Here is a 477,669-nt window from a genome sequence, read left to right on the forward strand (position 1 = left end):
CCCTATAACATCCCGCTCTATCGCCCCATCAACACCCCCATGTATGTTATCCAGACCCTTCACCCCAGTGTATAATATCTGGCCTTGTCATCTCCCAGAATACAACATCCAGCCTCATCACCCCCCCCCCAATGTATAACATCCAGCCTCATCACCCCCCCCCCAGTGTATAACATCCAGCCTCATCCTCGCCAGTATAACAACCAGACCCATATCACCCCCCTATAACATCCAGCTCTATCGCCCCATCAACACCCCATGTATGTGTAGCGCCCCCACTGCCGCAGGGCCGAGGGGCACCCGGTACCGGGCCTCTGAGTCTCTGCTCTGGGGTTGTCACGGTGGCTAGACCCAGTCCGTGACCCTGCTGAGGGGCGTACAGTGATAGATGTAGATAGTGGTGGTGGTGCGGTGCAGTAAATAACGAGGACACCAGGTTGCAGTCTCTTTACCTCTTTACTGAAGGTCTCTGGGTCCTCAGTCCGGAATACGGTTCACCAGGCTGCGCAAGTCCGGCCGGTCCGATGGCACCTCCAGAGTTCTCTTTGCAGGTGGAAATCTGTGCCTTCCTTCTAGCGCTATGTGTTGTGGTCCTCCCCTGCTGTGCTTACGGGATAGTCCCCACAACTGTTGTGTCTGTTTCTCGTGTTCCCTCACAACAACTCGATTAGATGATGTTCTGCTAATCCTCCGTCCCTCCCTGGTGTTATGGTTGGGACGCACCCGTATGACGGGTAGGCTCGGAGCTCTTCCAGGACCCTAGAGTCGCCCCTCTCCACAGGTTGCCCCCTATGTCTGCATAGGTGATGTATGTGAGACAGCCCGCCTGAGACTGACTGTCCTGCCGTTGGTTTGAAGTATTGCTTGGAGCTAGATATATGAATACTTCCTCGGCGTTCCGGCCGCCGGTTGTGCGCCTCAGTAGGATGTTGCCTCGATCTTACAGCACGACTCCTACTGGTATTCTCCTTCTTGCTTTGATCTCGTTTCTCACTCAGCACAATATATCTCGCTTCTGATCCTTTCTTAGGGCACCGCCGCTATGCTGAGCAGGCACGGTCCCGTGACGTTCTTTCTTGTAGCCAGGCCTCTGTCAGGGTCCCAAACCTGACAGGGACCCTACCGAATCTTCCCCACAACACCCTCTGCCACAAGGTGTTGCCTGGTTCCAACCCAGTCAGCTTTCTGATCTGACTTCCTGCCTGACCCCAAGTTTACCCACTATGGTGGGGAGTGGCCTAGTGAATAGAACCCTTAGCTCCCCCCGGAGGCCCGGCTGTGAAATGTATTGGTGTCTGTGATACCTGGTCAGATGAACTCCTTCAGTGCCATCAGACGCACCATAGCTCCCCATAGTGGCGGAGCCACAGTACTGCAACGACCAGGACTCTGGGGCGCTGCATATGTTATACAGACCCTTCACCCCAGTGTATAATATCTGGCCTTCTCATCTCCCAGAATACAACAGCCAGCCTCATCACCCCCCCCCAGTGTATAACATCCAGCCTCATCTCCCCCCCCCCCCAGTATAACAATCAGCTCCATCACTCCCTCCATCCCTGTGTATAGCATCCAGCCCCATCACCTCCTGTGTTTAACATCCAGCCTCATATCCCCCCCCAGTATAACATCCAGCCCCATCAACACCCTCCCCACCCCCATGTATATTATCCAGACCCATCACCCCCAGTGTATAATATCTGGCTTTTTCATCCCAGAAGTATAACATCCAGCCCCATCGCCTCCCAGGTGTATAATATCCAGCCACAACTCCCCCAAAGTGTATAATATCTGGCCTAGTCACCCCCTGGTGTATAACATACGTCCCAGGTCCTCCCGGTGTATGAGAACCAGGCCCCCACCTATTACTGAGTAACCTCTGGACCCTCCATTATGCCCCAGTGTATAACCTCTGCTCCCCCCCATGCCATCACCACTACTACGATATGATAGAACATCCGGTGGTGCGCAGCTCCCTGATACCAGCGCGGTCCGGTAATAGAAGCCTCTGGGGTAACACATCCGTCCATGACATTTCTTCCTCCTGAATCTTCCCCATCACCTGTGAGTGACATTACTGAGAAGTGGAAGGAACCGCAGCAATTCAGCCACAAAGTGGAGACCCCGTAACGTTAGAGCGGGGGGCCGAGTGCTGAGAAGCAGAGTGCAGATAAGTCACTACCGTTCTGCTGACCCCATAACTGCAGAGTTCAGAACTCCTCTGGCATCAGCACGAACACTGTGCCCCCGCCGGGTCGAGCAGCTGCATGCAGCCGTACATCACCAACCAAGCACTATGCTGAGCATCGGATGGAGTGATGTAAAGCCTCCACCACTCCGCAAGATAAATTTCACCCTTACAATGTATTGAGCTCGGTGAGTCCGCACAGTTCAATGAACACATGCGGAATCACCTGCATTCAAAAGCCAGCAGCGCTTTGGATGCAACGGACATGTGCTGCCTCCAAAGTGCTGCCATCTACTGACCGTGTGCACATACCCTTATAGATTATGGGCTGGTATTATCTGTGTTGATTATGCACAGCTGACCAACATATCATGTTACTATAATCCTCCCGTCCTGCAGCTGAAGATTAGAAAACAGAACAAACTGAACGAGCAATGCATATACAGTGGGTCCGAAAAGTTTTCAGACCCCCTTACATTTTTCACTCTTTGTTTCATTGCAGCCATTTAATTAATTCAAAAACAATTTTTTCTCATTAATGTACACTCTGCACCCCATCTAGACTGAAAAAAACAAATGTAGAAATTTTTGCAAATTTATTAAAACAGAAAAAACAAAATATCACATGGTCATAAGTATTCAGCCCCTTTGCTCAGACACTCATATATAGGTCCCATGCTGTCCATTTCCTTGTGTTCCTCCTTGAGATGGTTCTCCTCCTTCATTGGAGTCCAGCTGTGTTTAATTACACTGATAGGACTTGATTTGGAAAGGCGCACACCTGTCTATCTAAGACCTCACAGCTCACAGTGCATGTCAGACCAAAGGAGAATCATGAGGTCAAAGGAACTGGCCAAGGAGCTCAGAGACAGACTTGTGGCAAGGCACAGATCTGGTCAAGGTTACAACAGAATTTCTACAGTACTCAAGGTTCCTATGAGTACAGTGGCCTCCATAATCCTTAAGGCTATGTGCCCACGTTGCTTTTTTTAAGCATTTTTGGTGCGATTTTCCGCAGCATAAATGCGTAAAAAACACTTACAAGTAGCATCGCATTAATTTCTAATGCATTCCGCGATTGTTGTGCCCAAGCTGCGTCTTTTTCCGCGGCGGAAACGCATCGCAGAAAAAAACGCAGCATGTTCACTATTTTTGCGGAATCGCGGCAATTCCGCACCCATAGACATCCATTAGAAATCCGCATGGAAAACGCAGTAAATAAGTGGTAAAAACGCATATAAATCGCGTCTAAATCCACATGCGTTTTTCCTGCCAAGGGTATGCAGAATTGAAGCAGAAAATTCTGCTTCTATTCTGCAACGTGGGCACGTAGCCTAAATGAAAGAAGTTTGGGACCACCAGAAGTCTTCCTAGACCTGGCCGTCCAGCCAAACTGATCAATCATGGGAGAAGAGCCTTGGTGAGAGAGGTAAAGAAGACCCCCAAGATCACTGTGGCTGAGCTCCAGAAATGCCGGAGGGAGATGGGAGAAAGTTCCATAAAGTCACCTTTCACTGCAGCCTCCACCAGTCAGGCCTTTATGGCAGAGTGGCTCGATGGAAGACTCTCCTCTGTGCAAGACATATTAAAGTCGCATAAAGTTTGCTAAAAACACATGAAGGACTCCCAGACTATGAGAAATAAGATTCTCTGGTCTGATGAGATGAAGATAGACCTTTTTGGTGATAATTCTAAGCGCTATGTGTGTAGAAAACCAGGCACTGCTCATCACCTGCCCAATACAATCCCAACAGTGAAACATGGTGGAGGCAGCATCATGCTATGGGGGTGTTTTTCAGCTGCAGGGACAGGACGACTGGTTGCCATTGAAGGAAACATGAATGTGCCAAGTACAGAGATATCCTGGATGAAAACCTCTTCCAGAGTGCTCTGGACCTCAGACTTGGCCGCAGGTTCACCTTCCAACAAGACAATGACCCTAAGCACACAGCTAAAATAACAAAGGAGCGGCTTCAGAACAACTCTGTACCCACTGTATATCAACTGGTGCTTCATTAATATATATAGTCAATTATATATATATATATATATATATATATATATATATATATATAGTGGGGCAAAAAAGTATTTAGTCAGTCAGCAATAGTGCAAGTTCCACCACTTAAAAAGATGAGAGGCGTCTGTAATTTACATCATAGGTAGACCTCAACTATGGGAGACAAACTGAGAAAAAAAAATCCAGAAAATCACATTGTCTGTTTTTTTATCATTTTATTTGCATATTATGGTGGAAAATAAGTATTTGGTCAGAAACAAACAATCCAGATTTCTGGCTCTCACAGACCTGTAACTTCTTCTTTAAGAGTCTCCTCTTTCCTCCACTCATTACCTGTAGTAATGGCACCTGTTTAAACTTGTTATCAGTATAAAAAGACACCTGTGCACACCCTCAAACAGTCTGACTCCAAACTCCACTATGGTGAAGACCAAAGAGCTGTCAAAGGACACCAGAAACAAAATTGTAGCCCTGCACCAGGCTGGGAAGACTGAATCTGCAATAGCCAACCAGCTTGGAGTGAAGAAATCAACAGTGGGAGCAATAATTAGAAAATGGAAGACATTCAAGACCACTGATAATCTCCCTCGATCTGGGGCTCCACGCAAAATCCCACCCCGTGGGGTCAGAATGATCACAAGAACGGTGAGCAAAAATCCCAGAACCACGCGGGGGACCTAGTGAATGAACTGCAGAGAGCTGGGACCAATGTAACAAGGCCTACCATAAGTAACACACTACGCCACCATGGACTCAGATCCTACAGTGCCAGACGTGTCCCACTGCTTAAGCCAGTACATGTCCGGGCCCGTCTGAAGTTTGCTAGAGAGCATTTGGATGATCCAGAGGAGTTTTGGGAGAATGTCCTATGGTCTGATGAAACCAAACTGGAACTGTTTGGTAGAAACACAACTTGTCGTGTTTGGAGGAAAAAGAATACTGAGTTGCATCCATCAAACACCATACCTACTGTAAAGCATGGTGGTGGAAACATCATGCTTTGGGGCTGTTTCTCTGCAAAGGGGCCAGGACGACTGATCCGGGTACATGAAAGAATGAATGGGGCCATGTATCGTGAGATTTTGAATGCAAACCTCCTTCCATCAGCAAGGGCATTGAAGATGAAACGTGGCTGGGTCTTTCAACATGACAATGATCCAAAGCACACCGCCAGGGCAACGAAGGAGTGGCTTCGTAAGAAGCATTTCAAGGTCCTGGAGTGGCCTAGCCAGTCTCCAGATCTCAACCCTATAGAAAACCTTTGGAGGGAGTTGAAAGTCCATGTTGCCAAGCGAAAAGCCAAAAACATCACCGCTCTAGAGGAGATCTGCATGGAGGAATGGGCCAACATACCAACAACAGTGTGTGGCAACCTTGTGAAGACTTACAGAAAACGTTTGACCTCTGTCATTGCCAACAAAGGATATATTACAAAGTATTGAGCTGAAATTTTGTTTCTGACCAAATACTTATTTTCCACCATAAAATGCAAATAAAATGATAAAAAAACAGACAATGTGATTTTCTGGATTTTTATTTCTCAGTTTGTCTCCCATAGTTGAGGTCTACCTATGATGTAAATTACAGACGCCTCTCATCTTTTTAAGTGGTGGAACTTGCACTATTGCTGACTGACTAAATACTTTTTTGCCCCACTGTATATACATACACACACACACACACACACACATATATATATATATGCATATATACATACACACACACAAATGGAAGAGTGGCAGACAATTAGGGAAATTGAATGAGAACTAACCGAGGGAAAAAACGAATATAGGTCATGATACAATAAACAAGGGGTGAAAGATAAAATACCTTTTATTAATGCAATTGGTGACATGGTGGCACAACTAACGGAGGTGCCCGCACATACAAAGGAATAAATGAATGGAAAGTAAACGCAATAAAAGGTACAGCACAAAAGCATGTAGAAACAATTGATACATCAGAGATCAATGGATGGGACCACCAGAAATAAAGTATAGAATAGATAATACTGATAGTCAAATCATCAGTATATATCAAAATAAATCGTAATTAGATTAAATGCATAGGAAAGCGTATATGTAAATAACAAGGATATCATATGTACTGTGACAGAGCCACTGGTGAATTGATGGCGCATGATCGCGTCAGTGATGTAAAACCAGAATAGTTTCCTCCAGCACTGCGTGTTGGGATGGTATATATAAAGTTATATGATGGGCTGGTTTTAGTGGACATGCATAGAGCGGGAGGGAGAATGTCCACGTATCTCCTCCTAAAAACTGCCAGGACCTGTGTGATGTCAGAATCATGTGATCAATCAACATGATGGAGTCACAAGGTCAGGGCTTAAATGGCTGACTGGCAGATCTTTCAGTGTTCAGTGGGTCCTGGAGAGATAGGACTCCTGGGAGTTATGTGCTCTAACTGAACCATGCACATTGCTGTCAGTTAGCGGTCTGATCCCGCTAGGAAAAGGACTGTGTTTCTTTCTTTTGTTTCTTCGTTTTGCCCAGAGGGCTGTGTTTACTTTTTAAGCTTGGTTTATGCTGATACAATAAACCAAGCATTTTCTGAAAGAGACGGTGTTCCTTATTTACCTCTGTGTCCAGACGAGTGAGGCGCTCTACCACAGTACCAATGATGGGTGATAATCAAATGCTGTGATTACATGTGATGTATACACCAGGAAGACATGGAGGAATACAGTACATGGACAGGATACAGGAGACGTCCCCTGATGAAGGATGCTGTCCGAAATGCGTGTCGGGGTACGTGCCGCACCAATACAGCATATCACCAGGTAATATTACTGCTTCACATCTCTATTTGACCCTTTGATTTGGATTGCACTCTTTATTTGTACACATATGACAGGTGAATGCAGTGGCACTCTTTACCGTGTGCCCACATATATACAGTACAGACCAAAAGTTTGGACACACCAGGCTACCACAGCATCTTGCAGCGGCATGCTATTCCATCCGGTTTGCGTTTAGTTGGACCATCATTTATTTTTCAACAGGACAATGACCCCAAACACACCTCCAGGCTGAGTAAGGGCTATTTGACCAAGAAGGAGAGTGATGGGGTGCTACGCCAGATGACCTGGCCTCCACAGTCACCAGACCTGAACCCAATCAAGATGGTTTGGGGTGAGCTGGACCGCAGAGTGAAGGCAAAAGGGCCAACAAGTGCTAAGCATCTCTGGGAACTCCTGCAAGATTGTTGGAAGACCATTCCCGGTGACTACCTCTTGGAGCTCATCAAGAGAATGCCAAGATTGTGCAAAGCAGTCAAAGCAAAAGGTGGCTACTGTGAAGAACCTAGAATATAAGACATAATTTCAATTGTTTCACACTTTTTTGTTAAGTATATAATTCCACATGTGTTAATTCATAGTTTTGATGCCTTCAGTGTGAATGTACAATGTTCATAGTCATGAAAATACAGAAAAATCTTTAAATGAGAAGGTGTGTCCAAACTTTTGGTCTGTACTGTATATATTGATCTAGTGTATCCTGTCCACTTGCTGTATGACTCCATGCCTTCCTGGTGAATACATCACATGTAATCACAACATTTGATTATCACCCATTATTGGTCCGTGTGATATTATTGTTATTTACATATACTCTTTCCTATGCATTAACCCCTTAGTGACAGAGCCAATCTGGTACTTAATGACCGGGCCAATTTTTACAATTCTGACCACTGTCACTTTATGAGGTTATAACTCTGGAATACTTTAACGGATCCCGCTGATTCTGAGACTGTTTTTTCGTGACATATTGTACTTCATGTTAGTGGTAACATTTCTTCGCTATTACTTGCGATTATTTATGAAAAAAACGGAAATATGGCGAAAATTTTTAACATTTTGCAATTTTCAAACTTTGTATTTTTATGCCCTTAAATCAGAGAGATAAGTCACAAAAAATAGTTAATAAATAACATTTCTCACATGTCTACTTTACATCAGCACAATTTTGGAAACAAATTTTTTTTTCTGTTAGGGAGTTGTAAGGGTTAAAAGTTGATCAGCAATTACTCATTTGTACAACACCATGTTTTTTTTAGGGACCACATCACATTTGAAGTCATTTTGAGGGGTCTATATGATAGAAAATAACCAAGTGTGACACCATTCTAAAAACTGCACCCCTCAAGGTGCTCAAAACCACATTCAAGAAGTTTATTAACCCTTTACGTACTTCACAGGAACTGAAACAATGTGGAAGGAAAAAATTAACATTTAACTTTTTTTTGCAAACATTTTAATTCAGAACCATTTTTTTTTATTTTCACAAGTGTAAAAACAGAAATTTAACCATAAATGTTGTTGTGCAATTTCTCCTGAATACGCCGATACCCCATATGTGGGGGTAAACCACTGTTTGGGCGCACCGCAGAGCTTGGAAGTGAAGGAGCACCGTTTGACTTTTTCAATGCAGAATTGGCTGGAATTGAGATCGGATGCCATGTCGCGTTTGGAGAGCCCCTGATGTGCCTAAACAGTGGAAACGCTCCATAAGTGACACCATTTTGGAAACTAGACCCCTTAAGGAACTTATCTAGATGTGTGGTGAGCACTTTAAACCCCCCAAGTGCTTCACAGAAGTTTATAACGTAGAGCCGCTAAAATAAAAAATCGCTTTTTTTCTACAAAAATGATCTTTATGCCCCCAAATTTTTATTTTCACAAGGGTAACAGGAGAAATTAGACCACAAAAGTTGTTGTGCAATGTCTCCTGAGTACGTCGATACCCCATATGTGGGGGTAAACCACTGTTTGGGCGCACCGCAGAGCTTGGAAGAGAAGGAGCGCCGTTTTACTTTTTCAATGTAGAATTGGCTGGAATTGAGATCGGACGCCATGTCGCGTTTGGAGAGCCCCTGATGTGCCTAAACAGTGGAATCCCCCCACAAGTGACCCCATTTTGGAAACTAGACCCATTAAGGAACTTATCTAGATGTGTGGTGAGCACTTTAAACCCCCCAAGTGCTTCACAGAAATTTATAAAGTAGAGCAGTGAAAATAAAAAATCCTTTTTTTTTTCCTCAAAAACGATTTTTTAGCCTGCAATTTTTTATTTTCTCAAGGCTAACAGGAGGCATTGGACCCCAAAATCGGTTGAGCAGTTCGTCCTGAGTATGCTGATACCCCATATGTGGGGGGGCACTGTTTGGGCACTCATCGGGGTTCGGAAGGGAAGGAGCGCCGCTTGGAATGCAGACTTTGATGGAATGGTCTGCGGGCGTGATGTTGCATTTGCAGAGCTCCTGATGTACCTAAACAGTAGAAACCCCCCACAAGTGACCCCATTTTGGAAACTAGACCCCCCCAAAGAGCTTATCTAGATGTGTGGTGAGCACTATGAACCCCCAACTGCTTCACAGAAGTTTATAATGTAGAGCCATGAAAATAAAAAAAATCATATTTTTTCCACAAAAATGATCTTTTCACCCCCAAATTTTTACTTTTACAAGGGTAACAGGAGAAATTGGACCCCAAAATATATTGTGCAATTTATGCTGAGTACGCTGATACCCCATATGTGGGGGACCACTGTTTGGGCGCATGGCAGAGCTCGGAAGGGAAGGAGCACCGTTTTTGAATGCAGACTTTGATAGAATGGTCTGCGGGCGTTATGTTGCGTTTGCAGAGCCCCTGATGTACCTAAACAGTAGAAACCCCCCACAAGTGACCCCATTTTGGAAACTAGACCCCCCAAGGAACTTATCTAGATGTGTGGTGAGAACTTTGAATGCCCAAGTGCTTCACAGACGTTTATAATGCAGAGTCGTGAAAATAAAAAATATTTTTTTTTTCCACAAAAAAGATATTTTAGCCCCCAAGTTTTTATTTTCACAAGGGTAACAGGAGAAATTGGATGCCAAAAGTTGTTGTCCAATTTATCCTGAGTACGCTGATGCCCCATATGTGGGGGTAAACCACTGTTTGGGCGCACGGCAGAGCTCAGAAGGGAGGGAGCACCATTTGACTTTTTGAGCGCAAAATTGGCTTTCGTGTTTGGAGACTCCCTGATGTACCTAAACAGTGGAAACCCCCCAATTCTAACTCCAACCCTAACCCCAACACACCCCTAACCCTAATCCCAACCCGATCCATAATCCTAATCACAACCCTAACCCCAAAACAACCCTAATCTCAACCCTAACCATAACCCTAATCAAAACCCTAAATCCAACACACCCCTAATCCTAATCTCAACCCTAACCTCAAACCTAACCCTAATCCCAATACACCCCTAACCCTAATCCCAACCCTAACCTTAACCCTAATCCCAAATCTAACCCTAATCCCAAACGTAACCCTAATGCTAACCCTAATACCAACCCTAACCCTAACTTTAGCCCCAACCCTAGCCCTAACCCTAAATTTAGCCCCAACCCTAACCCTAGCCCTAAATTTAGCCCCAACCCTAACGCTAACCCTAGCCCTAACTTTAGCCCCAACTCTAACCATAGCCCCACAATTTTCACAACGTGCGTCGGTACGTCAGGCCGACGCATTGCAATGGCCCCGTTCCGACGCAAGTGTGAAACAAGCCTAACCCTAAATGTAGCCCCAACCCTAACCCTAAATTTAGCCCCAACCCTAACCCTAAATTTAGCCACAACCCTAACCCTAAATTTAGCCCCAACCCTAACCCTAACCCTAAATTTAGCCCCAACTCCTCTAGCTGCCGGCCGGCAGATCATGGTGGGCGCACTGCGCATGCGCCCGCCATTTTCTTACCAGATGAAGAAGCCGGCGGGCAGGAAGGGACGCAGGAGGACCCAGGGACACCGGTAATTATAACAGGGTCCCCGAATCCCCCTATTTCTCTGTCCTCTGACGTGCGATCACATCAGAGGACAGAGAATCACACATCGCCTTTTTTTTTTCTTTGCGGCGGCCGCCGGTAAACAGTTAATTACCGGCGATCGCAAAATAGGGGTCTGTAAAAACCGACCCCGATCATGTTCTGCCGTGGGGTAGCCGAGACCCCAAAGATCTTCTGGGTGCCGGCCGGCGGATGCACTGCGCCTGCCATTTTTTGGCCGTAACAAGATGGCGGTGCCCATTGGGAGCCACGAGGAGCACCGGGGGAGACAGGTGAGTATTGGGGGGCGATCGGGGACCCCATTTTTCTGTCCTCTGATGTGCGATCACATCGGAGGACAGAGAAATTAAATGGGAAATCGCGTTTTGTTTTTTTTTGCGACCGCCGGTAAACTGTTAATAATCGGCGATCCGGGGGTAAAAAAACCCCGGATCATGTTCTCTGGGGTCTCGGCTACCCCCGGCAACCGAGACCCCAGAGAAAATCCGACTCTGGGGGGCGCTATTCACTTTTTCCACAGCGCCGATAATTAACGGCGCTGTGGTTTAAGTACCCTTAACTGCCGCCGTTTAAAGGCGTATCGGCGGTCGTTAAGGGGTTAAATCTAATTACGTTTTGTTTTGATTTATACTGATGATTTGACTATCAGTATTATCTATTCTTTATTTCTGGTGGTCCCATCCATTGATCTGTGATTTATCTGTTGTCTCTACATGTTTTTGTGCTGTACTTTTTAATGCGTTTACTTTCCATTCATTTATTCCTTTGTATGTGCGGGCACCTCCATTAGTTGTGCCACCAATTGCTTTAATAAAAGGTGTTTTATCTTTCACCCCTTGTTTATTGTGTCATGACTTATATTCGGTTTTTCCTCTGTTGGTTCTCAGCTGTAGATTAGATGTGGAGCAGACAGTAATGTTGGGGGCAGCTTGCAGATTTGCTTTTTGTGTCCCCTATCTCCATACGTTATTCTTTTGGTGATGTCAGATTTTGGGGGTAATAAGTTAATTTGGGAAAATGCACAGAGATTTTGTTGGCACAGCACCTCCTGGTGGAGATATAAACTTACAGCCGTGGCAGCAAGCTTTGCAAAATCTAAAACTTGTCAGTGTCAGGCTGCCGTCACACTAGCAGTATTTGGTCAGTATTTTACATCAGTATTTGTAGCCAAAACCAGGAGTGGAAGAAATAGAGGAAAAGTATAAAAACATTTGCACCACTTCTGTATTTATCACCCACTCCTGGTTTTGGATTACAAATACTGATGAAAAATACTGACCAAATACTGCTAGTGTGACGGCAGCCTTATTAGTTCTTTTAGTCACGGTTTCCATGGTTACTGACAGACAATTATAAATATTCCCTCAGTTTTTACGCTTTTGTAAAACCTCAATATTGGCAGTGCTGCCCTGTTTTCTCCAGACTTCTGCGATTCGCCCAGACAGCTGGATATCGGCTTGTGGGCAGATCATAGAATTCATAGAATGTCAGAGTCGGACGGACCTCCGGGGTCATCGTGACCAACCCCTGCTCAATGCAGGATTCACTAATCATCTCAGACAGATGTCTGTCCAGCCTCTGCTTGAAGACTTCCATTGAAGGAGAACTCACCATATTTTGTGGCCGCCTGTTCCACTCATTGATCGCCCTCACTGTCAAAAAGTTTTTCCTAATATCTAATCTGTATCTTCTCACTTTCATTCCATTGATTCTCGTGTTTTCATGTGCTAATGAGTCTCAGATATTTTTAGACAGCTATTAAGTCTCCTCTCCGTCTTCTTTTTCACAAGCTAAACATTCCCAGATCCTGTAACCGTTCCTCGTAGGACATACTTGGCTTGTCTCCTCACCAACCTGGTTGCTCTTCTCTGAACTTGCTCTAGTTCTTCAATGTCTTTTTTAAAATGTGGCACCCAGAACTGGACCCACTATTCCAGGTGAGGTCTGACCAAGGAGGAGTAGACGGGGAGAATTACTTCACGTGATCTAGATGGACTGTATGCTTCCGTTAATACATCCCAGAACTGTGTTGGCCTTTTTTGCTGCTGTCTTCCCCCGCTGTGTAATGGCCGGTCTGACCTGCAGGAACATGGTCTGATCAGACCACCACAGCCCCCGGGAGGGGGGACTGTTGTGAATTAGACTTTTTTGGCTCCCTCTTGTGGTCACTAGTGATATCACTCTGGGATTGTCTTTCCTCAGTTTGGCACCCACCTGGGTCGTTAGTCCAGGGGTGTTGCTATATAAACTCCCTGGATTCTCAGTCCAGTGCCTGGCATCGTTGTAATCAGTTCCTTTCTGTTTGCTCCTGTCTGCTGGTCCTGGATCTTGCAAAATTAAGCTAAGTCTTGCTTCCTTGTTTTTTGGTTATTTGCATTGCTATTATTTTTTGTCCAGCTTGTACTAAATGTGATTCCTGATTCTGCTGGAAGCTCTAGGGGGCTGGTGTTCTCCCCCCGGGCCGTTAGACGGTTCGGGGGTTCTTGAATATCCAGCGTGGAAATTTTGATAGGGTTTTTGCTGACCGTATAAGTCATCTTACTATATTCTGCTATTAGTCAGTGGGCCTCTCTTTGCTAAATATCTAGTTCATTCTTACGTTTGTCTTTTCTCCTTACCTCACCGTTATTATTTGTTGGGGGCTTGTATCCAACTTTTGGGGTATTTTCTCTGGAGGCAAGAAAGGTCTATCTTTTCCCTTCTAGGGTTAGTTAGTTCTCCGGCTGGCGCGAGACGTCTAGAACCAACGTAGGCACGTTCCCCGGCTGCTGCTATTTGTGGTGCTAGGATTAGATATATGGTCAGCCCAGTTACCACTGCCCTATGAGCTGGTTTTTTGTGTTTGCAGACTTGGTATGTATTTTTGAGACCCTCTGCCATTGGGGTCATAACAGTATGCCAGGCCTAGGTTGAATGTTTAATGCATTGCAGAAGTGGGATTACAAGAAAGCAAAGTCTGAGGTTTTTTTTTTTTTTTTCCCCTCTTTTTTTTCCTCCCCTTTACCTCTGAGTGGCTTGTGCTTGCTGCAGACATGAATGTCCAGACTTTGATTACAAGTGTGGATCAGCTTGCTGCTCGTGTGCAGGGTATACAAGATTTTGTTACCAGTAGTCCAATGTCTGAACCTAAAATACCTATTCCTGAGCTGTTCTCTGGAGACCGATTTAAGTTTAGGAATTTCAGGAATAATTGTAAATTGTTTCTATCTCTGAGACCCCGTTCATCTGGAGATTCAGCTCAGCAAGTAAAAATTGTTATCTCTTTCTTACGGGGCGACCCTCAGGATTGGGCCTTCTCGCTAGCGCCAGGAGATCCGGCATTGGCAAATGTTGATGCGTTTTTTCTGGCGCTCGGATTGCTTTACGAGGAACCCAATCTTGAAATTCAGGCAGAAAAAGCCTTGTTGGCTATTTCCCAGGGGCAGGATGAAGCTGAAGTGTATTGCCAAAAATTTCGGAAATGGTCCGTGCTTACTCAGTGGAATGAGTGTGCTCTGGCCGCAAATTTCAGAAATGGCCTTTCTGAAGCCATTAAGAATGTGATGGTGGGTTTCTCCATTCCTACAGGTCTGAATGATTCCATGGCACTGGCTATTCAAATTGACCGGCGTTTGCGGGAGCGCAAAGCCGCGAATCCTCTGGTGGTGTTGTCTGAACAAACACCTGATTTAATGCAATGTGGTAGAATTCAGACTAGAAATGAACGGAAAAATCATAGACGTCAGAATGGGTTGTGTTTTTACTGTGGTGATTCTACACATGTTATATCAGCATGCTCTAAACGCCTAACAAGGGTTGTTAGTCCTGTCGCCATTGGTAATTTGCAACCTAAATTTATTTTGTCTGTGACTTTAATTTGCTCATTGTCTTCTTACCCTGTTATGGCGTTTGTGGATTCAGGTGCTGCCCTGAGTCTTATGGATCTGTCGTTTGCCAAGCGTTGTGGTTTTGTTCTTGAGCCATTGGTAAATCCTATCCCTCTTAGAGGTATTGATGCTACGCCATTGGCAGAAAATAAACCGCAGTTTTGGACACAGGTAACCATGTGCATGACTACTGAACATCGGGAGGTGATTCGTTTTCTTGTTCTGCATAAAATGCATGATTTGGTCGTTTTGGGTCTGCCATGGTTACAGACCCATAATCCAGTCTTGGATTGGAAGGCAATGTCTGTGTCAAGTTGGGGCTGTCAGGGAATTCATGGTGACTCCCCGCCGGTGTCTATTGCTTCCTCTACTCCTTCGGAAGTTCCTGAGTATTTGTCTGATTACCAGGATGTATTCAGCGAGTCCAGGTCCAGTGCTCTGCCTCCTCATAGGGACTGTGACTGCGCCATAGATTTGATTCCAGGTAGTAAATTTCCTAAGGGAAGACTATTTAATCTGTCTGTACCTGAGCATACCGCAATGCGTTCGTATAGCAAGGAATCTCTGGAGAAGGGGCATATCCGTCCATCCTCTTCCCCTCTTGGTGCGGGATTCTTTTTTGTGGCCAAGAAGGACGGATCTTTGAGACCTTGTATTGACTATCGGCTTCTGAATAAAATCACTGTTAAATTTCAGTATCCTTTGCCTCTGTTGTCGGACTTGTTTGCCCGGATTAAAGGTGCCAAGTGGTTCACCAAGATAGATCTTCGTGGTGCGTACAACCTTGTGCGCATTAAGCAAGGAGATGAATAACTGCATTTAATACGCCCGAAGGTCATTTTGAGTACTTGGTGATGCCTTTCGGGCTCTCTAATGCTCCTTCAGTGTTTCAGTCCTTTATGCATGATATTTTCCGGAAGTATCTGGATAAATTTATGATTGTTTATCTGGATGATATTCTGTTTTTTTCTGATGATTGGGACTCGCATGTAGAGCAGGTCAGGATGGTGTTTCAGGTTTTGCGTGAGAATGCTTTGTTTGTTAAGGGCTCAAAGTGTCTCTTTGGAGTACAGAAGGTTCCCTTTTTGGGTTTTATTTTTTCCCCTTCTGCGGTGGAGATGGACCCAGTCAAGGTCCGAGCTATTCATGAGTGGACTCAACCCACGTCAGTTAAGAGTCTTCAGAAGTTCTTGGGTTTTGCTAACTTCTACCGTCGTTTTATCGCTAATTTTTCTAGCGTTGTTAAACCTTTGACGGATATGACCAAGAAAGGTTCTGATGTTGCTAACTGGGCTCCTGCAGCCGTGGAAGCTTTTCAAGAGTTGAAGCGCCGGTTTACTTCAGCGCCTGTTTTGTGCCAGCCTGATGTCTCACTTCCCTTTCAGGTTGAAGTGGATGCTTCTGAGATTGGGGCAGGGGCCGTTTTGTCGCAGAGAGGCCCTGGTTGCTCTGTAATGAGACCATGTGCTTTCTTCTCTAGGAAGTTTTTGCCTGCTGAGCGGAATTATGATGTTGGCAATCGGGAGTTGCTGGCCATGAAGTGGGCATTTGAGGAGTGGCGTCATTGGCTCGAGGGTGCTAAGCATCGTGTGGTGGTCTTGACTGATCACAAGAATCTGATGTATCTCGAGTCTGCTAAACGCCTGAATCCTAGACAGGCCCGTTGGTCATTGTTTTTCTCCCGTTTTGACTTTGTGGTCTCGTATTTACCAGGTTCAAAGAATGTGAAGGCTGATGCTCTTTCAAGGAGCTTTGTGCCTGACTCTCCTGGAGTCGCAGAACCAGTTGGTATCCTTAAAGAGGGAGTAATCTTGTCAGCCATTTCTCCGGATTTGCGACGTGTGTTGCAGAGATTTCAGGCTGGTAGACCTGACTCTTGTCCACCTGACAGACTGTTTGTTCCTGATAAGTGGACCAGCAGAGTCATTTCCGAGGTTCATTCCTCGGTGTTGGCAGGGCATCCGGGAATTTTTGGCACCAGAGATCTGGTGGCTAGGTCCTTTTGGTGGCCTTCCTTGTCACGGGATGTGCGGTCATTTGTGCAGTCCTGTGGGACTTGTGCTCGGGCTAAGCCTTGCTGTTCTCGTGCCAGCGGCTTGCTCTTGCCCTTGCCTGTCCCGAAGAGGCCTTGGACACACATTTCCATGGATTTCATTTCAGATCTTCCGGTGTCTCAAGGTATGTCTGTCATCTGGGTGGTATGTGATCGCTTTTCCAAGATGGTCCATTTGGTATCTTTGCCTAAACTGCCTTCCTCTTCCGATCTGGTTCCCTTGTTCTTTCAGAATGTGGTTCGTTTACACGGCATTCCTGAGAATATCGTGTCTGACAGAGGATCCCAGTTTGTTTCCAGGTTCTGGCGATCCTTTTGTGCTAAGATGGGCATTGATTTGTCGTTATCGTCTGCCTTTCATCCTCAAACTAATGGACAAACGGAGCGAACTAATCAGACTCTGGAGGCTTATTTGAGGTGTTTTGTTTCTGCAGATCAGGATGATTGGGTGACCTTCTTGCCGTTGGCTGAGTTTGCCCTTAATAATCGGGCTAGTTCCGCTACCTTGGTTTCGCCTTTTTTTTGCAACTCTGGTTTCCATCCTCGTTTTTCCTCGGGACATGTGGAGCCTTCTGACTGTCCTGGGGTAGATTCCGTGGTGGATAGGTTGCAGCAGATCTGGAATCATGTGGTGGACAACTTGAAGTTGTCACAGGAGAAGGCTCAGCGTTTTGCCAACCGCCGCCGCGGTGTGGGTCCCCGACTTCGTGTTGGGGATTTGGTATGGCTGTCTTCTCGATTTGTTCCTATGAAGGTCTCCTCCCCTAAATTTAAGCCTCGCTTCATCGGTCCTTACAAGATATTGGAAATCCTTAATCCTGTGTCCTTTCGCTTGGATCTTCCGGTGTCGTTTGCCATTCACAACGTGTTCCATAGGTCTTTGTTGCGGCGGTACGTTGTACCTGTGGTTCCTTCTGTTGAGCCTCCTGCTCCGGTGTTGGTTGAGGGCGAGTTGGAGTACGTGGTGGAGAAGATCTTGGATTCTCGTCTCTCCAGGCGGAGGCTTCAGTATCTGGTCAAGTGGAAGGGCTATGGTCAGGAGGATAATTCCTGGGTGGTTGCCTCTGATGTGCATGCGGCCGATTTAGTTCGTGCCTTTCACGCTGCTCATCCTGATCGCCCTGGTGGTCTTGGTGAGGGTTCGGTGACCCCTCCTTAAAGGGGGGGTACTGTTGTGAATTAGACTTTTTTGGCTCCCTCTTGTGGTCACTAGTGATATGACTCTGGGATTGTCTTTCCTCAGTTTGGCACCCACCTGAGTCGTTAGTCCAGGGGTGTTGCTATATAAACTCCCTGGATTCTCAGTCCAGTGCCTGGCATCGTTGTAATCAGTTCCTTCCTGTTTGCTCCTGTCTGCTGGTCCTGGATTTTGCAAAATTAAGCTAAGTCTTGCTTCCTTGTTTTTTGGTTATTTGCATTGCTATTATTTTTTGTCCAGCTTGTACTAAATGTGATTCCTGATTCTGCTGGAAGCTCTAGGGGGCTGGTGTTCTCCCCCCGGGCCGTTAGACGGTTCGGGGGTTCTTGAATATCCAGCGTGGAAATTTTGATAGGGTTTTTGCTGACCGTATAAGTCATCTTACTATATTCTGCTATTAGTCAGTGGGCCTCTCTTTGCTAAATATCTAGTTCATTCTTACGTTTGTCTTTTCTCCTTACCTCACCGTTATTATTTGTTGGGGGCTTGTATCCAACTTTTGGGGTCTTTTCTCTGGAGGCAAGAAAGGTCTATCTTTTCCCTTCTAGGGTTAGTTAGTTCTCCGGCTGGCGCGAGACGTCTAGAACCAACGTAGGAACGTTCCCCGGCTGCTGCTATTTGTGGTGCTAGGATTAGATATATGGTCAGCCCAGTTACCACTGCCCTATGAGCTGGTTTTTTGTGTTTGCAGACTTGGTATGTATTTTTGAGACCCTCTGCCATTGGGGTCATAACAGGGGACGCAGTAGAGGTCAATCATCAGGACGGGGTGACCTCAGCTGCCTTGTCCTTGTTCACACTTTCTCCTGAGGTAACGACAAATGACTGACCTGATGTCAGCCGGCCGCTCCGTGTCTGATACTCGATGCACATGGGCTTTTGTGATTAAGCGCATTCTCATGGCCACAAATGACTTTGTAATTCATCTGATTTCTCCTCACAAACTTAATGCAAATTGTCACTAAAAAAGCTGAAGCAGAAAACTGATTGAAGACCGACATTTGTGTCAGTCTCAAAACTTTTCTCCACAACGGCAGACATTTACACACGATATACCCACCGTCCGCCTCCGCTGACTGCTGCGCGGCGCCCTCCTGGTGGTGTAATATGGACAGCGAGGAAGCTCTGCAGTGTGAACTGCGCCTCATCAATCTGCTGAACCATCTGCTGTGGTAAAATGAAAGCTGCGTTCTCATTGGTTGCTCTCTATAGTAATACTGCCTAGCTGCGCATAGCAACCAGTCAGAATTTAGATTTCAAATCTTAAACTACTGTGGAATAATGAAAGCTGCGCTCTGATTGGTTGCTATGGACAGGAGGCGCCCTGTGGTATTCTCGGTGGCCGGTGAGCTCTGTGGTGATGGTGGAGACTCCCGTGTACAGGTAATGGCGCCATGTTGTGTCTTCCGTAGCTTTTTCTGTTATTTTCCCTCCGTCCTCGCCACGTGAGAGCTTGTATTCTGCGGACATCTTGGCGCTCACGGTGTCGGTGACAATCCGGCCACGTTCCCACGTCGTTTTCCGGGCGCTTTACGATTTTCTTCACGGCCCGTTGACTTGCATTGCTGATTTTGATCGCACATGTCTCCGGTATTTGCCGCGGATCTCTCGGCTACACATGAGACATATCGCTCGCGTGTGAGCGAGGCCTAGACGCGACTTCTGCGGCAGCATGCTGGCGACCGGCGCGGCTCATGTTCTGCCCATGTGCGAGGACGCGCAGCTGCACGTTTGGTAACATTTTATGGTCTGTACACGGTTTATCTCACTTTTTTGGGCACTGCCACTTCTGGCTTCTTTTTTTCAGGGCGCAGGATGAACAATCACCTTTGTTTTTTTACCATAATGCAGCGTTACGGCGTAAGATGAGCCCACGGATGCTCTGCACGTGGATGCTGCAAACACATTCTGAATTACACCTTATTGCAAAAATGATTTTTAGCCAAATAAAAATACCTTTAGGGGGGAAATAAGTGCCCCCTTTATGGCCTAGCGCTTCCCACATCACTGGACCAGCCCTCATTAATGGCCACAGGATGCTACATACATTCAACTATATTCACCTCCCAGACTGGTGACGCTCCTCTGCTCTCGGCAGCATGCGTCCTGACCTAAAAAAGTCACATCACCGCTGCTTCCACCATCACAGCTTTATATACAGTGTTCTGCCTCTCTGACTGATTGGCTGCAGTGGTCACGTGACATTGTTGAGACAGCAGAGACAGAGCGCTAAGAGCAGTGGAGCTGTGCCAGTCCAGGAGGAAATATAGATTATTTGTAATGTATTCAGCCCCATGGAACCATTAGTAAGGGGTTGTCCAGTAGGATACATCCCCTTTAAGATGTCCATATTCAATGACTGCCTTTCAGTAATTGATGCAGTCATCAGAGTCTCTGGCTAAATGGGGCATAGTTTAATTTACACAATATATTGTGCTATTATTTAAAGGGGTTATTTCAGTTCCAACACAGGATATTTGATAGTGGGGGTCCAACCACTGTGGCCTCCTACTAATCGCAAAAACTGGAGTCCTAAAATCCAGTGTGAATGGAGTGTTAGTGTGTATAAGTGACCAGCATTCCATTCATTTCTGTGGGAATAGTAGTGCACAGGTGTGACCACCGCTCCATTCATTTCTGTGGGAATAGTAGTGCACAGGTGTGACCACCGCTCCATTCATTTCTGTGGGAATAGTAGTGCACAGGTGAAGACCACCGCTCCATTCACATCTATAGGAGTAGTAGCGCACAGGTGAGCACTACTGCCATTCACATCTATAGGAGTAGTAGTAGTGCACAGCTGTGACCACCACTCCATTTACTTCTATCGGAGTAGTAGTGCACAGGTGTGACCACCGCTCCATTCACTTCTATAGTAGTAGTGCACAGGTGTGACCACCGCTCCATTCACTTCTATAGGAGTAGTAGCGCACAGGTGACCACTACTGCCATTCACATCTATAGGAGTAGCAGTAGTGCACAGGTGTGACCACCGCTCCATTCACATCTATAGGAGTAGTAGCGCGCAGATGTGACCACCACTCCATTCACTTCTATAGAAGTTGTAGCGCACAGGTGTGACCACCGCTCCATTCACTTCTATAGGAGTAGTAGCCCACAGGTGTGACCACCGCTCCATTCACTTCTATAGGAGTAGTAGCCCGCAGGTGTGACCACCGCTCCATTCACTTCTATAGGAGTAGTAGTGCACAGGTGTGACCACCGCTCCATTCACTTCTATAGGAGTAGTAGCCCGCAGGTGTGACCACTGCTCCATTCACTTCTATAGGAGTAGTAGTGCACAGGTGAGACCACTGCTCCATTCACTTCTATAGGAGTAGTAGCGCACAGGTGTGACCACCGCTCCATTCACTTCTATAGGAGTAGTAGTGCACAGGTGTGACCACCGCTCCATTCACTTCTATAGGAGTAGTGCACAGGTGTGACCACCGCTCCATTCACATCTATAGGAGTAGTGCACAGGCGTGACCACCGCTCCATTCACTTCTATAGGAGTAGTAGCACACAGGTGTGACCACTGCTCCATTCACATCTATAGGAGTAGTAGCCCGTAGGTGTGACCACTGCTCCATTCACATCTATAGGAGTAGTAGTGCACAGGTGACCACTACTGCCATTCACCTCTATAGGAGTAGTAGTGCGCAGATGTGACCACCGCTCCTTTCACTTCTATAGGAGTAGTAGTGCACAGGTGTGACCACCGCTCCATTCACTTCTATAGGAGTAGTAGTGTGCACAGGTGTGACCACTGCTTCATTCACTTCTATAGGAGTAGTAGTGCACAGGTGTGACCACCGCTCCATTCACATCTATAGGAGTAGTATTGCATAGGTGTGACCACCGCTCCATTCACTTCTATAGGAGTAGTAGCGCACAGGTGTGACCACCGCTCCATTCACATCTATAGGAGTAGTAGTGCACAGGTGTGACCACCGCTCCATTCACTTCTATAGGAGTAGTAGCGCACAGGTGACCACTACTGCCATTCACATCTATAGGAGTAGTAGTGCGCAGATGTGACCACCACTCCATTCACATCTATAGGAGTAGTAGTGCACAGGTGTGACCACCGCTCCATTCACTTCTATAGGAGGAGTGCACGGGTGTGACCACCACTCCATTCACTTCTATAGGAGTAGTAGTGCACAGGTGTGACCACCGCTCCATTCACTTCTATAGGAGTAGTAGCGCACAGGTGACCACTACTGCCATTCACATCTATAGGAGTAGTAGTGCGCAGATGTGACCACCACTCCATTCACATCTATAGGAGTAGTAGTGCACAGGTGTGACCACCGCTCCATTCACTTCTATAGGAGGAGTGCACGGGTGTGACCACCACTCCATTCACTTCTATAGGAGTAGTAGTGCACAGGTGTGACCACCGCTCCATTCACTTCTATAGGAGTAGTAGTGCACAGGAGTGACCACTGCACCATCACTTCTATGGGAGTAGTAATACACGTGGCCACTGCTGTCACAGAAAGTGAATTTAGGGGTGGTCACGCCTCTGCACTAACTCTCCAATCATGTGGAGCACATGGGACCCCTGTTCTTGTGATTTGTGAAGGGTGCAGTGGTCCCGGTCGCCACAGAGCAGACCCTTAGCACCTATCCTGTGAAAAGCTGGTAAATGTTTTGCCGGGATAGCTCCTTTAATTTCAGGTGCGGTGTTATTTGCTCCTGCATGACATTATTGATGTGTATGTGCATCGTATGGCGGTATTATTTGAGCCCTGCATGACATGTTATGACTTATATGTCTATATTAGTATTACTCACTGACTATATAGCAGTATTAGATGACGCGTATGGCGGTATTATTTAATCATTATATGAGCTGTCTGGCAGTATTATTTGGGCTGGATGTGGTGGCATTTGTCACTCACTATATGGCAGTGTGATGCTCCTATAATGTCAGGGGAGGTCATCACCCCCGGCTGGAGCCTGCAGGCTCCTCAATGCTTCCCCTGCCATTTCCATCCTCCCAACAAATGTTTTTTTCTATATTTTGTTTCTTCTGATTTTTTGTTTCATAAACAACACAACCGCACTGATACCTGACAGGTCTAGACACAAACGCTCAGCAGAATGCTCATATAGTGACAGTTAGTTGTTAGTAGTTGTAACCATGGATGCCTAAGCTACTGCAATACCCTGCACATGGGGTAAGCGGCATAGAGAATCAGAAGAACTATACTACATTTCTAATTAGAGGCATTTGCTAATGTTGTTATTATTATTGTAATTATTATTACTACATGTTGGGATAGGATCTTGGAGATGGGAATTCCACTTTCGCACAGATAGGAAATGATTACAGACGGTTCATCCGTTACTCTGAAAATCCAGGTTTTATGCCAGTAAGGAAACATTTACACTCAGAGCGTATGAGCAGTAATATTTCTGTCTGCCTCTAGGGGTCAGGATCGCTTTACTTATAATTAATATGTTCTATAGTATTATAGTCAAATGAAAAAAAGTGGTTTGGTACCGTGTTTTTAGCCAGTAGAAAAAAAGATATAGAGTGCTCTCAGTGGGAGAAACAAAATAGGAATCTTGTAGGTGTGATACCTTTTAATGGCCAACAAAATATAGTGAATGATGAATGCTTTGTAACTATATTTTGTTGGCCATTAAAAGGTATCACTCCCACAAGATTCCTATTTTGTTTCTCCCACTGAGAGCACTCTATATCTATATCATTGTTATCCCTTTAAAAGATGTTAGCGCTTTTCCCGGTCATGTGACATTATTGTGTCATTGGTCGGGTCTGCTGCAGCCAATCACCCGCGGTTAATCTGCTGTAGCTCATCAATATTTCGTCAAGGTGGAATAGTACACTCCGGAATAGTAACGTCTGCAGCCGGACAGTGACCGCGACCGCCTGCAGCAGTCCCTTAACACAACAATGTCACGTGACGTGCTGGAAATAGCAGCACCAACACCGCTGGAACGGCACCGCTGCTGGAGGTGAGTAGCCATTGTACTTCTATAACATGAGGCCCTGGAATGATTAAGCAGGGGTTCTACTGTAGTGGACAATCCCACCCATTTTACTTTCTATGTAGACAGTTATTCTGTATGGAAGATGTGCAGTGGTTATAATGGGTCCCTGTATGGTCTGCAGCGCACACAGGCCACGTTCACACGGTCAGTATTTACATCAACCCGAGAGGTTATACTGGGTGACGGTGTATATACTGGTGATTGTCGATCAGTGCAGGGTTCACATACAAAGCAATATTCAGGGAATACACTATCTTTTTTAATCTTCTTTTTAAGTTACTTTTTTTGTGATTTGTGTTTTTCGATGATTTTTCTTTGTGCCAAATTCAGCAAAATGTCGCTTGTGATTCATCGTAATTTGCACACAGCCCAAAATTGTTTCCCCCCCCCCCCCCCCCACTGCCTTTAAAAGATTTTTACAACCTTTTAGCATGAAGGGTATGTGCACACGTCTGTGGATTTTTCTGCACCGGTTTTGAGAATTCTGCAGGTAAAAAGCACTGCATTTTACCTGCGGATTTACCGCGGATTTTATGCGGTTTTTGTGCCGATTCCATCTGCGGTTTTACACCTGTGGATTCCTATTATGGAGCAGGTGTAAAACACTGCGGAATCCGCACAAAGAATTGACATGCTGCAGAATAAACAACGCAGCGTTTCCACGCGTTTTTTTCCGCAGCATGTGCACTGCAGATTTTGTTTTCCATAGGTTTACATGGTGCTGTAAACTCATGGAAAACGGCTGCGAATCAACAGCGTCAAAACCACTGCGGATCCGCAGCAACATCCGCAACGTGTGCACATAGCCTTAAAGTCACATGTTTGCAAAATGTGACTTTTTAACTGGTGTACATGAATTTACTGCACAGGAGGAATGACCAAAGTTGCACCAAATTTTTTCACTTTTGTTTTTTAAAGTCACACTTCATAAATCGGCCTAAAACATCTGGAAAAGCTAAAATGACAAAAAGAAAACTAAATACTCACTAATAAACAAAAGACATCTTGAAAAAAGGTGCAAATCGTTTGGTGAACTTGCAACAAATTATAAAATCACAGAGAGGTATTCACACGGAAAATCTGAAGCTGAATTTGGCTGTATACACTCACTTGTCCTGCAGTTACCGCCCCCAGTAATGGCTGATAACAGGGAGTAATAGATTGTTGTCTCCTCCCCCAGAAATGGCTGATAACAGGGAGTAATAGATTGTAGGTCTTTTATTAAATAAAAAATACTTTCACATGACACTAACTATGATACATTACAAATAAAACACAACAGAACAAAACATAAGAACAAAGCTCCAATCAGACGGCAACAATCGACAAAAAGGAAACCTACTAATCAGGGACAAGAAAGAAAAAATTCCAATAAAATAAAGAAAGCAAAAACAAAAGACAACAAACAAAATACTCATAACTTACATGAATACCCCTGTAAAAATTATAAATAATAAATAGTATGAAATCATATAAGACCCCCGGCCCACCTTCATTCATACTACTATATACAACCCCAACTACATTCACACCGTCCTATATACAATATTATATACAATATATACACTATAAACACATTATATACCGATTTATACAACTTCGCAAACACAACAAAACCCTACTGGTCCCACTGCCTCACCTTACAGCCCCCCCCTTACACCACCACATTCACCCCACAACAAACCTAAATACGATACAGTGTACAAAATTAACATTTTTTTTTCTCTTTTTTTTTTCCCCCCTTTTTCCATTTTTTTTTTTTTTTTTAAATATATTTATAGACACACACCTACACTAACTATCCCGCCACCCCTGATCCAGCTCTGGCCACAAAGTTCAGGAATTATCCGAGCTAGGATCAGGCCCCAAAGTTTTTCCCCAGGCGGGGCCTGGGCCAGGCCAGATCAGTCTCTTATCACCGCCGTTGAACCCCCAATCCCCCCACCCAACCTAACTAAGACCCTCTATTATACACACTATATACAATATATACAATACACTATATACAATATATACATAAACCAACATCACAGAACACAACCTACATACTCACCACCCAAGGCTCAAGTTCGATGCCTGCAAACCTTCTATTCAGGGAGCAGAAATACAAAACAAAAACCTAAGGTGTAAAGATATCAGCCCACCACCAGGATATAGGAGCGCTAACGGACTAAGGCACCCCGAAGGAGAAACCCCTCCAGAGATGGGCCGCCCTCCGGGCACCCAGTCTTTCGCACTCCAGAGAACGCACCTTCACCAGGGCACCTCGGATGCTGCTACCAACTTCATCTACACGGAGGATTTTACTCTGCGTCGTAACTAAAACTCGTGCGTTCCACGTGAAGTACCTGACCACTGCGCTGACTAAGAATAAAGTGGCTCGGTCCCTTCTCCCGAGGTCTCTGAACGCTCCATAGGTCCACTCGGCATAGGACAGAGTGGCCAGCCGCGGCCAACCAATGGAAGCGCCCACCCTGCTGTACACCTCTGTATTAAAAGGACAATGAAGCAGGAAGTGCTCCATGCTTTCCAGCATGGTAGCGCAATCCTCACGGGGACAATTCCTGTCCACGGAGCTCCTGTGCTTCAAATTGTCCCTCACATACAACTTACCTTGGAAGCAGCGCCAAGTCAAGTCCCAATACTTCTTGGGGATCCTACTAGAATTTAACAAACTTAACCCAACCTCTAGATCCCGACTCGGGCAGTCCTTGAGGACCAGTGGTCTCTGAAAATGCGAAAGCAAGACCCGCATGTCGAGGAGTTTCCTCGGGAGGGACCTCACTTCCCACATTCCCAGACCCCACCGGCGCATCATCTTCAGAACCGGGGTAACATAAGCCGGGAGATGCCCGTGCGGTGTGCGGAGATCCTTCAATCTTCCCCCTGTCTCCCATTCCTGGAAATGGGAAACCATCCCTTGCAGGAGAATACCCACGGAGGAGCCCTCTCTTTCCAGAGGTTTGCCACGTTATAATAATTATATAATAGATTGTAGTCTCCTGTCCTACAGTCCCCTCCCCCCGGTAATGGCTGATAACAGGGAGTAATAGATTGTAGTCTCCTGTCCTACAGTCCCCTCCCCCCGGTAATGGCTGATAACAGGGAGTAATAGATTGTAGGTCTTTTATTAAATAAAAATACTTTCACATGACACTAACTATGATACATTACAAATAAAACACAACAGAACAAAACATAAGAACAAAGCTCCAATCAGACGGCAACAAACGACAAAAAAAGAAACCTACTAATCAGGGACAAGGAAGAAAAAAAATCCAATAAAATAAGAAAACAAAAACAAAAGACAACAAACCAAATACTCATAACTACATTAATACCGCTGTAAAAATTATAAATAATAAATAGTATAAAATCATACAAGACCCCCGGCCCAGCTTCATTCATACTACTATATACAACCCCAACTACATTCACACCGTCCTATATACAGTATTATAAACAATATACACTATAAACACATTATATACAGATTTATACAACGCCGCAAACACAACAAAACCCTACTGGTCCCACTGCCTTACCTTACAGCCACCCGCTTGCACCGCCACATACACCCTACAACAAACCTAAATACAATACACTGTACAAAATTATTATTATTATTTTTTTTTTATTTTTTTTATTATTATTTATTTATTTATTTATTTATTTTATTTATTTTTTTATTATACTTATAAACACACACCTACATTAACTATCCCGCCACCCCTGATCCAGCTCTGGCCACAAAGTTCAGGAATTATCCGAGCTAGGATCAGGCCCCAAAGTTTTTCCCCAGGCGGGGCCTGGGCCAGGCCAGATCAGTCTCTTATCACCGCCGTTGAAACCCCCCAATCCCCCCACCCAACCTAACTAAGACCCTCTATTATACACACACTATATACAATATATACAATATATACATAAACCAACTTCACAGAACACAACCTACATACTCACCACCCAAGGCTCAAGTTCGATGCCTGCAAACCTTCTATTCAGGGAACAAAAATACAAAACAAAAATCTAGGGTGTAAAGATATCAGCCCACCACCAGGATATAGGAGCGCTAACGGACTAAGGCACCCCGAAGGAGAAACCCCTCCAGAGATGGGCCGCCCTCCGGGCACCCAGTCTTTCGCACTCCAGAGAACGCACCTTCACCAGGGCACCTAGGATGCTGCTACAAACTTCATCTACACGGAGGATTTTACTCTGCGTCGAAACTAAAACTCGTGCGTTCCACGTGAAGTACCTAACCACTCCGCTGACTAAGAATAAAGTGGCTCGGTCCCTTCTCCCGAGGTCTCTGAACGCTCCATAGGCCCACTCGGCATAGGACAGAGTGGCCAGCCGCGGCCAACCAATGGAAGCGCCCACCCTGCTGTACACCTCTGTATTAAAAGGACAATGAAGCAGGAAGTGCTCCATGCTTTCCAGCATGGTAGCACAAGCCTCACGGGGACAATTCCTGTCCTCGGAGCTCCTGTACTTCAAATTGTCCTTCACATACAACTTACCTTGGAAGCAGCGCCAAGTCAAGTCCCAATACTTCTTGGGGATCCTGCTAGAATTTAGCAAACTTAACCCAACCTCTAGATCCCGACTTGGGCAGTCCTTGAGGACCAATGGTTTCTGAAAATGCGAAAGCAAGACCCGCACGTCGAGGAGTTTCCTCGGGAGGGACCTCACTTCCCACATTCCCAGACCCCACCGGCGCATCATTTTCAGAACCGGGGTAACATAAGCCGGGAGATGCCCGTGCGGTGTGCGGAGATCCTTCAATCTTCCCCCTGTCTCCCATTCCTGGAAGAAAGGCTGAAACCATCCCTTGCAGGAGAATACCCACGGAGGAGCCCTCTCTTTCCAGAGGTTTGCCACGTTAACTTTCAAAAAAGTGTTCACTAGGAACACCACGGGGTTCACCATATTCAACCCCCCTAGTCTCCTCGTGCGGTAAGTGACCTCCCGTTTGACTAGGTTCAGTCTATTCCCCCATAACATCTGGAAGAACAGACTGTAGACCCGTGTCCAGAGAGGCTCTGGTAAGACACAGACGCTGCCCAGGTAGATTAACAAGGGGAGCAGGAAAGCTTTGCACAGGTCAACCCTTTCCCTCAGGGTCAAAGACCAACCCTTCCATTGGTCCACTCTTTGGGCGACACCTTTGATTCTGCCTTCCCAGTTTTTCGTGGGGTAATCACCCTGGCCAAATTCGATGCCTAGGACTTTGGCATGTTCTTGGGGTTCGGGGAGGGTGTCCGGAAGATCAAACGCGGGATCCCCGCCTCCCAGCCAGAGACTCTCACACTTGTCCTGGTTGACCTTGGACCCGGATGCCTCCGAGTAGCTCTCCACTTCTGACATCACCACCATCGCCTCCTCTTGCGAAGAAACAAAGACGGTGACATCATCCGCGTAGGCCACTACCCTCAGGATAGCCTCCGGCGCCACCCCGCCCATCCTCACCCCCGCCAACGGTCCACAATCAACCCTTCTGAGGAAGGGATCGATCGCAAACGCGTAAAGCAAAGGGCTAAGAGGGCAGCCCTGGCGGACACCGGATCCTACCCCGAAAGGTTGTCCAATCCACCCGTTTACCAGAGGGAAAGTCTCAGCCCCTGCGTACAAGGTCTTAAGCCAGTCCACAAACCCTCCAGGCAGACCATACCTCAAAAGAGTGGACCAGAGGTACTCGTGGTCAACCCGATCAAAGGCTTTTGCCTGATCCAGGGACAGCAAGAACCCCTTCCAAAGGCCCGCCCTGCCTTGCTCCACGGCCTCTCGGACACCCAGAACAGCACTGAAAGTGCTACGGCCAGGAACGCAACAGTGCTGGGCCTCCGAAAGGAGCCGCGGTGCAAACTTCACCAGCCTGTTGAAGAGTATCTTAGCCAAAACCTTCCTGTCCACATTGAGAAGTGATATGGGACGCCAATTCTCAATGCGTGACGGATCCTTACCCTTTGACAAAATGATCAGAGCCGACCTCCTTAATGATCTCGGCAGAGTGCCCGAGGAGAGACACTCATTAAACACCTGAGTCAAGAGGGGGACCAAGGAGTCCCTAAAGGTCTTAAAGAACTCGGATGTTAAGCCATCCGGACCTGGCGATTTTTTGGGCCGGAGCCCATCGATCGCCAGTCTCACTTCCTCTTCTTTGATCGCTTCTGCCAAACCGCCCAGCGAGAGGTCAGCCCCTGGCTCAGGAACAGCTTCAGCCAGGAAAGCCGACATCCTGTCACGATCCAGTTCCTTCCTTCCCAAGAGGTGCGAGTAGTATGAACTGACGACCTCCAAGATCCCTGATCTGGACCTTCTCAGGGATCCCGTACTGTCCATCAGCCCCGTCACTATCTTACTACTCACTGACATCTTGCAGCTTCTGTAGGGGTCGGGCGAGTAGTACTTCCCGTAGTCCCTCTCAAAAACCAAAGATGCGTGCCTATCGTACTGACACCTCATTAGCAAGGATTTCACACTGGAGATCGCCTCGCGGCTACCCCCAGTCGAGACAAGATGCTCGAGTCTCCTCCTCAGGCTCTGATACAGGCGATCCCTGTTCAGGCTTCTGAGGTTCGAGAGTTGCCGGAAGAATCTCGCCACCCGATGTTTGAACATCTCCCACCACTCAGACTTAGTGTTACTTAGGCCCAGCAGCGGTACCTGGCTCTGAAGAAATTCCTCAAAGGACCGTCTTACAGCTTCTTCCTCAAGGAGTGACGAATTCAGCTTCCAATAACCTCTTCCCATCCGAGGAGTCTCTGTAACGCTCAGAGAAAACATAATCAAACAGTGATCGGAGAATTCCACCTCCACAACCGACAACGGAGAGGAGACGGCCTCCTCCTTCAAATAAAACCTGTCTAACCTAGACCTGCACTGACTACCTCTAAAAAAGGTGAACCCCGCGTGGCCTGTGTTGTGCCGGATGTGGACATCCACCAGGCGTGCCTCACTTACTATTCTATTTAGCACGACGCAATCGTAAGCCAGCCGGTCTCCGGAACCTCCTCTATCACAGGGTCTCGTGACATTGTTGAAATCCCCTCCAAAGACCACCTGCCGACTCGAAAATAAGAAAGGTTTGATCTTCATGAAGAGACACTTGCGGTCCCACTTGGACTGGGGACCGTAGATGTTAATGAGCCGAAGCTCCTGTCCCCCCATGGAGACATCTAGGATCAAGCATCTCCCCATTTCTAACTCGATCAATCGTCTGCATTCAACCGCTGCGGTCTTAAAAAGGACCGCCACCCCGCTATACGGCTCGGCCGCAAGAGACCAGTAGGAGGGCCCGTGCCTCCACTCCCGCCTTGCTTTATGCATGGTTGATAGGTCGGTCAACCTGGTCTCCTGCAAAAACAAAATGTCGGCGTCAAGTTGGCCGAGAAAATGAAAGGCCGTGTACCTTGCCACTTCTGACTTTATGCTGGCAACATTAATGGTTGCCAGCGTCAACGGGGTGGGTGCCGCCATCATGATTGATTGAATTAGATAGCCTTTTTCTTCCCACCCCCAACAGTTTCACCCTCTTCCTCTGACAATGATGAGTTTTTAGTGCGCTTAAGACAAACTGACTCATCCATTCTCTCCTTACATACACTCTGGCCCTTGTCTGGTGGTCCTGAGGTAGTCCCCCCCCCGGAAGGCTTTGTATTTGCCCCCTGAGAAGAAGACCCAGCGACCTCCTGAGCCCCAACAACCTTGTCCGCAACCTCCGGCCCCGGGTCCCCATCGCCCCCCTCTGGAGGGGAGTCCTGGAGGGCCCGGAACCGGTTAGAGAGATCCACCAGAGGGGGGGCGGCTGGACCTTCCAATGGCACCCGGATCAGGGCTACGGAGTCAGAGGGGTCGCACTCCAAGGAGGAGGCTCGAGGCCCGGACCCCCTCTTATCCTTAGTTGTTTTCCTGTTACCCTTTTTCTTTTGCTGTGACCACTCCCCCTCTCCCTCATCCAGACTGTCACCGGATGAAGGTTCCTGGGCAGACATGGCGTCCTTTTGCTCCTCCCTTTCAAGTCTCTTGACTTCCTCGCTCAATTCGCTGTCTTTAGGATCCTCAGCTGCAAGTGAAGCACCCGGGTCAGAGTTTAGGGTCATTACTCCCTGCCCCCTTTTCCCATGGCGCTGCTCCTGCCGCCTGATATTGGATGGCGGCAGCCTGCTCCTCACCGGTTCCCTGCCTCCTCCGCCTCTGCTGGTCCCTTCACCGGCGAGATTAGTCCCGGCTTTCGCCTGTCCCACACTCGCCGCTTTCAAGACCGCATTGGCAAAGGAACGCGGACAGCGACTGAACGGGTGACCGAGGTCACCACACAGGTTGCACCTAATCCTGCCACAGGTAGCAGCAAGATGGCCGAGGTCCCCACACAGTGCGCATTTCTGGGTGGTACACTGCGCACTGAAGTGTGTGGGGCTGCCGCACCTGTGACAGACCTTAGGCTGCCCCCGGTAGAAAATCAAGATCCTGTCCCTCCCCAAAAATGTTGAGGAAGGGATATGGGTAACGGTGTTTCCTGAAACCTTCAATTTCACCATGAAGGTCCAGGCTCCTGACCAGATACCATGCTCGTCGAGGGTCTTTTCAGGAATACCGACGATGTCACCGTATCGTCCCACCCATGTGGAGATGTCGACACAGGAAAGTGACTCGTTACTGGTCAAAACGGTCACCCTCCTGACCGAGTTCTGGCGGGATATTGCCACAGTGTGGAAACCCCGCCATTCGGGGCGACCCCGAGCCAGCTCATGGCGAGACCAGAAAAGCTCAAGGCCCTCCGGTCTCACGAAGCTGACATCGAAGTAGGAGGTCCCATAGGGATGGATCAAGGCAAAGATGTCATATGCCACGAAGCCCATCCCCAGCAGGAGCTCAGCAACCTTTGACCGATCAGGACAGGCATCCTTGCTTACCCACTGGAGACGGGCCACGTTCCTACGGTTACTCCTCTGCCCCGGTGTCGGCAGAGACCAGACAGTCTCTGCCCCTCTATCTCGGAAGGCGGAAAGACCGTGTCTCTCTATCCAGAAAGACAGATCAACCTCCCTCCCCTCTACATTGATGGAACTCTCCCCTCTCCTCAGGGCGTCCAGGAAGCGCTGTTGCAAGTCACCATCCTCAGGGTCACCAGACAAGGGCGCACTACTACCCCCAGCAGTGACAGCCGCCGAATAGCTTGGGGCCGAAGCCCCCGCCACCGCTGGGGGGGCAGCGGGACCACTACCTGCTTCCCCTCCACCAACACCAGTAATGCTCTCCTCATTCGCTCCACCACTACTCCCATCATTTGCAACATCACTACTCCCACCATTCACTCCACTACTACTCCCATCATTTCCTGCACAGCTCCTTTCATTCCCCTTACCACTGCCACCACTTCCCGTCACTTTATTACCAGTATTCTCACCACCATTTGTCCCAGTGTTCTCTGCACCTGCCACAGTCACATCCATTCCTTCCTCACTTGTGTCTGCTGGCTTCTCTGCACTCACACCTGCTGGACCGGGGGAGGGGTGCAGCACCACACCCGTTTTCCCTTGATTGGTGCTGACTCTTTGTTGTGTCTTTGGAGCACCTTGCCCCCCCACTGCAGCAGTTTGTACTTTATTATTTTGGGCCCGCTGCTTGTTGGGGGGCGCCGCCTGCCCCGCACCCACAGACTTCAGGGTCCCGGTGTCATGCTGGGGCGCTGGAGCACTCTGTCCCCCTGTCGCAGCAGGGCGCCTCGTGTTCCCTGCAGATGATTTATCCTTTTTCTGTCCTTTTTGGACACGCTGCTCCCCTGTCGCAGCTGCGTGCCTCTTCTCTGTTGAGGCGCACTGCGCCCCTGTCACAACAGTGCGCCCCCCTTTCGCCGCACCATGCTCCTCGGACCTGCCCCCCACAGCCCCGGCGTCGGCCGGCTCAGCCGTAGTGAGCAGGGATGGAGTCTGCCCACACCGTCCCCCTTTCGCAACGGCGTGGACACCCACCTCACCCTCCCCGGCCCCGGTGATAACCGGCTTAGCCGCAGAGGGCAGGGAGGGAAACTCCTCGGGGTCCCCTATGTCCGGCGCCGTGAGTACCTCCACAGCCTCGCCCCCTGCACTGTTCCCCGCACAGACGGCAGCACCGCCGGACGTCCTCCTCCTCTCCCCACCTTGCCTATGCCCCGGACCCACTGCAGAGCCCGCGCGTTTAGGTTTGGTGGGGTTTACACAGGAGGTGGTAGGTGTAGCATCAGCCATAGGTACATATTTGTAACTCACCACCTCCCGTGCGGTCTCCTTCGTCTTCTTCTTCCTTTTCTGGGTTTCCTCTGCTGGCTCGTCCTCACCGAAGGAGAAGCGGTCCAGGTTCACTGGAGACTCCAGCTGTCGGATCTCCTGTAGCAGACCGCCCTCCTCCTCTTCCTCCGCTGACACTCCAGCCTGTGCTGTCGGAGTCCTCTGCCGTGCCGGGAGGCCGCTTCCCTGTTGTCGGCTCTGCGGCTCACTTTCCCGGCTGGTTCCAGCTTGTAGGACTCCAGTCACAGCCACGTCTTCATCCTCCTCGTCGCTTAGGACGCCGGCTGGCGGCTCTCCTGAGGTATTTAACCCCTTCATTTCTGAGAACCGCCGCTGGTTCTTAAACCTCTCCAGGAAGGGACCTGCGCTTTTCTCAATCCCCTCCCGGAGGAACACTAACCGGACCACCTCATCTCTGAGGGCTCTGAACCTCTGGGAGGTCGCAGGTCTCTCCTTGCTAGAGGCTCGGGTATTCAGGATCCGAGCTACCCGCATCTCCTCCTTCAGCCCGGTCAGTGCTTTGCCAGCGTCCTCGTACTCACGTAGCATGGCGACCACTCGGGAGGAGAAGGTACTCGTGGACACGCTGGAGCTCTTCTCCCCCCAGGATGTTCCTGGGCTCTCCTTCCTGGGGCCTGGGGTGCCCCTGTCTCCCTCTCTGGGCGGACGATGAGCCGTCTCAGGGTTTGAGTTGGTGGGTAAGGTTTTTCTCACCCGTCCCGACCTCCTCAGTCCTTCTTGGGCCGGTTGCTGCTGCTGCTCTCTGTCCCCCGCCGGCACAGACCGGGGAACAGAAGCCTGGGAAGCCATGCCGGCCTCCCAGGAAGCCTGCCTCTCCCTGGGGAGAAGAGAGGCAGACTCTGGGCCTCCTGCTGGAAGTGCTGGAGCTCTCAAGACAGGTGCTGCTCCTAGCAGGGTGTGACTGATTGTAGGCACCTGTCTTACAGTCACCTCCCCCCAGTAATGGCTGATAACAGGGAGTAACAGAGAGTGTTCTCTGTACAGAACCTTTGTACAGTGTATGTATGTCCAGGTGTGAAGTGTAATTTTATATCGTGGTCCTTTTCATGGTCGCACACTGTATAATATGAGGATTATATAATGGACCCTGGGAGCAGAGACGTATTTATACATTTGAGGATTCCTCGCTGTCCTACTTCTCCTCCATATAATCCCTCTAGTGTAGTTGTCGAGGGAGATTGTGCTTTGTATTTTAGGGAGTCATATCTATTTTTGCTCCATGAACAGGCAGTTAAGTAAGACAAGCATTTATCCTCTCAATACCAAATCTCAGAATAAAACCTGGAAAACTGCTGCTCCATGTACAGAGGGTCCAATGCTGGGGGATTCACCGAAATCATGATGAGCTATGAAGAGCTGTAGCTTATTCTGACACTCAGGGTGCAGGATGACACTGACACTTGGGGTACAGGATACTGACACTTGGGGTACAGGTTAATGACACTCTGGGTGCAGGATGACACTTGGGGTACAGGATAATGACACTCGGGGTGCCGGATGACACTGACACTTGGGGTACAGGATAATGACACTCGGGGTGCAGGATGACACTGACACTTGGGGTACCGGATAATGACACTAGGGGTGCAGGATGACACTGACACTTGGGGTACAGGATAATGACACTCGGGGTGCAGGATGACACTGACACTTGGGGTACAGGATAATGACACTCGGGGTGCCGGATGATACTGACACTTGGGGTACAGGATAATGACACTCGGGGTGCAGGATGACACTGACACTTGGGGTACCGGATAATGACACTAGGGGTGCAGGATGACACTGACACTTGGGGTACCGGATAATGACAGTCAGGGTGCAGGATGACACCGACACTCGGGGTGCAGGATGACACTGACAGTTGGGGTACAGGATAATGACACTAGGGGTGCAGGATGACACTGACACTTGGGGTACAGGATAATGACACTAGGAGTGCAGGATGACACTGACACTTGGGGTATAGGATAATGACACTCGGGGTGCCGGATGACACTGACATTTGGGGTACAGGATGACACTCGGGGTGCTGGATAACACTGACACTGGGGGTACAGGATAATGACACTCGGGGTGCCGGATAACACTGACACTGGGGGCACAGGATAATGACACTTGGGGTACAGGATAATGACACTCGGGGTGCAGGATGACACTGACACTTGGGGTACAGGATAATGACACTCGGGGTGCCGGATAACACTGACACTTGGGGTACAGGATGACACTCGGGGCACAGGATAATGACACTGGGGGTACAGGATAATGACACTCGGGTGCAGGATGACACTGACACTTGGGGTACAGGATGACACTCGGGGCACAGGATAATGACACTTGGGGTACAGGATAATGACACTTGGGGTACAGGATAATGACACTGACACTGGGGGCACAGGATAATGACTCTTGGGTTACAGGATAATGACACTCGGGGTGCAGGATGACACTGACACTCGGGGTGCAGGATGACACTGACACTTGGGGTATATGATAATGACACTTGGGGTACAGGATAATGACACTCGGGTGCTGGATGACACTGACACTTGGGGTACAGGATAATGACACTCGGGGTGCCGGATGACACTGACACTTGGGGTACAGGATAATGACACTCGGGGTGTAGGATGACACTGACACTTGGGGTACAGGATAATGACACTCGGGGTGTAGGATGACACTGACACTTGGGGTACAGGATAATGACACTCGGGTGCTGGATGACACTGACACTTGGGGTACAGGATAATGACACTCGGGGTGCCGGATGACACTGACACTTGGGGACCTGTGATCTCCTTAAGGTACCTTCACACTAAACAACTTTCCAACGAGAACGACAACGATCCGTGACGTTGCAGCGTCCTGGATAGCGATCTCGTTGAGTTTGACACGCAGCAGCGATCTGGATCCCGCTGTTATATCGTTGGTCGGAGCTAGAAGTCTGGAACTTTATTTGGTCGCTAGATCGGCGTGTATCATCATGTTTGACAGCAAAAGCAACGATGTCAGCAATGTTTTTACATGGAGCGTGAACGATAAGTGAGTCGCTGTTACGTCACTGGATCGCTCCTGCATCGTTCTGGAGCTGCTGTGTTTGAGGTCTCTACAGCGACCTAACAGCGACGCTCCAGCGATCTAGTTTAGGTCGGATCGTTGTCTATATCGCTGGAGCCAGAACTTTATTTGGTCGTCAGATCGGCGTGTATCGTCGTGTTTGACAGCAAAAGCAACGATGCCAGCAATGTTAACCCCTTCACCCCCAAGGGTGGTTTGCACGTTAATGACCGGGCCAATTTTTACAATTCTGACCACTGTCCCTTTATGAGGCTATAACTCTGGAACGCTTTGACGGATCTTGGCGATTCTGACATTGTTTTCTCGTGACATATTGTACTTCATGTTAGTGGTAAAATTTATTCGATATAACTTGCGTTTATTTGTGAAAAAAATGGAAATTTGGCGAAAATTATGAAAATTTTGCAATTTTCCAACTTTGAATTTTTATGCCCTTAAATCACAGACATATGTCACGCAAAATACTTAATAAGTAACATTTCCCACATGTCTACTTTACATCAGTACAATTTTGGAACCAAAATTTTTTTTTGTGACGGAGTTATAAGGGTTAAAAGTTGACCAGCAATTTCTCATTTTTACAACACCATTTTTTTTTAGGGACCACATCTCATTTGAAGTCATTTTGAGGGGTCTATATGATAGAAAATACTCAAGTGTGACACCATTCTAAAAACTGCACCCCTCAAGGTGCTCAAAACCACATTCAAGAAGTTTATTAACCCTTCAGGTGTTTCACAGGAATTTTTGGAATGTTTAAATAAAAATGAACATTTAACTTTTTTTCACACAAAATTTATTTCAGCTCCAATTTGTTTTATTTTACCAAGGGTAACAGGAGAAAATGGACCCCCAAAGTTGTTGTATAATTTGTCCTGAGTACGCTGATACCCCATATGTGGGGGTAAACCATTGTTTGGGCGCATGGCAGAGCTTGGAAGGGAAGGAGCGCCATTTGACTTTTCAATGCAAAATTGACTGGAATTGAGATGGGACGCCATGTTGCGTTTGGAGAGCCCCTGATGTGCCTAAACATTGAAACTCCCTACAAGTGACACCATTTTGGAAAGTAGACCCCCTAAGGAACTTATCTAGATGTGTGGTGAGCACTTTGACCCACCAAGTGCTTCACAGAAGTTTATAATGCAGAGCCGTAAAAATAAAAAATCATATTTTTTCACAAAAATGATCTTTTCGCCCCCAATTTTTTATTTTCCCAAGGGTAAGAGAAGAAATTGGACCCCAAAAAATGTTGTGCAATTTGTCCTGAGTACGCTGATACCCCATATGTGGGTGTAAACCATTGTTTGGGCGCATGGCAGAGCTTGGAAGGGAAGGAGCGCCATTTGACTTTTCAATGCAAAATTGACTGGAATTGAGATGGGACGCCATGTTGCGTTTGGAGAGCCCCTGATGTGCCTAAACATTGAAACTCCCTACAAGTGACACCATTTTGGAAAGTAGACCCCCTAAGGAACTTATCTAGATGTGTGGTGAGCACTTTGACCCACCAAGTGCTTCACAGAAGTTTATAATGCAGAGCCGTAAAAATAAAAAATCATATTTTTTCACAAAAATGATCTTTTCGCCCCCAATTTTTTATTTTCCCAAGGGTAAGAGAAGAAATTGGACCCCAAAAAATGTTGTGCAATTTGTCCTGAGTACGCTGATACCCCATATGTGGGTGTAAACCATTGTTTGGGCGCATGGCAGAGCTTGGAAGGGAAGGAGCGCCATTTGACTTTTCAATGCAAAATTGACTGGAATTGAGATGGGACGCCATGTTGCGTTTGGAGAGCCCCTGATGTGCCTAAACATTGAAACTCCCTACAAGTGACACCATTTTGGAAAGTAGACCCCCTAAGGAACTTATCTAGATGTGTGGTGAGCACTTTGACCCACCAAGTGCTTCACAGAAGTTTATAATGCAGAGCCGTAAAAATAAAAAATCATATTTTTTCACAAAAATGATCTTTTCGCCCCCAATTTTTTATTTTCCCAAGGGTAAGAGAAGAAATTGGACCGCAAAAAATGTTGTGCAATTTGTCCTGAGTACGCTGATACCCCATATGTGGGTGTAAACCATTGTTTGGGCGCATGGCAGAGCTTGGAAGGGAAGGAGCGCCATTTGACTTTTCAATGCAAAATTGACTGGAATTGAGATGGGACGCCATGTTGCGTTTGGAGAGCCCCTGATGTGCCTAAACATTGAAACTCCCTACAAGTGACACCATTTTGGAAAGTAGACCCCCTAAGGAACTTATCTAGATGTGTGGTGAGCACTTTGACCCACCAAGTGCTTCACAGAAGTTTATAATGCAGAGCCGTAAAAATAAAAAATCATATTTTTTCACACAAATGATCTTTTCGCCCCCAATTTTTTATTTTCCCAAGGGTAAGAGAAGAAATTGGACCCCAAAAAATGTTGTGCAATTTGTCCTGAGTACGCTGATACCCCATATGTGGGTGTAAACCATTGTTTTGGCGCATGGCAGAGCTTGGAAGGGAAGGAGCGCCATTTGACTTTTCAATGCAAAATTGACTGGAATTGAGATGGGACGCCATGTTGCGTTTGGAGAGCCCCTGATGTGCCTAAACATTGAAACGCCCTACAAGTGACACCATTTTGGAAAGTAGACCCCCTAAGGAACTTATCTAGATGTGTTTTGAGAGCTTTGAACCCCCAAGTGTTTCACTACAGATTATAACGCAGAGCCGTGAAAATAATTTTTTTTTTTTTTTCTCAAAAATGATTTTTTAGCCCCCAGCTTTGTATTTTTACAAGGGTAACAGAATAAATTGGACCCCAAAATTTGTTTTCCAATTTGTCCTGAGTACGCTGATACCCCATATGTGGGGGGGAACCACTGTTTGGGCGCATGACAGAGCTCGGAAGGGAAGGAGCGCCATTTGGAATGCAGACTTAAATGGATTGGTCAGCAGCCGTCACGTTGCATTTGCAGAGCCCCTGATGTACCCAAACAGTACAAACCCCCCACAAGTGACCCCATATTGGAAACTAGACCTCCCAAGGAACTTATCTAGATGTGTTTTGAGAACTTTGAACCCCCAAGTGTTTCACTAAAGTTTATAGCGCAAATCCGTGAAAATAAAAATTCTTTTTTTTTTTCACAAAAATGATTTTTTAGCCCCCAGTTTTGTATTTTCACAAGGGTAACAGGATAAATTGGACCCCAAAAGTTGTTGTCCAATTTGTCCTGAGTACGCTGATACCCCATATGTGGGGGGGAACCACTGTTTGGGTGCATGACAGAGCTCGGAAGGGAAGGAGCACCATTTGGAATGCAGCCTTAAATGGATTGGTCTGCAGGCGTCACGTTGCATTTGCAGAGCCCCTGATGTACCCAAACAGTACAAACCCCCCACAAGTGACCCCATATTGGAAACTAGACCTCCCAAGGAACTTATCTAGATGTGTTGTGAGAACTTTGAACCCCCAAGTGTTTCACTACAGTTTATAACGCAGAGCCGTGAAAATAAAACATCTTTTTTTTCCCACAAAAATGATTTTTAGCCCCCCAAATTTTTATTTTCCTAAGGATAACAAGAGAGCTTGGACCCCAGAAGTTGTTGTTCAATTTGTCCCGAGTACGCTGATAACACATATGTTGGGGTAAACCCCTTTTTGGGCGCACGGGAGAGCTCGGAAGGGAAGGAGCACTGTTTTACTTTTTCAACGCAGAATTGGCTGGAATTGAGATTGGACGCCATGTCGCGCTTGGAGAGCCCCTGATGTGCCTGGACAGTGGAAACTCCCCAATTCTACCTGAAACCCTAACCCAAACACACCCCTAACCCTAATCCCAACGGTAACCCTAACCACACCCCTAGCCCTGACACACCCATAATTCTAATCCCAACCCTAATCCAAACGTAAATGTAATCCAAACCCTAACCCTAACTTTAGCCCCAACCTTAACTTTAGCCCCAACCCTAACTTTAGCCCCAACCCTAACTTTACCTCCAACCCTAGCCCTAACCCTACCCCTACCCCTAACCCTAAACGTGATTGAAATACGTGGCACTGAAATACGTGGCACTGAAATACGTGGCACTGAAATACGTGGCACTGAAATACGTGGCACTGAAATACGTGGCACTGAAATACGTGGCACTGAAATACGTGGCACTGAAATACGTGGCACTTAAATACGTGGCACTGAAATATGTGATACGTGGCACTTAAATACGTGGCACTGAAACACGTGGCACTGAAACACGTGGCACTGAAATACGTGATACGTGGCACTGAAATACGTGGCACTGAAATACGTGGCACTGAAATACGTGGCACTGAAATATGTGATACGTGGCACTTAAATACGTGGCACTTAAATACGTGGCACTGAAATACGTGGCACTGAAATACGTGGCACTGAAATACGTGGCACTGAAATATGTGATACGTGGCACTTAAATACGTGGCACTGAAACACGTGGCACTGAAATACGTGATACATGGCACTGAAATACGTGGCACTGAAATACGTGGCACTGAAATACGTGGCACTTAAATACGTGGCACTTAAATACGTGGCACTTAAATACGTGGCACTGAAATATGTGATACGTGGCACTTAAATACGTGGCACTGAAACACGTGGCACTGAAACACGTGGCACTGAAATACGTGATACGTGGCACTGAAATACGTGGCACTGAAATACGTGGCACTGAAATACGTGGCACTGAAATATGTGATACGTGGCACTGAAATACGTGGCACTGAAATACGTGGCACTGAAATACGTGGCACTGAAATATGTGATACGTGGCACTTAAATACGTGGCACTGAAACACGTGGCACTGAAATACGTGATACATGGCACTGAAATACGTGGCACTGAAATACGTGGCACTGAAATACGTGGCACTGAAACACGTGGCACTGAAACACGTGCAACTGAAATACGTGGTACTAAAATATGTGGCACTGAAATACGTGATACGTGGCACTGAAATACGTGGCACTGAAACACGTGGCACTGAAATATGTGATACGTTGCCCTGAAATACATGGCACTGAAATACATGGCACTGAAATACGTGGCACTGAAATACGTGGCACTGAAATACGTGGCACTGAAATACGTGGCACTGAAATACGTGGCACTGAAATACGTGGCACTATGACTGTCAGAAAATGTTCATTAAACGGTTAGGGGTGAGGTTAGGGGTAGAGTTAGGGTTAGGGTTTGGATCCCTTTATCACAATGATGGTGGTGGGTGGCTTTTCAGTGTGTTTTCTGTTTTTTTTTTTCGATAAAAATGCATGCGTTTTTAACGCAAACAAACGCATGTGCTTAAAAACGCAAGAAAATACTGCAGGTTGTATTTCTGAAAATTAACGCATGCAGAAAAAAACCGCATGCGTTTGAAAACGCGACCAAACGTGTACAAAAAAAACGCATGCGTTTTCAATGTTAAATATAGGGAAAAAACGCATGCGTTTTTTTGTGCAAAAAACGCTGCAGACAAAAACGCAAGTGTGAAACCAGCGACGCTTTTTATAGCAAAAAAGTTTTTGCGTCTCCACATTTTGAGAGCTATAATTTTTCCACATTTTGCTCCACAGAGTCATGTGAGGTCTTGTTTTTTGCGGGACGAGTTGACGTTTTTATTGGTAACATTTTCGGACACGTGACCATTTTTGATCGCTTTTTATTCCGATTTTTGTGAGGCAGAATGACCAAAAACCAGCAATTCCTGAATTTCTTTTGGGGGAGGCGTTTATACCGTTCCGCGTTTGGTAAAATTGATAAAGCAGTTTTATTCTTCGGGTCAGTATGATTACAGCGATATCTCATTTATATCATTTTTTTATGTTTTGGCGCTTTTATACGATAAAAACTATTTTATAGAAAAAATAATTATTTTGGTATCGCTTTATTCTCAGGACTATAACTTTTTTATTTTTTTGCTGATGATGCTGTGTGGCGGCTTGTTTTTTGCAGGACAAGATGACGTTTTCAGTGGTACCATGGTTATTTATATATGTCTTTTTGATCGCGTGTTATTCCACTTTTTGTTCGGCGGTATGGTAATAAAGCGTTGTTTTTTGCCTCGTTTTTTTTTTTTTTTTCTTATGGTGTTTACTGAAGGGGTTAACTAGTGGGGCAGTTTTATAGGTGGGGTCGTTACGGACGCGGCGATACTAAACATGTGTACTTTTATTGTTTTTTTTTTTTATTTAGATAAAGAAATGTATTTATGGGAATAATATTTTTTTTTTTTTTTTCATTATTTTGGAATATTTTTTTTAATTTTTTTTTACACATTTGGAAATTTTTTTTTTTACTTTTTTACTTTGCCCCAGGGGGGGACAATACAGATCGGTGATCTGTCAGTTTGCATAGCACTCTGACAGATCACCGATCTGCGAGAGGTGCAGGCTGCTTCACAGTGCCTGCTCTGAGCAGGCGTCTGTGAAGCCACCTCCCTCCCTGCAGGACCCGGATCCGCGGCCATCTTGGATCCGGGTCTGGAGCAGGCAGGGAGGGAGGTAAGACCCTCGCAGCAACGCGATCACATCGCGTTGCTGCGGGGGGCTCAGGGAAGCCCGCAGGGAGCCCCCTCCCTGCGCGATGCTTCCCTGCACCGCCGGCACATCGCGATCATGTTTGATCGCGGTGTGCCGGGGGTTAATGTGCCGGGAGCGGTCCGTGACCGCTCCTGGCACATAGTGCCGGATGTCAGCTGCGATATGCAGCCGACACCCGGCCGCGCTCCCCCCGTGAGCGCGGCCGATCGGCTATGACGTACTATCCCGTCGGCGGTCATGGGGGCCCACCCCACCTCGACGGGATAGTACGTCGGATGTCAGGAAGGGGTTAAACATGGAGCTAACGACCTGTGAGAACGGTAAGTGCGTCACCGCTACGTCACAGGATCGCTCCTGCGTCGTTCTGGAGCTGCTGTGTTTGACATCTCTACAGCGATGTAAACAGCGACGCTGCAGCGATCAGATCGTTGTCGTTCTCGTTGTAGAGTCGTTTCGTGTGAAGGTACCTTTAGTGTAACGGTACCTTTAGTCCTGATGTAGTAAGTTTGTGGCATATGATGGATTTGGTGTGTTTTTTGCTGTCTGTGTTGGTCGCGTCTTGCACTGCAGCGGAGTCTTGGATCTGGTGATGACCGTGACAGTGCAGATGAGCTTTGCTCGGTCACAGTAACTGCCCGATGTATCCAGCCTCATAAGAGGACAATTTTTACAATGCAGCCCCCTATTTGTTTTTTTCCTTACTTATATAGCACAATTACTTCCCAGCCCTTGACAGACAACATCATATGCTGTCCCCATTGGGGCTCATAATTTATATTCCCTATCAGTATTTCTTTGGAGTGAGGAAATTGGAGAACCATGAGGAAACCAGGTAAACACGGGGAGAACGTTCAAACTCCTTGCAGATGTTGTCCCTGTTGGGATTTGAACCCAGAACACCAGCGCTACAAGGCCACAGTGCTAACCACTGAGCCACCGTGATGCCCTATAGTGCAGTGCTAACCACTGACCCACCATGCTGCCCTATACAAGTGCTACCTACTGATCTGCCATATAGTACAGTGCTAACCACTGAACAACTGTGCTGCCCTATATATAATACAGTGCTGACCACTGGGCCACCGTGCTGCCCTATATATAGTACAGTGCTAACCACTGAGCCACTGCGATGCCCTATATATAGTACAGTGCTAACCACTGAGCCACTGTGCCACCCTATATATAGTACAGTTCTGATCACTCAGCCACCGTACTGCAATATATATAGTACATTGCTAACCACTGAGCCACCGTGCTGCCCTATATATAGCACAGTGCTGACCACTGAGCCACCGTGCTGCCCTATATCTAGTACAGTGCTGACCACTGAGCCACCGTGCTGCCCTATATCTAGTACAGTGCTGACCACTGAGCCACTGTTCCGCCCTATATGTAGTAGTGCTGACCACTGAGCCACCGTGCTGCCCTATATATAGTACAGTGCTGACCACTGAGCCACCGTGCTGCCCTATATCTAGTACAGTGCTGACCACTGAGCCACTGTTCCGCCCTATATGTAGTAGTGCTGATCACTGAGCCACCGTGCTGCCCTATATATAGTACAGTGCTGACCACTGAGCCACCGTGCTGCCCTATATACAGTGGGGCAAAAAAGTATTTAGTCAGTCAGCAATAGTGCAAGTTCCACCACTTAAAAAGATGAGAGGCGTCTGTAATTTACATCATAGGTAGACCTCAACTATGGGAGACAAACTGAGAAATAAAAATCCAGAAAATCACATTGTCTGTTTTTTTATCATTTTATTTGCATATTATGGTGGAAAATAAGTATTTGGTCAGAAACAAACAATGAAGATTTCTGGCTCTCACAGACCTGTAACTTCTTCTTTAAGAGTCTCCTCTTTCCTCCACTCATTACCTGTAGTAATGGCACCTGTTTAAACTTGTTATCAGTATAAAAAGACACCTGTGCACACCCTCAAACAGTCTGACTCCAAACTCCACTATGGTGAAGACCAAAGAGCTGTCAAAGGACACCAGAAACAAAATTGTAGCCCTGCACCAGGCTGGGAAGACTGAATCTGCAATAGCCAACCAGCTTGGAGTGAAGAAATCAGCAGTGGGAGCAATAATTAGAAAATGGAAGACATACAAGACCGCTGATAATCTCCCTCGATCTGGGGCTCCACGCAAAATCCCACCCCGTGGGGTCAGAATGATCACAAGAACGGTGAGCAAAAATCCCAGAACCACGCGGGGGGACCTAGTGAATGAACTGCAGAGAGCTGGGACCAATGTAACAAGGCCTACCATAAGTAACACACTACGCCATCATGGACTCAGATCCTGCAGTGCCAGACGTGTCCCACTGCTTAAACCAGTACATGTCCGGGCCCGTCTGAAGTTTGCTAGAGAGCATTTGGATGATCCAGAGGAGTTTTGGGAGAATGTCCTATGGTCTGATGAAACCAAACTGGAACTGTTTGGTAGAAACACAACTTGTCGTGTTTGGAGGAAAAAGAATACTGAGTTGCATCCATCAAACACCATACCTACTGTAAAGCATGGTGGTGGAAACATCATGCTTTGGGGCTGTTTCTCTGCAAAGGGGCCAGGACGACTGATCCGGGTACATGAAAGAATGAATGGGGCCATGTATCATGAGATTTTGAGTGCAAACCTCCTTCCATCAGCAAGGGCATTGAAGATGAAACGTGGCTGGGTCTTTCAACATGACAATGATCCAAAGCACACCGCCAGGGCAACGAAGGAGTGGCTTCGTAAGAAGCATTTCAAGGTCCTGGAGTGGCCTAGCCAGTCTCCAGATCTCAACCCTATAGAAAACCTTTGGAGGGAGTTGAAAGTCCGTGTTGCCAAGCGAAAAGCCAAAAACATCACTGCTCTAGAGGAGATCTGCATGGAGGAATGGGCCAACATACCAACAACAGTGTGTGGCAACCTTGTGAAGACTTACAGAAAACGTTTGACCTCTGTCATTGCCAACAAAGGATATATTACAAAGTATTGAGATGAAATTTTGTTTCTGACCAAATACTTATTTTCCACCATAAAATGCAAATAAAATGATAAAAAAACAGACAATGTGATTTTCTGGATTTTTTTGTCTCAGTTTGTCTCCCATAGTTGAGGTCTAGCTATGATGTAAATTACAGACGCCTCTCATCTTTTTAAGTGGTGGAACTTGCACTATTGCTGACTGACTAAATACTTTTTTGCCCCACTGTATAGTACAGTGCTAACCACTGAGCTGCCCTATATATTGTACATTGTTAACCACCGTGCTGCCCTATATATAATACAGTGCTGACCACATTTGGGCTGAAGCCATGACAACCAGAATGAAATCCACCTTTCTTTATACTGCAGGCGCCATCCAGAGTAAGGCTGCCGTCACACGGTCAGTATCATCAGTATTTGTAGCCAAAACCAGGAGTGGAACAAATAGAGGAAAAGTATAATAGAAACATCTGCTCCACTTCTACATTTATCACCCACTCCTGCTTTTGGCTACAAATACTGATGTAAAATACTGACCAAATACTGCTAGTGTGACGGCAGCCTTAGGCTAGGGTCACACTATTAGTATTTGACATCAGTATCTGTAAGTCAGAAGCAGGAGTGGGTGATAATACAGAAGTGGTGACGAATTTCTATTCTACTTTCCCTCTGATTCTTCCTCTCCTGGTTACAAATACTGATGTAAGACACTGACCGAATACTGACCGTGTGAACGAGGCCTAAATCGGAAGCAAACAACCCATGTGCAGCCTGATCCTGCAGTCATACTCCCCTGCACCTTTCCACTAATCTTGTGATGTGGGAGTACAGTACCGACTACACTAATGTTTGGTGTTGTTGCCATAGAGACATGTTGTGAAATTGGATTTTGGGCTCCCCCGGTGGCCACTGGTGGAATTGAACTGGTGTGCATCATCCTCTCTGTTCACCTGTTTCCATCAGGATGTGGGAGTCGCTATTTAGCCTTGCTCCTCTGTCACTTCCATGCCGGTCAACATTGTAATCAGAAGCCTTTCTGTGCATGTTCCTGCTGCCAGACAACTCCCAGCTAAGTTGGACTTTAGTCCTTGTTTGTTTTTGCATTTTGTTCCAGTTCACAGCTGTAGTTTCGTTTCTGTGTCTGGAAAGCTCTTGTGATCTGAAATTGCCACTCTGATGTTATGAGTTAATACTAGAGTCTTAAAGTAATTTCAGGATGGTGTTTTTTGATAGGGTTTTCAGCTGACCATGAAAGTGCCCTTTCTGTCTTCCTGCTATCTAGTAAGCGGACCTCAATTTTGCTAAACCTATTTTCATACTACGTTTGTCATTTCATCTAAAATCACCGCCAATATTTGTGGGGGCCTCTGTCTGCCTTTCGGGGAAATTTCTCTAGAGGTGAGCCAGGACTATATTTTCCTCTGCCAGGATTAGTTAGTCCTCCGGCCGGCGCTGGGCGTCTAGGGATAAAACGCAGGCTACGCTACCCGGCTACTGTTAGTTGTGCGGCAGGTTTAGTTCATGGTCAGTTTAGTTTCCATCCTTCCAAGAGCTAGTTCTTATGTTTGCTGGGCTATGTTCTCTTGCCATTGAGAACCATAACAGTTTGACCGGCCGGAAAGGGTTAAATTAATTGACAGAGAAAGGAGAGATAAGAGAAGTCTGCTGAAGATTTTTTTTTTTTTTTTTTTTCCCTTCAGTTCTGAGTGTGCTTGTAATTGAATCTCTTGCAAGTCTGCCTATATTGCAGCCTTTCTCTCTCTCTCTCCTTCTAATCCTGGAATGGCTCTGTGTTCACCTGTTTAAAATGGATATTCAGAGTTTAGCTGCAGGTTTGAATAATCTCACCACGAAAGTTCAAAATTTACAAGATTTTGTTGTTCATGTTCCTATATCTGAACCTAGAATTCCTTTGCCTGAATTTTTCTCGGGGAATAGATCTTGCTTTCAAAATTTCAAAAATAATTGCAAGTTGTTTTTGTCCCTGAAATCTCGCTCTGCTGGAGATCCTGCTCAGCAGGTCAGGATTGTGATTTCTTTGCTCCGGGGCGACCCTCAGGATTGGGCTTTTGCATTGGCTCCAGGGGATCCTGCGTTGCTCAATGTGGATGCGTTTTTTCTGGCCTTGGGGTTGCTTTATGAGGAACCTCAGTTAGAACTTCAGGCGGAAAAGGCCTTGATGTCCCTATCTCAGGGGCAAGACGAAGCTGAAATATACTGCCAGAAATTCCGTAAATGGGCTGTGCTTACTCAGTGGAATGAGTGCGCCCTGGCGGCGAATTTCAGAGAGGGTCTCTCTGATGCCATTAAGGATGTTATGGTGGGGTTCCCTGTGCCTGCGGGTCTGAATGAGTCCATGACAATGGCTATCCAGATCGATAGGCGTCTGCGGGAGCGCAAACCTGTGCACCATTTGGCGGTGTCTACTGAGAAGACGCCAGAGAATATGCAATGTGATTAAAATTCTGCCGTTCACTTCTGGACAGAATTCTGACGAAAAAATGGGTTGTGCTTCTATTGCGGTGATTCAACTCATGTTATATCAGCATGCTCTAAGCGTACTAAGAAGCTTGATAAGTCTGTTTCAATTGGCTCTTTACAGTCTAAGTTTATTCTATCTGTGACCCTGATTTGTTCTTTATCATCTATTACCGCGGATGCCTATGTCGACTCTGGCGCCGCTTTGAGTCTTATGGATTGGTCCTTTGCCAAACGCTGTGGGTATGATTTGGAGCCTCTTGAAACTCCTATACCCCTGAAGGGGATTGACTCCACCCCATTGGCTAGCAATAAACCACAATACTGGACACAAGTAACTATGCGGATTAATCCGGATCACCAGGAGATTATTCGCTTTCTTGTGCTGTATAACCTACATGATGTGTTGGTGCTTGGATTGCCATGGCTGCAATCTCATAACCCAGTCCTTGACTGGAAAGCTATGTCTGTGTTAAGCTGGGGATGTAAGGGGACGCATGGGGACGTACCTGTGGTTTCCATTTCATCATCTATTCCCTCTGAGATTCCTGAATTCTTGACTGAATATCGTGACGTTTTTGAAGAACCTAAGCTTGGTTCATTACCTCCGCACCGGGAGTGCGATTGTGCCATAGATTTGATTCCGGGTAGTAAATACCCTAAGGGTCGTTTATTTAATCTGTCTGTGCCTGAACATGCTGCTATGCGAGAATATATAAAGGAGTCCTTGGAAAAGGGACATATTCGTCCTTCGTCATCTCCCTTAGGAGCCGGTTTTTTCTTTGTGGCTAAGAAAGATGGCTCTTTGAGGCCGTGCATTGATTATCGGCTTTTGAATAAAATCACGGTTAAATATCAATATCCGTTGCCACTGCTGACTGATTTGTTTGCTCGCATAAAGGGGGCCAAGTGGTTCTCTAAGATAGATCTCCGTGGGGCGTATAATTTGGTGCGAATTAAGCAGGGGGATGAGTGGAAGACCGCATTTAATACGCCCGAGGGCCACTTTGAGTATTTGGTGATGCCTTTTGGTCTTTCAAATGCCCCTTCAGTCTTTCAGTCCTTTATGCATGACATTTTCCGTGATTATTTGGATAAATTTATGATTGTGTATCTGGATGATATTTTGATTTTTTCGGATGACTGGGACTCTCATGTCCAGCAGGTCAGGAGGGTTTTTCAGGTTTTGCGGTCTAATTCCTTGTGTGTGAAGGGTTCTAAGTGCGTTTTTGGAATTCAAAAGATTTCCTTTTTGGGATATATTTTTTCCCCCTCTTCCATCGAGATGGATCCTGTCAAGGTTCAGGCTATTTGTGATTGGACGCAACCCTCTTCTCTTAAGAGTCTTCAGAAATTTTTGGGCTTTGCTAACTTTTATCGTCGATTTATTGCTGGTTTTTCTGATGTTGTTAAACCATTGACTGATTTGACTAAGAAGGGTGCTGATGTTGCTGATTGGTCCCCTGCTGCTGTGGAGGCCTTTCGGGAGCTTAAGCGCCGCTTTTCTTCCGCCCCTGTGTTGCGTCAGCCTGATGTTGCTCTTCCTTTTCAGGTTGAGGTCGACGCTTCTGAAATCGGAGCTGGGGCGGTTTTGTCGCAGAGAAGTTCCGATTGCTCCGTGATGAGACCTTGTGCCTTTTTCTCGCGTAAATTTTCGCCCGCCGAGCGGAATTATGATGTTGGGAATCGGGAGCTTTTGGCCATGAAGTGGGCTTTTGAGGAGTGGCGTCATTGGCTTGAGGGGGCTAGACATCAGGTGGTGGTATTGACTGACCATAAAAATCTAATTTATCTTGAGTCCGCCAGACGCCTGAATCCTAGACAGGCGCGCTGGTCGTTGTTTTTCTCTCGGTTTAATTTTGTGGTGTCCTACCTGCCGGGTTCTAAGAATGTTAAGGCGGATGCCCTTTCTAGGAGTTTTGAGCCTGACTCCCCTGGTAATTCTGAACCTACAGGTATCCTTAAGGATGGAGTGATATTGTCTGCCGTTTCTCCAGACCTGCGGCGGGCCTTGCAGGAGTTTCAGGCGGATAGACCTGATCGTTGCCCACCTGGTAGACTGTTTGTTCCTGATGATTGGACCAGTAAAGTCATTTCTGAGGTTCATTCTTCTGCGTTGGCAGGTCATCCTGGAATCTTTGGTACCAGGGATTTGGTGGCAAGGTCCTTCTGGTGGCCTTCCCTGTCTCGAGATGTGCGAGGCTTCGTGCAGTCTTGTGACGTTTGTGCTCGGGCCAAGCCTTGTTGTTCTCGGGCTAGTGGATTGTTGTTGCCCTTGCCTATCCCGAAGAGGCCCTGGACGCACATCTCGATGGATTTTATTTCGGATCTTCCTGTTTCTCAGAAGATGTCTGTCATCTGGGTGGTGTGTGATCGTTTCTCTAAGATGGTCCATTTGGTTCCCCTGCCTAAGTTGCCTTCTTCTTCCGAGTTGGTTCCTCTGTTTTTTCAAAATGTGGTCCGTTTGCATGGTATTCCGGAGAATATCGTTTCTGACAGAGGTACCCAATTCGTGTCTAGATTTTGGCGAGCATTCTGTGCTAGGATGGGCATAGATTTGTCTTTCTCGTCTGCTTTCCATCCTCAGACTAATGGCCAGACCGAGCGGACGAATCAGACCTTGGAGACATATTTGAGGTGTTTTGTGTCTGCAGATCAGGATGATTGGGTTGCTTTTTTGCCTTTAGCGGAGTTTGCCCTCAATAATCGGGCCAGTTCTGCCACCTTGGTGTCTCCCTTTTTCTGTAATTCGGGGTTTCATCCTCGATTTTCTTCTGGTCAGGTGGAATCTTCGGATTGTCCTGGAGTGGATGCTGTGGTGGAGAGGTTGCATCAGATTTGGGGGCAGGTAGTGGACAATTTGAAGTTGTCCCAGGAGAAGACTCAGCTTTTTGCCAACCGCCGGCGTCGGGTTGGTCCTCGGCTTTGTGTTGGGGACTTGGTGTGGTTGTCTTCTCGTTTTGTCCCTATGAGGGTTTCTTCTCCCAAGTTTAAGCCTCGGTTCATCGGCCCGTACAAGATATTGGAGATTCTTAACCCTGTGTCCTTCCGTTTGGACCTCCCTGCATCTTTTTCTATTCATAATGTTTTTCATCGGTCATTATTGCGCAGGTATGAGGTACCGGTTGTGCCTTCCGTTGAGCCTCCTGCTCCGGTGTTGGTTAAGGGCGAGTTGGAGTACGTTGTGGAAAAAATCTTGGACTCCCGTGTTTCCAGACGGAAACTCCAGTATCTGGTCAAATGGAAGGGATACGGTCAGGAGGATAATTCTTGGGTGACTGCCTCTGATGTTCATGCCTCCGATTTGGTCCGTGCCTTTCATAGGGCTCATCCTGATCGCCCTGGTGGTTCTGGTGAGGGTTCGGTGCCCCCTCCTTGAGGGGGGGGTACTGTTGTGAAATTGGATTTTGGGCTCCCCCGGTGGCCACTGGTGGAATTGAACTGGTGTGCATCATCCTCTCTGTTCACCTGTTTCCATCAGGATGTGGGAGTCGCTATTTAGCCTTGCTCCTCTGTCACTTCCATGCCGGTCAACATTGTAATCAGAAGCCTTTCTGTGCATGTTCCTGCTGCCAGACAACTCCCAGCTAAGTTGGACTTTAGTCCTTGTTTGTTTTTGCATTTTGTTCCAGTTCACAGCTGTAGTTTCGTTTCTGTGTCTGGAAAGCTCTTGTGATCTGAAATTGCCACTCTGATGTTATGAGTTAATACTAGAGTCTTAAAGTAATTTCAGGATGGTGTTTTTTGATAGGGTTTTCAGCTGACCATGAAAGTGCCCTTTCTGTCTTCCTGCTATCTAGTAAGCGGACCTCAATTTTGCTAAACCTATTTTCATACTACGTTTGTCATTTCATCTAAAATCACCGCCAATATTTGTGGGGGCCTCTGTCTGCCTTTCGGGGAAATTTCTCTAGAGGTGAGCCAGGACTATATTTTCCTCTGCCAGGATTAGTTAGTCCTCCGGCCGGCGCTGGGCGTCTAGGGATAAAACGCAGGCTACGCTACCCGGCTACTGTTAGTTGTGCGGCAGGTTTAGTTCATGGTCAGTTTAGTTTCCATCCTTCCAAGAGCTAGTTCTTATGTTTGCTGGGCTATGTTCTCTTGCCATTGAGAACCATAACAGTTTGACCGGCCGGAAAGGGTTAAATTAATTGACAGAGAAAGGAGAGATAAGAGAAGTCTGCTGAAGATTTTTTTTTTTTTTTTTTTTCCCTTCAGTTCTGAGTGTGCTTGTAATTGAATCTCTTGCAAGTCTGCCTATATTGCAGCCTTTCTCTCTCTCTCTCCTTCTAATCCTGGAATGGCTCTGTGTTCACCTGTTTAAAATGGATATTCAGAGTTTAGCTGCAGGTTTGAATAATCTCACCACGAAAGTTCAAAATTTACAAGATTTTGTTGTTCATGTTCCTATATCTGAACCTAGAATTCCTTTGCCTGAATTTTTCTCGGGGAATAGATCTTGCTTTCAAAATTTCAAAAATAATTGCAAGTTGTTTTTGTCCCTGAAATCTCGCTCTGCTGGAGATCCTGCTCAGCAGGTCAGGATTGTGATTTCTTTGCTCCGGGGCGACCCTCAGGATTGGGCTTTTGCATTGGCTCCAGGGGATCCTGCGTTGCTCAACCCGGCTACTGTTAGTTGTGCGGCAGGTTTAGTTCATGGTCAGTTTAGTTTCCATCCTTCCAAGAGCTAGTTCTTATGTTTGCTGGGCTATGTTCTCTTGCCATTGAGAACCATAACAGAGACACCTAATTCTATATGGGAGCTGTGTACAAGGGGAGATACTGTAGTAAGACTGTACTCACTTCACTTCTGATTTCCAATGCACTGGTTCTGGGGGGCTCTTGTCATGTGTCACAAGTGGCAGCCGCTTATCTACCCGTGTGCACAGCTGAGCATGAACGCTAACATGGGGAAATGACCGAATCTGTATGGGCAGCTTTCCAATAGAAGAATCATAAGTGATATTTACTGACACTTATCTCTGGCCACCACTGGTCCACACAGATAACAAGCCAAGCTGCAGAGTGCTGAAAAATGGAAATGCTACAACTTTCAAATAGATTTTACTGATGGATGACTGCTCATTTTCAAGATCCCTGCTTGCTGCCAGTGAATGGAAGCATTCACGTTTACTATTCACAGCTGAAGACTGTCACAATGTATCAGTCTGTCACATGATAAGCAACATAAAAGAAGACAGACACCTAGAGGGCACTGGTATTGGAAGCATGTGTCGTGCTAGACTTTATTTATAATGTGAGGAACCACAACTGTAGTGTTCTCATCTCCGGCAAAGGTCAGACATGAACAACCCCTGACAACAAGAGGAAGAAGGAAGGAAGGAAGGAGAGAAACGACAGAAGGAGAACAAGTATGAGAAGGGAAAAGAAGCAACACGAGGCTGAGGAGAAACGGGTGAAATAAAGTATAGAAAAAAAGGAGGACGAGGAAGTAAAGAAGAGGAGGGAGGAAGAAAGGACAGGAAATAATAAGAGAAAGAAGAGGCAGGAGAAAAAATGGAAGGAGGAGAATGGAAGAAGAGAGGGAGGAAGGGAATGTAAGTGGGCAGGGGAAAGAAAGAAGTAGAAGGAGGAGGAGGAAAATGGAGGAAGAGCAAAGAAGAATGAGCAGAAGGAAGAACAGAAAGGAAGGAGGAGTAAGGAAAAGGGGGAATGGGATGAAAGAGAGGAAGCATGACAGCTAAGTGGAGGAAAAGAAATAAGGAGCAAGGAGGCGCAAAAGACAAGATGAATAAAACGGGAAGCATAATAAAAGGGGAAGGAGAGTAGTCGGAGGGTGGCAGGGCGAGTGCATCCTCATCACAACATAAGAGCGCAGTATGGAGACTAAAGCGTTGAGCTATGAACACTAACACTTTCTGTTCATGATTGATTACAGCACTACCCGACTGACCGGTCTTAACCCTGTGTGTGCCACGGTAAAAGGTACATGACGGGTTTAGGGTATTACACGTCCAGTCCACTGTAAATCATCTTCACTTTCGTGAAAAGTTGTTATTTTCTGCAGTTCCCATGTGTCGGCGCCATGGTGTCCCAGCAGCTCTGCTCACTATGAACCTCTGGTGGCTCAGCTCCAGGAGACCGGACACCGGGATTGCACATAACCGCGGTATTAATATCCAGGACCAAGAATCCACGTGGACACAAGTCCCCTCTGTATCTTCGCTTTAGCACTGCAGTGTTACTGTATATTATCTCTTCACTTTTATTTCTTGTTCAGTATGGAGATCATTAACATTTAGAGGAATCTTCCATTATAAAAGACACACGTGTGATCAGTAGGGGTTCTGCCCCTGTGAACCCACTGATCCCATGAGCAAGGAAGTCGGGTTCCCACTCATGGTGGACATGTGGTTACAAACAAAAGGCCACTCCCTCAATTAACATACATGGACGATATGGAAATGAAGGCGAGCTATTGGTGGAAATCCCGAGCCCATGATCTCCATATCCCCCACTATCTGCAGAGTTATATAGTGTGACCGGTCACAAATTGACAGCGGAAATGAAGACGACCGCATGCACCAAATCTGTCCATGACGGGATTACATCAAGCTAATATATGATTTCTATTCACACAAAGACACACACACGCTGTGCGGCACATCAACTCGTCCACGCTGGCGTCGTCACCAGCGCATGACATTATATCCCCAGAAAATAAAACAACAAGGTGCTAATACGGTGAAAGCGAAGTGGAAGCGGGAAATCCGATACTGGACGCAAAGCAGCTTCACATATCCAAACAACAACCCTCATCATTACCCGGGGATCGGGACCGGCAGCAGGAGGAGGATTCTCTATTCATTTACACTGATGGGAGACAGGATCATATCCAAGTGCTGCAGCACTACAACTCTCAGCATGCAAAGTCTGGTGTACTGGAAACCAGTGACTGGCAGTGTCTGCAATCTGCGAGCAGCCCCCGTGTCCTCCATGTTCCTGCACAGAACAGACTGTGCTAATTACAGGGCCCCCCAATACTTCTGAGCTGGCAGGGGCTTTACATTGGCACAAGTGGCTCCTACATAGAACTGACATGACAATGCGTCACACTAAAGGAAGGGAACCGGGCAGGTCACACTGTGCAGAGTACATAATGGGGGTTATAATCATCGGCCTGTAACAAGGAAAAGACACTGAAGGTGTCAGTGCGGACTACAAGGGGCAGCCATTTACATCCAACTACTCCCCTACGCTGCAATGACACTGCAATGTATCCCCCATGTATTACATCGTATCCTCCAATCACACAACGTTTCCCCATATACTACACTATATATCCCCCAATCACACTACAATGTTTCCCTATATACTGCATTGTATCCCCCACTCACACTACAATGTATCCCCCATATACATCATATCCTCACACTACAATGTATCCCCAATCACACGTTTCCCCATATACTACACTATATATCCCCAATCACACAAGAATGTATCCCCCCTATACTACACTGTAGCCCCCAATCACACTACAATGTTTCCCTATATACTGCATTGTATCCCCCATATACATCATATCCTCACACTACAATGTATCCCCCATATATTACATCGTATCCCCATCACAAGTTTCCCCATATACTGCATTGTATTCCCCCACTCACACTACAATGTGTCCCCCATATACTACATTGTACTCCCCACTCACACTACAATGTATCCCCCAAAATACATCATATCCGCCCACTCACACTACAATGTATCCTCCAATCACACTACAATGTATCAATCATATACTACACAATATATCCCCCAATCACACAATGTATCCCCCATATATTACATTGTATCCTCCCATTCACACTCCTCATTCTGCATTGTTTTGTATGATACACTGTATTCTTTCCCGAGTGTATCCAGTCACCCCAATCACACCTCGGTGCGTCCCCCCTACATTACATCCACCCACCACATGGTATCACATCTTCCCCACCAGGATTTTGTGCTTCTCATCAGATTTGCTCTCCTAGAAACACTTGGTCCCCTGGATAATGACAGATCAGAGTGTTTATTCTGAATATACCGAGTGCGCAGTGAGACATCCCCGGTGTAGGACGTTACAGGCGGAGGACGTGGTCTTCAGACAGTGGGGTGGAATAGGACTTCCAGCTTCATTGAGTGTCTTTCTGGGATTCAAGTGGGAAAATTTCCCTGTAGTTTGTGGCTAGAAATATGTCCTGTATAGAATATAGATTCACTCCTCCTCTTCCTCTTCTTCCTCCTCCTCCTCTTCCGCCATCACTTCCACCAGGAGCTCGGCTTTGCAGCTCGCCTCCCCCTGGCTGTTGATGGCTTTGCAGGTGTACTTGGCATCATCATCCCCACACACCTCGGCAATGGTCAGGGAGCAGTTCCCGTCCTCGTCATAGTCGATCTGGAAGTGACGCGACTCCTTGATGGGCTGATCGTCCTTGTACCAGATCACCTCCGGATCAGGATGACCTGGAGAGAAGGAATTGCAGGGTGATAAGCAGGTGGCACATACATGTTATACACCCCACCCCCAGCAACCAAAGATCACCTTCAATCCTGCAGTCAAATCTGGCGGCGCTGCCCTCCACTACCTCAATGTCCATTATGGTCCTGGTGAATACCGGCTTTGAGGGGGGTCGTTCCTCGGATACAGATTCCAGGAAAGCCTGGTTATCCTCTGTAAGAAACATTGGTGTTACTGGTACTATACTGTTCACATATAACACAGTGCCAAACCCACAGCTCTGCATAGACCTCTTCTTCTGGAATGTCTATAATAACTTTTCAATTATAAGGGTTTTCAAGATTTCATCGAAAAAACCTTTGTAGAAGGGAAATGTGGCGTTTCAATGCAGCAATATTTCCAGACTTCTCTAGGCCAGATGTTCCAATACGCCGGGATCCTCCACTTCAGTCCATCTGCGCTTACTCTGCATTGTGATCACCTGCTGCACCACGTCTGCTTTGTGGCACACAACTATTGTCCCTACAACATGGTAACCAAAGCAAACTGAAATATATAAAATGGAACTATGAAAATGACAGGATCGATAGGCATGCTAATGATCCACCGGCAGCTTCAGAACCTTCCTCAAATGACCACTAATAACCTCAGTAACACCAGCTGGGGCCGGAGGTGCCAGGATTTCTGCACGAGGCTCAGACCCCGGACAGGAGAATCCAGAGGTTCTTCACTATTTGCAGATCAGTGATGTCTCTGTCCCCTGATTTCCATCATTCATGTTACGTCAATGATGAGGATTATATGCAAACAAAGATCTTGAAAATGGTGAGGAAATGAAACACAAGGTGTAATACGAACATTCATTACATAAAGCCAGAAAACCCAGATTCACCTTTTTGGGTACACGGGAATTTCGGCAACTGCAGTCCCCTTTCCTGAACAGTACACTGAGCGCAGCCCAACAAACAACAGTCATGGACGAAAGTGTTGGCACCTTTGAAATTGTTCCAGAAAATGATATGTTTCTCCCAGAACATTATTGCAGTTACACATTTTGTTATACTCAAGCTTATTTCTTTTATGTGTATTGGAGCAACACAAAAAAAAAAACTAAGATTAAAAAAGGCACGTTTGACATAATTTCACACCAAACTGCAAAACTTGGCAGAACAAAATTGTTGGCATCCTCATCTTAATCTTTGGTCACCGCCTTTGGAATAAATACCTGCAACCAATCGCTTCCTATAACCATCCACAAGCTTCTTCCTCCTCTCAGCCGGGATCTTGGACTCTTCTATAACCATCCACAAGCTTCTTACTCCTCTCAGCCGGGATCTTGGACTCTTCTATATCCATCCACAAGCTTCTTACTCCTCTGTCGGGATCTTGGACTCTTCTATAACCATCCACAAGCTTCTTACTCCTCTCAGCCGGGATCTTGGACTCTTCTATAACCATCCACAAGCTTCTTACTCCTCTCATTCGGGATCTTGGACTCTTCTATAACCATCCACAAGCTTCTTACTCCTCTCAGCCGGGATCTTGGACTCTTCTATATCCATCCACAAGCTTCTTACTCCTCTGTCGGGATCTTGGACTCTTCTATAACCATCCACAAGCTTCTTACTCCTCTCTAGTCGGGATCTTGGACTCTTATATAACCATCCACAAGCTTCTTACTCCTCAGTCGGGATCTTGGACTCTTCTATAACCATCCACAAGCTTCTTACTCCTCTCATTCGGGATCTTGGACTCTTCTATAACCATCCACAAGCTTCTTACTCCTCTGTCGGGATCTTGGACTCTTCTATAACCATCCACAAGCTTCTTACTCCTCTCATTCGGGATCTTGGACTCTTCTATAACCATCCACAAGCTTCTTACTCCTCTGTCGGGATCTTGGACTCTTCTATAACCATCCACAAGCTTCTTACTCCTCTGTTGGGATCTTGGACTCTTCTTACAATCTGCTCCAGGTCTCATATTTCAACTTCACCCAACAGCGATTGTAAAAGCTGTCCACAGTGGATCAATGGGATTTAGATCCGGACTCATTGCTGCCACTTCAGAGTTCTTCAGCGCTTCGTTTCCATCCATTCCTGGGGTCTTCTTGAAGTATGCTTGGGGTCATTGTCCTGGTGGAAGACCTGGGACCTAGGTCGCAAACCCAGCTTTCTGACACTGGATACTACATTGTGGTGCAAAATCCTTTGGTAATCTTCAGATTTCATGATGTCTTGCACACAGTTAAGGCACCCAGTGCCAGAGGCAGCAAAGCACCCCAAAATATGTGGCCTTCCACCATATGTGACTTTAGGTACTGGGTTCTTTTCTTTGTAGGCCTCATGCCATTTTCGGTACACAATAGAATGATGTGCTTTATCAAAAAGCTCTATCTTGGTCTCATCTGTCCACAAGATGCTTTCCCAGATGGATTTTGACTCGCGTACATTTTGGCAAACTGCAGTCTAGCTTTTTTTATGTCTGTGTCAGTAGTGGGGTCCTTCGGGGTCTCCTGCCATAGCGTGTCATTTCATTCACATGTGGACGGACAGAACGCATTGACACTGATACACCCTGAGCCGGCAAGACAGCTTGAATTTTTTTGGACTTTGATTGGGGCTTATCTACCATTCAGACTATCGTACGTTACAACCTTTCATCAATTCATCTCTGCCATCCACGTCCAGAGAGATTAGCTACAGTAATAGGTTGTAAACTTCTTGATTATGTTGTGGACAAAGGAACATCAAGATCTCTGGAGATGGATTTGCAACCTTGAGATTGTGGAAATTGTTCAACAATTTTGGTTCTCAAATCCTCAAGACAGTTTACTTCTCAAAAACAAACCAAAACACAAGGATTCCTAAAATATAACTTTTAATAAATAAAGTTAAAATAACAAAGTTCCAAAATTGAGGACAATACAGTGAAAATGAATAACCAACAGGGGAACTAACTGACCCCTATCAAATACCCTACTCCTGTCCACTACCTATTTGCGGAGGTAGGCACCCTAAGTTTCTGCGCTTGGCGCCCCCGCTCCACGAAGACTGGCCCTGTTGGCCCTACAAATACCCTATAGTCCCTAAAAGGTAGTGTCACAAATACCAACAGACCCAAAAACCAAAAATATTATAAAAAATTAGCAAAAATAGTATAAATAAATAGATAAAAATTAGAAAAAACAAACTAAGCAAAAAAACTCAAAAATAGTTTTATAGCCAAAGCTGAAGACCCTTAATAGGGTATTCACATACCGTACATTATTAACTTATATGGGGTATAAAAAAAAGGAAAGATATTAATATCGCCTTTAAACAGAACAACTCAATAAAGAGAGCCACTCAGATCACAATAATACCATCATCTCTCACTAAATACATAGAGTAGAAAACCCCAACTGCCACATCTGTAGTTACAATGGCCTGCTAATTTATCCAAACACAAAAATATTCTAAAAAATTAGCAAAAGACTGTATGAAAAACATAATAGAAAAAAAAAATAATAATAATCAAAAACAAACTAAACAAAAAAACTGAAAAATAGTTTTGTAACCAACAGCCTGGATGCCCTTGATAGGGCATTCAAACAAAATATAGCTTTTTTTTGGGCCGACAGAGAGGGAAAATAGTAATGTCCCATTTATGCACAAAACTCAATTATGGGGAACCACTCAAATGACAATAATGCCCATATGTAATTCTCACACAATGGTGAAGTCAGCAAAAGCTAAATGCAAAAAAGCCACCTTAATACATCGGCTAGTTCCAAAAAAAGTCATTTCATAGAGTGGAGACACCAGAGTATGATGCAAAAGTCCTATCCCAAAGAGATGTATATATAGTGTGTCAAAAAGTCATTCTGATGGCCATATCATATGCAGTATGAACCAAATGAAGCGTTTTCACACAGAGAAGAAATGAGGATATGGCCCGTCCAATACATCGAGGTGCTTCAATCACGCTGTAAACATGGATCCAACAGTCATATAGATAGCCATATCTTATGCAGCAAAAATAGTCATTGAGCCACATCCATCCTGTGGATATCGGTGCAGAAATTATTTAGATGGCCATATCATATGCAGCAAAACTGGTCATTAAGCCATATTAGGCGCTTTACTCATCTGATTCATAGGAGTCCTTCACCAGCGCTGCGGATATCAGTCCAGCCACCGACAGACATCTCCATAAAGTAGTCATAAGGCCATATCAAGCGCTTAACTCATCTGATTCAAAAGAGTCCTTCAGCAGCGCTGCAGATATCAGTCCAGCCATCAACAAACATCTCCATAAAGTAGTCATAAGGCCATATCAAGCGCTTAACTCTTCTGATTCATAGGAGTCCTTCACCAGCGCTGCGGATATCAGTCCAGCCACCGACAAACATCTCCATAAAGTAGTCATAAGGCCATATCAAGCGCTTAACTCATCTGATTCAAAAGAGTCCTTCAGCAGCGCTGCAGATATCAGTCCAGCCATCGACAAACATCTCCATACAGGAGAGCTTCCCTTACAATACCCAACGCGTTTCCCCCCCGTGGGAAAACCGGGGGTTCATCAGGGGGTAATGACCGTCCAAATTTATTTTAAATAGTATTTATACTATTTTTGCTAATTTTTTATAATATTTTTGGTTTTTGGGTCTATTGGTATTTGTGACACTACCTTTTAGGGACTATAGGGTATTTGTAGGGCCAACAGGGCCAGTCTTCGTGGAGCGGGGGCGCCAACCGCAGAAACTTAGGGTGCCTACCTCCGCAAATAGGTAGTGGACAGGAGTAGGGTGTTGAGGAGAGCCATAAGATCAAATACTTAATTAACCTCAACACATAAGGTAATTGAGGGAAGCAACCTATAACATGTATTGTTTAACCTTACATAAGTTTTCCTCAGACAAAGTAAGACACTTAAGATGGCTGCCATCTCCTCTACCAGAGCCATGTGCTCTGGTATCTAAGATGAACAATGAAGACACTGAAGATGGCCGCCATTTCCTGTTTTAGCATGCCGCATGGTCTGGTATCCAAGATGACGCCCACCTTGATGACCTCATGGATCCACCCACAGCGACGCCCACCCTGATGACCTCACGGACCAACCCACCTTGATGACCTCATGGATCCACCCATGGACTTGCTCATGCCCAACCCACTAACCAATGGAATACATCCGATCACTCCCATTTTAGAGCTAACCGAGCCCCCTTACAGGAGATATATAACATTGTGTTTGACTAATAAATCCCTTCTTGGAGCTGAGCCACACATTGATCAAGGAGAGTTACAGCTGACTGTGTCTGGTGTATTTCTTTAGTGCACATGATCAATATACATTAGGCCAGGAGTAGGCAACTAGAGAATTGAACATTTATATTAATTGTTCAACCCTAATATTTGGCGCCCAACGTGGGGCCAGCAGAGGAGAGCCCTGAACCCTGAAAACCGGCGAGTGGAACGGCTGGATGCACTGAGTACCCCGAACCTGGAGACTGATCAACTCCTTAACAGAACACGGTAAGTCTGCTGATTTTTATAATCTGTAGTCTTTACCTGTGTCCTTCGGGGTATCCTGTGCAGATTGCCTGACCGTGTCCGGTTTTCTTGGTATCTGTAAGACGGCAGAAGGGTCTCTCCGCTGCTGGTCATTTAATTGCAAGAACCGTCACATGTTTTAGTTGCCTACTGCCTGTTACATGTTGTGAAGAGGGGAGATGACTGGTAGTAAAGAAGAGAAGTATTGTGTAAGGACAGTCAAAGCAGGTTTCTAAGAAAGAAAAAAAAAGCAAGTGTTTACAGAGGGCTAGAGGCAAGTGATAAAACAGGAAAAACAGGTTTTTACAGAAGGAGAAGCATTGTGTTTGGAACAGGACAGGTTTCTAGGAAAGAATAAGCAAGTGTTTACAGAAAGAAAAGCATGTGGTAGGACGGGAAAAACAGGTTTGTTTTTTTAGGGAAGGATAAGCAAGCAAGTGTAGAAAAAATAAAATAATTTTTGTCTGTGGTATACGGTTGTCGCCTGTGATAAGATTTTCAGTTCTGTACAAGAGAGACTAGGACCTGGAGTAATTGACTCGGCCTAGGGGGGCCCGGTAAATCTTGGAGCAATTGGCTCAGTTCGGGCATAATAAATTGTGTAGCGGCTCATTGAAACTTGGAGCAATTGGCTCAGTTTGAGCCAATTAAATTTATAGTTTTTCTTTTTTTTGCCCCGTGACATCGAGTAATTGACTCTGCACGGGGACCGGTAAGTTAGGGAGCAATTTGACAAAGTAGGGAAGAATTGGTTTGTAAAGTACGGAGCACGGAAGTCAGACAGGGACCACGTGACAAGAAGCAATAGGAACTGGGTACTGCAGACTCAGTTCCCTTTAGAATCTCAGGTTTGAGTCATCTCCCCCGTCTTATTGTTTGTTTGGTGTTTGTTATCTTGATAGATAGGTATATATACTGTATATCTATAGAAAGATGGAGAAATTAATGCAGTTATGCCGTATGGGCACTAAGCCAAATTCAGATGGCAAGTTAGACTCATGCACATTAGTGGAAATTGTGTGGAATGCCAGAAGGGGGGATGGTTACAGCCCCTGGAGTGGAAGATTGTCTTAGAAAAAAAAAAAAGAAAGAAAGAAAGAAAAGGTATCCTAGAAGATAATGGATTGTTGTCTATTGCTAGGGCAGGAGAAAGAGTCTCTGAAAGTCTGTATAAAAAAAATAAATAAATAAATAAAAAAAATTGGAAATTGGGTAGAAGAGAAAAGGAATAGAAAGAATAGAGTTTTTGAGTTGTGTATTGCAAAAATATATCTTGTGAGCGGCCACCACCGTATAATGGTGGCCCAGAGCAATGTGTTAAATGTAATGGCGGCCATTTTGTTAATGGCGAATGTGTTAAATGTAATGGCGGCCATTTTGTTAATGGCGAATGTGTTAAATGTAATAGCAGCCAAAATGGTGGCCCAGAGCCATGTGGTAAATATAATTCTGATGGCGGCCATCTTGTTGGTGGTAAATATAATTCTGATGGCGGCCATCTTGTTGGTGGTAAATATAATTCTGATGGCGGCCATCTTGTTGGTGGTAAATATAATTCTGATGGCGGCCATCTTGTTGGTGGTAAATATAATTCTGATGGCGGCCATCTTGTTGGTGGTAAATACAATTCTGATGGCGGCCATCTTGTTGGTGGTAAATATAATTCTGATGGCGGCCATCTTGTTGGTGGTAAATACAATTCTGATGGCGGCCATCTTGTTGGTGGTAAATACAATTCTGATGGCGGCCATCTTGTTGGTGGTAAATATAATTCTGATGGCGGCCATCTTGTTGGTGGTAAATACAATTCTGACGGCAGCCATTTTGTTGGTGGTAAATATAATTCTGATGGCGGCCATCTTGTTGGTGGTAAATATAATTCTGACGGCGGCCATGTTGTGGATGGCGAATGTGCTGGTTCTGGTGGTGAACATCTCAGACTAAGGCTACACACCACTTCGCTAAATCCTTGTTACCCAGTAATGACCACTGATGGCCAATACTATATTCCTTCAGGAAATAAAAAGGCTTTACCCATGTTTCCTATCTCAGTGTTTCCAATGGGGCACCAACCCTTTCCCCTATCACTCCTGTTGTGAATCCAGTAGTCCTCCCACCTGGATCGTCCCCAGCACCTACCCTTTCTACTGTCACTTCCACTGCCAATTTAGCCGCACACCCACATGAGATGCTCCAAGCAGCGGCCTCTCCTCCCAATGCTTCCACAACAGCACTCTCACGCAGCCTACATAACCCTATGCCCAGTACCTCACAGGCTGTCTCACAGCCAAGCGCACACCTGTATGGGACGGTGGTGACTGTATCAAGGGGGGGCTCAATGTGGGAGGAGGATACCAATAGCACAGGAAACACAAAGGGGAGGGAATGTTGGCAACCTATTTTTGAAAAAGAACTTCCTGAGGGACCCTTGTTAGTGGTGGGAAAGGGTGACATAACAACAATGGAGACAGACGCTATTGTTAATGCTGCCAATTCTCGGTTAGAGCACAATGGAGGTGTAGCTAGAGCTATAGTAGAAGCAGGAGGGGCGACTATTCAAGCTGACAGCCAAATCATTGTTGAGTCACGTGGTCAGATAGCTGTTGGGGACATAGCGGTGACTAAAGCTGGCAATCTTCCATGTAGAATGATCATACACGCTGTGACCCCTACTTATGACCCTATTCATCCAGACGTTAGTGCTCAACAACTTCGTGCAGCGATAACTCGCATTAATGAGGACAGGACTGTTAAAGCTTTTAAGACTGCTTGTGTCACCTGGACCCCACACCATGATACTGGAGCTGCCCAAATAGAGCTCCTCATTCCAAGACTCCTCCTGCTCCTCATACACAAGTGATTACATCTGCCATCTCTACTCCCGCCTCAGGTGCCACCGCCAACAGTGCCAATGCTGATGTCTGAGGAGCCCACCCTCTACGTCAAGTTTACACCCCAGCAGGCTGCTACTCTGTTGAACCAAGTTCTAGATCCAGAAAAACAGCCGATGCCTTTCTACAGGAGCATGGTGAGACATGGGACTCTGGTGTTGAGTTCTGCCAAGAACCTAAGACAAGGGCCTCGGATGAGTTGGCTGACCTATCAATTATTATTGTTGCCAAAGGTTTCCAGATGCCTCAAAGCTGATGCAGCCATTGTACGATGACCTCAAGATGTCAGCGTTTCCACTATGTACTAAATCCGTGGAAGCTTTCTACGCTCTTAAACAGGCCATACAGTCTGCACCAGCTCTTGGAATCCCAAGTTATCAACTACCTTTTTACTTGTTTGTCAGTGAAGTAGCAGGACATGCTTCCGGAGTCCTAGCACAAAAACATGGGGGAAGAACAAGACCAATCGGCTACTACTCTGCCCGCCTGGACTCTGTGTCTCAAGCTTCCCCGACTTGCCTCAGAGCTGTTCATGCTGCACATATGCTTCTGGACAAAAATCCTGATATCATCTGAGGACATCCAGTTCTCTTAATGGCTCCACACGACATAATTGCTATTGTTGGAACCTAAACATCTGTTGGTACAGCATCATATGAGACTCCAACGTTGGCTCTTGGTTCCGGATAATGTCACTCTTGTCCGCTGCAGCATCTTCAAACTGTCCACGCTGCTTCCTCTTTCCAGGGGGGATGTGGATGATACTGATGCTCTCGGAGAAGATGCCTCTACACACTCAGAGGATTATGACTGTCTTGAACAAATGCATGAAGAAGTAGCCTCCCAGAAAAACGTGTCTGAAGACCCACTCCCACATGCTGACGTGACGTTCTTCACTGATGGTTCCAGATTTGCAGATAAAACAGGAAGGTTCCATATGGGATATGTCGTGGTTACACATGACCTGATCATCTCAGCTGGATCGCTACCACCGCACATGTCTGCACAAGAAGCGGAACTTAAAGCTTTGACGCTGGCTTGTCAGGAAGCGACGGAGAAGGTGGTCAACATCTACACGGATTCAAGATACGCTTTTCAAGTGGCTCATGACTTCGGCAGTATCTGGGCAGCCAGAGGATACCTAACATCCAGTGGAACTCCTGTAAAACATGCTGCTACCATGCAAGAACTTGTTGTCGCTCTGAATCTACCTTCAGAGGTTGCAGTGATCGAGATCAAAGCTCACGGGAGACTCGATTCTCCAGAAGCAAGGGGGAACTTCTTTGCTGACAAAACAGCAAAAACCTATGCTTTGGATCCATTTCGGAAAGAGAAAGCAGCGGTGTACGTGTCACAAGACACTGAAGAAGGGACTAAAGCCTCTCTTATGAGGATTATCCATCTACATCAAGACAAGACATCAGATGATGAAAAGAAGTCATGGCAAGTAGGAGGAGCTAAAAAGGATGAAGATGGAGGCTGGAGGGTGAACACAAAGGTCTGTCTACCCCGTAATCTGTGCCCCTCAGTGACAGAATGGGCACACGGTATCACCCACAGAGGCAAGAATCGGATGAATGACCTGATTTGGAAGATTTATATGGCACTTGGGATCTCTACTGTCACCCAAAATTATTTCAAGTCCTGCCTTGTGTGTGCAACATGCAATCCAGCACCGCCTCAGAAAGTTACTCAGAAACATTTGGCTAAACCACTTTATCCCTTTCAGAGAATTCAGATTGACCACATTCGAATGCCAAAAGTAGGGAAGTACGAGTATGTACTGGTAGTGACTGACATGTTTTCAGGATGGCCCGAAGCCTATCCAGTAACCAACATGACCGCCAGAGTGACTGTTAAGAGACTGATGACTGAAGTAGTCTGCAGATATGGGGTCCCAGAGGTAATTGAGAGTGACCAAGTACCTGTGTTCACTGCAGCACTGTCTAAGGAACTATGGACATTGGTGGGAGCTGATTTGGGTTTACATACTCCATATCACCTACATAGCAGTGGGAAAGTAGAAACACTGAATGGCACCTTCAAAATTAAAATACTGAAAGCCAGTTAGGAGGTCAGACTTGGACAGACATTTTGCACGTTGCCTTATACTCAGTCAGAAACACTCCAAGGGGTTCCACTAAACTCACACCATACGAGATTCTTTTTGGGGGGCCTCCAAGATTGGGTCAATATTTTCCACAACAGCTAGCCTTAGGAAGTGATACTCTTGTAAATTATGCAATTGTTGTTACTAAAGAACTGTCAATAACACATGTACAAGTTTTATCATCCATTCCAGGTCCAGATTCCAGTGACAATACCCATACTTTCTAACCTGGTGACTACATGCTGGTAAAGACGTTCATCAGAAAGACATTCCTGGAGTCGAGATTTGAGGGTCCCTACCAAGTGCTCCTGACTACTCCTACTTCGGTCAGGGTTGCTGAGCGCCTCCTGGATCCATCTCTCACATTGTAAATTTGTTAGACAGTTAGGGACAGAGTAGGATCTGACCTGCTTGTCAAAGTCCAGCTACAAAGGGAGGTTTTCCACAAGGGAAAACTTGTCTCAAACTGGTGAAAACTCCAATTCCCCCTCCCGGGCAAGACGGTCAGATCTAGGATGTGTACATCAGGGTTAGTCGCATGTGTATTTTAGTCCAAGTAACCATGGAGATGGGAGATTGGAGAGTAATAGATCCAGCAGGTTGGGAAGTCCCGAGGACACTGGTAACACGCTCCGATATACCTCCGCAGTATACCCATAATTGGTCACACATTTTCTGGTGTCTATAGCATCCATATTGTCATGAAGCCTCTGATGTCATAATAACACTTAACATCGATGGGTTAGGGAACCACGGTGGGATCAAGATAAAAGAAAAGGTTAATAAAGTATTTAGGGGGGACTGTTGAGGAGAGCCATAAGATCAAATACTTAATTAAAGGGAACCTATCACCCCGTTTTTTTCGGTATGAGATAAAAATACTGTTAAATAGGGCCTGAGCTGTGCATTACAATAGTGTAGTTTGTGGACCCCGATTCCCCACCTATGCTGCCGAAATACGTTACCAAAGTAGTCATTTTCGCCTGTCAATCAGGCTGGTCAGGTCGGATGGGCGTGGCTTCTTCCCCCAGATATTGCGTAGTTTTCCGTTGGTGGCGTAGTGGTGTGCGCATGTCCAACGTCCCCAATCCTGCACGGGGGGGTGAAAATAGCAGCGATGTCCGTTATTCCATTGGTGGTCGGTGGGCGCGGCCATCTTCCTTTGGCCGCGCGTGCGCAGAAGCGGCGCTCTGCTGGCCGCGGCTTCAGGAAAATGGCCGCGGGATGCCGCGCGTGCGCAGATGGAGATCGCGGCGGCCATTTTCCTGAAGCCGCGGCCAGCAGAGCGCCGCTTCTGTGCACGTGCGGCCAAAGGAAGATGGCCGCGCCCACCGACCACCAATGGAATAACGGACATCGCTGCTATTTTCACCCCCCCGTGCAGGATTGGGGACCTTGGACATGCGCACACCACTACGCCACCAACGGAAAACTACGCAATATCTGGGGGAAGAAGCCACGCCCATCCGACCTGACCAGCCTGATTGACAGGCGAAAATGACTACTTTGGTAACGTATTTCGGCAGCATAGGTGGGGAATCGGGGTCCACAAACTACACTATTGTAATGCACAGCTCAGGCCCTATTTAACAGTATTTTTATCTCATACCGAAAAAAACGGGGTGATAGGTTCCCTTTAACCTCAACACATAAGGTAATTGAGGGAAGCAACCTATAACATGTATTGTTTAACCTTACATAAGTTTTCCTCAGACAAAGTAAGACACTTAAGATGGCTGCCATCTCCTCTACCAGAGCCATGTGCTCTGGTATCCAAGATGAACAATGAAGACACTGAAGATGGCCGCCATTTCCTGTTTTAGCATGCCGCATGGTCTGGTATCCAAGATGACGCCCACCTTGATGACCTCATGGATCCACCCACAGTGACGCCCACCCTGATGACCTCACGGACCAACCCACCTTGATGACCTCATGGATCCGCCCATGGACTTGCTCATGCCCAACCCACTAACCAATGGAATACATCCGATCACTCCCATTTTAGAGCTAACCGAGCCCCCTTACAGGAGATATATAACATTGTGTTTGACTAATAAATCCCTTCTTGGAGCTGAGCCACACATTGATCAAGGAGAGTTACAGCTGACTGTGTCTGGTGTATTTCTTTAGTGCACATGATCAATATACATTAGGCCAGGAGTAGGCAACTAGAGAATTGAACATTTATATTAATTGTTCAACCCTAATAAGGGTATTTGATAGGGGTCAGTTAGTTCCCCTGTTGGTTATTCATTTTCACTGTATGGTCCTCAATTTTGGAACTTTGTTATTTTAACTTTATTTATTAAAAGTTATATTTTAGGAATCCTTGTGTTTTGGTTTGTTTCTGTAGTCTAGGATTCCATTGGTACTTGCTTTTGGTCTTTTACAGTTTACTTCTCCTCTTTCATGCTTAGTGCAGCACACAGAGACACAATGCAAAAACACCGGATTACTCACCGGTAATGCTCTTTTATAGAGCCACGACAGCACCCACTTGAGAGGGGATCCGCCCCTAGGAACAGGAAACCCTATGGAGAGATAAAAGGGGCGGTCCCCCTCGCTCCCACAGTTGGGTTACAGAGATTGCGAGGAACCGCCCACCAGAATTAGTAGGCAATTTGATTTCATCATTTATCATTAGTTAACTTAAGTATGGCTAACTACAAGAACCAAAACACCCTTAATTGTGCTTCTATAAAAATAACTCATTAGGGTGGGAAGTAAAGGGGTGCTGTCGTGGCTCTATAAAAGAGCATTACCGGTGAGTAATCCGGTGTTTTCTCTTCGCCACGACAGCACCCACTTGAGAGACTTTCAGAGATAGTCATTTGGGAGGGATCACAGTGTTAAGAACTGATCTACCAAAAGACAGGTCAGATGAAGAAGATAAATCCAATCTATAGTGATTATAGAATGTAGTGGGAGAAGCCCAAGTTGCGGCCTTACATATCAGTTCTATTGGAACTTCTGCTCGCTCGGCCCAGGATGATGCTATCGCCCGAGTGGAATGTGCTTTTACAGTCTCAGGCGGGTTCTCCCCTTTGGATGAATAGGCCAGACATATTGCATCCCGAATTCACCGAGATAAAGTGCCCTTCATGATTCCATCTCCTTTTCTATGGCCCTGGAAGGAAATAAAGAGAGCCCTGCTCTTCCTCCAGGCGCTAGTTCTATCTAAATAGGCTAATATGGCTCTCCTCACATCTAATGTGTGGTATTTTTGTTCTTCCTGATTCGTAGGGTTATCATTAGTGTTGAGCGATACCGTCCGATACTTGAAAGTATCGGTATCGGAAAGTATCGGCCGATACCGGCAAAGTATCGGATCTAATCCGATACCGATACCCGATACCAATACAAGTCAATGGGACTCATGTATCGGACGGTATTCCTGATGGTTCCCAGGGTCTGAAGGAGAGGAAACTCTCCTTCAGGCCCTGGGAACCATATTAATGTGTAAAATAAAGAATTAAAATAAAAAATATTGCTATACTCACCTCTCCGACGCAGCCTGCACCTTACCGAGGGAACCGGCAGCGTTGTTTGCTTAAAATTTGCGCTTTAACTTCCTTACGCGAAGTCCCGGCTTGTGATTGGTCGCGCGCCGCCCATATGACCGCGACGCAACCAATCACAGCAAGCCGTGACGTAATTTCAGGTCCTTCAGGATTTTAAAATTACGTTCCGGCGTTGTGATTGGTTGCGTCGCAGTCACATGGGCGACGCGACCAATCACAAGCCGTGACGTCACGGGAGGCTGGACACGCGCGCATTTTAAAATGCGCGCGTCTCCTGCCTCCCGTGACGTCATGGCTAGTGATTGGTCGCGTCGCCCATGTGACTGCGACGCGATCAATCACAACGCCGGAACGTAATTTTAAAATCCTGAAGGACCTGAAATTACGTCACGGCTTGCTGTGATTGGTTGCGTCGCGGTCACATGGGCGGCGCGCGACCAATCACAAGCCGGGACTTCGCGTAAGGAAGTTAAAGCGCGAATTTTAAGCAAACAACGCTGCCGGTTCCCTCAGTAAGGTGCAGGCTGCGTCGGAGAGGTGAGTATAGCAATATTTTTTATTTTAATTCTTTATTTTACACATTAATGTTGTTTCGATACCGATACCCGATACCACAAAAGTATCGGATCTCGGTATCGGAATTCCGATACCCGCAAGTATCGGCCGATACCCGATACTTGCGGTATCGGAATGCTCAACACTAGTTATCATAGAAGGAGGGAAGAAAAATTTCTTGTGATCTATGAAATTTAGTGCATACTTTGGGTAAGTAGGAAGGGTCTGTTTTTAGGACAATTCTATCTGGAAATATAGACATAAACGGTGGATCTATCGATAATGCCTGTATGTCACTCACTCTTCTAGCTGATACTAACGCGACAAGAAGAGCTGTCTTGATGGAGACATGTTTTATGTGAGCTGAATGTAGTGGCTCAAAGGGGTGGTCTGTTAGAGCTTCAAGGACTAAATTAACATCCCAAGGTGGTACATGGGGAATTTGAACTGTCTCTGATCTTTGGCAAGCTGCGATAAACCTGGCTACCCACCTGTCACCTGCAATATCGTGACCATATAAAGCACCAAGCGCAGAAATATGCACTCTTAAGGTACTGACTGCCAGACCCAAATCGCGCCCTTTTTGAAGAAATTCTAGAATCATAGGGATATGAATTTTGTTTGATAGTGCTGTTGGGTAGAGGTTTAAATTTTTTTTCCACACTCTCACATAAATGGGTGTGGTGGATTTTTTCCTACTTAGTAGCAGAGTGTCGATTACTTTGTTAGAAAATCCTCTCATTTTTAGCAGCTGCCTCTCAAATGCCAGGCTGTCAACCGCAGACCCTTCACATGAGGGTGGTTGAAGGGGCCTTGGGAGAGCAGATCCTGATCCTCCGGAAGGATCCACGGGTCTGAGATCGACATGGCTCTCAGCCAGGAAAACCATGGCCTCTTGGGCCAAAACGGAGCTATTAAGATCACGTTTGCTCTGTCCTCCCTTATCTTCCTGATCACAGTTGGAAGAAGTATTAATGGGGGAAAGGCATATGCTTTCTGGAATGTCCATGGGACTTGCAGAGCATCGAAGATATCTGGATTGTCGTATCAGAACAAAGAAGCGAACCTTTTGACTTGTCTGTTTTGTCTCGTCGCGAAAAGGTCTATCTCGGGAGTGCCCCATTTTTTGATTATCATTAAAAAGATACGATGGCTGAGAACCCACTCTCCTTGGCGGAGAGTGTGGCGGCTGAGGAAATCCGCTTTTGGATTGTCGACTCCTCTTACATGCAGTGCTGACAAGGATAGGAGGTGCTCCTCTGCTATGGATAGAATGTCGCCGGCTATAGACATGAGAGCTTCTGATCTTGTTCCCCCTTGGTGATTTAAGTATGCCACCGCTGTCATGTTGTCTGAAAGGATTCTTGTATGCGTTCCGTGTAACTGCGGAAGAAATTTACATATGGCATGATAGATAGCCTTCAGTTCTTTTTTATTAGAAGAATCATTCGATTCTCTAAGAGACCACAGACCTTGAACTATTTGATCTCCTAAGTGTGCTCCCCAACCACTAGGACTGGCATCGGTAAAGATTGTTTTTGAAGGTTTAACCACCCAGGGAACCCCACTGGTAAAATGACTCTGGTCTAACCACCAGGTAAGAGAATTTAACACGTCTGATGGTAAAGATAACCGACTATCCAATTGGCCTTGTAACCTCTCTTCTTCCTGTAGAATTTGATACTGTAATTTCCTACTATGGAATTGAGCCCACGGGACAGCCGGAATACACGATGTGAAAGAACCAAGAAGGGACATCCCTTCTCTTAGAGAAATTAGGGGGTTATTAATCACCGATTGTACCTTGTTTATAATTGTTGATTGCTTAGAGTCGGGAAGAAAGCACCTTTGATTTGTAGAATCTAGAATAAGCCCTAGGAATGTTTGTCGAGTTGTGGGGGACAATTTGGATTTTTCCCAGTTTACTAACCACCCCAATTCCTGCAGGGATGAAATTGTATCCAGTAAACGTTGATGGCATTGGGAAAAGGAGTTGCCCACTACCAAAAGGTCATCTAAATATGGTATTACCAGTGTGTCTTTTAATCTTAAATATGACATTACTTCTGACATTAATTTTGTGAAGACTCTCGGAGCTATCGACAGTCCAAAGGGCATTGCTGTGTATTGATAATGCCTTACTTGACCTTCCATCATAACTGCCACCCGTAGATATTGCTGATGTTCGATGAAGATTGGTAGATGGTAATACGCATCTTTAAGGTCAAGTACTGCCATAAAGCAATGGGGAAACAGAAGCTTTATAGTTGATCGTATAGATTCCATTTTAAAGGTTTGGTTTCTTAAGAAGACGTTTAGTCTTTTCAGGTTAATTATCGTTCTGAACGATCCGTCTGGTTTCGGAATCAAAAATAAAGGGGAATAAAAACCCCTTCCTCTTTGATGAAAAGGGACTTCCACTAGTACCCCTTTGGACAGGAGATTTATTATTTCCTGTTCTAAGGCCTCTTGTTGTGACTGAGACCTTAAGGAAGTCAATAAGAATGAGTCCGGAGGGACTCGGGCAAATTTTAATTTTAGACCCGTAGATATAAGGCTAGTTGCCCATGGATTGGAAGTCATTGTCAGCCATTGTGAAGAGAAGAAAGACAACCTACCACCAACGGGTAGATCTGTCCTAACGGGTTTTATCCTCAGGTTTGAATGGACGTTTTCCGAAAAACGCTCCTTTCTGTTTAAAGTCTTTATTAGCCCAGCGGTCTTGGTTTTTAGTCTTTTCTCCTATTAAACATGGGCTTTCGGAACGCTCTCCTGTAGGATGGAAGATAAGTATTATTGGGGAACCCCTTCTTCCTCTCACCCGCTTTAGTTAGTATCTCATCTAACTTGGTACCAAATAGGTACTCACCCTGGCATGGAAGACCACATAATTTAGACTTTGTTTGGGGATCTCCTTTCCACCCCTTTAGCCATAAGGCTCGATGAGCGGCGTTAGTCAGACCTGCCGATTTGGCAGCTAGCCGTATGGAATCAGCTGAGGAATCCGCTAAAAAGGCTGTATCTCCTCTGATCAATGGTATGGAAGAAATCAGTCTATCTCGAGAAAGGCCGCTTTTTAATCCTTCTTCTAAATCATTCAACCAGACTAACATGGACCTGGCAGTGCATGTGGCTGATATAGCCGGCCTGAAAGCTCCTGTACAGGATTCCCATGCTCTTTTTAAAAGGGTATCCGCTTTCCGGTCCAGCGGGTCTTGCAAGGAGCCGGAATCTTCCACGGGTAGCAAAGATTTCCTAGAAGTGGAAGCCACTGCAGCATCTACCTTTGGGGCTTTTAACCATATGGAGAAATCTTCGTCATTAAAGGGATAGCGCCTTTTTGACGAAGACGGCAATCCTCTTTGTCCCTGGCTTTCCCACTCCTTTTTTACTACATTTTTAATTGCTGGAATTACAGGGAAAGAAGGTTTTTTCCTCTCTGATAGGCCTGCAAACATCACGTCCTGTGGTGTTTTAGGGATTTTTGTGTCCTCAATACCCATAGTGTTACAAACTGATCTGACTAAATTATCGATACTGTCTGTGGGAAAGCATGTATCCCGCTCATCATCTGAGGAAATGATCCTTTGGGAATCATCCGAATCTTTATCTTCAGTCTCAGAGGACTGCTCAGACCTGGGGGAATTATATTTTTTTCTACCCTCGGGAATTTTTTCCGAGCTTCGGAAGGCCTGTAATTCTTCTCTAATCATACTTCTTATATCTTCCGACCTTACTGAAGATTCCTCTCGTAAGGTGGATTCGATGCAAGACTGGCACAGCTTTTTTAAATAATTATCAGGGAGCGGCTGAGAGCATAAAGCACATTGTATGTGTTTGGTTTTCCCCGTTCTTTTTGCCTAAGGAATATAGAAAAAGAGGGGGAGTATTATCAGCCTAAGGGGGTACACACACACACTCACCCAGTGAGGTTGTTGTTACAATACCGGCTGATGAGGAGGAGACGGAGGCACAGATGGAACCGACCGGCCTGATTTCTTATCTTTGGCGCTTTTAGAAGAAGATGATCTGCGACTGCTGCTTGTCCGGCTACCAGGGGCAATAGCGGTGACTTCGGATGAAGCCATCGCCGGGTCCTGCGGAGATGCCATGATGGACGCCGGAGGATCAGTGCCGGCGTCCTTTTCTAATGGGGGCCGCCATCTTGCTTCCTGCCGCACCCGGAAGTGACCGCTACATCCGGGTCGCGGCTCTGCTGTATGCGCCTGCGCCTCCACCAGCTTTAGCGCAGGCGCCGTCTCTCCTGAATCACCCCGGAAGTTATGATACTACTTCCGGGAGACAGTGTACCGGACCCACGCTGCCTGCGCACCATCAGAGATGGCGCCGCAGGATCTCCTTACCCAGCGATTCGGTCCTCGCAGGTCCGCTGGGTGGATCTTCGTGAGCCAGGCGACTCCCCGGACCCGGCCTCACGGTACCTGCCAGCAGAGGGGGGAAGCTGCCATAGGACCCCCGACGCTGCTTCCAGCTTCTGGAGCCCTTGCCGTCCCATAAAGGTAAACTGCGCAAGCGGCATCCAGGCTGGGTATCCTCTTCTCTCCAAGCGTCTCCCGTAGGAACAGGAAACCAACTGTGGGAGCGAGGGGGACCGCCCCTTTTATCTCTCCATAGGGTTTCCTGTTCCTAGGGGCGGATCCCCTCTCTCAAATGGTGGGTGCTGTCGTGGCGAAGAGAAAATTGAGGTAACTTCTCCCCTTTTTATCTGGTTTCAGGTGTGATTTTCATATTGCTTGCACCTGTTACCTGCCATGTGAACAAGCATCACATGCTTGAAACAAAGTAGTTTACCCACAATTTTGGAAAAGTGGCAACAATTTTTTCTGGCCCATTTTAGGGGTTGTGTGAAATTATGCCCAATTTGCCTTTCTTTTTTTTTGTGTTGTTCCAATACACAGAAAGGAAATAAAAATATGTATAACAAAACATGGGGAATTTCAAACATTTTTTGGGACAAATACTTCATTTTTTGGAGCAATTTCAAGGGCACCAACACTTTTGGCCATGACTGTAAACGTCGTATCTTGCAGTGTATCCTTCCAGCCTCATCCTGGGGTACAGCTCCTCACCTTCAGTGACTTCTGCCTCTGTAGACAGGGGGCTGGTCGGGGCGCTTCCAGATGGCTTCCGGCTACTCAGGCCAGAGATCATGGCCATAGATGACAGGCGCCCAATAGCTCGCACCGCGTGCCCTGTTTTCTAGAAGGAAGAGACAAGACTATCATTTCCTCTATCAAATTTGGTTGCAATCCTCAAATCCCCTCCCTTTATCATAAGAGGGGCCCCAAGAAAGATTGTGCTATGCAGAAAGCACCAGAGACATGCAGAGAAGGGTTGGGACCTTCACGGAGGAGGTCAGAGTGTCTGTCAGTCCACACATATCCGCTTATGTAATTGCTATAAAAGGATCGGGGTGTGATAGCCGCCCCCGCTGTTCCCCTCTGCTGTGTGCGGACCCTCTACTTTACATGGGATGTGATAAGCCCCTCGCCGGACCAGCACATCACTTATGGGAGGAGCATTATTTCCTTGTCACTGTAGTCTTGCCGCCATATTACCTGCCACTTCCGCCGTGCCATGTACTTCTTCATCCTATCCTTGGACAGCTTCTTGGCCTCCATTGTGCTGGTGTCTTGCTGCAGCCAGGTGTGTTGCAGACAATTTGTACAATTCAGCCGGTTCCTGACAGAAATCATAAACGTGAGGTCGGCGCCAACCCGGACTACTGCGCTGAGACGACTGCGTGTCCGATGAATGTGATATGAGGACAGGAGCCTCTTCAGTCCCCACATATAACAACCTCATGTTACATTATGTCCTATACACTAGTCACATCCAGAGCTGCACTCACAGTTCTACTGGAAAGCGACTATGGTTTATGCATTCAGACAAAACCTACAATACCTGATACATTACACACTATAGTCTAATAATCGGAACCTGCCCGCAGCTCTGGATGTGACTGGAGTACAGCAAATTCACCAATCACAATGAGACCTGCGACCAGAGGCAAGTATCTGAGGCTTTATATAACAACGTGTTATTCTCTAGTCACACCCAAACCCCTCCACTGCACTAATGGCCGCCTCCGCAGGGGAGCATTTACTTCATGTCCTTCTTCAGGAGGCTGCTGATAAAGTTCTTGGCCTCTTCCGAAATCTCATCAAAAGCTTCATCATCGAAGTCCCAAGTGGCGGAGGTGACATTCGCCAAGGTCTCGTTATCGTTATCACCCATGAATGGCGACAGACCACTAACCCTGGAAGATAAGCAGAGAGGGGGCAGCAGTGAGGGCACGGATCTATTCAATGCAGCGACCTGCCATACATCACTGCTATAGGACATGTATATTTACAGGGGCGCAGTGTTCTCACAGCTACGGGGGGAGCGCCTCTGATCTGGAGCTGGATGGAGTCGCACAGACAATGGAAATGTTCCTAGCACGTTGCTGGGCCCAGATATCGCAACAGAAAGCCTGCTCTGGGCAAAAAGGTGTAGACACCACCAGAGGGCGCCGCCGTATGAGCTGTTCAAAGACAACCTGGTGTTCATCATTATCCTTTTTATTTCTATAGTGCCAGCAGCCAACATATTCCGCAGCACTTGACACTTTAGAGGGGACTTGCACAGACAAAAAAGACATTACAGAATAACACACAAAATAAATTGAGCACAAGCTACAATCCATGAGGAAACGGGAGACACGAAAGGAGAATAGTAAAAAATGCTTATACTATATGGTCCAATCATCAATAAAATACACAGGGGCATTCACAGCGCTGCATGAACCCATCACCAGCCAGTATCAGCACAAGTACAGACACAGAGGGCTGATCAGTGAGTGCAGGGTGTGTGAACAGATGTTAAGAGGGTCCTGATTTGGAAGAAAATGTTGTGTGGGCAAAACAGGAATAGTTAGATAAGGCTACGTTCACATTTGCGTTGTGCGCCGCAGCGTCGGCGCCGCAGCGCACAACGCAAACAAAAACGCAGCAAAACGCATGCACAACGCTGCGTTTTGCGCCGCATGCGTCGTTTTTTTCATTGAATTTGGACGCAGCAAAAATGCAACTTGCTGCGTCCTCTGCGCCCCGACGCGGGCGCCGCAGCGACGCATGCGGCGCAAAACGCAAGTGCGCCGCATGTCCATGCGCCCCCATGTTAAATATAGGGGCGCATGACGCATGCGGCGCCGCTGCGGCGCCCGACGCTGCGGCGCTGGCCGCAAATGTGAACGTAGCCTAAGTGAGGTGAGGCGGTAGGCCAATTTCAAGAAATACGTTTTTAGTGTCACGCTTAAAACCGTGGGGATTGGGGTTTAATCGAAGTGTCCTGGGTAGCGCATTCCAAAGAATTGGCGCAACAAGTGAGAAGTCTTGGAGATGGGAGAGGGAGGTTCAGATTATTGAGGATGTTAACCTCAGGTCATTAGCAAAACGGAGGGCACACGTAGGGTGGTAGGCTGAGATAGAGGAGATGTCGGTGGTGCTGAACCGTGGAGCGCTTTGTGGGTGAGAGTGATAAGTTTATATTGGACTCTGTATCGGATGGGGAACCAGTGCAATGACTGGCACAGGGTAGAGGCATCGGTGTAATGGTTGGTGAGGAATAAGATCCTGGCTTCTGCGTTTAGGATGGATTGGAGAGGGGGGTGTTTGTAAGAGGGAGACTGATCTATTACCTACTATTTATAGGGATCTGGGTCAGTTCTGAGAGTGGAAATTACTTGTTACATAGACTGTGGGCCGGCAGTGAGGGTGGTGGTATGCTTGGCACTGAAGGTGGCAGCAAACCCTGCAGTGAAGGTGGGGGCACACACAGCAGTGAAGGTGGGGGCACACCCGGCAGTGAAGGTGGGGGTAAACACCCATCAGTAAAGGTGGCGGCATACCCGGCAGTGAAGGTGGCGGCACACCCGGCAGTGCAGGTGGCGGCACACCCGGCAGTGAAGGTCCTACAGGCACTGGTCAGTACAGCAGCCCCTCAGCCCTGGGGTTTACACATCCACAAGATCTAGACCAGAGGAGGCCAGATTAACCCTCACACTGCCAGGATGATTCCTACTTACAGAATGTAGCAGATGACTCCAATGCTCCACATGTCCGTGGCGTATCCGATGGGCTCATAGTTGATCACCTCGGGGGCTACAAATTCAGGGGTCCCAAATAACACTTTAAGATTTGGTGTGCTTTCTGCAACATAAGAAAAGATCCCAGATAAATACAGATGTGTACAGCACTGGCACATACAGACATGGCATGCTGTACACAGGGGCACTAATATAGCAATCTACTGCTCTCTGATATCAGCACGTACTGTTGAGAGCCGACGGTAGGACAGATGACTACAATCTATTACTCCCTGTTATCAGCCATTACTGGGGGAGGAGACTACAATGGCATTAGCCCTTTCAGTGACAGATGGTCCCTTATAAACTTTTGATTAAACTCAATTTGCCTGATCAGCTCTGCTGGGAGTTGTGGTTCCCCTCTACCTTCATGTGATGACGCCTAGAAGTCCCATAAAGGAGAATAGAAGCCACAGGATCCAATCTAAGTCTTTATCCGCTCGTCCTGTGACCTGTAACCTCGCGATGACGAGCACAGACAGTAGGCTTTGTCCTTCTATGTAGGTGACACAACAGTCATGAATGACCACCCCAAAACTTTATGTAAACAAAACCCCCCACAGCCACGTGGAACACAATGCCACTAAGCAGCTGTCCTGGTGGAAACTTAGACATCCAAAGAGTTAAAAGAGAAGAACTCCGCTGGGCCAGATTATCTGAAATGAAGTTTACAGGAGACATTAAACAGACCAAAAAAGGGCCGGAATCAAATCCCATCACTTATGGAGGAATGTCCAACCATAATAACGGCCTTAATGAGCTTCAGAGCAGCAGCAGCACCCCAAAGCAAGATCGCACCTCGATTAGATTACAGGGCAGCAGATAGGGACAAGATACTGCAGGGGAGGGGGCCGTAAAGCTAGAAAATGTAATGGGGGTAGCAAAATGCGACTATCCACAGCAGAGGAACGGTCACACACCTAATCTCCGGGCCAGGCCAAAGTCAATGAGTTTGATCTTGGTTCCGGTCTTGTTGACGCACATGATGTTCTCGGGTTTCAGGTCCAGGTGGACGATGCCCTGCTTGTGAATGAACTCCACACCTTCTGCAATCTGCTTCATGTACTTGATGACTTCTCTCTCTGTCAACTCAAAGTCCTCATCGATGATCCTCTCAAACAGCTCCCCTCCAGAGACCCTGCCACAGCAGCACAGAGGATGTCAGAGACCCTCCACAACAGCACAGAGGATGTCAGAGACTCATATACGTCCACCATTCATACAGTTGTGCTCAAACGTTTACATACCCCGACAGAAGTTTTGCTTTCTTGGCCTTTTTTCAGAGAATATGAATGATAACACCAAAACTGTTCCTCCACTCATGGTTAGTGGTTGGGTGAAGCCATTTATTGTCAAACTACTGTGTTTTCTCTTTTTTTAAATCATAATGGCAACCCAAAACATCCAAATGACCCTGATCAAAAGTTCACATACCCTGGTGATTTTGGCCTGATAAGCAGCACAGAAGTTGACACAAATGGGTGTGAATGGCTACTAAAGGTAATACCATCCTCACCTGTGGCCTGTTTGCTTGTAACCAGTGTGTGCATAAAAGCTGAGTGAGTTTCTGGGATCCAGACAGACTCTGGCATCTTTCATCCAGCCACTGACGTTTCTGGATTGTGAGTCATGGGGAAAGCAAAAGAATTGTCAATGGATCTACAGGAAAAGGTAGTTGAGCTGTATAAAACAGGAAAGCGATACAAAAAGATATCTAAGGAATTGATAATGCCAGTCAGTTCAAACTGTGATTAACAAATGGAAAATCAGGGGCTCTGTAAAAACAAAACCACGGTCAGGTAGACCAACAAAAATGTCGTCCACAACTGCCAGGAAAATTGTTCGGGATGCAAAGAAAAACCCACAAATAACATCAGCTGAAACACAGGACTCTCTGAAAACTAGCGGGGCGGCTGTTTCAAGATGCACAATAAGGAGGCACTTGAAGAAAAATGGGCTGCATGGTCGAGTCGCCAGAAGAAAGCCATTACTGCGCAAATGCCACAAAGTATCTCGCCTACAATCCACAAAACAGCACAGAGACAAGCCTCAAAACTTCTGGAACAAGTTAATTTGGAGTGATGAGACCAAAATTGAACTTTTTGGCCACAACCGTAAACGTTACATTTGGAGAGAGGTCAACAAGGCCAATGATGAAAGGAACACCATTCCTACTGTAAAGCATGGAGGTGGATCGCTGATGTTTTGGGGATGTGTGAGCTACAAAGGCAGAGGAAGCTTGGTCAAAGTTTAAGGAAAGATGAATGCAGCATGTTATCAGCAAATACTGGAGGCAAATTTGCACTCGTCAGCCCGGAAGCTGCGCAGGGGACGTACTTGGATGTTTCAACATGACAACGATACAAAACACAAGGCCAAGCCGACCTGTCATTGGCTACAGCAGAACAAAGTGAAGGTTCTGGAGTGGCCATCTCAGTCTCCTGACCTCAATATCATTGAGCCGCTCTTGGGAGATCTCAAGCGCACAGTTCATGCTAGACAGCCCAGGAATTTACAGGAACTGGGGGCTTTTTGCCAAGAATGGGCAGCTTTACCATCTAAGAAACTAAAGATCATCATCATTAGCTACCACAAAAGACTTCAAGGTGTCATTGATGTTAGAGGGGCAATACACGGTATTAAGAAATGGGATATGTGAACTTTTGATCAGGGTCATTTGGATGTTTTGGGTTGTCATTTTGACTTAAAAAGAGAAGACACAGTAGTTTGACAATAAATGGCTTCACCCAACCACTAACCATGAGTGGAGAAAAAGTTTTGGTGTTATCAATCCAAGAAAGCAAAAATTCTGCTGGGGTATGTAAACTTTTGAGGACAACTGTATATACAAGGACTCCTATATGTCCACCACTCATATACACACGGCCCCCTCCAGAGACCCTGCTATAGCGGCACAGAGGATGTCAGAGACTCATATACGTCCACCACTCATATACACACGGCCCCCTCCAGAGACTCTGCTATAGCAGCACAGAGGATGTCAGAGACTCATATACGTCCACCACTCATATACACACGGCCCCCTCCAGAGACCCTGCTATAGCGGCACAGAGGATGTCAGAGACTCATATACGTCCACCACTCATATACACACGGCCCCCTCCAGAGACTCTGCTATAGCGGCACAGAGGATGTCAGAGACTCATATACGTCCACCACTCATATACACACGGCCCCCTCCAGAGACCCTGCTATAGCGGCACAGAGGATGTCAGAGACTCATATACGTCCACCACTCATATACACACGGCCCCCTCCAGAGACTCTGCTATAGCGGCACAGAGGATGTCAGAGACTCATATACGTCCACCACTCATATACACACGGCCCCCTCCAGAGACTCTGCTATAGCAGCACAGAGGATGTCAGAGACTCATATACGTCCACCACTCATATACACACGGCCCCCTCCAGAGACCCTGCTATAGCAGCACAGAGGATGTCAGAGACTCATATACGTCCACCACTCATATACACACGGCCCCCTCCAGAGACTCTGCTATAGCGGCACAGAAGATGTCAGAGACTCATATACGTCCACCACTCATATACACACGGCCCCCTCCAGAGACCCTGCTATAGCGGCACAGAGGATGTCAGAGACTCATATACGTCCACCACTCATATACACACGGCCCCCTCCAGAGACTCTGCTATAGCAGCACAGAAGATGTCAGAGACTCATATACGTCCACCACTCATATACACACAGCCCCCTCCAGAGACCCTGCTATAGCGGCACAGAGGATGTCAGAGACTCATATACGTCCACCACTCATATACACACGGCCCCCTCCAGAGACCCTGCTATAGCGGCACAGAGGATGTCAGAGACTCATATACGTCCACCACTCATATACACACGGCCCCCTCCAGAGACCCTGCTATAGCAGCACAGAGGATGTCAGAGACTCATATACGTCCACCACTCATATACACACGGCCCCCTCCAGAGACCCTGCTATAGCAGCACAGAAGATGTCAGAGACTCATATACGTCCACCACTCATATACACACGGCCCCCTCCAGAGACCCTGCTATAGCGGCACAGAGGATGTCAGAGACTCATATACGTCCACCACTCATATACACACGGCCCCCTCCAGAGACCCTGCTATAGCGGCACAGAGGATGTCAGAGACTCATATACGTCCACCACTCATATACACACGGCCCCCTCCAGAGACCCTGCTATAGCGGCACAGAGGATGTCAGAGACTCATATACGTCCACCACTCATATACACACGGCCCCCTCCAGAGACCCTGCTATAGCAGCACAGAAGATGTCAGAGACTCATATACGTCCACCACTCATATACACACGGCCCCCTCCAGAGACTCTGCTATAGCGGCACAGAGGATGTCAGAGACTCATATACGTCCACCACTCATATACACACGGCCCCCTCCAGAGACCCTGCTATAGCAGCACAGAGGATGTCAGAGACTCATATACGTCCACCACTCATATACACACGGCCCCCTCCAGAGACCCTGCTATAGCGGCACAGAGGATGTCAGAGACTCATATACGTCCACCACTCATATACACACGGCCCCCTCCAGAGACCCTGCTATAGCGGCACAGAGGATGTCAGAGACTCATATACGTCCACCACTCATATACACACGGCCCCCTCCAGAGACCCTGCTATAGCGGCACAGAGGATGTCAGAGACTCATATACGTCCACCACTCATATACACACGGCCCCCTCCAGAGACCCTGCTATAGCAGCACAGAGGATGTCAGAGACTCATATACGTCCACCACTCATATACACACGGCCCCCTCCAGAGACCCTGCTATAGCAGCACAGAGGATGTCAGAGACTCATATACGTCCACCACTCATATACACACGGCCCCCTCCAGAGACCCTGCTATAGCAGCACAGAAGATGTCAGAGACTCATATACGTCCACCACTCATATACACACGGCCCCCTCCAGAGACCCTGCTATAGCAGCACAGAGGATGTCAGAGACTCATATACGTCCACCACTCATATACACACGGCCCCCTCCAGAGACCCTGCTATAGCAGCACAGAGGATGTCAGAGACTCATATACGTCCACCACTCATATACACACGGCCCCCTCCAGAGACCCTGCTATAGCAGCACAGAGGATGTCAGAGACTCATATACATCCACCACTCATATACACACGGCCCCCTACAGAGACCCTGCTATAGCAGCACAGAGGATGTCAGAGACTCATATACGTCCACCACTCATATACACACGGCCCCCTCCAGAGACCCTGCTATAGCAGCACAGAGGATGTCAGAGACTCATATACGTCCACCACTCATATACACACGGCCCCCTCCAGAGACCCTGCTATAGCAGCACAGAGGATGTCAGAGACTCATATACGTCCACCACTCATATACACACGGCCCCCTCCAGAGACCCTGCTATAGCAGCACAGAGGATGTCAGAGACTCATATACATCCACCACTCATATACACACGGCCCCCTCCAGAGACCCTGCTATAGCGGCACAGAGGATGTCAGAGACTCATATACGTCCACCACTCATATACACACGGCCCCCTCCAGAGACCCTGCTATAGCGGCACAGAGGATGTCAGAGACTCATATACGTCCACCACTCATATACACACGGCCCCCTCCAGAGACCCTGCTATAGCGGCACAGAGGATGTCAGAGACTCATATACATCCACCACTCATATACACACGGCCCCCTACAGAGACCCTGCTATAGCAGCACAGAGGATGTCAGAGACTCATATACGTCCACCACTCATATACACACGGCCCCCTCCAGAGACTCTGCTATAGCGGCACAGAGGATGTCAGAGACTCATATACGTCCACCACTCATATACACACGGCCCCCTCCAGAGACCCTGCTATAGCGGCACAGAGGATGTCAGAGACTCATATACGTCCACCACTCATATACACACGGCCCCCTCCAGAGACTCTGCTATAGCAGCACAGAGGATGTCAGAGACTCATATACGTCCACCACTCATATACACACGGCCCCCTCCAGAGACCCTGCTATAGCGGCACAGAGGATGTCAGAGACTCATATACGTCCACCACTCATATACACACGGCCCCCTCCAGAGACCCTGCTATAGCGGCACAGAGGATGTCAGAGACTCATATACGTCCACCACTCATATACACACGGCCCCCTCCAGAGACCCTGCTATAGCAGCACAGAGGATGTCAGAGACTCATATACATCCACCACTCATATACACACGGCCCCCTCCAGAGACCCTGCTATAGCGGCACAGAGGATGTCAGAGACTCATATACGTCCACCACTCATATACACACGGCCCCCTCCAGAGACCCTGCTATAGCGGCACAGAGGATGTCAGAGACTCATATACGTCCACCACTCATATACACACGGCCCCCTCCAGAGACCCTGCTATAGCGGCACAGAGGATGTCAGAGACTCATATACATCCACCACTCATATACACACGGCCCCCTACAGAGACCCTGCTATAGCAGCACAGAGGATGTCAGAGACTCATATACGTCCACCACTCATATACACACGGCCCCCTCCAGAGACTCTGCTATAGCGGCACAGAGGATGTCAGAGACTCATATACGTCCACCACTCATATACACACGGCCCCCTCCAGAGACCCTGCTATAGCGGCACAGAGGATGTCAGAGACTCATATACGTCCACCACTCATATACACACGGCCCCCTCCAGAGACTCTGCTATAGCAGCACAGAGGATGTCAGAGACTCATATACGTCCACCACTCATATACACACGGCCCCCTCCAGAGACCCTGCTATAGCAGCACAGAGGATGTCAGAGACTCATATACGTCCACCACTCATATACACACGGCCCCCTCCAGAGACTCTGCTATAGCGGCACAGAGGATGTCAGAGACTCATATACGTCCACCACTCATATACACACGGCCCCCTCCAGAGACCCTGCTATAGCGGCACAGAGGATGTCAGAGACTCATATACGTCCACCACTCATATACACACGGCCCCCTCCAGAGACTCTGCTATAGCAGCACAGAGGATGTCAGAGACTCATATACGTCCACCACTCATATACACACGGCCCCCTCCAGAGACCCTGCTATAGCAGCACAGAGGATGTCAGAGACTCATATACGTCCACCACTCATATACACACGGCCCCCTCCAGAGACCCTGCTATAGCAGCACAGAAGATGTCAGAGACTCATATACGTCCACCACTCATATACACACGGCCCCCTCCAGAGACCCTGCTATAGCGGCACAGAGGATGTCAGAGACTCATATACGTCCACCACTCATATACACATGGCCCCCTCCAGAGACCCTGCTATAGCAGCACAGAGGATGTCAGAGACTCATACATCCACGACTTATACATACACAGAAAAAGGGATTCATATTTTTCACCAATCTTTAGACGGGTGTGACCCCGGCTCCCGTTACCTCTGACCCTCCGGCCATTACTTACAGTTCCAGCACCATCACCATGTCGCTCTTGGACTCGAAGGCGTCTATACATTGCACCAGTTTGGGGTGGTGCAGACAGTTCATGATGGCGATCTCCTGTCTGATGCTTTCCTTGTCCTTTGCGGAATAAGCCTTCAGGAACTTTCCGGCCCAAACCTTTTTCGTTTTCTTATCCACGATGCGAAACACTTGTCCGAACTTTCCCCTGTGGAGACACAAACACAATCTGACATCTGAGGCTCTTTGCAACCAAAAAATGCAAGATCATGTAAAGGTTTGAGAAGAAAGGACCGCGACATGACCCCTGACCCTGCAAAATGACGCACCGACATCCACTCATCCTCCCATACATTTCTCTGGTCTGGGAAAAACTGGGTGACCACCAACAGTAGTGAGTGTGTATGTGTGTGTATGTATCTAGCCCCGCCCACTCCACAGAGCCCCGCCCACTCCGCATAGCCACAGGGAAAGAGCCTATGGTCCAGGGACACCAGACAACAGTTGTGACACACAGCTTGGCCTCACATACACTGCACACACAGCTCTGCTGCAGGGATCCACTGATCCCATGAATACGGGATTACTATACTTCCCCAGTGATAAGACCATGCTCTGTGACACAGCTGACACTTCTACTCCAGCAGCAGCAGCACAGCCCTGCGTCTGACTCCTCCCAAGCACGTGACTGGTCACATGGGCATGACATCATCACAGGTCCTTTAGCTGCCCAGGATCTCGCACCTTCCGAGAGTTCATCGCCGTTATTTGTTATAACTAACCACAGTTGGTTACTGTGCCCGGGCAACGCCAGCATGGAGGGGACGGGGCAGCGCTGACTGCCACTGTGTGTATATAGAAGCTGTGCTGCAGAAAAATATATATAACTAAAGCATTCTGTGCAACAGTACAGAAAAAACCAACCTGTCCTAATGATAGTAAGTAGGAACTATTCTGCAATATTTCCACCAAAAGAAGTGTGATCTTGGGTCAGACACCGACCGCTGGCTCCAGCCCTCACTCTCCTACGCTACAGAACTCGGCTGCTACGCTAGTACCCAACCAGATCACTTCCCTTCTTCCTCAAACAGATCTTATTTTCTTACGTCTAGAACACAACCCCGATTCCAAACAGGTTGTGCTAGGTAAAATGTCAAAAAAACCAAGAAGTGATGATCCAGGAATCTCTTCTACACATTTTATCACACAGAACAAATCAAACATTGAACGTTGGAAATTTTTCCTTTTAATTTGAAAAAGTTAATGGTGACGACAAATTTCAGAAGAGTCGGCGCAGGATTACCAAAAGACTAGAAAAGTAAGTGGTACTAATGGAAAACAGCCGGAAGGTGAATGTTCCACTAAGTCACATGACTGTGTACAAAGAGAGGACGTGAGAGAGGCAGAGCCTCTCCTGAGCAATGATGGTCGTACAAATCGCTGCTTGGGATCACGACAACTTCCAGACATCGTTGTCAGTGATCACAGGTCGCCGTATAATCCACAAATACAAGAGAAACCTTTACCATACAAAGAAGCAAGACAGTGGATATAAAAACACCCCTGTAAAATCCCAGGTTTTAGTCTGGCAAAAACAAAATCCTAGTAAGAAGAAATACTTTTTAACTTTTAGTCTTCTTTAATGTCGCACATAATCTGTAAAAGTTAATTGAGAAAAAAATAAAACCATTTCAGGTGGAGAAATAAAAATAAGGTAAAATAATGTGGTTGCATAAATCTGCACACCCTTCCACTAATACTTTGCTGCAGTCCCTGTGAATTTCTGGCAGAGTTCAGTCTTTTTGGGTTGGGGTTGCTCAGTGCGGCACATCTAGGAATGGCGATCTTTGTCGGCTCCTCTCTGCAGCAGCTCCACATCTGTCAGATTGCGGGGCATCTCCTGTGTACAGCGCCCTCTCTAGTCACTACACATTGTCCCTTGGGCTCAGGTCTGGGCTCGGCCATTCCAGAACTTCCATTTTCTTCTGGAGAAGCCGTTCTTTTGATGATTTAGAGGTTACTTAGGGTGTTGCTTTTCAAAGGTGAAATTCCTCCACATCTTCAGCTTTTTAGCCGAGACCTGAGGGTTCTGATGTAAAATTGACTGATTTTTGGTCTGTTCATAATTCCCTCACGCTTCCTTAAATCCCCAGTTCTAGTTGCCAAACATAGTGCCAAAAGCAACATGCTGCCCCCACCATACCTCACTGTTGGGATGGTGATCTTCTGGTGATGCACGGTGTCGGTGATGGCTTCTGGCCGACGTGATTGAGGTTTCACAGAACATCATCAGGCTTGAATGATCTTCTCTGTAAGAAAAGGCTTCTGTCTGATCCCCCGACCCCACAGGCTGGACATATGAAGAATACGGGAGATTGTTGTCACATGCAGGACACAACCAGAACTGGCCAGAGATTCCTGCAGCTACGTTAATGTTGCGGTCGGCCTCTTTGCCACCTTCTGGGTAAGTCCTTGCTATACCAAATTTAATCTATTAACACGATTCTGAGTCGAGTAGGGAAAAGCACCGCCACAAATTATTACTACAGACAACCCCAAGTGATAATTTGGGGAAAAGGAGGTTCAATTGCAAAAATCATTTTAAAATGAAATATTAATAAATGTTAAAACATCAATAAAAATTCAAGCTAGAGAACAAAAGGTAGTGCGCTGACACTAAATATACACTTGGAAATGTCTGTATTGTCTGAAAAATATATATATTATAGCTCAAGATAGTTAATAGTCAGGTAAGTGTATCCTATACATATAATGAGAGGAGGTACTATTGGGTCTTGGAGAGACTGTGTTACCAAAATGGTGTTCAGTATGATGTTCCACAGTCATTGATAGGAAACAAAATGGCGTCATAAATCAAAAAAAGTGCAAGTGCATAAGTGAAGGTTAGAAACCTTTCAAGTAAGAAACCTTTCAAGTAAGAAGTGTACACTTCATCAAGATACAGTACCTCAGCCTCTGTGGACCCAAGGACTATTCTCATGTGATTCAATGTGTAGAAAGATGTCCTGGGGTAGGAGGGCGCGGCACATAGTAAGAATGCACCAGTCACTTTGTAAGTACTCCCTTCAGGGGGTTACGGAAACACCCCTTCCTCGGCCAGACACTTTTTGTCTGTAGATATCTTTTCTGAACGCTCATTGACATCTTTCTACACATTGAATCACATGAGAATAGTCCTTGGGTCCACAGAGGCTGAGTTACTGTATCTTGATGAAGTGTACACTTCTTACTTGAAAGGTTTCTAACCTTCACTTATGCACTAGCACTTTTTTTGATTTATGAAGCCATTTTGTTTCCTATCAATGACTGTGGAACATTTTAATGAACACCATTTTGAGAACACAGTCTCTCCAAGACCCAATAGTACCTCTCATTATGTGTATAGGATACACTTACCTGACTGTTAACTATCTTGAGCTATAATATATATATTTTTTAAACAATACAGTCATTTCCAAGTGTATATTTAGTGTCAGTGCACTACCTTTTGTTCTCTAGCTTGAATTTTTATTGATGTTTTAACACTTTATTAATAAAGATTTCATTTTAAAATGATTTTTGCAATTGAACCTCCTTTTACCAGAATTATCACTTGGGGTTGTGTGTTGTATCAAATTTAAGCCACTTGTTGATTACGTCTACATAGAGTCCATGGTAGATCTAATGCCTTCCAAATGTTTTTATCCCCTTCTTCTGACTGATAACTTTCCACAATGAGATCCTTTCCTGTGTCCTCAGCTATTTTACTGACCATAAAATTCTAGGAAAATCTTCCTAGAACAGCGACTCTTTCTCAGGGGTTAATCAGTGTAAACGATGGCGGCCGAGCACTGACTACTATGTAAATGTGATTGGCTGACTCTGAACACAACCACAGCCCCAATTGTACGAGGATGTGCACAGTTATGCAACCACATTATTGTAGCTTTATTTTCACCTCAAAATGATTTTAGTTTGTTTCTCTCAGGATTTGTACAGATTATGGGTGACATTAAGGTGAAAAAAGTTCTGAAATGATTCTTCCTAGAACAATTGTTTTCCATTACAAAAACCTGGGATTTTAACAGGGGGAGTGTAGGCTTTGTATATCAATTCTACATCAAAACAATCCAGAAATGCTGCCTTCTTCTCTGAGACAAAGTTCCTTTATAAAAGACTAAGGCAAAATGAAAAACAGTTCTGTGGTCGGATGAATCAGAATGATAAATCTTTATGGAAACCCCGGACATGTGTCCTGTGGACCCAGAAGAAGAGGACCCATTCTGCTTATCAAGGAAAGGGACCATCCGCTTGTAATGGAGGAGAGGGACTATCCACTTGTTATCAATGAGAGAAACAATCCAGCTTGTTAGTGAGGAGAAGGAACATCCAAATTGTTATCGAGGAGAGGGACCATCCAAGTTGTTATCGAGGCGAGGGATCATCCAAATTGTTATCAAAGAGAGGAACCATCCATCTGGTTATCGAGGAGAGGAACCATCCATCTTATTAACAAGTAGAGGGACGATCCAAATTGTTATCGAGGAGAGGGTTTATCCAAATTGTTAAGGAGGATAGGGACCATCCAGCTTGCTATCAAAGAAAGGAACCATCCAGCTTGTTATCAAGGAGAGACCATCCAAATTGTTATCGAGGAGAGGAACCATTCAACTTGTTATCGAGGATAGGGCCCATACTGCTTTTTAACGAGGAGAGGGACCATACAGCTTGTTATGGAGGAGAGGGACCATCCAAACTGTTATCGAGGAGAGGGGCCTTGTTATCAGCACACAGTTCACATCTCTGATGTATGGGTAGCATTACTGCTAATGGCAGAGACAGCGCACACATGAAAGGCGCCATCAATACTGAGCAAACATCACACAGCACGGTTCCGCAGAAGAGTCCAGTGATGAATCAACTGCCTGCAGTTCGGACCTTCCACCAATAGAAAACATTTGGCGCATTACGAAACAAGAAATACAGCAAAGACCCCAAACTGGGGAGCAGCAAGAACCAGACATCAGACAAGAAGGGCACAACGTATTTCTTCCAAAACTCCAGCTACTGTCTCCTCACTTCCCTGACATTTACAGGCTGTGATAAAAAGAGGGAAGCCACACAATGATACACATAGCCGGGCCACAAGTGAGAAAGCAAGCCTGGGCACAATGAGGAACATGGCATGGGGGCACAATAATGGGCATGACATGGGGCACAATAATGGGCATGGCATGGGGGCACAATGAGGGGCATGGCATGGGGGTGCAATGGGGACACAGCCAGGGCACGATGGGAGATGCGGCCCAGGTAAAATGAGGGACATGGCCTGGGCACAATAGGGGATGTGGTCTGGCCACAATGGGGGAAATAGCCCAGCTAGAATGGGGGTCACAGCTCGGGCACAATGGGGGACATGGCCTGAGCACAGTGGGGGACACAGCTATGGCTCAAGTGTTCTGAGAGGTGTCGCTGTCATCAGATCCTAAATGAAGTCATTTATCAAATGAAAGGGGAAAGTGTCCAACGTCTGATCTGTTCTGTGTGATAACATATATAGAGAAGAGATTTCCAGATCATCACATTCTTGTGTAACTTTTCCAGCCCTGTTGGAGTTGGGGTTGTACGTGGGGCCGGTGGTTCTTCCTGAATGCGATCACCAGAGCCGTGTGCAGACATGTGAGTGACAGCGGCTTGTAATGTTCAGCGAGCGCAGTTTTACACTCACGTTCCCAGCCGCTCCTCCACATCGTAGAAGTCGGCCACCTTCTGTGCGGTGTTTATAACGACGTCTCTGTATTCTGGCTCGGTCTCCTTGCCCTCTGCAGGATAGAAAGGAGTGACATCACTTCTCCACAAATCTTGGTTACATCATACAGGAGTGACATCATCATACGGTCCCTGATACTAAATGTATCAATATTCACAACTCACCGTCATCCGAAACTTCTGCTTCATCTTTATGTTCTGCAAAAAAAGAGAAAAGGAAATGATTCCCATCATACTGACAATGAGCGTCCATGCAGATGATCATGGTCTATGTACGTGGACGGTGTATGTAATACATTTCCTGTAGTTTATATGGCACTAGTACGATCTAATGTGACAACATAACATGGGCGGTCACCTTCCACCTTCTCTTTATAGGCCACCGGCTCTGACTCCTGGCTGGGCTCGCTGGTTCCGTGCACGTTGGTGGCTCGTACCCGGAATTTGTACTCCCGGTCGTGCAGTAAATTCTCCACGTTGTAGGAGGTGCTCCTGCACTGTGTCAGGTCCGACCAGGACTTCTCTACAGAGTCCCAGATCTCCACCTCGTAGGACTGCACCACGCTGCCGCCATCGTAGGTCGGTCCATACCACGACAAAGTAAGGGCAGAGCCTTTCATTTCAGAAGCACATGGCTGACCTGCGGGGGGGTCGGGCTTATCTGGAAGAAAAGAATCCGAATCACTCAACCCTTCATCAGCAAAATAATAATTTTATGCTCATGGTTTCATCCGCTACAATGTGAATTGCAGCGTTATAACATTCTCACATGGTATATAGCAGTGAATGGTATATAGCGGTATATATCCCAGCCTTCTGTATTATCAGCTCTGCACGCTGGAACATAATGTGATAATGTTCTGTATGATAGCATTATGTATGTTTCATCATTGTGTAGTACAGATTTAGGTATTAGAGCGTCATCTACTGTAATCTCATGTATTATAGGGGATTATATAATAATCTCATGAACTATAGGGGCATACAGTGGCATGTAAAATGTGGTCACCCCTGGTCAAAATGATTGTTATTGTGAACAGTGAAGCAAGTTGAAGATGAAATGATCTAAAAGGGATAAAGTTACAGAAGACACATTTCCTTTGTATTTTAGGCAAAAAAATTCTATTGCCATTTTTTACGTTTTAAAAATTAAAAAAAGGAAAATGTGCTGATGCAAAAGTTTAAGCACCCTTGGAGATTTGTGTGCTCAGATAACATTGACCAAGGTTTCAGACCTTATTTAGCCTGTTAGGGTTATGACGTATTCACTATCATTGTTAGGAAAGGCCAGGTGATGCGAATTTCCATCTTTATAAAAACCCAGCCTCCTCTAATCTTGTGCCAAAAACCAGCACCCAAGGGTTCTTCTAAGCAGCTGCCGAGAACTCTGACAATGAACATGGTGGAGCCCACAAAGCAAGAGAAGGCTGTAAGAAGATAGCAAAGCCTTTTCAAGTTGCCCTTTCCTTGGTACAAATGTAGTTAAGAAATGATGGCTGTTATCGGGAAAAGTGGAGTTCAAGATAAGATCTGGAAGACCAAGCAAAATTTCAGTGTGAGCTGCTCATAGGATTGCTAGAGAGGCAAATCAGAACCCCCGCTTGATTGCAAGAGACCTTCAGAAAGATTTAGCAGACTCTGGAGTTGTGGTACATTGTTCTACTGTTCAGAGACATCTGCACAAATATGGCCTTCATGGAAGAGTCATCAGAAGAAAACCTCTCCTGTGTCCTCACCATAATATTTAGCAACAGAAGTATGAAAAGAACATCAACACAAGCCTGATACATTATGGAAACAAGTCCTGTGGACGATGAGGAATAAATATAACTATGGCCGCAATGATCAAAGGTGTGTGTGGAGATAAAAGGGCACAGTATTTCAGGAGAAAAACATCTCGCCAACCATTAAGCATGGGGGGAGATCAATCAGGCTTTGGGGTTGTGTTGTAGTCAATGGCACGGGGAACATTTAACGAGTAGTGGGAAGAATGGATTCAATGAAATTTCCACAAATTCTTGATGCAAACATAAAACAATATGTAAAAAACTGAAGGTGAAAAGAGGAAGAGAGGATGGCTGCTACAAAGGGAGAATGATCCTAAACGCACGTCACAATCCGCATAAAAGGCGCAAGCTGAAGATTTTACAAAGGCCCTCACAGTCCCCTGATCTGAACATCATTGAAAACCTGTGGCGATACCTCAAAATAGCAGAGGATGCAAGACGCCCCAGGAATATCACAGGCTGGGAAGAATTCTCCAAGGAAGTATGGAGGAAAATCCCTCAAAGAAGAACTGAAAGACTCTCGTCTGGCTACAAAAAGAGTTTACAAGCTATCTCATATGTTATAGGGGCATATATCATAATCTCATGTGTTATAGGGGCATGTATCATAGTGTTATAGGGCCATAAATCATAGTCTCACGTGTTATAGGGGCATATATCATAGTCTCACGTGTTATAGGGGCATATATCATAGTCTCACGTGTTATAGGGGCATATATCATAATCTCATGTGTTACAGGGGCATATATCATAATCTCATGTGTTACAGGGGCATATATCATAATCTCATGTGTTACAGGGGCATATATCATAGTCTCAATTGTTATGGGGGCATATATCAGTCTCACGTGTTATGGGGGCATATATCAGTCTCACGTGTTATAGGAGCATATATCACAGTCTCATGTGTTATAGGGGCATATATCACAGTCTCATGTGTTATAGGGGCATATATCATAGCCTCACGTGTTCAAGGGGCATATATCATAGCCTCACGTGTTCAAGGGGCATATATCACAGTCTCATGTGTTATAGGGGCATATATCACAGTCTCATGTGTTATAGGGGCATATATCACAGTCTCATGTGTTTTAGGAGCATAGATCACAGTCTCATGTATATCACAGTCTCATGTGTTATAGGGGCATATATCATAGTCTCATGTGTTATAGGAGCATATATCACAGTCTCATGTGTTATAGGGGCATATATCACAGTCTCATGTGTTATAGGGGCATATATCATAGTCTCATGTGTTATAGGAGCATATATCACAGTCTCATGTGTTATAGGGGCATATATCACAGTCTCATGTGTTATAGGGGCATATATCATAGCCTCACGTGTTCAAGGGGCATATATCATAGCCTCACGTGTTCAAGGGGCATATATCACAGTCTCATGTGTTATAGGGGCATATATCATAGTCTCATGTGTTATAGGAGCATATATCACAGTCTCGTGTTATAGGGGCATATATCATAGTCTCATGTGTTATAGGAGCATATATCACAGTCTCGTGTTATAGGAGCATATATCATAATCTCATGTGTTATAGGGGCATATATCATAGTTTCACGTGTTATGGGGGCATATATCAGTCTCACGTGTTATAGGAGCATATATCACAGTCTCATGTGTTATAGGGGCATATATCACAGTCTCATGTGTTATAGGAGCATATATCACAGTCTCATGTGTTATAGGGGCATATATCATAGTCTCATGTGTTATAGGGGCATATATCACAGTCTCGTGTTATAGGAGCATATATCATAGTCTCATGTGTTATAGGGGCATACTGTACATCATAATCTCATGTGTTACAGGGGCATATATCATAATCTCATGTGTTATAGGGGCATATATCACAGTCTCATGTGTTCTAGGGGCATATATCACAGTCTCATGTGTTATAGGAGCATATATCACAGTCTCATGTGTTCTAGGGGCATATATCCTAGTGTTATAGGGGCATATATCACAGTCTCATGTGTTATAGGGGCATATATCACAGTCTCATGTGTTATAGGGGCATATATCATAATCTAATGTGTTATGGGGTATATATCAATCTCATGTGTTATAGGGGCATATATCATAATCTGATGTGTTATAGGGGCTGTAAGGGTTCACTCGCTCAGGTGCGTTGGAGGAAACAGGAGCCACATTCTCTTCTGCGTTCAAGTGGGTTTATTGCTCCATAAACCACATAACAGCGTGAACAACAGGTAAACAAATAGCCTTTAGCTCAGGAAAGGAAAATACAAGAGTCCAGTCCTTCAGGCTCAGTCCTGGAGCCTTAACACACTGTGGGGGCTTTCTCCTCCAAACACACAGACTCCTGTCTGTAGTGTCCCGCCTGGACACAGGGATCTCTGTCCACACTGACGGATTCTCAAACACTCACAGCCATGTGCCAAACACACCTCCATTATGTAGCCTGAAACCACACCCAGGTACCCATTACATGATTAGACATGTGGTTCTGACATCACCACAGGTCCTGAAACAAACATAGATAGGCATGGTTATGCCCCTTACCTAGGGGTGAGGTATATGGGTAGCCAGACCCTCCCATCTCTCATAGCTACCCGTAACCCGGACCCAAACATACTAAACAATTCCTTAGTGCTTTATGTGCATTACAGAAAACACTCCGGGTCACATCACAGCGACAAGCCTTCTCTGTGATACATACCTCCCGTCGAGTATCCAACCTTTAGCCACGCTACAGGGCATATATCACAGTCTCATGTGTTATAGGGGCATATATCACAGTCTCACGTTATAGGGGCATATATCCTAGTGTTATAGGGGCATATATCCTAGTGTTATAGGGGCATATATCATAATCTCATGTGTTATAGGGGCATATATCACAGTCTCACGTGTTATAGGGGCATATATCATAATCTCATGTGTTATAGGGGCATATATCACAGTCTCACATGTTATAGGGGCATATATCACAGTCTCACGTGTTATAGGGGCATATATCCTAGTGTTATAGGGGTATATATCACAGTCTCATGTGTTATAGGGGCATTTATCACAGTCTCATGTGTTATAGGGGCATATATCATAGTCTCATGTGTTATAGGAGCATATATCATAGTCTCGTGTTCTAGGGGCATATATGACAGTCTCGTGTTATAGGGGCATATATCCTAGTGTTATAGGGGTATGTATCATAATCTCATGTGATATAGGGGCATATATCACAGTCTCACGTGTTATAGGGGTATATATCATAATCTCATGTGTTATAGGGGCATATATCACAGTCTCATGTGTTATAGGGGCATATATCACAGTCTCATGTGTTATAGGGGTATATATCACAGTCTCATGTGTTATAGGGGCATATATCACAGTCTCACGTGTTATAGGGGTATATATCATAATCTCATGTGTTATAGGGGCATATATCACAGTCTCATGTGTTATAGGGGCATATATCATAATCTAATGTGTTATAGGGGCATATATCACAGTCTCTCGTGTTCTAGGGGCATTTATCACAGTCTCACGTGTTATAGGGCATATATCACAGTCTCACGTGTTATAGGGGCATATATCCTGGTGTTATAAGGGTATATATCACAGTCTCATGTGTTATAGGAGCATATATCTCAGTCTCGTGTGTTATAGGGGCATATATCATAGTGTTATAGGGGCATATATCCTAGTGTTACAGGGGTATATATCATAATCTCATGTGTTATAGGGGCATATATCACAGTCTCATGTTCTAGGGGCATATATGACAGTCTCATGTGTTATAGGGGCATATATCATAGTCTCGTGTTCTAGGGGCATATATGACAGTCTCATGTGTTATAGGGGCATATATCACAGTCTCACGTGTTATAGGGGCATATATCACAGTCTCGTGTTCTAGGGGCATATATCACAGTCTAACGTGTTATAGGGGTATATATCATAATCTCATGTGTTATAGGGGCATATATCACAGTCTCACGTGTTCTAGGGGCATATATCACAGTCTCATGTGTTATAGGGGCATATATCCTAGTGTTATAGGGATATATATCATAATCTCATGTGTTATAGAAGCATATATCACAGTCTCATGTGTTATAGGAGCATATATCATAGTCTTGTGTTCTAGGGGCATATATGACAGTCTCATGTGTTATAGGGGCATATATCACAGTCTCATGTGTTATAGGGCTTGTGGTAGATTGGCTCACTCGGCTGCTCACAAATGTAGACACAGGAATGGTTCTCATTTGAATCTTCTACTGGTTTAGTAAAAAGGTATGGTGGAAACCAGTGCAAAGATCAGCAAAATAAACACGGCCTTTCTGGTATAATGGGAAACACAAAAACATATAGCACAGTCTATGTGGCTGTGGGGTTCACCTCTCTCTTCTATAAACGCTTGTCTCCAGGCCCATCGAACACTATATGACTCAGAAGGCTGACTACCTTCTAAACCCCACCCTGGGGTGGAGATATAGAGAACAACCTCCCACCCACTCTTCAGCTGTTCACAAAAAAAATTCAGCCCTTAAGGGTATGTGCCCACGTTGCAGATTCTGCTGTGGATTTTTCCGCAGCGGATTTGGAAAATCCGCAGTGCAAAACCACTGTGGTTTTCACTGCGGATTTTATTGCGGTTTCTTCTGCAGATTCCTCTGCGGGTTTTCAACTGCACTTTCCTATTGGTGCATGTTGAAAACCCGCTGCGGAATCCGCAGAAAGAAGTGACATGCTGCGGAAAATAATCCGCTGCGTTTCCTCGTGGATTTTTCCGCAGCATGTGCACAGCGTTTTTTTCCCCATAGGTTTACATGGTACTGTAAACTTTGGGAAAACTGCTGCGGATCCGCAGCGTCAAATCTGCTGCGGATGCGCAGCAAAATCCGCAGCGTGTGCACATACCCTAACATTGCCGATTAACCCCGCTCAGTACATAGTGTGCTGGAGCATTTTCCCAGGTTCATATCACTGAAGCTAACAACATCAGTGATACATATCTCCACTCTAGTACTTTACCAATGACCTTATCACAGGGTATAATCTCATGTGTTATAGTGGTATATAAAGTGTTACAGTGTAGAATCTCACATAATCGTGTTATGTAATGTAATGTATTATGATTCCTGGACACCGATCTGCTGTTAGTCACGTAGTTCCCAGGACTGCAGAGTCAGTAACAGGACGGGATCTTTAGGAACTGCAGATAAACATCAGCCCCCTCCCTATTACAGGGATTCCCAAAGAGCAGTGGCCGCAGCCTCGTAGGAACTTCTCCATTCAGCAATCACCGTACATAAAAGCTCAGCGATAACAGATAAGCGGCAGCGACAGGCGGTGTAATGACCGGTAGTGACCATTATACAGGGATTATACACAGAAAATTACTTTTACCTGGCCTCCCATATTACTGGATAGCCACAACAAAGGCCCAATCACTTTCAATAATTTTGAGTTTAGAAGGGATTAAATTCAGAAATCAGTAAAATTTGATATCCTTTTACTAATGTGAAAGCAGTAGCATGATTACTGCTCTGGAGAACAGTCCTACACTGACTGCTGGCAGTAAATCATTTACTGGAGGTGACTGGAGGATAAGACACGATGTAGCAGCAGAATAGTGAGTGCAGCTCTGGAGATGACTGGAGGACAAAACTTGATGTACCAGCAGAATAGTGACTGCAGCTCTGGAGGTGACTGGAGGATAAGATATAATGTAACAGCAGAATAGTGAGCACAGCTCTGGAGGTGACTGGAGGATAAGACACGATGTAACAGCAGAATAGTGAGTGCAGCTCTGGAGATGACTGGAGGACAAAACTTGATGTACCAGCAGAATAGTGACTGCAGCTCTGGAGGTGACTGGAGGATAAGATATAATGTAACAGCAGAATAGTGAGTACAGCTCTGGAGGTGACTGGAGGATAAGACATGATGTAACAGCAGAATAGTGACTGCAGCTCTGGAGGTGACTGGAGGATGAGACATAATGTAACGGCAGAATAGTGACTGCAGCTCTGAGGGTGACTGGAGGATAAGACATGCTGTTTTTGGGGGTCTTATGATTATAACATAGGATGGGAAGCTCAATAAGCCAGGTACAGGGGGGCACTGGCGGCTCAGGCTGTGAGGGAATGTGAGCTCAGGCCATAGAGGACGGAGGATGTTGGGGAAGTAATTTCAGATTTTATTTGTAAACACAAAAATGTGGATAAACCAAAGGGAATGGGAGTCTCAATCTGTAGGGGTCTGTGGGCTCAGACTGAGGGGCACTGGAGGGCTCAAGCTGTGGGCACTGGGGAGCTCAGGCTGTAGGAGACAGAGGATGTTGGGGGGGAGTAATTTCAGACTCCATCCAATTAATTGCAAACAATATTTTTGGATAAGCCGTAAAATCATCTCCGTGTTGACTCCATTCGCCGCGGGGTTCTTCCTGGGCTTGGCAGCATAATTATGATTGCACTATACAACCCCTTCATCTCAGGAGCCGCTGGGCAATCAGCAGATGAGGAGCTGACAATCTGAAAAAATCCAAATCCAGACACATCTCAAATAGGTGGATTGAGGGTCCTCACATATGACCGAATGTAATACTCACACGCGGCGGTTCATTCCTTCTATAGCGGGCACAGAGGCTGTAGTCACACTTGGGCCCTGGAACCTGAGGGCCAGATATAAGAGCTTTGTATCGGTGCCGTAAATGGCCCGGGATCAGATAATGCACTGGGTCACGAAGCTTTACATGCCACATGATATGGGGGCCCCCATTACCGGATACAATACACGTATTACAGCCCCTAGGTTACTAGATGGGGGAGGTAATAGATGCATAGGAAGCCCCCCACCTCCGTGCAGCTGCAGCAGATACTTCATGCGTGTCTGGAGCCAGTTTGGATGTGGGCCATGCCGCCGACCCTGGCAGAATCTCAACTTAAAATTCAGCACTGGGAAAGAAAGCGAGCCTTAAAAGGTCACAGGCGCAGAGCGCATTAGTGCAAACCGGGTCTGGGACGCCACATACATTCCCAGGGGCCACACAGGGACCCGCGTCTGTCACGTGGGGGAGGGGATGTGACTAATGGGGGATTTCCTGTAATTAAACAATATTAATGGATACATTGTTCTTTTTTTAAAGTAACTTTATAAACACAAAACTTTATACAAAACATAACAATGACCCCGCGTCCCTCCCTGAGACCCCTCTATTACAGTCCTTACAACGACACATCCAGGCAGTTACGATCCTGATTAGTGTCACTGTTACATGGCACCTAATAAAATCAATGCGTGTCCAGACCCTCCACAACATACCATAATATAGATGGGGGTCTAGTACCTTATTCTTTACTGAAACCAGGAAGAAAATGTCCCATAAATGTGAGATTACAGGATGACAGTCAAGCCGTGGGTCTGCAGGGCACCTGGAGAGGGGCCCCATTTCAGGGTGATCTCGACCCTTTAAAAAGACCCTGCACAGCTGCACAGAAATGTGACCCCTATATGGGCCAATAATCTATGCAAATTCAATGGAAAATGTTCTTGGGTCATGAAGATTGGAGGCAGCAGAGGTGAAGCGGAAAATTAGGAGTAGCTGTTGTCAGACAGCCCCAGATTTCATCTTTACTACAGATCTCTGACCCCTGAGAAGTACAATATGTTTCTGCAGGTCACAAGAGCTTCAAACCGCACATCCAAGCTCTTTCCACCTCCTGTCGCCTTCAGCTCAAAAATATCTCCAGAATCCGTCCTTTCCTCAACCGACAATCTATATAATGCTTGTGCATGCCCTCATCATCTCCCGGCTCGACTACTGCAACATCCTTTTCTGCGGCCTCCCTGCTAACACCCTTGCACCTCTCCAGTCCATCCTTAACTCTGCTGCCCGGCTAATTCACCTCTCTCCTCGCTACTCCTCCGATTCTCTCCTCTGCAAATCTCTTCACTGGCTCCCATTCCCTCAGCGTATCCAGTTCAAACTACTAACACTGACCTACAAAGCCATCCATGACCTGTCTCCTCCATATATCTCTGACCTAATCTCCCGATATCTTCCCTCATGTAATCTCCGGTCCTCCCAAGACCTGCTTCTCTCCTCCACACTTATTCGCTCCTCACCCAACCGCCTCCAAGAGTTCTCCCGAATATACAGGCTGTAGGCTTTCCTGAAGAGATGGGTTTTCAGGTTCCGTCTGAAGGATCCGAATGTGGTTGATAGTCGGACGTGTTGGGACAGAGAATTCCAGAGGATGGAGGATATTCGGGAGAAGTCTTGGTGGTAGTTGGGTGAGGAGCGGATAAGTGTGGAGGAGAGAAGGAGGTCTTGGGAGGACCGGAGATTACGTGAGGGAAGATATCGGGAGATTAATTCAGAGATATATGGAGGAGACAGGTTATGGATGGCTTTGTAGGTCAGTATTAGTAATTTGAACTGGATATGCTGAGGGAATGGGAGCCAGTGAAGAGATTTGCAGAGGGGGGAAGCGGAGGAGTAGCGAGGAGAGAGATGGATTAGTCGGGCAGCAGAGTTAAGGATGGACTGAGAGGAGCAAGGGTGTTGGCAGGGAGGCCGCAGAAAAGGATGTTGCAGTAGTCACCTAGAGACGTCACTGGTGAGTCAGTGTGTTTCCTGTACACTGACACTATACACTGTATACTATATACAGAGGTCCTGTGTACAATGTCACCAGCTCAGGGATAGGAAACAAAGGGTGGTTATTAATGGAGCACACTAGGACTGGGTCACAGCTAGCAGTGGGGGGCACCACAGGGGTCAGTATTGGGCCCTCTTCTTTTTAACATATTAATGACCTTGTAGGGGGCATTCAGAGTAGAATTTCAATATTTGCAGATGACACTAAACTCTGCAGGGTAATCAATACAGAGGAGGACAATTTTATATTACAGGAGGATTTATGTAAACTAGAAGCAGCTTGGGCTGATAAATGGCAAATGAGCTTTAATGGGGATAAATGTAAGGTCTTGCACTTGGGTAGAAGTAATAAGATGTATAACTATGTGCTTATTTGTAAAACACTGGGCAAAACTGTCAATGAAAAAGACCTGGGTGGACGACAAAGTCACATTTAGTGGCCAGTGTCAGGCAGCTGCTACAAAGGCAAATAAAATAATGGGATGCATTAAAAGAGGCATAGATGCTCATGAGGAGAACATAATTTTACCTCTATACAAGTCACTAGTTCGACCACACTTAGAATACTGTGCACAGTTCTGGTCTCCGGTGTATAAGAAAGACATAGCTGAACTGGAGCGGGTGCAGAGAAGAGCGACCAAGGTTATTAGAGGACTGGGGGGTCTGCAATACCAAGATAGGTTATTACACTTGGGGCTATTTAGTTTGGAAAAACGAAGACTAAGGGGTGATCTTATGTTAATGTATAAATATATGAGGGGACAGTACAAAGACCTTTCTGATGATCTTTTTAATCATAGACCTGAGACAGGGACAAGGGGGCATCCTCTACGTCTGGAGGAAAGAAGGTTTAAGCATAATAACAGACGCGGATTCTTTACTGTAAGAGCAGTGAGACTATGGAACTCTCTGCCGTATGATGTTGTAATGAGTGATTCATTAATTAAATTTAAGAGGGGACTGGATGCCTTTCTGGGAAAGTATAATATTACAGGGTATATACACTAGATTCCTTGATAAGGCGTTGATCCAGGGAACTAGTCTGATTGCCGTATGTGGAGTCGGGAAGGAATTTTTTTCCCCAATGTGGAGCTTACTCTTTGTCACAATGGTTTTTTTTTTGCCTTCCTCAGGATCAACATGTTAGGGCATGTTAGGTTAGGCTATGGGTTGAACAAGATGGAATTAAAGTCTTCCTTCAACCTTAATAACGATGTTACCAGTGATCACTGTATTACCTGTACACTATACACTATATACAGAGCTCCTGTGTATAATGTCATTGGTGGTCACTGTATTATTTGTACACTGTACACTATATATAGAGCTCCTGTTTATGTCACCAGTGATCACTGCATTACCTGTACACTGACACTATATACAGAGCTCCTGTGTATAATGTCACCAGTGATCACTGTATTACCTGTACACTGACACTATATATTACCTGTACACTATATACAGAGCTCCTGTGTATAATGTCACCAGTGATCACTGTATGACCTGTACACTGACACTATATACAGAGCTCCTGTGTATAATGTCACCAGTGATCACTGTATTACCAGTACACTATATACAGAGCTCCTGTGTATGTCACCAGTGATCACTGTATTACCTGTACACTGACACTATATATTACCTGTACACTATATACAGAGCTCCTGTGTATAATGTCACCAGTGATCACTGTATGACCTGTACACTGACACTATATACAGAGCTCCTGTGTATAATGTCACCAGTGATCACTGTATTACCAGTACACTATATACAGAGCTCCTGTGTATGTCACCAGTGATCACTGTATTACCTGTACACTGACACTATATATTACCTGTACACTATATACAGAGCTCCTGTGTATAATGTCACCAGTGATCACTGTATGACCTGTACACTGACACTATATACAGAGCTCCTGTGTATAATGTCACCAGTGATCACTGTATTACCTGTACACACACTGCATACTAAGTACAGATGTCCTGTGTATAATGGCACTTATGGTGATAGTATTGTGTTTTTTTAGTATTGTAGTATTCAGTCACTATGTGGCCATGGTGTGACGTATTTGTTCCTTGTATATGCTATTATTCGGTCAATGTGGTAGTAATATGTGGTCTGGACATGGTGTGGCGGTATTTGTTCCTTGTATGTGGTATTATTGGTCACCATGTAGTGGTAATATGTAGTCTGGTCATGTGTTGGCATTTGTTCCTTGTATGTGGTATTATTGGTCATTTTAAAAATTGAAAAATAAATAAAAATACACCTAAATTGTATTGCATATTTTAACAAATGTTTAATAGGTTAGAGTAGAGCCCGGCCCGGCCAAAAGAGTCTACCTAGGAGTGGTGGCGGCTTAAAAAATCTTTTGGCCAAAACAACAGCTGCCGGCTATATGTGTGATCTGGTGACGGAAACTGTTAATGTGTGATTGGTGAGAAGTGGAGTTTTTCCAAGAGAGCGCGGTGGGGCTGTGGACTGTTCGAGGGGTGAAGCATGGTTAGAGTCTCAAGGGGCCCCGAAACTTTTGCCATTATGGGGCCCCGAAATTCCTAGTGGCAGCCCTGTGTATTAGGCATGCTGCGACTTCACTGCGAGAAAGAAATCACATGTCATATGGACCATCAGTTTGTTGTCTGATTTTTATGGAAACTTGCAACTCTATAGCACAGGAAATTAAATGATTCTGTAAAAGATTAATAGATGGTAAGTGAAAAAACGGATTGTATACGAAAGACAAATGAGAAAAAATCGTCCCACTCTACTGGATGAGAATAGGACCGATTATTTATATCCTCGTGTAAGAGCCAAGGACTCAGCAACTAGCTTGTCCCTATAATAATCTCCCATCCGAACCACAGCCCAAAACCTGCAACCTGTATGTAAATGAATCCAGTGTGGTAATGGTTAAAAGAGAACATTTAGTCCAAGAGATTATTGGCCCCAGATACTTGGGATCACATCCAAAACAAGTCACAAAGTGTCCGAGGAACTGAAAATATGGAGAGAAATCAGCGGAATTTACACAACAGAAAAGAAAATATAAATAAACAGAAAACTTGGAAAAGGATAAAATCACAACAACGAAAAACAAGGCAAAAGAAAAATTAAAGAGCAACTAATTAGATAGGTAATCCTAAACATAATAATCCATAGGAGCAGTATTATAGTAATTATATCCCTATACATAGGGGCAGTATTATAGTCGTTATATTCTTGTACATAGGGGGCATTATTATAGTAGTTATATTCTTGTACATAGGGGCAGTATTATAGTCGTTATATTCTTGTACATAGGAGCAGTATTATAGTAGTTATATTCTTGTACATAGGGGCAGTATTATAGTAGTTATATTCCTGTATATAGGGGCAGTATTATAGTAGTTATATTCTTGTATATAGCAGCAGTATTATAGTAGTTATATTCTTGTACATAGGAGCAGTATTATAGTAGTTATATTCTTGTACATAGGGGCATTATTATAGTAGTTATATTCTTGTACATAGGGGCAGTATTATAGTAGTTATATTCCTGTATATAGGGGCAGTATTATAGTAGTTATATTCTTGTACATAGGAGCAGTATTATAGTAATTATATCCCTATACATAGGGGCAGTATTATAGTCGTTATATTCTTGTACATAGGGGGCATTATTATAGTAGTTATATTCTTGTACATAGGAGCAGTATTATAGTAGTTATATTCCTGTATATAGGGGCAGTATTATAGTAGTTATATTCTTGTATATAGCAGCAGTATTATAGTAGTTATATTCTTGTACATAGGGGCAGTATTATAGTAGTTATATTCTTGTACATAGGGGCAGTATTATAGTAGTTATATTCTTGTACATAGGAGCAGTATTATAGTAGTTATATTCTTATACATAGGGGCAGTATTATAGTAGTTATATTCTTGTACATAGGAGCAGTATTATAGGAGTTATATTCTTGTACATAGGGGCAGTATTATAGTAGTTATATTCCTCTATATAGGAGCAGTATTATAGTAGTTATATTCTTGTATATAGGGACAGTATTATAGGAGTTATATTCTTGTATATAGCAGCAGTATTATAGTAGTTATATTCTTGTACATAGGGGGCAGTATTATAGTAGTTATATTCTTGTATATAGGAGCAGTATTATAGTAGTTATATTCTTGTATATAGGGACAGTATTATAGGAGTTATATTCTTGAATATAGCAGCAGTATTATAGTAGTTATATTCTTGTACATAGGGGCAGTATTATAGTAGTTATATTCTTGTATATAAGGACAGTATTATAGTAGTTATATTCTTGTTTATAGGAGCAGTATTATAGTAGTTATATTCCTGTACATAGGGGCAGTATTGTAGTAGTTATATTCTTGTACATAGGGGCATTATTATAGTAGTTATATTCTTGTACATAGGGGCAGTATTATAGTAGTTATATTCTTGTACATAGGGGCATTATTATAGTAGTTATATTCTTGTATATAGGAGCAGTATTATAGCAGTTATATTCTTGTACATAGGGGCATTATTATAGTAGTTATATTCTTGTATATAGGAGCAGTATTATAGTAGTTCTATTCTTGTACATAGGGGCAGTATTATAGTAGTTATATTCTTGTACATAGGGGCGGTATTATAGTAGTTATATTCTTGTATATAGGGGCAGTATTATAGTAGTTATATTCTTGTATATAGGGGCAGTATTATAGTAGTTATATTCTTGTACATAGGGGCAGTATTATAGTAGTTATATTCTTGTACATAGGGGGCAGTGGCAGTATTATAGTAGTTATATTCTTGTACATAGGAGCAGTATTATAGGAGTTATATTCTTGTACATAGGAGCAGTATTATAGTAGTTATATTCTTGCACATAGGGGAAGTATTATAGTAGTTATATTCTTGTACATAGGAGCAGTATTATAGTAGTTATATTCTTGTACATAGGGGCAGTATTATAGTAGTTATATTCTTGTACATAGGGGCAGTATTATAGTAGTTATATTCATGTATATAGGGGCAGTATTATAGTAGTTATATTCTTGTACATAGGGGGCAGTGGCAGTATTATAGTAGTCATATTCTTGTATATAGGAGCAGTATTATAGGAGTTATATTCTTGTACATAGGGGGCAGTGGCAGTATTATAGTAGTTATATTCTTGTACATAGGAGCAGTATTATAGGAGTTATATTCTTGTACATAGGAGCAGTATTATAGTAGTTATCTTCTTGCGCATAGGGGAAGTATTATAGTAGTTATATTCTTGTACATAGGAGCAGTATTATAGTAGTTATATTCTTGTATATAGGAGCAGTATTATAGTAGATATATTCTTGTACATAGGAGCAGTATTATAGTAGTTATATTCTTGTACATAGGAGCAGTATTATAGTAGTTATATTCTTGTACATAGGGGCAGTATTATAGTAGTTATATTCTTGTATATAGGGGCAGTATTATAGTAGTTATATTCTTGTACATAGGGGGCAGTGGCAGTATTATAGTAGTTATATTCTTGTACATAGGAGCAGTATTATAGTAGTTATATTGTTGTACTTAGGAGCAGTATTATAGTAGTTATATTCTTGTACATAGGAGCAGTATTACAGTAGTTATATTCTTGTACATAGGAGCAGTATTATAGTAGTTATATTCTTGTACATAGGAGCAGTATTATAGTAGTTATATTCTTGTACATAGGAGGCAGTATTATAGCAGTTATATTCCTGTACATAGGGGGCAGTATTATAGTAGTTATATTCTTGTACATAGGAGCAGTATTATAGTAGTTATATTCTTGTACATAGGGGGCAGTATTATAGTAGTTATATTCTTGTATATAGGAGCAGTATTATAGTAGTTATATTCTTGTACATACGGGCAGTATTATAGTAGTTATATTCTTGTACATAGGAGCAGTATTATAGTAGTTATATTCTTGTACATAGGGGCAGTATTATAGTAGTTATATTCCTGTATATAGGGGCAGTATTATAGTAGTTATATTCTTGTATATAGCAGCAGTATTATAGTAGTTATATTCTTGTACATAGGAGCAGTATTATAGTAGTTATATTCTTGTACATAGGGGCATTATTATAGTAGTTATATTCTTGTACATAGGGGCAGTATTATAGTAGTTATATTCCTGTATATAGGGGCAGTATTATAGTAGTTATATTCTTGTACATAGGAGCAGTATTATAGTAATTATATCCCTATACATAGGGGCAGTATTATAGTCGTTATATTCTTGTACATAGGGGGCATTATTATAGTAGTTATATTCTTGTACATAGGAGCAGTATTATAGTAGTTATATTCCTGTATATAGGGGCAGTATTATAGTAGTTATATTCTTGTATATAGCAGCAGTATTATAGTAGTTATATTCTTGTACATAGGGGCAGTATTATAGTAGTTATATTCTTGTACATAGGGGCAGTATTATAGTAGTTATATTCTTGTACATAGGAGCAGTATTATAGTAGTTATATTCTTATACATAGGGGCAGTATTATAGTAGTTATATTCTTGTACATAGGAGCAGTATTATAGGAGTTATATTCTTGTACATAGGGGCAGTATTATAGTAGTTATATTCCTCTATATAGGAGCAGTATTATAGTAGTTATATTCTTGTATATAGGGACAGTATTATAGGAGTTATATTCTTGTATATAGCAGCAGTATTATAGTAGTTATATTCTTGTACATAGGGGGCAGTATTATAGTAGTTATATTCTTGTATATAGGAGCAGTATTATAGTAGTTATATTCTTGTATATAGGGACAGTATTATAGGAGTTATATTCTTGAATATAGCAGCAGTATTATAGTAGTTATATTCTTGTACATAGGGGCAGTATTATAGTAGTTATATTCTTGTATATAAGGACAGTATTATAGTAGTTATATTCTTGTTTATAGGAGCAGTATTATAGTAGTTATATTCCTGTACATAGGGGCAGTATTGTAGTAGTTATATTCTTGTACATAGGGGCATTATTATAGTAGTTATATTCTTGTACATAGGGGCAGTATTATAGTAGTTATATTCTTGTACATAGGGGCATTATTATAGTAGTTATATTCTTGTATATAGGAGCAGTATTATAGCAGTTATATTCTTGTACATAGGGGCATTATTATAGTAGTTATATTCTTGTATATAGGAGCAGTATTATAGTAGTTCTATTCTTGTACATAGGGGCAGTATTATAGTAGTTATATTCTTGTACATAGGGGCGGTATTATAGTAGTTATATTCTTGTATATAGGGGCAGTATTATAGTAGTTATATTCTTGTATATAGGGGCAGTATTATAGTAGTTATATTCTTGTACATAGGGGCAGTATTATAGTAGTTATATTCTTGTACATAGGGGGCAGTGGCAGTATTATAGTAGTTATATTCTTGTACATAGGAGCAGTATTATAGGAGTTATATTCTTGTACATAGGAGCAGTATTATAGTAGTTATATTCTTGCACATAGGGGAAGTATTATAGTAGTTATATTCTTGTACATAGGAGCAGTATTATAGTAGTTATATTCTTGTACATAGGGGCAGTATTATAGTAGTTATATTCTTGTACATAGGGGCAGTATTATAGTAGTTATATTCATGTATATAGGGGCAGTATTATAGTAGTTATATTCTTGTACATAGGGGGCAGTGGCAGTATTATAGTAGTCATATTCTTGTATATAGGAGCAGTATTATAGGAGTTATATTCTTGTACATAGGGGGCAGTGGCAGTATTATAGTAGTTATATTCTTGTACATAGGAGCAGTATTATAGGAGTTATATTCTTGTACATAGGAGCAGTATTATAGTAGTTATCTTCTTGCGCATAGGGGAAGTATTATAGTAGTTATATTCTTGTACATAGGAGCAGTATTATAGTAGTTATATTCTTGTATATAGGAGCAGTATTATAGTAGATATATTCTTGTACATAGGAGCAGTATTATAGTAGTTATATTCTTGTACATAGGAGCAGTATTATAGTAGTTATATTCTTGTACATAGGGGCAGTATTATAGTAGTTATATTCTTGTATATAGGGGCAGTATTATAGTAGTTATATTCTTGTACATAGGGGGCAGTGGCAGTATTATAGTAGTTATATTCTTGTACATAGGAGCAGTATTATAGTAGTTATATTGTTGTACTTAGGAGCAGTATTATAGTAGTTATATTCTTGTACATAGGAGCAGTATTACAGTAGTTATATTCTTGTACATAGGAGCAGTATTATAGTAGTTATATTCTTGTACATAGGAGCAGTATTATAGTAGTTATATTCTTGTACATAGGAGGCAGTATTATAGCAGTTATATTCCTGTACATAGGGGGCAGTATTATAGTAGTTATATTCTTGTACATAGGAGCAGTATTATAGTAGTTATATTCTTGTACATAGGGGGCAGTATTATAGTAGTTATATTCTTGTATATAGGAGCAGTATTATAGTAGTTATATTCTTGTACATACGGGCAGTATTATAGTAGTTATATTCTTGTACATAGGAGCAGTATTATAGTAGTTATATTCTTGTACATAGGGGCAGTATTATAGTAGTTATATTCTTGTATATAGGAGCAGTATTATAGTAGTTATATTCTTGTACATACGGGCAGTATTATAGTAGTTATATTCTTGTATATAGGGGCAGTATTATAGTAGTTATATTCTTGTACATAGGGGGCAGTGGCAGTATTATAGTAGTTATATTCTTGTACATAGGGTCAGTATTATAGTAGTTATATTCTTGTACATAGGAGCAGTATTATAGTAGTTATATTCTTGTACATAGGAGCAGTATTATAGTAGTTATATTCTTGTACATAGGAGCAGTATTATAGTAGTTATATTCTTGTATATAGGAGCAGTATTATAGTAGATATATTCTTGTACATAGGAGCAGTATTATAGTAGTTATATTCTTGTACATAGGAGCAGTATTATAGTAGTTATATTCTTGTACATAGGGGCAGTATTATAGTAGTTATATTCTTGTATATAGGGGCAGTATTATAGTAGTTATATTCTTGTACATAGGGGGCAGTATTATAGTAGTTATATTCTTGTACATAGGGGGCAGTGGCAGTATTATAGTAGTTATATTCTTGTACATAGGAGCAGTATTATAGTAGTTATATTCTTGTACATAGGAGCAGTATTATAGTAGTTATATTCTTGTACATAGGAGCAGTATTACAGTAGTTATATTCTTGTACATAGGAGCAGTATTATAGTAGTTATATTCTTGTACATAGGAGCAGTATTATAGTAGTATTATTCTTGTACATAGGAGGCAGTATTATAGCAGTTATATTCCTGTACATAGGGGGCAGTATTATAGTAGTTATATTCTTGTATATAGGGGCAGTATTATAGTAGTTATATTCTTGTACATAGGGGCAGTATTATAGTAGTTATATTCTTGTACATAGGAGCAGTATTATAGTAGTTATATTCTTGTACATAGGGTCAGTATTATAGTAGTTATATTCTTGTACATAGGAGCAGTATTATAGTAGTTATATTCTTGTACATAGGAGCAGTATTATAGTAGTTATATTCTTGTACATAGGAGCAGTATTATAGTAGTTATATTCTTGTACATAGGAGCAGTATTATAGTAGTTATATTCTTGTATATAGGAGCAGTATTATAGTAGATATATTCTTGTACATAGGAGCAGTATTATAGTAGTTATATTCTTGTACATAGGAGCAGTATTATAGTAGTTATATTCTTGTACATAGGGGCAGTATTATAGTAGTTATATTCTTGTATATAGGGGCAGTATTATAGTAGTTATATTCTTGTACATAGGGGGCAGTATTATAGTAGTTATATTCTTGTACATAGGGGGCAGTGGCAGTATTATAGTAGTTATATTCTTGTACATAGGAGCAGTATTATAGTAGTTATATTCTTGTACATAGGAGCAGTATTATAGTAGTTATATTCTTGTACATAGGAGCAGTATTACAGTAGTTATATTCTTGTACATAGGAGCAGTATTATAGTAGTTATATTCTTGTACATAGGAGCAGTATTATAGTAGTATTATTCTTGTACATAGGAGGCAGTATTATAGCAGTTATATTCCTGTACATAGGGGGCAGTATTATAGTAGTTATATTCTTGTATATAGGGGCAGTATTATAGTAGTTATATTCTTGTACATAGGGGCAGTATTATAGTAGTTATATTCTTGTACATAGGAGCAGTATTATAGTAGTTATATTCTTGTACATAGGGGGCAGTATTATAGTAGTTATATTCTTGTACATAGGGTCAGTATTATAGTAGTTATATTCTTGTACATAGGAGCAGTATTATAGTAGTTATATTCTTCTACATAGGAGCAGTATTATAGTAGTTATGTTCTTCTACATAGGAGCAGTATTATAGTAGTTATATTCTTGTATATAGGAGCAGTATTATAGTAGTTATATTCCTGTACATAGGGGGCAGTATTATAGTAGTTATATTCTTGTATATAGGGGCAGTATTATAGTAGTTATATTCTTGTACATAGGGGCAGTATTATAGTAGTTATATTCTTGTACATAGGAGCAGTATTATAGTAGTTATATTCTTGTACATAGGAGCAGTATTATAGTAGTTATATTCTTGTACATAGGAGCAGTATTATAGCAGTTACATTCCTGTACATAGGGGGCAGTATTATAGTAGTTATATTCTTGTACATGGGGGCAGTATTATAGTAGTTATATTCTTGTACATAGGGGGCAGTATTATAGTAGTTATATTCTTGTACATAGGAGCAGTATTATAGTAGTTATATTCTTGTACATAGGAGCAGTATTATAGTAGTTATATTCTTGTACATAGGGGCAGTATTATAGTAGTTATAATCTTGTATATAGGGGCAGTATTATAGTAGTTATATTCTTGTACATAGGGGGCAGTATTATAGTAGTTATATTCTTGTACATAGGGGGCAGTGGCAGTATTATAGTAGTTATATTCTTGTACATAGGAGCAGTATTATAGTAGTTATATTCTTGTACATAGGAGCAGTATTATAGTAGTTATATTCTTGTACATAGGAGCAGTATTACAGTAGTTATATTCTTGTACATAGGAGCAGTATTATAGTAGTTATATTCTTGTACATAGGAGCAGTATTATAGTAGTATTATTCTTGTACATAGGAGGCAGTATTATAGCAGTTATATTCCTGTACATAGGGGGCAGTATTATAGTAGTTATATTCTTGTACATAGGAGCAGTATTATAGTAGTTATATTCTTGTACATAGGGGCAGTATTATAGTAGTTATATTCTTGTACATAGGGTCAGTATTATAGTAGTTATATTCTTTTTTTTTTTTTTAAATTCGTTTATTTAAACGCTTAATACACATGTACATACAGTTTACATATTTCCAGGTCAGTGTAGGTACATTATAACGGTAGATACATTAACATAATGTTATATACACCAATCGGATTAAGCATATTTAAGATATAATGGTATGTCACAATTACTGAAAATCCTAAAACTCAACCTATCTTACTGCCTAAACAAAACAAACTCCATCACCTTAGTATAACGGTTTCAGTACTCAGCGTGAATCGTACAATCTCCCAACTCATTACTATACTAAATCTAGGCCCTTAATTACGTGGTGACATGGTGAGATACGACGAGTTCCATAAGTCCCAAATTTTATTGAATTTCTCTAAACAACCTCTGTTCTGGTATAGGGTGCGTTCATACGGCACAATCAAATTTACCAACTCTATCCAGGCCCTAAGGGACGGATGCGAAGTACCCATCCAGCGCAAGGCAATCAATTTCCTTGCCAGAAAAAGTGTCTCCCTCAAAAAAATTTGGACGTGGTGGCCCCACATTTCCTCCTCCAGAATCCCAAACAAACACACTGATGGGGTCAAGGGAACAGGAATATGTACAAGGGACGACAACAACGAAACCACCTCTCTCCAATAAGACATAATAACAGGGCATTCCCATATCATGTGTATGAAATCCGCTTCCTCCATATGACATCTAATACATTCTGAAGATCCGGACCGCCCAATTTTAAACAGTCTCAGTGGGGTTAGATATGATTGATGTAGAATATATAACTGTATCATTTTATTGTTAGCCGAGGGGGACACCTTGGTTGGGGACTCAAGGGCCATCTCCCAGTCCTCACCCTGTAAGTCAGGTATCAGGACCCTCCACTTCTCCCCTATTGGCAACAAAGTAGCATCCGCACCCACGGACAACATATAAGTATATAGTGCAGAGATAAGACCACGGGGTCCCTGTGACTTAAAAATCCCTATCAGTGGGAAGGAGGATATTACCTTTGTCACCTCCACATTTCGAAAATGTGACTGTATCGCCGATCTAAGTTGAAGATATCGGAAGAACTGAGGCCTCGGTATATCATACTTATGTTGGATTTGTTCAAAGGACATTAGGATTCCCTGTTCATAAAGATCATTGAGCGACAAAACACCATGTGACGTCCAGAATTGAGCGGAAGGGTGATTCAGTAAGCTCGGGAAGTATTCACTATCCCATAATGGCATTTCAGCTACAATACCGTCAAAACGGATCACCTTTTTTACTTGTCGCCAAATCAACCTTGCCAACCGAAGTAACGGCAATAACTTAGGGGCAGAGGGTTTGTTTATTTCCAGAAAACCCAACGGGCAGCTGATCTTGGCAGCATAAGCCAGGTGGTTTTCCGAGTTTGGTAAATCGCTCCCAGGCATCCATTTTCGTAGAGCTCTAAGTTGTCCGGCCAAGTAATATAAAAAAAAATCTGGCAACGCCGCCCCTCCCATTTGTTTAGATCTGTGCAAAGTGGATAATTTGAGTTTGGGTCTAGCCCTCCCCCAAATAAAGGATGTAGTTAAAGAGTTTAAGCTAGCAAAAAAGGATTTAGGAACCGGTACTGCGCTATGTTGGAGGGAATAATTAAGCTTCGGGAGGAGTATCATTTTTATCAAATTTATACGGCCCGAGACAGATAGAGGCAGTTTACTCCATATAGCAAATTTATGTTTAGCGAACTCCAGTAACGGGAGAATATTAAATTGTAAATCCAGTCTACTATCTTTTGGTATAATTATTCCTAGGTATTTAAAACTAGTGACAACCGGCAATAGGGAGAGCGTATTAAGGTGTGCAGCCGAGCCATGACAGAGAGGCATCAAGGCAGATTTATCCCAGTTAATATATAGTCCGGAACGTCTACTGAATCCCTCTATAGTAGTGATCACGTGAGGCAGGGTCTCCTCCACCTCGTCAAGAAATACAACCATATCGTCCGCATACAAACCGACAGTATCCACGCGGCCTGCTATCTTAATGCCCCTAACCAACGGGGAGGATCTCATACGAATCGCCAATGCCTCCATTGCGAGGGCGAACAAGGCCGGAGATAGAGGACATCCCTGGCGAGTCCCTCTCTTTAGGGAGAAGGATTCAGAGATAGAATTATTGATAATTATCCGAGCTCTTGGCTTCAAATATAGTGCTGCTATCCATTTTTGGAATTTAGGACCAAATTGAAATTTCTGTAAACATGCAGACAGAAAAGGCCATTCAAGGGAGTCAAATGCCTTAGCCGCGTCCAGCGAGGCCATGGCCCATTTATTCTCAGGGACCAACGTACTATACTGAGCTATTGATTGAACCCTCCTGATATTAATAGAGGTACTCTTACCCGGCATAAAACCTGTCTGATCTGGATGTATTATATCTAATATTACCGTGTTCAATCTAGTAGCTAGAATTTTAGTGAAAATCTTGTAGTCCACATTAACTAATGAAATAGGACGATAAGATCCGCAGTCTAGGGGGTCCTTCCCTTCCTTTTTTAAGACTATAATATTTGCTTCGTAATAAGAGTCCGGCAAGGAACCTCCCTCCCAAATCCCTTGAAATACTTTGAGCAGAATTGGAACCAGAGTATCTCTATATTTTCTATATATTTCTATAGGGAAGCCATCCGGACCAGGTGCCTTGCCAGAAGCCATGTCAGATATAGCCTTGTTCACCTCATCAAGAGTAAAGTCAGCGTCTAGAAAGGCTTGTTGTGCAGCATTCAATGCGGGGAACACTAGGTCTGATAAATATCTTAGACACTCCGAGGTATCAGAGTCTCCCTTGGAACTATACAATTCTTTATAAAAATCACAAAAGCAGTGGAGTATGTCATCTGTCGAGGTTACTACAGAGTCGTCTGATTTCCGGATTTTAAGTATGGTATTGGATGTGTTGTGCTGGCGTACCATGTATGCTAGGAGTTTACTGGACTGATTTCCCAGTTCAAAGTATGTCTGTCTAGTAAAAAATAGTTTGCGCTTAGATTTAGTGTCAGTATATTGACTATGGAGTCTGTGTAAGTGTAACCACTCCATTCTGTTCTCATTCGTCTGGTTAGCTATATAGGCCGCCTCCGAGACTCTCAGTCGCTCGTCCATGTCATCGTCTTCCTTTGAGGTCTGTCGCTTAATATACGAGATGGTAGAAGACAAACAACCCCTTAGGTATGCCTTAAGGGCGTCCCAGAGAATATTAAGATTTTGCGGCATAGGGTGGGATGCAATAAAACAGTCCAGTTGGTCAACAGTCCGGTCTTCCGGGCCTATTAACTTCAACCAGAATGGATTTACTTTCCACGTTATAATGTTCCTCACCCGACCCAATTTAAGTTTAAGGATCACTGGACTGTGATCTGAAATTCCTCTATTCCCATGACACACCTCTCCCACCCGTACCGCCAGGTTACTGGAGCCGAATACATAGTCCAAGCGAGACAAAGTACGTCTGACAGACGAATGACAAGTATATTCCCTGATGTCGGGATGATGCATTCTCCAAAGATCTAACCAGCCAGTACCTTCCATGAATATTGATAATCGAGATGGTGAAGAACCCACATCCGTAGTCCCCCCATCCAGTCGAAGTCTATCCATACCTTCATTCATTAACATATTGAAATCTCCCATACAGAGAACATGCGCATCTGGATAGTTCAAGGCAAAGTCGACCGCCTTCTTGACAACCGACATATTAGCAGGAGGAGGGTTATATATACACATTATGACATACTCCTCTGAATTCATATTCGCATACACAAACACAAAACGACCTTCCGGATCCCTCCGAACTTCTCTGACTTCCCATCTAATATCCTTATGGATTAACAAAGATACCCCTCTAGAATAGCTAGTGTGGAATGCGTGCACAGACCATTGTACCCAAGGTTTCTGCATATAACGGGACGAGTCTCTAGTCAGGTGTGTTTCAACTAAAGCTACTACATGAGGGCGATAACGTCTTATCTGAGAAAATACTTTAACTCTCTTACGAGGCGACCCTAAACCTCTCACATTCCAGGATATGCATGTTACTTCAGACGCCATATCTCATCAGCTTAGAAAATATAGTATCACGTCGAGTGTCCGTCACGCAGGTGATGAAGAAAAACATGGCAGTAATGTCTATACAACTAACAATGAACAAAACTAAAACATTGAAGATCAAATAATGCTTCTTAAGGGAGCAAAAAACCGTGCTCCGCATAACCCAGTCCAAAAAAGGGGATACCATCTCTGAACACAGAGTTCGGTAAAGTTGTTTCCTAGGGCGCTGGCAAAAGGGCTCCTCTCATCAACAAGGAAAAACCGGTGATAGAGTTCCAGGATCTTGAAAGAAAGAAACTAGAAAATCTGCCCGACAAGAGGGCTCCTCTTTTTGTAGATCCATGCAAATATAAACAGCAGCCAACTTAGGATTTCTCTCCTCCCCTGTCCACTCCCACACATGACCGTAGCCACTCTTCAGCGTCCGCCGGGGTGCTAAAAAAGGAAGTAGAACCTTTATACACGACCCTGAGTCTAGCAGGATAAAGCATTGAATACACGACATTTTCCTCTCTTAGTCGTTTCTTTATCTCCATGAACTGAGACCGTTGTTTTTGTAATTCCATAGAAAAGTCTGGGAATATCGAGACAGTAGCGCTGTTAAATTTAATAGGGCTTTTTTGCCTTGCCATACGAAGAGCCATATCTCTGTCTCTGGAATTAAGAAGGCGGGCCAAGAAGGGCCTTGGCGGAGCGCCAGGGGGAGGAGCTTTTGTTGGGACCCTGTGGGCCCTTTCCACGGCAAATGTAGGGGAGAATTCATCTCCCAGAATATCTCTAAGCCAGCCCTCCAAGAATTTTTCAGGTTGTTGGCCTTCTGAGCGCTCCGGTAGGCCTATAATACGGATGTTATTTCGGCGTAGTCTGTTTTCCAAATCATCCGCCTTCTGCCTCCAAGCATTCATGGAGCCAGCCACTTTTGTCAATTTAGCTTCCATAGGTGCAGAGTTGTCTTCCAGGCGAGACACCCGTGTTTCAACCTCTGTAATACGGCCCTTCATAGACTGCATATCTTGGCGAAGGCGCCCCACCTCAGAGTGCACCTCCTCTATCTTCCCAGTCAGAGAGGTTCTAGTCAGTGATATAGCTTGCATCAGTTGTTCAGATGCCTGTCTCAGAGTTAAGTCCTCCTGATCTCCGTCCCCCTCATCCTCGGGGGCACGATTTTGTACCTGGGTCTCAGATTTCCCCATAGGAGAAGTATTATTCTTTTTTGAACGTAGATTATCAGGAGGATCAGATCGTGTAAATTTTTTGAGTTTTTCAGCAGCACTTAGATTTTTGGTGCGATGTGCGGATGACATAATGAGGATCGCTTAGTATTTTGATAGCGTACAGGTTCTGCCCGAGCAATGTAATACTGTGGCACAATACACAAACAGCCTATATGGCCCTCTCAGCCGTGCACCACAGGGTTAATGGTAGATTATAAACCAGCCCAATGTACTCTCAGGAGGGAGAGGAATCCAGGAAGTAGATCCAGCAGCGAATAATATGAGCTTAGTATCTGTATTAATTCTCAGGAATACACCCAGGCAGCTGTAGTATATACTGTAGTCAGAATATAGCAAATCCACATCCACCATACAAGTAATGGAGTGGGGGAGACGTTCCAGAGTAATATGCGCCAGGGACAGTTAGCGCTATAAAGCGTTATGTGGCACTGATGAGAGGGAGCCCGGGGCCCGTTTCTTAGGGCACACACCGTGAGACTCCCGCCCCGTACCTTGAAGAGCTGCACCGGAGATCAGCCAGCTCTCCCCTGTGCAGCAGGATCAGCTTCGCGCCTTCCGCCGTCAGCGCGCGTGGTAGTGAAAATGGCCGCCGCCTCTAGCAGCTCCGTCCTCCGTCCAGGCACTCCCGGAGTTCACCCGACCGAAGCCGCCCGCGCAGCCTCTCTGAAGCCGGGCACCTCCAGGCACCCAGGGGAACACAGCGGTGGATCGGAAAACCCTCTCCGGTGAGTATTAGCAGGGAATTCAGGTCAGGATTATCGGAGCTCCAGCCAGACGCGTCCTCACAGCTCCGCTACATAGCCACGCCCCCCTAGTAGTTATATTCTTGTACATAGGAGCAGTATTATAGTAGTTATATTCTTGTACATAGGGAGCAGTATTATAGTAGTTATATTCTTGTACATAGGAGCAGTATTATAGTAGTTATATTCTTGTACATAGGGGGCAGTATTATAGTAGTTATATTCTTGTACATAGGGTCAGTATTATAGTAGTTATATTCTTGTACATAGGAGCAGTATTATAGTAGTTATATTCTTGTACATAGGAGCAGTATTATAGTAGTTATATTCTTGTACATAGGAGCAGTATTATAGCAGTTACATTCCTGTACATAGGGGGCAGTATTATAGTAGTTATATTCTTGTACATGGGGGCAGTATTATAGTAGTTATATTCTTGTACATAGGGGGCAGTATTATAGTAGTTATATTCTTGTACATAGGAGCAGTATTATAGTATTTATATTCTTGTACATAGGAGCAGTATTATAGTAGTTATATTCTTGTACATAGGGGGCAGTATTATAGTAGTTATATTCTTGTACATAGGAGCAGTATTATAGTAGTTATATTATTGTACATAGGAGCAGTATTATAGTAGTTATATTCTTGTACATAGGAGCAGTATTATAGTAGATATATTCTTGTACATAGGAGCAGTATTATAGTAGTTATATTCTTGTACATAGGAGCAGTATTATAGTATTTATATTTTTGTACATAGGGGGCAGTATTATAGTAGTTATATTCTTGTACATAGGGGCAGTATTATAGTAGTTATATTCTTGTACATAGCAGCAGTATTACAGTAGTTATATTCTTGTACATAGGGGCAGTATTATAGTAGTTATATTCTTGTACATAGGAGCAGTATTATAGTAGTTATATTCTTGTACATAGGAGCAGTATTATAGTAGTTATATTCTTGTACATAGGAGCAGTATTATAGTAGTTATATTCTTGTACATAGGGGCAGTATTATAGTAGTTATATTCTTGTACATAGTAGCAGTATTATAGTAGTTATATTCTTGTACATAGGGGCAGTATTATAGTAGTTATATTCTTGTACATGGGGCAGTATTATAGTAGTTATATTCTTGTACATAGGAGCAGTATTATAGTAGTTATATTCTTGTACATAGGAGCAGTATTATAGTAGTTATATTCTTGTACATAGTAGCAGTATTATAGTAGTTATATTCTTGTACATAGGGGCAGTATTATAGTATTTATATTCTTGTACATAGGAGCAGTATTATAGTAGTTATATTCTTGTACATAGGAGCAGTATTATAGTATTTATATTTTTGTACATAGGGGGCAGTATTATAGTAGTTATATTCTTGTACATAGTAGCAGTATTATAGTAGTTATATTCTTGTACATAGGAGCAGTATTATAGTAGTTATATTCTTGTACATAGGAGGCAGTATTATAGTAGTTATATTCTTGTACATAGGAGCAGTATTATAGTATTTATATTTTTGTACATAGGGGGCAGTATTATAGTAGTTATATTCTTGTACATAGGAGCAGTATTATAGTAGTTATAATCTTGTACATAGGAGGCAGTATTATAGTAGTTATATTCTTGTACATAGGGGCAGTATTATAGTATTTATATTCTTGTACATAGTAGCAGTATTATAGTAGTTATATTCTTGTACATATGGTCAGTATTATAGTAGTTATATTCTTGTACATTGGCATAGATGATATTCTAATACTGCCCCTCAGTTGTATTACTCATCTGTAGCATTTATTTTTCCAGGCTATACACATCGTCGTTCGCGGTGAGGGGCCAGGTTACATGATATTATTCATGCCGTACTAAGCGGAGGTCAATATATATAATGATATTCCTGTTCTCCATTACTGACTCCATAACTCATTTATCTCATTAATGTTTATTGAACTGGGAATAATTTCTAAAAATAAGTGATGGAAATGTGACAGCGACGCTGACGAGGGTATAAATAGCAGATGTAACAATGGTGATCGTGCGCGGCTCGCTGTAATTCACTGTATAATGTTACGCTGTATGTAAACAGCTGTCACGGGGGCTCCCTGATATCACTGGGGGGGATCCGGGCCGGTGGTGAGGTAACTGAGGAGTCCGGGCGGCTGTGAAGTCACTTGTGTTCAGGTCTTTGAGGTTTGGGGAGAAATTGTTATCTGTTGTACCAGACATGTAACAATAAAGCCCCCCAGTGTGAACGTACCGAACACCGTCAGGTTGATCTGCGCTTGCTTGGAGCCATGTTTGTTTTCGGCGTGCAGCGTGTAGCAGCCGCAGTGTTCCTGCCGCGCTGAGGAGATGGTCAGCTTACAGGAGTCCTCTGTCTTCTCGATCTTGATGTACTCACTTTCTTTTATCTAATAGAAAACAAAGCGAATGGTTAAGGTACCGTCACACTAAACGATATCGCTAGCGATCCGTGACGTTGCAGCGTCCTGGATAGCGATATCGTTGAGTGTAACAGGCAGCAGCGATCAGCATCCTGCTGTGATATCGCTGGTCGTTGGTTAAAGTTCAGAACTTTATTTGGTCATCAGACCGGCGTGTATCGTTGTGTTTGACACCAAAAGCAACGATGCCAGCGATGTTTTACACTGGTAACCAGGGTAAACATCGGGTTGCTAAGCGCAGGGCCGCGCTTAGTAACCCGACGTTTACCCTGGTTACCAGTGTAAAATGTAAAAAAACAAACACACATACTCACCTTCGCGTCCCCCGGCGTCCGCTTCCTGCACTGACTGAGCGCCGGCCATAAAGTGAAAGCACAGCACAGCGGTGACGTCACCGCTCTGCTGTTAGGGCCGGCGCTCAGTCAGTGCAGGAAGCGGACGGCAGGGGACGCGAAGGTGAGTATGTACTGTTTGTTTTTTTACATTTTACACTGGTAACCAGGGTAAACATCGGGTTACTAAGCGCGGACCCAGGGACCTCGGCATTATCGCTGCAGCGTCGCTTAGTCTGAAGGTACCTTTACAGGGAAAACAGTAAGTGCGCCCCAGACATATAACCGCTCATATTCTCCCACTCTTTACCTGCACCCCACCAACATCGTCACTTCTCCGCCTGACCAGCCCCTGCGCTGCCCTAACAAACACCTCGACTTTCCAACTTGCTGGAGAACATCCTATTTCCTCTATCAGCCTTTATATTACCATAGTGAACGAGTGCGGTCACCCCAGCAGAGGAGCTAAGCAGCCCCCAATGTATCAACATTCGGCACTAACACAGACGATTTATAAGGAAACCTGGAATAAACCTGCGTAATATGTGGCCGCATTATCCTGCCAACGGACAGAGTCCGTCCAAACCCCAAGCACTGCCGAGGATGTTCTCCCGTTTTCATACCCTGTATATGACCAGGAACCATGGAGAACATCAATCACTTTACCCAAGACAAATGCCTGTCTGTCCAGAGGTCCATTGATGGTCTCAAACCTCTTTTTTACAGTAGTCGCTGGGTTTATAGTGTTCTGATACCCTGGGGAGGCGTCAGCAGCACATTTGCTGCCACCAGTCTCCTGGCACTGAAAACAAGACTGAGCTCTTTGAGGACTCGTGGGTGAAGTCCATCAGTTTCCAGAATTTTGTAAACATTTTTCCTAGATTATCCAATGTAATAAAACACAATAATATAAGTGGTTACCTCTCTTCTGAACTTCATCCACATGCAGGAGATAGGCTGTGTCCCTGCCACCTTGCAGAGCAGCTCCACGGACTCCCCCGCTTGGACCTTCCGGTCTTCTGGGAATTGAAGGATCTGAGGTGGAGATGCTGCAGAAGGTAGAAACAAAGTAACATGTTGAGGACAAAATCAGTGTGAGTCATCAAAAGCAACATCAGGCTCCACGCATGCGCGGGCACAACTAATACCTGATAGGACACATGACAACTGGTGAGGCCTCATATCCATTACTGGCCAGATGGACGGAGGACGTGGACATTACCTCCCACATTCTCTTACAGTATCTCATGAATATTGGGCAGGGAATAATGGCCGTTCTTAGGGAACACCAGTCCTCCGTCACACTGGTCAGATTTCATGAATGGTGGTCACAGCTCATGAGCAGTGGTAGCCCCTCATGAGTAATGGTTGTCTGTCATTACTAGGGGTCAGCCCTCAGTGACAGCTGTCAGTCTTTTATGAATCAAGTTACTTTTTCATGAATAGTGGTCATAACTCATCTTCAGGAGCTATCCCCCCAATAACAGTGGTCATTCCTCAGGTGTAGTGGTCAGGCTTTCATGGACAGGCGCCATTACTCATGAATAGTAGATGTTTCCCATTAATAGTGGTCATACCTCAATAACTTCGATCGTCACTCAATGATCGTGGTTATCGATAAGCAGCAAATTGTCTCAGTGGTCAGCACTGTACTATATATAAGGCAGAATGGTGGCTCAGTGGTCAGCACTGTACTATATATAGGGCAGAATGGTGGCTCAGTGGTCAGCACTGTACTATATATAAGGCAGAATGGTGGCTCAGTGGTCAGCACTGTACTATACAGGTCCTTCTCAAAAAATTAGCATATAGTGTTAAATTTCATTATTTACCATAATGTAATGATTACAATTAAACTTTCATATATTATAGATTCATTATCCACCAACTGAAATTTGTCAGGTCTTTTATTGTTTTAATACTGATGATTTTGGCCTACAACTCCTGATAACCCAAAAAACCTGTCTCAATAAATTAGCATATTTCACCCGTCCAATCAAATAAAAGTGTTTTTTAATAACAAACAAAAAAACCATCAAATAATAATGTTCAGTTATGCACTCAATACTTGGTCGGGAATCCTTTGGCAGAAATGACTGCTTCAATGCGGCGTGGCATGGAGGCAATCAGCCTGTGACACTGCTGAGATGTTATGGAGGCCCAGGATGCTTCAATAGCGGCCTTAAGCTCATCCAGAGTGTTGGGTCTTGCGTCTCTCAACTTTCTCTTCACAATATCCCACAGATTCTCTATGGGGTTCAGGTCAGGAGAGTTGGCAGGCCAATTGAGCACAGTAATACCATGGTCAGTAAACCATTTACCAGTGGTTTTGGCACTGTGAGCAGGTGCCAGGTCGTGCTGAAAAATGAAATCTTCATCTCCATAAAGCATTTCAGCCGATGGAAGCATGAAGTGCTCCAAAATCTCCTGATAGCTAGCTGCATTGACCCTGCCCTTGATGAAACACAGTGGACCAACACCAGCAGCTGACATGGCACCCCACACCATCACTGACTGGGTACTTGACACTGGACTTCAGGCATTTTGGCATTTCCTTCTCCCCAGTCTTCCTCCAGACTCTGGCACCTTGATTTCCGAATGACATGCAAAATTTGCTTTCATCATAAAAAAGTACTTGGGACCACTTAGCAACAGTCCAGTGCTGCTTCTCTGTAGCCCAGGTCAGGCGCTTCTGCCGCTGTTTACCTGGGGAATGCGGCACCTGTAGCCCATTTCCTGCACACGCCTGTGCACGGTGGCTCTGGATGTTTCCACACCAGACTCAGTCCACTGCTTCCTCAGGTTCCCCAAGGTCTGGAATCGGTCCTTCTCCACAATCTTCCTCAGGGTCCGGTCACCTCTTCTCGTTGTACAGCGTTTTCTGCCACATTGTTTCCTTCCAACAGACTTACCATTGAGGTGCCTTGATACAGCACTCTGGGAACAGCCTATTTGGTGAGAAATTTCTTTCTGGGTCTTACCCTCTTGCTTGAGGGTGTCAATGATGGCCTTCTTGACATCTGTCAGGTCGCTAGTCTTACCCATGATGGGGGTTTTGAGTAATGAACCAGGCAGGGAGTTTTTAAAAGCCTCAGGTATCTTTTGCATGTGTTTAGAGTTAATTAGTTGATTCAGAAGATTAAATAGGTCGTTTAGAGAACCTTTTCTTGATATGCTAATTTATTGAGACAGGTTTTTTGGGTTATCAGGAGTTGTATGCCAAAATCATCAGTATTAAAACAATAAAAGACCTGACAAATTTCAGTTGGTGGATAATGAATCTATAATATATGAAAGTTTAATTGTAATCATTACATTATGGTAAATAATGAAATTTAACACTATATGCTAATTTTTTGAGAAGGACCTGTATATAGGGCAGAATGGTGGCTCAATGGTCAGCACTGTACTATATATAGGGCAGAATGGTGGCTCAGTGGTCAGCACTGTACTATATATAGGGCAGAATGGTGGCTCAGTGGTCAGCACTGTACTATATATAGGGCAGAATGGTGGCTCAATGGTTAGCACTGTATTGTATATAGGTCAGCACATTGGCTCAGTGCTTAGCACTGCACTTCTGGTATATGGCACAGTGGTTCAGTGGTTAGCACAGTACTACATATAGGACAGTAGAGAGTGGTTATCACTGTACTACATATAGGGCAGCACTGTGGCTCAGTGGCTAGCACTGTAAAACTGGTATATAACAGCACAGTGGCTCAGTGGTTAGCACTGTACTATATATAGGACCGCATGGATGCTTATTGATTAGCACTGTACTCTATATAGGGCAGCACATTGGCTCAGTGGTCAGCACTGTACTATATATAGGACAGAATGGTGGCTCAGTGGTAAGCACTGTACTGTATATAGGGCAGAGCAGTGGTTCAGTGCTTAGCACTGTACTACCGGTATATGGCAGCATGGTTGGCCCAGTGGTTATCACTGTACTATATATAGGGCAGAATGGTGGTTCATTGGTTAGCACTGTACTGTATATAGGGCAACACACTGGTTCAGCACTATATATAAAGCAGAACGGTGGCTCAGTGGTAAGCATTGTACAATATCAAGGCAGTACGTTGGCTCAGTGATAGGACTGTACTATATATGGGGCTGCACAGTGGCTCAGTGGTTAGCACTGTACTATATATAGGGCAGAACGGTGGTTCATTGGTTAGCACTGTGCTGTATATAGGGCAACACACTGGCTCAGTAGTAAGCATTGTATTCTATCAAGGCGGTATGCTGGCTCAGTACTAGCACTGTACTACTGGTATATGACAGCATAGTGGCTCAACGGTTAGCACTGTATTATATATGGGGCTGCACAGTGGCTTCGTGGTTAGCACTGCATGGTGGCTCAGTGGCTAACACAGTACTGCTTATAGAGCAACACGATGGCTCAGTGGTTAGCACGGCATGGTGGCTCAGAGGCTAACACTGTACTGTTTATAGAGCAACACAATGGCTCAGTGGTCAGCACTGCATGGTGGCTCAGAGGCTAACACTGTACTGTTTATAGAGCAACAATGGCTCAGTGGTCAGCACTGCATGGTGGCTCATTGGCTAACATTGTACTGTTTATAGAGCAACACAATGGCTCAGTGAATAGCACTGCATGGTGACTCAGTGGCTAACAGTACTTTTTATAGAGCAACACAATGGCTCAGTGATTAGCACTTGCAGCACTCGGATCCTGGGTTTAAATCCCACCAAGGATGACATCTACAAGGAGTTTGTCTGTTTTCCTGCAGATTCTCCAGTTTCCTCCCACACTTCCTCAATTATAGTGATCATTCCTCCTACAAATTGGGCATGCAAGCCTTGAGAAATAACATGTCACCCCTCATGAACATTAGGTGGCTCCTCAATGGGATAAACTAGAAGAAAGACGGTAATAATCAGATTACCCACAATGCCGCTGTCTGACGACCGGCTACATGCAGGCTTTATGGGACTGTAGTGCACACAATATGAGCGGACTCTTGTTTGGAAGCTTTTCCATTTTTCTGTTTTTTCCTGCCCTGATACAAGACCCCAAATATTTCTCCACCTGTTGGTCTGGCCTGGGGCCCGTACATGTCATCCAGGCCTCAGTAAGTGAATAGTTCTGGATGGACTCAGGATTTTGCAGCGTTCCTGCTGGATCTGAATATGTCAAGAACCGGACAATGTGGCAGCGTCACATGGAATCATTGACTGGAGGATGAGAAAGTGATACAATATAGCAATCACAAAGCGGAGGAGGGGCCGACAATCCTTCTACCTGATTTAAGGGGGGTCTTCGGAGCTGGCTTCTTCTTAATGGTGCCTTCATCTGGAAGGAAAGTGTAAGCACTTATTACAGATCTTACGACCTTGAAGGGGGGATACAATGGGACTGACTATGCCGTAAGGAAGAGAAAGAGACTAGAGCGACATGCTATGCCCAGACGGGACGGTGCAATGGAGGAAGCTCCAATCCTAAGAGGCCGCAATAATGGCGCGATCCATTAATGAAAACTATATTAGAGATGAGGAATAATGAGATTAGTAGAGATGAGAAGACGTCCGGAATCAGACAATGACCGGAGGAGCGGATGCATCCAAAGAAGCCAGAGGATCAGCTGATGACAGCACCACGGGGGCGCAAGGAAATCGCAGGCAGATGACATGACACCCTGCAAGGTGAGGAGTCAGAGGCAGCGAAGATGAAGATTAGATGATGAGGTCTCCACCGGTTATAATAAAAGGAAGATGTAATACATGCAGTTAGAGGAAGATGCCGCCCTCATGATGCCTCACAGATTAGGTAGTGGGGAGACAAGCGACGTCAGGGATGCAGATGATGGAAACGATGAAGAGGCTTATGATCCAGGGTAAAATACTGCACAAATGATAAGCTGTCCTGACACCGAACCCCAAATCACTGAGACAGCACCCCATAACAGTCACATGAGTACAAAGCAACAGATGAGAGTCTGCACCGATCCACCATGATGGATGAAACGGTGCGCGACAACACAAGGTATCTAACCGGGTCCGAATCATGATGCTCGTGTGGACCGGGACTGATGCGATGATGTCTGTACTGCGCTCCAGTATATGTTGGTGCAGGCGCTATGTATACTTGTAACCCTCTTAAGCTTCCAGACTCTGCAGCGCTCCTCTATAATCAGCTGTGCGGTGCCTTCCTGGCATTAAATCTTATAGTCGTCCTCCGCGTCCACTGAATCTTCACATTGGGGTCTGTTTCCTTAAAAGGACGGTCAATCGCCCACTTATGTAAACGGTTCCCAGCAGCGCGGTGGGGAGGACCCTCGAAAAATTCCCATTGAGATATTTCTGGAGGAGACTCGGCACTTTACAGGACATAATGCCATATTTAGACGGTTGCGGTGAAATGTCAGCGCGGATCGCTCACCGCTCCTGACAAAAGTCGATTTGTGACGCTCGTTGCGGAATTTTAAGTTAAATCTGATGGTGAATCATACGGAATCGCTCAAGACACATGGAAACATCTGCAAGAAAGAGGACGATGCACAGAAGTTCAGTTTACTCCCCACCACCTCATCCTTATGTCCAATCCTCATCCTTATGTCCCATGGCTCATAATACAGGATAGTACTGTAAGAAGGCGGAGGACCGAGAGCTGGGACCCCAAACAATCCTAAAACTGACGAGACCGGGGGGTCTACACATCTTTGGTTTGTGAATAGTTATGTGGTCACTGTTTTGGCGTCGTCACTGCACACAGTCAGTAACGCATGGACAGAAAACCTAGAAGGCTACCTGTAGATGGGGTCCGACCATGTAAGAGGAGCACAAGACACAGAATGTCCAGTCCTGGGAACACAAGCCAAAAGCCGTGGATCCTATTAGGCATCTGTGCAATGTGGTACACTGTGATACCTGGATGTGGTACACTGTGATACCTGGATGTGGTACACTGATATCTAGATGTGGTACACTGTGATACTTGATGTGGAACAATGTGATACCTGATGTGGAACAATGTGATACCTGATGTGGTACAATGTGATACCTGATGTGGTACAATGTGATACCTGATGTGGTACAATGTGATACCTGATGTTGTACACTGTGATACCTGATGTTGCACCACGCGATACCTGCTGTGGACCAGGTGGCACGTGATGTGGTATAATGTGATACCTGATGTATTACCACGCGATACCTGATGTGGTACCACGCGATACCTGATGTGGTACCACGCGATACCTGATGTGGTACCAAGCAATACCTGATGAGGTACAATGTGATACCTGATGTGGTATCTGTAGTGGTATGTGATACTTGCAGTCCTAGTATTGTGAGGGTACTAACCTGGAGACTGACATTTTTATCAAACCAAATGATGAAAACAATGTGTTGCATTCTCAGAGTGATCATCCCAGGGGTGTGATTGATTCCCTCCATTGGAGTCAGTTTTTGAGGGTTAGGAAAATAATAAAAATGGCCAAAAGGTTAGTGATCACCTGGATGCAACGGGTAAGAAATTGATTAAAAAAAAGACTACCCTACAGCCCTGGTAGAAAAAAAAATAAAGGACAGCACACTCCTCACTCCTGTGATAGTGGGACTTTTGACATATACAGTTGTGTGAAAAAGTTTTTGCCCCCTGTCACGGATCCCACTCCGTGGTGTCACTACGTGCCCGCTCTCAGCACGTGACTTGGGGGTTTTGCCTGCAAGGGTTAATCTATCTCCCCTCTCTCAGTCCAGCATTCAACCTCTGTCCTATGCTGTAATGGGAGCATAAATCACACACCGACCCAGGCCACACATCCCTCATACACGCTGCCACCACTCACCGAATACACGGGCGATGAGTCCCGGAAATAGTACTAATACTGTCTACTACTCATACGGATCATACAGTTTAAGGCTGTGGATTCTTTTAGAACATTCAAGGTTCAACTTGTTAAAGTTTTATGCTTTAATACAAAAAGGTCCAGTGCTTACAGTAAGAAAAAGGGTATAAAAATATGATAATAAAAAGACATACAACTATGCAAAACAGTACAAAATATCAGGAGTGATTGTCTTACCGCTGTCTCTAACATCATGTCCTCCCTCAATCTGAAACTGAACCTGTCAAAAACTGAACTCCTCGTGATCTCTCTCTCTACTAACCTACCTTTGCCTGACATTGCCATCTCCGTGTGCGGTTCCATCATTACTCCAAAGCAACATGCCCGCTGCCTTGGGGTCATCCTTGATTCCGAGCTTTCATTCTCCCCCCACATCCGATCACTGGCTCGCTCTTCTTATCTGCATCTCAAAAACATTTCTAGAATTCGCCCTTTTCTTACTTTCGACTCTGCAAAAACTCTTACTGTCTCACTTATTCATTCTCGTCTGGACTATTGTAACTCTCTACTAATCGGCCTCCCTCTTACCAAACTCTCCCCGCTCCAATCTGTCCTGAATGCTGCTGCCAGGATCATATTCCTCACCAACCGTTACACCGATGCCTCTACCTTGTGCCAGTCATTACACTGGCTACCCATCCACTCCAGAATCCAGTACAAAACTACTACCCTCATCCACAAAGCACTCCATGGCTCAGCACCACCCTACATCTCCTCTCTGGTCTCAGTCTACCACCCTACCCGTGCCCTCCGCTAATGACCTCAGGTTAGCATCCTCAATAATCAGAACCTCCCATTCCCGTCTCCAAGACTTTACACGTGCTGCGCCGATTCTTTGGAATGCACTACCTAGGTTAATACAATTAAACCCCAATCCCCACAGTTTTAAGCGTGCCCTAAAAACTCATTTGTTCAGACTGGCCTACCGCCTCAACGCATTAACCTAACTATCCCTGTGTGGCCTAATAAAAATAGAAAAAAAAAAAAACATAATCAGGTTCCTCGCATCATGTTCTCATACACTTTATGCAGTTAATAGCCTCTGTGTCTGTACTGCTACATACTTAGGCTGATAACTGGTTCATGCAGCTTTACATGAACACCCGAGCCTTACACTATGGCTGGTCCGAATAACTAAAGCAATTGTTACCATCCACCTCTCGTGTCTCCACTTTTCCTCATAGTTTGTAGCTTGCGAGCAGGGCCCTCATTCCTCCTGGTATCTGTTTTGAACTGTGATTTCTGTTATGCTGTAATTTCTATTGTCTGTACAAGCCCCCTCTATAAGTTGTAAAGCGCTGCGGAATATGTTGGCGCTATATAAATAAAAATTATTATTATTATTTATTATTATCAGGAGAAAAACTTACAGAAATAGCTAACTTGTAGTCTGATTCTGCTCCCTGAGGGGGGGGGGGGGTGAATATGGAGTTGGTGGAACACATCAGCTTCGGTTGCCCTCCCATGTGAACAATTTTTGCATGTATACAAGCCAAATTTATAGAGTCAACCTGGAGGTCAGATTTCTAGACCAGCCCCTCAAGTTGCTATTCTAATTGCTTGTTTTTGATTGGACCACGGCCGCACCCCCAATGACTATATTATTTCTCTGAGATTTTTCTTGTAAAGCTTCCCACAGTTAGTGTCAGACTGTAAGAGGCATATCTCTTCCAAAGAGCCAGGAAGTGTCAAATGTTCCCTTTCTTCTTGGATCACAGCACGACCCCCCTGGTGAGATTGGAGACAGAAGTCTGCTGTCTCAGGAAAATACACATTAACACCTGGGTGAGACCTGCCTTCAGGACAGATGTTATATTATCACTAGTCACACAATAAACCCATACATAGTTCACTGCACACATATATACTGTATATATACATCACCACACCCCCGTCCTCATTTCCTATTCTTTTGCATATTTGTGACACTTAGATGTTTCCGATCACCAAACAAATGTAAATAATGCAGTTTATAAATGAAGGTCTGTATTATTAATCGAAAAAAATCCAAACCTACAGGTCCCCGTGTGAAAAAAATTGCTCCCTTTAAACATAAATTAACTGTGTTTTGTCACATCTTTGGTAAGAGTAGTTCACATTCCCTAGCCACATCTTGGCCTGATTACTGCCACACCTGTTCTCAATCAAGAGATCACATAAACAGGACCTGCCTGACAAAGTGAAGTAGACCCAAAGATCCTCAAAAGCTAGACATCATGTCGCGATCCAAAGAAATTCTGAAACAAATGAGAAACAAAGTAATTGAGATCTATCAGTCTGGAAAAGATTATACAGCCATTTCTAAATTTTTGGGACTCCAGCAAACCACAGTGAGAGCCATTATCCACAAATGGTGAAAACATGGAACAGTGGTGAACCTTCCCAGTAGTGGCTGACCAACCAAAATTAACCCAAGGTGCGGCGATGACTCAACCAAGAGGTCACAAAAGACTCTACAACAATATTCAAAGAACTGCAGGCCTCACCTGCCTCAGTTAAGGTCAGTGTTCATGACTCCACCATAAGAAAGAGACTGGGCAAAAATGGCTTGCATGGCAGTGTCCCAATACGAAAACCACTGCTGAGCAATAAGAAAATAAAGGCTTGTCTCAGTTTTCCCAGAAAACATCTTGATGATCCCCAAGAGTTTTGGGAGAATACTCTGTGGACTGACTAGACAAAAACTGAACTTTTTGGAAGGTGCGTGTCCCATTACATCTGGTGTAGAAGTAACTCAGCATTTCAGATAAGGAACATCATACCAACAGTAAAATATGGTGGTGGTAGTGTGATGGTCTGGGGCTGTTTTGCTGCTTCAGGACCTGGAAGACTTGGTGTGGTAAATGTAATCATGAATTCTGCTGTCTACCAAAAAATCCTGAAGGAGAATGTCCGGCAGTCTGTTCATGACTTCAAGCTGAAGTGCATTTGTGTTATGCAGCACGACAATAATCCAAAACATATCAGCAAGTCCACCTCCGAATGGCTTAAGAAAACCAAAATTAAGACTTTGCAGTGGCCTAGTCAAAGTTCTGACCTTAATTGAGATGCTGTGGCATGACCTTAAAAAGGCGGTTCATGCTCGGAAACCTCCAATGTGGCTGAATTATAACAATTCTGCAAAGATGAGCGGACAAAATTCCTCCAGAGCATTGGAAAAGACTTGCTGCCAGTTATCGCAAACTCTTGACTGCAGTTGTTGTTGTTGCTAATGGCGGTCCAACCAGTTATTAGGTTTAGGGGCAATCACTTTTTCACACAGGACCCTGTAGGTTTGGATTTTTTTTCCCTTTAATAATGAAGATCTTCATTTCTAAACTGCATTGTGTGATTACTTGTGTTCTCTTTGTCTAATATTTACATTTGTTTGGTGATCGGAAACATTTAAGTGTCAAAAATATGCAAAGGAATAGGAAATCAGAAAGGGAGCAAATACTTTTTTACATAACCGTAAGAAAGATGGGAAAAACAGGATCCCGCTTGTATTTACTGTAAGGCAGCGGCTTCTGTGTCCGTGCGGCAATTACGCAGTGACCCCTGAAAGTTCAACTTAAACATCTTTATTTTCAAAACTCACAAAATAAAGGCAAACGTTATCCTCTGGATCGTAGCCGGCTCGTCCTTGACAGTCCGTTTCAAACCCGTTGCCTTGGGCGTCTGTACCGCCAAATCACTGGTGGGGGCATCAATGGCATTATGCTCTCTGGCCTGTGTTCAGACTTCACACAGACCTGTCCTGGACAGAGCTCCACACACTGACACACCGAAACCTTAAGGCCAGGTTCACATTGCGTTAACAGCAGCCCGTTCCACACATGCGTTAACGGGCTGCTGTTAACGCAAGTGCCGGTATGTCAGCCCGCTAGCGCAGAAAGAGCTAGCAGATGCTCTATCTGCGCTAGCAGTGACGGACCCGGAAACGCTGCAGCCCGCGTCCCAGGGTCCGTCACTCAATGGCGGCACATCGTTAGCGCACGCCCATTGTGGGCTTGCGCTAGCGATTCGTCCGACATTGGACTTAATGGCGGCGTTAACGGGCTGCGTTACGCCGCGGTGTAACGTAGTCCGTCTAATGGACGCCTCTAGCGCAATGTGAATCAACTGAAACTATACTTTGGTTTCATGGGCATGGATCACACTCAAAATCCGACGTGGATGGAGAGATCCGCCCCACTACAATCTTGAATATCTCTCCAAAAATAATAGCCCATGTCGGGTTTTCCTAAAATCTGACTTGGTCAAATAGTTTGACGACAGGCGTGGCTGTAATCACAATGCACTCCAGTGGGTTCTGTACGCCTGTATGGGCATCATGGGGGACACGTAACGACCCTCGTAAATCATTCCCCTCACTGCCTCACACTACATACAATAGCGCTAATGATGGGATTGCAAACATATTAAAGGGCCACTGTCACCCCCTCCAGCCGTTATAAACTAAAAGAGCCACCTTGTGCAGCAGTAATGCTGCAGTCTAACAAGGTGGCTCTTTTAGTTTTTGCTTCTGTTATTCCCTCAATAAAGCGTTTTATAATTTTCCCCAAATACCTATCTTTGTACCTGGAGGCAGGTCTGAAGCCTCCTCTGTGAAGCGCCCAACTGCCGTCACTCATCTCTTCTGGGGCGATGGTCGCCGCCCCCTGCGCGCTGTTCTTCTTAAATCCAGCGCCTGCGCTGTGCATGCCTGCCTGGGGCAGGCGCAGTGTTCATTGGCCGTCCTAGCGCTGATGCCGGGTTCCGTTCTGCGCCTGTGCGGGCAGTGCGGCCACCCTGTTGCTGAATCCCCGCCCCACACTGTGTTATGCATTATGCACAGTGCGGGGCGGGGATTCCTGGGCAGAATCCTGCACAGACCGACGCTGGAAGGCGGGGAACCTGGGCGAGCGTCTGACAAGCGCAGTGCGCATGCCCAGGAATCCCAGCCCCTGACACACCCAAACCCTTTACTGCAGGGCTTTTAACAAAGAAAACTGTGGCCTTCAGCCACATGGAAAACTCTTACCTGCAATGAAATGGACTGCACCACTACCATCCTGCAGTCTGTTTCACAACATCCCAGAGCGGGTTTCCCCTACATCTGTCTTGGACACTGGCATGTCCAAGACTAACACTTTTATTATATCTAGTCTGCATTGCAGCCACCACTACGCCCTTGACTGCCATGCACTTCTATGGCCTTCCTACACCTCTGTGCACAACCTGGGGAGAACACACAGTGACCCCTAACTGTGACATCGGTCACTGCTTCACCATTGCAATCACAGCTACACCTGCGACTGCAATACCCCCTCATGGCCTCACTACGCCTCCGTGCACATCCTGGGAAGAACAATCAGCGACCCCTACCTGTGACACTGGTCACTGCCTCACATCACCCACTACGAGGTAGTGGGCTTCATACAGTCTGATCAGAATGTTAAACTAAGAACCTAATGTCCAGTTATATATATTTTTGCCTAGCGGCATTAGATCATTGTATGATTTTTGGAGGTGCTCTCCACTCTCTTTTTTCAGAATATGTAAGCAGACCTGACACTCTTTGTAGGTTACTCAGCACAATCCTACAGACAGGTTCCCTTTAACACAAATTTAGGAAAAGAGCAGTGTGTAAACATTTTTTTTTTAATTCTAAAATTGAGAAATCTTCAGCACTCAGAATGTGCCTGTTGTAGTAATGTGGTAAATGAAGATGTTTCATCCACAAGTCAAATATTTCACAAGAATATAACTACTATAATACTGCTCCTATGTACAAGAATATAACTACTATATGAACAAGAATATAACTACTATAATACTGCCCCTATGTACAAGAATATAACTACTATAATACTGCCCCTATGTACAATAATATAACTACTATAATACTGCCCCCTATGTACAAGAATATAACTGCTATAATACTGCCCCCTATGTACAAGAATATAACTACTATAATACTACCCTATGTACAAGAATATAACTACTATAATACTGCTCCTATATACAAGAATATAACTACTATAATACTGCTCCTATGTACAAGAATATAACTACTATAATACTGCCCCTATGTACAAGAATATAACTACTATAATACTGCCCCTATGTACAAGAATATAACTACTATAATACTGCTCCTATGTACAATAATATAACTACTATAATACTGCCCCTATGTACAAGAATATAACTACTATAATACTGCTCCTATGTATGTATTAATACTGCCCCTATGAACAAGAATATAACTACTATAATACTGCTCCTATGTTATTATTATTATTATTTATTGTTATAGCGCCATTTATTCCATGGCGCTTTACATGTGAGGAGGGGTATATATAATAAAAACAAGTACAATAATCTTAAACAATACAAGTCATAACTAGTACAGGAGGAGTGAGGACCCTGCCGGCGAAGGCTCACAATCTACAAGGGATGGTGAGAATACAGTAGGTGAGGATAGATCGGTAGGTTTGGTCGATCGGTGGTTACTGCAGGTTGTAGGCTTGTCGGAAGAGGTGGGTCTTCAGGTTCTTTTTGAAGGTTTCGATGGTAGGCGAGAGTCTGATGTGTTGTGGTAGAGGGTTCCAGAGTAGGGGTGATACGCGAGATAAATGTTGTATACGATTGTGGGAAGAGGAGATAAGAGGGGAGTAGAGAAGGAGATCTTGTGAGGATCGGAGGATGCGTGTAGGTAAGTACCGGTAGACGAGGTCACAGATGTAAGGAGGAGACAGGTTGTGGATGGCTTTGTACGTCACGGTTAGGGTTTTGTACTGGAGTCTCTGGGCAATGGGGAGCCAGTAAAGGGATTGACAGAGGGGAGAGGCCGGGGAATAGCGGGGGGACAGGTGGATTAGTCGGGCAGCAGAGTTTAGAATAGATTGGAGGGGTGCGAGAGTGTTCGAGGGGAGGCCACAGAGCAGGAGGTTGCAGTAGTCAAGGCGAGAGATGATGAGGGCATGGACAAGGGTTTTTGCAGATTCTTGGTTGAGGAATGAACAGATTTGTGAAATATTTTTGAGTTGAAGTTGGCAGGAAGTGGAAAGGGCTTGGATATGTGGTTTGAAGGAGAGATCAGCGTCAAGGATTACCCCGAGGCAGCGAGCCTGTGGGACTGGGGAGAGTGGGCAGCCATTTACTGTAATGGTTAGGTTCGTTGGGGGGGTCGCGTGAGATGGGGGAAAGATGATGAATTCTGTTTTGTCCATGTTAAGTTTCAGAAATCTAGCGGAGAAGAAGGATGAAATAGTGGACAGACATTGAGGGATTATGGTTAGTAGGGAGGTGATATCTGGTCCAGAGATGTAGATCTGTGTGTCGTCAGCATAGAGGTGATACTGAAAGCCATGAGATTCTATGAGCTGTCCCAGGCCAAAGGTGTAAATGGAGAAGAGCAGGGGCCCAAGGACTGAACCTTGCGGGACTCCGACAGATAGGGGGCGAGGTTAGGAGGTGGTGTGTGAGTGGGAGACGCTGAATGTCCGGTCTGTTAGGTATGATGAGATCCAGGATAGAGCCAAGTCTGTGATGCCAAGGGATGAGAGGGTCTGTAATAATAGGGAATGGTCCACTGTGTCAAAGGCAGCCGACAGGTCGAGGAGGAGGAGGACAGAGTAGTGTCGCTTGCTCTTGGTGGTTAAGAGGTCGTTGGTGACCTTAGTTATTATTATTATTATTTATTATTATAGCGCCATTTATTCCATGGCGCTTTACATGTGAAGAGGGGTATACATAATAAAAACAAGTACAATAATCTTAAACAATACAAGTCATAACTGGTACAGGAGGAGTGAGGACACTGCCCGCGAAGGCTCACAATCTACAAGGGATGGGTGAGAATACAGTAGGTGAGGATAGAGCTCGTCGTGCAGCGGTTTGGTCGATCGGTGGTTACTGCAGGTTGTAGGCTTGTCGGAACAGGTGGGTCTTCAGGTTCTTTTTGAAGATTTCGATGGTAGGCGAGAGTCTGATGTGTTGTGGTAGAGGGTTCCAGAGTAGGGGTGATATGCGAGAGAAATCTTGTATGTGATTGTGGGAAGAGGAGATAAGAGGGGAGTACAGAAGGAGATCTTGTGAGGATCGGAGGTTGCGTGTAGGTAAGTACCGGGAGATGAGGTCACAGATGTATGGAGGAGACAGGTTGTGGATGGCTTTGTACGTCATGGTTAGGGTTTTGTACTGGAGTCTCTGGGCAATGGGGAGCCAGTGGAGGGATTGACAGAGGGGAGAGGCCGGGGAATAGCGGGGGGACAGGTGGATTAGTCGGGCAGCAGAGTTTAGAATAGATTGGAGGGGTGCGAGAGTGTTCGAGGGGAGGCCACAGAGCAGGAGGTTGCAGTAGTCAAGGCGAGAGATGATGAGGGCATGGACTAGGGTTTTTGCAGATTCTTGGTTGAGGAATGAACGGATTCGTGAAATATTTTTGAGTTGAAGTCGGAAGGAAGTGGAAAGGGCTTGGATATGTGGTTTGAAGGAGAGATCAGCGTCAAGGATTACCCCGAGGCAGCGAGCTTGTGGGACTGGGGAGAGTGGGCAGCCATTTACTGTAATGGTTAGGTTCGTTGGGGGGGTCGCGTGAGATGGGGGAAAGATGATGAATTCTGTTTTGTCCATGTTAAGTTTCAGAAATCTAGCGGAGAAGAAGGATGAAATAGTGGACAGACATTGAGGGATTATGGTTAGTAGGGAGGTGATATCTGGTCCAGAGATGTAGATCTGTGTGTCATCAGCATAGAGATGATACTGAAAGCCATGAGATTCTATGAGCTGTCCCAGGCCAAAGGTGTAAATGGAGAAGAGCAGGGGCCCAAGGACTGAACCTTGTGGGACTCCGACAGATAGGGGGCGAGGTGAGGAGGTGGTGTGTGAGTGGGAGACGCTGAATGTCCGGCCTGTTAGGTATGATGAGATCCAGGATAGGGCCAAGTCTGTGATGCCAAGGGATGAGAGGGTCTGTAATAATAGGGAATGGTCCACTGTGTCAAAGGCAGCCGACAGGTCGAGGAGGAGGAGAACAGAGTAGTGTCGCTTGCTCTTGGCGGTTAAGAGGTCGTTGGTGACCTTAGTTAGGGCAGTTTCAGTGGAGTGGTGTGACCGGAAGCCAGATTGTAAGCGGTCAAAGAGGGAGCAAGAAGAGAGATGGGAGGACAGTTCAAGGTAGACATGTTGTTCCAGTAGTTTGGAGGCATAAGGGAGAAGTGATATAGGGCGATAGCTAGATACAGAGGATGGGTCACGAGAGGGCTTTTTGAGGATAGGTGTGATGGAGGCATGTTTAAAGCTTGAGGGGAAAACACCAGTTGTTAGTGATAGGTTGAAGAGATGGGTTAGGGTTGGGATGAAGACTGTGGTGAGGTTTGGGATGAGGTGGGATGGGAGTGGGTCAAGTGCACAGGTGCTGAGATGCGATCTTGAGAGTAGAGTGAAGAGTTGATCTTCTGTAATGGTGGAGAAGTTGGTTTTGGAGGTGGAGGGCTGGGAAGTCGGGAGGAAGGGATCTGGGGCTTGTTGACCAAAACTGTCTCTGATGCTATCAATCTTCTGCTGGAAAAATGAGGCAAAGTCTTCAGCTGAGATAAGTGGGGAGGGAGGAGGTGCTGGGGGACGGAGGAGAGAATTGAAAGTGTTGAATAACTGTTTAGGGTTGTGAGACAGGGAGGATATGAGAGATGAGAAGTAGGTTTGTTTAGCTGTGGCGAGTGTGGTCTTGAAAGTAGTGAGGGACTGTTTGAATGCGATTAAGTGGTCGTTGGAGTGGGATCTTTTCCATCTGCGCTCAGCAGCCCTGGAAACTCGCCTCAGTTCTTTGGTCAGGCTGGTGTGCCAGGGCTGTCTGTTGATTTTGCGAGCTTTGGTATGTGTAAGTGGGGCAGCAGATTCCAAAGCTACAGCTATTGTGTTATATAGAGCGGCAGCGTCATCCGCATTATGTATGGAACTTATGTCTGTGAGAGGGAGGAGGGATTCGGAGAATGAATGTAGGTCAAGATGTTTTAAGATTTCTGCGAGGGTGTGAAAATTTGTGGGGTGGGGATTGTAGACATGGAGTGGAGAGAGATAAGAATGTGAGAAGGTTGTGGTCAGAGAGTGGAAGAGATGAGTTAGAGAGGTTAGATAGGGAGCAGAGGCGGGTGAAGATGAGGTCCTATGTATGTATTAATCATTGGCCAATGATTAAGACGCATGTTTTTGCATTGAAACGCGTATGTTCTTAATGTTTGGACTATGACTTAATTGTTTTAATGTTATTTGAAGCTATGGATTAAAAGGAAATGGATTTTATGGACTTATTCTTTTCAAGTACTATAATACTGCCCTATGTACAAGAATATAACTACTATAATACTGCCCCTATGTACAAGAATATAACAACTATAATACTGCTCCTATGTACAAGAATATAACTACTATAATACTGCTCCTATGTACAAGAATATTTCTACTATAATACTGTCCCCTATGTACAAGAATATAACTACTATAATACTGCTCCCTATATACAAGAATATAACTACTATAATACTGCTCCTATGTACAAGAATATAACTACTATAATACTGTCCCCTATGTACAAGAATATAACTACTATAATACTGCCCCTATGTACAAGAATATAACTACTATAATACTGCCCCTATGTACAAGAATATAACTACTATAATACTGCCCCTATGTACAAGAATATAACTACTATAATACTGCCCCTATGTACAAGAATATAACTACTGTAATACTGCCCCTATGTACAAGAATATAACTACTATAATACTGCCCCTATGTACAAGAATATAACTACTGTAATACTGCCCCTATGTACAAGAATATAACTACTATAATACTGCCCCTATGTACAAGAATATAACTACTATAATACTGCCCCCTATGTACAAGAATGTAGCTACTATAATACTGCCCCTATGTACAAGAATATAACTACTATAATACTGCCCCTATGTACAAGAATATAACTACTATAATACTGCCCCTATGTACAAGAATATCACTACCGTACTATAATACTGCCCCTATGTACAAGAATATAACTAATATAATACTGCTCCTATGTACAAGAATATTTCTACTATAATACTGCTCCCTATGTACAAGAATATAACTACTATAATACTGCTCCCTATATACAAGAATATAACTACTATAATACTGCCCCTATGTACAAGAGTATAACTACTATAATACTGCCCCTATGTACAAGAATATAACCACTATAATACTGCTATGTACAAGAATATAACTACTATAATACTGCCCCTATGTACAAGAATATAACCACTATAATACTGCTATGTACAAGAATATAACTACTATAATACTGCCCCCTATGTACAAGAATATAACTACTATAATACTGCTCCTATGTACAAGAATATAACTACTATAATACTGCTCCTATGTACAAGAATATAACTACTATAATACTGCCCCTATGTACAAGAATATAACTACTATAATACTGCCCCTATGTACAAGAGTATAACTACTATAATACTGCCCCTATGTACAAGAATATAACCACTATAATACTGCTATGTACAAGAATATAACTACTATAATACTGCTCCTATGTACAAGAATATAACTACTATAATACTGTCCCCTGTATACAAGAATATAACTCCTATAATACTGCTCCTATGTACAAGAATATAACTACTATAATACTGCTCCTATATACAAGAATATAACTACTATAATACTGCTCCTATATACAAGAATATAACTACTATAATACTGCCCCTATGTACAAGAATATAACTACTATAATACTGCTCCTATGTACAAGAATATAACTACTATAATACTGTCCCTATGTACAAGAATATAACTACTATAATACTGCTCCTAGGTACAAGAATATATCTACTATAATACTGCTCCTATGTACAAGAATATAACTACTATTATACTGCCCCTATGTACAAGAATATAACTACTATAATACTGCCCCTATGTACAAGAATATAACTACTATAATACTGCCCCTATGTACAAGAATATAACCACTATAATACTGCTATGTACAAGAATATAACTACTATAATACTGCTCCTATGTACAAGAATATAACTACTATAATACTGCTCCTATGTACAAGAATATAACCACTATAATACTGCTATGTACAAGAATATAACTACTATAATACTGCCCCTATGTACAAGAATATAACCACTATAATACTGCTATGTACAAGAATATAACTACTATAATACTGCTCCTATGTACAAGAATATAACTATTATAATACTGCTCCTATGTACAAGATTATAACTATTATAATACTGCTCCCTATGTACAAGAATATAACTACTATAATACTGCCCCTATGTACAAGAATATAACTACTATAATACTGCTCCTATGTACAAGAATATAACTACTATAATACTGCCCCTATGTACAAGATTATAACTATTGCAATACTGCTCCCTATGTACAAGAATATAACTACTATAATACTGCCCCTATGTGCAAGAATATAACTACTATAATACTGCCCCCATGTACAAGAATATAACTACTATAATACTGCCCCATGTACAAGAATATAACTACTATAATACTGCTCCTATGTACAAGAATATAACTACTATAATACTGCTCCTATGTGCAAGAATATAACTACTATAATACTGCCCCTATGTACAAGAATATAACTACTATAATACTGCCCCATGTACAAGAATATAACTACTATAATACTGCTCCTATGTACAAGAATATAACTACTATAATACTGCTCCTATGTACAAGAATATAACTACTATAATACTGCTCCTATGTACAAGATTATAACTATTATAATACTGCTCCCTATGTACAAGAATATAACTACTATAATACTGCCCCTATGTACAAGAATATAACTACTATAATACTGCTCCTATGTACAAGAATATAACTACTATAATACTGCCCCTATGTACAAGAATATAACCACTATAATACTGCTCCTATGTACAAGATTATAACTATTGTAATACTGCTCCCTATGTACAAGAATATAACTACTATAATACTGCTCCTATGTACAAGAATATAACTACTATAATACTGCTCCTATGTACAAGAATATAACCACTATAATACTGCTCCTATGTACAAGATTATAACTATTATAATACTGCTCCCTATGTACAAGAATATAACTACTATAATACTGCCCCTATGTACAAGAATATAACTACTATAATACTGCTCCCTATGTACAAGAATATAACTACTATAATACTGCTCCTATGTACAAGAATATAACTACTATAATACTGCTCCTATGTACAAGAATATAACTACTATAATACTGCTCCTATGTACAAGAATATAACCACTATAATACTGCCCCTATGTACAAGAATATAACCACTATAATACTGCTCCTATGTACAAGATTATAACTACTATAATACTGCCCCTATGTACAAGAATATAACTACTATAATACTGCTCCTATGCACAAGAATATAACTACTATAATACTGCCCCTATGTACAAGAGTATAACTACTATAATACTGCCCCTATGTACAAGAATATAACTACTATAATACTGCTCCTATGTACAAGAGTATAACTACTATAATACTGCCCCTATGTACAAGAGTATAACTACTATAATACTGCCCCTGTGTACAAGAATATAACTACTATAATACTGCTCCTATGTACAAGAATATAACTACTATAATACTGCTCCTATGTACAAGAATATAACTACTATAATACTGCTCCTATGTACAAGAATATAACTACTATAATACTGCCCCTATGTACAAGAATATAACTACTATAATACTGCCCTGTGATGTAGTTTTGCGTGGTTGATATCCTGCAGTAATAATCATTTTTCTGGTAATTAAGTTGCTTTTTCAGATACGTAGATTATTTTTATCATTTTGAGATACAATTGAAGACATGAGTAGAATTGTTCTGACGCTGCGCCTCTTGCGGTTCGTGTCGTGGGTGCAGCACTGTAAGATTTCTGTGCTTTCCTAATATCTGCTCTGCTCAGGATCTCGTGCTGACATTACATATACAGATGTCACTCGTAGATTAATCTCTGCTCATTTTGCTCTCCAGTAGCCACATGATGGAGGCCGCTCTCCCCGCGCACTTCACTGCGACACGCTGTTTATACAGAACAAGTTTCCATTGTGCCAGAACAGCAAAACGTGAAACTTAGAAGCAAAAATAGAACAATTTGCGCAATCAGCTGTGAATTGGAAAGTGGAGACGAGGCTGAGAGGACAAGCATGGAGTTGTGCACTTGGTGGCGGCACAGCAAATTGAGAACATCCGCTGTGGTTTATGCTATTCACAGGTATTTGTTGCTTAAAAGAAAATTGTAGAACTTTTTATAATAACTTCTTACAATGTATCAGTCTGGAGTAAATGTTGTTCAGCTCTAGACTGTATATAACTGTAACACACCCTCAGCTGTGAGCAGAATTATGCTTCAGATTATAGAAGAATCTTCCTACTCAGATATTTTCATCTATGAAGCATGTGAGATTCCTGGTACAAACCTGACATTGCCCACAAATCAGTATCACATGGCAGGCACAGGACAGACACGGAACCAGCAAGCCGCAGCCGGAGAATGGTGGCTCCGCAGACTGAGAGCTGACAGGAAAACAGCAGAAGTGTAAAACAGTTATCAGGCTCTTGGGACAAGACTGGCAGCAGTCGCCAGGCTCTTAGGACAGGGTCACGTGACTGGTAGCAGTCGCCAGGCTCTTAGGACAGGGTCACGTGACTGGCAGCAGTCGCCAGGCTCTTAGGACAGGGTCATGTGACTGACAGCAGTCGCCAGGCTCTTAGGACAGGGTCACGTGACTGGCAGCAGTCGCCAGGCTCTTAGGACAGGGTCATGTGATTGGCAGCAGTCGCCAGGCTCTTAGGACAGGGTCACGTGACTGGCAGCAGTCACCAGGCTCTTAGGAAAGGGTCATGTGATTGGCAGCAGTCGCCAGGCTCTTAGGACAGGGTCACGTGACTGGCAGCAGTCGCCAGGCTCTTAGGAAAGGGTCACGTGACTGACAGCAGTCGCCAGGCTCTTAGGAAAGGGTCATGTGATTGGCAGCAGTCTCCAGGCTCTTAGGACAGGGTCACGTGACTGGCAGCAGTCGCCAGGCTCTTAGGACAGGGTCACGTGACTGGCAGCAGTCACCAGGCTCTTAGGAAAGGGTCACGTGACTGGCAGCAGTCGCCAGGCTCTTAGGACAGGGTCACGTGACTGGCAGCAGTCGCCAGGCTCTTAGGAAAGGGTCACGTGACTGGCAGCAGTCGCCAGGCTCTTAGGAAAGGGTCACGTGACTGGCAGCAGTCGCCAGGCTCTTAGGAAAGGGTCACGTGACTGGCAGCAGTCGCCAGGCTCTTAGGAAAGGGTCACGTGACTGGCAGCAGTCGCCAGGCTCTTACGAAAGGGTCATGTGATTGGCAGCAGTCGCCAGGCTCTTAGGAAAGGGTCACGTGACTGGCAGCAGTCGCCAGGCTCTTAGGAAAGGGTCACGTGACTGGCAGCAGTCGCCAGGCTCTTAGGAAAGGGTTACCTAACTGGCAGCAGTCGCCAGGCTCTTAGGAAAGGGTCACGTGATTGGCAGCAATCGCCAGGCTATTAGGAAAGGGCCACGTGACTGGCAGAAATCGCCAGGCTCTTAGGAAAGGGCCACGTGACTGACAGCAGTCACCAGGCTCTTAGGAAAGGGTCACGTGACTGGCAGCAGTCGCCAGGCTCTTAGGAAAGGATCACGTGACTGGCAGCAATCACCAGGCTATTAGGAAAGGGTCACGTGACTGGTAGCAGTCGCCAGGCTCTTTGGAAAGGGTCACGTGACTGGTAGCAGTCACCAGGCTTTTAGGAAAGGGTCACGTGACTGGTAACAGTCACCAGGCTATTAGGAAAGGGCCACGTGACTGTCAGCAGTCGCCAGGCTCTTAGGAAAGGGCCACGTGACTGTCAGCAGTCGCCAGGCTATTAGGAAAGGATCACGTGACTGGCAGCAGTCGCCAGGCTCTTAGGAAAGGGTCACGTGACTGGTAGCAGTCACCAGGCTCTTAGGAAAGGGTCACGTGACTGGTAGCAGTCACCAGGCTCTTAGGAAAGGGCCACGTGACTGACAGCAGTCGCCAGGCTCTTAGGAAAGGGTCACGTGACTGGTAGCAGTCACCAGGCTCTTAGGAAAGGGCCACGTGACTGACAGCAGTCGCCAGGCTCTTAGGAAAGGGTCACGTGACTGGTAGCAGTCACCAGGCTATTAGGAAAGGATCACGTGACTGGTAGCAGTTGCCAGGCTCTTAAGAAAGGGTCACGTGACTGGTAGCAGTCACCAGGCTCTTAGGAAAGGGTCACGTGCCTGGCAGCAGTCGCCAGGCTCTTAGGAAAGGATCACGTGACTGGTAGCAGTTGCCAGGCTCTTAGGAAAGGATCACGTGACTGGTAGCAGTCGCCAGGCTCTTAGGAAAGGGTCACGTGACTGGCAGCAGTCGCCAGGCTCTTAGGAAAGGATCACGTGACTGGTAGCAGTTGCCAGGCTCTTAGGAAAGGGTCACGTGACTGGCAGCAGTCGCCAGGCTATTAGGAAAGGGTCACGTGACTGGCAGCAGTCGCCAGGCTATTAGGAAAGGGTCACGTGACTGGTAGCAGTCACCAGGCTATTAGGAAAGGGTCACTTGACTGGTAGCAGTCACCAGGCTATTAGGAAAGGGTCACGTGACTGGTAGCAGTCACCAGGCTCTTAGGAAAGGGCCACGTGACTGACAGCAGTCGCCAGGCTCTTAGGAAAGGGTCACGTGACTAGTAGCAGTCGCCAGGCTCTTAGGAAAGGGTCACGTGACTGGCAGCAGTCGCCAGGCTCTTAGGAAAGGATCACGTGACTGGTAGCAGTTGCCAGGCTCTTAGGAAAGGGTCACGTGACTGGCAGCAGTCGCCAGGCTATTAGGAAAGGGTCACGTGACTGGTAGCAGTTGCCAGGCTCTTAGGAAAGGATCACGTGACTGACAGCAGTCGCCAGGCTCTTAGGAAAGGGTCACGTGACTGGTAGCAGTTGCCAGGCTATTAGGAAAGGGTCACGTGACTGGCAGCAGTTGCCAGGCTCTTAGGAAAGGGTCACGTGACTAGTAGCAGTCGCCAGGCTCTTAGGAAAGGGTCACGTGACTGGCAGCAGTCGCCAGGCTCTTAGGAAAGGGTCACGTGACTAGTAGCAGTCGCCAGGCTCTTAGGAAAGGGTCACGTGACTGGCAGCAGTCGCCAGGCTCTTAGGAAAGGATCACGTGACTGGTAGCAGTTGCCAGGCTCTTAGGAAAGGGTCACGTGACTGGCAGCAGTCGCCAGGCTATTAGGAAAGGGTCACGTGACTGGTAGCAGTTGCCAGGCTCTTAGGAAAGGGTCACGTGACTGGTAGCAGTCGCCAGGCTCTTAGGAAAGGGTCACGTGACTGGCAGCAGTCGCCAGGCTCTTAGGAAAGGATCACGTGACTGGTAGCAGTTGCCAGGCTCTTAGGAAAGGGTCACGTGACTGGCAGCAGTCGCCAGGCTATTAGGAAAGGATCACGTGACTGGTAGCAGTCGCCAGGCTCTTAGGAAAGGGCCACGTGACTGACAGCAGTCGCCAGGCTCTTAGGAAAGGGTCACGTGACTGGTAGCAGTCACCAGGCTCTTAGGAAAGGGTCACGTGACTGGTAGCAGTCACCAGGCTCTTAGGAAAGGGTCACGTGCCTGGCAGCAGTCGCCAGGCTCTTAGGAAAGGATCACGTGACTGGTAGCAGTTGCCAGGCTCTTAGGAAAGGGTCACGTGACTGGCAGCAGTCGCCAGGCTATTAGGAAAGGATCACGTGACTGGTAGCAGTTGCCAGGCTCTTAGGAAAGGGTCACGTGACTGGCAGCAGTCGCCAGGCTCTTAGGACAGGGTCACGTGACTGGCAGTAGTCGCCAGGCTATTAGGAAAGGGTCACGTGACTGGCAGCAGTCGCCAGGCTATTAGGAAAGGGTCACGTGACTGGTAGCAGGTGTTGGACTCGGTAAATGGACATCATTTGTGCGTCTTTACCTTTTGTATTTTTGTAGTGAAGCATTTCGGCAGCTCGTGTCACCACGTCACATTCGGTACCTTCCACCTATCGCCCCTCTGACTGCTTTTCGCCCTTTGTAGGATTTCGGTACATTGCTCTGGATATAAGAATGACTTGCCGGGCGATATTATAAGCATTTAGTGCAGTAACTCTGCCAGCGATGACTTTTTCTAACTCTCCATTATTTTATATACATTTATTTACTCGTACAAAATTAAGGGGGTTTGTCTGAAGAATATGGTTTGTGGGGTAAGTCTTTTGGGGGGTTTGTTTCTATAAGGTTACTTATATACTAAATTGTAAAGGGAAAGGCCCTCCCGTCAGCACTTAACAGGTTAAACAAGTGTCACCCCAGATCTTCGCCCCAAACAGGATGTTCACATGACCCAGCAGGAGGGTTAAGGAAACACATGGAAATCATCTCCAGGACAGAAGGGCAACTCTGCTAATCTCTGGGTGGTGTCCAGAAAGGGACCATGCTTCAACTGTGGCTGGAGGACAAAGAACACGGCCTCAGTAAGAGGGCGAGAGCCGACCCCGAAAATAGGGCGAGAGCCGACCCCGAAAATAGGGCGAAAGCCGACCCCGAAAATAAGGCAAAAGCCCACCCTGGTAATAGGGCGAGAGCCGACCCCGAAAATAGGGCAAGAGCCAACCCCGAAAATAAGGCAAAAGCCCACCCTGGTAATAGGGCGAGAGCCGACCCCGAAAATAGGGGGAAAGCCGACCCCGAAAATAAGGCAAAAGCCCACCCTGGTAATAGGGCGAGAGCCGACCCCGAAAATAGGGCAAGAGCCAACCCCGAAAATAATGCGAAAGCCCACCCTGGTAATAGGGCGAGAGCCGACCCCGAAAATAGGGCGAGAGCCGACCCCGAAAATAAGGTGAAAGCCCACCCTGGTAATAGGGCGAGAGCCGACCCTGAAAATAGGGCGAGAGCCGACCCCGAAAATAATATGAAAGCCCACCCCGGTAATAGGGCGAGAGCCGACCCCGAAAATAAGGCAAAAGCCCACCCTGGTAATAGGGCGAGAGCCGACCCCGAAAATAGGGCGAGAGCTGACCCCGAAAATAAGGTGAAAGCCGACCCTGGTAATAGGGCGAGAGCCGACCCCAAAAATAAGGCAAAAGCCCACCCTGGTAATAGGGCGAGAGCCGACCCCAAAAATAGGGCGAGAGCTGACCCCGAAAATAAGGTGAAAGCCGACCCTGGTAATAGGGTGAGAGCCGACCCCGAAAATAAGGTGAAAGCCCACCCTGGTAATAGGGCGAGAGCCGACCCCGAAAATAGGGCGAGAGCTGACCCCGTAAATAGGGCGAAAGCAGACCAAGGAAAAAGGGCGAGAGCTGACCCCGAAAATAGGGCGAGAGCCGACCCCAAAAATAAGGCGAAAACCCACCCTGGTAATAGGGCGAGAGCCGACCCCGAAAATAGGGCGAAAGCCGACCCTGAAAATAGGGCGAGAGCCGACCCCGAAAATAGGGCGAGAGCCGACCCCGAAAATAAGGTGAAAGCCGACCCTGGTAATAGGGCGAGAGCTGACCCCGAAAATAATGCGAAAGCCCACCCTGGTAATATGGCGAGAGCCGACCCTGAAAATAAGGCGAAAGCCCACCCTGGTAATAGGGCGAGAGCCAACCCCGAAAATAGGGTGAGAGCCAACCCCGAAAATAGGGCGAAAGCAGACCAAGGAAAAAGGGTGAGAGCCGACCCCGAAAATAGGGCGAGAGCTGACCCCGAAAATAGGGCGAGAGCCGACCCCGAAAATAGGGTGAGAGACGACCCCGAAATAGGGCGAAAGCCGACCCCGAAAATAGGGGGAGAGCTGACCCCGAAAATAGGGCGAAAGCAGACCACGGAAATAGGGCGAGGGCTGACCCCCCGATAATAGAACGAAAGCCGACCCCGAAAGTAGGGTGAAAGCAGACCACGGAAATAGGGCGAGAGCCGACCCCGAAAATAGGACGAAAAGCAGACCACGGAAAAAGGGCGAGAGCCGACCCCGAAAATAAGGCCAAAGCAGACCACAGAAATAGGGCGAAAGCAGTCCATGGAAATAGGGCGAGAGCCGACCTTAAAAATAAGGCGAAAGCAGACTACGGAAATAAGACGAGAGCCGATCCCGAAAATAGGGCGAAAACAGACCATGGGAATAGGGTGAGAGTCTACCTCCCAATAATAGAGTGAGAGCCAACCCTGATAATAGGGCGAAAGCCAACCCCGATAGATAATAGGGCGAAAGCCGACCCTGAAAATAGGGAGAGAGCTGACCCCAAAAACAGGGCGAGAGCCGACCCCGGTAATAGGGAGGGACGACCCCGATAATAGGGAGAGACGACCCCGGTAACAGAGAGAGACGACCCCGGTAACAGGGAGAGACGACCCCGGTAACAGGGAGAGACGACCCCGGTAACAGAGAGAGACGACCCCGGTAACAGGGAGAGACGACCCCGGTAACAGGGAGAGACGACCCCGGTAACAGGGAGAGACGACCCCGGTAACAGGGAGAGACGACCCCGGTAACAGGGAGAGACGACCCCGGTAACAGAGAGAGACGACCCCGGTAACAGAGAGAGAGAGACGACCCCGGTAATAGGGAGAGACGACCCTGGTAACAGAGAGAGACGACCCCGGTAACAGGGAGAGACGACCCCGGTAACAGGGAGAGACGACCCCGGTAACAGGGAGAGACGACCCCGGTAACAGGGAGAGACGACCCCGGTAACAGGGAGAGACGACCCCGGTAACAGAGAGAGACGACCCCGGTAACAGAGAGAGAGAGACGACCCCGGTAATAGGGAGAGACGACCCCGGTAACAGGGAGAGACGACCCTGGTAACAGGGAGAGACGACCCCGGTAACAGAGAGAGAGACGACCCCGGTAACAGAGAGAGAGAGACGACCCCGGTAATAGGGAGAGACGACCCCGGTAACAGGGAGAGACGACCCCGGTAACAGGGAGAGAGACGACCCCGGTAACAGAGAGAGAGACGACCCCGGTAACAGAGAGAGAGAGACGACCCCGGTAATAGGGAGAGACGACCCCGGTAACAGGGAGAGACGACCCCGGTAACAGGGAGAGACGACCCCGGTAACAGAGAGAGAGACGACCCCGGTAACAGAGAGAGAGACGACCCCGGTAACAGGGAGAGACGACCCCGGTAACAGAGAGAGACGACCCCGGTAACAGGGAGAGACGACCCCTGTAAGTCAGGGGGTCACTTACGTTCTCTGATGATTTTTTGCTTGCCCTTTCAGGGGTTCACTTAATGTGTGATTTCATTGCTTGCTTGTTCAGGGGTTCACTTACTTTATGTGTGATTTCATTGCATGCGGGTTACTTACATTTTATGTGATTATTATTGCTTGCCCTCTCAGGGGTTCACTTATTTTCTGTTCCAATTTTTTTTGCTTGCTCTGTTATATGTAGTTAGGGGGTCACTTACTTTCTATGCGATTTCATTGCTTTCTCTCTTAGGGGGTCACTTACTTTCTGACATGATGGCGGGCGCAGCGTTACTTTTCGGTTTCTTCATTTTCTTTATCCCGGTGTTTCCTGAAGTATCTGAAAAGAGAGAGCTATCAGAGGAGGCGCGAAGATGAGGAGTCGGGTGATGTCACGTGGTGAAGGATCACCACTGCCTGTCACTCCAGGGCACCCCCAACCTCACACGGACACTTCAGGTCTCGTCTATCTCCACTAATTCAGCAGCTGTCTAATATTTCACCTCATTTCCTTCCCATTGCTGCTTGCTGTCAGTTTAGAGGAGCTTTAATTGTGACCTGAATATCTGGAGGTCCCGACAGACACATTCACTGACAGCAAGAAAAAGTGAAGTCGTGGATTATTTCACCGTACCGCGATCACATACAGCGTCACTATCAGCACTGGGGGGATTACAGATGATGGGGCTTACCCTGCACAATTAGTACTTCATTATGAAGCCTGTATGAATGCAGACAGATGTGGAGGACATGGGGGTCAGGAGGACGTGTGGGGTCAGGAAGACGTGCGGGGAGGCCAGGAGGACGTGCGGGGAGGCCAGGAGGACGTGCGGGGAGGCCAGGAGGACGTGCGGGGGGGGGTGGTGTCAGGAGGACATGCGGGGTCAGGAGGACGTGCGTGGTCAGGAGGACGTGCGGGGTCAGGAGGACGTGCGGGGGGGTCAGGAGGACGTGCGGGAGGGTCAGGAGGACGTGCGGGGAGGTCAGGAGGTTGTGCGGGGGGGGGTCAGGAGGACGTGCGGGGTCAGAACATGCAGGATCAGGAGGACATGCGGGGTCAGGACTTGCGGGATCAGGAGGACATGTGGAGTCAGGACGTGCGGAATCAGGAGGACATGCGAGGTCAGGAGGACGTGTGTGGTCAGGACATGCGGGGTCAGGAGGACGTGTGGGGTCAGGTTTACATGCGGGGTCAGGAGGACGTGCGGGGGGTCAGGAGGACATGCGGGGTCAGGAGGACATTCGGGGTCAGGAGGACGTACGGGGGGTAGGAGGACATTCGGGGTCAGGAGGATGTGCGGGGGGGTCAGGAGGACGTGTGGGGTCAGGAGGACGTGTGGGGTCAGGAGGACGTGTGGGGTCAGGAGGACGTGCATGGTCAGGAGGACGTGCGGGGTCAGGAGGACGTGCGGGGTCAGGCGGATGTGCGTGGTCAGGAGGACGTGTGGGGTCAGGTGGATGTGCGTGGTCAGGAGAATGTGTGGGGTCAGGAGGATGTGTGGTATCAGGAGGACGTGCGGGGTCAGGAGGACGTGCGGGGTCAGGAGGACGTGCGGGGTCAGGAGGACGTGCGGGGTCAGGAGGACGTGCGGGGTCAGGAGGACGTGCGGGGTCAGGCGGATGTGCGTGGTCAGGAGGACGTGTGGGGTCAGGAGGACGTGTGGGGTCAGGTGGACGTGCGTGGTCAGGAGGACGTGCGGGGCCAGGCGGATGTGCGGGGTCAGGCGGATGTGCGGGGTCAGGACGGCGCCGCTCACCTTCCACTGTCACATTACAGGTGCAGTCGGCTCTTCCTGCGCAGTTCTCGGCAGCACATCTGTACTGTCCTCCGTCCTCTGGGAACGTCTTCTCAATGGTGAGAGAACACAGCGACCCTGCAACAGGACAGAGGGGTCAGCAGGCGCCCCTGCGAGCAGTGCCGAGGAAACCCCTCCACATGGGCATAGAGACAGGCTCATACACTGGCCGCATCACGCAGGATGAGATACACGGCTCAGCAGACAGTATCACACAAGATAGGATTAGATACACGGCTCTTACACTGGCAGCATCACGCAGGCTTAGATACACGGCTCATACACTTGCATAATCAAACAGGCTTAGATACATGGCTCAGCACACAGTATCACACAAGATAGGATTAGATACACCAGTCATACACTGGCACATCAAGCAGGCTTAAATACACGGCTCATACACTCGCATAATCACACAGGCTTAGATACACAGCTCAGCAGACAGTATCACACAGGAGAGGATTAGATACATATCTCAGCAGACATTATCACACAGGATTAGATACACAGCTAAAAAAAATGGGATAAAAGGGTGGATTAACTCCGCGCTGCTTGAAAGATAGAAGTCCAAATGGATATTCAGATGAAAAAGTGGCTTTATTCAATGCGTTTCAGAGTACTATGACTCCATCAGGAAACCACAAAAGTAATCACAAAAGGTTTCCTGAGTCATAAAGCCACTTTTTCATCTGAATATCCATTTGGACTTCTATCTCTCAAGCAGCGCGGAGTTTATCCACCTTTTTTTTTTTTACTCTCGCTGGTCAGGAAGACCGCTGGATCTGCCGCAGCTAATATTTCTATGAGCCGGTGTTTGGGCTCTACCTGGTGAGTACAATCTGATTAGAGGTATCTCTCAATACCCAGATAAGACCCTATTGCACTTTTACTTTCCTTCCAGTTTTTTAGATACACAGCTCAGCAGACAGTATCACACAAAATAGGATTAGATACACGGCTCATCAGATAGTATCACACTGGATTAGATACACAGCTCAGCAGACAGTATCAAATAGGAATGGATACATGGCTCAGCAGACAGTATCACACAGGAGAGGATTAGATACACGGCTCATCAGATAGTATCACACTGGATTAGATACACAGCTCAGCAGACAGTATCACACAAGAGAGGATTAGATACACGGCTCATCAGATAGTATCACACAGGATTAGATACACAGCTCAGCAGACAGTATCAAATAGGAATGGATACATGGCTCAGCAGACAGTATCACACAGGAGAGGATTAGATACACGGCTCATCAGATAGTATCACACTGGATTAGATACACAGCTCAGCAGACAGATCACACAGGATTAGATACACGGCTCATATACTTGCTGCATCACTCAGAATTAGACACACAGCTCCGCAGACAGTATCACACAGTATTAGATACACGGCTCAGCAGATAGTGTCACACAGGATTAGATACATGGCTCAGCAGTCAGTATCACACAGGATTAAATACACGGATCAGCAAACAGTATCACACATGATTGGATTAGATACAGTTTTAGCAGATATTACAAATCATACATTTATCCATGAAAGGATGGTTTTGTGGATGATTTCCGCTCTTGCTGATCAATGATGAGACGTATAATCCCAGATTGTCAAATGGAGTGTGGTTTATTCTACGCGTTTCAAAGTACAAAAGACTTCTTCATCAGGAAAGACCACAAGTATCTATACTAGCAGTCTTTCCTGATGAAGAAGTCTTTTGTACTTTGAAACGCGTAGAATAAACCACACTCCATTTGACAATCTGGGATTATACGTCTCATCATTGATCAGCAAGAGCGGAAATCATCCACAAACCTATCCTTTCTTTCCTGGATATTGTTTGGTCATTTACAGTCCTGTGGATTTGCAGCAGCTGATATGCTTCATTACATGCTTTATAGATACTGTTAGGAAAATATGAATTATTTTCCATTGTTCGGGATACTCCTCCCATCATTGGTTTCTGTAGGACCAAAATCCTTTATGCAGCCCCTCTCCCCCCTCTGTTAATTTCCACACCCTCCCTTCAGGCAAATGGTCTGTGTGGTATGTGAGTTTTTATTGCCTGCCAACTAGCAGAGCTGAATGTGTTTCTCCCCCCCCCCAAAGATTCCTTAGTGTTATAAGCAAAATACTCACAGTCAAATTCAATAAAACACATTAATCCCAGAAACATGAAAATTAGATTTCCAGGATCTGGGCACTTGGGGTTACGCATGGCAGCGTTTTGCAGCATTTAAGGCCACCAGAAACCTCAGAAATGTATTTCTGCCCACCAGCAAATCAGACATACTGTGTTTGGACTCTAAAGAACGGTAAAATCGCAGGGGAAAAAAATAATGGCAATATCGTTGGCCTGGGAGATTCCAGGCCAAAGATATGAAGAAAATGAGTTATCCACAACTTTCCAAGCTTTGTGCACCTCCAAGAAAACTGCCCACATGTGAGGTCAGCAAAGTGGGAAGTCTTAGCTTTATGGCCAAAGCATAAAACAAGAACGTCCATCTTTGGCATGCATTCAGAGCCAGGAGAGACAGCTGGACACCATGCTGTGGTACTGGATCATTTCTTTGGGATCTCTCCTCCCCTTTATCGACACGTCATACCTGTGACTGAGATTTAGTAAGTTTCGTATTTTCATCCCTTTTATTTCATAACTGTTCATACATACTTGTATTTTGTCTCTTTTGTATTATCATTTGTATCTTTGGTGAACACTGCCGATTTTTTCAGGAGTAAAATTATAATTTTGCTAGCTTCATTCTTCTTGCTCTATAAGTGATCCACCACGTACTCCGCGTAAATTCACGTGTGTCTGATCCACTTATAGGAGGTCGGTGGTGGCAGCATAGTTTTCGTATTTTTGTGGTGTTGGGGACTTGATGGTGACTGGATGGGGGTATAGCTATATATGTTCATATCAGGAACCGGTAGTATATATACATCCCGTCACATCACGTGTCACAATATTCTACAAATTAGAGCAGCTGCACCCTTTTTCTTATCCTCTGTCAATACCCTTATTGGCCAGCAGGGTAAGGAGGTGCCAGAGAGCTGCAAGTTAATGACTGAAAAGTGGAAGTATTTCCATGGTAGTAGGGGAGGATGGGGAGGTAATACCCATAGTCGGGTAGGCTGATGGGACTTTGTTATTCCCTGGGAAGACGGCCTATATAGCCACTGTCACCCGCAGTCAGAGTGGCTAGAACGCAAGTAACGCCCTGCCTTCTGGACCCTCTTCAGCCAGAGGAATAACTAAACCGTTATGGTCCCAAAGCAGGTCTCAGAGGGTCCCCGTGAGGACAGGACCTTAACATCACTTATGGCTGCCTCCAGCCATGAGTTCCAGGCTGCTCTGCACTCAGATCCAGCCTGGAGACATTGAGGAACCTCGCTGAGAAGCCCACCTCTGAGACTGATAAGGAGAGGGTATTCTGGGAGCAAGGGAGGTTGTACCGGGAGACGGTTCCCTGTAAACCCCAACAGGAGTGGTTAATGGAGAGACAGCTGGTCGTACCCTACCAATTTAGGGATGAGTTGTTACAGATTGCCCATGAGATACCCCTCGCTGGACACTTGGGGGTCAGCAAAACTAAGGCCCGGCGGTGTCAGGACTTCAATTGGCCCAAAATGGGGACAGATGTGACAAACTACTGTCGATCCGGTATCACGTGTCAGAGTGGGAAATGCGGGGCCTGCTCTTAAGGCTACCCTGATCCCTTTGCCAGTGAAGAAAGCGTTTCATCCTTAATGTGGTAGACTATGCTACCCGGTATCCGGAGGCAGTGGCTCTGTCCTCAATTAGGGCGGAAAAGGTGGCGGATGCACTGTTGGCTATCTTTTCTCAAGTAGGATTTCCCAGGGAGTTGCTTACCGACCAGGGGATTCAATTCATGTCTCGCCAAATGGAGGCTCTCTGTAAGAAAATTCAGGTGCGGTGTCTGGTATCGAGCACGTATCATCCCCAAACCAATGGATTGTGTGAGCGCTTCAACTGTACCCTCAAACAGATGCTTAAAATGCTGGTTGAGACCCAGGGACGTGACTGGGAGCGGTACCTCCCACACCTGCTATTCGCTTACCGAGAGGTTCTCCCTCTTCGAGCTCCTGTACAGCAGGCGAGTTCAGGGACCCCTTGGTTTTGTAAGGGAATCCTGGGAAGAAGAGCCGAGCTCTCCAGGAGTGTCCATCATGGAGTATGTCATGCGCTTCCATGACAAGATGCAGACCTTGACGCAGTTGGTGCATGACAACATGGCGCAGGCCCAGGCTGACCAGAAGCATTGGTACGACCAGAACGCCCGAGAGACGACCTACCAGGTGGGTCAAAAGGTGCGGGTGCTGGTCCCCGTACCAAAGGATAAGCTTCAGGCAGCCTGGAAAGGCACGGACGTCGTCCACCAACAGCTCAACCCAGTCACCTACGTGGTCACTCTTGACCACGCTCGGGGTAGGTGAAAGGCCTTCCACGTTAATATGATAAAGGCTCATCAAGAATGTGGAGCCTGCGTCCTACTGATCTGCAGCCTGCCCGAGGATGGGGAGGAAGACCACCTCCTGGACATGCTGCCCAAGAGAAGGCCGGCAGGTCCATACAGGATGTGGCGATAAGCGCCTTGCTATCCGAACGCCAGTGGTCTTAGCTGCAAGCAATGCAAAAATCCTTCCAGGCAGTGTTTACCAACATGCCTGGAAGGACTGAGGTAGCGGTCCATGAAGTGGACACCGCTAATCATACCCCAATCCAGCGGACATCATATCGAATCTTGGACGAAGTGTAGCACTTCATGCGACAGGAGATCGATGAGATGCTGAAGCTGGGGGTGATTAAACGGTCTAAGAGCACGTGGGCCTCACCTGTAGTCCTGGTGCCAAAGAAGGATCGGACCACCTGATTCTGTGTGGGTTACAGGAGGCTCAATGCCATAATGGCCTCCGATGCACACCCAATGCCACACATCGAGGAGCTGCTTGAGCGGTTAGCTAGCACAAGCTATCTATCCATTATGGATCTGAGCCGGGGATACTGGCAGATTCCCTTGAGCCCCGAGGCACAGGAGATATCCATCTTTATCACCCCCTTTGAACTGTACAAGTCCACTGTCATGCCTTTTCGGCATGAAGAATGCTCCTGCCACATTCCAGCGGATGGTCAACAACCTGCTCCAGGGACTGGGGAGGTACGCGGTGGCGTACCTGGATGACATTGTGGTCTTCAGTCCCACCTGGAAGAATCACCTCGAGCATCTGCAGCAGGTGCTCGGGTGCATTCACCAAGCAGGCTTGACCATCAAGCCGGGAAAGTGTCAGATGGGCATGATCTAGGTCCACTACCTGGGACAGCGGGTAGGCATGGGTACTCTGAAGCCAGAGCCTGGGAAAGTGGATGCTATCGCATCCTGGACCACCCCCAGGGACCAAGAAACAGGTGATGTCCTTCTTGTGACTGACCACAACCCCCTGAGTTGGCTGCACACCATGTCCGGTACCAACGGAAGGTTGCTACGCTAGAGCCTCGCCCTCCAGCAGTACGACTCTGCCGTTCAACACAGAAAAGGCAGCGAGCATGGCAATACAAACGGGTTATCTTGGTAGGGAGAGCCCGCAGAGATGTGCCTGGAGGAGTACCAAGAGGTCCTGCCTCCAAAGCGCAGTCTAAAAGGGGAGGTGTCAGGAAAATATGAATGATTTTCCATTGTTTGTGATAGAACCAGAGCTGGCCTACTACTCCTCCCATCATTAGTTTATGTAGGACCAAAATCCTTCATGCAGCCCCTTTCCCTTCAGGCAAATGGTCCATGTGGAATGTAAATTTTTATTGCCTGTAAGCTAGCACAGCTGAATGTGTTTCCCCTCAAAGATCCATTTGTCTTATAAGCAAAATACTCAAAGTCAAATTCAATAAGACATATTCATCCCAGAAACATGAAAATTAGATTTCCAGGATCTGGGCACTTGGGGTTGCACATGGCAGCATTTTGCAGCATTTAGGGCCACCAGAAACCTGGGAAATGTATTTCTGCCCACCAGCAAATCATAGACATACCGTGTTTGGACTCTAACGAACTGTAAAATCGCAGGGGAAATATAATGCCAATATCGTTGGCTTGGGAGCTTCCAGTCCAAATATATGAATAAAATGAGTTATCCACAACTTTCCAAGCTTTGTGCACCTCCCAGAAAACATCCCATATCTGAGGTCAGCAAAGTGGGAAGTCTTAGCTTTATGGTCAAAGCATGAAACAAGAACGTCCATCTTTGGCATGCATTCAGAGCCAGGAGAGACAACTGGGCACCATCCTGTGGTACTGGATCATTTCTATGGGATCTCTCCTCCCCTTTATCGACAAGTCATACCTGTGACTGAGATTTAGTAAGTTTTGTATTTTCATCCCTTTTATTTCATAACTGTTTGTAGATACCTGTATTTTGTCTCTTTTGTAATATTTGTATCTTTTGTAAACACTGCCAATTTTTTCTGGAGTAAACTTATAATTTTGCTAGCCTCATTCTTCTTGCTCTATAAGCGATCCGCCAGGTACTTCGAGCAAATTCACATTACCAAACAGGTGTCTGGTCCACCTATAAGAGGTCAGTGGTGGCAGCATAGTTTTCGTATTTATGTGGTGTTGGGGACTTGATGGTGACTGGATTGGGGTATATATATGTTCCTATCAGGAAACAGCGGTATATATACATCCCTTCACATCACGTGCCGCAATGTTCAACATAACAGAGCAGCTGCACTCTTTTTCTTATCCTCTGTCAATACCCTTTTTGGCCAGCAGGGTAAGGAGGTGACAGAGGGCTGCAAGTTCATGACTAAAAGTGAAGATTTCCTGACAGATACTCATAAAAGGTGAGTGTAACTTTGATTTTATCGCCTGCCATACTCCTGGGATAAGATCCTATGTTGCTCTGATCTCCCCTATAGCTCTGTGAAAATAGCAAGTTTAGGCTGGTTTCACATTTGCGGTTGTGTCCACAGCGTTTGTACCGCATATATCCGCATGCGTTTTGTATTCCTATATTTATCATTAGTGACGCATGCGTTTTGGTTTTTTCGCGTTTTGCCGCGTTTGACGACGCATGCGTCGTTTGCGGCATGGCGCGGAAATGCAACATGTAATTTTTAGAGGCGTCAATTTGCCGCCTGGAAACGCATGCGGTCGATTGCGCAAGGAATGCGCCAAAAAAACGCATTGCTGTCTATATAAACGCATGCGTTCACAAGCACCTGCGTTTGCTTGCGTTTGTGAACGCATGCGTTACACCGGAGAAAAACATGTCTAGACACTAATTATCCCCCCTCCCCCCACATACAAGGTGATAAAGGGAGGTAGTGGACATTTGCAGGTCACTACCCAGCAGACAGCCAAGCGGAGCAGGCAGACCTCAGCACCTTGGAGAAAACAAGCCTCAGAACAATGTGAGTATATCCTAGCCAATGCCTTTATTTTCTATTTTCTGTCTCTACATGTCCTAATTTCTGCCATTTTTTTCTTTCTACATGCATCAGAATGTCTTCTTCTTCGGGTTCTTCTCATGAGGAGTTTCTTCCTGGGCCATCTGAAGTCGAGCATGTCAGTGAGGTGAGTACTTGCCTCGTCAGATTGGTAAGTACTCACTGTCACATCTACACATGTGACAATTTGAATTTTTCTTTTTGATAGAGCTCTTCTACTGCGGCAGAGACAGGGCAGGAGCAGCGGAGTCAAGGTCCGGTGGAAAGACGGCAGCGGGTACGTATACAAGGCTGACTGTGTATCCTCAGTGTAATATTCTTGAATCTTCTTTCTTTCCACTTTACTTTTTTCTTCTGGAATCCTTTTGTATGTTGACTTTCCTATTCATGCCATTTCTCAGCATCTTTTTTCTTTCTTTTCCTTATGTTAATTGAGCAAACTGTAATGACTTTCTTTAATTTTTGTTTCACAACGGGAGGATGATCTTATCGAGAATGACCTCCTCATCTCCCTGGTCCAGGAGCGAGTCCCGTTGTGGGACACCCGGGATCCACTGCACTCAAACAAAGTCACGATCCGGCACCTATGGAATGAGGTGGCCCAAGCGATGTGGGATGGCTGGAACAGCGCCCCGACACGGGTCCGAGCTGCATTTGGTAAGTATTACACTGCAGTGTGAAGCAGCAGAGACCTTGGCCATGCTCACTCGACTGTGTGTGATGAAAGAAACTCTCAGGAGTTTCTCTCATCACACATAGTTGTGTGAGCACGGCCAAAAGTCCTTTTTCTGACCATTTTTTTTTTTTTTTTTTTAACAGTGTCCGAAGTGAAAACACGTTGGCGTTCGATGAAGGACCGCTTCAACAAGAACCGGCGTCAAGAGAGCTGTGTTCCCAGTGGTTCAGGAGCAAGGATCCGAAAATACAAATACCATCGCGTTCTGGCATTTTTAAGACCGGTCCTTGCCCAGAGAACGTAAGTATCACGTGCATTAGGTTGTATTGTATTGCCATAATCTGTATTTTTATATTCCACAGGATTTTGCATCTGGTTAATATTTGGTATTAATTTTCTTTTTCCTTTTTTCACAGCACATACAGCACAACTGTTGGCCCAGGTTCTGAAGCGGTCCTTCGTCCGACAGCCACGGACCCGTCCCAGCCATCCAGCAGCGCAGCAGCAAGTGGGCCTTCCACACTAACTGGAGACCAGGGAGCTGGTCCATCAGGTCTTCCCCTTTTGCAGTCCTCTTCCACTACCCCTTTTTTTGGGGGCTCCTCCCGGCAGCGGCAGAGGGCTTCGGACAGGTCACTCATGCCCGAGTTTTTTGCACTTGAGCTCGGTTTTACACGAAGCAATCAAGGCTTTGGGTGACTGAATGGATGTTTCACATAGCCTCTTGAATGCACGTATCCAGGAGGTCACCAAAAGCCTTGACCAAGTGAAAGCCGACCTCCAGAGGCCAGCACATCATTTTTTTAACCAAATTGAGCAGGGCATGTCGGAACACCTTACTCCTGATCTCCAGCTGAGTGTCATGCAGGCCTGCAATGCTGCTTACGTGCAGGCTATGCAGCAGAGTCGGCATATCCAGCTGTGCCTTCACTGTCACGATTGACCTCAATGCTGACCTCTGCTGCATACCACTGCATGGCCACCTCAATTCCTTCCACAGCCGGACACCACTACAACACCACCACCATGCCGAGTGCAGTTGGACATCCCACCGCCACCACCATGACAACCGCTGCTCCTGCTTGGACCTCCTCCACTGACACCACGATGCAGCAGGACCCTGGCATGGCCTTCCGTACCGCCACCACCACGATGCAGCATGACCCTGGCATAGCTGCACGCTCTACAAGCGCTATGGACTCTGGCATGGCTGCACACTCTAAGAGCAAGCCGGTATTGGAAGTGGAGGGATGATAAACTCTCTCCGGTTGCCAGAAATCTGTAAGAAAAACAAACCCAACAAAAATTACAATCTATTCTATTAATGGTGTGGTTACGCTAAAGACAGAAAGGAAAATACCCAAAAAATACATGTCAGAAAATACAAAATTTGGACTGTCATTGGTTTAGATTTGGAACGTACCTTAATGTAACCAGCAGACGTTCCTCGGGTGGAATCGCTCTACGGAGCTGGGTGTCCTGTCTCCGTATGGCTCCTTGGACACGAGCAAGCAAATCCCGGAACGAGTCTTGCGACATCCTTGTGTATTCCTGGAATTTCTCTGGGTTGGCATTAAGCTCGCCATACAGCGTGTGATCCACGACTCTCACGTAGTTCGATAATGGGGTGTCTCCAAAAACGCCTACGTTGTCTCCTTCTCCATCTTTCGCGATTTTCTCCCAAGCAAAAGCACAGGCAAGAAACAGCTTGATGCTTAAATCCAGGTTGAAATAAAAGCTCTCCATGCGAAGATCCATCATGACACAGGATACAGGAGCAAAATCTGAAGATTCCAGCTGTTCAGGGGTCTATATAAAGAAATCCCATAATACACACCCTCTGTAGTCCCATTGGCGGTGTCTGGTTGTCTAGATTTTTCTCTTGTGAAATTTCACATCATGCGCATTTAAAACGCAAACGCAGGAAAAAACGCATATCAACGCGTACAAACGCGGCGTTTTTTTAACCGCATGCGCTACAGCATGCGTCTAAAATACGCCGCGTTTGTACGCGTTTACATGCGTTTTTTCCACCACTTGCGGATGCGTTTTAAACGCTGCGGATTTAAACGCTAATGTGAAAGTAGCCTTAGATATGCCACGCAAACAATATCACACATTATCGTGGATTAGATACAGGAGGTGGTATCAGATACGATAGGATTAGATACAGGAGGTGGTAACAAACATGATAGAATTAGATACAGGAGGTGGTATCAGACACAATAAGATTAGATACAAGAGGTGGTATCAGATACGACAGGATTAGATACTGGAGGTGGTATCATACATGAAAGGATTAGATACAAAAGGTGGTATCAGACACAATAAGATTAGATACAAAAGGTGGTATCAGACACAATAAGATTAGATACAGGAGGTGGTATCAGATATGATAGGATTAGATACAGGAGGTGGTATCAAACATGATAGGATTAGACACAGGAGGTGGTATCAAACATGATAAGATTAGACACAGGAGATGGTATCAAACATGATAGGATTAGATACAGGAGGTGGTATCAGATACAATAGGATTAGATACAGGAGGTGGTATCAGATACAATAGGATTAGATACAGGAGGTGATATCAGATACAATAGGATTAGATACAGGAGGTGGTATCAGATACAATAGGATTAGATACAGGAGGTGGTATCAGATACAATAGGATTAGATACAGGAGATGGTATCAGATACAATAGGATTAGATACAGGAGGTGGTATCAGATACAATAGGATTAGATACACGGGTCAGTAGCAGAAGTTGGATTTTTTTTTTACTAATTTGCTAGTTTCAGGGTCCAGACTCGTCTGCATTCAGATAGAGGGTCCCCGAAAGGAGTTGGGGGTCACAGCTGATGTCGATGGCTGAGGTTACAGCTGGGATAGGAAGCAGTAGATTGGGAGTTGTAGTTCCACAATTACAAACAGCAGGGTATACACCCACAGACGCTGGCAGTGATACCGAGTAGCTCTGGAACCAGTAATCAGCCAGGAACCCGGGACATGAGATAAGGATCAGGTCTCAGCCTCAGACTTTCATGTTGGGCCACAGTCCAGATCTTCCTATCATCTGGTATTTCCTCCACACAGACCTCATGGACCGCAACAGAAATCACTGGGGGGAACGATTATGGCATTAACTCTCTAACGACATGAACCAAGGAAACGTCTCCGGACCACAAATCAAAACCTGCTGCAGCTGGCGGCATCTGCGCAGTGGTCCGAGCTGTGCCAGGCTTCACCTGGGCAAAGGACACTGCCGCCTGTGCCTACATACACCGGCCAAAGAAAAGCGCCCCCAGCACGAGCTCATGCCCCCTGTACCCACACAGCTATGGCCCTGGGAAGTTATGCAGATGCTGTAATGGAGGGGAGGGTGCAAGACCTCAATACCAGGACAGCAGCAGTGAGACTGATAAATACTAATCTAATCACAAAACACAGGACACAATATAGATCACCACCGTATACAGCAGCATGCGGCATCATCGATTTACAGTACATGTAGAAAAGTATGTGCCCCCAACATCCACCTCCGGGGGCTTCTCTGTTCCTTTATCTATATCCATAGACACAATGCAGTCAGGGGGTAATATCCTCCTGGAATCCCCATACCCAGACTCCTCCATCAGACGCAGATAGAGAAGTGCGATCCGTCACTGCACAGAACACGTCTCCTCCAGAGTCCAGTGGTGGCGGCTTTACACCGCTCCATCCGACGCTCGGCATTGTGCTTGGTGATGTACGGCTGCATGCAGCTGCTCGGCCATGAAGCTCCCGGCGGGGCGCAGGGTTTGTGCTGATACAAGAGGAGGTCTGGACTCTGCAGTTATGGGGTCAGCAGGGCGGTGGTGACATTATTGCTCCTCAGCACTCGGCCCCCCGCTCTGTAACATTACGGGGTCTCCACTTTGTGGCTGAGTTGCTGCGGTTCCTTCCACTTCTCAGTAATGTCACTCACAGGTGATGGGGAAGATTCAGGAGGAAGAAATGTCATGGACGGACGTGTTACCCCGATGGCTCCTATTACAGGACTGCGCTGGTATCAGGGAGCTGCGCACCACCGGCCGCTCTGTCACATGGTAGTAACGGCGGTATGGGGGTGATGGGGGGGTGGAGGTTATAAAATTGGGGCATTAGAGGGGCTGGATGAATAATGAATGGGATTTAAGCCTCCAACAAAACATCTCCCATCATCTAAGACAATGTGGGGATGATGCTTTTTCCACCATTATGGAGACCAGATCACAAGGCAAAAGTGAGAACTAAGTAATAGGGGAACAAAACATTCATATTTTGGGTCCACAATGAGGAAACTCCCCACAGATCTCAGTCCAACTGAGAACCTGTTCTCAATCCTTAAAAAATGGGAGGACAAAAAAGCTCTGAAGAACCAGCGGCCATCAGTCAGGATCTGCCCATGAGCCGATATTCAGCTGACGGGACAAAGGGCAGAAGTCTGAAGAATAAGGGGCAGAAGTCTGGACGATAAGGGAATACTAAATAATAATAAGGGGCAGGAGTCTGCAGAATAAGGGGCAGAACTGGGAATACTGAGACCTAACAAAACTTCATGGATTTGTTTATAAAAGTGTAAAAAACTGATGGAATATTAATATATGTCCATCAGTAACCATAGAAACTGCTGACTAAAAGCGAAAAACACTGAAGAGACAAAATGTGTCAGTCTCAAAACCTTTGGTGAAACATTGTATTTACTGCGTACATACATTACATTACTGATCCTGAGTTACCTCCTGTATTATACCCCAGAGCTGCACTCACTATTCTGCTGGTGCAGTCACTGTGTACATACATTACACTACTGATCCTGAGTTACATCCTGTATTATACTCCAGAGCTGCACTCACTATTCTGCTGGTGCAGTCACTGTGTACATACATTACAGTACTGATCCTGAGTTACATATTGTATTATACTCCAGAGCTGCACTCACTATTCTGCTGGTGCAGTCACTGTGTACATACATTACATTACTGATCCTGAGTTACATCCTGTATTATACCCCAGAGCTGCACTCACTATTCTGCTGGTGCAGTCACTGTGTACATACATTACTGATCCTGAGTTACATCCTGTATTATACCCCAGAGCTGCACTCACTATTCTGCTGGTGCAGTCACTGTGTACATACATTACATTACTGATCCTGAGTTACCTCCTGTATTATACTCCAGAGCTGCACTCACTATTCTGCTGGTGCAGTCACTGTGTACATACATTACAGTACTGATCCTGAGTTACATATTGTATTATACTCCAGAGCTGCACTCACTATTCTGCTGGTGCAGTCACTGTGTACATACATTACATTACTGATCCTGAGTTACATCCTGTATTATACCCCAGAGCTGCACTCACTATTCTGCTGGTGCAGTCACTGTGTACATACATTACTGATCCTGAGTTACATCCTGTATTATACCCCAGAGCTGCACTCACTATTCTGCTGGTGCAGTCACTGTGTACATACATTACATTACTGATCCTGAGTTACATCCTGTATTATACTCCAGAGCTGCACTCACTATTCTGCTGGTGCAGTCACTGTGTACATACATTACAGTACTGATCCTGAGTTACATACTGTATTATACTCCAGAGCTGCACTCACTATTCTGCTGATGCAGTCACTGTGTACATACATTACATTACTGATCCTGAGTTACAGCCTGTATTATACTCCAGAGCTGCACTCACTATTCTGCTGATGCAGTCACTGTGTACATACATTACATTACTGATCCTGAGTTACCTCCTGTATTATACCCCAGAGCTGCACTCACTATTCTGCTGGTGCAGTCACTGTGTACATACATTACATTACTGATCCTGAGTTACATCCTGTATTATACCCCAGAGCTGCACTCACTATTCTGCTGGTGCAGTCATTGTGTACATACATTACTGATCCTGAGTTACATCCTGTATTATACCCCAGAGCTGCACTCACTATTCTGCTGGTGCAGTCACTGTGTGCATACATTACACTACTGATCCTGAGTTACATCCTGTATTATACTCCAGAGCTGCACTCACTATTCTGCTGGTGCAGTCACTGTGTACATACATTACATTACTGATCCTGTGCTGATTCCGAGTTACATCCTGGGGTGAGGGAAAGAAATATTTGACCCCCTTTGAGATTAGTGTGCTCAGATAACTTTGACCAAAGTTTTAAACCTTAATTAACATGTGTTGCCCCCCCCCCCCAGAACCAAAACTCCTAGCTACACCTCTGCTTTGGTCACAATGATCAAAGGTATGTGAGGAGTAAAAAGGTCACAGGATTTCAGGAGAAGAACATCTCGCCAACCATTAAGCATGGGGGAAAGTCAATCATGCTTTGGGGTTGTGCTGCATCCAATGGCACGAGGAACATTTTACGTGTAGTGGGAAGAATGGATTCAATGAAATTCCAACAAATTCTTGATGCAAACATAACACCAACTGTAAAAAAGCTGAAGATGAAAAGAGGAAGAGGATGGCTGCCACAAAGGGAGAATGATCCTAAGCACACATCACAATCCACAATAGACAACCTGAAAAGGTGCAAGATGAAGTTTTTACAGTGGCCCTCACAGTCCACTGATCTGAACACCATTGATAATCTGTGGTGACACCTCAAAATAAGAGCCGATGCAAGACGCCCCAGGAATCCCACAGAACAAGAAAAGGAAGACTCTTAGGCCTCTTTCACACTAACGTCGTGCACTGCACGTCGCTATGCGTAGTTTTGCAGAAAAAACGCATCCTGCAAAATTGCTTGCAGGATGCTTTTTTCTAAAGTCTGAACAATTATAATATAGAGTAGGGAAAAAAATATATAACCTGTGTGCCAAAACATTTGCATTGGCCCATTCTCCTATTTGGTATTATTTGAAATGAAAAAGATGATTTTTTTCCACCCTAAATTACAAACTGAATGTGTCATCTTTAACTTTAGGCCTTTTACATCATTTCACCTTCAACTTACTCAAGTGTTAATAATAACTGAAATTTTGACTGGGGTGCACAGACTTGTACATGGCACTGTATGTTACTATGCCACTCTATATTACTATATCGCACTGAGGAGAAGGGCGGCCATATTACTATATATATTACTATATCACACTGAGGAGAAGGGCGGCCATACTACTATATATATTACTATATCACACTGAGGAGAAGGGCGGCCATATAACTATATATATTACTATATCACACTGAGGAGAAGGGCGGCCATACTACTATATATATTACTATATCACACTGAGAAGGAGGGCGACCATATTACTATATATATTACTATATCATCACTGAGGAGAAGAGCGGCCATATTACTATATATATTACTATATCACCACTGAGGAGAAGGGCGGCCATATTACTATATATATTACTATGTCACACTGAGGAGAAGGGCGGCCATATTACTATATATATTACTACATCACACTGAGGAGAAGGGGGCGGCCATATTACTATATATATTACTATATCACACTGAGGAGAAGGGCGACCATATTACTATATATATTACTATATCACACTGAGGAGAAGGGCGGCCATATTACTATATATATTACTATATCACACTGAGGAGAAGGGCGGCCATATTACTATATATATTACTATATCACACTGAGGAGAAGGGCGACCATATTACTATATATATTACTATATCACACTGAGAAGGAGGGCGGCCATATTACTATATATATTACTATGTCACACTGAGGAGAAGGGCGGCCATATTACTATATATATTACTACATCACACTGAGGAGAAGGGCGGCCATATTACTATATATATTACTATATCACACTGAGGAGAAGGGCGGCCATATTACTATATATATTACTATATCACACTGAGGAGAAGGGCGGCCATATTACTATATATATTACTATATCACACTGAGGAGAAGAGCGGCCATATTACTATATATATTATATCACACTGAGGAGAAGGGCGGCCATATTACTATATATATTACTATATCACACTGAGGAGAAGAGCGGCCATATTACTATATATATTACTATATCACACTGAGGAGAAGGGCAGCCATATTACTATATATATTACTATATCACACTGAGGAGAAGGGCGGCCATATTACTATATATATTACTATATCACACTGAGGAGAAGGGCGGCCATATTACTATATTTATTACTATATCACTGAGGAGAAGGGCGGCCATATTACTATATATATTACTATATCACACTGAGGAGAAGGGCGGCCATATTACTATATATATTATTATATCACACTGAGAAGGGCGGCCATATTACTATATATATATCACTATATCACACTAAGGAGAAGGGCGGCCACATTACTATATATATTACTATATCACACTGAGGAGAAGGGCGGCCATATTACTATACATATTACTATATCACACTGAGGAGAAGGGTGGCCATATTACTATACATATTACTACACCACACTGAGGAGAAGGGCGGCCATATTACTATATATATTACTATATCACACTGAGGAGAAGGGCGGCCATATTACTATATATATTACTATATCACACTGAGAAGAAGAGTGGCCATATTACTATATATATTACTATATCACACTGAGGAGAAGGGTGGCCATATTACTATACATATTACTATATCATCACTGAGGAGAAGAGCGGCCATATTACTATATATATCACTATATCACCACTGAGGAGAAGGGTGGCCACATTACTATATATATCACTATATCACACTGAGGAGAAGGGCGGCCATATTACTATATATATTACTATATCTCACTGAGGAGAAGGGCGGCCATATTACCATATATATATTACTATACCACACTGAGGAGAAGGGCGGCCATATTACTATATATATTACTATATCACACTGAGGAGAAGGGCGGCCATATTACTATATATATTACTATATCACACTGAGGAGAAGGGCGGCCATATTACTATATATATTACTATATCACACTGAGGAGAAGGGCGGCCATATTACTATATATATTACTATATCACACTGAGGAGAAGGGCGGCCATATTACTATATATATTACTATATCACACTGAGGAGAAGGGCGGCCATATTACTATATATATTACTATATCACACTGAGGAGAAGGGCGGCCATATTACTATATATATTACTATATCACACTGAGGAGAAGGGCGGCCATATTACTATATATATTACTATATCACACTGAGGAGAAGGGCGGCCATATTACTATATATATTACTATATCACACTGAGAAGGGCAGCCATACTACTATATATATTACTATATCACACTGAGGAGAAGGGCGGCCATATTACTATATATATTACTATATCACACTGAGAAGAAGGGCGGCCATATTACTATATATATTACTATATCATACTGAGGAGAAGGGAGGCCATATTACTATATATATTATTATATCATCACTGAGGAGAAGGGCGGCCATACTACTATATATATTACTATATCATACTGAGGAGAAGGGTGGCCATATTACTGTATATATTACTATATCACACTGAGGAGAAGGGCGGCCATATTACTATATATATTACTATATCACACTGAGAAGAAGGGCGGCCATATTACTATATATATTACTATATCAAACTGAGGAGAAGAGCGGCCATATTACTATATATATTACTATATCACACTGAGGAGAAGGGCGGCCATATTACTATATATATTACTATATCACACTGAGGAGAAGGGCGGCCATATTACTATATATATTACTATATCACACTAAGGAGAAGGGCGGCCATATTACTATTTATATTACTATATCACACTGAGAAGAAGGGCGGCCATATTACTATATATATTACTATGTCACACTGAGGAGAAGGGCGGCCATATTACTATATATATTACTATATCACACTGAGGAGAAGGGAGGCCATATTACTATATATATTACTATATCACACTGAGGAGAAGGGCGGCCATATTACTATATATATTACTACATCACACTGAGGAGAAGGGCAGCCATATTACTATATATATTACTATAACACAGTGAGGAGAAGGGAGGCCATATTACTATATATATATTACTATATCACACTGAGGAGAAGGGCGGCCATATTACTATATATATTACTATATCACACTGAGGAGAAGGGCGGCCATATTACTATATATATTACTATATATCACACTGAGGAGAAGGGAGGCCATATTACTATATATATTACTATATATCACACTGAGGAGAAGGGAGGCCATATTACTATATATATTACTATATCACACTGAGGAGAAGAGCGGCCATATTACTATATACATTACTACATCACACTGAGGAGAAGGGCGGACATATTACTATATATATTACTATATCACACTGAGGAGAAGGGCAGCCATATTACTATATATATTACTATATCACACTGAGGAGAAGGGCGGCCATATTACTATATATATTACTACATCACACTGAGGAGAAAGGCGGCCATATTACTATATATATTACTATATCACACTGAGGAGAAGGGCGGCCATATTACTATATATATTACTATATATATTACTATATCACACTGAGGAGAAGGGTGACCATATTACTATATATATTACTATATCACACTGAGGAGAAGGGTGGCCATATTACTATATATATATTACTATATCACTGAGGAGAAGGGCGGCCATATTACTATATATATTACTATATCACACTGAGGAGAAGGGCGGCCATATTACTATATATATTACTATATCACACTGAGGAGAAGGGCGGCCATATTACTATATATATTACTATATCACTGAGGAGAAGGGCGGCCATATTACTATATATATTACTATATCACACTGAGGAGAAGGGCGGCCATATTACTATATATATTACTACATCACACTGAGGAGAAGGGTGGCCATATTACTATATATATTACTATATCACACTGAGGAGAAGGGCGGCCATATTACTATATATATTACTATATATATTACTATATCACACTGAGGAGAAGGGCGGCCATATTACTATATATATTACTATATCACACTAAGGAGAAGGGCGGCTATATTACTATATATATTACTATATCACACTGAGGAGAAGGGCGGCCATATTACTATATATATTACTATATCACACTGAGGAGAAGGGCGGCCATATTACTATATATATTACTATATCACACTGAGGAGAAGGGCGGCCATATTACTATATATATTACTATATCACTGAGGAGAAGGGCGGCCATATTACTATATATATTACTATATCACACTGAGGAGAAGGGCGGCCATATTACTATATATATTACTACATCACACTGAGGAGAAGGGTGGCCATATTACTATATATATTACTATATCACACTGAGGAGAAGGGCGGCCATATTACCATATATATTACTATATATATTACTATATCACACTGAGGAGAAGGGCGGCCATATTACTATATATATTACTATATCACACTGAGGAGAAGGGTGGCCATATTACTATATATATTACTATATCACTGAGGAGAAGGGCGGCCATATTACTATATATATATTACTATATCACACTGAGGAGAAGGGCGGCCATATTACTATATATATTACTATATATATTACTATATCACACTGAGGAGAAGGGCGACCATATTACTATATATATTACTATATCACACTGAGGAGAAGGGCGGCCATATTACTATATATATTACTATATCACTGAGGAGAAGAGCGGCCATATTACTATATATATTACTATATCACACTGAGGAGAAGGGCGGCCATATTACTATATATATTACTATATCACACTGAGGAGAAGGGCGGCCATATTACTATATATATTACTATATCACACTGAGGAGAAGGGCGGCCATATTACTATATATATTACTATATCACTGAGGAGAAGGGCGGCCATATTACTATATATATTACTATATCACACTGAGGAGAAGGGCGGCCATATTACTATATATATTACTATATCGCACTGAGGAGAAGGGCGGCCATATTACTATATATATTACTATATCACACTGAGGAGAAGGGCGGCCATATTACTATATATATTACTACATCACACTGAGAAGGGTGGCCATATTACTATATATATTACTATATCACACTGAGGAGAAGGGCGGCCATATTACTATATATATTACTATATCACACTGAGGAGAAGGGCGGCCATATTACTATATATATTACTATATCACACTGAGGAGAAGGGCGGCCATATTACTATATATATTACTATATTACACTGAGGAGAAGGGCGGCCATATTACTATATATATTTTATATATCACACTGAGGAGAAGGGCGGCCATATTACTATATATATTACTATATCACACTGAGGAGAAGGGCGGCCATATTACTATATATATTACTATATCACACTGAGGAGAAGGGCGGCCATATTACTATATATATTACTATATCACTGAGGAGAAGGGCGGCCATATTACTATATATATTACTATATATATTACTATATCACACTGAGGAGAAGGGCGGCCATATTACTATATATATTACTATATCACACTGAGGAGAAGGGTGGCCATATTACTATATATATTACTATATCACTGAGGAGAAGGGCGGCCATATTACTATATATGTATTACTATATCACACTGAGGAGAAGGGCGGCCATATTACTATATATATTACTATATATATATTACTATATCACACTGAGGAGAAGGGCGACCATATTACTATATATATTACTATATCACACTGAGGAGAAGGGCGGCCATATTACTATATATATTACTATATCACACTGAGGAGAAGGGCCGCCATATTACTATATATATTACTATATATATTACTATATCACACTGAGAAGGGCGGCCATATTACTATATATATATTACTATATCACACTGAGGAGAAGGGCGGCCATATTACTATATATATTTTACTATATCACTGAGGAGAAGGGCGGCCATATTACTATATATATTACTATATCACACTGAGGAGAAGGGCGGCCATATTACTATATATATTACTATATCACTGAGGAGAAGGGCGGCCATATTACTATATATATTACTATATCACACTGAGGAGAAGGGCGGCCATATTACTATATATATTACTATATCACACTGAGGAGAAGGGCGGCCATATTACTATATATATTACTATATATATTACTATATCACACTGAGGAGAAGGGCGGCCATATTACTATATATATTACTATATCACACTGAGGAGAAGGGTGGCCATATTACTATATATATTACTATATCACTGAGGAGAAGGGCGGCCATATTACTATATATATATTACTATATCACACTGAGGAGAAGGGCGGCCATATTACTATATATATTACTATATATATTACTATATCACACTGAGGAGAAGGGCGACCATATTACTATATATATTACTATATCACACTGAGGAGAAGGGCGGCCATATTACTATATATATTACTATATCACTGAGGAGAAGGGCGGCCATATTACTATATATATTACTATATCACACTGAGGAGAAGGGCGGCCATATTACTATATATATTACTATATCACACTGAGGAGAAGGGCGGCCATATTACTATATATATTACTATATCACACTGAGGAGAAGGGCGGCCATATTACTATATATATTACTATATCACTGAGGAGAAGGGCGGCCATATTACTATATATATTACTATATCACACTGAGGAGAAGGGCGGCCATATTACTATATATATTACTATATCGCACTGAGGAGAAGGGCGGCCATATTACTATATATATTACTATATCACACTGAGGAGAAGGGCGGCCATATTACTATATATATTACTACATCACACTGAGAAGGGTGGCCATATTACTATATATATTACTATATCACACTGAGGAGAAGGGCGGCCATATTACTATATATATTACTATATCACACTGAGGAGAAGGGCGGCCATATTACTATATATATTACTATATCACACTGAGGAGAAGGGCGGCCATATTACTATATATATTACTATATTACACTGAGGAGAAGGGCGGCCATATTACTATATATATTACTATATCACACTGAGGAGAAGGGCGGCCATATTACTATATATATTACTATATCACACTGAGGAGAAGGGCGGCCATATTACTATATATATTACTATATCACACTGAGGAGAAGGGCGGCCATATTACTATATATATTACTATATCACACTGAGGAGAAGGGCGGCCATATTACTATATATATTACTATATCACACTGAGGAGAAGGGCGGCCATATTACTATATATATATTACTATATCACACTGAGGAGAAGAGTGGCCATATTACTATATATATTACTATATCACACTGAGGAGAAGGGCGGCCATATTACTATATCACACTGAGGAGAAGGGCGGCCATATTAATATATATATTACTATATCACACTGAGGAGAAGGGCGGCCATATTACTATATATATTATTATATCACACTGAGGAGAAGGGCGGCCATATTACTATATATATTACTATATCACACTGAGGAGAAGAGCTGCCATATTACTATATATATATTACTATATCACTGAGGAGAAGGGCAGCCATATTACTATATATATTACTATATCACACTGAGGAGAAGGGCGGCCATATTACTATATATATTACTATATCACACTGAGGAGAAGGGCGGCCATATTACTATATATATTACTATATCACACTGAGAAGAAGGGCGGCCATATTACTATATATATTACTACATCACACTGAGGAGAAGGGCGGCCATATTACTATATATTACTATATCACACTGAGGAGAAGGGCGGTCATATTACTATATATATTACTATATCACACTGAGGAGAAGGGCGGCCATATTACTATATATATTACTATATCACACTGAGGAGAAGGGTGACCATATTTCTATATATATTACTACATCACACTGAGAAGGGCGGCCATATTACTATATATATTACTATATCACACTGAGAAGGGTGACCATATTTCTATATATATTACTAAATCACACTGAAGAGAAGGGCGGCCATATTACTATATATATTACTATATCACACTGAGGAGAAGGGCGGCCATATTACTATATATATTACAATCATCACTGTGGAGAAGGGTGACCATATTTCTATATATATATATTACTACATCACACTGAGGAGAAGGGTGACCATATTTCTATATATATTACTAAATCACAATGAGGAGAAGGGCGGCCATATTAATATATATTACTATATCACACTGAGGAGAAGGGCGGCCATAATACTATATATATATTACTATATCACACTGAGGAGAAGGGCGGCCATATTACTATATAACTATATCACACTGAGGAGAAGGGCGGTCATATTACTATATATATTACTATATCACACTGAGGAGAAGGGCGGCCATATTACTATATATATTACTATCATCACTGTGGAGAAGGGTGACCATATTTCTATATATATTACTATATCACACTGAGGAGAAGGGTGACCATATTTCTATATATATTACTACATCACACTGAGGAGAAGGGAGGCCATATTACTATATATATTACTATATCACACTGAGAAGGGTGACCATATTTCTATATATATTACTAAATCACACTGAAGAGAAGGGTGGCCATATTACTATATATATTACTATATCACACTGAGGAGAAGGGCGGCCATATTACTATATATATTACTATCATCACTGTGGAGAAGGGTGACCATATTTCTATATATATTACTACATCACACTGAGGAGAATGGCGGAAATATTACTATATATATTACTATATAACACTGAGGAGAAGGGTGACCATATTTCTATATATATTACTAAATCACAATGAGGAGAAGGGCGGCCAAATTAATATATATTACTATATCACACTGAGGAGAAGGGCGGCCATAATACTATATATATTACTATATCACACTGAGGAGAAGGGCGGCCATATTACTATATATTACTATATCACACTGAGGAGAAGGGCGGCCATATTACTATATATATTACTATATCACACTGAGGAGAAGGGCGGCCATATTACTATATATATTACTATATCACACTTAGGAGAACGGCGGCCATATTACTATATATATTACTATATCACACTAAGGAGGAGGGTGGCCATATTTCTATATATATTACTATATCACACTGAGGAGAACGGTGGCCATATTACTATATATATTACTATATCACACTGAGGAGAAGAGCGGCCATATTACTATATATATTACTATATCATACTGAGGAGAAGGGCGGCCATATTACTATATATATTACTATATCACACTGAGGAGAAGGTGACCATATTTCTATATATATATTACTATATCACACTGAGGAGAAGGGCGGCCATATTACTATATATACTACTATATCACACTGAGAAGGGCGGCCATATTACTATATATATTACTATATCACACTGAGGAGAAGGGTGGCCATATTACTATATATATTACTATATCACACTGAGGAGAAGGGCGGCCATATTACTATATATATTACTATATCACACTGAGGAGGAGGGCGACCATATTACTATATATATTACTATATCATCACTGAGGAGAAGAGCGGCCATATTACTATATATATTACTATATCACACTGAGGAGAAGGGTGGCCATATTACTATATATATTACTATATCACACTGAGGAGAAGGGCGGCCATATTACTATATATATTACTATATCACACTGAGGAGAAGGGCGGCCATATTACTATATATATTACTATATATATTACTATATCACACTGAGGAGAAGGGCGGCCATATTACTATATATATTACTATATCACACTGAGGAGAAGGGCGGCCATATTACTATATATATATTACTATATCACACTGAGGAGAAGGGCGGCCATATTACTATGTATATTACTATATATATTACTATATCACACTGAGGAGAAGGTCGACCATATTACTATATATATTACTATATCACACTGAGGAGAAGGGCGGCCATATTACTATATATATTACTATATCAGGCCGGGGACACACTGGTGCGAGATACGGCCGAGTCTCGCTGGTTAAAAGCAAGCTGTGGCACCTGCACTCCGGAGCGGAGCGTGCGGCTGCATAGCAATACATGGAGCTGCACGCTCCGCTCCGGACTGCAGGTGCCACAGCTTGCTTTTAACCAGCGAGACTCGGCCGTATCTCGCACCAGTGTGTCCCCGGCCTCACTGAGGAGAAGGGCGGCCATATTACTATATATATTACTATATCACACTGAGGAGAAGGGCGGCCATATTACTATATATATTACTATATCACACTGAGGAGAAGGGCGGCCATATTACTATATATATTACTATATCACACTGAGGAGAAGGGCGGCCATATTACTATATATATTACTATATCACTGAGGAGAAGGGCGGCCATATTACTATATATATTACTATATCACACTGAGGAGAAGGGCGGCCATATTACTATATATATTACTATATCGCACTGAGGAGAAGGGCGGCCATATTACTATATATATTACTATATCACACTGAGGAGAAGGGCGGCCATATTACTATATATATTACTACATCACACTGAGAAGGGTGGCCATATTACTATATATATTACTATATCACACTGAGGAGAAGGGCGGCCATATTACTATATATATTACTATATCACACTGAGGAGAAGGGCGGCCATATTACTATATATATTACTATATCACACTGAGGAGAAGGGCGGCCATATTACTATATATATTACTATATCACACTGAGGAGAAGGGCGGCCATATTACTATATATATTACTATATCACACTGAGGAGAAGGGCGGCCATATTACTATATATATTACTATATCACACTGAGGAGAAGGGCGGCCATATTACTATATATATTACTATATATATTACTATATCACACTGAGGAGAAGGGCGGCCATATTACTATATATATATTACTATATCACACTGAGGAGAAGAGTGGCCATATTACTATATATATTACTATATCACACTGAGGAGAAGGGCGGCCATATTACTATATCACACTGAGGAGAAGGGCGGCCATATTAATATATATATTACTATATCACACTGAGGAGAAGGGCGGCCATATTACTATATATATTACTATATCACACTGAGGAGAAGGGCGGCCATATTACTATATATATTACTATATCACACTGAGGAGAAGGGCGGCCATATTACTATATATATTACTATATCACACTGAGAAGAAGGGCGGCCATATTACTATATATATTACTACATCACACTGAGGAGAAGGGCGGCCATATTACTATATATTACTATATCACACTGAGGAGAAGGGCGGTCATATTACTATATATATTACTATATCACACTGAGGAGAAGGGCGGCCATATTACTATATATATTACTATATCACACTGAGGAGAAGGGTGACCATATTTCTATATATATTACTACATCACACTGAGAAGGGCGGCCATATTACTATATATATTACTATATCACACTGAGAAGGGTGACCATATTTCTATATATATTACTAAATCACACTGAAGAGAAGGGCGTCCATATTACTATATATATTACTATATCACACTGAGGAGAAGGGCGGCCATATTACTATATATATTACTATCATCACTGTGGAGAAGGGTGACCATATTTCTATATATATATATTACTACATCACACTGAGGAGAAGGGTGACCATATTTCTATATATATTACTAAATCACAATGAGGAGAAGGGCGGCCATATTAATATATATTACTATATCACACTGAGGAGAAGGGCGGCCATAATACTATATATATATTACTATATCACACTGAGGAGAAGGGCGGCCATATTACTATATAACTATATCACACTGAGGAGAAGGGCGGTCATATTACTATATATATTACTATATCACACTGAGGAGAAGGGCGGCCATATTACTATATATATTACTATCATCACTGTGGAGAAGGGTGACCATATTTCTATATATATTACTATATCACACTGAGGAGAAGGGAGGCCATATTACTATATATATTACTATATCACACTGAGAAGGGTGACCATATTTCTATATATATTACTAAATCACACTGAAGAGAAGGGTGGCCATATTACTATATATATTACTATATCACACTGAGGAGAAGGGCGGCCATATTACTATATATATTACTATCATCACTGTGGAGAAGGGTGACCATATTTCTATATATATTACTACATCACACTGAGGAGAATGGCGGAAATATTACTATATATATTACTATATAACACTGAGGAGAAGGGTGACCATATTTCTATATATATTACTAAATCACAATGAGGAGAAGGGCGGCCATATTAATATATATTACTATATCACACTGAGGAGAAGGGCGGCCATAATACTATATATATTACTATATCACACTGAGGAGAAGGGCGGCCATATTACTATATATTACTATATCACACTGAGGAGAAGGGCGGCCATATTACTATATATATTACTATATCACACTGAGGAGAAGGGCGGCCATATTACTATATATATTACTATATCACACTTAGGAGAACGGCGGCCATATTACTATATATATTACTATATCACACTAAGGAGGAGGGTGGCCATATTTCTATATATATTACTATATCACACTGAGGAGAACGGTGGCCATATTACTATATATATTACTATATCACACTGAGGAGAAGAGCGGCCATATTACTATATATATTACTATATCATACTGAGGAGAAGGGCGGCCATATTACTATATATATTACTATATCACACTGAGGAGAAGGTGACCATATTTCTATATATATATTACTATATCACACTGAGGAGAAGGGCGGCCATATTACTATATATACTACTATATCACACTGAGAAGGGCGGCCATATTACTATATATATTACTATATCACACTGAGGAGAAGGGTGGCCATATTACTATATATATTACTATATCACACTGAGGAGAAGGGCGGCCATATTACTATATATACTACTATATCACACTGAGAAGGGCGGCCATATTACTATATATATTACTATATCACACTGAGGAGAAGGGTGGCCATATTACTATATATATTACTATATCACACTGAGGAGAAGGGCGGCCATATTACTATATATATTACTATATCACACTGAGGAGGAGGGCGACCATATTACTATATATATTACTATATCATCACTGAGGAGAAGAGCGGCCATATTACTATATATATTACTATATCACACTGAGGAGAAGGGTGGCCATATTACTATATATATTACTATATCACACTGAGGAGAAGGGTGGCCATATTACTATATATATTACTATATCACACTGAGGAGAAGAGCGGCCATATTACTATATATATTACTATATCACACTGAGGAGAAGGGTGGCCATATTACTATATATATTACTATATCACACTGAGGAGAAGGGTGGCCATATTACTATATACATTACTATATCTCACTGAGGAGAAGGGCGGCCATATTACTATATATATTACTATATCACACTGAGGAGAAGAGCGGCCATATTACTATATATATTACTATATCACACTGAGGAGAAGGGTGGCCATATTGCTATATATATTACTATATGACACTGAGGAGAAGGGTGGCCATATTACTATATATATTACTATATCTCACTGAGGAGAAGGGCGGCCATATTACTATATATATTACTATATCAAACTGAGGAGAATGGTGGCCATATTTCTATATGTATTACTATATCACACTGAGGAGAAGGGCGGCCATATTACTATATATATTACTACATCACACTGAGGAGAAGGGGGCGGCCATATTACTATATATATTACTATATTACACTGAGGAGAAGGGGGGCCATATTACTATATTTATTACTATATCATCACTGAGGAGAAAGGCAGCCATATCACTATATCACACTGAGGAGAAGAGCGGACATATTACTATATATATTACTATTTCACACTGAGGAGATGGGCGGCCATATTACTATATATATTACTATATCACACTGAGGAGAAGGGCGGCCATATTACTATATATTACTATATCACACTGAGGAGAAGGGCGGCCATATTACTATATATTACTATATCACACTGAGAAGAAGGGGGGCCATATTGCTATATTTATTACTATATCATCACTGAGGAGAAGGGCCACCATATTACTATACATATTACTATTTCACACTGAGGAGATGGGCGGCCATATTACTATATATATATTACTATATCACACTGAGGAGAAGGGCGGCCATATTACTATATATCACTATATCACACTGAGGAGAAGGGCGGCCATATTACTATATATATTACTATATCACACCGAGTAGAAGGGCGGCCTTATTACTATATATATTACTATATCACACCGAGTAGAAGGGGGGCCATATTACTATATCACACTGAGAAGAAGGACGGCCATATTACTATATATATTACTATATCACACTGAGGAGAAGGGCGGCCATATTACTATATATATTACTATATCACACTGAGGAGAAGGGCAGCCATATCTATATATATAATTGTCTAAGGGTTTTTCTGTCTGTCCTGGAAATCCCGCGTCCCTGATTGGTCGAGGCCGCCTGGGCCTCGACCAATCAGCGACGGGCACAGTATCGACGTAGATGTCATAAAGGTTGCCATGGCGACGATGATGTCATAAAGGTTGCCTCGACCAATCAGCAACGGGCACAGTCTGCCGCGAATTCTGGAATCATCATTGTCCATATACTACGGGGACATGCATATTCTTTTTTTAAATCAGATATTTTTTATTAAAGTTTTCAGAACATAACAGAATTTTTTCCAAAATACCCCACAGTCTTTTCCCATTCCCAACAACTCCCCCCCCCCCCCCCCCAACCCTGGTCCAATGATAAAATATATCACAAGAAAAATACAGACATAGATAAGGCACATATCCCAAGGCACCAGTCATGGAGTACAACTAAATCACTTTCAGGGTGATATAAACATGGTATCACGAGAATAAACTTACAGACGGTAAGCCTGGAACATTCAACCATCCTGCCCAAATTTTCTCAAACACTGCCGGTCTACCCCGTTTAAGATAAATGGCCTTCTCTCTGCATAGTATGAGGTTTAGCTTATTTACATACTCCTTCCTCGTGGGAACTTTATCTGAGATCCAGTGATATGCTATTAATTTTCTAGCAGTAAAAAGCATTCTGGCAACAGCTATTTGTGAATGATCATCTCCTCCCGCCTCCTCAACATATCCAAGCACACAGACAATAGGATCTCTGGGAATATCCTGCTCTGTGGCCATATATATTAAGTTGAGAACCATAATCCAGAATATTTGTATACAGGGACACGTCCAGAACATATGTAGGATATCTGCATTATCGAGCGTACACTTGGGACATTTTGAATTTGGCCTTAGACCTAAATCAAACAGCCACTTAGGAGTCCTATAAACCCTATAAAGGATATATAGTTGAGACAGACGGTTAGGCTCACTGAGGGACAACTTAGGGATCATTTGCATTATTGACTCCCATTGATCTACCGAAATCCCCCCCACTTGATGTTCCCATTTCGCCAATGCAGTCATCGGGTGACCTAATAGCGCCCTCGAGAGGAGCTCCCCGTACACGAATGAAATTAGTCCCCTTGTAGATGCCTGTAAACCGAGCCTATTAATAACAGTATCATGATGTATAATAATAGGGTGTATATGAGTCTGCATTATATAAGCGTGTCTTACTTGTAAATACTGATAAAACATAGAATGCTGAAGTGAGAACTCCCTTCGTAAGTCCTCAAATGATTTAAAGACACCCCCATCTATCAGCTGTGAGAGCCACCAGATACCCACTCGTCGCCATTGCGCAAACCCCTTCAGTGTCCTCAATTGCGGCAGATATGGATTATCCCATATAGGGGTATACCTTGTGAACCCAGTAATTCCCCTTAAACTTTTAATTTTACCCCACACTTTGACAGGACATGCATATTCTAGAATACCCGATGCGTTAGAATCGGGCCACAATCTAGTTACTATATATTACTATATCCCACTGAGGAGAAGGGCGGCCATATTACTATATATATTACTACATCACACTGAGGAGAAGGGCGGTCATATTACTATATATATTACTATATCACACTGAGGAGAAGAGCGGCCATATTACTATATATTACTATATCACACTGAGGAGAAGAGCAGCCATATTACTATATATATTACTATATTACACTGGGGAGAAGGGCGGCCATATTACTATATATATTACTATATCATCACTGAGGAGAAGAGCGGCCATATTACTATATATATTACTATATCATCACTGAGGAGAAGGGCGGCCATATTACTATATATATTACTATATCACACTGAGGAGAAGGGCGGCCATATTACTATATATACAGTATATCTATATCACACTGAGGAGAAGAGCGGCCATATTACTGTATATATTACAATATCACACTGAGGAGAAGGGCGGCCATATTACTATACCACACTGAGGAGAAGAGCAGCCATATTACTATATATTACTATATCACACTGAGGAGAAGAGCAGCCATATTACTATATATTACTATATCACACTGAGGAGAAGAGCAGCCATATTACTATATATATTACACTGAGGAGAAGGGCGGCCATATTACTATATATTACTATATCACACTGAGGAGAAGAGCAGCCATATTACTATATATATTACTATATTACACTGAGGAGAAGGGCGGCCATATTACTATATATATTACTATATCATCACTGAGGAGAAGGGTGGCCATATTACTATATATATATTACTATATCACACTGAGGAGAAGAGCGGCCATATTACTATATATATTACTATATCACACTGAGGAGAAGGTCGGCCATATTACTATATATATTACTATATCACACTGAGGAGAAGGTGACCATATTTCTATATATATATTACTATATCACACTGAGGAGAAGGGCGGCCATATTACTATATATATATTACTATATCACACTGAGGAGAAGGGCGGCCATATTACTATATATATTACTATATCACACTGAGGAGAAGGGCAGCCATATTACTATATATATTACTATATCACACTGAGGAGAAGGGCGGCCATATTACTATATATATTACTATATCACACTGAGGAGAAGGGCGGCCATATTACTATATATACAGTATATCTATATCACACTGAGGAGAAGAGCGGCCATATTACTGTATATATTACAATATCACACTGAGGAGAAGGGCGGCCATATTACTATATATATTACTATATCACACTGAGGAGAAGGGCGGCCACATTACTATATATATTACTAGATCACACTGAGGAGAAGGGCGGCCATATTACTATATATATATATTACTATATTACACTGAGGAGAAGGGCGGCCATATTACTATATATATATTACTATATCACACTGAGGAGAAGGGCGGCCATATTACTATATATATATTACTATGTCACACTGAGGAGAAGGGCGGCCATATTACTATATATATATATATTACTATATCACACTGAGGAGAAAGGTGGCCATATTAATATATATATTACTATATCACACTGAGAAGAGCGGCCATATTACTATATATATTACTATATCACACTGAGAAGGGGGCCATATTACTATATATATTACTATATCACACTGAGGAGAATGGTGGCCATATTACTATATATATTACTATATCACACTGAGGAGAAGGGCGGCCATATTACTATATATATTACTATATCACACTGAGGAGAATGGCGGCCATATTACTATATATATTACTATATCACACTGAGGAGAAGGGCGGCCATATTACTATATATATTACTATATCACACTGAGGAGAATGGTGGCCATATTACTATATATATTACTATATCACACTGAGGAGAAGGGCAGCCATATTACTATATATATTACTATATCACACTGAGGAGAAGGGCGGCCATATTACTATATATATTACTATATCACACTGAGGAGAAGAGCGGCCATATTACTATATATATTACTATATCACACTGAGGAGAAGAGCGGCCATATTACTATATATTTTACTATATCACACTGAGGAGAAGGGCGGCCATATTACTATATATATTACCAGGGCCGGCCTTTGCCCTGTGCGACCTGTGCGGCCGCACAGGGCGCCAAGGCTCGTTAGCATACAAGGGGCGCATTTATTGAGCTCAGCAGATTAATGTCACATTACATCAAAATCAGGGGTGGGATTCAGCCGGTACGACCCGGTACGGGGCAGCCGTTTTCTAAAATTTCCATCTGCCAGCGTTCCGGTTACCACGCCCCCGGTCATCGGGCCCCCCCTGGCAGTGGCGTAGGAAGGGGGCGGCACAATGCGGGGGGCGGCACAATGCGGGGGAGCGGGTCGCCGGCGGCGCAGAATTTACCTGGCTGTTCGCTTCTCGGCTTCAGAAAAATGGCCGCCGCGATCTCCATCTGCGCATGCGCGGCATCCCGCGGCCATTTTCCTGAAGCCCCGGGCAGCAGAGCACTCCACCTGCGCACGCGCGGCCTCAGGAAGATGGCCGCCCCCACCGATAAGCAGATAGAGCAGGATCGCGGTCAGGTAAGAAGAACTTGTTTGTTTTTTTTAATTATTATTGAGAGCGGCGATCGGGAGGGGGGGGGCAGGGCAGAAAGCTGGACACAGGGAGGCAGAACGCTGGACACTGGGGCAGAAAGCTGGACACTGGGGCAGAAAGCTGGACACTGGGGCAGAGCGCTGGACACTGGGGCAGAACGCTGGACACTGGGGCAGAACGCTGGACACTGGGGCAGAGCGCTGGACACTGGGGCAGAGCGCTGGACACTGGGGCAGAGCGCTGGACACTGGGGCAGAACGCTGGACACTGGGGCAGAACGCTGGACACTGGGGCAGAACGCTGGACACTGGGGCAGAACGCTGGACACTGGGGCAGAACGCTGGACACTGGGGCAGAACGCTGGACACGGGGGCAGAACGCTGGACACGGGGGCAGAACGCTGGACACTGGGGCAGAAAGCTGGACACTGGGGCAGAACGCTGGACACTGGGGCAGAAAGCTGGACACTGGGGCAGAACGCTGGACACTGGGGCAGAACGCTGGACACGGGGGCAGAACGCTGGACATTGGGGCAGAACGCTGGACACTGATGCAGAACGCTGGACACTGGGGCAGAACGCTGGACACAGGGGCAGAACGCTGGACACTGGGGCAGAACGCTGGACACTGGGGCAGAACGCTGGACACGGGGGCAGAACGCTGGACACGGGGGCAGAACGCTGGACACGGGGGCAGAACGCTGGACACGGGGGCAGAACGCTGGACACGGGGGCAGAATGCTGGACACTGGTGCAGAATGCTGGACACGGGCAGAATGCTTGACACAGGGGCAGAATGGAGACACGGGGCAGGATGACAGACATGGCGTCATGACTGGAGACACTGGAGGCAGGATTGGAGACAGATGGGGCAGGATGGATACGATGGAGACAGATGGGGCAGGATGGGAAGATCATATGGGGCAGGATAGATACTCATTAGGGCAGGATGGGAGAATATATGGCTGACGCCAGGAATGAGACACACGGGGGCCAGGATGGCGAATATTATTACCATAGGGGCTAATTAAGGGATATTATTACTGCAGTGATGTATTTATTTTATTTTTTGAGTACACTGTTTTAAATGGAGGGGCGGTCCTATTACTGTGTAGAGTGACACTATGTCGCCTTCTTCATGTGGTGTAATGTAGAAGTTGGGAAAATTAAGTAATGTGTTCTGCAAGTGGAACTCGAGATAACTGTGTTATTTCCTGCAGAGACGAGTCCTGGCTGGATGAAGTGATGGCGGTCTGTGCGGGATGAAAGATGAAGGACTTCACCTAGAGATGTCACTGGTGAGTCAGTGTGTTACCTATACACTGACACTATACACTGTATACTATATACTGAGGTCCTGTGTATGTCACCGGTGATCACTGTATTACCTATACACAGACGCTGCATACTAAGTACAGATCTCCTGTGTATAATGGCACTTATGGTGATAGTATTGTGGTTTTTTTTATTATTGATCAGTATTGTAGTATTCAGTCACTATGTGGTGGTAATATGTGGTCTGGTCATGATGTTGTGGTATTCGTTCCTTGTATTTGATATTATTCGATCACTGTGGTGGTAATATGTCATCTGGTCATGGTGTGGCGGTGTTTGGCCTTGCAGGCCGCCGCTCTGCACTCTGATTGGCTGTCAGCCCATATGGCTTTGGACCAAGCGTCATTTTTTCCTTTTGGTCCGCTTTAAAGCACTTTATAATTCCCGTTATTGCAATATTAGTGTTTCTTCAAGTGTTTTGCAGGGAAACACAAGTTTTCTAAGTAAACGTGTTGTTGTGAATATTAAAGAGTTATTGTTTTCTTTCAAAGTTTGGAGGGGGGGGGCGCCGTCCTGCAGTCTCGCACAGGGCGCCTTTTGGGCTAAGTCCGGCCCTGTATATTACTATATCACACTGAGGAGAAGGGCGGCCATATTACTATATATATTACTATATCACACTGAGGAGAAGGGCGGCCATATTACTATATATATTACTATATCACACTGAGGAGAAGAGCGGCCATATTACTATATATATATTACTATATCACACTGAGGAGAAGGGCGGCCATATTACTATATATGTTACTATATCACACTGAGGAGAAGTGCGGCCACATTACTATATATATTACTATATCACACTGAGGAGAAGGGCGGCCATATTACTATAAATATTACTATATCACACTGAAGAGAAGGGCGGCCATATTACTGTATATATTACTATATCACACTGAGGAGAAGGGCGGCCATATTACTATATATATTACTATAATCACCACTGAGGAGAAGAGCGGCCATATTACTATATATATTACTATATCACACTGAGGAGAAAGGCAGCCATATTAGTATATATATATTACTATATCACACTGAGGAGAAGGGCGGCCATATTACTATATATATTACTATATCACACTGAGGAGAAGGGCGGCCATATTACTATATATTACTATATCACACTGAGGAGAAGGGCGGCCATATTACTATATATATTACTATATCACACTGAGGTGAAGGGTGACCATATTTCTATATATATTACTACATCACACTGAGGAGAAGGGCGGCCATATTACTATATATATTACTATATTACACTGAGGAGAAGGGTGACCATATTTCTATATATATTACTATATCACACTGAGGAGAAGGGTGGCCATATTACTATATATATTACTATATCACACTTAGGAGAACGGCGGCCATATTACTATATATATTACTATATCACACTAAGGAGGAGGGTGGCCATATTTCTATATATATTACTATATCACACTGAGGAGAAGGTGACCATATTTCTATATATATATTACTATATCACACTGAGGAGAAGGGCGGCCATATTACTATATATACTACTATATCACACTGAGAAGGGCGGCCATATTACTATATATATTACTATATCACACTGAGGAGAAGGGTGGCCATATTACTATATATATTACTATATCATACTGAGGAGGAGGGCGACCATATTACTATATATATTACTATATCATCACTGAGGAGAAGAGCGGCCATATTACTATATATATTACTATATCACACTGAGGAGAAGGGTGGCCATATTACTATATATATTACTATATCACACTGAGGAGAAGGGTGGCCATATTACTATATATATTACTATATCACACTGAGGAGAAGAGCGGCCATATTACTATATATATTACTATATCACACTGAGGAGAAGGGTGGCCATATTACTATATATATTACTATATCACACTGAGGAGAAGGGTGGCCATATTACTATATATATTACTATATCTCACTGAGGAGAAGGGCGGCCATATTACTATATATATTACTATATCACACTGAGGAGAAGAGCGGCCATATTACTATATATATTACTATATCACACTGAGGAGAAGGGTGGCCATATTACTGTATATATTACTATATCACACTGAGGAGAAGGGTGGCCATATTACTATATATATTACTATATCTCACTGAGGAGAAGGGCGGCCATATTACTATATATATTACTATATCAAACTGAGGAGAATGGTGGCCATATTTCTATATGTATTACTATATCACACTGAGGAGAAGGGCGGCCATATTACTATATATATTACTACATCACACTGAGGAGAAGGGGGCGGCCATATTACTATATATATTACTATATTACACTGAGGAGAAGGGGGGCCATATTACTATATTTATTACTATATCATCACTGAGGAGAAAGGCAGCCATATCACTATATCACACTGAGGAGAAGAGCGGACATATTACTATATATATTACTATTTCACACTGAGGAGATGGGCGGCCATATTACTATATATATTACTATATCACACTGAGGAGAAGGGCGGCCATATTACTATATATATTACTATATCACACTGAGGAGAAGAGCGGCCATATTACTATATATATTACTATATCACACTGAGGAGAAGGGTGGCCATATTACTGTATATATTACTATATCACACTGAGGAGAAGGGTGGCCATATTACTATATATATTACTATATCTCACTGAGGAGAAGGGCGGCCATATTACTATATATCACTATATCACACTGAGGAGAAGGGCGGCCATATTACTATATATATTACTATATCACACCGAGTAGAAGGGCGGCCTTATTACTATATATATTACTATATCACACCGAGTAGAAGGGGGGCCATATTACTATATCACACTGAGAAGAAGGACGGCCATATTACTATATATATTACTATATCACACTGAGGAGAAGGGCAGCCATATCTATATATATAATTGTCTAAGGGTTTTTCTGTCTGTCCTGGAAATCCCGCGTCTCTGATTGGTCGAGGCCGCCTGGGCCTCGACCAATCAGCGACGGGCACAGTATCGACGTAGATGTCATAAAGGTTGCCATGGCGACGATGATGTCATAAAGGTTGCCTCGACCAATCAGCAACGGGCACAGTCTGCCGCGAATTCTGGAATCATCATTGTCCATATACTACGGGGACATGCATATTCTAGAATACCCGATGCGTTAGAATCGGGCCACAATCTAGTTACTATATATTACTATATCCCACTGAGGAGAAGGGCGGCCATATTACTATATATATTACTACATCACACTGAGGAGAAGGGCGGTCATATTACTATATATATTACTATATCACACTGAGGAGAAGAGCGGCCATATTACTATATATTACTATATCACACTGAGGAGAAGAGCGGCCATATTACTATATATATTACTATATCACACTGAGGAGAAGGGCGGCCATATTACTATATATATTACTATATCACACTGAGGAGAAGGGCGGCCATATTACTATATATATTACTATATTACACTGGGGAGAAGGGCGGCCATATTACTATATATATTACTATATCATCACTGAGGAGAAGAGCGGCCATATTACTATATATATTACTATATCATCACTGAGGAGAAGGGCGGCCATATTACTATATATATTACTATATCACACTGAGGAGAAGGGCGGCCATATTACTATATATACAGTATATCTATATCACACTGAGGAGAAGAGCGGCCATATTACTGTATATATTACAATATCACACTGAGGAGAAGGGCGGCCATATTACTATACCACACTGAGGAGAAGAGCAGCCATATTACTATATATTACTATATCACACTGAGGAGAAGAGCAGCCATATTACTATATATTACTATATCACACTGAGGAGAAGAGCAGCCATATTACTATATATATCTTACACTGAGGAGAAGGGCGGCCATATTACTATATATTACTATATCACACTGAGGAGAAGAGCAGCCATATTACTATATATATTACTATATCACACTGAGGAGAAGAGCGGCCATATTACTATATATATTACTATATCACACTGAGGAGAAGGGCGGCCATATTACTATATATATTACTATATCATACTGAGGAGAAGGGCGGCCATATTACTATATATATTACTATATCACACTGAGGAGAAGGTGACCATATTTCTATATATATATATTACTATATCACACTGAGGAGAAGGGCGGCCATATTACTATATATATATTACTATATCACACTGAGGAGAAGGGCGGCCATATTACTATATATATTACTATATCACACTGAGGAGAAGGGCAGCCATATTACTATATATATTACTATATCACACTGAGAAGAAGGGTGGCCATATTACTATATATATTACTATATCACACTGAGGAGAAGGGCGGCCATATTACTATATATACAGTATATCTATATCACACTGAGGAGAAGAGCGGCCATATTACTGTATATATTACAATATCACACTGAGGAGAAGGGCGGCCATATTACTATATATATTACTATATCACACTGAGGAGAAGGGCGGCCACATTACTATATATATTACTAGATCACACTGAGGAGAAGGGCGGCCATATTACTATATATATATATTACTATATTACACTGAGGAGAAGGGCGGCCATATTACTATATATATATTACTATATCACACTGAGGAGAAGGGCGGCCATATTACTATATATATATTACTATGTCACACTGAGGAGAAGGGCGGCCATATTACTATATATATATATATATTACTATATCACACTGAGGAGAAGGGCGGCCATATTAATATATATATTACTATATCACACTGAGAAGAGCGGCCATATTACTATATATATTACTATATCACACTGAGGAGAAGGGCGGCCATATTACTATATATATTACTATATCACAATGAGGAGAAGGGGGCCATATTACTATATATATTACTATATCACACTGAGGAGAAGGGCGGCCATATTACTATATATATTACTATATCACACTGAGGAGAAGGGCGGCCATATTACTATATATATTACTATATCACACTGAGGAGAAGGGCGGCCACATTACTATATATATTACTATATCACACTGAGGAGAAGGGCGGCCATATTACTATATATATTACTATATCACACTGAGGAGAATGGCGGCCATATTACTATATATTACTATATCACACTGAGGAGAAGAGCGGACATATTACTATATATTACTATATCACACTGAGGAGAAGGGCGGCCATATTACTATATATATATTACTATATCACACTGAGAAGGGGGCCATATTACTATATATATTACTATATCACACTGAGGAGAATGGTGGCCATATTACTATATATATTACTATATCACACTGAGGAGAAGGGCGGCCATATTACTATATATATTACTATATCACACTGAGGAGAATGGCGGCCATATTACTATATATATTACTATATCACACTGAGGAGAAGAGCGGCCATATTACTATATATATTACTATATCACACTGAGGAGAAGAGCGGCCATATTACTATATATATTACTATATCACACTGAGGAGAAGGGCGGCCATATTACTATATATATTACTATATCACACTGAGGAGAAGGGCGGCCATATTACTATATATATTACTATATCACACTGAGGAGAAGGGCGGCCATATTACTATATATATTACTATGTCACACTGAGGAGAAGAGCGGCCATATTACTATATATATATTACTATATCACACTGAGGAGAAGGGCGGCCATATTACTATATATGTTACTATATCACACTGAGGAGAAGTGCGGCCACATTACTATATATATTACTATATCACACTGAGGAGAAGGGCGGCCATATTACTATATATATTACTATATCACACTGAAGAGAAGGGCGGCCATATTACTGTATATATTACTATATCACACTGAGGAGAAGGGCGGCCATATTACTATATCTATTACTATAATCACCACTGAGGAGAAGAGCGGCCATATTACTATATATATTACTATATCACACTGAGGAGGAGGGCGGCCATAATACTATATATATTACTATATCACACTGAGGAGAAGGGCGGCCATATTACTATATATATTACTATATCACACTGAGGAGAATGGGGCCATATTACTATATATATATTACTATATCACACTGAGGAGTAGGGCGGCCATATTACTGTATATATTACTATATCACACTGAGGAGAAGGGTGGCCATATTACTATATATATTACTATATCACACTGAGGAGAAGGGTGGTGTTGTGAATCCGCTTTTGGGCTCCCCTGGTGGTTGCTGGTGGTACTGGTGACTTGTGTGTCTTTTCTGTCTCAGTTCACCTGCTCCCATCAGTGTTTGGGAGTTTCCTATTTAGCCTTGCTCTCCAGTCATTTCCTTGCCGGTCATCATTGTAACCAGAGCCTTCGGTTGCATGTTCCGGCTACTAGTCTGCTGATCAGCTAAGTGGACTTTGTCCTTTTGTTTTGTATCTTTTGTCCAGTTTGCAGTTTTGTTATTCTCTGTAGCTGGAAGCTCTTGTGGGCTGAAATTGCCACTCTTGTGTCATGAGTTGACACAGGAGTCTTAAAGTAATTTCAGGATGGTTTTTTGAAAGGGTTTTCAGTTGACCGTGAAGTCCTCTTTTGTATCCTTCTGCTATCTAGTAAGTGGACCTCTCTTTGCTAAATCTACCTTCATACTGTGTATGTCTTTTCCTCTAACTCACCGTCATTACATGTGGGGGGCTGCTATCATCTTTTGGGGTATTTCCCTAGAGGTAAGCCAGGTCTGTTCCTTCCTCTACCAGGGGTAGTTAGTCCTCCGGCTGGCGCGTGGCATCTAGGGTTAATCAGGTATGCTCCCTGGCTACTATTAGTTGTGTGGTAGATTTAGCTCACGGTCAGCTCGAGATTCCATCACCCAGAGCTCGTCCGTTATCTTTGTGTTTTGATGTTTCCCTGCCATTGGGAATCATGACAGGGTGGCCATATTACTATATATATTACTATATCACACTGAGGAGAAGAGCAGCCATATTACTATATATATATTACTATATCACACTGAGGAGAAGGGGGCCATATTACTATATATATTACTATATCACACTGAGGAGAAGGGGGCCATATTACTATATATATTACTATATCACACTGAGGAGAAGGGCGGCCATATTACTATATATATTACTACATCACACTGAGGAGAAGGGCGGACATATTACTATATATATTACTATATCACACTGAGGAGAAGGGCGGCCATATTACTATATATATTACTATATCACACTGAGGAGAAGGGGGCCATATTACTATATATATTACTATATCACACTGAGGAGAAGGGCGGCCATATTACTATATATATTACTACATCACACTGAGGAGAAGGGCGGCCATATTACTATATATATTACTATATCACACTGAGGAGAAGGGCGGCCATATTACTATATATATTACTATATCACACTGAGGAGAAGGGCAGCCATATTACTATATATATTACTACATCACACGGAGGAGAAGGGCGGCCATATTACTATATATATTACTATATCACACTGAGGAGAAGGGGGCCATATTACTATATATATTACTATATCACTCTGAGGAGAAGGGCGGCCATATTACTATATATATTACTATATCACACTGAGGAGAAGAGCGGCCATATTACTATATATATTACTGTATCACACTGAGGAGAAGGGCGGCCATATTACTATATATTACTGTATCACACTGAGGAGAAGGGCAGCCATATTACTATATATATTACTATATCACACTGAGGAGAAGGGCGGCCATATTACTATATATATTACTATATCACACTGAGGAGAAGGGGACCATATTACTATATATATTAGTATATCACACTGAGGAGAAGGGCGGACATATTACTATATATATTACTATATCACACTGAGGAGAAGAGCTGCCATATTACTATATATATATTACTATATCACTGAGGAGAAGGGCAGCCATATTACTATATATATTACTATATCACACTGAGGAGAAGGGCGGCCATATTACTATATATATTACTATATCACACTGAGGAGAAGGGCGGCCATATTACTATATATATTACTACATCACACTGAGGAGAAGGGCGGCCACATTACTATATATATTACTATATCACACTGAGGAGAAGAGCTGCCATATTACTATATATATATTACTATATCACTGAGGAGAAGGGCAGCCATATTACTTATACATATTACTATATCACAATGAGGAGAAGGGCGGCCATATTACTATATATATTACTATATCACACTGAGGAGAAGGGCGGCCATATTACTATATATATTACTATATCACACTGAGGAGAAGAGCTGCCATATTACTATATATATATTACTATATCACTGAGGAGAAGGGCAGCCATATTACTATATATATTACTATATCACACTGAGGAGAAGGGCGGCCATATTACTACATATATTACTATATCACACTGAGAAAGGCGGCCATATTACTATATATATTACTATATCACACTGAGGAGAAGAGCGGCCATATTACTATATATATTACTATATCACACTGAGGAGAAGGGCGGCCATATTACTATATATATTACTATATCACACTGAGGAGAAGGGCGGCCATATTACTATATATATTACTATATCACACTGAGGAGAAGGGCGGCCATATTACTATATATATTACTATGTCACACTGAGGAGAAGAGCGGCCATATTACTATATATATATTACTATATCACACTGAGGAGAAGGGCGGCCATATTACTATATATGTTACTATATCACACTGAGGAGAAGGGCGGCCATATTACTATATATATTATTATATCACACTGAGGAGAAGGGCGGCCATATTACTATATATATTACTATGTCACACTGAGGAGAAGGGCGACCATATTACTATATATATTACTATATCACACTGAGGAGAAGGGCGGCCATATTACTATATATATTACTATATCACACTGAGGAGAAGGGCGGCCATATTACTATATATATTACTATATCACACTGAGGAGAAGGGCGGCCATATTACTATATATATTACTATGTCACACTGAGGAGAAGAGCGGCCATATTACTATATATATATTACTATATCACACTGAGGAGAAGGGCGGCCATATTACTATATATGTTACTATATCACACTGAGGAGAAGTGCGGCCACATTACTATATATATTACTATATCACACTGAGGAGAAGGGCGGCCATATTACTATATATATTACTATATCACACTGAAGAGAAGGGCGGCCATATTACTGTATATATTACTATATCACACTGAGGAGAAGGGCGGCCATATTACTATATATATTACTATAATCACCACTGAGGAGAAGAGCGGCCATATTACTATATATATTACTATATCACACTGAGGAGGAGGGCGGCCATAATACTATATATATTACTATATCACACTGAGGAGAAGGGCGGCCATATTACTATATATATTACTATATCACACTGAGGAGAATGGGGCCATATTACTATATATATATTACTATATCACACTGAGGAGTAGGGCGGCCATATTACTGTATATATTACTATATCACACTGAGGAGAAGGGTGGCCATATTACTATATATATTACTATATCACACTGAGGAGAAGGGTGGTGTTGTGAATCCGCTTTTGGGCTCCCCTGGTGGTTGCTGGTGGTACTGGTGACTTGTGTGTCTTTTCTGTCTCAGTTCACCTGCTCCCATCAGTGTTTGGGAGTTTCCTATTTAGCCTTGCTCTCCAGTCATTTCCTTGCCGGTCATCATTGTAACCAGAGCCTTCGGTTGCATGTTCCTGCTACTAGTCTGCTGATCAGCTAAGTGGACTTTGTCCTTTTGTTTTGTATCTTTTGTCCAGTTTGCAGTTTTGTTATTCTCTGTAGCTGGAAGCTCTTGTGGGCTGAAATTGCCACTCTTGTGTCATGAGTTGACACAGGAGTCTTAAAGTAATTTCAGGATGGTTTTTTGAAAGGGTTTTCAGTTGACCGTGAAGTCCTCTTTTGTATCCTTCTGCTATCTAGTAAGTGGACCTCTCTTTGCTAAATCTACCTTCATACTGTGTATGTCTTTTCCTCTAACTCACCGTCATTACATGTGGGGGGCTGCTATCATCTTTTGGGGTATTTCCCTAGAGGTAAGCCAGGTCTGTTCCTTCCTCTACCAGGGGTAGTTAGTCCTCCGGCTGGCGCGTGGCATCTAGGGTTAATCAGGTATGCTCCCTGGCTACTATTAGTTGTGTGGTAGACTTAGCTCACGGTCAGCTCGAGATTCCATCACCCAGAGCTCGTTCGTTATCTTTGTGTTTTGATGTTTCCCTGCCATTGGGAATCATGACAGTATGACCGGCCCGTGTTAAAGTTACTGGCAGAAGAAAGGAGAGAAAAAGAAGTCTGTAGAGTTTTTTTTTTTTTTTTTTCCTATGTTTGCTCCATAGTTGGATCAGTTGTATTTCAGCTCTAATTACAGCCTTTGCCTTTCTCTCCTTCTAATCCTTGAATGGCTCTGATCTCACCTGTTTAAAGATGGATCCTCAGAGCTTGGCTGCAGGTTTAAATAATCTTGCTACTAAGGTTCAAAATTTACAAGAATTTGTTATACATACTCCGATGTCTGAACCTAAGATTCCTACACCAGAGGTGTTTTCCGGAGATAGATCTCGGTTTCTGAATTTCAAATATAATTGTAAATTATTCCTTTCTCTCAGACCTCACTCCTCTGGAGATCCTGTCCAGCAGGTTAAGATTGTGATTTCTTTGCTGCGAGGTGACCCTCAAAACTGGGCATTTTCATTGACACCAGGGGATCCTGCGTTGCTCAATGTGGATGCCTTTTTTCTGGCTTTAGGCTTGCTTTATGAGGAACCTAATTTGGAGATTCAAGCTGAAAAAGCTTTGATAGCCCTATCTCAAGGGCAAGATGAAGCAGAGATATACTGCCAAAAATTTCGTAAATGGTCTGTGCTTACTCAGTGGAATGAGTGCGCCCTAGCGGCAAATTTCAGAGAGGGCCTCTCTGATGCCGTTAAGGATGTTATGGTCGGGTTCCCTGCGCCTACAGGTCTGAATGAGTCCATGACAATGGCTATTCAGATTGATCGGCGTTTGCGGGAGCGCAAGCCTGTGCACCATTTGGCGGTATCTTCTGAAAAGTCGCCAGAGAATATGCAATGTGACAGAACTCTGTCCAGAAGCGAGCGGCAGAATTACAGGCGTAAAAATGGGTTATGTTTCTATTGTGGTGATTCTGCTCATGTTATATCAGCATGCTCTAAACGCACAAAGAAGGCTGACAAGTCTATTTGCACTTTACAGTCTAAATTTATTCTGTCTGTAACCTTGATTTGTTCATTATCAGTTATTACTGTGGATGCCTATGTGGACTCTGGCGCCGCCCTGAGTCTTATGGATTGGTCCTTTGCCAGGCGCTGTGGGTTTGATTTAGAGCCACTGGAAGTCCCTATACCTCTGAAGGGTATTGATTCTACCCCTTTGGCTAGTAATAAACCACAATTCTGGACGCAAGTGACTATGCGTATGACTCCAGACCATCAGGAGGTGATTCGCTTCCTTGTGTTGTACAATTTACATGATGTTTTAGTGCTTGGATTACCATGGTTACAATCTCATAACCCAGTCCTTGACTGGAAAACAATGTCTGTGATAAGCTGGGGATGTCGGGGGGCTCATGGGGATGTACCTTTGGTTTCCATTTCGTCATCTACTCCCTCTGAGATTCCAGGATTTTTGTCTGATTATCGTGATGTTTTTGAAGAGCCTAAGATTGGTTCTCTCCCTCCCCACAGAGATTGTGATTGCGCCATAGATCTGATTCCTGGCAGTAAATTTCCAAAGGGTCGTTTGTTTAATTTATCTGTGCCTGAACATGCTGCTATGCAAGAGTATATTAAGGAGTCCCTGGAAAAGGGACATATTCGTCCTTCTTCATCTCCTTTAGGAGCTGGTTTTTTCTTTGTGTCTAAGAAGGATGGCTCTCTGAGGCCTTGTATTGATTATCGACTCCTGAATAAAATTACAGTCAAATATCAGTATCCGTTGCCTTTGTTGACTGATTTGTTTGCTCGCATAAGAGGGGCTAAGTGGTTCTCTAAGATTGATCTTCGTGGGGCGTATAATTTGGTGCGAATTAAGCAGGGGGATGAGTGGAAAACCGCATTTAATACGCCTGAGGGCCATTTTGAGTATTTAGTAATGCCTTTCGGCCTTTCAAATGCACCTTCGGTCTTTCAGTCCTTTATGCATGAAATTTTCCGTGAATATTTGGATAAATTTATGATTGTGTATTTGGACGATATTTTGATTTTTTCTGATGACTGGGAGTCTCATGTTCAACAGGTCAGGAGGGTTTTTCAGGTTTTGCGGACTAGTTCTTTGTGTGTAAAGGGTTCAAAGTGTGTTTTTGGGGTTCAAAAGATTTCTTTTTTGGGGTACATTTTTTCCCCTTCTTCTGTTGAGATGGACCCTGTTAAGGTTCGGGCTATTTGTGACTGGACGCAGCCTACTTCTCTTAAGAGTCTTCAGAAATTCTTGGGCTTTGCTAATTTCTATCGTCGATTTATAACTGGGTTTTCTGGCGTTGCTAAACCTTTGACTGATTTGACTAGAAAGGGTGCTGATGTTGCCGATTGGTCCCCTGCTGCTGTGGAGGCCTTTCGGGAGCTTAAGCGCCGCTTTTCGTCTGCTCCTGTGTTGCGCCAGCCTGATGTTTCTCTTCCCTTTCAGGTTGAGGTCGATGCTTCCGAGATCGGAGCAGGGGCGGTTTTGTCGCAGAAAAGTTCCGATTGCTCAGTGATGAGACCTTGTGCGTTCTTTTCTCGTAAATTTTCGGCCGCCGAGCGAAACTATGATGTTGGTAATCGGGAGCTTTTGGCCATGAAGTGGGCGTTTGAGGAGTGGCGTCATTGGCTTGAGGGTGCCAGACATCAGGTGGTGGTTTTGACTGATCACAAGAATCTGATTTATCTGGAGTCTGCCAGGCGCCTGAATCCTAGACAGGCACGCTGGTCGTTGTTTTTTTCTCGGTTTAATTTTGTGGTCTCATACTTACCGGGTTCTAAAAATGTGAAGGCAGATGCTCTTTCTAGGAGTTTTGAGCCTGACTCTCCTGGGGATTCTGAACCTGCTGGTATCCTTAAGGATGGGGTGGTTTTGTCTGCTGTCTCCCCAGACTTGCGACGTGCTTTGCAAGAATTTCAGGCAGATAGACCTGATCGTTGTCCACCTGGTAGACTGTTTGTTCCTGATGATTGGACCAGTAGAGTCATCTCGGAAGTTCATTCTTCTACTCTGGCAGGTCATCCTGGAATTTTTGGTACTAGAGATTTGGTGGCTAGGTCCTTCTGGTGGCCTTCCCTGTCTCGAGATGTGCGTGTTTTTGTGCAGTCTTGTGATGTTTGTGCTCGGGCCAAGCCTTGTTGTTCTAGGGCTAGTGGGTTATTGTTGCCCTTGCCTATTCCGAAGAGGCCTTGGATGCACATCTCTATGGACTTTATTTCTGATCTCCCTGTTTCTCAGAAGATGTCTGTCATCTGGGTGGTGTGTGACCGTTTTTCTAAAATGGTCCATTTGGTGCCATTGCCTAAGTTGCCTTCCTCATCTGAATTGGTCCCTCTGTTTTTTCAAAATGTGGTTCGCCTGCATGGGATTCCGGAAAACATCGTTTCTGACAGGGGAACCCAGTTCGTGTCTAGATTTTGGCGGACATTCTGTTCCAGGTTGGGAATTGATTTGTCTTTTTCGTCTGCATTCCATCCTCAGACTAATGGCCAGACGGAGCGAGCTAATCAAACTTTGGAGACTTATTTGAGGTGTTTTGTGTCTGCGGATCAGGATGACTGGGTTGCCTTTTTGCCGTTGGCAGAGTTTGCTCTTAATAATCGGGCTAGTTCTGCCACTTTGGTTTCCCCTTTCTTTTGCAATTCAGGGTTTCACCCTCGTTTTTCATCTGGTCAGGTGGAATCTTCGGATTGTCCGGGAGTTGATGCTGTGGTGGATCGGTTGCATCGGATTTGGGGACAAGTGGTGGACAATTTGAAGTTGTCCCAGGAGAGGACTCAGCAGTTTGCTAACCGCCGGCGTCGTGTTGGTCCTCGCCTTCGTGTTGGGGACTTGGTGTGGTTGTCTTCCCGTTTTGTCCCTATGAGGGTTTCTTCTCCTAAGTTTAAGCCCCGGTTCATCGGTCCTTATAGGATTTTGGAGATTCTTAACCCTGTGTCCTTTCGCTTGGACCTCCCTGCATCTTTCGCTATCCATAATGTATTCCATCGGTCGTTGTTGCGGAGGTATGAGGTACCGGTGGTTCCTTCTACTGAACCTCCTGCTCCTGTGCTGGTAGGGGGTGAATTGGAGTACGTTGTGGAGAAGATCCTGGACTCCCGTATTTCCAGACGGAGACTTCAGTATCTGGTTAAATGGAAGGGCTATGGTCAAGAAGATAATTCTTGGGTAACTGCCTCTGATGTTCATGCCTCGGATTTGGTTCGTGCCTTTCATAGGGCTCATCCAGATCGTCCTGGTGGTTCTCGTGAGGGTTCGGTGCCCCCTCCTTAAGGGGGGGGTACTGTTGTGAATCCGCTTTTGGGCTCCCCTGGTGGTTGCTGGTGGTACTGGTGACTTGTGTGTCTTTTCTGTCTCAGTTCACCTGCTCCCATCAGTGTTTGGGAGTTTCCTATTTAGCCTTGCTCTCCAGTCATTTCCTTGCCGGTCATCATTGTAACCAGAGCCTTCGGTTGCATGTTCCTGCTACTAGTCTGCTGATCAGCTAAGTGGACTTTGTCCTTTTGTTTTGTATCTTTTGTCCAGTTTGCAGTTTTGTTATTCTCTGTAGCTGGAAGCTCTTGTGGGCTGAAATTGCCACTCCTGTGTCATGAGTTGACACAGGAGTCTTAAAGTAATTTCAGGATGGTTTTTTTAAAGGGTTTTCAGTTGACCGTGAAGTCCTCTTTTGTATCCTTCTGCTATCTAGCAAGTGGACCTCTCTTTGCTAACTCTACCTTCATACTGTGTATGTCTTTTCCTCTAACTCACCGTCATTACATGTGGGGGGCTGCTATCATCTTTTGGGGTATTTCCCTAGAGGTAAGCCAGGTCTGTTCCTTCCTCTACCAGGGGTAGTTAGTCCTCCGGCTGGCGCGTGGCATCTAGGGTTAATCAGGTATGCTCCCTGGCTACTATTAGTTGTGTGGTAGATTTAGCTCACGGTCAGCTCGAGATTCCATCACCCAGAGCTCGTCCGTTATCTTTGTGTTTTGATGTTTCCCTGCCATTGGGAATCATGACAGGGTGGCCATATTACTATATATATTACTATATCACACTGAGGAGAAGAGCAGCCATATTACTATATATATATTACTATATCACACTGAGGAGAAGGGGGCCATATTACTATATATATTACTATATCACACTGAGGAGAAGGGGGCCATATTACTATATATATTACTATATCACACTGAGGAGAAGGGCGGCCATATTACTATATATATTACTACATCACACTGAGGAGAAGGGCGGACATATTACTATATATATTACTATATCACACTGAGGAGAAGGGCGGCCATATTACTATATATATTACTATATCACACTGAGGAGAAGGGGGCCATATTACTATATATATTACTATATCACACTGAGGAGAAGGGCGGCCATATTACTATATATATTACTACATCACACTGAGGAGAAGGGCGGCCATATTACTATATATATTACTATATCACACTGAGGAGAAGGGCGGCCATATTACTATATATATTACTATATCACACTGAGGAGAAGGGCAGCCATATTACTATATATATTACTACATCACACGGAGGAGAAGGGCGGCCATATTACTATATATATTACTATATCACACTGAGGAGAAGGGGGCCATATTACTATATATATTACTATATCACTCTGAGGAGAAGGGCGGCCATATTACTATATATATTACTATATCACACTGAGGAGAAGGGCGGCCATATTACTATATATATTACTATATCACACTGAGGAGAAGGGCGGCCATATTACTATATATTACTGTATCACACTGAGGAGAAGGGCAGCCATATTACTATATATATTACTATATCACACTGAGGAGAAGGGCGGCCATATTACTATATATATTACTATATCACACTGAGGAGAAGGGGACCATATTACTATATATATTAGTATATCACACTGAGGAGAAGGGCGGACATATTACTATATATATTACTATATCACACTGAGGAGAAGAGCTGCCATATTACTATATATATATTACTATATCACTGAGGAGAAGGGCAGCCATATTACTATATATATTACTATATCACACTGAGGAGAAGGGCGGCCATATTACTATATATATTACTATATCACACTGAGGAGAAGGGCGGCCATATTACTATATATATTACTACATCACACTGAGGAGAAGGGCGGCCACATTACTATATATATTACTATATCACACTGAGGAGAAGAGCTGCCATATTACTATATATATATTACTATATCACTGAGGAGAAGGGCAGCCATATTACTATACATATTACTATATCACAATGAGGAGAAGGGCGGCCATATTACTATATATATTACTATATCACACTGAGGAGAAGGGCGGCCATATTACTATATATATTACTATATCACACTGAGGAGAAGAGCTGCCATATTACTATATATATATATTACTATATCACTGAGGAGAAGGGCAGCCATATTACTATATATATTACTATATCACACTGAGGAGAAGGGCGGCCATATTACTACATATATTACTATATCACACTGAGAAAGGCGGCCATATTACTATATATATTACTATATCACACTGAGGAGAAGGGCGGCCATATTACTATATATATTATTATATCACACTGAGGAGAAGGGCGGCCATATTACTATATATATTACTATGTCACACTGAGGAGAAGGGCGACCATATTACTATATATATTACTATATCACACTGAGGAGAAGGGGGCCATATTACTATATATATTACTATATCACACTGAGGAGAAGGGTGGCCATATTACTATATATATTACTATATCACACTGAGGAGAAGGGCGGCCATATTACTATATATATTACTATATCACACTGAGGAGAAGGGCGACCATATTACTATATATATTACTACATCACACTGAGGAGAAGGGCGGCCATATTACTATATATATTATTATATCACACTGAGGAGAAGGGGGCCATATTACTATATATATTACTATATCACACTGAGGAGAAGGGTGGCCATATTACTATATATATTACTATATCACACTGAGGAGAAGGGTGGCCATATTACTATATATATTACTATATCACACTGAGGAGAAGGGCGACCATATTACTATATATATTACTACATCACACTGAGGAGAAGGGCGGCCATATTACTATATATATTATTATATCACACTGAGGAGAAGGGGGCCATATTACTATATATATTACTATATCACACTGAGGAGAAGGGCGGTCATATTACTATATACAGTGGGTACAGAAAGTATTCAGACCCCTTTAATTTTTTTTCTCTTTGTTTCATTGCAGCCATTTGGTAAATTCAAAAATGTTCTTTTTTTCTCATTAATGTACACTCTGCGCCCCATCTTGACTGAAAAAAAACCAGAAATGTAGACATTTTTGCAAATTTATTAAAAAAGAAAAACCACATAGTCATAGTTATTCAGACCCTTTGCTCAGACACTCATATGTAAGTCACATGCTGTCCATTTCCTTGTGATCCTCCTTGAGATGGTTCTACTCCTTCATTGGAGTCCAGCTGTGTAATTACACTGACAGGACTTGATTTGGAAAGGCGCACACCTGTCTATCTAAGACCTCACAGTGCATGTCAGACCAAATGAGAATCATGAGGCCAAAGGAACTGGCCAAGGAGCTCAGAGACAGAATTGTGGCAAGGCACAGATCTGGCCAAGGTTTCAACAGAATTTCTGCAGGACTCAAGGTTCCTAAGAGCACAGTGGCCTCCATAACCCTTAATTGGAAGAAGTTTGGGACCACCAGAAGTCTGCCTAGACCTGGCCGTCCAGCCAAACTGCGCAATCGTGGGAGAAGAGCCTTGGTGAAAGAGAAGAACCCCAAGATCACTGTGGCTGAGCTCCAGAGATGCAGTAGGGAGATGGGAGAAAGTTCCACAAAGTCACCTTTCACTGCAGCCTCCACCAGTCAGGCCTTTATGGCAGAGTGGCCCCGACGGAAGCCTCCCCTCAGTGCAAGACATATGAAAGCCGCATAGAGTTTGCTAAAACACACAAGAAGGCTCCCAGACTATGAGAAATAAGATTCTTTGGTCTGATGAGATGAATCACCTTTTTGGTGATAATTCTAAGCGGTATGTTGGAGAAAACCAGGCACTGCTCATCACCTGCCCAATACAATCCCCACAGTGAAACATGGTGGTGGCAGCATCATGCTATGGGGGAGTTTTTCAGCTTCAGGGACAGGATGACTGGTTGTCATTGAAGGAAACATGAATGCGGCCAAGTACAGAGAGATCCTGGATGAAAACCTCTCCCAGAGTGCTCTGGACCTCAGACTTGGCCGAAGGTTCACCTTCCAACAGGACAATGACCCTAAGCACACAGCTAATATAACAAAGGAGCGGCTTCAGAACCACTCTGTGACCATTCCTGACCGGCCCAGCCAGAGCCCTGACCTAAACCCAACTGAGCATCTCTGGAGAGACCTGAAAATGGCGTCCACCAACGTTCACCATCCAACGTTATGGAACTGGAGAGGATCTGCAAGGAAGAATGGCCGAGGATCCCCAAATCCAGGGGTGAAAAACTTGTTGCATCATTCCCAAGAAGCTCCAACAGGGGCTTCTACTCAATACTGAGAAAAGAGGCTGAATACTTATGGCCATGTGATATTTCAGTTTTTCCTTTTTAATAAATTTGCAAAAATGTTTACATTTCTGTTTGTTTTTCAGAAAAGATGGGGTGCAGAGTGCACATTAAAGAGAAAAAAATGAACTTACCAAATAGCTGCAATGAAACAGAGTGAAAGGGGTCTGAATACTTTCCCTACCCACTGTAGATAGATAATATATAGATAAATAATAGATAGATAATACATAGATAGATAATAGACAGGTAATGAAAAATTATATAATAGATAGATAACAGATAGGATAGATAGATAATAGATAGATAATAAATAACAGATAGATACTGTAATAGATAGATAATGGATAACTATATAATAGATAGATAATAGATAGGTAATAGATAGATAACAGGTAGACATCTAATTTCACATCATAAGAAGTGTCACCTTTAGTGCCTTGTACGTAGACCTAATGTTACAGCTTTTAACCTAATAAATAAATAAATGAAACAAAAACGAGGTGGGGTCATCCCCCTCTCCGCAGCCTAAAAATACAAGCCAGCAGCCGACCCAGGAGTGGTGCATCACATTAGATGCACCAGTTCTGGCGCTTTGCCTTCACTCTTTTTGATGAGCGGTGACATCAGTAACGTTACTGCTCTTCACAGTAGCCGGGTTTCTTGGAGCACAGCGTGAGTCGGGAGCGGCTGCTGACAAAGTCTATGGAGCCCCAGAGCGACTGTCCATAGACTGTGGACGACGGATTCGGGGAAAGTTGTTGGTTGTCTGATGGACCCGTCTCCGTTACTGACCTCAGGGCTTGATGTCTGATAGAGCCCCCTCCCTTACTAACCCCAGTGCTATATGTCTGATAGACCCTTCTCCATTACTGACCCCAGGGCTTGATGTCTGATAGACCCCTCTCCATTACCCACCCCAGGGCTTGATGTCTGATAGACCCCTGTCCCTTACTAACCCCAGGGCTTGATGTCTGATAGACCCCTCTCCATTACTCACCCCAGGGCTTGATGTCTGATAGACCCCTCTCCATTACTAACCTCAGGGCTTGATGTCTAATAGACCCCCCCTCCCTTACTAACCCCAGTGCTAGATGTCTGATAGACCCCTCTCCATTACTAACCCCAGGGCTTGATGTCTGATAGACCCCTGTCCATTACTAACCCCAGGGCTTGATGTCTGATAGACCCCTCTCCACTACTCACCCCAGGGCTTGATGTCTGATAGACCCCTCTCCATTACTAACCCCAGGGCTTGATGTCTAATAGATCCCTCTCCATTACTCACCCCAGGGCTTGATGTCTGATAGACCTCTCTCCATTACTGACCCCAGGGCTTGATGTCTGATAGACACCTCTCCATTACTAACAGCAGAGATTGATGTCTGATACACCTTTCTTCATTACTAACCCCAGGGCTTCATGTCTGATAGACCCCTCTCCATTACTAACCCCAGGGCTTGATGTCTGATAGACCCCTCTCCACCCCTTTCCATTACTAACCCCAGGGCTTGATGTCTAATAGACCCCTCTCCATTAGTGACCCCAGGGCTTGATGTCTAATAGACCCCTCTCCATTAGTGACCCCAGGGCTTGATGTCTGATAGACTCCTCTCCATTACTAACACCAGAGATTGATGTCTGATAGACCCCTCTCCATTACTGACCCCAGGACTTGATTTCTGATAGACCCCTCTCCATTACTGACCCCAGGGCTTGATTTCTGATAGACTCCCCTCCATTACTAAGCCCAGGGCTTGATGTCTGATAGACCCCTCTCCATTACTAACCCCAGGGTTTGATGTCTGATAGACCCCTCTCCATTACTAACCCCAGGGCTTGATGTCTGATAGACCCCTCTACATTACTAGCCCCAGGGGTTGATGTGTGATAGATGCTTCTCCATTACTAACACCAGGACTTTGTCAGCTGTGTATTAGGACAATTCAACCCAAAGCCCCATTACCACTGCATTAGGGCATCGGGAAGAGCGAAAGCAAAGCGCCTGAATTGGCGCATCTCATGTGATGCCCCACTTTTAGGGGTGGCTGCAGGCTTGTATTTTTAGCTGGGAAGGGCCCAATTACTAGGGACCTTACCAGCCTGATAATATCAGCCAGCAGCTGCCTGCTTTACCTTGGCTGGTTACCAAAAATAGGAGGGACCCACAGATAGTTTTTTTCATGGCCAGACTGTGCGGACTCTTCATGGTATAATGGCATCTGGGCTATATCCAGTATAAACCATCAGACAGGAGGCAGCGAGGATTCTCTCCTGGCTTAGAAAGAGTTCCCAGATAATAATGCTCTGCCATCCCGGATCCCAGACGCCCTGGGAACCAACATGTGGCCCTCGGGGGACGGTCTGATTCTCACGCACTTAACCCGTCATACACAGACAGTTCCCTTCCTCCCACACATCCAGTGACTTCCTCTGAGAACTGACACAGTAAATATCAATCAATGTGACACACTGAGACGACACATCAGCAGTCACAGACACAAAGAGCTTGGCAGCAGCTCAGACTATAAAACAAGGAGTATTACATGGCTTTACTGTGGGAAAGACCAGATCCCCCCCAGAAGAATGTGCACAGAACACCCAGCGAGACACAGGGTCACAGTGCCGAGGACCCCATTAATACACAGCCCCCCAATCCACAGACATTCATTAACCACTGCAACCCCAGTATATAACCAGCTACCTCACCTAATTCCCTAGAGTCATATCTGATCTGCTCATCGTACTGCAAGTCCCAGCAGATTTCACAGTGAGAGTCACAGATTATTAGCAGGTAGGCAGAGAAATCATTCCCTGTGTGCTGTATGATAAAGCTTTATCCATGGACGACGCACAGCTCTACAACTTTCTAATAGATTTTATGTTTATCATTTTCAGGATCTCTGCTTATAATCAACGAACAGAAAAAGGCTCAAATTCCGAGGCAGAAAACCTGCAAGAAGCCAATAAATCTCATAGTTGGGGTTTAGTTACATTGTATCGGTCTGCACTAAGAACCTGGGACTCCAGACAGATACATTGTAACTGCCTATAAGATCCAAGCAAAGTTTGTTTGCAACTTCTAAGGCCGGGTGCCCACGATCTGGAACTAGCAGCACTTTGGATGCCGTGCATGTTTGCCGAGTCCAAAGCACTGCCGTCTATTGAACGCAGGTAAATCCGCACGTGTTCGCTGAACCGCGCCGATTTACCGCATTCAATACATTCTATTGATGTAATTTCTGTTGCGGACACTCGCGTCTCCGCAAGAGACGTTGACATGCTGCAGCCTTGAAAGATGTGCCGCATATCCGTCTTCGCGGGTGAGACGCTGGCATCTGGGGATGCTTACTGGACATGGGCTTTCTAGAAATCCCATCCACTGTGCTGTAACATCTGGATGCAGCGGGTTTGACGCTGCAGTAATACGTCAAAACCGGAGCAATTTCTGATCGTGAGAACATAACCTAAAGGGGTTGTCCAGTAAGAAGAAGTCATCACCTATCTGCAGAAGGTGACTGTTGATCGTGGGGTCCGACCGCTGGGACAAACACTAATAGGCAGCATAGAGAACTTTTATAATGGCGGTCTAGCTGCAGTGTGCTGTCCCTACTGTAATGGGGTAAGAGGGCTCCATGCTGCCAATCAGTGCAAGTCCCAGCGGTCTGACCACCACCATCAATCGTCACCTATATTGCAATTTACTGACAGAGATCATCAAATTACTGGACTGTCCCATCATACAAATGAGGAGTCTTGTGTATAAAACCAGAGCATAATGAATGACTGCAGAGAAGCAGAAGAGACATCGAATGAGCAAAACCCAGCAGTCACATGCTGAAGAGACGGCACACTCGCCCCAGAGGCTCTTAGTGAGGACACCCTCATACACCAGGGACACTCACCCGCTCATATCAGGGACACCCTCACACACCAGGGACACTCACCCGCTCATGGCACGGACACCCTCATACACCAGGGACACTCACCCTTTTATAGCTGGGACATCCTAATGCACTAGGAACACTCACCCGCTCATGGAAGGGACATCCTCATACACCAGGGACACTCACCCGCTCATGGCAGGGACACCCTCATACACCAGGGACACTCACCCGCTCATGGCATGGACACCCTTATACACCAGGGACACTCACCCGCTTATAGCAGGGACATCCTAATGCACTAGGAACACTCACCCGCTCATGGCAGGGACACCCTCATACACCAGGGACACTCACCCGCTCATGGCAGGGACACCCTCATACACCAGGGACACTCACCCGCTCATGGCAGGGACATCCTCATACACCAGGGACACTCACCCGCTCATGGCAGGGACACCCTCATACACCAGGGACACTCACCCGCTCATGGCATGGACACCCTCATACACCAGGGACACTCACCCGCTCATGGCAGGGACATCCTCATACACCAGGGACACTCACCCGCTCATGGCAGGGACACCCTCATACACCAGGGACACTCACCCGCTCATGGCAGGGACATCCTCATACACCAGGGACACTCACCCGCTCATGGCAGGGACACCCTCATACACCAGGGACACTCACCCGCTTATAGCAGGGACATCCTAATGCACTAGGAACACTCACCCGCTCATGGCAGGGACATCCTCATACACCAGGGACACTCACCCGCTCATGGCACGGACACCCTCATACACCAGGGACACTCACCCGCTTATAGCAGGGACATCCTAATGCACTAGGAACACTCATCCGCTCATGGCAGGGACACCCTCATACACCAGGGACACTCACCCGCTCATGGCACGGACACCCTCATACACCAGGAACACTCACCCGCTTATAGCAGGGACATCCTAATGCACTAGGAACACTCAGCTACTCATAGCATCGACATCCTCATGCACTAGGAACACTCGCCCCCTCATAGTAACGACACTGTCACACACCAGGGACATTCATTCATAATTACCTTCCTGAGCAAGTACAATGAACCTGGAGGACTTTATGACTTTTCCATCAAGGGTCCATGTGATAGCCGGTGGTGGCTCTGAGGCGACCCGGCACTGTAAAACCAACTTTTCACCATCCACTAACTTGGCATCTTGTAAGACCTCAGAGAACACAGGAGGGGTCCCGGTCACACTCTCCAAAGTTGTTTTGTTCTCCACCTCTCCATCCACTACGGACACACAGTTCTGCTCTACCTTCACCTCCTTTTCTGCAAGTTTGGGTGTCTCCTCCACAGCTGCGGGCTTGGTAGCATCTTCTTTGCCCAGAGGCTTGAAGCTTTCTTCATTGGACGCAGATTTTACCGTCTCCTCCTTGGATGAGAGCTTCACCTTTTCCAGATTTAATGCTGGTTTGACGATTTCTTCTTTGACACTCACTTTCGCTTTATCCTGGTTGAGCACAGGTTTAGCATTTTCCTCTTTGGTCAAGGGTTTCGCTTTTTCCTGGTTGATGGCCTGTTTAGCATTCTCCTCCTTGGTCAAGGGTTTAGCTTTCTCCTGGTAGACGGCCTGTTTAGCATTCTCCTCCTTGGTCAGGGGTTTCACCTTTTCCTGATTGACTGCTGCCTTATCATTTTCTTCCTTGATGGCAGGTTTAAGCTTCTCCTCCTTTACGGCAGGAGGTTTGGCTTTTTCCTGGGTGAACAAAGACTTTGACTTCTCCTGATTAACCACTGGCTTTGTGTTTTCCTCCTTCACTGCAGGTTTTGGCTTCTCATCTTTGACCAGTGGCTTAAATTTTTCTTCTTTACTTAAGGGCTTTGCGTTTTCGTGAGGCTCAGTGCTGTTGGCATTTCCGTTCTCGGTTGGCACTTTTTTCTTATTCCCGAGCAGAGACCTGAAGTCGGGGGTGGCGGGTTTGGCTTGAACCTTTTCCACTTCTTGAGGTTTTGAGACAGTCTTTTTGCCCAGTACTGATCGGAAATCCACCTGTTGCGGGCTGTTGACCTTGCGCTCATCCTCTGACGAGGCTTTGGGTTTGACCTGTCGCTGAAGGTTGGCCCTGAAGTCCATTTGCTCCACCGAGTCGACTTTAGGGATCTCCTCGGAAACAGTTCTAGTGGTCACTTTCTTTCCCAGCAGATTCCGGAAGTCCAGCTGCTCAGCTTCTTGCTGTCGGAGTCTTTTCTCAGTATGTTCCTTCACCTCCACTCTTCTCTTGAGTACGCCACGGATGCTCTCTTGATTGTCAGCTCTTTGGCTCACTTCTCCAATATTTAGTGCATTGTCAGGGCCACATCCATCTCTTTCAGAAAAGCCCGGCTGCTCCCTTTGCCTAAGTATCAGTGAGAGGAAAGAGAAAGAGGCACTTAGGGAGGATTCACTCTGGAACTAAACAAGTCCTAGGGGAGGAGAATTTGCGGAGAAGGAACTGAGTCCATCACTTTATTGCATCGCTGATGACTTCAGTATCCTTATAAGGAAAACAGCCAAAAAAAAGATCCCCCAGCCCCACATTCTGGCTGTGTCCGGAGGGTCACATTTGGGGGATTAGAGGCTCATAGGTCTGGGAGGGAAGAGAATTAGCTGAGCAAAAAATAGCAGCCGCCGGTCCTGAGAACCCCGCGGTGACTTACTGTGTGAGCGCTCTGTCCGCTGCCCAGGGCTCGTCCTCCTGCAGCTCCACAGACACCTGGCAGCTGCATTCACCCACCGCGTTCCTACAAGACAAACACAGGGAATTTTTTTATCCTCGGGAAAAACAATTAAACATCAGAAAAAGGAACTAAAAGTTTCTTTCAATCGCTAAACAATAGTTTATTCACCATCTTTACTATCTCGCATCATGTGACGTGTTCACCGCTCAGTCAGTGTCCCAGAGCCGCAGACATAAAAAACAAGACAAACATGTACAGTATGTCGTATGGTGATCGGCACAAAACAGCAGCAGATGTGGAAGAAGAAAAGCGCACAACTGCTCTGCACATGTCCAGGATGAGAAGGGTTAATTATAGCCGAGCTCCGATCATCTGAGAATAGGTTCTCTCTGGGAACCCAAACTTGGAACAAGTATGTGGTTCTCAAGCCAAACATAAAAGAAAACCTGAAAACTCAGGGGCGACGGAGCTAAACGAGAGCAAAGAAAGCTGAGATATGAGGAGCTGTTTTCCGCCATCGCATCTAAAGTGCTGCCGATAACATGAAGAAGACTGCGGCCGCCAGGGATCACAGACACCACGATCAGAGTCAAAATCAAATTCTATCTGACCCCTCAGGAAGAGAAAATCCACCGTGACCACAGAGCTACCTCCATATAACAGGCAGCACAGGGTGACTACAGCGACAAACAAATCCTCAACTCTCAGTGCTATAATATCACAGCACAGAGCTAAAAGCAGCAACATTACTGATCATAATCACCTGGAATTTAATGTATCCACCACATAAAGGGTATCATGCATCTCTGTATACAGGGAGCCCCCCCTAGTGGTGACTGCAGGCAGGATCTTATCATGTATCTCTGTATACAGGGAGCTCTCCCTAGTGGTGACTGCAGACAGGATCTTATCATGTATCTCTGTACACAGGGAGCTCCCCCTAGTGGTGGCTGCAGACAGGATCTTATCATGTATCTCTGTATACAGGGAGCTCCCCCTAGTGGTGGCTGCAGGCAGGATCTTATCATGTATATCTGTATACAGGGAGCTCCCCCTAGTGGTGGCTGCAGACAGGATCTTATCATGTATCTCTGTATACAGGGAGCTCCCCCTAGTGGTGGCTGCACACAGGATCTTATCATGCATCTCTGTATACAGGGAGCTCCCCCTAGTGGTGGCTGCAGACAGGATCTTATCATGTATCTCTGTATACGGGGAGCTCCCCCTAGTGGTGGCCGCAGACAGGATCTTATCATGTATCTCTGTATACAGGGAGCTCCCCCTAGTGGTGGCTGCAGACAGGATCTTATCATGTATCTCTGTATACAGGGAGCTCCCCCTAGTGGTGGCTGCAGGCAGGATCTTATCATGTATATCTGTATACAGGGAGCTCCCCCTAGTGGTGGCTGCAGACAGGATCTTATCATGTATCTCTGTATACAGGGAGCTCCCCCTAGTGGTGGCTGCACACAGGATCTTATCATGCATCTCTGTATACAGGGAGCTCCCCCTAGTGGTGGCTGCAGACAGGATCTTATCATGTATCTCTGTATACGGGGAGCTCCCCCTAGTGGTGGCTGCAGACAGGATCTTATCATGTATCTCTGTATACACGGAGCTCCCCCTAGTGGTGCCTGCAGACAGGATCTTATCATGTATCTCTGTATACAGAGGGCTCCCTCTTGTGGTGACTGCAGAAAGGATCTTATCATGTATCTCTGTATACAGGGAGCTCCCCCTAGTGGTGACTGCAGACAGGATCTTATCATGTATCTCTGTACACAGGGAGTTCCTCCTAGTGGTGACGGCAGACAGGATCTTATCATTTATCTCTGTATACAGGGAGCTCCCCCTAGTGGCGGCTGCAGACAGGATCTTACATGTATCTCTGTATACAGGGAGCTCCCCCTAGTGGTGACTGCAGACAGGATCTTACATGTATCTCTGTATACAGGGAGTTCCCCCTAGTTGTGACGGCAGACAGGATCTTATCATGTATCTCTGTATAGAGGGAGCTCCCCCTAGTGGCGGCTGCAGACAGGATCTTATCATGTATCTCTGTATACAGGGAGCTCCCTAGTGGTGACTGCAGACAGGATCTTATCATGTATCTCTGTATACAGGGAGCTCCCCCTAGTGGTGAATGCAGACAGGATCTTATCATGTATCTGTGTATACAGGGAGCTCCCCCTAGTGGTGACTGCAGACAGGATCTTATCATGTATCTCTGTATACAGAGAGCTCCCCCTAGTGGTGGCTGCAGATAGGATCTTACATGTATCTCTGTATACAGGGAGCTCCCCCTAGTGGTGAATGCAGACAGAACCTTATGTATCTCTGAATACAGGGAGCTCCCCCTAGTGGTGGCTGCAGACAGGATCTTATCATGTATCTCTGTATACAGAGAGCTCCCCCTAGTGGTGGCTACAGACAGGATCTTATCATGTATCTCTGTATACAGGGAGCTCCCCCTAGTGGTGACTGCAGACAGGATCTTATCATGTATCTCTGTATACAGGGAGCTCCCCCTAGTGGTGGCTGCAGATAGGATCTTACATGTATCTCTGTATACAGGGAACTCCCCCTAGTGGTGAATGCAGACAGAACCTTATGTATCTCTGTATACAGGGAGCTCCCCCTAGTGGTGGCTGCAGACAGGATCTTATCATGTATCTCTGTATACAGAGAGCTCCCCCTAGTGGTGACTGCAGACAGGATCTTATCATGTATCTCTGTATACAGGGAGCTCCCCCTAGTGGTGACTGCAGACAGAACCTTATGTATCTCTGTATACAGGGAGCTTCCCCTAGTGGTGACTGCAGACAGGATCTTACATGTATCTCTGTATACAGGGAGCTCCCCCTAGTGGTGGCTGCAGACAGGATCTTACATGTATCTCTGTATACAGGGAGCTCCCCCTAGTGGTGGCTGCAGACAGGATCTTACATGTATCTCTGTATACAGGGAGCTCCCCCTAGTGGTGGCTGCAGACAGAATCTTATCATGTATCTCTGTATACAGGGAGCTCCCCCTAGTGGTGACTGCAGACAGGATCTTATCATGTATCTCTGTATACAGGGAGCTCCCCCTAGTGGTGGCTGCAGACAGAATCTTATCATGTATCTCTGTATACAGGGAGCTCCCCCTAGTGGTGGCTGCAGACAGAACCTTATGTATCTCTGTATACAGGGAGCTTCCCCTAGTGGTGACTGCAGACAGGATCTTATCATGTATCTCTGTATACAGGTAGCTCCCCCTAGTGGTGACTGCAGACAGGATCTTATGTATCTCTGTATACATGGAGCTCCCCCTAGTGGTGGCTACAGACAGGATCTTATCATGTATCTCTGTATACAGGGAGCTCCCCCTAGTGGTGGCTGCAGACAGGATCTTACATGTATCTCTGTATACAGGGAGCTCCCCCTAGTGGTGTCTGCAGACAGGATCTTACATGTATCTGTGTATACAGGGAGCTCCCCCTAGTGGTGGCTGCAGACAGGATCTTACATGTATCTCTGTATACAGGGAGCTCCCCCTAGTGGTGGCTGCAGACAGGATCTTACATGTATGTCTGTATACAGGGAGCTCCCCCTAGTGGTGGCTGCAGACAGGATCTTATCATGTATCTCTGTATACAGGGAGCTCCCCCTAGTGGTGGCTGCAGACAGGATCTTATCATGTATCTCTAGGTGTTCACACATGACTGGAGTTCTGTATCAGAAAATCAAAGTTTTTTAAGAAATATTAAGGATTATTTAGTTCAGATTGTGAGCTCTAGAAATAAAAATCCTGAAAATCTTCCTGGTTCAGGATTTAAAGACGAATGTGGAGTGAATACTGCACAGACAGATAGAGTTGATATTTATGTCTTTTGGAGACGACATTACAATTGAGGGATTTATATTTCTTTGTTGTGTTCCTGTAATTTTAAGTGGAAATTCCTTGTAAGACTCATAACTCAGCCTTGAAATATCAGACTCTAAATCCTCAGCCTCATCACATTCGGGGGTTCCAAGACGCTGAGATATAGGGAGCTGTTGGGCAGAGCTGCTGGATTTGTCTCGGTCGCTCCTACATCATTAACTCCTTTTCATCCTATGGAGCCGCTCTTGTAAGTGTGTGATTAGGGATGTGGGGGAATCTTTGTGTTCGGTCTCCCTTGAATTTGGTCTTGTGTAGGACAGGCGAGCTCGGGGTGCTGCGATGTCGGCACCTGCACTGATCTCCCTCCCCCCGGTGTATCTGTAGGACGGACCACCACTGACCATGGATCATGCCCGGCAAGAAACTGGATTAATGTTTAGTGTTTTTATAAGTTTCACATCTAACCCAGGAACTACTCCCCCCATCCTCCTGCGGCACATTCAGCCCCTGAAATATCCACTGTATGTGAGCTGCGCCTCATCCCGCGAGGATTCTCCCCTCCTCCTGTTCTCGTTTATATTAAAAACTTAAAAGTGTGGCCATATATGGTGCGGAGAACGTATTCCTCGGGGCCAATGCCTCCGCCACAGAGAGCAGCACCTCGCTGCCTTCAAAGAGATCCATGGAACATAATGGATCACTAATGTTTTATCGCACTCACAGACGGAGGCGCACGGGGCAGGCGAAGCCCCGCACAATCAATACCATATTAAGTTCTTCCCAGCAGATTCTCCGGCCGGAGATACAAGCAGCGAGGACTCGCGGTCCTGTATACACCAGAGCTTATATATCCAGGGTGAGGGGCTCCTGCCCCCGGCCCTACAGGAACTAATCACCCCAACCTCTCAGTGCAATAGTCTGCATCCACATCAGCAGGAGCCGCCCGTGGGTTATCATCCTATAATCACTGTCCGCGCTGGACATTTAGGTCATTTTTATTCTTTTGCTAAAGGGGCAGCCAGTCTCTGTGAAACCCCTCTTCTATATGACTCCGCCCCTGAGCAGCCTGACTCCTCCCACTAGGAACAGTTTTCAGACCGTGAAAGATGCAAGTCTCAGCAGCTCTGCGTTTCTCTCTGATTTACTTTGTGTTTCTGTTCCTTTACTTTAAAGATCTGTGCTTTCTGTCATTGAATAGAAGCTAGGCCTGGCCTAGCTCTGCTTACACAGCCGTAAGGTTTGCTACAATTTTATTTTCCTAATGGGACTTTCTGGCTCAAGAATTAAGCTGCCTAGGATTTCCGGCTGACAGTTCTCATCTGTGCTGATACACTGTGACAAAAACTCTAAACATCAGATATTTTGGATGCTGTTCTGTATCTTAGCACAATGTCATCTCTCTATAAAAAGAGGAACCGTTTAAATGATGGTGCAGAACTGAAGCATTTCCACCCACCCGTGAAGAGTCACATGACCCAGTTACATGGTTGGTCTGATTGCTGCATTAGGGTACGCCACGGTATGTGATGCTATATGGGTATGGCACAACTGAAATACTCTGCGCTGCTGTAAGTCAAAGGACTAAATATTAATGTGCTTTTCTGACTGTGATTAAAAATAAATTCATGCCCCTTTTTTAAGTCCCCTCCCTCCTTTTGAGGCCCTTCCTTGTATTTGAGGCCCTGCCCTCTTCTTGAGGCCACTCACACTTCTCCAGGCCCCTCCATCTTCTTGACGCCCCTTCCTCTTCTTGACACCCCGCACTATTCTTGAAATATCCTTCTTATTGAGCCCCCTCCCACTTCTTAAAGCGGAATGCTTCTTCTTGACGCCCCGCCCTCTTCTTGAAACCTCCTCCTTCTTGAGGCTCCTCCCTCTTCTTGACACCCGCCCTCTTCTTGAAACCTCCTCCTTCAGGCTCCTCCTTGACGTCCCACCCTCTTCTTGAAACCGCCTCCACCTTGAGGCCCCCCCTCTTCTTGAAGCATCCACCTTGAAGCCCCTCCCTCTTCTTGAAACTTCCTCCTTCTTGAAGCCTCCACCTTCTTGAAGCCACTCCCTCTCCTTGAGGCCCCTCCCATCTTACCATCTTCAGCAGGTTCCTAATATACTTTAGTTTCTCACTTTTAGTTCTCTGTACTGTAGAATACTTCTGTTCTAACTGTAATGTAAATCGCCATCCTGCCGGGCTTCATCTTCTATACATCAGCTAGTCTGAACAAGAAGAGCTGCAGTGTAAAGCATGGGAAGGAATAATGGAAAGTATAATAGCAGAAGGTATGAGAAGAAGCATGAACCTACTGCACAAACCTTACATCAGCAGGCGGCCACTGCAGCACCAAAACAGAGATCTCTTACCTGAGGCAGATCTGATACACTCCAGTATCTTCCTCGTGAACGTTCCTCAGGATTAATGTGAAGACGTCTTCATTCTGCAGAACATCGCGGTCACTGAGCTGCTGTCCATCCTTCATCCACTGAACCTCAGGGAAGGGATCTCCGGCAACTGCACAAGAGAGCAGCGCACTCTGCCCCGGCAATAACGCCATGGATTTAGGCTTACTGATGAACCAGGGCTGCGTCCCCTCCTGCGGCTCTGAGACCAAAAATATACATGAAATACATAAGTGTGTATAAATGTACACAAACTAACACAGCGGCTTTCATGACCGTGCGGGAAAGAGTCAGTGACCCAGGATAGTCCAATTTAAAGGTCTTTATTTTGGCAATGTACCAAAAAAACAAACTTTATCCTCCGGTTCGCAGCCTGATCATTTGTAACAGTCCGTATCAAATCCGTTACCGTGGGCGACTGCACCACCGTATCACTTGTGGGTGCGTCAATGGCTTTGCTTTCTCTGGGATGTGTTCAGACTCACACAGACCTGTCATACACACAGCCTCCTGCTCTGCTGCTTGCAAACCAAACACTGACTCACCCAGACCTCAACTGAATGTTTAAATGGGAATCGTGGAGATGGGCCACTCCCAAGACCTGGAGTGGTGGGAGAGATCCGCCCCACTACCATCTACAGATCTCTCCAAAAATAAAAGCCCATGTTAGGGTTTCTTAAATCTGTCTTTATCAAATAGTTTGACCAAATCCACTCTCTTTTTTATTTTGCATTGTAACCACAGGTGTGGCCATAATCACAATGCACTCCAGCGGATTCAGTATGCTTCATCCTGGGGGACACGTAACGACCTTCATATATAATTCCCCTCACTGTCTAATTATATATATATATATATATATATATATATATATATATATATATATATATATATATATATATATATATATATATATATATATATATATATATATATATATATACATATATAGGGATTCAAAAAAGAGGCAGCACTCCATAGTAAGGTGAAAACATGTGGTTGGTTTAATCGACCCACATAGCCGGGCTATGTGGGTCGATTAAACCAACCACATGTTTTCACCTTACTATGGAGTGCTGCCTCTTTTTTGAATCCCTGTGAATCTGGTGCAATCAATTGGACTGGTTGCCTGGGGCCCTGCACCCGAAGATAAGTATCAGTGTAGTGCTGTTCCTCTTTTTTCTTTATATATATATATATATATATATATATATATATATATATATATATATATATATATATATATATATATACATACACACGAACACTTTGTAGCAAAGCCAGATAGGACAGGGCTAACTCCTACCACTGCAGGTCTTGAGTAGATGCACCTGGCGAGCTTTGACTAAGAACCAGGTGATGGGTTCACTATGGAGTCAGTCTGCTGGAAGCTGAGCAGAGTGGAGTGTTTTTGAGCTGGTGAGTGTCCACCCAAAACGTGAGCTGCATCTGAGAGAGAGACAAGCCAGGGTCTGTCTCTGAAAGGAGACTGCACGTGTCAGCAAGGAAAGCGGAGCAGTCTGTTTGTTGGAGCTGCAGCCTGTTCGGTGTCAGATTCTGGCTGGTTTCTCTCACCATCTTCAATACAATCCACTCTGGTCAGCTCCTCAGCTGAAGAACTTAGGCGTTGAACACGTCTGTTTGGTGCTGGAGGCAGCTGGAGCTCAGGCTGAAGGTGATACTGAGACTGGTGGGAACGTACCTCTTATCTGAGTAAAGTTTACTCCAGGATAAAGAACTGTATATATCATATTATTGTGCCTGGGAGGAAGAAAAGACATCTGTGTTGCAGTGTCAGTCAGAAGCACAGAGGGAGAGGACTGTACTCTGTTGGGGTGAGCCGCACTGATACATGTGCTGCTGGGTGAACTGGTTATTGGTGGTGACCTTTGTGCCCAGAGGAGGCTGGTTCTGGTTTTGGCTTTGAACCCTTTGGAATTTTATAAAAGCAATAAAACTGCAGCTGTTTGGACCAAACCGCATCACCAGTGTGAACGCTGCCTAATGCTTACATGAGAGCGCGAATCCCTACAACATCACATACAAACCACCTAAATATTCCCCTTACAGTGCGGTACATACACACGCACATATATACACTGTGTTCCAAATTATTATGCAAATTGGATTTAAGTATTCTAAAGATTTAATTGTTTTGTTTTTCAAATAAACTCGTGGATGGTATTGTGTCTCAGGGCTCAATGAATTACTGAAATCAATCTTAAACACATGTGATAATTAGTTTTCCAGGTGATTCTAATTAAAGGAAAACTACTCAAAAATGATGTTCCACATTATTATGCAGGTCACAGGTTTCAAGCAATATGGGAAAAAAAAAGGATCTTTCTGCTGCTGAAAAGCGTTAAATAGTGCAATGCCTTGGACAAGGTATGAAAAAATTAGATATTTCACGAAAACTTAAGAGTGATCATCATACTCTGATGAGATTTGCGACTGAAACAGACACAGACAGAGTTCATGCAAATAAAGGCATAATGAGGAAGTTTTCTGCCAGACAAATTCATTGGATTAAGAGAGCAGCTGCCAAAATACCATTACAAAGCAGCAAACAGTTATTTGAAGCTGCTGGTGCGTCTGGAGTCCCTCGAACCTCAAGGTGTAGGATCCTTCAAAGGCTTGCTGTGGTGCATAAACCTACTATTCGGCCACTCCTAAACAGTGTTCACAAGCAGAAACGGTTGCAGTGGGCTCAGACATACATGAAGACTAATTTTCAAACAGTCTTGTTTACTGATGAGTGTCGAGCAACCCTGGACGGTCCAGATGGATGGAGTAGTGGATGGTTGGTGGATGGCCACCATGTCCCAACAAGGCTGCGACGTCAGCAAGGAGGTGGAGGAGTCATGTTTTGGGCTGGAATCATGGGGAACCAGCTGGTAGGGCCCTTTAAGGTTCCTGAAGGTGTGAAAATGACCTCAGCAAAGTAAATAGAGTTTCTGACTGACAACTTTCTTCCATGGTCTAAAAAGCAGAAACGTGCCTTCAGGAACAAAATCATCTTCATGCTGACAATGCCCCATCTCATGCTGCAATGAATACCTCTGAGTAATTGGCTGCTATGGGCATAAAAGGAGATAAACTCATGGTGTGGCCACCATCTTCCCCTGACCGCAACCCTATAGAGAACCTTTGGAGTATCATCAAACAAAAGATCTATGAGGGTGGGAGGCCGTTCACATCAAAACAGCAGCTCTGGGAGACTATTCTGACTTCATGCAAAGAAATACAAGCAGAAACTCTCCAAAAACTCACAAGTTCAATGGATGCAAGAATTGTGAAGGTGATATCAAAGAAGGGTTCCTATGTTAACATGTAACTTGGCCTGTTAGGAGGTTCTGGAGTTAAATAGCTTTTTTGTTCAGTGAATGTGACCTCCTAATGCTGCAAATTCCACAAATGAGCATTTTCAGCTCTGTAAAACAAATCAAATGTTTAGAAATTCTACTGTGCCTAATAATTTGGAACAGTGCATTTTGAGTTTTTATTCATTTTGGAGATTATACTGTTATCACTGGGAGGTTTCTTCAATAAAATTCGATGTATACTCTAACGGGTGATGACTTTTATTAGACTGACTGTCATTTGCACCGACCATTTAGGAAAATCCGAGAAAAATGTAATTTGCATAATAATTTGGAACATAGTGTATATATATATATATATATATATATATATATTCACACAGTATATATATATATATATATACAGTATATATATATATATATATATATATATATATATATATATATATATATATATATATATATATATATATATATATATATATATATATATACACACACACACAGTGGGGAAAAAAGTATTTGGTCAGCCACCAATTGTGCAAGTTCTCCCACTTAAAAAAGATGAGCAAGGCCTGTAATTGACATCATAGGTAGACCACAACTATGAGAGTCAAAATGAGGAAACAAATCCAGAAAATAACCTTGTCTGATTTGGCAATGTCCCAAAGAACACCATCCCCACTGTCAAGCATGGAGGTGGAAACATTATGTTTTGGGGGTGTTTCTCTGCCAATGGCACAGGACGACTTCACTGCATCAGTGGCAGAATGGATGGAGCCATGTACCGTAAAATCCTGAGTGATAACCTCCTTCCCTCCGCCAGAACATTAAAAATGGGTCGTGGCTGGGTCTTCCAGCAAGACAATGACCCAAAGCATACAGCCAAAGCAACAAAGGAGTGGACCAAAAAGAAGCACATTAAGGTGATGGAGTGGCCTAGCCAGTCTCCAGACCTTCATCCCATAGAAACTTATGGAGGGAGTTGAAGCTCCGAGTTCCCAAGTGACAGATTCAAAATCTTCATGATTTAGAGATGATCTGCAAAGAGGAGTGGAGCAAAATTCCTCCTGACATGTGCGCAAACCTCATCATCAGCTACAAAAAAAGTCTGACTGCTGTGCTTGCCAACAAGGGTTTTACCACCAAGTATTAAGTCTTGTTTGCCAGAGGGATCAAATACTTATTTCTCACTGAAAATACAAATAAATTTATATAATTTATACCAGTGATTTTCTGGAATTTATTTTTGATATTCTGTCTCCCAATGTTAAAATTAACCTACCCTTAAAATTATAGACTGTTCATGTCTTTGTCAGTGGGAAAACTTACAAAAATTAGAAAGGGATCAAATACTTATTTCCCCCACTGTACACACATATACACATACACCATGCCGTAATATCTGTACTGGAAGGTTTATATACCTATATGGTACTGAGATGTAATACATAGATACACAGATGTATACTGTGCGGTAATATCTAAATACACACCGTACGGCACTGAGGAGTGTGTACAAATGGAAGGACTCAGACTCCTATCATTGATAACACATTGGGTGCAGTAGTTCAGCGCAGGATGTGCTGGAAATGTTTCTATAAGAATGTGGGAAAGTTCTGAAATGTCCTATAAATGTCTGTTTTGTTCCTGATCTCTGGATATCGGCTTTTACCGGAGACGACTCTGTGCTGCTCTTTACGTCCATGTCAGTGGTGACTGGGGCTGTGGAGTCGGTGTTAGGAAAATTGAGGAGTCAGAGGTTTGGTTACCAACTCCACAGCTCTGGGAATAAGTAGTGAACTCATCACTAATTTTCTAAGTAAATCTATTTCTAAAGATGCTATTAACATGAAATGTCGGTAACAACCCATCCAATCCACGCAGGCAAAGAAATCACCATAAATGTCTGCAAGTTATGTGTGCTAACGATAGCTGACACAGAAAAAAACGTAATGAACACATGAAGAAAGGCAGGTGCAAAAAAACATGCAAAGTCCTGACACCCGCTGAGATATATCAGTAATTAGGAAGCAATCCTTCCACTTAGTGACAAATAATATCAGCTGGTTCAACTGATGGTCTATAAAAAGGTGTTACCAAGGGGCCACACAAGAAACATCTCATGATGGATAACACCAGTGAGTGTCTCCAGACCTTCACAACCTTATTGTTGCAAAACATCCTGATGACATTTGTTATAGAAGAATTTCTAAACTACTGAAGGTTGCGCTGAGCCCTGTTGGGGCTATAATCTGGAAGCGACAATAACAATTTCAACATAAACCAACCACAACCAGGTGATCCTTGCAAGATTTCTGACAGAGGAGTGAAAAGAATGATCAGAAGAGTTGTCCAAGAGCCAAAGACCACCTGTGGAGAGCTAACGAAAGAACTGAAATCATCAGGTACAATTGTTTCACAGAAAACTATATGTGATGCACCCAACCTCCATGACCTGTATGCATGCTCAACACACTACCTGCATGTCCGGTATGCACGCTCACCATACAACCTGCATGTCCTGTATGCACACTCACAATACAACCTGCATGGCCTGCATGCACGCTCACCATACAACCTGCATGTCCTGTATGCACACTCACAATAAAACCTGCATGGCCTGCATGCACGCTCACCATACAACCTGCATGGCCTGTATACACGCTCACCACAACTTGCATGGCCTGTATGCATGCTCACCACAGAACCTGCAAGGCCTGTATGCACGCTCACCATACCACATACATGGACTATATGCACGCTTACCCCACAACCTCCATGGCCTGTATGCACGCTTACCCACAACCTCCATGACCTGTATGCACGCTTACCACACAACCTCCATGACCTGTATGCACGCTCACCACAATACCCGTATGGCCTATATGCACGATTACCCCACAACCTCCATGACCTGTATGCACGCTTACCACACAACCTCCATGGCCTGTATGCACGCTTACCACACAACCTCCATGACCTGTATGCACGCTCACCACAATGCCCGTATGGCCTATATGCACACTTACCACACAACCTCCATGGCCTGTATGCAAGCTCACCACAATACCCGTATGGCCTACATGCACGCTTACCACACAACCTCCATGGCCTGTATACATATTCACCACAATACCCGTATGGCCTATATGCACGCTCACCACACAACCTGCATGTCCTGTATGCACGCTCACCATACAACATGCATGGCCAGTATGCACGCTCACCATACAACATACATGGCCTGTATGCACGCTCACCATACAATATGCATGGCCTGTATGCACGCTCACCATACAACATGCATGGCCTGTATGCACGCTCACCACACAACCTCCATGGTCTGTATGAACGCTCACCACACAACCTCCATGACCTGTATGCATGCTCATCACACAACCAGCATGGCCTGTATGCACACTCACCACGCAACCTCCATGGCCTGTAAGCACACTCACCCCACAACCTGCATGGCCTGTATGCACGCTCACCACACTACCTGCATGGCCTGTATGCAAGCTCACCATATAACTTGCATGGCCTGTATGCATGCTCAATACACAACCAGCAAGGCCTGTATGCACGCTCACCACACAATCTCCATGGCTTGTAAGCACGCTCACCATTCAACTTCCATGGCCTGTATGCACGCTCACCACACAACCAACATGGTCTGTATGCACGCTCACCACACAACCTCCATGGTCTGCATGCATGCTCACCATACAACCTGCATGTCCTGTATGCACGCTCACCATACAACCTCCATGTCCTGTATGCACGCTCACCATACAACCTCCATGTCATGTATGCACGCTCACCATACAACCTGCATGGCCTGTATGTACGCTCACAACTTGCATGGCCTGTATGCAGGTTCACCACAAAACCTGCATGGCCAGTATGCACGCTCACCATACAACATACATGGCCTGTATGTACGCTCACCATACAACATGCATGGCCTGTATGTACGCTCACCATACAACATACATGGCCTGTATGCACGCTCACCATACAACATGCATGGCCTGTATGCATGCTCACAATACAACCTCCATGACCTGTATGCATGCTCACCACAATACCTGTATGGCGTATATGCATGCTAACCACACAAACTCCATGGCCTGTATGCACGCTCACCACACAACCTCCATGACCTGTATGCATGCTCATCACACAACCAGCATGGCCTGTATGCACGCTCACCACACAACCTGCATGGCCTGTAAGCACACTCACCACACTACCTGCATGGCCTGTATGCAAGCTCACCATATAACTTGCATGGCCTGTATGCATGCTCACCACACAACCAGCAAGGTCTGTATGCATGCTCACCACACAACCTCCATGGCTTGTAAGCACACTCACCATATAACCTCTATGGCCTATAAGCACGCTTACTATACAACCTACATGGCCTGTATGCACGCTTACCACGCAACCTCCATGGTCTGTATGCACGCTCACCACTCAACCAGCATGGCCTGTAAGCACACTCACCACACAACCTCCATGGCTTGTAAGCACGCTTACTCTACAACTTGCATGGCCTGTATGCATGCTCACCACACCACCTCCATGACCTGTATGCATGCTCATCACACAACCAGCATGGCCTGTAAGCACACTCACCATATAACCTCTATGGCCTGTAAGCACGCTTACTATAGAACCTCCATGGCCTGCATGCATGCTCACCACACCACCTCAATGGCTTGTAACCACGCTTACTCTACAACTTGCATGGCCTGTATGCATGCTCACCACACCACCTCAATGGCTTGTAACCACGCTTACTATACAACCTCCATGGCCTATATGCACGCTCATCACGCAACCTCCATTGCTGAACATGAAAGAATATTTAAAAGCGTTTACAATTTGCTGAACAACATTTAGACAAGTCTGTGAAATACTGGGAGAATATAGTCTGGTCAGGTGAGACCAAAGCTGATCTCTTTGGATGCCAGTATTATGTTTGGAGGCCAAAAGGCACTGCATGTCACCCCAAAAACACCATACCAGCAATGAAGCGTGGAGGTGGGAACATCATGGTGTGGGGCTGGTTTTCAGCATACGGCACTGGCAAACTTCATATAATTGAGGGAAAGATGAAAGAACAATTGTACCGAGACATCCTGGATAAAAATCTGCTGCCGTCTACCAGGATGATGAAGAAAGGAGGGAGGACATTTCACCAAGAGAATGACCCTGAATATAAAGCCAAGGAAACTATTGGTTTCTGAGAAGTAAAATAAAGCTATAAACTTTTTTGTTTATTGCATATGGAGGTGGCTGCTCCTAGTAGGCACCTGTTCACACTAGCTTGGAAGCGCCCGCCAGTCTTTTTCCTTGTGCCTAAGCTTTCTGACCGAACACTCCGCTCTCCAGGCTGTGGTGGTTTTTACCTACCTACCTATAAATTCAGGCTTTAAAGAGAGGTTTTCCCATCCACCCAGAAATTCAGGCCTCAGTCTTAGAGCAGTGTTCACACTAGACATGCAGGTTCCCAGCACTTCTGAGACCGCTTTGTCGTTGGCATGAATTGGCCAAATTATGTGCTAAGCGTCTCAGTTTTTTCCTATTATCCAGAAGCAGTATTGCTATTCACATTTCATATATTTCACATCGACATGCTTTATTGTACATGGAGGTGGCTGCTCCTAGTACGCAACCTGTTCACACTAGCTTGGAAGCGCCAGTCAGTCTTTTATCACAAGTAAAATAAAGCTGCTAGAATGGCCGAGCCGATCACTGGACCGGAGTCCAATAGAAAATGTATGGAAGGAACTAAAGCTCAGAGCTCAGAGTAGAAGCCACTGAAGCTTCAGGATGTGCGTAGTGTTTGTGTGGAAGAGTGGGTCAAAATAACCCCAGAGCAATGTCTGTGACTAGTTTCTCCATACAGGAGGCGTCTGGAAGCTTCATCACCAACAAAGGCTTTGTACAAAGTATTTCATGCATTTCAGTTAGTGTGTTCAACACTTTTTCATTGTGTCATTTCTCATTATTACACATAACTCACAGACATCTATGGATGATTTATTTCACTGTGTGGATTGGATAGGTTGGTACCAACATCTGGGGAGAATTTCATGGCAATAGCCCCTTTACAAATAGATTTACTTAGAAAATTGGTGACGTGTTCAATACTTATTTCATCCGCTGTAAATGACATAGGGGACTTGGTAACCACTGTCTGTTTTTGATAAGAAAAAAAGTGTAAAAGCCATTCTACCAGTGCCAATGTGCACCCTGTAGGGATGGTCCTAACCTCTAGTATTAAAACCTTACTGTGTGTCACAAATGACCTCAATGTGAATAAAGGCCCTGGTTATGGGCACACTTCTCACCTTGCACGGTCAGCATGGCCTCTGTCCGGGCCTGTCCCAGGCTATTCCAGGCCTCACAAGTGTACATCCCAGTGTCCTCAGGAAACACCTCCTGGATGTACAGGTAGTAGGTGTCGCCACTCCTCTCAAAGTGAAAATCCTCCGTCTCCTGGATCTCTTTACCATTATGGAACCAGAGAATCTCAGCCGGGGGATGAGCTGAAATCAATTGAAAATAAAAGAGCAAATCAACAAAAACTAATGAACTAGGTATATATTTCCCATGAAAAAACATACAATGTTCTACTGATTGTAACAGCTTACATCACTACAGAGAAATGATAAATACTATATGACATAATTCAGCTGTTTATTGTTATAGCAGAAAAATGAGGGCTCTGCTTCTTAGTGTAGTCAGAACCCCCATCTGACCCCCAGTGGTCCACTCCACATTGGAGCAGTCAGTTGCTGAGATGTTGTGAGTGGAACAGAGCACTGAGAAAATAGGGGTTCTGACTACATTACGAAACAGTTAAGAAATTCAGTCTACCGAGGAATGAGGTTTCTGCCCCAAATAAAAGAAATGGGCAAAAAATATTTTACTAAATGAATAAGAAAAAGGGTGCGTTCTAGTCAAATATCAGAAAGCTGCTTACTTGAAAATCATCATACAAACACGACAATGAACTACCTGTAACCTCAACGTTCATCACCACCTGACTCCCATCCATAACCTGGAGATCACAGAGACCTTTAACAAAAACTGGAGCCGAACTGATCCTGGGAGATGGCACTCTGGAACTTTCCAGTTTTCCAGTAGACTGTCTTTCTGAAGAAAAAAAAAAAAAAGAAGAGGAGGATTACTAAAAATTCCAGAAATGAAACAAAGCCCAAGGAGCCACAGAGAAACTGCGGAGGAAACCCTAGGGAAGCCACATAAAAAAACATGGAGGAAACCCCAAGAAAGCAACAAAGAAACCATGGAGGAAACCATAAATAAGACACAGAGAAACAATGGAAGTAACCACAAGGAAGCCACAGAAGAACAACAGAGGAAATCCCAAGGATGCCACAGAAAAATCACGGAGGAAACCTCATGGTTGGCACAAAAAAATCATGTAAGAAACCTGAAGGAAACCACAGAGAAACTATGGAGGAAACCCCAAGGAAGCCACAGAGAAACCATATAGGAAACCCCAAGGAAGCCACAGAAAAACCATGGATGACTCTCCAAGAAAGCCGTAGAAGAATCATGAAGGAAACCACAAGGAAGTCACAGAAAATCCATGGAGGAAACCCAAAGGAAGCCACAGAAAAGCCATGGAAGAAATCCAAAGGAAGCCAGAGAGGAACCATGGCAGAAACCCCAAGGAAGCCACAGAGAAACCATATAGGAAACCCCAAGGAAGCCACAGAAAAACCATGGAGGAATCTCCAAGAAAGCCGTAGAAGAATCATGAAGGAAACCACAAGGAAGCCACAGAAAAGCCATGGAAGAAATCCCAAGGAAATCACAGAGAAGCCATGGAAGAAATCCCAAGGAAATCACAGAGAAGCCATAGAGGAAGCTGCAAAGAAACCACAGAGGAACCATGGAGGAGACACCAAAGAATCCACAGAGGAACCGTAGAGGAAACCTCAAGGAGTAACAGAGTCACAACCTATAGGTGTAAATAGTAATGACAGCATTCACTGACATGGCTGCCTGTCCACTAACTGGGTTTCAGTCCTTCTCTGCCCCTATCCACATGCATGTCAGTTAGAAAATTATAAGGTTTTAATATTTGAGGTTAGGACCATCCCGACTTGGGTCACCATGACGTGGTCGAAAGGCTTTTGCATTTTTTTTTCACCAAAATTATGTTAACTAAGCATCCTATGTAATTTTCAGGCACTATTACTGTTTATTTACTGCAGGGGATTTACTTATTGTTTTTGTCTTGGGTTTTTGTCAAATTTTATTATTAGTCCATGTAAAATCTGTCTTGCTGGGGGCAGAATAGGAGTCGGGGTCCTGGAGGGGACACACATCTGTGGTCTCCGACTGCCGCATCCATTATGGAAAAGTGGGATCCACAGATTGTCAGTAATGTACACACACTAAAAATACCGGCAGATTTTCCCACACAATTCCACTCCTGAAATAGCCACAATTATTGTCCACAGGTCGGCAGAGCCAGAGTGTACACATGTACGGAGCACAAGGGGCATAACACAGCTGGAGGAGCGCCACGGCAGCCTCAGATCTACTGACACACGGACCGGGTCACCTTTCAGATCCACTGACACACAAACCGGATCACCTTTCAGATCTACTGACAGACGGAGCGGGTCACCTTTCAGATCTACTGACACACGGACCAGGTCATCTTTCAGATCTACTGACACACGGACCAGATCCTTTCAGATCTACTGACACACAGACCGGGTCACCTTTCAGATCTACTGACACACAGACCGGGTCACCTTTCAGATCTACTGACACACGGACCGGGTCACCTTTCAGATCTACTGACACACAGACCAGATCACCTTTCAGATCTACTGACACACGGACCGGGTCACCTTTCAGATCTACTGACACACGGACCAGGTCATCTTTCAGATCTACTGACACGCGGACCAGGTCATCTTTCAGATCTACTGACATGCGGACCAGGTCATCTTTCAGATCTACTGACACACGGACCAGGTCATCTTTCAGATCTACTGACACACGGACCAGGTCATCTTTCAGATCTACTGACACACGGACCAGATCCTTTCAGATCTACTGACACACGGACCGGGTCACCTTTCAGATCTACTGACACATGGACCGGGTCACCTTTCAGATTTGTTGACACACGGACCGGATCACCTTTCAGATCTACTGACACACGGACCAGGTAACCTTTCATATCTGCTGACATACAGACCAGGTCACCTTTCAGATCTACTGAAACACGGACCAGGTCCTTTCAGATCTACTGACAGACATATGGGGGTCACCTTTCAGATTTGCTGACTCACGGACCGGGTCACCTTTCATATCTACTGACACACGGACCGGGTCCTTTCAGATCTACTGACACACGGACCGGGTCACCTTTCACATCTACTGGCACATGGACTGGGTCACCTTTCAGACTTGCTGACACTGGATCACCATTCAAATTTGCTGACATACGGACCGTGTCACCTTTCAGATTTGCTGACACACGGACCGGGTCAGCTTTCAGACCTACTGACACACTGACCAGGTAACCTCTCAGACCTACTGACACACAGCCCGGGTCACCTTTCACATTTGCTGACTCACGGACCGGGTCACCTTTCAGATTTGTTTACACACGGACCGGATCACCTTTCAGATCTACTGACACATGGACCAGGTAACCTTTCAGATCTACTGACAGACAGATGGGATCACCTTTCAGATTTGCTGACTCACGAACCGGATCACCTTTCAGATCTACTGACACACGGACCGGGTCACCTTTCAGATCTACTGACACATGGACCAGGTAATCTTTCAGATCTACTGACAGACAGATGGGATCACCTTTCAGATTTGCGGACTCACGGACCGGATCACCTTTCAGATTTGCGGACTCACGGACCGGATCACCTTTCAGATCTACTGACACACGGACCGGGTCACCTTTCAGATTTGCTGGTGCGCTGCACGGGGCCATTATTACTCGGTGACAGTTCTAGGAGTCGCGCTGATGTTACAGGGGGAGGAGATGATAAATCGCCCACAGTTTATAAATACCGAGACTGGAAACTGGCGGAGATTTCACAATCCACAGATTTTCCCATCTCAGGAACCAGCAGAAATAGAAGCGATCAGAAAGCAAAGACTGGGAATACTGGGAAATCAGCCATAAATGCAGACAGTGGTATTGTGTCTGGACTGGGCGGGGTTAACCCTTCACCTGCTGCAGGAATATTCAATGGGAAAGTATCACAACCAATTGGAACAGTGCGGTGACTCGCAGCCTTGTCAATGCGACTTTCCAGTATACTGCACCCTCCTCTGCTTGCCGTCAGTGAGGCTTGTCTATACAGGTAGTGCTGGCATCTGGTCCTAAAGATTAAAGTTACATCTTGTCTACATAGATACATTGTCACAAATGACCAGGTGGGGGACAAGACAGATTTACAGGTTCAGTAGACAAATTCCCCCCAATTAATGACAGCAAGCAGAGATCTTACTGAATAACTGAAAAACAAGTCTTTTGGGAAGATACAGAACATTTCAGCAAACAAAAAAAGCTTTATTTCTAGAACACTGGCCCTTTAATGGCGACAGAGATTGGAAACTTGATGTTTAGATCGCACTGGTAGACTGTGTGACCGACAACTCCCATCATCCCGGCACCTGATAGGAGTTAGCAGGAAGCGACGACCCATCAGGATCAGCACACGACCGTGGGAAAAAGGAAGGAAAACAAAGCGGGAACATTCAGGAGAAAAATGCTACATCCGTCCACAGATCACGACCGGAGTCACAGGCTATACTCCAGTCACCTCCAGAGCTGCACTCACTATTCTGCTGTTACATCAAATGTTATCCTCCAGGTCTTTTATTAAATAAAATAAAAATCCTTTACATGACAATAACTAAGATACATTACAAATAAAACACAACAGAACAAAACATAAGAACAAAGCTCCAATCAGACGACAACAAAAGACAAAAATCACAAAGACATAAACCGGAAATGGAACAAAAATGTAGAAAGTTCATGACCTACAAAATCAGGGACGTGAAAGAAAAATTCCAATAAAAATAAAGAAAGCAAAAACTAAAAGACGACAAACAAAATACTCATAACAACATGAATACCCCTGTAAAAATTATAAATATAAATAATAGTATAAAATCACGTAAGACCCCCGGCCCAGCTTCATTCATACTACTATATACAACCCCAACTACATTCACACCGTCCTATATACAATATTATATACATATATACACTATAAACACATTATACTAAACCAAACTCTATACAACACCGCAAACACAACAAAACCCTACTGGTCCCACTGCCTTACCTTACAGTCACCCCCTTACACCACCACATTCACCCCACAACAAACCTAAATACAATACACTGTACAAGATTAACATTAACACATTTTTTTTTTTTTTATTATATTTACATTTTTTTTTTTTTTTCTCTTTTTACTATTTTTTTTCTTTTTTAATATATATATACACACAGCTACTCTAACTATCCCGCCACCCCTGATCCAGCTCTGGCCACAAAGTTCAGGAATTATCCGAGCTAGGATCAGGCCCCAAAGTTTTTCCCCAGGCGGGGCCTGGGCCAGGCCAGATCAGTCTCTTATCACCGCCGTTGAATCCCCAATCCCCCCACCCAACCTAACTAAGACCCTCTATTATACACACTATATACAATATATACAATACACTATATACAATATATACAAAAACCAACATCACAGAACACAACCTACATACTCACCACCCAAGGCTCAAGTTCGATGCCTGCAAACATTCTATTCAAGGAACAGAAATACAAAACAAAAATCTAGGGTGTAAAGACATCAGCCCACCACCAGGATATAGGAGCGCTAACGGACTAAGGCACCCCGAAGGAGAAACCCCTCCAGAGATGGGCCGCCCTCCGGGCACCCAGTCTTTCGCACTCCAGAGAACGCACCTTCACCAGGGCACCTAGGATGCTGCTACCAACTTCATCTACACGGAGGATTTTACTCTGCGTCGTAACTAAAACTCGTGCGTTCCACGTGAAGTACCTGACCACTGCGCTGACTAAGAATAAAGTGGCTCGGTCCCTTCTCCCGAGGTCTCTGAACGCTCCATAGGCCCACTCGGCATAGGACAGAGTGGCCAGCCGCGGCCAACCAATGGAAGCGCCCACCCTGTTGTACACCTCTGTATTAAAGGGACAATGAAGCAGGAAGTGCTCCATGCTTTCCAGCATGGTAGCGCAATCCTCACGGGGACAATTCCTGTCCACGGAGCTCCTGTGCTTCAAATTGTCCCTCACATACAACTTACCTTGGAAGCAGCGCCAAGTCAAGTCCCAATACTTCTTGGGGATCCTACTAGAATTTAACAAACTTAACCCAACCTCTAGATCCCGACTCGGGCAGTCCCTGAGGACCAATGGTCTCTGAAAATGCGAAAGCAAGACCCGCATGTCGAGGAGTTTCCTCGGGAGGGACCTCACTTCCCACATTCCCAGACCCCACCGGCGCATCATTTTCAGAACCGGGGTAACATAAGCCGGGAGATGCCCGTGCGGTGTGCGAAGATCCTTCAATCTTCCCCCTGTCTCCCATTCCTGGAAGAAAGGCTGAAACCATCCTTTGCAGGAGAATACCCACGGAGGAGCCCTCTCTTTCCAGAGGTTTGCCACATTAACTTTCAAAAAGGTGTTCACTAGAAACACCACGGGGTTCACCATATTCAACCCCCCTAGTCTCCTCGTGCGATAAGTGACCTCCCGTTTGACTAGGTTTAGTCTATTCCCCCATAACATCTGGAAGAACAGACTGTAGACCCGTGTCCAGAGAGGCTCCGGCAAGACACAGACGCTGCCCAGGTAGATTAACAAGGGGAGCAGGAAAGCTTTGCACAGGTCAACCCTTTCCCTCAGGGTCAAAGACCAACCCTTCCATTGGTCCACTGTTGTGATCCGCTTTTTGGGCTCCCCTAGTGGTGGCTGGTGGTACTGGAGACTTGTGTGTTCTTTTCTGCCTCAGCTCACCTGCTTCCATCAGTTTTGGGAGTTCCCTATTTAGCCTTGCTCTCCAGTCACTTCCTTGCCGGTCATCATTGTAACCTGAGTCTTTCAGTTGCATGTTCCTGCTACCAGTCTGCTGATCAGCTAAGTGGACTCTTGTCCTTTTTGTTTTGTATTTTTTGTCCAGTTTACAGTTTGTCATTTCCTGTTACTGGAAGCTCTTGTGGACTGAAATTGCCACTCCTGTGTCATGAGTTGACACAGGAGTCTTAAAGTAATTTCAGGATGGGTTTTTTGAAAGGGTTTTTCAGCTGACCGTGAAGTCCTCTTTTGTATCCTTCCTCTATCTAGTAAGTGGACCTCGCTTTGCTAAATCTACCTTCATACTGTGTATGTCTTTTCCTCTGAACTCACCGTTAATATATGTGGAGGCTACTATCATCTTTGGGGAATTTCACTAGAGGTAAGCCAGGTCTGTTCCTTCCTCTTCCAGGCGTAGTTAGTTCTCCGGCTGGCGCATGGCATCTAGGCAGCCGTAGGAATGCTTCCTGGCTACTGTTAGTTGTGTGGTAGATTTAGGTCACGGTCAGCTTGAGTTTCCATCACCCGAGGGCTAGTCTGTTATTTTGTGTTTCTGATGTTCCCATGCCATTGGGGAATCATGACAGTATGACCGGCCACTGTTAAAGTAATTGGCAGAAGAAAGGAGAGTAAAAGAAGTCTGTAGATTTTTTTTTTTTTTTCCTCACATGTTTGCTACTTAGTTGGCTCAGTTGTATTTCTGCTCTATTTACAGCCTTGCCTTTCTCTCCTTCTAATCCTTGAATGGCTCTGATCTCTCCGGTTTAGGGATGGACCCTCAGAGTTTGGCTGCAGGTTTAAATAATCTTGCTACGAAGGTTCAGAATTTACAAGATTATTTTATACGTACTCCTATTTCTGAACCTAAGATTCCTACACCAGAGGTATTTTCCGGAGATAGATCTCGGTTTCTGAATTTCAAATGTAATTGTAAATTATTCCTTTCTCTCAGACCTCACTCCTCTGGAGATCCTGTTCAGCAGGTTAAGATTGTGATTTCTTTGCTGCGAGGTGACCCTCAAAATTGGGCATTTTCATTGACACCAGGGGATCCTGCGTTACTCAATGTGGATGCGTTTTTTCTGGCTTTAGGGTTGCTGTATGAGGAACCTAATTTGGAGATTCAAGCTGAAAAAGCTTTAATAGCCCTGTCTCAAGGGCAAGATGAAGCTGAGATATACTGCCAAAAATTTCGTAAATGGTCTGTGCTTACTCAGTGGAATGAGTGTGCCCTAGTGGCAATTTTCAGAGAAGGCCTTTCTGATGCCGTTAAGGATGTCATGGTGGGGTTTCCTACGCCCACAGGTCTGAATGAGTCCATCACAATGGCGATTCAGATTGATCGGCGTTTGCGGGAGCGCAAACCCGTGCACCATTTGGCGGTATCTTCTGAAGGGACGCCAGAGAAAATGCAATGTGACAGAATTCTGTCAAGAAGCGAGCGGCAGAATTATAGGCGCAAAAATGGCTTGTGCTTCTACTGTGGTGATTCCGCGCATGTTATATCAGCATGCTCTAAACGTACTAGGAAGGTTGACAAGTCTGTTTCTATTGGCACTTTACAGTCTAAATTTCTTCTCTCTGTAACTCTGATTTGTTCATTATCAGTTATTACCGTGGATGCCTATGTGGACTCTGGCGCCGCTCTGAGTCTCATGGATTGGTCCTTCGCCAGGCGCTGTGGGTTTGATTTGGAGCCTCTGGAAGTTCCTATACCTCTGAAGGGTATTGATTCTACACCTCTGGCTTGTAATAGACCACAGTTCTGGACGCAAGTGACTATGCGTATGACTCCAGACCATCAGGAGATGATTCGCTTCCTCGTGTTGCATAATTTACATGATGTGTTAGTGCTTGGATTACCATGGTTGCAATCTCATAACCCAGTACTGGACTGGAAAACTATGTCTGTGTTAAGCTGGGGATGTCGGGGGGCTCATGGGGACATACCTTTGGTTTCTATCTCGTCATCTATTCCCTCTGAGGTTCCGGCATTTTTGGGGATATTTTTGAAGAGCCTAAAATTGGTTCTCTCCCTCCCCACAGAGAGTGTGATTGCGCCATAGATCTGATTCCAGGCAGTAAATTTCCAAAGGGTCGTTTGTTTAACCTATCTGTACCTGAGCATGCTGCCATGCGAGAGTATGTTAAGGAGTCCCTGTAAAAGGGACATATTCGTCCTTCTTCATCACCTTTAGGAGCTGGGTTTTTCTTTGTCTCTAAAAAGGATGGCTCGCTGAGGCCTTGTATTGATTATCGACTCCTGAATAAAATTACTGTCAAATATCAGTATCCGTTGCCGCTGCTTACTGATTTGTTTGCTCGCATAAGGGGGGCTAAGTGGTTCTCTAAGATTGATCTCCGTGGGGCGTATAATTTGGTGCGAATTAAGCAAGGGGATGAGAGGAAAACCGCATTTAATACGCCTGAGGGCCACTTTGAGTATTTAGTAATGCCTTTCGGCCTTTCTAATGCACCTTCAGTTTTTCAGTCCTTTATGCATGATATTTTCCGTGAATATCTGGATAAATTTATGATTGTGTATTTGGACGATATTTTGATTTTTTCTGAGGACTGGGAGTCTCATGTTCAGCAGGTCAGGAGGGTTTTTCAGGTCTTGCGGGAGAATTCTCTGTGTGTAAAGGGTTCTAAGTGTGTATTTGGGGTTCAAAAGATTTCCTTTTTGGGGTACATTTTTTCCCCTTCTTCTGTTGAGATGGACCCTGTCAAGGTTCGGGCTATTTGTGACTGGACGCAGCCTACTTCTCTAAAGGGTCTTCAGAAGTTCTTGGGCTTTGCTAATTTTTATCGTCGATTTATAACTGGTTTTTCTGGTGTTGCTAAGCCTCTTACGGATTTGACTAAGAAGGGTGCTGATGTTGCCGATTGGTCCTCTGCCGCTGTGGAGGCCTTTCGGGAACTTAAGCGCCGCTTTTCGTCTGCTCCTGTGTTGCACCAGCCTGATGTCTCTCTCCCCTTTCAGGTTGAGGTCGATGCTTCCGAGATCAGAGCGGGGGCGGTTTTGTCGCAGAAAAGTTCCGATTGCTCAGTGATGAGACCTTGTGCGTTCTTTTCTCGAAAATGTTCTGCCGCCGAAAGAAATTATGATGTCGGTAATTGGGAGCTTTTGGCCATGAAGTGGGCATTTGAGGAGTGGCGTCATTGGCTTGAGGGTGCTAGACATCAGGTGGTGGTTTTGACTGATCACAAGAATCTGATTTATCTTGAGTCTGCCAGGCGCCTGAATCCTAGACAGGCGCGCTGGTCGTTGTTTTTCTCTCGGTTTAATTTTGTGGTCTCATATCTACCAGGTTCTAAGAATGTGAAGGCAGATGCCCTTTCTAGGAGTTTTGAGCCTGATTCCCCTGGTGATTCGGAACCTACAGGTATCCTTAAGGATGGGGTGATATTATCCGCTATTTCCCCAGATCTGCGACGTGCTTTGCAAGAGTTTCAGGCGGATAGACCTGATCGCTGTCCACCTGGTAGACTGTTTGTTCCTGATGATTGGACCAGTAGAGTCATCTCGGAGGTTCATTCTTCTACGCTGGCGGGTCATCCTGGAATTTTTGGTACCAGGGATTTGGTGGCTAGATCCTTCTGGTGGCCATCTCTGTCTCGAGATGTGCGTGTTTTTGTGCAGTCTTGTGATGTGTGTGCTCGGGCCAAGCCTTGTTGTTCTAGGGCTAGCGGGTTGTTGTTGCCCTTGCCTATTCCGAAGAGGCCTTGGACGCACATCTCGATGGACTTTATTTCTGATCTTCCTGTCTCTCAGAGGATGTCTGTTATCTGGGTGGTGTGTGACCGTTTTTCTAAGATGGTTCATTTGGTGCCATTGCCGAAGTTGCCTTCCTCGTCTGAGTTGGTTCCTTTGTTTTTTCAAAATGTGGTTCGCTTGCATGGTATTCCTGAAAATATCGTTTCTGATAGGGGTACCCAGTTCGTTTCTAGATTTTGGCGGGCATTCTGTGCCAGGTTGGGCATTGATTTGTCTTTTTCGTCTGCCTTCCATCCTCAGACTAATGGCCAGACGGAGCGAACTAATCAGACTTTGGAGACGTATTTGAGGTGTTTTGTGTCTGCGGATCAGGATGATTGGGTTGCCTTTTTGCCGTTGGCGGAGTTTGCTCTTAATAATCGGGCTAGTTCGGCCACTTTGGTTTCCCCTTTATTTTGCAATTCGGGGTTTCATCCCCGTTTTTCTTCTGGTCAGGCGGAGTCTTCGGATTGTCCTGGAGGAGATGCTGTGGTGGATCGGTTGTATCGGATTTGGGAACAAGTGGTGGACAATTTGAATTTGTCCCAGGAGAGGACTCAGCGGTTTGCTAACCGCCAGCGTCGGGTTGGTCCTCGCCTTCGTGTTGGGGACTTGGTGTGGTTGTCTTCCCGTTTTGTCCCAATGAGGGTTTCTTCTCCTAAATTTAAGCCTCGGTTCATCGGTCCCTATAGGATTTTGGAGATTATTAACCCTGTTTCCTTTCGTTTGGACCTCCCGGCATCTTTCGCTATCCATAATGTGTTCCATCGGTCGTTGTTGCGGAGATACGAGGTGCCGGTGGTTCCTTCTGCTGGGCCTCCTGCTCCTGTGCTGGTTGAGGGTGAATTGGAGTACGTTATAGAGAAGATCTTGGACTCCCGTATTTCCAGGCGGAGACTCCAGTATCTGGTTAAATGGAAGGGCTATGGTCAGGAAGATAATTCTTGGGTAACTGCCTCTGATGTTCATGCCTCGGATTTGGTTCGTGCCTTTCATAGGGCTCATCCAGGTCGCCCTGGCGGTTCTTGTGAGGGTTCGGTGCCCCCTCCTTAAGGGGGGGGTACTGTTGTGATCCGCTTTTTGGGCTCCCCTAGTGGTGGCTGGTGGTACTGGAGACTTGTGTGTTCTTTTCTGCCTCAGCTCACCTGCTTCCATCAGTTTTGGGAGTTCCCTATTTAGCCTTGCTCTCCAGTCACTTCCTTGCCGGTCATCATTGTAACCTGAGTCTTTCAGTTGCATGTTCCTGCTACCAGTCTGCTGATCAGCTAAGTGGACTCTTGTCCTTTTTGTTTTGTATTTTTTGTCCAGTTTACAGTTTGTCATTTCCTGTTACTGGAAGCTCTTGTGGACTGAAATTGCCACTCCTGTGTCGTGAGTTGACACAGGAGTCTTAAAGTAATTTCAGGATGGGTTTTTTGAAAGGGTTTTTCAGCTGACCGTGAAGTCCTCTTTTGTATCCTTCCTCTATCTAGTAAGTGGACCTCGCTTTGCTAAATCTACCTTCATACTGTGTATGTCTTTTCCTCTGAACTCACCGTTAATATATGTGGAGGCTACTATCATCTTTGGGGAATTTCACTAGAGGTAAGCCAGGTCTGTTCCTTCCTCTTCCAGGCGTAGTTAGTTCTCCGGCTGGCGCATGGCATCTAGGCAGCCGTAGGAATGCTTCCTGGCTACTGTTAGTTGTGTGGTAGATTTAGGTCACGGTCAGCTTGAGTTTCCATCACCCGAGGGCTAGTCTGTTATTTTGTGTTTCTGATGTTCCCATGCCATTGGGGAATCATGACAGTCCACTTTTTGGGCGACACCCTTGATTCTGCCTTCCCAGTTTTTCGTGGGGTAATCACCCTGGCCAAATTCGATGCCTAGGACTTTGGCATGTTCTTGGGGTTCGGGGAGGGTGTCCGGAAGATCAAACGTGGGATCCCCGCCTCCTAGCCAGAGACTCTCACACTTGTCCTGGTTGACCTTGGACCCGGATGCCTCCGAGTAGCTCTCCACTTCTGACATCACCACCATCGCCTCCTCTTGCGAAGAAACAAAGACAGTAACGTCGTCCGCGTAGGCCACTACCCTCAGGATAGCCTCTGGCACCAACCCGCCCATCCTCACCCCCGCCAACGGTCAACAATCAACCCTTCTGAGGAAGGGATCGATCGCAAACGCGTAAAGCAAAGGACTAAGAGGGCAGCCCTGGCGGACACCAGATCCCACCCCGAAAGGTTGTCCAATCCACCCGTTTACCAGAGGGAAAGTCTCAGCCCCTGCGTACAAGGTCTTAAGCCAGTCCACAAACCCTCCAGGCAGACCATACCTCAAAAGAGTGGACCAGAGGTACTCGTGGTCGACCCGATCAAAGGCTTTTGCCTGATCCAGGGTCAGCAAGAACCCCTTCCAAAGGCCCGCCCTGCCTTGCTCCACGGCCTCTCGGACACCCAGAACAGCACTGAAAGTGCTACGGCCAGGAACGCAACAGTGCTGGGCCTCCGAAAGGAGCCGCGGTGCAAACTTCACCAGCCTATTGAAGAGTATCTTAGCCAAAACCTTCCTGTCCACATTGAGAAGTGATATGGGACGCCAATTCTCAATGCGTGACGGATCGTTACCCTTTGACAAAATGATCAAAGCCGACCTCCTTAATGATCTCGGCAGAGTGCCCGAGGAGAGACAGTCATTAACCACCTGAGTCAAGAGGGGGACCAAGGAGTCCCTAAAGGTCTTAAAGAACTCGGATGTTAAGCCATCCGGACCTGGCGATTTTTTGGGCCGGAGCCCATCGATCGCCAGTCTCACTTCCTCTTCTTTGATCGCTTCTGCCAAACCGCCCAGCGAGAGGTCAGCCCCTGGCTCAGGAACAGCTTCAGCCAGGAAAGCCGACATCCTGTCACGATCCAGTTCCTTCCTTCCCAAGAGGTGCGAGTAGTATGAACTGACGACCTCCAAGATCCCTGATCTGGACCTTCTCAGGGATCCCGTACTGTCCATCAGCCCTGTCACTATCTTACTATTCACTGACATCTTGCAGCTTCTGTAAGGGTCGGGCGATAGTACTTCCCGTAGTCCCTCTCAAAAACCAAAGATGCGTGCCTATCGTACTGACACCTCTTTAGCAAGGATTTCACACTGGAGATCGCCTCGCGGCTACCCCCAGTCGAGACAAGTTGCTCGAGTTTCCTCCTCAGGCTCTGATACAGGCGATCCCTGTTCAGGCTTCTGAGGTTCGAGAGTTGCCGGAAGAATCTCGCCACCCGATGTTTGAACATCTCCCACCACTCAGACTTAGTGTTACTTAGGCCCAGCAGCGGTACCTGGCTCTGAAGAAATTCCTCAAAGGACCGTCTTACAGCTTCTTCCTCAAGGAGTGACGAATTCAGCTTCCAATAACCTCTTCCCATCCGAGGAGTCTCTGTAACGCTCAGAGAAAACATAATCAAACAGTGATCGGAGAACTCCACCTCCACAACCGACAACGGCGAGGAGACGGCATCCTCCTTCAAATAAAACCTGTCTAACCTAGACCTGCACTGACTACCTCTAAAGAAGGTGAACCCCGCGTGGCCTGTGTTGTGCCGGATGTGGACATCCACCAGGCGTGCCTCACTTACTATCCTATTTAGCGCGACGCAATCGTAAGCCAGCCGGTCTCCGGAACCTCCTCTATCACAGGGTCTCGTGACGTTGTTGAAATCCCCTCCAAAGACCACCTGCCGACTCGAAAATAAGAAAGGTTTGATCTTCATGAAGAGACACTTGCGGTCCCACTTGGACTGGGGACCGTAGATGTTAATGAGCCGAAGCTCCTGTCCCCCAATGGAGACATCTAGGATCAAGCATCTCCCCATTTCTAACTCGATCAATCGTCTGCATTCAACCGCTGCGGTCTTAAAAAGGACCGCCACCCCACTATACGGCTCGGCCGCAAGAGACCAGTAGGAGGGCCCGTGCCTCCACTCCCGCCTTGCTTTATGCATGGTTGATAGGTCGGTCAACCTGGTCTCCTGCAAAAACAAAATGTCGGCGTCAAGTTGGCCGAGAAAATGAAAGGCCGTGTACCTTGCCACATCTGACTTTATGCTGGCAACATTAATGGTTGCCAGCGTCAATGGGGTGGGTGCCGCCATCATGATTGATTGAATTAGATAGCCTTTTTCTTCCCACCCCCAACAGTTTCACCCTCTTCCTCTGACAATGATGAGTTTTTAGTGCGCTTAAGACAAACAGACTCATCCATTCTCTCCTTACATACACTCTGGCCCTTGTCTGGTGGTCCTGCGGTAGTCCCCCCCCAGAAGGCTTTGTATTTGCCCCCTGAGAAGAAGACCCAGCGACCTCCTGAGCCCCAACAACCTTGTCCGCAACCTCCGGCCCCGGGTCCCCATCGCCCCCCTCTGGAGGGGAGTCCTGGAGGGCCCGGAACCGGTTAGAGAGATCCACCAGAGGGGGGGCGGCTGGACCTTCCAATGGCACCTGGATCAGGGCTACGGAGTCAGAGGGGTCGCACTCCAAGGAGGAGGCTCGAGGCCCGGACCCCCTCTTATCCTTAGTTGTTTTCCTGTTACCCTTTTTCTTTTGCTGTGACCACTCCCCATCTCCCTCATCCAGACTGTCACCGGATGAAGGTTCCTGGGCAGACATGGCGTCCTTTTGCTCCTCCCTTTCAAGTCTCTTGACTTCCTCGCTCAATTCGCCGTCTTTAGGATCCTCAGCTGCAAGTGAAGCACCCGGGTCAGAGTTTAGGGTCATTACTCCCTGCCCCCTGTTCCCATGGCGCTGCTGCTGCCGCCTGATATTGGATGGCGGCAGCCTGCTCCTCACCGGTTCCCTGCCTCCTCCGCCTCTGCTGGTCCCTTCACCGGCGAGATTAGTCCCGGCTTTCGCCTGTCCCACACTCGCCGCTTTCAGGACCGCATTGGCAAAGGAACGCGGACAGCGACTGAACGGGTGACCGAGGTCACCACACAGGTTACACCTAATCCTGCCACAGGTAGCAGCGAGATGGCCGAGGTCCCCACACAGTGCGCATTTCTGGGTGGTACACTGCGCACTGAAGTGTGTGGGGCTGCCGCACCTGTGACAGACCTTAGGCTGCCCCCGGTAGAAAATCAAGATCCTGTCCCTCCCCAAAAATGTTGAGGAAGGGATATGGGTAACGGTGTTTCCTGAAACCTTCAATTTCACCATGAAGGTCCAGGCTCCTGACCAGATACCATGCTCGTCGAGGGTCTTCTCGGGAATACCGACGATGTCGCCATATCGTCCAACCCAGGTGGAGATGTCGACACAGGAAAGTGACTCGTTACTGGTCAAAACGGTCACCTTCCTGACCGAGTTCTGGCGGGATATTGCTACAGCGAGGAAACCCTGCCATTCGGGGCGACCCCGAGCCAGCTCATGGCGAGACCAGAAAAGCTCAAGGCCCTCCGGTCTCACGAAGCTGACATCGAAGTAGGAGGTCCCATAGGGATGGATCAAGGCAAAGATGTCATATGCCACGAAGCCCATCCCCAGCAGGAGCTCAGCAACCTTTGACCGATCAGGACAGGCATCCTTGCTTACCCACTGGAGACGGGCCACGTTCCTACGGTTACTCCTCTGCCCCGGTGTCGGCAGAGACCAGACAGTCTCTGCCCCTCTATCTCGGAAGGCGGAAAGACCGTGTCTCTCTATCCAGAAAGACAGATCAACCTCCCTCCCCTCTACATTGATGGAACTCTCCCCTCTCCTCAGGGTGTCCAGGAAGCGCTGTTGCAAGTCACCATCCTCAGGGTCACCAGACAAGGGCGCACTACTACCCCCAGTAGTGACAGCTCCTGAATAGCTTGGGGCTGAAGACCCCGCCACCGCTGGGGAGGCAGCGGGACCACTACCTGCTTCCCCTCCACCAACCCCAGTAATGTTCTCCTCATTCACTCCGCCACTACTCCCATCATTGGCAACGTCACTACTCCCATCATTCACTCTACTACTACTCCCATCATTCACTCCACCACTACTCCCACCATTCACTCCACCACTGCTCCCATCATTCACTCCACCACTACTCCCATCATTCACTCCACCACTGCTCCCATCATTCATTCCACCACTATTCCCACCATTCACTCCACCACTACTCCCATCATTCACTCCACTACTACTCCCATCATTTCCTGCATAGCTGCTTTCTTTCTTCTTACCATTGCCACCACTTCCCGTCACTTTTTTCCCAGTATTCACACCACTATTTGTAAAACTGTTCTCTGCACCTTCCACAGTAACATCCATTTTCTCCTCACTTGTGTCTGGCTTCTTTGCACTCACACCTGCTGGACCGGGGGAGGGGTGCAGCACCACACCTGTTTTCCCTTGATTGGTGCTGGCTCTCTGTTGTGTCTCTGGAGCGCCTTGCCCCCCTACTGCAGCAGTTTGTATTTTATTATTCTGGGCCTGCTGCTTGTTGGGGGGCGCCGCCTGCCCCGCACCCACAGCCTTCGGGGTCCCGGCGTCACATTTGGGTGCTGGAGCACTCTGTCCTCCCGTCGCAGCAGGGCGCCCAGTGTTCCCTGCAGATGATGTTTCCTGCTTTTTTTTTCCTTTTTGGACTCGCTGCTCCCCTATTGCAGCCGCGTGCCTCTCCTCTGGTGAGGCGCACTGCGCCCCTGTCACAACAGTGCGCCCCCCTTTCGCCGCACCATGTTTCTCGGACCTGCCCCCCACAGCCCCGGCGTCGGCCGGCTCAGCCGTAGTGAGCAGGGATGGAGTCTGCCCACACCGTCCCCCTTTCGCAACGGCGTGGACACCCACCTCACCCTCCCCGGCCCCGGTGATAACCGGCTTAGCCGCAGAGGGCAGGGAGGGAAACTCCTCGGGGTCCCCTATGTCCGGCGCCGTGAGTACCTCCACAGCCTCGCCCCCTGCACTGTTCCCCGCACAGACGGCAGCACCGCCGGACGTCCTCCTCCTCTCCCCACCTTGCCTATGCCCCGGACCCACTGCAGAGCCCGTGCCTTTAGGTTTGGTGGGGTTTACACAGGAGGCGGTAGGTGTAACATCAGCCATAGGTACATATCTGTAACTCACCACCTCCCGTGCGGTCTCCTTCGTTGTCTTCTTCCTCTTCTGGGTTTCCTCTGCTGGCTCATCCTCACCAAAGGAGAAGCGGTCCAGGTTCACTGGAGACTCCAGCTGTCGGATCTCCTGTAGCAGACCGCCCTCCTCCTCTTCCTCCGCTGACACTCCAGCCTGTGCTGTCGGAGTCCTCTGCCGGGCCGGGAGGCCGCTTCCCTGTTGTCGGCTATGCGACTCACTCTCCCGGCTGGTTCCAGCTTGTAGGACTCCAGTCACAGCCACATCGGCGGCGTCCTCCTCGTCGCTTAGGACGCCGGCTGGCGGCTCTCCTGAGGTATTTAACCCCTTAATTTCTGAGAACCGCCGCTGGTTCTTAAACCTCTCCAGGAAGGGACCTGCGCTTTTCTCAATCCCCTCCCGGAGGAGCACTAACCGGGCCACCTCATCTCTGAGGGCTCTTAACCTCTGGGAGGTCACGGGTTTCTCCTTGCTAGAGGCTCGGGTGTTCAGGATCCGTGCCTCCTGCAGCTTCTCCTTCAGCCCGGTCAGTGCTTTGCCGGCGTCCTCGTACTCACGTAGCATGGCGACCACTCGGGAGGAGAAGGTACTCGTGGACTCGCCGGAGCTCCTCTCCCCCCAGGATGTTCCTGGGCTCTCCTTCCTGGGGCCTGGGGTGCCCCTGTCTCCCTCTCTGGGCGGACGATGAGCCGTCTCAGGGTTGGAGTAGGTGGGTAAGGTTTTCTTCACCCGTCCTGACCTTCTCAGTCCCTCTTGGGCCGGTTGCTGCTGCTGCTCTCTGTCCCCCGCCGGCACAGACCGGGGAACAGAAGCCTGGGAAGCCATGCCGGCCTCCCAGGAAGCCTGCCTCTCCCTGGGGAGAAGAGAGGCAGACTCTGGGCCTCCTGCTCGAAGTGCTGCAGCTCACGAGACAGGTGCTGCTCCTAGCAGGGTGTGACTGATTGTGGGCACCTGTCCTCCAGTCACCTCCAGAGCTGCACTCACTATTCTGCTGTTACATCGTGTCTTATCCTCCAGTCACCTCCAGAGCTGCACTCACTATTCTGCTGTTACATCATGTCTTATCCTCCAGTCACCTCCAGAGCTGCACTTACTATTCTGCTGTTACATCGTGTCTCACCCTCCAGTCAAGTCCAGAGCTGCACTCACTATTCTGCTGTTACATCGTGTCTTATCCTCCAGTCACCTCCAGAGCTGCACTCACTATTCTGCTGTTACATTATGTCTCATCCTCCAGAGCTGCACTCACTATTCTGCTCTGACACCGTGTCTCATCCTCTGGCTCTCTGTGTGATGGAGGACCCCAGGATAGTACCTCTGCTGACAGGATGAGCACAGGGAGCTGTGTGTCCCCACAGCCAGGGAATGTCTGGGGGATTAACCCCTGCATGTCCTCACTTCCTTCCTCATCTGTCAGGGGGCACTCCCTGCTGTTTAGTCTCTGACAGAAGCACTGGAAGAATCCCTGGCAGCAGGGAAGGAGGCAGAGGCCAACCTGGGCGCTGCTCTCCTTACCATCTATGGTGCGCTGCGATCGCCCTGCGCCTGCGGCCATTAATCTCCCCAGTGACTGCTCGCTGCAGGTACACAGCCATGTTCCAGCACATCCCAGCACCGGGAACCTGCAGCTCTTCACCGCCACAGTGAGCAATGTGCTGCAGAGAGCCCAAGCTGCAACCTTCTGCACCAGGGAGAAAAAGAGGGTTCTGTGTGCACGGTCCTGTAACCCCATAACATCATGTACAAGGCCACAAACCTCCTGTGTACAGCCCCGGACCCCATAATGAAGAACATCCTGCACCTCCATAGTCCTGTGTGCTCCGTCTTCTGCCTCCATAGTCCTGTGTGCTCCGTCTTCTGCCTCCATAGTCCTGTGTGCTCCGTCTTGTGCCTCCATAGTCCTGTGTGCAGTCTTGTGCCTCCATAGTCCTGTGTGCACCGTCATGTGCCTCCGCAGTCCCGTGTGCACCGTTTTGTGCCTCCATAGTCCTGTGTGCTCCGTCTTGTGCCCACATAGTCCTGTGTGCTCTGTCTTCTGCCTCCATAGTCCTGTGTGCTCCGTCTTGTGCTCCATAGTCCTGTGTGCTTCCATCTTGTGCCTCCATAGTCGTGTGCACAGTCTTGCGCCTCCATAGTCCTGTGTGCACCGTCTTGCGCCTCCATAGTCCTGTGTGAATGGTCTTGTGCCTCCGCAGTCCCCTGTGTGCACCGTCTTGCGCCTCCATAGTCCTGTGTGCACCGTCTTGTGCCTCCGCAGTCCCCTGTGTGCACCGTCTTGCGCCTCCATAGTCCTGTGTGCACAGTCTTGCGCCTCCATAGTCCTGTGTGCACCGTCTTGTGCCTCCGCAGTCCCCTGTGTGCACCGTCTTGCATCCCCATATCATGGGGCACCCTGCCTGCTAGGATTGACAAGGGCCTTGTTGCATCCCCCTGTTGGACACAGCCCCTCGGCTCCTCACAGGAGGCTCAGGCCTCAGTGTAAAAGGAGGATAAACTCTGCATTAGATCCACAACAAGGTCAGTAGCAGCGGCACCTGCACCTCCACCGGTGACGATTTACCCCCCGACTGCGGCGCTGTATGAAATCGCGTCTTCTCCTAATAAAATACCATTGTGCGCAAAACTGTGTGACAATGGATGAAAAGTTTGGACATTCTCTCAAAAACCCGATATATTAATGTCTCATCCAGGTAAGATCTCTACTTGTTGTCAGTAAATCGGAAAATTCCTCAGAGGCTTAAATCCATCCTGACCTCCTGATCCACAGCTGAGGGTTTGTGACAGTATCAGAGTACTATCCTCTGCCATAAAGTGCAGCACAAATCTCTCCTGACAGTTTGTTACAATGTATCAGTCTGCAATGTGCAGGATGCCTAGCTCCCAGAACATTGTCTACACTGGATACAACTGCAACAAACCCTCAGCTGTCTTAGGTCAGGACAAATTTTTGGCCATTTTATTGTAGCCATTCACTGACAACAAGCAGAGGATCTTGGAAATGGTACAAAAAGCCCAAAGTCTAATGTAAAGTTCTACATCAGCTCGTACAGATAAGAACGCTGGAGGCGAGGATTCACACAAGAGGCTAAAAAAAACAAAAACGCAGAAAAAAATGGAATCAGGATGTAATGAATCCACCGCAGGATTTATCGTTTCTGTAGACCTTGCACCACATGTCACAGCGGGCAGGTAAAGCATGGAGGACTACACAGAGGTATCGGAGCTGTGGAGGAGAACCCCGAATTACGGCAGTCCTGGCAGAGAGCGTAAAACTAGAACTCCTACAGTGCACTCCGTGCCATGCTGGCAGCAATGCTCTAAGATCTGGGCGCAGACACGGCCTCGCCATCCCGCAGCCTCGCCATCCCGCAGAGACTCCATCCCGCAGCCTCTCCATCCCGCAGCCTCGCCATCCCGCAGCCTCGCCATCCTGCAGCCTCGCCATCCCGCAGCCTCGCCATCCCGCAGAGGTGCCATACCGCAGAAACGCCATCCCGCAGAGGCACCATCCCGCAGCCTCGCCATCCCGCAGCCTCGCCATCCCGCAGCCTCGCCACCCCGCAGGGACGCCATCCCGCAGAGACACCACCCTGCAGCCTCGCCATCCCGCAGAGACGCCACCCCGCAGCCTTGGCATCCCGCAGAGACGCCATCCCGCAGCCTCGCCACCCCGCAGAGACATCATCCCGCAGCCTCGCCATCCAGAGACACCACCTTGCAGCCTCGCCATCCTGCAGCCTCGCCACCCCGCAGAGACGCCATCCCTCAGCCTCGCCATCCCACAGAGACACCACCCTGCAGCCTCGCCATCCTGCAGCCTCGCCATCCCGCAGTCACACCATCCCGCAGCCTCGCCATCCCCGCAGAGACACCATCCCAAAGCCACGCCATCCCGCAGAGGCGCCATCCCGCAGAGATGCCATCCCGCAGAGACGCCATCCCGCAGCGACGCCATCCCGCAGCCTCGCCATCCCGCAGCCTTGCCAGCCCGCAGACGCCATCCTTCATCCTTGCCATCCCAAAGCCTCGCCACCCCGCAGCCTCGTCCCGCAGAGACGCCATCCTGCAGCCTCGCCACCCCGCAGCCTCGCCACCCCGCAGAGATGCCATCCTTCAGCCTTGCCATCCCAAAGCCTCGCCACCCCGCAGCCTCGTCATCCCGCAGAGACGCCATCCTGCAGCCTCACCATCCCGCAGCCTCACCATCCCGTAGAGACGCCATCCTGCAGCCTTGCCATCCCGCAGCCTCGCCATCCCGCAGAGACGCCATCCTGCAGCCTCGCCATCCCGCAGCCTCACCATCCCGCAGAGACGCCATCCTGCAGCCATGCCATCCCGCAGAGACGCCATCCTGCAGCCACGCCATCCCGCAGAGACGCCATCCTGCAGCCTCGCCATCCCGCAGCCTCACCATCCCGCAGAGACGCCATCCTGCAGCCTCACCATCCCGCAGAGACGCCATCCTGCAGCCTCGCCATCCCGCAGCCTCACCATCCCGCAGAGACGCCATCCTGCAGCCTCGCCATCCCGCAGCCTCACCATCCCGCAGAGACACCATCCTGCAGCCTCGCCATCCCGCAGCCTCACCATCCCGCAGCCTCGCCATCCCGCAGAGAAGCTGAGCGCAGATACCGCTCGGATTCGAGATTATCATGAGGGCGGCAGATCCCGGCCCTCACCCGGAAATCTGTGCTATAATGAATAGATGTCAGGGGTCCGGGTAATCACTGCACCTATATAACAGCTGCACCCTGGGGATGAACATTGCCCCCTCCAGAGAGAGCTCCGAGGAGCCCCCGTCAATGTCCCGTCCACCTGCACCCCAACACCCCCAACATGGGGCCACCAATTATTGCCCCCCACGTTCACCCAGAGGGCTGTACATTCAGACGTTCTGCTATTTTCTAATCTGTCCTGTGCCCCAACATCCCCCAATCGGCCAATCTCTGCTTGCTGTCAGTGGATAAAAACAGATACTTTATTTATTCCGTTTTTTGCCCTAAACTATAATCTATCACTGCTGCAGGCTTTTTTACACTTGTATGAAGTTTTCATAACTCCGCACAGATCTCCGCCCCTGTCCTTATTCTGTTAAAGTGTATCAGTGCAGGTGATATCAGCCGACATCGGAGAATGTGTAGATCGATACATTGTAACAATCGGGGGCATCAGGATCAGGTTAGACCTGGTTTATCTTCAGCGGGGATGTATGAAAATCCCAAGAATATTGGAACTGTTCTAAGACGACGGCGCTCTGTCCAGTGATGACCCCTAAGTCATGTGCAGCTTGATTTTGGAGAATGGGGGCCAAACGGACTCCCTCTGGGGTCTTCTCACAGAGATTGTTGGGGTATGTTTGCAGCATGTTATCACCTTCTCCTGGGTTTTTCCATTATATGAAGAGAGCAGTGGTGCCAGGCAGCCGCTTATCCCAATTATCCCAGTGAGCAGCTGCTGACAGGTCCTGTGCCCGCCCGTCGGGGGTGGGGGGGGGCTGCCCGTCGGGGGGGGGCTGCACGTTAATCCTAGACGAGATCCAGATCCCGGTGGGGCTATGCTTACACAGATACGTGACAGTAATGCGTCTGCGCTGCCAGGTTTATGTTCTGTGATGATTTGTGCAGAGCTGCAGACATTTTCCACCTCCTTTACCCCTGGAACCCGGGGATTAATCAGGAATTCCTGCTCTGTCCATTAAATCACCTCCTCCGATTATATATATATATATATATATATATATATATATATATATATATATATATGGTCTTCTCTCGGTGCGATAGATGTGGGCGGATTCACAGCGCAGATGACTGAGCGCACCCCTAAACTCTGCCCCATCACAGGGCCTGGCACAGGGAAAGGTGCCCAATAAAGTAGCTGCCGGGTCAGAAAAGATTGGGACACTTTACTCCCCGCGCGCTGTGGTGTCATCATATGGTTATGGCTGCTGTCACAGACTCACCTGACACATCTTACAGCTGAGGGTTTGTTACAAGTGCATCCAACCTAGACAACCCTCTGTAAGGGAAGATGCCTGAACCCCGGACTGATACATTGTAACTACCAGGACAGGAGAGGTATGTGAGCGCCTCCATCAGACCTGTAACAAACCCTCAGCTGTGAGAAGGTCAAGAGAAAGACAAGGATGTGCTCATTGACAGCAAGCAGAGGACTGACACAAAGAGGCCGATTCACCAAGGTGTTTACACGTAAAGCGCCATGAAATGTCGCCAAGTATTTGTGGAACTCAAAAGTTGTGCAAAAATGTGGGAACTTCTTGCACTTTTATGCCAGTCCTTGACAGCACCACAAAAGTGGGCAGAAATGGGGGACGGGCGCTGGACAAGCCCGCCTGGCAAATTCTGCAAAGTTTACGGCATCGTTCTTCTCCAGCCCCGGTGGAGGTAACCTCTCTGGTGGAGGCAGCAGTAAGGGGCATCTAATCAAGGGGGCGCCATGCATCCCATACTGAATTGTGCGGTGCCATCACGAAGACTAGTGCCCAACGCCAGTCTTATGGAATCGAGGCTAAAGTCTGGGAGGAAGTAGGAAAACCTTTCATTGTAGCTTCCCATCTGTGTGTATGGACAGTCACTCTCATCATTTCCCTCTTAGGCTACTTTCACACTAGCGTCGGTACGGGGCCGTCGCGCTGCGTCGGCCCGTCGTACCGACGCATACTGTGCAAGCGCCGCACAAAGGGGGCAGCGGATGCTGTTTTTCCACGCATCCGCTGCCCCATTGTGAGGTGCGGGGAGGAGGGGGCGGAGTTCCGGCCGCGCATGCGCGGTCGGAAATGGCGGACCGTCGGCACAAAAAACGCTACAAGTAACGTTTTTTGAGCCCGGCGGTCCACCACAACACGACGCCACCGTCGCACGACGCAATGCGTCGCTAATGTTAGTCTATGGGGAAAAAACGCATCCTGCAGACGACTTTGCAGGATGCGTTTTTTCGCCAAAACGACGCATTGCGACGTATGCAAAAAAACGCTAGTGTGAAAGTAGCCTTACCCGTTTGGCTGCTACGGGTACGAACTACTCACCTGTCACAGTCACCGTCGCTCTACAGGAGGACGATCCACAGCTGTTCTGCGCCACGCAGGTGTAGACGCCCCGATCTTCAGGTAGAGCATCCTGCACCGTCAGCTGCGCAATCTGGTCTTCATATGTGGAGCGGGCAAACTGGATGGGCTGATCTGAGGAGAACCAAAGTGATCAGCGCAAAAGATCAATCATCGAAGTACAACAGGAATCATCACAACCTCAAAAAAGCCAAAAAAAGAAAATGTGAAATTCTGCAGATGGAAAATTAGAGTCTGTGATGCCCCCACGTGGTCAAGAGTGGAACTGCAGAAGAAGAAGAAGAGAAAGGAGAAAGTCTGAGAGCAATTACTTCTGAAATGAAAGAAGAAAATTATATTCTAAGGATCCTCCACAGCCTAAGTGCACCTGATCACAGCAACCGGGTCACACAACGGGGAAGGAGCTGCCACGTCACAAACAATAAGATCCTAGACTGGACTACAATACAGACTGCTCAAAACAAGACAACATAAGTATTATGTACTGATCCTGAGATACATCCTGTATTATGCTACAGAGCTGCGCTCACTATTCTGCTGGTGCAGTCACTGTGTACATACATTACATTACTGATCCTGAGTTACCTCCTGTATTATACTCCAGAGCTGCACTCACTATTCTGCTGGTGCAGTCACTGTGTACATACATTACATTACTGATCCTGAGTTACCTCCTGTATTATACTCCAGAGCTGCACTCACTATTCTGCTGGTGCAGTCACTGTGTACATACATTACATTACTGATCCCGAGTTACCTCCTGTATTATACCCCAGAGCTGCACTCACTATTCTGCTGGTGCAGTCACTGTGTACATACATTACATTACTGATCCTGAGTTACCTCCTGTATTATACTCCAGAGCTGCACTCACTATTCTGCTGGTGCAGTCACTGTGTACATACATTACATTACTGATCCTGAGTTACCTCCTGTATTATACCCCAGAGCTGCACTCACTATTCTGCTGGTGCAGTCACTGTGTACATACATTACATTACTGATCCTGAGTTACCTCCTGTATTATACTCCAGAGCTGCACTCACTATTCTGCTGGTGCAGTCACTGTGTACATACATTACATTACTGATCCTGAGTTACCTCCTGTATTATACTCCAGAGCTGCACTCACTATTCTGCTGGTGCACTCACTGTGTACATACATTACATTACTGATCCTGAGTTACGTCCAGTATTATACCCCAGAGCTGCACTCACTATTCTGCTGGTGCAGTCACTGTGTACATACATTACATTACTGACCTGAGTTACCTCCTGTATTATAGTCCAGAGCTGCACTCACTATTCTGCTGGTGCAGTCACTGTGTACATACATTACATTACTGATCCTGAGTTACCTCCTGTATTATAGTCCAGAGCTGCACTCACTATTCTGCTGGTGCAGTCACTGTGTACATACATTACATTACTGATCCTGAGTTACATCCTGTATTATACCCCAGAGCTGCACTCACTATTCTGCTGGTGCAGTCACTGTGTACATACATTACATTACTGATCCTGAGTTACCTCCTGTATTATACCCCAGAGCTGCACTCACTATTCTGCTGGTGCAGTCACTGTGTACATACATTACATTACTGATCCTGAGTTACCTCCTGTATTATACCCCAGAGCTGCACTCACTATTCTGCTGGTGCAGTCACTGTGTACATACATTACATTACTGATCCTGAGTTACCTCCTGTATTATACTCCAGAGCTGCACTCACTATTCTGCTGGTGCAGTCACTGTGTACATACATTACATTACTGATCCTGAGTTACCTCCTGTATTATACCCAGAGCTGCACTCACTATTCTGCTGGTGCAGTCACTGTGTACATTGTTGTGAATTTGGTTTCTGGGCTCCCCCGGTGGTCACTGGTGGTACTGAACTTGTGTGCTTCATCGCCTCTGTTCACCTGTTTCCATCAGGATGTGGGAGTTGTCTATTTAGCCTTGCTCCTCAGTCATTTCTATGCCGGCCAACAATGTTACCAGAAGCCTTTCTGTTGCATGTTCCTGCTCCTAGACTACTATCAGCTAAGTTGGACTTGTAGTCCTAGTTTGTTTTGCATTTTTGTTCCAGTTCTCTGTGTTTGAATATTTCTTAGGCTGGAAGCTCTTGTGAGCTGAAATTGCCACTCTGGTGTCATGAGTTGATATTAGAGTCTTAAAGTAATTTCAGGATGGTGTTTTGAAAGGGTTTTCAGCTGACTGTGTAGTTCCCTTTTCTGTCTTCCTACTATCTAGTAAGCGGACCTCAATTTGCTAAACCTATCTTCATACTTTGTATGTCAATTTCCTCTAAAATCACCGACATTATATGTGGGGGCTACTGTCTGCCTTTTGGGGAAAATCTCTCTCGAGGTTAGCCAGGTCTGTATTTTTCCTCTGCTAGGGTCAGTCAGTTCTCCGGCTGGCGCTGGGCGTCTAGGGATAAAACGTAGGCACGCTACCCGGCCACTGTTAGTTGTGCGGTAGGTTTAGCTCACAGTCAGCTCGAGTTCCCATCTTCCAAGAGCTAGTCCTTTTGTATGCTTTACTACGCTCTCTTGCCATTGAGAACCATGACAGTTTGGCCGGCCAAGGGTTAAAATAATTGGCAGAAGAAAGGAGAGAAAAGAAGTCTGCAGAGAATTTTTTTTTTTTTTTTTTTCCCTGAGTTTGCTCATTAGTTGATTCACTAGCATCTCTGCTTACTGCAGCCTTCGTCTCTCTCTCCTTCTAATCCTTGAATGGTTCTGATTTCACCTGATGAAAATGGATCCTCAGAGTTTAGCTACAGGTTTGAATAATCTCGCTATGAAGGTTCAAAGTTTACAGGATTTTGTAATTCATGTCCTATATCTGAACCTAGAGTACCTTTGCCTGAATTTTTCTCCGGGGATAGATCTCGCTTCCAGAATTTCAAACACAATTGTAAATTATTTTTGTCTCTGAGATCTCGCTCCGCTGGAGATCCTGCACAGCAGGTCAGGATTGTAATTTCCTTGCTCCGGGGCGACCCTCAGGATTGGGCATTTGCTTTGGCACCAGGGGATCCTGCGTTGCTCAATGTGGATGCGTTTTTCCTGGCTTTGGGGTTGCTTTATGAGGAACCTCATTTAGAGATTCAGGCTGAAAAAGCCTTGATGGCCCTGTCTCAAGGGCAAGATGAGGCTGAAATATACTGCCAAAAATTTCGTAAGTGGTCTGTGCTTACTCAGTGGAATGAGTGCGCCCTGGCGGCGAATTTCAGAGAGGGTCTCTCTGATGCCATTAAAGATGTTATGGTGGAGTTCCCTGTGCCTGCAGGTCTGAATGAGTCCATGACAATGGCTATTCAGATTGATCGGCGTTTGCGGGAGCGCAAACCTGTGCACCATTTGGCGGTGTCTACTGAGAAGGCGCCAGAGATTATGCAATGTGATAGAATTCTGTCTAGAAGCGAACGACAGAATTTTAGGCGAAAAAATGGGTTATGCTTCTATTGTGGTGATTCAACTCATGTTATATCAGCATGCTCTAAACGTACTAAGAAGGTTGATAAGTCTGTTTCAATTGGTACTTTACAGTCCAAGTTTATTCTATCTGTGACCCTGATTTGCTCTTTATCGTCTATTACCGCGGACGCCTATGTCGACTCTGGCGCCGCTTTGAGTCTTATGGATTGGTCCTTTGCCAAACGCTGTGGGTTTAATTTAGAGCCTCTGGAAGTTCCTATACCTCTGAAGGGTATTGACTCCACGCCATTGGCTAGTAATAAACCACAATACTGGACACAAGTAAATATGCGTATTAATCCGGATCACCAGGAGATTATTCGCTTCCTTGTGTTGTATAATCTACATGATGTTTTGGTGCTCGGATTGCCATGGCTGCAATCTCATAACCCAGTCCTCGACTGGAAAGCAATGTCTGTGTTAAGCTGGGGATGTCAGGGGACTCATGGGGACGTACCTTTGGTTTCCATTTCGTCATCTATTCCCTCTGAGATTCCGGAATTTTTATCTGATTATCGTGACGTTTTTGAGGAGCCTAAACTTGGTTCACTACCTCCGCACAGAGATTGCGATTGTACAATAGATCTGATTCCGGGCAGTAAGTTTCCAAAGGGTCGTTTATTTAATCTATCTGTGCCTGAACATGCTGCTATGCGGGAATATATTAAGGAGTCCTTGGAAAAGGGACATATTCGTCCTTCGTCATCTCCCTTAGGAGCCGATTTTTTCTTTGTATCTAAAAAAGATGGCTCTTTGAGGCCGTGTATTGATTATCGGCTTTTGAATAAAATCACGGTTAAATATCAGTATCCTCTGCCACTGCTTACTGATTTGTTTGCTCGAATAAAGGGGGCCAAGTGGTTCTCTAAGATTGATCTTCGTGGGGCGTATAATTTAGTGCGAATTAAGCAGGGGGATGAGTGGAAAACCGCATTTAATACGCCTGAGGGCCATTTTGAGTATTTAGTAATGCCTTTTGGTCTTTCAAATGCCCCTTCAGTCTTTTATGCATGACATTTTCCGTGAATATTTGGATAAATTTATGATTGTGTATCTGGATGATATTTTGATTTTTTCGGACGACTGGGACTCTCATGTCTAACAGGTCAGGAGGGTTTTTCAGGTTTTGCGCTCTAATTCCTTGTGTGTAAAGGGTTCTAAGTGCGTTTTTGGGGTTCAAAAGATTTCGTTTTTGGGGTACATTTTTTCCCCCTCTTCCATTGAGATGGACCCTGTCAAGGTTCAGGCTATTTGTGATTGGACGCAGCCCTCTTCTCTTAAGAGCCTTCAGAAGTTTTTGGGCTTTGTTAATTTTTATCGTCGATTTATAACTGGTTTTTCTGATGTTGCTAAACCGTTGACTGATTTGACTAAGAAGGGTGCTGATGTTGCTGATTGGTCCCCTGCTGCTGTGGAGGCCTTTCGGGAGCTTAAGCGCCGCTTTTCTTCCGCCCCTGTATTGCGTCAGCCTGATGTTACTCTTCCTTTTCAGGTTGAGGTCGACGCTTCAGAAATCGGAGCTGGGGCGGTTTTGTCGCAGAAAAGTTCCGACTGCTCCGTGATGAGACCTTGCGCGTTCTTTTCTCGTAAATTTTCGCCCGCTGAGCGAAATTATGATATTGGTAATCGGGAGCTCTTGGCTATGAAGTGGGCTTTTGAGGAGTGGCGTCATTGGCTTGAGGGGGCTAGACATCAGGTGGTGGTATTGACCGACCACAAGAATTTGATTTATCTTGAGTCTGCCAGGCGCCTGAATCCTAGACAGGCGCGCTGGTCGTTATTTTTCTCTCGGTTTAATTTTGTGGTTTCTTACCTACCGGGTTCTAAAAATGTGAAGGCGGATGCCCTTTCTAGGAGTTTTGAGCCTGATTCCCCTGGTAATTCTGAACCTACAGGTATCCTTAAGGATGGAGTGATATTATCTGCTGTTTCCCCAGACTTGCGACGGGTCTTGCAGGAGTTTCAGGCGGATAGACCTGATCGTTGCCCGCCTGGTAGAATGTTTGTTCCTGATGATTGGACCAGTAGAGTCATCTCGGAGGTCCATTCTTCTGCGTTAGCTGGTCATCCTGGAATCTTTGGTACCAGGGATTTGGTGGCTAGGTCCTTCTGGTGGCCTTCCCTGTCGCGAGATGTGCGAGGTTTTGTGCAGTCTTGTGATGTTTGTGCTCGGGCCAAGCCTTGTTGTTCTCGGGCTAGTGGATTGTTGTTATCTTTGCCTATTCCGAAGAGGCCTTGGACTCACATCTCCATGGATTTTATTTCTGATCTCCCTGTTTCTCAGAAGATGTCTGTCATCTGGGTGGTGTGTGACCGTTTCTCTAAGATGGTCCATTTGGTCCCCTTGCCTAAATTGCCTTCCTCATCCGAGCTGGTTCCTCTGTTTTTTCAAAATGTGGTTCGCTTGCATGGTATTCCGGAGAATATCGTGTCTGACAGGGGAACCCAATTCGTGTCTAGATTTTGGCGAGCATTCTGTGCTAGGATGGGCATTGATTTGTCTTTTTCGTCTGCTTTCCATCCTCAGACTAATGGCCAGACCGAGCGAACTAATCAGACCTTGGAGACTTATTTGAGGTGTTTTGTGTCTGCGGATCAGGATGATTGGGTTGCCTTTTTGCCCTTGGCGGAGTTTGCCCTCAATAATCGGGCTAGTTCTGCCACCTTGGTTTCTCCTTTCTTCTGTAATTCGGGGTTTCATCCTCGTTTCTCTTCCGGTCAGGTGGAGTCTTCGGATTGTCCTGGAGTGGATGCTGTGGTGGAGAGGTTGCATCAGATTTGGGGGCATGTGGTGGACAATTTGAAGTTGTCCCAGGAGAAGACTCAGCATTTTGCCAACCGCCGGCGTCGGGTTGGTCCTCGTCTTTGTGTTGGGGACTTGGTGTGGTTGTCTTCTCGTTTTGTCCCTATGAAGGTTTCTTCTCCTAAGTTTAAGCCTCGGTTCATCGGCCCGTACAAGATATTGGAGATTCTTAACCTGTGTCCTTTCGTTTGGACCTCCCTGCATCTTTTTCTATTCATAATGTCTTCCATCGGTCATTGTTGCGCAGGTATGAGGTACCGGTTGTGCCTTCCGTTGAGCCTCCTGCTCCGGTGTTGGTTGAGGGTGAGTTGGAGTACGTTGTCGAGAAGATCTTGGACTCCCGTGTTTCCAGACGGAGACTTCAGTATCTGGTCAAGTGGAAGGGCTACGGTCAGGAGGGTAATTCTTGGGTGACAGCCTCTGATGTTCATGCCTCCGATTTGGTCCGTGCCTTTCATAGGGCTCATCCTGATCGCCCTGGTGGTTCTGGTGAGGGTTCGGTGCCCCCTCCTTGAGGGGGGGGGGTACTGTTGTGAATTTGGTTTCTGGGCTCCCCCGGTGGTCACTGGTGGTACTGAACTTGTGTGCTTCATCGCCTCTGTTCACCTGTTTCCATCAGGATGTGGGAGTTGTCTATTTAGCCTTGCTCCTCAGTCATTTCTATGCCGGCCAACAATGTTACCAGAAGCCTTTCTGTTGCATGTTCCTGCTCCTAGACTACTATCAGCTAAGTTGGACTTGTAGTCCTAGTTTGTTTTGCATTTTTGTTCCAGTTCTCTGTGTTTGAATATTTCTGAGGCTGGAAGCTCTTGTGAGCTGAAATTGCCACTCTGGTGTCATGAGTTGATATTAGAGTCTTAAAGTAATTTCAGGATGGTGTTTTGAAAGGGTTTTCAGCTGACTGTGTAGTTCCCTTTTCTGTCTTCCTACTATCTAGTAAGCGGACCTCAATTTGCTAAACCTATCTTCATACTTTGTATGTCAATTTCCTCTAAAATCACCGACATTATATGTGGGGGCTACTGTCTGCCTTTTGGGGAAAATCTCTCTCGAGGTTAGCCAGGTCTGTATTTTCCTCTGCTAGGGTCAGTCAGTTCTCCGGCTGGCGCTGGGCGTCTAGGGATAAAACGTAGGCACGCTACCCGGCCACTGTTAGTTGTGCGGTAGGTTTAGCTCACAGTCAGCTCGAGTTCCCATCTTCCAAGAGCTAGTCCTTTTGTATGCTTTACTACGGTCTCTTGCCATTGAGAACCATGACAGTACATACATTACATTACTGATCCTGAGTTACCTCCTGTATTATACTCCAGAGCTGCACTCACTATTCTGCTGGTGCACTCACTGTGTACATACATTACATTACTGATCCTGAGTTACCTCCTGTATTATACTCCAGAGCTGCACTCACTATTCTGCTGGTGCAGTCACTGTGTACATACATTACATTACTGATCCTGAGTTACGTCCGGTATTATACCCCAGAGCTGCACTCACTATTCTGCTGGTGCAGTCACTGTGTACATACATTACATTACTGATCCTGAGTTACCTCCTGTATTATAGTCCAGAGCTGCACTCACTATTCTGCTGGTGCAGTCACTGTGTACATACATTACATTACTGATACTGAGTTACCTCCTGTATTATACCCCAGAGCTGCACTCACTATTCTGCTGGTGCAGTCACTGTGTACATACATTACATTACTGATCCTGAGTTACATCCTGTATTATAGTCCAGAGCTGCACTCACTATTCTGCTGGTGCAGTCACTGTGTACATACATTACATTACTGATCCTGAGTTACCTCCTGTATTATAGTCCAGAGCTGCACTCACTATTCTGCTGGTGCAGTCACTGTGTACATACATTACATTACTGATACTGAGTTACCTCCTGTATTATACCCCAGAGCTGCACTCACTATTCTGCTGGTGCAGTCACTGTGTACATACATTACATTACTGATCCTGAGTTACATCCTGTATTATACTCCAGAGCTGCACTCACTATTCTGCTGGTTGGCGGTGGACTCACACAGGGGTGCAGAACATTTGCACATATGGGGGTGACTTTTACCATTTAATAGCCAGGAGATTTCGGGCTGCGGATCCCCGTGCACGGTGCAGCTCAGGACCAGGTCCTGTCCTTCTGTTACGATGCGGCTCTTTAAAACTTTAACAAAGCGCGGAGCGAACTGCGGAGCTTCAAAGCCTGAAATTACCAAAGACGAGAAGTGACGAGAGGGCGACAGGATCCTGCAGATCTCCTGAAACAATATGTCTGTGAATTCAATGAATGTTAATCAGTCTACTCATTGCATCTAATTGGCTGAGAGAGGTCACCTGACTGCGTCCCGGAATGTTGTTAGTAATCGGACACGGTCACTTGGTTTATATTTTGATTTTCGCACACGGTTTCTGCGGCCGCCATCTTTCCTGTCGTGCCGGGAACAGCCACACATCACCTATATATAAGGACACCACACACAGCACCTGTACATAAAGACACCGCACACAGCGCCTGTACATAGACACCGCACACAGCGCCTGTACATAGACACCGCACACAGCACCTGTACATAAAGACACCGCACACAGCACCTGTACATAAAGACACCACACACAGCACCTGTACATAAAGACACCGCACACAGCGCCTGTACATAGACACCGCACACAGCACCTGTACATAAAGACACCACACACAGCACCTGTACATAAAGACACCGCACACAGCGCCTGTACATAAAGACACCGCACACAGCGCCTGTACATAAAGACACCGCACACAGCACCTGTACATAAAGACACCGCACACAGCACCTGTACATAAAGACACCGCACACAGCACCTGTACATAAAGACACCACACACAGCGCCTGTACATAAAGACACCACACACAGCACCTGTACATAAAGACACCGCACACAGCGCCTGTACATAAAGACACCGCACACAGCGCCTGTACATAAAGACACCGCACACAGCGCCTGTACATAAAGACACCGCACACAGCACCTGTACATAAAGACACCGCACACAGCGCCTGTACATAAAGACACCACACACAGCACCTGTACATAAAGACACCACACACAGCACCTGTACATAAAGACACCGCACACAGCGCCTGTACATAAAGACACCGCACACAGCGCCTGTACATAAAGACACCGCACACAGCGCCTGTACATAGACACCGCACACAGCACCTGTACATAAAGACACCACACACAGCACCTGTACATAAAGACACCGCACACAGCGCCTGTACATAAAGACACCGCACACAGCACCTGTACATAAAGACACCACACACAGCACCTGTACATAAAGACACCGCACACAGCGCCTGTACATAAAGACACCGCACACAGCGCCTGTACATAAAGACACCGCACACAGCACCTGTACATAAAGACACCGCACACAGCGCCTGTACATAAAGACACCACACACAGCACCTGTACATAAAGACACCACACACAGCGCCTGTACATAAAGACACCGCACACAGCGCCTGTACATAAAGACACCGCACACAGCACCTGTACATAAAGACACCGCACACAGCGCCTGTACATAAAGACACCGCACACAGCGCCTGTACATAAAGACACCACACACAGCACCTGTACATAAAGACACCACACACAGCACCTGTACATAAAGACACCGCACACAGCGCCTGTACATAAAGACACCGCACACAGCGCCTGTACATAAAGACACCGCACACAGCGCCTGTACATAAAGACACCACACACAGCAACTGTACATAAAGACACCGCACACAGCACCTGTACATAAAGACACCGCACACAGCACCTGTACATAAAGACACCGCACACAGCACCTGTACATAAAGACACCGCACACAGCGCCTGTACATAAAGACACCGCACACAGCGCCTGTACATAAAGACACCGCACACAGCGCCTGTACATAGACACCGCACACAGCACCTGTACATAGACACCACACACAGCACCTGTACATAAAGACACCACACACAGCACCTGTACATAAAGACACCGCACACAGCACCTGTACATAAAGACACCGCACACAGCACCTGTACATAGACACCGCACACAGCACCTGTATATAAAGACACCACACACAGCACCTGTATATAAAGACACCGCACACAGCGCCTGTACATAGACACCGCACACAGCACCTGTACATAAAGACACCGCACACAGCGCCTGTACATAAAGACACCGCACAGCACCTGTACATAAAGACACCGCACACAGCACCTGTACATAAAGACACCGCACACAGCACCTGTACATAAAGACACCACACACAGCACCTGTACATAAAGACACCGCACACAGCGCCTGTACATAAAGACACCACACACAGCACCTGTACATAAAGACACCACACACAGCACCTGTACATAAAGACACCGCACACAGCACCTGTACATAAAGACACCGCACACAGCGCCTGTACATAAAGACACCGCACACAGCGCCTGTACATAAAGACACCACACACAGCACCTGTACATAAAGACACCGCACACAGCACCTGTACATAAAGACACCGCACACAGCACCTGTACATAAAGACACCGCACACAGCGCCTGTACATAAAGACACCGCACACAGCACCTGTACATAAAGACACCACACACAGCACCTGTACATAAAGACACCGCACACAGCGCCTGTACATAAAGACACCGCACACAGCGCCTGTACATAAAGACACCACACACAGCACCTGTACATAAAGACACCGCACACAGCACCTGTACATAAAGACACCGCACACAGCGCCTGTACATAAAGACACCGCACACAGCGCCTGTACATAAAGACACCGCACACAGCGCCTGTACATAGACACCGCACACAGCGCCTGTACATAAAGACACCGCACACAGCACCTGTACATAAAGACACCGCACACAGCGCCTGTACATAAAGACACCGCACACAGCGCCTGTACATAAAGACACCACACACAGCACCTGTACATAAAGACACCGCACACAGCACCTGTACATAGACACCGCACACAGCGCCTGTACATAAAGACACCACACACAGCGCCTGTACATAAAGACACCGCACACAGCACCTGTACATAAAGACACCACACACAGCACCTGTACATAAAGACACCGCACACAGCGTCTGTACATAAAGACACCGCACACAGCGCCTGTACATAAAGACACCACACACAGCGCCTGTACATAGACACCGCACACAGCACCTGTACATAAAGACACCGCACACAGCGCCTGTACATAAAGACACCGCACACAGCGCCTGTACATAAAGACACCGCACACAGCACCTGTACATAAAGACACCACACACAGCACCTGTACATAGACACCGCACACAGCACCTGTACATAAAGACACCGCACACAGCACCTGTACATAGACACCGCACACAGCGCCTGTACATAAAGACACCACACACAGCACCTGTACATAGACACCGCACACAGCACCTGTACATAGACACCACACACAGCACCTGTACATAAAGACACCGCACACAGCACCTGTACATAAAGACGCCGCACACAGCGCCTGTACATAAAGACACCGCACACAGCACCTGTACATAGACACCGCACACAGCGCCTGTACATAAAGACACCACACACAGCACCTGTACATAGACACCGCACACAGCACCTGTACATAGACACCACACACAGCACCTGTACATAAAGACACCGCACACAGCACCTGTACATAAAGACGCCGCACACAGCGCCTGTACATAAAGACACCGCACACAGCGCCTGTACATAAAGACACCGCACACAGCACCTGTACATAGACACCGCACACAGCACCTGTACATAAAGACACCGCACACAGCGCCTGTACATAAAGACACCGCACACAGCACCTGTACATAAAGACACCGCACACAGCGCCTGTACATAAAGACACCGCACACAGCGCCTGTACATAAAGACACCACACACAGCGCCTGTACATAAAGACACCACACACAGCACCTGTACATAAAGACACCACACACAGCACCTGTACATAAAGACGCCACACACAGCGCCTGTACATAAAGACACCACACACAGCGCCTGTACATAAAGACACCGCACACAGCACCTGTACATAAAGACACCGCACACAGCACCTGTACATAAAGACACCACACACAGCACCTGTACATAGACACCGCACACAGCACCTGTACATAAAGACACCGCACACAGCACCTGTACATAAAGACACCGCACACAGCGCCTGTACATAAAGACACCGCACACAGCGCCTGTACATAAAGACACCGCACAGCACCTGTACATAAAGACGCCGCACACAGCACCTGTACATAAAGACACCGCACACAGCGCCTGTACATAAAGACACCGCACACAGCGCCTGTACATAAAGACACCGCACACAGCACCTGTACATAAAGACACCGCACACAGCACCTGTACATAAAGACACCGCACACAGCGCCTGTACATAAAGACACCGCACACAGCGCCTGTACATAAAGACACCACACAGCACCTGTACATAAAGACACCGCACACAGCACCTGTACATAAAGACACCGCACACAGCACCTGTACATAAAGACACCGCACACAGCACCTGTACATAAAGACACCGCACACAGCACCTGTACATAAAGACACCACACACAGCACCTGTACATAAAGACACCGCACACAGCGCCTGTACATAAAGACACCGCACACAGCGCCTGTACATAGACACCGCACACAGCGCCTGTACATAAAGACACCGCACACAGCACCTGTACATAGACACCGCACACAGCACCTGTACATAGACACCACACACAGCACCTGTACATAAAGACACCGCACACAGCACCTGTACATAAAGACACAGCACCTGTACATAAAGACACCGCACACAGCGCCTGTACATAAAGACACCACACACAGCACCTGTACATAAAGACACAGCACCTGTACATAGACACCGCACACAGCACCTGTACATAAAGACACCACACACAGCACCTGTACATAAAGACACCGCACACAGCACCTGTACATAAAGACACCGCACACAGCGCCTGTACATAAAGACACCGCACACAGCGCCTGTACATAGACACCGCACACAGCACCTGTACATAAAGACACCGCACACAGCACCTGTACATAAAGACACCGCACACAGCGCCTGTACATAAAGACACCGCACACAGCGCCTGTACATAAAGACACCACACACAGCGCCTGTACATAAAGACACCACACACAGCACCTGTACATAAAGACACCGCACACAGCGCCTGTACATAAAGACACCGCACACAGCGCCTGTACATAAAGACACCGCACACAGCGCCTGTACATAAAGACACCACACACAGCGCCTGTACATAAAGACACCGCACACAGCGCCTGTACATAAAGACACCGCACACAGCGCCTGTACATAAAGACACCACACACAGCGCCTGTACATAAAGACACCGCACACAGCACCTGTACATAGACACCGCACACAGCGTCTGTACATAAAGACACCACACACAGCACCTGTACATAGACACCGCACACAGCGCCTGTACATAAAGACACCGCACACAGCACCTGTATATAAAGACACCGCACACAGCACCTGTACACAAAGACACCGCACACAGCACCTGTACATAAAGACACCGCACACAGCACCTGTACATAAAGACACCACACACAGCACCTGTACATAAAGACACCGCACACAGCACCTGTACATAAAGACACCGCACACAGCGCCTGTACATAAAGACACCGCACACAGCGCCTGTACATAGACACCGCACACAGCACCTGTACATAAAGACACCGCACACAGCGCCTGTACATAAAGACACCGCACACAGCGCCTGTACATAAAGACACCACACACAGCACCTGTACATAAAGACACAGCACCTGTACATAAAGACACCGCACACAGCACCTGTACATAAAGACACCGCACACAGCGCCTGTACATAAAGACACCACACACAGCGCCTGTACATAAAGACACCGCACACAGCGCCTGTACATAAAGACACCGCACACAGCGCCTGTACATAAAGACACCACACACAGCGCCTGTACACAAAGACACCGCACACAGCACCTGTACATAAAGACACCGCACACAGCACCTGTACATAAAGACACCACACACAGCACCTGTATATAAAGACACCGCACACAGCACCTGTACATAAAGACACCGCACACAGCACCTGTACATAAAGACACCGCACACAGCGCCTGTACATAAAGACACCACACACAGCGCCTGTACATAAAGACACCGCACACAGCGCCTGTACATAAAGACACCGCACACAGCGCCTGTACATAAAGACACCACACACAGCGCCTGTACACAAAGACACCGCACACAGCACCTGTACATAAAGACACCGCACACAGCACCTGTACATAAAGACACCACACACAGCACCTGTATATAAAGACACCGCACACAGCACCTGTACATAAAGACACCGCACACAGCACCTGTACATAAAGACACCGCACACAGCACCTGTACATAAAGACACCGCACACAGCACCTGTACATAAAGACACCGCACACAGCACCTGTACATAAAGACACCACACACAGCACCTGTACATAAAGACACCGCACACAGCGCCTGTACATAAAGACACAGCACACAGCGCCTGTACATAGACACCGCACACAGCGCCTGTACATAAAGACACCGCACACAGCACCTGTACATAAAGACACTGCACACAGCGCCTGTACATAGACACCACACACAGCGCCTGTACATAAAGACACCGCACACAGCGCCTGTACATAAAGACACCGCACACAGCACCTGTACATAGACACCACACACAGCACCTGTACATAAAGACACCACACACAGCACCTGTACATAAAGACACAGCACCTGTACATAAAGACACCGCACACAGCACCTGTACATAAAGACACCACACACAGCACCTGTACATAAAGACACCGCACACAGCGCCTGTACATAGACACCGCACACAGCACCTGTACATAAAGACACCGCACACAGCGCCTGTACATAAAGACACCGCACACAGCGCCTGTACATAAAGACACCACACACAGCACCTGTACATAAAGACACAGCACCTGTACATAAAGACACCGCACACAGCACCTGTACATAAAGACACCGCACACAGCGCCTGTACATAAAGACACCACACACAGCGCCTGTACATAAAGACACCGCACACAGCGCCTGTACATAAAGACACCGCACACAGCGCCTGTACATAAAGACACCACACACAGCGCCTGTACACAAAGACACCGCACACAGCACCTGTACATAAAGACACCGCACACAGCACCTGTACATAAAGACACCACACACAGCACCTGTATATAAAGACACCGCACACAGCACCTGTACATAAAGACACCACACACAGCACCTGTATATAAAGACACCACACACAGCACCTGTATATAAAGACACCGCACACAGCACCTGTACATAGACACCGCACACAGCGCCTGTACATAAAGACACCGCACACAGCGCCTGTACATAAAGACACCACACAGCGCCTGTACATAAAGACACCGCACACAGCGCCTGTACATAAAGACACCACACACAGCGCCTGTACATAAAGACACCGCACACAGCGCCTGTACATAAAGACACCGCACACAGCACCTGTACATAAAGACACCGCACACAGCGCCTGTACATAAAGACACCGCACACAGCGCCTGTACATAAAGACACCGCACACAGCGCCTGTACATAAAGACACCACACACAGCGCCTGTACATAGACACCGCACACAGCACCTGTACATAAAGACACCGCACACAGCACCTGTACATAAAGACACCGCACACAGCGCCTGTACATAAAGACACAGCACCTGTACATAAAGACACCGCACACAGCGCCTGTACATAAAGACACCGCACACAGCGCCTGTACATAAAGACACCACACACAGCGCCTGTACATAAAGACACCGCACACAGCGCCTGTACATAAAGACACCACACACAGCGCCTGTACATAAAGACACCGCACACAGCGCCTGTACATAAAGACACCGCACACAGCACCTGTACATAAAGACACCGCACACAGCGCCTGTACATAAAGACACCGCACACAGCACCTGTACATAAAGACACCGCACACAGCACCTGTACATAAAGACACCGCACACAGCGCCTGTACATAAAGACACCACACACAGCGCCTGTACATAGACACCGCACACAGCACCTGTACATAAAGACACCGCACACAGCACCTGTACATAAAGACACCGCACACAGCACCTGTACATAAAGACACCGCACACAGCGCCTGTACATAAAGACACCGCACACAGCACCTGTACATAAAGACACCACACACAGCGCCTGTACATAAAGACACCGCACACAGCGCCTGTACATAAAGACACCACACACAGCGCCTGTACATAGACACCGCACACAGCACCTGTACATAAAGACACCGCACACAGCACCTGTACATAAAGACACCACACACAGCACCTGTACATAAAGACACAGCACCTGTACATAAAGACACCGCACACAGCACCTGTACATAAAGACACCGCACACAGCGCCTGTACATAAAGACACCGCACACAGCGCCTGTACATAGACACCACACACAGCGCCTGTACATAAAGACACCGCACACAGCGCCTGTACATAAAGACACCGCACACAGCACCTGTACATAGACACCACACACAGCACCTGTACATAAAGACACCACACACAGCACCTGTACATAAAGACACCGCACACAGCGCCTGTACATAAAGACACCGCACACAGCGCCTGTACATAAAGACACCGCACACAGCACCTGTACATAAAGACACCGCACACAGCGCCTGTACATAAAGACACCACACACAGCGTCTGTACATAAAGACACCACACACAGCACCTGTACATAAAGACACCACACACAGCACCTGTACATAAAGACACCGCACACAGCGCCTGTACATAAAGACACCGCACACAGCACCTGTACATAAAGACACCACACACAGCACCTGTACATAGACACCGCACACAGCGCCTGTACATAAAGACACCACACACAGCGCCTGTACATAAAGACACCACACACAGCGCCTGTACATAAAGACACCGCACACAGCACCTGTACATAAAGACACAGCACCTGTACATAGACACCACACACAGCACCTGTACATAAAGACACCGCACACAGCACCTGTACATAAAGACACCGCACACAGCACCTGTACATAAAGACACCACACACAGCGCCTGTACATAAAGACACCGCACACAGCACCTGTACATAGACACCGCACACAGCACCTGTACATAAAGACACCACACACAGCACCTGTATATAAGGACACCACACACAGCACCTGTACATAAAGACACCACACACAGCGCCTGTACATAAAGACACCGCACACAGCGCCTGTACATAAAGACACAGCACCTGTACATAAAGACACCGCACACAGCGCCTGTACATAAAGACACCGCACACAGCACCTGTACATAGACACCGCACACAGCACCTGTACATAAAGACACCACACACAGCACCTGTATATAAGGACACCACACACAGCACCTGTACATAAAGACACCACACACAGCGCCTGTACATAAAGACACCACACACAGCACCTGTATATAAGGACACCACACACAGCACCTGTACACAAAGACACCACACACAGCGCCTGTACATAAAGACACCGCACACAGCACCTGTACATAAAGACACCACACACAGCGCCTGTACATAAAGACACCGCACACAGCACCTGTACATAAAGACACCACACACAGCGCCTGTACATAAAGACACCGCACACAGCACCTGTACATAGACACCGCACACAGCACCTGTACATAAAGACACCGCACACAGCACCTGTACATAAAGACACCGCACACAGCACCTGTACATAAAGACACCGCACACAGCACCTGTACATAAAGACACCACACACAGCGCCTGTACATAAAGACACCGCACACAGCGCCTGTACATAAAGACACCGCACACAGCACCTGTACATAAAGACACCGCACACAGCACCTGTACATAAAGACACCACACACAGCGCCTGTACATAAAGACACCACACACAGCACCTGTACATAAAGACACCACACACAGCGCCTGTACATAAAGACACCACACACAGCACCTGTATATAAGGACACCGCACACAGCGCCTGTACATAAAGACACCACACACAGCACCTGTACATAAAGACACCGCACACAGCACCTGTACATAAAGACACCGCACACAGCACCTGTACATAAAGACACCACACAGTGCCTGTACATAAAGACACCGCACACAGCACCTGTACATAAAGACACCACACACAGCGCCTGTACATAAAGACACCACACACAGCACCTGTATATAAGGACACCGCACACAGCACCTGTACATAAAGACACCGCACACAGCGCCTGTACATAAAGACACCACACACAGCACCTGTACATAGACACCGCACACAGCGCCTGTACATAAAGACACCACACACAGCACCTGTACATAAAGACACCACACACAGCACCTGTACATAAAGACACCGCACACAGCGCCTGTACATAAAGACACCGCACACAGCGCCTGTACATAAAGACGCCACACACAGCGCCTGTACATAAAGACACCACACACAGCACCTGTACATAGACACCGCACACAGCGCCTGTACATAAAGACACCGCACACAGCGCCTGTACATAAAGACACCGCACACAGCGCCTGTACATAAAGACACCGCACACAGCACCTGTACATAAAGACACCGCACACAGCACCTGTACATAAAGACACCGCACACAGCACCTGTACATAAAGACACCACACACAGCGCCTGTACATAAAGACACCGCACACAGCTTCCTGTACATAAAGACACCGCACACAGCACCTGTACATAAAGACACCGCACACAGCACCTGTACATAAAGACACCACACACAGCGCCTGTACATAGACACCGCACACAGCACCTGTACATAAAGACACCGCACACAGCGCCTGTACATAAAGACACCACACACAGCACCTGTACATAGACACCGCACACAGCGCCTGTACATAAAGACACCACACACAGCACCTGTACATAAAGACACCACACACAGCACCTGTACATAAAGACACCGCACACAGCGCCTGTACATAAAGACACCGCACACAGCGCCTGTACATAAAGACGCCACACACAGCGCCTGTACATAAAGACACCACACACAGCACCTGTACATAGACACCGCACACAGCGCCTGTACATAAAGACACCGCACACAGCGCCTGTACATAAAGACACCGCACACAGCGCCTGTACATAAAGACACCGCACACAGCACCTGTACATAAAGACACCGCACACAGCACCTGTACATAAAGACACCGCACACAGCACCTGTACATAAAGACACCACACACAGCGCCTGTACATAAAGACACCGCACACAGCGCCTGTACATAAAGACACCGCACACAGCACCTGTACATAAAGACACCGCACACAGCACCTGTACATAAAGACACCACACACAGCGCCTGTACATAAAGACACCGCACACAGCGCCTGTACATAAAGACACCGCACACAGCACCTGTACATAAAGACACCGCACACAGCACCTGTACATAAAGACACCGCACACAGCACCTGTACATAAAGACACCACACACAGCGCCTGTACATAAAGACACCGCACACAGCGCCTGTACATAAAGACACCGCACACAGCACCTGTACATAAAGACACAGCACCTGTACATAGACACCGCACACAGCGCCTGTACATAAAGACACCACACACAGCGCCTGTACATAAAGACACCGCACACAGCACCTGTACATAAAGACACCACACAGCACCTGTACATAAAGACACCACACACAGCACCTGTACATAAAGACACCACACAGCACCTGTACATAGACACCACACACAGCACCTGTACATAAAGACACCGCACACAGCACCTGTACATAAAGACACCGCACACAGCACCTGTACATAAAGACACCACACACAGCGCCTGTACATAAAGACACCACACACAGCGCCTGTACATAAAGACACCGCAGACAGCGCCTGTACATAAAGACACCGCACACAGCACCTGTACATAAAGACACCGCACACAGCGCCTGTACATAAAGACACCACACACAGCGCCTGTACATAAAGACACCGCACACAGCGCCTGTACATAAAGACACCGCACACAGTGCCTGTACATAAAGACACCGCACACAGCGCCTGTACATAAAGACACCACACACAGCACCTGTACATAAAGACACCGCACACAGCGCCTGTACATAAAGACACCGCACACAGCGCCTGTACATAGACACCACACACAGCGCCTATACATAAAGACACCGCACACAGCACCTGTACATAAAGACACCACACACAGCGCCTGTACATAAAGACACCGCACACAGCACCTGTACATAAAGACACCGCACACAGCACCTGTACATAAAGACACCACACAGCACCTGTACATAAAGACACCACACACAGCGCCTGTACATAAAGACACCACACACAGCACCTGTACATAAAGACACCACACACAGCACCTGTACATAAAGACACCGCACACAGCGCCTGTACACAAAGACACCACACAGCGCCTGTACATAAAGACACCGCACACAGCGCCTGTACATAAAGACGCCACACACAGCACCTGTACATAAAGACACCGCACACAGCGCCTGTACATAAAGACACCGCACACAGCACCTGTACATAAAGACACCACACACAGCGCCTGTACATAAAGACACCGCACACAGCGCCTGTACATAAAGACACCGCACACAGCGCCTGTACATAGACACCGCACACAGCGCCTGTACATAAAGACACCACACACAGCGCCTGTACATAAAGACACCGCACACAGCGCCTGTACACAAAGACACCACACAGCGCCTGTACATAAAGACACCGCACACAACGCCTGTACATAAAGACGCCACACACAGCACCTGTACATAAAGACACCGCACACAGCGCCTGTACATAAAGACACCACACACAGCGCCTGTACATAAAGACACCGCACACAGCACCTGTACATAAAGACACCGCACACAGCACCTGTACATAAAGACACCACACACAGCACCTGTACATAAAGACACCACACACAGCACCTGTACATAAAGACACCGCACACAGCACCTGTACATAAAGACACCACACACAGCGCCTGTACATAAAGACACCGCACACAGCGCCTGTACATAAAGACGCCACACACAGCACCTGTACATAAAGACACCGCACACAGCGCCTGTACATAAAGACACCACACACAGCGCCTGTACATAAAGACACCGCACACAGCGCCTGTACATAAAGACACCGCACACAGCACCTGTACATAGACACCGCACACAGCGCCTGTACATAAAGACACCACACAGTGCCTGTACATAAAGACGCCACACACAGCACCTGTACATAAAGACACCGCACACAGCGCCTGTACATAAAGACACCACACAGCACCTGTACATAGACACCGCACACAGCGCCTGTACATAAAGACACCACACAGTGCCTGTACATAAAGACGCCACACACAGCACCTGTACATAAAGACACCGCACACAGCGCCTGTACATAAAGACACCACACACAGCGCCTGTACATAAAGACACCGCACACAGCGCCTGTACATAAAGACACCGCACACAGCACCTGTACATAGACACCGCACACAGCGCCTGTACATAAAGACACCACACAGCGCCTGTACATAAAGACGCCACACACAGCACCTGTACATAAAGACACCGCACACAGCGCCTGTACATAAAGACACCGCACACAGCACCTGTACATAGACACCGCACACAGCGCCTGTACATAAAGACACCACACAGTGCCTGTACATAAAGACGCCACACACAGCACCTGTACATAAAGACACCGCACACAGCGCCTGTACATAAAGACACCACACACAGCACCTGTACATAAAGACACCGCACACAGCGCCTGTACATAAAGACACCGCACACAGCACCTGTACATAGACACCGCACACAGCACCTGTACATAAAGACACCACACAGCACCTGTACATAAAGACACCGCACACAGCACCTGTACATAAAGACACCACACACAGCACCTGTACATAAAGACACCGCACACAGCACCTGTACATAGACACCGCACACAGCGCCTGTACATAAAGACACCACACACAGCGCCTGTACATAAAGACACCGCACATAGCACCTGTACATAAAGACACCACACACAGCACCTGTACATAAAGACACCGCACACAGCACCTGTACATAGACACCGCACACAGCGCCTGTACACAAAGACACCACACAGCGCCTGTACATAAAGACACCGCACACAGCGCCTGTACATAAAGACGCCACACACAGCAACTGTACATAAAGACACCGCACACAGCGCCTGTACATAAAGACACCGCACACAGCACCTGTACATAAAGACACCACACACAGCGCCTGTACATAAAGACACCGCACACAGCGCCTGTACATAAAGACGCCACACACAGCACCTGTACATAAAGACACCGCACACAGCACCTGTACATAAAGACACCACACACAGCACCTGTACATAGACACCGCACACAGCGCCTGTACATAAAGACACCACACAGCGCCTGTACATAAAGACACCACACACAGCGCCTGTACATAAAGACACCGCACACAGCACCTGTACATAGACACCGCACACAGCGCCTGTACATAAAGACACCACACAGTGCCTGTACATAAAGACGCCACACACAGCACCTGTACATAAAGACACCGCACACAGCGCCTGTACATAAAGACACCACACACAGCGCCTGTACATAAAGACACCGCACACAGCGCCTGTACATAAAGACACCGCACACAGCACCTGTACATAGACACCGCACACAGCGCCTGTACATAAAGACACCACACAGCGCCTGTACATAAAGACGCCACACACAGCACCTGTACATAAAGACACCGCACACAGCGCCTGTACATAAAGACACCGCACACAGCACCTGTACATAGACACCGCACACAGCACCTGTACATAAAGACACCACACAGTGCCTGTACATAAAGACGCCACACACAGCACCTGTACATAAAGACACCGCACACAGCGCCTGTACATAAAGACACCGCACACAGCACCTGTACATAGACACCGCACACAGCGCCTGTACATAAAGACACCACACAGTGCCTGTACATAAAGACGCCACACACAGCACCTGTACATAAAGACACCGCACACAGCGCCTGTACATAAAGACACCACACACAGCACCTGTACATAAAGACACCGCACACAGCGCCTGTACATAAAGACACCGCACACAGCACCTGTACATAGACACTGCACACAGCACCTGTACATAAAGACACCACACAGCACCTGTACATAAAGACACCGCACACAGCACCTGTACATAAAGACACCGCACACAGCACCTGTACATAAAGACACCGCACACAGCGCCTGTACATAAAGACACCGCACACAGCGCCTGTACATAAAGACACCACACAGTGCCTGTACATAAAGACGCCACACACAGCACCTGTACATAAAGACACCGCACACAGCGCCTGTACATAAAGACACTGCACACAGCGCCTGTACATAAAGACGCCACACAGCGCCTGTACATAAAGACACCACCCCTGTACATAAAGACACCGCACACAGCGCCTGTACATAAAGACACCACCCCTGTATATAAGGACACCGCACACAGCGCCTGTACATAAAGACACAGCGCCTGTACATAAGGACACCACACACAGCACCTGTATATAAGGACACCGCACCTGTATATAAGGACACCACACACAGCACCTCTGAGTCATTGGCTGCTATGGGCATAAAAGGAGGTAAACTCATGGTGCGGCCACCATCTTCCCCTGACCTCAACCCTATAGAGAACCTTTGGAGAATCATCAAGCCAAAGATCTATGAGGGTGGGAGGCAGTTCACATCAAAACAGCAGCTCTGGGAGGCAAAGAAATACAAGCAGAAACTCTCCAAAAACTCACAAGTTCAATGGATGCAGAATTGTGAAGGTGACATCAAAGAAGGCTCCTATGTTACATGTAACTTGGCTGTTAGGAGGTTCTGGAGTTAAATAGCTTTTTTGTTCAGTGAATGTGACCTCCTAATGCTGCAAATTCCACAAATAAGCATTTTCAGGTCTTTATATCAAATGTTTAGAAATTCTACTGAGCCTAATAACATGGAACAGTGCATTGTGGGGTTTTATTAATTGTGGAGATTATACTGTTATCATTGGGAGGTTTCTTCAATAAAATTCGATGTATAATCTAACGGGTGATGACTTTTATTAGACTGACTGTCATTTGCGCCGACCAGTTAGGAAAATCCGAGAAACATGTCATTTGCATAATAATTTGGAACATAGTGTATAAGGACACCACACACAGCGCCTGTACATAAGGGCACCACACCTGTATATAAGGACACCGCACCTGTACATAAGGGCACCACACCTGTACATAAGGACACCACACACAGCACCTGTACATAAGGACACCATACACAGCACCTGTACATAAGGACACCACACACAGCGCCTGTACATAAGGGCACCACACCTGTATATAAGGACACCGCACCTGTACATAAGGACACCACACACAGCACCTGCATATAAAGACACCACACCTGTATATAAAGACACCACACACATCACCTGTATATAAAGACACCACACACATCACCTGTACATAAAAACACCGCACCTGTATATAAGGACACCGCACCTGTACATAAGGACACCACACACAGCACCTGTATATAAGGACACCACACACAGCACCTGTATATAAGGACACCACACACAGCACATGCATATAAGGGCACCGCACCTGTATAACAGTACACTGCACACGGTGCCTGTATTTAAGGACAGTTCACAATATGCAGGGACTCGCCTTTACATTTGGACACCACTTTGCTGCCCTCTGCCTCCAGGCTGGACGGAGTGAGGAGTGTTGCTTTCTTTGCCTCTACCGCCCTCTGCTGGTCACCATCAGATGCTCTGTGGCTCTGGTCTTCGAGGGTCTCCCCGCTTTGGCATCTCCTAGGACGGCTGTGCTTCAATCCTGGCTGAATCTTCACAGATCTCAAGGTGATGGAACTGGAAGTGATCTGAGGAGCCTTCGAGCCTCCGTCAGACGTCTCCAATACAGCTCTCCGCTCACTCCCTGCACTCAGGTCAGGACTTCCCTTATCACAAGATTTACAAGTTGGCAACGTTTTCTTCAGGGAGATATTCTGTATGGACTGGCGGGTCAGTTCCTTGGTTGGTTCGTGGGTCGGTTCTTTAGCGCGTTCTTGGGAAGGTTTTTGAGTCAGGTCTTTGGCGAGTAATCGGGAAGGTTTTTGGGTCAGTTCTTTGACGAGTACTTGGGAAGGTTTTTGGGTCAGGTCTTGGGTCCGTCCTGTCCTGGGTGCGGTATGACTTGTTGTATTTTGCGATATCTTAGGCTCGGCTGGAGAGATGCTCTTCTTGCTGGTGGAGCTTAGTGAAGTCTCCTTTGTGGACACATACAGAGGATTCTTAGAGGCTGACTCAACTGACTGAGGACCACCAGGAGATTCACCCACAAGAGTATTTGCTGTCCCTTTAGGACCGGGCTCCATGGCTCCCAATGGAGGGAAGCTTGGTGAGGTTCGAGCAGAAGATATCATGGTTGCTTGCCCTACAGACTGAGGTCGGATGTTTGACTCAATGTTTCTCACGTTCCTGGAGCTGATGGTGCTCAGGTCTCTGCTGAGTCCTGGTGTCTCCTTTGGGGACAGCGAGGGTCTCAGTGTTGACTCTATGCTATGACGTGAAGTCACTGCGGGGGTCTGGTTTTCCAGAGCGAAAGAGTTCAGTGAGGACAGAGATTTCTTCATTCCAGTTTCTCCACCAGGCGATGACAACTGAGCCTTTGCATCCAGGATGGAGATGTAATGGGAGACGATGGAGGGGGAATTTTTGGTAAAACTTGTGTCTTGAGGTTTAGTGTAGGAGCGGCTCTTCATGGATCCAGAACCAGAACCTTCTGAGCTCAGAGGTGAGGCTAGAACTTCCTCTACCTGTCCTGAAAGCTTCGTGCTTAGCAAACGAGAGCTGGACGACACAGTGGACATTGTGGATGCGGACGATGTCCTCTTTGAGGAAACGTTGGTCTCATCTTTTGTAGAACCTTTCATGGGCCCTTTGCCGCTCTGGACAGGATCCAGCTTCTCTGCACCCCTCTGCCTTTTTCCAGTGTCATCAGAGGCCACCTGAGCAGTGACGGCCATCTTACTTGTAGAAGATAAAGGGGGTCCAAGACCTGGAGAAATTCTGAAAAAAAGAAAGAAAAGATGTGTCCTATTGAAGCTGAGCTGCAGTGTAAAGCATGGGGGCAGAAACAGAGTCTTAAGAGAGGATGTCCAGTGGTGGACAAAATCTTTAGCTCTCTGTTGAGACAGGAGATGGATTTCAGACTAAAGGTACCGTCACATTAAGCAACGCTGAACCGATATAGACAACGATGCCGATTGCTGCAGCGTCGCTGTTTCGTCGTTGTGTGGTCGCTGGAGAGCTGTCACACAGACGGCTCTCCAGCGACCAACGATGCCGAAGTCCCCGGGTAACCAGGGTAAACATCGGGTTACTAAGCGCAGGGCCGCGCTTAGTAACCCGATGTTTACCCTGGTTACCAGTGTAAATGTTAAAAAAAAAAACACTACATACTCACATTCCGGTGTTTGTCGCGTCCCCGGCGTCCGCTTTCCTGCACTGTGTCAGCGCCGGCCGTAAAGCAGAGCACAGCGGTGACGTCACCGCTCTGCTTTACAGCCGGCGCTTACACAGTGCAGGGAAGCGGACGCCGGGGAACGCGACAGACACCGGAATGTGAGTATGTAGTGTTTTTTTTTAACATTTACACTGGTAACCAGGGTAAACATCGGGTTACTAAGCGCGGCCCTGCGCTTAGTAACCCGATATTTACCCTGGTTACCAGTGAAGACATCGCTGAATCAGCGTCACACACACCGATTCAGCGATGTCAGCGGGAGATCCAGCGACGAAATAAGGTGCTGGCCTTCTAGCTCCGACCAACGATGTCACAGCAGGATCCTGATCGCTGCTGAGTGTCAAACACAACGATATCGCTATCCAGGACGCTGCAACGTCACGGATCGCTATCGTTGTTAAGTTGTTCAGTGTGAAGGTACCTTAACTCAAACCCCTTAAGTTGCTACAACCTTAGTCACTGATAATAACTGTGCCCTACTGGAGCAATGCTGCAGTGTACAGCACAGGGAGACAACGCCTCTGAGGGTTTCAGAGCACCTCTGACACCAACTGGCAATGCAGCGAAGCTGGAGTCACCGATCACAGCGGATCCCGAAAGGAGCAAAGCTGCAGTGTAAAGCATGGAGCTTCGAATGAGACCTCTGTCGGAGTCGGAGTCACTGATTATAACTGTGCTGTAATAGAGCAGAGCCGCAGTATAAAGCATTGAGGTGCCACACAGCAGTCGCAGCCTTGGGTGACATAGGAGGTTGATCAGAGATGAAAGCAGCAAACATTACTGATGGCATTACTACTGCACAAGGCAGGCGGCCGTCTTCAGGCCCCGGGGCCTCGTCGTGGTGCCGCACCGACTCTAGCTGTACATTATAAGGACTATAATAGTCAGGTGACTCCCAGAACGGCAGCTGTAATGTGCAGAGCGCTACGTACCCGTCCGTCCCATCACAGCCTGCAACAGAACAGAAGCTTCATCAGTCAAAATCCGCCAGGGCAGGAAGCGTTACAGAGCCGCAGGCCCCCTCCATGGTGGGGACCCCACTGCTTACCGTGAACAACTAACTCCGCAGACGCTGCGCTGCTCCCGCTGCTGTTAGTCACCGAACAGGTGTAAACCCCGGCGTCCGGCTTACACGCTGCGCCGATCTCCAGGTAGTACACCCCGGCCTTGTCGTACATGTTACATCGCTCTCCGCTCCGCAACTGAGCATCGTCCTGCACAGGAACGAAACGTACGTCACAACGTAAACTCCAGGTCTTTTATTAAATAAAATAAAAATACTTTACATGACAATAACCAAGGTACATTACAAATAAAACACCACAGAACAAAACATAAGAACAAAGCTCCAATCAGACGACAACAAACGACAAAAATCACAAAGAAATAAACCAGAAATGGAACCAAAATGGAGAAAGTTCATGACCTACAAATCAGGGACGAGAAAGAAAAATTCCAATAAAAATAAAGCAAAACTAAAAGACAACAAACAAAATACTCATAACTACATGAATACCCCTGTAAAAATGTTACATAATAAATAGTATAAAATCATATAAGACCCCCGGCCCAGCTTCATTCATACTACTATATACAACCCCAACTACATTCACACCGTCCTATATACAATATATACACTATAAACACATTATACTAAACCAAATATTATACAACACCGCAAACACAACAAAACCCTACTGGTCCCACTGCCTTACCTTACAGCCACCCCCTTACACCACCACATTCACCCCACAACAAACCTAAATACAATACAGTGTACACATTTGTTTTTTTTTTTCTTTATTATTATTTTTTATTTTTATTTTTTTTTTTTATTTTTTTTTCCTTTTTTAATATATATATACACACCTACTCTAACTATCCCGCCACCCCTGATCCAGCTCTGGCCACAAAGTTCAGGAATTATCCGAGCTAGGATCAGGCCCCAAAGTTTTTCCCCAGGCGGGGCCTGGGCCAGGCCAGATCAGTCTCTTATCACCGCCGTTGAACCCCCCAATCCCCCCACCCAACCTAACTAAGACCCTCTATTATACACACTATATACAATATATACAATACACTATATACAACATATACATAAACCAACATCACAGAACACAACCTACATACTCACCACCCAAGGCTCAAGTTCGATGCCTGCAAACCTTCTATTCAAGGAACAGAAATACAAAACAAAAATCTAGGGTGTAAAGACATCAGCCCACCACCAGGATATAGGAGCGCTAACGGACTAAGGCACCCTGAAGGAGAAACCCCTCCAGAGATGGGCCGCCCTCCGGGCACCCAGTCTTTCGCACTCCAGAGAACGCACCTTCACCAGGGCACCTAGGATGCTGCTACCAACTTCATCTACACGGAGGATTTTACTCTGCGTCGTAACTAAAACTCGTGCGTTCCACGTGAAGTACCTGACCACTGCGCTGACTAAGAATAAAGTGGCTCGGTCCCTTCTCCCGAGGTCTCTGAACGCTCCATAGGCCCACTCGGCATAGGACAGAGTGGCCAGCCGCGGCCAACCAATGGAAGCACCCACCCTGTTGTACACCTCTGTATTAAAGGGACAATGAAGCAGGAAGTGCTCCATGCTTTCCAGCATGGTAGCGCAATCCTCACGGGGACAATTCCTGTCCACGGAGCTCCTGTGCTTCAAATTGTCCCTCACATACAACTTACCTTGGAAGCAGCGCCAAGTCAAGTCCCAATACTTCTTGGGGATCCTACTAGAATTTAACAAACTTAACCCAACCTCTAGATCCCGACTCGGGCAGTCCCTGAGGACCAATGGTCTCTGAAAATGCGAAAGCAAGACCCGCATGTCGAGGAGTTTCCTCGGGAGGGACCTCACTTCCCACATTCCCAGACCCCACCGGCGCATCATTTTCAGAACCGGGGTAACATAAGCCGGGAGATGCCCGTGCGGTGTGCGAAGATCCTTCAATCTTCCCCCTGTCTCCCATTCCTGGAAGAAAGGCTGAAACCATCCTTTGCAGGAGAATACCCACGGAGGAGCCCTCTCTTTCCAGAGGTTTGCCACATTAACTTTCAAAAAGGTGTTCACTAGAAACACCACGGGGTTCACCATATTCAACCCCCCTAGTCTCCTCGTGCGATAAGTGACCTCCCGTTTGACTAGGTTTAGTCTATTCCCCCATAACATCTGGAAGAACAGACTGTAGACCCGTGTCCAGAGAGGCTCCGGCAAGACACAGACGCTGCCCAGGTAGATTAACAAGGGGAGCAGGAAAGCTTTGCACAGGTCAACCCTTTCCCTCAGGGTCAAAGACCAACCCTTCCATTGGTCCACTTTTTGGGTGACACCCTTGATTCTGCCTTCCCAGTTTTTCGTGGGGTAATCACCCTGGCCAAATTCGATGCCTAGGACTTTGGCATGTTCTTGGGGTTCGGGGAGGGTGTCCGGAAGATCAAACGTGGGATCCCCGCCTCCCAGCCAGAGACTCTCACACTTGTCCTGGTTGACCTTGGACCCGGATGCCTCCGAGTAGCTCTCCACTTCTGACATCACCACCATCGCCTCCTCTTGCAAAGAAACAAAGACAGTAACGTCGTCCGCATAGGCCACTACCCTCAGGATAGCCTCTGGCGCCAACACGCCCATCCTCACCCCCGCCAACGGTCCACAATCAACCCTTCTGAGGAAGGGATCGATCGCAAACGCGTAAAGCAAAGGACTAAGAGGGCAGCCCTGGCGGACACCAGATCCCACCCCGAAAGGTTGTCCAATCCACCCGTTTACCAGAGGGAAAGTCTCAGCCCCTGTGTACAAGGTCTTAAGCCAGTCCACAAACCCTCCAGGCAGACCATACCTCAAAAGAGTGGACCAGAGGTACTCGTGTTCGACCCGATCAAAGGCTTTTGCCTGATCCAGGGTCAGCAAGAACCCCTTCCAAAGGCCCGCCCTGCCTTGCTCCACGGCCTCTCGGACACCCAGAACAGCACTGAAAGTGCTACGGCCAGGAACGCAACAGTGCTGGGCCTCCGAAAGGAGCCGCGGTGCAAACTTCACTAGCCTGTTGAAGAGTATCTTAGCCAAAACCTTCCTGTCCACATTGAGAAGTGATATGGGACGCCAATTCTCAATGCGTGACGGATCGTTACCCTTTGACAAAATGATCAAAGCCGACCTCCTTAATGATCTCGGCAGAGTGCCCGAGGAGAGACAGTCATTAACCACCTGAGTCAAGAGGGGGACCAAGGAGTCCCTAAAGGTCTTAAAGAACTCGGATGTTAAGCCATCCGGACCTGGCGATTTTTTGGGCCGGAGCCCATCAATCGCCAGTCTCACTTCCTCTTCTTTGATCGCTTCAGCCAAACCGCCCAGCGAGAGGTCAGCCCCTGGCTCAGGAACAGCTTCAGCCAGGAAAGCCGACATCCCGTCACGATCCAGTTCCTTCCTTCCCAAGAGGTGCGAGTAGTATGAACTGACGACCTCCAAGATCCCTGATCTGGACCTTCTCAGGGATCCCGTACTGTCCATCAGCCCTGTCACTATCTTACTATTCACTGACATCTTGCAGCTTCTGTAAGGGTCGGGCGAGTAGTACTTCCCGTAGTCCCTCTCAAAAACCAAAGATGCTTGCCTATCTGTCATGATCTCTGCAGGCAGAGATCATAGCAAGCCTATAGAGGGACAAGCTCTCGGAAGATGGAACTATACTGACCATGAACTAAGCCTGCCGCGCAACTAGAAATAGCCAGGTAGCATTTCCTATTTATTGCTAGATGCCCAGCTCTGGCCTAAGACCTAAATAGCTAGCAGAGGGAAATATAAGACCTGGCTCACCTCTAGAGAAATATTCCAAAGAAGACAGTAGCCCCCCACATATAATGACGGTGAGTTCAGATGAAACAACAAACGCAGCAGGAAAATAGTCTTAGCAAATTTGAGGTCCGCTTACTAGATAGCAGAAGACAGATAGTATACTTTCATGGTCAGCAGAAAAACACTAACAAAACACCATCCAGAGATTACCTTAAACTCTGGCATTAACTCATAACGCCAGAGTAGCAATCCCTGATCAACGAGAGCTTTCCAGACACAGTAACAAAACTTCAGCTGTGAACTGGAACAAATAGGCAAAACGAAACATGGACAAAAGTCCAACTTATCTAGTAGTTGTCAGAAGCAGGAACAAGCACTGAGAGGCATCAGATAACATTGTTGACCGGCAAGAAACCACCAGAGAAATGAGCTTAAATAGCGACACCCACTACTGATGGAACCAGGTGAAACAGGAAAGAGGATGACAAGTCCAATTCCACAAGCGGCCACCGGGGGAGCCCAGAATCCAAATTCACAACAGTACCCCCCCCTCAAGGAGGGGGCACCGAACCCTCACCAGATCCACCAGGGCGACCAGGATGAGCCCTATGGAAGGCACGAACAAGATCAGAAGCATGAACATCAGATGCATTGACCCAAGAATTATCCTCCTGGCCGTAACCCTTCCAGTTGACCAGATACTGGAGTCTCCGTCTGGAAACACGAGAGTCCAAAATTTTCTCCACAACGTACTCCAACTCACCCTCAACCAACACCGGAGCAGGAGGCTCAACTGAAGGTACAACAGGTACCTCATACCTGCGCAATAACGACCGATGAAAAACGTTATGAATGGAAAAGGACGCAGGGAGGTCCAAACGGAAAGAAACAGGATTAAGAATCTCCAATATTCTATAAGGGCCGATGAACCGAGGTTTAAACTTAGGAGAAGAGACCCTCATAGGGACAAAACGAGAAGACAACCACACCAAATCTCCAACACAAAGCCGAGAACCAACACGACGATGACGGTTGGCAAAACGCTGAGTCTTCTCCTGGGACAACTTCAAATTGTCCATAACCTGCCCCCAGATGTGATGCAATCTCTCCACCACCGCATCCACTCCAGGACAATCCGAGGATTCCACCTGACCGGAGGAAAATCGAGGGTGAAACCCCGAATTACAGAAAAACGGGGACACCAAGGTGGAAGAGCTGGCCCGATTATTGAGGGCGAACTCTGCCAATGGCAAAAAAGCAACCCAATCATCCTGGTCAGCAGAGACAAAACACCTCAGATATGTCTCCAGGGTCTGATTAGTCCGCTCGGTCTGGCCATTAGTCTGAGGGTGAAAAGCAGATGAAAAAGACAAATCTATGCCCATCCTAGCACAGAATGCCCGCCAAAATCTAGACACAAATTGGGTACCTCTGTCAGAAACAATATTCTCAGGAATACCGTGCAATCGGACAACATTCTGAAAAAACAGAGGAACCAACTCAGAAGAAGAAGGCAACTTGGGTAGAGGAACCAAATGGACCATTTTAGAGAAACGGTCACAGACCACCCAGATGACAGACATCTTCTGGGAAACAGGCAGATCTGAAATAAAATCCATCGAGATGTGTGTCCAAGGCCTCTTAGGAATAGGCAAGGGCAACAGCAGTCCGCTAGCCCGAGAACTACAAGACTTGGCCCGAGCACAAATGTCACATGACTGCACAAAGACTCGCACATCTCGTGACAGGGAAGGCCACCAGAAGGATCTTGCCACCAAATCCCTGGTACCAAAAATTCCGGGATGACCTGCCAATGCAGAAGAATGTACCTCAGAGATGACTCTACTGGTCCAATCATCCGGAACAAACAGTCTATCAGGCGGACAACGATCCGGTCTATCCGCCTGAAACTCTTGCAAGGACCGCCGCAGATCAGGAGAAACGGCCGACAAAATTACTCCCTCCCTAAGGATACCTGTGGGTTCAGCATTACCAGGAGAGTCCGGGTCAAAACTCCTAGAAAGGGCATCTGCCTTAACATTCTTAGAACCCGGTAGGTATGACACCACAAAATTAAAGCGAGAAAAAAATAAAGACCAGCGCGCCTGTCTAGGATTCAGGCGCCTGGCAGTCTCAAGATAAATCAAATTTTTGTGGTCAGTCAATACCACCACCTGATGCTTAGCCCCCTCTAGCCAATGGCGCCACTCCTCAAACGCCCACTTCATGGCCAAAAGCTCCCTATTCCCAACATCATAATTCCGCTCTGTGGGCGAAAATTTGCGAGAAAAGAAGGCACAAGGCCTAATGACGGAGCAGTCGGAACCTTTCTGCGACAACACTGCCCCAGCTCCGATCTCCGAAGCGTCAACCTCAACCTGAAAAGGCAGATTCACATCAGGCTGACGTAACACAGGGGCAGAGGCAAAACGGCGCTTAAGCTCCTGAAAGGCCTCTACAGCATGAGGGGACCAATTAGCAACATCAGCGCCATGTCTGGTCAAATCAGTCAGTGGTTTAACGACATCCGAAAAACCAGCAATAAATCGGCGGTAAAAGTTGGCAAAGCCCAAAAATCTCTGAAGACCCTTAAGAGAGGAGGGCTGAGTCCAGTCACAAATAGCTTGCACCTTGACGGGATCCATCTCAATGGAAGAGGGAGAAAAAATATACCCCAAAAAGGAAATTTTCTGGACCCCAAAAACGCACTTAGACCCCTTCACACATAAAGAATTAGACCGCAGAACCTGAAAAACTCTCCTGACCTGCTGGACATGAGAGTCCCAGTCATCAGAAAAAATCAGAATATCATCCAGATATATTATCATAAATTTATCCAGAAAATCGCGGAAAATATCATGCATAAAAGACTGGAAAACTGAAGGGGCATTAGAAAGACCAAAAGGCATGACCAAATACTCAAAGTGGCCCTCGGGCGTATTAAATGCGGTCTTCCACTCATCCCCCTGCCTGATCCGCACCAAATTATACGCCCCACGAAGATCAATTTTAGAGAACCACTTAGCACCCTCTATACGAGCAAACAAATCAGTAAGCAATGGCAATGGGTATTGGTACTTAACAGTGATCTTATTCAGAAGCCGATAATCAATACATGGTCTCAAAGAGCCGTCCTTTTTTGAGACAAAGAAAAACCCAGCTCCCAAGGGAGAAGAAGATGGACGAATATGTCCCTTTTCCAAAGACTCCTTTATATATTCCCGCATAGCAGCATGTTCCGGCACAGACAGATTAAACAAACGACCCTTTGGATATTTGCAACCCGGTATCAAATCTATGGCACAATCGCACTCACGGTGCGGAGGTAACGACCCAAGCTTGGGTTCGTCAAAGACGTCTTGATAATCAGAGAGAAACTCAGGGACTTCAGAGGGAATGGACGACGAAATAGAAACCAAAGGTAAGTCCCCATGAATACCCTTACATCCCCAGCTCAACACAGACATTGCTCTCCAGTCCAAGACTGGATTGTGAGACTGCAACCATGGCAATCCCAGTACCAAATCGTCATGTAAATTATACAGCACCAGGAAACGAATAATCTCCTGGTGATCCGGATTGATACGCATGGTTACTTGTGTCCAGTATTGTGGTTTATTATTAGCCAATGGGGTGGAGTCAATCCCCTTCAGAGGAATAAGAGTCTCCAAAGGCTCTAAATCAAAACCACAACGATTGGCAAAGGACCAATCCATAAGACTCAGAGCGGCGCCAGAGTCAACATAGGCGTCCGTGGCAATGGATGACAAAGAGCAAATCAGGGTTACAGACAAAATAAACTTAGACTGAATGGTGCCAATGGAAACAGACTTATCAAGCTTCTTTGTACGCCTAGAGCATGCTGATATAACATGAGTAGAATCCCCACAATAGAAGCACAATCCATTCTTCCGTCTAAAATTCTGTCGCTCGCTCCTGGACAGAATTCTATCACACTGCATACTTTCTGGCGTCTTTTCCATAGACACCGCCAGATGGTGCACCGGTTTGCGCTCCCGCAGACGCCTATCAATCTGAATAGCCATTGTCATGGACTCATTCAGACCTGCAGGCACAGGGAACCCCACCATAACATCCTTAACGGCATCAGAGAGACCTTCTCTGAAAGTTGCCGCCAAGGCGCACTCATTCCACTGAGTAAGCACAGACCATTTACGGAATTTTTGGCAGTAAACCTCAACTTCGTCTTGCCCCTGAGATAGTGCCATCAAAGTTTTTTCTGCCTGAAGTTCCAAATGAGGTTCCTCATAAAGCAAGCCCAAGGCCAGAAAAAACGCATCCACATCGCGCAACGCAGGATCCCCTGCTGGCAATGAGAAGGCCCAATCTTGAGGGTCACCCCTGAGCAAGGAAATCACAATCCTAACCTGCTGAGCAGGGTCTCCAGCTGAACGAGACTTCAGGGACAAATAAAGCTTACAATTATTTCGGAAATTCTGGAAGCTAGCTCTATTCCCTGTGAAGAACTCCGGCAAAGGAATTCTCGGCTCAGATACTGGAGCATGTACCACAAAATCTTGTAAATTTTGTACTTTCGTGATGAGATTATTCAAACCCGCAGTTACACTCTGAAGATCCATTATTGTCAGGTGCACACAGAGCCATACAGAGATTAGGAGGAGAGAGAGAAAAAAGACTGCAGCAAGGCAAACTGGAGGAAAAAAAAAAAAAAAAAAAAAAAAAAAAATTCCAGCAGACTTCTTATAACTCTCCTTTCTCAACCTGGGTCTTTAACACTTTATTGGCCGGTCAAACTGTCATGATCTCTGCAGGCAGAGATCATAGCAAGCCTATAGAGGGACAAGCTCTCGGAAGATGGAACTATACTGACCATGAACTAAGCCTGCCGCGCAACTAGAAATAGCCAGGTAGCATTTCCTATTTATTGCTAGATGCCCAGCTCTGGCCTAAGACCTAAATAGCTAGCAGAGGGAAATATAAGACCTGGCTCACCTCTAGAGAAATATTCCAAAGAAGACAGTAGCCCCCCACATATAATGACGGTGAGTTCAGATGAAACAACAAACGCAGCAGGAAAATAGTCTTAGCAAATTTGAGGTCCGCTTACTAGATAGCAGAAGACAGATAGTATACTTTCATGGTCAGCAGAAAAACACTAACAAAACACCATCCAGAGATTACCTTAAACTCTGGCATTAACTCATAACGCCAGAGTAGCAATCCCTGATCAACGAGAGCTTTCCAGACACAGTAACAAAACTTCAGCTGTGAACTGGAACAAATAGGCAAAACGAAACATGGACAAAAGTCCAACTTATCTAGTAGTTGTCAGAAGCAGGAACAAGCACTGAGAGGCATCAGATAACATTGTTGACCGGCAAGAAACCACCAGAGAAATGAGCTTAAATAGCGACACCCACTACTGATGGAACCAGGTGAAACAGGAAAGAGGATGACAAGTCCAATTCCACAAGCGGCCACCGGGGGAGCCCAGAATCCAAATTCACAACACCTATCGTACTGACACCTCTTTAGCAAGGATTTCACACTGGAGATCGCCTCGCGGCTACCCCCAGTCGAGACAAGATGCTCGAGTTTCCTCCTCAGGCTCTGATACAGGCGATCCCTGTTCAGGCTTCTGAGGTTCGAGAGTTGCCAGAAGAATCTCGCCACCCGATGTTTGAACATCTCCCACCACTCAGACTTAGTGTCACTTAGGCCCAGCAGCGGTACCTGGCTCTGAAGAAATTCCTCAAAGGACCGTCTTACAGCTTCTTCCTCAAGGAGTGACGAATTCAGCTTCCAATAACCTCTTCCCATCCGAGGAGTCTCTGTAACGCTCAGAGAAAACATAATCAAACAGTGATCGGAGAACTCCACCTCCACAACCGACAACGGCGAGGAAACGGCATCCTCCTTCAAATAAAACCTGTCTAACCTAGACCTGCACTGACTACCTCTAAAAAAGGTGAACCCCGCGTGGCCTGTGTTGTGCCGGATGTGGACATCCACCAGGCGTGCCTCACTTACTATCCTATTTAGCGTGACGCAATCGTAAGCCAGCCGGTCTCCGGAACCTCCTCTATCACAGGGTCTCGTGACATTGTTGAAATCCCCTCCAAAGACCACATGCCGACTCGAAAATAAGAAAGGTTTGATCTTCATGAAGAGACACTTGCGGTCCCACTTGGACTGGGGACCGTAGATGTTAATGAGCCGAAGCTCCTGTCCCCCAATGGAGACATCTAGGATCAAGCATTTCCCCATTTCTAACCCGATCAATCGTCTGCATTCAACCGCTGCGGTCTTAAAAAGGACCGCCACCCCGCTATACGGCTCGGCCGCAAGAGACCAGTAGGAGGGCCCGTGCCTCCACTCCCGCCTTGCTTTATGCATGGTTGATAGGTCGGTCAACCTGGTCTCCTGCAAAAACAAAATGTCGGCGTCAAGTTGGCCGAAAAAATGAAAGGCCGTGTACCTTGCCGCATCTGACTTTATGCTGGCAACATTAATGATTGCCAACGTCAATGGGGTGGGTGCCGCCATCATGATTGACTGAATTAGATAGCCTTTTTCTTCCCACCCCCAACAGTTTCACCCTCTTCCTCTGACAATGATGAGTTTTTAGTGCGCTTAAGACAAACAGACTCATCCATTCTCTCCTTACATACACTCTGGCCCTTGTCTGGTGGTCCTGAGTTAGTCCCCCCCAGAAGGCTTTGTATTTGCCCCCTGAGAAGAAGACCCAGCGACCTCCTGAGCCCCAACAACGTTGTCCGCAACCTCCGGCCCCGGGTCCCCATCGCCCCCCTCTGGAGGGGAGTCCTGGAGGGCCCGGAACCGGTTAGAGAGATCCACCAGAGGGGGGGCGGCTGGACCTTCCAATGGCACCTGTATCAGGACTACGGAGTCAGAGGGGTCGCACTCCAAGGAGGAGGCTCGAGGCCCGGACCCTCTTATCCTTAGTTGTTTTCCTGTTACCCTTTTTCTTTTGCTGTGACCACTCGCCCTCTCCCTCATCCAGACTGTCACCGGATGAAGGTTCCTGGGCAGACATGGTGTCCATTTGCTCCTCCCTTTCAAGTCTCTTGACTTCCTCGTTCAATTCGCCGTCTTTAGGATCCTCAGCTGCAAGTGAAGCACCCGGGTCAGAGTTTAGGGTCATTACTCCCTGCCCCTTGTTCCCATGGTGCTGCTCCTGCCGCCTGATATTGGATGGAGGCAGCCTGCTCCTCACCGGTTCCCTGCCTCCTCTGCCTCTACTGGTCCCTTCACCGGCGAGATTAGTCCCGGCTTTCGCCTGTCCCGCACCCGCCGCTTTCAGGACCGCATTGGCAAAGGAACGCGGACAGCGACTGAACGGGTGACCGAGGTCACCACACAAGTTATCCCTAATCCTGCCACAGGTAGCAGCAAGATGGCCGAGGTCCCCACACAGTGCGCATTTCTGGGTGGTACACTGCGCACTGAAGTGTGTGGGGCTGCCGCACCTGTGACAGACCTTAGGCTGCCCCCGGTAGAAAATCAAGATCCTGTCCCTCCCCAAAAATGTTGAGGAAGGGATATGGGTAACGGTGTTTCCTGAAACCTTCAATTTCACCATGAAGGTCCAGGCTCCTGACCAGATACCATGCTCGTCGAGGGTCTTTTCAGGAATAACGACGATGTCGCCGTATCGTCCAACCCATGTGGAGATGTCGACACAGGAAAGTGACTCGTTACTGGTCAAAACGGTCACCTTCCTGACTGAGTTCTGGCGGGATATTGCTACAGGGAGGAAACCCTGCCATTCGGGGCGGCCCCGAGCCAGCTCGTGGCGAGACCAGAAAAGCTCAAGGCCATCCGGTCTCACGAAGCTGACATCGAAGTAGGAGGTCCCATTGGGATGGATCAAGGCGAAGATGTCATATGCCACGAAGCCCATCCCCAGCAGGAGCTCAGCAACCTTTGACCGATCAGGACAGGCATCCTTGCTTACCCACTGGAGACGGGCCACGTTCCTACGGTTACTCCTCTGTCCCGGAGTCGGCAGAGACCAGACAGTCTCTGCCCCTCTGTCTCGGAAGGCGGAAAGACCGTGTCTCTCTATCCAGAAAGACAGATCAACCTCCCTCCCCTCTACATTGATGGAACTCTCCCCTCTCCTCAGGGCGTCCAGGAAGCGCTGCTGCAAGTCACCATCCTCAGGGTCACCAGACAAGGGCGCACTACTACCCCCAGCAGTGACAGCTCCTGAATAGCTTGGGGCTGAAGCCCCCGCCACCGCTGGGGGGGCAGCGGGACCACTACCTGCTTCCCCTCCACCAACACCAGTAAAGCTCTCCTCATTCACTCCACCACTACTCCCATCATTGGCAACGTCACTACTCCCATCATTCACTCCACTACTACTCCCATCATTCACTCCACCACTACTCCCATCATTCACTCCACCACTACTCCCATCATTCACTCCACCACTACTCCCACCATTCACTCCACCACTACTCCCACCATTCACTCCACCACTACTTCCACCATTCACTCCACCACTACTCCCACCATTCACTCCACCACTACTCCCACCATTCACTCCACCACTACTCCCACCATTCACTCCACCACTACTCCCACCATTCACTCCACCACTACTCCCACCATTCACTCCACCACTACTCCCACCATTCACTCCACCACTACTCCCACCATTCACTCCACTACTACTCCCATCATTCCCCTTACCATTGCCACCACTTCCCGTCACTTTATTACCAGTATTCACACCACTATTTGTCCCAGTGTTCTCTGCACCTTCCACAGTCACATCCATTCCTTCCTCACTTGTGTCTGGCTTCTCTGCACTCACACCTGCTGGACCGGGGGAGGGGTGCAGCACCACACCCGGTTTCCCTTGATTGGTGCTCTGTTGTGTCTCTGGAGCTCCTTGCCCCCCTACTGCAGCAGTTTGTATTTTATTATTATTCAGGGCCCGCTGCTTGTTGGGGGGCGCCGCCTGCCCCGCACCCACAGACTTCGGGGTCCTGGTGTCACGTTTGGGTGCTGGAGCACTCTGTCCTCCCGTCGCAGCAGGGCGCCCAGTGTTCCCTGCAGATGATTTTTCCTGCTTTTTTTTTCCCATTTTGGACTCGCTGCTCTCCTGTCGCAGCCGCGTGCCTCTTCATTGTTGAGGCGCACTGCGCCCCTGTCACAACAGTGCGCCCCCCTTTCGCCGCACCATGTTTCTCGGACCTGCCCCCCACAGCCCCGGCGTCGGCCGGCTCAGCCGTAGTGAGCAGGGATGGAGTCTGCCCACACCGTCCCCCTTTCGCAACGGCGTGGACACCCACCTCACCCTCCCCGGCCCCGGTGATAACCGGCTTAGCCGCAGAGGGCAGGGAGGGAAACTCCTCGGGGTCCCCTATGTCCGGCGCCGTGAGTACCTCCACAGCCTCGCCCCCTGCACTGTTCCCCGCACAGACGGCAGCACCGCCGGACGTCCTCCTCCTCTCCCCACCTTGCCTATGCCCCGGACCCACTGCAGAGCCCGTGCCTTTAGGTTTGGTGGGGTTTACACAGGAGGTGGTAGGTGTAACATCAGCCATAGGTACATATTTGTAACTCACCACCTCCCGTGCGGTCTCCTTCGTTGTCTTCTTCCTCTTCTTTGTTTCCTCTGCTGGCTCGTCCTCACCAAAGGAGAAGCGGTCCAGGTTCACTGGAGACTCCAGCTGTCGGATCTCCTGTAGCAGACCGCCCTCCTCCTCTTCCTCCGCTGACACTCCAGCCTGTGCTGTCGGAGTCCTCTGCCGTGCTGGGAGGCCGCTTCCCTGTTGTCGGCTCTGCGACTCACTCTCCCGGCTTGTTCCAGTTTGTAGGAGTCCAGTCACAACCACATCGGCGTCCTCCTCCTCCTCCTTGTCGCTTAGGACGCCGGCTGGCGGCTCTCCTGAGGTATTTAACCCCTTCATTTCTGAGAACCGCCGCTGGTTCTTAAACCTCTCCAGGAAGGGACCTGCGCTTTTCTCAATCCCCTCCCGGAGGAACACTAACCGGGCCACCTCATCTCTGAGGGCTCTTAACCTCTGGGAGGTCACGGGTTTCTCCTTGTTAGAGGCTCGGGTATTCAGGATCCGAGCCTCCTGCAGCTTCTCCTTCAGCCCGGTCAGTGCTTTGCCGGCGTCCTCGTACTCACGTAGCATGGCGACCACTCGGGAGGAGAAGGTACTCGTGGACTCGCCGGAGCTCCTCTCCCCCCAGGATGTTCCTGGGCTCTCCTTCCTGGGGCCTGGGGTGCCCCTGTCTGCCTCTCTGGGCGGACGATGAGCCGTCTCAGGGTTGGAGTAGGTGGGTAAGGTTTTCTTCACCCTTCCTGACCTCCTCAGTCCCTCTTGGGCCGGTTGCTGCTGCTGCTCTCTGTCCCCCGCCGGCACAGACCGGGGAACAGAAGCCTGGGAAGCCATGCCGGCCTCCCAGGAAGCCTGCCTCTCCCTGGGGAGAAGAGAGGCAGACTCTGGGCCTCCTGCTGGAAGTGCTGGAGCTCACAAGACAGGTGCTGCTCCTAGCAGGGTGTGACTGATTGTGGGCACATGTCCTCCAGTCACCTCCAGAGCTGCAGTCACTATTCTGCTGTTACATCGTGTCTTATCCTCTAGTCACCTCTAAAGCTGCAGAAGAGTCAGTTTGCGGCTCACTCACCTTGTGCCATGTGGCCGTTGGTTGTGGACGTCCTGTTATCTTGAACATTAATCTTCCAGTCTGACCCTCTTTCACCACCACCCTAGTCGGTTTAGTCACAAATTTAGGAGGACTCTCTCCCCAAATGCCTGGCCGGTTCTCTAATGCAGGGACAGCAAAAGGGCTACTGGAGAGAAAGAAGATTTTCATGTGAAAGACGAGGGTTAAACAGGGTCTTCAGTCACCTCCAGAGCTTCACTCATTATTCTGCTGTTACATCAGTTCTTATACTCCAGTCCCCTCCAGAGCTGCAGTCACTATTCTGCTGTTATGTTGTGTCTTATCATCCAGAACTGCGGTCATTATTCTGCTGAGCCATTGTGTCTTATCCTCCTGTATTTTGCCAGGCAGAACTATCATAGGGTCATGCGTATAATAATGTTTTATAGAAGAGCAATTAAAAATTGAGATAATGAACTGATGGAGAATAATAAATCATGACGATTCGATGCGGATCTCGAGATTCTTCTCAGTAAATCTCCACCCAGAGGTATTGACTTGTGAAACTGGGTTTGGGGAAAGATTGAGTGACAACCAATATGGCTGCCATGGGACTGCTCGTCACCCAGCTTTCCTACAACCCTGCAGTCATATAAGGATACAGCCGGAATGAAAGTGACGCCCGTGGGGACTGACGATCTCTGTGGGGACTGGCGATCTCCGTGGGGACTGCAGATCTCCGTGGGGACTGCAGATCTCCGTGGGGACTGCAGATCTCCGTGGGGACTGCAGATCTCCGTGGGGACTGCCGGTCTCTGTGGGGACTGGCGATCTCCGTGGGGACTGACGATCTCTGTGGGGACTGACGATCTCTGTGGGGACTGCCCATCTCCGTGGGGACTGCACATCTCCGTGGGGACTGCACATCTCCGTTGGGACTGCAGATCTCCGTGGGGACTGCAGATCTCCGTGGGGACTGCAGATCTCCGTGGGGACTGCAGATCTCCGTGGGGACTGCAGATCTCCGTGGGGACTGCCGGTCTCTGTGGGGACTGCCGGTCTCTGTGGGGACTGCCAATCTCTATGGGGACTGCCGGTCTCTGTGGGGACTGCCAATCTCTGTGGGGACTGCCGATCTCCGTGGAGACTGCCCGTCTCTGTGGGGACTGCCGGTCTCCGTGGGCCCTGACGATCCCCGCGGGCGCTGTACTGGACATTTCACACCTTTCTTTACATTGTAGGATTTGCATTTTCTGGGATTTTCTGGTAAATGTCTCTTGATTACAAGTGACCGTCCCCTTATACACGGGCACCGCACCTGGATGGCTCAGACTGTGAGCTCTTCAGCGCCTCTAGGTGGCAGAGCCAGGAAGGTTTGTGTTGGCGACGTTCCAGCCAGACCCTATAGATTGTATAGGACACAGACACCAGCCGTCCCCTCCCAGCACCCGTGTCTGACAGCGCCGCCATCCTGCAGACTCACCCCGCGCTCCGCCGGCGCAAGCTGTACTTCAGGGCCGAGCTACCTGCAAAAGAAAAACATACATGGGGTGAGCGCAGCAGACACAGCCGGGTCAGAACCATCATTACATCCTGCCGTGTCAGCAAGGGCAACATCTGATAGTCTGGAAACCCTGATAATCCGTCAAGAGATAAGAACAGTCCCCAGCATTGGCTATCCTCCACTGGTCCAGGGCACGCCTGGGCAAAGTGCAGCACGTGGACTGAGACAACCGAGGGGCAGAAATAGTGGCCCGCGGGCCGCACTGTGCCCTCCCCCTACTCCGCCCATCTGCCAACGCAGTCTGCATCCTCGGGACACAGACAGCGGTGATTTACCAATCAGTGTGTGATACACAGAGGGTCAGTATACCGGATTCAGGAGCGGGGGCAGAGCGCTGGGGAACGGGAGTGAGGAGAGAATGTGTTTTTTTTTTTCATGTATATGGAATGTTTGTATGTAAATAGTATGGCTATGTGGGGGCTCATACTGTATATGGGAGGCTATATGGGGGCTCATACTGTATATGGGAGGCTATGTGGGGGCTCATACTGTATATGGGAGGCTATATGGGGGCTCATACTGTATATGGGAGGCTATGTGGGGGGTCATACTGTATATGGGAGGCTATGTGGGGGGTCATACTGTATATGGGAGGCTGTGTGGGGGGTCATACTGTATATGGGAGGCTATATGGGGGGTCATACTGTATATAGGAGGCTATGTGGGGCTCATACTGTAAATGGGAGGCTGTGTGGGGGCTCATACTGTAAATGGGAGGCTGTGTGGGGGCTCATACTGTATATTGGAGGCTGTGTGGGGGGTCATACTGTATATGGGAGGCTATATGGGGGGTCATACTGTATATAGGAGGCTATGTGGGGCTCATACTGTAAATGGGAGGCTGTGTGGGGGCTCATACTGTAAATGGGAGGCTGTGTGGGGGCTCATACTGTATATGGGAGGCTGTGTGGGGGCTCATATTGTATATGGGAGGCTATGTGCGGGTCATACTGTATATGGGAGGCTATGTGAGGGCTCATACTGTATATGGGAGGCTATGTGGGGGCTCATACTGTATATGGGAGGCTATGTGGGGGCTCATACTGTATATTGGAGGCTGTGTGGGGGGTCATACTGTATATGGGAGGCTATATGGGGGGTCATACTGTATATAGGAGGCTATGTGGGGCTCATACTGTAAATGGGAGGCTGTGTGGGGGCTCATACTGTATATGGAAGGCTGTGTGGGGGCTCATACTGTATATGGGAGGCTATGTGCGGGTCATACTGTATATGGGAGGCTATGTGGGGGCTCATACTGTATATGGGAGGCTATGTGGGGGCTCATACTGTATATGGGAGGCTATGTGGGGGGTCATACTGTATATAGTGAGGTTATGTGGGTGCTCATGCTGTATATATGAGGCTATGTGGGGCTCAGTTTATTTAGTGAGTCTATGTGAGGGCTCATACTGTATATTGGAGGTTATGTGGGGGCTCATGCTGTACATAGGAGGCTATGTGGGGCTCATACTGTATATAGTGATATGTGGGGCCCATGCTGTGAATGGGAGGCTATGTGGGGGCTCATACTGTATATAGTGAGGATATGTGGGGTTCATGTATATGGGAGGCTATGTGGGGCTCATACTGTATATTGGAGGCTATGTGGGGCTTATACTGTATATTGGAGGCTCTGTGAGACATACTGTATATTAGAGGCTACATGGGGCTAATACTGTATATTTGAGGCTCTGTGGGGGCTCATACTGTATATGGGAGGCAATGTAGGGCTTATACTGTATATGGGAGGCTATGTGGGGGCTCATACTGTATATAGGAGGCTATACGGGGCTCATGCTGTATATGGGAGGCTATGTAGGGCTCATGCTGTATATAGGAGGCTATGTGGGGCTCATGCTGTATATGGGAGGCTGTGTGGGGCTCATGCTGTATATGGGAGGCTGTGTGGGGGATCATGCTGTATATGGGAGGCTATGTGGGGCTCATGCTGTATATGGGAGGCTATGTAGGGCTCATGCTGTATATAGGAGGCTATGTAGGGCTCATGCTGTATATAGGAGGCTATGTGGGGCTCATGCTGTATATAAGAGGCTATGTGGGGCTCATGCTGTATATGGGAGGCTATGTAGGGCTCATGCTGTATATAGGAGGCTATGTAGGGCTCATGCTGTATATGGGAGGCTATGTAGGGCTCATGCTGTATATAGGAGGCTATGTAGGGCTCATGCTGTATATAGGAGGCTATGTGGGGCTCATGCTGTATATGGGAGGCTATGCGGGGCTCATGCTGTATATGGGAGGCTATGCGGGGCTCATGCTGTATATGGGAGGCTATGCGGGGCTCATGCTGTATATGGGAGGCTATGTAGGGCTTATACTGTATATTGGAGGCTATACTGGGGCTAATACTGTTTAAAGGAGGCTATGTGGTGGCTCATATGTTATACAGGGGATGTCTTCTCAATGGTAAGTGATACAATTAATATGTTAATATTAATATTGAGCAGAAATCATTTCCGCCTCTTGGTTCGGCCTCCACAACAGTCACGTTCTCTTGTGGCCCCATGAGAAAGTGAATTTCCCACTTCTGTTCCAGGGAGACCATTTGACGGGGTCATACAGTGATTTTGCGGGTTATCATCGATTTGTCCTTGTGGTCAATTGTACAATTCTCCCTTGTTCCAGGAATGTGGACACAATGCGATCACTGTGCACCTGCTGGTGGTTGTAGTTACTGATTCACCCGGCTTCCTACGCTTGCAGTTCTGCCGTTTTTGGAGCCACGGTGCAGCTTTATTTTGTGGGCGTCTTACCCTCCACGGTGAGTTCTATGGTCACTTGTCGCACTCCCTCCTCATTGACGGCCTCACACGTATATTTGCCGCCATCGTCCACGGTCAGGTCTCTTATGGTGAGGCAGAAGGTTCCTCTCGCACTCTGCTCCACGATGCAGCGCTCCTGGCTCACAAGCGGCTGTCCGCACCGGTACCATGTGACCAGAGGATCTGGACATCCGCTGACCTGAAACAAAAGCAACCGGATCAGCGTCCGCACACCTCCATTGGTCAGAGGGATCGCCAGCAACCACTAACATCAAGGGTTAATGTGCATAGAACCCATACAAGGGTGTCATAAGCCGGCTGTGTAGATCACTGTTCAGGATCTCTGCTTGCTGGAAGATTGTCTGCAGGCCTGACTGGTCACAGGGCAAGGCTCACTACGGTTCGGCTGGAATTAACACTTTCCTGTCTGCTGTGGTGATCTAGTCTCCAATACTGCCGCCTGCAGCATTCTTCCCAGTGATCATATACAGAGATTGCCCTATAGATGGCGCTCACTAACTGTGCAACACAAGAGAGTGCAGCAGACAAGGCGCAAAATGCTGCAAATCACAGGAGAAGAGGGGAAAAAAAGACGCCAGGACCGACAAGCATGATTTCAGTGCAGGACATCAGTGCAGGGTTTATAGGTCTTCCCTGTGGACACCGTTGGGCAGGTATTGTTCCTAAATGCACACATTTTTAGTTGAAGCATATTGGCAAATGGGTTTCACCAAAAAAATTACCGGTTTGTCTGATTTATCCATCCTCCATGTACAGGCTCGGACTGGCCCATAGGTTAACAGGGGAATCCCCCGGTGGGCCCCTGTGTACATCTGGCCCCCCAACCCCACTATATAGGCAGTACTTGGCATAGTTTATTCACTCTGTACAGAAAAAAGCAGCGTCTCATCATTTATTAACCAAACTGCCCAGTTTATTATTATATAGAGATAGAGGTACATTTGTGAAGAAAGGTAGTATAATATTTGCATGCGGGTGAACAGTGGGCCCCCCAAAGTCAATGTTACTGGTGGGCCCTTGTCACCCCAGTCCAGCACTGTCCATGTATCACAGTAAATATCATTAGTGATCTCTGCTCCTGATCAATCGTTTGGACCGATTATGACCAACTGAAAAGTCAGCTTTCATATAACAGACACAACAGAGCGAAGGCAGAGAAATCCAATCTGTCGCCTATGTACTATAACATATAGAGAATACACAGAGGATAAACAGAGGATATACACAGGATACACAGAGGATACACAGAGGATAAACAGAGGATATACACAGGATACACAGAGGATAAACAGAGGATACACAGAGGATACACAGAGGATAAACAGAGGATACACAGAGGATAAACAGAGGATACACAGAGGATAAACAGAGGATACACAGAGGATACACAGAGGATATATAGAGGATATACAGAGGATACATAGAGGATATACAGAGGATACACAGAGGATACACACAGGATACATAGAGGATATACAGAGGATACATAGAGGATATACAGAGGATACACAGAGGATACACAGAGGATACATAGAGGATATACAGAGGATACACAGAGGATACACAGAGGATAAACAGAGGATATACACAGGATACACAGAGGATAAACAGAGGACACACAGAGGATACACAGAGGATACATACAGGATATACAGAGGATACACAGAGGATATACACAGGATACACAGAGGATAAACAGAGGATATACACAGGATACACAGAGGATACACAGAGGATATATAGAGGATATACAGAGGATACATAGAGGATATACAGAGGATACACACAGGATACATAGAAGATATACAGAGGATATACAGAGGATACATAGAGGATACACATAGGATACACAGAGGATAAACAGAGGATATACACAGGATAAACAGAGGATAAACAGAGGATACACAGAGGATACACAGAGGATATACACAGGATACACAGAGGATACACAGAGGATATATAGAGGATATACAGAGGATACATAGAGGATATACAGAGAATACACAGAGGATACACACAGGATACATAGAGGATATACAGAGGATACATAGAGGATATACAGAGGATACACAGAGGATACATAGAGGATATACAGAGGATACACAGAGGATACATAGAGGATACACAGAGGATACACAGAGGATACACAGAGGATACACAGAGGATACATAGAGGATATACAGAGGATACACAGAGGATACATAGAGGATATACAGAGGATATACAGAGGATACACAGAGGATACATAGAGGATATACAGAGGATACATAGAGGATATACAGAGGATACACAGAGGATACACAGAGGATACACAGAGGATACATAGAGGATATACAGAGGATACACAGAGGATACATAGAGGATATACAGAGGATATACAGAGGATACACAGAGGATACACAGAGGATAATCAGAGAATACACAGAGGATACACATGATAAACAGAGGATATACACAGGATACACAGAGGATACACAGAGGATACACAGAGGATACACAGAGGATAAACAGAGGATATACACAGGATACACAGAGGATAAACAGAGGATACACAGAGGATACACAGAAGATACATACAGGATATACAGAGGATACACAGAGGATATACACAGGATACACAGAGGATAAACAGAGGATACACAGAGGATACATACAGGATATACAGAGGATACACAGAGGATATACACAGGATACACAGAGGATAAACAGGATACACAGAGGATACACAGAGGATATATAGAGGATATACAGAGGATACACAGAGGATACACACAGGATACATAGAGGATATACAGAGGATACATAGAGGATATACAGAGGATACACAGAGGATACACAGAGGATACACAGAGGATATATAGAGAATATACAGAGGATACATAGAGGATATACAGAGGATACACAGAGGATACACAGAGGATACATAGAGGATATACAGAGGATACATAGAGGATATACAGAGGATACATAGAGGATACACAGAGGATATACAGAGGATACACAAGAGGATACACAGAGGATACACAAGAGGATACATAGATGATACACAAGGAATACACAGAGGATAATCAGAGAATACACAGAGGATACACAGAGGATACATAGAGGATACACAGGGAATACACAGAGGATAAACAGAGGATATACAGAGGATACACAGAGGATAAACAGAGGATATACAGAGGATATACAGAGGATACACAGAGGATACACAAAGGATACACACAGGATACATAGAGGATATACAGAGGATACACAGAGGATACACAGAGGATACATAGAGGATATACAGAGGATATACAGAGGATACACAAAGGATACACACAGGATACATAGAGGATATACAGAGAATACACAGAGGATACACAGAGGATACATAGAGGATATACAGAGGATATACAGAGGATACACAGAGGATACATAGATGATACACAGAGGATACACAGAGGATACACAAGAGGATACATAGATGATACACAGGGAATACACAGAGGATAATCAGAGAATACACAGAGGATACACAGGATACACAGAGGATACACAGAGGTTACACAAGAGGATACATAGAGGATACACAGGGAATACACAGAGGATAAACAGAGGATATACAGAGGATATACAGAGGATACACAGAGGATAAACAGAGGATACACAGAGGATACACAGAGGATACACACAGGATATACAGAGGATACATAGAGGATATACAGAGGATACACAGAGGATACACAGAGGATATACAGAGGATATACAGAGGATACACAGAGGATACATAGAGGATACACAGAGGATACATAGAGGATACACAGGGAATACACAGAGGATAAACAGAGAATACACAGAAGATACACAGAGGATACACAGAGGATACATAGAGGATACACAAGAGGATACATAGAGGATACACAGGGAATACACAGAGGATAAACAGAGAATACACAGAGGATATACAGAGGATACACAGAGGATATACAGAGGATACACAGAGGATACATAGAGATACACAGAGGATAAACAGAGAATACACAGAGGATACACAGAGGATACACAGAGGATATACAGAGGATACGCAGAGGATATACAGAGGATACACAGAGGATAAACAGAGGATAAACAGAGGATACACAGAGGATGCACAGAGGATACACAGAGGATACACAGAGGATACACAGAGGATACATAGAGGATACACAGAGGATATATAGAGGATACACAGAGGTATATAGAGGATACACAGGTATATAGAGGATACACAGAGGATATACAGGATACACAGTGAATACACAAAGGATACATAGAGGATACATAGAGGATATACAGAGGATACATAGGGGATACACAGAGGATATATAGATGATATACAGAGGACACAGAAAAGATACATAGAGGATATACAGAGGATACACAGAGGATACACAGAGGATATACAGAGGATATACAGAGGATACACAGAGGATACACAGAGGATACACACAGGATACATAGAGGATATACAGAGGATACATAGAGGATATACAGAGGATACACAGAGGATATACAGAGGATATACAGAGGATACACAAGAGGATACACAAGAGGATACATAGATGATACACAGGGAATACACAGGATAATCAGAATACACAGAGGATACACAGAGGATACACAAGAGGATACATAGAGGATACACAGGGAATACACAGAGGATAAACAGAGGATATACAGAGGATACACAGAGGATAAACAGAGGATATACAGAGGATACACAGAGGATACACAGAGGATACACACAGGATACATAGAGGATATACAGAGGATACATAGAGGATATACAGAGGATACACAGAGGATACACAGAGGATACATAGAGGATACATAGAGGATACACAGAGGATACACAGAGGATACACAAGAGGATACATAGAGGATACACAGGGAATACACAGAGGATAAACAGAGAATACACAGAAGATATACAGAGGATACACAGAGGATACATAGAGGATACACAGAGGATACACAGAGGATACACAAGAGGATACACAAGAGGATACATAGAGGATGCACAGGGAATACACAGAGGATAAACAGAGAATACACAGAAGATATACAGAGGATACACAGAGGATACACAGAGGATACATAGAGGATACACAGGGAATACACAGAGGATAAACAGAGAATACACAGAAGATATACAGAGGATACACAGAGGATACACAGAGGATACACTAGAGGATACATAGAGGATACACAAGAGGATACATAGAGGATACACAGGGAATACACAGAGGATAAACAGAGAATACACAGAAGATATACAGAGGATACACAGAGGATACACAGAGGATACATAGAGGATACACAGAGGATACACAGAGGATACACAAGAGGATACACAAGAGGATACATAGAGGATGCACAGGGAATACACAGAGGATAAACAGAGAATACACAGAAGATATACAGAGGATACACAGAGGATACACAGAGGATACACAAGAGGATACATAGAGGACACACAGGGAATACACAGAGGATAAACAGAGAATACACAGAAGATATACAGAGGATACACAGAGGATACACAGAGGATACACAGAGGATACACAAGAGGATACATAGAGGATACACAAGAGGATACATAGAGGATACACAGGGAATACACAGAGGATAAACAGAGAATACACAGAAGATATACAGAGGATACACAGAGGATACACAAGAGGATACATAGAGGATACACAGGGAATACACAGAGGATAAACAGAGAATACACAGAGGATATACACAGGATACACAGAGGATATACAGAAGATACACAGAGGATACATAGAGAATACACAGAGGATAAACAGAATACACAGAGGATACACAGAGGATACACAGGATACACAGAGGATACACAGAAGATACGCAGAAGATACACAGAGGATAAACAGGATACACAGAGAATAAACAGAGGATACACAGAGGATACACAGGATACACAGAGGATACACAGAAGATACGCAGAAGATACACAGAGGATAAACAGAGGATACACAGAGAATAAACAGAGGATACACAGAGGATAAACAGAGGATACACAGAGGATACACAGAGGATACACAGAGGATACATAGAGGATAAACAGAGGATAAACAGAGGATACACAGAGGATACATAGAGGATACACAGAGGATATATAGAGGATACACAGAGGTATATAGAGGATACACAGAGGATATACAGAGGATATACAGAGGATACACAGAGGATAAACAGAGGATACACAGAGGATACACAGAGGATACACACAGGATATACAGAGGATACATAGAGGATATACAGAGGATACACAGAGGATACACAGAGGATACACACATGATATACAGAGGATACATAGAGGATATACAGAGGATACACAGAGGATACACAGAGGATATACAGAGGATATACAGAGGATACACAGAGGATACATAGAGGATACACAGAGGATACATAGAGGATACACAGGGAATACACAGAGGATAAACAGAGAATACACAGAAGATACACAGAGGATACACAGAGGATACATAGAGGATACACAAGAGGATACATAGAGGATACACAGGGAATACACAGAGGATAAACAGAGAATACACAGAGGATATACAGAGGATACACAGAGGATATACAGAGGATACACAGAGGATACATAGAGATACACAGAGGATAAACAGAGAATACACAGAGGATACACAGAGGATACACAGAGGATATACAGAGGATACGCAGAGGATATACAGAGGATACACAGAGGATAAACAGGATAAACAGAGGATACACAGAGGATGCACAGAGGATACACAGAGGATACACAGAGGATACACAGAGGATACATAGAGGATACACAGAGGATATATAGAGGATACACAGAGGTATATAGAGGATACACAGGTATATAGAGGATACACAGAGGATATACAGGATACACAGTGAATACACAAAGGATACATAGAGGATACATAGAGGATATACAGAGGATACATAGGGGATACACAGAGGATATATAGATGATATACAGAGGACACAGAAAAGATACATAGAGGATATACAGAGGATACACAGAGGATACACAGAGGATATACAGAGGATATACAGAGGATACACAGAGGATACACAGAGGATACACACAGGATACATAGAGGATATACAGAGGATACATAGAGGATATACAGAGGATACACAGAGGATATACAGAGGATATACAGAGGATACACAAGAGGATACACAAGAGGATACATAGATGATACACAGGGAATACACAGAGGATAATCAGAATACACAGAGGATACACAGAGGATACACAGAGGATACACAGGGAATACACAGAGGATAAACAGAGGATATACAGAGGATACACAGAGGATAAACAGAGGATATACAGAGGATACACAGAGGATACACAGAGGATACACAGAGGATACACACAGGATACACAGAGGATACACAGAGGATATACACAGGATACATAGAGGATATACAGAGGATACACAGAGGATACACAGAGGATACATAGAGGATACATAGAGGATACACAGAGGATACACAGAGGATACACAAGAGGATACATAGAGGATACACAGGGAATACACAGAGGATAAACAGAGAATACACAGAAGATATACAGAGGATACACAGAGGATACATAGAGGATACACAGAGGATACACAGAGGATACACAAGAGGATACACAAGAGGATACATAGAGGATGCACAGGGAATACACAGAGGATAAACAGAGAATACACAGAAGATATACAGAGGATACACAGAGGATACACAGAGGATACATAGAGGATACACAGGGAATACACAGAGGATAAACAGAGAATACACAGAAGATATACAGAGGATACACAGAGGATACACAGAGGATACACTAGAGGATACATAGAGGATACACAAGAGGATACATAGAGGATACACAGGGAATACACAGAGGATAAACAGAGAATACACAGAAGATATACAGAGGATACACAGAGGATACACAGAGGATACATAGAGGATACACAGAGGATACACAGAGGATACACAAGAGGATACACAAGAGGATACATAGAGGATGCACAGGGAATACACAGAGGATAAACAGAGAATACACAGAAGATATACAGAGGATACACAGAGGATACACAGAGGATACACAAGAGGATACATAGAGGACACACAGGGAATACACAGAGGATAAACAGAGAATACACAGAAGATATACAGAGGATACACAGAGGATACACAGAGGATACACAGAGGATACACAAGAGGATACATAGAGGATACACAAGAGGATACATAGAGGATACACAGGGAATACACAGAGGATAAACAGAGAATACACAGAAGATATACAGAGGATACACAGAGGATACACAGAGGATACACAAGAGGATACATAGAGGATACACAGGGAATACACAGAGGATAAACAGAGAATACACAGAGGATATACACAGGATACACAGAGGATATACAGAAGATACACAGAGGATACATAGAGAATACACAGAGGATAAACAGAATACACAGAGGATACACAGAGGATACACAGGATACACAGAGGATACACAGAAGATACGCAGAAGATACACAGAGGATAAACAGGATACACAGAGAATAAACAGAGGATACACAGAGGATACACAGGATACACAGAGGATACACAGAAGATACGCAGAAGATACACAGAGGATAAACAGAGGATACACAGAGAATAAACAGAGGATACACAGAGGATAAACAGAGGATACACAGAGGATACACAGAGGATACACAGAGGATACATAGAGGATAAACAGAGGATAAACAGAGGATACACAGAGGATACATAGAGGATACACAGAGGATATATAGAGGATACACAGAGGTATATAGAGGATACACAGAGGTATATAGAGGATACACAGAGGATATACAGGATACACAGTGAATACACAAAGGATACATAGAGGATATACAGAGGATACATAGGGGATACACAGAGGATATACAGAGGACACACAGAAGGTACATAGAGGATATACAGAGGATACACAGAGGATATACAGAGGATACATAGAGGATATACACAGGATACAAAAAGGATACATAGAGGATATACAGAAGATACATAGAGGATACATAGAGGATATACAGAGGATACATAAAGAATACATAGAGAATCCATAGAGGATACAGAGAGGATACATAGAGGACAGAGGATACACAGAGGATATACAGAGGATACATAGATGATATACAGAGGATACAAAAAGGATACATAGAGGCTATACAGATGATACATAGAGAATCCATAGAGAATATACAGAGGATACATAGAGGATACACAGAGGATATACAGAGGATACATAGAGGATATACAAAGGATATACAGAGGATAAACACAGGATACACAGAGGATATATAGAGGATACACAGAGGATACAAAGAGGATATACAAATGATATACAGAGAATGCACAGAGGCTATACAGAGGATACACAGTAAGAATATACAGAGGATACACAGAGGATATATAGAGGATATACATAGGATACATAGAGGATAGAGGAGACAGAGAATTCACAGAGAGTATACACAGCGGATATACAGAGCAAACACAGAGGATATACAGAGGATGTACAGAGGATACATAGAGAAAATACAGAAGACATACAGAGAATATACAGAGGATACACAGTAAGAATATAAAGAGGATACACAGAGGATGCAAGAGGATACATAGATGATATACAGAGGATACACAGTAAGAATATAAAGAGGATACACAGAGGATGCAAGAGGATACATAGATGATATACAGAGGATACACAAATGATACAAAGAGGATAAACAGAGGATACACGGAGAGAATACACAGCGGATATATAGAGGATGTACAGAGGACACATAGAAGATATACAGAAGATACATAGAGGATTCATAGATGATACACAGAGGATATACATAGGATACCAAAAAATGCTTAAGAAGAAAAGAAGATGTGGCACTTACCATTGTGCTGTTTAAAAGTCCTTTTATTACCCCAGCTTTCGGGCTAAGGACATTACATCAAGGGCGGCAGGTACATTGGTAGGTGCAGGGAAACAAAAATAGGACAACGGCCGTCTCGCGCCGACTGCGCTATAATACAGGATGTAACTCAGGATCAGTAATGTACTGTATGTACACAGTGAGTGCACCAGCAGAATAGTGAGTGCAGCTCTGGAGTATAATACAGGATGTAACGCAGGATCAGTAATGTATGTACACAGTGACCGCACCAGCAGAATAGTGAGTGCAGCTCTGGGGTACAATACAGGATGTAACTCGGGATCAGTAATGTAATGTATGTACACAGTGACTGCACCAGCAGAATAGTGAGTGCAGCTCTGGAGTATAATACAGGATATAACTCAGGATCAGTAATGTAATGTATGTACACAGTGACTGCACCAGCAGAATAGTGAGTGCAGCTCTGGGGTATAATAAAGGATGTAACTCAGTATCAGTAATGTAATGTATGTACACAGTGACTGCACCAGCAGAATAGTGAGTGCAGCTCTGGGGTATAATACAGGATGTAACTCAGGATCAGTAATGTAATGTATGTACACAGTGACTGCACCAGCAAAATAGTGAGTGCAGCTCTGGGGTATAATACAGGATGTAACTCAGGATCTGTAATGTATGTACACAGTGACTGCACCAGCAGAATAGTGAGTGCAGCTCTGGGGTATAATACAGGATGTAACTCAGGATCAGTAATGTAATGTATGTACACAGTGTCTGCACCAGCAGAATAGTGAGTGCAGCTCTAGAGTATAATACAGGAGGTAACTCAGGATCAGTAATGTAAAGTATGTACACAGTGACTGCACCAGCAGAATAGTGAGTGCAGCTCTGGAGTATAATACAGGATGTAACTCAGGATCAGTAATGTAATGTATGTACACAGTGACTGCACCAGCAGAATAGTGAAGGCAGCTCTTGAGTATAATACAGGAGGTAACTCAGGATCAGTAATGTAATGTATGTACACAGTGACTGCACCAGCAGAATAGTGAGTGCAGCTCAGGGGTATAATACAGGACGTATCTCAGGATCAGTAATGTATTGTATGTACACAGTGACTGCACCAGCAGTATAGTGAGTGCAGCTCTGGGGTACAATACAGGAGGTAACTCAGGATCAGTAATGTAATGTATGTACCCAGTGATTGCACCAGCAGAATAGTGAGTGCAGCTCTGGGGTTTAATACAGGATGTAACTCAGGATCAGTAATGTAATGTACACAGTGACTGCACCAGCAGAATAGTGAGTGCAGCTCTGGGGTATAATACAGGATGTAACTCAGGATCAGTAATGTAAAGTATGTACACAGTGACTGCACCAGCAGAATAGTGAGTGCAGCTCTGGAGTATAATACAGGATGTAACTCAGGATCAGTAATGTAATGTATGTACACAGTGACTGCACCAGCAGAATAGTGAAGGCAGCTCTTGAGTATAATACAGGAGGTAACTCAGGATCAGTAATGTAATGTATGTACACAGTGACTGCACCAGCAGAATAGTGAGTGCAGCTCAGGGGTATAATACAGGACGTATCTCAGGATCAGTAATGTATTGTATGTACACAGTGACTGCACCAGCAGTATAGTGAGTGCAGCTCTGGGGTACAATACAGGAGGTAACTCAGGATCAGTAATGTAATGTATGTACCCAGTGATTGCACCAGCAGAATAGTGAGTGCAGCTCTGGGGTTTAATACAGGATGTAACTCAGGATCAGTAATGTAATGTACACAGTGACTGCACCAGCAGAATAGTGAGTGCAGCTCTGGGGTATAATACAGGATGTAACTCAGGATCAGTAATGTAATGTATGTACACAGTGACTGCACCAGCAGAATAGTGAGTGCAGCTCTAGAGTATAATACAGGAGGTAACTCAGGATCAGTAATGTAATGTATGCACACAGTGACTGCACCAGCAGAATAGTGAGTGCAGCTCTGGAGTATAATACAGGATGTAACTCAGGATCAGTAATGTAATGTATGTACCCAGTGATTGCACCAGCAGAATAGTGAGTGCAGCTCTGGGGTTTAATACAGGATGTAACTCAGGATCAGTAATGTAATGTACACAGTGACTGCACCAGCAGAATAGTGAGTGCAGCTCTGGAGTATAATACAGGATGTAACTCAGGATCAGTAATGTAATGTATGTACACACTGATTGCACCAGCAGAATAGTGAGTGCAGCTCTGGAGTATAATACAGGATGTAACTCAGGATCAGTAATGTAATGTATGTACACACTGATTGCACCAGCAGAATAGTGAGTGCAGCTCTGGAGTATAATACAGGATGTAACTCAGGATCAGTAATGTATGTACACAGTGACTGCACCAGCAGAATAGTGAGTGCAGCTCTGGAGTATAATACAAAGATTACTTATGAATCTGGAGGTTTCACAGTCAGTGCCCATGTCAGGACTCTGAACATTTTTTACCTTTTGTGCATTACTGCTCTTTTCCAACATGGCGTCTTTGGTCTCATGTGCACATGTCTTCCTGCTATAAAACTCCACCCCAGCCTTCAGTCTGTGCTAGAGTATTCTGCTTTGCATCCAGCTCCTGATTACTCCCTGGCCTTGCACCTGTTCCTGTGAACCTGTGTGGTGATCATGCCACTCTGCTCTGAGTTCCTGCCGCATACACCAGTGTTCAGTAATCCTCCTTCATCTGCTGCTCGTGTTACTTCCATCTGCGTTTGCTGGACATGTAAGCTGTTTCTGCTCTGCAAAACCTGAGACTATTACCCAGGCCTCCCTGGTTGAGCTAAGATATGATTTGAACTGCCTATAGCATATTTATCTGTGTCTGGACTAAGTCAAGGATCTATTCGTGTCAAGTTTCCTCAAGAATAACTGTGATTCATAGACTTTCTGTTTGTTTGCATCTACCTCTGAAGTTTCCTATAGACTGCTGAGCTGCGTTTATTATTTGCACCAAGTGTTGTGGACTTGAGTTTCTCTCTGCACCTGCTTGAATCACCGTGTGATAATATAAACTTTACCACTTATAAAACTGTGTCCTGTTGTCTTGTTCCACGCAAAGAGTCTCCTGAATTATCCCCTATAATTATTACAGCCCATGACAGTTTATGCCTGTGCCCAGTGGCAGCGCCAGCTTCTGCCCATTAAGCTGTACACAGCATTGTTTGACACAAGCAGTGACTTGGCTGCAACCAACTAGGTGGCTTCCTGACCGTCAGGGAACTATTTCCTTTTCGTATTATCAGTTACTCCCAGGAACACAGGACAAGACCATGGACCGGAGGGGACATGTGCGTTTACCACCATCTCTGCCAGGTGATTTCTGATACAAAACATCAAGGTTTACACAAATATTAGGACATCCTGTGACCGGGGCTCTACTGAAACACTGTAACAAGAGACCTTCTACAAAACAGTCAAACACTGTCAACTGCATAATCCAAGGCTCTGTATGGCGGTGCGTCTCCGGCCTCTAAGTGGCAATATTTGGGGGGGTTGTACGGTGTCATTATTGGAGCACCATATGGTGCCAGTATAGAGGCGTCCTCGGTCACTTTAATGTCTTTTATTAAAAGGTTTTCAGCGGCGTCAGCGATTAAGAGGAAAGTCTGGATTAGAGCTTGTTTACATCATTTCTGCATCAGAATCTGATGGGTGGAGTAGTTACTGGAAAAGTACGTTACACTGCTTATTTCAGAACTGCATTAGTCTATGTGCAGAACCCAGAGGAAACCTACACGAATTACACTGTTATACCCCAAGAATGAACAGCAAGGAACTAAGCGGCCCAAAATGTGAGAGAGCAAGAAACAGACGGACGAGGTCATATTGGATTTCGGTTCTGAACCAGCAGAATACTGAGTGCAGCAAGCTCGAGTATACAGTTGTGCTCAAAAGTTTACACACCCCGGCAGAATTTTTGCTTTCTTGGCCTTTTTTCAGATAACACCAAAACTTTTTTTCCACTCATGGTTAGTGGTTGGGTGAAGCCATTTATTGTCACTACTGTGTCTTCTCTTTTTAAATCATAAATAGAACACAAAACAGCAGCATGGAGGAGCTTATCAAGCATCTGGTCCAGATCCAACAGCAGCAGGTACAACAGCAGCAGCAGCTGGCGCAACGGGAAACAAACTTGGTGCAGCAGCGACAGCAACAGGAGGTTGAAAACTGAGATACTGTCACGCTTAGGAGTGACTCTGACAGTCAGGGTGCAGCGGGTGCACCACTGGGCCTATCGCAGTGACAAAGCTCCCCGGACCCAAATGTTTGACCTCCTACACCTGGTCCAAAAATGGTTACAACCTGAATCTTCCTCCCCAGCACAGATGGTGGAGAGGGTCGTCATAGACAAGTTAATATACTCAGTACCGAGGTCGGTGCAATCCTGGGTTGCCCAGGGAGATCCCCGTAATGCTGATGACCTAGTGAGACTGGCAGGTACCAGGCAGTCAAGAGTTCCTTGGGGAGCAAGGGGTCTTAGGATCCTCATACTGGGGTTCCCAAAGGGGGGCTCACACCCAAAAAAGGGGAGGTAGAGCCACATCTGGGGGCGTCCAAGACCCCAGGAGGCGTCTGAGTTATTGTCTAAGGACCCATCCAATAGTGTAATTTGTCAGAGGTGTCACACCCCAGGTAACATAGCCACCCATTGCCCCATGACTACCGAGACAATGGACTGCAGCCTAGATCGGCGATGCTCATATTTCGCATCCCTCGCCTACAGTGCTGTCCCTCAACCGGGTGAGAGGCTGCAGGCATGCCCCGTATCAATGAACAGAGTACAAATGACTGACCTGCTGGACTCCGGTAGTTAGGTAACCCCATTGGGGACCACAATACATCATCAACTGATTGCTGGGAAGATGGTGGGCATCTACTGATCCATGGCAATGCTAACAACTACCCTGTGGTACACAAACTGTGGCACCGAGTCCCATGAGGTCGGCTTAGTCAAGGACCTGTTGCACCCTGTTATAATAGGGCGGGACTTTGCATTGTTTTGGGACTTGTGGGGGAAAGGGAGGACAGGTCGCTCCTAAAGAAACCTTGTCACAGGCCACAGGTGACATGCTTCTGATTTGTGTGCTGGTTGATGATGAGGATGAGGCAGCATCTGCAGAGGTCCTCATCACTGAGCTGGAGGTGTCTGGGGGAAACTTTGTAACCGCCCAACTCAGGGATTTAGCTCTAAAAGGGGCATTTGATAATGTGGCGGTACTTACTGGTGTTGCTCAATAGCCGGGGGCTGACACCCGATACCTGTATTTTGCCGTGAGTGGGGAGTTAATATATCGGATCACCAAGCTGAAAGAGGAGGTAATTGAGCAGTTACTGGTGCCAGGGTTATACAGACGCAAGGTGCTAGATATGGCCCATACACATGTATTAGGTGGTCATCTAGGGGTAGAAAAAAAACAGGAATGGATCCTCCAGAGGTTCTATTGGCCCAGTTGTTACCGAGAAATCCTAAATTATTGTAGGTCATGTCCCAAATGCCAGCTGACCTCCCCAGTGGCCCACTTCCGTAGCCCTTTAGTGCCATTGCCTATCATTGAGGTGCCATTTGATCACATACCCATGGATCTAGTGGGACCCCTGGTCACGTCTGCCAGAGGGTATCAGTATATCCTAGTGGTACTGGACTATGCTACACGGTACTCTGAGGCCATACCGCTACAAAACTCCTCCAATAAGTGTATAACCCAGGAGTTAGTCCACATCCTTTCTAGAACGGGGTTGCCTAAGGAGATGCTAACAGACCAAGGGAACCCCGTTTAAGTCAAAGGTGATGAAGAAGGTGTGCAAAACCTCGCAAATCACACAACTTAGGACCTCAGTCTACCGTCCACACACAGACAGCTTGGTGGAAAGGTTTACTAAAACCTTGAAGGCCATGTTTAAGAGGACGGCTGAGACTGGGAATGTCTACTGCCGTACCTTCTGCTCTCCATCAGAGAAGTCCCACAGGCCACTACTAGATTCTCCCAGTTTGAACCGTTGTATGGCCGACACCCCCATCGACTCCTGGACGTAACAAAGGAGACATGGGAAGTGGAGTCTACACCCTACAAGGTTGTAATCGAACATATGGCCCAGATGCATGAGAGAATTGCTGAGGTGAAGCCCATTGTGAAAGTACACTTATTCAAAGCAAAAGAGGCACAGTTGAGAGTGTACAATTTATCGGCGTGAGACACTTCAATCCTGGGGATCGGGTACTGGTACCTACGGTGGAAAGCAAATTTCTGGCCAAGTGGCAGGGTCCCTATGAAGTAGTTGAAAGGGATGGCGATGTCAACTACAAAGTCCACCAAAGTCCAGGAAGAAGGAAGCCCTACCAGGTATACCATGTCAACATGATTAAGCCATGGCGAGATAGTGAGCCTGTGGAAGCTCCGTGTTTGGTGGCTAAGTCTGAAGCCGACGTGGAAGAGATAAAGATGGCAGAGTTGCTGTCTCGTGCCCAATAGCAACAGTGAAGAGAGTTGCTACAGAGTCCTGTTCTCAGAACTACCAGGTTGTACTCAGAACATAGAGCATGAGGTTCTCACGGAGCCTCATGACTGGGTCAACGTGAAGCCATACCGGATCTCCAAAGCATGCCTTAGAGGTGATCTCGAAAGAGGTGGAGCGGATGCTGGGCTTGGGAGTCATTGAAGAGTCCAAGAGGGCTGGTCCAGTCCAATAGTCCTAGTGCCAAAACAAGATGGAGAATGGTGGTTTTGCAATGACTATAGGAAGCTGAATGAGGTCTCTAAGTTCGATACATACACAATGCCCCATGTCGAATTGATAGAGAGGCTAGGGCCGGCTCAGTACCGTGCCACCCTTGACCTCACAAAAAGGGTATTTTTCAAATTCCCAAGTTCCAATATGCCAAGGAGAAGACTGCCTTCTCAACACCAGACAGTTGTTTCCAGTACACAAGGATGCTGTTTGGGTTGCAAGAAGCTCCGGCTACATTCCAGACAGCCATGGACCGGATCCAGGCTCCCCAAAATTAGGAAGCAGCAGTCTACCTGGATGACATCATGATCGACAGCCAGGATTGGGAAAACTATCTGAGCAAAGTCCAGGCGATACTTGATGCTCTACAGAAGGCGGGGTTTTCCATAAACCCAAACAAAATGTGGACGTGGGCTATATTGTAGGCAGGGCCAAAATTAAACCCCAATAAATAAAGTTGAACCAATCCAAAGTTGGCCACAACTTCTCTCAAAGAAGCAGGTCAAGGCGTTCCTGGGCATCGTGGGCTACTACCATCGGTTTATCCTTAACTTCCCCATGATAGCCGCCCCTTTGACTGACTTCCTTAAAGGGACAAGGTCGGCTATGGCTAAGTGGTCTCTAGAAGCTGAGACGGCCTTCCAGAAACTGAAGCTAACCCTGTGTAAAGAACTAGTGCTGATGGTACCGGAGTTCTCTAAGAAGTTTCTGGTCCAGACAGACGCATCAGATGTTGGGCTAGGAGTTGTCTTGTCACAAGAGGTGAACGGGTAAGAGCACCCCATAATGTATCTAAGTCAGAAACTGATATGCTGAGAGTAGAATTACTCCACAGTGGAGAAGGAATGTTTTGCCATCAAGTGGGCGTTGGACACTATAAGATACTACTTTTTAGGCAGAAAATTCAGGCTAGTGTCAGACCATGCCCCACCGAGGTGGATGAGGGAGAAGAAGGGGATCAATGCCCGAGTTAACAGGTAGCTCTTAGCACTTCAGGGTTTTAGCTCCCATGATTGTAGAGCATTGGCCAAGTCGTGGATCTGAGGAATGTGTTCCTGAGGTGCCAAGCCTCGGTGATGTAGGAGAAGCAGGCTCCAGCACACAGTGCCGAGAGGCGTTTTAATGGGCCCGGATTATGGGTCTGGGTTTTACGAGCACCTGAAAGAGTTGGGTGTAATCGGCTGCTCACTTACCTCCAGACCAGGTCTTGGATGGTCTGATGTAAGGCAGCTGGGGCTGTCTCACTATGTCTGTGTGTTCTGCAATGTGAGGAGGCCTAGTATGTGCTGCTCAGACCCTGCTGGAGTCTGAGAGGAAGACTCACGTTAAGCACGGATGAGCCCGTGTGTTATATGGACGGGTTATTTTCCATTTTGTTCTGTTATACCTTTTGTTTACCTGGTAGAGGCTGTCTTGTATTTGTTAATCCTGACGGTTTATGAACTTTTAATAAACCGCCTGTTTGTTTTGAATCAACAAACTAAGTCCCGAGTGCGAACCAGCGTCTACCGCAGGGCCGATCTCTCACAATATATTATTATTTATTTCTATAGCACCATTGATTCCATGGTGTTGTACTTGAGAAGGGGTTACATACAAATTACAGATATTACTTACAGTAAACTAACAATGACAGACTGATACAGAGGGGCGAGGACCCTGCCCTTGTGGGCTTAAGGTACCGTCACATTAAGCGACGCTGCAGCGATATCGACAACGATGCCGATCGCTGCAGCGTCGCTGTGTGGTCGCTGGAGAGCTGTCACACAGACCGCTCTCCAGCGACCAACGATGCCGAAGTCCCCGGGTAACCAGGGTAAACATCGGGTTACTAAGTGCAGGGCCACGCTTAGTAACCCGATATTTACCCTGGTTACCATTGTAAATGTAAAAAAAAAACACTACATACTCACCTTCTGATGTCCGTCAGGTCCCTGGCCGTCCGCTTCCCGCACTGACTGTGAGCTCCGGCCGGCCATAAAGTAAAAGCAGAGCACAGCGGTGACGTCACCGCTGTGCTGTGCTTTACGGCCGGCCGGCGCTCACAGTCAGTGCGGGAAGCAGACGGCCAGGGACCTGACAGACATCAGAAGGTGAGTATGTAGTGGGTTTTTTTTACATTTACAATGGTAACCAGGGTAAATATCGGGTTACTAAGCGCAGCCCTGCGCTTAGTAACCCGATATTTACCCTGGTTACCATTGTAAAACATTGCTGGCATCGTTGCTTTTGCTGTCAAACACGACGATACACGCCGATCTGACGACCAAATAAAGTTCTGGACTTTCAGCAACGACCAGCGATATCACAGCAGGATCCAGATCGCTGCTGCGTGTCAAACACAACGAGATCGCTATCCAGGACGCTGCAACGTCGTTATCGTTGCAAAGTCGTTTAGTGTGAAGGTACCTTTACACTCTACAGGATGGTGGGGAAGGAGACAATAGGTTGAGGGTTGCAGGAGGTCCGGTGGTGGTGAGGCGGTAGCTCCGGTGGTGGTGAGGAGGCAGCGGGGTCAGTGCAGGCTGTAGGCTTTCCTGAAGAGATGGGTTTTCAGGTTCCATCTGAAGGATCCGAATGTGGTTGATAGTCGGACGTGTTGGGCAAAGAATTCCAGAGGATGGGGGATATTCAGGAGAAGTCTTGGAGGCGGTTGGGTGAGGAGCGAATAAGTGTGGAGGCGAGAAGGAGGTCTTGGGAGGACCGGAGATTACGTGAGGGAAGATATCGGGAGATGAGGTCAGAGATATATGGAGGAGACAGGTTATGGATGGCTTTGTAGGTCAGTGTTAGTAGTTTAAACTGAATCCGCTGAGGGAATGGGAGCCAGTGAAATCCCCCCATTAGTCCGTTATATAATGCTGCCATGGTGCTATATGTATAGAGCTGAGCGGGTGCAGACTGTCAGCTCTTGGGGCGAGCGGCAGCAGGTGACATCCCCCATTAGTCCGTTATATAATGCTGCCTATGGAGCTATATGTACAGAGCTGAGCGGGTGCAGACTGTCAGCTCTTGGGGTGAGCGGCAGCAGGTGACATCCCCCATTAGTCCGTTATATAATGCTGCCTATGGCGCTATATATACAGAGCTGAGCGGGTGCAGACTGTCAGCTCTTGGGGCGAGCAGCAGCAGGTGACATCCCCCGTTAGTCCGTTATATAATGCTGCCATGGTGCTATATGTATAGAGCAGAGCGGGTGCAGTCTGTCAGCTCTTGGGGCGAGCGGCAGCAGGTCACATCCCCCCCGTTAGTCCGTTATATAACGCTGCCATGGTGCTATATGTACAGAGCAGAGCGGGTGCAGACTGTCAGCTCTTGGGGTGAGCGGCAGCAGGTGACATCCCCCGTTAGTCCGTTATATAACGCTGCCATGGTGCTATATGTATAGAGCAGAGCGGGTGCAGACTGTCAGCTCTTGGGGCGAGCGGCAGCAGGTGACATCCCCCATTAGTCCGTTATATAATGCTGCCATGGTGCTATATGTATAGAGCAGAGCGGGTGCAGACTGTCAGCTCTTGGGGTGAGCGGCAGCAGGTGACATCCCCCGTTAGTCCGTTATATAACGCTGCCATGGTGCTATATGTATAGAGCAGAGCGGGTGCAGACTGTCAGCTCTTGGGGCGAGCGGCAGCAGGTGACATCCCCCATTAGTCCGTTATATAATGCTGCCATGGTGCTATATGTATAGAGCAGAGCGGGTGCAGACTGTCAGCTCTTGGGGTGAGCGGCAGCAGGTGACATCCCCCATTAGTCTGTTATATAACGCTGCCATGGTGCTATATGTACAGAGCTGAGCGGGTGCAGTCTGTCAGCTCTTGGGGTGAGCGGCAGCAGGTGACATCCCCCCGTTAGTCCGTTATATAACGCTGCCTATGGCGCTATATGTACAGAGCAGAGCGGGTGCAGACTGTCAGCTCTTGGGGCGAGCGGCAGCAGGTGACATCCCCCATTAGTCCGTTATATAATGCTGCCTATGGCGCTATACGTACAGAGCTGAGCGGGTGCAGACTGTCAGCTCTTGGGGCGAGCGGCAGCAGGTGACATCCCCCATTAGTCCGTTATATAATGCTGCCTATGGAGCTATATGTACAGAGCTGAGCGGGTGCAGACTGTCAGCTCTTGGGGCGAGCGGCAGCAGGTGACATCCCCCATTAGTCCGTTATATAATGCTGCCTATGGCGCTATACGTACAGAGCTGAGCGGGTGCAGACTGTCAGCTCTTGGGGCGAGCGGCAGCAGGTGACATCCCCCCCGTTAGTCCGTTATATAACGCTGCCATGGCGCTATATGTACAGAGCTGAGCGGGTGCAGACTGTCAGCTCTTGGGGCGAGCGGCAGCAGGTGACATCCCCCATTAGTCCGTTATATAATGCTGCCTATGGCGCTATATGTACAGAGCTGAGCGGGTGCAGACTGTCAGCTCTTGGGGCGAGCGGCAGCAGGTGACATCCCCCGTTAGTCCGTTATATAATGCTGCCATGGTGCTATATGTATAGAGCAGAGCGGGTGCAGTCTGTCAGCTCTTGGGGCGAGCGGCAGCAGGTCACATCCCCCCCGTTAGTCCGTTATATAACGCTGCCATGGTGCTATATGTACAGAGCAGAGCGGGTGCAGACTGTCAGCTCTTGGGGTGAGCGGCAGCAGGTGACATCCCCCGTTAGTCCGTTATATAACGCTGCCATGGTGCTATATGTATAGAGCAGAGCGGGTGCAGACTGTCAGCTCTTGGGGCGAGCGGCAGCAGGTGACATCCCCCATTAGTCCGTTATATAACGCTGCCATGGTGCTATATGTATAGAGCAGAGCGGGTGCAGACTGTCAGCTCTTGGGGCGAGCGGCAGCAGGTGACATCCCCCATTAGTCCGTTATATAATGCTGCCATGGCGCTATACGTACAGAGCTGAGCGGGTGCAGACTGTCAGCTCTTGGGGTGAGCGGCAGCAGGTGACATCCCCCATTAGTCTGTTATATAACGCTGCCATGGTGCTATATGTACAGAGCTGAGCGGGTGCAGTCTGTCAGCTCTTGGGGTGAGCGGCAGCAGGTGACATCCCCCCGTTAGTCCGTTATATAACGCTGCCTATGGCGCTATATGTACAGAGCAGAGCGGGTGCAGACTGTCAGCTCTTGGGGCGAGCGGCAGCAGGTGACATCCCCCATTAGTCCGTTATATAATGCTGCCTATGGCGCTATACGTACAGAGCTGAGCGGGTGCAGACTGTCAGCTCTTGGGGCGAGCGGCAGCAGGTGACATCCCCCCCGTTAGTCCGTTATATAACGCTGCCATGGCGCTATATGTACAGAGCTGAGCGGGTGCAGACTGTCAGCTCTTGGGGCGAGCGGCAGCAGGTGACATCCCCCATTAGTCCGTTATATAACGCTGCCATGGTGCTATATGTACAGAGCAGAGCGGGTGCAGACTGTCAGCTCTTGGGGTGAGCGGCAGCAGGTGACATCCCCCATTAGTCCGTTATATAATGCTGCCTATGGCGCTATACGTACAGAGCTGAGCGGGTGCAGACTGTCAGCTCTTGGGGCGAGCGGCAGCAGGTGACACCCCCCGTTAGTCCGTTATATAATGCTGCCATGGTGCTATATGTACAGAGCTGAGCGGGTGCAGACTGTCAGCTCTTGGGGCGAGCAGCAGCAGGTGACATCCCCCGTTAGTCCGTTATATAATGCTGCCATGGTGCTATATGTACAGAGCTGAGCGGGTGCAGACTGTCAGCTCTTGGGGCGAGCGGCAGCAGGTGACATCCCCCATTAGTCCGTTATATAATGCTGCCATGGTGCTATATGTATAGAGCAGAGCGGGTGCAGTCTGTCAGCTCTTGGGGTGAGCGGCAGCAGGTGACATCCCCCCGTTAGTCCGTTATATAATGCTGCCTATGGCGCTATACGTACAGAGCTGAGCGGGTGCAGACTGTCAGCTCTTGGGGCGAGCGGCAGCAGGTGACATCCCCCCGTTAGTCCGTTATATAACGCTGCCATGGCGCTATATGTATAGAGCTGAGCGGGTGCAGACTGTCAGCTCTTGGGGTGAGCGGCAGCAGGTGACATCCCCCGTTAGTCCGTTATATAACGCTGCCATGGCGCTATATGTATAGAGCTGAGCGGGTGCAGACTGTCAGCTCTTGGGGCGAGCGGCAGCAGGTGACATCCCCCATTAGTCCGTTATATAACGCTGCCATGGTGCTATATGTACAGAGCTGAGCGGGTGCAGACTGTCAGCTCTTGGGGTGAGCGGCAGCAGGTGACATCCCCCCGTTAGTCCGTTATATAACGCTGCCATGGTGCTATATGTACAGAGCAGAGCGGGTGCAGACTGTCAGCTCTTGGGGCGAGCGGCAGCAGGTGACATCCCCCATTAGTCCGTTATATAACGCTGCCATGGTGCTATATGTACAGAGCTGAGCGGGTGCAGACTGTCAGCTCTTGGGGCGAGCGGCAGCAGGTGACATCCCCCGTTAGTCCGTTATATAACGCTGCCATGGCGCCATCACTTTATACAGTGACTGGTGATAAATCCTTGCACATTCCTGGCCACCGGTCGCTCTCACTTAATATCTGGAAAGTTGGAGCGCGGACAGTCGGCAGGATTTCCAGTCATTACGCAATGCTCGCTCAGATTCTTGGCGTCTCGTCCAGTCATCATAGAGGATTTAACCTGCTTAGTACAGAGGAGATGGAAGCAACAAACCGTCCTCGATACAATGTAACGACCCGTACGGCGGCGGTCCACCAGTCCGGCATCTGATGGTCCAGAACGTCTATTAAATCAGCATCAGTTACCATAAAGTTTAGCTGTGCTGCAGTGATCGTAGTGATCAACAACAATGGCGGTAAAGCTGCAGTGTGATAGCGGAAGCAGCCATGATACAACAGGAACAGTCACAGGGGTCCTACCTTCCCATCGATCCGGGCCGTACTGCCTTCAGAGACGCGGCTGTTCCTCGGGGGCTGGATAAATGCTGGTGCTGCCCGGGGCAGGAAGGAGGTCGGATACATGCGCTCCCCGGCCAGGGGGGTCCTAGCGATATTCAGGCTGGACACCAGCTTCACCTCCGCCATACTGACTGCAGGAGAGAAGGAAAACTCAGTGACCCGGCTCAGAAACTACGGCTGCTGACACGATGAGTAAGAGCGCCTCAGGTTTCCGCTCAGTCCCTCGTTTTATTAATTAAATCCATGTCCAGTAATTAGCACACACTGCACTAATTGTATTTGTCACTGACATCTATATATATCTACCTATTCTATGTGTATTTACTATATGTCATCTATCTCTTCTATCCCGTCGGCTCCTGCAGAGATTTTGCTGTACGCACAGATGAATTGCGGCTTCTCTTCTATCTATGTGATATATGTGTGTGTGTGTCACTGACATCTATATATTCTATGTGTATATATCTATCCTAACCTGTCAGTGTGATTTTCCTGTACTCGGCAGATGAATGGTCGGCTTTTCCAGGGACACCGATGTGTACAGATCAGACAGCACTCGCTGGATACGGCTGAGACAATAGACGCTGATGTGATCTGCCCCATAGATTAACACTGGGCCGAGGATGTTTTCTCGCACAGCACTCGCCCGTATTCTACGGTCGTGTGACCCCGGGCTTATAGAGGAACCGAGAGGGAAATGTGAGAGAGGACAAGGACCGAGGGGCCGAGTGTCGGGTACTGGGCAGAGTGACCGACACCACAGTAACCCTCGGGGCCCCTCCATCCTCGCTCCGCTCCTGAACCCTGGGGCTTCCCAGGTCAGCCGGGATCAGGATGATATAATGGCCGCTGACATCATAGCAGGTCACATCCAGGAGCCGAGCTGCCTTCTTGGACACGACAACCTCACACCTTCCTCTGACAACGTAGAAGCTTTTCTACAGATGATGAGAAATGGCAGAAACTTCTCCACGTCCACAAGAGGAAAAATCCCGAGTGCCAGCCCAGAATCCTGGTACCCCAAAAATACAGGAGTGTGGACGTGTGCAATCTGGATGTGTATCTAATTCTGCCCTGTGTGATACTGACTGCTGAGCTGTGTATCTAATCCTCTGCTGTGTGATACTGTCTGCTGAGCCGTGTATCTAATCCTCTCCTGTGTGATACTGTCTGCTGAGCCGTGTATCTAATTCTGCCCTGTGTGATACTGTCTGCTGAGCCGTGTATCTAATCCTATCCTGTGTGATACTGTCTGCTGAGCCGTGTATCTAATCCTATCCTGTGTGATAATGTCTGCTGAGCCGTGTATCTAATCCTCTCCTGTGATACTGTCTGCTGAGCTGTGTATCTAATCCTATCCTGTGTGATAATGTCTGCTGAGCTGTGTATCTAATCCCCTCCTGTGTGATACTGTCTGCTGAGCTGTGTATCTAATCCTCTCCTGTGTGATACTCTGCTGAGCTGTGTATCTAATCCTATCCTGTGTGATACTGACTGCTGAGCCGTGTATCTAATCCTATCCTGTGTGATACTGTCTGCTGAGCCGTGTATCTAATCCTATCCTGTGTGATAATGTCTGCTGAGCTGTGTATCTAATCCCCTCCTGTGTGATACTGTCTGCTGAGCTGTGTATCTAATCCTCTCCTGTGTGATACTGTCTGCTGAGCTGTGTATCTAATCCTATCCTGTGTGATACTGACTGCTGAGCCGTGTATCTAATTCTGCCCTGTGTGATACTGTCTGCTGAGCCGTGTATCTAATCCTATCCTGTGTGATACTGTCTGCTGAGCCGTGTATCTAATCCTATCCTGTGTGATACTGTCTGCTGGGCTGTGTATCTAATCCTATCCTGTGTGATAATGTCTGCTGAGCCGTGTATCTAATCCTATCCTGTGTGATACTGTCTGCTGAGCCGTGTATCTAATCCTATCCTGTGTGATACTGTCTGCTGAGCCGTGTATCTAATCCTCTCCTGTGTGATACTCTCTGCTGAGCCATGTATCTAATCCTATCCTGTGTGATACTGGCTGCTGAGCCATGTATCTAATCCTATCCTGTGTGATACAGTCTGCTGGGTTGTGTATCTAATCCTCTCCTGTGTGATACCGACTGCTGAGCCCTGTATCTAATCCTATCCTGTGTGATACTGTCTGCTGAGCCGTGTATCTAATCCTATCCTGTGTGATAATGTCTGCTGAGCCGTGTATCTAATCCTATCCTGGTGATACAGTCTGCTGGGTTGTGTATCTAATCCTCTCCTGTGTGATACCGACTGCTGAGCCGTGTATCTAATCCTCTCCTGTGTGATACCGACTGCTGAGCCATGTATCTACCCCTATGTGAGGGATAGTGGCACAGACTTTACTAAGTCTACAAGAGTTCTTATTCTGTATGGAGAAAGCATAATTCACAAAATTGGGAATGGGGAGTGCTAATCTAACACATTTTCTGGGGGAAGGGCTCATACACTGCTGAAAGATGTGGTTTTTCTACATTATTTACATGAGGGGGTTACTATGCATTGCATGGGAGAGAGGCATACGTGACCTGAGCAGGGGAGGAGACTATGCAGCCTGAGCAGGGGAGAAGACTATGCAGCATCAGCAGGGAAGAGACTATGCAGCCTGAGCAGGGAGGAGACTATGCAGCATCAGCAGGGAAGAGACTATGCAGCCTGAGCAGGGAGGAGACTATGCAGCATCATCAGGGAAGAGACTATGCAGCCTGAGCAGGGAGGAGACTATGCAGCATCAGCAGGGAAGAGACTATGCAGCCTGAGCAGGGGAGGAGACTATGCAGCCTGAGCAGGGTAGGAGACTATGCAGCCTGAGCAGAGGGGAGACTATGCAGCCTGAGCAGGGGAGGAGACTATGCAGCCTGAGCAGGGAAGAGACTATGCAGCCTGAGCAGGGGAGAAGACTATGCAGCATCAGCAGGGAAGAGACTATGCAGCCTGAGCAGGGAGGAGACTATGCAGCATCAGCAGGGAAGAGACTATGCAGCCTGAGCAGGGAGACTATGCAGCCTGAGCAGGGAAGAGACTATGCAGCCTGAGCAAGGGAAGAGACTATGCAGCCTGAGCAGGGAGGAGACTATGCAGCATCAGCAGGGAAGAGACTATGCAGCCTGAGCAGGGAAGAGACTATGCAGCCTGAGCAGGGGAGGAGACTATGCAGCATCAGCAGGGAAGAGACTATGCAGCTTGAGCAGGGGAAGAGACTATGCAGCCTGAGCAGGGAGGAGACTATGCAGCCTGCGCAGGGGGGAGACTATGCAGCCTGAGCAGGGGAGAGACTATGCAGCCTGAGCAGGGGGGAGACTATGCAGCCTGAGCAGGGGGGAGACTATGCAGCCTGAGCAGGGGGGAGACTATGCAGCCTGAGCAGGGAAGAGACTATGCAGCCTGAGCAGGGAAGAGACTATGCAGCCTGAGCAGGGAAGAGACTATGCAGCCTGAGCAGGGAGGAGACTATGCAGCCTGCGCAGGGGGGAGACTATGCAGCCTGAGCAGGGGGGAGACTATGCAGCCTGAGCAGGGAGGAGACTATGCAACCTGAGCAGGGAGGAGACTATGCAGCCTGAGCAGGGGGGAGACTATGCAGCCTGAGCAGGGAGGAGACTATGCAACCTGAGCAGGGAGGAGACTATGTAGCCTGAGCAGGCAGGAGACAATGCAGCCTGAGCAGGGAGGAGACTATGCATCCTCAGCAGGGAGGAGACTATGCAGTCTGAGCAGGGAGGAGACTATGCAGCCTGAGCAGGGAGGAGACTATGCAGCCTGAGCAGGGGAGGAGACTATAGGACTATGCAGCCTGAGCAGGGGGGAGACTATGCAGCCTGAGCAGGGTAGGAGACCATGCAGCCTGAGCAGGGGGGAGACTATGCAGCCTGAGCAGGGGGGAGACTATGCAGCCTGAGCAGGGGAAGACCATGCAGCCTGAGCAGGGGGGAGACTATGCAGCCTGAGCAGGGGAGGAGACTATGCAGCCTGAGCAGGGGAAGAGACTATGCAGCCTGAGCAGGGGAGGAGACTATGCAGCCTGAGCAGGGGAGGAGACTATGCAGCCTGAGCAGGGGGGAGACTATGCAGCCTGAGCAGGGGGGGAGACTATGCAGCCTGAGCAGGTGGGAGACTATGCAGCCTGAGCAGGGGGGAGACTATGCAGCCTGAGCAGGGTAGGAGACTATGCAGCCTGAGCAGAGGGGAGACTATGCAGCCTGAACAGTGGGGAGACTATGCAGCCTGAGCAGGGGAGGAGACTACAAGACTATGCAGCCTGAGCAGGGGAGGAGACTATGCAGCCTGAGCAGGGGAGGAGACTATGCAGCCTGAGCAAGGGGGAGACTATGCAGCCTGAGCAGGGTAGGAGACTATGTAGCCTGAGCAGGGGGGAGACTATGTAGCCTGAGCAAGGGGGAGACTATGCAGCCTGAGCAGGGGAGGAGACTATGCAGCCTGAGCAGGGGAGGCGACTATGCAGCCTGAGCAGGGGGGAGACTATGTAGCCTGAGCAGGGGGAAGACTATGTAGCCTGAGCAGGGGGGGAGACTAATCAGCCTGAGCAGGGAGGAGACTATGCAGTCTGAGCAGGGAGGAGACTATGCAGCCGGAGCAGGGGGAGACTATGCAGCCTGAGCAGGGGGGAGACTATGCAGCCTGAGCAGGGGGGAGACTATGCAGCCTGAGCAGGGGGGAGACTATGCAGCCTGAGCAAGGGGTAGACTATGCAGCCTGAGCAGGGGAGGAGACTATGCAGCCTGAGCAGGGGAGGAGATCATGCAGTCTGAGCAGGGGAGGAGACTATGCAGCTTCAGCAGGGGGAGACTACGCAGCCTGAGCAGGGGGGAGACCATGCAGCCTGAGCAGGGGGGAGACCATGCAGCCTGAGCAGGGGAGGAGACCATGCAGCCTGAGCAGGGGGGGAGACCATGCAGCCTGAGCAGGGGGGAGACTATGCAGCCTGAGCAGGGGAGGAGACTATGCAGCCTGAGCAGGGGAGGAGACTATGCAGCCTGAGCAGGGGGGAGACTATGCAGTCTGAGCAGGGGGGAGACTATGCAGCTCGAGCAGGGGGGAGACTGTTGTGAATTCTGCTTTTGGGCTCCCTCCGGTGGTTGTAGGTGGTAATGCAGTTGCCCCTGAGTTGCAGCCCTGGTCAGGTGTATCTGCTGATTGCAGTTCTGACTGGGGTATTTAGGCGTGCAGGATTCATTAGTCCTTGCCAGTTGTCCATGGTTGTTGGGAGGTTTTGGTCCTGGTTTGGTTCCTTCTGCCTTCTGCCAAATCAGCAAAGATAAGTGTCTGGTTTTGTTTCTGTGGCACACATGCTGTGTGCTTAATAATTCTGTGCTATTCAGTGTTTTTTGTCCGGCTTAGATTGTGTCAGTATTTTCTCAGTCTTGTTGGATTCTCTGGAGTGGCAGATATACATTCCATGTCTTTAGTTAGATTGTGGAACTTTTTGAATTATCTGCTGTGGATATTTTTGGAAGGGTTTTAATACTGACCGCTTAGTATTCTGTCCTATCTTTCCCTATTTAGCCAGAGTGGCCTCTTTTGCTGAATCCTGTTTTCTGCCTGCGTGTGTCTTTCCTCTTCTACTCACAGTCAATATTCGTGGGGAGCTGCCTATCCTTTGGGGTTCTGCTCTGAGGCAAGGTAGTATTCCTATTTCTATCTATAGGGGTATTTAGTCCTCCGGCTGTGTCGAGGTGTCTAGGGTTTGTTAGGCACACCCCACGGCTACTTCTAGTTGCGGTGTTAGTTCAGGTTTTGCGGTCAGTACAGTTTCCACCTACTCCAGAGAAAGTTCATGCGGCTCCATAGTCACCGGATCATAACAGGAGACTATGCAGCTTGAGCAGGGGGGAGACTATGCAGCCTGAGCAGGGCGAGACTATGCAGCCTGAGCAGGGGGGAGACTATGCAGCCTGAGCAGGGGGGAGACTATGCAGCCTGAGCGGGGGGAGACTATGCAGCCTGAGAAGGCGGGAGACTATGCAGCCTGAGAAGGGGGGAGACTATGCAGCCTGAGCAGGGGAGGAGACTATGCAGCCTGAGCAGGGGAGGAGACTATGCAGCCTGAGCAGGGGAGGAGACTATGCAGCCTGAGCAGGGGAGGAGACTATGCAGCCTGAGCAGGGGGGAGACTATGCAGCCTGAGCAGGGGGGAGACTATGCAGCCTGAGCAGGGGGGAGACTATGCAGCCTGAGCAGGGGAGGAGTCTATGCAGCCTGAGCAGGGGAGGAGACTATGAAGCCTGAGCAGGGAGGAGAATATGCAGCCTGAGCAGGCGGGAAGACTATGCAGCCTGAGCGGGGAGGAGACTATGCAACCTGAGCGGGGAGGAGACTATGCAGCCTGAGCAGGGGGGAGACTGTGCAGCCTGAGCAGGGGGGAGACTATGCAGCCTGAGCAGGGGGTAGACTATGCAGCCTGAGCAGGGGGTAGACTATGCAGCCTGAACAGTGGGGAGACTATGCAGCCTGAGCAGGGGAGGAGACTATAAGACTATGCAGCCTGAGCAGGGGAGGAGACTACGCAGCCTGAGCAGGGGAGGAGACTATGCAGCCTGAGCAAGGGGGAGACTATGCAGCCTGAGCTGGGTAGGAGACTATGCAGCCTGAGCAGGGGGGAGACTATGTAGCCTGAGCAAGGGGGAGACTATGCAGCCTGAGCAGGGTAGGAGACTATGCAGCCTGAGCAGGGGGGAGACTATGCAGCCTGAGCAGGGGGAAGACTATGCAGCCTGAGCAGGGGGGTGCATATGTAGCCTGAGCCGGGGAGAAGACTATGCAACATGAGCAGGGGGGAGAATATGTAGCCTGAGCAGTGGGGAGACTATGCAGCCTGAGCAGGGGGGAGACTATGAAGCTTGAGCAGGGAGGAGAATATGCAGCCTGAGCAGGGGGGAAGACTATGCAGCCTGAGCAAGGGGGAGACTATGCAGCCTGAGCAGGGTAGGAGACTATGCAGCCTGAGCAGGGGGGAGACTATGCAGCCTGAGCAGGGGGGAGCATATGTAGCCTGAGCAGGGGAGAAGACTATGCAACCTGAGCAGGGGGGAGAATATGTAGCCTGAGCAGGGGGGAAGACTATGCTGCCTGAGCAGGGGGGAGACTATGCAGCCTGAGCAAGGGGGAGACTATGCAGCCTGAGCAGTGGGGAGACTATGCAGCCTGAGCAGGGGGGAGACTATGAAGCCTGAGCTAGCTGAATCACCCCACTTCAAAAAGAAAAAGTCCAAAAGGTAGATATAAAATAATATGTATAATAGCTAACATAGAATATATAGGTGGTAAACGCCATAAAGGAGGTGATAAGAAACAAACTCCCCCTCCCCATTGATATAGCAGAATTGGTTTTCAGTAACAATAATTTTATAATAATAACTTTATATTTATAGTGCCATGATGTATAGCAGCACTTTACAATAAGCAGCAATGTGTACAGACAATAAATGCACTAAATAACACAGTTCTCCAGTTACAGGAGGAGCGAGGGTCCGGCTGCTCCGAGGTACAATCTATAAGGAAATAAGGGGACACAATAAGGAGAACGTGCCACTGTTGCAGTTCACACCGTGCTGCCAACAATATGTCACGGATCCCAACAATATGTCAATGATCCCGGGGAGGATATCTTTATCGTCCCCACTACTCACATCAATTTGTCACGAACCGGGGTGGTTTGGTTGCCCCTGGTTCCTTCTGAAGGGGATTTATCTATATCCCACTTCCCAGTTCCGGTTTTGAACTTGCAGTTCTCTGGCGCCCCCTTTACCCTCAGGTCAGATTAGGTGCTGCACCTAGGGTAATTAATCGCCAGAAAGGCTGCCTGCTATGTACTGGCTATTGGGCACGCTGCAGCGAGGGCGATGTAACTACTCCCACGCAGGCGGTAACAATAATTATCAACGCCGCTGTTGCTACAAAGATTCCCAATCGCACAGAACAGTATGCTGCCACCAGCTCTGATTTCCTAAGTATTAACGGGTCCGGAGCCAATCCAAATCAGTAGCGTAATTCACTTCAGAGGAAGCGACAGTTCGTTTATAGAGCAGTGAGAGACAAGCTAGTAAATTATATATTTTACTCCATAAAAAGGTAGCAGTGTTTACAAAGTAAAAAAAAAAATATAAAGAAGACAAAATCACATGTACATTACAGATTACAAATAAAAAAAGGATTAAAATTGAAAAACACTTACATAGCGTTCAGATCATTTCAGCTTGTGACTGGCCGTGTGCTATGGAGAATGGGCTTACATATATCCACATGCATCATACATCTGCACAGCAGCAAGACCCTGGACAGAAGACACTCCCAGAATGCTAGTCTTGCTAAGTTATTCTAGCCCAAAACCCAGGCACTCTCCCTGTGGTGACATCACTTAGAAGCTGGAACCTCCTCTTTACTTACAGCTATGGTAACTATTTTTATACATAACTTGCTGTGTGAACCTCGTATAAGTACGACACCATGCTCATGATGTTCCCCACGTCAGCGGCGTTCTTTTAAGTGTAAATACGGAGCAATTACCTGAACCGCTTACTGAGAAATCCGCACTTTGCACTCGTTGCGTTTAGCTGCTCGCGCTTTCAGTGAGTGATAGTTCTATAGATGGCCATCTGGAATATATAATTCTTATACCCCTAGCTCAGGTTGGTGTCAATGTATATTACTGTAATAGAACAATAGAAGCTCCAGGTTTCTATAAACCAGTTTCAACCAGTACCAGTTGGGAGGAGGGAATGAGTAGTTGTCGCAGCGCCTGGTATCTGCAGCTAACAGCAATAAAAATTCTTCTGAGGGTTTTGAATTACACACATAGCAGTTAGAGGAGGGGGGGTCGGAATGGCCCACAGCATCCGTTCTCTGCTCTTGGATGTAGCAGAGCTCAGTGTGCATGATAATACACAATCAAATACCTCATGTTCCTGACAGCCGCCATGTACGTTCCGACCATCAGTATAATAAATAGGGGTTTTCATATAAAGCTGCATGGTCCGTCATCAGCCAGGATCTGTCTGGGTACAGTTACCATGTGCTATTGGGTGTAAGGAAGACATGGACACAGATGAATAGGAGGGAGGAGGTTCTGAGTAACATTTAGAAAGAGGCAACAGGGGAGACTTAGGTTGGTACATGGAGATGATAAGGCCTGTCTACAGAGATGTAATTTTAAAGAACGTTTATAAACCTGGCATCGAGGTATTAGTTGGATTGTCCGCAGTAGTGCATTCCAGAAATGGGAGCAGCATGAGAGACGTCTTGGAGGGAACAGAGGGAATGGGAGGGGTGATGATCAGATTTGAGGGCGGAGATATAGTGGTGCAAAAGTGCGGAGCACTTTGCGGCTGAGAATGGTCAATTTGTATTGTATTCTGTAGCGGACGCGTAACCAGTGCAGTGGCTGGCACAGGGTAGAGGCATTGGTTTAGTGGCTGGACAGAAATACGACCCTGACAGCTGCATTTAAGATGAATTGGAGAGGGGAGAGTTTGGTTAGAGGGGGATCAATCAGAAGAGAGTCCAGACAAGAATTAATACACTTGACAGTAAGAGGTTTTGCAGTTTCAAAGGTGAAAAAAGGTCAAATTCTGGAGATGTTTTTAAGATGCAGGTGTTTTGGAGAGATTCAGTTTCAGATAGAGGAAGGACATGATGTTACAGACAGCGGACAGACAATCCCCAGTATCCGTAGTAGAAGGCCTAGGACTGAGCCCTGAGGAACTCCAACAATAAGAGTAGAGGACTTAGGACTGAACCCTAAGGAACCCCGACAGTAAGAAGAGGGACCTAGGACTGAACCATGACAGTAAGAGAAGAGGATCTAGTATTGAACCCTGAGGAACCCCAACAATAAGAGGGTGGACCTAGGACTGAACCCTGAAGAACTCCGACAGTAAGAATAGAAGGCCTAGGACTTAGTCCTGGGTAACAACAATAGTAAGGGAAAGAGGAGAGGAAGAAGAGCCGGCAGATACACTGAAGAAGTGGACAGAGAGAGGAGAACCACTAGTGGACAGTGTCCTTGAGGCTGATAGTGCGGAGCATAGGGAGGAGGAGCTGGTAATCCATAGTGTCTGATGCTGCAGAGAGATCCAGGAGATCAGCAGGGACCAATGGATGTAACTGTTCATAAATCATCAGAGCCTTTACTGAGGGCAATTTCCGTAGAGTGTAAAGAGCGGAAACCGGATTAAAAAGGGTTGAGAAGAGAGTGATCTGAGAGATGGCGGATTAGACTGGAGTGGACTGAGCGTTCCAGGAGTTCAGAGATGAGGAGAAGATTAGAGACCGGTCTGTAGATGGCAATGCAATTCTGGTCCAGGGTTGGGTTTATTAGTAAAGGGGAAATGACAGCGTATATGTATGAAGAGGGAAAAATAAAGGAAGAAAGAGAGAGGTTATATATTGTAGTTAGGTGGGCATCAAAAGCAGGGGAAAGGGACTGGAGGAGATGTGAGGAAATAGGGTCACTGGTGCAGGTTGCATGGCGAGAAGAAGCGAGGAGCTGGGCAACCTCCTCTTCTTTGACAGGTTCAAAGGTGTAAAGTGAGTGTGAGGTGCGGGAGGGACGTTCTCACTACATTTAATGGTGAAGTGAATGATATTCAACCTTCAACGTGTCCCACAAAACATACAGTGGCAATACCACAAGGTTGGAAGAAAAAAAATATATGGTTCCTGGAAAAAGAGAAGGAAGAAACAAAAGAGAAAAAACAAAAATTTGCCACGGTATTAGAAGGATATGATTTTTTGGACATCCCTTGATGCTTCTAATAGATTATATTATAACTTCCAATATATCTGATCGCCATCAGTAAACTGAAAAGTCTTTCAACCATGTCCTACTAGCACAGCTGAGAATTTGCTACAATGTAACAGTTCAGGTAACCCTTGGGTACCTAAACCCAACAGCAGCAGGAATCCCTCTCCTGATAGTTTCTTACAATGTATCAGTCTGGACACTTCTCACGCCCTGTCAGGGTTAACGTCTCGTCGGTCTGATCAGCTGCAGAATTTCTGATCATTATTGACAAAAATAATGTTTTTCTCCTGTGAAATTTGCTGGTAAGTGAGAGCAGGTGGGACACAGGAATGTCCGGCTGACAGCGAGGCCTCGTGATGCGTCATCTGCACGCTGCTCTCATTCCAAAGATGAGCGGCTCAGCAAGTGCCAAAGCTCAGACACGGCTCATGGAGGGCCCTGGATGGACATCTGGAAAAGAGACCCTCGGCAGGAGCGAGTATTAACAGCTGAGCTGAAAATACGGAGAATGTGGAGGAGAGGCGGAGAGCGGGGGGGACAGAGCGCGGGGGGGACGGAGCGCGGGGGGGACGGATCTCAGGGGGACGGAGCGCGGAGGGACGGAGCACCGCGGGGAGACGGAGAACAGCGGGGAGACGGAGAACAGCGGGGAGACGGAGAACAGCGGGGAGACGGAGAACAGCGGGGAGACGGAGAACAGCGGGGAGACGGAGAACAGCGGGAAGGCGGAGCACAGCGGGGAGGCGGAGCACAGCGGGGAGGCGGAGCACAGCGGGGAGGCGTAGTGCGGGGGGACGGAACACAGCGGGGAGGTGGAGCGTGGGAGGACTGAGCTTGGGGGGATGGAGCGCGGGGGGACGGAGCACAGCGGGGAGGTGGAGCACAACGGGGAGGCGGAGCACAGCGGGGAGGCGGAGCACAGCGGGGAGGCGGAGTGCGGGGAGGCGGAGCACGAGGGGACGGAGCACAGCGGGGAGGCGGAGCATGGGAGGACAGAGTGCGGGGGGACGGAGCGTGGGGGGACGGAGCGCGGGGGGAATGCAACGCGGGGGGACGGAGCAGGGGGGAGACAGCGCAGCAGAAAGATAGAGCACGGGGGGATGGAGCACAGCGGAGGGACGGAGTGCAGTTGGACGGAGGACAGCGGAGGGACAGAGCTGGGGGGAACGGAGAGCGAGGGATGGAGAACAGTGGTGGACAGAGCACGGGGGGACAGAGCACAGCAGAGGGACACAGCACGGGGGGGCGGAGCGCAGCTGGATGGAGCACAGCGGAGGGACAGAGCACGGGGGGGCGGAGGGGCACGGGTACAGAGCATGGGGGGATGGAGGGGTGGAAGAAGTGTGGGGAAACGAAAAGAGAAATGGGAGGGACGGAGTGCGGGGGGAATAGAGCGACTTCTTATAAAGGATCAATAACTGAACTGTAATAACTCCTCATAGAGAAACAGAAAGTCTTAGAAAATGTCTGGCTGCCCCGCACTGTACAAGTTCTCCATGTGCTATCTCCAGATACTTTACATTATTCCTATACACACTGAAAGCTCTGTCCCACCTCATGCTTTATACTGCAGCTCTGCTCTATTCTTTCAATATCCATGGGGCTCAGGGACCTAACAGTCCGACACATGCCCCAGGTCTAATGGTGTTCACTATGTGCATCAGAGAACGCCCCAAATATCAGGAGTGACCACAACATTATACAACAAACAACAATCTGACATTCTGCCAAACCACAAGCTGCGCACCTTCGATCTGCTGTGGAAACGATTGTTACGTAGAGATCAGTCGTCTACAGGAAGCACCAGCCGGACACAAAGCTCAGAAATCCGTCACCTGAAAGAACAGAGAAACGTGACAAAACGTACAGGGTACACAGGAGCGTCCCGGGTCAGAGGGCACAGGGATCAGGAGCGTCCCGGGTCAGAGGGCACAGAAATCAGGAGCGTCCCAGGTCAGAGGGCACAGAGATCAGGAGCGTCTCGGGTCAGAGGGCACAGAGATCAGGAGCGTCGGGGGTCAGAGGGCACACAGATCAGGAGCGTCCCGGGTCAGAGGGCACAGAGATCAGGAGCGTCCCAGGTCAGAGGGCACAGAGATCAGGAGCGTCCCGGGTCAGAGGGCACAGGGATCAGGAGCGTCCCGGGTCAGAGGGCACAGAAATCAGGAGCGTCCCAGGTCAGAGGGCACAGAGATCAGGAGCGTCTCGGGTCAGAGGGCACAGAGATCAGGAGCGTCGGGGGTCAGAGGGCACAGAGATCAGGAGCGTCCCGGGTCAGAGGGCACAGAGATCAGGAGCGTCCCAGGTCAGAGGGCACAGAGATCAGGAGCGTCCCGGGTCAGAGGGCACAGAGATCAGGAGCGTCCCGGGTCAAAGGGCACAGAGATCAGGAGCATCCCGGGTCAGAGGGCACAGAGATCAGGAGCGTCCAGGGTCAGAGGGCACAGAGATTAGGAGCATCCAGGGTCAGAGGGCACAGAGATCAGGAGCATCCCGGGTCAGAGGGCACAGAGATCAGGAGCATCCCGGGTCAGAGGGCACAGAGATCAGGAGCACTCCAGGCCAGGGGGCAGAGATCAAGAGCACTCCAGGCCAGGGGGCAGAGAGAGAGGTGTGCCCCGGGTCAGGGGGCAGACAGCAGGTGCATCCCAGGTCAGGGGGCACAGAGAGCAGCTGCATCCCAGGTCAGGGGGCACAGAGAGCAGGTGCATCACAGGTCAGGGGGCACAGAGAGCAGGTGCTTCCCAGGTCAGGGGGCACAGAGAGCAGGTGCATCCCAGGTCAGGGGGCACAGAGAGCAGGTGCATCACAGGTCAGGGGGCACAGAGATCAGGAGCATCTCGGGTCAGAGGGCACAGAGATCAGGAGCATCACAGGTCAGGGGGCACAGAGAGCAGGTGCATCACTGGTCAGGGGGCACAGACAGCAGGTGCATCACTGGTGAGGGGGCACAGAGAGCAGGTGCATCCCTGGTCAGGGGGCACAGAGAGCAGGTGCATCACTGGTCAGGGGGCACAGACAGCAGGTGCATCCCTGGTCAGGGGACACAGAGAGCAGGTGCATCACAGGTCAGGGGGCACAGAGAGCAGGTGCATCACAGGTCAGGGGGCACAGAGCAGGTGCATCCCAGGTCAGGGGGCACAGAGAGCAGGTGCATCCCAGGTCAGGGGGCACAGAGATCAGGAGCGTCCCGGGTCAGAGGGCACAGAGAGCAGGTGCATCACAGGTTAGGGGGCACAGAGAGCAGGTGCATCACAGGTCAGGGGGCACAGAGAGCAGGTGTGTCCCGGGTCAGGGAGTGCAGGTGCATCCCAGGTCACAGGGAGCAGTCATGTCCCGGGTCAGAGTGCACAGCGCACAGGCGCACCCCGGGTCAGGGGGCACAGGGAGCAGGTTAGAGACGGTTGCATTGCAACTTTCATTTTTCAGAGTAGAAGGCTGCACTGTGAATAGAGGCTGAGTGCACTGACATCAGAGATTATACCCTCCTCGTGACTGGGTGGCCCACCATCTTTGTGCCCGGGGTCCAGATGCAGCGAGTCCACCACCCTGATAGTCTCTCATATAATCCTGTCTTGGGTCCCCTGATTACCGGAGCTGAGCGGGGCCCCAGGCCTGCCAGCCATCAGTATCAGGAGCCCTGATAGAGCCACCGCTGTGTATTCGAGGTCCTTCATTTCTCCTATTTTGGATTAAAGTAGAAACCTGCAATTAGAGACCGCGGGGCAGAGGGGAGCGGGCCCGGCGCCCAGCCATCCATCACTGCGCCGTTAATAGCGCCTTTTGTTCAGATCTGTCCAACATTACACAACAATTTGTGCAACAGTCAGAATCCTGCACGAACAAGGTCCACAGATGTAGCAGAGGTGAGCGAGCGCAGGGCTGGGCCGATCATACACACGGTACAGGCACTTTTTACCATTCACCTTTCATGTCCCCCTATTTTCTCATAGATTGGAGCCGCCGGACCCTCGCCCCCTATATCTGTGCTATGCTGTAATGTCGTTATTGTCCGCACACATCCCCTCTAAGACGTAAAGTTCTGCCAAATATAATGGCGCTAGAAAAATAAAAATTATCATTATTACCTGAACCTTAAGGACTAAGATGGTCGCAACTGCAGCCCACACATCAGGGGTTAATGGAAACTGCAGCCTGAGCAATCCTCTGTGCCTGTAGACTGACACACTGTAACAAACCCTCAGCGCCGATAGCTACAATGTCTGTATGATAAAACTTGTGCTGAATCTCGAGCGGGATCGTCTCTGCGGCCTCCAGACCAGCACATTGGAGGCTTCACCAGTGCAATCTGCAGGGAGATCGCCCGCAGACTATTGCACCAGGTGACCCTGGGCCAAGCCGTCATTACCGGAGACCACACTGGTGCTGGATCTCACCGAACACGTTTGTCACTTCGAGTCAATCATTGTTCTCCTGACACCAAACAAATACACTCAGCACAGAACACGCGGCCCGGGCGCCTGCAGAACCCTGTGTACTGGAGCGCACAGCAGATACCGGGGCTCCTGCAGAACCCTCTGTACTATAGCATACAGCAGATACCGGGGCGCCTGCAGAACCCTGTGTACTGGAGCGCACAGCAGATACCAGGGCGCCTGCAGAACCCTGTGTACTGGAGCGCACAGCAGATACCGGGCGCCTGCAGGACCCTCTGTACTGGAGCGCACAGCAGATACCGGGGCGCCTGCAGAACCCTGTGTACTGGAGCGCACAGCAGATACCAGGGCGCCTGCAGAACCCTGTGTACTGGAGCGCACAGCAGATACCGGGGCTCCTGCAGAACCCTCTGTACTATAGCATACAGCAGATACCGGGGCGCCTGCAGAACCCTGTGTACTGGAGCGCACAGCAGATACCAGGGCACCTGCAGAACCCTGTGTACTGGAGCGCACAGCAGATACCGGGGCGCCTGCAGAACCCTCTGTACTGGAGCACACAGCAGATACCGGGGCACCTGCAGAACCCTCTGTACTGGAGCGCACAGCAGATACCAGGGCGCCTGCAGAACCCTGTGTACTGGAGCGCACAGCAGATACCGGGGCGCCTGCAGAACCCTGTGTACTGGAGCGCACAGCAGATACCGGGGCGCCTGCAGGACCCTGTGTACTGGAGCACACAGCAGATACCAGGGCGCCTGCAGAACCCTGTGTACTGGAGCGCACAGCAGATACCGGGGCGCCTGCAGAACCCTCTGTACTGGAGCACACAGCAGATACCGGGGCGCCTGCAGGACCCTCTGTACTGGAGCACACAGCAGATACCGGGGAGCCTGCAGGACCCTCTGTACTATAGCATACAGCAGATACCGGGGCGCCTGCAGAACCCTGTGTACTGGAGCGCACAGCAGATACCGGGGCACCTGCAGGACCCTCTGTACTGGAGCGCACAGCAGATACCGGGGCGCCTGCAGAACCCTGTGTACTGGAGCGCACAGCAGATACCGGGGCGCCTGCAGGACCCTCTGTACTGGAGCGCACAGCAGATACCGGGGCGCCTGCAGAACCCTGTGTACTGGAGCGCACAGCAGATACCGGGGCGCCTGCAGAACCCTGTGTACTGGAGCGCACAGCAGATACCGGGGCGCCTGCAGGACCCTCTGTACTGAAGCACACAGCAGATACCGGGGCGCCTGCAGAACCCTGTGTACTGGAGCGCACAGCAGATACCGGAGCGCCTGCAGAACCCTGTGTACTGGAGCGCACAGCAGATACCGGGGCGCCTGCAGGACCCTGTGTACTGGAGCGCACAGCAGATACCGGGGCGCCTGCAGAACCCTGTGTACTGGAGCGCACAGCAGATACCGGGGCGCCTGCAGGACCCTGTGTACTGGAGCGCACAGCAGATACCGGGGCGCCTGCAGAACCCTCTGTACTGGAGCGCACAGCAGATACCAGGGCGCCTGCAGAACCCTGTGTACTGGAGCGCACAGCAGATACCGGGGCGCCTGCAGGACCCTGTGTACTGGAGCGCACAGCAGATACCGGGGCGCCTGCAGAACCCTGTGTACTGGAGCGCACAGCAGATACCGGGCGCCTGCAGGACCCTCTGTACTATAGCATACAGCAGATACCGGGGCGCCTGCAGGACCCTGTGTACTGGAGCGCACAGCAGATACCGGGGCACCTGCAGAACCCTGTGTACTGGAGCACACAGCAGATACCGGGGCGCCTGCAGGACCCTCTGTACTGGAGCACACAGCAGATACCGGGGCGCCTGCAGAACCCTGTGTACTGGAGCGCACAGCAGATACCGGGGCGCCTGCAGAACCCTGTGTACTGGAGCACACAGCAGATACCGGGGCGCCTGCAGAACCCTGTGTACTGGAGCGCACAGCAGATACCGGGGCACCTGCAGAACCCTGTGTACTGGAGCACACAGCAGATACCGGGGCGCCTGCAGGACCCTCTGTACTGGAGCACACAGCAGATACCGGGGCGCCTGCAGAACCCTGTGTACTGGAGCGCACAGCAGATACCGGGGCGCCTGCAGAACCCTGTGTACTGGAGCGCACAGCAGATACCGGGACGCCTGCAGGACCCTATGTACTGGAGCGCACAGCAGATACCGGGCGCCTGCAGGACCCTCTGTACTGGAGCGCACAGCAGATACCGGGGCGCCTGCAGAACCCTCTGTACTGGAGCGCACAGCAGATACCAGGGCGCCTGCAGAACTTTGTGTACTGGAGCACGCAGCAGATACCGGGGCGCCTGCAGAACCCTGTGTACTGGAGCACACAGCAGATACCGGGGCACCTGCAGAACCCTGTGTACTGGAGCACACAGCAGATACCGGGGCGCCTGCAGGACCCTGTGTACTGGAGCACGCAGCAGATACCAGGGCGCCTGCAGAACCCTGTGTACTGGAGCACACAGCAGATACCGGGGCGCCTGCAGGACCCTGTGTACTGGAGAGCACAGCAGATACCGGGGCGCCTGCAGAACCCTGTGTACTGGAGCACACAGCAGATACCGGGGCGCCTGCAGGACCCTGTGTACTGGAGCACACAGCAGATACCGGGGCGCCTGCAGAACCCTGTGTACTGGAGCGCACAGCAGATATCGGGGCGCCTGCAGAACCCTGTGTACTGGAGCGCACAGCAGATACCGGGGCGCCTGCAGAACCCTGTGTACTGGAGCGCACAGCAGATACCGGGGCGCCTGCAGAACCCTGTGTACTGGAGTGCACAGCAGATACCGGGCGCCTGCAGGACCCTCTGTACTATAACATACAGCAGATACCGGGGCGCCTGCAGAACCCTGTGTACTGGAGCGCACAGCAGATACCGGGCGCCTGCAGGACCCTCTGTACTATAGCATACAGCAGATACCGGGGCGCCTGCAGAACCCTGTGTACTGGAGCACACAGCAGATACCGGGGCGCCTGCAGGACCCTCTGTACTGGAGCACACAGCAGATACCGGTGCGCCTGCAGAACCCTGTGTACTGGAGCGCACAGCAGATACCGGGACGCCTGCAGGACCCTCTGTACTGGAGCGCACAGCAGATACCGGGCGCCTGCAGGACCCTCTGTACTGGAGCGCACAGCAGATACCGGGGCGCCTGCAGAACCCTCTGTACTGGAGCACACAGCAGATACCGGGGTGCCTGCAGAACCCTGTGTACTGGAGCACACAGCAGATACCGGGGCGCCTGCAGGACCCTCTGTACTGGAGCGCACAGCAGATACCGGTGCGCCTGCAGAACCCTGTGTACTGGAGCGCACAGCAGATACCGGGACGCCTGCAGGACCCTCTGTACTGGAGCGCACAGCAGATACCGGGCGCCTGCAGGACCCTCTGTACTGGAGCGCACAGCAGATACCGGGGCGCCTGCAGAACCCTGTGTAGTGGAGCGCACAGCAAATACCGGGGCGCCTGCAGAACCCTGTGTACTGGAGCGCACAGCAGATACCGGGACGCCTGCAGGACCCTCTGTACTGGAGCGCACAGCAGATACCGGGTGCCTGCAGGACCCTCTGTACTGGAGCGCACAGCAGATACCGGGGCGCCTGCAGGACCCTCTGTACTGGAGCGCACAGCAGATACCGGGGCGCCTGCAGGACCCTCTGTACTGGAGCACACAGCAGATACCGGGGCGCCTGCAGGACCCTGTGTACTGGAGCGCACAGCAGATACCGGGGCGCCTGCAGAACCCTCTGTACTGGAGCGCACAGCAGATACCGGGGCGCCTGCAGAACCCTCTGTACTGGAGCGCACAGCAGATACCAGGGCACCTGCAGGACCCTGTGTACTGGAGCGCACAGCAGATACCGGGGCGCCTGCAGGACCCTCTGTACTGGAGCGCACAGCAGATACCGGGGCACCTGCAGGACCCTGTGTACTGGAGCGCACAGCAGATACCGGGGCGCCTGCAGAACCCTGTGTACTGGAGCGCACAGCAGATACCGGGGCGCCTGCAGGACCCTCTGTACTGGAGCGCACAGCAGATACCGGGGCGCCTGCAGAACCCTCTGTACTGGAGCGCACAGCAGATACCGGGGCACCTGCAGGACCCTGTGTACTGGAGCGCACAGCAGATACCGGGGCGCCTGCAGGACCCTCTGTACTGGAGCGCACAGCAGATACCGGGGCACCTGCAGAACCCTCTGTATTGGAGCGCACAGCAGATACCGGGGCGCCTGCAGGACCCTCTGTACTGGAGCGCACAGCAGATACCGGGGCACCTGCAGAACCCTGTGTACTGGAGCGCACAGCAGATACCGGTGCGCCTGCAGAACCCTGTGTACTGGAGCGCACAGCAGATACCGGGACGCCTGCAGGACCCTCTGTACTGGAGTGCACAGCAGATACCGGGCGCCTGCAGGACCCTCTGTACTGGAGCGCACAGCAGATACCGGGGCGCCTGCAGAACCCTCTGTACTGGAGCACACAGCAGATACCAGGGCGCCTGCAGAACCCTGTGTACTGGAGCACACAGCAGATACCGGGGCGCCTGCAGAACCCTGTGTACTGGAGCGCACAGCAGATACCGGGGCGCCTGCAGAACCCTGTGTACGGGAGCGCACAGCAGATACCGGGGCACCTGCAGAACCCTGTGTACTGGAGCACACAGCAGATACCGGGGCGCCTGCAGGACCCTGTGTACTGGAGCGCACAGCAGATACCGGGGCGCCTGCAGGACCCTCTGTACTGGAGCGCACAGCAGATACCGGGGCGCCTGCAGAACCCTCTGTACTGGAGCGCACAGCAGATACCGGGGTGCCTGCAGGACCCTCTGTACTGGAGCGCACAGCAAATACCGGGGCGCCTGCAGAATCCTCTGTACTGGAGCACACAGCAGATACCGGGGCGCCTGCAGGACCCTGTGTACTGGAGCGCACAGCAGATACCGGGGCGCCTGCAGAACCCTCTGTACTGGAGCACACAGCAGATACCGGGGCGCCTGCAGAACCCTCTGTACTGGAGCACACAGCAGATACCGGGGTGCCTGCAGAACCCTGTGTACTGGAGCACACAGCAGATACCGGGGCGCCTGCAGGACCCTGTGTACTGGAGCGCACAGCAGATACCGGGGCGCCTGCAGGACCCTATGTACTGGAGCACACAGCAGATACCGGGGCGCCTGCAGAACCCTGTGTACTGGAGCGCACAGCAGATACCGGGGCGCCTGCAGAACCCTGTGTACTGGAGCGCACAGCAGATACCGGGGCACCTGCAGAACCCTATGTACTGGAGCACAAAGCAGATACCGGGTGTCACGATTCACACCGTGACTGTCACCAATTGTCACGATCCCTTAGCCGTGGCCCGCAGTTTGTCACGAAAATCCACAGGGATTCCTGACCACTGCCATTAGGTCACGGATTGGGGTGACTTTAGACCAGCAGACGGCTATCACATGTGCAGGGGGCTTATCCTCGTTATCCCTCTACTGCCACAATGTGATAAAAAAACACACACAATGCTATTGACCTCTTAGTTTACAGCAGGGGCTTATTTTAGGTATCCCACTGCTCTTCAATATACCATGAACTGCAGGGATTTGTGTATCCCGCTTACAGTTCCACATAACACTTGCAGCTCTCTGGCGCCCCCCTTACTCTCAGGTCAGATTAGGTACTGCACCTAGGGTAGTCGCCAGAAAGGCTGCCTGCTATGTACTGGCTATTGGGTGCACTGCAGCGACGCGATAACTACTCCCACGCAGGCAGGAACAATAATTATCAAGCTGCAGTCGCTGAAACAACACCCCAAAAGTCTGCACACGGTAAGCTGCCACCAGCTCCGATCAAACGGGTCCGGAGCTAACCCAAAACAGTAGCGTAATTTCCCTTCAAGAGACAGGGTACGTTTTTAGAGCAGGGAGGAAGAACTAGCATTAAATATTATACTCCAGAAAGGTTAGGCAGTGCTTTATCAAAATTATACAAAGATGTTACAAATGAGACAATTGCAAATATGTACAAGGTAATTATGAAAATAAAAGGATTAAAGGAAGAAAAGATAACTCACATGTTCTTAGTTCATATCAGTTCAGGCAAACACCATGCTAGTGGGAGGGGCTCCCAAAAATCCCAATGCATGAGGTACAGCTCTTCAGGTCAGACCCACATGTTCTTCCAGCAACAGACTCACTGCTGGAGTCCGGCCAAAACAGTTATAGCTTAGCCTGGTGACATCACCAAAAGGGCTGGCTATCCCAGTCCCTCCTCTCTCTGCATTCTGACTAAGTATAAGCTAAATCTTTCTAAGACTTGTAATTCCGCTGCTGAACATATCATAGTCCTGACAGACCCAGCATTCATCTCAGATTACCGTGGGCTTTCTAAGGAGATCAAATATGTCCTATTATTTACAGAGCAATCCCTACTTCTTCACCCGATGGAGTTAGACGCTGATGCTTAGAGTGATGGGTAGATCCTCCGAGTGTGATTATGACGATATATTTTTGTGTTCGTATTTTAAATCGTTTGCCTAATATCTTACAAAAATGGAACAAAGGACCGTATGGTTCTAGAGACTTAGAATCCAGTTCTTGCTGGAGGAAGCTTCTACCTGGTCGTAAACATTCCTTTAGGCAATAAAACGCTCTTCCCCCATGTACATTGGCAAGGCAAGCTCAACTCTGAAGTAAAAGAGAAGGGGGGTTTCTTAGCCCACATCCTGGGCTGACGAGAAACTAAACTTATATGATATTTCATACCATATCGTGACACCTCCCCCTTTTAGCGTGCACTAAGGCGGCAGAACCTCTCGGTATGCCTCCATGCGCACCTCCGTGGGTTCACCCTGGCGGGAGAGTCCCTCTGCATTCCCATGCTCTTTGCCCGCTTTGTGTTTAATGGTGAAGTCAAATTGCTGAAGGGCAAGGCTCCAGCGTAGCAACCTGCCATTGGTTCCACACATGGTGCTTAGCCAGCGCAGAGGGTCGTGGTCAGTCACCACAGTGAAGGTGCGACCGTACAAGTAGGGCTGCAAGCGCTGCAGGGCCCAGACTATGGCCAGGCACTCCTTCTCAATGGTGGAGTAGGCCACTTCCCTCGGCAAAAGTTTCCGGCTCAGGTACAACACGGGGTGCTCTTGGTCCTCCGAGTCAACCTGGCTGAGCACAGCACCAAGGCCAAACTCACTGGCGTCGGTCTGTACCAAGAACGGTCGACTGCTGTCGACTGCTTTCAACACAGGGGCGTTGCACAGTGCTGTTTTCAACGCCTGGAAGGCCCCCTCACAGCCATCTGTCCAGTTGACGATGTGGGGTAGCTTCTTCCTGGTGAGGTCCGTCAAAGGTTTTGCCAGGCTACTATAGTGCTGCACAAAGCGCCTATAGTACCCTGCAGTGCCCAGGAAGGACATCACCTGTTTCTTGGTCCCAGGAAAACCAGTTCACGATCGCGCCCACTTTCTCAGGCTCCGGTTTCAGGGTGCCTCCACCTACCCGTTGCCCCAGGTAGTGGACCTCCCTCATGCCCATCTGGCACTTTCCCAGCTTGATGGTCAGTCCTGCTCGGTGAATTCGCCCGAGCACCTCCTCGAGATGCTGCAGGTGTTCATCCCAGGAGGGACTGAAGATGGCAATGTCATCTAAGTATGCCACAGCGTACTTCTCCAGTCCCTGAAGCAGGAGATTGACCATCCGCTGGAAAGTGGCAAGGGCATTCTTCATGCCGAAGGGCATGACCGTGGACTCGTACAGTCCAAAGGGTGTGATAAAGGCGGACTTCTCCTGCGCCTCGGGGCTCAGGGGAATCTGCCAGTATCCGCGACTCAAATCCATTATTGTCAGGTATTTTGCGCCAGCTAACTTCTCAAGCAGCTCCTCGATGCGCGGCATTGGGTGCGCGTCAGAGGCTGTAATGGCATTGAGCCCCCTGTAGTCCACGCAGAACCGGGTGGTCCGGTCCTTCTTTGGCACGAGAACTACAGGTGAGGCCCACGCGCTCTTTGACCGTCGAATCACCCCCAGCTGTAACATCTCATCGATCTCCTGGCGCATAATCTGCTGCACCTGGTCAGAGATTCGATAGGGTGTTCGCCGTAGTGGGGCGTGATTCCCGGTGTCCACCTCGTGGACCGCTAACTCAGTCCTTCCAGGCCGGTTGGAGAACACGACCCGGAAGGGTTCCAGTGTGGTTTGCAACTGCAACCGCTGTGGTTCATCTAGCGAGGCACTTACCTCCACGTCCTCAATGGACCCATAGGCCTTGGCTTGGGCCAGCATGTCCAGGAGGGCGTCTTCCTCCCCGTCTTCGGGTGCGCTGCAGACCGGTAGGACGAAAGGTTCACGTTCGTGATGAGCCTTCATCATGTTGACGTGAAAGGCCTTTTGCCTACCCCGAGTGTGGTCAAGCGTGACCACGTAGGTGACCGGGTTGAGCTGTTGGTGGACGACGTACGGGCCCTCCCAGGCTGCCTGAAGCTTATCCGTTGGTACAGGAACCAGCACCCACACCTTTTGACCCACGTGGTAGGTCCGCTCCCGGGCGTTCTGGTCGTACCAGTGCTTCTGATCAGCCTGAGCCTGCGTCATGTTGTCATGCACCAACTGCGTCAAGGTCTGCATCTTGTCACGGAAGCGCATGACATACTCCACTATGGACACTTCAGAAGGGTTCGGCTCCTCTTCCCAGGATTCTCTTACCAACCCAAGGGGTCCCCGGACTCGCCTGCCGTACAGGAGCTCGAAGGGGGAGAACCCCGTCGAGGCCTGCGGAACCTCTCGGTAAGCGAATAGCAGGTGTGGGAGGTACCACTCCCAGTCACGCCCTTGTGTCTCAACCAGCATGCGTAGCATCTGTTTGAGGGTACCATTGAAGCGTTCACACAAGCCATTGGTCTGTGGGTGATACGCACTCGATACCAGGTGCTTCACCTGCATTTTCTTACAGAGAGCCTCCATTAGGTGAGACATAAATTGGGTCCCTTGATCAGTAAGCATTTCCCTGGGAAATCCTACACGTGAAAAGATGGCCAACAGGGCATCCGCCACCTTATCTGCCCTAGTTGACGACAGAGCTACTGCCTCTGGGTACCGGGTAGCGTAGTCTACCACAGTAAGAATATATCGCTTTCCAGAGCTGCTGGGGACGGCCAGCGGGCCCACAATGTCCACCGCAATCCTCTGGAACGGCTCCTCTATCACTGGCAAAGGGATCAGGGGAGCCTTAAGAGCAGGCCCCGCCTTCCCCACTCTTTGACAGGTGACACAGGAGCGGCAGTAGTTTGACACATCTGTCCCCATCTTAGGCCAATAGAAGTGTTGAGATAGCCGGGCCTTAGTTTTGCTGATCCCCAAGTGTCCAGCTAGCGGGATCTCATGGGCAATCCGCAACAACTCACCCCGGAATTGCTGTGGGACGACCAGCTGTCTTTCCCTCAACCACTCCTTTTGTGATTCTCCGGGTACTGTCTCCCGGTACAACCTTCCTCCTTCCCAGAACACCTTCTCCTTATCAGTCTCGGAGAATGATGTCCCGGCGAGTTGTCTCAAACTCTAGGCTCGCATCTGTGTGCAGAGCGGCCTGAAACTCCTGGCTAGGGGAAGCCAGAAGCGACGTCAGGGTCCCTTCCCCACGGGAGCCCTCTGGGACCTGCTCTGGGTCCACCTCTGGTTCAGTCATACTGATGACTGAGGAGGGTCCGGGAGGCAGACAGTTATCTGCGTTCCGGGCACTCTGACTGCGGGTGACAGCAGCTACATAGGCTGTCTCCCCGGGGGTTTCTACAGACCCATCAGCCGACGCTGCTATGGGCTCTACCTCCCCATCCACCCCCATTACCTCAGGAGCATTGCTACTTATGGGCCAGTTACCTTCCTCGGTGGCACTGGTCAATTGCATGGCATCACCTTCCTCCCGGTTCCCATGTATCTCCCCATTTCCTGTAACACCGACACTTGCCCCTGCTAGGGGTTCCTCAGCCGTCTCACTCCGCAGAGCGACGTGGCTGAGCACTCCTGTACCTACGGACACATCAACTTTCATAGAAACATCATTATCAGGTACAGTTGGCACAGGTACAACATTTTCACCATCAATCCTAGGGAAAAAAGGGTTAACAGATGCATCATTACAAGATAAAGCATGGTCAGGTAACACATGCGATTTCCCATCATCATCATCATCAGGGTTAACGTTACCCTTATTAGCAGATTGGGGAGGGGTGTCAGGGACGTAGTATGCAAACAACCTCCCCAAATCAGTCCCCAACAAAACATCAGTGGGCAAATTATCAGACAGCCCCACTTCCTTCACCCCGCTCCCGGCACCCCAATCAATATAAACCCGGGCCATCGGTAAGGGACAGCTGATGCCCCCAATCCCAGTGACAGTTAGGGTTTTCCCCGGAATGATTTCTTCAGGGGCCGCCAGTTCGGGTCGGATGAGGGTTCGTTCAGCCCCGGTGTCGAGGCCTGTAGCAACATGACCTCCCACAATGACATGCTGTACGTTATCACACCCCCTCCCAGCCACACCACCCACCAAAAGAACTGCTGCATTAGGCCCTGGGGCCTTGGATGAGGGGTTCTTCTGCTTGGCTGGACATTGGTGACTGATGTGTCCAGTCTGCCTGCAGTAGTAACACTGGCGAAGTTCGGTGGTAGGTCTGGTGCTGTTGGCCACGGGGACAGGACCTCTGGTAGGTTGGCTGGCAGTGGTACTGGCGTTGGATGCAGGCTTACTCACTCTCCAGCTGGTGGTGACTGGCTTCCGCACTTCCGATCTACAGTTGGCCTCATAGGCATCGGCAATCTGCGCTGCTTTCGTCATGTCTTTGGGTTCTCTGTCCATCACGAACTGTCGCACCTCAGTTGGGCAAAGATGGAAGAACTGGTCTTTGATCATCAGGTCTCGCAGCTGTGCAAAGGTGGTCACTGACAGTCCTTGGGTCCACTGGTCAAAGTGGGTCCCCAGTCCATGCACCGCATCACTGTAACTGTCGTGTGGGCCACGTTGGAGGGTCCGAAACTTTTTACGGTACACCTCGGGTGTAAGCTGGTACTTGGCTATCAGAGCCTGCTTGATGGCCTCATAGTCACCATCTTGTTCTTGAGGGAGGGCAGCAAACGCCTCCAGAGCTTTTCCTCTCAGCCCTGGTGTCAGGTATCGTGCCCATTCTTGTGTAGGCAGCTGGTACTGTCTGCAGGCTTTCTCAAAGGCCCGCAGAAAAGTGTCCAAGTCCCCATCCTTTTCCATAACAGGAAAGTGGTCGGGCCGGGGCTTCGGTATCTGAGCGCTGCTGGGCTCACGGCTGGACTGGGACGACCTCTGCATTTGCAGTTGGGCCATCTGCAGCCGGTACTCCCGCTCCGCTTGGGCCTCCCGCTCGGGCCTCGGCTCGCTCCTGGTATTGCTGGATCAGCTGTCGACGTCCCTCATGGTCGTCAGCGGGGAATTCTTTCAAGGCCGCCTGCAGGTGGGGATCCAATTCGCCCGGATTGGTAACGGGGCGAGCATTCAGTGGTTGGACCTCTGCTGCAGCACCATGTTCGCTGGTGCTGGCATCTGTGGCTTCTGGGCTCTGTGAGTGGTCTAGAGCGGCTTCCCATTGCATCAGGACTGCGACCAGTTCGCTTTTGTTTTTGCTTGCATAGTCAATGTGCTGTGACTTGCATAAGGCAACAAGGGTGTCTCTGGTCTGCTGTTCATAAAAGGCTTCTCCCAGCCCAACCATGGTTGCCAAATAAAAGATAGGATAGAAAAACGAAGAAAAAGGTAGGCGATAATTACCAGTACACAATTGTCTCACAACTAATAAGCACGGAGTTCGTTCTCCCAAACTTATTTGCGCAGAGTTCTCGCAAGAACTTTCTGCAAGTTTTTAGTGAGAGGAATGATTGCTCAAACCAAATCACTAATGCTCTAATATCCCACCGCCTTGCCACCAATTGTCACGATTCACACCGTGGCTGTCACCAATTGTCACGATCCCTTAGCCGTGGCCCGCAGTTTGTCACGAAAATCCACAGGGATTCCTGACCACTGCCACCATTAGGTCACGGATTGGGGTGACTTTAGACCAGCAGATGGCTATCACATGTGCAGGGGGGGCTTATCCTCGTTATCCCTCTACTGCCACAATGTGATAAAAAAACACACACAATGCTATTGACCTTAGTTTACAGCAGGGGCTTATTTTAGGTATCCCACTGCTCTTCAATATACCATGAACTGCAGGGATTTGTGTATCCCGCTTACAGTTCTGTCATGATCTCTGCAGGCAGAGATCATAGCAAGCCTATAGAGGGACAAGCTCTCGGAAGATGGAACTATACTGACCATGAACTAAGCCTGCCGCGCAACTAGAAATAGCCAGGTAGCATTTCCTATTTATCGCTAGATGCCCAGCTCTGGCCTAAGACCTAAATAGCTAGCAGAGGGAAATATAAGACCTGGCTCACCTCTAGAGAAATATTCCACAGAAGACAGTAGCCCCCCACATATAATGACGGTGAGTTCAGATGAAACAACAAACGTAGCAGGAAAACAGTCTTAGCAAATTTGAGGTCCGCTTACTAGATAGCAGAAGACAGATAGTATACTTTCATGGTCAGCAGAAAAACACTAACAAAACACCATCCAGAGATTACCTTAAACTCTGGCATTAACTCATAACGCCAGAGTAGCAATCCCTGATCAACGAGAGCTTTCCAGACACAGTAACAAAACTTCAGCTGTGAACTGGAACAAATAGGCAAAACAAAACATGGACAAAAGTCCAACTTATCTAGTAGTTGTCAGAAGCAGGAACAAGCACTGAGAGGCATCAGATAACATTGTTGACCGGCAAGAAACCACCAGAGAAATGAGCTTAAATAGCGACACCCACTACTGATGGAACCAGGTGAAACAGGAAAGAGGATGACAAGTCCAATTCCACAAGCGGCCACCGGGGGAGCCCAGAATCCAAATTCACAACAGTACCCCCCCCTCAAGGAGGGGGCACCGAACCCTCACCAGATCCACCAGGGCGACCAGGATGAGCCCTATGGAAGGCACGAACAAGATCAGAAGCATGAACATCAGATGCATTGACCCAAGAATTATCCTCCTGGCCGTAACCCCTCCAGTTGACCAGATACTGGAGTCTCCGTCTGGAAACACGAGAGTCCAAAATTTTCTCCACAACGTACTCCAACTCACCCTCAACCAACACCGGAGCAGGAGGCTCAACTGAAGGTACAACCGGTACCTCATACCTGCGCAATAACGACCGATGAAAAACGTTATGAATGGAAAAGGACGCAGGGAGGTCCAAACGGAAAGAAACAGGATTAAGAATCTCCAATATTCTATAAGGGCCGATGAACCGAGGTTTAAACTTAGGAGAAGAGACCCTCATAGGGACAAAACGAGAAGACAACCACACCAAATCTCCAACACAAAGCCGAGAACCAACACGACGATGACGGTTGGCAAAACGCTGAGTCTTCTCCTGGGACAACTTCAAATTGTCCATAACCTGCCCCCAGATGTGATGCAATCTCTCCACCACCGCATCCACTCCAGGACAATCCGAGGATTCCACCTGACCGGAGGAAAATCGAGGGTGAAACCCCGAATTACAGAAAAACGGGGACACCAAGGTGGAAGAGCTGGCCCGATTATTGAGGGCGAACTCTGCCAATGGCAAAAAAGCAACCCAATCATCCTGGTCAGCAGAGACAAAACACCTCAGATATGTCTCAAGGGTCTGATTAATCCGCTCGGTCTGGCCATTAGTCTGAGGGTGAAAAGCAGATGAAAAAGACAAATCTATGCCCATCCTAGCACAGAATGCCCGCCAAAATCTAGACACAAATTGGGTACCTCTGTCAGAAACAATATTCTCAGGAATACCGTGCAATCGGACAACATTCTGAAAAAACAGAGGAACCAACTCAGAAGAAGAAGGCAACTTGGGCAGAGGAACCAAATGGACCATTTTAGAGAAACGGTCACAGACCACCCAGATGACAGACATCTTCTGGGAAACAGGCAGATCTGAAATAAAATCCATCGAGATGTGTGTCCAAGGCCTCTTAGGAATAGGCAAGGGCAACAGCAGTCCGCTAGCCCGAGAACTACAAGACTTGGCCCGAGCACAAACGTCACATGACTGCACAAAGACTCGCACATCTCGTGACAGGGAAGGCCACCAGAAGGATCTTGCCACCAAATCCCTGGTACCAAAAATTCCGGGATGACCTGCCAATGCAGAAGAATGTACCTCAGAGATGACTCTGCTGGTCCAATCATCCGGAACAAACAGTCTATCAGGCGGACAACGATCCGGTCTATCCGCCTGAAACTCTTGCAAGGACCGCCGCAGATCAGGAGAAACGGCCGACAAAATTACTCCCTCCCTAAGGATACCTGTGGGTTCAGAATTACCAGGAGAGTCCGGGTCAAAACTCCTAGAAAGGGCATCTGCCTTAACATTCTTAGAACCCGGTAGGTATGACACCACAAAATTAAAGCGAGAAAAAAATAAAGACCAGCGCGCCTGTCTAGGATTCAGGCGTCTGGCAGTCTCAAGATAAATCAAATTTTTGTGGTCAGTCAATACCACCACCTGATGCCTAGCCCCCTCGAGCCAATGGCGCCACTCCTCAAACGCCCACTTCATGGCCAAAAGCTCCCGATTCCCAACATCATAATTCCGCTCTGCGGGCGAAAATTTGCGAGAAAAGAAGGCACAAGGCCTAATGACGGAGCAGTCGGAACCTTTCTGCGACAACACTGCCCCAGCTCCAATCTCCGAAGCGTCAACCTCAACCTGAAAAGGCAGATTCACATCAGGCTGACGCAACACAGGGGTAGAGGCAAAACGGCGCTTAAGCTCCTGAAAGGCCTCTACAGCATGAGGGGACCAATTAGCAACATCAGCGCCTTGTCTGGTCAAATCAGTCAGTGGTTTAACGACATCCGAAAAACCAGCAATAAATCGGCGGTAAAAGTTGGCAAAGCCCAAAAATCTCTGAAGACCCTTAAGAGAGGAGGGCTGAGTCCAGTCACAAATAGCTTGCACCTTGACGGGATCCATCTCAATGGAAGAGGGAGAAAAAATATACCCCAAAAAGGAAATTTTCTGGACCCCAAAAACGCACTTAGACCCCTTCACACATAAAGAATTAGACCGCAGAACCTGAAAAACTCTCCTGACCTGCTGGACATGAGAGTCCCAGTCATCAGAAAAAATCAGAATATCATCCAGATATATTATCATAAATTTATCCAGAAAATCGCGGAAAATATCATGCATAAAAGACTGGAAAACTGAAGGGGCATTAGAAAGACCAAAAGGCATGACCAAATACTCAAAGTGGCCCTCGGGCGTATTAAATGCGGTCTTCCACTCATCCCCCTGCCTGATCCGCACCAAATTATACGCCCCACGAAGATCAATTTTAGAGAACCACTTAGCACCCTCTATACGAGCAAACAAATCAGTAAGCAATGGCAATGGGTATTGATACTTAACAGTGATCTTATTCAGAAGCCGATAATCAATACATGGTCTCAAAGAGCCGTCTTTTTTTGAGACAAAGAAAAACCCAGCACCCAAGGGAGAAGAAGATGGACGAATATGTCCCTTTTCCAAAGACTCCTTTATATATTCCCGCATAGCAGCATGTTCCGGCACAGACAGATTAAACAAACGACCCTTTGGATATTTACAACCCGGTATCAAATCTATGGCACAATCGCACTCACGGTGCGGAGGTAACGACCCAAGCTTGGGTTCGTCAAAGACGTCTTGATAATCAGAGAGGAACTCAGGGACTTCAGAGGGAATGGACGACGAAATAGAAACCAAAGGTAAGTCCCCATGAATACCCTTACATCCCCAGCTCAACACAGACATTGCTCTCCAGTCCAAGACTGGGTTGTGAGACTGCAACCATGGCAATCCCAGTACCAAATCGTCATGTAAATTATACAGCACCAGGAAACGAATAATCTCCTGGTGATCCGGATTGATACGCATGGTTACTTGTGTCCAGTATTGTGGTTTATTATTAGCCAATGGGGTGGAGTCAATCCCCTTCAGAGGAATAAGAGTCTCCAAAGGCTCTAAATCAAAACCACAACGATTGGCAAAGGACCAATCCATAAGACTCAGAGCGGCGCCAGAGTCAACATAGGCGTCCGTGGCAATGGATGACAAAGAGCAAATCAGGGTTACAGACAAAATAAACTTAGACTGAATGGTGCCAATGGAAACAGACTTATCAAGCTTCTTTGTACGCCTAGAGCATGCTGATATAACATGAGTAGAATCCCCACAATAGAAACACAATCCATTCTTCCGTCTAAAATTCTGTCGCTCGCTCCTGGACAGAATTCTATCACACTGCATACTTTCTGGCGTCTTTTCCATAGACACCGCCAGATGGTGCACCGGTTTGCGCTCCCGCAGACGCCTATCAATCTGAATAGCCATTGTCATGGACTCATTCAGACCTGCAGGCACAGGGAACCCCACCATAACATCCTTAACGGCATCAGAGAGACCTTCTCTGAAAGTTGCCGCCAAGGCACACTCATTCCACTGAGTAAGCACAGACCATTTACGGAATTTTTGGCAGAAAACTTCAGCTTCGTCTTGCCCCTGAGATAGTGCCATCAAAGTTTTTTCTGCCTGAAGTTCCAAATGAGGTTCCTCATAAAGCAAGCCCAAGGCCAGAAAAAACGCATCCACATCGCGTAACGCAGGATCCCCTGCTGGCAATGAGAAGGCCCAATCTTGAGGGTCACCCCTGAGCAAGGAAATCACAATCCTAACCTGCTGAGCAGGGTCTCCAGCTGAACGAGACTTCAGGGACAAATAAAGCTTACAATTATTTCGGAAATTCTGGAAGCTAGCTCTATTCCCTGTGAAGAACTCCGGCAAAGGAATTCTCGGCTCAGATACCGGAGCATGTACCACAAAATCTTGTAAATTTTGTACTTTCATGATGAGATTATTCAAACCCGCAGTTACACTCTGGAGATCCATTATTGTCAGGTGCACACAGAGCCATACAGAGATTAGGAGGAGAGAGAGAAAAAAGACTGCAGCAAGGCAGACTGGAGGAAAAAAAAAAAAAAAAAAAAAAAAATTCCAGCAGACTTCTTATAACTCTCCTATCTCAACCTGGGTCTTTAACACTTTATTGGCCGGTCAAACTGTCATGATCTCTGCAGGCAGAGATCATAGCAAGCCTATAGAGGGACAAGCTCTCGGAAGATGGAACTATACTGACCATGAACTAAGCCTGCCGCGCAACTAGAAATAGCCAGGTAGCATTTCCTATTTATCGCTAGATGCCCAGCTCTGGCCTAAGACCTAAATAGCTAGCAGAGGGAAATATAAGACCTGGCTCACCTCTAGAGAAATATTCCACAGAAGACAGTAGCCCCCCACATATAATGACGGTGAGTTCAGATGAAACAACAAACGTAGCAGGAAAACAGTCTTAGCAAATTTGAGGTCCGCTTACTAGATAGCAGAAGACAGATAGTATACTTTCATGGTCAGCAGAAAAACACTAACAAAACACCATCCAGAGATTACCTTAAACTCTGGCATTAACTCATAACGCCAGAGTAGCAATCCCTGATCAACGAGAGCTTTCCAGACACAGTAACAAAACTTCAGCTGTGAACTGGAACAAATAGGCAAAACAAAACATGGACAAAAGTCCAACTTATCTAGTAGTTGTCAGAAGCAGGAACAAGCACTGAGAGGCATCAGATAACATTGTTGACCGGCAAGAAACCACCAGAGAAATGAGCTTAAATAGCGACACCCACTACTGATGGAACCAGGTGAAACAGGAAAGAGGATGACAAGTCCAATTCCACAAGCGGCCACCGGGGGAGCCCAGAATCCAAATTCACAACACAGTTCTACTTAACACTTGCAGCTATCTGGCGCCCCCCTTACTCTCAGGTCAGATTAGGTACTGCACCTAGGGTAATTAGTCGCCAGAAAGGCTGCCTGCTGTGTACTGGCTATTGGGCGCGCTGCAGCGATGCGATAACTACTCCCACGCAGGCAGGAACAATAATTATCAAGCTGCAGTCGCTGAAACAACACCCCAAAAGTCTGCACACGGTAAGCTGCCACCAGCTCCGATCAAACGGGTCCGGAGCTAACCCAAAACAGTAGCGTAATTTCCCTTCAAGAGACAGGGTATGTTTTTAGAGCAGGGAGGAAGAACTAGCATTAAATATTATACTCCAGAAAGGTTAGGCAGTGCTTTATCAAAATTATACAAAGATGTTACAAATGAGACAATTGCAAATATGTACAAGAAAATTATGAAAATAAAAGGATTAAAGGAAGAAAAGATAACTCACATGTTCTTAGTTCATATCAGTTCAGGCAAACACCATGCTAGTGGGAGGGGCTCCCAAAAATCCCAATGCATGAGGTACAGCTCTTCAGGTCAGACCCACATGTTCTTCCAGCAACAGACTCACTGCTGGAGTCCGGCCAAAACAGTTATAGCTTAGCCTGGTGACATCACCAAAAAGGCTGGCTATCCCAGTCCCTCCTCTCTCTGCATTCTGACTAACTATAAGCTAAATCTTTCTAAGACTTGTAATTCCGCTGCTGAACATATCATAGTCCTGACAGACCCAGCATTCATCTCAGATTACCGTGGGCTTTCTAAGGAGATCAAATATGTCCTATTATTTACAGAGCAATCCCTACTTCTTCACCCGATGGAGTTAGACGCTGATGCTTAGAGTGATGGGTAGATCCTCCGAGTGTGATTATGACGATATATTTTTGTGTTCGTATTTTAAATCGTTTGCCTAATATCTTACAAAAATAGAACAAAGGACCGCATGGTTCTAGAGACTTAGAATCCAGTTCTTGCTGGAAGAAGCTTCTACCTGGTCGTAAACATTCCTTTAGGCAATAAAACGCTCTTCCCCATGTACATTGGCAAGGCAAGCTCAACTCTGAAGTATAAGAGAAGGGGGGTTTCTTAGCCCACATCCTGGGCTGACAAGAGAAACTAAACTTATATATTTCATACCATATCGTGACACCGGGGCGCCTGCAGAACCCTGTGTACTGGAGCGCACAGCAGATACCGGGGCACCTGCAGAACCCTGTGTACTGGAGCGCACAGCAGATACCAGGGCACCTGCAGAACCCTGTGTACTGGAGCACACAGCAGATACCGGGGCACCTACAGGACCCTGTGTACTGGAGCACACAGCAGATACTGGGGCGCCTGCAGGACCCTCTGTACTGGAGCACACAGCAGATATCGGGGCGCCTGCAGAACCCTGTGTACTGGAGCACAGAACACCCGGCCCGGGCGCCTGCAGAACCCTGTGTGATACCGGGGCGCCTGCAGAACCCTGTGTACTGGAGCGCACAGCAGATACCGGGTGTCACGATCCCTTAGCCGCTGCCAACAATATGTCACGGATTGGGGTGACTTTAGAACAACAGACGGCTATCACACGTGCAGGGGGGCTTATCTTAGTTATCCCTCCACTGCCACAATGTGATGGAAAAACACACACAAGGCTAGGGACCGCTTAGTTTACAGCAGGGGCTTATTTTAGGTATCCTACTGCTCTTCAATATACCATGAACTGCAGGGATTTGTGTATATCCCGCTTACAGTTCCACTTAAACCTTGCAGCTCTCTGGCGCCCCCCTTTCTGTCAGGTCAGATTAGGTACTGCACCTAGGGTAATTAGTCGCCAGAAATGCTGCCTGCTATGTACTGGCTATTGGGCACGCTGCAGCGACGCGATAAACTACTCCCACTCAGGCAGGAACAATAATTATCAATGCCGCAGTCGCTGCAATGTCACCCAAAGGCCTGCACACGGTAGTGCCGCCACCAGCTTCGATTAAACGGGTCCGAAGCTAACCCAAAACAGTAGCGTAATTCCCTTCAGAGACAGGGTACGGTTTAGGGCAGGAAGAACTAACTAGTATTAAATATTATACCCCATAAATGATTTTTAGGCAGTGTTTATAAAAAGTTATTTTACAAGGATGTTACAAAAGAGACAATTGCAAATATGTACAAGGTAATTATAAAAAAAAACAGGGAATAACATGAGAAATAACACTTACAGTTGTTCAAAGCATTGCAGGCAACCATACGTCCCAGCTCATTGGACGTGCTCAGGGCTCTCCAGGAAAAGACAAGAAGACTGAGCTGGGGATCTGGGCAGACAGTTATAGCTGGAGCCTGTAACATCCCAGAAAGGGGTTGGATCACCTCGTCCCTCCTACCTCTTCAGTTAACTAACTTTTCCCTAACCTATATCTAATTTCTATAACTCCGCTACAAAACATGTCATCGTCATATCACACCCAGCATTCATCTCGGATTATCGTGGGCATTCCAATGAGATCAAATATGCCCTGTCTGGGATACATATTTACAGAGAAATCCCTACTTCTTCACCAGATGGAGTTAGACGCCCGTGTTTAGAGTGATGGGTAGGTCCACCGAGTGGAAGTAAGAATATGTATTTTCGTGCTCTTAACTTAGATGGTTTGCTTAATATCTTACAAAAACCAAACAAAGAACTTTCATGGATTCTAGAAGTTTCTCATCCAGTTAAAGCTGGTCACTTTCCACTACAGGAAATGCCGGTCGTAAATACCTTGGTGAGGGGGATGAAAGCTTGTGAGCTGAAAGTCAGGAATTTGCAGCTACAAGCTGTTGCAGACACTCTAAGAAGGGGGGCTTAGCCCACAGCATGCTAGCAAGAGAACTAAACTTATATGATATTTCATACCATATCGTGACACCTCCCCCTTTTGGAGTGCGCTAGGGAGGTAGAACCCCACGGTATGCCTCCATGCGCACCTCAGTAGGTTCACCCTGGCGGGACAGTCCATCTGCATTCCCATGCTCCCTGCCCGCTATGTGTTCAATGGTGAAGTCAAATTGCTGAAGGGCAAGGCTCCAGCGTAGCAACCTGCCGTTGGTTCCACACATGGTGCTTAGCCAGTGCAGAGGGTTGTGGTCGGTCACCACAGTGAAGGTGCGACCGTACAAGTAGGGCTGCAAGCGCTGCAGGGCCCAGACTATGGTCAGGCACTCCTTCTCAATGGTGGAGTAGGCCACTACCCTCGGCAAAAGTTTCCGGCTCAGGTACAACACGGGGTGCTCTTGGTTCTCCCAGTCAACCTGGCTGAGCACAGCACCGAGGCCAAACTCGCTGGCATCAGTCTGTACCAGGAACGGTCGACTGCTTTCAACACAGGGGCGTTGCACAGTGCGGTTTTCAACGCCTGGAAGGCCCCCTCACAGCCATCTGTCCAGTTGACTTTGTGGGGTAGCTTCTTCCTGGTGAGGTCCGTCAAAGGTTTTGCCAGGCTACTATAGTGCTGCACAAAGCGCCTATAGTACCCTGCAGTGCCCAGGAAGGACATCACCTGTTTCTTGGTCCCAGGAGTTGGCCAGTTCACGATCGCGCCCACTTTCTCAGGCTCTGGCTTCAGGGTGCCTCCGCCTACCCGGTGCCCCAGGTAGTGGACCTCCCTCATGCCCATCTGGCACTTTCCCGGCTTGATAGTCAGTCCTGCTCGGTGAATTCGCCTGAGCACCTCCTCGAGATGCTGCAGGTGTTCCTCCCACGAGGGACTGAAGATGGCAATGTCATCCAAGTACGCCACTGCGTACTTCTCTAGTCCCTGAAGCAGGAGGTTAACCATCTGCTGGAAAGTGGCAGCGGCATTCTTCATGCCGAAGGGCATGACCGTGGACTCGTACAGTCCAAAGGGTGTGATAAAGGCAGACTTCTCCTGCGCCTCGGGGCTCAGGGGAATCTGCCAGTATCCTCGACTCAGATCCATTATTGTCAGGTATTTTGTGCCAGCTAACTTCTCAAGCAGCTCCTCGATGCGCGGCATTGGGTGCGCGTCAGAGGCTGTAATGGCGTTGAGCCCCCTGTAGTCCACGCAGAACCGGGTGGTCCAGTCCGTTTTTGGCACGAGAACTACAGGTGAGGCCCACGCGCTCTTTGACCGTCGAATCACCCCCAGCTGTAACATCTCATCGATCTCCTGGCGCATAATCTGCTGCACCTGGTCAGAGATTCGATAGGGTGTTCGCCGTAGTGGGGCGTGATTCCCGGTGTCCACCTCGTGGACGGCTAACTCAGTCCTCCCAGGTCGGATGGAGAACACGACCCGGAAGGGTTCCAGTGTGGTTTGCAACTGCAACCGCTGTGGTTCATCTAGCGAGGCGCTTACCTCCACGTCCTCAATGGACCCACCGGCCTTGGCTTGGGCCAGCATGTCCAGGAGGGTGTCCTCCTCCCCGTCTTCGGGTAAGCTGCAGACCGGTAGGATGAAAGGTTCACGTTCGTGATGAGCCTTCATCATGTTGACGTGAAAGGCCTTTTGCCTACCCCGAGCGTGGTCAAGCGTGACCACGTAGGTGACCGGGTTGAGCTGTTGGTGGACGACATACGGGCCCTCCCAGGCTGCCTGAAGCTTATCCGTTGGTACGGGGTCCAGCACCCACACCTTTTGACCCACATGGTAGGTCCGCTCCCGGGCGTTCTGGTCGTACCAGTGCTTCTGATCAGCCTGAGCCTGCGTCATGTTGTCATGCACCAACTGCGTCAAGGTCTGCATCTTGTCACGGAAGCGCATGACATACTCCACTATGGACACTTCCGAAGGGTTCGGCTCCTCTTCCCAGGATTCTCTTACCAACCCAAGGGGTCCCCGGACTCGCCTGCCGTACAGGAGCTCGAAGGGGGAGAACCCCGTCGAGGCCTGCGGAACCTCTCGGTAAGCGAATAGCAGGTGTGGGAGGTACCGCTCCCAGTCGCACCCTTGAGTCTCAACCAGCATGCGTAGCATCTGTTTGAGGGTACCATTGAAGCGTTCACACAAGCCATTGGTCTGTGGGTGATACGCACTCGATACCAGGTGGTTCACCTGCATTTTCTTACAGAGAGCCTCCATCAGGCGAGACATAAATTGGGTCCCTTGATCAGTAAGCATTTACCTGGGAATTTCTACACGTGAAAAGATGGCCAGCAGGGCATCCGCCACCTTATCTGCCCTAGTTGAAGACAGAGCTACTGCCTCTGGGTACCGGGTAGCGTAGTCTACCACAGTAAGAATAAATCGCTTTCCAGAGCTGCTGGGGACGGCCAGCGGGCCCACAATGTCCACCGCGATCCTCTGGAAAGGCTCCTCTATCACTGGCAAAGGGATCAGGGGAGCCTTAAGAGCAGGCCCCGCCTTCCCCACTCTTTGACAGGTGACACAGGAGCGGCAGTAGTTGGACACATCTGTCCCCATCTTAGGCCAATAGAAGTGTTGAGACAGCCGGGCCTTAGTTTTGCTGATCCCCAAGTGTCCAGCTAGCGGGATCTCATGGGCAATCCGCAACAACTCACCCCGGAATTGTTGCGGGACGACCAGCTGTCTTTCCCTCAACCACTCCTTTTGTGATTCTCCGAGTACTGTCTCCCGGTACAACCTTCCTCCTTCCCAGAACACCTTCTCCTTATCATTCCCGGAGAATGGCTTCCCGGCGAGTTGTCTCAAACTCTCTAGGCTCGCATCTGTGTGCAGAGCAGCCTGAAACTCCTGGCTAGGGGAAGCCAGAAGCGATGTCAGGGTCCCTTCCCCACGGGAACCCTCTGGGACCTGCTCTGGTTCAGTCATACTAATGACTGAGGAGGGTCCGGGAGGCAGACAGTTATCTGCGTCCCGGGCACTCTGACTGCGGTTGACAGCAGCTACATAGGCTGTCTCCCCGGGGGTTTCTACAGACCCATCAGCCGACGCTGCTATGGGCTCTACCTCCCCATCCACCCCCATTACCTCAGGAGCATTGCTACTTATGGGCCAGTTACCTTCCTCGGTGGCACTGGTCAATTGCATGGCATCACCTTCCTCCCGGTTCCCATGTATCTCCCCATTTCCTGTAACACCGACACTTGCCCCTGCTAGGGGTTCCTCAGCCGTCTCACTCCGCAGAGCGACGTGGCTGAGCACTCCTGTACCTACGGACACATCAACTTTCACAGAAACATCATTATTAGGTTCAGTTGGCACAGGTACAACATTTTCACCATCAATCCTAGGGAAAAAATGGTTATCAGATGCATCATTACTAGATAAAGCATGGTCAGGTAACACATGCGATCTCCCATCATCATCATCATCATCAGGGTTAACGTTACCCTTATTAGCAGTTGGGGAGGCGTGTCAACGACGTAGTATGCAACCAACCTCCCTAAATCAGTCCCCAACAAAACATCAGTGGGCAAATTATCAGACTGCCCCACTTCCTTCACCCCGCTCCCAGCACCCCAATCAATATAAACCCGAGCCATTGGCAAGGGACAGCTGATGCCCCCAATCCCAGTGACAGGGTTTTCCCCGGAATGATTTCTTCAGGGGCCGCCAGTTCAGGTCGGATGAGGGTTCGTTCAGCCCCGGTGTCCTTGAGGCCTGTAGCAACATGACCTCCCACAGTGACGTGCTGTACGTTATCACACACCCTCCCAACCACACCACCCACCAAAAGAACTGCTGCATTAGGCCCTGGGGCCTTGGCTGGGAGGTTCTTCTGCTTGTTTGGACAGAAGGTACTGATATGACCAGGCTGCCTACAGTGGTAACACTGGCGAAGTTCGGTGGTAGGTCTGGTGCTGTTGGCCACGGGGACAGGACCTCTGGTGTGTTGGCTGGCAGGGGTACTGGCATTGGTTGCAGGCTTACCCCCTCTCCAGCTGGTGGTGACTGGCTTCCGCACTTCCGATCTACGGTTGGCCTCATAGGCATCGGCAATCTGCGCTGCTTTCGTCACATCTTTGGGTTCTCTGTCCATCACGAACTGTCGCACCTCAGCTGGGCAAAGATGGAAGAACTGGTCTTTGATCATCAGGTCTCGCAGCTGTGCAAAGGTGGTCACTGACAGTCCTTGGGTCCACTGGTCAAAGTGGGTCCCCAGTCCATGTACCACATCACTGTAACTGTCGTGTGGGCCACGTTGGACGGTCCGGAACTTCTTACGGTACACCTCGGGTGTAAGCTGGTACTTGGCTATGAGGGCCTGCTTGATAGCCTCAGTCACCATCTTGTTCTTGAGGGAGCGCAGCAAACGCCTCCAGAGCTTTGCCTCTCAGCCCTGGTGTCAGGTATCGTGCCCATTCTTGTGTAGGCAGCTGGTACTGTCTGCAGGCTGTCTCAAAGGCCCGCAGAAAAGTGTCCAAGTCCCCATCCTTTTCCATAACAGGAAAGTGGTCGGGCCAGGGCTTTGGTGTCTGAGTGCTGCTGGGCTCACGGCTCTGGGCGGTGGAAGGCGTCCCCCCCTGCCGGAGCATCTCCAGTTCATGTTATCGCTAGGCTTGGCGCTCGGCTCGCTGGGCCTCTCGCTCGGCTCTCTCTGCCTCTCGCTGGGCTTGCTCCTGGTATTGCTGGATCAGCTGCAGACGTTCTCTAGGTCATCTGCGGAGTATTGTTGCAGAGCCAGCTGCAGGCGGAGGTCTGCGCCCCCCTGGTTGCCAGTAGGGCCCGTATTCAGTACTTGGACCTCTGCTGCAGCACCATGTTCGCTGGTGCTGGCTTCTGCGGCGTCTGGGCTGTGAGTGGTCTAGAGCGGCTTCCCATTGCATCAGGACTGCGACCAGTTGGCTTTTGTTTTTGCTTGCATAGTCAATGTGCTGTGACTTGCATAAGGCAACAAGGGTGTCTCTGGTCTGCTGTTCATAAAAGGCTTCTCCCAGCCCAACCATGGTTGCCAAATAAAAGATAGGATAGAAAAACGAAGAGAAAGGGAGGGGATAATTACCAGTACACAATTGTCTCACAACTTATAAACACTGAGTTCGTTCTCCAAACTTATTTGCGCAGAGTCCTCGCAAGAACTTTCTGCAAGTTTTTAGTGAGGAATGATTGCTCAAACCAAATCACTAATGCTCTAATATCCCACCACCTTGCCAATTGTCACGATCCCTTAGCCGCTGCCACCAATATGTCACGAATTGGGGTGACTTTAGAACAACAGACGGCTATGACACGTGCAGGGGGGCTTATCTTAGTTATCCCTCTATTGCCACAATGTGATGGAAAAACACACACAAGGCTAGGGACCGCTTAGTTTACAGCAGGGGCTTATTTTAGGTATCCCACTGCTCTTCAATATACCATGAACTGCAGGGATTTGTGTATATCCCGCTTACAGTTCCACTTAAACATTGCAGCTCTCTGGCGCCCCCCTTTCTGTCAGGTCAGATTAGGTACTGCACCTAGGGTGATTAGTCGCCAGAAACGCTGCCTGCTTTGTACTGGCTATTGGGCGCGCTGCAGCGACGCGATAAACTACTCCCACTCAGGCAGGAACAATAATTATCAATGCCGCAGTCGCTGCAATGTCACCCAAAGGCCTGCACACGGTAGTGCCGCCACCAGCTTCGATTAAACGGGTCCGAAGCTAACCCAAAACAGTAGCGTAATTCCCTTCAGAGACAGGGTACGGTTTAGGGCAGGAAGAACGACCTAGTATTAAATATTATACCCCATAAATGATTTTTAGGCAGTGTTTATAAAAAGTTATTTTACAAGGATGTTACAAAAGAGACAATTGCAAATATGTACAAGGTAATTATAAAAAAAACAGGGAATAACATGAGAAATAACACTTACAGTTGTTCAAAGCATTGCAAGCAACCATACGTCCCAGCTCATTGGGCGTGCTCAGGGCTCTCCAGGAAAAGACAAGAAGACTGAGCTGGGGATCTGGGCAGTTATAGCTGGAGCCTGTAACATCCCAGAAAGGGGTTGGATCACCTCGTCCCTCCTACCTCTTCAGTTAACTAACTTTTCCCTAACCTATATCTAATTTCTATAACTCCGCTACAAAACATGTCATCGTCATATCACACCCAGCATTCATCTCGGATTATCGTGGGCATTCCAATGAGATCAAATATGCCCTGTCTGGGATACATATTTACAGAGAAATCCCTACTTCTTCACCAGATGGAGTTAGACGCCCGTGTTTAGAGTGATGGGTAGGTCCACCGAGTGGAAGTAAGAATATGTATTTTCGTGCTCTTAACTTAGATGGTTTGCTTAATATCTTACAAAAACCAAACAAAGAACTTTCATGGATTCTAGAAGTTTCTCATCCAGTTAAAGCTGGTCACTTTCCACTACAGGAAATGCCGGTCGTAAATACCTTGGTGAGGGGGATGAAAGCTTGTGAGCTGAAAGTCAGGAATTTGCAGCTACAAGCTGTTGCAGAGACACTCCAAGAAGGGGGGCTTAGCCCACAGCATGCTAGCAAGAGAACTAAACTTATATCATATTTCATACCATATCGTGACACCGGGGCGCCTGCAGAACCCTGTTTACTGGAGCACACAGCAGATACCGGGGCGCCTGCAGAACCCTGTGTACTGGAGCGCACAGCAGATACCGTGGCGCCTGCAGGACCCTATGTACTGGAGCACACAGCAGATACCGGGGCGCCTGCAGAACCCTGTGTACTGGAGCGCACGGCAGATACCGGGGCGCCTGCAGAACCCTCTGTACTGGAGCACACAGCAGATACCGGGGCGCCTGTAGAACCCTGTGTACTGGAGCACAAAGCAGATACCAGGGCGCCTGCAGAACCCTCTGTACTGGAGCACACAGCAGATACCGGGGCGCCTGCAGAACCCTGTGTACTGGAGCGCACAGCAGATACCGGGGCGCCTGCAGAACCCTGTGTACTTGAGCGCACAGCAGATACCGGGGCGCCTGCAGGACCCTCTGTACTGGAGCGCACAGCAGATACCGGGGCGCCTGCAGGACCCTGTGTACTGGAGCACACAGCAGATACCGGGGCGCCTGCAGGACCCTCTGTACTGGAGCACACAGCAGATACCGGGGCACCTGCAGAACCCTGTGTACTGGAGCGCACAGCAGATACCGGGGCGCCTGCAGGACCCTGTGTACTGGAGCGCACAGCAGATACCGGGGCGCCTGCAGGACCCTCTGTACTGGAGCACACAGCAGATACCGGGACGCCTGCAGGACCCTCTGTACTGGAGCGCACAGCAGATACCGGGGCGCCTGCAGAACCCTGTGTACTGGAGTGCACAGCAGATACCGGGGCGCCTGCAGGACCCTGTGTACTGGAGCGCACAGCAGATACCGGGACGCCTGCAGAACCCTGTGTACTGGAGCGCAAAGCAGATACTGGGGCGCCTGCAGGACCCTGTGTATTGGAGCACACAGCAGATACCGGGGCGCCTGCAGGACCTTCTGTACTGGAGCACACAGCAGATACCGGGGCACCTGCAGGACCCTGTGTACTGGAGCGCACAGCAGATACCGGGGCACCTGTAGGACCCTCTGTACTGGGGCGCACAGCAGATACCGGGGCGCCTGCAGGACCCTCTGTACTGGAGCGCACAGCAGATACCGGGGAGCCTGCAGGACCCTCTGTACTGGAGCGCACAGCAGATACCGGGGCGCCTGCAGGACCCTGTGTACTGGAGCGCACAGCAGATACCGGGGCGCCTGCAGGACCCTATGTACTGGAGCACACAGCAGATACCGGGGCGCCTGCAGGACCCTATGTACTGGAGCACACAGCAGATACCGGGGCGCCTGCAGGACCCTCTGTACTGGAGCACACAGCAGATACCGGGGAGCCTGCAGGACCCTCTGTACTGGAGCGCACAGCAGATACCGGGGAGCCTGCAGGACCCTCTGTACTGGAGCGCACAGCAGATACCGGGGCGCCTGCAGGACCCTATGTACTGGAGCACACAGCAGATACCGGGGCGCCTGCAGGACCCTCTGTACTGGAGCACACAGCAGATACCGGGGTGCCTGCAGGACCCTCTGTACTGGAGCGCACAGCAGATACCGGGGAGCCTGCAGGACCCTCTGTACTGGAGCGCACAGCAGATACCGGGGCGCCTGCAGGACCCTGTGTACTGGAGCGCACAGCAGATACCGGGGCGCCTGCAGGACCCTATGTACTGGAGCACACAGCAGATACCGGGGCGCCTGCAGGACCCTATGTACTGGAGCACACAGCAGATACCGGGACGCCTGCAGGACCCTCTGTACTGGAGCACACAGCAGATACCGGGGCGCCTGCAGGACCCTGTGTACTGAAGCGCACAGCAGACACACTGCCTCTTTTGATATTACTGCTCTACACTGCACCTATCATCCGAGACCAAGACCCAAACAATGCAAATAATCCTCTCAGATCACCATTTACATCAGATACACTTGTGTGCACAATACTAGCCGTCTGACTTCACTAATGCGTAATGGGCAACCAACAGAACCAGCAGCCATGACATGCATGTTGCTATTGGGTGTAAATGACTCATTTAATGACAGGGGGTGTACATTATTAATAGCAGTGTTGAGATCATTAGTGATGGCATTCATTCTATGAATAAACAAGTGTCAATTTATGGCTCTTATGTAAAGGAGACAGCAGATGTTGGAGTGTAATCCAGATAGGTTTCCCCTAGAGGTCTTGGCAGGAGACGTTGAGGAGACCACCTCAGTTCCGGTGCTGAAAGTATCCCAGGGGACTTTTCAGACAGCTCAGCTCCAGGATCCCACACTAGCCCGGGCACGGATGATAATAAATGGGGTGGCACAGCGACCTGTGGCAGAGGCGGTTTTGCATCCCCGGATCAACACCTGGTCGTCTAATGGTTAGACGGAGACCTGGAGAGGCACAAGCCACAGTGTCTTGTACCCACTGTGAGATTTGGTGGAGGATCGGTGATGATCTGAGGAGGCTTCATCAAGGCTGGAATTGGGCAGGTTAATCTTTGTGAAGGACGTATGAATCAGCCGCATACAAGGTTATCCTGGAAAAAGTGGATTCCTTCTGCTCAGGCAATGTTCCCCAACTCTGAGGACTGGTTTCTCCAGCAGGACAATGCGCCATGCCACACAGCTAGGTCAAGGTGTGGATGGAGGACCCCCACATCACATCCCTGTCATGGCCGCCCAATCTCCAGACCTGAACCCCACTGAAAACCTCTGGAGTGTAATCAGGAGGAAGATGGATAGTCACAAGCCATCACACACAGAAGAACGGCTGACATTATTGTACCCGGAGCGGCATAAGGTCACCCAGGAGCAGAGTGAAAGACTGGTGGAAAGCTGCCAAGATGCAGGAAAGCTGGGATTAACAATCATGGTTATTCCACACAATACTGATTTCTGAACTCTTCCGGAGGTAAAACATTAGTATTGTTGTTTCTAAATGATTATGAACCTGTTTTTTTGCATTATTTGAGGTCTACAATTCATTTTTTGTTATTTCTACCATTTCTCCTTTTCAGAAAATAAATACAAAATTTACTGCTTGGAACTTCGGAGATGTTGTCAGTAGTTTCTAGAATAAAATAACAATTTGCATATTACTCAAAAACATAAAGAGAAAAATCAGTGAAAGTGAACATTTTGCAGTGGTCTCTTCATTTTTGCCAGAGCCCGATTCTAACGCATCGGGTATTCTAGAATATGTATGTAGTTTATTTATGAAGATTTTAGAATAATACATTGAATACACAGGATTCGGCCGGACTGCGCCTGTCGCTGATTGTTCGCAGCTGGCCACGTAGTATATAGCACAGCCACGTAATATATAGCACAGCCCACGGAATGTATAACAGCCCACATAGCATATAACACAGCCACGTAGTATATAACAGCCCACGGAGTATATAACACAGGCCACGTAGTGTATAACACAGCCCATATAGTGTATAACACAGGCCACGTAGTACATTGCACAGCCCACGTAGTGTATAACACAGCCCACGTAGTGTATTGCACAGCCCACATAGTATATTGCACAGACCACGTAGTATATTGCACCGCCCACACAGTATATTGCACAGCCCACGCAGTATATTGCACAGCCCACGCAGTATATTGCACAGCCCACGCAGTATATTGCTCAGCCCACATAGTATATTGCACAGCCCACGTAGTATATTGCACAGCCCACGTAGTATATTGCACAGCCCACGCAGTATATTGCACAGCCCACGCAGTATATTGCTCAGCCCACGCAGTATATTGCTCAGCCCACATAGTATATTGCACAGCCCACGTAGTATATTGCCAGTCACGTAGTATATTGCTCAGCCACGTAGTATATTGCACAGCCCACGTAGTATATTGCCCAGCACACGTAGTATATAGCAATGTGGACATCATATCCCTGTTAAAAAAAATAATTAAAATAAAAAATAGTTATATACTCACTTTCTGTTGGCCCTCAGATCCAGGCGAAGCGGTTACCGATGCTCCTCACGCGCTCCGGTCTCAAAAGTGCATTGCGGTCTCACGAGATGATGACATAGCGGTCTCGCGAGACCGCTACGTCATCATCTCGCGAGATCGCAATGCATGGAGCGGTCACCGAAGCATCGCGAGGAGCGGGAAAGGCCTGTTCTGGATCCGAGGGGCCGACGGACGGTGAGTATATAACAATTTTTTATTTTTGTTATTATTTTAACATTAGATCTATTTACTATTGATGCCGCATAGGCAGCATCAATAGTAAAAAGTTGGTCACACAGGGTTAATAGCAGCAGTAATGGAGTGCGTTACACCGCAGCATGACGCGGTCCGTTAGCGCTGCCATTAACCCTGTGTGAGCACTGACTGGAGGGGATTATGGAGCGGGCATTGACTGCGGGGAGGAAGGAGGGGCGATTTTGCCGCCGGACTGTGCCCGTCGCTGATTGGTCGTGGCTGTTTTGCCGTGACCAATCAGCGACTTGGATTTCCATGACAGACAGAGGCCGCGACCAATGAATATCCGTGACAGACAGACAGAAAGACAGACAGAAGGACAGACAGAAAGACGGAAGTGACCCTTAGACAATTATAGTACTGATAATACGGGGGGGGGGTACTCACTTATGCTGAGCAATGTATATATATAGTACTGACAATACAGGGGGTGGACTCACTTATGCTGAGCACTGTATATAGTACCGATATAGTACTGATAATACAGGGGGAGTTCTCACTTATTGTCAGGAATCCCACTGCGCTGCCACCACTATGTCACGGTTCACGGGGAAGATACCTTTATCATCCCCACCACTCACACCAATTTGTCATGAACCGGGGTTGTTTGGTTCCCCCAGGTCTTTTCTGAAGGGAATTTATCTATATCCCACTTCCCAGTTCCAGATTGGAACTTGCAGCTCTCTGGCGCCCCCCTTACCCTCAGGTCAGTCAGGGTGCTACACCTAGGATAATTAGTCAGCAGAAAGTCTGCCTGCTATGTACTGGCTATTGGGCACACTGCAGCGAGGGCGATATAACTACTCCCACTCAGGCAGGAACAATAATTATCATCGCGCCGGTCGCTACCAAGCTTCCCAATTGCAAAGGACAAATTCTGCTGCCAACAGCTCCGATTTCGTAATTATTAAAGGGTCCGGAGCCAACCCAGATTAGTAGTGTAATTCACTTCAGAGGACGCGACCGTACGTTATAGAGCAAGGAGAGACAAGCTAGTAATTTTTTATTTTACTCCAAAAAAGGTAGGCAGTGTTTACAGAGTTATAAAAAGATATTATAAAGAAGACAAATATCATATGTACAATACAAAAATGGGATTAAAGTTGAAAAATCACTTACATTTCATTATGTCATCTTATCTCATGGCCGACCGTGTGCTGTGGAGGAGGGGACACATCAAGATGCATAGCACATCTGTTAAGCAGCTAGACCCCGGACAAAAGACACGTGAAGACTGCTTGCTTCCCTCACTTATTTCCTAGCCTAAACCCAAGGCATTCCCCCTGTGGTCACCTCACTTAGAGGCTGAAACCTCCCCTATAACTTAGCGTTATGGCAACCATTTTTCTACCAAGCTCGCTGTTGGAATCTCGTATACTAAAGACACCAGGATCAAGAGGTACACCACGTCGGGGCGATTCTTTTAAGTGTAAACACGGTGTACTTACATCTCCCGCTTACGGAGAAACCCACACTTTGCACTCAGGTTTAGCTTCTAGCGATTTCATGGAGTTATAGATCCCTCGATGGACATCCGGAATATATAATTCTTGTATCTCTAGCCCTGATCGGTGCCAATATATATAACCTTGAAAGAACAATAGAAGTTCAGGCTTTCTATACCAGTTTTAACCAGTACCAGGTGGGAGGGGGGAATGACGCGTGCGTCAGAAGGCCATGGAACTTTTAGGTAGAGACTCAAACATGGCATATTCCCATTATCGTGACAATTATACTGAGCAATGTATATATATATATATATATATATATATATATATATATATATATATATATATTTTACTGATAATACAATATATATATTTTACTGATAATACAGGGGTGTACTCACTTATGCTGAGCAATGTGTATATATATATATATATATATATATATATATATAGTACTGATAATACAGGGGTGTACTCACTTATCCTGAGCACTGTATATATAGTACTGATAATACAGGGGGTGTACTCATTTATCCTGAGCACTGGATATATAGTACTGATAATACAGGGGTGTACTTACTTATGCTGAGCGATGTATACATATAGTACTGATAGTACAGGGGATGTACTCACTTATCCTGAGCACTGGATATATATATATATATATATATATATATATATATATATATATATATATATATATATACATACAGTATATATATATATAGTACTGATAATACAGGGGTGTACTCACGTATGCTGAGCAATAAGTGAGTACACCCCTATAATTGTCTAAGGGTTTTTCTGTCTGTCTGTCTGTCCTGGAAATCCCGCGTCTCTGATTGGTCGAGGCCGCCAGGCCTCGACCAATCAGCGACGGGCACAGTATCGACGTAGATGTCATAATGGTTGCCATGGCGACGATGATGTCATAAAGGTTGCCTCGACCAATCAGCGACGGGCACAGTCTGACGCGAATTCTGGAATCATCATTGTCCATATACTACGGGGACATGCATATTCTAGAATACCCGATGCATTAGAATCGGGCCACAGTCTAGTATATATATATATATTTATATATACACATTGCTCAGCATAAGTGAGTACACCCCTGTATTATCAGTACTATATATATATCTATATATATAATTGTCTAAGGGTTTTTCCGTCTGTCTGTCTGTCCTGGAAATCCCGCGTCTCTGATTGATCAATCAATCAATCAGCGACGGGCACAGCATGGCGACGATTATGTCATAAAGGTTGCCTCGACCACTCAGCGACGGGCACAGTCTGCCGCGAATTCGCCTCGACCAATCAGCGACGGGCACAGTATCGACGTAGATGTCATAATCGTTGCCATGGCGACGATGATGTCATAAAGGTTGCCTCAACCAATCAGCGACGAGCACAGTCTGCCGCGAATTCTGGAATCATCATTGTCCATATACTACGGGGACATGCGTACATACAGTATCTGTAACGGTTATTCGTTTGCTGATTGGTTTCGCCAGCTGCCTGTCATGGCTGCCGTGACCAATCAGCGACGCGCACAGTCCGGAAGAAAATGGCCGCTCCTTACTCCCCGCACGCACTGCCCGGCGCCCGCATACACCCCTCCGCTCACCGCTCACACAGGGTTAATGCCGGCGGTAACGGACCGCGTTATGCCGCGGGTAACACACTCCGTTAACGCTGCTATTAACCCTGTGTGACCAAGTTTTTACTATTGACGCAGCCTATGCAGCACCAATAGTAAAAACATTTAATGTTAAAAATAATTTAAAAAATAAAAAATGATTATATACTCACCTACGCCGCCTTTCCCGCTCCTCGCGATGCAACCGCCACGTTCCATTGGCACGGATGGTCTGGCAGGAGGACCTGCCGTGACGTCACGGTCATGTGACCACGACGTCATCACAGGCCCTGCGCGCCTGGGCGAGCAGGCTGGGACCGGAGGCTGCCGCCTGTACCTCGCACAGGTGACAGAACTACAAGTATGGTGAGTATGTTAGAACTACAAGGGGCCCTCGGATCGGAAGGTGAGTATATGTTTATTTTTTAACCTGTGACATACGTGGCTAGGCAATATACTATGTGGCTGGGCAATATACTACGTGGCTCTGTGCTGTATGCTACGTCACTGGGCAATACACTACATGGCTGGGCAATATACTACATGGCTGGGCAATATACTACATGGCTGGGCAATATACTACGTCGCTGGGCAATATACTACATCACTGGGCAATATACTACGTGGCTGGGCAATATACTACGTCGCTGGGCAATATACTACGTTACAGGGCAATATACTACGTGGCTGGGCAATATACTACGTGGCTGGGCAATATACTACGTCACTGGGCAATATACTACGTCGCTGGGCAATATACTACGTGGCTGGGCAATATACTACGTGGCTGGGCAATATACTACGTGGCTGGGCAATATACTACGTGGCTGGGCAATATACTACGTGGCTGGGCAATATACTACGTGGCTGGGCAATATACTACGTGGCTGGGCAATATACTACGTGGCTCTGTGCTGTATACTACGTCACTGGGCAATATACTACGTGGCTGGGCAATATACTACGTGGCTGGGCAATATACTACGTGGCTGGGCAATATACTACGTGGCTGGGCAATATACTACGTCGCTGGGCAATATACTACGTAGCTCTGTGCTGTATACTACGTCACTGGGCAATATACTACGTGGCTGGGCAATATACTACGTGGCTGGGCAATATACAACGTGGCTGGCCAATATACTACGTGGCTGGCCAATATACTACGTGGCTGGGCAATATACTACGTGGCTGGGCAATATACTACGTGGCTGGGCAATATACTACGTGGCTGGGCAATATACAACGTGGCTGGGCAATATACAACGTGGCTGGCCAATATACTACGTGGACTGTGCAATATACTACGTGGACTGTGCAATATACTACGTGGACATGCATATTCTAGAATACCCGATGCGTTAGAATCGGGCCACCATCTCGTCTATATAATTGTCTAAGGGTTTTTCTGTCTGTCTGTCTGTCCTGGAAATCCCGCGTCTCTGATTGGTCGAGGCCGCTAGGCCTCGACCAATCAGCGACGGGCACAGCATGGCGACGATGATGTCATAAAGGTTGCCTCGACCAATCAGCGACGGGCACAGTCTGCCGCGAATTCTGGAATCATCATTGTCCATATACTACGGGGACATACATATTCTAGAATACCCGATGCGTTAGAATCGGGCCACAATCTAGTATATATATATACTAGCTGTACTACCCGGCTTCGCCCGGGTTAATGACTGCTGTTAGCAAAATAGAATGTGTTAACAAAAATTTATTCTGCACACAAAAACCACAAAACAAATAGATAGAAATGTAATTATTAAAAGGCAAAAACTAAGCAAATAGAAGAATTTCACAACATATATTAGCTTTGTTATACTGAGAATGTCTTTGTTGCCTATATTAACCAATCAGAGCTCAGGTTAATTAACTGTAGCAAAATAGAAGCTGAGCTGTGATTGGTTGCCATTGGCAGCCTGATAAATCCCCAGCCAACAGGAAGCCCTCCCCCCTGGCAGTATATATTAGCTCACACATACACATAATAGACAGGTCATGTGACTGACAGCTGCCGTATTTCCTATATGGTACATTTGTTGCTCTTGTAGTTTGCTTATTAATCAGATTTTTATTTTTGAAGGACAATACCAGACTTGTGTGTGTTTTAGGGCGAGTTTTATGTGTCAAGTTGTGTGTGTTGAGTTGCGTGTGGCGACATGCATGTAGCGACTTTTGTGAGATGAGTTTTGTGTGGCGACATGCGTGTAGCAACATTTTGTGTGTTGAGTTGCATGTGACAGGTTAGTGTAGCAAGTTGTGTGCAGCAAGATTTGTGCATGGCGAGTTTTGCGCGTGGCGAGTTTTATGTGTGGTGCATTTTGAGTATGTGCAAGTTTTGTGTGAGGCAACTTTTGCATGTGGTGCAACTTTTGTACATGTGGCAATTTTTCTGTGTGTGCAAGTTTTGCATGAGGTGAGTTTTCCATGAGGTGAGTTTTGCACGTGTGGCGAGTTTTGCGTGAGCCTAGTTTTGCATATGGCGAGTTTTGCATGTAGCGAGTTTTGAGTGGTGACTTTTGTGTTTCGACTTTTATGTGGCGAGGTTGGTGTGTGTGTGTGGTGAAATGTGTGCTGAGGGTGGTATATGTGTTCAAGCACGTGGTAGTGTGTGGCGCATTTTGTGTTTGTGTTCATATCCCCGTGTGTGGTGAGTATCCCATGTCGGGGCCCCACCTTAGCAACTGTACGGTATATACTCTTTGTCGCCATCGCTCTCATTCTTTAAGTCCTCATTGTTCACATCTGGCAGCTGTCAATTTTCCTCCAACACTTTTCCCTTCACTTTTTCCCCATTATGTAGATAGGAGCAAAATTGTTTGGTGAATTGGAACGCGCGGGGTTAAAATTTCACCTCACAACATAGCCTATGACGCTCTCGGGGTCCAGACGTGTGACTGTGCAAAATTTTGTGGCTGTAGCTGCGACGGTACAGATGCCAATCCCGGACATACACACATACATACATACACACATTCAGCTTTATATATTAGATATACCTGTATGTAATCTCCTGTATATAGTATATACCTGTGTGTCATCTCACCTATATATAGTATATATCTGTGTGTCATCTCCTGTATATAGTATATACCTGTATGTCATCTCCTCCTATACATAGCATATACCTGTGTCATCTCCTCCTGTATATACTATATACCTGTAGGTAATCTGCTCCTGTATATAGTATATACCTGTGTGTCATCTCCTCCTGTATATAGTATATACCTGTATGTCATCTCCTCCTGTATGTAGTATGTACCTGTATGTCATCTCCTCCTCTATATAGTATATACCTGTGTGTCATCTCTCCTGTATATAGTATATATCTGTGTGTCATCTCCTCCTGTATATAGTATATACCTGTGTGTCATCTCCCCTGTAAATAGTATATACCTGTGTGTCATCTCCTGTATATAGTATATAGCTGTATGCCATCTCCTCCTGTATTAGCCCTCGTTCACACGTTATTTGGTCAGTATTTTTACCTCAGTATTTGTAAGCTAAAATGGCAGCCTGATAAATCCCCAGCCAACAGTAAGCCCACCCCCTGGCAGTATATATTAGCTCACACATACACATAATAGACTGGTCATGTGACTGACAGCTGCCGGATTCCTATATGGTACATTTGTTGCTCTTGTAGTTTGTCTGCTTATTAATCAGATTTTTATTTTTGAAGGATACCAGACTTGTGTGTGTTTTAGGGCGAGTTTCGTGTGTCAAGTTGTGTGTGTTGAGTTGCGTGTGGCGACATGCATGTAGGGACTTTTGTGAGATGAGTTTTGTGTGGCGACATGCGTGTAGCAACTTTTTGTGTGTCGAGTTGCATGTGACAGGTTAGTGTAGCAAGTTGTGTGCAGCAAGTTTTGCGCATGGCGAGTTTTGCGCGTGGCGAGTTTTATGTGTGGTGCCTTTTGAGTATGTGCAAGTTTTGTGTGAGGCAACTTTTGCATGTGTTGCAACTTTTGTGCATGTGGCAATTTTTCTGCGTGTGGCAATTTTTCTGCGTGTGCAAGTTTTGCGTGTGGCGAGTTTTGCACGTGTGGCGAGTTTTGCATGTGGAGAGTTTTGCGCGTGGCGAGTTTTGAGCGGCGACTTTTGTGTTTCTACTTTTATGTGGCGAGGTTGGTGTATGTGTGGTGAAATGTGCACTGAGGGTGGTATATGTGTTCGAGCACGTGGTAGTGTGTGGCGCATTTTGTGTGTGTGTTCATATCCCCGTGGTGGTGTGATTATCCCATGTTGGGGCCCCACCTTAGCAACTGTACAGTATATACTCTTTGGTGCCATCGCTGTCATTCTTTAAGTCCCCCTTGTTCACATCTGGCAGCTGTTAATTTGCCTCCAACACTTTTCCTTTCATTTTTTCCCCATTATGTAGATAGGGGCAAAATTGTTTGGTGACTTGGAAAGCGCGGGGTTAAAATTTCACCTCACAATATAGCTTTGACGCTCTCAGGGTCCAGACGTGTGACTGTGCAAAATTTTGTGCCTGTAGCTGCGACGCCTCCAACACTTTTCCTTTCACTTTTTCCCCATTATGTAGATAGGGGCAAAATTGTTTGGTGAATTGGAAAGCGCGGGGTTAAAATTTCACCTCACAACATAGCCTATGACGCTCTCGGGGTCCAGACGTGTGACTGTGCAAAATTTTGTGGCTGTAGCTGCTACGGTTCAGATGCCAATCCCGGACATACATACATACATACATACATACATACACACACACACACATTCAGCTTTATATATTAGATATAGTACTGATAATACAGGGGTGTACTTACTTATGCTGAGCAATGTATATATATAGTACTGATAATACAGGAGGTGTACTCACTTATGCTGAGCAATGTATATATATCTACTATATAATTGTCTAAGGGTCACTTCCGCCTGTCTGTCCTTCTCTGTCTGTCTGTCGCGGTTATTCGTTCACTGATTGGTCTCGGCAGCTGCCTGTCATGGCTGCCGCGACCAATCAGCGACGCGCACAGTCCGGAAAAAAATGGCCGCTCCTTACTCCCCGCACTCACTGCCCGGCGCTCGCATACACCCCTCCGGTCACCGCTCACACAGGGTTAATGCCGGCGGTAACAAACCGCGTTATGCCGTGGGTAACGCACTCCGTTACCGCCGCTATTAACCCTGTGTGTCCCCAACTTTGTACTATTGACGCTGCCTATGCGGCATCAATAGTACAAAATGTAATGTTAAAAATAATAAATAAAAAAAAAAAACCTGCTATACTCACCCTCTGTAGTCCGCTGAGACGCTCGCGCCGCACGCCATCTTCCGTTGCAGGTTGCGGTGGCAAAGATGGTATGGCAGAAGGACCTGCCATGACGTCACGGTCATGTGACCGCGACGTCATCACAAGTCCTGGGCGGAAAGGACCTGACGTGAAGTCACGGTCATGTGACCGCTACACGGTCATGTGACCGCGACGTCATCACAGGTCCTGCGCTCAGACCAACCCTGGGACCGGAAGCTGCCGTGGACTACAAGGGGCCCTCGGATCGGAAGGTGAGTATATGTTTATTTTTTATTTTTTAACCTGTGACAAACGTGGCTGGGCAATATACTACGTGGCTCTGTGCTGTATACTACGTCGCTGGGCAATATACTACGTCACTGGGCAATATACTACGTGGCTGGGCAGTATACTACGTCACTGGGCAATATACTACGTGGCTGGGCAATATACTACGTCGCTGGGCAATATACTACGTGACTTGGCAATATACTACGTCGCTGGGCAATATACTACGTAATTGGGCAATATACTACGTCGCTGGGCAATATACTACGTGGCTGGGCAGTATACTACGTCACTGGGCAATATGCTACGTGGGCTGTGCAATATACTACGTGGGCTGTGCAATATACTACGTGGGCTGTGCAATATACTACGTGGGCTGTGCAATATACTACGTGGGCTGTGCAATATACTACGTGGGCTGTGCAATATACTAAGTGGACATGCATATTCTAGAATACCCGATGCGTTAGAATCGGGCCACCATCTAGTATATATATATATATATAATAATACAGGAGATGTACTCACTTATGCTGAGCAATGTATATATATATATATATATATATATATATATATATATATACTGTATATAGTACTGATAATACAGGGGTGTACTCACTTATGCTGAGCAATGTATATATATATATATATATATATATATATATATATATACTGTATATAGTACTGATAATACAGGGGTGTACTCACTTATGCTGAACAATGTATATATATATACTGTATATAGTACTGATAATACAGGGGTGTGCTCTCTTATGCTGAGCAATGTATATATATATATATATATATATATATATATAGTACTGATAATACAGGGGTGTGCTCTCTTATGCTGAGCAATGTATATATATATATATATATATATATATATATATATATATATATATATATATATATATATATATACTGTATATAGTACTGATAATACAGGGGTGTGCTCACTTATGCTGAGCAATGTATATATATATATATATATATATATATATATATATAATATATATATATATATATATATATATATATATATATATAGTACTGATAATACAGGGGTGTGCTCTCTTATGCTGAGCACTGTATATATATATATATATATATATATATATATATATATATACTGTATATAGTACTGATAATACAGGGGTGTGCTCACTTATGCTGAGCAATGTATATATATATATATATATATATAATATATATATATATATATATATATATATATATATATATATAGTACTGATAATACAGGGGTGTGCTCTCTTATGCTGAGCACTGTATATATATATATATATATATATATATATATATATATATATACTGTATATAGTACTGATAATACAGGGGTGTGCTCACTTATGCTGAGCAATGTATATATATATATATATATATATATATATATATATATATATACTGTATATAGTACTGATAATACAGGGGTGTGCTCACTTATGCTGAGCAATGTATATATATATATATATATATATATATATATATATATATAGTACTGATAATACAGGGGTGTGCTCTCTTATGCTGAGCACTGTATGCATACATGTACCAGACAGTACTGGCGCGGTCGCAGCTCGCACACTAGTCCACACACTGTCATCATCCACCTCCATCATCTCTGGCACTGACCATCCTGGTGTCACCCAGCGCCGGGGCCAATGTCCTGCCTGTCACATTCGCACGCACCTGGTCAGTGGCCGGTGGGAGAGTCACAGCCTTGACCTTTCCAACACGGAGTCATTTCACATCCAGTCACCTGCCGAGCGCAGCAGATCCAATGTCAGGAGCTCAGACAGCTGTGCCCTTATCTCATGCAACAGGGTGGGTGACAACCTCAATGGGAGCTGTAGTCACCCCGCTGGAATGACAAAGGAAAACACCTGTAGTCGGGGGCTGGAGGCTCTCCACTGCCACCAGAGAGACTCCTGTACTCCTCTCCGCTATGTGCATGAGGCCAAAACCTCACATACTGGAACCCACAACATCTGCACAACTCTCCCATTCCCAGCTCGTTATCACCAGTGGACCGATCCCTGTAATTAGCTGGAGACGCGTTTTTAAGGTTATCAGCACAAGGCAGGAGTCGGACATGAATCATTGTGGTCACCGAGGAGCACAATACAATAGTCAACACTATGGATACAATGTGACACTCCAAGACCATCATTATACACAAGATGCAATGTAAAGGAAGCCCCCAGAAGATACAATTTACCAGCCACACACTACAGATACAACGTAACATATACACACTATGGATACAACGTAACATATACATACTATGGATACAACATAATATATACACTATGGATACAACGTATCATATACACACTATGGATACAACATAACAGAGACTATGGATACAACGTAACATATACACACTATGGATACAACAAAAAATCTAGACAATATGGATACAAAATAACATTAGACACTGGATACAACGAAACATATACACTATGAATACAAAAGAACATATAGACACTATGGATACAACGTAACATATACACACTATGGATACAACATAACTAGTGATGATGAGCGAATATACTCGTTACTAGAGATTTCTCGAGCACGCTCGGGTGTCCGATGAGTTATTTAGTGCTCGGAGATTTAGTTTTCATCACCGCAGCTGAATGATTTACATGATTTATTTACATGATTTACATGATTTATTTATTTAATGAACAGGCTTTGCAGGATTGCTTTCATCTTACAGACTGGGATGTGTTGCTTGGGACAATGGATGAGTATACAAATGTTAATGAAGTGGTTGGTAGAGTGACTGACTACATTAACTTCTGCACTGATATGCTGGTGCCGGCTAAAAAGATTAGGTGTTTTGCAAACAACAAGCCATGGATAACAAAGGAATTGAAGCATTTGCTCAACAGGAAAAAAAAGGCATTTAAATTAGGCGACAAAGAGGAAATTAAAATGATACAGCATGAATTGAAGTATAAAATAAAGGAGGCCCAGAAAGCCTTCAGAATTAAACTTGAAAAGAAACTGTCCCACAATAATACCAGGGACGTTTGGTCAGGAATGAAATTACTGACTGGGCTTAAGGCAAGGTCTGATCACGGGGGAGGAAATCTGGACAAGGCTAATGAGATGAACGAGTATTTCAATAGATTTAGCAGTACATGTGTACTGCCAACTGGAAGTGGAGGGGAATTGGGTGCAAATTCTGCAACATCGATATTGGAGGAGGAGCAGACTAATTTTAGAGTATCCGAAAATGATGTGAGGAGGCAGTTTAAGTCACTTAACATTGGTAAAGCTGCTGGACCTGATGGACTCAGCTCACGTGTCCTTAAAGTTTGTGCAGACCAGCTGTGTACTGTCTTTACACTCCTATTTAATGGAAGTCTACAAACACAGAGGGTACCTGTGTTATGGAAAACTTCCTGTCTGGTGCCGGTACCCAAGACTTCTTCTCCTGCAACCCTAAATGACTATCGTCCGGTAGCCTTAACATCTCACGCTATGAAGGCCTTGGAAAGATTAGTGCTTGCTCACTTAAGACCAAGGGTCAATGCTTTTATCGATCCCCTTCAGTTTGCTTACCGACATAGATTGGGGGTGGATGATGCTATTCTTTGTCTGTTACATAGTGTACATTCATTTCTGGAGACTGACGGAACCATGGTGCGAGCGATGTTCTTTGATTTCTCGAGTGCATTTAATTCCCTGCAGCCACCTTTACTACACAAAAAGATGACTGATATGAAGGTGGAGGTGGGGATGAGAAATTGGATAACTGACTACCTATCAGATCGGCCACAGTTTGTACAGATGGGTGCAGTTGTGTCAAGCAGATTATTGAGCAGTGTAGGTGCCCCCCAGGGAACGGTGCTTGCACCCTTTCTATTCACACTGTATACATCGGACTTTCAGTATAAATCTGATCTTTGCCACCTTCAAAAATTTTCGGATGACTCCGTGGTTGTGGGATGTATTAGGGGAGATCAGGGGGATGAGGAATATAGAAGGGTGGTGTCGAATTTCGTGGATTGGTGCAATGGTAACTATCTACAACTAAATGTTAAGAAAACCAAGGAGTTGGTGGCCAACTATAGCAGGATAAAGATGGAATGCTTACCGATCACTATTGCTGGTCAGGAGGTAGAGCAGGTGGAGAGTTATAAATATTTGGGGGTCCATTTGGATAGCAAACTGGACTGGAGATGCCACTCAGAGACTGTCTACAAGAAGGGGATGAGCAGATTGTATTTCCTAAGGAAACTGAGGTCTTTTAATGTGTGTAGCAAAATGTTAGAAATGTTCTACCAATCTGTAGTGGCAAGTGCCATCTTTTTTGCAATCATATGCTGGGGTAATAGTGTGCGGGCCTCTGATGCTAATAAGCTGAATAAGCTTATCAAAAAGGCAAGCTCTGCTGTCGGCTGCAATCTGGACTCTCTTGAGGAGGTAGTGGAGAGAAGAACTCTGAAAAAGTGTATGGCAATTATGAACAATAATGCACATCCATTATATGAGCTATTCATGAGACAGAAGAGCACCTTCAGTAACCGGCTAATATTTCTGAGGTGTAAGAAGGAAAAATTTAGGAAATCGTTTGTGCCAACTGCTATGGGGATGTACAACAATAACATTAGGGTTAAATCATAGAGGGGATTGTCTACTTTATTTCTTCTACTTTTCAGTTCACCCGCTGTGTTTGTCCTATTCTAATGTATAATGTCCTTCTGTCAACAAACTGTTATGTCAATTATGTAATTCATTTTATGATTCTTATGATGTAAGTTGTGCTGCTGTGATACCATAATTTCCCACGGGATCAATAAAGTGTATCGTATCGTATCGTATCGTATCGTATCGTATCGTATCTGTTAGCCAGCCTGAGTACATGTGGGGGTTGCCTGGTTGCTAGGGAATCCCCACATGTAATCAAGCTGTCTAACAGATGTAAATCATTCAGCTGTAACAATGTAACATATACACACTATGAATACAAAAGAACTTATAGACACTATGGATACAATGTAACATATACACACTATGGATACAACATAACATACACACTATAGATGCAACGTAACATATACACACTATAGATACAACATTTACACCAGCTGCTCCCTACAGATAAATTGTACCTGCGGCTTTTAGGGTATGGTCACGTGGAATTTTTCAGCTGTATTTTTTACACAGTGTATTAGGAGCATAAGATACACAGCATTTTACAGTACCAGCATAATCTATGACAATTCTGAAATCTCATGAGCATGCTGTTTTTTTATGTACATATTTTAAATCCTCCTGTGATTTGCCAAGACATCATATGAATAGGTGAAAAATGCAAGAAAAACGTTACAAAACCACATGTATTGTATGCAAAACGCAAAGTGTGAACATACCCTTACACAGGTTCTATAGTTTGTGTGTCTATTACATTGTATCTACATTGAGTGACTTACAATGTAACTGACACAATGCAACAAAGTTGTTCAATATAGATGCAATGTACCATTCACACTATAGCTGCAATGATACAGTTGCTCGCAATCAATATATTGTATCTATAGGGTGTATGTTACATTGTAACAGTCATTCAGTTACACAGATACGATGTATTTATGGATCCTTGACGATTCAGTATAACCAACTGACAATAGATATAATGTAACATACATACACTATAGATACAATGTACCATATATACACTATAGATACAATGTAACATACACTATAGATACAATGTACCATATATATACACTATAGATACATGAATGTAACATACACTATAGATACAATGTACAATATATACACTATAGATACAATGTAACATACTTACACTATAGATGCAATGCAACATACATACACCATAGATACAATGTACCATATATACACTATAGATTCAATGTAACACACTACAGATACAATGTAACATACATACACTATAGATACACTGTGACATATACACTATAAGTACAATGTACCAAATATACACTAGATACAATGAAACAAACATACACTATAGATATAATGTAATACCCACACAGCATAAATACAATGTATCAGTCACTTCTTGAAGATACATTGTGTCTATAGTGTCACGATTCCCACCGTGCTGACACCAATAGGTCACGGATCGGGGGTGACCTTTGGCCGGCACACAGCTATCACATGTGCAGGGGGCTTATCTTAGTTATCCCACCACTGCTGCAATATAATGAAAACACAAACAAGGCTATCAACCTATCAATTTACCGCAGGGGCTTATTTTCGTTATCCCACTGCTGCTACAATATCACGAACTGCAGGGGTTTATGTATATCCCGCTTTCCAGTTCCGCTTCAGAACTTGCAGCTCTCTGGCGCACCCCTTACCCTCAGGTCAGTCAGGGAAGTACACCTGGGATAATTAGTCGCCGGACGGGCCGCTTCACTGTGGACTGGCTAGCAGGCATGCCGCAGCCAGGGAATTATAAATGCTCAGACTGCAGCCAGACAATAGCTTATACAACCCCGTTCCGTCGCTGCCAGAGGCACCCACCTAACCCAGATCACACTTCGCTGCCACCAGCTCAGATTTCTCACAGAGAGGGGTTTGAGCCAACCCAAATTAGTAGCGTAATTAACTTCAGAAGACTTAGGGTACGTTTAGAGCAAGGGGAACAAAACTAGTAAATATAATAACTTTTACTCCATAAAAAGATTAGGCAGCGTTTATAAAAGGTATATCAAGATTTTACAATATGAGACAATTTAAAGTATGTACAGCAATTATAAAAAAAATGGATTAAAAGAAAGATAAAACTCACATTTGCTTAGATCATGTCAGCTAACCATGCTGGTAGGCGGAGCCAAATATCCCAGTGCATCAGGAGGTCTTTATGTAGGGAAATCCCAGGCAAGAATGAAGGCTGGGTTAAGTGCAGTCACTTATACCTGCAGGCTTGTGACATCACTAAAGGGGCTGGTTTACCTGCACCCTCCCCTCTCCTCAAAGTTACAGATTGTACCAGCAATATCATTCTCATATCTTGGCTTCAGAACACGGCAGAGTCACAGCACACCCATCATTATTCACTTATATTAAAATTTGCTTTCTAATGATACCGCACTCGGACTAGTTGGTCCACACGGTTCAGGAGAAATCCGCACTTTGTACTTGTTGTATTTAGCTGCTAGCGCTTACAGTGGTTGACAGATCTACTGATGGAAATTTGCAATATGTACTCCGTAGTTTTCTAGCCCAAATCGGTGGCCCAATATCTCACTATAATAGAAGAACCTCATGTCTTTTGAGAGAGACTAGACCAGTTTCAGCGGGTACTAGATGGGAGAATTGTCTATTGCAGCTATAGAGGTCATAAACATTCTTGTGGTGGGAGGGAATGAGAGGTTTAGGATTCACACACACAGCAGCCGAAGCAAAGAGAGAAGGGGGGTCAGAGCCCACAGCGTGTGCGATAACAAGGAAAATGAAAAATCCTACTCCATTTTATACATTATCTTGACATATAGTAGGTATGTTACATTGTAACAGTCACACATTATCGCTTCATTGTAGAGGCCGCTTTATACCGGGTCAGTTCGGTAACCTTCGGACATATATTTCACATAGATTTCTGATAGCGTTTTGTAACAAAATCTGCATGAAAACTGTCCACAAGAAGCTTCCGTTGGTTTCAGTTGAAATCCATGTTGATGTTAACATTGCAGCACATTTACCGCTGCAGTAAGTGACATGTCCCCGATTGGTGCAGTCCTAGCAGACGGCAGCGGGAAGAAATACTGTTAGGGTATGTGCACACATATCTGTGGGAGCTGCGGATTTTTCTGCAGCGGATTTGATAAATCCGCAGGGCAAAAGCACTGCTTTTTACCTGCGGATTTATTGCGGTTTTTGTGCCGATTCCACTGCAGTTTTACACCTGCGGTTTTCTATTATGGAGCAAGTGTAAAACTGCTGCGGATTCCGCACAAAGAATTGACATGCTGCGGAATGTAAACCGCTGCGTTTCCGCGCGTTTTTTTCCCGCAGCATCTGCACTGCGGTTTGCGTTTCCCATAGGTTTACATTGTACTGTAAACACATGGGAAACTGCTGCGGATCCGCAGCAAATTCCGCATCATGTGCACATACCCTTACTGTGCGCTCACACACCTGTCTACAGATGCAGAGAAGGACAAGTTACTGATACTTTTTTTTTTTTTTACCAAATATTTTTTATTGTGCAAAAGAAATACAATAAAATCCATTTAAATAACAAGGTACATCAGTGTTTTTGATTTTAAAGAAACAGACCCACCCACCCCCTTCCCCCCTTAAAGACCAACTCCAACCATACAATACTCTTGGAAAGAAGAGATTAAACATTACATACATATTTACTATTAGCATCATTTTACCACCGCCCCTCAGTTATTCCCATCCAGCCATGGCTGCCACAGCTTTTGAAAAAACCCCATCCTGTTCCTCTTATTATATATGCTTTTTTCGAGCTGGACAATATGATTCGCTTGTGCAATAAACTCTCGTCTAGTAGGAGGTTCCTCCCTGATCCAATACCTTGCAATCACCTTTCTCGCAATGAACAATAATCTAGCAATTGCCATTTTGGCAGTTTCGTCGGTCAGGATTTCCTCCACGTACCCAAGTACACAAACCACCGGATCCCTAGGAATCGAACATCCATAAATCACCCCTATCTGGTTCAGCACCACAACCCAGTATGCGAACAATCTGGGACACCGCCACAACATGTGCAGTATCCCCGCCTGAGATCGGGAGCACCTGGGGCACCCAGAGTCATCTCTCAGCCCGGCTTTAAATAACATGTCGGGTGTCCTGTAAGCCCTATTTATCACGTATAGTTGCGACAGTCTCCCAGGTTCACTCATCGACGGCCTGGGTATGTATTCCAATATAGACTCCCACTTATCATCGTCTATTTGCCCCAGTTCATCCTCCCATTTCCCTCTGGCCTTAATAGGGTAATCCATTAGAAAGGTATGTAGCAAATCGCCATATACTTCGGATATTGCCCCTTTTGTTCCGTTGTTATTTAGTATAAAGTCCAACATTAAATCCTTCTGGATCACTATAGGTCCTCTCTTTTTTTGCGCCTGAAATGCGTGCTGAACCCGTCTATATTGATACAACTTTAACCCCGGGAACTGGAATTCCTGCTGCAGCATATTATAAGATTTAAGATTCCCGTTGTGAATCAACTGACCTATCAACCCAATGCCTTTGTCCCTCCACTCTCCCATTCCTTCCATATGATTAAATTCTTGAAAAGAGAGGTTATCCCAGATAGGTGAAAACTCAGTGAATTTCACAACCCCCCCTTATACGTTTAATCGTCTGCCATACCTTATGAATTAAATTTATGGTGTGAAAACAAGTTCCCAACTTCTTAAACATACCTGCTTCTAGACCCTGACCCAAGGGCCACCTGCCAATAATATGTACCAGGCTACTATGCCCCTGACCTTTCTCAAGTCCATCCCCCCAACCCCTAAGGTGCTGGCTCTGCGCAGATAAAAAGTATAACCAGGGATTAGGCAGGGCAAGTCCCCCTTCGTCTTTAGGTCTCTGCAGTATCTCCTGCCTAATTCTAGGGTTCTTCCCACCCCACACCAATTCCCCAAATAATGACCTTAGTTTACGAAATCTGGTCAGAGGAATCCATACCGGAGAGTTATGCAAAATATACAAAACCTGTGGCATCACCACCATCTTAAGGAGATTTACTCTACCCACCACCGACAAATGTAGCCTATTCCAAGCTGAGATTTTGACGCGTAGTTTGTTTATTAATGGCTCAAGATTAAGTTCCTCAAATCTAGTTAGGGGAAGAGAAACCTGAATCCCCAGATATTTAAAGGGAACCTGTCACCTCGTTTTTTCGGTATGAGATAAAAATACTGTTAAATAGGGCCTGAGCTGAGCATTACAATAGTGTAGTTTGTGGACCCCGATTCCCCCCCTATGCTGCCGAAATACGTTACCATTCCCCCAGATCTTGCGTAGTTTTCCGTTGGTGGCGTAGTGGTGTGCGCATGTTCAAGCAGAGTTCGCATCTCGGCTTCACGAAAATGGCCGCCGCGATAGCCATCTGCGCACACGCGGATGCCCGCGGCCATTTTCCTGAAGCCGCGGCCAGCAGAGCGCCGCTTCTGCGCACGTGCGGCCAAAGCAAGATGGCCGCGCCCACCGACCACCAATGGAATAACGGACATCGCTGCTATTTTCACACCCCTGTGCAGGATTCGGGACCTTGGACATGCGCACACCACTACGCCACCAACGGAAAACTACGCAAGATCTGGGGGAAGACACCACGCCCATGCGACCTGACCAGCCTGATTGACAGGCGAAAACGACTACTTTGGTAACGTATTTCGGCAGCATAGGGGGGGAATCGGGGTCCACAAACTACACTATTGTAATGCACAGCTCAGGCCCTATTTAACAGTATTTTTATCTCATACCGAAAAAACGAGGTGACAGGTTCCCTTTAAATTGCGACACCACCCTTAATTTCGTATTCTGCTCCACCTCCCTCGTACAATCTACTTCCCTATCCACCTGCATAACACTTGATTTATCCCAGTTGATAATTAATCCAGAAATTTGCCCAAATCCTTCAATTAATGAAATCACATTTCTTAAAGGCTCCCCAGGATCCTCAAGAAAAAGCAAAATATCATCGGCATACAGAGCAATTTTCTCCTCCATTTTCCCATACACAAACCCCTTTACTAATTGAGACCTTCTGATAGCCGCCGCCAGTGGTTCCACCGCCAGAGCAAACAGCAACGGGGACAACGGGCACCCCTGCCGAGTACCTCGAAACAGTTGAAAGCTTTCCGATAGTGCGTTGTTCACCCTAAGTTTAGCCACTGGAGAGGAGTACAGGAGTCTCACCCATGACATAAAAACTGGCCCAAACCCAAAGCGACCCAGGACCGACCACAGGTATTGCCATTCTATACTATCAAAGGCCTAATGTGCATCGAGGGAAACTACCACCCTCCTACCAGCATTCTCCGCCGGTATCTGCATATTAAGGAATAGCCTTCTCAAGTTGATGGCAGTGGATTTATTAGGCATAAAGCCGGATTGGTCCGAATGAACCACCTTTTCTATCACCCTGGTCAGTCTGTTCGCCAAGGCTTTAGCCAAAATCTTAACATCTGTTGTCAGGAGTGATATCGGTCTGTATGACTCCGGCAACCGTGGGTTTTTTTCGGGTTTAGGAATGACCACAATAGTGGCCTCCCTCATGGAAGCAGGCAATATTCCCCTCTCCAGTGACTCCTCAAACACCCCCAACAATCTGGTCAACAACTCTTCAGAAAGGACATCATAGATCTCAACAGGGATGCCGTCAGCCCCCGGAGCCTTCCCCCCTGCCATGGACCTCAAGGCCCCCTCCAACTCCTCCGCCGTAAGCGGCCTGTCTAACGAATCTCTATCCTCAGCTTCCAGCTTAGGTAAGAAGTTACTGATACTTGTAGACAGGTGTGAATGAGTCCTAATCTCAAGCGCCTGGCAAGATCCTTACCAATCACAGTAGATGAGTTTAGAAATCCTTTTACAGATGACAAGATGTAAATCTGATAAATCATCATGTTCATCGCTTGTCAGACCCCCGCACGTTGTACTGCCCCCTATATTTTATTATTATATCTATTCAATTTACTTTAAAGAGAAATCGCCAAACCAGGCAGCCGCGCCATCCTGCGCCACTGTGAGCAGACCCCACTGTTCTCCCCAAACATCCCCACAATCTACACGGACCCTCCCCAGAGCTGCAGCCATTGTGCCCCCGGCCTCAAACCCCACTGTTCTCCCCAAACATCCCCACAATCTACACAGACCCTCCCCAGACCTGCAGCCATTGTGCCCCCGGCCTCAAACCCCACTGTTCTCCCCAAACATCCCCACAATCTACACAGACCCTCCTCAGAGCTGCAGCCATCGTGCCCCGGCCTCAGACCCCACTGTTCCCCCCAAACATCCCCACAATCTACACAGACCCTCCCCAGAGCTGCAGCCATCGTGCCCCGGCCTCAGACCCCACTGTTCCCCCCAAACATCCCCACAATCTACACGGACCCTCCCCAGACCTGCAGCCATTGTGCCCCCGGCCTCAGACCCCACTGTTCTCCCCAAACATCCCCACAATCTACACAGACCCTCCCCAGAGCTGCAGCCATCGTGCCCCGGCCTCAGACCCCACTGTTCCCCCCAAACATCCCCACAATCTACACAGACCCTCCCCAGACCTGCAGCCATTGTGCCCCCGGCCTCAGACCCCACTGTTCTCCCCAAACATCCCCACAATCTACACGGACCCTCCCCAGTGCTGCAGCCATCGTGCCCCGGCCTCAGACCCCACTGTTCCCCCCAAACATCCCCACAATCTACACAGACCCTCCCCAGACCTGCAGCCATTGTGCCCCCGGCCTCAGACCCCACTGTTCCCCCCAAACATCCCCACAATCTACACAGACCCTCCCCAGACCTGCAGCCATCGTGCCCCCGGCCTCAGACCCCACTGTTCCCCCCAAACATCCCCACACTCTACACGGACCCTCCCCAGACCTGCAGCCATTGTGCCCCCGGCCTCAGACCCCACTGTTCTCCCCAAACATCCCCACAATCTACACGGACCCTCCCCAGTGCTGCAGCCATCGTGCCCCGGCCTCAGACCCCACTGTTCCCCCCAAACATCCCCACAATCTACACAGACCCTCCCCAGACCTGCAGCCATTGTGCCCCCGGCCTCAGACCCCACTGTTCCCCCCAAACATCCCCACAATCTACACAGACCCTCCCCAGACCTGCAGCCATCGTGCCCCCGGCCTCAGACCCCACTGTTCCCCCCAAACATCCCCACAATCTACACGGACCCTCCCCAGACCTGCAGCCATTGTGCCCCCGGCCTCAAACCCCACTGTTCCCCCCAAACATCCCCACACTCTACACGGACCCTCCCCAGAGCTGCAGCCATCGTGCCCCGGCCTCAGACCCCACTGTTCTCCCCAAACATCCCCACAATATACACGGACCCTTCCCAGAGCTGCAGCCATCGTGCCCCCGGCCTCAGACCCCACTGTTCCCCCCAAACATCCCCACAATTTACACAGACCCTCCCCAGAGCTGCAGCCATCATGCTCCCGGCCTCAGACCCCACTGTTCCCCCCAAACATCCCCACAATCTACACAGACCCTCCCCAGACCTGCAGCCATTGTGCCCCCGGCCTCAGACCCCACTGTTCCCCCCAAACATCCCCACACTCTACACGGACCCTCCCCAGAGCTGCAGCCATCGTGCCCCGGCCTCAGACCCCACTGTTCTCCCCAAACATCCCCACAATATACACGGACCCTCCCCAGAGCTGCAGCCATCGTGCCCCCGGCCTCGGCCCCCACTGTTCTCCCCAAACATCCCCACAATCTACACGGACCCTCCCCAGAGCTGCAGCCATCGTGCCCCGGCCTCAGACCCCACTGTTCTCCCCAAACATCCCCACAATATACACGGACCCTCCCCAGAGCTGCAGCCATCGTTCCCCCGGCCTCAGACCCCACTGTTCCCCCCAAACATCCCCACAATTTACACAGACCCTCCCCAGAGCTGCAGCCATCACGCTCCCGGCCTCAGACCCCACTGTTCCCCCCAAACATCCCCACAATCTACACGGACCCTCCCCAGAGCTGCAGCCATCGTGCCCCCGGCCTCAGAACCCACTGTTCCCCCAAACATCCCCACAATCTACACAGACCCTCCCCACACAAGAATCCACCCTAGATACAGGAAAACCGCAGATTTATTGGAATCAATTAATCCAAACATATGCGGCCCCCCAAAGGACGGACGGACCCCACATTAACCCTTCTCTGCCCAGGATCCTGCCAGGTTACATCACTATCATGTCACTGGGCGCATGTACTAATCAGGGCAGATCATTCATCTATTAATCAGGGGCAATAACGAGGAACGAGCACCAAGGAAACAGTCAGGAGGAACATCCGTCCACCAAAGGAAACAGTCAGGAGGAACATCCGTCCACCAAAGGAAACAGTCAGAAGGAACATCCATCCACCAAAGGAAACAGTCAGGAGGAACATCCATCCACCAAAGGAAACAGTCAGGAGGAACATCCATCCACCAAAGGAAACAGTCAGGAGGAACATCCGTCCACCAAAGGAAAACAGTCAGAAGGAACATCCATGCAGCAAGGAAACATTCAGAAGGAACATCCATCCACCAAATGAAACAGTCAGAAGGAACATCCATCCACCAGATTAAATAGTCAGAAGGAACATCCGTCCACCAAAGGAAACAGGAGGAACATCCATCCACCAAAGGAAACAGTCAGGAGGCACATCCATCCACCAAAGGAAAAGGTCAGAAGGAACATCCATCCACTAAAGGAAACAGTCAGGAGGAACATCCATCCACTAAAGGAAACAGTCAGAAGGAACATCCATCCACTAAAGGAAACAGTCAGAAGGAACATCCATCCACTAAAGGAAACAGTCAGAAGGAACATCCATCCACTAAAGGAAACAGTCAGAAGGAACATCCATCCATCAAAGGAAACAGTCAGAGGGAACATCCGTCCACCAAAGGAAAAGGTCAGAAGGAACATCCATCCACTAAAGGAAACAGTCAGGAGGAACATCCATCCACTAAAGGAAACAGTCAGAAGGAACATCCATCCACTAAAGGAAACAGTCAGAAGGAACATCCATCCACTAAAGGAAACAGTCAGAAGGAACATCCATCCACTAAAGGAAACAGTCAGAAGGAACATCCATCCATCAAAGGAAACAGTCAGAGGGAACATCCGTCCACCAAAGGAAACAGTCAGGAGGAACATCCATCCACCAAAGGAAACAGTCAGAAGGAACATCCGTCCACCAAAGGAAACAGTCAGGAGGAACATCCATCCACCAAAGGAAACAGTCAGAAGGAACATCCATCCAGCAAAGGAAACAGCCAGGAAGAACATCCATGCAGCAAGGAAACAGTCAAGAGGAACATCCGTCCACCAAAGGAAACAGTCAGAAGGAACATCCGTCCACCAAAGGAAACAGTCAGAAGGAACATCCATCCACCAAAGGAAACAGTCAGAAGGAACATCCAGCCACCAAAGGAAACAGTCAGGAGGAACATCCATCCACCAAAGGAAACAGTCAGAAGGAACATACATCCACCAAAGTAAATAGTCAGAAGGAACATCCGTCCAGCAAAGGAAACGGTCAGAAGGAACATCCGTCCACCAGAGTAAATAGTCAGAAGGAACATCCATCCAGCAAATGAAACAGTCAGAAGGAACATCCATCCACAAAAGGAAACAGTCAGAGGGAACATCGGCCCACCAAAGGAAATAGTCAGAACGAACACCCGTCCACTAAAGGAAACAGTCAGAATGAACATCCATGCAGCAAGGAAACAGTCAAGAGGAAAATATATGCACCAAGGAAACAGTAAGGAGGAACATCCGTGCAGCAAGAAAACAGATGGAACATCTAAGTACCAAGGAAACAGTCAGGAAGAATGGCTATGTACAACAGAAACAGAAGGAATTTCTATTCAGCCCCCACTATCTGCAGAGTAGTCACCCCTTCTTTTATGCCCCTAAATGATATTTGCACGACCTACAGTTACCCCCAGTGGGAGCCCCCTGAGCCCCCATGTACCTGAGCGATCAGTCCGTGTGCCTCCTCTTCTCATTCTCCCTGTGACCTGCACCCAGGAGCAGACAGAGGGTATAAACGTGGCTGACGAGCCCTCCTACATCACACTAGTGGGGGTCGCTGCCAGCTCCGAGGAAATCCCGGGACACTCCTGCACCTGGGACCGCACACCGAGGAGGAGGCAAGAGACGGAGCCAGAGGGGGGCAGGAGACAGAGCCAGAGGGAGGCAGGAGATGGAGCCAGAGGGGGGCAGGAGATGGAGCCAGAGGGGGGCAGGAGATGGAGCCAGAGGGGGGCAGGAGATGGAGCCAGAGGGGGGCAGGAGATGGAGCCAGAGGGGGGCAGGAGATGGAGCCAGAGGGGGCAGGAGACAGAGCCAGAGGGAGGCAGGAGACAGAGCCAGAGGGGGACAGGAGACGGAGCCAGAGGGGGCAGGAGACGGAGCCACAGGGGAGCAGGAGACGGAGCCAGAGGGGGACAGGAGACGGAGCCAGAGGGAGGCAGGAGACGGAGCCAGAGGGAGGCAGGAGACGGAGCCAGAGGGAGGCAGGAGACGGAGCCAGAGGGGGACAGGAGACGGAGCCAGAGGGGGCAGGAGATGGAGCCACAGGGGAGCAGGAGACGGAGCCAGAGGGGGGCAGGAGACGGAGACAGAGGGGGGCAAGAGACGGAGACAGAGGGGGCAGGAGACGGAGCCAGAGGGAGGCAGGAGATGGAGCCAGAGGGAGGCAGATGGAGCCGGGGGGGGGGGGGGGGCAGGAGACAGAGCCAGAGGGGGGCAGGAGACGGAGCCAGAGGGGGGCAGGAGACGGAGCCAGAGGGGGGCAGGAGATGGAGCCAGAGGGGGCAGGAGACGGAGCCAGAGGGGGGCAGGAGACGGAGCCAGAGGGGGGCAGGCGACAGAGCCAGAGGGGGGCAGGCGACAGAGCCAGAGGGGGGCAGGCGACAGAGCCAGAGGGGGGCAGGCAACAGAGCCAGAGGGGGGCAGGAGAAGAAGCCACAGGGGGGCAGGAGACGGAGCCAGAGGTGGGCAGGAGACGAAGCCACAGGGGGCAGGAGAAGAAGCCACAGGGGGGCAGGAGACGGAGCCACAGGGGGGCACGAGACGGAGCCAGAGGGGGGCAGGAGAAGGAGCCAGTATCTGGGGTCTCCGTCTATAGGGGGCCGTCCGTGTATCTGGGGTCTCCGTCTATAGGGGACAGTCCGTGTATTGGGGGTCTCCGTCTATACGGGGCAGTCCGTGTAACTGGGGTCTCCGTCTATGAGGGGCAGTCCGGGTATAAGGGGTCTCCGTCTATGAGGGGCAGTCCGTGTATCGGGGGTCTCCGTCTATAGGAGCAGTCCGTGTATCTGGGGTCTCCGTCTATGAGGGGCAGCCCGTGTATCTGGGGTCTCCGTCTATAGGGGCAGTCCGTGTATCTGGGGTCTCCGTCTATAGGGGCAGCCCGTGTATCTGGGGTCTCCGTCTATAGGGGCAGTCTGTGTATCGGGGGTCTCCGTCTATAGGGGCAGTCCGTGTATCGGGGGTCTCCATCTATAGGGTCAGTCCGTGTATCTGGGGTCTCTGTCTATAGGGGCAGTCTGTGTATCGGGGTCTGCGTCTATGAGGGGCAGCCCGTGTATCTGGGGTCTCCGTCTATAAAGGCAGTCTGTGTATCAGGGGTCTCCGTCTATGAGGGGCAGTCCGTGTATCTGGGGTCTCCGTCTATAGGGGCAGTCTGTGTATCGGGGTCTGCGTCTATGAGGGGCAGTCCGTGTATCTGGGGTCTCCGTCTATAGGGGCAGCCCGTGTATCTGGGGTCTCCGTCTATAAAGGCAGTCCGTGTATCGGGGTCTCCGTCTATGAGGGGCAGTCCGTGTATCGGGGTCTCCGTCTATGAGGGGCAGTCCGTGTATCGGGGTCTCCGTCTATGAGGGGCAGTCTGTGTATCGGGGGTCTCCGTCTATAGGGGCAGTCCGTGTATCTGGGGTCTCCGTCTATGAGGGGCAGTCCGTGTATCTGGGGTCGTCTATAGGGGGCAGTCCGTGTATCGGGGGTCTCCGTCTATGAGGGGCAGTCCGTGTATCGGGGGTCTCCGCCTATGAGGGGCAGTTCGTGTATCGGGGGTCTCCGTCTATGAGGGGCAGTCCGTGTATCGGGGGTCTCCGTCTATGAGGGGCAGTCCGTGTATCGGGGGTCTCCGTCTATGAGGGGCAGTCCGTGTATCGGGGGTCTCCATCTATAGGAGCAGTCCGTGTATCTGGGGTCTCCGTCTATGAGGGGCAGCCCGTGTATCTGGGGTCTCCGTCTATAGGGGCAGTCCGTGTATCTGGGGTCTCCGTCTATAGGGGCAGCCCATGTATCTGGGGTCTCCGTCTATAGGGGCAGTCTGTGTATCGGGGGTCTCCGTCTATAGGGGCAGTCCGTGTATCGGGGGTCTCCATCTATAGGGTCAGTCCGTGTATCTGGGGTCTCTGTCTATAGGGGCAGTCTGTGTATCGGGGTCTGTGTCTATGAGGGGCAGCCCGTGTATCTGGGGTCTCCGTCTATAAAGGCAGTCTGTGTATCAGGGGTCTCCGTCTATGAGGGGCAGTCCGTGTATCTGGGGTCTCCGTCTATAGGGGCAGTCTGTGTATCGGGGTCTGCGTCTATGAGGGGCAGTCCGTGTATCTGGGGTCTCCGTCTATAAAGGCAGTCCGTGTATCGGGGTCTCCGTCTATGAGGGGCAGTCCGTGTATCGGGGTCTCCGTCTATGAGGGGCAGTCCGTGTATCGGGGTCTCCGTCTATGAGGGGCAGTCTGTGTATCGGGGGTCTCCGTCTATAGGGGCAGTCCGTGTATCTGGGGTCTCCGTCTATGAGGAGCAGTCCGTGTATCGGGGGTCTCCGTCTATGGGGGCAGTATGTGTATCGGGGGTCTCCGTCTATGAGGGACAGTCCGTGTATCTGGGGTCTCCGTCTATGAGGGGCAGTCTGTGTATCGGGGGTCTCCGTCTATGAGGGGCAGTCCGTGTATCGGGGGTCTCCGTCTATGAGGGACAGTCCGTGTATCGGGGGTCTCCCTCTATGAGGGGCAGTCCGTGTATCGGGAACTCCGTCTATGAGGGGCAATCCGTGTATCGGGGTCTCCGTCTATGAGGGGCAGTCCGTGTATCGGGGGTCTCCGTCTATGAGGGGCAGTCCGTGTATCGGGGGTCTCCGTCTATGAGGGGCAGTCCGTGTATCGGGGGTCTCCGTCTGAGGGGCAGTCCGTGTATCGGGGGTCTCCGTCTATGAGGGGCAGTCCGTGTATCGGGGGTCTCCGTCTATGAGGGGCAGTCTGTGTATCTGGGGTCTCCGTCTATGAGGGGCAGTCCGTGTATTGGGGGTCTCCGTCTATGAGGGGCAGTCCGTGTATCGGGGGTCTCCGTCTATGAGGGGCAGTCCGTGTATCGGGGGTCTCCGTCTATAGGGGCAGTCTGTGTATCGGGGGTCTCCGTCTATAGGGGCAGTCCGTGTATCGGGGTCTGCGTCTATGAGGGGCAGTCCGTGTATCGGGGGTCTCCGTCTATGAGGGGCAGTCCGTGTATCGGGGGTCTCCGTCTATGAGGGGCAGTCCGTGTATCGGGGGTCTCCGTCTATGAGGGGCAGTCCGTGTATCGGGGTCTCCGTCTATGAGGGGCAGTCCGTGTATCGGGGTCTCCGTCTATGAGGGGCAGTCCGTGTATCGGGGGTCTCCGTCTATGAGGGGCAGTCCGGGTATCGGGGGTCTCCGTCTATGAGGGGCAGTCCGTGTATCGGGATCTCCGTCTATGAGGGGCAGTCCGTGTATCGGGGGTCTCCGTCTATGAGGGGCAGTCCGTGTATCGGGGGTCTCCGTCTATGAGGGGCAGTCCGTGTATCGGGGGTCTCCGTCTATGAGGGGCAGTCCGTGTATCGGGGGTCTCCGTCTATGAGGGGCAGTCCGTGTATCGGGGGTCTCCGTCTATGAGGGGCAGTCCGTGTATCGGGGGTCTCCGTCTATAGGGGCAGTCTGTGTATCGGGGGTCTCCGTCTATAGGGGCAGTCCGTGTATCGGGGTCTGCGTCTATGAGGGGCAGTCCGTGTATCGGGGGTCTCCGTCTATGAGGGGCAGTCCGTGTATCGGGGGTCTCCGTCTATGAGGGGCAGTCCGTGTATCGGGGGTCTCCGTCTATGAGGGGCAGTCCGTGTATCGGGGTCTCCGTCTATGAGGGGCAGTCCGTGTATCGGGGTCTCCGTCTATGAGGGGCAGTCCGTGTATCGGGGGTCTCCGTCTATGAGGGGCAGTCCGGGTATCGGGGGTCTCCGTCTATGAGGGGCAGTCCGTGTATCGGGATCTCCGTCTATGAGGGGCAGTCCGTGTATCGGGGGTCTCCGTCTATGAGGGGCAGTCCGTGTATCGGGGGTCTCCGTCTATGAGGGGCAGTCCGTGTATCGGGGGTCTCCGTCTATGAGGGGCAGTCCGTGTATCGGGGGTCTCCGTCTATGAGGGGCAGTCCGTGTATCGGGGGTCTCCGTCTATGAGGGGCAGTCTGTGTATCGGGGGTCTCCGTCTATAGGGGCAGTCCGTGTATCGGGGTCTGCGTCTATGAGGGGCAGTCCGTGTATCGGGGGTCTCCGTCTATGAGGGGCAGTCCGTGTATCGGGGGTCTCCGTCTATGAGGGGCAGTCCGTGTATCGGGGTCTCCGTCTATGAGGGGCAGTCCGTGTATCGGGGGTCTCCGTCTATGAGGGGCAGTCTGTGTATCGGGGTCTCCGTCTATGAGGGGCAGTCCGTGTATCGGGATCTCCGTCTATGAGGGGCAGTCCGTGTATCGGGGGTCTCCGTCTATAGGGGCAGTCTGTGTATCGGGGGTCTCCGTCTATAGGGGCAGTCCGTGTATCGGGGTCTGCGTCTATGAGGGGCAGTCCGTGTATCGGGGTCTCCGTCTACGAGGGGCAGTCCGTGTATCGGGGGTCTCCGTCTATGAGGGGCAGTCCGTGTATCGGGGGGTCTCCGTTTATGAGGGGCAGTCCGTGTATCGGGGGTCTCCGTCTATGAGGGGCAGTCCGTGTATCGGGGGTCTCCGTTTATGAGGGGCAGTCCGTGTATCTGGGGTCTCCGTCTATGAGGGGCAGTCCGTGTATCGGGGGTCTCCGTTTATGAGGGGCAGTCCGTGTATCTGGGGTCTCCGTCTATGAGGGGCAGTCCGTGTATCGGGGGTCTCCGTCTATGAGGGGCAGTCCGTGTATCGGGGGTCTCCGTCTATGAGGGGCAGTCCGTGTATCTGGGGTCTCCGTCTATGAGGGGCAGTCCGTGTATCGGGGTCTCCGTCTATGAGGGGCAGTCCGTGTATCGGGGGTCTCCGTCTATGAGGGGCAGTCCGTGTATCGGGGTCTCCGTCTATGAGGGGCAGTCCGTGTATCGGGGGTCTCCGTCTATGAGGGGCAGTCCGTGTATCGGGGTCTCCGTCTATGAGGGGCAGTCCGTGTATCTGGGGTCTCCGTCTATGAGGGGCAGTCCGTGTTCTCGGCTTTGCACTCACCTTGGACACAGAGCTCGCACTTCACCTCTCTCCCTGACCGTTGACCCTGCTCTGAGCTCCGCCCCCCTGCGGGCTGCTCACGGCTCTACCTCCCCGCGCCGTTGCCCTGGTGACAGCTCCGGGTGTCAGTGACTGTTCTCTCCCTGCGGCTGCAGTCGGGACAATGTGAACAGACAACAAGCGACCGCGCGGGGAAGAGCGGCAGGTGCGAGCGCGGAGCGGGGAAGCCTGCACTGCCGGCGACATCTGCTGGACAAGCGGGGAACTGCAGGCGGCTGAGTACTACATCTCCGATCATCAATACTCCGCCCTATAATAGATCCGATCATCAATACTCCGCCCTATAATAGATCCGATCATCAATACTCCGCCCTATAATATATCCGATCATCAATACTCCGCCCTATAATAGATCCGATCATCAATACTCCGCCCTATAATAGATCCGATCATCAATACTCCGCCCTATAATAGATCCGATCATCAATACTCCGCCCTATAATAGATCCGATCATCAATACTCCGCCCTATAATAGATCCGATCATCAATACTCCGCCCTATAATAGATCTCATCATCAATACTCCGCCCTATAATGGATCCGATCATCAATACTCCGCCCTATAATAGATCCGATCATCAATACTCCGCCCTATAATGGATCCGATCATCAATACTCCGCCCTATAATAGATCCGATCATCAATACTCCGCCCTATAATAGATCCGATCATCAATACTCCGCCCTATAATAGATCCGATCATCAATACTCCGCCCTATAATAGATCCGATCATCAATACACCATCCTATAATAGATCCGATCATCAATACTCCGCCCTATAATAGATCCGATCATCAATACTCCGCCCTATAATAGATCCGATCATCAATACTCCGCCCTATAATAGATCCGATCATCAATACTCCGCCCTATAATAGATCCGATCATCAATACTCCGCCCTATAATAGATCTAATCATCAATACTCCGCCCTATAATAGATCCGATCATCAATACTCCGCCCTATAATGGATCCGATCATCAATACTCCGCCCTATAATAGATCCGATCATCAATACTCCGCCCTATAATAGATCCGATCATCAATACTCCGCCCTATAATAGATCCGATCATCAATACTCCGCCCTATAATAGATCCGATCATCAATATTCCGCCCTATAATAGATCCAATCATCAATACTCCGCCCTATAATAGATCCGATCATCAATACTCCGCCCTATAATAGATCCGATCATCAATACTCCGCCCTATAATAGATCCGATCATCAATACTCCGCCCTATAATAGATCCGATCATCAATACTCCGCCCTATAATAGATCCGATCATCAATACTCCGCCCTATAATAGATCCGATCATCAATACTCCGCCCTATAATAGATCCGATCATCAATACTCCGCCCTATAATAGATCCGATCATCAATACTCCGCCCTATAATAGATCCGATCATCAATACTCCGCCCTATAATAGATCCGATCATCAATACTCCGCCCTATAATAGATCCGATCATCAATACTCCGCCCTATAATAGATCCGATCATCAATACTCCGCCCTATAATAGATCCGATCATCAATACTCCGCCCTATAATAGATCCGATCATCAATACTCCGCCCTATAATAGATCCGATCATCAATACTCCGCCCTATAATAGATCCGATCATCAATACTCCGCCCTATAATAGATCCGATCATCAATACTCCGCCCTATAATGGATCCGATCATCAATACTCCGCCCTATAATAGATCTAATCATCAATAATCCGCCCTATAATAGATCCGATCATCAATACTCCGCCCTATAATAGATCCGATCATCAATACTCCGCCCTATAATAGATCCGATCATCAATACTCCGCCCTATAATAGATCCGATCATCAATACTCCGCCCTATAATAGATCTAATCATCAATACTCCGCCCTATAATAGATCCGATCATCAATACTCCGCCCTATAATGGATCCGATCATCAATACTCCGCCCTATAATAGATCCGATCATCAATACTCCGCCCTATAATAGATCCGATCATCAATACTCCGCCCTATAATAGATCCGATCATCAATACTCCGCCCTATAATAGATCCGATCATCAATACTCCGCTCTATAATAGATCTAATCATCAATACTCCGCCCTATAATAGATCCGATCATCAATACTCCGCCCTATAATAGATCCGATCATCAATACTCTGCCCTATAATAGATTCGATCATCAATACTCCGCCCTATAATAGATCCGATCAAAAATACTCCGCCCTATAATGGATCCGATCATCAATACTCCACCCTATAATAGATCCGATCATCAATACTCCGCCCTATAATAGCTCCGATCATCAATACTCCGCCCTATAATGGATCCGATCATTAATACTCCGCCCTATAATAGATCCGATCATCAATACTCCGCCCTATAATAGATCCGATCATCAATACTCCGCCCTATAATGGATCCGATCATCAATACTCCGCCCTATAATAGATCCAATCATCAATACTCTGCCTATAATAGATCCGATCATCAATACTCCGCCTATAATAGATCCGATCATCAATACTCCGCCCTATAATAGATCTAATCATCAATACTCCGCCCTATAATAGATCCAATCATCAATACTCCGCCCTATAATAGATCCGATCATCAATACTCCGCCCTATAATAGATCGAATCATCAATACTCCGCCCTATAATGGATCCGATCATCAATACTCCACCCTATAATAGATCCGATCATCAATACTCCGCCCTATAATGGATCCGATCATCAATACTCCGCCCTATAATGGATCCGATCATCAATACTCCGCCCTATAATAGATCCGATCATCAATACTCCGCCCTATAATAGATCCGATCATCAATACTCCGCCCTATAATAGATCTGATCATCAATACTCCGCCCTATAATAGATCCAATCATCAATACTCCGCCCTATAACAGATCCGATCATCAATACTCTGCCCTATAATTTATCCGATCATCAATACACCATCCTATAATAGATCCGATCATCAATACTCCGCCCTATAATAGATCCGATCATCAATACTCCGCCATATAATAGATCCGATCATCAATACTCCGCTCTCTAATAGATCCGATCATCAATACTCCGCCCTATAATAGATCCGATCATCAATACTCCGCCCTATAATAGATCCGATCATCAATACTCCGCCTATAATAGATCCGATCATCAATACTCCGCCCCATAATAGATCCGATCTTCAATACTCCGCCCTATAATAGATCTAATCATCAATACTCCGCCCTATAATGGATCCGATCATCAATACTCCGCCCTATAATAGATCCGATCATCAATACTCCGCCCTATAATAGATCCGATCATCAATACTCCGCCCTATAATAGATCCGATCATCAATACTCCGCCCTATAATGGATCCGATCATCAATACTCCGCCCTATAATAGATCTAATCATCAATAATCCGCCCTATAATAGATCCGATCATCAATACTCCGCCCTATAATAGATCCGATCATCAATACTCCGCCCTATAATAGATCCGATCATCAATACTCCGCCCTATAATAGATCCGATCATCAATACTCCGCCCTATAATAGATCTAATCATCAATACTCCGCCCTATAATAGATCCGATCATCAATACTCCGCCCTATAATGGATCCGATCATCAATACTCCGCCCTATAATAGATCCGATCATCAATACTCCGCCCTATAATAGATCCGATCATCAATACTCCGCCCTATAATAGATCCGATCATCAATACTCCGCCCTATAATAGATCCGATCATCAATACTCCGCTCTATAATAGATCTAATCATCAATACTCCGCCCTATAATAGATCCGATCATCAATACTCCGCCCTATAATAGATCCGATCATCAATACTCTGCCCTATAATAGATCCGATCATCAATACTCCGCCCTATAATAGATCCGATCATCAATACTCCGCCCTATAATAGATCCGATCATCAATACTCCGCCCTATAATATATCCGATCATCAATACTCCGCCCTATAATAGATCTAATCATCAATACTCCGCCCTATAATAGATCCGATCATCAATACTCCGCCCTAAAATAGATCCGATCATCAATACTCCGCCCTATAATAGATCCGATCATCAATACTCCGCCCTATAATGGATCCGATCATCAATACTCCGCCCTATAATGGATCCGATCATCAATACACCGCCCTATAATGGATCCGATCATCAATACTCCGCCCTATAATAGATCCGATCATCAATACTCCGCCCTATAATAGACCTAAACATCAATACTCCGCCCTATAATAGATCTAATCATCAATACTCTGCCCTATAATAGATCCGATCATCAATACTCCGCCCTATAATAGATCCTATCATCAATACTCTGCCTATAATAGATCCAATCATCAATACTCTGCCTATAATAGATCCAATCATCAATATCCCACCCTATAATAGATCCGATCATCAATACTCCGCCCTATAACAGATCCGATCATCAATACTCCGCCCTATAATAGATCCGATCATCAATACTCCGCCCTATAATAGATCCGATCATCAATACTCCGCCCTATAATAGATCTGATCATCAATACTCCGCCCTATAATAGATCCGATCATCAATACTCCGCCCTATAATAGATCCGATCATCAATACTCCGCCCTATAATAGATCCGATCATCAATACTCCGCCCTATAATAGATCCGATCATCAATATTCCGCCCTATAATAGATCCGATCATCAATACTCCGCTCTCTAATAGATCCGATCATCAATACTCCGCCCTATAATAGATCCGATCATCAATACTCCGCCCTATAATGGATCCGATCATCAATACTCCGCCCTATAATAGATCCGATCATCAATACTCCGCCCTATAATAGATCCGATCATCAATACTCCGCCCTATAATAGATCCGATCATCAATACTCCGCCCTATAATAGATCTAATCATCAATACTCCGCCCTATAATAGATCCGATCATCAATACTCCGCCCTATAATAGATCCGATCATCAATACTCCGCCCTATAATAGATCCGATCATCAATACTCCGCTCTCTAATAGATCCGATCATCAATACTCCGCCCTATAATAGACCTAAACATCAATACTCCGCCCTATAATAGATCTAATCATCAATACTCTGCCCTATAATAGATCCGATCATCAATACTCCGCCCTATAATAGATCCTATCATCAATACTCTGCCTATAATAGATCCAATCATCAATACTCTGCCTATAATAGATCCAATCATCAATATCCCACCCTATAATAGATCCGATCATCAATACTCCACCCTATAACAGATCCGATCATCAATACTCCGCCCTATAATAGATCCGATCATCAATACTCCGCCCTATAATAGATCCGATCATCAATACTCCGCCCTATAATAGATCCGATCATCAATACTCCGCCCTATAATAGATCCGATCATCAATACTCCGCCCTATAATAGATCCGATCATCAATACTCCGCCCTATAATAGATCCGATCATCAATATTCCGCCCTATAATAGATCCGATCATCAATACTCCGCTCTCTAATAGATCCGATCATCAATACTCCGCCCTATAATAGATCCGATCATCAATACTCCGCCCTATAATGGATCCGATCATCAATACTCCGCCCTATAATAGATCCGATCATCAATACTCCGCCCTATAATAGATCCGATCATCAATACTCCGCCCTATAATAGATCCGATCATCAATACTCCGCCCTATAATAGATCTAATCATCAATACTCCGCCCTATAATAGATCCGATCATCAATATTCCGCCCTATAATAGATCCGATCATCAATACTCCGCTCTCTAATAGATCCGATCATCAATACTCCGCCCTATAATAGATCCGATCATCAATACTCCGCCCTATAATGGATCCGATCATCAATACTCCGCCCTATAATAGATCCGATCATCAATACTCCGCCCTATAATAGATCCGATCATCAATACTCCGCCCTATAATAGATCCGATCATCAATACTCCGCCCTATAATAGATCCGATCATCAATACTCCGCCCTATAATAGATCCGATCATCAATACTCCGCTCTCTAATAGATCCGATCATCAATACTCCGCCCTATAATAGATCCGATCATCAATACTCCGCCCTATAATAGATCCGATCATCAATACTCCGCTCTCATAGATCCGATCATCAATACTCCGCCCTATAATAGATCCGATCATCAATACTCCGCCCTATAATAGATCCGATCATCAATACTCCGCCCTATAATAGATCTAATCATCAATACTCCGCCCTATAATAGATCCGATCATCAATACTCCGCCCTATAATGGATCCGATCATCAATACTCCGCCCTATAATAGATCCGATCATCAATACTCCGCCCTATAATAGATCCGATCATCAATACTCCGCCCTATAATAGATCCGATCATCAATACTCCGCCCTATAATAGATCCGATCATCAATACTCCGCCCTATAATAGATCCGATCATCAATACTCCGCCCTATAATAGATCCGATCATCAATACTCCGCCCTATAATAGATCCGATCATCAATACTCCGCCCTATAATAGATCCGATCATCAATACTCCGCCCTATAATAGATCCGATCATCAATACTCCGCCCTATAATACATCTAATCATCAATACTCCGCCCTATAATGGATCCGATCATCAATACTCCGCCCTATAATAGATCCGATCATCAATACTCCGCCCTATAATGGATCCGATCATCAATACTCCGCCCTATAATGGATCCGATCATCAATACTCCACCCTATAATAGATCCGATCATCAATACTCCGCCCTATAATAGATTCGATCATCAATACTCCGCCCTATAATAGATCCGATCATCAATACTCCGCCCTATAATGGATCCGATCATCAATACTCCACCCTATAATAGATCCGATCATCAATACTCCGCCCTATAATAGATCCGATCATCAATACTCCGCCCTATAATAGATCCGATCATCAATACTCCGCCCTATAATAGATCCGATCATCAATACTCCGCTCTCATAGATCCGATCATCAATACTCCGCCCTATAATAGATCCGATCATCAATACTCCGCTCTCATAGATCCGATCATCAATACTCCGCCCTATAATAGATCCGATCATCAATACTCCGCTCTCATAGATCCGATCATCAATACTCCGCCCTATAATAGATCCGATCATCAATACTCCGCCCTATAATGGATCCGATCATCAATACTCCGCCCTATAATGGATCCGATCATCAATACTCCACCCTATAATAGATCCGATCATCAATACTCCGCCCTATAATAGATCCGATCATCAATACTCCGCCCTATAATAGATCCGATCATCAATACTCCGCCCTATAATAGATCCGATCATCAATACTCCGCTCTCATAGATCCGATCATCAATACTCCGCCCTATAATAGATCCGATCATCAATACTCCGCTCTCATAGATCCGATCATCAATACTCCGCCCTATAATAGATCCGATCATCAATACTCCGCCCTATAATGGATCCGATCATCAATACTCCGCCCTATAATGGATCCGATCATCAATACTCCACCCTATAATAGATCCGATCATCAATACTCCGCCCTATAATAGATCCGATCATCAATACTCCGCCCTATAATAGATCCGATCATCAATACTCCGCCCTATAATAGATCCGATCATCAATACTCCGCTCTCATAGATCCGATCATCAATACTCCGCCCTATAATAGATCCGATCATCAATACTCCGCCCTATAATAGATCCGATCATCAATACTCCGCCCTATAATAGATCTAATCATCAATACTCCGCCCTATAATAGATCCGATCATCAATACTCCGCCCTATAATGGATCCGATCATCAATACTCCGCCCTATAATAGATCCGATCATCAATACTCCGCCCTATAATAGATCCGATCATCAATACTCCGCCCTATAATAGATCCGATCATCAATACTCCGCCCTATAATAGATCCGATCATCAATACTCCGCCCTATAATAGATCCGATCATCAATACTCCGCCCTATAATAGATCCGATCATCAATACTCCGCCCTATAATAGATCCGATCATCAATACTCCGCCCTATAATAGATCCGATCATCAATACTCCGCCCTATAATAGATCCGATCATCAATACTCCGCCCTATAATACATCTAATCATCAATACTCCGCCCTATAATGGATCCGATCATCAATACTCCGCCCTATAATAGATCCGATCATCAATACTCCGCCCTATAATGGATCCGATCATCAATACTCCGCCCTATAATGGATCCGATCATCAATACTCCACCCTATAATAGATCCGATCATCAATACTCCGCCCTATAATAGATTCGATCATCAATACTCCGCCCTATAATAGATCCGATCAAAAATACTCCGCCCTATAATGGATCCGATCATCAATACTCCACCCTATAATAGATCCGATCATCAATACTCCGCCCTATAATAGCTCCGATCATCAATACTCCGCCCTATAATGGATCCGATCATTAATACTCCGCCCTATAATAGATCCGATCATCAATACTCCGCCCTATAATAGATCCGATCATCAATACTCCGCCCTATAATGGATCCGATCATCAATACTCCGCCCTATAATAGATCCAATCATCAATACTCTGCCTATAATAGATCCGATCATCAATACTCCGCCTATAATAGATCCGATCATCAATACTCCGCCCTATAATAGATCTAATCATCAATACTCCGCCCTATAATAGATCCAATCATCAATACTCCGCCCTATAATAGATCCGATCATCAATACTCCGCCCTATAATAGATCGAATCATCAATACTCCGCCCTATAATGGATCCGATCATCAATACTCCACCCTATAATAGATCCGATCATCAATACTCCGCCCTATAATGGATCCGATCATCAATACTCCGCCCTATAATGGATCCGATCATCAATACTCCGCCCTATAATAGATCCGATCATCAATACTCCGCCCTATAATAGATCCGATCATCAATACTCCGCCCTATAATAGATCTGATCATCAATACTCCGCCCTATAATAGATCCAATCATCAATACTCCGCCCTATAACAGATCCGATCATCAATACTCTGCCCTATAATTTATCCGATCATCAATACACCATCCTATAATAGATCCGATCATCAATACTCCGCCCTATAATAGATCCGATCATCAATACTCCGCCATATAATAGATCCGATCATCAATACTCCGCCCTATAATAGATCCGATCATCAATACTCCGCCCTATAATAGATCCGATCATCAATACTCCGCCTATAATAGATCCGATCATCAATACTCCGCCCCATAATAGATCCGATCTTCAATACTCCGCCCTATAATAGATCTAATCATCAATACTCCGCCCTATAATGGATCCGATCATCAATACTCCGCCCTATAATAGATCCGATCATAAATACTCCGCCCTATAATAGATCCGATCATCAATACTCCGCCCTATAATAGATCTGATCATCAATACTCCGCCCTATAATAGATCTGATCATCAATACTCTGCCCTATAATAGATCCGATCATCAATACTCCGCCCTATAATAGATCCGATCATCAATACTCCGCCCTATAATAGATCCGATCATCAATACTCCGCCCTATAATAGATCCGATCATCAATACTCCGCCCTATAATAGATCTAATCATCAATACTCCGCCCTATAATAGATCCGATCATCAATGCTCCGCCCTATAATAGATCCGATCATCAATACTCCGCCCTATAATAGATCCGATCATCAATACTCCGCCCTATAATAGATCCGATCATCAATACACCATCCTATAATAGATCCGATCATCAATACTCCGCCATATAATAGATCCGATCATCAATACTCCGCCCTATAATAGATCCGATCATCAATACTCCGCCCTATAATAGATCCGATCATCAATACTCCACCCTATAATAGATCCGATCATCAATACTCCGCCATATAATAGATCCGATCATCAATACTCCGCTCTCTAATAGATCCGATCATCAATACCCCGCCCTATAATAGATACGATCATCAATACTCCACCCTATAATAGATCCGATAATCTATACTCCGCCATATAATAGATCTGATCATCAATACTCCGCCCTATAATAGATACGATCATTAATACTCCGCCCTATAATAGATCTAATCATCAATACTCCGCCCTATAATAGATCCGATCATCAATACTCCGCCCTATAATAGATCCGATCATCAATACTCCGCCCTATAATAGATACGATCATCAATACTCCGCTCTCTAATAGATCCGATCATCAATACTCCGCCCTATAATAGATCCAATCATCAATACTCCGCTCTCATAGATCCGATCATCAATACTCCGCTCTCTAATAGATCCGATCATCAATACTCCACCCTATAATAGATCCGATCTTCAATACTCCTCCCTATAATAGATCCAATCATCAATACTCCGCCCTATAATAGATCCGATCTTCAATACTCCGCTCTGTGACCTCAAAACTTAAGGGAATGTGCACATGTTGCAGATTTCCTGCAGATCCGCAGCGTTTTTTTCCACGCAGAAACACTGCAGATCCGCAAGTGATTTCCAGTAGAATGTAAATCAATGGCAAAAAAAATGCTAATGGTGCAGAAAATACTGAGCGGACAACGCAGCAGATTAAAAGAAGGAGCATGTGAATCTCTTGCTGATCTGCAGCGTTACTGCACCCATTCCATAATAGAAATTCGCAGGGGTAAAAACGCATGAAATCCGCACAGAATCCGCAGTAAATCCGCAACAAAAATGCACAAAATCTGCAAAAAAAAGTGCAGATTTTGACCTGCGTTTTCTGCCAAGAGATGCAGAATCCGCACAGAAAATTCCACAGGCTAATCTGCAACGTGTGCACATACCCTAAGAGATCTCCAACTTTCCAAATACCTTCGCCCCCGGAGGTCCCAGGCGGGAGATAATAAAGCCATATTTCCCATCATGATTTTAGCATTGCTCAGATAGGAAATATTCCAAGAAAATAGAAAGCTGCACTCTGGTTTATTTAGAATGGTAAATCTAGAAAAGTGGAACCGCATTACTGCCATAGAAAATGTATAAGTGCTACATTATGTACAGATGGAATGTGGGAAAATTGGAAATGCAATATTGCTACAGGAACGTTACAGTAAAAGAAGGTGCTTAGCGCATAAACTGGCCAATGTTACTGAGCCCAGCTGCCGCCGCCGAGGCGTACCTTATAGTTGGGTCCCTGTCCTTATAAGACACCTCTCTTGGTCTAAAAGCTCACAATTTATGGGGCAGGAAGGATCCAGCTAGTTACAACCACCTGAGGCTTTTGTTTTTTCTTAGTATTATTGTGCTAGTTGGCACCTGTTCACACTAGTTGGGATGTGCTGGTCAGTTTTTCTGTTTGTAGCAAATTCCTGTGACGTGCACTCCTACTCCCATCAGCCTCAGGTGGCTGTAACTAGCTGCATCCTTCCTGCCCCATAAATTGTGAGCTTTTAGACCAAGAGAGGTGTCTTATAAGGACAGGGACCCAACTATAAGGTACGCCTCGGCGGTGGCAGCTGGGCTCATATACATTGGCCAGTTTATGCGCTAAGCACCTTCTTTTACAGAAACGTTCCTGTAGCAATATTGCATTTCCAATTTTCCCAAATTCCATCTGTACATAATGTAGCATTTACCCATTTACTACGGCAGTAATGCGGCTCCATTTTTCTACATTAACCATTCTAAATAATCCAAAGTGCAGCTTTATATTTTTTTGAATATTTCCTATCTGTGCAATGCTAAAATCATGATGGGAAATATGGCTTTATTATCTCCCACCTGGGACCTCCGGGGGCGAAGGTATTTGGAAAGTTGGAGATCTCTTAAGCTTTGAGGTCACGGAAGAGAGATGTGGTTGTGGTTTATATATATAATTGTCTAAGGGGTACTTCCGTCTGTTTGTCTGTAACGGAAATCCCGGGTCGCTGATTGGTCGCAGCCGGCTGGCCGCAACCAATCAGCGACAGGCACAGTCCGGCCGTAAATTGGCCCCTCCCTACTTCCGTCCAGTCAGTGCCCCCTCCATACTTCCCTCCAGTCAGCGCCCACATAACGTTATAGGACTGTGTTACACCACAGCATAACGCCTATGCAGCATCAATGGTGAAAAACATATAATGTTAAAAATAATAAAAAAAATATATATATATATATTCTCACCTTCTGCCGTCCGCGCCAGCCTTTCCCGCTCCTCGCGATGCTCCAGACCCAAGAATGCATTGCGGCAATGACCGGAGATGACGTAGCGGTCTCGCGAGACCGGTACATCATCACGTGTTATTGCCGCAATGCATTACTGGGAACGAAGCGTCGCGACGAGCATCGGTATAGGCCTGGCCTGGATCTGGAGGCCGCCGGAAGGTGAGTATATAACTATTTTTTATTTTTATTCTTTTTTTAACAGGGATATGGTGCCCACATTGCTATATACTACGTGGGCTGTGTTATATACTACGTGGCTGTGTTATATACTGTGTGGGCTGTGTTATATACTATGTGGGCTGTGCTATATACTACGTGGCTGTGTCATATACTACGTGGCCTGTGTTATATACTATGTGGCTGTGTTATATACTACATGGCTGTGCTATATACTGCGTTGGCTGTGCTATATACTGCGTGGCCTGTGTTATATACTATGTGGCTGTGTTATATACTGTGTGGCTGTGTTATATACTGTGTGGCTGTATTATATACTACGTGGATGTGCTATATACTACGTGGGCTGTGCTATATACTGCGTGGCCTGTGTTATATACTACATGGCTGTGTTATATACTATGTGGCTGTGTTATATAATACATATTCTAGAATACCGATGCGTTAGAATCGGGCCGCCATCTAGTATCTAATAAAACCAGATTATAAATTATTATGGTGCTTGAACCTCCTAGGTTCAAGCAACATATTGTAATCCGATTTCTTATATTTTATTATTCTTCTCCGCGTTTTCCGCAATTAATGCGGCCCGAACCGCTCGGCGCAGAGACCCCGTTCAGGCGGAGTTTCGAAGGCCTCGGTGGGGACAGGTGTGCTATGACTTTTATAGTCGATCTGATATGTAGATTTTATTTAAATCGCATTTTAAAAAAAAAATTTCCCATAGGAAATAATGGCGAACTTTCCATTACCCCCAACTTGACCTTCCAAAGATGGCAGCTATGCAAATGTATGGTGTCCATTTTAGGACATGATCATTTATCACAGTCAAACATCAGAATAAAGTGACTATGACACCCTCTCGTCCCGTGTGTGAAAAGTAAGTGCCCCCCCGGCCCCGTGTGTGAAAAGTAAGTGCCCCCCCGGTCCCGTGTGTGAAAAGTAAGTGCCCCCACGGCCCCGTGTGTGCAAAGTAAGTGCCCCCCGGCCCCTTGTGTGAAAAGTAAGTGCCCCCACGGCCCCGTGTGTGAAAAGTAAGTGCCCCCCCGGCCCCTTGTGTGAAAAGTAAGTGCCCCCCTGGCCCCGTGTGTGAAAAGTAAGTGCCCCCCCGGCCCCGTGTGTGAAAAGTAAGTGCCCCCCGGCCCCGTGTGTGAAAAGTAAGTGCCCACCGGCCCCGTGTGTGAAAAGTAAGTGCCCCCCGGCCCCGTGTGTGAAAAGTAAGTGCCCCCCGGCCCCGTGTGTGAAAAGTAAGTGCCCCCCAGCCCCGTGTGTGAAAAGTAAGTGCCCCCACGGCCCCGTGTGTGAAAAGTAAGTGCCCCCCCGGCCCCTTGTGTGAAAAGTAAGTGCCCCCCCGGCCCCGTGTGTGAAAAGTAAGTGCCCCCCGGCCCCGTGTGTGAAAAGTAAGTGCCCCCCGGCCCCGTGTGTGAAAAGTAAGTGCCCCCCGGCCCCGTGTGTGAAAAGTAAGTGCCCCCCCGGCCCGTGTGTGAAAAGTAAGTGCCCCCCGGCCCCGTGTGTGAAAAGTAAGTGCCCCCCGGCCCCGTGTGTGAAAAGTAAGTGCCCCCCCGGCCCCGTGTGTGAAAAGTAAGTGCCCCCCCGGTCCCGTGTGTGAAAAGTAAGTGCCCCCACGGCCCCGTGTGTGCAAAGTAAGTGCCCCCCGGCCCCTTGTGTGAAAAGTAAGTGCCCCCACGGCCCCGTGTGTGAAAAGTAAGTGCCCCCCCCGGCCCCTTGTGTGAAAAGTAAGTGCCCCCCTGGCCCCGTGTGTGAAAAGTAAGTGCCCCCCCGGCCCCGTGTGTGAAAAGTAAGTGCCCCCCGGCCCCGTGTGTGAAAAGTAAGTGCCCACCGGCCCCGTGTGTGAAAAGTAAGTGCCCCCCGGCCCCGTGTGTGAAAAGTAAGTGCCCCCCGGCCCCGTGTGTGAAAAGTAAGTGCCCCCCAGCCCCGTGTGTGAAAAGTAAGTGCCCCCACGGCCCCGTGTGTGAAAAGTAAGTGCCCCCCCGGCCCCTTGTGTGAAAAGTAAGTGCCCCCCCGGCCCCGTGTGTGAAAAGTAAGTGCCCCCCGGCCCCGTGTGTGAAAAGTAAGTGCCCCCCGGCCCCGTGTGTGAAAAGTAAGTGCCCCTCCGGCCCCGTGTGTGAAAAGTAAGTGCCCCTCCGGCCCCGTGTGTGAAAAGTAAGTGCCCCCCCCCGGTCCCGTGTGTGAAAAGTAAGTGCCCCCACGGCCCCGTGTGTGCAAAGTAAGTGCCCCCCGGCCCCTTGTGTGAAAAGTAAGTGCCCCCACGGCCCCGTGTGTGCAAAGTAAGTGCCCCCCGGCCCCTTGTGTGAAAAGTAAGTGCCCCCACGGCCCCGTGTGTGAAAAGTAAGTGCCCCTCCGGCCCCTTGTGTGAAAAGTAAGTGCCCCCCTGGCCCCGTGTGTGAAAAGTAAGTGCCCCCCCCGGCCCCGTGTGTGAAAAGTAAGTGCCCCCCGGCCCCGTGTGTGAAAAGTAAGTGCCCACCGGCCCCGTGTGTGAAAAGTAAGTGCCCCCCGGCCCCGTGTGTGAAAAGTAAGTGCCCCCCGGCCCCGTGTGTGAAAAGTAAGTGCCCCCCAGCCCCGTGTGTGAAAAGTAAGTGCCCCCACGGCCCCGTGTGTGAAAAGTAAGTGCCCCCCCGGCCCCTTGTGTGAAAAGTAAGTGCCCCCACGGCCCCGTGTGTGAAAAGTAAGTGCCCCCCGGCCCCGTGTGTGAAAAGTAAGTGCCCCCCGGCCCCGTGTGTGAAAAGTAAGTGCCCCACGGCCCCGTGTGTGAAAAGTATGTGCCCCCCGGCCCCGTGTGTGAAAAGTAAGTGCCCCCCCGGCCCCGTGTGTGAAAAGTAAGTGCCCCCCCGACCCCGTGTGTGAAAAGTAAGTGCCCCCCGGCCCCGTGTGTGAAAAGTAAGTGCCCCCCGGCCCCGTGTGTGAAATGTAAGTGCCCCCCCGGCCCCGTGTGTGAAAAGTAAGTGCCCCCCGGCCCCGTGTGTGAAAAGTATGTGCCCCCCGGCCCCGTGTGTGAAAAGTAAGTGCCCCCCGGCCCCGTGTGTGAAAAGTAAGTGCCCCCCGGCCCCGTGTGTGAAAAGTAAGTGCCCCCCGGCCCCGTGTGTGAAATGTAAGTGCCCCCCCGGCCCCGTGTGTGAAAAGTAAGTGCCCCCCGGCCCCGTGTGTGAAAAGTATGTGCCCCCCGGCCCCGTGTGTGAAAAGTAAGTGCCCCCCGGCCCCGTGTGTGAAAGGTAAGTGACCCACAACTCTGACCTGTATATAGGAGTCTGTATATAGGGGGATGTCTGTATATAGGAGTGGTGTCTGTATTTAGAGGGATGTCTGTATATTGGAGTGGTGTCTGTATATAGGGGGGTGTCTGTATATAGGAGTAGTGTCTGTATATAGGGGGATGTCTGTATATAGGAGTGGTGTCTGTATATAGAGGGATGTCTGTATATAGGAGTGGTGTCTGTATATAGAGGGATGTCTGTATATAGGAGTGATGTCTGTATATAGGGGGATGTCTGTATATAGGAGTGGTGTCTCTATATAGGGGGATGTCTGAATATAGGAGAGATGTCTGTATATAGAGGGATGTCTGTATATAGGAGTGGTGTCTGTATATAGGGGGATGTCTGTATATAGGAGTGGTGTCTTTATATAGAGGGATTTCTGTATATAGGAGTGGTGTCTGAATATAGGGGGATGTCTGTATATAGGAGTGATGTCTTTATATAGAGGGATTTCTGTATATAGGAGTGGTGTCTGTATATAGGGGGATGTCTGTATATAGGAGTGATGTCTCTATATAGGGGGATGTCTGAATATAGGAGAGATCTCTGTATATAGAGGGATGTCTATATATAGGAGTGGTGTCTGTATATAGAGGGATGTCTGTATATAGGAGTGGTGTCTGTATATAGAGGGATGTCTGTATATAGGAGTGGTGTCTGTATATAGAGGGATGTCTGTATATAGGAGTGGTGTCTGTATACAGAGGGATGTCTGTATATAGGAGTGGTGTCTGTATATAGGGGGATGTCTGTATGTAGGAGTGGTGTCTGTATATAGGGGGATGTCTGTATATAGGAGTGGTGATTGTATATAGAGGGATGTCTGTATATAGGAGTGGTGCCTGTATATAGAGGGATGTCTGTATATAGGAGTGGTGTCTGTATATAGAGGGATGTCTGTATATAGGAGTGATGTCTGTATATAGGGGGATGTCTATATAGGAGTTGTGTCTGTATATAGAGGGATGTCTGTATATAGGAGTGGTGTCTGTATATAGAGGGATGTCTGTATATAGGAGTGATGTCTGTATATAGGGGGATGTCTGTATATAGGAGTGGTGTCTGTATATAGGGGATGTCTGTATATAGGAGTGGTGTCTCTATATAGCGGGATGTCTGAATATAGGAGAGATGTCTGTATATAGGAGTGGTGTCTGTATATAGGGGGATGTCTGTATATAGGAGTGGTGTCTGTATATAGAGGGATTTCTGTATATAGGAGTGGTGTCTGTATATAGGGGGATGTCTGTATATAGGAGTGGTGTCTGTATATAGAGGGATGTCTGTATATAGGAGTGGTGTCTGTATATAGGGGGATGTCTGAATATAGGAGAGATGTCTGTATATATAGGGATGTCTGTATATAGGAGTGGTGTCTGTAGGGGGATGTCTGTATATAGGAGTGGTGTCTGTATATACAGGGATTTCTGTATATAGGAGTGGTGTCTCTATATAGGGGGATGTCTGAATATAGGAGATATGTCTGTATATAGAGGGATGTCTGTATATAGGACTGGTGTCTGTATATAGAGGGATGTCTGTATATAGGAGTGGTGTCTGTATACAGAGGGATGTCTGTATATAGGAGTGGTGTCTGCATATAGGGGGATGTCTGTATATAGGAGTGATGTCTGTATATAGGGGATATCTGTATATAGGAGTGGTGTCTGTATATAGAGGGATGTCTGTATATAGGAGTGGTGTCTGTATATAGAGGGATGTCTGTATATAGGAGTGGTGTCTGTATATAGAGGGATATCTGTATATAGGAGTGGTGTCTGTATATAGAGGGATGTCTGTATGTAGGAGTGGTGGCTGTATATAGAGGGATGTCTGTATATAGGAGTGGTGTCTGTATACAGAGGGATGTCTGTATATAGGAGTGGTGTCTGTATATAGGGTGATGTCTGTATATAGGAGTTGTGTCTGTATATAGGGGGATGTCTGTATATAGGAGTGGTGTCTGTATATAGAGGGATGTCTGTATATAGGAGTGTCTGTATATAGAGGGATGTCTGCGCATAAGAGTGGTGTCTGTATATAGAGGGATGTCTGTATATAGGAGTGGTGTCTGTATATAGAGGGATGTCTGTATATAGGAGTGGTGTCTGTATATAGAGGGATGCCTGTATATAGGAGTGGTGTCTGTATATAGGGGGATGTCCGTATATAGGAGTGGTGTCTGTACATAGAGGGATGTCTGTATATAGAGGGATGTCTGTATATAGGAGTGGTGTCTGTATATAGAGGGATGTCTGTATATAGGAGAGATGTCTGTATATAGAGGGATGTCTGTATATAGGAGTGGTGTCTGTATATAGAGGGATGTCTGTATATAGGAGTGGTGTCTGTATATAGGGGAATGTCTGTATATAAGAGTAGTGTCTGTATATAGAGGGATGTCTGTATATAGGAGTGGTGTCTGTATATAGAGGGATCTCTGTATATGGTAGTGGTGTCTGTATATAGAGGGATATCTGTATGTAGGAGTTGTGTCTGTATATAGGAGTGGTGTCTGTATATAGGGGATGTCTGTATAAAAGAGTGGTGTCTGTATATAGAGGGATGTCTGTATATAGGAGTGGTGTCTGTATATAGAGGGATGTCTGTATATAGGAGTGGTGTCTGTATATAGAGGGATGTCTGTATATAGGAGTGGTGTCTGTATATAGAGGGATGTCTGCATATAGGAGTGGTATCTGTATATAGGGGGATGTCTGTATATAGGAGTGGTGTCTGTATATAGAGGGATGTCTGTATATAGGAGAGATGTCTGTATATAGAGGGATGTCTGTATATAGGAGTGGTGTCTGTATATAAAGGGATGTCTGTATATAGGAGTGGTGTCTGTATATAGAGGGATGTCTGTATATAGGAGAGGTGCCTGCATATAGGAGTGGTGTCTGTATATAGGAGTTGTGTCTGTATATAGAGGGATGTCTTTATATAGGAGAGATGTCTGTATATAGGAGTGGTGTCTGTATATAGGGGTATGTCTGTATATAGGAGTGGTGTCTGTATATAGAAGGATGTCTGTATATTGTAGTGGTGTCTGTATATAGAGGGATGTCTGTATATAGGAGTGTTATCTGTATATAGAGGGATCTCTGTATATGGTAGTGGTGTCTGTATATAGAGGGATATCTGTATGTAGGAGTTGTGTCTGTATATAGGAGTGGTGTCTGTATATAGTATAGGGGGATGTCTGTATATAGGAGTGGTGTCTGTATATAGGGGGATGTCTGTATATAGGAGTGGTATCTGTATATATTGGGATCTCTGTATATGGTAGTGGTGTCTGTATATAGGAGTGATGTCTGTATATAAGAGGATGTGGCCAAAGTGGCTACCAAGAGACTGTGTGCTCCAAAGTTACTACCAAGGATTCCTGCATGCCAAAATGGCTACCAAGGGGCTAAAGTTGCTAACAAGGGGCCTCGCACATCAAAGTGGCTACCAAGGGGCCAAATTGGATACCCAGGGGCAGGGCCCTGCATGCCAGTCTTGCTCCTGAGGTTCATTGGCAGCTGGCAGCGCTGTTCAAGCACCATGTATTTCCTTCAGGAAATGCCCATCTAGTTATTATGGTGCTTGAACCTCCTAGGTTCAAGCAACATATTGTAATCCGATTTCTTATATTTATGGTGCTTGAACCTCCTAGGTTCAAGCAACATATTGTAATCCGATTTCTTATATTTTATTCTTCTTCTTCTCCGCGTTTTCCGCAATTAATGCGGCCCGAACCGCTCGGCGCAGAGACCCCGTTCAGGCGGCGTTTCGAAGGCCTCGGTGGGGACAGGTGTGCTATGACTTTTATAGTCGATCCGATATGTAGATTTTATTTAAATCGCATTTAAAAAAAAAAATTTCCCATAGGAAATAATGGCGAACTTTCCATTACCCCCAACTTGACCTTCCAAAGATGGCAGCTATGCAAATGTACGGTGTCCATTTTAGGACATGATCATTTATCAAAGTCAAACATCAGAATAAAGTGACTATGACACCCTCTCGTCCCGTGTGTGAAAAGTAAGTGCCCCCCCGGCCCCGTGTGTGAAAAGTAAGTGCCCCCCGGCCCCGTGTGTGAAAAGTAAGTGCCCCCCCGGCCCCGTGTGTGAAAAGTAAGTGCCCCCCCGGCACCGTGTGTGAAAAGTAAGTGCCCCCCTGCCCCGTGTGTCAAAAGTAAGGGCCCCCCGGCCCCGTGTGTCAAAAGTAAGTGCCCCCCTGGCCCCGTGTGTGAAAAGTAAGTGCCCCCCCGGCCCCGTGTGTGAAAAGTAAATGCCCCCCCGGCCCCGTGTGTGAAAAGTAAGTGCCCCCCCCGGCCCCGTGTGCAAAAGTAAGTGCGCCCCCGGCCCCGTGTGCAAAAGTAAGTGCGCCCCCGGCCCCGTGTGCAAAAGTAAGTGCGCCCCCGGCCCCGTGTGCAAAAGTAAGTGCGCCCCCGGCCCCGTGTGCAAAAGTAAGTGCGCCCCCGGCCCCGTGTGCAAAAGTAAGTGCACCCCCGGCCCCGTGTGCAAAAGTAAGTGCGCCCCCGGCCCCGTGTGCAAAAGTAAGTGCGCCCCCGGCCCCGTGTGCAAAAGTAAGTGCGCCCCCGGCCCCGTGTGCAAAAGTAAGTGCGCCCCCGGCCCCGTGTGCAAAAGTAAGTGCGCCCCCGGCCCCGTGTGCAAAAGTAAGTGCGCCCCCGGCCCCGTGTGCAAAATTAAGTGCGCCCCCGGCCCCTTGTGCAAAAGTAAGTGCGACCCCGGCCCCGTGTGCAAAAGTAAGTGCGCCCCCGGCCCCGTGTGCAAAAGTAAGTGCGCCCCCGGCCCCGTGTGTGAAAAGTAAGTGCCCCCCGGCCCCGTGTGTGAAAAGTAAGTGCCCCCCCGGCCCCGTGTGTGAAAAGTAAGTGCCCCCCCGGCCACGTGTGTGAAAAGTAAGTGCCCCCCGGCCCTGTGTGTAAAAAGTAAGTGCCCCCCGGCCCCGTGTGTGAAAAGTAAGTGCCCCCCGGCCCCGTATGTGAAAAGTAAGTGCCCCCCGGCCCCATGTGTGAAAAGTAAGTTCCGCCCCGTGTGTGAAAAGTAAGTGCCCCCCGGCCCCGTGTGTGAAAAGTAAGTGCCCCCCCGGCCCCGTGTGTGAAAAGTAAGTGACCCACAACTCTGACCTGTATATAGGAGTGGTGTCTGTATATAGGGGGATGTCTGTATATAGGAGTGGTGTCTGTATATAGGGGATTGTCTGTATATCGGAGTGGTGTCTGTATATAGAGGGATGTCTGTAAATAGGAGTGGTGTCTGTATATAGAGGGATGTCTATATATAGGAGTGATGTCTGTATATAGGGGGATGTCTGTATATAGGAGTGGTCTCTGTATATAGAGGGATGTTTGTATATAGGAGTGGTGTCTGTATATAGAGGGATGTCTGTATATAGGAGTGGTGTCTGTATACAGAGGGATGTCTGTATATAAGAGTGGTGTCTGTATATAGAGGGATGTCTGTATATAGGAGTGGTGTCTGTATATAGAGGGATGTCTGTATATAGGAGTGGTGTCTGTATATAGGGGGATGTCTGTATATAGGAGTGGTGTCTGTATATAGGGGGATGTCTGTATATAGGAGTGGTGTCTGTATATAGAGGGATATCTGTAAAAAGGAGAGATGTCTGTATATAGAGGGATGTCTGTATATAGGAGTGGTGTCTGTATAAAGAGGGATGTCTGTGTATAGGAGAGATGTCTGTATATAGGAGTGGTGTCTGTACATAGAGGGATGTCTGTATATAGGAGTGGTGTCTGTATATAGAGGGATGTCTGTATATAGTAGTGGTGTCTGTATACAGAGGGATGTCTGTATATAGGAGTGGTGTCTGTATACAGAGGGATGTCTGTATATAGAGGGATGTCTGTATATAGGAGTGGTGTCTGTATACAGAGGGATGTCTGTATATAGGAGTGGTGTCTGTATATAGAGGAATGTCTGTATATAGGAGTGGTGTCTGTATATAGAGGGATGTCTGCATATAGGAGTGGTGTCTGTATATAGAGGGATGTCTGTATATAGGAGTGGTGTCTATATAGAGGGATGTCTGTATATAGGAGTGGTGTCTGTATACAGAGGGATGTCTGTATATAGGAGTGGTGTCTGTATGTAGAGGGATGTCTGTATATAGGAGTGTTGTCTGTATACAGAGGGATGTCTGTATATAGGAGTGGTGTCTGTATATAGAGGGATGTCTGTATATAGGAGTGGTGTCTGTATATAGAGGGATGTCTGTATATAGGAGTGGTGTCTGTATATAGGGGATTGTTTGTATATAGGAGTGGTGTCTGTATATAGAGGGATGTATGTATCTAGGAGTGGTGTCTGTATATAGAGGGATGTCTGTATATAGGGGGATATCTGTATATAGGAGTGGTGTCTGTATATAGAGGGATGTCTGTATATAGGAGTGGTGTCTGTATATAGAGGGATGTCTGTATATAGGAGTGGTGTCTGTATACAGAGGGATGTCTGTATATAGGAGTGGTGTCTGTATATAGGGGGATGTCTGTATATAGGGGGATGTCTGTATATAGGAGTGGTGTCTGTATATAGTGGGATGTCTGTATATAGGAGTGGTGTCTGTATATAGAGGGATGTCTCTATATAGGAGAGATGTCTGTATATACAGGGATGTCTGTATATAGGAGTGGTGTCTGTATATAGAGGGATGTCTGTATATAGGAGTGGTGTCTGTATATAGAGGGATGTCTGTATATAGGAGTGGTGTCTGTATATAGAGGGATGTCTGTATATAGGAGTGGTGTCTGTATATAGAGGGATGTCTGTATATAGGAGTGGTGTCTGTATATAGAGGGATGTCTGTATATAGGAGTGGTGTCTGTATACAGAGGGATGTCTGTATATAGCAGTGGTGTCTGTATATAGGGGGATGTCTGTATATAGGAGTGGTGTCTGTATATAGAGGGATGTCTGTATATAGGATTGGTGTCTGTATATAGAGGGATGTCTGTATATAGGAGTGGTGTCTGTATACAGAGGGATGTCTATATAGGAGTGGTGTCTGTATATAGGGGGATGTCTGTATATAGGAGTGGTGTCTGTATATAGCGGGATATCTGTATATAGGAGTGGTGTCTGTATATAGAGGGATGTCTGTATATAGGAGTGGTGTCTGTATATAGAGGGATGTCTGTATATAAAAGTGGTGTCTGTATATAGAGGGATGTTTGTATATAGGAGTGGTGTCTGTATATAGAGGGATGTCTGTATATAGGAGTGGTGTCTGTATATAGAGGGATGTCTGTATATAGGAGTGGTGTCTGTATATAGGGGGATGTCTGTATTTAGGAGTGGTGTCTGTATATAGATGGATATCTGTATATAGGAGAGATGTCTGTATATAGAGGGATGTCTGTATATAGGAGTGTTATCTGTATATAGAGGGATGTCTGTATATAGGAGAGATGTCTGTATATAGAGGGATGTCTGTATATAGGAGTGGTGTCTGTATATAGAGGGATGTCTGTATATAGGAGTGGTGTCTGTATATAGAGGGATGTCTGTATATAGGATTTGTGTCTGTATACAGAGGGATGTCTGTATATAGGAGTGGTGTCTCTATATAGGGGGATGTCTGAATATAGAAGATATGTCTGTATACAGAGGGATGTCTGTATATAGAGTGGTGTCTGTATATAGAGGGATGTCTGTATATAGGAGTGGTGTCTGTATATAGAGGGATGTCTGTATATAGGAGTCGTGTCTGTATACAGAGGGATGTCTGTATATAAGAGTGGTGTCTGTATATAGGGGGATGTCTGTATATAGGAGTGGTGTCTGTATATAGGGGGATGTCTGTATATAGGAGTGGTGTCTGTATATAGAGGGATGTCTGTATATAGGAGTGGTGTCTGTATATAGAGGGATGTCTGTATATAGGAGTGGTGTCTGTATATAGGGGGATGTCTGTATATAGGAGTGGTGTCTGTATATAGTGGGATGTCTGTATATAGGAGAGATGTCTGTATATACAGGGATGTCTGTATATAGGAGTGGTGTCTGTATATAGAGGGATGTCTGTATATAGGAGAGATGTCTGTATATAGAGGGATGTCTGTATATAGGAGTGGTGTCTGTATATAGAGGGATGTCTGTATATAGGAGTGGTGTCTGTATATAGGGGGATGTCTGTATATAGTAGTGGTTTCTGTATATAGAGGGATGTCTGTATATAGGAGTGGTGTCTGTATATAGAGGGATGTCTGTATATAGGAGTGGTGTCTGTATATTTAGGGATGTCTGTATATAGGAGTGGTGTCTGTATACAGAGGGATGTCTTTATATAGGAGTGGTGTCTGTATATAGAGGGATGTCTGTATATAAGAGTGGTGTCTGTATATAGAGGGATGTCTGTATATAGGAGTGGTGTCTGTATATAGAGGGATGTCTGTATATAGGAGTGGTGTCTGTATATAGGGGGATGTCTGTATATAGGAGTGGTGTCTGTATATAGGAAGATGTCTGTATATAGGAGTGGTGTCTGTATATAGGGGGATGTCTGTATATAGGAGTGGTGTCTGTATATAGGGGGATGTCTGTATATAGGAGTGGTGTCTGTATATAGAGGGATGTCTGTATATAGGAGAGTTGCCTGCATATAGGAGTGGTGTCTGTTTATAGGAGTGGTGTCTGTATATAGGGGGATGTCTGTATATAGGAGTGGTGTCTGTATATAGAGGGATGTCTGTATATAGGAGAGATGTCTGTATATAGAGGGATGTCTGTATATAGGAGTGGTGTCTCTATATTGGGGGATGTCTGTATATAGTAGAGATGTCTGTATATAGGGGGATGTCTGTATATAGGGGGATGTCTGAATATAGGAGTGGTGTCTGTATATAGGGGGATGTCTGTATATAGGAGTGGTGTCTGTATATAGAGGGATGTCTGTATATAGGAGAGGTGCCTGCATATAGGAGTGGTGTCTGTATATAGGAGTTTTGTCTGTATATAGAGGGATGTCTTTATATAGAAGTGGTGTCTGTATATAGGGGGATTTCTGTATATTGTAGTGCTGTCTGTATATAGGGGTATGTCTGTATATAGGAGTGGTATCTGTATATAGAGGGATCTCTGTATATGGTAGTGGTGTCTGTATATAGAGGGATGTCTGTATATAGGAGTGGTGTCTGTATATAGGAGTGATGTTTGTATATAAGAGGATGTGGCCAAAGTGGCTACCAAGGATTCCTGCTTGCCAAAATGGCTACCAAGGGGTCAAAGTTGCTAACAAGGGGCCCCGCACATCAAAGTGGCTACCAAGGGGCCAAATTGGATACCCAGGGGCAGGTCCCTGCATGCCAGACTTGCTCCTGAGGTTCATTGGCAGCTGGCAGCGCTGTTCAAGCACCATGTATTTCCTTCAGGAAATGCCCATCTAGTTATTATTATTATTCTTCTTCTCCGCGTTTTCCGCAATTAATGCGGCCCGAACCGCTCGGCGCAGAGACCCCGTTCAGGCGGCGTTTCGAAGCCCTCGGTGGGGACAGGTGTGCTATGACTTTTATAGTCGATCCGATATGTAGATTTTATTTAAATCGCATTTAAAAAAAAAAAATTCCCATAGGAAATAATGGCGAACTTTCCATTACCCCAAACTTGACCTTCCAAAGATGGCAGCTATGCAAATGTACGGTATCCATTTTAGGACATGATCATTTATCACACGGCCCCGTGTGCAAAAGTAAGTGCGCCCCCGGCCCCGTGTGCAAAAGTAAGTGCGCCCCCGGCCCCGTGTGCAAAAGTAAGTGCGCCCCCGGCCCCGTGTGCAAAAGTAAGTGCGCCCCCGGCCCCGGGTGCAAAAGTAAGTGCGCCTCCGGCCCTGGGTGCAAAACTAAGTGCGCCCCCGGCCCCGTGTGCAAAACTAAGTGCGCCCCCGGCCCCGTGTGCAAAACTAAGTGCGCCCCCGGCCCCGTGTGCAAAAGTAAGTGCGCCCCCGGCCCCGTGTGCAAAAGTAAGTGCGCCCCCGGCCCCGTGTGCAAAAGTAAGTGCGCCCCCGGCCCCGTGTGCAAAAGTAAGTGCGCCCCCGGCCCCGTGTGCAAAAGTAAGTGCGCCCCCGGCCCCGTGTGCAAAAGTAAGTGCGCCCCCGGCCCCGTGTGCAAAAGTAAGTGCGCCCCCGGCCCCGTGTGCAAAAGTAAGTGCGCCCCCGGCCCCGTGTGCAAAAGTAAGTGCGCCCCCGGCCCCGTGTGCAAAAGTAAGTGCGCCCCCGGCCCCGTGTGCAAAAGTAAGTGCGCCCCCGGCCCCGTGTGCAAAAGTAAGTGCGCCCCCGGCCCCGTGTGCAAAAGTAAGTGCGCCCCCGGCCCCGTGTGCAAAAGTAAGTGCGCCCCCGGCCCCGTGTGCAAAAGTAAGTGCGCCCCCGGCCCCGTGTGCAAAAGTAAGTGCGCCCCCGGCCCCGTGTGCAAAAGTAAGTGCGCCCCCGCCCCGTGTGCAAAAGTAAGGGCGCCCCCGGCCTCGTGTGCAGAAGTAAGTGCGCCCCCGGCTCCGTGTGCAAAAGTAAGTGCGCCCCCGGCCCCGTGTGCAAAAGTAAGTGCGCCCCCGGCCCCGTGTGCAAAAGTAAGTGCGCCCCCGGCCCCGTGTGCAAAAGTAAGTGCGCCCCCGGCCCCGTGTGCAAAAGTAAGTGCGCCCCCGGCCCCGTGTGCAAAAGTAAGTGCGCCCCCGGCCCCGTGTGCAAAAGTAAGTGCGCCCCCGGCCCCGTGTGCAAAAGTAAGTGCGCCCCCGGCCCCGTGTGCAAAAGTAAGTGCGCCCCCGGCCCCGTGTGCAAAAGTAAGTGCGCCCCCGGCCCCGTGTGCAAAAGTAAGTGCGCCCCCGGCCCCGTGTGCAAAAGTAAGTGCGCCCCCGGCCCCGTGTGCAAAAGTAAGTGCGCCCCCGGCCCCGTGTGCAAAAGTAAGTGCGCCCCCGGCCCCGTGTGCAAAAGTAAGTGCGCCCCCGCCCCGTGTGCAAAAGTAAGGGCGCCCCCGGCCTCGTGTGCAGAAGTAAGTGCGCCCCCGGCTCCGTGTGCAAAAGTAAGTGCGCCCCCGGCCCCGTGTGCAAAAGTAAGTGCGCCCCCGGCCCCGTGTGCAAAAGTAAGTGCGCCCCCGGCCCCGTGTGCAAAAGTAAGTGCGCCCCCGGACCCGTGTGCAAAAGTAAGTGCGCCCCCGGCCCCGTGTGCAAAAGTAAGTGCGCCCCCGGCCCCGTGTGCAAAAGTAAGTGCGCCCCCGGCCCCGTGTGCAAAAGTAAGTGCGCCCCCGGCCCCGTGTGCAAAAGTAAGTGCGCCCCCGGCCCCGTGTGCAAAAGTAAGTGCCCCCCCGGCCCCGTGTGTGAAAAGTAAGTGACCCACAACTCTGACCTGTATATAGGAGTCTGTATATAGGGGGATGTCTGTATATAGGAGTGGTGTCTGTATTTAGAGGGATGTCTGTATATAGGAGTGGTGTCTGTATATAGGGGGATGTCTGTATATAGGAGTGGTGTCTGTATATAGGGGATTGTCTGTATATAGGAGTGGTGTCTGTATATAGAGGGATGTCTGTATATAGGAGTGGTGTCTGTATATAGAGGGATGTCTGTATATAGGAGTGATGTCTGTATATAGGGGGATGTCTGTATATAAGAGTGGTGTCTGTATATAGAGGGATGTCTATATATAGGAGTGGTGTCTGTATATAGAGGGATGTCTGTATATAAGAGTGGTGTCTGTATATAGAGGGATGTCTATATATAGGAGTGGTGTCTGTATATAGAGGGATGTCTGTATATAGGAGTGGTGTCTGTATATAGAGGGATGTCTGTATATAAGAGTGGTGTCTATGTATAGGGGGATGTCTGTATATAGGAGTGGTGTCTGTATATAGAGGGATATCTGTATAAAGGAGAGATGTCTGTATATAGAGGGATGTCTGTATATAGGAGTGGTGTCTGTACATAGAGGGATGTCTGTATATAGGAGTGGTGTCTGTATATAGAGGGATGTCTGTATATAGGAGTGGTGTCTGTATACAGAGGGATGTCTGTATATAGGAGTGGTGTCTGTATACAGAGGGATGTCTGTATATAAGAGTGGTGTCTGTATATAGGGGGATGTCTGTATATAGGAGTGGTGTCTGTATATAGAGGGATGTCTGTATATAGGAGTGGTGTCTGTATATAGAGGGATGTCTGCATATAGGAGTGGTGTCTGTATATAGGGGGATGTCTGTATATAGGAGTGGTGTCTGTATATAGGGGGATGTCTGTATATAGGAGTGGTGTCTGTATATAGGGGGATGTCTGTATATAGGAGTAGTGTCTGTATATAGGGGGATGTCTGTATATAGGAGTGGTGTCTGTATATAGGGGGATATCTGTATATAGGAGTGGTGTCTGTATATAGAGGGATGTCTCTATATAGGAGAGATGTCTGTATATACAGGGATGTCTGTATATAGGAGTGGTGTCTGTATATAGAGGGATGTCTGTATATTGGAGTGGTGTCTGTATATAGAGGGATGTCTGTATATAGGAGTGGTGTCTGTATACAGAGGGATGTCTGTATATAGGAGTGGTGTCTGTATATAGAGGGATGTCTGTATATAGGAGTGGTGTCTGTATATAGGGGGATGTCTGTATATAGGAGTGGTGTCTGTATATAGGGGGGATATCTGTATATAGGAGTGGTGTCTGTATATAGAGGGATGTCTGTATATAGGAGTGGTGTCTGTATACAGAGGGATGTCTGTATATAGGAGTGGTGTCTGTATACAGGGGGATGTCTGTATATAGGAGTGGTGTCTGTATATAGGGGGATGTCTGTATATAGGAGTGGTGTCTGTATATAGAGGGATGTCTCTATGTAGGAGAGATGTCTGTATATACAGGGATGTCTGTATATAGGAGTGGTGTCTGTATATAGAGGGATGTCTGTATATAGGAGTGGTGTCTGTATATAGAGGGATGTCTGTATATAGGAGTGGTGTCTGTATATAGAGGGATGTCTGTATATAGGAGTGGTGTCTGTATACAGGGGGATGTCTGTATATAGGAGTGGTGTCTGTATATAGAGGGATGTCTGTATATAGGAGTGGTGTCTGTATATAGAGGGATGTCTGTATGTAGGAGTGGTGTCTGTATACAGAGGGATGTCTGTATATAGGAGTGGTGTCTGTATATAGGGGGATGTCTGTATATAGGAGTGGTGTCTGTATATAGGGGGATATCTGTATATAGGAGTGGTGTCTGTATATAGAGGGATGTCTGTATATAGGAGTGGTGTCTGTATATAGAGGGATGTCTGTATATAGGAGTGGTGTCTGTATATAGAGGGATGTCTGTATATAGGAGTGGTGTCTGTATATAGAGGGATGTCTGTATATAGGAGTGGTGTCTGTATATAGAGGGATGTCTGTTTATAGGAGTGGTGTCTGTATATAGAGGGATGTCTGTATATAGGAGTGGTGTCTGTATATAGGGGGATGTCTGTATATAGGAGTGGTGTCTGTATATAGAGGGATGTCTGTATATAGGAGAGATGTCTGTATATAGAGGGATGTCTGTATATAGGAGTGGTGTCTGTATATAGAGGGATGTCTGTATATAGGAGTGGTGTCTGTATATAGAGGTATGTCTGTATATAGGAGAGATGTCTGTATATAGAGGGATGTCTGTATATAGGAGTTCTGTCTGTATACAGAGGGATGTCTGTATATAGGAGTGGTGTCTCTATATAGGGGGATGTCTGAATATAGGAGATATGTCTGTATATAGAGTGATGTCTGTATATAGGAGCGGTGTCTGTATATAGAGGGATGTCTGTATATAGGAGTGGTGTCTGTATATAGAGGGATGTCTGTATATAGAAGTGGTGTCTGTATACAGAGGGATGTCTGTATATAGGAGTGGTGTCTGTATATAGGGGGATGTCTGTATATAGGAGTGGTGTCTGTATACAGGGGGATGTCTGTATATAGGAGTGGTGTCTGTATATAGAGGGATGTCTGTATATAGGAGTGGTGTCTGTATATAGAGGGATGTCTGTATGTAGGAGTGGTGTCTGTATACAGAGGGATGTCTGTATATAGGAGTGGTGTCTGTATATAGGGGGATGTCTGTATATAGGAGTGGTGTCTGTATATAGGGGGATATCTGTATATAGGAGTGGTGTCTGTATATAGAGGGATGTCTGTATATAGGAGTGGTGTCTGTATATAGAGGGATGTCTGTATATAGGAGTGGTGTCTGTATATAGAGGGATGTCTGTATATAGGAGTGGTGTCTGTATATAGAGGGATGTCTGTATATAGGAGTGGTGTCTGTATATAGAGGGATGTCTGTTTATAGGAGTGGTGTCTGTATATAGAGGGATGTCTGTATATAGGAGTGGTGTCTGTATATAGGGGGATGTCTGTATATAGGAGTGGTGTCTGTATATAGAGGGATGTCTGTATATAGGAGAGATGTCTGTATATAGAGGGATGTCTGTATATAGGAGTGGTGTCTGTATATAGAGGGATGTCTGTATATAGGAGTGGTGTCTGTATATAGAGGTATGTCTGTATATAGGAGAGATGTCTGTATATAGAGGGATGTCTGTATATAGGAGTTCTGTCTGTATACAGAGGGATGTCTGTATATAGGAGTGGTGTCTCTATATAGGGGGATGTCTGAATATAGGAGATATGTCTGTATATAGAGTGATGTCTGTATATAGGAGCGGTGTCTGTATATAGAGGGATGTCTGTATATAGGAGTGGTGTCTGTATATAGAGGGATGTCTGTATATAGAAGTGGTGTCTGTATACAGAGGGATGTCTGTATATAGGAGTGGTGTCTGTATATAGGGGGATGTCTGTATATAGGAGTGGTGTCTGTATATAGGGGGATGTCTGTATATAGGAGTGGTGTCTGTATATAGAGGGATGTCTGTATATAGGAGTGGTGTCTGTATATAGAGGGATGTCTGTTTATAGGAGTGGTGTATGTATATAGAGGGATGTCTGTATATAGGAGTGGTGTCTGTATATAGAGGGATGTCTGTATATAGGAGTGGTGTCTGTATATAGGGGAATGTCTGTATATAGGAGAGATGTCTGTATATAGAGGGATGTCTGTATATAGGAGTGGTGTCTGTATATAGAGGGATGTCTGTATATAGGAGTGGTGTCTGTATATAGGGGGATGTCTGTATATAGGAGAGATGTCTGTATATAGAGGGATGTCTGTATATAGGAGTGGTGTCTGTATATAGAGGGATGTCTGTATATAGGAGTGGTGTCTGTATATAGGGGGATGTCTGTATATAGGAGTGGTGTCTGTATATAGAGGGATGTCTGTATATAGGAGTGGTGTCTGTATATAGGGGGATGTCTGTATATAGGAGTGGTGTCTGTATATAGAGGGATGTCTGTATATAGGAGAGATGTCTGTATATAGAGGGATGTCTGTATATAGGAGTGGTGTCTGTATATAGAGGGATGTCTGTATATAGGAGAGATGTCTGTATATAGAGGGATGTCTGTATATAGGAGTGGTGTCTGTATATAGAGGGATGTCTGTATATAAGAGTGGTGTCTGTATATAGGGGGATGTCTGTATATAGGAGTGGTGTCTGTATATAGAGGGATGTCTGTATATAGGAGAGGTGCCTGCATATAGGAGTGGTGTCTGTATATAGGAGTGGTGTCTGTATACAGAGGGATGTCTGTATATAGGAGTGGTGTCTGTATATAGGAGTAATGTCTGTATATAAGAGGATGTGGCCAAAGTGGCTACCAAGGATTCCTGCATGCCAAAATGGCTACCAAGGGGCCAATGTTGCTAACAAGGGCCCCCGGACATCAAAGTGGCTACCAAGGGGCCAAATTGGATACCCAGGGGCAGGGCCCTGCATGCCAGACTTGCTCCTGAGGTTCATTGGCAGCTGGCAGCGCTGTTCAAGCACCATGTATTTCCTTCAGGAAATGCCCATCTAGTTTATTATTATTATTCTTCTCCGCGTTTTCCGCAATTAATGCGGCCCGAACCGCTCGGCGCAGAGACCCCGTTCAGGCGGCGTTTCGAAGGCCTCGGTGGGGACAGGTGTGCTATGACTTTTATAGTCGATCCGATATGTAGATTTTATTTAAATCGCATTTTAAAAAAAAAAATTCCCATAGGAAATAATGGCGAACTTTCCATTACCCCCCAACTTGACCTTCCAAAGATGGCAGCTATGCAAATGTACGGTGTCCATTTTAGGACATGATCATTTATCAAAGTCAAACATCAGAATAAAGTGACTATGACACCCTCTCGTCCCGTGTGTGAAAAGTAAGTGCCCCCCCGGCCCCGTGTGTGAAAAGTAAGTGCCCCCCGGCCCCGTGTGTGAAAAGTAAGTGCGCCCCTGGCCCCGTGTGCAAAAGTAAGTGCGCCCCCGGCCCCGTGTGCAAAAGTAAGTGCGCCCCCGGCCCCGTGTGTGAAAAGTATTTGCCCCCCGGCCCCGTGTGTGAAAAGTAAGTGCCCCCCGACCCCGTGTGTGAAAAGTAAATGCCCCCCCGGCCCCGTGTGTGAAAAGTAAGTGCCCCCCGGCCCCGTGTGCAAAAGTAAGTGCGCCCCCGGCCCCGTGTGTGAAAAGTATTTGCCCCCCGGCCCCGTGTGTGAAAAGTAAGTGCCCCCCGACCCCGTGTGTGAAAAGTAAGTGCCCCCCCGGCCCCGTGTGTGAAAAGTATTTGCCCCCCGGCCCCGTGTGTGAAAAGTAAGTGCCCCCCGGCCCCGTGTGTGAAAAGTAAGTGCCCCCCGGCCCCGTGTGTAAAAAGTAAGTGCCCCCCGGCCCCGTGTGTAAAAAGTAAGTGCCCCCCGTCCCCGTGTGTGAAAAGTAAGTGCCCCCCCGGCCCCGTGTGTGAAAAAAAAGTGCCCCCCGGCCCCGTGTGTGAAAAGTAAGTGCCCCCCGGCCCCGTGTGTAAAAAGTAAGTGCCCCCCGTCCCCGTGTGTGAAAAGTAAGTGCCCCCCGGCCCCGTGTGTGAAAAGTAAGTGCCCCCCGGCCCCGTGTGTAAAAAGTAAGTGCCCCCCCGGCCCCGCCCACCAAATCGGAGGCCGAGGGTACCCGGCCACCGAATCGGAGGCCGAGGGTCCCCGGCCTCCAAATCGGAGGCCGAGGGTCCCCGGCCACCGAATCGGAGGCCGAGGGTCCCCGGCCACCAAATCGGAGGCCGAGGGTCCCCGGCCTCCAAATCGGAGGCCGAGGGTCCCCGGCCTCCAAATCGGAGGCCGAGGGTCCCCGGCCTCCAAATCGGAGGCCGAGGGTCCCCGGCCTCCAAATCGGAGGCCGAGGGACCCCGGCCTCCAAATCGGAGGCCGAGGGTCCCCGGCCACCAAATCGGAGGCCGAGGGTCCCCGGCCTCCAAATCGGAGGCCGAGGGTCCCCGGCCTCCAAATCGGAGGCCGAGGGTCCCCGGCCTCCAAATCGGAGGCCGAGTGTCTGGCATCCAAATCGGAGGCCGAGGGTCCCCGGCCACCAAATCGGAGGCCGAGGGTCCCCGGCCTCCAAATCGGAGGCCGAGGGTCCCCGGCCTCCAAATCGGAGGCCGAGGGTCCCCGGCCTCCAAATCGGAGGCCGAGGGTCCCCGGCCTCCAAATCGGAGGCCGAGGGTCCCCGGCCACCAAATCGGAGGCCGAGGGTCCCCGGCCACCAAATCGGAGGCCGAGGGTCCCCGGCCTCCAAATCGGAGGCCGAGGGTCCCCGGCCACCAAATCGGAGGCCGAGGGTCCCCGGCCTCCAAATCGGAGGCCGAGGGTCCCCGGCCTCCAAATCGGAGGCCGAGGGTCCCCGGCCACCAAATCGGAGGCCGAGGGTCCCCGGCCTCCAAATCGGAGGCCGAGTGTCCGGCATCCAAATCGGAGGCCGAGGGTCCCCGGCCACCAAATCGGAGGCCGAGGGTCCCCGGCCACCAAATCGGAGGCCGAGGGTCCACGGCCACCAAATCGGAGGCCGAGGGTCCCCTGCCTCCAAATCGGAGGCCGAGGGACCCCGGCCTCCAAATCGGAGGCCGAGGGTCCCCGGCCACCAAATCGGAGGCCGAGGGTCCCCGGCCTCCAAATCGGAGGCCGAGGGTCCCCGGCCTCCAAATCGGAGGCCGAGGGTCCCCGGCCTCCAAATCGGAGGCCGAGGGTCCCCGGCCTCTAAATCGGAGGCCGAGGGTCCCCGGCCTCCAAATCGGAGGCCGAGGGTCCCCGGCCTCCAAATCGGAGGTCCCCGGCCTCCAAATCGGAGGCCGAGGGTCCCCGGCCACCAAATCGGAGGTCCCCGGCCTCCAAATCGGAGGCCGAGGGTCCCCGGCCACCAAATCGGAGGCCGAGGGTTCCCGGCCTCCAAATCGGAGGCCGAGGGTCCCCGGCCACCAAATCGGAGGCCGAGGGTCCCCGGCCACCAAATCGGTGGCCGAGGGTCCCCGGCCTCCAAATCGGAGGCCGAGGGTCCCCGGCCTCCAAATCGAAGGCCGAGGGTCCCCGGCTTCCAAATCGGAGGCCGAGGGTCCCCGGCCTCCAAATCGGAGGCCGAGGGTCCCCGGCCACCAAATCGGAGGCCGAGGGTCCCCGGCCTCCAAATCGGAGGCCGAGGGTCCCCGGCCACCAAATCGGAGGCCGAGGGTCCCCGGCCACCAAATCGGTGGCCGAGGGTCCCCGGCCTCCAAATCGGAGGCTGAGGGTCCCCGGCCTCCAAATCGGAGGCCGAGGGTCCCCGGCCTCCAAATCGAAGGCCGAGGGTCCCCGGCCTCCAAATCGGAGGCCGAGGGTCCCCGGCCTCCAAATCGGAGGCCGAGGGTCCCCGGCCACCAAATCGGAGGCCGAGGGTCCCCGGCCTCCAAATCGGAGGCCAAGGGTCCCCGGCCACCAAATCGGAGGCCGAGGGTCCCCGGCCTCCGATTAAAGTGGCTACCAAGGATTCCTAAATGCCAAAATGGCTACCAAGGATTCCTGCATGCCAAAATGGCTACCAAGGGGCCAAAGTTGCTAACAAGGGGCCCCGCACATCAAAGTTTCTACCAAGGGGCCAAAGTTGCTAACAAGGGGCCCCGCACATCAAAGTTTCTACCAAGGGGCCAAAGTTGCTAACAAGGGGCCCCGCACATCAAAGTGGCTACCAAGGGGCCAAATTGGATACCCAGGGGCAGGGCCTTGCATGCCAGACTTGCTCCTGAGGTTCATTTGCAGCTGGCAGCGCTGTTCAAGCACCATGTATTTCCTTCAGGAAATGCCCATCTAGTTATTATTATTCTTCTTCTTCTCCGCGTTTTCCGCAATTAATGCGGCCCGAACCGCTCGGCGCAGAGACCCCGTTCAGGCGGCGTTTCGAAGCCCTCGGTGTGCAAAAGTAAGTGCGCCCCCGGCCCCGTGTGCAAAAGTAAGTGCGCCCCCGGCCCCGTGTGCAAAAGTAAGTGCGCCCCCGGCCCCGTGTGCAAAAGTAAGTGCGCCCCTGGCCCCGTGTGCAAAAGTAAGTGCGCCCCCGGCCCCGTGTGCAAAAGTAAGTGCGCCCCCGGCCCCGTGTGCAAAAGTAAGTGCGCCCCCGGCCCCGTGTGCAAAAGTAAGTGCGCCCCCGGCCCCGTGTGCAAAAGTAAGTGCGCCCCTGGCCCCGGGTGCAAAAGTAAGTGCGCCCCCGCCCCCGTGTGCAAAAGTAAGTGCGCCCCCGTGTGCAAAAGTAAGTGCGCCCCCGGCCCCTTGTGCAAAAGTAAGTGCGCCCCCGGCCCCGTGTGCAAAAGTAAGTGCGCCCCCGGCCCCGTGTGCAAAAGTAAGTGCGCCCCCGGGCCCGTGTGCAAAAGTAAGAGCGCCCCCGGCCCCGTGTGCAAAAGTAAGTGCGCCCCCGGCCCCGTGTGCAAAAGTAAGTGCGCCCCCGACCCCGTGTGCAAAAGTAAGTGCGCCCCCGGCCCCGTGTGCAAAAGTAAGTGCGCCCCCGGCCCCGTGTGCAAAAGTAAGTGCGCCCCCGGCCCCGTGTGCAAAAGTAAGTGCGCCCCCGGCCCCGTGTGCAAAAGTAAGTGCGCCCCCGGCCCCGTGTGCAAAAGTAAGTGCGCCCCCGGCCCCGTGTGCAAAAGTAAGTGCGCCCCCGGCCCCGTGTGCAAAAGTAAGTGCGCCCCCGGCCCCGTGTGCAAAAGTAAGTGTGCCCCCGGCCCCGTGTGCAAAAGTAAGTGCGCCCCCGGCCTCGTGTGCAAAAGTAAGTGCGCCCCCGGCCCCGTGTGCAAAAGTAAGTGCGCCCCCGGCCCCGTGTGCAAAAGTAAGTGCGCCCCCGGCCCTGTGTGCAAAAGTAAGTGCGCCCCCGGCCCCGTGTGTGAAAAGTAAGTGCCCCCTTGGCCCCGTGTGTGAAAAGTAAGTGCCCCCCGGCCCCGTGTGTGAAAAGTAAGTGCCCCCCGGCCCCGTGTGTGAAAAGTAAGTGCCCCCCCGGCCCCGTGTGTGAAAAGTAAGTGACCCACAACTCTGACCTGTATATAGGAGTCTGTATATAGGGGGATGTCTGTATATAGGAGTGGTGTCTGTATTTAGAGGGATGTCTGTATATAGGAGTGGTGTCTGTATATAGGGGGATGTCTGTATATAGGAGTGGTGTCTGTATATAGGGGATTGTCTGTATATAGGAGTGGTGTCTGTATATAGAGGGATGTCTGTATATAGGAGTGGTGTCTGTATATAGGGGGATGTCTGTATATAGGAGAGATGTCTGTATATAGAGGGATGTCTGTATATAGGAGTGGTGTCTGTATATAGAGGGATGTCTGTATATAGGAGTGGTGTCTGTATATAGGGGGATGTCTGTATATAGGAGTGGTGTCTGTATATAGAGGGATGTCTGTATATAGGAGTGGTGTCTGTATATAGGAGGATGTCTGTATATAGGAGTGGTGTCTGTATATAGAGGGATGTCTGTTTATAGGAGAGATGTCTGTATATAGAGGGATGTCTGTATATAGGAGTGGTGTCTGTATATAGGGGGATGTCTGTATATAGGAGTGGTGTCTGTATATAGAGGGATGTCTGTATATAGGAGAGGTGCCTGCATATAGGAGTGGTGTCTGTATATAGGAGTGGTGTCTGTATACAGAGGGATGTCTTTATATAGAAGTGGTGTCTGTATATAGGGGGATGTCTGTATATTGTAGTGCTGTCTGTATATAGGGGTATGTCTGTATAAAGGAGTGGTATCTGTATATAGAGGGATCTCTGTATATGGTAGTGGTGTCTGTATATAGAGGGATGTCTGTATGTAGGAGTTGTGTCTGTATATAGGAGTGGTGTCTGTATATAGGAGTAATGTATGTATATAAGAGGATGTGGCCAAAGTGGCTACCAAGGATTCCTGCATGCCAAAATGGCTACCAAGGGGCCAATGTTGCTAACAAGGGCCCCCGCACATCAAAGTGGCTACCAAGGGGCCAAATTGGATACCCAGGGGCAGGGCCCTGCATGCCAGACTTGCTCCTGAGGTTCATTGGCAGCTGGCAGCACTGTTCAAGCACCATGTATTTCCTTCAGGAAATGCCCATCTAGTTTTCATTGTCAGTCCTGGAAGACACAGTGCTCTGCAGTTCTGTACAGTTGCCTTACAATGAGCGCTTCCCTCCACTACGATCTGTCACATTTCCATGACCAAGGCTTAGCCATTTTCTTTTATTACTTTTTATTTTATGTAATTTTGTATACTGTAATGTTTTGTCCTTGTTGTATAATTTTTGTATATTTTTATAAACACTGCATACTTTTTGGCTGAAATACAACTTCTTACAAAATGAGAATATCATCAAAAAGTTAATTTATTTCCGTTCTTCAATACAAAAAGTGAATCTCCTATATTCTATAGAGTCATTACACACAGAGTGTTCTATTTCACGTGTTTATTTCTGTTAATGTTGATGATTATGGCTTACAGCCAATGAAAACCCAAAAGTCATTATCTCAGAAAATTAGAATACTTTATAACACCAGCTTGAAAAAAAAAAAGATTTTAAAATCTGAAATGTCGTCCTACTGAAATGTCTGTTCAGTAAATGCCCTCAATACTTGGTCGGGCTCCTTTTGCATCAATTACTGCATCAATGCGGCGTGGCATGGAGGCGATCAGCCTGTGGCACTGCTGAGGGGTTATGGAGGCCCAGGTTGCTTTGATAGCAGCCTTCAGCTCGTCTGCATTGTTGGGTCTGGTGTCTCATCTTCCTGTTGACAATATCCCATAGATTCTCTATGGTGTTAAGGTCAGGTGAGTTTGCTGCCAATCAAGCCCAGTGATACTGTTGTTTGTACACCAGGTATTGGTACTTTTGGCTGTGTGGACAGGGGCCAAGTCCTGCTGGAGAATGACATTTCCATCTCCAAGAAGCTTGTCGGCAGAGGGAAGCATGAAGTGCTCTACAATGTCCTGGTAGACGGCTGCGCTGACTTTGGTCTTGATAACACACAGTGCACCTACACCAGCAGATGACATGGCTCCTCAAACCATCACTGATTGTGGAGACTTCACACCAGACCTCCAGCAGCTTGGATTGTGGCCTCTCCACTCTTCCTCCAGACTCTGGGACCTTGGACCACTGACCACAGTCCGGTTCTTTTTTTCCTTGGCCCAGGTAAGAGGCTTCTGGCGTTGTCTATTGGTCATGAGCGGCTGACACACGGAATGTGACACTTGTAGCCCATGTCCTGGACACGTCTGTGTGTGGTGAAGCAATGACTCCAGCAGCCGTCCGCTCCTTGTGAATCTCCCCCACATTACTGAATGGCCTTTTCTTAACAATTCTTTCCAGGCTGCGGTTATCCCGGTTCCTTGTGCACCTTTTTCTACCACACTTTTTCCTTCCACTCCACTTTCCATTAATATGCTTGGATACAGCACTCTGTGAACAGCGGCTTCTTTACCAATGACCTTTTGTGGCTTCCCCTCCTTGTGTAGTCTGTCAGTGACGCCTTCTGGACATCTGTCAGGTCAGCAGTCTTCCCCATGATTGTGGAGCTACTGAAACAGACTAAGGGATCTTTATAAACGCTTAGGAGCCTTTACGGGTGTTTATTGTTAATTATTCTAATTTACTGAGATAATGACTTTTGGGTTTTCATTGGCTGTAAGCCATAATCATCAACATTAACAGAAATAAACACGTGAAATAGATCACTCTGTGAGTAATGACTCTATAGAATATAGGAGATTTTTATTTTTTTATTTTGAAGAACTGAAATAAATTCACTTTTTGATGATATTCTAATTTCGTGAGAAACACCTTTATATGACATTTAATAGCTCTCTTCCTCTTTCTTGAGGGTATGTGCACACGTTGCGGATTTTGCTGCGGATCCACAGCAGATTGGTTGCTGCGGATTCGCAGCTGTTTTCCATGAGTTGTACAGCACCATGTAAACCTATGGAAAACAAAATCCGCAGTGCACATGCTGCAGAAAAAAACGAGCGGAAACGCTGCGTTGTTTATTCATGTCAATTGTTTGTGCGGATTTGGCAGCGGTTTAAACCTGCTCCATAATAGGAATCTTCACAAAAAACGCAAAAAAAAACACAGTAAATCCACGGTAATTCCGCAGTAAATCCGCAGTGCGGTTTACCTGCAGAATTACCAAAATCAGTGCGGAAAAATCCACACACCATTCCACAGCATGTGCACATAGCCTTATAAACCGCACTCTGACACCATACGCAACCGGTAACGGGCGTCCAATCGGCCTCTATAAACAATTGGTGGTGGCAGCTGGTGGTGACCGTACCAGGGTATATATATATATATATATATATATATATATATATATATATATATATATATATATATATATATATATAAAAACAATCAGCACTCCAAATGTGAACATGTGCACGCTGCAAACTGCAACACATAGACAAATATACATTTCTCAAAATATTTTTTTCATAAAAAAATTTTCAAAAAAAATTTTTTTTTTCATAAAACTTACAGTTAAATGGAGATTCTTAGCGCATAAATTGGCCAATTCATGTATGCCCATCAACCACGGCAAGGTGATCTCCCCCTGATGGAAAAAATATTTTGAGAAATGTATATTTGTCTGTGTTTTCACATGGCGGATTCATGTACATGTGCTGCTGTGATTTTTTTATCTATGTGTTGCAGTTTGCAGCGTGCACATGTTCACATTTGGAGTGCTGATTGTTTTTTTTTTTCCTCTGTTTGTATGGATGTGGCAGCATCCAGACTTATCTTGCACTCCTCCCATTGACCTTGCAGGTGGCGGTAATCAACTCTACCTGCCCATAAATTGTAGGCTTAGCCCAGAGTGACATGTTTTGTCCAGAGTTGTAGGCTGGTGGCCCAAGAGTGGCATGTACAGTAGAGTAGGACCCATCAGGGGGAGATCACCTTGCCGTGGTTGATGGGCATACATGAATTGGCCAATTTATGCGCTAAGAATCTCCATTTAACTGTAAGTTTTATGAAAAAAAAATTTTTTTTGAAAAATTTTTTATGAAAAAATATTTTGAGAAATGTATATTTGTCTGTGTTTTCACATGGCCGATTCATGTACATGTGCTGCTGTGATTTTTTTATCTATACATATATAGAGAGAGAGAGAGAGAGAGAGAGAGAGAGAGAGAGAGAGAGAGAGAGTAAAAAAAGGAACAGCACAATGCTCATCGGTGGGTGCCTAGCCTCCTGGATAGAATAGTCGAGCGAGCCGAAACGTCGCACAGAGATGTGGGCTGAATAAATTTCACATTTTTTCACCCTGAAAAGGATTTGGAGTGCTGCCTTCTCTTTCTATTTTTGTATATATATATATATATTCCATATGTTGGGTTCAGAGGTGTATATACCATACGCTCACTGTGAGTTCCCCAATACCCGGCCCAGTAGTGGATGTAGCCTCGTCCATCACTCATCAGACAATTGTGTAATTATCCAGACAATGGCAGTGGTGGGATCTGTGTGATCTCCTAGCTGTCTCCTTGTTGTTATCCCTGAAACCCATAATAGATCTAATTATCACCATAATTATCTTTATCACCACCATCAATACCACCGTAATTGTCGTCATCAACATCATCATCACAACCATCGTCATTACCATCACCACAATCAACACCACCATCATCACCATAATTATCTTCATCACCACCACCATCATCATCACGTCATTATCATCACCACAATCATCACCAAAATTATCTTTATCACCACCATCGTCACCACCATCATCATCACAACCATCATAATCACCATAATCATCACCAGCATTATCATCACCACCACAGATATCAACACCACCATCATCACCATAATGCTCAACATCACAATCCCAATCATCACACAATCATCATCTTTCTTTCCAACGTCATCATCATTATCACCATAATTGTCACCACCATCATCAGAATCATCACAACCACGATCTTCATCACCATTGTCACCACCACGATCTTCATCACCGTCATTTCCATCATCATCACCGTCATTGCCACCATCATCACCACCGACATCATGTTCATCATCATCACTACTGTCATTACTTTCATTACCATCATCGCCACCATCATCATCACCATCATCATCCATACAGTCCTGACTTTTCTGACAATCAGAGATTTGTATAGATGGTGTCACGACTCTCTTGTCGGGTGTCCCGAGACCAGGGTCTCCTTCACTCTCCCTAACACTAGGGGGCTCCCTAGCACTCCCTGCACCCCAAATTAGTTCTGATGGTAAAGACGCTGTGGACACGTACCTTTCCCCCACCTCGGGAAGAGGGGAGTATTAGAGAACCATAATACACCAACAACACTAACAAGGTAATATGAACAGGGGTAACAAAAAGTACCAAACATACAAATATACTCACACAAATAACAGAGGAATGCACCGGGGAGTGGAGGATGGGGCTAAACCAAAGTAGGATAAGAAAGGGAATTATCACACACCCAAAACCTAGCAACAGTCACAGATAAATGCACCAAACACCTTCTCCAATACCCACCAACAACTGCCAACCATGCAGCATAAGCTATCTCTGACAATGAGTGCTAGCCAGGGCCCAGATTATATAGGGGATGGGAGTGGCTAACAGTGAACAGCTGAGAGCCTTCATGCAGGAAAGCTTCCAGGAGCTCTCAACTGATCAGATTAACCCCTGCACGGCCCAAAGAAATTTACACCATTTAATAAGAAGGTGAAGTGCTTCTAATCACTGCAGGAGTAGGAGAAATCAGACGCTGCGGTCTTCTGGCTCCTCTCTGTGCGGTAAACCTGTGACAGATGGATAGTTATTTGTAATAACCAGTAATCATTCCTGTGGATGTGAAGGTTTTGTCCCTCCCATTTGTCACTTTTCTGGGCTTAGTCTTTATCAGTTCTGATGGGTTTTCTTTGGTTCAGAGAGTTCAGATTTCAGCACAACATCAGGAACAGGGATTAGTGCGGCCCCCGGGGACATCACCACCTGGGGTCTCATCCCACTGGGGGGTCTGGCACTATTGGCGACTGCTTAGAATCACGTCCTGGACTGTACTGACACATTGTAACATCAGGGCAGGAGGCAGATTTCTGCTGGTTAGATGACAGATGACACAATGTAACGAGCCCTCAGCTGGGAGTAGTATACGTCTTACAGAGATGAAGGCCTTTGTATGCCCAGGATGCCCCTATAGTGCTGTCGGGTGGGCTCAGCCCGTATTCCGCACAGTTATGGGCTGGGGGCTTCCATTGGTGAAATCTCCCCTCTTCCCTCGCTGGCGTCTCCTGGAATGTTCAGAATTCGCAGCATCACATGCAAGAACGTCTAGAAACGGGCGCAGGTCCTTATTACAGGAAGGTTGCACAACCGCAGCCAGGCAGGAGGGCAGGAGGGCGCCGCGGCCCTTACAAGGCCAAATGTGGACACATTTCCAGGAGGAATGTGTCTGGGATCTTATTCAGAAACTTTCTAAAGGCGATTGCTTCATCCTCCTGAGGAGCCGCAGCCAAAATACGGCCCAGACCAAGGCAAGCGGTGGTCAGATACGAGGCTGGGTCCGCCGGCTGCGGTGTTACAGGCAGACGAGGGTTAATAGTACGGCAGCTCCTGGAGGAAATCTGCAGAAAATTCTCCGAATGTCACAACGTGTTCACACGTGTCCTCGCGTGTATCCCGGGATGTATGAGAGGGAAGCGGGACCCCCGTATCCCAAGACTGGACCATAAGAAAGTGAGAGAAAAGCAGGGGCCCCAAAGTCCCAGGTCTGGACATTTTAGAGAGGAAGGGAAGGACAGGACCCCTGCCCTGGGAGAGAAGGGTCATTGTCGGAAGGACAGGACCCCTACCCTGGGAGAGAAGAGTCATTGTCGGAAGGACAGGACCCCTACCCTGGGAGAGAAGGGTCATTGTCGGAAGGACAGGGACCCCTACCCTGGGAGAGAAGGGTCATTGTCGGAAGGACAGGGACCCCTACCCTGAGAGAGAAGGGTCATTGTCGGAAGGACAGGACCCCTACCCTGGGAGAGAAGGGTCATTGTCGGAAGGACAGGACCCCTGCCCTGGGAGAGAAGGGTCATTGTCGGAAGGACAGGTACCCTACCCTGGGAGAGAAGGGTCATTGTCGGAAGGACAGGACCCCTACCCTGGGAGAGAAGGGTCATAGTCGGAAGGACAGGGACCCCTACCCTGAGAGGGAAGGGTAACTGATGGAAGGACAGGGACCCCTACCCTGGGAGAGAAGGGTCATTGTCGGAAGGACAGGACCCCTGCCCTAGGAGAGAAGGGTCATTGACGGAAGGACAGGGACCCCTACCCTGAGAGGGAAGGGTAACTGATGGAAGGACAGGGACCCCTACCCTGGGAGAGAAGGGTCATTGTCGGAAGGACAGGAACCCCTACCCTGGGAGAGAAGGGTCATTGTCGGAAGGACAGGAACCCCTACCCTGGGAGGGAAGGGTCATTGTCGGAAGGACAGGACCCCTACCCTGGGAGAGAAGGGTAACTGACGGAAGGACAGGGACCCCTGCCCTGGGAGAGAAGGGTCATTGACGGAAGGACAGGGACCCCTACCCTGGGAGAGAAGGGTCATTGTCGGAAGGACAGGAACCCCTGCCCTGGGAGAGAAGGGTCATTGATGGAAGGACAGGGACCCCTACCCTGGGAGAGAAGGGTAATTGATGGAAGGACAGGACCCCTACCTGGGAGAGAAGGGTAATTGATGGAAGGACAGGGACCCCTGCCCTGGGAGAGAAGGGTCATTGTCGGAAGGACAGGGACCCCTACCCTGGGAGAGAAGGGTAACTGATGGAAGGACAGGGACCCCTGCCCTGGGAGAGAAGGGTAATTGATGGAAGGACAGGGACCCCTACCCTGGGAGAGAGGGGTCATTGACGGAAGGACAGGGACCCCTGCCCTGGGAGAGAAGGGTCATTGACGGAAGGACAGGGACCCCTACCCTGGGAGAGAAGGGTCATTGATGGAAGGACAGGGACCCCTACCCTGGGAGAGAAGGGTAATTGATGGAAGGACAGGACCCCTACCTGGGAGAGAAGGGTAATTGATGGAAAGACAGGGACCCCTGCCCTGGGAGAGAAGGAACATTGATGGAAGGACAGGGACCCCTGCCCTGGGAGAGAAGGAATATAGACAAAAGAACAGGGACCCCCAAGGACATGACAAGGACTGTTATGATCTGGTGGCCTAAGAGCAGCATGAGACGTACTCTGGAGAAGGTGGTACCTGTACTGACCGCAGACCCTGAACTTAACACCGCAACTAGAAGTAGCCGTGGAATGTACCTATCACTCCCTAGACATCTCGACACAGCCGGAGGACTAATTACCCCTAGAGATAGAAAAGTGAAAATTATCTTGCCTCAGAGAAAATCCCCAAAGGATAGACAGCCCCCCACAAATATTGACTGTGAGAGGAGAGGGAAAAAACATACACAGACTGAAATCAGAATTTAGCAAAGGAGGCCACTTCTAGCTAAATAGAAAGTATAGGACAGAGTACTATGCGGTCGGTATTAAAACACTAGAAAATATCCACCACAGAAAATACAAAATCTCCACAGCTAACTAAAGATATGGAGGGTATATCTGCATCTCCAGAGATACCAGCTTGGCTAAACAAATCCTTATACAGACCAAGCTGGACAAGACAAAAACATGGAAAAGAACTGAACAATAAGGCCACAGCATGTGGACAGCAAAAACCAAGGCCAGAACTTATCTTTGTTGAAATGAACAGCAAAGCAGGAGAGACCAGGCAGGGATGTGAATCCTCCAGGAACAATGGACAACTGGCACTGACTAAAGGGTCAAGCAAGACTAAATAGCCCGGTCAGGATTGCAAAAACTTGACACACCTGATGAATGCTGCGATCCAGAGACAGCAGCACTACCACTTATAACCACCGGAGGGAGCCCAAGAGCAGAATTCACAACAGTACCCCCCCCTTGAGGAGGGGTCACCGAACCCTCACCAGAGCCCCCAGGCCGATCCGGACGAGCCAAATGAAAGGCACGAACCAAATCCTCAGCATGAACATCGGAGGCAACAACCCAAGAATTATCCTCCTGGCCATAACCCTTCCATTTGACAAGATACTGAAGCTTCCGCCTCCAAAAACGAGAATCCAAAATCTTCTCAACCACATACTCCAACTCCCCATCAACCAACACCGGGGCAGGAGGATCAACAGAGGGAATAACGGGCACCACATATTTCCACAACAAAGATCTATGAAAAACATTATGGATGGAAAAAGAAGCTGGAAGGGCCAAACGAAAAGACACTGGATTGATAATCTCAGAAATCCTATAAGGGCCAATAAACTGAGGCTTAAACTTAGGGGAAGAAACCTTCATAGGAACATGACGGACAACCAGACCAAATCCCCAACCCGAAGCCGGGAACCAACACACCGACGACGGTTAGCAAAACGCTGAGCCCCCTCCTGAGACAACACCAAATTGTCCACAACATGAGCCCAAATCTGCTGCAACCTGTCAACCACAGAGTCCACCCCAGGACAATCAGAAGGCTCAACCTGCCCCGAAAAAAAACGAGGATGAAAACCAGAGTTACAAAAGAAGGGTGAAACCAAGGTAGCAGAACTAGCCCGATTATTAAGGGCAAACTCGGCCAATGGCAAGAAAGCCACCCAATCATCCTGATCAGCAGACACAAAGCATCTCAAATAAGTTTCCAAAGTCTGATTAGTTCGCTCGGTTTGGCCATTTGTCTGAGGATGAAATGCGGAAGAAAAAGACAAATCAATGCCCAGCCTAGCACAAAAGGCCCGCCAAAACCTAGAAACAAACTGGGAACTTCTATCGGACACAATATTCTCCGGAATGCCATGCAAACGAACCACATGCTGAAAAAACAACGGAACCAAATCAGAAGAGGAAGGCAATTTAGGCAAAGGCACCAAATGAACCATCTTAGAAAACCGGTCACAAACCACCCAGATAACCGACATCCTCTGGGAAACCGGAAGATCCGAAATAAAATCCATAGAAATATGCGTCCAAGGCCTCTCAGGGACCGGCAAAGGCAAAAGCAACCCACTAGTGCGGGAACAGCAAGGCTTGGCCCGTGCACAAGTCCCACAGGACTGCACAAAAGAACGCACATCCCGTGACAAAGAAGGCCACCAAAAGGACCTACCAACCAAATCTCTGGTACCAAAAATCCCAGGATGACCAGCCAACACAGAACAATGAACCTCCGAAATCACTTTACTAGTCCATCTGTCAGGAACAAACAGTTTCCCCACTGGACAGCGGTCAGGTTTATCAGCCTGAAATTCCTGAAGAACCCGTCGTAAATCAGGGGAGATGGCAGAAAGAATCACCCCTTCCTTCAGAATGCCGACCGGCTCAAGGACCCCAGGAGAATCAGGCAAAAAGCTCCTAGAGAGGGCATCAGCCTTAACATTCTTAGAACCCGGAAGATACGAGACCACAAAATCAAAACGGGAGAAAAACAGGGACCATCGGGCCTGTCTAGGATTCAGCCGTTTGGCAGACTCGAGGTAAATCAGATACTTATGATCGGTCAAGACCACAATACGGTGCTTGGCCCCCTCAAGCCAATATCGCCACTCCTCAAATGCCCACTTCATAGCCAACAACTCACGATTGCCGACATCATAATTGCGTTCCGCAGGCGAAAACTTTCGAGAAAAGAATGCACACGGTTTCATCAAGGAACCATCAGAATTCCTCTGAGACAAAACGGCCCCTGCCCCAATCTCAGAAGCATCAACCTCAACCTGAAAAGGAAGAGAAACATCCGGCTGACGCAACACCGGGGCAGAAGTAAATCGGCGTTTAAGCTCCTGAAAGGCAGAAACAGCCGCAGAGGACCAATTCGTCACATCAGCGCCTTTCTTCGTCAAATCGGTCAGGGGTTTAACCACACTGGAGAAGTTGGCAATGAAACGGCGATAAAAATTAGCAAAGCACAAAAATTTCTGAAGGCTCTTCACGGATGTGGGCTGGATCCAACCATGAATGGCCTGAACCTTAACCGGATCCATTTCTATAGATGAGGGAGAAAAAATGAAGCCCAAAAAAGAAATCTTCTGTACTCCAAAGAGGCACTTAGACCCCTTCACAAACAAAGCATTATCACGAAGGATCTGAAATACCATCCTGACCTGCTTCACATGAGACTCCCAATCATCTGAAAAAAATCAAAATATCATCCAAATATACAATCATGAATTTATCAAGATAATTCCGAAATATATCATGCATGAAGGACTGAAACACAGATGGAGCTTTAGAGTCCGAATGGCATCACAAGGTATTCAAAATGGCCTTCGGGCGTATTAAACGCAGTTTTCCATTCGTCACCGTGCTTAATACGAACAAGATTATATGCCCCTCGAAGGTCAATCTTAGTAAACCAACTAGCCCCCTTAATCCTAGCAAACAGATCAGAAAGCAAAGGTAAAGGGTATTGGAATTTGACTGTGATCTTATTCAAGAGGCGATAATCAATACAGGGTCTCAAGGAGCCATCTTTTTTGGCAACAAAGAAAAAACCTGCTCCCAACGGTGAAGAAGATGGCCGAATATGCCCCTTCTCCAAGGACTCCTTAACATAGCTCCGCATGGCGGTATGCTCTGGCACAGACAGGTTGAAAAGTCGGCCCTTAGGGAACTTACAGCCTGGAATCAAGTCAATAGCACAATCACAGTCCCTATGTGGAGGAAGGGAACTGGACTTGGGCTCACCGAATACATCCTGGAAATCTGACAGAACCTCAGGAATTTCAGAAGAGGGAGAGGAGGCAATTGACATCACAGGAACGTCACCATGAACCCCCTGACAACCCCAACTAGTCACAGACATAGATTTCCAATCTAATAACGGATTATGCACCTGTAACCATGGGAAACCCAGCACAATAGCATCATGCAAATTATGCAACACCAGAAAACGACAATCTTCCTGATGGGCTGTCGCCATGCACATGGTTAGCTGTGTCCAAAACTGAGGTTTATTTTTAGCCAACGGTGTAGCATCAATGCCCCTCAAAGGAATAGGGCTCTGCAAAGGCTGCAAGGGGAAACCACAACGCCTGGCAAATTCTAAGTCCATTAAGTTTAGAGCGGCACCTGAATCCACAAATGCCATGACAGAAAATGACGATAATGAGCAGATCAGGGTCACAGATAACAGAAATTTAGGTTGTACAGTACTGATGGTAACAGAGCTAGCGATTCTCTTTGTACGCTTAGGGCAATCAGAAATAACATGAGCAGAATCGCCGCAGTAAAAACACAACCTATTCTGACGTCTGAATCCTTGTCTTTCAGCTCTAGACACAATCCTATCACACTGCATAGGCTCAGGACTCCGCTCGGAAGACAATGCCATAGTGTGCACAACTCTGCGCTCGCAAAAGCGACGATCAATCTGAATGGCCAGAGACATAGAATCACTCAGACCAGCAGGCGTGGGGAACCCCACCATAACATCTTTAACGGGTTCAGAAAGACCCTTTCTGAAGGTTGCCGCCAAGGCATCCTCATTCCATTTAGTCAGTACAGACCATTTTCTAAATTTCTGGCAATATGATTCTGCCGCTTCTTGACCCTGACACAGGGCCAACAAGGTCTTCTCAGCATGATCCACTGAATTAGGTTCGTCATACAATAACCCAAGCGCCTGAAAAAAGGTGTCTACATTAAGCAATGCCGGATTCCCAGGTTCCAGGGCAAATGCCCAATCCTGGGGGTCACCACGCAGCAGAGATATAACAATTTTAACCTGCTGGATGGGATCACCAGAGGAACGGGGTTTCAGAGCAGAAAACAGTTTACAGTTATTTTTAAAGCTCAGAAATTTGGACCTATCCCCAAGAAACAAATCAGGAGTTGGAATTCTAGGCTCTAAAACCAGAGTCTGAACGATATAATCGGAAATACCCTGTACTCTAGCAGCAAGTTGATCCACACGAGAAGCCAATCCCTGAACATCCATACCAGCGCCGAACTCCTGAGCCACCCAGAGGTAAAGAGGGAAGAAAAAAAAAAAAACACAACAGACTACAGAAAAAAAAATGGCTCAGCACTTTCCTTCCCTTCTTCTGAGATGCGGTTAACTCATTGTTGGCCAGTTGTACTGTTATGATCTGGTGGCCTAAGAGCAGCATGAGACGTACTCTGGAGAAGGTGGTACCTGTACTGACCGCAGACCCTGAACTTAACACCGCAACTAGAAGTAGCCGTGGAATGTACCTATCACTCCCTAGACATCTCGACACAGCCGGAGGACTAATTACCCCTAGAGGTAGAAAAGGGAAAACTATCTTGCCTCAGAGAAAATCCCCAAAGGATAGACAGCCCCCCACAAATATTGACTGTGAGAGGAGAGGGAAAAAACAAACACGGACCGAAATCAGAATTTAGCAAAGGAGGCCACTTCTAGCTAAATAGAAAGGATAGGACAGAGTACTATGCGGTCAGTATTAAAACACTAGAAAATATCCACCACAGAAAATACAAAATCTCCACAGCTAACTAAAGATATGGAGGGTATATCTGCATCTCCAGAGATACCAGCTTGGCTAAACAAATCCTTATACAGACCAAGCTGGACAAGACAAAAACATGGAAAAGAACTGAACAATAAGGCCACAGCATGTGGACTGCAAAAATCAAGGCCAGAACTTATCTTTGTTGAAATGAACAGCAAAGCAGGAGAGACCAGGCAGGGATGTGAATCCTCCAGGAACAATGGACAACTGGCACTGACTAAAGGGTTAAGCAAGACTAAGGCTAAGCTCACACGTTGCAGAATTGCCGCGGAAATTTCTGCGGCAATTCTGCTCCTCCTGCCGCGGGTATATCGCATGCAGAATTTGCATGCATATACCCGCAGAAAACTAGAGTTTTGCAAGCATAATTAGCTTGCAGAATGCTAGCGTTTTCCAAGCGATCTGTAGCATCGCTTTGAAAACTGTTTGACAGGTTGGTCACACTTGTCAAACATAGTGTTTGACAAGTGTGACCAACTTTTTACTATAGATGCAGCCTATGCAGCATCTATAGTAAAAGATAGAATGTTAAAAATAATTTAAAAAATTAAAAAAAAAGGTTATACTCACCTCAGCGGCGTCCGTTCCTAATGCTGTGTGTTCAGGACCTTCCATTGACGTAGCGGTCACGTGACCGCGACGTCATCGCGGGTCCTTCACACACACCTCGGAAGACGCTGAGAAGGTCGGGCCGCCAGAGGTTGAGTATATCGCTATTTTTTATTTTAATTCTTTTTTTTTTTTAACCACTTATATGGTGCCCAGTCCGTGGAGGAGAGTCTCCTCTCCTGGGTACCAACCGCACATGATCTGCTTACTTCCCGCATGGTGTGCACAGCCCCGTGCGGGAAGTAAGCAGATCAATGCACTCCTATGTGTGCAGAATCGCCGCGATTCCGCAATTTTAATGAACATGCTGCGTTTTTTTCTGGATTGCGATTCCGCTCAGGAAAAAAATGCAGCATGTGCATAAAAAATGGGGATTGCATTCTGTTACATAGGATGCTTAATGTTAGCGTTTTTTCGCGGTTTTATAGCGTTTTTATAGCGAAAAACCGCGAAAAACCCGCAAAAAATCTGCTACGTGTGCACACAGCCTAAATAGCCCAGTCAGGATTGCAAAAACTTGACACACCTGATGAATGCTGCGATCCAGAGACAGCAGCACTACCACTTATAACCACCAGAGGGAGCCCAAGAGCAGAATTCACAACAAAGGACTCCCCAATCCTCTGGGACTGGAAAGATGTGGTTATAGATGGACAGATGAGACCATTGACCTGAGCTTGTTCCGGTCTCCCCATGACAGACAGTGAGATATGTAATGTGGATTCTGATATCGTTATCCTCAGTGGGATCCTCCGTGTCATCCTCAGTGAGATCCTCCGTGTCATCCTCAGTGAGATCCTCCGTGTCATCCTCAGTGGGATCCTCCGTGTCATCCTCAGTGGGATCCTCCGTTTCATCCTCAGTGGGATCCTCCGTGTCATCCTCAGTGGGATCCTCCGTGTCATCCTCAGTGGGATCCTCCTTGACCTTTTCTGTGTCATCATTGGGGCTGTGTGTCACATATCTACCTGTGGAGTAGTTGCCGCTCGGTCCTCCAGTGTGATTCATCAGACAATGTGATTATTTCGGATTTTTCTTCCTTGATTGAGAAGATCAGAGTGAACGTAATGTACTGAGCAGGAGAGGTGACGTCCACAGCACAATCTGCGACAAATCCACAGCACAATCTGCGACAAATCCACAGCACAATCTGCGACAAATCCACAGCACAATCTGCGACAAATCCATAGAACAATCGGCGACAAATCCACATGACAATCTGCGACAAATCCACAGCACAATCTGCGACAAATCCACATGACAATCTGCGACAAATCCATAGAACAATCTGTGACAAATCCACATGACAATCTGCGACAAATCCACAGCACAATCTGCGACAAATCCACAGCACAATCTGCGACAAATCCACAGCACAATCTGCGACAAATCCACAGCACAATCTGCGACAAATCCACATGACAATCTGCGACAAATCCACAGCACAATCTGCGACAAATCCACAGCAGAATGTGGGACAAATCCACAGCACAATCTGCGACAAATCCACAGCACAATCTGTGACAAATCCACATGACAATCTGCGACAAATCCACAGCACAATCTGCGACAAATCCACAGCACAATCTGCGACAAATCCACATGACAATCTGCGACAAATTCACAGCACAATCTGCGACAAATCCACAGCACAATCTGCGACAAATCCACATGACAATCTGCGACAAATCCATAGAACAATCTGTGACAAATCCACATGACAATCTGCGACAAATCCACAGCACAATCTGCGACAAATCCACAGCACAATCTGCGACAAATCCACAGCACAATCTGCGACAAATCCACAGCACAATCTGCGACAAATCCACAGCACAATCTGCGACAAATCCTCAGCACAATCTGCGACAAATCCACATGACAATCTGCAACAAATCCACAGCACAATCTGCGACAAATCCACATGACAATCTGCGACAAATCCATAGAACAATCTGTGACAAATCCACATGACAATCTGCGACAAATCCACAGCACAATCTGCGACAAATCCACAGCACAATCTGCGACAAATCCACAGCACAATCTGGGACAAATCCACAGCACAATCTGCGACAAATCCACAGCACAATCTGTGACAAATCCACATGACAATCTGCGACAAATCCACAGCACAATCTGCGACAAATCCACATGACAATCTGCGACAAATTCACAGCACAATCTGCGACAAATCCACAGCACAATCTGCGACAAATCCACATGACAATCTGCGACAAATCCACAGCACAATCTGCGACAAATTCACATGACAATCTGCGACAAATTCACAGCACAATCTGCGACAAATCCACAGCACAATCTGCGACAAATCCACAGCACAATCTGCGACAAATCCACAGCACAATCTGCGACAAATCCACAGCACAATCTGCGACAAATCCACAGCACAATCTGCGACAAATTCCACTTCCCGATTTTTTTTCTGTCCCGTGTGGAGTGAATTGTCTACTCCCCAGAACGTGCAGGGTTAACTCTCAGCTGATCGGTGATCTCTGGCTCATTAGCTCATGGTCAGGATCTGCTGAGGAATCGTTCCCACTAGTGAGTGTCAGCTCCTGAGCCCGCAGACATGAAGACGGAGCCCCAGGACAATGTGGTGTGTGTGAAGGCCGGGCTGCTCTGCGTCATCCTCTTCTACTGGGTGAGGGCTCCGCTCGCTGCTCTGGGCGAGGGCTCCGCTCGCTGCTCTCGGTGAGGGCTCCGCTCGCTGCTCTGGGCGAGGGCTCCGCTCGCTGCTCTGGGCGAGGGCTCCGCTCGCTGCTCTGGGCGAGGGCTCCGCTCGCTGCTCTGGGCGAGGGCTCCGCTCGCTGCTCTGGGCGAGGGCTCCGCTCGCTGCTCTGGGCGAGGGCTCCGCTCGCTGCTCTGGGCGAGGGCTCCGCTCGCTGCTCTGGGGGAGGGCTCCGCTCGCTGCTCTCGGTGAGGGCTCCGCTCGCTGCTCTGGGCGAGGGCTCCGCTCGCTGCTCTGGGCGAGGGCTCCGCTCGCTGCTCTGGGCGAGGGCTCCGCTCGCTGCTCTGGGCGAGGGCTCCGCTCGCTGCTCTGGGCGAGGGCTCCGCTCGCTGCTCTGGGCGAGGGCTCCGCTCGCTGCTCTGGGTACAGTCAGGATACTTTCACACATCAGGTTTTCATCGTCAGGCTCAATCCGGCTAATTTTTGAAAAACTGGATCCGGTGAATGCTGCCGCCGGATCCGTTTCTTCCCATAGACTTGTATTAGTGCCGGATGACATTGCATTTTGTCCAGTTTTTGCCGGATCCGGCAAATCTGCTGTTTCCGGTTTCTGGAAAAGACGTCCAGAGCAACGTTTTTTGTCTCTGGCGAAAAAGCCGGAAGTGCCGGATCCGGAAAATGACGGATTCCGGCGCCAGATTCCAGTTTTTTAAACCTGAGCATGCTCCAAATTTTTCTTTTATTTATCCAATTATCTGGATATCCTTGTCGGGTCCGTTGAAAAAAAAAAAACAGATCCGTTGCATCCGTTTTTTTTCCACCATTTGCCGGATTGTGCCTGATGTGTGAAAGTAGCCTAACATAGTTATCAAGGCCGAAAAAGCCGCGTGTCCATCCAGCTCAGCCTATATTCGGTCACAGATCTCCGTCCTTCTACAGAACCTAATAAGTGTAAGATACAATATTGTTACCTAAAGGAAGACATCCAGGCCTCTCTTGGACCCCAATATATGGGGATATATTGGGGGCCACATCCTGGTGATGACCCCCAGGGTCAGCTTTACATGCAATTAATAGGGGTGTACTTACTATTGCACTGTATCTTCTGAAATCAGATGTCACCTGCACTGATACATTGTAACAAACTGCCAGCATTGGAGAGCGGTTTATGCTCCTGTGGTCTCTAGACTCTTCTTCTCCGGTGGTTGAATGGGTTGTTTTACAATGGATGGATAAATGTGTGATCGCTGGGGGTCTGACTGCGGAGACCCTCGAGTCACAAGAGTGGGGTCCCTCCATCTGTGAGCGCTGGCTGCAGGCATACAGGCCGCTGCTGGTTTCTGGGGATCAGTGGGGTGTCTGGAGCCAGGCCCCCCATGATCACACGGTCAGTATTTGTGATGGATGCAGACATTCAGGCCGCTGCTGGTTTCTCGGGGTCTCTGGAGCCAGGCCCCCCATGATCACACGGTCAGTATTTGTGCTGGATGCAGACATACAGGCCACTGCTGGTTTCTCGGGATCAGTGGGGTCTCTGGAGCCAGACCCCCATGATCACACGGTCAGTATTTGTGATGGATGCAGACATACAGGCCACTGCTGGTTTCTCGGGATCAGTGGGGTCTCTGGAGCCAGGCCCCCCATGATCACACGGTCAGTATATTGTGATGGATGCAGACATTCAGGCCGCTGCTGGTTTCTCGGGGTCTCTGGAGCCAGGCCCCCCATGATCACACGGTCAGTATTTGTGCTGGATGCAGACATACAGGCCACTGCTGGTTTCTCGGGATCAGTGGGGTCTCTGGAGCCAGACCCCCATGATCACACGGTCAGTATTTGTGATGGATGCAGACATACAGGCCACTGCTGGTTTCTCGGGATCAGTGGGGTCTCTGGAGCCAGGCCCCCCATGATCACACGGTCAGTATATTGTGATGGATGCAGACATTCAGGCCGCTGCTGGTTTCTCGGGGTCTCTGGAGCCAGGCCCCCCATGATCACACGGTCAGTATTTGTGCTGGATGCAGACATACAGGCCACTGCTGGTTTCTCGGGATCAGTGGGGTCTCTGGAGCCAGACCCCCATGATCACACGGTCAGTATTTGTGCTGGATGCAGACATACAGGCCACTGCTGGTTTCTCGGGATCAGTGGGGTCTCTGGAGCCAGGCCCCCCATGATCACACGGTCAGTATATTGTGATGGATGCAGACATACAGGCCACTGCTGGTTTCTCGGGGTCTCTGGAGCCAGGCCCCCCATGATCACACGGTCAGTATATTGTGATGGATGCAGACATACAGGCCGCTGCTGGTTTCTCGGGATCAGTGGGGTCTCTGGAGCCAGGCCCCCCATGATCACACGGTCAGTATATTGTGATGGATGCAGACATACAGGCCGCTGCTGGTTTCTCGGGGTCTCTGGAGCCAGGCCCCCCATGATCACACGGTCAGTATATTGTGATGGATGCAGACATACAGGCCGCTGCTGGTTTCTCGGGGTCTCTGGAGCCAGGCCCCCCATGATCACACGGTCAGTATATTGTGATGGATGCAGACATGCTGACTGTTTCTACGTCTTCTCTCCTGGCCACAAATCCTGATGTACGCTCCTGCAGGTGTGACCGTGGCCTTATCCGGTGTCTCTGGGGCCGTTATTTTTTGTGACCGGCGCTCTTGTCCTCCGTCAGGTGACCGGTGTCGCGCTGATCTGTCTCGGGGCCTCGGCACAGATGAAGTTGTCGGATGTGTCCGTGGTCGTGGTGGAGACCTCGTCGGGCGCCCCCATGGTCCTGACTATCGTGGGGATGGTCATCTTCTTCCTGTCCGGTTTCGGGGCTGTGGCTGCAATCAAAGAAAACAACATCCTGATAAAAATCGTATGTTCCCCGTAACCCCGACGTCGCCCTCCTCCGTTACTCCACAGCTGCACTCGTTATTCCGCTAGTTTTCCTGGAAGCAGTCAGCATGCTTGTGGCCATAGCTCAGCACAGACAGTGAATGAGCAGGGATGCTGGGAGACTTCAGCTCTGGAGCTGTAGAATAGCCAGTGCCATGGTGGATAGCCAGTATGGTTGACTTTCCATTCGCCAGGTGCAGTGCGGTCTGAGGGGGGCGCTCTCCTGCCTTGGCCTCTGTTCTCCATGTTTGTTGGCGCCGTCATGTCTCCTCTCTCAGTTCACAGGGATTATGCTTCTGGTCTTCGCCGCAGAGATCGTAGTCGGGATGTCGGCCTATTCCTACAGAGACAAGGTGAGATGGGCGGCCATGTCCATGGACACTGACTGACTGCAGCGCCTCTTCTAGTCGTGGCCTCTCCAGACACCTGAGGGTTAATACTGCCATATAGTGAGACGCCGTGTACTAATCCGCTCTATTACAGCTTCACCGCGACCTGCTGACCAGATTTATGAAGGTGATGGACAAGTACGGGGTGGAGAAGCCGGTCACTCGTGCCGTGGACGGGGTGCAGCAGAGGGTGAGTCCAAGTAACCCCCCAGCACGGACCCGTCACAGGACTGCCCCATGCATGTCTATGGGAAATAAAGGGTGTGTTCAGTGGAGTGGATCTTGATGGAATCCACTCCAAACGCTGCACTGTCCAATCAGAAATTCCGCAGCCCAAAACCTTTCGGAGCAGAAAACCTTCTCCAAATTCGTAGTATTTCCACTTGACTGAACGCAGCCCTACGTGGAGCCTGGGGTGACGCACCCCCATATCACTGTCTCCGGACCATCACTGACCCCTTCACCATCGCACCCACTAATATGGATCCACTTATAATTAAAGCCCCGAGGTCTGTAAGGGTCTAATACTGTCAGAGAATGAACCAGTCCGGGGGGCACACAATGGCCCAGTACCGGAGGAAGACGTCTGCGACTAGATTCTCCTCACTGATACATTGTAACGACAGCGCTTAAACCCCAATGCAAGGTTTGTACCAGAACCCCAACCATTGAGCGCCATTTATAACTACCCCCTCATGGATCAGTCAGAATGAGGCAGCAATGTCTGTGGCATTCACTGTGGGGGTCACCATGTCCATAGCCCCCAGCTCAGTGACTGGTTTCCAGTGGGATCCTGATAATTGGGTTCGGTTGTTCCCAGATGATGTGGAGCCGCCGCGTTCCTGCTGGGACCTTGATGCGATTACAGACACATTGCCCCCAGAGATGATTTGAGGATACTCTGTGTTCCCACAGTCTGCACCGCCCGGGGAGGTGGGGGACACCACTGTGCAGTAGACAGCGCACAGGAGGAGCACTCCCATCATCGTTACTGGCAGACTGTGGCCCAAAACCCAGCAAGATGGATTTGTGACCATTAGATGTGATGTCACAATGTAGCTCTGACCTCATGAAGCCCCCCGTCCCCAGGAGAGCAGGTATGATTGGGGGAGTGCACTATGAACACACATTTACTGGCCACAAGCTATAGAGACCAGACCAGAAGGTTGTAGACCGCCACCACCAGGGTGAGGGGCTCGTACGCAGTCTATTTTATGCTTGTTGCCCCCCTTTCAGCAGACTGACGGTCTCCCGTATATTCCCCCTCGTCTTCCTGTAGTTCCAGTGTTGTGGCGCAAAGAACTTTACCGACTGGTTTAACGTCTCTTCTGGGATCTACGAGAACTCTGTTCCCAGCAGCTGCTGCAGGATCCCCCATCAGAAGTGCGGCGAGGACGCCCTGGGGCACAGCGAGACCCTGTACCAAGAGGTATGGAGACCGCCGTGACGGATACCGAGGGTCCCCTGTATGGGGAGGTGGCCATCAGACCGTAGTGAGCGGCTTCTATTGCTGCCGCATTCGTGCAGTGTCTGCAGTAAGATCTGCAATCTGCTCCGATCACTGCACAAACTCTACGATTCTGGACCTAAATGCCAAACTGCAGTTTGTTTGCTGCTGCGTTCTTGGAGATGTAGAAATGTTTTGCCCCTGACCACCATGCAGATGAGGACACACAGCGCAGGGGCTGACGATGACACGGGGCCTGAAGCTCAGGGGTATGTGCACACGATGACTTGTGCAATGTAAAACTGACATTGTGCACATTCTGTCTTTTGTTGCTTATTTTAACCAGTTCAGTCTTCAGCTTCCGTGAAGCCATTAAGTCACCTGTCCCTTGTGTGGGGGGCTTCCGCTCAGATGCTGCCCACCCTAAGTGTGACATTCAGAGAAGGGCCTCCACAAAAAAAAGAAACGTCGGCAAAGCTGCTTCAGGAAAGACTGCCGCTACTTACCTGGAAAAGCTGGGTGACTGCCGCTGGGACAAGGATGTTGTGTGCACAAACCCCAAGATCAGTGGGGCCGCTCCTGCAACGGCCGCTTATTGCTACTGTAAAACCGCGATGCTGTTCACATGTTCAGTCTTTTCAGTGTTTTCTGCGTTAGGTGTTGGAAAAGGCCGAGAGGGAGAGATCGTGCAGCCACTTGTATCATGTGGAAAGGGCCGGGAGGGAGGAATCGTGCAGCCACTTGTATCATGCGGAAAGGGCCGAGAGGGAGGAATTGTGCAGCCACTTGTATGATGCGGAAAGAGCCGAGAGGGAGAAATCGTGCAGCCACTTGTATCATGTGGAAAGGGCCGGGAGGGAGGAATCGTGCAGCCACTTGTATCATGCGGAAAGGGCCGGGAGGGGAGGAATTGTGCAGCCACTTGTATCATGTGGAAAGGGCCGGGAGGGAGGAATCGTGCAGCCACTTGTATCATGCGGAAAGGGCCGGGAGGGAGGAATTGTGCAGCCACTTGTATCATGTGGAAAGGGCCGGGAGGGAGGAATCGTGCAGCCACTTGTATCATGCGGAAAGGGCCAGTAGAGAGGAATCGTGCAGCCACTTGTATCACGCGGAAAGGGCCAAGAGGGAGGAATTGTGCAGCCACTTGTATCATGTGGAAAGGGCCGAGAGGGAGGAATTGTGCAGCCACTTGTATCATGTGGAAAGGGCCGAGAGGGAGGAATCGTGCAGCCACTTGTATCATGTGGAAAGGGCCGGGAGGGAGGAATCGTGCAGCCACTTGTATCATGCGGAAAGGGCCGGGAGGGAGGAATCGTGCAGCCACTTGTATCATGCGGAAAGGGCCAGTAGAGAGGAATCGTGCAGCCACTTGTATCACGCGGAAAGGGCCGAGAGGGAGGAATTGTGCAGCCACTTGTATCACGCGGAAAGGGCCGAGAGGGAGGAATCGTGCAGCCACTTGTATCATGTGGAAAGGGCCGGGAGGGAGGAATCGTGCACCCACTTGTATCATGCGGAAAGGGCCGGGAGGGAGGAATCGTGCAGCCACTTGTATCATGCGGAAAGGGCCAGTAGAGAGGAATCGTGCAGCCACTTGTATCACGCGGAAAGGGCCGAGAGGGAGGAATTGTGCAGCCACTTGTATCATGTGGAAAGGGCCGGGAGGGAGGAATCATGCGGTCACTTGTAGGACGCGGCTCCTAACCAGACCCTGTCCAATTAGGAGGCCGCATAAAACACTTCCAAGTAAAATCCTCCCATAGGTGATTCCTCCACGGTTGCCACTTCTCGCCGTGCTGGGGAGGTGGTCGGGGTACCTTGTGGCTGAGGACCCGTGTACAGTGTGACCACAGGCCTCTGTTTGTCCTGCAGGGCTGTGTGCTGAAGATGAAGATGTGGATTGCCGAACACTTTGACGTGATTGGCGCGGTGGGCATCGGTCTGGGCTTCACGCAGGTAACGCAAGCTCGTCCTGTTCTTGCCGCTCTGATCTCCGGCGCTTTCTCCTGACTCCATGTCATCTTCCTCCAGATCCTCGGGATTCTCTTCTCCTGTTTACTCGTGAAGATCCTGCAGGACAACTACGTGTCCATGTGAGCCGAGGATGGAGCGCTCCAATATCGCCTGTAAATACTGGTGTGCGGAGGGTCTGCGGGGGTCTCGCATCATCTGCTGGTTACGTAATAAACCGTTTCTTGTAATCACTGTGGTCTCTATTATTGGGGGACGTATCTGTGTCTCCCTGATAAGAAGGTAGAGGTGTCAGTGACCGGGGGAGAGGGACTGTGACCAGATCAGACAGAACATTAATGCAGGGGCCCGATGTAGAGCAGTGACTCATCTGTCCGTGCTCTCATAGGGGTTGTCGGCCTTTAGGACAGTTTTCATTGTGTGTGCGTGTGTGTGTTTGTTTTTGTTTTTTTCTTTAAGGCATTTAGCCCTAAAAATGACTTATACTTGGGTTTCATGGCGTTCGGCACTTGTGGGCCCCGGGGTTTGTGGCCCCTGGCTGCAGTACCAGTTTTGGCTTGTCCTGAGCTCCTCTGCAATGTTTTTAATGAAACACAAATGCTAACATTATTTTTGGCTCCAAATAAAAGAAATTAACCCCTTCATGACAGAGCCCTTTTTTGTTTTTCGCTCCCCTCCTTCCCAGAGCCATAACTTTTTCTTTTTTTTTTTGCCATGCTTCAATAGTCTCCATGGGAGGCTAAAAGCTGCCACATCTTGATTGGCTCTGCTACACAGAGGCGATGCTCAGATCGCCCCTAAGTAGCTGAATTCCTGCATTGCTATGAATGCCGACCACTGGGTGGCGCTCATAGCAAATCCCAGCATTAGCAACCATAGAGGTCTCAAGGAGACCTCTGGTTGTCATGCTGACCCATCACTCACCCCCGATCATGTGATTGGAGTCAGCAGTGCGCACATTTCTGGCCGGAAGCGCTAGTTAAATGCCAGTGGCATTGAACTAGTTAATAGCGGCGGGTGGATTGCAATTCTGTGCAGAATTGCTGTGATTTATTTTCCGCAGCATCTCAATTCTTTGTGTGGATTCTGCAGCGTTTTACACATATTCCTTAATAGGAATCCGCAGGTGTAAAAACGCACGTGAAATAATCTGCAGGTATAACGCAGGGCGTTTTACCTTTGGATTTTGCAGAATCCGAGCTGAAAAATCCGCAATGGAATCTGCAACGTGTGCACATAGCCTTTAGGGTAAGTTCACACAGGGCGTTTTTTTTTTTTTTTTTTTTCTGCAGCAAAACCTGACCATCTTGGCAGGAAAGAAGCTGCGCCAAAAATGCAGGTTTAGGTGCGTTTTTCATGCATGCCAATAAAGTTGAGTGCACACAGAGGAAAAAAACAAACAAAACTTCCTGAAGATAGAATAGATACCGCAGGTAATGAATCCTCTTCCCACGGTGCAGAGGTTTCCTCTGGTCAGGCTGTGAGCGGGCGCAGGCTCTGTGACGTCACCGCTCAATACTGACCCTGCGCCCGCTGCGTCTCATTCATTCCCCAGGACTTACAGCCGGGGGTGGTCCCATTAGCAGCGGTCCCGGTGCTTTATCTCCCCCAGATTCTGCATGGGAACATTTGGTATATTGGACTACGACGGATCAGGGAGTATACAGTACTTTTGCTTTTTTTTTTTTTTATTACAGAAGATCGATGGCTTCGCTTTAGAATGGCAGAACAATAAAAAGATGGTCAAAACTGGGGTGTTTTATTTCATTAACACTTTTTTTTTTTCTTACCGAGTTTGGAGCGCCCCCAGATGCAGGGCCGCGGGGTACTCGGTACCGGGCCTCTCTGTCTCAGTTCTGGGGTTGTCACGGTGGCTAGACCCGGTCCGTGACCCTGCTAAGGGGCGTCCAATGAAAGGTGTAGGTGGTACGTGGTGCAGATCGCGATGAATAACGAGGACACAGGGCTGCAGTCTCTTTACTGAAGGCTTCGGCATCCACAATCCAGAGTACGGTTAACAGGGCTGTCTGAGACCGGCCAGTCCGATGGCACCGCCAGAGTTCCCTTTGCAGGTGGAAATCTGTGCCTACCTACTAGCGCCTGTGTGTTGTAGTACCTCCCTGCTGAGCACCACGGGATAGTCCTCACAACTGTCGTGTATGTTTCTGATGTTCTTCCCACAACTTATATCTGTTCTGATGTTCTTCTCCGTGCCCCAGATGATATGGCTAGGACGCACCCGTATGATGGGTAGGCCTGGAGGTCTTCCGGGACCCTAGAGTCGCCCCTCTCCCACAGTTGCCCCCTATGTCTGCTTAGGTGATTTAGGTGAGACAGCCCGCCTATAACTGACTGTCCTGCCGTAGGTTTGAAGTTTGGCCTGGAGCTCAATACTTCCTCGGCGTTTCCGGCTACGCGCCTCAGTAGGATGTTGCCTCGGCTTTACAGCACGACTCCTACTGGTGTTATCTCCTTTTTGCTGTGATCTCGTTTCTCACTCTCCACAATAAACCTCGCTTCTTGTCCTTTCTTGGGGTACCGCCGCAATGAAGTGCAGGCGCGGTTCCTTAACGTTCTGTCCTTTTCGCTAGGCCTCTGTCAGGATCCCACCCCTGACAGACACCCCCTGAATCTTCCCCTACAACACCCTCTGCCACAGGATGTTGCCTGGTTCCAACCCAGTCAGCTTTCTGATCTAACTTCCTGCCTGACCCCCAGTTTTACCAGATTGTGAGGAGTGGCCTAATGAATAGCACCCTTAGCTCCCCCTGGAGGCCAGACTGTGAAGTGTAATGTGTGACTGTGATACCTGGTCAGGTGAACTCCTTCAGTGCCATCAGATGTACCATAGCCCCCCTTAGTGGCGGAGCTACAGTACTGCAACGACCAGGACTCTGGGGCGCTGCACAACCAACCCCCCCCCAACAACAATACATGTCAGCAAAAAGACATACAAATTTTGAAATGCATGAAACAAGTAAATTTGAACAAAGCTTCCCTTTATGGGGGTGAGGACACTTGAACGTTGCAACTGAAACATGGTTAAATACTTTAAATAATAGTCTATAAATAACTTTTATTACCCAGCCTGGTATTCTACTTAAGTGCAAATTCTCAACAATAATTTAACTTTGCCTCTATGGACGTATAAGCTGGATCCACTAAAGGCTTACTATAAGGCCGGAGACACACTGGTGCGAGAGACGGCCGAGTCTCGCTGGTTAAAAGCAAGCTGTGGCACCTGCACTCCGGAGCGGAGCGTGCGGCTCCATGTATTGCTATGGAGCCGCACGCTCCGCTCCGGAGTGCAGGTGCCACAGCTTGCTTTTAACCAGCGAGACTCGGCCGTCTCTTGCACCAGTGTGTCTCCGGCCTAAAACTCCTAAAATATAAATTAACTTTTCTTCATTTCTCTCTTCTAAGTGCAACACCTTCTTCTTAATTTCTGATTTGTCTTATGCAGGACCGCCTGTCTATCTGCCCAGGCCTACTGCCTCTTTTCTTAGTACAGGATCACTGAGCCATCTCTCTATGGCTCCTAGGAGGACTCACCCACTAACCCCTACGGGTTCACTTCCTGTCCTCAATCTCTAGCAACATTATCAAACATTTTCTAAAACTAACTAGCTACATATAACTCGCTATACAAAACATTATTACTGTTCATTTTCTTTTAAGGCAACATTGTAAATTAAGTGCAACTGGCGAACATCCCCTTTAAGAGGGGACCAAGTCTCTTGGAGGTAGTGCAACTGCTCAAGTTGCAAGTCCGTGTAAGGCAGGAACTCCTGTACTGTTTCCAGGAACAGTTTCTTCGCAAAGAGTTCTTTTTCTTCTAAAACCAGTAGAGGGCACCCTTAATAAGGTGCGAACTATTTACATCACAGTTTGTGAACCATTCACCGTTCATGATTCTGCAGTCTTTTCCAAATAGGGGGTTAAAAGGAGCAAAAAGGGAAAACAAAGGCAAAAATAAAAGTGATAGGGATCCCGGGTAAACAAAGGGATCCCTTTAAGAACAACCCTGGTCGGGTACTAGCAGCAGAAAACACAGAAGACGAACAGTTAACTATTTACATACTTGTGGTTCCGAGGTTTATCCTCACAGAAGGTTGCACTGCATCAATTGGCGACAGACACTCTTCGGCCGGTAAGGCTGCGGTGCTCGGCGGTTGCAGAATCAGTATCATTGGTTGGTCTCCCAAGTGCAGTCAGATCACCGGGTGTCTGGATTCGAATGTCGGCGGTGGTTGCAAGTTCAGTAGCGGCGATAATACACACCGTGGCAACAGTAGTGGCATTGGTCAAATCCAGGTTAGTCATAGTAGGGACAGCAGGTGGCGCTACCACCGGCTCGCATCGTTGGACGTCCCGGGCGCACCACCCCCGTGCACTCCGGTGGCGAGTGTAGGTCACCTGGTCCCCTTTACATGGTAGCTGATTGTCATATCGATTGGGGGTCGGGGTTTTCACATTGTAGCTGGTAAAGAAGATTTCAGTCGGCAGTCCCGGTTCTTGTATAGAGCCCCAACCCCGCTTCGGGTGAAAGGCTAGTGCAGTCCCCTGCCTTAGGCTACTTTCACACTAGCGTTAACTGCAATACGTCACAAATGCGTCGTTTTGCCGAAAATACGCATCCAGCAAAAGTTCTTGCTGGATACGTTTTTTCGTCATAGACTAACATTAGCGACGCATTTGCGACGCATTGCCAAACGTCGCGTCCATTTTGCGACGCTTGGGCGTGTGGTAGCGGACCGTCGGGAGAAAAAAACGTTACATGTAACGTTTTTTGCTCCCGACGGTCCGCTTTTTCCGACCGCGCATGCGCGGCTGGAACTCCGCCCCCACCTCCCCGCACCTCACAATGGGGCAGCGGATGCGTGGGAAAAATGCATCCGCTGCCCCCGTTGTGCGGCGGAGACCACGCTAGCGTCGGGAACCTCGGCCCGACGCACAGCGACGGGTTGTTCCCGACGCTAGTGTGAAAGTAGCCTTACCGAGTTCCTCCTGTTGTGTTCAGTCTTTGTACTTTCGGTGGGTCACTTGGTTCTGTCTCTTTTTGGTGTTGCCATTGTCGAATTAAGCATTGCTTATACTGTTCCCAGGTGAGCGCAGCAATGCTGAGGCCCTCCTGCCTGGCCCCATCCGGCCCGATCCGTGGGGTATCCCACTGGAAGATCACCCCTTCTGAGCTCACATCTAGCGGTTTCCCCATCGTTGTTGGTAACGGGGGCACCAGCTTCTCCATGGTGCCTGGGGTCAGTATTACTAGCTCGGCGGTGAAAACTCGGTTATTGTCGGGCTGGGAAGCGGTCGGGGGAGCAGGGACGCTTTCCATACCTGCGTCTGATGTGATTCCACCGATGTCGATCCGTTCCGTTGACAAGGACACTGGAATCGGTTGCAGCCCGGACCGCAGTTCTTCCAGGGCGGTCTCCTGACACAGCTCCAACCTCCATTGCTTCGCATTGGCTGGCTCCACACTCGGGATAGGCTGGCTCAGCTCCGCCGCCTGTGGCCCCAAGAGGTCCAGGTCCTCCAGCTGCGGTGGGTCCGGGTCCGTCTCTGGTAGTCGAGGACAGGCCGGGATCACTTCGCCGTCGCTCTGGGACTCTCTGGTCTCCATCCATCCCTGCTCCGGGATCTTCGGTGGCACATGCACGTTGCTCCTCCATTTTCTGAGGGCGTAGCTTCTTCTTCCTCCCGTTCCCGCCGTTGCAATCCAGGGGGCAGTTCTCCTCTGCTCCTTGGCAGGTCGTCATCTCGCAGCAGTAATCGGAGGGGGCGTTCGCCACTTTTGGCGCCGCTTGGATAGTATCCTCCCATGGCATGCCCTTCTTCTTCTGCGCTCCCCGTGGCGCTGCAATGGCGGCAAGTGGCAATGCACAGTCTTTGCAATAAGCCACAGTTCAAGCACAATAAATCACAGTTCCAAGGCACACATGACCTGATTCTTCAGGCTTAAGTAGATCCTGTTCGTGACGCCAAGTTTGGAGCGTCCCCAGATGCAGGGCCGCGGGGTACTCGGTACCGGGCCTCTCTCTCAGTTTTGGGGTTGTCACGGTGGCTAGACCTGGTCCGTGACCCTGCTAAGGGGCGTCCAATGAAAGATGTGATGATGGTGCGTGGTGCAGGTCACGATGAATAACGAGGACACAGGGTTGCAGTCTCTTTACCTCTTTACTGAAGGCTTCGGCATCCGCAATCCAGAGTACGGTTAACCGGGCTGTCTGAGACCGGCCGGTCCGAAGGCACATCCAGAGTTCCCTTTGCAGGTGGAAATCTGTGCCTACCTTCTAGCGCTTGTGTGTTGTAGTACCTCCCTGCTGAGCACCACGGGATAGTCCTCACAACTGTTGTCTGTTTCTGATGTTCTTTCTCACAACTTATATCTGTTCTGATGTTCTTCTCCGTCCCCCAGATGATATGGTTAGGACGCACCCGTATGACGGGGTAGGCCTGGAGTTCTTCCGGGACCCTAGTGACGCCCCTCTCCCACAGTTGCCCCCTATGTCTGCTTAGGTGATTTAGGTGAGACAGCCAACCTATAACTGACTGTCCGGCCGCTGTTTGAAGTAAGGCCTGGAGCCCAATACTTCCTCGGCGTTCCGGCCACCGGCTACGCGCCTCAGTAGGATGTTGCCTCGATCTCGGGGCACGACTCCTACTGGTTCTATTCTCCTTTGTGCTGTGATCTCGTTTCTCACTTCTCCACAATAAACCTCGTTTCTTTTCCTTTCTTAGGATGCCACCGCATTCAAGTGCAGGCGCGGCTCCGTAACGTTCTGTTCTGTTCGCTAGGCCACTGTCAGGATCCCACCCCTGACAGAACCCCCCCCTGAATCTTCCCCTGCAACACCCTCTGCCACAGGATGTTGCCTGGTTCCAACCCAGTCAGCTTTCTGTCTAACTTCCTATCCAACCCCCAGTTTTACCAGATTGTGAGGAGTGGCCTAATAAATAGAACCCTTAGCTCCCCCTGGAGGCCAGACTGTGAAGTGTAATGTGTGACTGTGATACCTGGTCAGGTGAACTCCTTCAGTGCCATCAGACGTACCATAGCTCCCCTTAGTGGCGGAGCCACAGTACTGCAACGACCAGGACTCTGGGGCGCTGCATGTTTATCTAACCCTTTAATTACTGTAGCATCAGTAATCGATAGGCGTCTTATTGACATCTCTCCATTATTAACCAGGCTTAATGTCACCTTACAATAGCAAGGTGACATTAACCCCTCATTACCCCATATGCCACCGCTACAGGGCAGTGGGAAGAGTTGGGCAAAGCGCCAGAATTCGGGCATCGAACAGATGTGCCTTTTCTGGACACCTGCGGGCTGCTATTTTTAGGCTGTGGGGCCTATATCCATGTCCCCCTACCAGCCTGAGAATACCAGCCCCCAGCTGTCAGCTTTAGTAAGGCTGGTTGCCAAAAATGGGGGGGACCCCACGCAGTGGTTTTTTTTTTTTTACATTATTTATTTAACTAATTAAAAAAAAAAAAGTGAGGACCCCTCTATTCTTGCTGACAGCTGTGAGTTTTGTCTGGCTGGTTATCAAAATTACGGGGGAACCCACACCATTTTTTTTTTAATTATTATTTATTTATAGCTCAGGAGAGGCAGATGAATTCTCCCATCCGCCGCTCCGGCTCTCACGGTAATTAGGGGCTGTCGGTGTTGGATGATGGGAGCGGTCGTCCCATCAGCTGCCACCAGTGATCAAATGTGAAGTTTACACCTCCGATCACAGCTGAGCGCTCGGGGGCCGCGGCTCTCTGACCGCTATGGATGATTTGCCCGCCAATCAGAAGTGGTGTGTGATGCGGTCTTGCATATGACAGCGTATCAAACACTAACGTCGGACCCTCCATTCGTGAATGGGGGGTCTGCTGCTGGATGACGGGCTGTATGGACGCATCATGCACCCTGCCATCTAGATGTAGCAGAGCTGAATGTGACATTACAGCCGGCTCTCTGACTTTTCTGCAGCAAATACGCTACAAGAAAAGAAACCTTGCGTTTTTGCAGTGTTTTTTTCACCATCCATTCAAGTCAATGGGTGAAAAACACTGAAAAAACGCTGAAAGTGACATGCTCTATGTAAAAAAACACTGATCACACAAAAACCCAATGTGTGTGCATGAGACTTCTGAAATCTCATAGGCTTTGCTGGTGCTGTAAAAAGCAGCTGAAAATTTGCATAAAAAACCGCCCAGTGTGAACTTACCCTTAGGGTTTGTCTGTTCAGTGACCGTGTGAACAGGCTCCTACACGTAAAACTTATGCTCCAGTTCATTTCTTTCGTTTTAACCCTATAAATGTGTAGAAGGCTGGAAAATGGCAAGGAACGGAGCACTGTCTGCACGTGCCGAACACAGCAAAGGAGGCTGAGCCATGGGGCACCGCTGGGGGACGGCAGCTGCTCCTAAAATGACTGATCAATGTAGATCCAGAGCGGTCAGGGCTCCAGAGCATCGCAGCGATCACAGCAACGGGTCAGGGTCTGCAGAGCATCACAGCAACGGGTCAGGGTCTGCAGAGCATCACAGCAACGGGTCAAGGTCTGCAGAGCATCACAGCAACGGGTCAGGGTCTGCAGAGCATCGCAGCATGTCAGGGTCTGCAGAGTATCGCAGCAACATATCAGGGTCTGCAGAGCATCACAGCAACGTGTCCGGCCCCGCAGAGCATCGCAGCTCTCATACACAGATCGGGTACCAGTATCGCTCTGCTCATAAAAAATCGCACTGCGTCGCTAATAAAAGTCTATGGAGAAAAAACGCATCCTGCAAGCAATTTTGCAGGATGCGTTTTTTCTCCGAAACGACGCATAGCGATGTGCAGTGCACGACGCTAGTGTGAAAGAGGCCTAAGAAAATGTGCAACTGAACCAGTAATGGGGTATCACAAAATGTAGATAAAACACAATTTACAGAAATTGCAAATTAAAATATAGATGTATCAATGCGGCAGTAGGTGGCACAAATAATTCATCACATGATGAGACGTAGGCTTATTTCACAGTAGGTCGGCACGGGGCCGTCGCGCGTTGTGAAAGTGATGCCCGATGTGGGCAGCGGATGCAGTCTTATGACGGTCGAAAATGGCGGACACGATGTGCAAAAAAAGTTACATGTAACGTTTTTTTATGCCGACGGTCCGCCAAAACACAACGCAACAGTCGCACGACGGATGAGACGTGTGGCCATACGTCGCAAATGAAAGTCTATGGGTAAAAAACGCATCCTGCAGACAACTTTGCAGGATGCGTTTTTTCTCATAAACGACGCATTGCGACGTCCGTCACGCGACGCTAGTGTGAAAGTAGCCTTAGTTTCCAAAAGGAATTGATCTCCCCTCTATTTGTCAGATCCACAGTCTTATTGTGTGATGAATACTCCCCTCAGGGCTACTATGGTAATTTATATGTTTTCTCCTTATTTATTGGTTACGTCGTGACATTACTGGCTAATTGATATTTATATTTTAATTAGCATTTTTCAATAAATAGTACTTTATCCAAATTCTGTTAATACTTTTTCTTTTGGGGATTATTGTTCATGGAATAGAAGACAAGCCCTAGCGCATCTTATGGAGCAAAACATAGAATACTCTGTCCTAGTTTTGGGGAAACACGGCGCTTGTGTATGAATTACATTGCTGCAGCCCCTATAATATATATATATATATGTATAATATGCGGGTGATCATCGCATCTGGACCAAGGAGCCATGATAGTCGGCTCATTCTGATGGTTCACACTCCACCTCCCCCATCATGTGCATCCGACACGGGGAAAGAGATGGCGCCAGGAGGTGTCCTGGAAAGAAGGCGACGTTCTGCTGCCGTGAGGCTGATTATTATATACAGTAACCCGCCATGGCAGCAGATAATGGGCGGTCACTAAGGGTCCAGGGATCGAGGTGGACTTCTCTCCAGACATCGGTCACCTGTGCGATATCCACGACACCCAAGAACAATCTGTGGAGGCCGCACCGCGCAGGATCTGCAGGCAGGAAGCGCAGACTCCGGTGGGAGGTTAGAACACATGTAGGACTGTGGCAGAGGACACTGGGGGGCTTCACTCCTGTGTATGGACATCTGGACTCTGCTCGCCTTCGTAGTAAGACGTGACGGCAGTGTGGACAGATGTACCTCTCTGCCCCGGCATCACACACCCGTCTAGTTCTCTAATTCACTGGCCCTGGCTACAGCGGCCATGGTGGTGGTCTGCAGCTGCTGGACCAGAGCCCCGAGACCCTCATAGACCAGCACCTCTTCTGAACTAAACCCCGTGGGACATCACTGTTGAGATGCATGCACAGCGAACGACAGGCCAACTAATCAGGAGAGGCCCAGGGATGGCGCTGTTAGGCCGGCGTCACACTGGCGAGTTTTACGGACGTAAGAGCGCAGAAACTACGTCCGTAAAACTCGCATAACATACGGCACAATTATTCTCAATGGGGCTGCTCCTATTAGCCGTATATTACGGTTCAGTATTATACGGCTTTCTACGGCCGTACAAAATCGCAGCATGCTGCGTTTGTCAGCGTACTGCGCAAAAAAAATCGCCAATGAAAGTCTATGGGGGCGTGAAAAATACGGATTCCACACTGACCAGCAGTGTGACTTGCGAGAAATACGCAGCGGTGTTAGTGAAAAGTCGGTAATTCAATTGTCGGCTTTTCATTTCTCCTGCACAAACCCGACAGGATATGAGACATGATTACATACAGTAAACCATCTCATATCCCCTTTTTTTTTGCATATTCCACATTACTAATGTTAGTAGTGTGTAAGTGCAAAATTTCAGCGCTGTAGCTGCTGAAATAAAGGGTTAAATGGCGGAAAAAATTGGCGTGGGCTCCCGCGCAATTTTCTCCGCCAGAATGGTAAAGCCAGTGACTGAGGGAAGATATTAATAGCCAGGAGAGGGTCCATGGTTATTGGCCCCCCCCGTGGCTAAAAACATCTGCCCCCAGCCACCCCAGAAAAGGCACATCTGGAAGATGCGCCTATTCTGGCACTTGGCCACTCTCTTCCCACTCCCTGTAGCGGTGGGATATGGGGTAATGAAGGGTTAATGCCACCTTGCTATTGGAAGGTGACATTAAGCCAGATTAATAATGGAGAGGCGTCAATTATGTCACCTATCCATTATTAATCCAATTGTAGGAAAGGGTTAAAAAACACACACACACATGATTTAAAAGTATTTTAATGAAAAAAACACAGCGGTTGTTGTAATAATTTATTGTACTCTCAGTCCATCAGGAACACCCTCGCTTGGAAAAATAATAAACGCACAAGATACATACCTTCTGCTGTCAGATCAGGTCCCACGAAGTAATCCATCTGAAGGGGTTAACTAATATTACAGGCAGGAGCCCTGCAAATGCAGCTGTGCTCGTGCCTGTAATCCCCGGCGAATGAAGGAAATGTAGGTCAATGACCTACATTTCCTTCAGTCGCGGTGATGCGCCCCCTGGTGGATGTCCTCATATGACCTGTAGCGTGGGAAAAAGTTCCCAGGCTGCAGTTCATGAGAACATCCAGCAGGGGGCGCCTCACCGCGACTGAATGTAAGTATAGATCCTGCTTTCCTTTCAGCACCCGGGGGATTACAGGCACGAGCGAGTGGTTTATCGCAGCTCTGCCTGTAATATTAGTTAACCCCTTCAGATGGATTACTTCGTGGGACCTGATCTGACAGCAGAAGGTATGTATCTTGTGCGTTTATTATTTTTCCAAGCGAGGGTGTTCCTGATGGACTGAGAGTACAATAAATTATTACAACAACCGCTGTGTTTTTTTCATTAAAATACTTTTAAATCATGTGTGTGTGTGTTTTTTAACCCTTTCCTACAATTGGATTAATAATGGATAGGTGTCATAATTGACGCCTCTCCTTTATTAATCTGGCTTAATGTCACCTTCCAATAGCAAGGTGGCATTAACTCTTCATTACCCCATAGCCCACCGCTACAGGGAGTGGGAAGAGAGTGGCCAAGTGCCAGAATAGGCGCATCTTCCAGATGTGCCTTTTCTGGGGTGGCTGGGGGCAGATGTTTTTAGCCACGGGGGGGGCCAATAACCATGGACCCTCTCCTGGCTATTAATATCTGCCCTCAGTCACTGGCTTTACCATTCTGGCGGAGAAAATTGCGCGGGAGCCCACGCCAATTTTTTCCGCCATTTAACCCTTTATTTCAGCAGCTACAGCGCTGAAATTTTGCACATACACACTACTAACATTAGTAGTGTGGAATATGCAAAAAAAATGGGGATATGAGATGGTTTACTGTATGAAAACCATGTCTCATATCCTGTCGGGTTTGTGCAGGAGAAATGAGAAGCCGGCAATTGAATTACCGGCTTTTAACACATATCGCGCTGAATGAAATCTAAATACAGAATATATATATATGTGTCTCAATGACATATATATATATATACTGTATATATGTTTTCCCGAACATTTGAGCACATAAATCCATTAGATGTCGGTTTTGCAAGCCTGCGCGAAAATCTCGCAGTACGGATGCCATACGGATTACATACGGAGGATGCCATGCGCAAAATACGCTGACACACCCTGACTACGGATCACTATTTTGGGAACATTTCACCGTATTTCGGCCGTAAAATACGGACCGTATTGTCTTACGCCGAGTGTGACGCCGGCCTTAAGTGGAGGTTCGCAGGGCTCTGGTCCAGCAGCCACAGACCACCAACACGGCCGCTGTCCGAGGGGCCTGGGAATCGTTTTGCTCAACTCTGATTACTAACCTATCTTCCCCGGCAATCTTCCTTTTCCCATTTGTGGTGAAATATATGTGTGTGTGTGTGTATATGTATATATATATATATATATATATATATACACACATACATGCACACAGTGACCTTATGTATAGGTATTGTGTCACTAGGAACATCTGTCCTGAAGGCTGCAGGTCTCACCCAGGTGTTAATATGTATTTTCCTGGGAGGAGTACACTTCTGTCTCTAATCTCACCAGGGGGTCCTGTGGGAAGACAAGAGCAAAGGTAACATTTGACACCTCCTAGCTCTTGGAAGAGAGATGTTAATTACAGCCTGATAGTATCTCTGTAAGAACTTTTACACAAAGGATCTCAAGAGAAAATAATATATTCATTGGTAGCGCGGCCGTGGTCCAATCAAAAAACAAGCAATTATGAGATTAACCTGAGGGGCTGGTCTAGAAACCTGACCTCCAGAACAAAGTTATAAAGTAGACCTGTATACAGAGAAACGTGTTCACATAATGAGGGCAGCCGAGCTGGTATGATCCAATCTACATTCATCCTACCCTCAGGGAGCAGGAAGCAAACTACCAAGTTAGAAGATTTCTGTAAGTTTTCTCCTGTTATTTTATACTGTTTTGCAGAAGTTGTATGTCTTTTTATTATATTTTTATAACTTATTCTTACTGTAAGCACTGAACCTTTTTTTGTATTAAAGTATAAAACTTTAACAAGTTGAAACTTGAATGTTCTAAAAGAATCCATAGCCTGAGGTGTGTGAGCCTTATGAGTGGT

General features: G+C 47.1%; 2 protein-coding genes across 6 annotated transcripts; one reads left to right on the forward strand and one right to left on the reverse strand.

Annotated features, from left to right (window-relative positions):
- Positions 1-54,821: 54,821 nt before the first annotated feature.
- On the reverse strand, positions 54,822-404,422 carry MYLK (myosin light chain kinase). Of its 4 annotated transcripts, none has more exons than XM_077273316.1 (32): positions 404,310-404,422; positions 340,212-340,299; positions 327,648-327,817; positions 303,938-304,145; positions 301,080-301,122; positions 299,618-299,780; positions 285,209-285,374; positions 285,093-285,111; positions 282,298-283,703; positions 265,311-265,445; positions 256,902-257,054; positions 232,917-233,054; positions 232,247-232,444; positions 222,523-222,760; positions 216,280-216,363; positions 214,663-215,978; positions 155,703-155,819; positions 154,211-154,285; positions 130,042-130,092; positions 125,691-125,818; positions 124,251-124,404; positions 94,470-94,772; positions 94,277-94,309; positions 94,071-94,164; positions 88,347-88,550; positions 81,756-81,973; positions 80,776-80,899; positions 78,814-78,966; positions 78,266-78,389; positions 77,777-77,906; positions 58,154-58,282; positions 54,822-58,074 (listed from the first exon to the last, which is right to left on the reverse strand). In XM_077273316.1, the coding sequence occupies exons 3-32, from the start codon at positions 327,810-327,812 to the stop codon at positions 57,827-57,829; spliced, it is 6,717 nt and encodes a 2,238-aa protein (XP_077129431.1). In that variant the 5' UTR covers positions 327,813-327,817; positions 340,212-340,299; positions 404,310-404,422; the 3' UTR covers positions 54,822-57,826. The 4 variants fall into 4 exon arrangements, with proteins under 4 accessions (XP_077129431.1, XP_077129429.1, XP_077129430.1 ...); XM_077273314.1 differs by having other exon boundaries at positions 299,618-299,783; XM_077273315.1 differs by lacking the exon at positions 404,310-404,422 and adding an exon at positions 398,809-398,846 and having other exon boundaries at positions 299,618-299,783.
- Positions 404,423-457,218: 52,796 nt separating this feature from the next.
- LOC143786066 (CD63 antigen-like) lies at positions 457,219-464,333 on the forward strand. Of its 2 annotated transcripts, none has more exons than XM_077275251.1 (7): positions 457,219-457,368; positions 460,085-460,273; positions 460,572-460,646; positions 460,777-460,872; positions 461,962-462,111; positions 464,005-464,088; positions 464,164-464,333. In XM_077275251.1, exons 1-7 carry the CDS (start codon positions 457,297-457,299, stop codon positions 464,227-464,229), a joined length of 732 nt encoding a protein of 243 aa, XP_077131366.1. In that variant the 5' UTR covers positions 457,219-457,296; the 3' UTR covers positions 464,230-464,333. The 2 variants fall into 2 exon arrangements, with proteins under 2 accessions (XP_077131366.1, XP_077131367.1); XM_077275252.1 differs by having other exon boundaries at positions 457,253-457,323.
- The last annotated feature ends 13,336 nt before the right edge of the window (positions 464,334-477,669 follow it).

Source organism: Ranitomeya variabilis, chromosome 7 (assembly GCF_051348905.1).
Source record: "Ranitomeya variabilis isolate aRanVar5 chromosome 7, aRanVar5.hap1, whole genome shotgun sequence".
NCBI lineage: Eukaryota > Metazoa > Chordata > Amphibia > Anura > Dendrobatidae > Ranitomeya > Ranitomeya variabilis.

Excerpts from the sequence above, each read along its gene's own strand:
- MYLK (XM_077273314.1), bottom strand. The coding sequence starts at position 327,812 with ATGGCGGAGGTGAAGCTGGTGTCCAGCCTGAATATCGCTAGGACCCCC. Across the intron at positions 301,123-303,937 it reads CATAGAACTCACCGTGGAGG|GTAGCTCGGCCCTGAAGTAC; the intron begins GTAAGACGCCCA and ends TTTCTTTTGCAG. Across the intron at positions 94,165-94,276 it reads AGCAGAAGTTTCGGATGACG|AGGGCAAGGAGACCGAGCCA; the intron begins GTGAGTTGTGAA and ends TCTATCCTGCAG.
- LOC143786066 (XM_077275251.1), top strand. The coding sequence starts at position 457,297 with ATGAAGACGGAGCCCCAGGACAATGTGGTGTGTGTGAAGGCCGGGCTG. Across the intron at positions 460,274-460,571 it reads ACAACATCCTGATAAAAATC|TTCACAGGGATTATGCTTCT; the intron begins GTATGTTCCCCG and ends CTCCTCTCTCAG. Across the intron at positions 464,089-464,163 it reads TCGGTCTGGGCTTCACGCAG|ATCCTCGGGATTCTCTTCTC; the intron begins GTAACGCAAGCT and ends ATCTTCCTCCAG.